At 36.5% G+C, this 576716-nt stretch overlaps 2 protein-coding genes and 1 long non-coding RNA gene across 10 annotated transcripts; all 3 read left to right on the forward strand.

Moving 5' to 3' along the window:
• Positions 1-8263: 8263 nt before the first annotated feature.
• LOC138715310 (neurogenic protein big brain-like) lies at positions 8264-466691 on the forward strand. Of its 2 annotated transcripts, XM_069848091.1 has the most exons (8): positions 8264-9247; positions 55251-55377; positions 369593-369803; positions 441779-441847; positions 442682-442790; positions 444423-444464; positions 449094-449252; positions 453645-466691. In XM_069848091.1, exons 1-8 carry the CDS (start codon positions 8887-8889, stop codon positions 454421-454423), a joined length of 1857 nt encoding a protein of 618 aa, XP_069704192.1. In that variant the 5' UTR covers positions 8264-8886; the 3' UTR covers positions 454424-466691. The 2 variants fall into 2 exon arrangements, with proteins under 2 accessions (XP_069704192.1, XP_069704193.1); XM_069848092.1 differs by lacking the exon at positions 444423-444464.
• A 6054-nt stretch (positions 466692-472745) lies between these two features.
• LOC138715311 (protein FAM8A1) lies at positions 472746-499770 on the forward strand. Its single transcript, XM_069848093.1, has 4 exons — positions 472746-473399; positions 473501-473621; positions 489756-489885; positions 499297-499770. The coding sequence occupies exons 1-4, from the start codon at positions 473066-473068 to the stop codon at positions 499609-499611; spliced, it is 900 nt and encodes a 299-aa protein (XP_069704194.1). The 5' UTR covers positions 472746-473065; the 3' UTR covers positions 499612-499770.
• A 2839-nt stretch (positions 499771-502609) lies between these two features.
• On the forward strand, positions 502610-523254 carry LOC138715312 (uncharacterized). Of its 7 annotated transcripts, XR_011336229.1 has the most exons (6): positions 502619-502816; positions 506352-506464; positions 507731-508946; positions 511380-513173; positions 518609-518734; positions 522977-523254. It is a non-coding gene; the product is annotated as an uncharacterized lncRNA (long non-coding RNA). The 7 variants fall into 7 exon arrangements; XR_011336224.1 differs by having other exon boundaries at positions 502610-502816; positions 506352-508946; XR_011336225.1 differs by lacking the exon at positions 502619-502816 and adding an exon at positions 502824-504518 and having other exon boundaries at positions 506352-508946.
• The last annotated feature ends 53462 nt before the right edge of the window (positions 523255-576716 follow it).

Genomic DNA, 576716 nt, shown 5'->3' on the forward strand with positions numbered 1-576716 from the left:
TTTTGACTCTCCTAGCAGTGTGGCAAGGTGCACCATCTTGCATAAAAATATATTTCTCCCCATTTGGGAACCATTTGTTCAGCTGAGGGATAAGCCTGTTTTCCAATACCTGGATATATTGATCTTGTTTCATTGTTCCCTGAACAATGTAGAGTCGTCCTGAACCTTTGCCTGATATCACAGACCATATCATGACTGATATTGGGTGTTTAACTGTGTTAACCAGGCATCCAGGAGCAAAATTTTCTGCCTTTCGTCGACAAACAAACATTGCTTTGTCCATCAAACGCTGAAAGGTTGATTCATCGAAGAAGCAAACCTGAAAATTGTCAAAGAAACTGATAAAAACTCTAAATTTTGTCTTTAAGTATTAAATACAGTATTCAATTTAGAGTTTTTATCAGTTTCTTTGACAATTTTCAGGTTTGCTTCTCCGATGAATCAACCTTTCAGCGTTTGATGGACAAAGCAATGTTTGTTCGTCGACGAAAGGGAGAAAATTTTACTCCTGGATGCCTGGTTAACACAGTTAAACACCCAATATCAGTCATGATATGGCTTGTGATATCAGGCAAAGGTTCAGGACGACTCTACATTGTTCAGGGAACAATGAAACAAGATCAATATATCCAGGTATTGGAAAACAGGCTTATCCCTCAGCTGAACAAATGGTTCCCAAATGGGGAGAAATATATTTTTATGCAAGATGGTGCACCTTGCCACACTGCTAGGAGAGTCAAAACGTTTCTGGCTTCCAAAAACATTCCACTTTTGCGATGGCCAGGAAACTCACCGGACCTGAATCCCATTGAGAACGTCTGGACACTCATAAAAAGAGAGATGGCAAAAGAATTTATTACTACCAGAGTTCGACTTATTGAAAGGCTGATACATGTTTGGAATCACAATGAGAGGATCCAGGAAATAATACAGAAGTGTATTGTAAGCATGCCAAAGAGAATTGAAGCTGTAATTAAAGCCAAAGGAGGTCGTACGTAATACTGAAATTTCTGTAAAAATGAGGTGTGGTTGGTTATTTATCAATATTTCTTCAATTAACATTGTTACAATTGTAATTATACTTAATATTGTTTAAAAATTAAATATGTAATGTGAATTCTGCTTAAGAAAGGAAACCAGAGTTCAAATGAGGAAGTAATATGTAAAATATAGTAAAAATGTGAGTGATTATAATAATGTGGCCAGGTACTGTAGATACTGGGTATAATCGTCCGCCATTTTCGTTCTTTCCTTGCCGTTTGCAGCAAGCAGACGAGAATTTACAACAGTACAGATTTTAATTTCGCGCTCTTTTAGGTGTATTTGTTTAAAATAATAATAATAATAATAATAATAATAATAATAATAATAATAATAATAGAATCAAGGGTAACAATCGACTTAGAGCCATGCAGTTGGATACTCTGGTAATTAAACCTTCAACAAACAGTGCAACATTTGATCCACATACATTAAACATTATAGTCAACAATTGATTTCGTTAGGTATACAAAAGCTATCTCAACATTCACTTAGCTACTTATTTTTAAGTTTCTCACATTAAATACTATAACAAGAACGTAATCGACAGATTGAATTTTTTTCCGGCAGCGAGTCCCACAAAGCGCGGGCCTGGGGTGACCGCCCCACTTTCCCCGCCGAAGGGCCGGCCTTTCTATGAGAATCCACAGTTCTAACAGACCTAAGTTGTTACTCTGCAAACTGAGTTCCGCGCATATGTTACTCCCAGTAACTGGAAAACTAGTACGGTACAGATTTCGAATAGGAATCACTTTTAAAAGTAATTCTTTCTAAACATTTCTCTCGCTTTGACTCCCATCTAAAGTTAAAAATAGAAAAACCTTTGAAGGTGTCAATGTCTATTTTGAACATGACACTTCGAAATTAGTAATTTTTTCTCCCTTCCCAAAAAAAATTTGTTTTCGAATTTTTTCTATGCTTTCCTTAATTATTAATCTATGAAACCTAAAATTTACAATGCGATTATCATAGGTGCTACGACGTGATAATGTTTAACGGTGCGGAAAATAGCGTCGTCTGCTAACCGCAACTGGCAATGAAAGAACTAAAATGGCGAACGATTATATGTACCTACTCTTTATAGAACGTACTCTTACTAGGACGTAAGCAAAGAGGCGGAGCCACGCAGGAAATAACAGCGACGTGACTAATAGGGACTAAGGATTTGCTCAGGATAGGATTAGGAACCCATGGCGGGCTTCCTATAAGAGGGCGGCAATGAACCTTCGGATTCCTTAAAAGTCATTTTTAGTAAGTTAAATAGTCTACCGCTGTGGAGTAATAGTTAGTACGTCTGACCGTGAAACGAGTAGGTCCGGGTTCAACTCCTGGTTGAGACAAGTTACCTGTTTGGGGTTTTTTCCCGGAGTTCCCCTCATCCAATTGAAGCAGAATTGCTGGGTAATTTTCGGCGTTGGATCTCGGCCTCATTTCGCCTTCATTAATTCACATATCATCGTCGTCGTCGTCGTCGTCATCATCATCATCACCCATACCATAGCTCGGGTTATGTTCACGGTGTGCTGTACTTGTACAAGAGCGCCACCGTTCACAGAATAGGAGTGGTAAGCACAATAAGCCTCAGGCTGCAGAGCAAGCCTTCGGTTTCCTCCTCCGTACAGGAGAAAAAATAAGTTAATTAAGTGTAATGGTCTCGTGTTGTTCAGGAGGGAGATCATTCAGTAAATTGATGCTGATATAGGCTACTAGAGAACCACGATGACTCATGAAACATTAAATGCTTACTGGACGTAGAAAGCAGTGTTCTGAAGATGATAAAATTTGACGCCAAGTGTTTAAAAAATATTTTGCGTAGGCCTAGGTATTGTTGTGCTCCACATCTATATGTATAATTTGAACTGGTAATGGAAATTACGGGAAAACGGCTGAACGGATTTTAATGAATGACCCGTCATTTTGAAGCTTGGCATCCAAGGATTTTCAGAAAAACATTAACTTTCAGTAAAGCCTTAGTTTTCCTACATAATTTTCCTATTTTCCAAAATCCATCTTCCGTCAGTTTTGAGAACTGATTGCATTTCAGAATAAAACAAAACACACACTACAATAAACAATAGGCTATTACACGAAGGCCATTACCTGCAGGATTGCTGACATATTTATAATTCAAATTCAATTGATTATTAAATCTTCAAGACTTACTAAAATAATTTACAGGTCTGATTCTGCGCTGTGTAATTTTCTGAGTAAAGCTGTGTATTGGATATAAAAATATACAAAACTTGAGGTGTTTGATGACATTATTGCCATTAGAAATTAAATATTATTATAGTTAATGCCATGATGTGACTATTTTTCATTAATTATACATATTAATGCTATATTGATGATATGAAAAACTTTTTGGGGTTATATAAGTAGATGTAGAGAATATGTTAAATTAGATCTTCATTTCTATAATTTACTGAGTAGCTGCTATGTAGTATATATAACTGTAAAAATTACGTAAGATAATAATATTATTATTAAAAATCAAATATTTTTATAGTTGTGAATCAAGTGGGGTTGGGTCTTTTTCATATACTTAATGGCAGTGTGGTGTAGATATTTATATGAATCATCATTCTATTCGGTATTAGCTCGAGAGAGAGCAAAAAAATTACAGCTAATAAGGAAAGGCCAAAAGGTATTACTTACTGATAAAATAAGAGGCCTACAAGATCTCTTAGCAGGATACATTTCAAGGTAGTTCACGAAACATGCAGCGTCTATTGTTCGAAAGCATATCAAACCTGATTTTTTTTTAAGTTTCACCTGCAATCCACAATGACCTGAAATAGCTATTGCTTTACTCCCACGTGAAAAACCCACTGATCGTCCTGACATTGTTACTTGCATTTTCGCGGTGAAACTCAAAAACTGAAGGTGGATAGGTTCAAGAAAAATATTTGGCATAAGAAACCATTCTGAGGGAGTAGGCTGTTTCATTATTATGGAAGCAAATAACTTTCAAAATGTCTGGTATTCTTCATTGAAAATTAATCTGAAAAATGTTTATTTGAACGTCTAATGAACTTAGTTTGCAGCATTTGCTGCACAAGCCAGTAGTATCAATATAATATGTGTATGCAGGGTAGAAGTGAAATAGCCTTGCAGATTTCCAGAGCGAGTAGCTCATGTTGTATGTAACAAAAAACTATAATATCATATTGATGGAAAGTTCATAGTTTTTTTCAGAAACAAACGGTCTTTTCCTCTTCAAATATTTAACAACTTATTTGGCAACTATTGCGAGTAGGATCGTGATTTTTATCCATATCGATAGGAAATCTAACAAAGAATAATTTATCCCTGTTGTGTATTTCAATAGCGTGCACGGTTTTCGTGCAGCCTAAATTCAATTTTAAAAACCCTAAATTCAAGTCATTGCACAATGCGAGCAAGTGGCAACGTCTTGGCAGATAGCAGCTCACCTACCCAGAAAAAGTCTATCCCAGATAACCTGATAGGGACTCCTTCCCTTTGCTACAGCCAGAGGAGAGGACACTATAGTCTATTTAAAAAAAACATTGCCCATATGAATTCATTACTCTGTAGTGTGTATCTTATACTGTAAGAACAATCATATTAAAGTATAAAAAGAAGGATGTGAGAAGTACGCCATATGTTCCATGTACGAAAGTTGAATTAATGTAACCAAAATAAAAATATAGCGTACAGATGAATAATCAGCATTTAAAAAAATTACGTCAGAAAATAATACAGAAGGGATAATTTTATTGTATTTAATAACTAGGCCTACATACTTTTTCAATCACAATATCAATAGAGTCTGTTTTCCCGTTATTGCAGCCAGTTCTTCAAGAGTCATATTGGGATATTGTTTATTCAATGAAATAAACACATTTAAAATGTATCTCTTCTCCCCACTTCTCAACGCTTTACCGTGCTTATGTTTTACGATCGAGTTTTCTGCCATTACAAATCTCACTCACTAGGCCTATATAGGCCTACATACTGTTTAAACTGCACTGTTAACACTACAATTCGGTAATATATTTATATTACTCGTAGATCTATATATACTATATACAGTACACTATTTACACACACACACGCACTAAACTATATAGGCTATACAATTTATTATTATTATATATCTTACACAAACAGCTGGAACAAATTACTTCGCGAACACGTTCGACTGCAGGTACACAATGTTTTCTTCAAGGATAGTTACTACAACTCTAGGGGAGCTACCTCATTCCTAAGTTTTCTCACACGCCCTCCCCCCAAAGTTTAAATAAAGATAACATCATTAATTGAAATTAAAGCTATTAAGTATTTATTTCACTTATGTGATTGGGAAAAGGACATCTAAACATTTTTATCTATATTATCTATATTCATATTATGATGATTGCAGTTCAAAATCTGTCCTTTTTAAAAGTAAGTGAATTATGGCGAAGCAAGGGGGTAGAATGCAGTAAGAGGAACAGCAATTTTCGCGCTGGAGACACGAAGAGGCTACAAGGAGGGGTAGAAGTTGTTTTGTTTCCCTATCAGGTTACTCGAGATAGACTTTAGACTAGGGCTGGGCACATTACGTGATTCTGAGAAATGAGCGCTGTGTGCTTTAAAGAGCGGGTCTTGCGAGCGCTCTGACGTATGCATACTGTACGTCATTTAGTGTCGCTGCAGTGGTGACTCTGCAGTGTGATGGCGAACTTTGAAGATGGAGCTTCCGCTCATACACTAAAGCGGCCCGCTATTCCCAATGCGTTTAATGTATCATGGGAGGAGGAGTTCTTTTTGGTAGAGAGCAGTGGATTAGCAAAGTGTTTAATTTGGCATAAAACACTCCAACTGATTAAGAAGTTCAATATCCAACGGCATTATTCTTTACAACATGCTACTGAATATGACAAATATGTTGGTAATGAACGCCATAAATTAATACAACTTAAAGAAAATGTTTCTCAGGTACATTATATTAGAGTATCTATTTGATATTTACATTGCATTATAGGTTATTATACATTTAGTAATATATAATTTTAAATTACACAAGTATTATGATATATCATAGTATAGTATATTACAGTTCATGATATATATAATATGATATATCATGAACTGTAATATACTATACTATGATATATCATAATATTTGTATAATTTAAAATTATATATTACTAAATGTACTATAATAACTTATAATGCAATATAAATATCGAATAGATACTCTAATATAGTGTGCCTGAGAAACATTTTCTTTAAGTTGTATTAATTTATGGTCATATCATATCATATCATATCATATCATATCATATCATATCATATCATATCATATCATATCATATCATATCATGTCATGTCATGTCATATCATATCATATATCATATCATATCATATCATATCATATCATATATCATATCATATCATATCATATATCGCATCACATTATATTATATTATATTATGTTATATTATATTATATATTAACAGGATGACAATAATGCACTTAGAGAATCGGCTATGAGAATTAGCTACAAAATTTTCCACGAAATTGCAAAGGAATTGAAAACATTCAACGAAGGTAACTTCATCAAGCGATGTTTAATTAAATTGGTAGATGAACTCTGTCCACAGCAAGTAGAGGAAGTGGAAGCCATACGCCTGTCTCGTAGAACCGTGGTGAGGTTTATATCATTAAATTAATAAGAGTGTTATAAATTCTGTAATGTACAATGGATTGATGTAATATCTTTATAAACTATTATATACTGACAGATTCAATGACTAGAACAACCGTGGCTCTTGTTATATTAATGCAGGGAAGGTAGCTGTAATGCGAGTCCGCCACTGAGTGAGCGTTCTGCTCTGGCTTGGAATTGAAGTGCCTTGCGGAGCGAGAGCAGCTCTGGCCGACTAAATGGAGCCGCTCTCATGCCCGGCCCTGCTTTAGACACACCGAATTCGTTGACCTCTTACATGTGTCTCACGAGTAGTGTGTGTTAGCGACGATGTTGCCGGACTGCTAAAACTTCAAACTTAAAATTTCTAATTAACCGTGCATTTAATCACAGAACGTAATATAGATTTTCTATTCATTTAAGTGTACCCTATCGTCCCTTTCAATCTGCAAGGTTATTTCACTTCCACTCTGTATAATCCAGTCATGTAACAAACTGACTCTGATGCAGGGTTTAAACCACAGTCGCATTTGTCACATTTTGCTATTCGACTTCTAAAAATGCAACAAACTTTGAATGTAAATGTGCAAAACTGCGACAATCACACTGGACTTCAGAAACTAAGATGGTAATGGAGAAAATGAAATCATAGATGTGTTTGAACTAATCTGAATTTAAATGAAATACTAATGGCATGGGCAATGTTAAAAAAGGTATTAAGCAATAGATGTCCAGGAATTGATTTCAAAGAGTTGGTGCAATTCATGTAGGTTAAGTGAACAATTTCTTCTAATTGATTTATAAGAGATTATAATTCCATCGCATACTGTAAATTGTGAGCGAGGTTTTAGTTGCATGAATCTAGTAAAAACTGGAATTAGAAACCACCTTTCAGTAAAAAGAGTTAGCACTCTGCTAACAATAAATCTTGAAGGGACTATTGGTAAAGAATTTCAATGTTTAAAGTGTCCATTAAATAATGTATTTTAATGTGCTGTAAATTCAGCAGTTAATTGCCTATGTCTAATGATTTACTTACGTATAACTAGAATGTGATAACATGGATTGAAAGTAATAAAACTACAAGAAACAAATTACATAACTTTTTGTTTCTCATACTTCATTAATTTTATCTTTCTGCACATTTGTTTACAATATTGCACAAGAATTTCGAAATTTGCACAAAAATAATTTTTCATTTGTGCATTTTTGTTTAACTATTTATTTCCTAGCTTAAACCCTGCTCTGATGTGTGAATTTCATAATCTAGCTTCTTTTGCTATGTATTTTAAAAATTTCTGATTACGAGGGCTCACTGAACTTGGAGTGCCCCGGACCCCGTTAGGTTTAAATCCGGCCCTCCGGAGCGCAGTGTGTCAAAATTCTAGCAATGCAAGTTACACACATATCGAAAGGTTTTCAACTGAGGAAACGAAGTACAGAAGGCCTTGACACTGGGTCATATGCAGCTGTCGTAAAGGAGATGTTTAGACCAATAAAACTAGTTAGCTCGGGGCGGAGTGCTTCTCCCACTTGCCTTCGTAGCCACGGAAAGAACCAGTTGCTGCCTGGCAGTCACTCGCCCGCTAGACGTTGGCGGAGGTAGACGTGTCTGGTGGAGGGGAGGCTGAACGCGGGAGTCGCGTGTGTTTTCTACGAGTGCGGTGTATGTGTGGTTCAGTCCAATAGTTGCTGTCTAACGTATTTTATTTTTATCATTAACAACAATTCTGTGTGCTGTCGTCGATAAGAAACAGTATTTTGTTGTGGAATGAATTGAAAAAAAAGTGAAAGTAATTCCGAGTTACAAACTTTCCAAGGAGCCATTTAACAAAAAAAGTAGTGCTGTGAAATTGTTGCCGGTTGTAAGATTTGTCTCTGGAATTCCATAACTACTGTAAAAGTGATAGATCTTTAGCCTTTCAAGAGTAGAGTAGAAAGCAGTGTATAAAACATGAAAACAATCTCATGCACTTTTCGAGATGACTCAAGTTTAAAAATATAAATGTAGAAGAGAAAAAAAAAGAGGGGTGTAAAGTTTTTGGTTGCAAGCCAAGAGCTCAGAAAAAAAAAATACTGTTTACTTTATCGAAATAACCGTTCACTAGTGCATGTTCCTGCATCCGAAAACGGCTGTATTTTGAAAACATAATTTAACTATCAAGTGATCACCGAATTCGTTAATCACCATGGCGATAGGCAGCCTTTCGCTGGCTCAGGATCACCAGAATGTGGAGTACCACCTAGTAACCTTGTTCGAGAAGCTGGACGCTGTGCGCCGCGACGCAACGTGCTTATCGCCCTCCACATCAACGCCTCCACGACCCTCCATGCAGGCTGAAGTACGGACTCTGGAATTTTGGAGGTCCATCATATCGGAGTGTCTGGCAGCATTCTTCTATGTATTCATCGTCTGCGGTGCAGCATCGGGGGCGGGAGGGTCGTCGAACAATCTGTTGTCATCGCCCACCCCCTCAGTGACCCTCGCCACTGCCCTGGCCACCGGCTTCGCCATCGCTACCCTTACTCAGTGCTTCGGACATGTCTCAGGTATATAACAGTCTTAACATAAAGTTGTTTCGATATTCATTAATCTTCCACTTTTACGAACGCACGCCAGCTATTCTTATAGAATGTAACAAGTGTGACAAAAATCGTCGGTGGTTGTCACGTAAGTTTCTTGTCATGTAAGTGTGCTGTTTTATATGTTAGGTTATATTTGGTTCGTCTATGCTTAAGTCAACTTATAGATCCAGTTTTTGGGAAGTTTCCCCTCCCCCCCATGAGCAGCTTCAGTGAGCCACGGTAATGTGTACGCGAATCGATTTAGCATAAATATCGAGGAACAGTACTCCATTTTTATTGTTTTGTACACGGTAAAATACTGATGTTGTATTTTTAATCCAGGAAAATATATCTAATTTTCGTTGCTTTTTTAAACTCAGCATATTAAACTGAGATATAGAATAACGCCACATGTTTACACACGGCAGAAATTAAGTAAATGTATTACGTTTAATATACGCTACATTTACACAATTTCACTCAGTAAACAATACCTACTGTATGTCAATCCGTTACATTGCCAGTTTTAATTGAGAGAGGGCTTTTGAAATTGGTGCCACAGTGCTGCCAATATCTGGAAAGAAACATAAGTGTTCAGTAATACGTTAAGTTTGGTTTGCTCGGGCTTTTGGTATGCCTTGCAGATACGCTTTTTGGTAGATAGAAAGCGAGGTTTTTTTGGCCGAGGTTCGGTGACATTTAGGTTTGGTTTGTTCAGGCTTCTGGTATGCTTTTAGATAACATTCGTTCTCCCGCGTAGTGCAAAATGATGCTAGCTAGCACCACTCCTGGGTTACGTCATTGTGAAAATCTTCGAAAAAATTATCCACCGGTATAAGAAACGAAGGTATTTGGGGCGACCTGGGTGGCTTTATAGCTTTCGTAGTGGTCACATCGTGTTTCTAGAGTGGTGTAATATAATTTTGAGGCTATTTACAATGTTTTAAGTACTTTTTTTTTCTCCCATATGTGGTGTGTAGCGGGATCGAAGAATCACCCCAGTCTACGCTGGCATAATACACTTAACCTCACAAACTAGACACATTGTTACTCATACCGACCGATTAAGCTACTATGTCACGTACGGACAACCCACATGCTCCCCCCCCCCCCTGGAACAGCCCCTCTGCATGTTGCCGACGATGACAAGATAAATAGTGATGAAGTGATTCTGGAATGGAAGAAATTTTAGCCAGACCACTTACAAATTATGGCTGCTGGTTACTATGTCAATAAGAGTAATTAAATTTCTATGTACTTGTCGTTGCCTTTGTAATGTTGACTACCGTGACAGTATTAATAGCAGATATAATGTGATTCACACAATAAGCACCTCCGCCCATTTCGCAGGAGCCACAATTAGTACGTAACCGGTTTGGCTAACATTACCCTGCGACCTTGTCTGCCACAAATGCCACAATTGATTTTCAGCGGAAACTTCTAGGCCTAACAGAGAATCGAAGACAGACCAGACCGCCTGGGTGATCGGCTGATGGTCTAGACCACGCAGCCATTGTAGGAGAAGACTAGAGCTGCAGTCAGTGCTTAGTTATCTTTTCATTGTTTATATACGGTCTTACTAATAAACCGTGTACAGTGTTTATACGAGACTTATGCAGAGTTGAGACAGAAAACGTTACTAATAAACCATGCATAAGCGATGGATGTATAAACAGTATGCAACTATACAATGGGAATTGCTTTGCAGTAGTTGTATACACGAAACCCCTTGTTTAAGCGTTGTATAAAGAGAAAAAAATGGCCGCCTCTCTAACAGCTGTTCGTATCGACTCATTTTATGATGATAGATGCCTTGTAACCACAGAAGAACACACCAAAGAGCACAGAATAAGTAGAATAATATTGCTGTAGCTTGTACTCTTTGACCAAAATATAATGTGTAATCGATCAGAGCCAGTTGTACTATCGATACTTAACACGGCACACTAGAGCGCTCTACCGGATGCAATAGAGAATCTCAGATATTCTATTACCTTTTGTAATGAAGTAATGACGAAACTATGACGTAGCTGCGTTAACAGTTATACTGTTATACACGATGTATGTTGTGATTATTAGTAAGGAATTTACACACGACTTATAAACGAGCTACTCATTGTATAAGTATAAGACAGTTAAATGTCTGTATATAGAGTTTTTATTAGTAAGACCGATAGTGTATTAGGAACGCAAGATAGTCTTCACTCCAACAGTGTACGTTTGTCAAATAGAGTATAGGCCATTCGATATCTCGTGAAACCAACGTGTGCGTAAGGGGAAAGACGAGGTGGACTGGGAAGCTACCCCTGGCCCTCGCTACACTTCCACTTGCAGATAGCTTAGCTCGCTCACCCTCACCATAAGGTTCTTAGTACGAGCGCACAAGCATTTGGTTTCACGAGATAACGAATGACCTATGAGTCATTTCACGTCAAATCGCACACATACAAAACACGACCTTTTCATAAATGGTCTTTTTTTATGAATTTCAGGCATCAAATAAGGTGGCACGTATTTTTTTATTTCCACACTTATTGACTGTTTGTGTAGTTACGACTAATATTTGAAATTACGCAAATTATACGCACAATGCAACGTAAGATCAGTTTGTACTCTTGACTGTATATATTTATAGTTGAGATTTTGGGGTTTGGCACATTTGAAAGAAACTTTTCACTACATTAGGCTATCACAAATAAATTAAAAATTTAGCCTAATTTTTAAATTATTTTTCTTTCAAATCAAAATTATACTACATTAAATAGCCAAGTTAAAAATCTGAAGAAGAAAAAAAATAGACCGATTCCTTGATGTATTATCTATAAACTACAGTATTCAGAAATGTGAGATGCGCATACATACTACATTTGGAACAATTTATTGTCTGAAGACCGCACGCTCTGTCGATCCACAGCTAAGGAACCACTTTCGTACACGTGTGTGCGAATAATTAAATTTTCATTAAACTATTAGACATCACATTTTGATTTTTTCTGGAGTTATTAGGAATACTTCAGTGTACTTGGTAGGCTTTTTTTATTTTTTTTTTATACGGGAAAGTGCTCTGAGTTTATCAATTTTGGTTTCTACTCGTATAATTCGTAAATAGCCTATGAAAATGGTTCCTTATTCTCAATCATGTGTTATGTTACATTGCTATTTTACATTGACACTAACTTTTAAAAACTGAATCATAAAAATTGTCTTCAATTATTATATTAAAATAAGTTAGTAAACCTTTAACGAAAAGACACTTTTTCAAGTTTTTAGATGCATGAGAAATATGATGCTTTGAATTTTGCATTATGCATAATTTTTAACGAATTTTAACTTGCAATATTTTTCAAACTTAAGGACTTAGGTGGAAATAAAAACACACGGAGCTGTTAGTTTATTAGACTCGTAGGTTTAATAAAATAATAAATGCAATCAGACATGCAAATCAAAATTTGTTTCATTTTGTGCGATTTTACATGGAATGACTCTATGTTAGAGTGCGCGAAAAGTCACACAACTATTTATTTTTCCTTACTTACTTGCAAATGGCTTTTAGAGAACCTGAAGGTTCATTGCCGCCCTCACATAAGCTCACCATCGGTCTCTATCCTTAGCAAGATTAATCCAGTCCCTAGCATCATATCCCACCTTCCTCAAATCCATTTTAATATTATCTCGGCCTCCGCAAAAGCCTTTCCACTCAAGTTTCCCAATTAACATTCTCTATGCATTTCTGGATTCACCCATATATGCTACATGCCCTGCCCATCTCAAACGTCTGGATTTAATGTTCCTAATTATGTCATGTGAAGAATGCAATGCGTGCAGTTCTGCGTTTTGTGACTTTCTCCGTTCTCCTGTAACTTCATCCCTCTCAGCCACAAATATTTTTCTAAGCACCTTATTCTTGAACTTCCTTAACTCCTGTTCCTCTTTCAAAGTGAGAGTCCAAGTTTGACATTGGCGGACGTATTTCGAGGTATGATCATGGTGGGAGACATCTGCGGGTCCTGAGGAAAACCATGGCACACGGAAATTCTCAACCATTCCAAGAGTGCAAGATGGCGAGGCGAATTCGAGAGTTTTCAGTATGGAGAAGGCACTTACGGCTTCCATGTGGGTCCACAAGCGGCCACACCGGGGTAACATCATGCGGGATTTCAGGACTGGTTTATGTATGGCGTCACCGAGCAGAGGTAACTTGCTGAAGTCGGAGAGAAAAACTTTCAGCATGGGATGTATTAAAGACGCGAAGTGGAGTGGGAGACCCTCCATTCAGTGAGAAATTGGTGCTGCCGTCACCGAATCAGTGGATCGATCGCCGATGAAGTCAACAAGAAAACGTAACGCCGAGTTGCAAGTTGCGCGACCACATGAAGAAAGATTTTGCCCTCTGGCTGTTCATGAATTAACAGACAGAAATGTGGACAGGCGCATGGCTTATGTCGGAGTGGCAGGAGATACGTGATCCTGTATAATTCCAGTTCACACGTTGATGGAGAATCTTTGCAGGTGACCAGACACTGCGGTTGTAAATGCATTTCGTCACTCCGGACATGATTATTGCGACTGTTGGAAACACCTTCACGGATGAAACAGGCCTCATCTGCGAAGAGTACACACTGTAACAAGTTCGGTACAGTTGCACAACGCTGGAAAAGCCATTGATAGAACTTAACTCTGGGTGCGAATTCATTCGGCCCTTGCTTGCATCCGTAGTAAGTGATAGAGAGTCTCGAGGTAGCGTGCTGGAATTCTGATGAAGGTGGCCCAGGTTCGATTCCCGGTCGTGAAGTCAGGGGGATTTTAATTCGGGTCTCTTCACGGGGACTGGTTGTCTGTCTTTTGTCCAAGTGTGTATGGTATCTCGCAGTGGCCCCTGGGTACCCTGACCCAGTAAACGGGGGAGTCCTAAAGTGTGTGCGTGTGTTCAGTAGAGTTGTGAGTCTAGGTACAGTAAGCTCGGACTGCGGTGCCGAAATTAGTAAAAAAAAAGTCATAGAGGTGTAATTAATTGTGCTCCCTCAGTATGGGCAAGTTGACCTATTTGAATGGTTCACGTTAGTGCGGCGATTCATTAATTCATTCATAGTGTTCTGTCCAAGGGCAGGTATTTCACTGCAAACCCAGCATTCTCCAGCCTTTTGTACTTTCTGCCTTCTTCTTTGTCTCCTCATATGATCCATATATCTTAATGTCTTTTATCATCTGATGTCTTCTTCTGCCCCGAACTCTTCTCCCGTTCACCATTCCTTCGAGTGTATCCTTCAGAAGGCAGTTTATCCTCAGCCAGTGACCCATCCAATTCCTTTTCCTCTTTCTGGTCAGTTTCAGCATCATTCTTTCTTTATCCACTCTTTCCAATACAGCTACGTTTCTTATTCTGTCTGGCCACTTCACACGCTCCATCCTTCTCCATATCCACATTTCAAATGCTTCTAGTTGTTTCTCTTCACGTCGTTGTAATGTCCATGTTTCTGCCCCAAACAATGCTACACTCCACACAAAGCACTTTACTAGTCTCTTCCTTAGTTCTTTCTCCAGAGGTCCGCAGAAAATGCTCCTTTTTCTATTAAAAGCTTCCTTTGCCATTTGTTGTTATCCTTTTGACTTCCTGGCAGCAGCTCATGTTACTACTTATAGTACCTACACCTCAAGTATTTGAAGCTGTCCACTTGCTGTACTGCCTCATTTAGGATTCGCAAGTTTACCTTCTTTATTTTTCTTCCTATGATCATGGTCTTCGTCTTGTTGGCATTTATCTTCATCTCACTCTGTTCACAGCTGTCATTTAGCTCTAGTAGTATATCCCTTAGTATCTTCTTCTTCCTCCTATTATCACCCCTCCCGTGTTCTGAAAACACCTCAAGTATTTGAAGCTGTCCACTTGCTGTACTGCCTCATTTAGGATTCGCAAGTTTACCTTCTTTATTTTTCTTCCAATGATCATGGTCTTCGTCTTGTTGGCATTTATCTTCATCCCACTCTCTTCACAGCTGTCATTTAGCTCTAGTAGTATATCCCTTAGTATCTTCTTCTTCCTCCTATTATCGCCCCTCCCGTGTTCTGAAAACAGTTCTCTAAATCCTCCAAGTAGATAGATGTTGAACAGAGTAGGTGATAAAGGGCATCCTTGTACTCCTCTTCCTATTTCACTTCCTTTCTTCACCCACTCTTTCGAACACAGCTTCAGTTCTTATTCTTTACATTGTATAATAGGCCTCAGCAGGCCTAAGTAATAATGTATACGGTTCATATACCCAGACTTGTATCGAACTGAAGTCTATTTCGCAGCCAGGGTGATCTACATTATCTCATCAGATTATTGTTTAACAATATAACGGTTCATAAACACAGAAGTTCCCTTATATCGGATGTCTATCGGACCGATGCCAACAAGCTTCCTGGCTGCCAAAGTGATCTGTACTAGTTGAAGATCATATTTAATAATGTCAGGGGTAATTATTCCATGTAGTATAGGATGTATTGATTTACAAATAATCACATTTATATTTAACACTTATTTATAAAGTAATACCTATTAAATCGAAAAATGGAAATAATTATTACAAAATATTTATAATTTGGTTATGTGTCTTCATAATTTACTGTATTGCGTTGTTAAGCGATTTATAGAACAGATATCACGACCTCCTCTGCCAAGATAGAGAGTTTTTGGTTGTTTGGCGGGATCAGGCGGAGAGGAGTATGGCGACTTTGAGAGTGCTATGTTGAAGCCTAGATCATATATACCCCAGATAGGTCGGCCTTATAGGCTTTGACGTTAACAACTTTTGTCAGGTTTACTACGCTGCCATCTATTTGTTACATAAGGAGTCACGTCATAATTCCCATTTGAATTGCATTAGCGACTGTACTGCCATCTCGTGTTCGTTTACGGCGGACGGGTGTCGATCCTGGCGCTTGTTCTCTTCAAAGTTCAAACGATTTTAACATATTGATGACCTATCTGTTACGTATATGATCTAGGGTTGAAGTCGCCCCATCATACTGCTGTCGGGTTCTTCGCGGCGCGGCCGGCTGGTGAATCCGACTGTCAAAATGCTTCGGTTCTTTGGTTGCAACGGCTTTAATTGTGGACTTACACCGCTAAGCAATAAGCAGAAAATTGTATGAGTGTGTATGTATTGGAAAGAATCTGAAATTTTAGAAACATGTCCATATTGGGTATAATAATTTTGTATTAAGTGCGTTTCTTTACAATTTTTACTTGAAGTCAGTCAGTCTTCCAGTTAAAAAGCAACATACTGTGCAACGCATCTGCTAGCGTGTACTTCTGTGTGCAGTTCTCAGCGAATAGGAAAACGCCCAGTTACCTCCGATCGACGGGAATTAATTTTAACTCACTCTAGAGTCTACATTCATTGAGTGAACTGTAATATTGAGGAAACTTTTGGTAGGAGATAACGTAAAACTTGATGAATAAAGACAACTTTGAGTCTAACAATCAAGTTCTATCAGAAAGTTATACTTGAATGACTTATCGGTCTAGTAAATGTCAATAAATACGACGAACTACTGCAATTTAGATACTGTTACTAATACAAGAATGTTTCCAAAACTGTTACTTGTTGGAATGTGTTTGGAGGCGAACACAAGATAAACTATGTATCTATTGGTATTTTATTTTTGCCTATTAGACATTCTCTCGTCTTCCCTCCTATTTTGTCTTGTTTCAGTTAGTGGAACTCCTGAAAATTTTGCTTTGTGGAATGTAAGATATATTAATTTAACTTCAAAACGCATATGGGCATTTTAGACTTCGTAAATGAATTATATTCATAAAAGACCTTTGCTACTAATTACTAATTTACTGCAAATCAATAGGGGCGTCAAAGAGGTTGTTAACTGTACATACATAAGCTAAATCGCTTGTGAATTTAATAAAGTTTATACTGAAGGAATTGTAATAAATCTTGCCACAAAGTAAATATATTATATAGACCGACATTAAATTTGGAATATTTTGTACAAAGATGTATTCATCCTTAGAACAATATCATGAATGACTGTTTTACTCATAAATTAAAAACATAGCCATTTTAGGTCAAAAGCCTGTAAGACGTAAACCGGTATAGGCCATTCGGTATCTCGTGAAACCTACCTGCGCGTGAGGGGAAGGAAAATGTGGACTGAAAAGCTTCCCTCTCTCTCTACGGTTCGACTTGCAAGCTAGCTAGCTCGCTTACTCTCACCATAAGATTTTTACTATGACTTACGGCGCACGAATGCATTTGGTTTCATGAGATAACAAATTACCGAGTGGCAACGTCTTGGCAGCTTACGTACGGAGAATCGCAGAGTTCGTTGACCTCTTACATGTGGATCACGAGTAGAGTGTAATAGCGACGATGTTGTCGGACTGCTGAAACTTCCAACTTAATTTTCTAATTAACCGTACATTTAATCACAAACCGTAATATAGGTTTCTATTCATTTACGTGTACCCCATCGTCCTTTTCAATCTGCAAGGTTAGAATATCTGACCGTGAAACGAGCGGGCATGGGTTGAAGTTCTGGTTGGAACAAGTTACCTGGTTGAGGTTTTTTCCGAGTGTTTTCTCTCAACCCATTAAGAACAAATGTTGGGTAACTTTTGGCTCATTTCGTTAACATTGACACCTTCATATTATTCGACGCCAAATAACCATAGCAGTTGATAAGGCTTCGTAAAATAAACCACACGCAAACACATACATATATATTGACATTTTATGTAACTTTGTGAAAAATGAATAACAAAAATCTACATAAACCATATAATTTATAAATGGAGTTACATGTTAATTTTGTGAAATTACAGGAAATGTCTTTTTATACGTAATCACGAACCAAGGTAGCCTTAATTTGGTGTAAATTAAATAATTTATTTAGGGGTGTCATTAAATAATAGCTCCAGAAAGTTATAAACGCTAACACCATTCGAGACACAGCTAAAGAACTAAATTGTCTCAAAACGTGTAAAACATATAATGAAAAAGTATGTTAGAGTCTATACGATTTCCTCGAGTGTAGTTAGGCGTCGAAGAAGTCACGGAGCTGCACACGAATATGTTGTACGAACTATACTTTTGTGACTAATTTCTTCCAGGTCTCATTGTATTATATACAGTAACTCATTATATAGTCCGACCATCGGATCTGTGCCCCCGTAAGATATGCGAATTGAACCTTAATTCCTTTTCAGCCTCGGCAATTCATTTCTCTCCCTGTATTCCTATTTCTCTCTTTTCTATCCCTCTCTCTTTCTCTCCCCCACTACTCACAATTTTGAGCCTTCTTGCGGGACAGTTTATTTGCACTTGCAGTCCAGTGTTGTCAACTCAACATGAATACTGTAGCACGGAGTGGTGAAAGAAATATTATTAACCAAGTAATAGCATTTTGCATAAGTCAATCAGCGTCGTTAGACCTACTTAAATTAAATTATGAATAAGTAATAATTAACCTTACAGTATTATAAGCAATATTAAAGAGAAATAACACTGTTTGACGGAAGTTTGGCAACATCCCTATTCGGCAAGGTTCGTGGCGTGCTGTTTGACGTAGTGGGAGAGAAACGGGTGGAATGGGGTGAGTAGAGGCGTTAACTTTTCCAAGAACGACGACAGTGCTGAAAGGGCATAGATCCGATGGTCCGACAATAAATGTTCTTAAATCTGTTATCATTTACGTTATGAAATTTAAATGATAGACTCTCTGGTCTGTTCCGATCTTTTGTAAGGGTATTAGAGCAGCTGGGTACGGACTGGAAGGTCCGGGGTTCGATCCAGAATGGTGATGGGATGTTTCTCGTTGCCAAACTTTCAGAACGGCCCCGAGGTTCACTCAGCCTCCTATAAAATTGAGTACCGGGTCTTTCCCGGGGGTAAAAGGCGGTGAGAGCGTGGTGCCGACCATACTACCTCATTCTAATGCCGAGGTCATGGAAAGCATGGGACTCTACCTCCATGCCTCCCAAGTGCCTTCATGTCATGTGACGGGGATACCTTTACCTTTTTACCTTTTATTGGAACACGAGATGTTTACAAGTAGAGGTGCACTCTGTGTGCAAGACTGCCGTTTAAGACAATACAGAACAAATATAGCCCGAGTTAAGGGATACATACGCCCATTCCGTTTAAGGTAGAGGTATAGTACATTCTGTCAACTCTCAGTCACATATCAAACCCGGGTTCACTGGTCCCAGGAATCTATGGAGTATCTTTGCGCAAATGGGGGCGGAGTCTAGCTGTGCCGGAGTGTATTGCGGGCGCATCAGCTGGAGCCCGCTAAGGGGTAAGATGCTCGTCGTAGGAGGTAGAGTAGAGTTCAGATAGAAATTATCCCCTCCCCGCAAGCGATTGCTCGCTTCGTTCAACCAACACCTCCCTCCAGAGTGATCATTGGCCCTAGCCCTCCTACATACCACTTGCGTAGAGGTCTTGTTTCGTCTTTCTTATCTACAGATTCCTGGGACGGACCATAGCATTGTAGTTGGAAATATTAACGCTTGAGCAACAACGAAGGGCCGATGATAGGTCTAAAACACCGTATATTACATTTCTTTCCTATGGATGAGCACTGTTCTGACCTGTGATGATTGGAACTGAGAGTGGATGTTTCCTGGCATCACAGCTGTATTTCTAGAACCCAAAAAACAAAGAGATTGTCATTCTGTTCATAGGTAACCTATAGCCTCCCATTGTATTGCATTGCGAAGATGTTATCTTGTTCTGTGGAGTTGTTTGTGCTTATAGAAAGCGAATATCGATTCGAACCTGTAAAGACAATATGCGGATTGCAATATGGGACTGATATTTGACGAAGCCACAGTCAACTAGAATATGTGTAATGCGTTTCATCCTCGTATTACAATGCTCCATTATGTGGACTGTCGTAATAATATATTTCTATAACATTGGTTTGTTTGTAAGCGCTTCGTCGTCTACACTTTTACAGCAACGCCATTGTCAAATTAATATATTTGTACAGATCCATAACTTAGCCCAGGACTGGGCAACAAGAGCAAATTCTACTCTCTCACGGAGAGCCATATGACTTCTCTTCAACCCCTTTCTTCCCCGCCGAACACCGCGCAGCGTTGATGCCGTGAAGGATGAATGTTAAGCATCCCTGTTTAGAGTTTGAATTCGCTCCCGGTGCCCAGCTCTGACTTAGCCTATAACTGGAACTTTAGGTGGCCCAAATTTTGTTTCTACGTCTGTACCTAAAACTGGGAACATAGTAATCTATCGAGTTAACATACACATACTATAAAGTACAAGGCCTCTATCTGATGGCACTAATAAATATAGGCTTACAGTATATACTAAAATATTTTCTATTACATTCTTAATAACAAAGTAGAATTTCTTTTTCATTTGGAGATCTTTGCCCTCGTAAATTAACTTATTTAATTACTCTTTGTTGGCGAAAAATTGTTATTTTTAGATTTGTTTTTGTTTATTTTTAACGTTTTTATGATTTTATTTTAAGTGACTTGATATACTTTATTTGAGTGTGGTGTTATTAGATTAAATTAAAAACATAGTGTTATGACGTTTATTTAATTGAATGTATTTTGTAGTGTTGTCTCTACTAAAATAGATTACAGTAAATTTTAAGTTGGAACATGTGTCAGAATACGAGACAGACAAACTTTTCCGTTTGTGATTGTACACGTGGGACATTAGCGAGAAAATATGAAGAGCAGTTTAAATGTTTTTGGAAGATACAGGCTGTCATTATTCCCTTCCCTTCTTCCAGAACTAAACATTGGCAGTGTTGTTTACGTGTCTGGAAAATGTTTATCATGGCGCGATCCCAAGAGAGTTTTTTTTTTTTATTCCGTTGGCGTCTCAACTGGCCATTACTCGCTTGCCGTTATTTGATCGGTGTTCAGTGTCTGCCTGCTCATGTTCTTTCTTTAAAGTTAGCCGTTTGTTAATTGGTTTTAAGTTGAAATAATTGTTCTTAATTTTTAAAAGTAGGTAGACCTAGGACGACTACTTTTTAAGGAAATGAAATTAATGCTAAGATGAAGAAGGTCTATAGCTAAACTCCATTGAAAAGAACGCCACATAGTGGTGAATGGTTTTCAATACTGTAGCCCTACATTTAAAGTAAATAATGCTTTGTTCGGCATACGAGGGCCAGATCCTGGACGGGTTCCAAGTCCCACTTGTATTCGTGAATCCGACACTGACAGTTGGGCCATTTTGCTTCAGCATTGCAGGGCACGGTCCAATCCCCAAACGAGACTTCACCTTCAAGGCCCGGAGCTCCAAGTCCTTACAATCCATTAAAAATAGGAAACTCGTTCTATCCCAAAGATTTCACCCAGTTAATTTTTAGCTATCTTCAGTCGAACTATACACACCTGTGGAATAACGGTCAGCGCGTCTGGCTGAGAAACCAGGTGGCCCGGGTTCGATTCCCGGTCGGGGCAAGTTACCTGGTTGAGGTTTTTCCGGGGTTTTTCCTCAACCCAATATGAGCAAATGCTGGGTCACTTTCGGTGCTGGACTTCGGACTCATTTCACCGGCATTATCACCTTCGTCTCATTCAGACGCTAAATAGCCTAAGATGTTGATAAAGCGTCGTAAAATAACCTACTAAAATAAAAAAAAAAACCAGTCGAACTTCCTTATGTTGAATTTCTATTAGTTGATTTTTCGATATCTCGAAGTAATTTAATTTTCATGTACAATTTACATGTAATATTTGTTCTATATCTCGGAAGTTATGTTACTCTATGTTTTCGATATCTCGATGAATATTTCTCGTCACAGCACAACTCGATTTTAAAGTGAAAATGAAAATTATGTGGGCATGTGTAATTAATATTGAATGAATGTGATGAAATAGCATTACTTTAACAAGCATTGTAAGCCACACTAGTATTTTCTTTTCTTTGAAAGTGTCCTCCTTCAGAAATCAACCCATTAATATTAATCCTACCCCTGCAATCACTACAGGCAAGTATCTGTTCTGTAACGGTATAGCACAGTGACCACCACTGCGAGAACATAATTGCTTGACTTTAACATTACTCTTCTCAAATTTTGTTATGAATTGCTAAAATCGTCGTCCTGAAAAGTAAAGAAAGAGTCTATGGGCAGCCTCGACTTCTCTATGTTGAAAGATAAGCGGTAACACTAATCATCAATAATAATTTATGGTATTGACAATTTTTTCATGCATTCTATATCTCGAATCAGTTTTCGAAAGCACTTCAAGATATCGAAGTTCCACTGTAGTTCATAAGATGCGACAGTTAATCGCGAAGATAGAAGTGGCATTATGCATTGTATAGGATTTTTAAAAATTAAGAGGTAAATTTGTCCGCCTCCTTGAACTCGAAGTAGCGTGCTGGACTGCTGATCAAGGTCGATTCCCGGTCGTGAAGTCAAGGGGATTTTAATTCGGACTTCTTCACGGAGACTGGTTGTCTGTCCATTGTTCCAATGTGTGTGGTGTCTCGCAGTGGCTCCCGGGTACCCTGACCCAGCAAACGGGGGAGTCTTTCAGTGTGTGCTTGTGTTCAGTAGAGTTGTGGGTCTAGGAGCAATAAGCCTCAGACTACTGTGCCGAATTTAGTAAAAAAAATTGCTCATATTTTCTAATTCTAGCACTGGTTTATTACATAAGAAATTACATTTTTTGCAACACTACTCAGTTTCATAACTTCATTGTAGATATTGTGTGTCGACCATTTTGTTCTTGTACAACTAACAGCCTCTCTTTAGTGCTGTATACTAATATCTGCCAGTGTATGCGATGGAGTCTTTCAAGTTGTCTGGCGTAGATTTGTTGAAGAACGTCTTTTCTTCAGATAGCCTCCACAACCAATAATCTGCTGGGCTAATATCTGGCGATCTTGCAGACCAAGTTACAGGAAAATATTTACTGATAAATCGACCACGAGAACAATCTGAAACAAACTCGACATGGTGATACAAAAATTCCATTTCTTGTATAACAAGCCAATGCAGTGCTAGAATTTTTTAAGATTGTGTAGAAAATACGAATAAAACCGTATGGTTCTCATCCTATTTTAGAACTCATTAACTCAAATCATTCGGGCCCTCATTCGCTGACACATTCCTTCGCACACGCGTTCGTTCTCCCATTCGCATACTCGAGCCGCCCCTCGACGCACACTCGATCGTCCGCTCTTTCACTAATTTCCACACCAATTCGCTCATCCACTCATCCCATACACTCATTTGCTCAACCACTTATTCTCTCATCCACTCTCTCGCTTACACTTTTTTCCTCGTTCACAGATCTGCTTTCGTACGAGTGCACACATCACACGCAAATTAAACTTAAATTAATTATGCAGAATCTAAAACCCGTTGAAGGAATTTGTAATGCATTTCCCTAGTGTAAATAATTCAGAAGAGTTGTGTGTATTTGTAAACGGAGATCTCCTCTTCTTCTATGTCTTTGGCATGGGAGGGGGATTACACCGCGGTATTAAATCTATGATGACATACTACGTACTGTAAATAAGTTATTTTGCTGGAAGAAGTTTTAACGGAGCTTATCCAATTTTAACGTAAGTCTCGCTAACGTAACATCGATTGTCAGTGCATGACTTCGGCGCGCTACTGCTGTCTCTAGGAAGCTGGGGGTAATTTAATCCTGAAAATCTGCTCAGAACGCGATTCAGTAACGAAGCGCCCAGCACGTTTTGAACGACGGTAGCGGGGGTGAGGGGGATATCTCAGCGTGCGCACTGGAATGCTGTCACAATCGCTTCCCTATGAAATATTGAAGCTCTTTGAGTATAATCGGTGGTCGTGAGTCTTGAGTGTAAATAACTATGGACCCTGGGGTATAAGACAAAGAGCTAAGAAAAATGCTTTTTTTGGCTCTTAGATAAGGTCTATTATATCTTAGTATATTGTAGTACGGTCTGTTAATATTCAATTCAATTTATTTGGCCATTAGACATACAGTTTTAGGCTTCGTCAGGATACATTGAAAAACATATAAATACATTTTAAAAAACACTAATAATAGAAACAGTAAAATTTAAGTAATACAATGAAAACATGAAATAATTTGAAACTTTTAAATTGAAGAAAACTAGCCTAACTAAATTGCAATTAAACTTAGTTATTAAAATACAATTTCATACAAATTTGTGTTGTAAAACTCAGCAACAGAATAATAAGTGTAACTAATCTAAATAACTTTATTTATTAAAAAACAATTTCGTGTGAATTTATGTTAAGAAACTCATCTACAGAGTAGAAAGGATTAATTAAAAGCCAATTATAAAATCTAGCTTTGAAACTATTGGTTGGTAACTTATAATATTGACTGGGAAGCTTATTATATAATTTCATCCCCATGACAGAAAAATTTGTACTAGTTTTATGTAATCTACAGTATGGAATATTAATTTGTTCACTATTTCTAATTTCATGATCATGTATATTGGCTATTAATGAGTAATTGTCTATATTTTGTCGAGTGTAAAGGACTAGGTCGTGTATGTATATGTATATATATATATATATATATATATATATATATATATATATATAAATTTATGACAGTTAATATCTGTGATTGTTTGAAATGAGGTCGACAATGTTCAAGATAGTTTGATTGACATAGAATTCTAATGGCTTTCTTTTGCAAAATCAAGACGCTCCCAATTTTGCTACCATTTCCCCAGAAAATTAATGCATACCTAATTATCGACTGAAAGAACGAAAAGTAGGCACATCTTAAATAATTTTGAGAAACACAAGTCACTAATTTCTTTAATAAATATATAACTCTTGATAATTTTGTGCATATATATCCGATATGTTTTTACCATGTTAAACTGGAGTCTATAAAAATTCCTAGAAATTTAGTATAGTTTTGTATGTTGTCCTTTTTTATTACATGATTAAGTTATGTTGATAGTCTTTTCTTGATTAAGCGTGAACCTTGCATTGGACATGGGGCATTCAGTCGTTAGGAGTGGAGAAAGTACCACAGAATAGTTGGGCAAGGGCATTTAAAAGATGAAGTGGGACACATTGAAACATACTGAAAAGTAATCATTAAAGAATCACGTCAAATAAAACTTAAAAGAACTGAAATTTAACAGAAATCAGATAAAAATTAGAGAACTTCTTACGGGGTGCAATACTAATAACTACCATCAACTGGGTTAACATTAGCCCAATTTTTTTACCATTCTAAAATTAAACTTTTGTAATTGATGTGTTTGTCAATTTATTTTATGAAAAATTTTAAAAGGAGTTCTGTATGAAGTAATAATGGGTCCTGAAGCATTGCAAACATGTTGCTTTATGTTTATCTGAATGAATTTTTGTTTTAAATTTGGGCTAATGTTACCTTGAAGTGGGATAACTTTGCACCAAATTTCCAACTTGCTTAGTACACTGTAGTTAGGATTATCTTGTTCAGATATTAAAGAAGGTGATGCAAGCGTACTTTTAAAACTTTCTATTATTTAAAGGGAAATAATAATAATAATAATAATAATAATAATAATAATAATAATAATAATAATTTATTTTAGCTGACAGAGTTAAGGCCGTAAGGCCTTCTCTTCCACTCAACCAGCAAAAAGTATACATACATATGTATGAACTTACAAAGAATTCAACAATTTGATTTAGGGCCTAGATAAGAGCTACATGTATACAAGAGTTATTTACGAATTAAACAACAAGATACTATGAACTATTAATTAAACACTGAAATACAAACTATGTAGCAGAATTAAGCTAAAATACTTAGAATGTTAATATATTTCAAATAATGTTAGATAATAGAAAGAGATTATTATGAGACAATTTTGAAAATACAGCACTATCAGGTTGCATGTTTAAAGGAAGGAGTAACAATGTAGACAGTGATAGTTTAAGTCAGTATGATTGGAGTGAAATGCTAAGAAGGTTATCTTTTAAGCTGTTTTTAAAAGTGTTTATTTTCTTGCAGCCCCTAATACTTTGTGACAGGGAATTCCATTGTCGCGAGGTGGATACTGTAAAAGATGATGAATAACGAGATGTTCTATGAAGAGGTATACTTAACGCGCCACAATTAAGTGATCTGGTATTTACGTCGTGGTTAGAGTATGGATAAGTGAAACGAGACGAAAGGTAATTTGGTGTTGAAGTGTGCAGAATTCGAAAGAGTAAAGACAAAGAGTGTAAAGTTCTACGTTCTTTAAGTCGGAGCCACGAAAGAATTGCGAAGGACGGTGATATGTGATCATATCGTCGGATGTTGCATACGTATCAGACGCACATATTCTGAACTCGCTGTAACTTGACTGACAGTTCAGAACTTAGGTCACTTAACAAAACGTCACAATAATCGAAGTGCGGCATTACTAGGGTTTGTACTAGAGTAAGTTTTAGTTGCTGGAGTAAGAAGTTTCTTAAGCGACTCAAACAGTGAATGGAGGAACAGATTTTTTTTATCGTTTCTTTAACTTGAAATTTTAGATTATTATCGATAAAGAAGCCAAGATTTTTTTACGACAGATGAATAAGGAATTAGCGTGAAATAGTCTCCTTCATTAATAATAAAACTATATTGAGAATAATCGATTTATACAGACGTTAAAGTTATGGAAATGTTTCTTTTCATTTTAATTTTTAACATAAGTATTACAGACTTTAGAATACGTTTTTTTTCTGTACTTTGCAATGGCACTTGGTTTCTTTTATATAAAAGCTGTCCGTTTATACGCTACGTAAGCATTACAACGTAATTGATATAGTGAAATAATTGTTATATTTATTTAATATTAAAAATGTATCATATAATTCATTTTCAAAATATTTTACGCGAAAAATTAATCACCCTCACTAAGTTTGCCTTCAAATTAAATTTAAATACATGTATGTTTAAAAAAATACATACCACGATAGACTATTCAGGGCCAATGGGCTCCATGTCCAATTGCGCTTAGGCAGAAGTTGCGATCATCAAATTGATTTGAGGTAACATGATCAGAATATTCAATATCCGAGCCGTAAGTAAATGTAAAGACAGCAGTTATTAAAAGCATAATATTGTATCCAATAATAATAATAATAATAATAATAATAATAATAATAATAATCCAATTTTCACATAGACCTGCCTAGACTGGGCTAGCTGAAGTTGAGCAGTGACATCGTAATGCTTTTATTTGAACCCAAGCCTGCTGGCGGACAGATATGGGCTCCTCCCAACACTACTTTGCCTGTCTCGGGTCTTTATCTTTGATATGAAAGCGAGTGATTGTGAGTTGCTTGAACAGTCATGAAAACTTAACTTCCAGTAGCTCAATTACGAAGTCAGGGATGGGCGTAAGTGTGCATTTGCATCTTGTACAGGGACATCATTTTATTTTTACTAACATTTCTGATATTAACCTTGCTGTACCTTTGGATTAACGGTTGAGAATCGGAAACACTGTTTGCTATCCCCTTCCACGACTGGAGTTCGATGATACTGGCGTAAAATACAAACAAATCACTTTACTAAGTATAGGAGGGAAGAAAAGTAGTTCATCCATTTACGTAAACTAGGAAATATCGCGATTTTGAGTTTGATAATTTTCATTAGGTTTTTATTTAATAAAAATACAGTACTGTACTAACAATGAATGTTTTTACTCACGAACTGAGCTATCCATGTGGACGTATTCATTATGCAGTGTATATTATACTGTCTACAGCACATTAGCGTACGATATAGAGAAAGAAGTTGAATTGAAAAATAATCATAATATGATATTTAAACACATTTTTGAAAATGGTGGCCGTTTATTTCGATATACGCTTCAATACTAATGTGCATATTATCGCACTATAGACTATTGTACCTAATACCAATTACCAGTTTCGTCCTTCATACTAGTAACTCATGTTGAAATAATTCTGTACCTAGACCTACTCTATAAAAGAGTACCTTACGTACTGTAAATTCAATCTTCATTTCTCCCCGATCCGAAAAGATAAAATTACTCAGTCATGCTATCTACTGTCCGTCCAAGTGATTTTGTCGCAGGGTCGTAGAAAGAGGGGAAATCACATACCAGTTAATTACTTAACGAGATCCTTTTAATTAAGTTATTTTAAACAGTTTTATCATATTATGTAGACGTCCAATTTGTAACAGAAATTAATGTTTTCAGAAAAGAGCTAAGACAGCCCAGCCACTAGGCTTTACAGAGGGGCGAGCAGAAGCGGGTGGGGGAAACCGGGATGCGACGTAGGCAAACGGACGACAGTACCTGTGCGAAAATATGATTCAATATTGAAAGCTCTTTCTTCACTGGAAAACACGAACATATTTCTGGAACATACTATACTCACTAACTCAGTAATGTTTACAATGACCATAAGGCCGAGAATACACGGGCGCGCTGCGGCAGTAATGCAACAAGGGTCGAACAGAATTCGAGGCCTCGTTCGCTCGTTTGTACGCGATTTCAAGCACGCGCTGCGGCCAGAACGCGCACACCTCAAATGCCGCGCAGCGATCCGTTTCTTGTCTGTTTTTCTCGCTAACACAAAGGGATTCGTTGCCGCAGTGTGGACGGGTTCGTTGCCGTTTGTCTCGTGAAGCGCGCACACCCCAAGCATGGAGTGGTCTGAAGTAGACTGGACCTCATAAATTATGCCCTGTCTTGTGGAATCCTGGTGATATTGACTATTATAATAAAAACAACGGAACGTGCCAGTGAATATGCAAGATGAGACAGGGCTCCAAAACGAGCGAAAAAGCAGGATGATAGTACAGAATTACTGACAGACGCTGTTGGAATTATGCAAGCCGCTGCTGGGACGTTAATTTTTTTAATTAGTTATTTTGCGACGTTCAATCAACTACTAGGTTAGGTTCTATTTAGCGTCGATGAAATTTGTGATAGCGAATTGGCAATTGACGAGATGAGGCCGAGGATTCGCATAGATTACTTGACATTCATCTTACGATTGAGGAAAATCTCAGAAAAACACAATTAGTAATCAGCCCAAGCGGGAATCGAACTCATGCTTGAGCGCAATTCCGTATCAGCAGGCAAACGCGCTACCGCCTGAACCACGCCTATGGTTTCTGGGAGGTTAAAGATCACTGTGTGAAGTCAAATCATTTTGTACTTTCTTTTATCGAAAATAATAGCATATCATGAGACTACTAAGAAAGGAATTCAGCAAGCTATTTATGACATTCAGGTGAAAGCAAAACGAAAATACTCGTTTTGACTACACTGAAATTAAAAACATCATTTGGCAAAATCGGCCTGAGTAGCATAGTTGGTATAGCGCTGACCTTCTATGCTCAAGGTTGCGGGTTCGATCCCGGCCCAGGTCGATGACATTTAAGTGTGTTTAAATGCGACAGACTCATGTCAGTAGATTTACTGGCATGTAAAAGAATTCCTGCGGGACAGAATTCCGGCACACCGGCAATGCTGATATGACCTCTGCAGTTTGCGAGCGTCGTTAAATAAACCATAATTTCTTTTTATTTGGCAATCCAATTTTGATTACTCGGAAAAGAAAATATTTGTAGTTTCATTGTATGTGTTTCTTTATTACAATGCGACTTCGAAATATTATTGATTTTTCTTTGTGTGATATTTTGAATTTTTTAACTGTAATTCTCTCAATGTCTCATTTGTGTTGCAATTAAAATATCCCCATTAAAGAAGCACATTATGTTGGTACTATGATTTAACTCATCTTGATATTTTTCTTTAATGCGCTGACAATTGCTGGGCAAACTTCTGGAATTATTTCTCCGATAATCTGTTTTGAAATTCGCAAAAGGTATTGAAAGCTTGTAAACGAATCCCCTGTCACCAATTTTGTTTTGTGTTTTATTATTGTTATATGTAAGAAGGTTAATGAATTATTTACTTCATTCTTTGAAATGCCAACTTATATGGACAAGAAAGTTTTCATTCATCTGCACCTTCATTTTGATGTCTTATTCCCAAATGAGTTACCCTAGACAACCTATTCAATTACTCCCTCAACTTCCTACGCTTCAGCTCCCGGACCACCGCAACGTCCTCCGACTCAAGTCTTCTCAAGCCGACTTTAATGACAAAATCTCCAATCCCATTCTTACTACACTACACCCTGTCACTTTCGGATTTAAATCAAACTCTCTTGGCTCTCCCCAACATCATCCAGTCAAAACTCCGTCCCTAGAATGTTAATCACATAGGCTACTCCGATAGTCAAAACCAGTACGTTTAATGTATTCTGTTTTTTCTTATTATTTTTAATGAATTGAATAACAATTTTTGTAGTATTTGTTGTATATATTTTGCATTCCTATGTTTTATTTTAAAATCATTTTCTTTGGCTTATTTAAAATATTGGCCGCCGACTTCTTGAAATTTTATTGTCCCCAATAAGTTACTCCCTATCCGTTTTCTATACAGCTCCGCACGCCACCATCGACGAGGTCTACGTTTCTTCTTGTTCAGAGCTATTACTGCTAAGCACCAGCAGCAGTTAACAAAGCTTCCTGTCCACACCTGTGGAGTAACGGTCAGCCCGTCTGGCTGCGAAACCAGGTGGCCCGGGTTCGAATCCCGGTCGGGGCAAGTTACTTGGTTGAGGTTTTTTCCGGGGTTTTCCCTCAACCCAATACGAGCAAATGCTGGGTAACTTTCGGTGCTGGACCCCGGCCTCATTTCACCGGCATTATCACCTTCATTTCATTCAGACGCTAAATAACCTAGATGTTGATACAGCGTCGTAAAATAACCCAATAAAAAAAAAACAAAGCTTTCTCCTTGTCCATTGACGTGCGTTGTGGGTGGCAGATACAATGGAACTAAAGTCGTGTTCGCGGCTTGCGCGCCCTGCTCAGATGGTTCGTCCCGTGCGCGCCGCTTGCTCGAGACTGCACAATTTACTGCGCGCATGCAATGCAATGCCGCGTTGCGTCCGTGTATTCCCGGCCTTAGGCGACTTTGACTGCATTGGAAGTTTACTAGTCGAGGGGATGGGAGTGAAGTACATTCAAAAGCTCAGGTACAATAAAAATTGAAGTAAAAATAAAATTATGTCCCTGTACTTCCCTTTCGCGTGCGTTGTTCCGAAGATTGCCTAACCTTTAGGTACTGTTGACTTTGTTTCGCTAAAGTTATAAACTATAATAGTGATCGACACACAGCATTGATTGCAGGGCTTAAAAAGCGAAATACCTACTTACTTACTGGCTTTTAAGGAACCCGGAGGTTCATTGCCGCCGTCACATAAGCCCGCCATAGGTCCCTATCCTGAGCAAGATTAATCCAGTCTCTACCATCATATCTCACCTCCCTCAAATACATTTTAATATTATCTTCCCACCTACGTCTCGGCGTCCCCAAAGGTCTTTTTCCTCCGGCCTCCCAACTAACACTCTATATGCATTTCTGGATTCGCCCATACCTGCTACATGTCCTGCCCATCTCAAACGTCTGGATTTTATGTTCATAATTATGTCAGATGAAGAATACAATGCGTGCAGCTCTGCGTTATGTAACTTTCTCCATTCTCCTGTAACTTCATCCCTCTTAGCCCCAAATATTTTCCTAAGAACCTTATTCTCAAACACCCTTAATCTCTGTTCCTCTCTCAGAGTGAGAGTCCAAGTTTCACAACCATACAGAACAACCGGTAATATAACTGTTTTATAAATTCTACTTTCAGATTTTTTGACAGAAGACTAGATGACAAAAGCTTCTCAACCGAATAATAACAGGCATTTCCCATATTTATTCTGCGTTTAATTTCCTCTCGAGTGTCATTTATATTTGTTACTGTTGCTCCAAGATATTTGAATTTTTCCACCTCTTCGAAAGATAAATCTCCAATTTTTATAGTTCCATTTCGTACAATATTCTGGTCACGAGACATAATCATATACTTAGTCTTTTCGGGATTTACTTCCAACCCAATCGCTTTACTTGCTTCAACTAGAATTTCCGCGTTTCCCCTAATCGTTTGTGGATTTTCTCCTAACATATTCACGTCATCCGCATAGACAAGAAGCTGATGTAACCCATTCAACTCCAAACCCTGTCTATTATCTTGAACTTTCCTAATGGCATATTCTAAAGCGAAGTTAAAAAGTAAAGGTGATAGTGCATCCCCCTGCTTTAGCCCGCAGTGAATTGGAAAAGCATCAGATAGAAACTGGCCTATACGGACTCTGCTGTAAGTTTCACTAAGACACATTTTAATTAATCGAACTAGTTTCTTGGGAATACCAAATTCAATAAGAATATTATATAAAACTTCTGTCTTACCCGAGTCATACGCCTTTTTGAAATCTATGAATAACTGATGTACTGTACCCTTATACTCCCATTTTTTCTCCAATATCTGTCGAATACAAAAAATCTGATCAATAGTCGATCTATTACGCCAAAAACCACACTGATGATCCCCAATAATTTCATCTACATATGGAGTTAATCTTCTCAAAAGGATATTCGACAAAATTTTGTACGACGTCAACAAAAGCGATATTCCTCGAAAGTTACTACAGTTAGTCTTGTCCCCCTTCTTAAAAATAGGTACGATTATGGACTCCTTCCATTGTTCTGGTACAATTTCCTTTTCCCAAATTGCAAGTACAAGTTTATAAATTTCGCTAGATAATGCCCTTCCACCCTCTTGTATTAATTCTGCTGGAATTTGATCAATACCTGGAGACTTGTACTTTTTCAGATATTCTATCGCAATTTCGACTTCAGAAAGTGTGGGTTCCGGTATGAATGGCTCAGCAGTTTGTATTTGAATTTCGTCCTGATCATTTCGATTTGGCCTATGTATATTTAGTAGTTGCCCAAAATAGTTTTTCCATCTGTTCAGGATTGAATGAGAGTCTGCAAGTAAGTCACCATTCTCATCCTTGATCACGTTTACCCTTGCCTGATATCCGTTTTTAAATTCCTTTATACCCTTATATAAATCTCGAATGTTTTTATTCTTACTATTTGTTTCTACCCCATTCAGTTTTTCCTTCAAGTAATCTCTCTTTTCATTCCTAAGTTTACGACTTGCTTCCCATCTTTCATTGAAATAATTATCTCTATTCTCCACAATTGGATCTTGTAAGAATTTCAATTTTGCTAAGTATTTAAACAATCAACGTTTTATATAAACAGGGCTTTTATGAGTCGGTTACAATACGGCTGGACAGTCTCTTGGTTTAATGGTTAGCGTTGCTGGCTCCTAACCAAGAGGTTTCGGGTTCGATTCCCGACTCTGCTAAGGAATTATTCTTTGGTAGATACGGCCTGGAAGTTTGTGTTGTCTTTAGGTTTAAGTTAGATTGAAGTGGTACGAGGGAACTGGCGCTCCATATCAAAAATCCGCTGTGAATATCCCCTTAAGTGATCACCAGGAATCTCAATTGACTCCTATATGGGTGATTATTTATTTTCGGAGGTAGAAAATAGGCCCCTGTGTTTGGTTTGTGGAAAAGTTATTACCACTGTTAGAAAAAATTCATTTAAAGCGCCATTGCAAAGTAGAGGCTCGCGACAGGAACAGTTTGGCTGTGACGCATGCGCAAACCTCTCATGCAGTGCCAGCGTGATTCTTACCTGGATTTATTTTCGCGTGCACATTCCAGATCAAATCAAGAAGTTTCCTTCGTGCTCCGGTTACACATCTTGCATATACGAAGGTTAGATTTGGTTAGTTTAGGTTTTTATTAACCAAGTCCGCGCATGTGCAGTTATCATCTCACAGCCAAACTGTTCCTGTTGCGAGCCGCACGTCCATTGTAAAACATACCGTGTTTTTCAGTATGGAAATGTCGTAGGATTGGATCGTGAAGCCCTGAATGATCTTCGTAATGATAAACTTGTGTGATTTGTTCCACTTCGTTTGCACCATCGAAATAACTACCTAACCTAAGATGTTGATAAAGTGTCGTAAAATAACCTACTAAAAATGAGAAAAGAAATAACTACCTCATCCTTAACCCATTCACGCTTGTTTTGGTATCTCTTCGGCTGTAAATCGTGTATGCCGTTTCAGTCTAGCACAGTGCAGGGATTTGCCCACCACTGTAGTCCGGGTCAGCTTACTTCATATCCTAAGGGTGAAACCTAACCATATTTCCCCCATTACTTCATATGCTAGTAGATTGTGGTGATTTTCTAGTTTGCAGCTTGAATTTTCTTTTGCCAACTTCGTTTCGAATTTCGATACTGACAAATACTACAAATAGTAGTGATTTTGTAACTGGTATGTTGGCAGCTGACACAAATATCGACAATATTTCTCGGTACTGGAGTTCCATGAAATTAAAATTGTACTAGATTTCTGAGCCGGTTACTGGAAGCTAGTGAAATTTGAACATATTAATAATTAATTAATATCAGTATTAATATTAAATACATAATAGTTATTTTATGTGTTGCGTTGTGGTTATAATTCAAGATTATAGTCAATTTTCGGAGTTAGTATTAATAATTTCATGTGGTCAAACAAAATACATTTTTAAGTTAGGTCTCGCGAGTCAATTGTTTAGTCTGGTCATACCAATGAATTTCGTATTGCCAGACAAAATACTTGACATGTTGATTTCTTTCCCGTATAGTTTGCCTGCGAAAATATGTTACAAATTATTGAATTATTTAGAATAGCCTTCCAACATAAAGTACGGTAAGTAAATAAATCATTTAGTACGTAGGATCGTGTGACATCTGGTAACAGTTGGCAACACTGACAAGACGGCAATATTTGCTGGTTAGGAACTGTTCTTATGTGACCCTCACTATACACTAGGCCTCGGATTCCAAACCATTGACACGATTAGAGTTAATTAATCACATTTATACACAATGTTTAAGATGGTCTCTTCTTTTATGTCACAAAGACTGTACCTGGACGTATCCTGCTTACAGTCCCATACCCTAATAGCGTTTTTTATCACAGCGCCCATTCATTAAGGCTGTTACAAACATAAAGTTCGTCGTTTTGAGGCGTAGTATCTGCTTAATGATGTCTTTAGTGTATTTCAGTTATCCCCCTCATTGCAACCACATGGATTAGGCTTGTATGTGACTGTTGAGATTTCAAGGTTTAATAATATCTATTCATAGGGTTGTGGGCTTGCTTATGTTCTTACTGTGAGGTTATTATTTAAAGCTGTTTAGATAATGTGCTAATATGTTGAAACCAGTTCTGTACAGCTATATCCACATATTTAAATGTAAGACTTTATGTTGTAAATCCTATGGTGGTTAGGGTTACAGATTTCATGCTCTAAAAACTTCTTTAACATGCACAAACCTATGCTCTTAAAAATATACAAAATATGCACTAAAACGCATGTAATATAAATGAATTGTAGTTCACAACTACTGTATGTCGGATACTCTCCGTGGAAAATTTGTGCCTGTTGTCTTACAAAATACTCCTGTAAGGAGAGAAATTCCTTCCGACGTCGCAGCAAAGGAATCGTGAAGCACAGAACATACAGCTAGGTTAATTCGTACTAAAAATATTATTATTATTATTATTATTATTATTATTATTAGTATTACTATTATTACTATTATTATTATTATTATTATTATTATTATTATTATTATTATTATTATTATTATTATTATTGCATTTATGATACCATGAAGGGAAGACAGCTGCAGATTGGAGATTGAATGGATAGAAAGCTATGGCTATTAGGAATTAGAAGATGTCATCGACATTATACAACAGATACATTATTATTATTATTATTATTATTATTATTATTATTTGTGTTATTATTATTATTATTATTATTATTATTATTATTGCATTTATGATACCATGAGGGGAAGACAGCTGCAGATTGGAGACTGGGTGGCTAGAAAGCTATGGCTATTAGGAATTAGAAGATGCCATCGACATTATATAACAGATATATAATAATAATAATAATAATAATAATAATAATAATAATTATTATTATTATTATTATTATTATTATTATTATTATTATTATTGCATTTATGATACCTTGGGGGGAAGACAGTTGCAGATTTATTTATTTGTTTATTTATTCTGGTGTAGTTAAGGCCATTAGGCCTTCTCTTCCACAACACCAGGAATACAAATACAATAATATAGAAAAACAGAGGAAAAAATACACTATATACAAAATGAAGCTACACAAAAAATAAAGAGAGAGAAAGAAAAAAACACTATAAACAAAGTAAAGCCACACAAAAATATACACAGGTTGCAGTCACACAAACTTTAAATGAGTGATTAAGTATCATAATTAATTGTATCCTAACTAATTAACTAACATAAAGAAGAAACTTGCCATTTTAATCTAGATTAAAAAAGAAAAAGAAAAAAAAAACACAAATCAATACTTCTAGCAATACTTAAAAACATTAACTAAGACAAAATGAGTATAAAGACGTTCTATGGTGAGATGAGATTGGAGATTGGATGGATAGAAAGCTATGGCTATTAGGAATTAGAAGATGTCATCGACATTATATAACAGATATATTATTATTATTATTATTATTATTATTATTATTATTATTATTATTATTATTATTAAACTGCACAAGTCACAGGGTCCTTTTCCTGCAGTAATATAACGGACGCTGTATAATTTCAGATAGCAGCTCGTTGATCATGTGGTTAACATGGCATAAAGCCACCGTTTGAAACCATAGAGGACAAACGCAAAAAGGGAATCCAATTTCTGGGAAAGGGAAATAAATTCTTATTAATTTAAAATTTTAAAATCGAACCAGAGTCCTCTGGGTCGGAAACATCATAGCGAAAGACCCTATTTTCAAGTTATTTTGCTATTGCAATTTATAAATTGTTTAAATTTCTAATTTAACATTTTACATTAAATTTAAGTAATGTAAAGTAATATATTTTTAAAATGGCTTACCACGATTATCTTCTGTTTCACTATGCGCTTCTAAATTCAAACGATTGAACAGGAAATGCATCTGTTGTTACACATGGACCCTGGATGAGCCTATTTTTTTGTAGCTAAATCCAAGCGATTTGACGCAGAAAATGCATCTGTTGTTACACATGGACCCTGGATAGTTCGCAACATCAAAACTGATATATTTCAAGCACTTACTGTTCGTCTATTTTATCGTTTTCTTCACTGAAATTTGCTCTCCTTGATTCTTGTATCGTTTCCTCACCATTCCATTTTCGTATTGTTAGGTAACGCAACAATACCTATAGAAGAATGTGTTGTAATTTCCTTTTGTTATGCAACTTTCTGTACTATTTTATTTGGACATGGAAGGACATTATCTCGAAGATTTTGCCCCATATACTCTTATTGTAAGGCACAGCTGTAGGCGTTTGCGTTTGACTTTAGCGAATAGTGTGCGAGAATTCTTGAGAAGTTGTCGGATTTTGTTTCCGGCTGTACGTATTGTGTAATACTTCTGACATCAGCGACTGTTTCTCATTGCAACTGCAGAGAATTCAAGCGCCATGCCGGGATCTATATAGCTTTATGTGCCTTGTTTTCTTAATGTGGTGTAACTATACGAAACAGTTTTATCCACTGGGCCTATTCTAGGCGGATTTGTAGAAGGAAAACACTCAAACTTAAGGATTCTTGTGACAATAGGAAAAGGGAAGTTGTTTCCGAAAAACTTCATCGTCAATGTCATTGATATTGACAGCAGCAGCACAGATTAGATACCAAGTACTGTACATGTCTGTCTGGCCATTAGTTAGGCCTATTTCACCGCTTGGTAGGACATCGAGGTTCATTGTCTTTTAGGTTTTAATTTATTCGCAGTTATCGGTAGTCGAATATCTTGAATCGTAATTAATAATCTTCGAATTATTTATGTAGGCTATTTTAATAGCTATTTACGATACAAGTATTAAAAATTACATTTTATTTTGTGAATAGGGATGTTAGCGAAACAAGGCCGCAGGTAGAGTGCAGCAAAACCTGCGAGCAAATTAATATAATTCCCCGACTTCTCCACTGCTGTATTTCCCGCCATTGCATTTTAATAGACTATATTGCACTAAGAGCAGGCGATGGCATAGCTTACAAGCAAACATTCCGATGGGGACAAATAAAAAAGTTATTTTTGTTTCTTTCACTATGTTAATAATTTCAAAAGAAGTGCTTATACAAATTTTGGCCACTCGACCGCAATTACGAGGCCATCCAGAAAGTGATTCTTCCTGGGGTCGTTTACAGAAAAATAGCACCATTGCATGGAAAGACTTATTGGAACAAATACAGCAACTGCTCCGGTACTTGTCAACATATCCCCAACTGGAAATGCGACATTTGTCATCCCATGGGATCAATTTTTGTATCCTTGTGTCGTAGAAATCAGCCGTCTGGGATCGGAACCAGCGTTTGACAGCCGTCTGCACTTCTCTGCCGGTCCCATGGTATGACGAATATCTCAATTCCGGTGGGGAATATGTTGAAAAATAGCTCAACAATTGCTGTATCTATTCCAATAAATTTTTTCTATGAAATTGTGTTTTCTTTCTGTTAAGCGGCCCCTGGCAAACTTATTTTTTACGGCCCTCGTAATTTCGGTCGAGTGGCCAAAATTTGTATAAGCACTTTTTTTGACATTATTAACATGGTGAAAGAAAAAAAATAACTTTTTTATCTGCTCCCATCAGAATGTTTGCTTGTTAGTCGTAGAGGATACAATAACTTATGGGTAGGCGGAAACTGAACACTTTGATCCGGAAACTGCACACCGCTTTTCGAGGGACCCACTAATCCTATCCGGATACTGCACACTGATTCGCTTGGGTTTTACCAATCCTACCCGGAAACTGCACAATTTATAAAATACAGTAGGTTTCTTTTGCACTAGGCTGACTTTACATTTCCACCACATGTAATGCTCACCGCGTTCTCTAATAATTTTCATTTTGTTTAGCAAGGTATAAATTTTCGCATTGCATTTTCTAACACAACACCTCCACATTACTTCATAGTTTTTCAATTCCTGGCTTTATAAAGTGTACAGTCCTCATATACCAGCACTACATTTCCCCGTTCACTTTCAGATGTAAATAAACGCTCAATTTCGAATAAAATTAAGACAGTTTGGTGAATTAAAATTATGTGTAGTATCATCAAAACAGGTAGAAAACATTTTGGTGTGCAGTTTCCGACGCCCGTAACTTATGTAGGCAGACCGCGAGGTCCCTAGTTCAAACCCGGGTGCCCCTTACTTTTTTATTGTTACATTTAATTTTGAATTGTTTGATGTATGCCCTAGTCATTAATTAATTTGTGTACGTTTCTGTGCCAGAAACAGTAATTTTTTAAGAAGGCGTGACATTGTTTGAACAAATTTATTGATCGGTTGCGATTGCTGCAGTATGTTATATGGTGGGAAACAATTTACAATCGGCGCAAATAATTGAAAGTTACTGTTAAAGATGTTTTTCTACGATAGTAACATACCATTTTACCCACTGTTATCAGTGCGTAAAGTGAACCTTTAAAACACTAGTGCGTAAAAAAGTAAGTAAACACTTTACGCACTGCCAAAGAAAATGCAGTATTCAGTGTACGAACTTCATTCAGTAAGAAATTAATGCATTACCTCGATCTTTCATGACATAACTATTAAGTCTACACATAACAAAAATAAGTAACAAATGTAACATTCATATTTACATTTTAGCAGTATTACTTTGAAGTTGCATATTATGTGGTACTACTCATTGCAACAAGATGTAACATTAAACTTTTCGTAACCGCTTTGTTGGTTATGGCCGGTTTAAGGTAGGCGCTCATTTACCGGAAAAATTCGTTCGTTGCGTTCGAATTTTTATTATAGTGTCGCTCACTTGTCCGAATTTCCTAATTAATCATCAACTAGTGTTGTAATTTACCGCTAGAGCGCATTATTCCATTGTAGTGTTCTGGACTAAACCTGGAAATAAAATGAACAGCTCTGTAACTTAAATTTTGAAGGACATACCTGGTTAATTTAGTACGAGTATTTTCCCATTCTCATCCCATATGTTCTTCCTCCATATTACATTGCTATAATTCTAACTTCATAAATTATAAAGCTCTTCATATCGTTGGAATTATTAAATAAGCTTCGCGTCATCCATTTCATTATACCCAGATCACATATAGATTGATCATTCTTATGTTAAAATTGGTTGCACTTGAAGAGAACAACCGCCAGGATCGCCACCCGTCCGCCGTAAACGAACACGAGATGACAGTACAGTCGCCAATGCAATTCAAATGGGAGTTATGACGTGACTTCTTATGTAACAACTAGATGGCAGCATAGTAAACCCGACAAAAGTTGTTACCGTCAAAGCCTATAACGCAGAGCAATCTGGGTATATATGATCTAGGATTATACCTTCAATATTACCGCGATTGGAGGCCTTGTAATCGATATATTTGCCATGACATTCATTATTTCGATCTTCGACCGTACGGAAATCTGTTTAGAATTCTGGACGGAATCCGGTCATGCGGACAGAGATGATACGGCCAAGTGGGCGATGTCTAATTTAAAATAGTGCAAAGAATAAAAATCCGAACGCACCGTACGGATCCGTTCCGGTAAGTGAGCTCCTACCTTTACCGGTTATGAAATCGTGATCATGAATAAAACGTGCTGTCATTCCACGGATACTTATTTCTTAATTATTCTGAGTTTAGACGGCCATGACATCGTGCTCTTATCACCTCTCCAACTTGAAATATTTATTTAATGTAAATTTGAGCTGTCATAGAAAAAACAATGTTCGCCTCGTTTCACAAACTATATATTCATGCCAAAAAGAGAACCTTTACGAACTTGTATCATAAATAACCATTTTGACGTTGGTGTTAAAAGTAGTTTTCGCACGCTACCGTATAAAAATCTACTCTTTTTTACACGCTTGCCTAGCGTTGAAAGATCTGCTTTCAGAAGTGGCTGTATAAAAGTGTTACTTCTGATACTGACTATTGTTTCCTTAAATCTCGTCTCTTTTTTTGTCTAATGATTGGAATTTGGTACTGCACGCAGGAAACATAATGGCTCTTGGTACTTTTAGATTTTGAGGGACATACGATTACTAGACAATAATCTTCATAGCTTCTCCCGTCTAGATGAAAATTTTACATTGCTGTTATTATTAACAATCTGAGACAATTACGATTAAAATGTCATCAGATTGCTGTACATTACGTTGATATTTCCGAGGCAAACAAAACAGCTCATGTTTAGTATTAAACCATACAAGAATTAGTTTTTTTTTAATATAGTATAATGTTCCTATTACAGTATATTCCTATTTTTTCGTTTTAAGTACAGCTACCAAAAAAAAAAAAAAAAGTGGCCGCACTCGTGAACAGCGAATATTTTCTAAATCCACTTCGTGTCACGGTGATGTTACACGATGCAATGCACTTGTAGAAGCAGTTTCGGAACTATGAAGTTAATAGATATCTGCGTCTCGTAGAGCAGCGTTAGAGACCTCGCTTAATGATTCGAAGGTTGTGAGTTCGAGTCTTATTCAAGTTATCATTTTATTTTGTTATCGTTCGTCAGCGATATAACTGAAAAGACTAGTGGATTCCATGCCCACTCGACTGCAAGATGTGATCGAGATGGGAGGAAGATGAACTAAATATTGAAGCGAGGTTTTTTGTTTTTTTGTTTTTGTTTTTGTTTTTTTTAACTTTTAATTGTTTGAATTTTCTAAGGTAGATGCCAGTAAGTTTGTTTTGTTTATGCGACGAAATATAGCCTATTTTTGTTGAGAATGTAGTCTTTTTCTTTCCATTTGCAGGCATAATGTCATAATAAATAATGATACAGACATATCATAATACATTCAAGAACCTAATGTTAATTACGAAAAGAGTCATAAAAGAGACAAGAACAATTATATTTCCCCCCCCCCTCTCTCTCTCTCTGTTAAAAAACCTAAAAGAAGCACTAGGTTGTGTTTGAACGCACAACCTCACAAATACCAGCCCGAAATGCTACCATTACGCTACAACAGTAAAACTGAGAAAACTTAAATTATAACTGTAGATATTAGGCAGCGTAGTCCAACAACATGTAACATCGCCTGTCTCCGAATTGTAGCGGAGTTTCTCGAAGGGAACTTTGTTTCTAGAGAGCGGCCACTTTTTCTTTTGACAGCTATTATGGGCGTTGGTCTACTGTTTACTGCGTCTCATAGGCCTAACTCCTAATTTTTCTTCGTAGCTATAATAAGACTGTGAATGTGGCAACAAATATGTCAAAATGTATATTTAAAAAAGTCATTCTATGTTGGTTATTGACTTCGCAAACTAGATTATACATACATTACATAGCCTAGACTTGTCTCATCTTTCGATTTCTCATCTTAATCGATATTTTCGTTTACGAATCTTTGGGCCCCATTCGTACTGCTTACCGTGAGACGAAAGTTTGAATGCTTCTTGATTTTATTGGGAAAGCCTTATAATTAAGTGTTTAGAATGTTACATTACACGAGACCGAGGCTTCTTGAAAGAAAATATCAGTCGAGTGAAACGTCAAGATATTATTCTTGCGATGAAACTATTTGAATGAATGCACACATGTTTGCATCTGAATTGAATTAGCAGTATTATGGATGAAGTCGTTAGGTCTGTAATGTCCACACGGAAGGAAATTCATGATGTTACATTATTTTATTTCCCAGATTGATGCTTGTACTTCGATGCAATAGCGTCATGCATTGAGGGCGCTATGTGCGGTTCAAGTTTGTGGAGTATAACTAAAACCGAACTTCGCTGTGGAGAAGCAGATCTGTTATGTTCGTCCGAACTTGCCCCTTCAAGTTCGTTGTCCACCTCCCCCTTCCCCTCCTATTCAATTTCCTCATAATTTAGCTGCGTAAGGATTTCAAAATGAATTTTATTGAGTTTTCTTTAGTTGTAACTTCAAATAATTTTTATTAGAAAAATATTGTTAAACATTCACAGAGATATGGTTATAAGTAAATCATAGTTCATCTTCACTATAGGCCTACCAACTACCGTCAGAAAGTATACATTTGTATTCTTCACGTAATATTCAAATAAATCACAATTGCTCGGTAACAATGGATGTGTTACTATACGGATAATGGAAGTATCATAACATGAACACGTAATGTAAAATAAATTGCATACGTACATAAAAATTATTTCATTTCCATACTACACACAATTATGACTTTTGTTATTCAAATTATAATCGCAGTTTCTACTCGTCCTATAACATACAGATTTGAAATTTCATGTCTAGATACAAGAAAAGTATACCTCATAACTTGTAGCTTTGTTCACTAGGGACAAATGGTATAAATTCCCAATCTTACCGCTAAATGTTACTTTCCTGGTGCACATACCGGGATTCTTCGTAGCTAGAATTCAGCACGACGACTTATTCTACCTATATATACGCAGAACATAACATAAACAACGTGTAAATGTCCATATCTTAACGTGAGATCCGAACCTGGAAACATCCACAGAACAACAAAAATTACCTGTACTCTGTTAAGCTACGCACACTGGTGCATGCACAATAGATGTCGAAATATAAAATGCACAAAACTAAACTAAGTGAATAAGTTTATAAAATTCAACCAACGATGGTGCTATGTGATATTGGAGGACTTTGTTTTTTATTAGCGTAAACCTATAATAATGGCGAAGAGTTATGTTATTGAAAGGAAATTACTCAAGCAAATAAAGATTACTTGTTTCTACTACAATTTTTTTTTAAATTTAAAGTGCACAGTGCAACTAATGCAAGCCTGTATAAAAAAGTGTTTAGAGAACATCCGCTACAATATAGGTGTGGGAATTGTAGTCTAGATGAGATCTTGTGTAGCCAGCCTATCTTTTGATATAGAGATACTGGCTGAGAAGAATGTGGAGACCTGTTAAAGAAAATAATGTACAGAGATTAAGATATAGTAACGAAGAGTGTAATTTGTGCAGAGAACCGTGCATATCAATTATTAAACAGAAGAGATTCAGTTGGCACGCCAAATTGAGCGCATGGACAATGAACTTTTGTCGAGGAAAATCTTACACAACATAATTGGTGGAGAGAGACCAAAGACAAGTCCTTGATAAGATGAAATAAGACAGCAGAGCAGGAAACTAAGAGATGATCTCAGGCATGAGATATTGGAAAAGAAAAGCTATGAAGAAAGAAGAGTAAAGAGACGGCTTCCAAAAGTCAGGACTTGTTTGCCGCAGTCGAAGAAGTAGTCGAAGCAGAAAAGAACGTGGAAGAGGAAGAGAGGAGAAAGAGGTTTCCTCCATGCAATTTTAATTACTAAATTGGCGGGTTTAGCCCCTTATCTGAAGCAACTCCATGTTGCAGTTAATGCATCAAATAACAAGAAAAGACAATGTTGTTAATGTACGATACATTTTGTTACATTTTGCTATAGTATCATGCCGGAAACTCCATTTATAAAGGGATCAACCAACCGAAATATAGATGCAGGCGGTTTTCATGTAAACCGAACCTCCTCACAAGTACAATTGTTACGATTTCTGCTTCGGAGTTAGTCCTTTCGCATTCCTTTGTGCTGCGATGATGAAATTGCTTACGTCTGTAGACAAGATTAATTGAAACCCAGAAAAGTACAAACACTGTGCAGTACTAATGGATCAGCTCCACTTCAAATGATTCAACATCATTTGAATCACGAACGTTGAGACCACATCAAAGCCTCTCTTTTCTGTTTATTGAGTTTGTTACTGCAGAGATTCTGCACACCACCCAATCTAGTTGTTAAGCGAAGTTCAGTTTTTTCGGAGCAGAATGTCTTGGAAACTTGACTTGTCTACCTTCACGAAGGAAGGTCGGAAGTACAGCAAGTCATTGCGATTAATTTGAAGTGTTGGGGTTGTAATTGATTTAATTGAAATTCATCTTATTGACGACTTCCAAGGGATGTCCAGATTATCTCTTAATTTTCCACAACATCCCGCACTGTGACATTGGAAGTAGTGTTCTCACCTAAAATCGTGTGTTCAGCTGCTAGCAGGAAATATATTTTCTCCCTCCCTTTGGGTCTGGATGTCAGACCCTCGTCTTCAGTTTGTCTTGTTATGTTTTAAGCTGTGATCTCTGGCCATTCTAATATGGACAGAGGGCCACACTAATCGAAAATGGCGTTAAATAAGAATCTGAACAAGAATAACTGCCAGAGTTCCATACACCATCGTGATAAATTTGGGGAGCTACGGTAGGTCTAAGCGAAATAATTACACGTTAACTCCGTACTCGTTGGATGATCGTTCACCTCTGCGAAGGCATGTGACCGTGAACCAGCAGTTGGCTGGTATGTCTTGGCACTGCATGGTTTGTTACTCAACGTATTTTTTATGGTTCAGTAAGGGGGTTCGTTATAGCGTAACGGTTAAGGCATAACGCTGCGAGCTGGAAAGACACTGGTTCGATGATCGTGTATTTTCTCCATTGGTCTAAACGAATGGTAGCCACCGGCGTAGGTCAGTCGGCTAAGGCGCTTGCCTGTTGATCCGAAGTTGCACTCGAGCGCGGATTCGATCTCCGCTTGGGCTGATTACCTGGTTGGTTTTTTCCGAGGTTTTCCCCAAATGTAAGGAAAATGTCAGGTCATCTATGGCGAATCCTCGGCTTCATCTTGCCAAATATCATCTCGCTGTCACCAATCTCATCGACGCTAAATAACTTTGTAGTTGATCGGCGTCGTTCAATAACCAAGTAAAAAATAGAGTAAACCAGTGGTGATCAACTCATACTCTTTGTGCAAGAGCTCTTCGCACACGAGAAATTTGCTCGTGAGTGCACGTGAATGCACACAGTGCTTCATAAGAGCAGCTGAGTTGATTGCCACTGGTCTAAATCTTTCGACCAACAGAAATGAGTAGGTCTATCAGCAGCTTTATCTTAGGGGTAAAGTCGGCAAAGATTGGGACTGACATCTCCACTGTTACTATCGCTGCCCTATAATAGGGATAGGTTTACTTTATGGGTCAGTAAACTTAAGGCAGTCATTACATTAAGACCTTCTTAATGATATTAGAGAGTCTTTCAATAATATACGTAACTAGAATCTGGTTAAATGCGTAATAGACATAGAGGACCAAACAGACCATGGACTATAACCTTATGAATAGAGACGAGAATTTCATGCACTACAAAATTCCAAAATATGCATGCATTCATGCACTATCAAACTATTAAATATACACGAACAAGCGGAAAATACATTAAAATATGCACTTTCATTTTTGTCCAAATTTCTTATTCAACTTCACTTTTTTTTTTTGCATAATTAACAACTAACAACATTTCTAAATTGGTTTCTGTGAGGTTTCTGCGCTTGTCAGTCAATATGTTTTTGTAGGCAGAGAATGACTCTTTACATCGCAAGAAATTATAGGTGCAAACTTGAATAAACATTTTTCTGTCATTTAGTTCTTTCTTTCTTTTCCTTCTTCACTCCTAATTCCTAAAGCTAAAATAAGGGGGATAAAATCGAGAAACTGAGATGTCCACTCAAAATCCTTAAAACTTGCATTTAAACTGAATATAATGTATATTATATCCATGATTAAGCTTAAAAATTGCTTAAATATGCATTTTGCATGTTTTATCCCCAAATAGGCCAAAACATGCAAATATGTACGAAAAAAGTACACATATTTAGAACCGGAAAGTAATGAAATGGATAAGTACTAAGTTTGAGCTATGTCCTATAAAGTTAAATAAGCGCACGCTCGCACGTTTATGGTCATATCCAGGCCTGCAGAACTGTAGCTCTTGAGAGCGACTGCTTTCCTCACCTCTTTTACCCCACCCACCTTTTATACCTATGCGGTCACGGCGTTCTAGTTACGCTCGGCTGCATCAACATTCATTCTCGGGGCGGAAGTCGATCATCCCCAATAGAAGTGGAGTGAGACTGATGTCATAGTTCCCCTACTTTGCGAGTTCTGCAGTCCTGGTCATATCTATCAAAATATTGAATATGAAGGGTTCAGAACCATAGTGGGCCAAGCGCCATTTATTAAAACCGTAGAAAACAAGGGTTAAAAATGAAGTTATTACTATAATTAAATGGAAACATATAGCAAGTAAAATAAAGTATACACATTAAAACGAAATGATATGTCAATCTTCATTAAACTATGGTATTCACTTAATTTTAACTCTTGCTTTCTCCGTTTTTAATTAATGGCGCTTGGCCCACTATGGCTCTGAACCCTTCATATATCGTAAAAATTCATTCACTGACACAAAGATAAATGTCCAATTTTTATATAAAAAAAATTGAAAAATTACTTTTTTTGACCCTCAAACCTGTACATATCATACATACATACATACAAATGGCTTTTAAGGAACCCGAAGGTTCATTGCCGCCCTCACATAAGCCCGCCATCGGTCCCTATCCTGTGCAAGATTAAGCCAGTCTCTATCATCATACCCCACCTCCCTCAAATCCATTTTAATATTATCCTCCCATCTACGTCTCGGCCTCCCTAAAGGTCTTTTTCCCTCCGGTCTCCCAACTAACACTCTATATGCATTTCTGGATTCGCCCATACGTGCTACATGCCCTGCCCATCTCAAACGTCTGGATTTCAAGTTCCTAATTATGTCAGGTGAAGAATACAATGCGTGCAGTTCTGTGTTGTGTAACTTTCTCCATTCTCCTGTAACTTCATATCACCCCTTAAATATAATCTACTCCAAGGTTGCGACTTTTTTTCCTAACTCTAAATATTCAAGCAGCAGGACTCTTCGATCAGTGGTCAGCATGTTGCAAGGCTTGAGACAACATAGGACAATACGAAGTAAGAGACGCGCACAAAGACCCTTTAGAAAATAAATCTTCACTTTCTTCCGGAAACCAAACTCGAGTCTTCCGAGTTTGTAGTCTGAAATATTACAGCTTGAACCACTGCGAAGTATATTATACTACAGATCTTGAACAGGGCTGAAGTTTCAAATTCTGAAACTTTATTGCGAACTGTTGAGAACTGGAAAATCTGTGCTATTAATTCAAAGCGGATGTTTTAGTGTTTGGCTATTTCGTTCGTGAGTGGAAATAATCTTAAGTGTAGCGGTATGATTAAATGATCGTACTCGAACGGGGATCAATTAAGAGTGTGGTTAATCAACTCGATAACGTGCGAATGGAGTCACCTCTAGTGGCAACGCAATGAATTATCGATCTGTAGGTCGGCGACCAGCGCGTAACGATCTAATAAGTATTCAAATTGACAATTAGCTAGCTTTCATTGTTAACGCGAATAATGCGTAATTGGATGCTGCAGCAGCGCTGCTCCTTTGCAGTATCAGTGTTGAGTCAGCGTCTGATAAGCCCACCAATTTCAACGAAATTACGTACCGGTACCGTAAGTATTCGAGAACACGGGTCAGTGTTATAATCCGCGTGTTAACCAAACTGCGCAGTCTTGGGTGTCCTTCGTAATAAATTATGATTTACTACAAATCTGCTACTAAAGTAGGCCTACTACCACTAATACCACCACCACCACCACCACCACCACCACCACTACTACTACTACTACTGTATTTCTACAACTACGAATAGTACTACCACTACTATTACTTCTACTGCCACCGATCAGGGGCGGCTCGTCCATAAGAGCTGCGGAGCTGCAGCACTCCCTGCTTTGACAGGAAAATAATAATATTTATTTTAATTTGTAGAAGTATTGTTACAGCTTTTATTGGTAAATTGCTTTATATTTCATCTGGCCGGGAATATGTACTATTATCTTATGCATTATCTTTTTGCGCGTCGACTGTACTGGAATTGACACTGCATTCAAAGTCGTCCTGGGATCTGCAGGGTGGGACAGATCATAGAGAGTGTGCCTTGCTTGGTCAGGGGGTAGAGAGATGAAGAGAGGCAGAGGGAAACTGCCGCTGTTTAAAACCCATATTTCGCTGCAAAGGCTTGCAGAGCCAGGCGACAAGGGAAGATCTTTCCTCCCCTCCCACACCGCTATTGTAATGCTACGTCAAATGGATTCTCTATTCCCTTGAAACTTAATGACAAAATTTTTATTTTCTCTTCACATACTTATTGTTGTAGAATCTTATCGAGTTAATATAACGAAATTAATATTCTCTTTTGCCTTATTATTACGTATATATCCAGCCTCCAGCAGCACCTAATATTTGCCTTAACTCAAAATGATTGCACGAGTATAATCCTTTTTATATAGCACGTAAAATACGGAAGAGATTTCTTTTCCAGTTTTAGAAAATTGTTGACCATCAGTATATCTGAGTGTTGCTTTGATGTGATGTTTTAGTACCGTAACTTAACCAGTGCAAATGTGCAAGCATGAGTGTGTGCGAATTACAGAATACCGGTATTAATTTTATTTTTCTCAACTCTCCCTTGCGGAGAAAACTGATGTAATGAAGTGAAATTAAAGGGTCGTTCGTTACCCGATTTAAATCCTACTCAAGCTTCATCCAGCCGAAATAGTGCATATATGTAAGGAAGGATAACAATGAAATTTACGCTGAGCATTTGTGGTTGCCTCCTCTTCGGTTGTGATACTGCATAAACTAGGAGTGGTGTGATAGATTTAGGACATTTGCCTCTAGAAATTAAAAAGCACGAATCTTCGCAATCTCACCTGAAAAATGTTGTTTCATTGGCTATGTTAGGCAAAACTAATATTGCTGCGCAGTTAAGTGAAACGAACAGAACAAACATTCTCAAACATAATCAAGAAGTGAGAAAAAATCGTGAAATTATTTTAAAAAAATATTGATTGTATCAAATTTTGTGGCCAATATGAACTTCCCCTTAGGGGACATGATGAAAAAACGATTCGAAGGACTCTGGTGTATTTGGTGGGCTGCTACAGTCCGTGAGTAATCTAAACGAGCCTCTCAAAAATCATTTGGAACATGCCACTGTTTAAAGGTAATTCTAAGACAATTCAGAATGAACTCGTAGATTGCAAGTTGAATGTCTGCCGATCAGAAATTCAGACTGAAATCGATGTTTTTTTTTTTTTTTTTTTTTTTTTTTTTTTTTTTTTTTTTTTTTTTTTTTTTTTTTTTTTAGCGATTAGAAAATGATGCCACAGACATCTCCCAACTAAGTGAGAAAGTATTGGTTTTTCGATATGTAGTGCATTTATTTTTGTCCTATACTTATTAGCAGGGAAAGGATTTATATGTAAATACATATTTACTTATAAAGCTAATATAATTTATATTTTGCATTATCTTTATGTTTCACAATGTGTAGGGTTGAAAAATCCTACTTTTATTTTCCATATTTTTCCATATTTTAGAGTTTAGTACATATTTTCGTTAATTTCCATATATTTTCCATATTTCATATAAAACAGTCCATATTATATTAGGTTTAACAATAAAACAAAACAAAATTCCATTAACTTTTAAAAATACATTTCAACAATAGAGATTTAAACACATGTTCAGTAATCCCTTTAACATCAGAGTTATTTGAAAATTAGCAGTCCTATCAACAATGGGAAAGTAAGTTACAAAACTGTATTAATTTAATTTAAAATTTTTAACAGACTTCAGTTGTGCAGCTCAACAGTTAAATGCCAGTCAGAGTACACATAGGTTCAGTTTTGTAAATCATACTATAAAGACGGTAAATATGCCAAAAGTACGTCATTCAGTCAATTTAAAATCAAAACTAACAAGTTACATTTCAGAATTTAAAGAAGATGGTTTATCAACTGACAATAAAATATTATTTTGTAATTTGTGTCAGTGTGCAGTATCATCTACACAAAAGTTCCTGGTGCAACAACACATTACAACTAGTAAACATCAGGCCAACAAACAACTAAATTCCAAGCAGAGACAATTGTTTTTAACACAACCAACAACATCGAATGTAAGATCTGAGTTTAACATCGACCTGTGCCGTTCTCTCATCTCTGCTGATATTCCTCTCTACAAACTAAAGAATAAGGTCTTCAGGGAATTCCTTGAAAAATATACTCAACATACAATCCCGGATGAGTCAACACTTAGGAAGACGTATGCTCCATCCATCTACGATGAGACAATACAGAAGATAAGAGATGAAATTAAAGATAGTTCAATTTGGGTTTCCATTGATGAGACTCCCGACAAAGAAGGTAGACTTGTTGGTAATGTAGTTATCGGTTTGTTAAGTGAACAATATTCTGAACGAATTCTTTTACATTGTGATGTTCTAGAAAAGTGCAATAACAAAACTATAGTTAAACTGTTCAACGAAGCTATGGGTATCCTGTGGCCAAAGGGTATTATGTACGATAATGTGTTATTCTTTATTAGCGATGCTGCCCCTTATATGGTCAAAGCTGGACAAGCATTATCTGTTGTATATCCTAAATTGACTCATTTTACTTGTGTGGCGCATGCATTTCATCGTGTGGCAGAAGTGGTCAGAGACAATTTCCCTAAAGTAGATTTGTTGATTTCATCAGTGAAAAAAGTATTTCTCAAAGCTCCCAGTAGAGTTAACGTGTTGAAAGAAATGTACCCTGAAATTCCATTGCCACCAAAGCCAATTTTAACTAGATGGGGTACATGGCTAGAAGCAGTTGAATATTATGCCGAACATATAGACTCTATTAACAATGTTCTCCTTGCATTGGACTCTGAAGATGCAGTCTCAATTGATACTGCGAAAACAGTTACCTGTGACATAAGTGTGAAGAATGACTTAGCTCACATTCAGCATACATTTTCATGCATCATAAAAACGCTCAAAAGTCTCCAAAATAGGCACCTTTCACTATCTGAAAGTTTTGAAATTATAAATAGTACTGTGGAACAACTGAATCGTGGTAGAGGTAAAGTTGCAGATGCAGTAACAGCTAAGGTGGACACTGTACTTTAAAAAAACCCTGGATATGAAGAACTACAAAAGGTTGTTGCTGTGATGAGTGGTGAATCAACAGTGAAGATTAACTTGGACTTATCCCCAGCAGACATTGTGAAATTGAATTATGTACCAGTTACTTCTTGTGACGTCGAACGCTCTTTTAGTCAGTATAAATCTATCCTCAGAGACAATAGAAGAAGATTCACTTTTCAGCACTTGAAAGAAATGTTTGTAACCTATTGTTATGGTAACAGACAATAAAAATTGTGTTTTGTTGAAACTACATTGGAAGATAAGGTACGTCCATTATATTTTTTGTTTAGTTTGATTAAAATGTACCAATATTTAACGTACATAGTCATTTTTTTATAATTTTAAGTCCATATTTAATTCCATATTTTGGTAAAAATCCATATTTAATTCCATATTTTGGTAAAAATAACTACATATATATTTACATATTTCATATATTTTTAGTCCATATAAATCCGTTCCCTGCTTATTAGTAATGGTATCAAGAAGTGAAATTTGTATGTACCAAAATCTACTGCAGCTCTCCAAATCCACAAGTTCACGAGCCGCCGCTGCCACCGATACTACTATTTCAGTATTTCTACCACAATGAATGGAATGGAATTGACTAGATTGGAATTTACTGGAGGGAGGCCTATGGCCCAGCACTGCAATCTGTTACGATCTATTGCGCTAACCCTCAACTACTCCTCTTGCCCTCAAGCTAGGCATTCCCAAACCCACATGGCTGACTACACTAAGGTTCGCTGCATACCCACGTTTCGAAAAGGAAACCCTCTCTCGTCCTTAGGTCAGCCCCCTCCGTCTGTCTCCAGCCGGCGATTGGGGAATACTATGGAATGATGACGAAATGGAGAAATGGTGACGAAATGCTGTAGATGCCTAATTTGGAAAAAAACGGGAGAACTCCGAGAAAAACTCCAACTGCAAGCTTGTCCGCCCCAAGTGCCACTATGGATTTTTCAATGACAAAAATCCCAGACATGACCAGGACTCAAACCCGGCCGCCTGCGTGATAGAGCAGGAGTCTTGGCGTGGGCAGTTTTAGAAATATCATAACCAACAACAACATAATTGTATGGAACATACAGTATAAGGAAGATTCACTTCCGATAAAGTGTTTTGGGTCACTCTAGTGCAAAAAAACAAGTAGCTCAATATCTGAAAATCGAGTTACTGAGTGTGATTACAGTCATTGTGTACAAAATGATCATTTCTCGATATTTTCACTGCTAAAGAACCATAATAATCTAATATATGTACATTGCTATAAATAAACAAAACAAAAAGCGTGTCAGTTTCTCGCAAAAGAATGGAAACTGTAACATCGGTGCTATCGGATTGAACTGAAACTTGTCCTTCCAGTATCAAATTGTAATTTCATCTGTGTGTAAATTTGAAGAAAGAAGTTTGTAAATACAATTTACGTACATTGGAAAAACTAAAAGACAATACTAGAAGGAGCTATTTTAAACCACATACATCTCAAATGTGTACATTTTTTAAAAAGGCGTCAGTTATTCCTTAATAGTGACGAATTTTCCAGCGCCCTCTATGAAGGGAATGAGTAGGCTAATGTTGTTACTGTACTAATAAAAAATCCAATTTGACAGCTCTCCAACCGAGAGGTATGCCTCACGTTCCACGACCGGAGCGATAGTCTCTGCCTATACTTGGTCCTGGATTCTGTAAACTGGCGCATGACGTCACTGTCACTGTCACTGACGACGCTGTGTCAGTAACGTGTTCCCCCCAGCCAAGATCGCTGCTACAAGTTATTCCTAGGTATTTACATTTGTTAACGTCCGGAATGATTTCACCCCCTAACGTATACGGTGCGATTATTTTCTTTCTTTTTCTTGTAAAACTGACGGCTTTGCTCTTTAGAGAATTTTTTTTCATTTTGATGGCCATTATCCAATCGTTTATTCTATTGAGGTCATTCTGAAGAAGAGTAGTATCTTCTAGACTTTTTATTTCCCTGTATACGATACAGTCATCCGCAAATAAGCGAACCCTGGACAAGATGTTAACTGGCAGATCATTTACAAAAGCCAGTAAAGTCCCGCATCATAGGGTAAATTATAATATGACGTGCTCGACATGAGCGCCTCCAAGTTCATAACATGTCTGAAGCAAAACTTCATGCTATTGAGAATGCGGTGTAACTTATCAGCGGTGGTTTCACGACACTTTACTTCGATCCGTGTTCGTAGATGTTGCAAATCACGAATTTTCACTTCGTACATCATTTACTTTATTTATAGTGGGCGTAGTTGGCTCGACGAGAACTTCCGTAATGGGTGGAGAGAACGCGATCTCTCAATGAGTAAATGCTGAAAACTTTAGGGAAATAAAACTATCTATTACCTAGCCAAGACCACTCAGCTTTAATGCTCATAAAACTTGTAAAATAGTTTCCTTTTGAAAATAAAACATTGGAATATTTAAATTTGTAACCTTATTTATGTCTTAAACTAATAACAAACAAATATTTCTGAAAAAGACTTTTTCATTGAAATTTCCAGTTCGCCCGGAATCATTGATATATTTCCGTAAAGGTACTTATAAAATTAATTCTTAAAATGTAATTGCTTATCTTAAAAATTTGAAAGCCAATGTCAAAATTGTGGTGCAGACATTTTAAAGAACGTGCTTTTAGAAATAAAATGTCATAGAAAATTTGAATTTATCTTCAGAAGTATAGCTGAGATATATCCATTTTAATGAGTTATTGTATCCTGGTATGTTTCCAAAATTTGGGCCTCTATTTTTTTAACTAATTTCAAATTTAAATTGTTGCAGCAGTGATATTTCCACATAAAATAAGTGAAAAATTATGTTCTGAACGAAGGAGCGGGCGAGAGCAAAGGTGAATTGTTCAGTGGTTGAGCTGTTTGAACTACAATTAGCAATGGAAAAAGTACAAATAGCTCAACCATTGAAAATTATGTGTGAATTAGGGGGAAAAAAAATCAAATTTAACCATCCTCTCCCCTTAAAGTGGGTTGACTTACTGTTTGGTGTTACAAGAGATTGTGTCATGTTGTCGCAGGGGCGCACGTGAACCCTGCAGTGACGGTGGCGATGGCGGTGACCCGCAACATCACCCCGCTCCGAGCCCTCATGTTCGTGACGGCGCAGTGCGGCGGCGGCATAGCCGGGGCGGCTCTTCTCTATGGGTAAGTCTGCAGACTTTACGAGTGCCCGGGCTCATTCTTTCAGCGAGGTGTCAGTTTAAGCTCCTGTGTATCCCTGCTCTCACGTTCTCTCAATTCAAGTTTTACCTGGTATCCGAAAGAAAAACTCCTTACGAGGTGACCCGTGTGTGTGTGTCAGAGTTCCCTGCCGTGAAATATTTTGAGCTGAACATGTAACACCTGTGGTAAAATAATTAGGGATTCGTTGGAATCCTCTCTTGTCCGTTCTCTGTGATAGGAATTATCATTCCGAAATCATTAAAATGAGTTTTGATATATTTTATAATTACGAAGAAAACTTTTTAAATAAGATTTTATATTATTCTTTATGTGACACACTAAAAATGAAACAAAAAAGAAGTCACTCAAGTAAATATTTTTTAAAATAGTCATACTGTTATTTCTGTACGGCTGAAGGATTTTAGCACTCGATAGTGAATGAAGAAGAAAATACTGAAATGAAGTTCCTGACATACATTGCTGCATTTACAAACCTCGATGAACTCTATAGGCTAATTATCCAAGAACTACACTTTTTATAATTGATTCACATAAATTGATGGAAAGGAAACAAAATAAAAAAGTGTCTTAGGGAAATGAACTACACTCAAAGTCATGGCCTACAAACCCATCGGTAACAGATGTTAGACGTAAGATGGGTAGCTGATCTGCATTTCTACGGTCTTACTAATAAAAACTCTTATACAGAATTTAACTGTCTTATACTTACACTCGTTTATAAGTCGTGTGTAATTCCTTACTAATATCACTACATACGTCATGTATAACAGTGCAACTTTTACAATGCTACGTCATAGTTTCTTCATTACTTCATTACGAAAGGTAATACAATAATTGAGGTTCTCTATTTCCATCCGATAGTGCGCACTAGTGTGCCGCGCTAAGTATCGAGGGTATAACTGGGCCTAATCGATTACCACGCTATATTTTGGTCAGAGAGTACAATTACAACAATATTATTCTAATTATTCTATGCTCTTTGGTTTGTTCTTGTGTTGTTACAAGGCAACCATCATCATAAAATGACAGCTATTAGAGTGGCGTTCATTTTTTTTCTATATACAACGCTTAAACAAGGAGTTTCGTGTATATAACTACTGCAAAGCAGTTCTCATGTGTAGTTACAGGTTGTTTATAAATGCATCGCTTATGCATGGTTTATTAGTAACGTTTTCTGTTCAAACTCTGCATAAGTCTCGTATAAAAACCATACATGGTTTATTAGTATTGGACGGACTGCAAAGATTCGTTCTTTGTAAAAGCCCAGATCACATATTAACATATTGACCAACCTTATGGGCTTTGAAGGCAACAACTTTTGTCAATTTCACTATGCTACCATCTGGCGGCTGCAGAAAAAGTCACGTTAAAACTCTCTGTAATTCCATCTAGCGGTCAATACCAATCGACAGTGGCGATCCTGGTAATTGTTCTCTTCCACATGTTACTGTTTTTAACATGGGGATGGTCAATCTATTATAATACCTATAATATGTGATTAGGGGTAAAAGTGAACCATTTTCCTAGGAAAATGACCAGTTAAAAAGCAACCCATATAAGTTCATTATCCGAAGGTGGTTTAACTCATAAAATCTGTGTTTGTTCTTCCACTTGTTTTGGTTGTGAAGTATCAGTTATGCATTTGTTTTATTTTACGAATTATTTAGTTTTTATATGAGGAAGCAATTAATTCCCTGCACAACTGCCAATCCTAGGGAACTGGCATTTTATATCGAAATTATTTCTTTCTCACGAAGCTCGGTTTTTATGCTTACAAATCGTTTGTCTGGTCTTTTGGTGATCTCCTTCTCATGGTCAAAAGATCCCGTTTTGAGACGCCGAACCGGCGACCGAAAACCGATGGGAAGACCAGAATGAAGAACCGCAATGAATCTGGAGCCCACTTATTGAAGAAGAAAGAAATTATTAAGGAAGATTGTAATCGTGGGAAGAAAATTTAGGGACTAATCATCGGATTCTGCTCCGTAAGGACCGGTTTTCTAGAAGTTCACCCATTAGTGTCATCCGATATCGAAAATTTAAGCTGCAATCTTAATTTATGTGTCCTACCAATTTTTTTAATTCTTAAACTAGTATATTTTATACAGGCCGTTACCAATGAATTGTTTAATGGTGTATGATTCTCAACAGAATTTGTCTGGCATAAAAACTTAAGCAAATAGAGAAATAAAGTCGGGGAGTACCATGTTACAGATTTATGGAAGTCATAAACCTTTTTTTTTTTTGGGATTTAGAGGACTCGAGGCAAATTACGGGACAGCTATTTCGTTTCTTCATAAAGTTTCCTGCGTTGTGAGAAAAATGTTCCTGCATGTTAACATCTTGAATGAGATTGCAGTAGGTCTGCAGAACAGTGTCTCACAAAGTGAGGCCGGACAAAGACGATGCAGAGTAGGACTGAACAGCGCAAAGAGAAGAGAGAATGCTATAGAACTTTTGTATTGAGTCTGTACGATGCAATAATTATTATTCGTTGATTTCTACACAAGTGATTATGAATTAATGAAACAACGGTGAAATGGTGGCAGATGAGGTGGAATCACTTTCAAAAAATCTTTCCCAAGACCTCCATTGTTCAAACGAATTTCAGTTGGACTGATTGGTATTTAGATATTTTTTTAATTGGTTTATTTTACAAGGCTTTATCAATTGCGATAGCGATCTACCGTATGAGTGAAATTAAGGTGATAATGCCAGCGAAATAATTCCATGATCTAGCGGCGAAAGTTACCCAACAATTGTTCTTAATGTATTGAGAGAAAACACCGGAACAACCTCAACCTGGTAACTTGTCTCAACCAGGGTTTGAACCCGGGTCCGCTCTTTTCACGGTAAGACACGCTAACCATTATTCCACAGCTGTGGAATCGGGATTTAGAGAGCCCATGGACGACTAAAGTTTTGGTTCTTCTTTTATAGAGACATTTTCCTGTTTTTGTATATGTATCGAATTTTTAGGCTGATAGTGTATATCTTAACGATGTTTGATAACTTTCTACCCATTTTCTTTTCGATTTATATAAAAAATCATTAGTAGACCGAGAGAAGAAGAATAAAAACAATGAAATTAGAAGCAAATTTTAATGCTACAAAAATATCAAAATTTGAACAATAATTTATAAAAAAAATAATAACGAAATAGTTTTAGAGAGGTGGAAGAAATGCATAATAATGTAAAACTGATAATATTCTAGGTTATGTAAAAGCATTTGATGAGGTTAAAATTAATAGGCTATAATTACAGATTAAATTATAGAAAATAAAAATAGCAGTGCTGATGGTGGTGGCAGTAATATTGAGTGACTAGAGGCCGGTTAGGAACAACCCTTCAGTCGGCTCGACAGTGTCTTATTGTGCACCCCGAATTGTGGGATGAATGAGAATGAGGTGTACTAGCCCACCGGTCGCATGAAACCCCTCACCCACTCACCCAATAGACCCTCTACACCCCACCCCCTTAAGTTCATACTGCCAAGGTGACCAAGTAGCACAGGATCCATTCCGACACCCCTTCTAAGGTGTCGAAGCACCCTCGGAAGTGCTCTTAAGGAATGAATCGTGGCAGAGATATTTCGAAAGGCTCAGAACCCAGAGCGGTTTCGGAGAGGATGCCCCTCCTGCAAGCGGACGAAGACATGCGTCATGACCTGAATATGCCTATGGAATGAAATGATGAAGTGGAGTGATATGATATGAAATCTAAATTCATTTTTATACAGGGAAGAAGAAAGAAAATGGGTCGTGGCAATGAAATTTCCAACCCGGCATTTGTCTAAATAACTGTGGAAAACCACGGGAAAACCACAGTCGGATTGGTCGGTCTGGGGAATTGAACCGCGGACCTTCCGAATGCGAGTCCCATGCTTAATTTATGGGCCACCTCGTTCGGTTAAGTGAAGATGTGTGTGTGTGTGTATGTGTCTGTCTAATGCCTACCCACTTCACTTGCGTGATTCGGGTTCAGCATACTGCAGATAGATGGCAGGACAGTGACCCATTTTCAAGTTGCGCACCACTTTATGTATGATGTGTATCTGTGAAGAGTTATGTCTTGTACTAGGGTGAGTATATGTGTAAGTGTTCTTGTTAAGTGTGGTGTAGGGAATGGGTGGGAATGATGATGAAGGTAAGGAAGGGAGAAAAGGAAACCCGATGCCCGCACGTAGCCTACTCCTGTCTAATAGCACCAAGGGGGCCGCCAGGCTTAACGTCCCCTTCCGACGGACGAATCACTATCAACAGCGACATATGTCTTCTCTTCATATGCACTGCGGAGAGATTTGGGATTTGATCCAGGCATATTGGTGCACAATTTAGTGATTAGAAGTTGTGCATCTCTCCTAGTCCCGAGGTAGACATTTTACATGAAAATTTCTGATTCCGCCGGGAATCGAACACGGGCCGGCTAGTCTGGAGGCAGACGCGCTATCACGGAGTTAACTCGGCGGATTGCTAACTGAAGGTAAATATTATATTTTTTTTCATATCCGTATTTAGCACATAATTAAATGAAGTAATAAATTGGTTGCCACCAGACCTGTAAGTCACTCATTCATTTATAGTGTTCTGTCCAAGGGCAGGTCTTTCACTACAAACCCAGCATTCTCCAGTCTATCCTACTTTCTGCCTTCCTCTTTGTCTCCTCATATGATCCATATATCTTAATGTCTTCTATCATCTGATATCTTCTTCTGCCCCGAACTCTTTTCCCGTTCACCATTCCTTCCGTGCATCCTTCAGAAGGCAGTTTCTTCTCAACTAGTGACCCAGCCAATTACTTTTCCTCTTTCTGATCAGTTTCAGCATCATTCTTTCTTCATCCACTCTTTCCAACACATCTACGTTTCTTATTCTGTCTATCCACTTAGAGAAATCAAAATAAACATACTTACAGAATTAAGTGTGTCCTGTTATTTGTTGGCAATAAAATCATAATACTGTCATTTTTTATTAAATTTCACAGAGGGGTCTCTCTACGCTTCAGAGTAAGTCACAATTAGGATTGAAGATTTCGACTCAGAAAACTGAAGTTCTACTTTTTAAGGGTATTTATCAAGATGAGGAACACTTTGATTAAAAAATTGAAAGAAATGTTTACAAACTTTGAGACCTGCAAACAATACAAGGAAACAAAATTTAGTCTACATGTGTTCGAGAGTCAAAATGTATAAACAACATGCACTTACAGCTGATGAAAGGGAGGCTTGGGTTTTCCTAGTAACAGAACTCAATTAAAATTTGCAGAAATGAGATTCTCTGAAATGGTGGACGGACTCACATTAATCGATGGAAATAATGACATACTGAATGAACTAGAAATTGAATTTGTAGAAGATAGAATGTCAATGTACAGGAATAAAATTAATTACAGCGTGTGACTAGGACTGACATCTCAACAAATCTAACCCATATGTTGAAATGCGAATCAAGAGGGACAAAATAACAATGAAGACTGCATAGAGCAGAGGTCGTCAGCACTCGCTGAAATGGATTACGGGTAAGCAGTGCATGGCGACATGCACTCTCGTGCAGGAGGAAGCATACCCGCCAGCAGCCACGAATACATGCTGGTGCTGTAAGAGATTTGCGGGTAAGAGATGCTAGCCCGAGAGTGCAGTGTTCTGATGACCCCTGGCCTAAAGGCTTTTAGCTACGCGGAAGTTGGTATAGATAAACTTTTCGTCTACAATCGTAACTGGATTATGATAATAGGTCTAACTGTGATGGCGAAACTGAAAATGACACATTAATTAAGCATTTTTTACAATCAGGGAATCGTAATAAGGATTTGTGAAAAGTTAACATTGTCAGTATAGCACAAAATACAAGATATCTTATTTAAATCCGGGTTCTGAATATAGGCTAATTATTTGAACGAGTCTTAGTTTTAAAACCAGACTAGAATACCAGACTTCTAATTTATTTTATTTTATCATTAGTAAAAGCATTGCGATACTGCAAAAATCTATTTCGAGGAATTTCGTAAAAATATACGTTTTCAGCATCCCTATTTTCAAAAGGTAGTGAACTATTGGACGGATTTTGTTCATATTCAGTAACTACGAGTCTATTTATCCGATAACGATGCACATGAAATATTATAAGTCTTATTAAAAAAAATACGGTATAAATAGCCTATATATTTTCATTCGAAATCGAAAACTTAAAATGGCGAGAAACTCAAATTCGAGTCTACAGATTTTTTTTAACGTGGAACGTTTAAGTGAAAAAAAGTGTTCGGAAAAAAAATCCGTTACCATATTTTCTGTAATACTTTACGCGTATCTTGCTCTAATGCAACCCACAATATATCATTGCTAAAGATGATAGATTTTTGCAGTCGCGATAAATGCGAAATGTGCCCAAATGCTGTCAAAATAAGTAATTTTATGTTTAATAGCATGTTCAGTATATTACTGTACTTTTTTAATCTGCGATAAAATGGGAAATGTATGTCTTTCCGAGAAATAAGACCGAAATTAGATTTTTGAGAGGATGACTCCCACCCAGCAATCATAGCTAGCTTTCGAAACCTATAGCTCTTCAAGTTCAACCTGATGCCTAGTGGATCACCGTTCCGACACACTGGCCGAAAGTTCATGAGAAAAGTCTTCTCTCAGAAGAACCCGAACCAACGCTCATTCCGTACTGTTAGTCTAAGGCAAGACACTTTAGATCAAGCGGCCACGATGTATGACACGTGTAAGTGCTTAATGAAATGTAATTAAATTTCCACTAGAGATCTGAAGATTGCCAAAATCAAGCCGAAACTAGTTCTTAACTAAGGTAAATTACTGGCATAGTTTCAGTTAGCACAGGAAAGCTTTTACATAACAATGTACCAAGTTTTTAGTGTTAAAAGTGTGTAGATAATTAAGATGTAAGCCTATATTTGGACGGAATAATGCACACAATAAGAGACCAACTAACAAAACCCCGTTTCCGAGATATTGACCATTGAAGAAAGTGTAATTTGTAATAATGCAAAAAGTATTATAACATAAATACAGTTACAAAAGATAAAACAAATGGTAATTGGAAAAGGAGAACCAACAGACCAGCTGTTGAATCCTTTTATTAAATGATGTAATATACTCGTAACCTGGAAATTAGAATTTATAAAACACTTACATTACCGCTTGTTCTATATGATTGTGAAACTTGGACTATCACTTTGAGAGAGGAACAGAGGCTAAGGATGTTTGAGAATAAGGTACTTAGGAAAATATTTGGGACTAAGAGCGATAAAGTTACAGGAGAATGAAAAAAGTTGCACAACGCAGAACTGCTCTCATTGTATTAATTAGGAACATTAAATCCAGACGTTTGAGATGAGCATGGCATGTAGCACGTATGGGCGAATCCAGAAATGCATATAGTGTGTTAGTTGGGAGGCCGGAGGAAAAACGACCTTTGGAGAGGCCGAGACCTAGATGGGAGAATAATATTAAAATGGATTTGAAGAAATTGGGATATGATGGTAGAGACTGGATTAATCTTGCTCGGGATAGGGACCGATGGCGGGCTTATGTAAGGGCGGCAGTGACCCTCCGGGTTCTCTAAAACCCATTTGTAACTAAATATGTCTTTTGCATAATAATCAAAAATATAAACTGTTACGTCATTCGCAAAACTATGAACTGAATTGTTGTGGCACGTGTGATGATAACTTGTATGATACTTGCGTGACACTCGTTCTCTTTAAAAATGGTTTCGAAACATTATTTTAATTTATTTTGTGGGCGCGTGTTATAACATCCCTGCTTGTGTGCGAGTAACGTGAAGTATTGTACAAGAGCATAAGTGTGGAGTACAAAGTATGTTTCACTTGTGCCTTCAGTTGCATTAATGAGTGTGTTAAACATGAGAGTGGGGTGAGCAGGTGCCTCTTGTTATTCTGCACCCTCTTGCAGTTAAAGCGATTTATTTAAAAGGTGGGTTTAGGGAACACGCCCCTAGGTCTGTTTGCGTAATTGGTTGGAAGGTTTGGAATACAAAGCGTCATTGTTTGGTGTTAACTTTCAGTGGCTTCTAACACTAGTGTTAATTGGTAGGTGGTATTGTGGTGTCATCACACCTACTTGTCAGCACACAATGGGGAGTGTGAACGTGCACCACGCCCGTCGCTGGCTGGCACCAACGTTCTCTCACACACCGTGTTGAACGCCAGACGTCCTCTCTCTGAAAAGCAAATTTTGGTAGAAGAAGGGTTTGAGTAAATGTTTTTGGCTTGGACGGTGATCAGTTGTTATGAAGTCTGTGGGTTTCGCAACACCTTGTAGAAGTTTGTTTATTCGTTTCTGAACTACGTACAGATACCACCCTTAGTGTAATGCCGTTTCAGACGCTGGTGCTTTATGTCTGGCTACTTCGTGTAAGTGAATCTTCAGTCGATTAAACAGTAATAAAGAGTGGCAGTAATTGCATCAGTGAAAGCAATAGTCTTCGTACCTTTACTGAACTCATGCATAAATTAACATACTACATGGTGGGAAAGTTCAAGTGAAACATAATTCTGTGTTATGAAAGAGAAAACTGGTCTGTAATATTTATATGGACATGAAAATTAATAAAAGTTATAAATAACATATCTATAAAATTAAGGTATTTGAAATTTGCTGAGGAAAGCAAGCAAACGATACATGCCCAGTCACACAACGACTGAAACAGTTCCGCAGGTTACTGGATAGAGCCAAAACTGGTGTTAAAAAGCCTAGTTCGTGATGGACGATGGTAATGAAACAGTTCTTCAAACTAACGTTTAAAAATATCAAAACTGCCACAGTTACTAACTTGAAAACAGAAATTGTCGTACTTGATATCAGATAATTAAAACGTTTTCTAAATTAGCATTAGCGTATCAGTACAATAGAACACGATTATCCAGACCACTTATGACCAAAGTTAGTCCATATAATCGAAAATTCGGAAAATTGACCTTAGTAAGCATGTGCATATTAAACACTAAAATTTCGTATACATACTTTGTTGAATGTATTTATGTATGACACAACATAAACATAAATATTGGAGCTTCTTAAAAGCAATTACAGCGCTGTACGTGAAACTCTGAATATGTATTTAAAAATCATTTTCATAGACATTTGACGCGAACAATTTCTTCTCTTCATTGCAGTAAATAACTGCTCAGTCACTGCGTACTATAGGCCTACGTATATACAGGTGTCATTAATTTCAGGGGGTTATACTTTGAGATATTTCAAACAAAATAGTTTTAATACAATTCTGCTCGTTTTTGCTTCCTTTTCGTGAAAAAAATTGTTTTATATGAAATGTTTTATAGCGTGTTTTGGGAAAGTTATTGATTTAATTCCCAATGTACTCGGTCAAGAGAGCAGTGTATTATGATAATAAATTATTGAAATAATTTTAGTTTTGTCCTTTGTGCAGAAATTTGATCCGAAAAAATGTAATATTTTAAAATTTCTTTGCAGAGCGAAAAGTTACATTTGTTCGAATCAAATTTTTGCACATGTAAGGGACAAATCTAAAACTCTTTCAATCATTTATCATCATAATACACTGCTCTCATAAATTGACCGATCATATTGGGAATTAAATCAATGTTTTTCACAAAACACGCTATGAAATGTTTCATATAAAACAATTTTTATCTCGAAAGGGAAGCAAAAATGAGCAAATTGTATTAAATTTTTTTGTTTGAAGTATCTCAAAGAATAACTCCAATAACTCCTTGAAATTAATTAGATTACTTACGGTTCGCTCTGTATACTATCTAGCCGATACTACATGTATAACATTTGCAAAATATGAGTCCGGAGAACCGGAATCTGCGTTCCAATACAATCGATAAAAATGTATCGTACTATAGGCTTATCACTAGCCATTTGTAAATTAATAAGAAATTAAATTTACTACTACTACTACTACTACTACTACTACTACTACTACTACTACTACTACTTGCTACTACTGCTACTTGCTACTATATTATTAATATTAATATTACCTTTCTAAAGAATATGACACCTTTATAATATGTAATAATTACTGAAGGTCGGTTTGCATTAAGATCGTGGGGTTAATTTCTCTTTAAATAAATGAAAGATAGAGAAGCTTACGGACAAAAACGCAAGTACTGAGTATGACTAGTCTTCTACGGGTAGGTGTATTTATAGAATTCCTCTCCTTTTTGCCAGTGATATTGGAATGACGCCAGATGGTGATAAGACTATGGAAGAAATTATGACCTCATTTTTCTACCATATCTTCTTTACCTTTCCTTGCAGTTCTCTCTATTTCTTCATTTTATACACATGTTTGGAACGGTTATATCGTGGAAGAAAGTGTCTTTTTTTCGATTTGGCCTGTGAAGATTAATATATCCATTTGTTTGTAAAAATGATTTTGTTGATAATTATAACAAAATGACTTCATTTTTCTTTTTGTTATTATTATTATTATTATTATTATTATTATTATTATTATTATTATTATTATTATACCTCACTCATGTCAAGAGGAGTTCTATTCCATGCAGCTTGTTCTTGTGGTTCCTGGGAATAAAACTCTTGGGTTAAAGCGCCTAGTTGTAAAATGTACGGTACATAATAATAATAATAATAATAATAATAATAATAATAATAATAATAATAATAATAATAAGATTATTACTACTGTATATTGTAATTTTTATTATAATAATTCCTTGAAACATTGGACCCTTTTGTTTGTTCGTTCCCACTCGTAGGTTTGTGAACATTAAGACTCAACATTAGATATGACATTCTAGATGTAGTTAACATAGCGCCTATTGCTTAAGATTACATAAGACAAAACACTATGTAAGGAACATAAACCGAGATCCTGTGCAAAAAAAGAGAAATCTGCACTGCTCATCGAGAATCAAAACAGGACCCTTTGAATTTGTAGTTAGGAAAGCTATTACTTTAGTAGACTACCAGAAAGAACTAAATCTCTTCTTATTTTTTACAAGTATCATTTGTTTACCGTTTGTTGAAAATCCACTCCCGATTGCGTTCAACTTCCTCAGAAGCAGATCTAAAATGTGTGATTTTTTTCTCATAAAATTTTTCGAAGAATGTAACCAGGTTAATATCGCTGTAAATGCTCTCATATCTTTGTAGCTTTGACAGGGATGTTATAACTACAATACAGGATCCAGTGAAAATAAACGCCCACAAAAAGTTGAAATAACACTTGGAAACAATGTTAAAGGAAATTATTATCACAAGGTAGCAAAGAGATAAATTATAATTGACGCTTTAATTTTGTTTCATATCACATTCAGCTCAACGCAATTGCAAGATTCTGATAGTTTATCAACTTTCTTTCACACTGAAATTTTCTTCGCGTGTTATAGCAGCATCATCAATTTTGGCATGATTGCTTTTCGAGTTACGAATTACGTATATATTATTATTGTTTCTTATCTTTGTAATGGTTGGTTTCAAGTTGTAATTCAGATGGGAGGGGCTAAGTTTTGGGAACATCTTTTGACAAATATGCCCATAACTTACATGCAACATATTACTAAAAAGGTAATAATAATAATAATAATAATAATAATAATAATAATAATAATTGCTTATAACTATGGAAATTTAAAATAAATTTAAACTACCCAAAAGTTGCCAAAAGGCAAAATCCATTCTCCGTGTTGCAGAGTGAATCAACAGACGTCGACTCTAAATAAATTACCTATTTAATCTATTTTTTTTGTGTTGAGAACGGTAGCTTCATAATTTCTATCAAAAGCATGGGTCAAAATTAAAACTTCTTGTCAGCAAAAATTTAAAAGACTTGCTATTCTGAATATTGGCCAATGTCGGTAGAAATAATCAAACATTTTTCTTTCAGTGTCGAACTCCCAATTCCGATGATGTATAGTTTCTTCATTGTCTTTAATGTAACATAATTATGAAATATTAAAAAAATGGCCTAGTGAGCCCTCCCCTGTCTACGCCACTGTTGCTGTTTTGCTGGTTTAACTTGTCTTTGCAATTGTATATACGGGGTACATAAATATAAGTTACGGTACACAAAGTGCTTTTTTTCTGGGAGAACGGTGTTACGGCATCTTTTACTTTAATTTTCATAATGAAACCGAGAACTGTGTTAATAATTAATTTTTCTTTGAATTCCGCTTAGGCCTTGAAAGTTTTAAAGTTTGGCGAAAAGGAGGTTAAAAATGACAAAATACTTGTACGCTAGGTAGTAATAATCTCTCAGCCATTATAATATTATATTCTACAGAGTTTCACCACCTTTTTCTCCAGAAGAAAGGCTCTGGTTACACACATAACTTATACAATGTTCAGTTCAGTTACTTTTTTTTTTTTTTTTTTTTTTTGCAAAACACTGTAAGAGTCTGGAGAGTTAAATGCATTATTTAATGACGCTGTATCAACTGAGAGGTTATTTTGCTTCGTTGGTTTTAGTGGTAGCGAGATAAGTCGCAGGATTTGTCATTGGGTTGTCAGATATTCGCCTTACAATTACATAAAATCTAGCAAGAAATCAAATCAGGTAATAGGTAACCCGGCCTCCCAAGCGCAGCCTTAGATCAATAGGCAAACGCGCTACCGCAGGAGCTATGTCGGTGGCTGAGATTTTTGACGTAAAAGCTACTGGAGCCCATCTGGGTAGTTGGCTGGCGAGCGAGACTCATGCTCTGAAGTCTGATTGCATGGTTTAATTTTTTTCTAGGGTTTTCGAAAATGTAGAGCGAATGCCAGGTAATTCCATGGCGTATCTTCAGACTTATCCCGCCGTGACACATTTCGTAGACGTTAGTTAACCGTGCAAAGCAAAATCCATTCTCCATGTTGCATAGTGAATCAACAGACGTCGACCCTAAATAAATTACTTACTTAAAATATTTGCGGTGTACTATAAACAAGAGTTACTGCCAAGAAGTCAGAAGGAGGATAACAATGACAAGGAAGCTTTTAATAGAAAAAGGATCATCTTCTATGGACTTCTGAAAAAAAATCAAAGGAAGAGACTAGTGAAGTGTTTCGTGTGGAATGTGGGATTGGATGGAGCAGAAACATCGACTTTACGACGAAGTGAAAATAAACGATTAAAACACATTTGAAATATGGGTATGGAGAAGAACGGATCGTGTGAAATGGAGAGACAGAAAAGGAATGAAGCTGTGTTAGAAAGAGTGGATGACGAAAGAATAATGCTGAAACTGATCAGTAAGGGAAAAAACTAACTAGGTCACTGGCTAAAAAGAAACTGCTTACTATGAAGGATACACTGGAAGGAATGGTGAACAGGAGAAAAGATCGGGTCAGAAGAAGGTATTAGATGGACAACATTAAGGCATATTGATAGTATGCGGAGACTAAAAGAAAGGCGAAAAATAGATTAGGGAATGCTGGGTTTGCAGTGAATGACCTGCCCTTGAGCAGAAAACTATGAATGAAAGAATAACTAATGATTGAGTTTAAAAGAGACGATAAGTGAAGTGTTGTATTATCTTATGTCGAACCTCGGTCCCTTTGGTGAGAATCCTTCGGTTGGGCCAAGGTCTCGAAAGTGGATTGTTGTACGGGTCAATAGCACGGCACGGATGGGCGCCGCGCTGTGGGATTTGGGACCGCGACTTTTATGGAACGTGTGAGGGCCCGTTGTGACGTGACCTTTCCTCCTTTCTCCTTAGCGGTGAAATTCTCCTGTTCCCAAGAGTCGTTAGTTCTCTTTTATGAAGTCTTTCTCGCCCTTCTTTTTCATCTGTTTGCCTCTGGTCTTCCAATATTTACGAGTTTTCCGTCTCCCGACAGTTAATACCCCGATACGTGACCTCGGAAAACTGATTCTGAATTAATCTTTGTCGTCCGTCTGCTACGTTTTACAAGGTATGGAGGCGGGCCTGGGAAACTTTCGGGAATTGCTTCTCATCAGTTTTAAACCCTAGCCGACAGTTAAAATATCTAGGTGCCGTTCGCACTAGCGTTTCAAGTACGGGAGGAGAACTGTTTTTAGGTCTTGAAGAAAGTACGTATTTCTACTTACTACTTTTACTTAGCTTATTCCGTATTTATTCGCTTATTTTCCCTTTTTTTTCCTCAAAATTCAGAGACGAAAAATAGAGGAGGGGAGGATTGCCCTATGAAAACAAAATATCGGCAAAAATGGTCATAAAAAACCTGAAACGATTGATGTAATAATCAAATTAATGGTAGATATTTGATAGCCGTCCCAACCAGGGTTTAATAATTTGCCTCCTAATCAATTCTAAATGAATATTTATATTTAATTCAATTCATTTTTTAATAGAAACCATAGTTAGGTAGGCTATCATTGAAAACTTTATTGGAAACACAACAAATAATTTAGGCTACAACACATATTACATTTTATAAAGAATATAAATGATTAATTATGCAAATCGATGACTTCAGTGCAGTGGAGGATGTCATCTCCAGAGTGTTGTCAGGAACTTTTAATTTCCGGAAGAGACGTCTAAGGACTCTAGTGGAATTGTGCCTCTAGCTCCAATCATCCCATATCTTGATTTTATATTTGGTCCCCAAATCACTGCAGCATGGCAGATTGCCCGTTTTTCTTTGCAGACTTCTCTAAGTTGCTCCTCGCTGTTCTCAAAACGGACTGTGGGATCTATAATGAGTCCACAATTTTTTTTCCGTCTAAAACAATGATATCTGCTCTTCGAGTTGATCCGTCAGCGGAAAGGCACCCAATTTCCTCGTAAATCTCATGCTTATCAGCCAGGCGAAGTTCATTGGCAATCATTGAGCGAATTTTATTATGACGGTCAATTCTCAGTAATTCTTCGTTTCGACAAAAGCCCAGAACATGGGCTAAGGTTTCTTGCTCATCGCAACTTCTGCAATCGATATAGTCCGGGTCAGCTTCCTTCATACCCTATGGGTGAAACCTAACCATTTTTTCCCCCATTGTGGTGATTTTCTAGTTTGGAAGTTGAATTTTCTTTTGCCAACTTTGTTTCGAATTTCGATACTGACAAATACTACAAATGGTAGTGATTTTGTAACTGTTATATTGGCAGCTGAGACAGACATTGTCGGTACTGGAGTTCCCTGGAATTGAAATTGTACTACTGTAGATTTCTGAGCCGCATACCGGAAAATAGTGAAATTTGAACATGCTAATAATTAATTAATATCAGTATTAATTTATTGCATAATAGTTATTTTATGTGTTGCGTTGTGGTGACAATATTCAAGACTATAGTCAGGTAAGTGTAAATAAATATAACATACTTGGGTGTGATAATGCAGGTGGGTAATCGATAGAAATACGTTTCACATTATAATGAATTTCTTTCGTGTTTAGATTTTTATTACAATAACGTCAAAAAGAGAAAAAAAGTATGGCAATAACTCCACCAAGAAAGCGTTAAGCGTGCTGCGAGAGTGGGGATAACGTTCCCTACTGGCGTTCTGTTCTTTCAGATTTAACCGAAAGAAGATAATGAAGAAGGAATTATGCTTACGGAAACAGCAATTATAACTAGAATAGCAACATTATTAGGAACAAGTATTCTTAAGCATACATTTCATGGTGATATTCGGTTTTCGGAGTTAGTACTAATAATTTCATGTATTGAAACAAAATACATCAGTTGTTTTAGTCAAACCAATGAATTTCATATTGCCAGACAAAATACAGTACCTAAAATTTTGGTCCCTTTCTCGTATAATTTGCCTAAGAAAATGTTACAAATTATTGAATTATTTAGAATAACCTTCCAACATAAAGGTAAAGTACGGTAAGTAAATAAGTCATTAAGTACGTAGGATCGTGATTTTACTTCATATGGTGACATCTGGTAACAGTTGGCAACACTAACAAGACGGCAAATTTGCTGTTTAGGAACTGTTCTTACGTGACCCTCACTATAGTACCAAAGCTTCTGCCTGGGAGAGTTCTGACTGGAATAACGTTGCAGCTCATTTTGATCGCTTCAGTCCATTGGTTGCAATAGAGATCCTTCTTGTTGGAAATCCATACATTTCCTTTCTTCCAGTGGGAATAAAATGTGACGCCTTTCCCTTTTCCAGGTACTTCACTCCATTTCTTAAAGTAGTCCCCACGAATTGTTCTTCTTAAACATTTTGGACGGAAATCATTAACTTGGTCCGGCCGAAGGGATGAGCGACTATAATACTCAGATCAATTTCATCTTGAAGGTTTCGGATAACTCCAGTATATCGTCGTTGTTCCTGCAGTAAGTCCTATGCGACACATTTACCGATTTTTAGATTTTTGCTCTTAAATAATTGAAATAGTGATACAGCAAATAATAAAATCTCCTATATGTCACTATATTTCTTTATTTCGAAAATGTATGAATTCAGTCTCTTATGTACGGCTGCCATACGATGAATAAATGTGTTTTTTCTTCCTACTGAAAAATTTTATATTTTGCACATAGGAGTTATTGCAGGAACAACGACGATATGTACAATTTGAGTAATCATGGGTAGTTTTGAGACGTTTCTTTGGACCCCTGTGTGAAGGTTATGGTGACAGTAGTCTGACCTTGACCAATACAATAAATCCAGATCATCTTTCTTGTCGTCAGAGGAATAGTCTGTTTTTTTTTTTTTTCACTGTGGAATGAATAGATAATGGCATTGAGATTTCCACGTGTAATTTTTGCGATATTTGGAATCTTCACATAAGAGACTCCTCAAAGGGGAAAGAGGTGTCAATTTTTTTATTTAAATAATGGAGAAATTACGCTAGGAAAATATAATTCTAAAAAAATCCTTAAATCGTGAAGGAAAATTACGTCAGGGGAGAATTATACTAGTAAATACAGTATAATATAATAGTAGGCCTACAGTATAGTGTTTGCGTATTGCGACATAGAAATATATTTCGAAATGTTTACGAAATATTCAGTAGACCTATCCTGGACACCGAAAAATGGTAGTTGACATGTCTAATCTGCCTTCCTCTCAGGAAAGGTTAGGGAAACAAGTACAGAAAAGTAAACAGAGAGAAGACGGACAGAATCTTAAGAGTGTAGTCAGTCACATTACTTGAAGCCAGAGTGTGATGAACAATTTGGCAGGAGAGTTGTTGGCCGCGCAGTGGAGTTTGTAGGTCACTGTGAGCCATGTGAAGCCGCGTTTTTCCCACGGTCCCTGAATTCGTGTTACCACGTGAGATGCAGAGGAGACGAGAAGAAAATATTAAAGGGCAACGCACGCCAAGACCATCACGACATCGCCCCCCCCCTCCCCGCCTGTTACTTCTGACCCCTCCACATTCTCCCACTAGGCCCAAACTTTGTTTCTTTTTCTAGTATATTATTATAAGAAGGCGAATTCCAGAATATTAATTGTGGAAGAAGAAAACACGTCTTCGCGCTCAAAGCAGATTAACTGTTGAGTTCTCTCGAAGCATCTGTGGTTACTCGATTCCCAGGTAGACAATCCGTGCATTCTGCTACAACTTCGCGGATCTTAGATTCTTGGTTTAAGGCGACAAGTTAACAGAACCTGAGGAATGTTTTACTTGGAAAGTCCGCTTTCGTATACCATTGTGTACTGGAAGTATTGCGCTTCATTTAACCATTTTCTTCTTCTTCTTCTTCTTCTTCTTCTTCTTCTTCTTCTTCTTCTTCTCCTCCTCCATAGTCATCACCTCATCACAGTTACCCTTACAAACGTCATCAAATCACGTTCGCAAACCCCATCACATCCTCGCAGTTTACTAACATTCACACACCATATTCATCAGTTGTGGATGCTTGTTATGTCCGGACCATCTTCTATCATTAAGAATTTTATTGGAATAGAGGAAGGAAAAAAAAGACAGCTGGAATATAGTAACAAATCGAGGAAAGAAGTATAGCGGAAAATAAAAGTAGGCCTAATGGAAAAAGGAAAAGTGAAAGGGAAGTAAAAAGAACGAAACGGGAGAATGGAAGAGAACGACAAGAAAAGGAATGCTGGAAAGGAACAAAGGAGGAAAGGAAAAGCATGAAGAATGGAAAAGGAGTATAGGAAGAACAACGAAAAAAAGGAAACTGGAAGGAAGCAAAAAGAAACAAAAAAGAATGGGATGGCATGAAAACATAAAACACAAAAAATGGGATGGCAGGAAAAGAAACAAAAAAAGAGAAGAAATGGAATGATAGGAAAAAGAAACAAAAACGAAACGGAATGGTACGGCTAGGATAAAAAAAGAAAAAAAGAAATGTAATGGCAAGAAAAAGAAAAAAAAGACACGGAATAGTAGGGAAAGGAAACAGAAACGAAGTGGAATGGCAGGAAAAAGAAACAAAAAAGAAAATGAGGATGGCAGGAAAAAGAAATTGGATGACAGGAAAAAGAAAGAAAAAAGAAATGTGATGGCAGGAAAAAGAAATTGGATGACAGGAAAAATAAAGAAAAAAGAAATGTGATGGTAGGAAAAAGAAACAAAAAAGAAATGGAACCGTAGGAAAAGTAAACAGAAAAGAAGTAGGATGGCAGGGAAAAGAAACAAAGAAAGAAATGGAATAATAAAAGAAGAAACAAAAAATGAGATGGCAAGAAAAAGAAACAAAAATAGAAATGGGGATGGCAGGAAAAATAAATTGGATGACGGGAAAAAGAAGCAAAAAGGAAATGGAACAGTAGGAAAAGGAAACAGAAAAGAAGTGGAATGGCAGGGAAAAGAAACAAAGAAAATGGAATAGTAGAAAAAAGGAACAAAAAAGAAAAAAGGGATGGCAGGAAAAAGAAATAGGATGACTGGAAAAGAAACGAAAAGGAAATGGAACAGTAGGAAAAGGAAAAGAAGTGGGATGCAGGGAAAAGAAACAAAAAAAAAAAGAAATGGAATAGTAGAGAAAAGAAACAAAAAAGAAAATGGGTATGGCAGCAAAAGAAATCGGATGACAGGAAAAAGAAGTGTGATAGCAGGAAAAAGAAACAAAAAAGAAAACGGGATGGCAGAAAAAAGAATGAAAAAATAAATGGAATAGTAGGTATGAGAGGAAAAAAAGAAACGGGACTGCAGGAAAGATTATCAAAAAATAAATTGAATAATAGGAAAAAGAAACAAAAGAGAAATGGAATGGTAGGAAAAAGAAACAGAATGGCAAGAAAAGGAAACAAAATAGTAAATGGAATTGCAAGAAAAAGAAAGAAAGAAAAATTGGACGGCAGGAAAAAGGAAGAAAAAATAAATGGAATAGTAGGAAAAAAAAAGAAAGAAACGGGATGGTAGGAAAGAAAGTATGTTAAGAGAGAGAATGAATTACTAAATGCGACAATGAAAATTATATTATTCTTCTGGAAGAATACTGTGTGCTTAGAACTCTTCCATTTTTAATGTCTAACGCACCCAGCACCCACCTCTGGTAGTTGTGAGGGGTTGGTAAAACATACTGAAGAGTCACCTGCATGACCACGCAGGTTGTATGTGGAGCACTGCTGGCCAGGTGGAGTACTCCTGCACTTACAGTCATCTGCTTGTTTGACAGCTGCTGGCACGAGGCAGTTCCGGTCCTTGTTGCAGCGGGGTTTTAAACTACTGTTCACTGTGTTTGTGTCCTTTTAAAGGCTTGCCAAATATTGAAGCCTTGACATAGTGAGTGAATGGACTGAATGAGTGTATAGGTGGATGAGTGTAACCGATTAGTTCACTTAAGATTTTAGTGAGTGAGCGAGCGAGAAGTCAGTGAATGATTGTGCGAACAGATGAATATGTTGACGTGTAAATGAATTAGTGAATTAATATTTGAATGCAAGAATCATTATGATAATATAATCAGATTAGTCTCGTGTGTATGAGCTCACGATTTCGTGAATTTACGCTGGAATGAATGTGTGTATAGGGTATACAAGTACACGAGTGATGAGTTAAGCGCGGATGAGCGAGCGAATTAATTAACATAAAACAAGCGGTTAATATACTGATCAATGGACGAGTTAATGCACGGATAAATAAATGTTTAAAGCTCAAATTAAATGACAAAATAGAGACCGATTTCACCAAACATATTTAACTTTAATTGTTGCTTAAATTTTTTCTAATTGACACTTAAAGAGACAATGCATTTTACCAACACAAGTTGGGCTTTAAGCTCTTATTAAACTACATTTAAGTTAATTGATCAATATTTGGTGAGTTAAATAAATAATCTTGCATTAGCGACAATAATTTTCATCACTGCGATGAGAATGATGGATTTGATATTTTAAAATGATGATACCCTACCAAGACGGGCGAGGATAATTGGACAGAGTTACGCAATAAGATACCAAGCGCCAAAAACTTGTTTCGAGATATTGGCCATTGAAATAAATCTGTTTTTATAAACATTTTATACAAGAAGTATTATAACATTCATGCTATTACAAAAAAAATAATACAAATAATACCAAAAAAGGCTAACCGAATTTTGATAAGAGACCAGCGGTTGAATTAATATTTCAAAGCAAAATAAATAAATGAATTGTATGCAATAAACGAATTTTTTGCTTGTAAATAGCAGAAAAATTCAGATATCGTATTCTTGATTTTTTTTTTCCGAATTAAATTAGCCTGCCATCAACAGATTTGTGCAAATATCTTTTTTTTTTTTTTTTCAAATTGTCGATTGGTCTATTATTGCGCAATGCCGTCCATTTATTTCCAAAAGAGAAGATTATCTTAATACAACGGACGAAAAAGATTTGCAAATGCGGTTTAGGCTAAGCAAAACATAAGTATTGTATATTTTGAGTAGGCCCTGCCGTTGTACAGAAGGTGATTTAGAATTTCCAACTGATATTTAAGTACTTCATAATATTATTTAAATTATACATTTATTTTATTGAAGAAACGTTTAATCAATCTTCGCTTGCCTAAAGTACGGCAACTAAAGCAATATGATTAACAAATTTATCATGCCATTTTGCTTGTTACATATTTCCCTGTATGTACTTTCATATTATTCTGTTTTGTCTTCAATATTGCTGAAGATATTGGGATGAGATTTTTTTGCATTGAAATCTATTTCTACTTACTTATAAATTCTGCCCATCCATCTTTTTGTTTACGATGATTTTAATATATTTTGAGGTTATCTCTGTTCATGATGACATTATTGTCGTAATATAACAAACGAATTCACATGAAGATCACTGCTTACAATAACAAGGCACATGGCCACCGAAATTACTATTTTACCACAGTCTAATATATACAGTTACGAAGCTTGAGGTGTTGAGAATATTAGGAACAATAAACTGTGCCGGTACTGTTTCGTATTGTCTGTGATGAGGCGATAGTAGCGATCCTAGCGGTTAGCAACTATCTATGGATGCATATTCCGTACGTATTGAACTTCGTGACTGTATATACTAGACTGTGATTTTACCACAGTCTAGTATATACAGTCACGAAGCTTGAGTTGTGAGGGTGCTAGGAACAATTGACTGTGCCGGTACTATTTCGTATTGTCTATAATGAGGCGACATTAGCGATCCTAGTGGTTAGCAACTATGTATGGATGCATATTTACTACGTATTGAGCTTCGTGACTGTATATACTAGACTGTGATTTTACTATCATTCCAAAGGCCGTAATGACTTAATTGGAATTTAAATTAATTGACTGTATTTTAAACGCGTATTAGTTTAGTGAAATGCAAACGAATAGAATATGATTTAACTTCCGTATTTAAGTGAAATTACAATCAGATAATTGTGAATTAGTAACATGTTGGTGAAATCGGTCCTAAGACAAGGATGAATGAGCGTAATATGCACGGATAAAAATAGGAATTAATGGATAGATGAGAGACCGATTGATACATGGTTGAATGGACAAATTAATTCACGGATGAGCGAGCGGTTAACGCCCAAATGAAAGGACGAAATAGTGCACGAATGAGTGAACAGTTAATGCACGGACTAAAGGAGAAATTGGTATATGAATGTACGGATGAGTGGGAGAAATTAATATACGGATGGGAGAGTGATTAATACCCGAATGGAAGGAGAAAATAATGCACAGATGAGTGAAGGATTAGGCTAATGCACGAATGAATGGACGAATTAATACACAGAGCGATTAATGCATAAATTTATGGACAAATTAATGCACGGATGAATGAGTAGAGGAATGCTGGTACTGTGTGGATAGATTAATGATTAAGTTTAGAGATCTTTCTCGTACATTAGATTTCAGTATTTTTTTCTGACTCATCCGTACTATTATTTTGAGGTGCAAGAATCTAGAACAGGGGTCGTCAGCACAGAGCACGCTGGGGCTAGCCTCTCTTACCCGCAGAAAACGCAGTGCACTATAGTGCTCTCGTAGCTGCTAGCGGGTATGCTCTCTATCTCTCCCTGTTGCACGACGTTGCGCAGGGGACGGCACCGCGTACACATTGCACATTTCGGCGAGTGCTGACGACCACTGATCTAGAACAATCATTAACTCTCAATGAAGAATTTTTCACTGATTAACTAAACTTCTTTACTGTGTCAATTTTTTAGGAAATTACCTGACCGACTAGTTTCGAAGTGTTATCCTTCTTTGTCCAGATAGCGCGAGACCTTGAACAATGAAGAATAACACTTCGAAACTAGTCAGCCAGGTAATTTCCAAAACATTAACACAGTAAAGAAGTTGTAAAGTTAATCAGTGACTATAACTGTTAAAAGTGTATATAGAACAACGAAGAAGAATTTTTGTTTAATTTGTTTTCTAGGATATCCTACAGATTAATTGTAATTCAGAGCTGTTTTCGACACGCTGTTACATAGTTTTCTTTCTTCATGTTCAATTATTGTAAAATGAGTTCATCTTACAAGGTATAGTACACGTTTCATTTATTCTCTATACCGCTATTCCTTTCGTGGGTTAATCGAGAAGATTGAAGATGTAATTAATCGACTCGCTTTTGTTGAATACTAATTCTTGCGTGTCATTTCAAGATATCCACGGTATCTTTAGGTGAATACTTCATCTTTGAGGTTTATATCACTAAGCTTTGATTACGATTTTCTTTTTGACTGACTCAAAACTGACGGATGGCGAGGCTATGGTGACGAAGTCGGCTCGACGCCGGGTCTTATTCTGAGACAACACATAAAAAAGTTACAAAATATAATTTACCAAGAATGAAAAGGAGAAAAATATATTCAGCTATATTATCGAAATTTTGTTTTTGTAAAGGTATCTTTTCCCCTGATTACATCCTTTTGAGGAGTTATTCAACATTTCCAGTAATTTTTTTCAGCACATACTTAGTCCTATTAAGGTTTTCATATCTGATATAATTTTTACTCTGAAAAATGATTAAGAGAACAGGGAGAAATATGTCTGTTTTATATTTATGGAGTAATGAAACACGTTAGAAATTGAATGCAACATGTTTAGAATCTTTGCCTGGGCATGTTCCTAAATCTGCTTGAAGTGGTGATGTTACCACCAACGGGCTAAGTAACAGTACTGCCAGATTTATAGCGTAGAAGGCAAAGCGGAAAATCGATGGTGAATATTAGGGCAGCAAGTAGGCGAAGAGGAATAATGTGGTAGACAATTGAACACGCGGCCAGTGCTGGTTTGTCGACCACTTGGCCAGCGTGTCGGTGGGGGTTGAGCCAGTGATTGGAACTAATTGGATGCAAGCCGTCCGCCCGGCGACCCTCTGCTCCAATAAGGCCCTTCCTACTAACATTTACTTCTCCGCAGACTTCCTGCCTTGGCTACAGTTTTTAATGCACATGTTGGCTTTCGAAGAAAAACATTTCCTCCTCCGTCATCGGCCATTCTCGTCAGGCATTAAACTCTTTGTAACTTTACTCCCAACCAAACACTAAACCGCCTTAATCGCCGAACAAACTGTTTTCGTGAACCTTGTTCTCTTTGAATAGTTAGATCACAAGATGAATAATAATTACATAATATGAATAGTTAGGTAGATAACAAAATGAATAGTTAGGTAATTAACAAGATGAATAATTAATTACATACGATGAATAGTTGGTGGATCACAAGATAAATAGTTGATTGGATAACAAGATGAATAGTTAGGTAGATAACAAGATGAATATTGGTAGATCACAAGATAAATAATAAGATAACAAGATGAATAGTTAGGTAGTTAATAAGATGAATAATTAATTACATAAGATGAATAGTTGGTAGATCAGAAAATAAATAATTAATTAGATAACAAGATGACTAGTTAGGTAGATAACAAGTTGAATAAATAATTAGATAACAAAATGAATAGTTAGGTAATTAACAAGATGAATAATTAATTACATAAGATGAATAGTTGGTGGATCACAAGATAAATAATTGATTAGATAACAAGATGAACAGTAAGGTAGATCACAAGATAAATAATTGATTAGATAAGATAAATAGATAGATAACAAGACGAATAATTAATTAGATAAGATGAACAGTTAGGAATAGTTAGGTAGATAAGAAGACGAATAATGAGTTAAGATGAATAGTTAGGTAGATCACAAGACGAATAATTAATTATATAACAAGATGAATAGGTAGGTAGGTAAAATGATTAATAATTAATTAGATAACAAGATAAATAGGTAGTTAAAATAATTAATTAGATAACAAGGTGAATAGTTAGATAGTTAACAAGATGAATAGTTAGGTAGATCATGAGATGCGTAATTAATTAGATAACAAGATGAATAGTTAGGTAGATAAGATGAATAATTAATTAGCAAGGTGAACACTTAGTTAGCAATATGGATAATTAGATAGATAAGATGAATAACTAGAGGACTAAATGAATACGTAGTTGGGTAGATAACAAGACGAATAATTAATTAGACAAACTAAATGAATATGTGGGTACTTAATTGAGAGAGTGCATATGGACAGGTTTGTTGCCACTAATTATTAATGATCTTAGATGAAGTAAAATTATTAATGTTTATGCAAAAGTACTACGTTCTATGAAACCTGGAGAACAAAAAGACAAGCAATGAAGATTTAATGAGGTCTGATACACAATAAGAAGAAAATGTTTTTCTAGTAGTTTGCTTGAGACGGGACTCTGTATGAGGACTGCCGTGTTAGCTCATTACCTGCTTGCTTCTCCTGATCCCTGTCAGCCTGCCTGTCGAGACATGGCGTGATGGTGATGACAATTAAATGAGAGAAGACTTCACTAGTAATAACCATCAGCCCACACTCTATCCTGCGAAACGTGTTCCTGATTCTACTGCACTTCACAAGTAGCATGTCCACTAATTCATGTGTTGGAAAAGGTTGTCTGAAAATTTATTATGCAATACATTTCATTCATTGAGAAACATACGTTATCTTAACAACAAAACACATTTTAATGGATTTTATGTATAGTGATTTCTTCCAAATTATTGTCCGATCTTCTTCATACTCAGAATCTACGAGTAATTTCAACCAGGAATGATGCATATGGAATAACATTAATCTAATAAAAAATTAATGTCATGGCAAAATTGAAATTCTTACAGGATCCAGTTGAGGAGAATGGAGATAATTATTTCAATGAAAGACGGGAAGCAAGTCGTACACTTAGGAATAAAAAGAGAGATTACTTGAAGGAAAAACTGAATGAGGTAGAAACAAATAGTAAGAATAAAAACATTCGAGATTTATATAAGGGTATAAAGGAATTTAAGAACGGATATCAGCCAAGGGTAAACGTGATCAAGGATGAGAATGGTGACTTGCTTGCAGACTCTCCATCAATCCTAAACAGATGGAAAAGCTATTTTGCGCAACTACTAAATGTACATAGGCCAAATAGAAATGATCGGGACGAAATTGAAATACAAACTGCTGAGCCATTTATACCCGAACCCACGCTTTCAGAAGTCGAAATTGCGATAGAAAATCTGAAAAAGTACAAGTCTCCAGGTATCGATCAAATTCCAGCAGAATTAATACAAGAGGGTGGAAGTGCATTATATAGCGAAATTTATAAACTTGTACTTGCTATTTGGGAAAAAGAAATTGTACCAGAACAATGGAAGGAGTCCATAATTGTACCTATTTTTAAAAAGGGGGACAAAACCAACTGTGGTAACTTTCGAGGAATATCACTTTTGTTGACGTCATACAAAATTTTGTCCAATATTCTTTTGAGAAGATTAACTCCGTACGTAGATGAAATTATTGGGGATCATCAGTGCGGTTTTCGGCGTAATAGATCGACTATTGATCAGATTTTTTGTATTCGACAGATAATGGAGAAAAAATGGGAGTATAAGGGTACAGTACATCAGTTATTCATAGATTTCAAAAAGGCATATGACTCGGTTAAGAGGGAAGTATTATATGATATTCTTATTGAATTTGGTATTCCCAAGAAACTAGTTCGATTAATTAAAATGTGTCTCAGTGAAACATACAGCAGAGTCCGTATAGGTCAGTTTCTATCTGATGTTTTTCCAATTCACTGCGGGCTAAAGCAGGGAGATGCACTATCACCTTTACTTTTTAACTTCGCTTTAGAATATGCCATTAGGAAAGTTCAGGATAACAGGCAGGGTTTGTAATTGAACGGGTTACATCAGCTTCTTGTCTATGCGGATGACGTAAATATGTTAGGAGAAAATCCACAAACGATTAGGGAAAACACGGAAATTTTACTTGAAGCAAGTAAAGCGATCGGTTTTGAAGTAAATCCCGAAAAGACAAAGTATATGATTATGTCTCGTGACCAGAATATTGTACGAAATGGAAATATGAAAATTGGAGATTTATCCTTCGAAGAGGTGGAAAAATTCAAATATCTTGGAGCAACAGTAACAAATATAAATGACACTCGGGAGGAAATTAAATGCAGAATAAATATGGGAAATGCGTGTTATTATTCGATTGAGAAGCTCTTATCATCCAGTCTGCTGTCCAAAAATCTGAATGTTAGAATTTATAAAACAGTTATATTACCGGTTGTTCTGTATGGTTGTGAAACTTGGACTCTCACTCTGAGAGAGGGACATAGGTTAAGGGTGTTTGAGAATAAGGTGCTTAGGAAAATATTTGGGGCTAAGCGGGATGAAGTTACAGGAGAATGGAGAAAGTTACACAACGCAGAACTGCACGCATTGTATTCTTCACCTGACATAATTAAGAACATTAAATCCAGACGTTTGAGATGGGCAGGGCATGTAGCACGTATGGGCGAATCCAGAAATGCATATAGAGTGTTAGTTGGGAGACCGGAGGGAAAAAGATCTTTAGGGAGGCCGAGGCGTAGATGGGAGGATAATATTAAAATGGATTTGAGGGAGGTGGGATATGATGATAGAGACTGGATTAATCTTGCACAGGATAGGGACCGATGGCGGGCTTATGTGAGGGCGGCAATGAACCTTCGGGTTCCTTAAAAGCCATTCGTAAGTAAGTAAGTATTAGTTGGAATCAAAAGCCCATAATTGTACCGAATTTCGGGCTACTTTTGGGCGATAATTCTTTGTGACTTTTTGCTGTTACCACAGTCTAGTATATACAGTCACGAAGCTCAATACGTAGTAAATATGCATCCATAGTTAGTTGCTAACCACTAGGATCGCTACTATCGCCTCATTACAGACAATACGAAATAGTATTTGCACAGTCTATTGTTCCTAGCACCCTCACAACTCAAGCTTCGTGACTGACTATATATACTAGATGCTATTACTGAGAATAAACTTACAAATGAGACTGATTGCTTAGTATCAAAAAAATGTTTCGCTAAGAGAAGTTATATTGAATACTCTTCGTTGCTAATCAGATTCAGATCTTCATTGTAGGAGGCCAGTTGCCACACTGAATTCGTTTCCAGCCGGCTTGAAAGAAAGTGGTTTCTTTGTGTCTACGTGTTGATTTTTTTCGGCATTTTTTTGACTCCACCATACATACAATGTGTCTGCAAACTCACTCCGCAACGAGGAGAGATGCTCGATCTCCTAGCGAGGCGCAAGCCGTAGAGGCACGCAATGACTCTACGGCTTGGTCCGAAGGGTTGTGGGTTCGAGTTCCGCCTCGGGCATGGGTGTTGTATTTGTTTTAGTTTAGGAAAAAGAAAAACATAAAAAAAAGAAAACAGCAATCTTTAAGAAAATGGCCTCTGGCCGGTAAAAAAAAAAAGCGGGAAGTTTTAAGTTAGCAGCAAAATTATTCACACGTGTTCATTGTTGACCTTCGAGTGGAGTGGATCCCACCTGCCAACATAACTGCAGCCGTCTCCTCGCTGCGGAGTGAGTTTGCGGACGCACTGTATAACTTCCTATTACGAGACAAACTGTCTCAAATTCACCGCACCGATTAGGCGCAACTCGCTACCAGTTTCAAGTCTGCATTTTCAAATGATTAATTTATTATCGAGTCCAAAGTGATTAGAAAGTTAACAGCCTGTAAACGAAATAAGTGCGCCTTCTTTATAGCGGAGAAAGGCATGGAGCAGTCTCGTTGCCAAGAATGCACTATACCTTTTTAAACCAAGTTGTTACTTGCGTGTGAACTACTACACGAAGATTATTTTAAATTTAGAGAGAAAAGGAAAGAGTCCCGGTGTACTATAAGTAGGTACAAATGATATACAGTGGACTCTTTTTAATTCGAAGTCTAAGGATTTTGAAAAAAAACCGAAATATCGAAAGTTCGAATTAGTAGGCAAATTATTATTTTTAGACAACTCTTATCAGTAAAATAATTATACAGTAAATCCAGTAAGTCCCCAGACTTTTGTCTTCTTTAATACGAACAATCGATCACTTTTATATAGCCTACATCCTTTATAGTTTATTGCATGGAAATTCTTTTCGCTCGCTCTCATAGTAAAGGCTTCGAGTGTCCATCAAGATATGGATTAGAACACGCATAATGTGTACGGCTGTTTTTTCCACGATATACAGAGCAGGAGCTTAAAAGTCTTCTGTGTGTTCTATCTCGAGAGGTGCCATTGAGTACTACGGTGATTTAACTTTTAGTATCTCACAGCCAGCGCTTTATTTATTTAAAGACGCTGTATCAACTAATCGGTTATTTAGCGTCGATGGGATTGGCGATAGCGAGATTGTATTTGGTGAGATGAGGCCGAGGATTCGCCATAGATTATCTGACATTCGTCTTACGGTTTGGGAAAACATCGGAAAAACCCAACCAGGTAATCAGCCCAAATGAGGATGGAACTCGCGTCCGAGCGCAACTGTGGACCGTCAGGAAAGTGCTCCAGTCAACTGAGTTAAGGCTGGTTCATAATAAACCGGGAACGGAAACGGCAACGAGAACGGAAATATTGTTAAAATAAATGTATTTAAATGTCAGCATTAACAATTAACTATTATTAACTAACGCTGGTTCATAATAAACCGGGAACGGAAACGGCAACGAGAACGAGAACGGAAATATCGTTAAAATACATGTATTTAAATGTGAGCCGGTGGCTATGGCCAGTGTTCGGGGTAAAACCTGAATACGAAACCAGCATGACCGAAAGAAGAAGGAAAAAATCTATAAATATCAAAACTGAAGTTAAAATTTTGAATGAAGTGTCTCACGGTACCATGACAAAAACTCGAATTCCAAAACATTTTCAAATTCTAAAATCTACTCCATTGGTCGTCAGCACTCGCTGAAATGGGTAAAGGGTAAACGGAGCCGTCCCGTGTGCCCCGTCTTGCAGCAGGAAGAGGTATAGAGCATACCCGCTAGCAGCTACGAATGCACCATAGTGCAGTGTGTTCTCCGCGGTGTTTCCATCCAAGACGGCCGTTATTCGATTTCCGGCGTAGACAGTGGAAGAAATTCATCTTCCTTCTACGGGACTAGATGGTGTCCGTTGTCTTGTGATTGTCCTGGGATATATCTGCGGTTTTCCTGCATCATGCTGATCCCACAACCAAGGAGCCCCACAATGTGTAGATGTCGAGTGTTGATTCAGATCCTTCTTCTCCTACACCATAGTGGTCTGTAAATCGGTACTAGGTTACAGAGGAGGTAAAACGAAAAAAGGAAGAATTACTTACCCTGATATTTACAAAAAAAAAGTGTTGTAAACTATAATTAAACATGCAACGTATATCATGGATTGGTGTGGGAATTTTATTGATTCATTTCAGGATAAACAATTGAATCTTATTCAGAGGAAGTAACTTTTGTGGAAAATTATTACGTACAATAGCTGGACTCCTTCACTATCGTCGACCTGGTTGGCGCAGTTGGTATAGCTCTGGCCTTCTATGCCCAAGGTTGCGGGTTCGATTCCGGGCCAGGTCGATGGCATTTAAGTGTGCTTAAATGCGACAGGCTCATGTCACTAGATTTACTGGGATGTAAAAGAACTCCTGCGGGACAAAATTCCGGCGACGCTGATATAACCTCTGCAGTTGCGACCGTCGTTAAATAAAACAGAACATTTAACATTCCTTCACTATCTGGTCAGCGCTGAACGAACACAGGGCCAGTTCCTATATAAAAAGGACTGCCCGCTTTGCTGTGGGTAATCCAACGCAAGACCAACTGCGAGTTGAGTCATTACGTCAGAGTGTTTGTTCTTATTGCCTCTTAACATTGTACAAGTATTCACTGACCTTAATTAACGGACATCTTTGCTTCTAAGAAACCGAGCTGGCCGGCCGGCTCCCTTGGTGACGAGTGCGCGCACAACCTGGAATTACGTGCCAGATTGGTCGGGTGTCGGCGGCGTCGCACCCTGACCGCACGTCGCCTGGGAATGGCCTCATCCCCATTATCAATAATTAAGGGTGTAGCACGCTTATTAGCCTCCAAGCCGTTGAGAACATAACCAGAAATCCCTCATTCCTCTGAGGCATCAACACAGACAGTTGCCACTGAGTTACAGTACTTCATCACGCTAACTGGTATGATGAAACTAACTTCCAAAGCGTTCTTCGCTGCGGCTCAAGTATGCATGGGTTCTTGGTTCATGTGGTAGGTGTAATGATCGTTATAATAGTGTAGGCCCTAACAGTTTTGACAATAATGATCATTCTCTATTTTAATATTATTTACCGGTAATAATAACGCTAGTAGCGATTAAAGTAGCAATGATCTTAGTGATTATTATTATTATTATTATTATTATTATTATTATTATTATTACTATTACTATTATTAACTTATTGGTGATTGGGAATTCTTGTACAATAACAAGATCGTCACATGTTCTTCTTGCAAGAGATAAGGATGACGTCGAATACCAGATGGAGAAGCTATTTGATATAAACAAGGCTACCGGCGTAGCTCAAGCGGTAGCGCGTTTTCCTGCAGATCCGAGGCTGCGTTCGGGCGTGGGTTCGATTTTCCTTGGCCTCGGGGTTTCCCGAGGTTTTCCCCAACTGTAACGCGAATGTCAGGTATTTTATGCGTCGTGTAGAAATTAATTTTTTGCGCCTAATTTCCCAGTCCTGGAAGGAGACTCCAACTAATTGGAACTATACACCCTTGCGAAGTAAGAGCTTTCATAAGAGTGAAGTCTCTAGATCTCATGAAGATATAAAAGGTATAGAGTTTTACATGTTAATGAAAGGTTACACTGTACAGCAATGAAAATGTAAATTGAATAAAAATAGCCAATTCTTATAAACTTTGTTGTGCTGATCATGAATATCAAAGAGAAAAAAAAATTAGCTCTAGTTTTCATTTTACACAGCTTTGTTAAAATGGGTTAATTACTCATATATAGGGATTTTATAATAAGTTAAAAAATTAACAACAGTAGTTTGGCAAAGATATAGCTCGCGCAAGGAACGAGTACCGAAAAGCAATGGTGGCGTTGCTGTCTGTTTTGACGTGTGTATGTAGGCACGCCGTAGGGGCGAGAGGTGCGGGCCGATGGAAGTACTGTCTCTTCCAAGAAGGTGAACAAATGAGGACATCGCTGTGGAAATAAAGAACGTAGCAAGAGAGAAATTCGAAGCTAATTAAACGCGCAACATATGTTCACGAATGAAATAATGATACTGTGCGATACAAGACACGTATTCACATGCAATGGAACAAACTAAGGACGTAATGTAACTATCACAACGCAAGACTGATTCTATCGATGTCATTTCTCTTCCGACTGTACCTTGAATATCATTCAATCTATCTCGTGAGCTTTCCTGTCGCCCTCTCTTCCTTATCGCATTGTTTCATTCGCATTCCTTCCGTCGGTATTCCCTGCTTGCGAGACCTTGTATAAGTGATTTTAACAATGTTTTTTTTTTTTCAGTTTAATCTTACTTATATTTCAATACTCTGGTAGTAAACGTCTCTTACCTTAATTTTCAGTAATTTTTGTCTCTCTCTCCTGCTCAACTTCAGTCATTTTCAATGCATATTTAAATTCGTTTTTCATATAAGTACCAGGTGTAGGTGTGATTGTAGATATATTTTTAAGGACATGACGATTCGAGTGATTTCTGTTAAGGTGAACAAAAATGTCACAAGTTTATGTGAACATGCTGACATCTTTTGCTATGTGTGTAGAGAACTGACATTTTCTTCATAAAACCTCCATTAATCAGAAAAGTCTACCACGGTTATTTTGATGTAAAACTGGGGACCAAGATGAAACTTCCAGCAACCTAAAAATTTAATTAATGGAAAAGGACATTCAATGTCCTTCAGTGCCCATGATCTGGAAGACACCAACCAACAGTATAAATGACTGCCACTGCCTATCAATCAGGAAATATGTAAGAAGGAGGAAAAGGAGAAGAGGCGAACAGTGGTCTATTCTAACATTCCGCTTTCCATGTCCAATACCACATGGGGAGGATTACCAACACCTGAACATTACTTCTGATGAGGATGAGGAGGAAATAAGTGGTGCTGGGTCTCCTGAATTCCGTATATCGAAGGATCCTGATTTTCTTGCAGATATACTGTCTATTGAGTCACAGAGATCTACTCAAAATGAGTTAAGTGATCTCACAAGAGATTTGGGTCTTTCTAAAAGTAATGCTGAGATTTTAGCATAGCGAGTAGCCTACATCACTGGAAATTACTGTAATAAAATATAAATATTTCATATACCAGAGAAGGGACACCTGTTCACAATTCTTAGGCACCAATAGAACAATAAATTACAAAGAGACTGTGGATAATGTTGTGCTAAGAAAAACTTGGTTGCAATATGTCGTCGTATATTTCAGTACCTCTATGCTCATCTCGACAAAGACAATAGTGTCTACATATACGTTATGTTGTATTATTTTGATATTAATCTCAATATTTTATGATGAAGAGTGAGTGGAACGGAGAAAAATTTTCTCGGGATTTGAACCTGGGTTTTCAGCTCTACGTGGTGACGTGCTGACGCTCTATCCACTAAGCCACATCGGATTCCCATCCCGATGTCGGATTGAATCCTCTCAGTTTAAGTTCCACCTCTCGGGTTCCTTCTAGTGGCCTACCCTCATGTACTGCGTCGTAGATGTATGACAGTGGCACAATGTCCACAGATGTGCAGAGGTGCACACGTTATGAGAGACTAAGTGGCCGGGATCCGACGGAATCCGGTGTGGCTTAGTGGATAGAGCGTCAGCACGTAGAGCTGAAAAGCCGAGTTCAAATCCCGGTGCCGGAGAGAATTTTTCTCCGTTCCACTCACCCTTCATCATATGATGACGCAGAATTTCTGCATGGAAATATCATATGTACTTCGGTACATCGTAATAATATATTACTATTTTATGTTTTTATTTGTGAATGGCACTGAATTTATCAATGCCTATCATATCACACCATTCAAGTAATTATTTACTTAAAAATTATGGTTTGACTAGTTTCTGGAATATGAGTAGGCCCTATATTAATTAGTGAATGCTTTGATGCTAAGATGTGGATGACTTGCTTCAAAAACTAGAGCTAAGTATTTTTGTGGATGGTGATATTTTATCATTTTATGCTCGGATGAATCTGAAAAACTCAATTTTATGCCATTTACACACTTTCAATGAACATTTGTTGATCAGTGTTATGGGATTGCACAGAATGGCTTAAGTGCGAGAATCCATAAATGGTAATGATAATGATAGTGCTGTTTTATTCTTTGTGGTGGCGATAATTTAATTCTGAAAAAAAAAAAATAGAAATAGGAAAGAGGAAGACAATAGTAAATTAACAAAATATGTTTTTCTTACGTGTTTGATGAGGGAACAATGAAACTAAATAATGATTCTGTATGCAAGTTCACCTGTGTACCATCAGAGATAAATGGTGTGATTGCACATAATTTTTCTTTGTATTTTCCTTACTTGTTGGCAATAAATGGGGAAAGCAGCTGACTGCAATGGCCAGATGCACGGATTTGTGGCTCACGCGACTCTTAAAGGCAGCTGCTCATCGTCTTTGTTCGTGGCGGGTGAGGGGTTTCACGTGCATGCCAGCCAGGTCTTCGCAGGTCGAAGACGAATTTTCAGATTCTGTTCCTTGTGACTCTTATTATCTAATGTAGGTAGACTGTGAAAAAGGCAAGGGCAGCTGCATTGGTCATTCTTTGGGTGGTCGGGGTGCAAACACACGCTAGAGAAAAGAGGGAGGAAGAAATTGCAATTTATATCGTTGGAAGCATCTGGTAGGAAGCATGCACTCTTCATAGGCTGCTGAGCGCCACTTCGAAGGGCGCGCATTCACGTAATATCGCTGTTTTGCTATAGTAAATAGTAAGGGTGCTATTCATAAACATTTCGCTAGCCCGCGCTACGAGCGTGGTAAACTAGCCCCGGCTAATCGACTGGTTACTTGTACAGGATGCATATCGCTAACACTGGTTTATGAATACGAAAAACGTTAGTATGCTGATCATCCACCGGAAGCCCGCGCTAAGAATATCTATGAATACAGCCCCAAGGATCAAACTGAGTTTGTAGTGCCTATGTGTTACGCTTGCTGGATTTTTATGCCGGCAGTGATGTGGCTTTTAATAGGTCTGCAAGAATTTTTATATTCTTTTAAGTACAGAGTGTTAAGAAATAAGTGAAAATATTGAAAGGTAAAAGGTAGAATCAATATAAATTTAAAATTACTCTGTAGCCTCTTCCTTAGTCTAACGGTTCGTTCAGTATTTAGTAATGTATATCCAGCTATCATGTTTTTGCGAACGAATACAGCAGTTAAGCTCCTGAAAAATTAGACTGCCCACAAACCTATGTATCAATTGTCTTTTACCTCCTGAATACCTTCAACGAATACAATACTGTCCCTCGCCATACCGTCGTGCTCTAAGGCATCATGCCTGAACACATTAAGGGACTTATAAAGTGCAAGTTTTCTCAGAATCTATGTGAAGTTGGTAGCTGGAATTTTTACAGGTAATTTATGAGAGTATTGGCTCTAATTTAACAGAGGGATTTTTATATGTCTGGTGTCACTGGATAAATACAATTTTTTTAATTGTGTAATTACTTTTTACTCTAATTTTTGTGACATTTTACATGTAATTTCAATCATTATTATAAAAAAGGCCATGTCTAATTGACCACAAAGGTCTTGTAAACATATTGTGAAAACTTGAATCAAATCACTCTTGTAGATCCTGAGAAATCATGCACTTTATATGAAAAAATAAAATTTTTGGGAATCGAGCAATAAAGTTTCGCTTACATTTCAGTACATTCCAGCTCCATAAGATGGACTATCTTCATTGTCAGCAAACTCCTCCTCCAGTTTCCTCTTTGTGCTCCTTCTCTCTTGAGATGATTGACTGTTTGTTGCCCTCTATTGCATGTGCAAACCAGATATAGCATATGCAATATATTTTGCATTCAAAATTTAGAACAACATTAATCCAAAGCGAGTTCTATGTGCAATAGAAGCTGAGAAAAGCTTCATTTTGTAAGGGGGGGAAAAAAAAAAAAAAAAAAAAAAAAAAAAAAAAAATTCAAAATATTGTTTTTATGTTTCTATTTATAGGCCTATTTAAACCTTGTCTTTTACCTTCAATGAATACAGTACTGTCCCTCGCCGTACCGTCGTACTCTAAGGCATCATGCCTGAACACATTAACGGAATGAGCGCTGGTTCGAATCCTCATGGGGAAGGAATTTTGTAATGAAATTTCGGTCAGTGCCAACCCAGCATCATGATAAATTTGGGGAGCTACGATAGGTAGCGAAGTCCGATTTCGGAAGTCAGCAGTGACGACTGACTACATGTTACCCCCGGTCTAGTTGGATGATTGTTCATGTCTGCTGAGGTTTGTGAACGTGAGGTCAGCAGTTGGCTGATTGTCCCTGGCTCTTCATGGTCTCTCGCTCCACTGATGGACGAATAAAATAGTATAAAAGTTTTTGCAGAGTTTAAGAACAAAGATATAGGCTACTAAAATTCAGAACTGTTTTTCTTTCTTTCATTGTCTTCTGTTCCATGAATAAATAAATATTTGCACTCCTCTTCTTCTTCTTCTTTTTCTTCTTCTTCTTTTTCTTCTTCTTCTTCTTCTTCTTCTTCTTCTTCTTCTTCTTCTTCTTCAAGGGCATTAAGCTATAGCACAAAGATACAAAAGGCCCATTGTGCACCCCATAAACTGGAAATCAACCCAGAAGACCGCAATGCAACACAAGGCTTGCGATACTACTGGGTTTAATTTCCTGAAATTCCTCAGGAGACAATAAATGTTTCCCGAGCTAACGGTGCCTGCTTTGGTTTAAACTTAGGCAATCCAGCAGTGAGGTGATGAATTGGGAACGGATTTCTAAGCGCTAAAAGAGAAATTTAAGGCTTTATGAAATTCAATTTAGGACTTTTAGGTGTTTACATGCTGAAACTGATCAGAAAGTGGAAAAGGAATTGAATGGGTCACTGGTTGAAAAGAAGCTGCCTTCTGATAAATGCACTGGAAGGAATGGTGAACGGGAGAAGAGTTCGGGGTAGAAGAAGATATCAGATGTTAGACGACATTAAAATATATGGATCATATGAGGAGACAAAGAGGAAGGCAGAAAATAGAAAAGACTGGAGAATGCTGGATTTGCAGTGAAAGACCTGCCCTTGAGCAGAACACTATGAATGAATGAAATTAACAATAAAATTAATAATCTATTTTAATTTTAGTAAATATTTAATTTTAGGTTGAACTGGTGCTGACAATGAACGCTACTGAATTGAACACTCAAATTCCACGAATGAAAGACACTGATTCCTGATTGGCCACTTTCATTTCGCATAACGAGGTGCATTGACGCGAAAACTAATTTGTAAGCTCTCGCCTAACCTCAGCAACCTAGGATGGACTTTTCCAAACGAACTGGCCAGGCCAGTGTTCGTCTGTAAGATATTTTCTTTTACATTTAAAATTACATTTTTTGTAATATTTTGGGCATTTTTGCATTTTATTACCGGAGCAGACTGGATTTTCCGGAACTCCAATATCGGCAGTTTTGCGAATTAACATCCACGTAAGTGAAACTACGCTTCGTTTGAAAACGAAATGAGATTAGGATCAATTTCTCTGTCATGCACTTTATTCAAAATCCATTAACAAAAATCTAATCCGAAATGCTGGGTACATTGTGTATCATCAGGTGGTTCTTTCAGACGGGCAGACATTATTGCTATTAATGGACGCTTAAAACGGGCTCTTGTTCTTGACCCTACTATCCGTTTCGAAAGGAACCTAAATCAAGCCACCGAAGTTGATATTGAGAAGAAGTCTATATATGAACCTGTCTGCCGTATCTTTCTCAAAAGTACAACGTCCCTCTTAAACAATGGTCTGTCGTTGCTTTGCTGTTTGGCAGTAGAGGTTCTATTACAAAATTCACATGGAATTATCTTAAGGAACTTCACATTCCTTTTGATTATGTAACGTCTATTCTTATAAATATTATCAACGATTCTCTTCAAATATTACATCATCATCTCTATTTCAATTAATCCACTTATATTATTTGCCTTCAACAATTAACTTTCTTATTTCTTTAATATTTCAAATCACATTATACTGTAAATTTTTATTGTATTCAGGACCCTTGTGGTCACTCAAATTCTTTGAGCTGATGTCTTTAATGAATAAATAATACCAGAGTACATTTATAGGGTTTTAACTTAAGTAACTTCGTAGTCCTTTGTACAGAACCATAAGAAATTCCCGTTTGCTGAAAAGGAAGGCTAAGAGATTTTTAGGGGAATTTTCCAGGCATTATCTAATGCCATCAAGAGTTTCTTCTATGAGCACTGTACGTCGCTTTCTTCACTTCTGATCTTGAACACGACTTGGAACTCGATCACTTGGGAATTTTTCTTGAAATAATTTCCTGACAGCACGAGCGGATTCTGTACGGACATACGAATCGTAAATAAACACCCGATGTGGAATACAATAATTAGCCCAATTTGTCATTTATTCTTAGCAGACTATACACGCATAGTTGCTTGCACTGTTCAAACAACACTGTGTAGCAGCTTGAGAGGCAAAACCAATTAACCCCGCCCGCCCATTTCACCGTCCGGCCGTAGGCATTGCCCTATTGTCCTAGGCAGATCCCGCCGCAGTTCTGGTCAGAAGATAATTAGATGACCAGTATATTTCAAGTAGGTCTATGTATATTGTATTGTAGCATGTTACAAAATGTGATGGAATGAACGAATGTATTAAAGTCTAACTTACGGACGGATGAATGAATGTGTAAATAGATAAGCAAATAAATTAAGTGTGCCTTAACATTCTATGTAAGCACTATATTGTGAATTTATTCAACCTTAAACAGTCGGAATTCCAATGGAATCGCAGTGCTGTGATCAGTAAGGCGGAACATAATATAGGTTGGTGTGAAATGTTTTTCGATTAGAAATGTATGTGATGTTCTGGGAAATTAATTTAATTGCTATTGTAACACTACTTCTATTGTGTCTTTGTTATTTTATGAATATAAATGGGAGGATACACACTACTATTTATATTTATGGCTTTCAAGGGACCCGCAGGTTCATTGCCGCCCTCACATAAGCCCGCCATCGGTCCCTATCCTGTGCAAGATTAATCCAGTCTCTATTATCATATCCCATCTCCCTCAAATTCATTTTAATATTATCCTCCCATCTACGTCTCGGCCTCCCCAAAGGTCTTTTTCCCTCCCTCCCGCTTCCCAACTAGCACACTATATGCTTTTCTGGATTCGCTCATACGTGCTACATGCCCTGCCCATCTCAAACGTCTGGATTTAATGTTCCTATTTATGTCAGGTAAAGAATACAATGCGTGCAGTTCCACGTTGTGTAATTTTCTCCATTCCCCTAACTTCATCCCCCCTTATTTTTTATTATTATTATTTTTTTTTACTTTTAGTTGCTTATTTAACGACGCTGTATCAACTAGCGTCGATGAGATTGGTGATAGCGAGATGATATTTGGCGAGATGAGGCCGAGGATTCGCCACAGATTACCCAGCATTCATATTACGGTTGGGAAAACTTCGGAAAAAAACCCAACCAGGTAATCAGTCCAAGCGGGGATCGAACTCGCGCCCGAACGCAACTTCAGAACGGCAGGCAAGCGCCTTAACCGACTGAGCCACGCCGGTGGCTTAATCCCCATTAATCCCAAATATTTTCTTAAGAACCTCATTCTCAAACACCCTTAATCTATGTGTCTCTGTCAAAGTGACAATCCATGTTTCACAACCGTACAGAACAACTGGTAATATAACTGTTTTATAAATTCTAACTTTCAGATTTTTTGAAAGTAGTCTAGATGACAAAAGCTTCTCAACCGAATAATAACAGGCATTTCCCTTATTTATTCTGCGTTTAATTTCCTCCCGAGGGTCATTTATATATGTTACTGTTGCTCCAAGATATTTGAATTTTCCACCTTTTCGAAGGATAAATCTCCAATTTTTGTATTTCCATTTCGTACAATATTTTAGTCACGAGACATAATCATATATTTTGTATTCCGTGTTTTCCCTAATCGTTGTGAATTTTCTCCTAACATATTACGTCATCCGCATAGACAAGAAACTGATGTAACCCGTTCAATTCCAAACTCTCTCTGTTATCCTGAACTTTCATAATGACATATTGTAGCCTACAGCGAACTATTTATTACTACTGTATTTTTTTTATTTTAATTCTTGTTGATTTTGTACCCAAGACAACGCAAGATATTACATGACAACACACAGCATTCGAATTCACAAGAGTAGCTTTCGTGCAACATTAGAAAACCGAAATGTAATTTATCACGTACACCGCGAGTGACACCCTATCATTTTTCTGTAAAGTTTAGATATAGAATTTCTCTGCTAAAATTCCTGTTGTAGGCCGATAAATATCGCTGGTTTCTACTCTCTTTGCTCCATGTTCACGTCAGTGCTTGTTTAAATTGCGCTTTCTGGTATCAGAGCTGTCCAGAATAAAAAAGAGGAAGGATTTTAGTAGCGGAAGAGGTTGTTTTTATTAAGCATGCGTCATTCTCATGAAGAGCTTCTTAGAGTGGAGTTCACAGTCCGCCGGTCTGAAAGAGAGACGAGAAACAGAACGTCCCGTGTCACGCGAGGTTACTCAAAGACAGCTTAACGGAGAATCATAGCCTACTGTTGTTTAGTCAACTGTCCGAAAACAGGTACAGTATGAACCTCACAAGTGATAGCAACATGACACCACTTATGAGGCAACTAGGCCAGGAGATAATGGGGTAGGTGGCCAGTTTCTTTCCTCCTACATTGCATACATCGCCGATTAGCTACATATTACACTAATCAGACTTCAGATGTATACAAACAATTGTTTTTCCTCTGGCACATATCGTTAAGCGAGATGTACTGCCTGATAATAGATGCACATATCAGCCAGATCTCAATTAGAGATAAGAATCATAATAATGAGTGATATTGTAGACTGTTCCACTTTTCGCATTGCTCATAATCATCATCATCATCATCATCCATAATAGATCAAATCCGCTGTCTACTGTCCACAATCAACACCCGCAATACACCGTTCACAATCAACACCTGTTATCCACCGTCTATAATCAACACGTATCCACCGTCCACAATCAACACTTGCTAACCACTGTCCACAGTCAACATCCGCAATACACCTTCCACAATCAACATCTGCTATCTACCGTTTATAATCAACACCTGTATCCACCGTGCATAATCAACATCTGCTATCCACTGTCCGTAATCAACAGCCGCTATTTACTGTCCGCAATTAACAACCGCTATCCACTGTCCACAATCAACACTCGCTACCACCATCCATAATCAACACCTACTGCTCACTATCTGCAATCAGCAATCGCTATCCAATCCACTGTCCACAATCTACAGTATATACGCCTGCTAATCAACACCCGCAATACACAGTCTACAATCAACATTCACGATACACCGTCCACAATCAACACTTGCTATCCACCGTCCATAGCCAACACCTGCAGTACACCGTTCACAATGAACACCCGCAAATTCACTGTCCGCAATCAACAGCCACTATCAACCGTTCACAATCAACATCTGCTATCCATCGTCCATAATCCACACCCGCAATGCACCGTCACAATCAACACTTGATATACATTACCCATAATCAACACCGACAAATTCACTGTCCACAATCATTCCTCAATCCATTATCCGATATTCACCAATCATCCAGTATCCAGAATCATCAAAATTTCAAGTTGTGTTTGATACAAGAAGACTATTAAAATTGTAAAAGGGAAACAATATTTAGTAAAACTATTGCTTTCCCAAAGATTTTTTAAGGGAGAAGAAACAGTGGAGAATGAAATCACTATTAAACGGTGGATACAAGTTCCAGAAATTGTTTTCCTGCATTCAGCTAAAAGATGCACAATATGGAAAGATTCTGAATCTGATAACATAAAATAGGTGCATATTTATTTATGGTAGGAAGGTAATAAAAACAGAAGAAAGCATATAAAGATTAGAAGAAAGAAAGTACTCTAATACAATAAAATAAATATTGACTTACTAAAATTGTATTTCACTAATGTTACCTTCACCAAAATGTTTGAATGGAGCCGCCATTTTCACTCCATTATCTATGCGGGAAACAAATTACAATCGCAAAGCATGTTTTATAGTAGGCCTACCATAAAGAATTTGCAGTTTGAAATGTTGGCAAACAAAGAAACAAATGCTGGAGTAGTGATAAAAACAAACAAATGCTAGGGAAGCGATAAAATTAAACAAATCCGAGCGAAGCGATAAAACTCTGCGATAAGCAGCCATGATTGGTTCAAAGACGTCCTTTCGTATTGTTTTATTGGGAAAAAGTAGTATGACGTAGTAAAAGTATAATAAATCGCAGTCAGATTTGCCTGTCAGTCTCCCAGTCGGTAAAATAATCCCGATTAAATTATCGCAAATTATTACTACCCATTTATTAATTACTGGATTGTTGTCGGTACTTTTATTCGACAGTAGCGTGAGATTTTCTTCAGTCCAGTGAAAAGTTTAGGGAAGATTAGGTTTACCTAACGAATTCTACTTCATCTGTTAACCAATACAGCAAACACGAAATGATCGTCACGAGCGCGTATCTGTACAAACCAGGCACACAGATCTTCTAGTGAAAAAATTGGGCTTTGCAGACCTTATGCCTAGATGCAAGAAGCTCTTTTTAAGTGCAAGATATTTTATAAGTCAGGCTGTAAGAACTACGTACAGGTTCTGAATCCCCTCCTCCCCGAAATAGATCTCACAAGCTATTAAAGATTCTGCATTTATCAATTTTTTAATTATATAAAGTTGATTTCTTTTTGACATCCTTAGGTCAAAGCTTTGTCTTCTGGAAGTTGTTATAGCTATTTACTTCTCTATTAGGACTTTGTTTCGTCCGTTGCTTATCCTTTTGTGACCGAAGTAATATCTACCTCAGAATTAAGTTCTCTGTCTCTGTTAGTTTCTTTGTGTTAGTTCCTGAGTTACAGATCAAAGTTCTCCATCCTTTTGTTTCTGAATATCTTACCGGCTTATTAATTTTTCTTCGAGCCACCCTGAAAAATATTTATAATTCTATGTTGTGCGGTTGAGAGGAGACGAGATAAAAATTTTCACGGAAAACATTGTAAAAGTCTACGAAAACAATTTCGCGCTAGCAAAAATGTGTATAATGATGTTTTGTTTTAAAATATATTTTGAGAAACGACTTAAAAGCAAGAAATATTCCTAGAAAAAATACATTCAAAATAATAAAGTATATGGTCCTGGTTTCAAATTGGTACATAAACTGAAAAGAAAAAGTCTTACTACTACTTCCAGAAACCGGTAACGATCCATTGTGAACGCGTGTACAGATGCTGTGAGACATAGTATCAAAAAGATTAAGGTCGACAGCACAAAGCGAGAATTAGCAGGTCAGCTACATTTCGTTTCTCTGCCCCAGCTGCCACTGACGACATGCCAGGCCCATACCGTGTTGAGGCCACCCCCTAGACAAGCCAACACCCTCCCACCCATCATTTTCAACGTCCCTAAACTCCCCTGTATTTTTAAAGCCTTCACACCAACTTGACTTAAAATACTGCATACTCGTGGTCTTTCGTGAAACTGCATGATAGGCACAATTGTTTCCAATAAACATGTTGCAATACTGGAAACAAAGACTGAGAATTAAAATAATAATAATAATAATAATAATAATAATAATAATAATAATAATAATAATAATAATATCAAATGATGTAACTTTAACAATGCACGTATTTTTACCGGTTATTTAATGACGCTGTATCAACTGCGCTGTTATTTAATGTCTTTGAAATTGATGTTAGCGAGATTGTATTTTGGCGCAGTGAATTTCAGAATTCAACAGGAGTTTAACCAAGTTAAGGAAAACTTAGCGAAAAACAACCTGATAATAAGCTAACTCGGGATTTGAACCATCTCCCGAGAACAGCAAGATTTTCGCTCGCTAACTCCTAGATCATGCCGATGCATCGCGGTGGCTGGTTCACGTCTTCCTAATAGAAATGGCTGATTTTATAATTGATTAGTTCCATAATTTTAGGTTCATAATATGGAACAAATGATGAATGATTAGTTCCATAATTTTAGGTTCATAATATGGAACAAATGATGAATGATTAGTTCCATAATTTTAGGTTCATAATATGGAACAAATGATGAATGATTAGTTCCATAATTTTAGGTTCATAATATGGAACAAATGATGAACACTGTGATGATGACGATGGTAAAGAAGCTGGCTATGGACTGGGAAGAACCCGGGTTCAATCCCACTTAGTGGCGAGATTTTTCTCGTTGCCAAAACTTCCAGAATGGTCCCAACGTTGACTCAGCCTCATATTCAATTGAGCACCGAGTCTTTCCCGGAAGTAAGTACGAAGTCGGAGTGTGGTGCTGACCACACAACTCATTCCAGTGCCAAGGTTATGAAAGCATGGAGCTGTATCTCCATGTCCTCCAGACGAATTCATGACGCATATAGGGGGAATGTCTTTATCTACGATGATATTCTATTATGATTATAATGACGATTTCGATTATTGTGATCATCACCATTATAATCTTCATCTATATCATCAGTCTTCACATATTTGACACAGGTTTTTATCATCTTTGCTTTAAAATTTATAGAAGTATTGAAACAAATTAGGATTAAAATTAATTCAAGTGAAATTGAAAGTTTCAGATTAGATTTGGAGAGTAACCTTATGATAGAAAAGTAAATGTCATTGTGTTTAAATATTTTAACGTCGTGGTTCAATTTTTGGAAGTAATGGTGCAGCTGACTGCATCAGAAATAGAGAAAGAAATCAGTAATATAAGGAGAGTAATTTAATGTGGAATTCTGTGCAGTGAAACATATCTCATAGAGAAAAAAGTAAACATTTCAAACATTTCTCCAAATTACCGGGCGATCATTTTATCTCCCGTCCGAAAAACAGCAATTTTGGGTACCGAATGGCGCACTCCCACATGTAGATTACGGAGACACCGCAGTATCGGTGATTCTTCAGCCACAAACTATTAATGTAAAATAGTATTAAATATAATAAATTTTTGGCGAGTTAACGGAGAGGGTTCGTACTTTTGCTTTTACCAACAGGATTCTGCGTCCGTACATACAGCGAACTACTGCGTGTTCAGTTCAAAGTGTGTCATGACGTCACTGTTGTGAGTCAGCGATTTAAAGCGAGTTTCAGCTTTTATGTCAGAGAAGTTGCCTATTAATCAAGGCGTTCAATCTGAACTTGAGAACGTGTATGGTATAACTTGAACGTCGTAGCAACAGATGGCTGTCTCTAAAGTCTGTGTGCTACCATAACCTCTTTCGAACTGTGTTTTGCGCTGGCAAGTCGTACGCAGGGTATTTGTTATCATCGGTTGCGTACGGCAACATTCCACAACACAAATCAAATGCTTCGTGTCCATGTTGACCGTCCAAGTTAATGTCAACAAATACAGAAGTAATCGTCTTAACCCTCTCCCATATTCCGACAGTAAGAAAAAAACTCACCTCAGTAAGTGTTTCCAAACAGTTCACATTCCTGCCACTACAGGCGTTACCGTACGTATCGGTAAGTACTCTTCAGAATGAACGCCGTACTTGCTAGGCAACTTCTCTAGCACATAGGTAATACGCCTCTACAGAAGTGTAGGGAGATTGAATTCTCTAGTCTCAATAACTAGCCACATGACTGCATACAGCGAGCCATGACACATTTTGAACTGAACACGCAGTATTATATGGACGAACTTCATATAGTGAGAAATTATCAGTAGAAATGTGTGGCGTCCTTGATCTCCTGACATAACCCCCAGTGACTTTTATTCCTGAAGAACTTTACAAGAATTGGAATGCAAGCCAGAGTGCAGAAGAAGTGTAGGACGACCAAGACTGAGACGGTTGGATGCAGTGGTGGAAGATAGTGGATGGTTGTCAAGGATAGAGAGTCCTGGAAGAAGATTTTGAAGAAAGGCGAGATTTGATTAGGGCTATAGTGCTGGTGGCGGTGGTGGTGGTGGTGGTGGTGGTGATGATGATGGAACTTTAACAAATATTAAAAATTCACTTCAGTTTCCGGGAAAAGTCTCCATTTCTCACAAGAAACTGCAGCGAGTGATGCTTCATTTCTTAAACAGGTACCAAAATATATGGAACAAGAAGGCAGACAGTTTCACCATTTCTTTCATTAAGTTGAGTGGGTAAATTGCGGTTAAACTGCTTATTTTTACTAATAATGTAATTTACATCAATATTTTGTCGCTTGTCGAATCACCGATACTACGCTGTCCCCGCAACCGGCGTGTATGAGTGCTCCCGCCGATAGCCGAAGTTGCCGCTTTTCGACGGGAGATAATTTGCTCATCCATTATCTTGTTATATAAACCAGAAAGTAGAACAATAAGCCCCCGGCGTGCAAAGGTGAAGTAGAATTCTAGCGAACTTCAGGCAGGAAAAAAAAGCATATTTAGAGAATATAGGCTATTTTTCAGGCTTTTACGGTCATTATATTTAGAAGCAGACTTTTGGGTATCCCACAGTATCCTAGCTCTCACCATTTCCAACATCTTGAAACTGCACACTGTACACTTATTCAGGTTCTAATCAAAGCAAATAATTACGACCTAGAGTCTCACCTATTTTGTTTGGTTCGTTATATGTTTGGCTACTCCAAATAGCTGAAAAGGACTATTATTCTTTTTATTTTTAGAAGTATGGAAGTGAACACTAAGTTTGAATTATTATTATTATTATTATTATTATTATTATTATTATTATTATTATTTACTTACTTACAAATGGCTTTTAAGGAACCCCCAGGTTCATTGCCGCCCTCACATAAGCTTCCATCGGTCCCTATCCTGTGCAAGATTAATCCAGTCTCTATCATCATATCCCACGTCCCTCAAATCCATTTTAATATTATCCTTCCATCCATTTTTTTTTATTTTATTGCGTTATTTTACGATGCTGTATCAGCATCTCAGGTTATTTAGCGTTTGGATGAAATGAAGATGATAATGCCGGTGAAATGAGTCCAGGGTCCAGCATCAAAAGTTACCCAGCATCCATCTACGTCTCGGCCTCTCCAAAGGTCTTTTTCCCTCCGGTCTACCAACTAACACTCTATATGCATTTCTGGATTTTCCCATACGTGCTACATGCCCTGCCTATCTCAAACGTCTGGATTTAATATTCCTAATTATGTTCCTTATTATTATTATTATTATTATTATTATTATTATTATTATTGTTATTATTATTAATGTTGTTGAACCCGGAGATTGTTGCGTGAACCGAAAATGAAAATATCAAAGTTGAGTAAATTGAATAACTCTCAATCCAATTTAAATTCTTCACATCTGCGGTATTGATTCTGTTGATTTGAGTCTTAGAACCAAAGAGAACTGCCTTTGTTTCATTCAGACAATTTTGCAAAGTTGGTTCCATTCATTCTCTGTGCGCTCTGGTCATGTGATCAGTACGGCATCAAGGTTTAATCGACGTTCGTAATCTGTGTAGTGGAGTAATACGAATTTATCGCCCAATCTCGATCCGCAGCGCTAAAAATTGAAACCAAAGTTACAAAATGGGATTTGTAGCCGATCTAGTTATCATCGTAAACTGCTGCAACGTTGATTATGGCCTTGACATTTTGATAATGATTAAACCATGCAGGTGAGCTGTTTGTTAGCAATGCAATTATCCTACGAAGATAAATACAATCAATTATATAAATACAGGTGAGCGTTGTTTGTGCATTACTTTGCAAGCAGACTATTACTGTTACGATAATAAAATTAAAACATAATTTAAAATGTGTCACGTAAACTATATCTCCAGCAACGGGTACTCCTATTCTTCTAAAGTCATTCACTACTTCTGCAAATGTTCTCTCCACTAATAATAGGCCTAATCATCTTGGTTTAACGTAGACTCACCTTTCATGGTGCATTGTGGCTATTGTTGAAAGTCTGCAAAGTTTTCATTCTTTCATAGCTTTCTGTCGAAAGGTAGAAAACTGCAAACCTAGTATTCTCCAATCTCCATTTTCCGCCTTCCTCTTAGTCTCCGCATATGAATTCTTTCTTCACCCACTCTTTACAGCTTAATTTCTTACTCTATCCATTTCACACGCCACATTCTCCTCCATATCCACATTTCAAATGCGTGTAATCTTTTCTCTTTACTTTATCGTAATGCCCATGTTTCTGCCTCATAGAGTAACACACTCCACACAAAGTACTTCACTAGTCTCTTCCTTAGTTCTTTTTCCAGAGATCCGCAGAAAATGCTCTTTTTCCATTAAAAGCTTCCTTGGCCATTGCTATCCTCCTTTTGACATCCTGGCAGCAGCTTATAGTACAGTCTTAGAAAAAAGTTTTGTCGCACAGATACTTTGTAAGTCCCAGAAAGGAGGTAGTGCGCATGATCAGAGGACGTGCGACCTGATTCACAAGAGAACGGCTAGTTGAGGTAATAAAATTAGTTTTGTTTCGTTGTATGTCTGATCATGAGCACTGCCTCCTTTCTGAGACTTACAAAGTATCTGTGCGACGAAACTTTTTCTAAGACTGTACATCTCAAAGTGTTATGCCTACATTATTTAAATTATTAACGACTATACCAGCTTTTATAAAACAGCTATCCCCATAATCCGAAACACAGAACTTAACACCTATTTCTGCAGATCACCAAGTTTTAATTGCTAGCTAAGAAGTAATTTAAAAAAGAACATTAGGCATATTCCCTATACAACATAATCGTGGTATGGAAATATCAATAAAAAGGACTAAAATGATGGCACTACTCATCGGAGAAAATCCAATACCAATCAATATTAAAATAAATTATAAATATTTAGAACAACATTCGGTCTGTGTAGCGTAGTTGGTATAGCTCTGGCCTTCTATGTTCAAGGTTTCGGGTTCGATCCCGGCCCAGGTCGATGGCATTTAAATGTGTTTAAATGCGACAGGCTCATGTCAGTAGATTTATTGTAAAAGAACTCCTGCGGGACAAAATTCCGGCACACCGGTGTTGCTGATATAATCTCTGCAGTTGCGAGCGTCGTTAAATAAACCATAATTTAAATTTTAGAACAAAATTAAAATATTTAGGATATGATATATTATGAAAGTGAGAAATGTGTAGGCCTACATAAAAAACTTTAAATATTTGTACATATCTTAGGAATTTTAAATAATACACTTAACCCATATATGGCACAAAAATGTTCTAAATTAACAGTATTATAGGCTTAATACATACATTGGCTCCTTTCACATTTCTATAAAAAAAAAGGTGAAGGTATCCCCGTCACATGCCATGAAGGCACTTGGGGGGCATGGAGGTAGAGTCCCATGCTTTCCATGACCTCGGCACTGGAATGAGGTGGTGTGGTCGGCACCACGCTCCGACTGCCTTTTACCCCCGGGAAAGGCCCGGTACTCAATTTTATAGGAGGCTGAGTGAACCTCAGGGCCGTTCTGGAAGTTTGACAACGAGAAAATCCCGTCACCATTCGGGATCGAACCCCGGACCTTCCAGTCCGTAACCAGCTGCTCTACCAACTGAGCTACCCGGCCGCCCTTTTCCCACTTTTATATGGAAGTTAAATTTGGATTCTTTGACAGCAAAGCATGAAAATATAGGTTACTCTATTCAAATGAAAGTTTTACGAAGAATCACATAATATGCATTGTAAGGCGAATGTCAGGTACAATCGTGGCGTTTCCTCAGTTTCATCTCGGTAAAATGCCATCTCTTTTATCGGCAATTCCACCTTCGCGAGATTAACCTCTCAGTTGATACAGCATCGTTAAATGATCGATAAATTCGACCACATGTGATCATCTTGACAATAGACATTCGTGTCCCAGTTGGTATTCGAACCTGAAAACATTACTTTCTTGTGGCGGCGTCAAGATTTTATACATCACAGTTCGTAAATTTTATTCCTCGCAAATACGAGTATGTATAATTTTTCTTATATTTATTTTTCAATGTACAATTGCAATTACTTTCTGTAATAAAAAATTGTCATTTGCCTTGTATTTAACTTTATGGCTACCGATCTAATGGTTTATGTGGACGGCATAACCATTGACTTAGCAGTTAGAAGTGTTGAGAGTTCTTTCCTTTTCTGCGATAATCAATCATGATTTAGTATGTTCGTTCTTCACAGTAATAAAACTTGGCAATATGCAAAGCGGTTACCGCAAGAGAATCGCATTCTGAGAGGATAGGAACCATCTAGTTACACAGAGCGGTCTAATGTACTCTTTATTGCGGCAAAAGTAATAAAATTTGCATATTTATTACTTGTACAGTCGCAGGTGCTGAATGGTTTGCTCAGACAAGTGTCGAGTGTGCTTGTTTTTGTTCCGTCACGATCTAAAGTGACACTTGTTTAGAAAATTGGATCGTTTTTATCGGTTGCCAGTGGTGAGGGTCTCGAAACTATTCCATAAATTTTTGGCCATGTATAGGTCTAATCTGTATATTTTTAACGACTTCGGGAACGTGAGTGGTAGTACAGGATTTAATAACATTCTGGATTTTCTGTTTGATAAAATGTACTGATCGCTGCGAAAAATCGTGGTCTTGCCACAGTTCAGTTGGTTTCATGCATATCATTCTTTGAAATCTCTATTGAACAATATGTAGCACTTACCACGCGCTACATCTATTTATTTACTGGCTACTCCCACGTCTCACTTTCCTTCTACCGCCTTATCTAATACCCTATCTTCCACAACGATCTATCCCCGCTCATAATCTGTACTCTACGAACACCTACAGTGTCACCTAATATGAGTTACGAGCTGACGAGAAGTCATGCAACATATGAGGGGAAGCGACAGCATACTGTACTTGAACTTGAAAACAATGTGACGCGGGAAAACTGAAAGGCCTGTCAGCCTAATTTGCACTAAACTCGGAGCTCGCCGCCTGTCGCCGATGATAGCGGTCCGATAATACTTCTGCTCTTACTCGTAACTATCGCTTAAAATACTGTTCTCTCACTGATGAATATTGCTTACTGCTGACTGCTTCCATTCATAATTATATCCTGTATATTATCTTTACCATAACCTGCCCTATCACTCAGCACTCTCTACTCGCATTCATTACTATTCTTATCACTCATCTATTTTCACTCATACTTATTTCTTATCTCTACACTCACACATAACTATTGCTTAGTAGACCTAGTCTTTACTTTCACTCATAGCTATCTCTTAATAACTATCGATCACATTTATAACTATTCTACTCACACTCACAACTGTTGCTTACTACTCTCTACCGCCACTCATAGTAATGCTTAGTGCTTTCTACCTTCACTCATAACTATTGCTTAGTATTGTTTAACCTTACTCATAGCTATCGTTTAATACTCTACTCCCACTCATAACTATTACTTGGTACTCCCAACCCCCACTCATAACTATTACTTGGTATTCGGTACTCCCTCTCGTAACTATTGCTGATAACTCTATAAGCCTATCCTCTCATGACTATTGTTTAGTACTTCCTCCCCAACTCCGTTCTTCCATTCATAACTATTGCTTAGTACGCCCTGCCCCAACTGCGTTCTTCCATTCATAACTATTGCTTAGTACTCCCTGCCCCAACTCCGTTCTTCCATTCATAACTATTGCTTAGTACGCCCTGCCCCAACTGCGTTCTTCCATTCATAACTATTGCTTAGTACTCCCTCCCCAACTCCGTTTTCCCTTTCATAACTATTACTTAGTACTCCGTACTCTCTCTCATAACTATTCCTGAGAACTCTGTAGGCATATCTCCTCATAACTATTGCTTAGTACTCCCTGCCCCAATTCCGTTCTTCCATTCATAACTATTGCTTAGTACTCCCTGCCCCAACTGCGTTCTTCCATTCATAACTATTGCTTAGTACTCCCTGCCCCAACTCCGTTCTTCCATTCATAACTATTGCTTAGTACTCCCTCCCCAGTTTCGTTTTCCCTTTCATAACTATTGCTTAGTACTCCGTACTCTCTCTCATAACTATTGCTGATAACTCTGTAGGTCTATCCCCTCATAACTATTGCTTAGTACTCCCTGCCCCAACTCCGTTCTTTCATTCATAACTATTGCTTAGTACTCCCTCCCCAGTTTCGTTTTCCCTTTCATAACTATTGCTTAGTACTCCGTACTCTCCCTCATAACTATTGCTGATAACTCCGTAGGTCTATCCCGTCATAACTATTGCTTAGTACTCCCTGCCCCAACTCCGTTCTTTCATTCATAACTATTGCTTAGTAGTCTGTACTCTCCCTCATAACTATTGTTAATAACTCTGTAGGCCTATCTCCTCATAACTATTGCTTAGTACTCCCTCCCCAACTTCGTTCTTCTGTTTATAACTATTGCTTAGTACTCCCTCCCCAACTCCGTTCTTCCATTCATAACTATTGCTTAGTACTCCGTGCTCTCACAATTATTGCCGAGAACTCTATAGTTCTATCCCCTCATAACCATTTCTTAGTACTTCCTCCCCAACTCCGTTCTCGCATTCATAACTATTGCTTAGTACTCCTTACTGCCACTTTTTAATATTGCTTAGTACTCTCTGCCTTGCACACAAAACTACGATATTACTGAGAGCTCTGTCGTAACTGTTGCTTAGCTTAGCATTCTCTTCCCCCACTCATGCCTATTCTTAGTACTCCCTACTCCCACTCATAACTATTGCTTAGTACTCTCTATCGCCACTCTTAACCTATCGCTTAGTACACGATCGTGGCTTTCATGCCGTGTAGTAGAACTTAGTCGTTGAGCACATTATAGCAACAAGTTTCACAAGATTTAAGAGAGATTATTATTCAGCCAGTATAAGAGGCCGGTGTCCACCCAATATCGTGATTTGGTGAGCTAAGTGAGTAGCGAAAAGTCAACTATTATAACGGCTGGTAGATCATATTGCTGACCACACGTTACTTCCCTACTGGTTGGTTGATCGTTGATCTGTACTGAGGCATTTGGACGTGAGGCCAGCAACCGGTTGTTCGGTCTTGGTCGTTGAAGGGCTGACGCGTCATGGATTTATTTTAAATTACTGTTATAGTTAATATTATTGATTGTATGAATTCATGGTCGCCTTGTTAAGTATACGTGTAGCGTGGTGGATTATTTTATGTAGGTCCAGGAAGATGAGCGAACTCATGTAAGCACGGGTGGAGTTGAACATCCGCCAGCTTGATGTTGCTCTTGTTGATTGCGCGCAGCCTCCCTGGCACGAGGTCAAATGATTTTGTCTCACGTCGCTCCATCAGTCCATGAAGAAACGAGGGAACAGTGGACGGGAGTTCGTGTGTGTTTTTGTATGTGTGTAAAAATGATTTTATCTTCAGTCGAAATATTTTTTTTGGTTTTGGATGATGTAAAAATTCGGTACAATTTACACAGATGGAAATGGTTAGCCCAGTAGTGCTCAGTGGCAAATTTAGTTCCGGTTTGTTTAAAAAAATATATAACAAATTGTAATAAACATATTAGGTTGACGCTATTTTTTGTGAGGGAAGCTCTTCTAGACATAGGTTCCCGTCATCTCCGGCACAATCTTCATTTCGAAGGCAATTGTTGTGGAGTGCAAATGCGAAATTCTGTAGTGATTTTGAATGTTGTTTAATTATTTCAAATCTCACTGAAATACATTTCAGAATATTTACTTACAAGTGGAGAGCTTCAAATAATTAGGGTGTACTATAAGCACTGACATGAACTGCAGCCAGGAAGTCAAAAGGAGGGTAGCAATGGTAAAGGAAGCTTTTCATAGAAAAAGAGCATTTTCTGCGGATCTTAGGAAGAGATTAGTGAAGTGCTTTGTATGAAATGTGACATTGTACGGTCATTACGACGAAATGAAGAGAAACGACTAGAAGCATTCGAAATGTGGAAATGGAGAAAAATGAAGCTGTGCTAGAAAGAGTGGGCAAAGAAAGAAACTGCTGAAACTGATCAGGAACAGAAAAATAAATTGACTGATTCACTGGCTGAGAAGAAACTCCCTACTGAAGTATGCACTGGAAGAAATGCTGAACGGGAGAAAAGTTCGGGGCAGAAGAAATCAGATGGTATGTGGATCATATGCGGAGACTGAAAGGCAGACGGAAAAGAGGGAAGATTGGAGAATGGTGGGTTTGCAGTGAAATACCTGGCCTTGGGAAGAAAAATATTAATTAACGGAAGAATGCCTAACTTTGTATAAGTGCTAGTAGTGTGCTGGAGTAAAGGAAGCTGACCGAAGGTGACGTTACTTGAGTGAGGGTAAGATGAAGGGAACTTGTGGTTCAGTCCCTCATCGGGTCTCTCTATTTATTGAATGGATTATACAGCGGAGGTCTTATTTTACTAAAAAAAACTGTTTAGCTCTCAGTGGACTTGTACTGCATTAAGACAACTGTAGTCTGTTAGTAAATTGTAAGACTTCTTATATTATACCAGAGATGAACGATTGCAGCGTATTCAGTTAACTGATGTCTACCCGTCAGAGGAGAGAGGCGTTGCATTCTGAGTAGATCTTGTGAAATTTGTGGTGGGCAGTGGGTGCTACACAGGTACTACTGTATTCGAACATGTTTTCCTCGCTCCTCTTCTTGTAGCATTATCATCGTATCATTATTCCAATGCATAGGCAGAGTTATGAGGGGGCACTGCCCCCCCCAAACTTGTCTGAACTCTTTTTTTTTTTCTATTGACGTTAGAAAATATCGAATTCAAAACTTTTTTTTTTTTTTGCTTTTGTTTAAGATTAAGTTTCTGTGCTTAAAATGATGAATTAATGTCTTCATATCATGTGTCAGGACTATAATAGGCCTATTTATTTTTAATTTCTGAATGTATAAGAATTTCTATACCTCGTGCAAATCTAGTCTTTCAGGTAAAGCTCCCTGTAAAGCAGATTTGAATAATTTCAAGGGAAAAATTGTTTCGGTGCCGGGTATCGATCCCGGGACCTCTGGTTGAACGTACCATCAAATCTATCTTATAGGGAGCTTTACTTGAAAGACTAGATTTGCATAATATATACGTCACTGTGTACGTTAACAGAAAACCACAATTCCAAGTCACACAGAGATTGTGTGCACTCGATGTGGGTCTCTGGCGTTTCGTCAGCCCACGCGAGTTGTGTGGATATAAAGGGAAAAGTTGAGACGGTGTCGGATGGAGTTCCCGGGTAGCTCAGTTGGTAGAGCGCTGGTACGTTCAACCAGAGGTCTCGGGATCGATACCCGGCCCCGGAACAATTTTTCCCTTGAAATTATTCATTTCTATACCCCATTTGAGGAATGGAAGCAGTGTAATATTCAGTGGTGTAGCATGAAATTTTGAGCAGGGGAAGCTGACTCAAGTTGTCTTTCGTGTACATATAAGAAAACGTATTACAAAAATATAGTCTTAAAATAAATAGTAGTCAATGTCAAGTCAGCAGTCCGAAGATTGGTTGGAACCTCGTAAGTAACACCAATAAGGCATGACCTCAAATGGTAAAATATGATTTCATGGTTTACACATATCTCTAACAAATAGACACGGTCATTTGTTTTTTAAATCGCACTTTTGTTCGTAAGTCAGTCTTGATAATAGAATTGTCCTAAAATTCAAGTAAAGTGGAACTGTTATTTCACTCATTATTTATTATATCAGCCACAATGCACACTAACCTTCAACTGAACACAACTCACGAAAGGGATAACTCGGAAACTTTCAATGTAAAAGCTAGCTTCTTCCGTGCCTTGCGAGCAGGATAGGTTAGTTAGAAAGGAATGGAAAATCTGCGGGGTGGGTTACACAGAGGAATGAGTGAAAGAAACCAGTCTGCTTGGAAGCTGGTGCGTGCAGGCTTCTTGTTTACTGCTGCATCACAAATCATCCTGAGCTGCCGCATCACAATATTTAACGCATAAATATAAACTCTATTAAAATTAATAAATAATTTTGTTCATAAACTGCAGGTTTATTATGAAATTATTATTAACTGGGGAAGCTGAGCTTTTTAGCTTACATTGACGCTACGCCACTGGTAATATTTCTTTTGTAACAGCCTGTACTCATGTGTTAGAAGTCTGCAGGTGTTCAGGCCGTCACTTGGAGAAATATGAATAACATACTGTACAACAATGCAGAGAAAATAAAAGTGATCCCGGTATAATGTGTGAACTTAAAGACGAGATTAAATAAAATAATTAGAGTTTATATTTCATGTGATATCTTCAGGAAGATAAACTTCATATAAAAAAGTTTCTGTTAGCACTGTTACGTATTTTTATTGATGTATGCATGTGTTTCTGTACGAGAGAGAAAATGAGGGAGATTGTTTTAAATTATGCCCTTTTATAATTTGCAGCAGACTTACAGTTCAAGTCCGAAACATCGCGGATGTGGCTGTAATACTGTAAGGAACATGCTCTCGAAAATATAGTAATCATATTTCGACATACTGTACCACGGTCAAACTACCCGTAACCCCGTTATATAGGGATTCTACAGTTTTGCCCCCCCCCCCCCCCCCGAAGGAAACGGTTCTCTCTCCGCCTATGTTTCAATGTGACTGGAGAATCTCTGTTATTTAAAAGCACTTAAATAGATAATAATTACTTATTACTAGTTGACATTTTAACCATAGTTCCCAACAATTTGAATTTTCAAATCTCTGACTTACTGCTGATTTCTACTTTGTCTTTAAACTGGCGATCGCATTCCCCAACTTTATAGCATTTTAAAAGCTCTTTTTTATAATCGAGGTTGAGAAAATGGTTTTAGTCACAGGTGGTGTTCCATTTACTGTACACTGTGACGTTACTCCTCCAATCGGACGTGTTGTGTGTGCCGCAAACAAAACCGCAGCGCTTGTCTGTCGGCTCGAGATGTTCTTTGTTGCAGCTGACTTATTTGCAGGCATTTTTCAAGTGGCGCTGTGAGAACCACTCTTTCTTTTCCCACCATCAATCCTTTTCCTATTAAGTTGACACTGTTTCTACTTTAATGAAATGTTAGTTCGAGCCGTTCCCAAAAACACTCGTGTTGTACTCATAACCTGTCACCCCGTCTTAGGAAAATATTTCATTCTTCTGTTTCCTCTCTGCCGATAGTCCAGAAACTGTAGAAGGAATGTGTTTTATGCTTCATTACTGTACCTAATTATATTAATGTTTTATTAACCTGTCAAAAATGGATATGATTTCTAATTCTTGTTCAATTTCAACATTATGTTGTGGTCAAGCGAAGTGTACCCGAGTTATTTTGAGAAAAATCATCTTTGATAACAAGATTAACACAAATAATGTGATTTTCGAAAAGATTCGAAATTTTGTCATACGATAGTGTTACAACTGCCAAAACGTTGTAGACCAAGTTCTGTGGGTTTTTTAATTTGCTAGACTTGAAAATTTTATTTAAATTTCACATATTTGTTTGAGTTAATAACGTTTCTCATAAGTGATAGCATAGTTATGCTTTGAGCGATGGGTATTGTTAAGATAAATAGGGCTACCTGTAATATACAGAGTGTAGAAAAATACTTTTAATAATTTGTGAGGTGAAGATTGGACAAAATCGACATAAGGTAGAAAACCCAGTGTGAAATTTCACATAGTTGTTTCAGTTAATAACGTTTCTAATAAGTAATAAGCATAGTTATGTTGTTGAGAGGATGGATATTGTTAAGATAAATACCTGTAATATACAGAGTGTGGGAAAATACTTTTAAATAATTTGTGAGGTGAAGATTGGACAAAATCGGCATAAGGAAGAAAACCCGGTGTGGAATTGAACGATAAATTCCTCTCTCCCTTTCATCTTTTCTCTAGTAACGGCAGCTTGGGTTAACTTCTTTCAACCCAGCGAGTGTTGCTATTAGGTTGTAAAAATGGTAAAAGGGGGAAGAAATTCGAGTAGCGAGAGATGGTACTTTAAAAGCGACGGTAGAGTAAAGTGACCAACTATTTGGTTTTCGTGATTAATTAAGGGGAAAAGCGGGAAGACCGCCTGATAATCAACCCAGCGAGTGTTGCTATTAGGTTGTAAAAATGGTAAAAGGGGGAAGAAATTCGAGTAGCGAGAGATGGTACTTTAAAAGCGACGGTAGAGTAAAGTGACCAACTATTTGGTTTTCGTGATTAATTAAGGGGAAAAGCGGGAAGACCGCCTGATAATCAGATGATCGGTTAATCGAGACACGGATAATCGAGGTTCTACGATACGTCTCACTGGAGTCAAGATCAAGATGACATACATATTCATTATATGTATACTGTACGATTCACCACTTATATCGCCTGTAAACCAGCAAACGATACATCTTCGGCCAACAGAAACAAGTAACAGACAGAAATATCAGGGCGACTTATAAATAGGGAACTCTGTATACAATAGACTGCTGGGTTTGCAGTGAAAGACGTGCCATTTGGCAGAACACTATGTATGTATGTATGACAAAAAGTGAAGATATACTTTGACCCAAACCAGTGCGGCTGATTGACTGAGGCAAGTGAGGCCGGGCCTCAGTCACTTGGCTTAACTGAAATCAAATTTTGTGTTTTTATGTAATATATTTGTTATTTGAATGAAGCATATTATATCGCTGTAGAAACATTTGAAAACTTTGATGTATATAGAACTGTTTTGCAGTAAAATTTGTTCCTGAGGCCGGGATCGCTCGTGCAGGGTCTGGCTTGTGATGTATATAGACCTGTTTTGCAGTAAAATTTGTTCCTGAGGCCAGAATCGTTCGTGCCGGGTCTGGATTAATGCATTTCATGTCCTTTCGCGGGGTTTGAGTTTACGCTTAAAACGTTGTAGCTGAGGCACAATTCGTCTGGCCTGATCAGGTTTCACTCCTCCCATTCATGGGCCGGCCTCAAGGGTAGAGTGGGGTGGGAATAGCAGTGGTGACTTGTCTTCCTAACTAGGCCATAAATAATACAATTCCAGCTCTTTGGCAGGCAGAGACCCACTCGATTCTCTCCCCGTATGTCTCAGTTTATGACATAAGCGAGGGTGTTCTACTATTGTACTTCGTGAATCTGGGCCAGTGTTGTTATGTATTTCGGGAAAATATAAACAGAAACAAATGAGAGAAATAATGCTGGTGTAGTTAATTCATTGTTAGTGTGTCCTTTTTCGAGAAGAAATACTATTGAAAGAAAGGAAGTTTTAAATAAAGAGAGGGACTACTTACGACATCGCTGATAATTTTTCTGACACATAATCTTAAAACGCGAGTTTCTATTGCATCCTGGTATGGGCAACATAAATGGTTATGTGGTAATGTGAGGCAAAATAAACTTCTCTTGGCCTTGTTTGTTGCTGTCAAAGGAAAAAAATAAAAAAGCAAAGAAAGAAAGGGGAATTTCAACACATAATATGGGTTCTTTATCACACTGAAACAATCACTGAAACTCACAGCATAACAGCTTATTTGGGAGTGAAATTATTATTTTTCTTGATAGTAATAAGAATAGACTAATAATAGTAATAATAATAATAATAATAATACAGTAATAATGATATTAATAATATAATAACAATAATAATTAATATCATAAACAAACATTTCCTATCGGAAGTACTTAAACTAGTTGCATCTGGCCTCACCGAGGATTTCGATCACCGGCCGCTGCTGACCCAAACACTATAGCAAGTTTATTTCACGTACAGATTTCAGGTCGCACGCCTGTAACTTTTCTTTAATCTAGCACGGCGTATCTCCATTTCTTTCAAGACTACAGTGCTTGGACGCGAACAGTAACAGAGGTCAACTTCAGCTTTATTCCAGAGGAGAAAGTGTCTCAAGTTTAGTGAAACCGGAACTGAAGCACGAAAAGTAGCATTAATCGGTGAGCAGTGCCGGATTTAGGTATAGTGCCGTCCTCAAACTCCCACAAACAGTTCATAAGCAGCTATTATACATATATATTATTTCAATGTACCGAAGTACATATGATATTTCCATGCAGATATTCTGCGTCATCATACGATGAAAGAGTAATGGAACGGAGAAAAATTCTCTCCGGCGCCGGGACTTGAACCCGGGTTTTCAGCTCTACGTGCTGATGCTTTATCCACTAAGCCACACCGGATACAACCCCGGCGCCGAACAGAATTGTCTCTGATTGAGTTCCAACTCTTGGGTTCCCTCTAGTAGCCGCCCTCTGCACTACGTCATAGATGTCTATGAACATAGGACCGAAGTCCACACATGTGCTGAGGTGCACTCGTTATGAGTGACTAGTTGGCCGGGATCCGACGGAATAAGCGCCGTCTTAAATCACTTCGTGATTTACGCATATCATATATATTATTTCAATGTACCGAAGTACAGAGCTGAAAACCCGGGTTCAAGTCCCGGCGCCGGAGAGAATTTTTCTCCGTTCCATTACTCTTTCATCGTAGCTATTATACAGGTCAAGTTTAGTTTAACTTAGTTTTAAATGAAATGTTACAATTCAGAAAACAAATTATGGAATCAAAATACATGTATCTTACTTGTGAATTATAAAGATTTTCTTGCACTTTCTTCACAGAGAAAGCATTGGTGATGTCTTCAAAGTCGATCTGACGAAGCACAACAGATTCGAAGCAAAGAAACATATTCAAATTTATTATTGTTGAAAGAAAATTGATTTGTGAAAGACAGGCTGTGCTTTATTTTTAAGCATTGGTTTTGTTGGTGGTATAATATCTGTAGTGCTCGAGAAAAGTGGCAAAAGTCAAAAATGTTAATTTTACATTAGAAGGAAAAAAACTGTCTTCACACTGGTTTATGTCGTTTTGATTTTCTTCTGTCTGAATTATTGTAATGGGAGAAATACTTATGTCTCTTTTCCCAAGCGAGCAGATGTTCCGTAAGTTGTCAATAAATTATTAAAAAATGTTTGTGGAAACTGACTTATGCTACTTTTACCAAGCACTGTAGATATATTATTACGTGTATTTCTTACTTCGACAGGAAGCATGAAGTAAATTGAAAAATAAACTACAACTCTTTCTGGAATAAATCTTTCATACCGAATTATACAAGATGTTTCCGAGGTGGTGTTACAAACTTTCAGGAATGATGGCGAAGGGCACATGTATCAATCTGAGATAAGGAACCATGGTCCGGAAATGACTGAGTCGAAAGTTATAAGCAAAAATAGTTGTGTGGAAATGGAATTGTAATTTGGCACCACGTGCCCTCCTTCCCTTAACCTTTGGAACAGTCGTGGAAAGATGGTATGGGCCGGATATCTCCTACGTGGATACTTGTCCTGGTACAATCTGTGACCTTGTCTACTGTTCCCATTGGCTCATCCGTATTCGAAAATCAGGTCAGCTTATTCGCTCTCGTGTACTCCTCCATTTCACTAGTAGTGATGGGCGAAGTTGTTCTTTTCCCGGAACAGTTCCGACGGTTCCGGTTCCGAAAAAATACTATGTTCCAAATAACAGTTCCGAAATAACAGTCACCAGTGGTGATGAGTCGGAGTCGTTGAGTCGTTCAAACGAACGGTACAGTACCCTCCCTCTTCACCATAGACAAATAACACCATGCAGCTCACACTGGAGCACTCATAGGCATGACATAGTACACATTCTTATCTATAGATGGCACTGCAATGCACATTCGAATCGATTTTGGAAAATTGCTGTGCATGCGGACAGAACTCAAAAGCTTAATGTTAGTAATTACACAGCTGTTGACTACAAGGACAGAATACAACACTTTGTTTTTGTACATAAAGTTATAAAGACATGGTAGCCAACTAAAAAAAAAATAACATAACATTTAAAACATATGGTATGTAATTTCTGTTCTCTCTATTACATAATAAAAAAAACAAATCATTAATTTTTATTTTTACTTTTCTTAATGCACAGTTATAATAATAATAATAATAATAATAATAATAATAATAATAATAATAATAAATATTACAATTTCATAAATAAAAAAGATATATATTGGCAGTACTGAAACCTGGAAACCCCGCAGTGGGTTAGTAAAATGTTGGAATCGCATCTTTACCAAAGTGTAATTTAAACTTCGCATTAAACCTCGCTCTCCAAATCAGTACTTATATGGGTAGTTTCCAACAAATAATGCTACAACATTTTTGTCGTTCTTTGATAACAGAGAAGATAGCACAAAAACTTGTGCTTGTCAGACTTAACCTCAACAAACGACATACAGACATTGTAACTAAACCACTCATTACCATTTACGACTTTAACCTTTGTATAGAATCAGCTGATCAATGAATTAATAATAGTATGCGTACTTTATGACTTTGTAGAATGTTTATAAAACAGAATTAGTCACCTAATGGTGAAATAAACCATAAAGCGGGAATCAATATTACAGATTATTGAATACTTACTATAACATTACAGATGATTGGCCAGTCTTACAAATGTTGATATTAAAGTTCGCGCCACCGCAAGGATTTCAATGTCCATGCGCCCCCCTCCAACCACGTGAGAGTTTCAAGTACAGTGTAACTGCAGCTGTCGTTGGTTCATCGGAACAAGCTCCGACGTTCCGACTGTTATCTCGGAGTCGGAACATACCTTGTGCAGCGCGGTACTGCGAGCCCGCAACAGCTGGGCAAGTGAGCAGCTCGGAGTCGGAACACTGTTATTTCGGAACAGGAGGTTCTGACCTACTGTTCATTTTTGCAACAGTTCCGAGGGAGTCGGAACATACCTTGTGCCACGCGGTATTGCGAGCCCGCAACAGTTGGCAAGTGAGCAGCTCGGAGTCGGAACACTGTTATTTCGGAACAGGAGGTTCCGACCTACTGTTCATTTTTGCAACAGTTCCGAGACCGGAACAGTTCCAAAATAACTGTTGTGTTATTTTTTACCCATCTCTATTCACTAGTACTGATCGACTGGACACTGCAACTTGTACACATACACTGCTGTCTACAGACGTGCATATCAGGACCGACCATGTCCGTTTCACATTACGCTATCTGCATTGCTTTAGTGTAGTTTCCTGTCCCCATCCCTCAGACAGCGCACTGAATGGAATACTGTAAGTAGACAACGTAAGCAACGTCATATGAATACAGTATGTGTAATATGTACAGATAAATACACATAAATAAGGTGTACAGAGGAATAAAATTATTTCATTTCCACACAACTATTTTTGCTTGTAACTTTCGACTCGGTCATTTCCAGACCAGGGTTCCTTATTTCAAATTGATACATGTGCCCTTCGCCATCATCCCTGAAAGTTTGTAACACCACTTCGGAAACACTCTGTATATTGCACATGCTGGAAAGTGATTAAATAGTACTGTTGACGATATATTATTGGAAATGTAACTGAGAGTTGTGGTTACTATTCATAGCGATAAATAATAAACACACATTCAATTTGATTTTCAACAATGCATTCTTGTTTATACATGCAATTACATTTAAGCAGTTTCATAGTACAGTATAATACTGTGATACCGGCATTAAAATATAACTATGCAACTGCACACTTTCCTTCTACTCTCGCCATGACCGCGACAATGCGATAACAAAACAATATCCGACTTCCACAAGGTATTCAAGAACAAACTTCAGAAAAGATTTACTAACAAGTGTTTTAAAAACAAATTTCACTGTAAAATGAAAATGAAAAAAAAAAGAAGCTAAAGAGAGAGAGAAAATGCCGCCCCCCCCCCCGGAAATAGCCGCCCTAGGCAACTACCTAGGTTGCCTAAATCCGGCACAGAGAGTGGGCTTTGTATACAAGTATTCCGTTAGAATACCTAGGATAATCTTCAGAGTAGTTAGTTTCTCCGTTTCCATACTTTCAACTTGATACAGTATCTCTCCAGAGATCGGCCGAAACCCCACGACATGAAACACTTGACACAATGAGGCCACACAAAAAATGATGTCCTTTATTTCGCCTTCATTGTTTGTTGTGTGGTTCATTGACCTAATGCCGTGTTCTGAAACCAACTCTCCTTATCCGGAAGCTTGGATTGGCACGATATCCATCTGTCGCAGTGCTTGCGTGGGTCCGCCCGCGCTTGTGCGTTTCAGAGTTGAGTGCCGTCCACCGTCCGCCTTCCATTCTGCTCCTTCCTCGCTACATACATATTCAATTTGCTTTTTGTCTTATTGCTCATTTATCTTGCTCCTTAGTTTCAGAATTTCTATAGTATACGGTATTTTACTCTTTCAACTCCCCAGTTCCTCCTCTTCTCTTTGTCGCATGCATTCTTTTTCCCATTAGCTCCTCCGCAGCTCTTTCTATTGCCGTTCTACTATACAGTCTCTTCTTTCTTTGCCCATCTTCCTCCACTCTTCTTTCTTCTTAAGTTATTCACTTGCTTCAGAGAGATCTAAACGTGTTATACAGTACAAGTGGTCACTGGAAAATAAATTGTATTTTAACTTAAATAAATGCCATTATATTATATGATATATATTAGGAAAAAAACTTACTTTACTTACAGATATTCAGTGAGTGGGGAATTGCTGGAAATAACACATTGTAAAAGATAGGCATCGATTCATCAATAATAAGGATTTTTCCAGACATATACTTGAACTTGTCTCAGTCTATCACTCTTTAGACATACCACAAAATTCTCTTCTCAAGATAGTTTAAAAATTATATATTTCATTAGTTAGATCAAAACTTGAATATTGTGGTACTATATGGAATCCGTATCAAATTAAATATATTAACAAAATCGAAAGTGTTCAAGAAAGATTTGTTAGATTTCTGTTTCTTAAATCATTCGGTTACTATCCCTCTTGGAATCAGTGGCGACTCAAGATATTTTTTTTGTTTGTAGGATATGAGATTGGCGACTGGTGACAAAGACAGAAACTAATAATAATACAGTAATAATAATAATAATAATAATAATAATAATAGAGCATAGTGAGGAGAGTTCCGGAGTAGAGATAGGAGCGAGCCGTCAGTAAAGAAGTGCAGTACAGTTTAACTGTACTGGAAACGCACCGCTCGATCTAATGAAAGCGTGACGACATGCCGATCGCTCTGAATGCATAGCCGGCCCGGATGGCTCAAGCGGTAGGGGCACGGCATGTCTCTATCGCCTGGTCCGAAGGGTTGTGGGTTCGAGTCCCGCCTCGGGCATGGCTGTTGTGTTTGTATTAGTGTAAGCAGGACGAATAGAAGAAATAGTGTACGCACTTCTATGCTTTCCCATTGTCGGTGGCGGACCTGACAACTAGTGGCGCTTCGATCGCTACGATCTGTTGTCTGAAGTCAGATAACTCGAAAATATATTTCTCGCGCGTTTAATGATGAACGTAGCTAGGGGTTGTTAATATGCTTTGTTGTTGAGAGTTATGTAGATGTCTTCAATTTGTTGTGCTTTGAATTAACCAGTGACAAAAGAATATTGTGTGGTGGTTTACAAAATAATTACAAAAATTCCGTACTGCTTTGTTCCGGGTTGTAGATCGGAATACAGTAGAAATAGTGTAACGAGATATTTCTTTTCATCTCCCAAAGAAAAAGATGAGTTTGGAAAGTGGGCCAGAGCGATTCCGAGGAAAGATAGGCAGCTTTCGGTAAATAACCGATCGGACTGTTTTAATATAAAAAGTCATAAGATAGCAATACCGCGAGTGCGTTGAAAATTACAAACAAGAGTTGTACCTCACATTTTCCCTAATTTACCGAAATTATGAAGAATATGAAAATAAACGTTGCGGAGTGGTAGTATTCGATGAGGTCAAATTCAGAGAAGAAATTCAATTTAATAATTATTCCCTTAAAGTGGACGTATTTGTTGATTTCGGAGATCTCACGTCTGATGTCCAAAAGAAACAATTAGCAAATCATGCATTAGTATTTATGCAAGATTGGATTCAACCAATTGCTATTTACGCTAGCAGAACGCTACTCCAGGTGATATTCTCGCTAAATTTCTTATACTGCAATTAGAAGCAGTTGGGACGAGAGTAGTCGGTGTCACTTGTGACGTCAGTCAAACAAATAGAAAGGCCTGGAAGTCTTAGAAATCAATGGAAAAAATTTCCAGCATAATACTATATTCCTAATCCGTTCGACGACAAAAAGAAAGATACGGGCATTCTCAGATTTTGTGCACATAGGCTACTGAAATGCATAACAAATTATTTCCATAATAAAATCGAACTCTCTTGCAAGGAGAAAAATATCAATTTTAGTTTTTATAGGAGACTTTTTTTTTTATCTGGATGTGCGAATGTGTAGGGTTTGTCCCAAGTTTGACAACAGTTCAATTAGATCTCTCGTCCTTTAAGAGAATGGATGTCACCAGACTCGCGTTCCAACTCTTTAGCAACAGTGTCGCCAAAGGCCTCAAATTTTATCGATAATTGGGGTCATCGGGTTTCGAAGGCAGTGAGGGCACTGAATAATTCACAAGGCATTTAAACTGTATTGCCGCCGCATTAAATTCACATATTTCTGCTAAGGCTCTTTATAAAGACTCTTCTGATCACTAATTCCTTACTGATTTTCTTCAGTGTCTCACAACTACAACCAACACATTTGCGTCTGCTACAACAATGTTTAGTAGTAACCTTGCAGAGTACCTTAGAAATGAGCGAATGGCTCCGGAGCAAAGGATACAAATATATCCTAACAGGGAAACTCGCCCAAGATCCCTTGGAACATCACTTCGGAATTTTGTCTTCACTCAGTTCAGATGACCATCCTTCGACGATAGATTTCCTCCATATGCATTTACTACGAAGCAGATCCTTCTTAAAATTGCTGGAAACTCTGAAACGAAAAGTGATGATGAATTACTCACATCGTTTGTGAACCAAATGCGAACACTAGCGCGAAATGTGGAATTACTCAACAAGACAGTTAGGAAGTCTGTAGAAACCTGTATAAAAGGAAAAAAAATGTTATTCATGAAAAAATACATGGTCAATACTGGGAAAGTGCTGTGCCCGAGTTGGTGAATACCACTCCTGCTGCGTTGATTGACATATTTAGTGTATTATGTGGCCGGTTATGTAGTAAATCATTCCTCTAAGTTTATTGCGTGTACCCTCTGTGCCCTTCGACAGGAATGTAATAGGTCTGAACATTGTGCAGCTTTCACCCAAATCATAGACTACCGATCAGGTAGGAATGTCAGTTTTTTAAACCATCCCTCCCAAGCTGTATATGACGTACTTATTCAAACAGAATTGAAGATTAAAGAAAAGATTAGCTCAGCAAGTGCAATGTGGGATGAGATCTATCTTGACGCTCTTTCGATCCAGTCTTCGGGAGCAGGTTGTTGCAGAGAACACATCATCGATATTATTCCGAAATTAGTCTACCACTATTTAAAGTGCCGATTCTTCTTCAGCACAAAGTAAATCCGAAGATTTTTACAAGCTCGTAAATCCGTCAAGTCACCTCGCAAACTCTCAAAGGTAACAGGCAACTAATCGTGGTGAGTAATTTAATCCATTTATAGGCACGTAAAATATCATTCAATTCTTTATTTACTAGCATTTCGTAGTTTTTTTAATCCCTGAAGTCGCAACTTGTTACGAAAAGATTATTTAAATACTGAACGTATAATTGCTTTCACAACGTTTCAGATCTCATTGTATTTTCTGTTACGAACGTTCATAACAGTAATACCTGATAGAAGACTATTAATTATGAATAAGAGACTATAAAGGTATTTCTTGAGTTACGAATAGCCGGGTTAAATGGAAGAAATTTGCTTTTAAAAAGGACTACTTTCAGCGTACCAAGTACTGTGAATTCCTAGCAGAGTCCGTGCATATCCACGGACTCTGGCGCTTAGCAGTAACAGCGCCGCATTGCGGCGGATCCGTGTAAACTCGCAGAGTGCGTACACTATTTCTTCTATTCGTCCTGGTGTAAGTAAAACAAAGGAAACAAAATGAAAACGAAAACAGAAAACAAAGATAACTTTGGTAAACGGCCTCTGGCCGGTCTAAATTAAAAAAAAAAAATGCAAGCGACTGACTAACCTGAACACTCCTTAGCGTAACTTTAATGGACTCGCCTGACCCAGGCGCACATTGTCGGCGACTGTCAGGACTAAATAATCGTACTGTACTTGGTTGAGGTTTTTTCCGGGGTTTTCCCTCATCCCAATACGAGTAAATGCTGGGTAAGTTTCGATGCTGGACCCCGGAATCATTTCACCGACATTATCACCTTCATCTCATTCAGACGCTAAATAACCTAAGATGCTGATAAAGCGTCGTAAAATAACCTACTTAAAAACGACCTGTTTAATAACATTTAACATTATGTAATTTATTTTGTAAATAGTCTATAAAGGGACCGTCAGCCATTGACTCAGTCTTTAAATCTTTCCATACAGGAAGTTCCTTATGCAGGAGGGTGCATGTTTTTGAACTGTCGTTGTTCTCCTGTTCTTTATGCTCCTTTATTTCACGTAGTAGAAGACGTAATGCTAGGCAAATTTTTGCACTGGGTTTTCTCGTGGTTGGTGGACTATATTTCCTTCTGTCTCTCAATTTCTTTCTTCAATCTTCTATTTTCTCTTATGAATTCTCATCTCCTATGTCTGTCCTCTTTATCCGTTTCTCTCTCTCCTCGTCTTCTTCTTTCTCTCCTTTTCCTGGTTTTCTACAATTTGCTGTAGGTTTGCTCACCATTGTCCGTCGCGGTGCTGCAGAACATCTCGCGGTTTGTTGGTCATTATTTACGTCCCTGAAGACACGCAGTATCTGTTAAGGATGTTGGGCGAAGGTTACAGAGGGTCAATTAAGAAGAGCGACTAGTTACATGAGGACATGAAAAAACTAATTACTGCTTGGCTATGTTAGATATCATCTGCGGTGGCAACGGAAGCCTCCCGTGACATCATCGCCTTCATGTCATTATATTCGCAAGCGTAAACACTTGCTGTCCTTCGTAATGGGAGTTAACAAAGCGAAACATATCAAGTCCACGGTATCGTCTTGTGTGGATTTTGTGCACGAGTGATGTATGTGTTTCAGAACTCGACTCTGCCTTTTGTAAGGACTAGGCCATTCATTTACCCTGTGATTCCTTGTTTGAAGTGATGGTCTTATCATACCGAGTGTCCCCAGTTATACTGTACTTTACCGACCTTCATTTCATAACATTCTCAGGACACGGTTGACGACGCACGAAGGGGTCTGGTCTAGAGATGAGCGGAGTTGCCTGCTCGAAACTTGAATGCTCAGCGAACCTTAGTGTAGTCAGCCGATGTGGGTTGGGAATGCACCTAGCTGGAGAGTAATCTTAATGGATGTGCTAGGTCGTATCGTTGAGTCGTGGTTATCCTCTTCTATACAAATACATTTTATTACATTGTGTCTTGGTCCCCGCATCACATCTGGCTGCACCTTAGACTGCATTTTCTTAACACTGTGTACATCAACACCTTTAATACAGAGTGTTTTGTAAATGCCGTCTAAGAAGCACAAGATATTGTACGAGCGAAGGGGCTCAAGACGTATAAAATCAGGATGAGTACTTAACCATGAAATTTTCAATTGATATTAGAGGAGAAAAATTCGCTCCGGGACCGGGGATCGAACCCGGGTCCTTGATTCTACGTACCGAGCGTCTAACCATTGATATTATTATTTATTTATTTTATATATTATTTTAATGTACCGAAGTACATATGAAATTTCCATGCAGATATTCTGCGTCATCATACGATGAAAGAGTGGAACGGAGAAAAATTCTCTCCGGCACCGGGATTTGAACCCGGGTTTTCAGCTCTACGTGCTGATGCTTTATCCACTAAGCCACACCGGATTCCCATCCCGGTGTCGGATCGAATCGTCTCGGTTTAAGTTCCACCTCTTGGGTTCCTTCTAGTGGCCTGCCCTCTGCACTACGTCATAGATATCTATGAACGTAGGACAATGTCCACATATGTGCGGAGGTGCACTCGTATGAGTGACTGATTGGGCGGGATCCGACGGAATAAGCGCCGTCTTAAATTACAAAGTGATTTACGCATATCATATATATTATTTTGATGTACCGAAGTACATATGAAGTTTGTCCTACGTTCATAGACGTCTATGACGTAGTGCAGAGGGCAGACCACTAGAGGGAACCCAAGAGGTGGAACTTAAACTGAGACGATTCGATCCGACACCGGGATGGGAATCCGGTGTGGCTTAGTAGTAAAGCATCAGCACGTAGAGCTGAAAACCCGGGTTCAAATTCCGGTGCCGGAGAGAATTTTTCTCCGTTCCACTACTCTTTCGTCTAACCATTGAGCTACGCCGAAGTTCAATCCACAGCACCGGATCGAATCCCCCTCCTCCAGTGTTTTTTCCCTTTGTGACCTGACTCCTGGACTCCTTGATCGAATCCCCCTCCTCCAGTGTTTTTTCCCTTTGTGACCTGACTCCTGGACTCCTTGATCGAATCCCCCTCCTCCAATGTTTTTTCCCTTTGTGACCTGACTCCTGGACTCCTTGATCGAATCCCCCTCCTCCAGTGTTTTTTCCCTTTGTGGCCCGACTCCTGGACTTTTTATGCTCGACCATATTTCTAACTTGAAATTACCGATATTCAGATGTATACATTTTATTTGTAATTGACAAGATCGGAAGTGACCTTGTTCTAGGTCGTGAATTGTGAGATGTGCGCAGACGCGAAAGTATTGATTTTTTCCGAGGAACAATAATGTCATTGACCTTGACGTAGTCCCGTTAAACTTGATAATATTATAACCTTGATTATTGAATTCGACATTGAAAAACGAGATGACAAATTGAATTTATTTGAATATTATTTACAATTAACGCTAATTATTATAGTAACAGAACATAACCTTCTGCGACAGTATTGGATTTCCAGCCTCCGTGACTTTTCGCTAATTCTCTTTCGATTGCATATCCGAGAATAATCGATACTTGCGGTTTTATAACGGTACAAAGCCGACTTGTCATTGGCTGAACACATATAAGCTGAGTTATCATTGGCTGAAGATCTGTACTTTAATGAGTAGGTGTACTTTAATGACATGCATTAAAGGACTGCTACCATGTGTATAATTAGTACATTTCGGCATGGTCGAGCATAAAATATGATAAGCAGCAGCTCCATTGCTTGGTTTCAAGTTTTATAGTGTAATATAGCTATAAGATAAATAGGACTTATTACACTTTTTATGAGAACTCCAAACAAAATTACATAAAACAGTTTTTATTAAGGTTCACGGCCCTGCAGAATGCTCAAGACAGTGTGGTGATGTTTACAGCAACCGAACAAATGAATTATGCCAGTTATTGTACTCGACTGGCTTGATAAAAAAGATGAGAATGTAGAGAGAGAGAGAGAGAGAGAGAGAGAGAGAGAGAGAGAGAGAGAGAGGAACAAAAACTGTTGAGAACTGTCGAGAAATGCATAAGAAAGCATGACCAAGTTGATCATGTGTCGTTTAAATGTTATATATTAATCACTACTACAAAAATAAACAGAGCATAAAATAAACTTCTAGCTAGCGATGAAACTTCCTGGCACTGACAAACTAGCTGTTTTTTTCAGTTACCACATTCTGTATAGTTTTTTATTCATGCGGATATAAGGACCATATTATATGAATTTGCGAACATTGTCTTCGGTAATCTACCGGCCAAAGCGCTGCCTCAATGTTGCATGGAAGCACCCTTGTGGATTTAAATCCCGGTAAAAGTATGAGGATATGTTTCCTATGTCAATGCGATGTTTTATTATTTTATTGCTTTAGTGTGAGGCCTGGCACATGTCGCCCGCTTGTTTGTCTGTCTACTGTTATGTAAAAAAAGAAATAAATATATTAGCGCTCAAGCAAAAGTTCAATCTAGCCTACAGAGCACAAGGAGACAAAAAAGATAAAGATGGTTGTGATGATGCTGATGATGATGATGATGATGATAATAAATAAGAAAAATAGGGCGTAGAGCAGTAATGTCAAAGCAAGCGCATTTTCTGACCTTGACGTCGTGCGCGGGCATTAAGCGCTAGGTATGGAACGAGAAATAAGCAGCCTGTTGGATTAAGAAAACAGTGGTGCACAAACTTCAAACGGAACGTGAAATTTTATGTAAATTTTATATGGCTTCTTTCTGTTTGTTATTTTCTATATTGTCTGTAAAACAAAAGTACTAACACCTATTTCTTAATATTGCAGTTGTGTTTTAAAGGTTAATAACATAATAAAGAGTAAAGAAGGAATATTCACACAAATTCCATAATACCTACAACTAAGCCTATACTGTACTAAGTGAATTAAACACATCATTCACAAAGAAAGTGTTATCCCAAAGAAAGACAATGAGTATGACATAAGTTGAAATTGATGTTGATGGTATCTTCAGCCTTATAAAAGTAATCAAAACAATATTATAGTACAAAAAAGTTGTCTAGGATGTTTTAACTGTAACTAATATTACTTAATAAAACTCTTATCGCATTATGCTTTTAGATGATATTGGTGCGCAACTTTCTGTTATCAGAATATTAAATTAACTCGAAATCTGCTGAAGCTATACAGCTGACGTTTTACCAACACATAGGCACATATCTTTTGTTTGTGACGTAACAGTATTTGCTTTGTTAATTCATTTCCTTACAAACATTTTCCATACGAATATTTTCAAACATTTTAATACACTATCTTCAGTAATAAACGATATATTAGATTTACGAAAACATTGTTTTAGTACCTGTAAGGCTACTAAACAAACATATCTGAAAATTTCACTTTTCTGTAAAAAAGTTGAGAAAATATTCCTTTTGAATAAAAAATCAAACTTGTGAAAAATGAGCATTAAAATTAAAACTTACATTCTTATAATGCACTTATACTTCCAGACAAATCTAAAAATTAACATGGATACAGTTTTAATAAGTTCTCTTCACTTTATCCATTGAATCAGTGCTGGCCATCCCTGAATATAGCTCGACTACGCTGTCTCTCTCCTTTCCGCTGTAAAGCGCTCAGGCTCTCCTGGGCTCTAAAGCGCGCGCTTGGTCGTATGGGTATCAGTTGACATCACTGGCGTAGAGGAAGGAATTCAACAAGACAGAGTAGAGAAAGCGTAACATAAAAAGGAAGAGGGGACATTGGAAAGAGAATGTTACAAGAAGAGATAGTATAAGAGAGAAACATAGTATTAGAAGAAGATACAGCATAAGATGAAGAGAGAGTGTTAGAAGGAGAAATTATTTTGGAAGAAGAAATAACTTTAGAATAGAGGGTATTAAATAAGAGAAAGCATATATAGCAGGAACAGAGAAGAGGGAACACTACAGGAAGATAGTAGTAGTAGCAGCAGTAGCAGTAGTAGTTTATTTAATCTGGCAGAGTTAAGGCCATACTGCCTTCTCTAACACTCAACCAGGAAGATACAGTATAAAAAGAGAGAGCATTAGAAAATATAGTATAAGAAGAAGAGGTAACATTAGAAGAAGGTATGATATAAAAAGAGATAGCATAAGAAGAAATAGTATTAGAAGGAGATATAGTATAAGAATAGATAGCATTAGAAAAATATATAATACAGAATGTGACTAAATTCAATACCCAGATTTCTAGGGATGATAGAAGAAACCAAAACAAACGTTTTCTTGTGAAATGATCATGGGTCTGAAACTAATTTTGAATGACAAACCAGAAACTGTACTGTACTGTAAAGAATAAACATACTACAGTTGTAACGTTACATATGACACTTATGCTTCAAAACCATTTCAATTACTGATATGAGAATTAGCGTCGTGCATTATAGGCGCTATGTTCGGTTCAAGAGCTTGTTATAAAAATATTCGCTGTCCTCCACTCCCATCCCTTCATGTTATAACCGCTCAAGAATTTTATCACAGATCTTATGATTAGTTTTCATATGAAATAAGACGAAGTTTGTAATGTCTTGGTTGTCTTTCTCATGTTCGAACATTGCAGGACACTAATGAGTAGGGCTAGGATTTTGATGAAATTGCATCTTTTTTCTAGTAAGCCAGAAACATACCTACTTTAGTATTTATATGTTATGTGATAAACTAAGTGTTTTAAGACATATTTGTTAGGGCATTTTTTAAAATAATTTATTGCATTTTTTTGCCTGTTTCAACTCATAAGAGCATTTTTTATTTTATTCGGTCATTTTGAGGCATTTTATTTAACTTTGGCCATAAATCTCCATTATTAATGTAAATAATGTATATTTCCTTCGATATTTTCTCTACATGTTTTGTCCATTAATACCCATTATTTTGTATAATATTGTAATCGTTTTTGTACACAAATATTGCCATTTAACGTAGTATACCCCATGTAATGGATCAGTCCAACCACCCCTTCAATATAGACTCCTCCATGCCTACTAGTTCCGGATAAGAGTGGCCTTGTGGTGGAATACATGGAAACTACATCAGGTAAAATAATTAAAGTGTTCTACTTAGAAAAAATTGTGTAAAATTAAATAAACTTAAATGTTGGTACTAGAATTTAATTTCAGTTATTAGTCTAAATATTAAGTAGTACAAAACCTCTTTTCCTACTGAGCCAATTATGTAAGATCAGTTTTTAGGGTACTTTTAAGGGCATTTTAAAAGGGTTTTAGGTCATAAATGCATTGTTTTTAGGACATGTTTTCATGATTTATAGGTAATCAAAATCCTAGCCCTACTAATGAGAATGTCTTCTGTTTCTTGTAGCTGTTACATTTAGCAATGCTTTGTATTGTTCGCTCTTGAAGCTCCGTGACATTGGCATCCAAGTTTTCAAAATATTATATATCCGAGTTCTATTTGTATTGTATTAAGGAGAATCATTAAGTTTAATATCTTTATGAGATTTTAGACCCCAAAGTAATTGTGTTTTGAAGAAGGACACGGGACTTCAACCGTGAATGAAACGTTGGAGATATTAAGTTTTAATGTTTTTTTTTACGTCTGTTGACTGTTAGTTTGTAATTTGGTCAGTCGAACATAAATAATACTCAAGTTACTTGCCTTCTTTGTTTTGAAGTGTTTGTGAAAAAAAAAAAAAGATCACGTTTATTTCCACGAAAGTAGTTACCCGAGGATGTCTGGTTTGCACATGTTTCGCCGGGCGATTAGTGTAATGACAACAACAGATGGGATCCTGTGTTATAAACGCATTAACATGCGCCGCTTTCAAGAGTCCTCTTAATGTATCCTTGCGACGCGTAAAAAAGCAAACAACAGGTTGTTGTTGTTTATCTGTGGAATGTATAAATTATGAAAGTGTGCCTTTAAGCCACCGGAATGGAACGTTTCTTTTGTTTTTACAGATTTCCTTTCTCTCGTGTCGGACAAATTGAAGTTATGCGGAGATGATTTCTGAAAATTCACATTTATAAAAACTCCCTGAAGCCTTCCTTCCAGCGGAAGCTCATTTTAACACGTCTGTTGATAAGTGTGCAATTGCATATTTGAATAATTCATGTGATCACTGAGTGTAGAAATGCAGATGAGAAGTAACAGTGCTACACGTGTTTGTTAGAATTTTAGAAGTATATTTCAAGATTTGAATCATATAGCTTATTTGATTAAAAATGTTTGCAATATTATTTAGTTTATTACTTAAATAGAAATTCTGTACTATAATAATTGTATTTGAATTATTATAATGGATTAGACAAGTTTGGATTTAAAACGTTATGTGATTGATATTTTTATTTTGTTTATAATATCAGGCAGTGGATCTCACTTGACAATATGTGTCAGAGGAAGGACAATATTGTTTGTATACATCTGAAGTCTGATTAGTGGAATATGTAGCTAATCGGCGATGTATGCAATGGAGGGAGAAAGAAACTGGCCACACTACCCCATTATCTCCTGGCCTAGTTGCTTCATAAGTGGTACCATGTTAGTATCATTTGTGGGGTTCAGACCTGTCTTCGGACAGTTGACTAAAGAACAACTTGGAAAAAAGAAAAATGGATAGGGAAGTCAGAAATCAAGGAAGGGAAGAAGGGATTGAATGGGGAGAAAAAAGGGAACAAAGGACGAAAGAAAAGGATAAGAATTGTAAGAAAGTAGAAGGGAGGACATGATATGAAAAAGAGGGATAAAGAAAGAAGAGGGGAATAACGAAGAGAAGAAAGAATGAGAGAGATACAGAAGGGGAGAAGATGGAAGTGAAGGGAAACGGAAATAAAAAAGTGAAGAATGAAAGAGGGGGATGAAGTAGGGAAAGAGACAAGTTGAAAAGAAGAGAGGGAGAAGGAAAGATAGAAAAAAATTACAAAAGCGATAAGCTAAGAATATGAAATGAAAGAAATAATGACGTAAGAAATGAAGCAGAGAATGAAGAATGTGAAGGGATACGACAAGAAGAATGATGTGAAATTAAAAGAATGAGACGGTTTCGGACGCTGAATCATGAGCGCTGGATGTTTTGTCATTGTCTGTAGGTCTCTGGTCGTTTCAGGCTTCACAGAATATTCTTGTGGGAAAAACCGATTTTGTTGAAACTTCCTAAAGAATATGACCCATAAAAGTCTGTAAATAGTTAAGGAATGTTCCCATTTCTCTTCTCCCTCAAAAGAAGAAATTCTTTTAAGTTTATACCGTCTCTTCATAGGCAGGCAGTAAATGTACTGTGTGAGAAACTCATAAAGTGGTCTCAACTATAAACGATTTTACTAAAAAAGTATGATAACCCACTTGCCTGTCGTTAAGCTTACTACTGTTAGGGGCTTCTATGTATGAGACTCTCTTGCAGACCTTCTTAAATGTAAGCTAAAAAATTAGCCTGTTTCTCATGTAACTTACAGTCTGAAGTATGTATACTGTAGATAATTGAAAATCCGGAATACATCAGTCTACGCTTTCCATGTAGTTTATGACCGTGTGAAAGATTTCGAGGTATGCTCATACTACAGTGCAACTGACAGTGTAGTGAGTGCTCTTAGGTGAATTGGAACTCAAGTCTCTTTGCTACCATTCATATAAGAGACATTTTCTTTAGACTTTAATAATAATAATAATAATAATAATAATAATAATAATAATGATTATGATGATGATGATGATGATTATAATAATAATGATAATAACAATTTAATAAAAATAAAAAATAATAACTATTATTATTATTATTATTATTATTATTATTATTATTATTATTAACAATTATTATCTCATTTTAAGTGTTTGTCAAAACAAGTTGTATGTGGGAAACTCGATAACATCTGGTATCTACGAAATAGTAATTTAGTTTAACTTACTTACTTGCTTTTAAGGAACCCGGAGGTCCATTGCCGCCCTCACATAAGCCCGCCATTGGTCCCTATCCTGAGCAAAATTAATCCAGTCTCTATCATCATATCCCACCTCGCTCAAATACATTTTAATATTATCTTCCCATCTACGTCTCGGCCTCCCTAAAGGTCTTTTTCCCTCCGGCTACCCAACTAACACACTATATGCATTTCTGGATTCGTCCATACGTGCTACATGCCCTGCCCATCTCAAATGTCTGGATTTAATGTTCCTAATTATGTCAGGTGAAAAATACAATGCGTGCAGTTCTGTGTTGTGTAACTTCCTCCATTCTCCTGTAGTAACATTCCAAGTACCAAATCTCACAACCTTATTCCTTTGCTGTGGTCGTGCCAGAGAATCAGTCCCATTCCGAGGCTTATTTGAAGGATTCGTAACAAGCTGTTTTTTACGGTGATGGGTTGTTAGCCCTTCGCCCAACCCCCAAGCTGGAGGACCACCCTTCATCGACTGTCCGCGACTGTTTATTCAATATATTCACAGCTACCCTCCATATCTGGAGACCGTCTCCTCTATCCGCAACCTGAGGACGCGCCATGCCGTGGTGATAATTTAGTTGAACTACATTATTATTGTTATTATTATTATTATTATTATTATTATTATTATTATTATTATTATTATTATTATTTAGAATAACTACTTCGTTATTATTGTGTTCACAAACTTGAACAGTTAACTAATATTTTGTCCTCGTGTACAAGATCTTGCAAAGCAGAAACATATATAAAAAGTTTGTTTATTTTGAGAGAAATTAATTTTTAAAACAATTGTCTCTGATTCACCTGCTTACTAACTATCGATATGTTGAAGGGAGGTAGGCCCTAGTTAATGTATGTAATCATTAGAGAGTGGAATTTAGGCAGAAACCTATTTCTTTCCTTGATACATACAGGCTTGAGATTAAATATTAACATTTTTCATGGAAATATAGGTATAAATAAAGGGGTTTAATAGTGCCTAAAAATGCCTATTTAGACATTAGTGCCTATTTCTAAGTTATTTAAATTTTTTCATAATTTTCGTAACTGTTTACTGTTTTTCTTAACATCCTGTACCGTTTACATTCCAAGACGGATAACAACAACTCCTTCCTAGCAGTGAACAACACAATAGAGAAGTACCTCAGGGCCACCCCTTCTCATTCTTACAATCTTTTAATCCTAAAATTCCAACTTTCAGTCGACCTGGATGGCGTAGTCCAGTGATATCAACTGATGCCCATAGGAGCAAGCGCGCGCTTTAGAGCCCAGGAGAGCCTGGGCGCTTTACAGCGGAAAGGAAAGAGACAGACGAAAGAGGTAGTAAGTTATAATAATATTATGCATCTTGGTAGAGCTATATACAGGGATGGCCAGCACTGATTCAATGGATAAAGGGAAGAGAGCTTATTAAAACTGTATCCATGTTAATTTTTAGATTTGTCTGGAAGTATAAGTGCATTATAAGAATGTAAGTTTTAATTTTAATGCTCATTTTTCACAAGTTTGATTTTTTATTCAAAAGGAATATTTTCTCAACTTTTTTACAGAAAAGTGAAATTTTCAGATATGTTTGTTTAGTAGCCTTACAGGTACTAAAACAATGTTTTCGTAAATCTAATATATCGTTTATTACTGAAGATAGTGTATTAAAATGTTTGAAAATATTCGTATGGAAAATGTTTGTAAGGAAATGAATTAACAAAGCAAATACTGTTACGTCACAAACAAAAGATATGTGCCTATGTGTTGGTAAAACGTCAGCTGTATAGCTTCAGCAGATTTCGAGTTAATTTAATATTCTGATAACAGAAAGTTGCGCACCAATATCATCTAAAAGCATAATGCGATAAGAGTTTTATTAAGTAATATTAGTTACAGTTAAAACATCCTAGACAACTTTTTTGTACTATAATATTGTTTTGATTACTTTTATAAGGCTGAAGATACCATCAACATCAATTTCAACTTATGTCATACTCATTGTCTTTCTTTGGGATAACACTTTCTTTGTGAATGATGTGTTTAATTCACTTAGTACAGTATAGGCTTAGTTGTAGGTATTATGGAATTTGTGTGAATATTCCTTCTTTACTCTTTATTATGTTATTAACCTTTAAAACACAACTGCAATATTAAGAAATAGGTGTTAGTACTTTTGTTTTACAGACAATATAGAAAATAACAAACAGAAAGAAGCCATATAAAATTTACATAAAATTTCACGTTCCGTTTGAAGTTTGTGCACCACTGTTTTCTTAATCCAACAGGCTGCTTATTTCTCGTTCCATATCTAGCGCTTAATGCCCGCGCACGACGTCAAGGTCAGAAAAATGCGCTTGCTTTGACATCACTGGCGCTGACCTTTTGTGCTCGAGGTTGCGGGTTCGATCCCAGCCCAGGTCAATGACATTTAAGTGTGTTTAAATGCGACAGGCTCATGTCAGTAGATTTACTGGAATGTAAAAGAACTCTTGCAGGACAAATTATTATTATTATTATTATTATTATTATTATTATTATTATATCTTCCTCTGTCTGTAAGCAATTTAACATAAACTCGCTGGGTTGTACTCGAATAAGCATTCTCTTATATTCCTTCCTTTGTTTTTCTCCATTTGTAAGTACAGCAGTGGGCGACATAATAGCCACAATAGGTGCTGATCATCTACTGTGAAGCAAACTATGGAAATGTGATTAGTGAATGAAAAACACTCTTATACTAGTGACATTCTTTAACAAAAAGAGCCTATTTTTTATTTTATAGAACCTAAATAAAGGAGTTTTTAGGATGCTATTCATAGACATTTCGCTAGCCCGCGCTACGAGCGTGCTAAACTAGCCCCGGCTATTAGAGGCCGGCAAACTGTCGATCAGGCTTGCCCATGACTACGTCCGTGAACGGGCTTACGCTTCGTATCGTTCGCCCCGCCTGCAACCTTCCCTCTTAAGCAGGCAGGCAGTGTGGTTGCACGTGACTCCCAAACAGTCCTAAGAGTGACCCCGAAAGGCCTGTTGGGTTCCGCCGATCTGCAGCAGACTGCTGCTTTCAGATGCATGATAAATATGAACCAAGTCATTCAAACCTGACAAGAAGCCTATAGATATAGATAAACTACTGAAAACTTAATTTGTTGTCTTCTGAAACGTACCGTTAATAAAGACAAAGAAAACTATTTCTCGTCAACATAATATCCATTAAATGCCAACAGTTATTATAAATTACTTGCACTTTTCTTTTCATCGTAGTAATATAAATTTAATGCAAACCATTCAAACTTTCAGCTTCATAAATAAAAAGAAATCTGTCCCTCAGAAGCTAAATAGCAAATCAATATTCTGAAGAACGAAAAATTTTTATACATTTTACAGGTATTCATGAGGTTTTTAATTGTTGATAAGGAAAAAGTTAAAATTAAATCTTCTCTTCTCTTCTCTTCTCTTCTCTTCTCTTCTCTTCTCTTCTCTTCTCTTCTCTTCTCTTCTCTTCTCTTCTCTTCTCTTCTCTTCTCTTCTCTTCTCTTCTCTTCTCTTCTCTTCTCTTCTCTTCTCTTCTCTTCTCTTCTCTTCTCTTCTCTTCTCTTCTCTTCTCTTCCCCTCCCCTCCCCTCCCCTCCCCTCCCCTTCCCAACTAGTCACAAGTAATGAAATGTTACTATTTTGTTGAGTCAGATGCACTTTGCAGGAATATGAAATGTATAATATTGTCTTATTACTTTATGAATTCTGTAGCGCAATAAATCGTAAAACTCTGTTTCTTTAATCAAGAAATATCTGCTGTGTTGGACCATAAGATAAAGATTTTTTGAAGTGACTAAATAGCCAACGAACTTAGGTTTCAAACTAGTACTGTTTCATCTTAACCAGCGCAGACTGGCTTCCGTGAATGCAAGTCACTCTACCTTATAATACGAGCAAACAGGCAGGCTTTCTTGGGTCCCGCCTGGACTGAACCTATAAAACCGGGGCTCAATGGGTTCAGGCTAAAAGTTAACTTGCTTTGTAGCGTCACCGGAACCCAAGCCTGACGGCAACCGGGTACGGGCGTGATTCTTGTGTGATTTGCCGGTCTCTACCGGCTATCGACTGGTTACTTGTACGGGATTCATATCATATCATATCATATCATATCATATCATATCATATCATATCATATCATATCATATCTCTAACACAGGTTTATGAATACGAAAAACGTTAGTTCGCTGATCATCCACCGGAAGCCCGCGCTAAGAATGTCTATGAATACAGCCCTTTAGAGACTATTCCGCTCTCTAGTAATCACAGTTGCCACCAATAGTAAATGATTTGGATGGAGAAAAGTGACTCTCCTGAAAGATTTTGTTCTGTGCACTTACAAACTTTATTGTTTACTGTACATTCTTCAATTTTATACTTGCCACTCTGCATTTCAATATCCGTTATCATCATTTCAATAGTGTTAATCCAAAACGAGGTGTGATGTAGTATTGTGACTATCGCACAGACGAAAATATCAATACGCTTTCAGGGGATGGAAGGGTAGTCTAGTGGAACTCCGTCGGAACCTTAAGACGTGCAAGCTGAATCGACAGATGACACCACGATATCTACAAGAGCATGACTGTTCGGACTACGAAAATCATTCCCAGTATAGGAGCATGAAGGCACAATATGCGTAGTAAAGGTTGCAGTGCGAGCCGTCGGGCTCCTTCACCATACTAGAAGGGGTTGGGGGGGGTCTATATTTGGGCTTTCTTTCCCTACCCACCACTACAGCTTTTCCAGATGCAGACCTATTTCAGAATTAATCAATTTAATTTCGGAAAGCGACTTTTGTATTTCAAATTAGCAAATTTCACTTCATAAAGCTCCATTTATATGTCAAAATAGCTCAATTTCAGACGGCGTCATTTTTATTTTATAAATAGTTAAATTTAACTTCAGAAATGATCATTTTTATTTTAAAATAATTTCATTTCAGAAAGCTTCATTTGTGTTTCAGAACAGTTAATTTAACTTCAGAAAGCGTCATTTGTGCTTAAAATAGTTAATTTAACTTCAGAAAGCGTCATTTGTTTTTCAAAATACTAGTTAATTTAACTTCAGAAAGTGTCATTTGTATTTCAAATTAATGAATTAAATTTTAGACAGCATCATTTTATTTTTGTATTATTGATTATTTTAAGACGTTTTATCAACTCCTATGGTTATTTAGTGTTTGAATGAGATGAAGGTGATAATGCCAGCGAAATGAGTCCGGGATCCAAGGCCGAAAGTTATTCATTTGCTCTTAATGAATTGAAGGAAAACCCCAGAAAAAACCTCAACCAGGTAACTTGTCCCAACCAAGATTTGAACCAGGGCCCTCTCGTTTCACAATCAGGCAGATTAATCGCTACTCCACATTTTTATTTTAGAAATAGTAACATTTAACTTCAGGAAACGTCATTTTTATTTCAAAACAGTTAATTTAACTTCAGAAAACGTAATTTGTATTTCAAATTAGTGAATTAAATTTCAGCAAGCGTCATTGGTATTTCGGAAGAAGTAAATTGCATTTCAGACAGTATGAGTCCAAAAAATCGCTATTTTTCCAAAATCTATACTGTTAAAAATATCACCGTGATGAATCTTTTGATCGATGGCAATTCCAAAATTTGTCTAGTTTTATAAAAGTTTATTTTTTGGACAAATTTCCATTGTTAACTTTATTTTAATAATATTATACATATTTTGTTATTTTAAAATTGAAAAATAAATTAAATTGTCTGTTAAATAGTGTCAAAGATATTTAAGACATTTCTTACTTGACCTGGCTTGTTTTAAAATGTTATGATTAAATTAGCTGAAATACTGATTACATTTCACATTTTCTGAAATAGACTAATTAACGATTTAGAAAATACATTCGATTTCTGAAATTAAATTTACATATTTTGGTCAACAATTAATTAAATTTATATAAAATTGATTTTTTCTGACATACAGTAACCTAAATTGACTAGACTTAAATACAATCGATACTTTCTCAAACAAAATTAACTGAAATTGAAATAATGTTTTACAGGAGAGTGCGTTAAAGGTTTAGAATCCAATGCTATTAGGTGCGGCATCATAATTTCTTCGGCGTATACTTACATCATTTGTTGATTAATTTTTATAATATTTTACTAGTAGCTTCCTCATATGTGTAAGAAATGAATTCGCACAAAAACATTTTTAACATGTGACTTTGAAGTAGCTCATTCTCACTCCTTTAGTTGTATTTCAGAAAACGTTAATACTCTGTAATATATTACCTATGAATTAAGCAGAGGTTTAGAAGCGTTTGATTAATGATTAATCGTGGAAATAGTGCATGATGATCATTTACGATCCAATCCATATCAGGATCAGATTACTGTTTCACATTCCAAATGAAAATATTATAGGCCAACAGATAGAGAAAGTTAAGTTCTTTTCACATTATTTTACTGACATGAACGTTTTGACGTAACTATCTTAAATTTATGGGAAGGTTGTAAATTAGCGAAGATGAAGATACATAGTCGATAGTCTGTAGTTATACACATTTCATATAAAACAAGAATACTATGTAAAATATATGTCCCATTAGCTACTGTGTGAAAAGCATAATAGAAACGTGTTCTATTCACAGGCAGCGATTTTTTTTCTGAGAAAATGCTTGCTGTGTTGTCTGAGAAGGAAATTAAGTCACTTTTGCACAAATATATAGAGTTCACTCTTCTTGGGGAGGAAGATTCGAGAACTCACACCTTGTGTCAACAACTGGATGTCGCATTCCTCTTGTTACACAGGTTTTGTTCTTTCCCACGGGAGAGATGGTTAAACTATTTAATGATTTTAATAAGGTTAAAGCACAAGAAAGGTTTATCTCTTCAAACATCATTTCTATCTCTTATGCCATTTCGGGGTAACCCTCTTGCGAGGCTATACAACTAGAAAGAGCAAGTGTTCGGAATTCTTTTAGGAATGCGTCTGTTTTCTTCAAAGTAGTGTCAGCATCACAAAATATTGGTTTCTAAGAACCATGTAACACGTCTCATGTAATTAGTGTATGAAATGGCAATTGTAAATTAATATATTTCGCGGTGTACACAGTTATTGCAGTGTAGACTTGAATATGATATAATATGGTGGAATTAGTGCGGCCCATACAATTGCGTGTGCTCGTGCTTAAAATTATTGTCCGGATATTTATGCAAAACACATTGCTTAAATCGCCGCCACCATCTTCCGTAATAATAATAATAATAATAATAATAATAATAATAATAATAATAATAATAATAATAATAATAATCATCATCATAATCATAATGATAATCATGTAGCTTTCAGGGCGTTAGGTCACTGTTAACCTGTTCCGATCTCCAATCAGATGTCGAGGAGTCTCTTCAGTAGTCTTCCTTGGTTTCTTGTGCCCGATGGGGTGTAATTTTGAAGTAATCTAAGCAGTCTATTGTGTGGCATTCTGTTCACAAGTTGTATCCATCGTGATTTATAATTTTGGATTTTGTCGAGAACTGGGTATACAGTAGAACCTCTTTTATCCGTGGTAATGAAGGCGGTGGACTGAACGATTAATCGAAAACATCGGCTAATTCGCACAATAGAAGATTTCATGGTGTTGTGTTTAGTGGGTTTTTAAGGGGCAAGGAAACTCCTTGTAATTACTATCTGCGGAAATATAGGAACAATGGTGGTCTCATGTTGTAGATTTACATACTTTATACATTTTATCCTTTTTTAAAAATTAAGTAACGTACTTATAACTCCAATCTCGTATTCTGAAGCGAGATAAGCCAGTTTCTCTTTCCAAAACCATTAAATTATTTGTACTTTTGTTTCGATACTTAGCACAACACGTTTTCTGTTGACCCGCGTGGAAGAAATTTCGTGTAGAAGTTATACAATAGGTCCACCGCTGTGGATTAACGGTCAGCATGCCAGACGTGAAACGAGCGGGTTCGGGTTCAAATCCTGGTTGGGATAAGTTAAATGGTTGAAATCTTTCCGAGGTTTTCCCTCAACCCATTAAGAGCAAATGCTGGGCAACTTCCGGCGCTGGATCCTGGACTCATTTCGCTAGCATTATCATCTTCATCTCATTGAGACGCTAGATAACCTTAGCAGTTGATAAAGCGTAAAGTAACCAATTAAAAGAAAAGTAATACAGTAGGTAACGGTCAGCGCGTCTGGCTGCGAAACCAGGTGGCCCGGGTTCGAATCCCGGTCGGGGCAAGTTATCTGGTTGAGGTTTTTCCGGGGTTTTCCCTCAACCCAATACGAGCAAATGCTGGGTAACTTTCGGTGCTAGACCCCGGACTCATTTCACCGGCATTATCACCTTCATTTCATTCAGACGCTAAATAACCTAGATGTTGATACAGCGTCGTAAAATAACCCAATAAAATAACAATCGAACAGTAGACCATACTGTGTAACGGTAAAGACTTGTAATAATGTTCTCTAGAAAAAATACGTCGACTACTAATATAATTTAGCCTACAAAACAGCATCTCATATAAATTATTTGAGGCAAAAAAAAAAAAAAAGCGAAAGAAAGACAGTCCGCCAACTGGTTAATAGGGTGACGGATAATCGGGGTTCTTCTGTACTCCTAATTCTTCTAAAATGTCTGTATTTGTTTTAAAATCATCCCAGTTATAACCTAATGTTTTTCTCATATCATTCATTTCTGCTGTATTTATTCTAGATTTATCTTCGGTCTTCGTCCAATTCTCACAACCATATAATAAGGTCGGAAGAGCTAATACATTGTATAATCTTATTCGGCTTTTAGTTGAAGTTTATTTTGGTTTAAATATATTATTTATTACGGCGGTAATGAAGTTATTTAACTTATGATTTATATCCAATTCATTTTCGTATGAAATACTGTTACCTAAATATTTAAATTGGTTCACTTAAGACAGAACGTTGGGTCTATACAAGAACGACCTTTTCTGAATCCATGTTGTCAACTGAAGATTCACTCGGTTGCTTATTTTGAGATTTGCCAGTGGTAATAATAATAATAATAATAATAATAACAATCATCATCATCATAATCATAATCATAATTTTCACTACCACCACCTCTGCTATTTTCAAACATGTACAACATTATCTTGCATCACACAGATGTGATCATTTCACCCGGTGAAGTAAACCTCACCTCACAGCTTCACTTTGCGATTGCGTACGAAGCGGGGGTAGAAATAATGGATTTCTGTTTCCAACTCTGTGAGTGACAAGGGAAATGAAGTAGAGAATGTGGCTTGGAAAAAGTAGTAATGCTGACAATTCGCACAGAACTGTATGAAATGTGTCGTGTGTAACTAACTAGTGAGAATTCGGATTTGTATAAACGCAGTACTGCGACTGATGTCATGGTAAGAAGCTCACAAATAGATCTCAGGTTACACTGTAGTAAAATTCTCTGAAGTCTGTTGAGAGCCAGCGCTCTTGCAGAGTAAACAATCAGGTCGTATGCGTATCTTTTACTTCTGGCTTCTGGAAGCAAATGTTCCGTATTGATATAGCTTGGTTCTTAATACTCATATCCATTTCTTTTGAACTTACAGTTACAAGGTGGATCCACTTTTTTTATTATTTTTTTAAGGAATATTGCAATGGCACACTCGTCTCCATTATAACATCTGCGCAGCTTCTTTCTGATACATTTGATAGATTCTTCGTATTGACGGGCGTGGAGATGCATTCAAAAGGGTAATGATGATATTGGAGTCAAATGCAACACGAGAGCAAGGGAAAATAGATACAAGACCTACAGTTTAATTTTCTAATGCACGTGCGTGATACTACGAAATATTGTTTATAATTAGCTGGATAATGATGTTTTAAAAACGTAGACACACTTTGTTTTTTTAATCGTTATATAACCAAGCTTGAGTCAACAGCGAGATTATATATCGTGTCGGTGGAACTACTGGAGACGGGAATTTGACGACATGCGACCGATGGATGATTCGTCATGGATTATTATCTGACATTTGCGTTACAGATGGGAAAACCTGACAGAAGAAAACAATCTGATAATCGATTAAAGCGGGATTCGAATTCCATGTCCGAATGCAGCCTGTAATCTGGAGACCAGCCCCTTAGCACTAGGGTGACCGGATTCACACCGATGGAAAAGAGGACATAAAGCTTCAAAAAGGAGGACATTGTTCGAAAAAGGAGAACAGAAGATGCTATGTACTTAGCTTTACTTATTTATTTTTACTTGGTTATTTAACGGCGTTGTATCAACTACTGGGTTATTTAGAGTCGATGAGATTGGTGATAGCGAGACGAGGTCCAGGATTCGTCATAGATTACCTGACATGCCTTACGGCTGGAAAAAACCCAACCAGGTAATCAACCTAAGCGGGGATCGAACCCACGCCTTAGCCGAAGCTACGCCAGTGGCTATTTAGATTTAGACTTAGGCCTATATTATACTTTAAATTACGTAAATATCTATTTTATTGCAAATTATTTACACTTCAGATTTAGGCTTATATCATACTTAAAAGTATGGTAATATCTATTTTATTACAAAATAATTATGATAAAACTAAATAATAATGATTTTACAGTTAGCTATATATGAAAGTCAAATTAAAGAGGACAGAAAGAGTATATTCCGTCGCTGCTGCTGCTGCTGCCACCTACAGGCAAATCACTTGAAAAAGGCGTCAAATCAGATAACTTCAAAATATCATGGATACAAGTTAGGAAAAGGAAGATATTTCTTGATTTTTAAAAAATCCGGCCCCCAGATAAAGGCCTAAAAAGGAGGACATGTCCGGACAAAAGATGACTCTGGTCACCCTACTTAGCACTGAGTTGCTCCGGTGGTTACTTTTGTGGTTATGATTATTTTTATTGCAGTTCTGGATGATATTAAGGTCAAAATGTTACTTACTAGATGTGTAGGCATTCCATTTTACAGCTACTCCTAATAATGCCATTTAAGAATTGTTTCCTATGAAATAATTTAATGATCTCAGTCTCCCGCCGCGTTAATCCCGCCACGTGACTGTGTGGTGTGCAAGATTTATATTAACTTAGAAAGCATGTTGTAAATATTCAGATTGTCAACGTTAATACAGATAATACAATGTAATATTTGTTTTATTCAGTCTTATGACAATGACTCAATGACTACATGTTATGAAATATAGGTCATTGTTTTAATAATTGATTTGTCATAAGACTGAATAAAACAAATATTACATTGTATTATCTGTATTAAGGTTTATATTGTCTGCAAGCGAAACCGAATTTTGACAAGATTGAGTGACTTATCTCAAAGTCCACTGGACCAACTTCAATAGTATTTCATGGATAGTTCATTTGTTGCCTGTGCTCTCGATCATCCTCATCACACACAATAGCAGCAGTACGAATTTCTCTTTATTCCATTATATGCATAATAATGGCGAAACTATAGAACCTAGAATATTCCGAGAGAACCTGCCCCAACACCGTATTTATCCACTACAATTTCTTTTAAATCCCTCGAAATACTGTAATACAAGGCTGGCAATTGCCTTCCTGTATGAGCGTTTTACCCAGCGAATAGGTATTATATAGAATGGACATTCAGCGAATTTTACTGTTTTGTTTCTCTGTGCGCCGGCGTTTAGTTCCACTTTCAAGTTCTAGAGGTTAGTGTAATCGAGCACACGCTAAGAGTTCCTCGATAATAATTTAATATAAGAATTGAGACACAGGATCCAAACATCGCCTTCCTTGTTGCATAATCCAGTAAAGGCTTTGCTTCCAATAAATGCAAGTTAAAGCTTTTCCTTATTTCTCAGTGGTAAACTAGTTGTAATAATAATGTTTTATGTTTTATATAATAAATTATATTATAAAACAATATAATACATTATAAAATTATATATCAAATTCGTTTAACATCTGTATATAATATATAGGTATATGGTTTTACTTCTCATAGAAGTTTTGTTTTTCCATTTTCAGCGCTATCAAATCATTACATATTTTAATTGTTGATGGAGCCAACGTCTCAGCTCTCATTATTAAGGAACTCTCGAGTCTAGACATGACGGATATATTATTCCGCCGGTCCAATTTATTTTATTTCAGTACATTAGATGTATTAATTGTATGTCTGTTATATTCCGCTGTGTCGACTGCCAGCTGGTGTGATGTCAGCGCCAACTCTAGAGAAAAAAGCAGAATCTCACGCTCAAGCTAGTTTGAAGGTCATTGAAATCAGTCCTGCTACATCAAAGGTACCGACGCAAAGTGTCCATACTTGTAATTCCCTATACGCTGTTTTACCCATACGGGCAAATGAAACAGGTTTGTTCCCTCGCGGGATGAGTGCTACCCCACTCTAGGTAGCGGGGAAGGGGAGAGTAGGGAGTTTGTTTCGTACAATTCAGGAGTGAAGTATCTACTACGTATCTCCATGGATGTCGCAAAGCAGAAACCTGGAACTGGGTTAACAATGACTGGAAATTGTTATTCTTTTTTAAAGAATCATAGAAGGAAGATAGACAGTGTCTTATTCGTAAAAAAACGTCAGGTGCAGAAAATATCATTTAAAGCGGCATTGTGATATGTTCATGCTGAAAAATATAAAGATATAATTAATTATGAAAGGATGAATTTACTCACTGTACTAAGTGAGGATGTAAGGCTAAGTGGTGTTATTTCAATTTATATTTAATGTGTTTAACGATCTAAAGTTCGATCCAGAAACATAATATCCAGAACGAAAATAATTAAGACAAATTAAGAGCAAGTGTGACGGATTGCACTTCGTAGGTTAAGAGCTGTAGAGAGGCTTGCTGTATCAAAGTCCATTACACCATCCATTGAAAATATTATTAAAAGACAGAGGAGAAAAGAAATCTAAGACCTTTGTAAATCTGTTTTTTTTTTGCAATAATATATATTTATTATTATTTTGTATTCTGATTTTCAAAAATGTTGGCGTGTATGAAATTTATGTATTCGTTTCTGTTGCGTTAATTATTTTCACTATAATGTGCTTGTTTGCTAGGTATGCTTATGTTGTTTATAAAGTTTTAGATTTACAAACTCTGATGTTGTTTTCTTTGACAAGAAATTTAACGTAAAAGCTGTGATTTTATTATTATTATTATTATTATTATTATTATTATTATTGTTATTGCTATTGTTATTATTATTCAAGCGTAGTAAAGAGTATTATAAGTTAATACAAGTAGAATAAACATGTTTAGTTACTGTTAATGTAGTTTGTTTCTCTAGTTACTGCTTATTTTATTAGTTACGTACAGTTTATTTACACTCGACTCAGCTTATTTGCATATGGGCACGCTCCAGCACTGCTCTGGTATTGCCAAAGCGGGGAGTATTCCTTGTCAGCCTTTTGGTAATACATTTGATAAGCAATGACAAAAGAAATAAATCAAAATCAAAGGAAGGAATATGTACGGCAAGGGTGATAAGTCGATAACGAAGGTGCAGAGAAAGGATGTTACGAAGATGCTGAGAAAAGATGATACGAAGATGCACAGAAAGGATGACAGGAAGATGCAGAGAAAGGATGATACGAAAATGTAGAAGAAGGATGATAGGAAGATGCAAAGAAAGGATCATACAAAGATGCAAAGAAAGGATGATACGAAGATGTAGAGAAAGGATGATAAGAAGATGCAGGGGAAAGATGATACGAAGATGCTGAGAAAGGATGATACGAATATGGAGAGAAAGGATGATACGAAGATGCAGACGAAGTATGATAAGAAGAAGCAGCCTCTCACGGTTGGGAAGTACAGCTCGCGCAAAAGATCTGAAAGCCTGGCTGACGTCACAGGGGTGAAGCAGGGGGCAGAGTGCAAACAACAAATACGCTCTAAACATCTAACTGAAAACACTGACTTCTTACTTTGAGGTTCTAGTCTGAGTCTTCAAGCTCTGTTATCCCTTCCATTTCGTCACAGCTGTAATCATCGTCATCATCGCTGATACCACCGAGATTTATGATAATTGGGTCTATGACGTCATCAACAGTTCTTTCCGATTCGTATAATCTTGTTCTATTTTTTTCCTTCCCCCACAAAGAGGACGCTAATCGAGTTCAGCCATACTGTTAAATTTCTGCTCGCATAGTTCTCTTTCTGAATTTAATTTACGATCTATCTTTCTGGAAGCAACTCATCCCTTCACTATCGATCAAATATTCTCGATCGGGCTTAATTCGGGGTGATAAGGGATAGTATAAGTGGTATATGCCCGGCACGTTCAAGAATTTCCGTAACAATAGGTCTGTTTGCAACTTATAAACACTTTAACTGTATATACACAATTGAAATGTTATATATACACACACGCATTCTAACTCTATATACACGATTTAAATAACTGTATATAATCTATATACACAATTTAAATACCAAGACCAAATATACACGCACGTACTTTAACTTTATACACACGATTTTTATGGTATGAATACTTCCGTAACATAATAGAGAGAGACTACTATACAAGCGCATATTATAGCGAGCAAGCGATTGATTGGCAAAGAGAGAAATGTTTTGCAAGTGGAATATAGTCTGGCAATAAACCGTTATCTACCGTTTAAATTTCAACGGTCTCGAAGCTTTCAGATCTTTCGCGCGAGCTGTACGATCGGCAGACAGCTCTTTTGTGCAGTTCGCTCACTGACGTTTCCATTTCATTGCACTTTTTTCTTTTTCCTCACTGACTATTGTCTGTTTTGGTTTCTTCGAGTACACTATTTCTCCTTCCAGGTCTAGAGCCGCTTCCTTTGCTAGTTTGTCCGACATTTCATTTCCATATATCCCGATGTGAGCCTTGACCCAGATGAGATGGATTATCCATTGTTTTTCAAACTGCATTAATGGACTTCTGATTCTCTCTATTATTGGATGGTGTTTGAAATTGTTGTTAATTGAATGTATTGTTACTTTACTATCTGTGAAGATAGCAACATTCCTTTCCAAAGGGTGAATTTGTGTTGAAGCCATAGTATGGCCAGAAGGATTAGATTAAAGGTAAAGATCCATGATTCTTTGGTAGAAATTCTTGAAAAAAAATCATTCGCGAAAATAGAGCGTCCCTACCCATTGGTAATCGAACTTGCGACCTTCCGGCTTTCAGCTCTACACCATAACCGCTAGCTTACTTCTTATTAGCTATATGTAAAATAATTGCTAACACAAGTGTGAGTACTGGTGTAGGGGTATAGTGCATATGTGTATAATACGTAAGAGGACTTCATATTATCTGATCTCAATTTTAAAGTTAGAACAGATCAAGAGTTCTACGTAATTGAAGACCGAAACCAGAAGTGTTAATACACTTACGAAAAAAAGGCCCTTTTTTTTTTTTTAAACAAAGTAGGCCTATAATGAGACATTAATGCTATACTGCAAGAAATGTATTTCGGAATTTTCACGCAAATACCTTTCCAGCATTATTCAATTCAAGAGATTTGAATATAAATAATATACAGTACTCACCAGTATAAATTATGCTGTCTCGCCAACTGCTGAAGAATCACAGTACACAATGAGATTCATCCTCAAGTTGTCCATCACAAATACTGACGATTATCGCGGAACACTGCCTTGTACTGAGAAAAAGAGCGCCCTAGCCATTAAGAAACAACATGTACTCCCTAGAGATATGTTCATGATTGAAAACGAAAGCAGAGGCAGCTGATGTTTATGAAATTATAATTGCTTCCTGGACCAGAGTCATGATAACTTACAAGACACTCCTAAATGACACATCATTGGTTATGTGTGTTAGTCACAGTACAACTTTTTAGTGGTGACAGCTCGTGTCGCTTGTGGTGAGAGAGCAGACTGCAGTTCTATAGGTCCAGTTTCGAGAAACAGTTGTCAGCTGTCACGCGTAAACAACTGCACTGAACATTTAGGTGATGATTGAAATGGAGCTTTTGTTGAAAATTATATGAAGAAAACAATTTTTATGTTTTTATGTGAATATTTTAAAATATGTATTTATGTGAAACAAAATTTAAAGTATATGCTCAGGTGACCTTGTCCGAAACTTAAAACACAATTACGAGTTTCTATTACAGTTCAAATAAAATATTAATTTACCTAAGAATCCTAGCCCTACTTATAATATGTAATACTAACGCTATTTTTTTATTTCTTTTCAGGTAAGTTGACTCAGCATCCTACTGCAGACTCTACAGTTCCGAATACAAATCCATGGCAAGAGGTCAGTTGGTTATGCAATGTAGTATTATTATTCAATATAATAATAACAAATAACAATAGTAATGTGTATGTTTGTAGTTTTGATACTGGTAGTATTCTGGGGGAAAGTCCAGTTACTTTACCCAAGACCAAGTATGTATACATCCATAACAATACGTATAACGTTGTTTAGTCCAAATATAAGTATTGGTAGTAAAAATTTTCATCGAAGAAAATTAGCAAAACATTTTAATGTACAGATCTCGTATTTTATTTCTGCCTCTGTGCAACGTCACATTTGCGGTGGGTAGGTGTGGCGATGGGAGGAAAGTTGTAATGCTTTTCAGTACGCTGACGTCCACGTTGTAAGATAAGGCACTCGAAATTTAACGGCCACTGACCGGCAGAGTTATAATCCGAAATCTGTAAAATAATGTAATATGATTTGCGTACCCTTCTGCCTTACGTAATACTTATCAAGACTTTGAAGGATAAGGAAGATGATAATGGTACATAGAAATTCATTGTTGTTTAGTCAACTGTTCGAAGAAAGGTTTGAACCTCACAAGGCATCACTTATGAGGCAACTAAGCCAGGAGATAATGGGGTAGAGTGGCCGGTTCATTTTCTCCTCCATTGCATACATCGCCTACTAGCTACATATTTATAGGAAAGAAATGTAAATGTAGGGCCTATAGGAAAAAAAAAACACAGGATTTAGAAACATCGAACATTTATACAATTTTGACTGTGTAATTTCTAATGTGCGGATGAGAATAAAGACTAAATTATTTGTTTTGCAAACTAAAGTAAAATAATATATAGAGTTTTTCAAAAGTAAGAGATAACTTTAATTGCTTATATTTTCTTACGAACCGATATAAAATGTCCTTCTCTCGCAGATTGCAATGACAATGTTTTTGAGAAAGCTAAGGAGGCTATTCACCAAAAAACTTCCCTTTGGCCTAAAGAAAATAATTCGTGTGTTTGGTTGTCAAGGAAATGAACCGTGATTTATCTGCTTGTTGAACGATGACAGCGCCTCATCCTTATCACGACGTACATTTGCTTACTGTCTTATCGCTCAATACACTGGGAAGTAGTTTGCTTTACGACAGACGGACCGAGTGGCACTCGTTACGAACATGGTTCAGCTGCAGCTGTGGTCCACAGTTTCCATTCAGATTTTGGTGTTTAAGCTGAAATAACGTTAATCGGTATTAAAAACATGTTTATCGGTAAATTTAGTAGTAGAGAAGTAGAAAGATATAATGAAAAAGAAGCAATCACTTAACTTCAGGTTTAGGTGTAACTTTCATTGCAAAGGAATATAGGATTTAGCACTAGAGATGGGATTTCCGAGTACTGCAGCTGAAGTGATGAATCTGAAGCACATTAGAAATTTAAGATTAAAAAGAATGCTTGAAAACATTAGATATTGCCGCTCCAATTGACTAGCACGTATCAAGAGAACAGACAGACTTCGAATTACGAAATACCATTGTTATAACATAATCTTTAAGCTACCTTGTCATTTGTAATACAAATCATTTTTTTTTTACTTCGTAGCAAAGATCTCAATGACGTCATCAAATAGGCCTAATGCTTATTCGGAATCATCTTATCAGGCACTGTTGAAGAACGATAATGATAGCAATATTTTCTGACCTTGCATATTTCTTAAATTTACATAGTTTGTTAGTTTCAGCCCTGATCATATACATATACCAGATTGATCAGCCTAATGCACTTTCAAAACAACAACTTTTATCAGTTTCACTATGCTGCCATCTAGCGATTGTAAAATAAGTCACGTTATAACCTTGATAGAATTGAATGGAATAACAGCTTGAAGCTGTACGTTCATCTAGCGATCGTTACCAAAAAAATTCATTTTCGTCATTAGAGGTCCTAGTGGTTATTCTCTTTGTAATTTTATAATATGAGAATGGCCAATCTGATATACAGGGTGATTCACGAGGAAAGGTAAACAATTTAGGATACGATATCTTAGGCCATTTTGAGTGAAAAAGTTCACTATGAACATAGGTCCGTTTTCGAACGATGGCGAACCTAGATGCATTTTTTTGGTAAAACGTCTCGCCCCAGTGTGAATCAGACGTTACCGTATACTGCTGACGTGAGATGTGAGACAAGGTCACGGATCGCAATGAATGACGTAACATTGGAATCTGCATTGTGAGCGATGTGGATAAGATAAGTTCATTCACCTCACAAACCGGGTGATGGGGCATTACAAATGTCCAATCGCCTGCCCTTATTTGTTGTAATGTCACAGAACCCGCACATAACACAAGTACACTATCACTTATCAGTTCACAGCAGTTCAGTCAGCTGCCTACAGTACAGTAGTTATACCCTACAGGTAATTTAGAGTTATCGGAAGTTTTAAGTTGTGTTTTTCAAGATGCCTTATAAATTTTCGACTGCAGAATACGGCGATATTGTGTATGTTTATGGTTTGTGCGATGGAGTTCCTTGCGTGCGTCGTTGAATATGAACGACGCTTTCCGAACAGAAGAGTACCATATCGAAGAGGATCTACTGTCTATGGGGTTGGATGAAAGACTTAGTATACCAAAGGAAGGTGGAAACGAGAGAGTCGCTAATCGACTGTATTTTGGATGCTGCACGCCGCATATAGAACAGCCACGTGCAACTCTCACGAGCGATGAGCGTGATTCACGCCCGAGCGCAACAGTGCATTGAAGTAGAAGGAGATACCTTTGAAAATGTGCGAAAACATCGACTCCGACATCTATAATATTAGGTATGTATGCATACGTGAATATAAACTTTAAATTTGTCCGTTATCTGCCTCTAAATGCGAGTTAGTACAATGGAGTCCCAGAAGTTTTTGTGAAATCAAAGAGCCATATCTCTGTAACCGTTCGAAAACGGACCCATATTCATATGAACTTTTTGACTCAGAATGACTTCAGAATTCACATACTAAATTTTTTACCGTTCCTCGTGAATCACCCTGTATATGATCAGGGGTTTCAGGAAAAAGATGGCGTATTTTTATCTCTATTGAAATGCTCTTCGAGATTCAGCGTAACAGCCTGAGGAGCTGATGTTTTTAGTAGATTTTTTTTTAGGAAATATGCACATAGGATGCGTTTCGAGCAACCTTCAATAATGATTTTAAACTTCTTCAAGATCTGCTCGTTTTTTCTGTGCAATGAGTCTTGCATGACGAAATTAATGTCCAGATTTTTGCTTCATATTCATTATGTTCATGCTCTCCTACTTTTAATAAGTAGCTTACATCTCCTCTTCTTCTCCTCGTTCGTTACCTTTCCTCACCCTCTTTCAGTTTTTCTTGCAAGATTGCTTTGGCCATGCTTTATGATGCTAACACTATGAATACGTACTTCGGCCTTTTTTCTTCACTCACAATTCTGCCTGGTCTTTCTCTCTACTTATGATGTCTCGAAACATCTTCCTAACAAGTTTCTCGGTTCCTCGAGTCTGTGTTCAGTGGATCTGGTTTCGCTTATATCCGACACCCGTCGTGGTTCCGTTGCACTGGTATAAGTTTCAACATTTATCTATCATTTCTTCCGTCGACTTGGACTACCGGACACTTGCATTGTTTCATTTTGCAGCGTAACGTTCCTTTAAAGAGATAGTTTGGTACTGAATTGATTAAATTCTCTTCTGGAAACATTAGCATGCAGTAAAACGTATGAGATATAGGGTACTATAATGTGTAAACTTTAAATAATTTAGATAACCATGGCAACTAAACGTGTAACAACATAAAATAATGCAGTAATGAACAGAATTAAAATTTTTCTTCTCCTATATTGGATTTTCAAGTTTTGGGACAAAAGAGAAAGAAAATCCATAACGAAATGGCTCTCAAAGGATTTCTCTAAGTATTTATTCATAATAATAACCCGAGGCACGACAGCCCATGAAGGATCATGACCGACAAGCCGGCTGCTGGCCTCACATCCACGTGCCGAAGCAGAAATGGACGATCATCCACCCAGAACGGAGGTATCGTATGGTTAGTACGATGATCCCTCCGTCCTTATAGCTGCCTTTCGTAACCGGATTTCGCCACCTATCATAGCTCCCCAAGTGCATCACGATTCTGGATGTTCACCGGTCCCATACACTGACCGAAATTTCATGATAAAATTTCTTCTCCATGACTCGAACCAGCGCGCATTTCGTAACGTGAGTTCTAGTCAGGAGCCTTAGACTACGACGTCACGGCGCGGGACAAGTATTTACTCATAGCGGAATCAAACTCTAGACAGAAGTCTACAATTATTTTTCTTGGGGGCCCGGATTGATGATAATATCGTAATAAAAGGGGTTTTAGCGTCCAAACATTTGGTTGAGTAAGACAGGTGCTGGTCTTACGGTGGTTGGTTACTCTATATAATTGTATGGAAATATAGATGTAGATATAGAATAATTACCGAAAAAAGTAACTATGGCGTATATTAGCATGAATTAGCATTATACTTCCGCGTATTTTTTTTTCAACCCGTAGAATGTGCACACACACACACACACACACACACGCACGCACACATATTTTTAGATCAATGACAATATAATAATCCGTGGCGCTACAGCCCACGAAGGGCCAAGACCGACCAGCCGGCTGCTGGCCTCACGCCCACATGCCGAAGCAAAGATGGACGATCATCCAACCAAAATGGAGGTATCGTGTGGTTAGCACGATGATCACGATGGAGCCAAGCCGTTTTAGCTGGTTTGCGTAACCGGATTTCGCTACCTATCGTAGCTCCCCAAGTGCATCACGATGCTGAGTGGGCACCGGTCCCATACATTGGCCGAAATTTAATGAGAAAAGTCTTCCCCCATGAGGACTCGAACTAGCGCGCATTCCGTAACGCGAGTCCTAGGCAGGATGCCTTATACCACGACGCCACGGCGCGGGACTCAATGACAATATGCTCGTTTGAAATGTAGACTAAAATTCACCCGTCAAACCTCATCAGTGAGAGATGTGGCATGTCTTGCTTTGTCAAATCTTTTCACAGTCTGGAGTGTACGAAGTTGCAGTAATTATTAAGGTTCCGTAAGTATTCAATAGTTATTCTGGATCTGAAAGTGCTCTACACAAAATTCATGTTGGAAAACATACTTTCCCACGTCGACTCAAACATTGTCAGCATATATTTTGAAAATTTTCGCATTAAGGTATGGAGCCAAGACGTTCATTCAAATAATTCACAACGTAACACTGATGTTTGTACATATGTGAAGCAAATATTGTTTAGGATTTAGGGGACGTGTAGTCAGTAGCTTTTTAATGTGCCAGTTAATATAAACAGCAATAAAATTCAATATAAACGCTTAGTACGGACTTGAGAAATATAGAGTACCGGTAAACACTTTCAAAAATAAAATTTGTCACTGTGTTGAAAGTCAATTAGTCGAACGTTTCTGAGATGAACAGTAGCATCTTTCTCTTCACTGATGGTAGAGGGTGTGAGTAGAGGAGAAAGGCCTATCAACCAAAATGAAATGGAGGTTAGTCCCGAGGTAGAAATTTTACATGAAAATCTCTGACCCCGCCGGGAATCGAACCTGGGCCGGCTAGTCTAGAGTCAGACGCGCTACCATAGAGCTAACTCGTGGGACGTGATCAGGAAAAGTGAATCTCCATAGAAATCTCGAAAACGATTTCTTTTGCTTAACAACACTTTTTCTTTGTGCTAATGAGAAAGTACAAGCAAGACTAACCTCTGATAGCAGTAGAATCCTTAATCTTGACAAGATTCAAAAACACTTCCTTAGTTACTAGGTGGTTTCAGAACTGCACCTTAACCATCGCGTACATATTTTCTGGTTATCATCTTGCGCTGTACAAATATACGAAAAGAGTTATGATTTGGAAATAAGACCAGCTCCGGTTCATTTCCGTGGCGCCAACACTCGCTCTCAACAGAGGCGCAGCCGTGCCATCAGCCTACAAACAGAGAATGACAAATGATGCAGAAACGAACCGTTCTCTTGACGCCGCCGTCTGAAATTCTTTTCACTTCATCTAGTGGAATTGCTTTCGCTGAGAGTTGTAATTATTCTCCGTCCATTATGGTTTCCTTCTTTGCATGCTTGGAATTCACGGCTTTCATTAGCGTCCACACGTAGCCATCATTGTCGGCCATGTCATCTTTTGTTGGATGCTGTAAAATGGCGTCAGCGGCAGAATAATGGCATTCTTATAGATAAACCTGCCCACCGTCTTCTTTAGTCAGCGACTGCAAGAATTTATGGCTTAATTGAGGAACTCGGCCACTTAAAGAATTCGCAAGAGTACAATTTACCGCGACCGCACTACATTTATCACTCTATTTTCTGCCGTAGAAATGTCTTTATTGTTCATTCCTTAGACGTATATATTTTAGTATTGGTTAATCAGCAAACTAATAATAGCGACTTCTGTCGTAGAGTTGACAACAAAAAACACAATAGCAATATATGTAACTAGTGTATCTCTACCTAATCTTAGTAATTATGGCACGAGTTCGACGAGTATTTAATGTGAAGATAATACACGTGTTACCTTCAAAGTTTTATGTTATTCTAACATTAAAATACGTAAAAAAGAAATATAATGCTATGATGACGTAGTAGAGACATTAGTATTGGATATGACGTAATATATTGCATGATTGCTAAGTACCCATTTCTAAGACAATGTTATTTTGATGTTGTTTTGAAGCTTTTTCTTGTAGGTACGTTGTATAAAATTGTGTTGTGAAGGCGGCGATGACGTCAAAAAGTACTAGTTGGTAGGTAACCTTTTCTGGCACCAGTGCCAATTGTGCACGATTTATAGTGTTATAACAAGCGTGTTTTAATGCTTGGATTGCATAAAATCTTCCTTTAAACATCTTCAGCAGTCAATAAAGATCTGCTTGGAAACGCAACACAGGAAGCAACTATTTCTGAATGCAACACGTATTGTGCAAATCAAGCTTTCAGGTATAACTCCGAGTAAAGTTGATTTGAATAATTTTGAAGGAAAAATTGTTCCGGGGCCGGGTATCGAACCCGGGACCTTTGGTTAAACGTACCAACGCTCTACCAACTGAGCTACCCGGGAACTCTACCCGACACCGATCCAACTTTTCCCTCTATATCCACAGACCTCAAAGTGAGCTGACAACCGTCAAGCAACCAACACTGTGTGCACACTAACTCTGTGTGACTTAAATTGTGGTTTTCTGTTAACGAACAGTGACGTGTATTAGTTGATTTGAATAATTTTGAGGGAAAAATTGTTCCGGGGCCGGGTATCGAACCCGGGAACTTATATTGTGGTTTTCTGTTAACGAACAGTGACGTGTATTAATTCGATACCCCGCCCCGGAACAATTTTTCCCTCAAAATTATTCAAATCAACTTTACAGGGAGTTATACCTGAAAGCTTGATTTGCGTAATACATGTCACTGTTCGTTAACAGAAACCACAATTTAAGTCACACAGAGTTAGTGTGCACACAGTGTTGATTGCTTGACGGTTGTCAGCCCACTTTGAGGTCTGTGGATATAGAGGGAAAAGTTGGATCAGTGACGGGTAGAGTTCCCGGGTAGCTCAGTTGGTAGAGCGTTGGCACGTTTAACCAAAGGTCCCGAGTTCGATACCCAGCCCCAGAACAATTTTTCCCTCAAAATTATTCATTATGCAATACGTATTGTTACAAAGTACCTGAAAGAACGTGCAAAATCTCCTGGAAAGAAAAAGCGCAGGTAAACTTAAATATTATTTTCATTGTCACAACCCGGCAATCATTCCACTGTACAATAGAGGTTGATTGACGTCGGTAGGCCTAAGAATTTTTATCTTAATTTTATATAATGTAAAGTTGTTAAACACGGTAGCTCGGAACATGGTTTGTCGCCTCTTAAAGCTTTAACTTAAATTTCAGAGAAGAAAGCCACGTTTTATTAATCTCTTCCAACATTAGTATTTTACTGGTGGTCTACTGGTTAGAGAGCTGGACTTATAATCTGTGAACCTGGGTTCGATCCCTGGCGATTTATAACTTGTGTTGGGCAAACCCATGGTCCAGGTAACACAGGGGGTTTTCTCCGTGAGTTCCGGCTCCCCTGTGGCATCCATCATCTCATCTAATCGTGGGTGCAGTGTGTAGACACACCGTGGGCAATGACTCTGTTGGTAAATTGGTCTACACAACTGGCTTCATATGGGTGAATGACGAACAGTCAAGGACCCGCCATTAATGAAATTATTTTTAATCCAGAGCGATTGTTTTTGGACATACGCAAGTCACTGTTAATTTGGATAAACAGTTTTCACACGAAATACTATCTTTGATTGTTTTCACTCACAATATGCAAAAACCAAGCCGTGAACTAGATCATTTGATTTCAGGACTGCTTAGTGTTGTCAACTCCATTTCTGTGAAAATCGTGCTAAATATCCTGCAGACTGGGTATTGTGGTAAATTTGATTTTGTAAGTCATCTATAACAGGGAGCGGTAGTAGTGCTGACCACACGTTACCCTCATAATGGTCCGATGACCGTACACCTCTGCTGTGACATGTGAACGTGAGGCCTGCAGTTATTTGTCCGACCGTGTCCTTTAGCCCGTTGCGCCGAGGATTAGTTTGTTTATCATTTATATAGAAGAGATGACTTAGGGAGTAATAGATCCTCTGTGTTCTGTGTATTGGAGAATGTTTTGTTTAATTTAGGGTAGGTAGTCTGTTTGATTTCGAGCAACAGTAACAAATATAAATGATACTCGAGGAAAAAAATTAAACACAGAATTAATATGGGAAATGCCTGTTATTATTCGGTTGAGAACCTTTTGCCATCCAGTCTCCTCTCATAAATGCTGAAAGAGTTTATAAAACAGTTATATTACCGGTTGTTCTGTATGGTTGTGAAACTTGGGATTCTCACTTTGAGAGAATAAGAGTGTTTGAGAATAAGATGTTTAGGAAAATATTTGGGGCTAAGAGGGATGAATGGAGAAAGTTACACAACGCAGAACTGCACGCATTGTATTCTTCACCTGACATAATTAGGAACTTTTAAATCCAGACGTATGTAGCATGTAGCACGTATGGGCGAATCCAGAAATGCATAGGCTATAGAGTGTTAGTTTGGAGGCCGGAGGGAAAAAGACCTTTGGGGAGGCCGAGACGTAGGTGGAAGGATAATATTAAAATGGATTTGAGGGAGGTGGAACATGATGGTAGAGACTGGATTAATCTTGCTTAGGATAGGGACCGATGGCGGGCTTATGTGAGGGTGGCAATGAGCCTTCGGGTTCCTTAAAAGCCATAAGTAAGTAAGTAGGTAGGTATTTGATTTCTACTCTTTCGAGAACCCTGTAAGAACTTACTAAAGGCTTTTCTTTGAAGACTCTCCTTTGGTATGCATATCTAAATGCAGATTTATTATCTATCGGATCGTTTGTTCAAATAACATTCTGTCGACAATTATTTCTCTTTAAGTGACTTGGTTTGTTTTCTTTATCCTTCCTGTTCTTCAGTAGTGGTAATTATAGTGGTATTGGCTTACTTGATCTAGTAAAATATATTTACACCAACATTTCAGAATCTTGTACTTAATTGCAAACATAATGAGCTCTTCTCCAAAAATGCTTTAAAAGTTGAAAACATTTGATAGTGTATGGTAAAAATGATAGAGGGAACAGTTCAACTAATATCTGCGCCATTTTTGACATTATAAATGTACCTTTCTTGGGCAAACTTGTCATTAACTGTAATAACGTAGCGATAATAGAACAACGGTGAAATGAAAGGCAGAAGTCTAGCTTTCAGGAGAAAATCTGCTCCACAGAGTTCTGATTTCCACTCTTCTATGAAATCTTCGCGAAAACAAAGAAGTAAGCCAATCACAAAACAGAAGTTATATGATAATGAGAGCTTGAGAATCGACTCGCATCATTTAAGAAGAAAGGACAAGATTGCTTTGTTTAACGGAAGTTTAAACGAAACTTCAACGTGCTCATAATTTGTGTGTACGTTTTGTAAGCAATGTTCGTAAATATGATCATATTACCCCATCCCTGGAAGCAATAGGTTGGCTTAAACTAGATAAGAAAAGAAATTTACATTCAGTTCTCTTTCTCTTCGAAATCTTGAACTCTTCTATTCCTTCGTACCTGTCATCTCGCGTCACTTACCTTTCTTCCCACCATAATCTGAACACACGCTCTCGTCATGAAACAATACTAACAATACCATCCCATCGCACCTCCTCATACTCATCCTCTTTCACAATAGCCCTGCCAAGACTCTGGAATTCGCTACCTGCTAGCATCAGGGACTGTCGAAATAAATTGAATTCAAACGCAAACTTACTAGGCACTTGGTCAGTAATTGATTTCTTGTAAATAGTTTCCTTAATCTATCACAAAATATTTCAATATCCAATAATTTCATCATTATACAATTTTGTTATTCTAGGTTTAATTTGTAATTCAGTAAATATAAAATATTCTTTGCTTTTCTATGATAAATTATCTAGCTTTAATTTTCAGGTAATCTTTTCGTACTTTGATTTTATTCTAATTGTAAATTTAATACTAATTGTAATGTTATTTGTAATTGTAATTGTAAATCTAATACTAATTGTAATTTTATTGTTGATATTGTAGTTGGAATCTCCTGGTAGAGGGGCAGAGAAGGCCTGACGGCCTTATCTCTACTAGGTTAAATAAATAAATACTAATACTAAATACTTTATTTTCTTCATCCTTGAAGCTACAGGACACCGACAGCACATTAAAAACCTGTTTTCTATAACGGACATTGAGTCCTTTTATCCCTGTGCGAAAATGCGAAACGGAATAGGCTTTAACAAAACATAGAGCTATTACCTCAACAGTAGATAATCGATACCATTATCAATAATATCACTCAAGAACAAATAGCCCTACTTTTCCATCATCATAATCATTATGTAGTAGCTTTCAAAGAGTTGAGCCACAGATTAGCCCGTGCTGGTCGCTTATTAAGAGGTCAAGGAGTTTTTTCAATGGTCCTCCAGGGTATATTAATGCTGTTTCTTTATCGGTAAGGTAAGGTTCTGATTGCGATTGATGTGTTAGTGTACAGTTGCAATACATTTCTGTCTAGTGCTGAGAATCATAATGCGTGGAGTTTTGCTTATTTGATGTGTTTAATCGTGAAAGAGCACGCTGCTCTAACAGCATGCTTGGTGGAATATAAGTGCAATGTTGGGGAATTCTTGAGCTTTATGCCGGCGTTGAAGAATGCGCTTTTGAAGGTGATGAGGCAGCTGCCCTCCGTTCCAGCTACCTGCAGGGGACCCATCCGCCAGCCTGTTGCTTCACAATGTCTCCGCATGCAACAAGGGAACGACGCCTCCGTGAAGAATATTATTGCCCTCAGAAGACTACTTCTTAAATAAGTCTCCACGCAAAACGTACAGTATGTGTCTGAGTTCGTTTAAGACACGACGATAATAATTCGTGTTACGTAACGCTGTTCGAATTTGAACTTATTTTTTGATAATACTGTATACACTGCTCCGTCTATATAGAAGAAAGCCAGTGTTTACGTACTTATAGATATAACATGTGGAGCAAGTCCTCTGCAAACGGCAAGCATCATGTTAAGGGGAGAGGAACACCATTAGCCTGCAAACATTTAATGAAATTCATTTCTTTTATATCTCAGCTATTATAAAAGCTAAATAAATAAAACTTTCCATGATTAATATACATACATTACACTTTACAAAACACTATTCAGAATATTAAAATAGCTAATAATTACCTGTAAACATAATATCAACATTTTTCATTTTTTACAACCGTAAAGCATTTACATAATAAAATATACAATTAAATATGTGCATGGTTCTTTTCTGGAATGTTTTAAAGACCTACATCAACGAGAGTCTAGAATCTTTTACCTATTCCTTCAAGATTTTTTTTTCTTAATTGTTACCTTCAATATTACATTTTAAAATGACTTCCATGACGGTATCCGATTATATGAAGATAACACAACAATCAGTAGATGACAACATGCCTGCGCTTTGACATGTGCTGCTTAATAGCGGAGATCTCTTGAACTTCGTGTTACGCTAAAATGTTTGATATTCTTATGAATTCTACACGTAAAAAAGACGAAAAAGTTTTTAGTAATCGTAATTATGGTTTCAGGTTTCCACAGTGTTCGATCTGGTGCGAGATTTTTTGGTATTTGGGCCGTGTTACAGATGTAGAAACAGAGCGTCTGTAACACGGAGAAATGACTCTCGCATCATAATATAATCTCCATTTAATGTCATTATCTACAGAACTGTTGTTGTTTAGTGATCAGAGGTTTATATACATTTTGAAGGAGAAACTCTAAGTACTTTAAGGAAATACTTTCCACAACCACTTTATCCACCATGTAGATCAATGGTACAGGTTCTACCTTGAGTTGAATTACGTTTCTCTTCGAAGAGGAGTCACTGGTTGGACCACAAGAATCATTGTAGAAGCGAAAGAACGTGATGGAGCACTTTTGCTCGCACTCTAGCTGAGGTTCCTGTACCGTATCCTTGATCTGCAACCAGTGAGTTCCACCTGGCTTCCGAGCCGCAACACGTGTTTCGGAATTCGGATCAAGGTCCGTGTGGAATTACTAGTAGTTTTGTTGGTTTTGTCCATAAAATCTTACACAAACTATCCACATTTACGGAAAAGAATGACGACTCAATAATTTAATTTTATAAGTTTATGGTCCAAAGTGAAATATAAAAGTTACCAATACTACGGAAGAAAAGTAAATCGTACAGGTAATACACTGAGGTCCTTGGCTCTAAAAGACATTTAGGATGCTTTTTTGTTAAATGTCACAATATTTTAGAATGTTAAACGTTATAAGCAAATGATGCATTGAAGCTTTAATACGGAACTCAAGCCATTGTCCTCTCCATTAGACTATTTTTAACATTAATAACTTTTAATTATTAGTCAGGTAACGCATAAAGATGTGTCTAGAAAAAGAAGAAACTTGAATTTGTACAGCTCATGCATTTTGTCGAGACACTCGCGATGCGCAGTAGGGGAACAGCGTTTCTGTGGAGGGGGTAGGAGTAGAAGGGAAGGTCGGTCATGTGTCTACAAAGTTCAAGACAAAGACTAACTCATTCCCCTATAATTCGTAAGTAGACTCATCCGATCTCGTGCGCAGCTCTGTAGGAAGAGTGGGGGAGTGTCTGGACATAATGCATGAGCTGTACTATAGTGCATATATTCACGATTCTTTCTCAGTCTGTTTAGGTAGAAATCTCCCAACCTATTTTAAGACACTGATGCCCTATAAATATTGTAGACCTCTTTTGTGCCGCAAATATTTCATTTCCGTCATAGACTTTAAAGACAACACATGTTGAAATATGAATTCCCATTTTACATCAAACCTTATATATTAAATATTAAATTTTGAAGATGATAACACAAAAATAATTATTAAGCTCGTTGGATTTTACATAAACATTACTCTCAACACTAATTTTTTAAGGCATTGCACACCGTTCTAGTTATTCAGTCCATCTCTATTTCGTTCGTTACTCGTTTTTTTTTACCATAAATAAAAATCTGTTCCCGATGCCACTTCGAAATTCTTGTACATAATATATCCTTTGCTTTTTGTGGTTTTTGTATTTTAAACGAGTTTTGAAGTCCTTAGAACATCATTTTATTTCGGCTCCCTTTAATAAATACAGTTTTGTTGTAATCTTTCAAGTTGCCATTGCATACACAAATGGCGCACAAGGCATTGTCACCATTTTACAGAACTCTAATTTGATTCCTAAGATAAAGGTATCCCTTTTACGCACCACGAAGGAGCATGGGGCGGGGGGATACGCAGAGATTCAAGCTTTTATGACCTCGGTACAAGAAAGAGTGGTGTGGTTGGCACCACGCTCCCACCGCCTTTTTACATTCTGGAAAGACCCTGTACCTAAGGAGGCTGAGTGAACCTCGGAGCCATTTTGGGGGTTTTGTTAAAGAGAGAAACCCTACTACCACCCGGGATTGAACCCCGGACTTTCCAGTCCATAATCAGATGTTCTACGAACTGATGTACCCTGTCGCTAGTTTAATTTCTTCCCTTACGTATTTCAGACCTGTCTTTTTTTTTACACCACATTGGGTTATTGTTTTTGTCTCTGTTTAAAGAAGACAGCGTATGAATTTAAATAATTGACTTTTTTTTTATCGATTTGTCATTTGTAATTAATGTACGTACGTTCCTTTGATTTATTGTATGGAATGAAATTTTAGTCTAAAGGTTTAAATGATTTAGTTGCAGAAATCTTATTAGTAGGAGCTACTGTTCCAGCATGCAGGAACGGACTGTTGTGGGAGTTGAAGATCTTTCAGGCAAATACTGAAATTTTGAGGCGAATCACTATGAATATTTAAAAAAAAAAAAAAGTTAATTTCCCACGTTTCCGTGAAATGAAACAAAATGTTTACTGTTACTAGCTACAAAACATAAGAAATGCTCATAATTATCATTTGCTTATTGGAAAATCTGACTATTTTTAGGCCTATTTCAACAGCTTAAACGTACATCACTTTCAGTACTATACAAGTTTTTGTATCCCGCGGATATTGTGCAACAGTTGGCAATGCTGTTTACATTCGTAAAACCGGATTAAACTTGTCGGTAGCTGCGGTATAGAAACCATGGCATTAGCTGCTATTGCACTATAGATTTGGATCAGGCTTTTCTTGTCCCCTCCCTTTCCCTTCTGAGTTTCAGTTTGGTTTTAGTTCCTTCCCTTCCGCTCTATTCATATGTCTGTCTTTTCATTCCGAGAGACCGTTTTTCAGTGGACAATATCGCATCTCCGAGTCCCTCTTTCAGTTGTCTTCCATCATTGCTTTTCAGCGTGTTTCAGGTAGACGTACAATGAATTATTGCGTAGGAGAAATGGTTATATTCTTGAACTTACAATGGCGGATATTTCCAACAATGATGTCTGCCGATCCTATACGAACATAATGAAAAGGAAAGCAAATATTACACGATAGCTTTAACCGGATGCTTTTACAAAATTCAAACTGGAATTTCTTCTTATTTTCATTCTCGCATGAAAGCAAATGTTTTCTCCATCACGATTCTTTAAATGGTTCCTAGTGGTCGATAAATGCTCTTCCTTTTGAAAGTTTTCAACTACAAGACATCAGGTCCCATTTAAATGTTAAGTGATAGCCGTGGAGCCTGTTGCATAATGGGAGCCCGGTAACATACACGCACTGGCGTTCATAATTAGTTACGAATTAGCTTAATTGATGCTTGCAGCATTACCTGAGATCGCTGAACTGATGATTACGCACACATACGAGCAGATAATTACAGCGTGTCTTGCATAACTGATATTCCCAATCATGCCACGGCTTTGCTTATAACGACCTAGTAAAATTTTAATGTGTCAGGTTTTTCAATTTTCTTTAAAGTTTCTCTCATTCCATATTCTGCCTTTCTTTTCCCCTTTCTCTTTCTGTTCGTCTTCTTAACTATATTTCTTTTATATTCCTGTTCTCATTTTATCTGTTCTGCTCCCCTTCATTTATTTCTCAACAAGCTTGTGCTTATACCTCTTCATTTTCATTGTTCTTCTTCTCAATATGATTTATATTCCTCTTTACTCGGGCGCATTATTTTCTTTCTTTCTTTCTCATCAATCTCATTATCTTCCTTCTTATTCATTATAAATGCTCATTGTATTGTTTATTTTCCATTATAGGTCTTACTATTTCCTTTTTTCTTCATATAGCCTTAATTGTCTTATTTCTATTTCTACCACCATTATCTTTCTTTTTCACGCTGTCCTTTATTTTCTTTTTCATGCCTCCCATTATATTCTTATTTCTTCATACCATCCTCATTATCCTCTTTCTTTTTTACGCTGTCCTTTATTTTCTTTTTCATGCCTCTCATATTTTTATTTATTCATACCATCCTCATTATCCTCTTCCTTTTTCACGCTGTCCTTTATTTTCTTTTTCATGCCTCCCATTATATTCTTATTTCTTCATACCATCCTCATTATCTTCTTTCGTTTTCACGCTGTCCTTTATTTTCTTTTTCATGCTGTCCCATTATATTTTTATTTTTTCGTACCATCCTCATTATCTTCCTTCTTCTTCACGCTGTACTTTTCCTTTTTCATACCGTTCTCATTATCTTCTTTCCCTTTATACCGTCCTCATTATCATCTTTCTTTTTCACGCTGTCCTTTATTTCCTTTTTCATGCCTCCCATTATATTCTTATTTCTTCATACCATCCTCATTATCCTCTTTCTTTTTCACGCTGTCCTTTATTTTCTTTTTCATGCCTCCCATTATATTCTTATTTCTTCATGCCATCCTCATTATCCTCTTTCCTTTTCACGCTATCATTTATTTTCTTTTTCATGCCGTCCCATTATATTGTGACGGCCACGTGAGATTCGATCTCACGATCGACGGAGAAAGGGCTAAGTCGGCCGTGTTTTGGGCGGGTTGCGCGCGCATCTGCTGCTTGCCGAGAAGGGAAGGAAGCAAACTGCTACGTGCGGAGTGAAGGGGGGGACGGACCCTCCCGAACAGAATCGTCCAGAAGTCCGTCGAAGTGGAAATATCCAGAACTCGAACTTTCTCGTCTACGTCGCTGTGGGTATAAATTACGGCACGCGAGTGAACTTGAACAGTCAGTCAGTAGTTGCAGTGTTGTTACAGTCTGTGGACAGCAGCCAGTCTTGTGTAGCAGTGAAGCCAGCTTCGAGACCGAGGTTCGACTTGAGTTGTATCCGTAACTGTGGAGCCGGAAGTCCTGAGTTTGAGTGCAGTGGACCGCAGTTGGAGGGACCTGAGTTCGAAGTTCAGTGGACTGTCTCTAAGGTCTGGGGTTCGAGATACTGTGAACTCGAGTGACTGAGCTAGAAGAACTGTGAACTGAGAACTGACAGTTCTGATTTGTAAATAGTGCTTTGTGAACATTAGTAAAATTAACAGTTCATTGCTGTTCTCAATAATCCAAGCAAATTGTCATTGTCGTCTGTGGAGTGCAATAACGAATACTGTGTTGCTGTGTGGAGAGCATATCCCATTGTTGACGGGAGTGGAATTAAATTGTAGAAAGTGACTATTATTGTTGCTTTAAATAAAAGTTACATTGTTGAGTTGGAATAAAAACTTACAATATTCTCATTTCTACATACCATCCTCATTATCTTCTTTCTTCCTCACGCTGTTTTTTATTTTCTTTTTCATGCCTCCCATTATATTCTTATTTCTTCATACTATCCTCTTTATCTTCTTTCCTTTTCACGCTGTCCTTTATTTTCTTTTTCATTCTGTCCCATTATATTTTTATTTCTTCGTACCATCCTCATTATCTTCCTTCTTCTTCACGCTGTACTTTTTTTTTCATACCGTTCTCATTATCTTCTTTCTCTTTATATCCGTCCTCATTATCTTCTTTCCAATGCAAATAGTTCTTTCTTTTTCATATGGTCCTCGTATTCTTTCTTATTTTTATCTGATCCTCGTTTTATCCTATTGAAATGATTTCGTCTTTCCCCGTCTCCATTTCGTCATAGCTATTTTTCTCCGCTTTCATCTAGTTATCATTACCTTCCTAACTCGTCCTATGGTTTCTGTATCTTTCACAGCCTTGGTTTTCTATATCTTCATCCTTCTCCTATAGTCTTCTCCCTACTTTTCATTTTTCCTAATTATGTTTTCCCGCTTTCATCTGGTCGCCTTTTCACTTTTTCACCTGGTAGCTGTTATTTTTTCTTTTCATCTGTTCCTCGTTAACTTCACTCTTTTTCATTTGGTCGCTGTTATTTGTTCTTTTCATTTGTTCCTCGTTAACTTCACTCTTTTTCATTTGGTCGCTGATATTTGTTCTTTTCATCTGTTCCTCGCTAACTTCACTCTTTTTCATTTGGTCGCTGATATTTGTTCTTTTCATCTGTTCCTCGTTAACTTCACTCTTTCTCATTTGGATGCTGATATTTGTTCTTTTCATCTGTTCCTCCTTAACTTCACTCTTTTTCATTTGGTCGCTGATATTTGTTCTTTTCATCTGTTCCTCGTTATCTTCACTCTTTCTCACTTGTTCGCTATTATTTTTTCTTTTCTTCTGCTCCTCGTTATCTTCACGCTTTTTCAACTGACCCCGCTACTTTTTCTTTTTCGCGTGGTCCTCATGATCTTCCCCCTATTTCTTTGCCTACTGCACTTCCTTTGTCACTCATTTCTCTTTATCTTCCTACTACTAAATTTCTCCTTGAAATCATCCAACTGTTCTTTTTCTCTTGATATTAAATGAAATGGTAATATTCATTCATTTTCTTTTTGTCCGTCCGTTGGTTCTACAATTTCGAAATACTGTATACTTGTCCGTACAAACTTCTGCTTACTAAGCTGTTACATCGATTTCATATCCGATATCTTAAAAAAAAAAAAAAAAAAGTGAAACTAAATGCGATTATGTGGATGTTATTTCAAAATGTTTAATGATAACTGCTACTTATTTGAATTCCATATCAAAGAGTTAACAAACAAAATGTTGACATCCATAAATAATTTTCTTTATATTTTAATACATAATGAATATTTTCATGCATGTCTCTGAGAGTATTCCAAATATAGTTCATGCATTGTCTAGAAAGGACTGTCAAATGTGCTAAAAAATAAACAGAACTTTACAGAAATTCTTGTCTTAACGTTAACGTTAACTTTGTTCAAAAACATTTTAGGTAAAATATGTAATAATTTATTATTGTGATATGATTTTCTACGGATGTGTATTTTACATTATAAAATTTGTGGAGAGAGATATTAATTATTATTGCTATCGGGGTTACCATTTATATATTGTTTTCTTGTAGACCTCTTGTTATATTGGATTAGCACCATGCCATGTTGCACAAACGTTTTAATTTATTTTCTTCCTGAAAAAAAATGCTTCACCCATTTTGTGTCGGGATTTTAAGAACTCTGAATTGATCTTGATGTTACTATTCATTGTATTATAGCTCTAGAATAGGCAATAAATAAACGCTGAGAATAGGTAGCCTATGCATTGTAGGAAAGTTGCACATATAATTTCTAAAATGTATTGCTGAAAAAGTCGATAAGAAAATTAAATCAGCCTTCCATATCCTTCTCATAAATGTGTGGAGATAATCGCGAATTATAAAAGGTAAGATGAAAAATATTAATTTTAATATAGTCTGGAAGCAGAGTGCAGAAAGTGATAAAATGTTCGCAGCAGTTTGTACGACTCGTAAATTAAAGGCGAGTTATTAATTTCTGAAAGCTGCCTCCGAACAAAGTTCTGGCGATTTAATTCGTCGAGTGATTTCATTGTAATAATTGTAATGCTTCGTTCCCAACTTTTCAGATTCCAATTTCCCTCCTGCAGCTTCATGAAATACTCGTTTCATTTCGCAAATCTCCCCGTCATGCAGAAGCTCGTTCAGACCGCCCTGATTATGATTAGCCTGCCCAGGTGCATACTGCAGCACTTTGCTCTACACCTGCTCTGTACCGTTTCCTTAGCCTCGCCAAATATCAGGCAGATAACAGCCTAACAGGATTTATATTAAACAGAACCTGCCTAGAGTTCACTATCTCATTTTCGTAAAGGACAAATGTGTGAATTTCTGAAGGTTGGAGCCAATATGATTATAATTACCTCCCTTTTCTCCTACTACAGCGTTTCTCAAACTATGGTCCGCGGGCCACCTGTGGTCCTCGAGGTCTGCCCTTGTGGTCCTTCAAAAAAGACAGAAGAAAAAATAACATTCACACTGTAGCTTAAAATCTCAGAGTTTGGAAATTACACATGGCAATCGAATTTCACTTTTTCTCCCAGTACTGCATTTTATGAAATTTATTACCCTACCCGTCTATCGACTTTCCACTCTACTCTCAGCAACAAAAGATTGATTCAAAGCACTATACACGTGGTGTTTCTCGACATCTTTTCCCTGCACATCTGGCGCCGCGCCTGTAACCCAGCCAGGGACCACCCGAATTCATAACAGAGGACCAAAGTACGGAACTTTAATTCGATTTTAAAATATAGGTATACTGGTATTAAAATATGCTATGAAAATGATAAATTTGCTTTCGAAGGGAACAAGAGTAAGGTGGTCCGCGGAACTGTTCTGACTTTAAAAAGCGGTCCCCACTTCAAAAAAGTTTGAGGAACGCTGTCCTACTATATTCGCATTCCTTTACCTCCATCTGTTATTGCCCCTTCTTCTACCTTTTTGCTTCCATACTTCTCTTTTACTCCTATCCATCAGTCCTTCATTCATGTCACTGTTTCTCTGCATCCTTTTTTCCATCTGCCTCCCTCTAATTTTCGTCTGTTACAGGTTAGCTAGTTCCTAGCTGTAAATCATGTTCTTACATAATATGTATCCAGTATTAATAGACCTACGTGTCGTGTCCCAAAATGATTTCTCAGATTTCACAGTAATCTATCTACAGTAATCTCATCATACGTTTTGACTTTTCTAGAGAAAATCAAAACTCGAAAGGGATTTAATTGACATTTACACGATTAGAAGAAAGTATATAAATATTAGAAGAAATGAAATAGGCTACTCTAATACAGTAAAATATTAATTGACTTCCTAAAATACTAAATTAGTGGTGGTCAGCACTCGCTGAAATGGATAACGGATAAGCGGTGCAACATTATATGCACCATCGTGCAACAGGAAGGGAGAGAGCATACCCCGTTAGTATCCATGGCACTATAATGCAGTCTCTTATCCGCGGGTGAGAGACGCTAGCCCGAGGGTACACTGTGCTGATGACTGTTGTACTAAACTGTCTTGAAAATGTATTATTGTACCATCTCAACATTACAAATATTCCGCTAGATGGCAGTAATGTATTATGATGAGCTGTTCTATTGTTACCAACTGTAGTAACTGTACAATCTTCTTTGAACTCTATGGATGATTACTAGTCAAGAAGGCTTTGTTGATTCAGTTTAATTTTTATTAAAACAGTTGCATTTCACTTCACCTATCACTATATATTAAACAATCTCTGATATGTGACTATCCATAATCTCATACAGCAAAAGCTATAACATAACCTAAATAATATAAACAAGATAAAATATAATCGAAAAGTTTTAATTGAGGATGATGAAATAAAAATGAATAATTTTAAAAGATATGTCCACACCTGTGGAGTAACGGTCAGCGCGTCTGGCCGCGAAACCAGGTGGCCCGGGTTCGAATCCCGGTCGGGGCAAGTTACCTGGTTGAGGTTTTTCCGGGGTTTTCCCTCAACCCAATACGAGCAAATGCTGGGTAACTTTCGGTGCTGGACCCCGGACTCATTTCACCGTCATTATCACCTTCATCTCATTCAGACGCTAAATAACCTGAGATGTTGATACAGCGTCGTAAAATAACCTAATAAAATAAAAAAATAAATAAAAGATATAATTATTGAAAGTACAGTGTTGGGAAACAAAGAAACAAATGCTAGGGAGGTGATAGAAACAAACAAATGCTAGGGAGATGATAAAAAACAAATGCTAGGGAGGTGATAAAAATTGTAGGATAAGCAGCCATGATTGGTTGAAATACGTCGTTCTGTACTGTTTTATTGGTCAAAAGTAGTATGAGGTAGTAAAAGTGTAATAGTCTCTGTAAATATTAACGCTACACCAACGCAATAAGTACCAATAGTCAGGTAATCCTTCAAGTTTTGTTTGATACCTTACAAGTTACATGTAGTCGATATTCCATATGATAGTCGTACGCTTAATGAAGTAGTAGATATTAGCAGTCTATCGAAACTAACTGCATTCCTTCAGCTGTACTTTATGAAATAAACGGTATTAAAATCAGAGCTGTCAATTTGGAGCACGTGCATGAAGATTGACTCATTTAAGGCTTATGGAATTGGAGGTTTGGTTGTTTCTGCTCTGTGTTGTCATGTGTGAAAAATCGGTGTTGTGCCTCATCCCATGTCACAGGTGTCCCATACCTTCAGGTCAATAACAAAAGCCAGATACATACAGATATTAAGACTTTTCAAGAGACTCAAGTGCCACGCACCGTCAGTAATAGCCGGAAAACATTATTAGGCACTTGTATAGCTGGATTGAATTTTCTTTTTCTTCCAAATGATTGAAAACCAAGACTGTCTTCAGTTGAATAATTCGGGACGATTTCAGATAAAGTAGACCCTACTGATTCTCTCGTTCAAAGTTGATACAAAGACATACCATTTAGGTCTGTAGGATATATTATATGTATGACAAAAAACTATACTTATTCTTGTTGAATACAACTCATAGAAGCCGCATTGGTAGCTCAATTGACAGGACAGTGATTTGCGATGAATACGGACCCAACATCGAATCCCGACGATAGTAGAAGACAAAGCCAAGGTTCCTGAGGGTTTATCTAAGGATTCTCCAGTTTCCCTCTATCACTGCACGGTCATTCTCAATTTCAATATTCACTATTGTCATTTTAAACTTTGCAGCGTGTTGTATTGTGACCGGCTTACAGATTGCGTGAGTCTGAGGCGGCCTACAGTGCATGAGGATTAAGTTGGCGTGATTTCTACTGTCCTTGTCTGAGGTCCTTGTCTACCGATTGCCACCAGATGTGACGGGCAAGAGGTTTCCTTTTGTAGAATTCTTGGAATTCCCTTTCTTCTCCCTTCTCCCTTCACACTTTTGCAAACCCAATTAGTGGATCTCTCAGTGGCGTCTCGGGGTTGTTTGAGTTCATTAGTTAGTAGTATTTTGTGAATAGTGAAGTGAGTTTGTGTCTTTTTTTATTGGGTTATTTTACGACGCTGTATCAACAGCTCAGGTTATTTAGCGTCTGAATGAAATGAAGGTGATAATACCGGTGTAATGAGTCCGGGGTCCACCACCGAAAGTTACCCAGCATTTGCTCGTTTTGGGTTGAGGGAAAACCTCGGAAAAACCTCAACCAGGTAACTTTCCCCGACCGGGATTCGAACCCGGTCACCTGATTTCGCGGCCAGACGCGCTGACCGTTACTCCACAGGTGTGGACGAGTTTGTATCTTATTGTACCAATTTAATATAATATAATTCACAAATTAAAATGTTTTCAGAGATGCATGGTTTCACTGTTACCTTAAATATTGTAATGAGTGTTGTGCTCTTGTATTTAATAATAATGGTAGGCAATATGGGAAAACGCGGGAAAGCCTTGAAGTCGGACGGTATGAACATGGTTATTAAGGCATATAAATTCTTTACTGGAGAATATGAGGCACTGAAATGCGGAAAACAAACAATATCTGTGCCGAGTTTTATCGAAAGAACTGCTGCAGCGACAGATATATCATGTCGTGGTGTTAACAGGATTAAAATAGGAAAAAAAAAAAAAAAAAAACAAAACAAAATATAAACAAAAACAAAAAAACAAAAGAAAGCGGAAGCGGAATTGGAAGCGTGCTGCGATCTCCAGGAAAGAAACCCCCGAATAGGATTCTTAAAAAACGTGTGTAACAGGTTAAAAATGAGCGTACTTGCAAAAGTGACGGAAGAAAATTAGAGGAAGGCCTGTAAACAAGTAGAAAAAGTTGAAAAATTTTATTGGGCGAAGGATGGACTTGTAGATGGAAATGTATTATTCGGTCGTATCAATTTGGACGACACGGACATCGACGAACTTTCTGGCGGAGTGGAGTCAGAATTTGAAGAGGAAGAGAATGCCGCCACTGGTAACTCGTGGTCGTTTGAAGGAGTGTCGACCATCATAAATGAGGGTAGAGAGAGATGGTGAGCATTCTCTCTCTTTCTAAAAGGGACTAGACAAGTAAATCCTCATGGACTGTAGTACGCTTTCGGGGACAGAGGAGGGCTCTCGTGAGGAACTTCATCGGACCCTTACACCTACGTACAGTCTTAGAAAAACGTTTTGTTGCACAGATACTTTGTAAGTCCCAGAAATGAGGCAGTGCGCATGATCAGACAAACAACGAAACAAAACTAATCTTATTACCTCAACTAGTCGTTCTCTTGTGAACCAGGTCGCTCATCCTCTGATCATGCGCATTGCCTGCTTTCTGGGACTTATAAATTATCTGTGCGACAAAACGTTTTTCTAAGACTGTACATGGCTGAATCGACAGATGACGCCATATAGCTGAGTCATGATATCTATAAAGAAAGCGACCGTTCGGACTTAAAACAATTTTTCCTAAGTAAACGAGTGGCGAGGCACAATAAGACCATTAGACGCTGCGATGCTAGCCTTCGTGTCTCTCCTCCGTACAAACGATGAAAGAAAACCTCTCATGGAATCGAACATTTTATTTCCTCGTGGAAAAAAAAAAGTGAAAGGTAGTCTACTGTTGTCACGCCAGGAGAAGGCGGCTGAAGTACTTAGACGGGGCGGAGGGGAAACAGTCGCGCATGCGCACCGCTCTGAAAACTGCAATATTCTAGTTTCACAAACATCTACTGCACGTGTCTATGAATCTTTGTGAAAATAAGTGGGGTTTTTTACTGTAGTGTTTTATTAGTTTCAACAAGACAATTGTTTTCAGTATACTACAAATCTTGTATTGCTTTAGTTATCCTTTGCTTTTCGTGTTAATAGTGTTGATAATAATATAGTTAATAGAATTTATGTTATTGTATACTGTTATTTAGGTTTATAGCAGTTTTTTGTTTATTGTAAATATGTCGACAAAGAGGAAACAAGGATTGACAATCTATAGCGAAGAAAGGAATATTATTAGAAGTGCAAAATAATTCTGTGATGAAGAAAAAGAGCAACAGTGCCTTTGCATTCCTCTTACGAAACCTACAACAAAGGTAGAAAAGTACTCTAATCTATCCACAAGAACAATACAGCGTATAAGGAATGAAATGAAAGACTACACAGAAGAAAGTGCGTTATCGACACCTGAGGGAGAAAAAAAAATGTAAACGTCCAGACTACCGAAACGCAAATGTAGATGACTTCGACGGGAGATTTACAAAAAAGATATAATTGAGAATTTTTATTTGAAAAAGAAAGAGGGCCACCGGCGTAGCTCAGGAGGTAGCGCGTTTGCCTGCTGATCTGCAGTTGTGCTCGGGAATGAGTTCGATTCCCATTTGCGCTATCTGGTTGGGTTTTTTTCCGAGGTTTTCCCAAGCGGAAGGCGAATGTCAGGTAATCTATGGCGAATCCTTGGTTTCATTTCGCAAAATACCATCTCGCCATCATCAATTCAATCGACACTGAAGAAGCTAGTAGTTATTACAGTGTCGTTAAATAACAAGTAAAAAAATAGTACCAAGCTGCAACAAACGTCTACCCTTTTACAAGAGAAAATTGATTTGAAATGAAGGACAACATTAAGACGAATACTAAAGAAAAAGGATTTCAGGTGGAAGAAGTGTGCAGCAAAGAAAATTGAGGAAAACACTGTAAATTAGAATGCGTGAAGATATCTACAGCAAATAAGAAAGCTTAGGAAAGTGGAAAAACCGATTTTGTATCTGGACGAAATGCGGATAGATAGGCCTACCAATTTAACGTTTCCCAAGTTCTGGCACGATAAAAATGTTACGGGAGTTTTGACTACAGTAAATGTGTCCAGAACACTCATTGTTGTCCATCAGGATGGGGGCGGTGGGGCTAATGGTTTGTTGAGAGATTCGAATTAATATACACGGCTGGAACATAAACAGACGATTATCATGGACAGATCATACTCCAGAAATTTTGAAAATGTGATAATGATAGTCATAGCGACAGCACCGAATCCGCTCCTTAATCATAATGTACTGCTCTTTCACATTGACTGAGCATATTGGGATTTAATTTAATTATTTTCCCAAAACACGCTATTAAATGTTTAATATAAAAGTTTTTTCTCGAAAAGGAAACAAAAACGAGCAAAATTTCATTGAACTTGAAAATTATCTCACAGATTAACCTCCTGAAATTATGGCATTACACACGGTTCACCTTATATTTACGAATTATTTATATCTATGGTTAATATATATGTGTGTTATTATAATGTACCGATGTACTTAGAGGGAACCCAAGAGGTGGAACTTAAACTGAGAGAATTCGATCCGACATCGGGATGGGAATCCGGTGTGGCTTAGTGGATAGAGCATCAGCACGTAGAGCTGAAAACCCTGGTTCAAATCCCGGTGCCGGAGAGAATTTTTCTCCGTTCCACTGATCTTTCATCTGTGGTTAATGCTCACATGTGTTGTGTGTTGTAAAGTGGCAATTATTGTTTAATTAAATGTTAATATTTCAATAAAGCTCTGCGTTTACATTAAAATAAATTAAATTTAAATGATAAGTGCCTTATGTAGCATTTATTTGAATTTATACGTTTATTATTTACAGTATGCTGTGCCCTAATGGACAATCTAAAATTTAAAGGAGGCTCTAAAGCTTCGGTTCATGAATGTACTTTTCTGGGCTCAACAGTAGATCAGTACGAGGTGGTACTCCATTGACAAAAGGCAATCGACAGAATGCTGAATTTGTACTTAATGTCCTAACACAACAAAATGTTATCACATTGACAACAATCAAAACCTTAGTATCTAAACGAGTTTCGAATTCAAGCCATAGGTTCCATGCAAGAAACACCATGGCCGGTAAATAACTCTCTTTGTGAATCGTATTTTACTTTGTCTCGTTTTTGGCTTTTCCCCTTAACGTTGCCTTACATTTTCTGCATTTTTATCGCTCTCTCCAGTTCGGGGACCGCTCTCTCCAGGAAATGAAGGACTGGAATTTTAGGTAAGTGTACGTATTCTGGTGATATATCATCGGGCGGTTTTTCTCAAACACAAAAGAAGGGCTTTCCATAAAAATGTTTCCTATGCAACAGATACATTAATGCGCGTAATTCCTGGCATATTTCCACGATAAAGGCTCGTCCAGGCGGAATACCTGCCTTTTCTTCATTATACCTACTGACACAAGTTTTCTGTAAAGCACCCCATGTGCTCTTCACAAAGGAACTCTGGCTACTGAATGTAAGACAGAGCTTCGTGCACCGAAATTCTTCAGAGCTAAAGTGCTATATGCAGTTGAACAAGGTTATCGTCTCATTCAGACAGTGCAAAGACACTATGGATCTTAAGTGGGGCTTCATTTCAGTGCGAAGACTCCGATTTATTAAATACACATTAACGGTGTTATGCGAATTAAACGTAACTTTTCGGTAATAACTAAAATTATTTCAAATAAAATGATAACGAACAAATTGTTTTTACGCAAATTCTTATCGAAAGTAATGCGGGTTGCATAACTCTATCACTTCGTTCAAATAAATAATCACTGGCAAATATTTACAGCTTCTTTTCTTTCGTTAGCGTAAAACTTCTTGTTTTTCATCCTTTTAACTTTCTCAGTGCCACATATCGTCGGAGAATCTTCAAATAATTCCTCTTCCACTCGTACATGGACCTCTGTAACAAAACTTATTAGGGCGTACTAGGAATTAGATTTTGATGATCTAAGAACAAACAAAAATTCTATGAAGCATAATGAATTTATGACCGAAACATTCTTCAGAGAATATCCTCTAAACAGAAACAAATACTTAAAACGGTATTAGTTGTGTAAACAGAACTTTATAATATTACACATCTGAAATATAATACTTCAATCAAAATATGCAACCTTTGAGTATTGTGCCATTTATTCTCTTTTGTTGCTATTTGTATATGGGTTGAGAAATACTTATAATTTTCTAGTACTTACGTACTTGTAAAGTACAAGAGCAGTGCATTTCACTAGCATTAGTAACATAAAGCTGAAGAGAGGAAATTAGTTTTGCTAATAAATGTAATTAAAACAAATACTATCGTCGAGTTATTAATTTTATTAATAAGAGAGTTGGTAAACTAAAATTTCCCTTTAGTGAAGCGATTAGAAACAGAATGCATGTTGTGTCTGGCCACTATATAGGCTTACTGCGTTTGATTGATTGCACATGCGCGGAGATAGGTTGAAGTGTAACGGCTATTCTTCTGGAATCCATGGTATTTGTGCAATTCCATTCATGTTCCATTCTTTCTTCTTGCCATGCTTGAAATGTTGTGATTCATGAATTGCAAATTGAGAAAGAAATCGTTACAAAATTTATTGGCAACGGAAGAGAGAGAACACTACACAGTGATATTGGAAATCGAAAGTAGACTAATGCACAATGCTGGGCAGTTCAGTTGGCAAACTGTCACACTTCCTGAACTTCAGTTGCACGTCTGAGGAGATACTTCGTAGGCTGACGTATAAGAATTATAAGAGAACTTCTTTTTTTTTTTTAATATCATTTAATAGATAGTTGCGATTTCATGGACCTATTTCGTGTATTGCTACTATCCTCTAATATAGCTATAATACTTCTAACACTACTACTATCCTACTTTCACCACTCCTTATTGTTATTACTATGTACCACTACTTTCATTGCTACTACCATAACTGTCACTATCACCAAAATTACCACTGTCATTACTACTGGCATCAGTTGCTACTATCGTTACCACTGCCACTACCACTACCATCACTATATCTAACATTATTACATACCACTATCACCACTGCTATTACCTATATTATTTCTATCACTACTATCTTGGCTTTGGCTTGTCTTTACGAGAGCCATACACCTAGACAAGCTTTGACTCATTGTGCGCCCTATATATGAGGTGTGATCATTAAATTCCGAGACTGTGTCTGATGTAGGTGAAGGGATCACGTGATTGACGCGCGCGCAGCAGTGACACTAGACGATCTTGAAGAGACGCGACACAAAGTTTCAAAGCGTTGTCTTCATTGAGACCTGTGTTACACAAGGTTCTGTTAGCACGTGCATCCGCGCATTTGCGAAATCACGATGGACTAAAAATGGAGCAGAGAGCCAACATCAAATTCTTGGGAAAATCGGCAACCGAAATCCATGAAATATTGAAGCAAGCCTACGGGAATGAAGCAGTGAATCGAGCTAGGTGTTTTGAGTGGCATTCGCGTTTCAGAAATGGCAGAACATCACTGGAGGACGACGAGAGGCCAGATTGACCACACAAGTGCAACACTGCCGAAAATGTCGAAAAATTCGACAAATTGTGCATAATGATCCTCACGTCCATTTTGAACGTGAACGACCACATTTCTGGGCAAGGAACAAGTGGATGCTCCATGACGACAATGCGCCAGCTCACAGAGCTCTCGCAAAACTCCAATTTTGCACCCGTAACAAGATGGTCGTCGTTCCTCACCCCCGTATTCACCAGATTTGGCCCCCTGCAACTTTTTTTTGTTTCCGAAGATGAAATTGAAGCTAAAGGGTCGCCGTTTTGACACGGTGGAGGAGATCCAACGCGAATCATAGAAGATTCTTGACAGGCTTCAAGAACGCGACTTCCAGGAGACATTCCAAAAATGGCAGACACGTTGGGATCAGTGTGAAACTGCCCAAGGGGACTACCACTACAAATTTAAATCAGGTAATTTTATATCCATTTATGGAAAGGTCTCGGAAGTTAGTGATCACACTTCGTATGCGATGATTATCAAGTCCGACAGGATGTTATTCATGAATCCGAAGCTGACAGATGGGCCATGCTGCCTCAGTTCCTGACAGGACATGTTCTATTTCGTGGACGAGTAGGCTGATAAGCCCTAGGGATTAGAGCTCCAAGCCCTTCCTGATCAGCCGACTCTGACAGGTGGGCCGCCCTGCCTCAGTCCCTCATAAAGCCAGGTTCTATTTTGCCGACGAGTAACCTGATAAGACCCAGGGACCTACAGCCTCAAGCCCTTCTTGATCAACCAACGCTGACAGGTGGCCCATCCTGCCTCAGTCCCTGATAGGTCACATCCGCACATGAGTGGAATGATAAAAGTGAAACAGGTTTATACCCCGAGAAAAAAAACCCTCTGCAACATCCGCTTTGTCCACCGCAAATTCCATCACGACTTGGCCAGGGATCGAACCCAATCCTCACTACCATTATCATCACTATCATCGTCACTGCCCTACTGTCATTAGTCTCATTACCACTGTTACCATCGCCACTACCACCACTGTCACTACTATTATCACTATCAATATTGTCACTACCACTATTACCACGACCACCACTGTCACTATTACCACTAGTCACTACTAGTAATTACCATTACATCTACAGTCAGCCTACTTTCGTTGAGGGCAATGGATTTATAAAAGCGATGTTTTAGCTTGGAATCTCTCAAAATGATAGTAAATGAGGGTGGCAATTCGATTCCTGGATTTCTTGTATCCGAAGACCCATACCATACACATTTCGTCACCGACATTTCGTCACACTGACAGTACAGGTAGAATACCTGTCAAGCACCCGAAAAGCAGCGTATAATAATACTGTACTTTCGGTACCAGTGGACTTTTGGTCATGCTCAGAGAGTATTGTCGGCGCGTTTATTTAATATCCAGTCGAAAGCCTTTGTGTTGTAATATCCTATATCTTTTTTGCATGCATCAATACTTACAATGTCAAGCGTAGTTGTTATGTTTCCTTTGTAAATATAGTTTCTAGTTACAATTACCATTAGCGGTATATTTATTTAAACTCGCGTCAACAAACTCGAGTTAACGGCAACGGTGTTTGATACTGCACGTGGAGTTGATATCGGCACATCAATTAAAAATGCTAACGCATCTTTGATAGTCATGTTACCTCTTCTTGTGACTGGAGCAGCATCTGAGAAGGCCTAATCAATAAACAAACTCTTATCTTATATCTTCAAAGGAAAGCGTCGTCTTTAATGCCGGTTGGGTATTAATAAAACGCGGGCACTATACCAGACTACTAGAGTAAAAATATAGGCTATACACTGTTCATTTATTTCAATATTTATTTACAATAATTTTGCTGTCTTGGAATCGGAGATTACCAGAATTAACTTCAAAATGATCCGGAAAATCCAATATTTAGCTCTGTGTAGAATTTCCAAATGGACATCTAAAGAGAAAATATGATGATCGTCTTCACTGTGTCTAGATGAAGTAACGAACGTAAACCATCCGCCATAATTCTGTATTTCACAGGCAGAGCGGTGATACTCTCCATTGAGCATGGTTCGGGAGGCATATTAATCTTTCTGACACGTTTAACCGTCTTTTCCATAGATCCCATCTTTGGAAATTTTACATAGGTCTTATTACTTGAACTTGCAAGTACATTTTGTACTGTTGTCGCAGTATTACTATTGGATTTAGCTGCCTCTCTTTTCCAACATTCATTTACCTCTGCTGCTTCACAAGCTTGCCAATCTGATGCGTAAAATGTACTCCTCTGATAGAACTGTTGCCCCCACTTCGTCCGATGATGTTACTATAGGTATCCTACAAGCAAAACTCAGCTCTAACTTCTCGCGGCGCGCATGCTATACCTCTCTTACCCCTTACAGTAGGCGTGAGAGCATGCTGGAAACGGGAGCATACGTCATCTGCGCGAGACAGTCACGCTCGCTGGTTTCTGCGCACTGAGTTTTCCTTGTTGGATGCCTATAATGTACCATTGCAGCCATCTATATTAATATATCTCCATCATATACCTGTTTTAAGTTTCCTCTGTTTTGTGAACATAAAACCTTTATAAATAATTTTCTTCCACCCTCTACTGGATGGAATAGAACTTGGAACGTCACTCATGATTTATGAGTCGAAATCTGTGAAGGAGATAACTTTGGAAAACGTACAAATATGTCCCAGTGACATTTTTCTTTTGTGTAATGAAATATCCAGTGACATTTTTCTTTTGTGTAATGAAATATCCAGTGACATTTTTATTTTGTGTGACGAAATATCCCGGTGATATTTTTCTTTTGTGTGACGAAATGTTCGAGGTGCGAGTTTTTGGAGATGAAAAGTCCCGATTCGGACCATTCTCGTAAATTTAGCACATGCGTACGAACCCTATCTCTGAATTAGAGTGTTCCGTAGTAAATCCACTGGCAAATTGGTCGCCCAAATCTTCTACTTCGCTTGTAGATTTCTGTGAAAGCCGTACAGACTGAGGCATTCTCTCATGTTTGTTTCAGGAAATTAATGGAGAATAGTCTGTTCTATTGCTTCGAAGGTTCTGGAGACTTATATAAGCTCATTCAACCTCGAGGAAATGGCTGATGCTAAGTGTTCCATTTTAAAGCGGCTGGCACAATGATCCCGTTGGTGTTGAAGTAGTGCTATTATTGTTTCCATATATTGCGTTGTCGCTAGCAAAAATTCACTTTGTTATAGTGTGACGATGCTGGAGACTGGGGAGACAGCGAAGGGCTTGTGAAATGGGGGAGAAAAACGTATCGGCCGTTGCGGTGGGCAGTATGTGCACACCATCTGGAAATTAAATTTAAAATCCAGCAGTAATAAAAGCGACTGTCGGTGGCGCTAGCAATTATTGTAGTTCTTCGCCAATAACCGACCACGCGCTACGTGCGACACTATTGCAGTACTCGCGATTAGATGGGGCAGTCACTGCCTCCAATAGTAAAGATTGGAAAGGAAGAATTTTACTATTGGTTAGTCCTGATATTTACCAGTGGATATATGAACTTGGTTCGATTTTTGAAAAGAATGTATCGTATCGCCGGCTGCGATGTAATACTACATGCTAATATTTTAATATTTTTTATGAAATAATAAATGAAAGTACAGTAGTTGCAAAAAAACCCGGACCGACCCTTGTAGCTGATTTCAGAACCTTGTTCACTCCAGAGCACGATAGACTGGTAACTAAGACTTTCGTGGTTCGAATCCTGCCTGGGAAGGAAGCTTTTTTTTGTTCCTTATTCAAATTTATTCCCAATACTTTTCTATTGCAGCGATATTTTACTACTTAATTAACACATTCCCAGAAAATGAATTTTATCAGTAATCGAAAAGTATTGGGAATAAATATGAATAAGGAACAAAAAAAAGTTTCCTTCTCAGGCAGGATTCGAACTACGAAAGTCTTACTTACCAATCTATCGTGCTCTGGAGTGAACTAAGCTCTGAAATAAGCTACAAGGGTCGGTCCGGTTTTTTTTTTTTTTGCCACTACTGTACATTCTCTGTTATGTTTATTTGGTATTTTAGCTTTGTCTCAAAAGCCTAGGCGTGCAACTTTAATGTTGCGTGTTAGCGATGGTCGCAGGTTCCAATCCCACCTACTACATTCACGATGACTACAGAGCGGAAGTGAACAAGATTAAATTACAAGTTCAAAGGGAGGTTCACAAGGTTCTATTTCAGTCGTATTTCTTGAGGATAAAGGAATTTATAAAATGTGTGAACATGATACTGTAAGTTTATTAAAAATAATATTATATGACTTTAATAATAGGTAATGATTTAGAATGTGTTAAAACAAAATAGTTAAGATGGTTTGATCATATGAAGAGGATGATAGAAGATAGATTTTCCAAAAAGGTGCATGAATGGATTCCAAAGAAAAAAAAATTAAGAGGGGGAAGACCAAAACTGATATGGACACAAGGAATAATTAGGACAATGAGAGGAAGGGGACTGGGAGATGGGGCATGGGAGAATAGAAACGAATGGAGAAAGGCTATAGAATCCTGAAAATGGGTACAGGAGAATGTTCTAGGACATTGTAAAACTAATAATAATAATAATAATAATAATAATAATAATAATAATAATAATAATAATAATAATAATAAATTACTAAAGCGGCAATATTTTCTAGGAAGAAAGTAACAGTCGGCCTGGGTAGCGTATAGCGCTGGCCTTCTGTACTCGAGGTTGCGGGTTCGATACCGGCCCAGGTCGATGGCATTTAAGTGTGTTTAAATACGACAGGTTCATGTCAGTAGATTTACTGGCATGTAAAAGAACTCCTGCGGGGCAAAATTCCGACACACCGGCGACGCTGATATAATCTCTGCAGTTGCGAGCGTCGTTAAATAAACCATAATTAAAAAAAAAAAGATAGTAACATAGTTTAAAATTCTGTTATACTCGTAGTACAGTATTACTGTTCATGTTTTGATGTGTGTATGGTAGAGGAGAGGATAGAGAAGTAGGCCTATAGACTGATTTCTTGATTGTAGGCATATAATGTTTGATTCTGAAATACAAGTGAATGAAGGAGACAACTGTAACATGTTCGTCCTTGTGATCAACACATGACAGCTTCTAATTAGCTATAAATTCTTCGTCATGCGGGCGACTGAATGATCGCTGTGAATTCGTTAGTCGAGATGAACAAGGCTGCACATGTGTGTTCTGTCAATATTGAAGTGTGTCGGCATTCCAGTTAATTCCTTCTGTTTTTGTTTCTCTTTGTGGATAAGTACAGTAAAATTTAGATATACTACGACTGAATATCTTATAAGCTATTAATCATCACCACCATCACCATATTTTCCTTAGCCAGTATAATGTTTTCTTTATCATCTTCAATTTCTTCTTCACAGCCTTTTGCATCATCATCATCCTTTGACCAACAAAGAGAGAAAATTGTAATTGTGACATGAAATGTTTACCTTAACGTTATTCATGGTACCTGGTAGCAGAAATATAATATTCATGCCTCGTGGTTTACTTCGCGGTCCATCTTCCTCCATTTTCTGTTTAATGTCTCGAACGGCGTACCCTATCCAGGCTCTTGCATGTGCTCACAATGTTAAATCTAAATACAAGTACTGAAAATCATAAACACTATAAGTAACTGTTTTCATTTAATAATGCCTACTATTACACATTCTGAATGAGAACTTCTGCACATGCTTAACATAATATAGCCATCCAGTTAAAAACTAGTCTCTCTTTATAACAAAACGCGAATCAAAGCACAGTGGAAATAAAGAAACTGCTAGGTCACAGGTCTAACTACTGAAGCAGCAGCTTGATATTCGGTTCTAATGAGTGCACTCATTCTGTAACTGACATGGAGGTATGAGGTAATTACCCTGGTTACCGTTGCAATTCACTCTGACTCCACTCCTATCCGATTGATTAATTGAAAATTTCCATAACGTACCTCCATTTTAGGCTTTTCGCCTTCAAAATTCTCTTTAGTTTCTTTAACGGAACGGCGAAAAACGCAGGCTTAGAGCTCATGTACTGGGTGAACAGTATAGAGCAGAACAGGGTCACGGCCTCGCGCGGCCTTGAGTCCCACACCTCCGCGCGCATAGCCGACCGGCCGTGAAACCTGTTCTGCTCTATACTGTTTGCCCAGTAGATTCATCCGCGCAACCCCAAATTCCCTTTGAAGGACGAGTGGCCGAGAACCTTTAAATTATTTCTCTTCCCATTTCCCCTTGTTTCATTGCGCTATGTAGGCTACACGATCCATCTAGTTCCATTATTTAATTAGGCTTATACTGGAAAGAGCGTACTCACCCTGTCTGTGGCAGTATACTCTTAATTATTATTAAATTCATCCGTACCTAACCTAAAATTACATACCAAGAATAAAAACGCTTCACACAATTCATGGGATTTCATAAATCCAAATCCCCTGTTAATTCAACTCCCCTGCCTACTTCTCCATCACCATCAGAAATGCAATCAATTCAAGAGTTAGATAATTGTGCCGCTGTGTTTCCACATGTTCCATTGCATTTTATTCCGCTCTTATAGTCGTTTTTCAATTGATTAATGTTTATTATTTAGTAGTGGGATGCGGTTGTTTTCAGCAGTTATACATTTTATATGTTTACATTTCATTAGCACTACAAATTTTAAATGATTTACCTTTCTTTTAGGATACTTATGTTTGCTCGTTGTCAATTTTATTTAAAGCAGTATATCTCGTTCCCAGGTCTCGGAAAAACTCTAGGTATAGAAATGCTCTTGGAGACCTGTTAGCGTCTAGGAATAAAATTAAATCTTCCCTTGAACACGCTGAACAAATCCGTTCTCGTGTGACGTTTATTCATTTCTGTGAATGAGTCCTCCGCGCATATGATGTTTAAACAATAGACAGGCAAACACTGTCAACTCTGTGAGAGTTCTGACCGTTTTTTAGAACATGCTATGTACACTGAGACAGTTGCGCCACAACGGAAATTTGATACGTCGAATGCAAATATGTGCTAATTCGAGATGAAAAGACAAGAGCAGGGAAATTTGCATGCATTGGAGTCCATTATGGAGTTAATATTGAAATATGCGTAAACTCATTAATTTTTCGATCGATATTTTCGATATGGGATGTAGGAGGTGCTTGTTCACAGAAGAATGGCACGTTGAGCCGTGATGTCAGAACTTCACAGTGTCAGTCACTATTCATTATGTGGATGGTTCATAACAAAGGATTAAGGCCATTGATTCTTCTTTATGCAGACGTTCATTGCAGAGATTCTCAAACGTTGGGTCATCCATTCTCGTGGAACTCAAAAGATCTTTGAAAGAGATGCAGTATCAATATAAATGATAATTTGAATGATAATAAAGAAATATCAAGGTTTAAATTAACAAATACAAAAAAAAAATGTAACAATTTTATTTAATAAAATTGCATTATACTATTTGAGAAAATAACACAAAATGGCTATTTTCTAGAACTGACTCCTAACAATTAATTTTATTTTCACATTATACAGAAAATAAGAGCAAGTATTATGATGCTCAAATAAATCAATTTTGAGATTTTCGCAGAAAAGTATATTTTCTGCATCATCGAAGATGTAGTTTTGAGAATACCGTCTATCTTATACAGAGTGTCCCAAATTAATGTATACACATTTTCAAATACTATTTCTCAGCAACGAGGTGAGACAGAAATACGATTTTTGCGGCTTTGTATTCCTTAAGCCCGTACATGTTCAAAATGGCCCCTTTCCGTCACAGTACAGTCCCAACAACGACATACAACAGAGCGATTTACCAACTGAATTGTTGCTAATAGAATATCAGTACAGGCATGTTCAATCTGAACTCTCAGTTCCTCCAGTGTTTGTGGTTTTGTGGCGTACACTGTGTCATTTGGAGCTCTCCATAGGTATAAGTCTGGAGGTGTTAAATCCAAGATCGAGGCGGGTACTCCACAACACTTCCTCTTCGTCGTATCCATCTCTGGATAGTTCTCATTTAGTGCGTGGATAAGTCTCGAAATGTAAGGCTTCCATTTTTGAGCTCGCAAAATTCGATGAACACTATATTTGCTGATACCAATCTCACGAGAACATTGCCTCATTGACTTCTTTGGGGATTGTGCAAAAGCCTGCATGACTGCATCAACACTCTCGTTATCGGTAGAACTTCTCTTTCTTCCCGCCCTTTCAACATATCTTGCACCGTTCCGCCGACTTCAAACTGTATCGGATTCTTGTGATAGTTAACCTTGTTGGCGGTTGTGTTCCAAATTCAACCCTTTGAATCTCAACAACATTCTCCACTTTCCAAAAACATTTCATAATCCACTTACGTTTTACGTTTATCGAACGATAATTGCACCGCCATGTTTGTTTATAAATAGATGAACATGTTTTCATGCTTTCCACTGCCTTCTGAATCATAAACCGCAAACATCGTCTTTCTATCTCATTTCCTTGCTGTAAAATAGTATTTCAAAGACATTCTGTGTGATTTCTTACGTGGACTCTTGGACACATTTTGTTCATATTTAGTATCTACGAATCAGCTTGGTGTTCCAAATATAAATCCAAATTACAGGCAGAAAAATGAGATTTTATGTCCGATTTTAGATTTAAGCTGACTCGATAAAAAGAGAAGTAAGATATTCGAGAGAAATTAAAGTTTTAAACGAAGTTGAATATTCCAGATATATCAAATGAACTGATTAGATCGCGTACAAAGAATGCAATCCACACGTTTACCAAAGAAAGGATTTCAATATCAACCTAAAGTGAACCGAGATAGAGAAAAATCTATTTATTTATTGGATTAATGCCATAAGTATCGAGAGTGGAACACAGATACGTATAAAACCGAGATAGAACAAATACATTTGAAATAAAAACCAAAATAACACTAACAATATACAGTACTGAAAAATACTTATATCTACATAAGGGTCGAAAAGTTCCTTAATATCATAAAATGGTCTTTCAACGTTGCAAGATGGTGTTAAATCTGTTAAAATATACATGTGCTTGTTGTAGCAATTTATTGAGCACAGCAACTGCAACCGAGCTAAAATAATTCTTTGATTTATTCAGTCTAATATTTGATTCAGAAAAATAATTATCATATCTCGTGCTGTAACTGTGAAGTCCAGATCTAGTCATTGATTGTTGAGATTTTTCTTAACCCCTGATAAACAGTTTAATATGTATAGATTTACCACAGTTGATTTTTTTTCTCTGATGAATAATGATCTACCAAGGTGCAATACGAGTATGCATTATAAGGAGAAACAACACTGGTCACATCAAGAGCATCTTGAGATATAGGAACAGGCTCAGTTGAGCCTAAACATACACGATTCATAATGATGGTGATGATGATTATGATTATGATTATTAGTCAGTTTATGCGGTAATGGTGCACATGAAATATAGCACTTTTTACTAAATAATTAATATGTAGAGTAAGTCTTACAAATATATATAATTGGGGCTTTGCCCTGTTATATACATAAATAAATAAATAAGTAAATAAATAAATATATTTTTTTCCGTTTTGGAACCTACATGTTTTGAATACTGAACATGAAGTATTGTTCTTTTTAGAGCTGAATGTCCCCGTGAATGGTACACCGGACTTGGAAGTTCGTAAGATGTTATAAAATGTCAGAAAAAAATAATTTCCTCAAAATTTAACATAAAAATGAAGATACAAATATGGCATACTTTTAACAAGCTACAAGATTAACAAAACTGCAAAGTCAAAATGGCCTCTATTAAGAAAAGCACAGAACAAACATTCAGCAGCATCTTCTTTAGAAGTTGTTTTCATAACCGTAATACTGAATTCAGATGAATCGTTTCTCATGTCTTTTCTCGAGTTTTATGGCTTCTTGCATTGCCTTTTCATTCCACTGTTTTCTAAGTTTGTTGGAAGGTGAGGTTTTTCCTCCTACAGGTGCCAACACTAGTAACGAAACAGAAAACCAGGGTATAAAAATGGAATACTAATAATACTAGTATTTCATATTTGTGACACACTGATGTTGTAAGTTATAATCTCAAAACTTAGATATCATTTAAAAACGAAATCAATTAAACATACATTGCTATAAACGTAGATTATTTCTCTTTAAGAATATATATATATATAATTAATATTTCTAACATAAAGGAATAACAATGTATATTCAAGAAAAAAACTTACCGCCAAAATTTTCACTTTCCTCGAAAACGCAATAATGATAAACGTTTCAACAGTTCAGCTTCTATCTGCAAACTAACACAATCTCGCGAAAGAGACTATCAGTGCGGTAGTAATTTGGAAGGCTTCCGCTAGAATACAGCATGTCTCAGGTCGTAAGATATCACATTATTTCATATTTGTACCCCTATTTCATATTTATAACACTTCCTCTATTTATTTGAAGTTATAAACACGTAATTTCCATGAAATCGAAATTTTTCCAAACGATTTTTGTTTAAATTTGATTTTTTTTTTTTTCGTAAAATAAAAAGAGAAATTAAGTAGGCATCCTTGCATGTCTCCAGATCTTTTGTTTCCATCACATCAACAACAAACTTAAATTGGCCTACTCAAGACTCGCTAAATTATATCCGCTCCTCAACAAGAAATCATCTCTAAAGCTACAAAATTGCATGCTACTTTACACATCTCTATTACGACCTCTACTGCTTTATGCCTGTCCTGTCTGGGGAGGAGCTGCAATAAGTGAAATTAAACACATCCAGTCATTTCAAAATAAAGTCCTACGAATTTCACTCAATTCTCCTTGGTTTGTCCGTAACAGCCAACTACACAGAGAAACTGGTATTGACACAATCAAACAGTTTATTCATTCACAAGCTAAGAAGTTCTATGACAATCTAGAAAATGTTCCAGGCGCCGTCCATTACTCTCTCGGAAAGAAGTCCACATTTCCCACCAGAATCAAGAGCCGACTTCCAATGGACCTCATATTATAATCAAAATTTATCATCACACCAACCTATGTAAACAATTAATTATTAACAATTACTTTTGTTCATTGAGGAGCCCAATCTAGGCTGCCCTCAATTCAGTGTCATATATTGTATTTATAATTTTTAGAAATGATCTGTATAGCGCTAAATGCTCTGATCGATCAATAAATTGTTAAAAAAAAAATATATCTTTTGTTTCGGGTAAACTATTTTATGCTGAATTATTTCTACTTTTGCTTGCGAATATCCCAGTCTGCAGCCTAAGCGAGTTAGACCTACTTTTACTCTAAGAGAAGAATACTACATTGGAATTCCAGTTAGCAGAATTAGTTTCACTGTGCATAAAAGAATTTGTTACTCCTGATTGAACCAAACCAAAGTCTGTGCCACTTTTATAAGGGTCAATTTTCTTAAATATAAATATATTAGTAATAATTACATTAGCCATAAAGCTACTTTATTAAATTTTTTTAAGAAATCTACACTTCCATGTAAAAAGTAAGTCCGTGGCGCCACAGCCCATGAAGGGCAAGACCGACCAGCCGGCTACTGGCCTCACGTCCACACGCCGAAGCAGAGGTGGACGATCATGCAACCAGAATGAAGGTATCGTGTGGTTAGCACGATGATCCTCCCAGCCGTTATAGCTGGTTTGCGAAGCCGGATTTTCGCTACCTATCGTAGCTCCCCAAAGTGCATTACGATGCTGGATGAGCACCGGTCCCATACACTGGTCGAAATTTCATGAGAAAATTTCTTCCCCCATGAGGACTCGAACCAGCGCGCATTCCGTAACGCGAGTCCTAGGCAGGGTGCCTTAGACCACGACGCCACGGCGCGGGACACACTTTTATGTAGGCCTACTTAGGCCTAAACAATACAGTTTGTAAATTAAATCAAGTATCTTCACTTTCCGTGTATTCGTTATAGGTATAACCTTCTTTCTCATGTAAATTTGTGAGTTTGCGTGTAAGTAATGTATCGGCGTATGTGCACGTTTCAAATTAAGTAACGTACGTTTAGGACAGACCTTAGTGTACTAAACAGGTGTGGGTTTTGGGATTCGCCTAGCTTGAAGGTTGATGCAATAGATCTTGATAGAGCCCTCACTCTCTAAATTCAAAACAGTTCATTTGCTTTATACAAGCAGACTATTTCTTACCAAGTCAGATTTTGAGAGAGTATTATTGGAATATATTTTTTCTAGTATATAATTCTCACATTATTATATCACCTTACAGCTCGGTGTACCATGTTTACAGCTTACGACCTGCTCTTGTAAGAATGTTTCTTGTCAGAAACCGAGTATGGACTAGGCAGTGGGACATAAACTTGGGTCTGTACTGTTTCATAGGCGGAAGAGTGACATAAAAGAGAATTTTCCATTCCACCATGGGTCGTATAGACAGACATGATGTTTTCCACTGTGGTTTCTGGGAAATATCTACTACGGAAATTAATAAAAAAAAAAGAAAGAGAGAGAGAGAGAGAGGGCGGGGCTGCGTCTCGTCTTCATTCCTTTCACAACAGAAAGCAAAACATGGAATTGTAACAAAGTTTTTATGTGACTTTAACATATTCATAGTTGCTGATAACACAAATGAATTCTTTGCAAGAGAGGTGCTGATGATCTTTATGTGATAGAGTCTGTCTTTAACTGCACGACACGTCGAGATGACCTAGTGGAGAGAGGACGGTGTGGTGGGTAAATTAAAACTGGGGCAACGGAATATGACCAGCGCTAATTGACAGTAATTAAACTTCATAAAAATAGATTTCATATCTATGTAACGATGCGATCAACAACAGTATTCCTATATGGACGCGACAGTAATCCTGCTTTGATTACCACTTCAATTTTAATATATTTTATCCGATATCGACGATTGGCATACTTCACTACCCTAACCCGTACATGGGTTTTATGATGCATATACGGTCGGATTTGCAACACAGGGTCTACACAAAACATGGTTTCCACTCTCGTACTTACTGATTCGCGCCATGCAAGTAGAGTAGAGATTTATATGCCTTCTACGAGTATAGAGGCAGTTGTGTCTTGCCTTCTGTTGTCTTAAGCAGTGAAAATATAACCAGGGTGTCCCGCTATTTGTAAATATCTTGTACCGGTACTGGTTAAGAATAAAAAAAAAAAAACGTATAGAGCAGAGAACACCTCACAATAATAGTGGTTTGTTATTTCCTGTCCGGAAAAGTGACCCGAAGGCTAGTATTTAATACAATCTATACCATTAATGGTTTCACGGTTTGAAGTTTCTTTATGCCAGTACTTCATTCCCCTTCCACTGTTATGCTAGTAAGTTGTATACAACAGAGATGCAGTTAGCCATTCCTACGATCAGTGGCATCTCTGAAATGTTGGCATACATGGCAAACTACTTCTAATTTTGTAGCTATAGGTATCCTTTAAGGCAAACTCAGCTCAGACTCCTCGCGCCACGCATGCTATACCCCTCTTACCCCCCTGCAGTAGGCGGGTTCTTTGATACTGGTATAGCTATAGCTACGGTTGCACTCAAAGAGCAGCTGTAACAATAACCAATTAAGTGAATATAACATTACAAGATGTCAACATCATCTGTTTCTAAGTCACAATCGGTATCTATCACTGGAACTGTCCTCATAATTAAATTTTAAATATTTAAATTAAATTAAATTGAATTAATATTTAATATAAAACACTATGTGACTCCCTGACCCTGTAGCAATAACCGTGTTCAGTTCAGCACAAGAAGATATCATGTACTGTACGTGCGCATGCGCATAGTGTCGGTGGTGTGATTGGGGATGGAGAGCATGCTGGAAAAGGGAAGGGAGCATACGTCATCTGCGCGAGACAGTCACTCCCGCTGGTTTTTGCGTACTGAGTTTTCCTTGTCGGATGCCTATACTACTCTAGCATGAACACCACTGAAAACCGGAATACAAAATACAGGCGAGTAAACCCGCACTTGCACAATAGTGGTGGAGGTAGAAGACGCAGTTTTCGTTGTCAGTAAGACTAAGCAAAGAGGCAGCATGAATGGGATTCAATGTACAGCAACCTTTAATGAGCTTATTGTGTTTTACCACATCCATGCTTAGGAATGATTTTTGAAGTCCGAACGGCCGTTTTCTTTGTAGATATCGCGACTCAGCTGTGTGGCGCCCTCTTTCGATCCATGTAGGTTTAAGGTTCCGATGAAGCCCCACTAGAGTACCCTTCCACAACGATCACCGAAAACGTACTCCGCCTCCTCAGACTGATGCCATCTGTGCGCCGGTCGCAATACTATGTCAAGCCGCACCGTTTTGGGTGAATGTTATTGAAATGATAATGAATATCGTCGGCTTAGAGTGACCTACTAACCAACAAAAAGATAATTTTACAGGGGAAACAAAAAAACTGACTATAAATTAACCCTGAAACTTTAGGACCAAATTCAAAGTACAGGTGGTAATAGCCTATCACCTGTCCTGTTCTAAAGTTTTAGGGTTAATTTATACGCAGTTTTTTGTTTCCCCTGTAAAATTATCTTTTTGTTTTATTTTATTTTATTTATTTATTTATTTGCTATTAATTATAACATAAAATATAATATAGACAGATAAAACTTTTTAAAATTTAATACTAGAACTATTAGAATTGACAAGATTAGGATATTTAATTATAGATTTGTTATATATTCTTGGGCCTAAATTACTACTATGATTAAATACTGTAGCAGTGTTGCATTTCGGTTCAAACAATCTTAAAGAATTCACACCTTTTGTTTCGTAACTATGATAATAGGCCTACAATTCAAAATTATTTCGATTTTTATGTATGAATTTTATTAATACAATATAATAAATTTATCTTATTTTAAGAACATTAAAGTCTAAAAACAATTTTTGAGATGGAAAATCAATAATTATTTTCTTCTGTAATAAATAAAGTTGATTAAAATTGTTAGATAGCAGGTTTACATTCTAAGCCAACGATATTGAAATAGTGGCGGTAGAATTAATGAAACAAACGGGAAAACTCCGAGAAAAATTCACAGGAACCTTGACTTTGTCTATCACAAATACAATTCCGCCATCGCCAGAATTCGAAACCGGTGGAGAAATACAAATGATCTTTATTATTACATTGAATATATTGAAAATATACTTTTGTTTGAATAAAACTTTGGAGTTAATATTGTGGTACTAGATCTCTATAGTAGAAAATAGGCCTACTGTATATGGAAATAAATAAGTAAAAAATAACTAATAAATAAGTAAATAAATAGTAAGTTAATACATAAATAATAAAATACGAGAATGAATGTATAATAAATAAATAAATAAATAAATAAATAAATAAAAACTTCGGCGCCGTAGCGTTTTAGCTAAGCCTTCATGCCTGGACTCGCGTTACAAAATTGAGCTCTCGTTCGAGTCGTCATGGGGAAATACTTTTCTCATGAAATTTCGGTTAATGTATATGGGGACCGGTGCTCGTCAAGAATTTGGGGAGCTACGATAGGTAACGAAATCCTACTTATTTGGAAAACCAGCCTGGAGAGATCATCGTGCTGATCACACGTTATCCTCGTTCTGGTTGGGTGATCGTTCTCTTTTCTGAGGCATGTGGACGTGAGATTCAACAGTCGGCTGGTTGGTCTTGGCCATTCATGAGCTGTCGCTGCACAGATTATTAATAAATACCTAAATAAAAAAAATGAACGCCAGTAATACAATTTTGTTGGTCTCTTTTGCCGGTACCGAGCGTCTTTCATTTTTACTGTGAGATGGGAACTTCGCGACTTATATAATCTAGCGGGGAAATATTATACCGACGCTTCTGAACCTCGCCACAGTTGGGATGTCTGCACTTCCTGTAGTGTATTACTTGGAAAACCGGTGTAGTTATAATTGTTACAAATCCACTTCATGGCACGAATATTTCCATCCTGCGTCCGTCTGTTTCATAGGTCAAATGAAATATGAAAACGTAGGCAGCTTACGCTGGAAAAGCACAAGGAATGAAACAAAAGTATTCATTCCCCCTCCCCAACAAAAATAACGAAATTGTCAAACATGTTGCACGGAGATTAAAACGCAGTTTTGACTTGAGTCTGTATGGAAATCAAGTCTTGCATTCGAGTCCTTTCAACTGAATAGCGAAGTTAGAAAAATTTTGTAGCTGACGTAGCGTATTGCTGAAACAGGCGAATCCAGAATATTTCGTACATAAACAATGAAAGCATTTAAATATTGCTTTAAAATTTTCAATGAATTACGTAACGACTTGGTGAGAAATCAATGAAAGTGGTAAAGCTGTCTCGCGGCTCTCCTTAAGTTGTCTTTTGATGGTCGTATTTTAATTTGAAATCTCTATTGTTGTACGTCTTTTTATACAGGGTGTTGCGGTGAGTTTATTGCAAGCTTAGGTCAAAAGAAACAAGTTATGCTAATGAACCCTACCCGATGGCACTCCAGTACGACGCTACATTTGCTTAAAAGAGTCATGCCTAAATTAACTCTAATTCTTAGAGGTGGCTTTGAAGAGGAGTTTTTACTGTTTGGCCACTGCGATCTCCAGACTTTGGCTTTGTCTGTGATCTTGTGAAGTGCCAATAAAATAGTAGACTTAACTATTAATGAAAATATTACCCTCTTGTGATGACACCAAAATATATAGTAAATAGCTATGTAATAATATATATGTGGCTCGATAGACCATGACGTCTTAAACCACGTTGAACACAAATAAGAAATTAAAGTGTAGTCTTAAGAGAAATTACTACTACTGTCGTAGCTCAGACGGTAGATGTGTCCTGATATGGAACTAGCTTAGGTGTAGTGGGTTCGATTCGCGGTTGGGCTGATTATCTGACTTTTTCTCGAGATTTTACTATCTGTAAGACAGATGTCTGTGATCACATGTCGAATCTTCGGCCTCATCCCACCAAATGTAATGTAATCGACGCTAAGTAACTTAGTAGTTGATACAGCGTCGTTAAATAACTGGCTAAAAACTACCACCTAGCTCCCCGCATCGCACTATGCAAACGAGTAAGAGTGCTGTCTAATAGATTGCGTTAACCGACGCTTCTTTGGGCGTATAGCGTAGTACTGGGCGCTGCTGGACGTAGGTTGATTAGGAATGCTCCTTTTGGCTCGTTCTGTCGCTCCTCAAAGTTTGTTACAAACTCATCCGAATACTCTATATGTACTGATACGTTGTCACTGTTTAAGCATTACATTTTTAAATTGTGGATGTATGTGCTTCGTTTTGGAATGGAGATAAATTGGAATGTTGTTGACGTATCGCTTTATACTCAAGCATCAGAACTATCTCAACCTGTTATTCTAATAAATAAAGAAATATAATTACAAACTATTGCGTCTGATCACAGAAACTGCTACCTCGTAATAGGCACGTGTCTGTGCAGTGTGGTTTCGTGTATGACAAAGCTCTCTGTCCACAAGGGGTAGACAAATTCACATCATGGACCGCTTAATTTCTTAGCCGAGAGTCGGTCAGCTGTTGACGGTTCTCGCCAAAGTGAAATTCTACAAAATTCATTGTAGGCAGAGCGGGTGTTGTCTGCGATTACTTCGATTTCTGCTGTCATTAATGTCTGCAAAAATAAACAGTGGAATATGTCATGCAAACGTACACACAAATTTAATAAAATATTCTGTATTAATAGGCCTATACAATTACAAATAATATTTTTATAAATAGACTTTAGAACAAAAATGGTTAATTAATTCATAATTTTATGCCCAAGAGCAGGTCCTTCATTGCAAATCCAGCATTCTTCAATCTTCCCTCGTTATCACTTTTCTCTTAGTCTTCGGATATGATCCATATATCTTAATGTCGTCCATCATCTGATATCGTCTTCTGCCTCGAACTTTTTCCCCCATTCAACATTCCTTCCAGTGTATCCTTCAGTAGGTAGTTTTCTTATTAGCCAATGACCAAGACAATTCCTTTTTCTGTTCCTGATCAGTTTAAGCGTTAGGTATTCTTTTTTCACATACTCTTTCTCGGTATTATTTTAGAAGTGACGTGTCTAAGTTGCGCAGACATGTATTTAGGTTATACTATGCGTATGAACCCGAAAAAAAATGTTGTCCCTCCCTCCCCGCTAACTTACCTGTGCACATTTTATACATTTATCAGTCAAGCTGTAAAGAACTATGCTGTTATCTAATGCAGACATCTGCAAAGTAGGAAAATATCGAACATCTATTTTCAGCTCGATTTTTTCTTTTCTCTACTTTTTTTCCGCCTCTAGGTATTTCCCACTTTGGGCCCTGCTCCATGTAACCCATATTTCATATTGTGAATACAGATTAAATTTCCATATTACTTTAAAACAAAAGTATTAATTTGTGGGATATATTTCGATCACTTTAACTGATTTTTTGCTGAGGATTTTGGATGTGATTATGTACTGTAGGCCTATCCGTTGAAGGTCCTGCTAGTACTTACTGAAGTACAGTCAACTCTGGATACAGTGAACTCGGTTATAGTGAACATTCGGCTATAGTGAACCTAAATCGTTGGTCCCGACCCGCATACATCAAAGAGTACATTAATATTTCCTTTTATAGCTAACCCTCGCTTCGGTTATAGTGAACCTTAAAAATTGAAGTTACAAGAGTTGTATCCTGACAAATTCTTATTTGAAATCAGATTTTCTTGTATAAAACTGAAAGAATGTGTTGAGAACAACATTCTCAATTTCTTACTCCTTTAATCAAAAGATAAATGTAGGATTAGTGATTCCTAGAGAATGATCTGTATTGTAAATCCAGGCAACGCGTGACGATCTTGCCTCACTCCACCGTCGAAGGGTTGCCATTGTATTCTCAGACACACTACTCTACTGTTATTTCTAATCCTTCACCGTCAAAGGGTTGCCTTTTGTTATCAGAAACATTTCTATTATGACGGATAGCATCAAAACAACGAAAAATAAAATTGCCATTTTTTATTAAAAGGGGACGGACATTATGTTCAGAGAATAAATGAAAGTAAGATTCCGATGGCTTTCAAACTCCATCAACCCTCTCTCAGTTTCCATTAAGTGACCCGGGAAATTCCAAAGCTGAATACGCAGTCACATCATAACAGCGTTTGTCATTTCTACCTGATCAGTCTGTTTCTAGTGTTCGAACAGTGAATGTACTGTATAAAAATCTCGAAGCGTAAAGTGTTTTCTTTCGAGGATAAGGCGAATATTATAAGTGACACTGAACGTGGTCTATCGCAAGCGAACAAGTGGGTCGATAGCATAGTTTAAGTAAATCAACTATGAGTAACAGTATACAGTGTAATCCATTCCACAAAAATGAAATATTTTAATTACTGTATAGTATTTTATTTTCTTGTTCACAATTTCATTCATTCCTGTCATTTAAGGTTAGGGGAGAGACACTTCGGATTTAGTGAACCTCGGATATAGTGAACGAAAAATGCAAGTCCGCAGAGGTTCACTATATCCGGAGTTGACTGTATATTCTTAAACAATTTTGCGCCTTTCCTCTAAGTTACGTACAGAAGGCCGTCCGACGCATGGTAGGTATTAGATACTAGAATCCTCTTCGTTCAAACGCTGAATCATATTCATTCACCACATTCTCGCCCTGTACTTCAGAAATATTTCGAGTCAAGCAGCTCATTTATCATCTTGTTTCTAGTAATTCCGAAGAAACTTGAGTACCTATTTCACTTTCGCGATTTGTGAATTATGTTATTAGTTCATGATCTTATTGATGTAAGGAATTGATCATGATTACCTGGTGGAGGTTCCCCCCCCCCCCCAAGTTTTCCCAAGTCTAAGACGAATGTCGGGTAATTCTCTGCTAGGCCTAATATTTGGTCTTATGTCTCCAAAGGCATTACACAGGTTTAATTAGGCAACTAGGCCAGAAGATAATAAGGTAGGATGGCCAGTTCCTTTCCCCCTTCATTGCATACTTCGCTTACTAGCTACATATTACACTAGTCAGATTTCAGACAATTGTTCTTCCCCTGACACATCGTCAAGTGAGATGTACTGTCTGATAATAATAGATGTACATGTCAGCCAGAACCTCAATCGGAGGATAGCAGTAACGATTATGAATATTATTATTAGGTTATTATTTTTAGTATTAATAGGGCGCACCATAGCGTCGCAGCTAAGGCTTTGCACTGCAAGCTAAATGGTTTCAGGTTGCTTTCCCGAAGGGTTAGGCTCCTAATTGATTTTTTCATTGGCCTAATCCTTCCAGCCGCCCTATGGCCCTCGAATTTACTCGGTTCCTAACAGTATTAGCCGACCGTCATCTCCAGTGAAGGATAGACTATGATTGTAAGTTGGTTTGATGAAAACGGAATAAAATGAAATGTTTTTGAAATAAATATAACATTCGCTATAAAATAGAAACTGAATCGTGTACGAGTTTTAAATGAAAATATTCCAATCAGAACTGATTGTGTAAATGCCATTGGTATACTCCTTGACAGTATACTTTATTTCCACGGACATGTTGACATGATAATTAAACATGCGGGTAATATTGGACGTGAAACATCTATGAGTCACTTATTTTTTTTTACTATTGCTTCACTTTCAGCACTTTATATTGCGCTTGTCAGATCAAAATTAGGATGTCCATCTGCAGTTCAGAATTGCTCTCTCGAGATAGAAAGTATCGCATGCAAATTCATGTCAGTATATTCACACCGATTTTAATCATACAATCACAAGAAACTCTTGAATTATGAAGTGTCATACTTCACATCCGACGGAAACACAAACTGTGAGTCATTGCTCAACAAAGACTTGAATTACATGTCCCAATTAAAGGCATGGGAAGTCGTAATGCATGTTGTAACAATATTCTGAAGATCTCCTGGCAGGTGGCTAGATAAAAGAAGTCTTCCCCCTCAAATGTTTCAAAATTAATAATACATTCATTTGTCAGGATGACTTGCCCAGAATGTGCACTATTTTGTGTAATAACTAGAGTCCTTCTTTGAATACAAGTTAGCGTACATCGATCCTATTAGTTTCGCTTAAGTTCGGAGAGCAAATTGCGAGTCAACAGTTCACATTGCAGTTCAACAGTCTCCTATACGCTCCGGTACTGTGTGCTTACATCTGTTTAGTCATGTACCTGTGTGTATAAGTCGGTGAACAAGAAGAATAATACCCGTGTACAAAATACCACTTGGATTTAGTAACGATAACGAAGGATTTATTTATTTAAAGGCAGTTTATATGCAATAAAAGATAATTTTAGGGAAAAACAAAATTAAAAAATGATAATAATCAGGAGTCAGCACCTCTATTTTCAGGAGCCACCACATTTTGTCCACATAAGCAGTGAGTAAACTATTCGAGCTATGCAATGCAACCTTCTTGTTAACTTTAGGCTATGTATTAGTCGTAGTGACATAAAAGAAATCAAAGTCTTAAAATGAATTTGAACTCAATAAACAATTCAGGCGCCACATAAATTGTTTGATTCGCCATAGCTACCTAGCGTCCGGAATTTTGTCTACTCCTAACTTCTACAATAAGTAAATACTTTAGATCTAATCTAACTTTGAAATTAACCTATGAAAAAATATAAATGCCAACGCAGACTTAAAATAAAACAAATTATGAGTGCCTGCTTTACAAATCTCCACACATTAAAATCAACGCTTGTAAATATTTTAAGTGTTTCAAATGAAAACTATTGTCCTTTCTGATAAAATATATTTTCTTCTTTCCTAATGACATGTTCGCTACCAAATTCTTCTATTGGAGCACTCATTTCCAACCGCCTAGCTTTGTTTTGTTTTCGTATGTTCACTGAGCAGCAGACTTGAACTAAGCAGCGTCGGATGCCGTCAAGCTATACTCCATACATACGTACTCTGCTGCGGGTTGCTTGGAGCCTTTAGGTAACCAAACTTGGGAGTCTAGTAATAGCATTGTAAATAATAATCTTCTGTTTACTTCGCATTATTTACATACTGTTGATTTACACAGTAAAATAAAAATAGATTACTATTAGCGGTATAATTAGAGACTGACACAATATGAAGAAAATTTTGTTAAAATATGAAATTTATTTGAGAAAAATATGAAATAAATATTTCAGTGCTAATACATCTTCGTTGCAGCAGTGCTGACATCCTCTCATTCGTAGTTTCACTTTGCACATTGTTCACTTTATTTCGTTTTCTGTCTTTCATTTTATTTGTAATCGCCATTATACGGCCAATGACTCCCGTCAGGTGCCACTGCACTGTACTTACTTACTGGCTTTCAAGAAACACGGAGGTTCATTGCCGCCCTCACATAAGCCCGCCATTGGTCCCTATCCTGAGCAAGATTAATCCAGTCTCTATCATCATATCCCACCTCCCTCAAATCCACTTTAATATTATCTTCCCATCTACGTCTCGGCCTCCCCAAAGGTCTTTTTCCCTCCGGCCTCCCAACTAACACTCTATATGCATTTCTGGATTCGCCCATACGTGCTACATGTCCTGCCATCTCAAACGTCTGGATTTTATGTTCCTAATTATGTCAGGTGAAGAATACAATGCGTGCAGCTCTGCGTTGTGTAACTTTCTCCATTCTCCTGTAACTTCATCCCTCTTAGCCCCAAATATTTTCCTAAGAACCTTATTCTCAAACCCCTTAATCTCTGTTCCTCTCTCAAAGTGAGAGTCCAAGTTTCACAACCATACAGAACAACCGGTAGGCTAATATAACTGTTTTATAAATTCTAACTTTCAGATTTTTTGACAGAAGACTAGATGACAAAAGCTTCTCAACCGAATAATAACACGCATTTCCCATATTTATTCTGCGTTTAATTTCCTCTCGAGTGTCATTTATATTTGTTACTGTTGCTCCAAGATATTTGAATTTTTCCATCTCTTCGAAAGATAAATCTCCAATTTTTATAGTTCCATTTCGTACAATATTCTGGTCACGAGACATAATCATATACTTAGTCTTTTCGGGATTTACTTCCAACCCTATCGCTTTACTTGCTTCAACTAGAATTTCCGCGTTTTCCCTAATCGTTTGTGGATTTTCTCCTAACATATTTAAGTCATCCGCATAGACAAGAAGCTGATGTAACCCATTCAACTCCAAACCCTGTCTATTATCCTGAACTTTCCTAATGACATATTCTAAAGCGAAGTTAAAAAGTAAAGGTGATAGTGCATCTTCCTGCTTTAGCCCGCAGTGAATTGGAAAAGCATCAGATAGAAACTGGCCTATACGAACTCTGCTGTAAGTTTCACTAAGACACATTTTAATTAATCGAACTAGTTTCTTGGGAATACCAAATTCAATAAGAATATTATATAAAACTTCTCTCTTAACCGAGTCATACGCCTTTTTGAAATCTATGAATAACTGATGTGCTGTACCCTTATACTCCCATTTTTTCTCAAATATCTGTCGAATACAAAAAATCTGATCAATAGTCGATCTATTACGCCTAAAACCACACTGATGATCCCCAATAATTTCATCTACATATGGAGTTAATGTTCTCAAAGGATATTCGACAAAATTTTGTACGATGTCAACAAAAGTGATATTCCTCGAAAGTTACTACAGTTAGTCTTGTCCCCCTTCTTAAAAATAGGTACTATTATGGACTCCTTCCATTGTTCTGGTACAATTTCCTTTTCCCAAACTGTCGCTATATAATGCCCTTCCACCCTCTTGTATTAATTCTGCTGGAATTTGATCAATACCTGGATACTTGTACTTTTTGCCACTGCACTGTGTAAAAAAATACATCTTCGTTTCTGAAACACTTGGAGAAGGTTTACATCATTATTTACAAAATAAACCTGTGTTCATATTTATTATACTACCAAATATATAAAATTTTGTAAATTAAAATAGCTTTCAGCATCAGCAAACCCTTATCTGAATATAAGAACTAGTAACTTAATTTTTCATACTGAAGAGAGAGAAAAATACTTCTTACATAGGATGGGCTCAAAACTGGTTATAGGGCTAATGCAACATAAATAACTTTTCTATATTTTCTGATAAGATTACGCTTTCTGTCAATTAATGTTTTGTACAATGAAAAAGATCACTCCACATCATATGATGTAAGGGGATCATATTTGTATGGTGCTACATGTAGTAGTTTTTTTCTGGTATTTCACTGCTCTTACCTTCAAGCACATTACTAAGTTCGTTGACTGTAATGAGTAGTTTTTCCAAGTGTTTCCTGTAGAACATCTCTGTTGTCTCATAATATTTGGAAAGCCCGGATCAGTAGTAGTTATATTAACGGAGGGGAGGAACTCGTAGAAAGCATGAAACAAACATTTTATGAAATAATAACATTTTACCAAAATTTTATGAAATATGAAAATTATTTTAGCGTTAATAGTATTCTACACGTCGTGAATCGTGAAACATTGTGTAAAAATCGTGTAAAATATCTCTATTGTCTCCTTATAATATCTGGAAAGCCCGGATCAGTGGTTGTTATATTAACGGAGAGGAGGAACTCGTACAAAGCAAGAAACAAACATTTTATGAAATATGACAATTTTACCAAAATGTTATGAAATACGAAAATTATTTTAGCTTTAATGATATTCTACACGTCGTGAATCGTGAAACATCGTGTAAAATCGTATAAAACATCTCTGTTGTCTCCTTACAATATCTGAAGAGCCCGGATCAGTAGTAGTTATATTAACGGAGAGGAGTAACTCGTATATAGCATGAAACAAACATTTCATGAAATTTGAAAATTTTACCAAAATGTTATGAAATACGAAAATTATTTGAGCCTTAATGGTTTTCTACAAGACATGAATCCTGGAAAAATTTATTCGCATACTGCTAGCAAGCATAGTTTGGAAAATGAAATTCTTGTTACAAATGATAATTTATTATTATTATTATTATTATTATTATTATTATTATTATTATTATTATTGTTAACAGGACAAATTTCCCACGAGTGTATAGAGGGATTAAATAAGTTAAATAAATAATGAAAATTACAATGGCAAGCACCGTGCCATTATGCGCCAGTGGTCTGCACTTGTTCAACCCTGCTGTTCGTTCCTAAATCCCTTTGTTAATTGTGGACATAGCCGCAGGAAAACGTGAATTTCATACTGTGGCAATACACAGCGCGGCGTTTTTTATACCCACTATGTGTGAATTGATTATGATATCCCACCCGAACAATTGACCACAATACATCCATTCCTCTCCCCCACCCGTCGCTTGGGGATGAATTACCTAAGGGGTAAATGATGAGGCGGACAAGGGGGATGAATATTGATTACAATAGGATAAATCCCGTAGGGATTGTGAATCTAGACTTGTAAATAAGTTGAAAGGAAGGGTGAATTGAGGAGAGGGTTGAATTGATTTGTACGCAAGGGCGTTTGTGAAGGTCGTGACATACTGTGCCAAGGATTACTACACCTGCTTCTACATATTGAAAAATACCACCGCGAAACATCGGGTGCTGAATACAAATCTCTAATTCGATTACTTTGGATTCTGTAGTTGAGGGCGTTGACTCTGCTGGAATTTTATCTCGAGATAGCTCGGAATAAAACATGGGCACGTCCGAACAAACCATAACTTGTTCGATTACCGGTGCAGTGCTCCCTTTCAGTTGATTGTGATTTATTTTACACATTCGAGAATAAAACACAGTGGAGGGGGGAAATAGAGATTTATCGCCATTCCATAGTTAGCCTACTGCGTTTGTTTCTCACGTATCATAATATTATATTGTCTGAAACACTGTAGGATGTTCTATTGAAGACCCTGGAAGATTTATGGTCGGTATTGCTATCATGGGACAGAGTTTCCACAAGCACATCATTTTCTATTTTTTAAATAATTTCTTCATTGCTGTCGTATCACCTTATCTTCTTCTGATTAGCTTCTGTGGTTGGACGTTGAATAAAGAAACAATTATCAGTCGAAACAATTGTTCTTACCGGAAGGGAACAGAAATTCGACTCCCTACAAATCTGATATTTGTGGTGGGTTAAGCAGCTATGGAGAATGATTTTGACTATATTTCTCTTTTCATATCAATTCCATTTGACTATGTTTCACTATTGCTCCATTATTTCCGTAATTTTGTCTTACCGTCTACAAAATTGTGTTATTCCATTTCACCAATGCTCCATTATCTTCGTATTGTCTTGTCGTCTCTAAATATTTCTTATTTTAAGGATATGAATATTGAAACTCCGACCAAAGAAATTATTGAGACAGTTGATACACATTTTAGACTGTATATGCTCAATAGTATGTTTCTTCATTTATGACTTATGACACGGTACAAAATCACATATCGAATCACCGTTAACCATATTCTACATTTTGTCATATCTGGCTAGTGGTCTACACTTCTATGCCGCCTCTACGCCAATCTTCAACCTTTCGTTGTAGATAAAGTAGTGTTCAATATTATCGGCTAGTGTCGGTGCTTGTTACAATCTCTTCTTTCTCATGCACGGTTTGGTCTTAGAATTTTTTTTTGAATTGCAGTTCACATGGTTTGTCGTGGGAACGGATTGTTGCGGTTAGGAGAGGCGGTCGCCATCTTCCCGTCATTTTAGTTGATTTTGTGGATTTTTAAATGGAGCCAGCAAGACGGAACTTACTGGCTTCTGTAAAATGTAATGGAATGCATTCTAATAGTAGGTTGTAGATTTCTTAAAAGAATAGATTTATTTTCTCTTGTCTCAGTACAATACTGCCAAATGTCAGTGCAGTACAACATTGGAGAATCCACCTGGTAGGTTTGTGCTGTGACTTTAATATTACAGACATGTTTATTGTCTTTCCATTATACTCTAGCTCAGCGTTTCTCAAACTATGGTCCGCGGACCACCTGTGGTCCTCGAGTTCTGTCCTTGTGGTCCTTCAAAAAAGACAGAAGAAAAAATAAAATTCAAACGAATTGCATACCAGACTATAGCTGAAAATCTCAGACTTTGGAAATTACACATGACAATCGCCTTTCACTTTTTCTTCCAGTACTGATATTTTATGAAATTTCTTACCCTACCCGTCTACTCGGTTCCCACTATACTCTCAACAACAAAAGAGGAATTTAAAGCACTATGAACGTGGCGTTTCTCGCCATCTTTTCCCTGGATATCTGGTGCTGAGCCTGTAACCTAGCCAGGGGCCACCTGAATTCATAACAGAGGACCAAAGTACCGAATCTTTTCATGTATTGATGACTTTCTTAATAGTTTTGCCGACACCCAATCTGCACATTGAAATGGGCACGTACTGTACGTCGTACACCAAAAACAGAACGTGCCAAATTGCATCTTTACTCGTTGAAAATCGGGCATGTTTCTGCATTAATTTTTTTATTTGTTTTTCCAGATGACGATATAAAAATTGTTAGACTCCGCCTATTTTAAAATCCGACAGGTTTACTTTTTACACTTGCGTGTTTCGTCTCTAAGTGTCGTTTCAATTTCGCGGCTTTCATACACTCGTTTGAAAGCACTTCGTAACAAACCGAGGTTTTGGTTCACTCTCATTGCCACGCCAAGCAAATCCAAGTTCGAAATAACTTTTGTCATATTTACGGGAGTATTTTTTTCTTTGAATAGCTACTAGTAGGAGTAGATATTTCTTTAATGACACTATAATTAATATATTTCTTCACACACAGCTTCTGAACTATTAGCACTGCCTAAATGAAGTGTATCATCATGTTCCTTTCTTTTCAAAGATCCGGATCGAAGGCAGTTTTCCATTATTTATAATGGACACTATTTAATAGAGACATGGGCAACTACTAGCGTGTACCACATAACAAGGATTTCAAACAACTAACTGCTAACAGGCAAGCGATGAATCAACAATGCACAGAATTTGTTATAAGTTACTTGTGATTGGCTATAAGAAATATAATTACAAAAATATTATAATTAATTAATTCTATTTTAAAATATAAGTATGCCGGCATTAAAATATTCTACAAAAATAATAAATTTGCTTTCGAAGGAAACAAGAGTAAGTTGGTCCGAGGAACTGTTCTGACTTAAAAAAGTGGTCCCCATTTCAAAAAAGTTCGAGAACCGCTGCTCTAACTGAAATGGAGAATTAGCTGCAAGTTTAGCAGAACGGGATATGGTTTCCTGCTTATAAGTGAAGATTTTTCACCATCACGAGGGTTTGAATACTTCTCGCTTGTCATATTTTTATTCTTAATTGTTTCAAGCAATGGATCACCGGCGTAACTCCGACGGTATCGCTTTTTCCTATTGATCCGGACCTGCGCTCGACATGTGTTCGATTCCCGCTTGAGATTATTAACTGGTTGGGTTTTTCTCGAGGTTTTCTCTAACTTTAAGGCGAATATTATGCAATTCCATGGCGAATCCTTAGCCTCATCTAAAATTATAATGCGGTGGCCCTGTGCTACTCTGACCACATGGCATAGCCAGTCTGCTACTTGTAAATGTCTATCTTTGATTCAAAATCTTTAGAATGAAAAGTGAATGGATCTAATTGTCCAATTCTTATTAAGTGTGAGTGAATATAATTTTTCTAAATTAAGGAAGAAAATAGAAGTTCATAAAAGAGTTAACTTATATAAAAATAGTTACTTAGTTTTCGGGATTTACAACCAGCATTCAAAATCATTTCTTTTTAAAGTTCTCCTTGCGGCAGTGAATCTTAAGCCAGGTTGGTTTAGTCGGTAGAGTGGTTGGTATCGGACTGGGAGTTGAGATACTGATCACGATGGGAGATGAAGGGCTTGTCTGTTTGTCGTAATTTGTAGAATGTTTCTTAGACCACTCAACGTGTTACTACTAATGAGTATATCGTCGTTGTTCCTGCAATAACTCCTATGTGACATATTTATCGATTTTCATTTTTTTGCTCTATTAAATAATATAAATAGTGATACAGCAAATAATAAAACCTCCTATACGTAATTATATTTCTTTGTTTCGAAAATGTAAGCATTCACAATCTCCTATGTACGGCTGCCATAGGATGAATAAATGTTGTTTTGTCTTCCTACTGAAAAATGTCATAATTTGCACATAGGAGTTATTGCAGGATCAATGACGACATATAATTTTTACTTGAAGGTGAAGGAGACTGGATCGTTATGCTGACCATTCGTCTCCTCTTATTATGAGCATTCTTTAGAGAACGAAGCTGATTAAAAAGCTAATATCATGATAACGAAGATGGGAAGGGTAACGGTAATGCTGTCGTTAACGAAGAAAACGATGACGAAGAGACCGATATTGACGAGAAGTAAAACGTTTACGAGTAATACGACGAGTACGAGAAATATAACGGAGATGTCGAGAAATAGGACGACGGGCATGAGAAAATCGACGACGATGGCGGGAAATGTGACGGCGATGACAGGAAATGTGACGACATGTCGAGAAATAGAAGGACGATGTCGAGAAATTTGACGACGGCTACGAGCAAGTTGATGACGATGGTGGGAAATGTGACGGAGATGACGGGAAATGTTATGATGATGATGATTATGATGATGACGACGAGAAATTCGACGACGTTGACGAAAAATGACGAGAAATACGACTGTGATGACGAGATATAGGCTCCGTCGACGTTAAAGAAAAATACGATATTGGCAAGGACGACGACAATGCTGACGAGAAGTACGATGACACTGACGAGATACATTAACGAGAAATACTAGAAAGATGACGAGAAATACGAGGAACATGACGAGGAATACGTGGACGGCGACGAGGAATACCAGGACGGTGACGAGAAATACGATGACTATGACAATGACAAGATATGCTTCGACGTTGAAGAGAGATATATTGACGAGACGTAGAAGATACGAAAAATATGACGATGTTGACGAAGTACTACCACGATGAAAAGAATACGATAACGAAATATACAACAATGACGACGACAAATACGGGACGAGATATACGGCGACGTTGACGAGAAGGCTACCAGTACGATTACGAGGAATACAACAATGACTAGAAATGCGGCAACGACGACGAGAAATGCGTCTATGATGCCGAGAAATACGTCTAGGATGCCCAGAAATATGTCTACGATGCCGAGAAATACGTCAACGATGACGATAAATACATCGACGTTGACTATAAATAAAATAAGTACGACGAGGGTGACGACACATACGATGGTGTTGACGATAATACGACAATACTGACGAGTATGATGACGGTTTAGTAAGTAGTGCAAATTGTATCAGCTTCTTTTGTTTCTGGCTAAGTGGAAGAGAAGGCCTTAACTTCACCAGAATAAATAAATATTATTATTATTATTATTATTATTATTATTATTATTATTACGTTGACGAGGTTGTACGACGACGCTGACGGGTACACTGGAAAAACTACCAATAAATTCAGTGTCTCTTGAAGAGTTTCTTAACATTTTCTCATTGGTTGAAAATGCGTCGATAAGCACACCAGATGCCTGTAAGAAAGAAGTCATGAAGTTAACGGAGCGAAACCAACTACGATTTACTGAAGCATGTAATTGAATCTCGCTTTCTCTATAATCTATTATTTCTGTATCGGTTATGGAAAATGTGCCACTTTATATCGTAAGTTTTTCTACCACAATGTTCGCAAATTGAAACTCAGGCTGCAAACCATAAATGTAACACCTATCAATTATTTTAATAGCATGTATTTCCGTCTTTGTGATTGTCAGGCGGGATAAGAACTATTGTATTGTCGATGCACTCGTATATCTGATAGGTTTCTGTTCCACAAAGCTGACTCAATCCCTGCCAGACAATATACAAAATGAATTGTTAATTTGCAATGACCACTTTTTTTACAGCTGTCTGTCAGTCTGTCTATATGTATTTTCTTATGAATCTTCGCCTGGATTTATGTCAAACTTGCTATTTAACAGTTTTAAACAAAATTATACGATGTTAAATATGAGTGAACACACCCAAAAAAGAGAGAAAATATAAATTCTTCAGAAGATTTGCAGTCTCCATCAGTTGCCAAATGATGTTGTCCTCAGCGATATTCCGTTCAAAGGAACGTAAATATGATCTCAGTGTGGTAGATGTACAACATCTAAATAATTCTGTTTCTGTGAGAACTTCTGAAGAAAAAAATACCGACCATTTTGTTGCACACTGACAATTAAGAAAAAAAATACCGACCATTTTGTTGCACACTGAAAAGGAAGAAAAAAAAATACCAACCATTTTGTCGCACACTGAAAATTCATCTCTGCTACTAGTCATGCTCGCCTATAAACCTATAATCGGAGTTAATGAATTGCGTTTTACAAGTGCTCCGCTTTAGAAATAGAATTCTCTACAAGGCCAAATTAGTCACTTCACTTTCGTTTGGTCCTGGTGTAAACTTGAAAGAGTCACTGCTTAGAGAAAGATATTAAATTTACTTCCATTCACTGATACGCATTCACAAGAAATCGCCCAAGAGAATTATAGTCCAGTGTAAGGTTTAGCCTTCCTCACAATTTGCCTCCATTTATTTCTGTCTATACCTGACAATCTTCATGCCTTTTTATTTTATCTTCTTCCAAAAGTTGTAATCACATTTTCCTTGGTCTTCCTTGTTTTTCTAGACTGTTCATTTTTTCATAATAATATTTATTTACTTATACTGGCAGAGTTAAGGTCATAGGGCCTTCTCTTACACTCTACCAGGTCAAGAAGTGCACAAGCAGTGAAATTTAACAAAAAGTTAAAGAACAGAATACTAACATGCTACAAAAAATAATAGCATAACAAAACGACACCAAACAATATGAAAATAATACCATAATAGAAAAAAGAAAATAAAATACAGATCTAAAGATTGGAATATGATAAAAGCAACTCAGTTAGTACAAATAGTTAACAGGAAAAGCGTAAGGAATAATACAACAAATGGAATGTAATAAAATAATAATAATAATAATAATAATAATAATAATAATAATAATAATAAAGAAAAATACGAAATTTAGATGAACTCCACAATAAAAAGGCTATGATAATAAATTCATCTCGTGATCAAGAGAAAAAAAAGGAAGAAAAAAATATATTCTTTTTTTACAAAACTGTTGCAGAGAAAAGGGCTTATAATTGAAGGTAATCTGAATTGAAAAAGTGCAATTTTAGTTTATTTTTGAAACTAGATAATATCCGACAGTCTCTGACATGCTGTGGTAGAGAGTTTCAGAGATGAGCTGCAGAGACGGTGAAAGATGGAGAATAGGAGGATGTTCTGTGTTTGAGAATGGAGAGTGTGATATGGTGTTGTGAGCGAGTATCTATTTCGTGATATGAGGACAGATGTTGAAAACGAGAAGCTAAGTAACTAGGGTTAGAGGTTAGAAGAATATTGAAGAGTAACGTGAGAGAGTGAATAGTTATTCGCTCTTTGAGACGGACTCAGGACGGTATATTTAGTGAAGGTGAGATGCGATCAGATGTATGGACGTTGCAAATATATCTAACATATGCATTATGAACACGCTGTAGCCTGTCTGTCAGTCTCATGTTAAGGTCAGTGTAGAGCAGGGGTCGTCAGCACAGAGCACGCTGGGGCTAGCCTCTCTTACTCGCGGAAAACGCAGTGCACTATAGTGCTCTCGTAGCTGCTAGCGGGTATGCTCTCTATCTCTCCCTGTTGCACGACGGTGCACTTGGGACTGCACCGCGTACCCATTGCACATTTCAGCGCGTGCTGACGACCACTGGTGTAGAGTGTCACAGTAATCAAAATGAGGCATCAAGAGCGATTGTACTAAATTCTTTTTGAGAACCAACGGAAGGAAATTTTGGAATCTTTTTAGTGTGTGAATTTTCATAAAGATTATTTTACACATATGTGTGATTTGAGTATTACAACTGAAGTTTTTGTCCATATAAATTCCTAGAATTTTTACTGTATCACTGTAAGGGGTAATAGTTTCATTTATTTTTAAGAGATGATAAGTCACCTTTGTTGATTTACTTAACAGTCGTTGATATCCCACTATATTTGCCGTGATTTCTCCGAATTCAATTTTAGTCCAAATTTTTTCGTTCATGAAATAATTGATTTCAGGTCATTGTTAACTTCTGAACCTTGTGGTACACCTACATCCACGGTACGCCAGGAAGAAAAACGATCGCGGACCCGCACACTTTGTTGACTTACTTGAAGATAGGAAGTACATCACGAAACTGAATTTTCTGATAGATTAAGGACTCGGAGCTTGCATAGTAACAGATGTATATGTCAACTGAGTCAGAGGCTTTGCTAAAGTCAACAAGTGTCAAAATGGTCAATTTTTGTTTGTCGGGATCTTTCCGTATGTCTTCCGTAATTTTAAGTAATGCTGTATTTGTGTCTGTTTGATACTCATCAAGTAAATTGTGTTCGTTCAAGAAGTCCGTCAATTGTTTGTGAACAAAGCGTTTCAATGTTTTTGATAGGGTGGGCAGGATTTTTATAGGCCGATAATCGTTTGGTTTTAAAGAATTATTATTTTTAGGAAAGGGGCGTAAATAACCTTTCTTCTTTAGTGTCGGATATGTCGAGGTCATAAGCGAGGCATTAAGGATGTGTGTTACAGTTGGCAATATTACGTCTATGATTTTACGCTGATACAGTCAACTTCTTCAGCTTTTGTACGTATCCGTTTTATAGCTTTTATAGCTTTATTTACATCGAAGTCTGTTACGTAGGCGAAGAAAAATTTCTCGCTCGTTTGACAGGTCGCTTGCAGTAGTTAATGAACTTTATAGATCCGCCGTTGTGGCTGTGTAAATAGGGTGTTCACGTCCCAACCAAGCGGTCCGAGGTTCGACTCCGGGCATGGTCAATGGAAGAGCCTCATTTTCCGTCGACGGGACTGAGTGTTTATCTCTCGTCCTGTCCTGTGTTGTCTTAGCGGTGGCTGCACCACACACCCAGAAATGCCCACAATGTGTGGTTGTCATTGGATGATAGCAATACGCCCTTCCTTTCACCGCATTGGATTGTAAAGTTGTAGCTGTAGGAAAGGAAGAGAGAATACAGAAGAAGAAAGAAAAATAAACACTATTCTTTCTTACGGAATTCGTTTGCCATGTCCCAGAATGGCAATCGCCTTAATGTAAATCTTAAATAAACCGTAAACTGTTTTCTTTTTTTACGTTTTTCAAACTTTTGATTAGTTCTAATAGGTACATTTCCTTATTTTGCTGGCCTCTAAATATTCCTGAGGATTTTTCATTCGAAGATTCGTAATAAAGTGTCATTATCTTTGGAAAAGCCCAACTTTGAGCCCCATAAGTTACAACAGGACTTATTTGTGTTTTATAAATACAGAGGACTGTCCTTCGGGTTGATGATTTGACGTGACGCTAACAATCCTGCACTGTAAAAATGTAACTCTAGCGAAATCAACAATTCAGAAGAAATAAATCCATGAATGAGAATTGTTTCACAATTTCGTGTGGCCTCGGAATTATCAAAACAGTTACAGGATATACTTTGCACTTTCGATTCATTTTATATCTTGCATTTCATCAGTATTGTGATTTATAAAACGCTCTTGCTTGGTTGATTGTGACTTTCCTAAGTCCTACACTAATTATAATAACAAGGTGGGTGTATCATACATGGCCCACCTAAAGTTTGGGACCATCTATGTTTTTAATGCTTAAATATGGGAAATCGTTATTATCTGTGTTCACAGTTGAGTTAGTACTCTCTTAGAATAAAAAAAAACTGTTCTAAATGTATGTTTTTAATTTCGGTCGTGGTAATTATTTCAAAATTAGTTTTCATGTGGGCCTTATTGAAAGCATAGGTTCTAAATAAGGCCCAGGACTGTCTTCATCGTTGTTGATCATATGGATGTTTGGAGATTCTTCACTGTTAATGACATCAACTGTGACATCATCAGGACTATCAACTTCTGTCTCTTCGTCGGATGACAGGTCTGGTACATCTGCATTTTAACCTGAGTTTCCTTCAGTAGATCGCAGATTCAGGAATAGCTAAGGAAAAATTCCTGTTCCTCGAAACCTTGCTGTCAAATTACCTGGAGTCATTGCTCTTAGCCAAGCAGATGAAAACAGTTCACCAGATCTTGAATGTGTAATCGTTCTGACACTTTATACACCAAACAAGGCCCACCCGGGTCTTATAACAGACCTGCAGTTTTTCTTCAGTCTCTTGCTCACTACTCCCTCGCCACCAATTATATCTTAAATCTAATTATATCATCTTTAAAAGAAATAAAACAGCTTTCGAAAAATGTGCAATACCTGAAATATTAGTTACAAATGGCTGAAGATATACGTAAAAACTGCACTTTCCATAATTAGCCAGATAAACAACTCAAATACAGCAACATACAATGGCGGCAACCAGTTACAGCTGACATGTGATATTAGCATTGTTAAATGCGTACTAGTAGAGGATCCAATTATTGTTGTCATCTAGCAGATATCGCATATACTTTTAGCACAAAAAGGGGTAGGTCTTGTTAAGAGCTGGGCCTTGTTTGATACACCTACCTTATATGACAAACTGGCCGTACCATTTTACTACCAAACAAACTATAATTGTTATCAAAAGGCGTTAATACTTCAGTAAATACAGAAGGCCTATTTTGATTGTCTTGACACAGCACATTTCGTGCTACTTTATTTCTGTTTAACATATTGCAGTCACCGACGAACTCAGACGGCAGCGCATTTCCCTACTAATCCGGAAGTGCGCTCGGGCGTGGTTTCAATGGGTGCATACCATGTGCGCAATGGTTGGTATTTTAATCCCCAAATGTGCATTAGGAAAACTTCCGGGAGCACCACGAGACTAGAGCAATACTTCAGATAGAACATCAAAAGTGCGCCACGGCTACTTTTCAGATTTCCATTTCTACAAATTGAAGACATTGATGACTGCTTCACAGATGACTTGACGGTTAGTAACCTGAAAACGCTATCACCAATTCCATTGACGCTAAATAACTTAGTAGATGACACAATGACATTATATAACGACTAAAAAGCATTGCAAATGTACGGTTTTTTCAATAAATTACGTGGCTTGTTTGCAAATTACTTTTCAATCCTTTTGTTTACAATCTTACGTGAAATAAATCTTGATAGAGTCCAGGAAGTTCTCCGTGGACAGTACCTGTAGGTGTTAGTATATAACCAGCCAACGAGTTTAGTATAATTTGACTGTGAAGTTTTATTTAAATCCATCCAGTGGGGTAGGAACACAATTTTCGTGCGGATAAAAGGACAAACATAACAGTACAGGTTGTTGTTGGCACATATGTTTGATGCTTGAAGGCACCCAAAAGGAAGATGAAAATACTTTTTAAAATATGCTGCATGTAATCCGGATGCGAAACGATACAGATTCGCCTCAATAAATTTCCTAGCCACCTCCCTCTTCCCCCTTAACATTCGACGGCGGCTACTTGTAAAGCAATCTGTGGCATTGCCAACTTGAAACTTGTCATCCATTGCTAGCAATCACAATAACGATAACAGCGCAATATTTCTATGGTGACGTGTATGGCTGTCCGTATATTATCTGGTCCTTTCTCTAGTGTTCGCGTACCATTCATAAAGTACAGATATGCACATGGCATATGATTTATATTGCGCTGTACATTCCTGCCGCAAGTCCACATTTCCTGTCCACCAGACACAAGCATTCATGTTACATAGTCCAAGTAAACAAACAATAAAAACGAACACTTCTCCATTTGGGCAAGAGGCTGATGTGAAGCATTGCAAACAATACTGGAAAGGAAGCAACATAATAATTGTAAGGTTTCAAAAACGTCTTGACAGTACAGCAATAATTTAAATTGATTGTCATCATTGTTAATTTTGATTGCTATCATTTTTATTATCGTGCCCTTTCTTCTGTCTGTCTTCTACTCTCTCTCTCCCCCCCTCTCTCCCTCTGCCTAATTTTGAACGCTCTGAATTTAACTTGAAGGCCTATAGGCCTCTAGTAGAAAAATGACCTAGGTTGTTATGTGGAGAATACTGAATACTGTAGTTTGTTGTGCATTATTATTATTATTATTATTATTATTATTATTACTACTACTAAAATAATAAACAATCAAATTAGGCAGAATTTCTTTTTTTCGCAATGAAGATGAATTGACTATTATAATACAGACATTCGTCTAGCTTGAAGATTTGAACAGAAGAATCTTTTTCCTTCTTTATCCATTCTTTTCTCACCTTCCTTCCTGTGGCTCTGTTTTTCTTTCTATTCCTACTTTTCTTCTGCTGAAGTTCTTCTTTGCCCTTCGTGTTTCTTTTCCTTCAACTTTTGATCTTTTTCCTCTTTGTCCCTTATACTACCTTTTCTTTCTATAAAATACCTTTTCATTCTTCCTTTCCTTCTCCACTTTTCCTTCTTGTTTCTTTGTTTCGTCACCTTTATTTCTCTTTTCTTTACTCTTTTCCCCATCTTTTCTCCTTTCCTCATCTTTCCTAATTTCCTCACCTTTTGTCCTTACCCCTTTTTCATCTCCTCACCTTTTTTCCCTTTCCCCACCTTTTCTTCTTTCTCCAACATTTCTTCTTTCTCCACCTTTTCTTCTTTCTCCATCTTTCCTTATTTCTCCACCTTTTCTTCTTCCCTATATTTTCTTCTTTCTTTACATTTTCTTCTTTCCCCACCTTCTCTTGTTCTCCACTTTTTCTACTTCCCCGTCTTTTTTTCTTCCTCTACCTCTTCTTTGTTCCCTACTTTTTCTCCATCCCATCTTTTCTTCTTTCCCTACATTTTCTTCTTTTCTCATATTTTCTTGTTTCCTCGCCGTCTCTTGTTCTCCACTTTTTCTACTGCCCCATCTTTTCTTTTTCCACCTCTTTGTTCCCTACCTTTTCTCTTTCCCACCTTTTCTGTTTCCCCATATTTTCTTCTTTCCCCACCCTCTTGTTCTCCACTTTTTCTACTTTCCCATTTTCTTCTTCCACTATCTCTTCTTTGTTACCACCTTTCTCCTTCTCACCGTTTCTTCTTTCCCCACATTTTCTTCTTCTCCTACTACTCTTGTTCTCCACTTTTTCTGCTTTCCCATCTTTTCTTCTTCCTCTGCCACTTCTTTGTTTCCCACCTTTTTTCTTCGCACCTTTTCTTTTTCCCCATATTTTCTTCTTTCCTCACCCTCTCTTGTTCTCCACTTCTACTTTCCCATCTTGTCCTCTTCCTCTACCTCTTCTTTGTTCCCTACCTTTTTCCTTCGTACCTTTTCTTCTTTCCCCACCTCTTGTTCTCTTTTTCTACTTTCCCATCTTTTCTTCTTCCTCTAACTCTTCTTTGTTTCCTACCTTGCTCCTTCGTACTTTTCTTCTTTCCCCACATTTTCTTCTTTTCTTACCTTCTCTTGTTCACTTTTTCTGCTTCGTCTTTTCTTTTTCCTCTACCTTTCTTTGTTTACTACCTTTTCTCCATCCCACCTTTTCTTCTTTCCTCACATTTTTATTTTTCAATATTTATTGCTGTTCTAATTCAACATTTTGTAATATTGGGAAGTGTTTAACCTTACACATTTTAGACATCAGATTTATATGGAAATGCATATTTAATTATTTTTTACTTGTGATATGGAACTTTAGCAGTATGTTTAATATTTTTATGTTTTTGTTTGTGAAATTTTATAGTGCATATAATTGCATATTTCCGATGTCGCTGCATATTTAATCATTTTTCCATGTAGGCCTATCGAGCATATAATACATGTATTTTCTAATTTTTAATTTTATAATTAATATTTAAACACATTAGTGACAAGATAATAAAGTCCTTGCTATAGACACACCTGTAAGGAGCCTCTTCGAACACTACTGACAAAACCACGTGATGTTACTGGGGAATAACATTCCTATTTACAGTTGAAGCAGGAATGTTTGCGAGAAGTGAGGTGAGGAGTTACCAATCAGTCACAGCTGCAGGAAGAAGTAAGATTATGTCATCATCCAACTGAAATCATGCAGCCTTTCTCACTATGGAAGTAACCTGTAAGATTGTGTTGTGACAAACTCACGTGTTGTCCATTTCTTTATTTATATTACGTCACCATGCAGCTCAAACTTTGCTTTGGTGAGCAGTTAATGCAGTATTGTTCAGTTTTGCGTGATATAATGCCAAAAGAGAAGTCATCTAGAAGTTCGCTTTTAAAACAATGGATTAAAGAATGTGGAGAGTCGTATTTCACTATGCACAAAGTTATTTACTGTGTCATAAGCAAGAAACAAGTTGCAGTTGATAAAAAAAATCAGGTAACTCAACACATATCTACCAACCTACACATTGCAATTAAACAGAGAAAAAGTACATCTAAACAAACACTACTGACACAAGTTCCTTCAATTAAAAAAAAAAAAAAAATCAGTGATCTACAATTCTACAGTATGTGAAGCTCAGCAGCAAACATATCGTGGAATTCGCTCAGTAACCATAAGTTTCGTAGTTTCTTGGAAAAATAATGTAATCGCGCCATTCCTGACGAATCTACTGTGAGAAAAAATTATCTAGACAGCTGTTACCGCTCAGCAATTAAAGAAATTCGGGATTTTTTTAAAGGATTCTCTCCAGTATGAGGTAGTAGATGAAACTACAGACGCCTGTGACACCGTCTTGTGACAAATGTTCTTGTAGGCAAACTATGTGAAGACGAGCCAGGAAATCCGTTTTTGATTGCTTGTAGGGCTTTAAAAAAGCAAATCATTCTACTGTAGCTCGTGGATTGAAGCTGCTCACTTCTATTCAGATAATTTCAGTGCAGTTAAAGAATTCGTTGGTGCGCTAAATGCAACTGAAGCTTTGTCAATTCCACGTTCACAGAATATTTTTAATAGTAACTACGAGGCGCATCCAGAAAGTAAGTTTCCCGATTTTTCTCCCTTGAAAGTAAACGTAATTAGCCATGTCAATTGCGCATGCGTAACAGATCTATGACGTATCAATCATATGCCAGCCGGACAGGTCCCGCCTGGTGCCAGTAGCGTGGCAGCAGTGGTCCGAAATGGAAGCTCTTATTCCTTCTCCCGCCGCCTGCGAGGTTCGGTCGGTGATAAAGTTCTTTAATGCACAAAGCATTGCGCCAATTGAAATTCATCGGCACCTCTGTCAGGTCTATGGGCCGAACATCATGAGTAAGCAGATGATGCGTCGCTGGTGTAGGCAGTTTTCCGAAGGTCGTCGAAGTGTCTATGATGAAGAGCGCAGTGGGCGACCGTCCCTCATCAATGATGATCGTGTTGAGCTGGTGCGGCAGTGCATCATGGAGAACCGTCGCTTCACGATTACGGAGCTGAGCAGCCATTTTCCGCAGATATCGCGATCCTTGTTGCATGAGATTGACACTAAGCACCTGCTGTTCAAAAAAGTGTGTGCCAGGTGGGTGCCGAAAAACTGACACCCGAACACAAAATGCAACGTTTAGGAGCAGCACTGACATTTTTGCAACGGTATCACCATGACGGCGACGAGTTCCTCGACAGGATCGTCACGGGCGATGAGACTTGGATTTCGCATTTCACCCCGGAAACCAAGCAGCAGTCAATGCATTGGCGGCATAGTGGATTTCCGGTCAGGACGAAATTCAAACAGACGCTGTCGGTACGGAAAGTGATGTGCACGGTATTCTGGGACAGGAAGGGCATTCTGCTCATTGACTTCCTTCCAAGAGGTGAAACAGTGAACGCTGACCGTTACTGTGAAACACTGCGAAAATTGCGACGTGCCATTCAAAACAAGAGGCGTGGAATGCTTACTGCAGGTGTTGTGCTCCTCCATGACAATGCTCGTCCACATACGGCTCGGCGCACAGCAGCTGTTTTGACGGAATTTGGCTGGGAGTTATTTGATCATCCACCCTACAGTCCTGATCTTGCTCCCAGCGATTTTCACGTTTTCTTGCACCTCAAGAAATTAATGTCCTCCGGTGAGCGTTTTGGCAACGACGAAGAGCTGAAGACGTCTGTCACACGCTGGTTCCAAGAGGCGTGGAATGCTTACCGCAGGTGTTGTGCTCCTCCATGACAATGCTCGTCCACATACGGCTCGGCGCACAGCAGCTGTTTTGACGGAATTTGGCTGGGAGTTGTTTGATCATCTACCCTACAGTCCTGATCTTGCTACCAGCGATTTTCACGTTTTCTTGCACCTCAAGAAATTCCTGTCTTCCGGTGAGCGTTTTGGCAACGACGAAGAGCTGAAGATGTCTGTCACACTCTGGTTCCATTCACAGGCGGCAGAGTTCTACGACAGAGGGATACAAAAGTTGATCCCACGATACGACAAGTGTCTCAATTCTGATGGTGGCTGTGTTGAAAAATAGCTGCAACATTGCTGTACCTGTTGCCAATAAATGTTTTTCTGAAAGTGTGTGTTCTTTAAAAAAATAAGGAAACATACTTTCTGGATGCGCCTCGTATTTGCAAAGGGACTTGGCTGTAATCAAGGCACATTTCAAAGTTATAGAAAAAGAAGCTCGAAAAATGTGGTTTGTCTTTACATGAATCTTTATCAATCGTCAATGAGGTTCGGAATACCTAAACTTCAAAGTGGAACAGAAATGCAGAAAGATTACGTGGTAAATTGTGCAGTGTTTTTGAGAGAAATCGTCACATTAAAGTTTTATGTTCTGTAGATAAATAGTTTCAAGATGAAAACATTGTGCTTCCAGAAGAAATTTTCCCAGTAGGTGATTTCAGATTTTGCCCAATAACAACTGTAGACGTGAAAAGGGCCTTCTCAGTATATAAACTTGTGTTAAGTTGTAAATTAATCCTCTAGATTCAAAACCCCTTAAAGACCATTTTGTTCAGAACTGAGTTACGCCCACATACTGTGTGCGAAGAATGAATTGTAATGATTTTCGTAGTGTGAAATCAAAAAGCCACTAAATTTAAAGCAAAAGGTTTGTTAAAAGTTACTGTTAAATTGAAAGTTCACTTTATTTGCCACCAGTTCCCTTTATTTGCCATTACTGTCAAAATACTTTCAATTTGTGAAAGTGGATATAGAATTTAAATGTCATAAACTTACCCCTCAGCATTTGGAAAAATAATCATTGTATACTGCAAATCAAATTACGACGATCAGAATAATGTCTAAGGAAGAATGTACATTGTAAGTACCAAAATGCATAAGCCTAAAATTGTAGGGCCATATTCATAGACATTCTTAGCGCGGGCTTCCGGTGGATGATCAGGGAACTAACGTTTTTCGTATTCATAAACCAATGTTCGCTATATGATATGATATGAATCCTATACAAGCAACCAGTCGATAGCCGGGGTTAGTTTAGCACGCTCGTAGCGCGGGCTAGCAAAAGTCTATGAATAGCACCCAACATGTTTAGGGCATATTTTCGAAATTATAGAGCATATTTTAAAGATTTTGACAGCATAAATGCATTCATATTTTAGATATTTTTACTCCATATAAATCCGATGTACACACGTTACAAGACTCTTGAAGTGTAGAGTCAGCACCACGTCGGACCTCCATTTGGCGCAGTACATTGGTTGGTAATGAGTCAATATCATTCTATTCTCTGATAAATTCGAATCTGCATCTGTGGTGCTCAGGACTGCGCCTTCACCGTTGTGTACACCATGACGTAACACTCTTATAAGTACAGTAAGTCCCTGTCAGATCTGTCACACACGTCCGTGTGCTGCACACGAACTCACAAAAACCATCAACACACACGCAGCAGATGTGTAACATGTGAGCTCATTCAGTTGCCTTTACTGCAAGTTTTTGTAAGCACTGATCTTGCTTACTATTTGCTCCCACGTTTTTGTTCCAAATCAAGTCCAACTTAAGATGCTGAATTACAAAATCAAAAAATGCGGTTGACAGGAAACGTTGTTGAACAGAAATGACTACGCACTTATCCAAAGTTTTATTTATCGACCTGAACAATATATGATTGTGGCCAAAACAGAGTAGTTCTATTAGAAACTCGTATTACTAGACCAAGGCAAGTGGAGCCGCGGGCGTAATGTGAACTATTGCGATGAGGTATTACTAACGCAGGAGCAGCAGCGCCACGGCTCCGGGCTGCAGGACTCCACTGGCCTTGGTCGAGTAATAACAGCTATAGTGATGAATGGTAGTGTACTAAGCTTTATTTTTCAATTTTCGGAAAATGTAATTTTTAATTGTAATGCTTACCTGCATATTCCAGAAATGTGGATTATAACAGTAGGTCTACTTAAGCTTCACCTCCTAGTAAACAATGAAAATAACAAATTTTATAGATGATACAGGCGAAATCTATGCCTGTGTGAAGACTGCCGCCACTGCTACAATTGGTGATGATGAAGATAACCAAATGATGAGCATGACATCGACGATGATAGACGTATTGGAAGTGTGTCACATACATTGCAAATGTAAATAATTCAATTCTATATACTACTTTTCCAAGCTGGTAAAGTGGCTATTGTGGTGTAGGGTAAAGTTGCCTATTTCCGTGATACCTTTTTAAATTTAAGTCAAAGCTTTGCCGTTCAACCATAGCGCCATATCTCTCTCGCCTACTTTTGAGACATCAGTGAACTTCCTAGCAAGATACCCAACCCCGTGACATTCAGTGGAAAAAACGTATCACGGAATTAGGCAACTTTACCCTATATGTTACGTTTCTGTAGCATATGTTCAGGAAAATGAAACTCTACCGATCGACGAGGCTCAGTGGTAAAACACTGGACCTACATTCTGGCCTGCCAATCTGATCTGATCGATTATAAAGTTCAATGCTGGATTGGTTCCCATTTTTCTAAATTAAGGAAGAAAATGGAAGTTCATAAAAAAAAATTAACTTAAAAATAGGGTAGTTTTACTGATTGTATATACGTACGTACAATGCATGTCTGCTAGTTAGCATGGGAATATACGAACTGGTCGATAGCAGCAATCCAATGTTGCAAAGATGAGGCTCTCTAGATAGACAGTCGACAGTCATGAAATTGCTTTGAGGATAAAATGACTATAAATAGAACTTAAGATTGAAGAAAATCAAATTCGAAAGAAATTGAAGATGTTTCTGTTACCATGTAGTTGAAAAATCAAGCTTATTTGCCATGAGAGGCTCAAGACGTAATTGAAAGTAATTTTTTCTTTCCTTAATGTTTTTACTTTTTTATACCTCTTACTCTATTTTTCCCGTCTGTCCTTGTTTTATTTTTCCATTCTTTCCGTCTTTCTTTATCATTTCTCTTAAGCCGCGTTGACACGATACAAGTACAATCGGACCGAGTTTACTCGGATGGTCACTCGGACGTTACTCGTATCGTAGCAACAGGTAATACGAGTCCACTCGGACACCGACAGCCGACACGAGTTGACTAGAGCAGTGTTCAACTTTTACGAGTATGCTCGGATACGAGTATGAATTAAAAATGGCTGCGAATAGCGGAGCTTTGAAACATCTCGTTCAAGAAGGTGAACAGCGCGTGAAACGGTACAATTAGTTGAACTTTAGGCTCGAAACATAAGTGATATGGAGATTTAAGACTGCCTGAATATAAAAACAAGAATGCGTGGGCCGCTATAGTAAAACGTAAAACTCAAGAAGAAAATTGTAGTTTAGGTTTTGTTCCAAAATATATTATTTCAATATTAATTTGTTAAGTACTTTGTTTAATTTACTATTCACATGTAGCCTGCAACAGGAAATTACACTTTCCTTACCTTTTTAACACTATATCTAAGTGACTAGGTTTAAACAAAAAACTTCAATAATGTAAATTAATTATGCTGCCACAATACGTGTAAGCTGTGCGGACACTTACGTGACTCACACGCAAGCCTACACTAAAAGTAAAGATTCTACAGCAAAATAACGTAGGCCTAATTTCATTTTATCACAATTTTCGTCGCGGCTGGAGTTGGGGTAATTTTACAGAGGAAGTTATGTAGATATTATTAAGCTTCAAAACTTTAGTCGTAAAAGTCTTTGGAGTTTGGAGGCATAATTATGTACCTATGTAATAATTAATTTCTCTTGAACTGTAGTTTTTTGGGATATACGGTGTATGCCATTTTATATGTAATTTCTTTTTATGTAAAATGAACATTTTAAAATCCTATTTTAAGTAGATAGTTATTTCGTATTATTTTTATTTTGAAATGAAGACTCGTTAATTTTTAATAAAAAGGATTAGGGAACCTTAGTTCTAGGCTTAAGGTTACATTAGTACGTACATGCACCCAATTTGTCGCTCCTTATAATAAAATTGCTGCTATACGAGAAAGAATTTGATGCATTTCTAGCTTCTACATCACAACTCCGATATCCTGCAGGACCAGTTCCGCCATTTTTAAAACAATCCTATTAGCGATACGTGTCAACCACGTCTAGGAGCATGCTCGTACGAGGGTACTCGGTCCGATTGTACTCGTATTGTGTGGGAACGCGGCTTTTAATTTAATCCGTGGCGCGATAGCCCGCGAAGGGCCAAGGCCGTCCAGCCTCAGCAGAGGTGAACGATCATATAACTAGAACGGAGGTAAACCTACTGTATGTTCAGCACGATGATCTCTCCCCCCTCCCAGCCGTTATAGCTATTTTTCGAAACCGGATTTCGTTACTATCGCAGCTCCCCATTTCGTCACGATGCTTGGTGAGCACTGGTCACATACACCTTTGGAACTTTCATGAGAGAATTTCCTTCCTCATGAGGATTCGAATCAGCGCTCATTTCGCATTGCGAGTCTAGATATGACGCCTTAGAGCAGTGGTATTAAATCTTTTTTGTTAGCGTACCCCCAAAATACATTTTATTTTATCTTCGTATCCACAAAATGCATTGATATTGTATAATAAATAACAAAAGACTATAACTGATGTGTGCAAAATAAGGTATTATTATTATTATTATTATTATTATTATTATTATTATTATTATTATTATTATTCATACAGTAGTTATTGATGCAGTAATAATACTAAAGAATTATGTAAATGTTATGATGCAAGGAAAAACATATGTGAACTTCGTTAATTATCATCAAAATAAATGTTAGCATTTATACATATATAGTCGGTGAAATGCGTACCCCTTGAGACAACCCGTGGGGGTACGCGTACCATAGATTCAATACCACTGCCTTAGAGCACGATGCTACGGTGAGGGATATCATTTCTCTTTTGTGTAGTGTCAAGTTCTTTACTTACCTTATACATGATACCAATGCTGCCAACTCTAGCGGAATTCCGCTGTGCGTACTGGAATTTGAACCCTAGTAAAAAGGGGTGGCGAAAGTTGAAAAACATCGGAAACGTAGCTACTTTTTACTTTCCAAAGCAAAAAATTCGAAAAATAATGAGTATGTCTTTTAAACAATGCCAAGTTACCGGCAACTAATAACATATATATATATATATATATATATATATATATATATATATATATATAGCGAGAGAGAGAGAGAGGGAGAGAGAGAGAGAGAGAGCGAGCGAGCGAGCTTAAAGACCCCAAACTCCTAATGGTGAAGTTAGATTTACTGACTGTTTCACATACCCAATTATCTACTGATGACGTTATCAATAATTTTGGTAAAAGTATGCCTATGCATCAGTTTGAGAAAGTGAAAACGTTGAAATTATACTATCGTCCGACAAGATTAGTTTTATTCTTCAGTTACCACGTTGTATTATATTTATCTGAAGTGAATTAATCAATTTTCCTATAATATAATAATTTATTGTTTAACAAGTACTGCAAAACAATATAATCAACAACGATGTTGTCACAAGTGGTGTCAAAATATCATCACATCTACCTCCTAGTTTCACCTCCTCTAACAAATACAGAAAATTTCACCGCAAAGAATGTTTTGGTTATTTTGTTCACAATTTTTTAGAAAAGCAGCGGAATTTTGTCAGAGCCGTAGAGATATTTCGATTTTTTGTGTTGACAGCAATGCGTGACACTAGCACGGAGCGTATGCGTCTCGCTCTGGATAGAATTGAGCCTCTTTGTTTTCCTTGCATTTAAAGTAATAATAATTGTACCAATTCCAATGCCGAAGTTGAGACATGAGACAGCTGGAGGTCACAGAAAACATTATTTGTTACGGTGTGTGAGAGGATGGAGTCATTTTGGACGCCGAGTCTTAAAAGAAAACAAACATGTTCCAACCCAAGATCGTAATTCGTCTCGCAGCAACAAACGCGTCGTAAAACTGTAGCTAGTCGATCTATTCTCATTGCTGTAGCTGGCGGTGTCGTGTATCCGAGATCCCAGCCTCATGTTTCAGAGATACTCTACATTCCCGAGATATGAGGGGCAAGACGCTGAGACATCCGATCTGCTCCGTGGCCCGCTCAAAAGTGGTTTAAGTTTGGAATACGTACATTTGCGCGCTGACGCAGAAGCGTTCTCGAACACGAGAATGGCTGAAGACAGATTTGACTACGTTGCGATTTTTGCACCTCGTTACAGGAAATAAACCGGGTGGATCCCTACACAAATTATACGTTCCAGACTAAAGCAGAGCACCTACAGTTTCTAGCGAAACAGCAGATTTAGAATTTACTTTTTTTATACCTATTTTACTGTCACGGATTAGCTGCTTCCCTCTCCGATCTTCAAAATTAATTAATTTCCGGCTTTTCATCTCTCTACCTTAAGGTTAATTGTTCAGTGCTAATTTTTAGTCATTTGTTTCACATTTTTTAATATGTTAAGCCTAATTATTCCTTCCAAAATTATAAATCTTATTATTTAGAACATAGATTCCCAAAACGGTTCATAACGCTCCTAGTACCTCTTACATTTATTTGCAAATAGGTCTATTCTTATGGCTTTTAGAGAACCTAGAGGTTCATTGCTGCCCCCATATAAGCCCACCATCTGTCTCTATCCTGAGCAAGATTAATCCAGTCTTTACCATCATATCTCAATTTCCTTAAATACGTTTTAATATTATCTTCCCATCTACGTCTCTATCTCCCCGAAATCTTTTTCCCTCCGACCTTCCACGCTACATGCATTCTGGATTCGCCCTTACGTGCTACATGTCCTGCCTGTCTCAAACGTCTGGATTTAATGTTCCTAATTATGTTAGGCGAAGAATACAATACGTGCAGTTGTGCGTTCTGTAACTTTTTTCATTCTCCTGTAACTTCATCCCTCTTAGCTCCAAATATTTTCCTAAGCACTTTGTTCTCAAGCACCCTTAGCCTCTGTCCCTCTCTCAAAGTGAGAGTCCAAGTTTGACAACCATACAGATAATATAACTGTTTTATAAATTCTAACGTTCAGCTTTTTTAAGAGCAGACTGGATGATAAAAGCTTCTCAATCGAATAACAAGCATTTCCCATATTTATTCTGCATTTAATTTCCTCCCGAGTGTCATTACTATTTGTTACTGTTGCTCCAAGATATTTGAATTTTTCCACCTCTTCAAAGGATAAATTTTCAAATTTTTATATCTCCATTTCGGACTATGGCAAATAGGCATATACAAAAAAACTAATGCAGAGAGAAGTACATAAGTAAAATAAATAAAATTACAAATAGTCTACAAAACAAAACAAAAACACAAATTCAGAATTATAAAAAGAGGAGAGGAAAAAATTCAAGTACAAAAAAGGTAAAATTACAGTAGGTACAAAAGTACTAATGTAATATATTGGCTGCTTAATATATTTAGTAATTAAAGGAAATGAATAAATATCTAAAATTAAGTGTCTGGTTATGCAAGTATCAAGAGAAACAAAACCGTAAGGATTTCTAAATATTTGCAATAAAGTTAGAATACTCTGTTTACTGTATTGCACTCTACTCAGTAAGAAGATGCTATCTACATAAGTTTGTTTTTTAATACTATTAAATCCCGACAGTCTCTGATGCAACTGGGTAAGGTATCCACAAGCGCGAAAGCAAGATTGAGAGTGATGATAAATACGTTGATGTTTTGTGTGTTGGTATGGCTAGTATGCGGCTACTTTGCATGCGCGTCTAGAGATTATGATATGATAGGTAACTGAAGTGGAAGGCAAGGTGGGTAGGTGTATAGGTGTGAAGGACTTGGAAAAGGAGAACAAGGGAATGAGAATTTCTACGTTCGTTAAGTCGAAGCCAGTTCAGAGTTTGGAAGGATGGGGTAATGTAGTCAGCGCGACGAACATCGTAGACGAAGCGAACACAAGAATTTATTTATTTTTTAGTAGGTTATTTTACGACGCTTTATCAACATTTTAGGTTATTTAGCGCCTGAATGAGATGAAGGTGATAATGCCGGTGAAATGAGTCCGGGGTCCAGCACCGAAAGTTACCCAGCATTTGCTCATATTGGGTTGAGGGAAAACCCCGGAAAAACCTCAACCAGGTAACTTGCCCCGACCGGGAATCGAACCCGGGCCACCTGGTTTCGCGGCCAGACGCGCTAGCCGTTACTCCACAGGTGTGGACACAAGAATTTATTCTGCCTTTAATTTCCTCCCGAGTGTCGTTTATATTTTTTACTGTTGCTCCAAGATATTTGAATTTTTCCACCTCTTCCAAGGAAAAAACGTTGACATATTTATTTTATTATACTTGTTGATAAATTATTGAAGTTTACATATTTTTTTACATTATCAACTTTTGTTTTTTCTTACTTCAATAATATTTTATATAATTGTTCACTACTACCATTGCACCAATAACTACTATATAATATTTTTTTTTGCATACAATATAATAGTCTTTTATTATTAATTATATTCATGCAATACATTTTTGGGATACGAAGGAAAAAATTTATTTTGGGGATACGCTAAAAAGATTGAATACCACTGACCTAGAGGATACCAAGACTACAGACAGACATAGTGGGATGAAGAAGAAGAAGAAGAAGAACAAGAACAAGAAGAAGAAACTCAGATTTAAGTGACTATAGCTACAAATATAGATGATTGAACTACAACTTTGTGAAGAAACCTGAGCTCTCAGTGGACTGTTGTGATGAGACAGCAATGCGCTTGAGTTTTGGGCGTTTCGCAGCCGATTCTGATGGAATCATTTGTGAGAACAGAGACATGGGAGCGCAGCACTGGTGCGTGGGAACTCAAGTTCCATAAGTGCAGAGGTTCGCCGCAAGAAACGGTTTTGATTGCAACGTGCCCGACGGATTGCTATTGAGAATTAGTCACGGTATTGTGGTCACCATTATGGTTGCACATTCGATTATAACAGCTGAAGTACATGCTCAGCGTTCATCTATTTTATTTTTTCGCTTTGATTTAAAAAATATGACAGACATGTGCAACGCAGGTACAATTTTGCTGACAGAGGATGTGTTACTTTGTAGGCTAAATTAATGTTAAATCATTGTTGGACCCGACCGCATCATAGTATGTGTGTTTCCGCAATGAGAATACAGGCATATTATGTCAAAGTACATAAATGTTACATTGTAGTAAGCGTGATGTAGTTCAGTAAATTAGACGTAGGTATCTATGCATTGTTTTAACGTTACGATTAGTCCAATTCTTTGGCTTATTATACTTGTTCTCTCAGCTTCTCTGTATTCAATTTTGACATTGGAGTCGTATGCATTCGATCTTCAAAATAGAAAACTTCCAGTGCGAGAAAAGATCTATAAATGTTTGACTAGAAGTCTATTATTAAAAAAGAAAATGACCTTGCTTGCAAAAGAGTGACTTCTATCACTGCCGCTCTTAGAATTCCTCATCCTCTGCCCGGTTTGGGCTCAGATTTCAGTCGTAATGTGAAGAATGACATCGTTGTGTTGAATGGTAAGTGTAAATTTTTGCTACGTTGAATATCGACTTTGTCTTAAACCACTATCTGTATATGAATTTGTTTAGGAAATGCAGATGTTCTTTTAGGTAATTGTTAAAATCTTACCCAACAATTCTGATGCAACACTTTTTTTCGGAGCATAATTTCGTGCATTTGTTTTATTTGGCACAGTTGAATATGACAGTGAATGTTCGGTGTTTAACAAAAGAGGTGAACAAAAGTTCGAGACAGAAAAGATAAGAATTTAGAGATCAGTTTTGGAATTTACTGGGAATTATCATCAACAAAATTCAGGCATTCGACAGAAACTTAAAATGGATATTATAAAAGATATATTTTTTAGTAAAATAGCTAGGACACCTGGATAGAATGTTTCTAAATCACATAGCAAAATTATCATGGTAGAATCAGCGAGCAAGAAAGAGGAACGTGCGCTGAGACACAACTTTCAGAGCCATAAGGGAGCATACGCCACACGTTCATTGAGATGATGATGATGATGATGATGATGATGATGAAAGTAAATGAAATAAATATAGTTGTTGATTTGGAGTAATTTGTAATTTTGAGATGTATTGCTCTGAAGAAAATAGTAATTCATTCGTGTGTACTGCCCAAGGGCAGGTCTTTCACTGCAAACCCAGCATTTTCCAATTTTTTCTATTTTCTACCTTCCTCTTAGTCTCCGCATATGATCCATATATCTTAATGCCGTCTATCATCTGATATCTTCTTCTGCCCCGAACTTTCCTCCCGTTCACCATTCTTTCCAGTGCATCCTTCAGTACGCAGTTTCTTCTCAACCAGTGACCCAAACAATTCCTCTTCTTCTTTCTGATCAGTTTCAGCATCAATCTTTCTTCACCCACTCTTTCCAACACAGCTTCGTTTCTTATTCTGTCTGTCCACTTCACACGTTCCATTCTTCTCCATATCCACATTTGAAATGCTTCTATTCGCTTCTCCATACAAAGCACTTCACTAGTCTCTTCCTTAGTTTTTTTCCACAGATCCACACAAGATGCTCCTTTTTCTATTAAAAGCTTCCTTTGCTATTGCTATCCTCCTTTTGACTTCCTGGCTGCAGCTCATGTTACTATTTATAGTACATCTCACGTATTTGATGCTGTCCACTTACTCTACTGCCTCATTTAGAATTCGCAAGTTTACCTTATTTATTTTTCTTCCTATGACCACGGTCTTCGTCTTATTTCCATTTATATTCATCCCATACTACTCACAGCTGTCATTTAGCTCCAGTAGCATATCTCTTAGTATCATCTCCTCTACTGCTAATAGCGTCATATTATCAGCAAATCTTATGCACTTTATTCTTCTTCCTCCTACTATCACTCCTTCCATGTTCTGAAAACAGTTCTTTACTAAATTATCCAAATAGATGTTAAACATTGCAGGTGATAAAGGGCACCCTTGTCGTACTCCTATCCCTATTTCACTTTCTTCTGAGATTTCTTCTTCTATCCTGACTTTGGCTCGTTATTTCACACAAAGATACCGTACCACAATTTGTTATAATTCAACGCAAAGTGTACCTATTGCTGTAATTTTTCTTATTTGTTCGTTAATGTTTGGCGAGTCCTTGCTTGTATGCCAAATACGAGTAATTAAATGGTTTTCAATGTTTCTTTTAATTTATTGAAGCAATTTTCTCTTCGGGATTTGACATTTTGCCTTTCAGACTTTCAATTTTGCATACGAGACAGATGCATGGGAAATCTATGGATAGGAGTTAGCCAGATACCGCATTACACATAGCGCACATTGGCTACACATAAATAATATACTGTGACAGCCGAGGGTCGATCACGCGTCCCACAGAGGGCAGACCGCGCGTGGAAGGATCGGGCGACGCGAAGTTGCGCGCGCATCTGCTTCCTAGGGCATATGCTGTGGCGTAGAGAGGAGAGGAGAGGAGAGAGAGCGACCGCGGCAGAGAGGGGAGAAATCCAGAGAATTCGAGAGTGCCATCTCTGGACATCCGTGAAAATTTCTAGCATCGTACATTCTCGCAGCGATGGTTTGGTCATAAATTACGACACGCGAGTGAACTTGAGCAGTGTTGTTGTAGTCGTTGGACAGCAAGCCAGCCAGTCTTATGTAGCAGTGAAGCCAGCTTCGAGACCGGAGTTCGACTTGAGTGTGTCCGCAGCTGTGTGAGCATCTGAAGCCCTGAGTTCGAGTGCAGTGGACCGCAGTTGGGGGACCTGAGTTCGAAGTTCAGTGGACTGTCTCTGAAGGTCTGGGGTTCGAGATACTGTGAACTCGAGTGACTGAGCTAGAAGAACTAGCCAAGGCAAACGAACTGTGAACTGAGAACTGACAGTTCTGATTTATAAATAGTGCTCTGTGAACATTAATTAAGATTAACCGTTCAATGCTGTTCTCAATAATCCAAGTAAATTGTCATTGTCGTCTGTGGAGTGCAATAACGAATACTGTGTTCCTGTGTGGAGTGGAAATCCCATTGTTGACGGGAGTGTTTACATTCAAATTGTAGGAAGGAGTTATTGTTGTGAGAATAAAACTATATTATTGTTTGAATTAAAAAGTTACAATACGTTAGATCTGCATCTTAGCGCTTCGTAGAATATACCATGATCCTCAGATTTTATTACTGTTAATAAGTAGTGTCATAGCCACCGACATAGCTAGACTAGACGGCATTTCGGAAGGCGGTCAGCTGCTATATGCGCCGTAGCATTTCTGATATGTGACGTCACAAGCGTGTACAGTAGAACCAATCGGAATCAGTCTATAACAAGTACTTTTCGAGTTCGTTTGTTCACATGTGAGTGTTTCAGTACATTGAATAAGTAAAACTGACTTTTACTATATGTATGTAAGATAAATAAATGGAAGAGGAGACTGTAAAAAGACAAGACTGGCAGGCCCGGAAAATAGTGTTTAAGGTGTATAATTGTTTTAAAAACTTTGACGAGAAGAACGCTGACGGGCATCTTCATGCTGATTGCAACGTTGCCAACGCGCAAGAAACGACTGCAGAAGCAAGTGGTTTGGGATTGAGAACCGTGCAAAGAATATTGTTAGTGAAGGAAAGAGTCTTTGTTTGGTGTCATGCTTACAGTAATCAACGGCTAAGGTCATTATTGTCTTTTGATAATGTAATTTCTTTTCTGCGCTATTTGTATTGCATGTGCTCGTGAAGTACGATGTGGCAATGTTGTACGCTGCCTTGCTCTCTCTATATGTCTCTCTCGACGCAAAGGCTAGCAGACTACCATCTTCCGAATTGCCGTCGACTCTGATAAATAGTGGCACTCATAGTTCAAGAGGGCTCTGGGGCGTGGGTTTGGATTCTGCTTGGATTACCAGATTTTCCGAAGTTTTTCTCGACTGTAAGGGGAATGTCATATAATCGCCAAATTTCTTCTGGCTAAAGCCAAAATTCACCGACGCTAGGCGACCTCGCAGGTGTTACAAAGTTCTTCAGATCGTAACTAGTGTCATGCCAAAGGCATAACTCTGGCGGTAGCTTTTTTACCTACTGATCCGGAGGTGCATTCGCTCCGGCTGATATTATCTGGTTGAGTTTTTCTGAGATTTTCCTCAGTTGCAAGGCAAATGTCAGATAATGATGACAAATCTTCGACTTCATCTCGCTAAATACTATCTCGCAATCACCAAAATCCACCAACGCTAGATGGCATTGCTTTCGGTATAGCATCCTTAAATATTAGATTTTAGTAAGAGTTTGGCTACCTGCATAACTCAGGCGGTAAGCGCGTTTTCCTGCTGATCCGGAGTTGCGCTGGGATGTGGGCTTGTGTGCTTCCGAAATTTTTCCAACTATAAGGCGAATTTAAGATAATCTTAAGGCGAATCTTAGGCTTCATGTCGCCAAATACCATCTCGCGATCACCCATTCCGTCAACACTTAATATAGGGTTTCAAGCCAAACTTGAATATCCCAAAGTATCACAAAAAAATAAGTTTAACTTAATCACACCATCGTATCTTAGTCTATCTTGTGGTAAGCATGAATAACTGTTTCCTTAACGGTTGAAATTGTGTAAGTTTGGGGGCATATGGATTTAAGCGTTAGCAGTTGAACTTTGTTTTCGAAACTATTATACGTGGATTAGTCATGTCTCCTTTAATAATCAATAGTCATGTCTGGTTTGAAACTCTTTAAATAGCATAATAGTGTTGATACAGTGTCTCCAAATAAATAAAAAGTGTCATTTACATGGCATCGTTTATTTCTGTTGATATAAATTGAAAATGAGTTAAATATGTACTTGTGCAAGCTCATTCATTTTTCTGATTAAAATAAAAATAATTGCGACATACGATTTCATCCTTTTTATACTTTGATAGCGTGACATTGTGTGCGGAGAACATCTGATTTGACAATAAATAATGCATGGTAGCAGCCCTTAGTCCGTTTTCCAGCTAGGCAGCAACACATGTGGTATTGCGGTCTTACAGTCTGGAGGGAATTAGGTGTCATGTAAGGTTCTCTTTTTGTGTCGGGGAAATATGAACGTGTCATATGTTGAGACCACATGTAGTGGTGGAGGGGGTTGTGTTCCTTATGAAGCGATGAGATTCACAGAGAAACCGAGACGAGGGGGGTGACTCGCAAAAAAACTAAAACGCACCCAGCCCGGTGTAGGGTACATAAGCATGGCGAGACAGTTGCTGCATTCCCATTACACGTCTGTTGCTCTGGTGCGAGTTCACGATCATAGATCTGCTGTAACGCATGTCTGCCTCCTGTTCCTCTCTCCATGAAGTGTGTTAGTGAGCTGATGATTGAAACCAACTACAGTGTCTACACAGAGAAAAATTTCTCTGAAGAAACAGAAGATAACTGAGGAAATATACAGGGTGGAAGTGAAATAGCCTTGCAGATTTTCAGAGCGAATAGCTCATGTTGTATGTAACAAAAAACTATATCATATTGGTGGAAAGTTAATAGTTTTTTTTTTTTTCAGAAAAAAAAATGTTTTTTGTCAAATGTTTTAACAACCTCTTATTCGGTAACTATTGCGAGTAGGATCGTTGATTTTTGTCCATATCGATAGGAAAGCTAATAAAGAATAATTTATTTTTCTGGCGTATTTCAATATTATGAACGATTTTCATGTAAATTTAATTTTTAAAACCTCGAAATTCAAGCCATTGGACGCTGCGAGTTAGTTGCCACACAGCGCCAGAGAGAACAGCTCACCTAACGAGACACACCGAGGTACCACAGTCTAGTATATAAAGTCACGAAGCTCAATATGTAGTAAATATGCATCCATAGACAATTTAAGAAATTTAAGAAATTAAAACAAATAAAAGGAAAATATGAATTTTCAGGCGCAGATGCTAACCGCAACACAGATAGGTTATGTTGAGGAAAGTGCTGTGACAGGAACGTCAACGTCATTGTAGGCTTTTGTTGGTAGTTAGGCCTACATATAATTCCTGATCACATATAACAGATTGCTCAGCCTTATAGGCTTTGACGGCAAAAACTTTTATCAATTTCACTATGCTGCCATCTAGCTACTGCATAAGAAGTCACGTTATAACTCTCATTCGAATTACATAGAGCAACTATACTTCCATCTAGCGTTCGTCCCCAATCGACAGTGGCGATCCTGGTGACTGTTCTCTTCCACATGTTACAGAGTTTAACAAGGGGATGGCCAGTCTGTTATATATGTGATCAGGGATATAAGTAGTCACTTGTGTTTAATAAGAATCGTCACTAAATGCACTTGTTGATCCTTTGAGTCTTATTTAGATATAACATGTAATTTTCCAGTAAAATATTCCGGTACTTTTTATGAATCGTTACATTTACGATTTTATAATATACAGGGTTATTCACGATTAATTACCCTCGATTTAGGAATCAGTTCTACCAGTAATTTTGAGCATAAAATGTCATATGAACATGGATCCAATTGTCACTAGTTTGAAAGTTATTCGTAAAAATCCAAAAGCCATATTGTGAATCAGGCTTTGTAGTTGCTTGCAGCGTAAAATAAAAATTGGAACGTAAAAGAAACGGAGAAAACAACGTGAACATTATGGCAATGTTCTGCTTTGACAATCAGCAACTACAAAAATAAATAATTTACTGTATTTCTCTTTAATGACAATGTACTTATTTTTGTTACCCGTCGTGGTAAAAATATTCTTTTTAATAAAAATGAAATATTGTTCTTCGATAATTCTTTTACAAGACAATTTTAAAGTCTTTAAATGCATTGTGGTAACACAGCAAACTTGTTAAAATGACACACACATCCTTTAAAACACAGAGAAATCAGAAGAGGAAAATCGTAACGAAAAGTGATTTCTTTATAGATGAATGGGTAAATGGGTAGATGGATGGATGGATGGATGGATGGATGGATGGATGGATGGATAGATGAATGCACTGTTGTATATTGGTGGCGGCTCGGAAGGTGAATAGGTGCTTGGTTTGAAGTACAGTAGAGAGTAGAGCGTCTCGCTTAGGCACAGTGAAAACGTAAAAAAGTGCAGGTAACGTGTGGAGAGAGCAAGAGCCGTACGATAAACACGAGGGATGCACAAGGTTTTGGCGGAGCATTAATTGAAATTATATTTTCCAAAAACACACAAAACAAAAGAACGCAAATTGCATAACGTTACCATATAGCTACACATTTTAACAAAGAAGCAATTGTAACGTTGAAATAATTCAATATAACAAATCAAATTTTGCTACTTCTATGATGTTGCTTTCAAACAGCATTTTTTACGGTCATGAATTTCATTCTCTGTATGACTAACATAATATCACAGTCTTCTGCGGCCGAAATAACAAACTACAGTACTGCTATTATGTTTAGAAAATAGTGTTGTCACTTCAGACCAATATACTGTAGTTTTGTTAATTCGGCCACAGAAGACTGTGATATTATGTTAGTCATACAGAGAATGAAATTGTAAAACATGCTGCTTGAAAGCAACATCATACAAGTAGCAAAATTTTATTTGTTATGTTTATTTCAACGTTACAATTGCTTGTTTGTTAAAATGTGTATATGATAACATTATGCAATTTTTGTTCTTTTGTTTTGTAAGTTGCAACTAAAATCTTGTTTATCCCTCGTGTTTATCGTATGGCTCGTTCTCTCCCCACATGTTACCTGAGCTTTGTTTACGTTTTCACTGTGCCTAAACGAGACGCTCTACTGTATGCTCATCGGAAGGTGAGTACTGATTCGACTGGATTAGAAAGTGGATTACAGCGCAATCGAACGATTAATTATTTAATTCATTCATTCATTCATTCATTCTTGTTTCTAGAAAAGGTAGAAGTTTTAAATTACGAAATAATGCAGTAATAATGATCATGAGAAAATAATAATAATGATAATAATAATGATAATAATAATAATAATAATAATAATAATAATAATAATAATAAAACTTAACTGATTTTATGTACAATACTCTGTTGTATTTAATTTCATAACCACACTTTAGTTAGATACAGTAATGCAATGTTTTGCCAGTTTTAATGTTCCACTTGTCCATAACGTTAGCTTAATGAGAATAAGTACAACGAAGAGCATTAATGATGCAAGAAGACTGTAGCCCGCAGCCATTAATTGGCGTAATTTTGAAATATTTAAACATGCAATGAAATTCTGAGTGAATGTCAACACAACAAACTCTGTTCTCTGCACTAGTCCCAGGTCCTCTCTGCCCATCATAGCGACAGAAACTGTTCCTACCCTAGGGAAATTCCCGAGGTGCTCTTGAGACAGAACTAACTCATTTGAATGTCAAAACAAATCCATTAGAGACGGCTGACCGCCAGCGATGTTTGACTGTCCCAGATTTTTCGTCCATCTCTCTTTAATCCGCGTTCGACGGAAAGATTTTCATAAAAATAAGATGGCATAAATTTGAATAAAGATAATTCAGATCTGAAAAATCCATTCTGACTCAGAATTTATTCTTAGGAATGTTTAGTTTAGAAATGGTCTTTCAACAGAGGAGTGCTTTCGATTCCCGGCATAGCCTGTGGGGTAAATGGTGGACTGTCTGTAGTGCAGGTTTTCTCCAAGTACATTGATTTCTTCATCTCACTCAGACGCTAGATAACCATAGTACTCGATAAAGCGTCTTAAAATAAATCAATTAAAAGAAAAAGATCCCGAGTCATTTTTGTACGACCCTCTGCTACGACCAAACCAAAGATATTAGCGAGTTTGTTTTTATAGTGGCGCTCCACATTATATTGATCACAACAGTACCAAATATCAGGCGTCTCGATCGCTCATCTACTTGAAGAAAGAAATATTTTTCTTTCCTATCTATATCCTGGGTAAAGTAACCTGCGAGTCTCCTCTCCAATCTGCGTTGTTCGAATCCATATTATTAGAGCGATCGGAGTTTAGAAAATACCATTGGGTATATAGGCGTTTTCTTAGGGGATGTCCCTTTTTTCTACTATAAATTAAATGAGTTATTTGCGTATTTTCTAACGTATATAAAACAACAGAAGTAAATCTGTTCCATTTATTCCGTTATTGGAAATACAAATAAAGTTACATACGAGTATAGGCCTAAGTATATTTATATAAAGCGTTTACATTTGAAGCAATGCTAACAGTGCATTAGGAATTACTTCTGTTGTTTTTATACGTTATAAAATACGTAAATAACTTATTTTAGTTATATTACAATGAGGGAGAGATGTCCTCTAAGAAGACGCCTATATATCCAATGGTATTTCCTAAACTCCGAACGCTCTATACACGCCACATCACGACTCTCAGACTCAGGAGGCAGTAAATAGTATGACGCTCCGTACACTGCCCCGACTCTCACTGTATGCTCTGGGAGCTGAATGCCCTCAGTGGGCAGGGCTGGTCTCTATCATTGTCACATAGCTCTTGGCGAAATGTTGTCTTAAATTCATTTTTTCGGCAACTTTCCACAACAGTCTATTGGATATTGGTTCTAATAATAACCTTCTGACTTTTTATTTGCTGCTATTGACCTTGAAGCAGTATGCAGCTTGGGATAGAGGGAGGGAAGGGGGGAGAGAGAGAGAGAGAGGGGGTGGGAATGGAGTTGAAGGAAGAATTTTTTAGGCACTTTCTTTCTTCGTACGAACTTTAGACAGATTTACTGCCGCACCTTCCTGTGAATATAATGTATTGGTACTTGATAATAGCCATATTTGCGTACAATACCAAGAATTAAGAAGTAAATTCCTTTTTATATTTTAACTCAACTCATGATATCTATTAAAGTTGTACCGTAATTCTCTCCTGCGATTTATACATAATTTTCCAGTAGATCTGCATTTCATTTCTTTACTTTTGGACGTAGTATCTCCGGTAATTATTATTTACTTCAATAATGTTCGTTATTTTCGTCATGTAATCTTGTGAAGCCGAAGGAAGGCCTTTTAAATATCATTACAGATTTTTAAAACGCTTCACTAATGAATCTAATTATTGTTTGTGTTATTTGTTCTAATTACTATGACATATAGTCTAGAGGCCTATTTATTTATCAAAGAGGCTCTCTTTTTCTTCACATATTTTAATGCATTGATTATTTAATCTCGTACAATTGTTAAACCTTTGTTACACCTTTGTTTTAACGTTTATTTAAAAGCCTGTGCTAGACACAAAATGTAAGTCACGCTGGCGCGTAACTCGTTAAATGCCAATAATTCTGTAGCTGTAAAAATATGAAAATTAAAGAGTAAATAAATGAAGAGCTTTCTACTTACTTTATCTTATTTCGTAATGAATATGACACATTGTTAGAGAATTACTGAAAACAAGCAAACGTTTTCGCTCATATTACATAACGTTGCTCAACTGTGATTTGGGAACTGAGGTTCCCCAATTTTTTAAGGGACATGTTTGTATACAAGTTAATGTCATACACTTATGCTCCACTTTTTGACGTGCTGTGTAATATCTAAATGCAGTTTCTTTTTTTTTTACTTTGGTTATTTAACTATGCTGTATTAACTATGAGGTTATTAAGCGTCGATGGGATTGGTGTAGCGAGATGATATTTGACGAGGTGAGGCCGAGGATTCACCATAGATTACCTGACATTTACCTTACGGTTGGAGAAAACCACGTAATCAGTCAAAGCGGGAATCGAACCCGGACCCGAGCGCAACTCCGGTTCGGCAGGTAAGCGTCTTAGCCACGCCGGAAGCTCTGCAGGTGTTAAACTGTTTCAATTCCCCTGGTGATACATTGTTTGGAATGAGTGACGAGAATAAAAAGAAAGAAATATGAAAGTTAAGACAAAATTATTATTATTATTATTATTATTATTATTATTATTATTATTATTATTATTTTTATTTATTTATTTATTTATTTCCACCGCCGGTTTGTTACATCAGATTTTCCCCAAATAGGATAATTACGAAAAAGAATGTTTCACACTACAGTGGGAATTTTTAAGAAATGCTGTGAAAATATATTTTAATTTCAGTAATGGCGAAGAAAATTTGATTTGACTTTTCTTGAACTCAAAAATGAAAATGAATAAATTTAAAAAGTACATAATTAAAATTTTTCCATTTTGAGAAAAGAAAATTAGAAACGTGTATAATTTTAGACATCAAACAGAATCTCGAAAATTGATTCTATTCCTTCTGAAAGTCTGGAAGTTTAGAAATTATATTTCAGTTTGAGATGGAAACTCACAAATTTACTTCGCTGTTCAAAATATGAAAGTTAGAAAAATAAACAAGGTGAAGGTAGATAATGTAGGAACATTTCTATGTTCATTTTTCAAAGTCTTTTAGAGGACGGCCGTCCATAGTAACAAGATGAGCGATAAACTGGCTAATGTAATTTTTCACGCTGAGTTACGCGTCGGTATCAAATAACAGTAATTAGTTCCCGTCTGTACAGTTGCAAAGAAGTTGTGCTTGAGTATAAACATTTCCAAGAAAACTCTACAGGGTATGCTGTTTATTTCTTGCTCTTCTTTCGTAGAATTCTTTATATTTACTGGATACTTTCAGAACGGGCAATGTAACTTTATATTAGTGAGAAAAAATATCTGTTTATTAGTGCGAAAAAGTTTGGAATTTATCATTACTATCAGTTCAGGAAAAGCAAGAGGATAAAGAGAAGGAATCACATTTTATTTGCAGTTTTAAAGGCCTGTGTTTCATTATGTACATGCCATTTTAGTTATGGTCTTCTCTCGTCAGGGAATAGTTTTCTATTCCCATAGCAACACAGTAGCATTCATCACTGCATTTTCATAATTTGTGTTCTCATGCTGCGGAATTCCAATTGGGCCAGCAAAGCAAGTTTTAACAGTTCCAATAATGAGTAGTAGGTCATTCCTCCCTCTATTTCCATCCTCTGCTCCACTCCTCTCTTCCTCTTTATCTTATGACGAAGGTAGACCTAACTTTCGAAATAAAAAGTTATTAGTTTCACCAATAGAAAAGGAAACACAAATCTCCCCTTATTAATTTTTGTAAGTCGGCCTCGGTAGCGTAGTCGGTATAGCAATGATTTCTGTGTTCGAGATTGCGGGTTCGATACCGGCCCAGGTCGATGGCATTTAGTGTGCTTAATTGCGACAGGCTCATGTCAGTAGATTTACTGGCGTGTAAACGATCTCCTACCGGACAAAATTCCGGCACACCGGCGACGCTGATATAGGTAACCTCTGCAGTTGCAAGCATCGTTAAATAATTTTTTATTTTAGTTTTATTTGGTTTGTCAACCCACTGAAGCAAGAACTGACATACATTACGGCAGTCATCACTAGACATCGGATTTTTAGGCACTGAAAATTGCAGTTTTAGGCGCCTAAAATAAGCTCAAAATTTGTAAAATTATGCTCTATTTTAATGAAAATAGGCATTTTAGGCACATCAAGGTATCATATTTATTTCTTTCACTGAAATTTTTAGTTATACACTAAAATACGCACAAAAAAGTATGTTTAAACATTATATTTATAAACAGAGCTGCACAAATTTAATATATTGAAACTAATGAAATAATGATTATTGATATCAAGATTACTCATTTTAAGTTATTGAAATTCAGTTCCATGCTCAGACTTTATTATAATTATCTGCACAGTACACCACCAGAATTTTTTCTAAATTCTCCACAGTTAACCTTTGCCTTTTGTCACTGAGAATCATTTTGAAAGCAGGAAAACTTCTTTCAACCGAAACTGATGTGAGAGGCGCAAATTTTAAATTAGGTACAATAGAAACATCAATACTTACTGGAACATTTACACTTTCCCCCGATATCACTCTTGATACTTTTTCCAACAATGAAAATCCTACATTCTTATTTAATACGTTGTCCCACTTATTTTTAACTTTTTTCCCAGTTTCGCCCAAAGCAGAATGTATGTTCACTTGAGCTTCCTTTACTATTGCTATTTGACTACAAAGAGATTGTTTTTCACGTTCTAATTGTTCAATGCTTGCAGGTATGAAAGAAAAGTTTGATGTTATGTAGGCAATATCGTTTTTCACTCGTGAGTCATTCAGACAATCTTTCACTGCTTTCACACACGCTGCACTATCAGTTTCAGGTAATTTATCAAGAACTGTGACCACTTCTTTAAAATACTTAGAATAATACACCACTGACTGAATCCAGGTTCCCCATCGTGTAACAACCGGCTGAGGTGGGAGTGGGATATCTGGAAAGTTCTCTCTGAATATTGAAATCCTGGATGGGGCTTTACAAAAACATTTTTTTGTGTTAGAAATAAACGAATTGACAGGAGGAAATTCATTCCGGATTGTTTCAGAAACCCTGTGAAGGCCATGTGCTAGACAGGTTACATGCGTGAGGTTAGGATAAAATGTTTTAAGAAGTGGAGCTGCAGCAACCATGTATTAGGCAGCATCAGTACAAAACAACAGAACTTTAGAATCGTCTATATTACCTGAGTATAAAGACTGTAGGCCTTTATTTACAAAATAAGCAATGGCTTGGCTATTCACTTTCGAAAGTTCCTTAACACATACGAGGTGTGGAATCGAAGGTCCATCAGGACTAAGTTTTCCTACTACCATATTTGCTATATACCTATTCATAGGATCTGAGGTTTCATCCACAGAGACCCATATGTAAGAATCACCTATATCCTCCCGAATGGAAGCTAAAGTTTCATTGTATATTCTGTCTAAGTAATTTTTTCTTAGGGTCGACTCAGATGGGATATTTTGTTTGCAGTATTTTTGTAAAAACTGTCTTGAAACCTGATTTTCAATTGCATTCCAGGGAATGTTAGCAGCAACAAACGCTCTGGTTAAATCAGCATAGAAATTGCTGCTGAGATTGGATGAAGTAGGCTGTGTTAGTAAAGTTTGTTGCAGTTGATTTTTCTGCTGAGCTTTAGCCTTATGAGCCGCTCCTTGCACATGCTGCTTTAGGTGGCACTTCTTTTCTTGCGAAATCTAAAAATGTAAAGTAAACTGAATTAAAATAAAATCCTAATTGTTGTATTGCCGTATTTCTATCACAAAGTTAGTGGGTTCGAACAATCAAAATTTTAATGACCTGCAAATACTTTTAACTATCGGAATTTAAAAGGTTAAAGTGTAGTGGTCTTAAAAAGAATTATACCTCAGGATAGCTCAGTCAATGTATAAATATTATAGGCCTACTCATTAAAATTAATAGAATTTATATATTTCAACTATTGTTACATACCTGTTTGCTACAAATCTTGCAGAATATTATTTTTCCATCATAAGTGAATTCTGAATATTCTGTTAGCCATTGCCGGATCAATGTAGATTTTGCACTTATATTTTTCGGCATTATCGCGTTAACCTTCACAGGAAAACGTCCTACCGCTCAAAACTTCTCAACACAAATAAGGTGAGGGAAAGAGCTAGAGGTGGGGAAAAAATAACGTAACAGTTATTTTGGAACTGTTCCTTGTTTGGAACTGTTCCAAAAAGTAACAGCACCTTGGAACACTATGTTCCAAAATAACAGTGTTGCTCGAAATACTTGCGGTTACAAATATTCGTTTCACTTTGGAACTACATTATGACAACGCCTGTTCCACAGAACGGAACATGTTTGGTACTATTGAAATCAGTGACGCCAACTTTTGGAAAACAATGGGTGGGCTCAAACATTTGACGAGCCGTAAGTTAAATAAATCTCACAACACGACGAGCCCATATAAGTTGGCGCTACTGTTTGAAAGCAGAATTGGGAATCCTTTCGTCGTACTGAAATAAATGTTGGAAACTAAAGTAAAAGATAAATAGTATAGATACGAAGATCGTCTTTAAAAAATGTACACATTATCTTGGAACTGATGTTAATTGAGTATAGGATTCTATCAAATAACATGATGCCTATATTATAGTAACTGCATTGAGAATTTTATCAAGGGAGATGAAAATATATAGGTTATGTTTTATTTCCAAATACTTCACAGTTTTAGTTTCATTACCAATTCTTGAAATTAAACTAAAGTCTGTTGAAACATGACTGTATTATTGAAGTTCTTTTGTTTAAAAAAAGTACAACGGTAAATTTTCATATTTCATTACAATGAGATTATTATTCTTCATGACGGTACATTATTAATATGAATTTTAGCGCGGCCGAATTCATTATAGGTTTTATTTATGCATTTTTGGAGAAATTGAACACTATTGTGACCTTCACTAAGCAGAAGAGGAAGAATAGGTTAGGTTTTATTTACCACTGGGATCCATTTCGATTTCGTGACCAATTTACAAATAATTTAAAATTACATTACATTTCCTGCTTCGAACAAACCTGATCTACGAATTCAATTTAGCATTAGAAAAGATTTCATTTCCAGGAATTCACATCTCGACTCATTATGACATCGTACTGCATCACATGACATACAGGGAAGTGAGCTCTATGCTCACTGGCCTGTTCCAAAATAACACTGTTACATTAAATACTCCTGTTATACAAAATACTTGCTGTTACAAAAAATACTCGATGTTATGGAACTGCATTATGAGTTATGACTATAAAATAACGTAACGGCCTGTTCCAAAATACCACTGTTACATTATATACTAGTAGTACTGTAACTGTTATACAAAATACTTGCTGTTACATGTTACAATATACTCGATGTTATGGGACACGGCCGACTTGATGCTCACTTCGCGAAGCGAAGCTAGCATCTAGTCTGCCGTGTATGGAACTACATTATGACAACCGTTGCTACAGTGTTGTCAATTTAGCGACTTTGTCACTAGATCTGGCTACTTTTAACAATTTTCAGGGACAAAATCAATACCAACTTTTAATCCTGAACTGGCGTCGTGCATAAATATAACGTAACTGGCTTCGTGGTGTCAATACTGTCATTATGACTTCTGAACTTTCTCATGGCCCTCGACTTATACTTTTGCCTTTTTTACCCAAATGTTTGCATAAACTACTTTGACTAAAGGGTTTTAACATAAATAAATTGTGTCAAACGCTTCACAGAATGACAGAACTGAATTTAGGGACTTGACTCTGGAGGAGTTTCGTTCATTCCTGGTGTGTTTTATTTTGGTGCAGTTTCCAAATTAAATTAAATTATATATATATATATATATATATATATATATATATATATATATATAGTGTAAAAATTAATTTCTGATCCTACAGAATTTATCTGTTATGGTAACAACATGGAGTCAGGCCACAAAGGGAAAACACTGGAGGAGAGGGATTCGATCCAATGCTGTGGAGCGAACTTCGGCGTAGGTTATATAATATATTCAATTGTGGTACTGTTATTTTGGAACTGTTATTTGAAACCTAGTATTTTCGTGGAACTGGAACAGTTGGAACTGTTACGAGAAAATAACAACTTTTCCCATCTCTAGAAAGAGCAACTGTTAACGAGCATTCAAATGAACCGTTGTTATTGAGATTCAATTGGACAAAAATACAAAGTTCCACTTATTGTTGCATTTCCTGGTAGTGTTAACACTAGGAGGGCCATTCTTTTAAATATTTTGTAACGGTTTACCCTACTAATTCGCAGTTTTACGACTTTTCATAAATATTTCAAAAACACTCTTTCTCCAAAAATTGTGATTTATGACACTCTGAAGGGCAGTACAGCTAATCGGTTTCAGACCGAAAACAGTCATTTTTATAGTATAGTATATCTCTGAATCGGTAGCAGCACATGTTGTGATTGTTGCCTGCTTCAAAACTAAGGTTGGTTCTTTGTCGGCATTTATGCCTCCAAACATGTTAAATTCGGTGAAATATATTGCGAGTGTCGTGAGATTCAAAACATTTTGTTTCCTTTATCAATGGTTTCATGGCCGGTGTGAAGCAAACTTTCCACTTTTTAAGTGCCTTAAATTTCGCAGTGAATGCATGTATAAATTATAAAAAGTAAGATTAAAATGCGAAACTTTACAGTGAGTTAGGCATTTTAGGCGAATATTAACAAATTAGGCTCTAATAACCGTTTTAGGGCATTTTAGGGCACTATAAAACTCTTTGAATACCTTTCAATTTCCATGAAACACAAATATTAATAATTATTTTTACTTTTCTCCTAAAGAAACAAAATAGGCATTTGCCCTAGAATCCGATGTCTGGTCATCACATGCCTTCGAAATGTTAAAGCCACAATTTAAATAATTCTAAGGAAGACTGTAAATTGTAGATATATTATTGCTAAAAGAAATGCTCTAGGAAACCTCGAAACTTTCATCACAAGTCCCACAAGATTTGATGAGGACAGAATCCTTTTGTTCGATTACTTATTGAGAAACCTGTTAGGAATGGGATGAGGTTTTGTTCGGTAATTGACTTGTATGTACGTCATGTGAAAGTCTCTTATAAGAAGATACATTTTAGTTTAATTAATAAGTCATATTAGTTCCTATTATTTATATTGGTCGTCATCATCATCATCTGCATGATGTTCCGGCTCAGAGAGAATCTATCCATCTGGTTCTAGGACAACCAAATACTAATATCTCTGTGATCTTATAATTTATAATATAGAATCTTTTTACTTTTTCATTCATTCATTCGCAATATTGGACTATACCGCCATTTTTGTTTAAAATAATGTTTTTATTTAAGTTAAATATTTATATTGGTACTAAATATAATTCTTATCTTCTTTTTTCCAGGTAAGTTGAAGTTTAATTTTCTACTGCATTCTTCATGCCATGCATCTCATTGGTAAGTAGCGGACTGCATCATATTGCCTACCATTATTCTTAGAGTTATCGATATTTATTACAGACAGTTATTGTATGATAATGATGATCAATATATGAGATGATAGTTTATATAAACTGTACAGCTGTCAAAAGAAAAAGTGGCCGCTCTCCTGAAACAAAGTTCCCTTCGGGTATCTTCGCTACAATTAGGAGGCAGGCGATGTTACATGTTCTTGGACCACGTTGCCTGATATCTACAGTTATAATTGAAGTATTCTGTGTGTTATTCGATAGCATAATGGTAGCGTTCAGGCCTCTTATTCATGAGGTCCTGCGTTCGACTACAACCTCGTGCTTTTTATGTTCTTTTTTTGTTCTGTTTTTGAGAGAGACAAACTACGGTATACATAATGGCTCCTTTCTCTTTTACGATTATTTTAGTAATTAACATCAGGTTCATTAATATATTATGCCATGACTTTATCATTATGATATTGTGGCTGCAAATGGAAAGAAAAAAGATTTTATTCTCAATAAAAATATCTTTCGTGGCATAAACAAAACAAATTTACTGGCGTCGGCCTTAAAACATTCAAACAATTAAGCGTTCAAAAAACAAAACAAAAAGCCACAATTCAATATTTAGTCTATCTTCCTCTTATCTCGATCATCTTGCAGTCGAGTGGGCATGGAATTGACTAGTCTTTGCAAATAGCGACTGTTCTTAGACACGATATTCCAGGCATTCTGAACATACATACATAAGTGTTCTGTCCATGGGCAGGTCTTTCATTGCAAACCCAGCAATCTCCAATCTTTCCTATTTTCTGCCTTCCTCTTAGTCTCCGCATATGATCCACATATCCTAATGTCGTCTATTATTCTTTTCAACCAGAGACCCAACCAATTCCTTTTTCTCTTTCTAATCAGTTTCAGCATTATTCTTTCTTCACTCACTTTTTCAAACACAATTTTATTTCTTATTCTGTCTGTCCACTTCACACGCACCGTTCTTCTCCACATCCACATTTCAAATGCTTCAATTCGTTTCTCTTCATTTCGTCGTAATGTCCATGTTCCTTCTCCATACAATGCCACACTCCACACAAAGCACTTCACTAGTCTCTTCCTTAGTTTTTTTCCAGAGGGCCCCAGAAGATCCTTCTTCTTCTATTAAAAGCTTTCTTTGTTCATGTTTGCAGTTTTTGTTGGGAAGGATAGGCCTAAATGCGGTAACATCCCGTTGCTTTCCGCACACCACTGTCTCTTTCGCATCTTATTAAATTCCAGGGGGCTCAAGCGTGGAGATGAGGAGAGTGGATTTGACTAATTGGGCCCTCCGGACTTCACCGAAAGTCACGGCAAGGGTTAAATATTAATTCTATCAGGATGTTTGACCCGATCAGAGACCGGGAAATCTCAATTAGCCTTTGCCCCCCCCCCCCCGCATCCTGGACTAGCTTCTACGAATTATCAGAAAATCTTAGAGTGTGATTGGGCCAATTTTTCCGAAAATATTTCCACATTTTTGCCCTCGTAGCTCAGCGGACGAACGTCGGAATTTATATGTCAACGTCTCAGGTTCAAGTCCTCGTTACTCCTTTTCATTTTATTGTGGTTCAAGACAGTATAAAATAATAATACAAAAAGGAAAACTAATACCAGTATTATGCAACTGGATTTTTCCAAACCTAATATTAAATTTATGTTATTTATATCGCTAAAGAACGATTAGAATATAAATAACTTGAATATTATTTATACAGTATCACTAAAGAACGATAACAGAATATAAATGATAAATATCGGTTTGTTTAATTAATATAAGATATTATATAATACGTATTTAATTATCTAAATAAAATAACCTATTTTACAAAGAAAGATGATTATTTGTGTTATAATAATTACTTACATAAAATACAGATTACTTATATTGCGAAAGAACAATAACAATATAAATAACTTGAATATTATTTTATAATGCTAATGAAGGAAAACAGAATATAAATGATAACTTGAATATTATTTACATCGCTAAAGAACGATAACAATATAAAAAACGTGAATATTATTCATATCGGAATTTCACAGATTTATTACAGATGTATTTAAGAAATTGTAGAAGAATAGTAATTAGTAACAGTGTCCTATTTATTCTTCTTGGAGCCAAATTTGTAACTTTTAAAAGTGTGGTTACTATGTTGAAGTGTATGTGTTGCAACGGATGCTTGATTTTTTATGTATGTGAGTCAGTTGTGGGAAGCTTGATGTCGTCGCAATGTCGTAATTATAGTTTGGTTGTGTTTGTGTGCCTATTGTGTATTAATTTATGATGTATGGTACGGAAAGCTGCGTATTTGTGTTATAGAAGTGTTACGTATGTGTGTTGTTAATGTTTTTGTATGTTTCAAATTGATAACTGATATTTGTTTTGCAATCGTAATGCCTAATTTACGGATTGTTTATGTTTTGTTTACATCGCGTAAGCTAATTTAATTTTCTTTTCCATTTCTCTTTATGCTTATCTTTTTTGTGTATAAAACTATAGTCCTAACATACATATGTAAAATAGGGCTAACCCCCATTGGAGATAAAATAATAATAATTATTATTCATATCGTTATAAAACGATAACAGAATACAAATGATGACTTGAATTTTATTCATATCTCTAAAGAACGATAACAAAATATAAATAACGTGATATCCATAAAGAACGATAACTGGATATAAATGATAATTTGAATATCATTTACATCGCTAAAGAACGATTAAAAAATAAAATGAAAGCTTGAATAAGGCCCGAACTCACAACCTTTGAATCATTAAACAAGCACTCTACCGCTGGTCTACGAGGCGCAGATATGGAACACTTTCATAGTTCCGGAACTGCTTGTACAAGCACATGCATCGTGTAACATCGCCGCGATCCGAAGTGGACTTTGAAAATATTCGCTGTTCACGAGTGCGGCCACTTTTTTTTTTTTTTTTTTTTGACAACTGTACATACGTTATTTTCAAGACTGTTAGTTAGGACCTTGCAGTATTACATCATTAATGGAATGTGTATATCCCAAAAAATCCACAAATGAAGAAGCTGAAGAATGACTGGCATAAAGTATTATAAGAAAAAAGTGTTACGAAGATGGCACATACTTTCTTATTATACATTTTTACGCGTTATGAAATAAAATTAAGTTCTTTTGTCATGTTCCGAATTTAATATTACCGTTTATTATTTGTTCAGTTATTATTCAAAATACACATAAAGAAAGAGATAAACTTTCCTTTTCTGGGTTGCCCAAGAAGGGCATATTTATAATCTCAAAATTACTTCAGATATTTGGCTTGATTTGTGAATTGTACAGTTTAAATAAATAATATACTCATACTTCACTTCGCACAAATTGACATCAGTAACTCTTTGTAGAGTAAGTATTGTATTCATTTCTAATATAATTTTCTATGTACGCAGATAGGTAAGTAAAAGTGACATTAATGATAAAGATATTGGTTTATAACGAATTAAATATGTTCCTATCCATTTTATGTAAACGCATTTTAAGAGTGCGTTTGAATAGAAACGGGTAATCATTTTAGAAACTAAGAGGTTTTACAATTCATGACCAACAATCCTTTAAAGTTCTGTATCTTAACTATCTATTTCTAACCGGATTGGTTCGTTACTTAGACCGAATTCGCACCAAAATCTAACAATAGTTTTGTATACAGAGTGTTTAAAAAAGTGTCGCATATTTTTACAGGAGGTAACATTGGTCGAAATTAAAAAAAAAAAGTTCCTATAAACATGTGTCCGTTAACAAATATCTGTTGAGATATGGGCCATGCTATATTGTGACCTACGATACCCATCTTTCTGTTACGTAGACACTACAGAAGGTACTCTATGTGGTTACCACACATTGTTGCACATGCTCAGCCCTTCTCAGTGAATCACGAACTCTTGCGACCACACCTGGCTCTTGTCGGATTTACTCTCATGCATTGGATACACGCTCCTGTAACGTTTGTACGTTGTCGATGGATGTGGCATACACCAATGTTTTTAAATGTCCCCATAGCCAGAAATCCAAAGGACTTAGGTCAGGTGATTGGGGAGACCATGCTACTGGGCTTCCTCGACCAATCCATCGCCCATTAAAACTCCGGGTTATGTATTTTCGCACGAGGCTTAGAAAATAGAGTGGTGCACCGTCGTGCATAAACAGAGAGATAGCCTACAACACTGAATACTGTACGTACTTGCTAATACAATTAAATGATAGACTCTGTAGTATCCTGGACCTTTATTTACAACTACATTCTCTGTTTACTTCTGTTGAAGGATGACATCCACTCTCAAAACATGCACCATTGTTTTGTGTTTTTAAACGAATGACGATCATAGGCCACAATACAGCATGGCCCATATCTCAACAGATATTTGTTTCCGGATACATGTTTATAGGAACTTTTTTTATAGTTTCGGCCCATGCTACCTCCTGTAAAAATGTGCGACACTTTTTTTTAAACTCCTGTATACTGTAACAATTTATCGTAGTGAAGAGTTCTTCCGTCTTACATCAAATTACCACTCTCGTTTGTAAGTTTATTACGCCTATATTTCATGCCAATTCCTGGATAAATTGACTCGTAGATACTGGATATTCATAAAATCCAGAAATAATGTACAATAGATGAAACCTCTGTACACAGACAGATGGATGGCATGACCAAAACAATTTTTAGGTATCAAGGATATTTTAAACGTAGAATTTCCGCGAAAATTTCGATATCGATTTCTTGTAAAATGATACTACAGTATTTTCTCTTTGTACTTCGTATAAGAGAGATCATTTAGACTATGAAGTTGATGGATATTTCAAGAGCTCTTCGAGATTGAGCGGGCGAAGTCTGAAGATATAAATATACAACTCATTTATGAAATATTGCCTTTAATTCATCTTATTTCTTATAGCATGTACAGAGTGTCTGACTTAAAGTTATTCATTTTTGCTTAGACAGTAAAATAATAGTGTAGACATGTAGAAGGTATTTAATGGTTTCGTAGAAGGAATCAGGGGTTCACCGCTATCACCATGTGATTGTTACGGATTTTAGTCTTCGTATGATAATTTGATATTAAACACGTGCTGTCAATCTGTTATGTTAATTATTTATTTTCTTTCTCCTCTCCAACGTTTATTCCAGTCTTGGATAATGCTTTATCGAGTCATTTGCTCTTCTTATAGTTACTATAACATCGATTTCTTAATACGCAAGTTATATCCAACCCTTCAAATTAATTTATTTGTTTTGTTTCATTCGGAATAAGTAATGTATCTATAAAGAACAGACAGCGCAGAATTTTAACACGATTTATAATTTTATTTTAATATATTTTGAGTATGTCACGGCTAATGACTAAAAAGTATTAAAGGATGGACTGAGTCCACCCTTGTGGCTGAGGGGTTAGCGAGTCTAACTCTGATCCCAGCGGGCCCGGGTTCGATCCCCGGTTGGATCGAGTTGCCTGCGTGAGGTTTTTTTTTTTGAGGTTTTTCCCTAACTCCCTATGGATGAATATGGTAACTTTATCAGGCGATTGGAACCCCACTCATCTTCGTCACTTCCTTTTCTCCCCTATCATCCTTTCATTCATTATCCCGTTACTTCTTCTGGTTTTCAGATCGCTCTACAGGCGGCCCTCCGAAGCTGCTGGCTCTCTCGACCGGCCTCCGTGGATTGTATTCATGCGATGTTGAATAGCTTCCGCATCGGAACCCGGGGCAGACTTTCTCGGGGGAGGACTTCCGCCTTGGACCGTTAAGGGAGCCTTGGGAGGGATTGAAGAAGCAGGGGTGGTACATGGACTCGGTTGTAGGGACCGGTCGTTAAGGGGTTCAAGTGGTTAGGTCGGTGCGAGTAGAGGATCGGTGGGCACGCAACTCATCCCATATCGGGGGGTGTACAATAGACCTCAGGTCGAAGTGCGTGGAAGAACCGAGTTTTGAACCCTCTGAGGCCAGTCGAAACATTCATACTAAAACATTATTCTAGGTAAGAACCATGAACTATCCTCGAGAGATCCGCGTATTATAAATGTTTGTTTCTTTACTCGTATGAATTAATCGATCAGTCCACCAAACCTATGATAATGTCGTATGTCTATTTATTATTATTTCAGCTGTTTTCAATCGATACTTAAAACTAAAATACCAGCGCTACGAGTTAAAGAATTTCAGCGACGAAAAATATTGTGTCCACACCTATTCTTGTTGTGGTGATGCCTAAAAAAATTTATGAACGGCTTAAGTCAGACAGTCTGTTCATTCATTTCGCTATGGTTTGTCCTAAAGCAGGAGTTTGTCCTAAAGTAGGAATTCTAACCTTTCACGTACTTAGATGTTTCCCTTGCAGATATCCAATTAATCTGTGAAGTCCAGAAGAGAATATGATTTAAACTTTTAAAGTGAACTGTCTAGGTGGTGGAAGAAGGGGATCCTATGATTGCCGTAATTTACACTCCCCTCTGATTGGCTGCGTCCGGTCACGTGCTCTTACTGAATGGCTCGTGGCTATTCTAATGCCATCTGGCGAACAAAACCAGAGTTAATGATAGGGAAGTATTATGCGTCCTTTCTTGGCAGCACAATTAGATCGTTTTATAAATGAAATTTTGCTGATTTGGAATGGGCCATTCAGAGAATTTCCTCTGGGCTTACATATCAGGTGCACGTGACATGTGTCGCGAAACGTTTAGATGACTTGGAAATATAATGGTTTCATTCTTCCTGTTACGTTAATGTCTTGAATATCTATAATTATTTTCGCACTGATTTCCTCTACTTTTTTATTTTAATTGTGATTACATATATTCTTTACAATTAACTCAAATAATTAAAAATGTAACTGAATTTTAACAATAAGTTAAAGTGTGTCTTCTTCATCGTCATCATTATAATCATGAGTCACATATTTCATGGCTAAACTCCTTTTCGATAGTCTTTCCGTGCGTCTTTTACCTTTGGATTCATATAGATTACATTCTTAGTAGTTAACTTTAGAAATTTGTACGAAGACATTTATGTACTTATCGAATGATTCAACTTTCAGTTTATATAAAATATCCTATCTCTTTTGCATTTCAGTGGCATAAAATCGCCAGATTTTCTGAATTAATATATGTTAATTGAAATTGTTTGCATCTCAGGCTTAAATATCTTGATCAAACTTCATAATAACGGTCTCAATAGCGTCCAGTATACATGTTTCATTGCCGTAAGTTGTTGTAAAATGTAATGATAAAGACGAAGGCATCTTTATTAGGGTCATGGAGGCCCACAGAGTAAGGCTCTAACTTTTTCTAGATAATCAGAATTTTAGAAATAGGAAATGTCAGTCCTACTTATTTGTCGCATTTACGCTCATCGAAATTCCCCTGGTACGCATTTATGTTAGATCATGGCTGGGCAGCAAGAGCGGATTCTACTCTCTCACGGGGAGCCATATGATTTCTCTTCATCCCCTTTCTTCCCCGCCGAACACCGCGCAGCGTTGATTTCGTGACAGATGAATATTAAGCGTCCCCGTTTAGAAACTGGTTCCGCTCCCGATGCCCAGCCCTGTGTTAGAGGCTAAGTAAACCCCAGGGCTACAATTCTGTCGGAAGGATTAGGTCAATGCAAACACAGGATTTCATCAGATAATCGAACCTGCTACTTCCGTTATGTTTATTGGAATCACTTTTCTATATTAGCTAATATAAAAGTTCCTAGAATATTTCATAAAAATAAAATATGAATAGATTAGTTTTGACAAAAATTGCTATTAGATGTAGTCTTATATATTGGCTTTTAAGAATGAAGGCTTTCCTGAAAGAAGAAAATTATTAACTTTGAACTATTAAACCTTAGTAAGATGTTAAAATTTCTAGCAAGTTCATTCTTTACTGTTCAAATTTGCATCCTAAAATACAGTCTTCAAGAGTTAACAAGAGTGGCATGATTTGTAGTAATTGTGATGAATGCGTAAAAAAATGTAATTTTGTAGTTAAAATCGAAACAAATTTCTATACGAAGCAATTGTGGAATTAATCGGTTATTATTGTATCGACTGGGAAAGAAAGGAGTAAAAGTAAAAATGTTATAAATCAAGGAGTTAGACAAGGTTGCCCTCTGTCTGTCATTTTATTTAATATATATATTTAGACTGCCATCAGAGATTGGCAGGATAACTTACCTTTTGACGAGGAGACACATATGTTGAACTTTCTTTTCGCAGATGATCAAGCAATAATAGCCTACAACGAAGATGATCTTCAAATAGCGATATACATACTATCTAAAAACAATGAAGAAATAGGTATAATCTAAATATATCAAAAGAGGAATCTAAAATCATGGCATTCGGCGGGGAAAAAAACCAATGAGAACTATAATAATATTGAATGACTCTGATGTAGACAAAGTTTTAAATTTTAAATATCTAGGCTGTAATATGAACACCTTCAAATAGACACTGAAACAAAAATAGCACCATTTCAAGTACTATGTGGTACCGGTACTTTAAAAGGTAAGTCTCAAAGGTAAGGCAGTCTCAATACTGGTATATGTATCCGAATGTTGGACCTTAACAGAGAAACTAAAAGAAAGAATGCAGGTTGCCGAAATGAAATTTTTACGTTCAGTTGCAGACAAAATCTCTAACGAAGATATACGGTCAGAACTTAACATTTTCAATCTGAATGAGAAAATTAAAAAAAACAAAACAAAAAGAATATTTAAATCATGTTTTAAGAATGGATGAATCTAGGTAGCCTCATATTCTTTTCCAGTACAGTCCAAGAAGAGGAAAAAGGAGTAGAGGATGGCCAGAAAAACGATGGAGCAACCAGTTCAATAATTAGTTTGGAACCGGAACGGGCCAATTGGACCCAAGCCATGAAGTTGATGATGTTGTTGATGATGATGATGATGATGAATATTAGTAATTAAAGAAATGATACTTCTGAAAAGTTCATTCTCTGTCTATAATATTCTTTAACCCTTAAAGCTAATAGAAAAGAAAAAAAAAAAGTATTTTACAAGCAACTTCAAATTTTTTGCTCAAAAGTCTTCGAAAATATGCTCCGTAAGTGATGGTATAGTCCATTTTATTTCATGGAGTGCAGTTTCATAGAAATAACTTTGTCGACAGATCTTTTACTGCCCCCTACTAATTGGTTGTCATAAATAAATGCCTTACTTACTGTGACGGAAATCTTGCCTTCGCCTGTTCGTAACCAATACAACCCTCAGGCTTCCGTCAAATCCACGTGAAGGCAGAGTTGCCATATCTTATCCGAATTCCAAGAATCCCGTCAGTTAGCACGAGAGTATCACTGAGAATGTATTCTGTAGTATTCATTACACATGTGGCTAATGAAGTTATGTTACCTACGAATAAACTGCAGTAAAATACAGCAGTCATTGAGCGGTCAGCTCTAGATATTACGTTCTCTTCTTCAAAACACGTGGCGTCCAGATGGGGATGACAGCCACGAATCTTCTCATTTCGAGGGTCGCCAGGATTGTGGCAACTGTGCAATGTTGGAATAAGGGGACATGATGGAATCGTCAGAGGTGATTGTCTAGGAAGCCGTAAATCTGTAAGTGGTGTTCAAAGGAGCCACCAAACTGCACTCCATGATTTAAAATGGACTGTAACTCCTCGTGAATCACCCTGTATATTTCCCTTAAGTTAGAATGGCTTTATTTCAATTCTACTGTATTAACATCATTTCCAGTTAAAATAGTTTCTAAACATTCAAATTTATTCTCTCCTCGAAATGTTATTCCATTCGTGTAAATCAACCCTGGGCCATAAGCTTGAAACGGTGGAACCAAAAAGGTGTACTAGTATGGCCGTCACATTACCCATAGTTCATTTCTTTTTCCGGTGTGTTTATCAGCTGTTTTGTTCATATTATTACGATTACAAATTGTTTCATGTTGTGAATATTTCAAAAGTGTAGTCAAGTTCAGCAAGTGTTATTTTTTTTAAATAATTAAGCTAATATAATACTCTGCTCGGCTCAACTGTAGAATATGTCCGTTGATATGTCCCCCTATGCTTTAACATATGAAGGAATGCCAAAATCCTTGATAAAAGAAAGAATGTGGAAATGAAATGTTCAGTCCATGTCAGAACCGTAACACTTTTAATAAATATACAGTGTAATTTACATTGATACAATAATCTGCTAATACTCCTGTTACCTCCACACCCATTCTAAACCGTTTACGTATGACCGAAACCAATAGTAGCAATTTAATATTTGGCGATTGGCTGTATTTCGCGGAGGATTATGGGGCATATAAGGTGTAGTTTGACATCATATCCGTCGCACCGATATATTTGCATATTTGCTTGGAGTGCTCCCTCCTTTCTTTTTATCCTCTCAGGTGTAAATACTTTTAATTCCACTGATCCTTATCCTTCGCTCTTCTCCATTGCAAGTATCACCTAATTCGATGACGGATATGACTCGAATTCTTACAAGGATGAACTCGTAATCGAGGGATAATCCGTACACACAGCTGATTGTCTTTGTTCGACATAAGAGATAGTGGAAAAATCTGTGAATGCTCTGGTTTTGAGAGTGTAGGCTAACAGGTGACGACGTGTGAGAGGGAACACTTGGATCCCATCTGTCGCCTGCTGCAGCGCGGCGCGGCGTACCCTTACAGAAATCTGAGCATCTGGCGGCCAAATCCTGAAGGTCAGGTGGGTGCCTTCGAGCAGTCTCCTTCTCTGTCCCTTCTTTTGAACTGAACCCACATCTGCAGACACGTGTTGTTGGCCGGAAGAAGGAACAGCATGAGATGAGAAATCTAAAGAAAGATTTTGAAGGGAATATCCCTGTGAGGTTCCAGGTGTGCCGGCCTCCATTGTTACACTGCAACCTGGCCGCTACACCCACGCTTTGAAGCAGCCACGTGCTTCATAATTTGTGTACCGAGATCATTAGCTGATTACTCTCATTAAGTTTAGTTGTCTCGGTTCGATCATCGAATGTCGAAATTACAGGTTGTAAGGTGCGCAATTTACATGTGATCTATGTAGAAACGATTAGGCGATTTCACTGTTTACAATTATTATTAACCCTTAAATTCACAATGTATCCTATAGGATACAACAAGTTAATAGGCGCTATATGCTATAATTTTAATAGAACAATAGAAAAAAATTGGTAGGAAAATTAAATTTAACCAAAATTTCACAATACTATAATATTGTACAACATAGAGAGAGAGAAATAAATCGTCCGGCCTTAATTAGGGATGGCCACGGGGATCCGGAAATTAATAGCAAATAAAAATATAATTAATTAAAAATGAGTATTATTATAAAAATAAAATGTAATAGTTAAGCACCACTGTTTATCAATTATAAAATAAAATCTTAGAAGATGACTTCAAAATTATACTCATAAATAAAAGATTTTATTTAAAATTAGCATATCCTTAATTAAGGTCTTCTGAGTGGTATAAATGAAATTGTATAATCTGCAAGAAATCTTTAAGAATTTGCGAGATGATTTTTTGAATTTCAAAAGATGATATTGATAATTGTTTTAAAAAATTATATGTAAATTTTGGTAAAGAACTCCGAGCACCAAAAAATAAACCTGTCACTGACCAATTGAAGAGAGGGATGTTATACTTGGCACTAAGGTAGGGAAGACAAGGTTCATAAATGGCCCTCTTTTCATGATCAACCTGATGAGCTTGGTTTACATCTCTCTCGATGCGTATAGTTGGATGTATGATAATAGCCTTTTGTTGTTGCCTGTTTATTGCTATTATATCCGCTCTTCTATGAGAGTCGTCTTCAGAAATACAGCGGATCTCTTCATGAACTTCCCAATCCTTGTTCCGAAGAAGACAGGCGATAGCTCCACAGACTCAATGATGCTTGTTGTTACGCAATAACTCCACTTTCCGACAAAAGCCCAACACGTGGCCAAGAGTTTCTGTCTCGTTGCAGCCAGGTTAGTTGTTTTCTTTACAGTCCGACACCGTTTAATAAACTAGTGTGAGAAACGATACAGATACCATTTCATTTTCTTAATAACTTAACAAATTAAATTAGAAATATACATAGACATTTAGACGCCTAGGTAAGTGACAATTTGGAAATAAAGTTACTTCAATAGATGAACAGCATGTAGCTCAATATAAAAGGGGAAAAATACATACACACAGTTATACAGAGTGAACTGTAAGTAATGTCATTAATTTGAAGGGATTATTCTTTGCCATATTTGAAACAAAAAAGAGTTAATACAATTTCGCTCGTTTTTGCTTACTTCCGAGAAAAAAAAAAGTTTTATGTTAAACATTTCATAGTGTGTTTTTGGAAAGCCTTTGATTTTACTCCCAATATGCTCATTCAATTGCTGCACATTTAAAGAACAAAACTAAAATACTTTCAACTTTCAATAATTTATTATCATAATACATTGCTCTCCTAAATTGACTGAGCATATTGGGAATTAAATCAATGACTTTCCCAAAACAAGCTATGAAATTTGATAAAAAAGGCAATTTTTGTCTCGAAAAGGAAACAAAACGAGCAACATTTTAGTAAGCATTTTTGTTTGAAATATCTGAAAGAATAACCCCCTGAAATTAATGACATTACTTAGGTTCATTCTGTATATGATGGAATTCTGAATCCTGCTGTATATACTCGTATGTGACTGCAGTCTTGCAAACAGAATGAGATTTTCTCAACTAAATGACAGTGTTGCAAGATTGGGATGATTGCTTCAAAACGGTAATTAATTTGGATCCGATGATTTGGACAGATATTCCACTGCGATAGACACACAGGACAGAGAATCTATCACTTCATATAGTGATTTTGAGATAAGAGAAAATGAATAACTGCTTCGTATTCAATTCAACTCAGCTAAAGTAGAAAACTATTAATACATACATTGACAACTCTAAAACTTTTTTTTAGGATTCCACATATCAGCCAGTACCTCAACCAGAAGTAGCTGTTTCAGTGTGAAAGGTAATTTAGAGGGGAAGTACCTTCACACCTGAGGAGTCCCAACTGCCTAGGCATGTCCTAGGTGATGTATGCACTTGTGATTGGAGAGGTCAATAAATGCACTGATGAGAATTTGCATATTCGTCGAGAGACAGAGAAGCGGTGTTAATCAGAGAATGTGATTGGCTGTTGAATACGACCCAACTCAGGGCACCTAGCAGCCACTCCAGAGAATTCCCCTTGTTCAGATTTCTGTAACATCCTACCTAGTGATCTTGACAGTCAGAGGCGGTTTGTGAGACACAAGCACTCTGGAGTCGAGAACAAAGGAACAGCACAGACACGAAGAGCTATTGTTATACCGCGCAAGCTACGAATACCGACACGAATTAGCCCATTTAACTTGGTGCTGCCATTACTTTTAACAACACAATCACAGACATCAATAATATTATCACCATCATCACCAAAGGGGCGAATGGTAAAGCCAAAGATCTAGGAATGAAGAACTGGGAAGTGGCGGCACATGTCCGCGACAGATGGAGGCAATTTTTTGAGGAGACCAAGACGCAGAAAAAGTTGTCGAGCCATAGGTGATGATGACGACGACGACGGCGATGATGATGATGATGATGATGATGATAGAGAAAAAGATGATGATGATGATGATGATGATGAATATTAAAATCTGTAAAGCTGACTTGAATAATTTCAAGGGAAAAATTGTTCCAGGGCCGGGTATCGAACCCGGGACCTTTGGCTGAGCGCCAAAGTGAAAATAATTCTACATATAATATTTAACTTCTCTTTGGACAACCTTTTTTCCGTCGATATTAGTGATCCTTTTCACTTAGGCCTACCAGTTTATTTTGCGTAATAGGCCCACTTAGTCACGAAGAAAGACGTTCGATGATTCTTGAAGTTGAATGCCATTGTGCATGTTTATTTCATTGAGATCCATTAATTTTTTACTAAAATTATTATATTTAATATGAATTATTCCTAGTCACCATCATCTCCACTTCCACCTTCCGAGCTGTCTCTAGCGTTTCCTCGGTCGCCATCGATCTCTTCTTCCCCTCGTCATGTAGCTTTATGAAATCGATTGTTTTCCAGTCTTAACAATTGTCCAGTACAATTTTATCTATTATCATTTTATTACGTACTGATTCGATGTTGAATTATTTCATAATGTCGTCATTCTTTATTTTATTCAATCGTCTACAGTCTTTAATGCTCGTAACGAATTAAAGATTTAAAAAAGAAGAACCAAAGTAAAAAATGAAAAATTGAGATATTAAACATGTGACGAGAGTATTGTAGCGCCCATCTACTGAGTTAGTTGCTAAAGAAAAAAAAAAGAAAAGAAAAAAAAGCGTAGTTCTATGTTATTAGGAGTGGAAATTTTCACTAATTTTCATAAAATAACCATAGTCCAAGGACTTTTTATGTGAAAACAGCCACTGTCCAGGACTATGGTAGCATTTACAAATATCCTATTCATATCATCTTGAAACATTTGTTCATACAATTTTAAACTGTAGTAGACTCGCGGTACAGCTTCTTATGTACGCAACAAAAGTCACCTCAGAGAAAATTATTTTATCACATGAATTTGTTGTATTAGTTATGGAGTCATCTTTAGGTGCAGAAGTAACCCCATGGAAGAAACATAAGCAACGAAAGCAGAAGAAACACGATATAATAAAGAAAAAGAAGATTAAAGGAGAGGCATGGATAACAGCGTATTTTTTTTAACAACCATTGTTCACAGTTACCTACATTTACACATGTGAGGCAATTTAAATTATATATGCAATTCAGTTTTCCCAAATTTCTACATCTTAAGAAATGACACGATGAATTTCATACTTGAACTGTCAACAACACCCATGCCAGATAGCTTTTTGTTTCTCCTGAAAATTTATGTTTTTGGACTATTGTTGTTTTTCCAAAAAAACTCTTCAATTTCATTTCTTCCGATTGGATTTTGCTGAGCTGGCACCCGGGTTTCACTACCAAGTAAAAATGTGAGTTTACCCAGATAAAGTGACTCGTATATGCTTACTGTGAATAAAATTCAATCATTAGTTCAGAAAAATTTGTGTTATACAGACGGCAGGTCAAAACCACACATGGTATCTGGAATGCTGTAAACGTGCATTTCTGCGAGAATCTCGAGAGAGATTTTTCTGCAGTATCACAGCTCTTTCTTAATGAGAAAATAAAACTCGTCTTTTAACAAATTTGAACTCGCAAAATGATGTGAGTGTTGCAAACTGGTAACTATGGTACTAGCTCACTGAGGACGTCACAAAGTATATACTATAAAAACAAAGTTAAGTAAACTTGTATCTTAATTTAAAGCTGACTACACTGCAAATTATAACCCACTTTATTTGTCGTTTCAAGGTTGGTAAGGTCCAGATAGGTTTCTGGAGTTGTCGAACTTTAAATCGTTCTCGATCTGGACAAGCTGATTGTCTGAAATGCGATATTTTTGTGTCGCACGTTCTGGCTAGTACTTGGGTCCTCAGATCTTATTTCAGAGCTCAATTCATTCGGCTAGACAGAATTCTTTCCATTTAGCCGAAGGACTGATATGGCTTGAGGGTTATGTCTTTAAAATATTCAATTTCTATTCATTATACAATCCTCTCATAAAACTTCCGCCACGCCCTTGAGCTAACTGTAGCGGTACCCCTATGAGAACTGCTTGCCTTAGGCAGTCTGTCATAAAATGTTAACTATACTATTACACATCACTATAAAAATGTAGAAAGTGCAGATAAGAATCAAGAAATGTGATTTGAAACATTGTACTAATATATTTTTCAACCTATTTAACGATGCAATATCAACGGCGTGGATATCCAGTGCCGGTGAAATTGAATAGTAAGAAGAGTGCGAGATTCACCATTACATCGTCGTTGTTCCTGCAATAACTCCTATGTGAAAAATATAAAATTCTTCAGGAGGAAGGAAAAACACATTTATTCATCCTATGACAGCCGTAGCCTACGTAGGAGACTGTGAATTCTTACATTTTCGAAACAAAGATATATAATTACATACAGGAGATTTTATTATTTGCAGTATCACTATTTAAGTTATTTAATAGAGCAAAAATCTGAAAATCGATAAATATGACACATAGGAGTTGCTGCAGGAACAACGACGACATTACATTTCACTTACAGTTGGGCGAAAATTGGAAGAAACCCAACCAGATAATTACCGCAAGTGGAATTCGAACCTATGCTCGAGCACGATTCCTGCTAACCCCTGAGCTATACCAGTTCTTTCGGCTTGGTTTTTCGGGTCCATTCACTAAGGCTTACTTACTTTGACCCATTTTACATTCTATGCGATAATAGTCAAAGTCTGACCAAGGGTGTCCACAGGAGTTAGCCAGTGGTAGCAAGTGCTACCACTGAGATTTTTTTTTTAATTTTTACGCGTTTTTTTTTTATTTTCTCTACGTGCACGATACATGTTTTCTCAAACCCTCGGTAAACAATTCAACAAAAATGAGTGCTTTAAACTATGAATGTGTGTTGCAAGGTAATTTAGATTTCAGAACTGGCTATTTTTCATGTTCAATTTTCTCTCTCCTCGTCTATCCATTTCCTATAATTTTCTAACCATCTTGCTACCACTGAGATTCGATCCTGCTGGCGCCCTTGAGTCCGACAGGTGGTCTGGGTGGGATTCGTGAATCCGACGCTGACAGGTGGATCATATTGTCTCAGTGAAATTAAGGTGAGATGTATAGTGTGTTGGAATGATAGGAAACTGGAGTACCCCGAGAAAAAAACCTATGCAACGTCTCCTTTGTCTACCATAAATTCCATCACGATCTTGCCGGGTATCGAGCTGGAGACGTATTAGATTCAGTGCTTGGCTTAGTGCTCAATTATGGTACTCACAATAGAGGAAAAAGTCTTTCTTGTCGAGTAACGTATTATTTCCGTTCATACAGTCTTGGATGTACAAATGGCCCAAGTTTGAAACACGTTTCATATGGCTTTCTTGAAATACTTGACTGAGTAACACAGCCTTGGCGAGAACGTGACTCGCGAGACATTGTGGCTCACAGTGATAGCTGTGTATTTCGCTTGCTTCTAACCTCCGCCAACCCCCACCCTCTCACTCACTGGAGTCAAACTCAGTTCCATTTGTATTTGTCTCTGACCTGCGAGTGGTATATGTCTCTCTCGAAACCATGTACGAAAGTTCCAAGTAGGATTTTTTTGCTGTCAATATGATGAGAATATTAAATGTATGATTTGTTCACAAGTATTGCGAGGAAAACGGTTGTATAACATAAAACGACATTATAGCCTACTACATGTTACTGATGAAACATTAAAAGGTTAAGTGTTATTATTGTTATCATCACCATCATCATCATCATCATCATCATCATCATCATCATCATCTCTGTACGTCGACCCTTTTTCAGCAGATGTACGAATAATGCGGTTAGCTCTTCAATTTGAACTCACTAATTTACTGTGTGATGTTAAATGAAAGCTAGATGTAAGGACTTGACAAATGTTGAACTTTCAAATCTTTGCCAAAAAATAAATATCCTAAGCTTCGTTCTTTCGCTTGCTCTGTTGAAGCCATGTTCGCTACAACTTACGCTTGTAAAAAATTATTTTCAACAATTAAAATAGTAAAAACCAAATTTAGATCCAAATACCTTCGTGATCAACTACGACTGGCAGTAAGTGACATAATTCCTGATTTTGAAACTTTGTCGCAGAGACATTCTGAAGACAGTTAATTTTAGGTTGTGATGTTCATTTATTGTTCATTTCTTTCTTCGTTACACGTACTAAACATTAGTTTGTAGCCTTGTACTGTATAAAATTATATTTAAGTTCTTGACGTAAGGAAAATGAAAATTCGTTAATAAGTCAGACAGTTGCTTCATTCCCTTTCGGGTGTCCGCCTCCCTCCATAGGTGCTATGCACGTTGCAGGTTACGCAGTGGCTCGGCGCACGATTACATTTTCGTCACCACTGGAGTAACACGACAGGTGTTGGCACCTTGGGGAGCGCATAACGCATATTTTCCTGTGGAACCAATTTTCCTTATCCATCGCATTCACCTGACCTTATGACATCCGATGCCTACCTATGGGGTATGTTAGAGGAGACCATCTTTGTGGAGAATCCACCGATAACAAATTGTGGAATTACTGGAAAATATAGTGGCTTTCTCTCACCAACTACAGCGACCTGTAGGATTTGGATTCTTATTTACCTTTGGAGGTACTGTATAACAGGAACAGTTTCAGCAAATTCATCAATTGACATTGTATTTGCAAACGTGTCGAGAATTTACGCGATCGTTTTGAATGTTGCAGCTTATAGGAAATAATTACAAGCATTTTGAGCATGTCTATTATAAAAAGATGTCAGTGAACGTGGAATTTTGTTTTACAAAGAAGTGATTATGTTCCACTTTATTAAAGCGTCTTACTTAACTGCAGTTTATATATAAATCGTTATATAAAAGCGCAGTATCCATTTTCAGTAGTTCTTTCTAATACTCGTACATACTGCACTTACAGATGCCCCATGTCCCGCCCGATAAGCACCTCTATAGACCTACTTCTGTGCCCTTTGTAGGTCTACTAGTTCATTCGCTATAGGCTTACATAGATGACTCTGGATCAACGAGATATGAATCCATGTTTGTTCCTACTCTTCTTTCGTTGTCAGGGTAGCATCAACTATCAAGAGCTGAGAACGGAATTATGAATTTTTCGTTTATTCTGTTTCATTCTTGGTAAAAGAAATGTCTTGCACGCAGAGAATCTGCTACGCGGGATCAAAGACGAGGCCTATAGGTCTGCGTCCTCTTGCGGGGTATGCAACACAAAGAAATTTTCCTCCCAAAAATCCATGATTCTCAACGAGGACGCAACGAGTCTGGAGGTAAGAAATGATGTTAATGTTCCAACTTATTCTAACGGCAGTAGATATAGTTTACCAGAGAAACATTTACACTTAAAATAAAACTTATGCAAATTAATAAAAGCAAGTAATACATCATGAATAGGACTCACTGTTAAGAAAACAGGGCTTATTTGCGTATGCAGAAGAATGTTACTAGATCTGCCTCAAGGAGTGCTCCAAGAAATGAATTTGAATAAGATTGTTCCAAAGAGAAAATAGCGAGCAGCTGGTATTCTGACATGTTAACTATAGTATGGTCAGGCGATCTGTTCTCAGTGTGTCAAAACTGTTTACCTACTTGAAAAGTTCCAATCTTAATAATAGTAATTAGCATCGCTCTCGTATTTGTTTCCGCAATCATTTTTATCGCTGTCGTCTTCCTTGTTACCGTCGTCGCAGTGATCTAATTTCCCATTTCTTTTCCTCTTAATCATGCTGTAGGAGGTTTGTTCTATTACGGTCTCATTTTAGCCGTTGATGTATCTTCCCGAACTTTTCTTGTAGTAATACAGAATTTGGGAGTAAATAATTGAATGTACTTTAAACTCTGAACTTCCCAAATTATTTATATCTTCTCGTAAGTTCTATTTGTGTTGTAATATACGTGCTCTTCACCACTAGAATGTATCCCAGACTTCCCATCTTTGTCTCATTTCAGGTTGGTAAAGATTTTGCATTTAACTATGCTACATAAAGTTCAGAGCAGAAGTACCGATGATTGTAATGGTGAGGAATGTGATAATTAGAATGAAGATGGTGACCGTGATGAGAATGGTGCTGTCAATGATTATACGAACATCAATAATAACGCAAATATCGTTCATGATGATGTTGAATGAAGAAGTGTTTAGCGATTTTTCACGTGAATATAGGCAGTGTTGTTGACGTAAATATCGACGACATTATTGTCGACCTAAATATCGATTATGCTATCAACGTAAAAGTTGATGTTGTCGACGTAAATGTCGACGATGTTGTCCACGTAAAAATCGATAATATCGACGTAAATACCGACGATGTTTTCGAAGTAAATATCGACGACGTTGTCGGCATAAATGTTGACGGTGTTGTAGATGCAAATATTGACTATATTTATCTACTTGAAGTTCACGATATTGTTGATGTGACGTAGAGGAGCTTCGGGTATTATGGAATATTCGGGTAATATGGAATAGCGATGTTTCATGTCTATAAAATGTCACAACTTCCAAAAATCCCGAAAATTACTTCATATGATCCTCCTAGCGCTAGGGTTGCAGTCTCACTTGAGTTGAACTAGTGACAACTTGTTAGTAATCAATTCTATGTTCTGTTGTTTTCTAAAACTTTTGCAAGTAATTTGATATTAGTAGATGGTTATTATTGTACATGTGATATACAATTTAACGAAATACGACATGTAATGAAGTAGTTAAATCTTTGTTATTTCAGTGGTTTTACATGTTTATGTTTTTCCGCGTTCATGTGATACAAGTTTATTTTACGAAATGGTTATGCGGGTAATATGGAATATCAGTATTCCATATTGCCCTCACTTATAACCGTATACCTCACAGGCCTATTAACCGCAAGAAAAATATAATTACGTTGCAATGAGACATTTTATTATAGGTACTTTTACATATAGGCTACAGGAATTTTCCTCTTATCAGATTCTCGATTAACGGAAACGAACATTGTCTATGTTGACATAAAAAAACCATTGTATTTGGTTTGGATTAGATTATGTATGTTCACTTTGTTTGTTTGTTTGTTTGTTTTTTAGTTATTTCAATTATTAATTTACAGTTTTCCGACTATTCAACACAGTTTTTAGTAACTGTTTTTAAATAAAAGCCAACATTACCAGGTAAATATTGTATTCCATATTACCCGATAAAAGTTCATTTTTTATATTGGTCGTTATTTACCTAATATAAAATTAATTTGTTGAGTTGATGCTATGAAAAACAATTAAAAAGAAGTCAAGCAAATCATATACTCACTAATCATTAACTTTGTGTCAATAATGTTTAGATACTTAACAAAAACAAATATGGTATTCCATAATACCCGACGTTCCTCTTTTAGACGTTGGCAATGCAGTCGAAGTGATGTGATTGTTGACGATGTTATCGATGTGATATAAACTTTGACTATGTTAATGACGCGAATATGTATGATTATAATGAAACTAATTGCTTATGACAGAAGTGAGAATGATGATGCAATTAGTGGCATAAATAGGAATTGTGATAGTGATAAGTAAAGTAATAATATTATAACGGTAGTGGTAAGACTAATAAGAATAACATTATATATAGGCAAAATCTGTAACTAAAATCAGTAGGATCTATTATTCTTCACAAGCAATGCAAGAGCTAATTTTATTTTTCTGATTTCAAGTTACTGGGAAACGTTGTGGTGTTTTAAAGTTGTTTTCTGGTTTCTGGACAAAATACAATTTGGAGAGTAAGAATGAACATGTTTGTGAATACTAACATTAATTTGCTGACCCCTGAATTTTATAACAAAAGCTCTCCCCCCCCCCCTCTGGAACCGTGGCGCACTTTAAACAGCGTCAAGCCTTCAGAATAATTCAAAGTGTTGTACCCAAGCGTAAAATCCAATCGAGTCGTGAGAACAAGTGCAAATGGCGAGGGCTGAGGGGTGAGATTCGGGGGGAGATGCTGAGTTTGGAAATTTGCGTACATTGGAAACCCCACCGTGGGAGGGTAACTTTCAATTGAATCTGCGGTTTGAATGAAAGGGTATGACATTTCGTGTTTGGGGATGGCTATAAACAAGTCAACGGAGTGTGTCTAGAGGATGAGAGATAATCTGTATACAGTCTCTCGTGACGGAACATTAACCCGTATTTAAGGATGGGTGCACCGCCCAAGAGAGATTTCATGTCGATTCACGTCTCTGTTCATTCTATAACAATTTTTTTTCAAACTATAACTGTTTCTGACGTTTAGAAACACTCTTAGGATAACAATGTAAGTTTTATGGATTGCTACTATAGGGAAATGTAATTGTTTTTATAAAAGTACGTTCAGTAAACGTATTTACTGAGTGTGAGTGTACGTCATATAAGTATAAAACTGTATTGAAATTCTTATCAATATCATAGTCTTTTCGGGGACTCATACTAGGCCTGCAGGCCTGCTAAGATCTTTTGCAATGTTACAGTTTTGTTTTACAATTTTCTATTTCTTTAAAACTAATAATAATTATTAATTAACGGATATTGTTTATCAATGGTTAATTGATTACACTTCTTTTCTTTCATAGAAGTGATATAGCTATAATTATTCTCTTCGATTTCTGCAATTCTTTCTCAACTTGAACCTTTCTTTGTCTCATCTGCTTACCTTCAGTCCACTTTCCATTTCGGGACTTCAATTTGAGAATCCGCATGGGTTAGATCCCGTCTTTGGAAGTTAACTGGGAACCGGGTAAGTGGCCCATTAACATCGTTTGGCAGTAGTTTTGATTTCGTTAAGATTAAATACATTTATATGTCATTTACCTGTTATTTCCCCCATTGGTACTGCGAAAATATTTATTTTGAGATTTTGATGGAAATACCCAGTTTCTTTATCCTTGATACTGTCGGGCCTCTTTAACATTCGATTTATCTATTTATGCTGTCATGGTTGTTTATCGTAGATTGTGGTGGTGGTGGTGGTGGTGGTGGTGGTGGTAGTGGTGGTGGTGGTGGTGGTGGTGGTGGTGGCGGCGGTGGTGAAGGTTACAATGATTGCTTTGAATTCCTTTATATTTATAATTGCTGTTTTTGTTACATATAGACTAGTATTCACATCAGAGTACCGCACCGTAGCGTCGTGGCCTAATGCATCGTGCCTAGAATCCCTGATCACTTATAACAGATTGATAAGCCTAATGGACTCTCAAAGCAGCCATTTTCAACCATTTCACTATGCTGCCATCTAGGGACTGCAAAAGAAGTCACGTTATAAACCTTGTGAAATTGCATGGAGCAATTGTACTCCCATCTAGCGGTCGTAATCAAAAAACGCCTTTTCGACTATGGAGTCTCTGGTGGTTATTCTCATTTGAAGTTGCTATTTCATAACATGGCAATAGCCAGTCTGATATAATATAATCTTATATGTTATATGATCAGGGCTAGAACTCATGTAAGCAATACGCGGCGATTCGAGTCCTCATGAGGAAGGAATTTTCTCATGAAATTTCGGCCGGTGTATGAAACCGGTGACCACCCATCATCGTGATGAGTTATGATAAGTAGCTTAATCTAGTTACAGCGGCTATCATAGATAATTCCGTTCTGGTAGGATGATCATTCACCTCTGCTAAGGCATGTGGACGTGAAGCCAGCAGCTGACTGTTAGGCTCTGACCCTTCATGAGCTGACACTCCATGGATTAATTTTAACTCATGTCAGAGCTTTAGGTGTAATAATAATAATAATAATAATAATAATAATAATAATAATAATAATAATAATAATAAAATGGTAAAGGTAAAGGTATCCCCGTAACATGCCATGAAGGCATTTGGGGGGCATGGAGGTAGAGCCCCATGCTTTCCATGACCTCGGCACTAGAATGAGGTGGTGTGGTCGGCACCACGCTCTGACCGCCTTTTACCCCCGGGAAAGACCCGGTACTCAATTTTATAGCAGGCTGAGTGAACCTCTGGGCCGTTCTGGAAGTTTGGCAACGAGAAAAAATCCTGTCACCACCTGGGATCGAACCCCGGACCTTCCAGTCCGTAGCCAGCTGCTCTACCAGCTGAGTTACCCGGCCGCCTAATAATAATAATAATAATAATGATGATGATGATGATGATGATGATGATGATAATAATAATTGTTATTTTATATAGATTTTTTTTCCTTTCAACAAATTCCTTCTGAAAAGATACTAGAATGATAATATAGACAGGGATAAGTTAAAGATTGCTGTTAGGAAGAGAGATCTGAGAGCGAACTAGAATATCAGATCGATATGTAGCCGAAAGGCAATGTGAATAACAAGATCTGTTGCAATTGTGGTGCGCTTTTTTCATATCAGGGAATACGGAAGGCCCTGAATTTAAATCCCTATAGGTTGTCTAACACTCTGACGTATTTACCGCATCCTTGTTTCTTACCACAAGTTCATTCCTCGTCTTCTCAGGGCAAAATTTACATATTCGTCCAGCTTATTATGTTTGCGAAAAATGAAGAACTTCGCTGCTATGTAAACTGTACGTGTGTTCTTAAATATTTAGCTAATTATAGGCGCTGAAACGAACCATTTGACGGAAATGTGTAAATCGAATTGAGTAATGTTGGTTCGGATACTGTATTATTTATTTACAATTTCAATTATATGTTTCTGCTGCCTGGGTAGGGTGTGCGCACAGAAATTCGTTAAAATTATTTGTAATAGTTAACTTTGGCTTAAACTTCAAGAGTATTTTGTCTTAAGTGATTGATTCCTATAACTCTTTTTACGCTCCACAAATGTTGTGTGCAAAATTGTCACCCGTATGATTTGATAATTATCGGTATGATCTAAACGTTTCTTCAGACGATTTACTAGGGATCACAGTTGTGAAAATATTAGCACAAGAATGAGGTGTTTCTAATTTATAGAATCTTGCTACCGTTTTTAATGTAGACAGTTAAGGGGTTAGGTACAGCTTACAGCAGTAAAATTTTGGAAATATTCAACATTTTTTTCCTCTATTACTGTATCCTGTACAATAATGAAAATTGGTACCGTAAACTGGGGTAAAGAGGATCACATGTGGTAAAGTGGATCATATGTGTATTGTTAGATAAGTCAGCGCCACACGGATCACACATGCAAAGAAAACTATTTTTAGTGGCATTTATAGAAGAAAGGTTTTCTTTGCATGTGTGATCCATGTGGCGCTCACTTATCTAAGCAATACACATATGATCCACTTTACCACATGTGATCCTCTTTACCCCAGTTTACGGTATGTGTAAAACACTGTCCTGCGATATGAAAAAATATTTTTACGGTTTAAAAAAAATTACATTTTTTTAAATTAATTTCACTGTGCGGTGATGAAGCATTTCCCACATAACTCAAAAAGTATCCAACATTCTGTGATGAAATTTTTTGTGTGTATTTATGCACGTCATATCTACAACATGGTGCAAGATTACTTCTCTAACTTTGATATATTGTCTGATAAAAAATAAATTCATTTTAAAAATGGTCAAGTATCAGTACTCTCTTCTAATAGAAAATAAAAATAAAATATATTATTTATTAAGGAATATAGTTGAAAGAGCATGATATTGTAAACATGAGTTTCAGGAATAAAGTAAAAAAAAGACAATATGAAAAAGTTAACAAGTTTATGAATTATGAGGGAAACGTTTCATCACTGTAGAGTGAATTGCAATCATTTTGAATTATAGATATATATATATATATATATTTTTTTTTAAATCGTAAAAATATTTCTTTCATATCGCAGAAGGACAGTGTTTTACACACACCAATTTTCATTATTGTACAAAATACAGAAATGGAGGAAAAAAATGTTGAATATTTCCAAAACTTTTACTGCTGTAAGCTGTACCTAACCCCTTAAATGCTTTTATCAACAAATTTGAGCGACAACTAGATGTGATAATAAAATAAACTAAGAAATAATTGCTAGCATTCATGTTTTAAGTCAAACTCTTATTACAGTTCCACCATGAAAAATATTTATGAATAAGTAAAGCTGTACTATGTACGTACGTAGTCGGCCTCGTTGGTGCAGTTGGTATAGTGTCCGAGGTTGCGGGTTCGATCCCGGGCCAGGTCGTTGACATTTAAGTGTGCTTAAATGCGACATGCTCATGTCAGTAGATTTACTGGCATGTAAAAGAACTTCTGCGAGACAAAATTCCGGCACACCTTCGACGCTGATATAACCTCGGCAGTTGCGAGCGTCGTTAAATAAAACGTAACATTGAACATTTACATATATACGTACGTACGTACGTACATATATACATGCATGCATACATACATACATAGGCCTACATACATACATACATAGGCCTACATACATACATACATACATACATACATACATACATACATACATACATACATACATACTGAGACAGTATGATTATCGTTGATCTAAATACTACCCTAGTCACTACGGGTGCTATTCATAGACATTTCGCTAGCCCGCGCTACGAGCGTGCTAAACCAGCCCCGGCTATCGAATGGTTACTTGTACAGGATTCATATCATATCATATATCACTAACACTGGTTTATAAATACGAAAAACGTTAGTTCGCTGATCATCCACCGGAAGCCCGCGCTAAGAATGTCTATGAATACGGCCCTGATAGACCTAAGGGGGGGGGGGTCCTGCAAAATTCGCATTTGCGATAACGCACATTTTTACGCGAATATTTTTTTTAATATCGCAAATTTCTGCAATTTTGTGCAAACAATATCTCTAATTTTGTGATTTTATGCCGTAAAAATAATTTTTGAACTTTGAGTGCAAAGAGGTACTTCACCCATTGTCTATGGGCCACAGAATAACACGAGAAGGAAGTTATTCGTAGAGAAGACAACGCAAATTATCAAATTATATTGCTTCTCCTTTGTGAAGAACTGGAAACTACACTCACAGTTCAGAGAACTATGCAGCAAGGTTAAGCAGGTGCTCTTTTAGCCAAGTTTCTTGTAAGGTGTTGATTAAACTCAGTCTTCTGATGTCGCAAGATCCAGCGAAGGAAATTTTTAGAGGGGTTGCTATGCTTCATCTCAAAACTGTTTTGCTAATGGAAATTAATCCATCTCTCCTGACCGAAGTTACGAAACCTCCTTCTCTTAAGGAATTGGCTCAGGACGAGTTAATTTTAGGATTTTGTGAAGTAAAGGATTACTTTTTAACGAATGTGACATCACTTTTAGTCAGAAAATAACCTCATCGTTTGATAAAGCTTACACGGGTAAACATTTTAAAGCCCGATCCGTTCACTTCCAATGTCGACTCCAGGTCTAGATGGCTTTGATCTGAAATGTCTATACATACATACAAACTGCGAAAGTGTGAATTTCATTATAGGGGCAGAATAATTACTTTCGTTATTGCACTAACCGATAGAGGCAGTTTCCAAATGAAATTTATATAAAAAAGAAATGACGTTGTAGGCGTGTAAGATAACGGTCGACCGTGCCAATTCAAACTACACGAATCCACTTAATGTATATAAGGGAGAGTATATATTCAACATTAAAATAATGTAAGTATCCAGTATATAGGCCTAATTATTCATACGATATGTACAGGGTGAAATTGTGAAATTCTGGAATAGTCATTATTGCTTTGTTATAGAAGCAAAAAAATCGCTTGTCAAAAAGAATGGACAACAATGTGTGAGTGAGTGAAGTAAACGCAAAAAGGAACTACAAAAAAATTTACAAGATATAGCTATAAAAATGCGTCTACATCAATTATAAAAGCGCATATGTGATAAATATTAAGTAAGGGCAATGTTATACAAAACCTTTTAATAAGCATTTTATTAACATTAAGTTTGGTTACATTCGTAACGTGAGTGACAGGCGAACAAGACCTAAAACCTCTGAACATAATTATACACCGAGAATGAAGACATTACATGCAATCCAATGGGTCTCATAAATTCTCAGTTACTATTTTTAAGTGTATTATCCGAGCCCGGCTTTAAGTTTAAGGCATCCTGATGTGTCCCCATAACGCATTATCACAGGATGTCAGATCGGGACTTCGGGGTGGCCATTTCAGAGGTGCCGGTAACGTTGGCGGTCCTCTTCCAATCCATCTGCCTCTGAACACATTGGTGAGATATTCCCTTACACTTATTGCGAAATGCGCTGCGAAATCTTGTTCGAACCAGATTCGTCCAAGAAGTTCCAAATGTTCCAATTGCCGTACAAACCAGTCACGTACGTAGCACGAAGATATAAGTAACCTGATTCACTGGCACGCTGTCATGAGTCTCGATGTTTTTAGAGTGTAATTAGATTCATCGACCATTCTTTTCACGAACCACTGTCAATTGAAACAAGAAAAAGCATATAGTACACAGATGGGGGATAATCGGACTTTCGGAACACTCAGTAAAGTGGTGAAGTGAGAATTATGGGCTGAAGGAGATGTAAGTACAGATAACTCTGAAAATATAGAAACGTAAGGAGAAGCTTCCGATAATTTTGTTGAAAAGGTCAACTACGTTGGACCCCTTCCGAAACAATCAACGTTAAGTATTTTCGTCACATACTTTTCCTCTCTCCACTATTAACTGAGATCAGCGACGTTATATCAGAGAGCTTAAGTATGGAAAATGTAACAGAGAAGGAGAGAAATGAAAGGAAGGGAACAAAGAGCAGGTAGGGAGAAAAGTATGTCGCAGTTCACTGTAAGGAAGGTTTATAATTGTGAAAGTTTCTGGCTGATACGTCGTCCTCCTGCGAAGGGCTCTGACAAGCGAGAATATAAGCACAAGTTTGACGCGTAGATATGCCTCCAACCGCTAGACTGACATTTTAAGAACTTTATCTCCAATCGATACCTATTTTGCCGATATCAGCCCATAAAGATTTATGAAGGCACGACGTATTAAAAAACAGAAATCATGTCTGAGAACTTTCACATTAAACTGCACGTTGAGACCCTGGAACATAAAACTTGGGCCCCACCGGCCACTGTGAACTTGCCCTGAATAAAAGGCCGCCAGCTCATATAAGATATTCAGTGTAATGTGGGGAAGTGGCCGGGAAGTTTATGCTCTGCGTAATTGGAACTTGCTACAATAAAATTCTATAGCTGCGGCGAGAAGACAAATCTGTCCTCCGGAAAATTCAGTGGGAAAATACGAGAAACACTATTGAAGAAAGAGTGCCGGCGAACGTAGCCATAAATAGGTTAACGGCAGCTGCAGAACCTTACGTCTTCCAGTTCCTCCGTCACCTTGCCTTCTCCTAAGGGAATGAATTGGATCTTCATTTCTCTTTACCCTTCATTCCGTCCTCATCGTTTATTTGTGTACTTCCTTCTGAATATATTTTCCCATGCTTTTACATGTTTATAATTTTTCTATTTCTCATTTCTTCTTTCCCAGTTTTCTTTCTACTCCTTTATTTACATCCTACTTTTTCCTTGATATCTTCCCTACGTATTTTTTTTGTGATCTCTGTCGCATTCCTTTCTGTATTTCTTCGTTTCTTTCCCACTCCTGTCTTTATTTAGTTATCACTTCTCTCTTTATTTTTTCTCACTTTCTTGATCACTCCTTTCTTTATTTATTCCCACTCTCTTCTGTATTTCTTTCCCACTCCTCCGTGTATTTCCTTCCACTCTTTCCCTGTATTTCTTTCCACTCCTCCCTGTATTTCTTTCCCACTCTCTCCTGTATTTCTTTCCCACTCTCCTGTATTTCTTTCCCACTCTCTCCTGTATTTCTTTCCCACTCCTCCCTGTATTTCTTTCCACTCTTCCCTATATTTCTTTCCACTCTTCCCTGTATTTATTTCCACTCTTCCCTGTATTTATTTCCACTCTTCCCTGTATTTCTTTCCACTCCTCCCTGTATTTCTTTCCACTCTTCCCTGTATTTCTTTCCACTCTTCCCTGTATTTATTTCCACTCTTCCCTGTATTTATTTCCACTCTTCCCTGTATTTATTTCCACTCTTCCCTGTATTTCTTTCCACTCCTCCCTGTATTTCTTTCCACTCTTCCCTGTATTTATTTCCACTCTTCCCTGTATTTTTTTTCCACTCTTCCCTGTATTTCTTTCCACTCCTCCCTGTATTTCTTTCCACTCTTCCCTGTATTTATTTCCACTCTTCCCTGTATTTATTTCCACTCTTCCCTGTATTTATTTCCACTCTTCCCTGTATTTCTTCCTACTATTTCCTGTATTTATTTCTACTCCTCTCTTTATTTCTTTCCACTCCTCCCTGTATTTTTTTCACTTCTCTCTTATACTTCTTTCCATTTCCTCTTTATTTCTTTCTATTCCTCTCTTATTTCCGTCTAAGCCTATATTTCTTTCTTTCTTTCTTTCTTTCTTTCTTTCTATTCCACTCTTCATTGCTTTCCACTCTTCTTTTACTCCTGTTCATTTCTCTTTTTTATTTATTTTTCACTCTCTTTCTTTGCCACTCCCTGCTTTATTTATTTCCCACTCCTCCCTTTATTTCTGTCCCACTTCTCTCTTTATTTTCTTCTCCCTTTTTATTATATCTCACTCTCACAGTCTAGTACAGCAGTCGTCAGCACTCGCTGAAATGTGCAAAGGGTAAGAGGAGCCGTCCCATGTGCCCTGTCGTGCAGTAGGAAGAGGTAGAGAGCATACCCGCCAGATGATGCACTGTGTTCTCCGCGGGTAAGAGATGCTAGCCCCAGGGTGCTCTGCGCTGACGACCGGTGGTCTAGTATATACAGTCTCGAAACTCAATACGTAGTAAATATGCATTCATAGATAGTTGTTAACCACTAGGATCGCTACTATCGCCTCATTACAGACAATGCGAAATAGTACCCGCACTGTCTATTTTTCCTAGTACTCTCATAAACTCAAGCTTCGTGATTGTATATACTAGACTGTGTCACTCCTCTATGTATTTCCTTCTCACTCTTTTTACGTTTTCCCACTCAGACACGTGATGGAATTCCCGTGACAAAGAACAACATGATACCTTGTCTTCATTATAGCATCACAGGACAGTAAATTGACACCGAAAAAAATGTCAATTTCTATGGCGGGATTCGAACTCGCGTTCATAGCCTGCAGGCTATGTTAAAACCATATCTTAAACACTGCAATCATCACGGCTGAAATGCAATACAAAGAAAGAGAGCTAAATAAACCATTAATAAAATTAGTATTCGAGTTTATAAAATTGCCTCAGTGCATGTGAACTTCTATACGTTGGAAAATGTTCGATGTGCTCGTTTTCAATTCAGCCGATGATAGTTTTGAGCTGAGTTGCGGTAACCAGAGTAACCAAACAACTTAACTCCAAGCTGTCGTCAACTCATGCGGGGGATGTTCCCCACACAGCAGGGCCGCGACAATTGGCACTGCTTTCCCTTCATTAATATCGATTAAGTGAGACTAAAGACGGCAATTTCTTGACGCCTGGCATTAAAGAGCAGTTACTGGCGGTTCTTCCTGACATTAAAATGGAGATACGAACCGCTTCCCGTGTCCGCGTTCAGTGCTAGATCGCTCCCACAGCGATAGTACACAGATTCTGTGAATTTGTAAACAGAGTGCTTTCTCATGTTTCAATGGGTACGCTTCTCTCATTATCACAAGTGAAATGAACGCTACATCTAAATTACCGTGTTGCATCGTCTCTTAATTGACTTCGTTAAATATGAATTCACGTACATGTACGTACATGTTACACTTTCAGTATGGTTTATTTTGTGCGATTTTGCTACTAACGAGTTCGATATTTAGGTCGGTCATCAAACAAACGCCTCTTCGCCAAATTGGTCGGGTGTATGTTCCTGAAAATTAAATGGGATAGGCTTTCACGAAGCAGTTCGGCTTCCACTTCTCGCTGTGTCAGTAGCCCTGTAGCCGTACGACCTTTCTGAATAGTCTTTTGACATGAACACTAACATTAAATAAATAATTGTAATTGTAATTATTAGATACCATATTAAAAATGTAAAAAAAAAAAAATGTGAAAGTTAGAATTTAAATGTTAAATGTTATGTTTTATTTAACGACGCTCGCAACTGCAGAGGTTATATCAGCGTCGCCGGATGTGCCGGAATTTTGTCCCGCAGGAGTTCTTTTACATGCCAGTAAATCTACTGACATGAGGCTGTCGCATTTAAGCACACTTAAATGCCATCGATCTGGCCCGGGATCGAACCCGCAACCTTGGGCATAGAAGGCCAGCGCTATACCAACGTGCCAACCAGGTCGACGTTAGAATTTATAAAACAGTTATATTACCGGTTTTTCTGTATGGTTGTGAAACTTGGACTCTTACTTTGAAAGAGGAACAGAGATTAAGGGTGTATGAGAATAAGGTTATTAGGAAAATATTTGGGGCTAAGAGGGGTGAAGTTACAGGAGAACGGAGAAAGTTACACAACGCAGAACTGCATACATTGTATTCTTCACCTGATATAATTGAGAACATTAAATCCAAACGTTTGGAATGGGCAGGGCATGTAGCACGTATGGGTGAATCCAGAAATGCATATAGAGTGTTAGTTGGGAGGCCGGAAGGAATAAGGCCTTTGGGGAGGTCGAAACGTAGATGGGAGGATAATATTAAAATAGATTTGAGGGAGGTGGGATATGATGGTAGGGACTGGATTAATCTAGCTCAGAATAGGGACCGATGGCGGGCTTATGTGAGGGCAGCAATGAACCTCCGTGTTCCTTAAAAGCCATTTGTAAGTTAGATACCGTATTCTGTTCCAAGGCTTACGGAGACAAAGTTAGTTATTCATAGACTATATTGGCGCGTGAGGCATCTACTATGAGGGAACTTGTTTGTTCTGCAGTTGACGTTCCGTTGATGATTCATGGAAAATGTTGATAATGCATTCTAGTAATAAAGATAGACAGTACGATGACGTTTCCTACAATTTAAATTATTTGTTCATTTATTTATTTGATTTGTTTTTACTAGTACTAGCACAGTTAATGCCCCAAGGTTCACTCAGCCTTCTATAAAATTGAGTACCGGGTCTTTCCCGGGGGTAAAAGGCGGTCAGAGCGTGGTGCCGACCACACCACCTCATTCTAGTGCCGAGGTCATGGAAAGCATGGGGCTCTACCTCCATGCCCCCCAAGTGCCTTCATGGCATGTTACGGGGATACCTTTTACTAGCACAGTTAATACAATAAGGTCTTCCGTTCCACTCAACCAGTAAAGAATTATTCTTGTCAAATATTGTAAATAACATCAATAGAGAAAACAATGGAATAATAATAATAATAATAATAATAATAATAATAATAATAATAATAATAATAATAATAACAATAATAATAATAATAGGCCACCGGCGTGACTCAGTCGGTTAAGGCACTTGTCTGCCGGTCTGAAGTTGCGCTTGGGCGCGGGTTCAATTTCCGGTGCCGGAACGAATTTTTCTCAATGTAATAGATAGACAAATACTGTTCACTAATCTTCTTTTTGTTACCCTAGTAAAACCAGGTCATAATAATTACTGATCTCTACTTCTTTTACTGACCACTCCTCCCTCCTCTTCACTCGCTTGTCTTCCCACCACATTTTTCACCAATTTTCGTTATCCCCCACGGCTCACTTAACATTTCATTTAATTCTTCGAATTTTTTTACCATCATGTTCCTAAAATCTTTAAAATCCTCAACAATATCACCAGTCAACACTGCAATAGAGTCTTTTAAATCCCTTATTTCACTCCCACCCTTATTACTATCACTTCCTCCCCCCATTCCACATCCCGACTCATGGATTAGTTTTTCCCATCACTAGTCTTTTTTCCTTTTCCCATGCTCCTTGTGCCACTATGATGATATTTTATTTCATGTAAGGCTTGTTGCTTGTAAATAATCTTTCTCTTTTTAACGTCCTGCACTTGCTCTGTCTTCTCTTCCCTACGCAGCCTATAGCGTGAGATTTACAATTATATCTCAACATTCATGAACTTAGTCCAATTAAACAACATGGAGAGCCAAGGCCTCTCTCAGCTTTCTTTTAGTGTATGATTGCTAGGAAATGTTCCAGCGCGTGTTCTCTCGCGTTGCAGCGGGCAGGCTTGTAAGATTTACTTCCTGTCTCACGCACTGTTGTAGGGGATTTGCTCTGATGTATTCATTCTACGTCTCGTTATTTCGTAGGCTTCTGCCCGAGGACAAGCGCCTTCAACCACGAGAAGCTCTTCCTCCTCTACCGAAGCTATTAAGAACCCTTCTGACCAGTTGACCTCATTCTGCTGTGCCCTCCTCTACCCAGAAATCACTGAGTGAATCTGCCTTACCCCAAGAGAGCCCAGCCCCCTTGCCGGACAGTAGCGTCTTCCCTTCTAGAGAAGAGCAATGTTGCCAGATCGTAAGACGTGTCCTGTTTTGTGACTTTCTGAAATAAATGTCTTAAACGAAGAAGATATTTTTTGTTATGAAATATTGAGACATAGGAAGCTATTTGAAGGTACACAAACAGATTTCTGACGATGAATTACTGAAAAATTCAAAACTTTTTTTTTAATTAGTTCTAAGAGATATTTGGTGTTGAAATACAGAAAAATATTTTTTTAAGGGAACAAGTTTATCTCCGTTCAAACAACGTACTGATAGGAATAAGCATTTCAAATGGGACGTGGATTTTAATGCTGAAAGGAAGCAAAGAGATTGCAACACAGTCTAGTACAGGGATATAATTTTATTTCTACTTCAATTTTTATTGTACCTGAGTTTTTGAATGTACTTCACTCCCACCCCTAATGAAGTTCAACCGCCCTCCACACAGATTCAAGACGGCATATACAGTCATAGTAGCCTTACGGTCATAGTAAACAGTACGTTCCAAAAATATGTTCGCGTTTTCCAGTGACGAAAGAGCTTTCAATATTGAATAATTTTCGCACAGGTACTGTCGTCCATTTGCCTACGTCGTATCCCGTTTCCCCCACCAGCTTTTATTCGCCAGCTAGTGGCTGGGCTGTCTTAGCTTTTTTCTGAGAACATTAATTTCTGTTAGGAATTGGACGTCTACGTAATGTTATACAACTGTTTAAAATAACTTAAATAAAAGGGCCTCGTTAAGTAATTAACTGTCACGTGATTTCCTCTCTTTCTACGACCCTACGACATAACCACTTGGACGGACAGTAGATAGTATGTCCGAGTAATTTTATCTTTTCGGATCGGGCAGAAGTGAAGATTGAATTTACAGTACGTAAGATACTCTTTTATAGAGTAGGTACAGAATTATTTCAACATGAGTTACTAGTACGAAGAACGAAACTGGTAATTGGGATTAGGTACAATAATCTATAGTGCGATAATATGCACATTAGAACTGAAGCCTGTATCGAAATGTACGGCAACCATTTTAAAAAATGTGTTTAAATATCCATATTATGATTATTTTTCAATTTAACTTCATTCTCTATATTGTACGTTAATGTGCTGTAGACAGTATAATATACACTGCACAATGAATACGTCCACATGGACAGCTCAGTTCGTGAGTAAAAACAGTCATTGTTAATACTGTACTGTATTTTGATTAAACAAAAACCTAATGAAAATGATCAAACTCAAAAGCGCAATATTTCCTAGTTTACTTAAATGGATGAACTACTTTTCTTCCCTGCTATACCTAGTAAAGTGATTTGTTTGTATTTTTTTTTATTTTATTGGGTTATTTTACGACGCTGTATCAACATCTAGGTTATTTAGCGTCTGAATGATATGAAAGTGATAATGTCGGTGAGATGAGTCCGGGGTCCAGCACCGAAAGTTACCCAGCATTTGCTCGTATTGGGTTGAGGGAAAACCCCGGAAATAACCTTAACCAGGTAATTTGCCCCGACCGGGGTTCGAACCCGGGCCACCTGGTTTCGCAGCCAGATTTGTTTGTATATTACGCCAGTATCATCGAACTCCAGTCGTGGAAGGGGGTAGCAAACGGCGTTGATCCAGCGGTATAGGCAAGTTAATATTAAAAATGTTAGTAAAAATAAAATGATGTCCCTGTACATACAGTCACGAAGCTTGTGATTTTTTGCATTTCTCGCGATACAATGCTCCAAGCGGTTAGCAACTGAGAGTACTAGGAACAGTAGTAGCAATAGTAGCGATCCTAGTGGCTAGCAACTAAAGTTCAACTGTTATTGGCTGCATATCCCTACGTATAGAGCTTCGTGACTGTGATTGCACTGTAAAATTACAACTGCACTTTTAGTGTTGAAACACGTTTATGATACAGAATAACAAGGAGAGTAAGTATCGGTACCGGTATTAAAATTTTACGTTTCTGTATGAGAATAATTTCAGTAAGGTGGACTAGCTTAGTGCTAAATAGGCCTACATTTCCAGAGAATTACAATCGACTACTTGTAATTTTTTTAATGGCTGTTATAGATGCTTTTTATATCCAGACATAGTGAATATAGGTCGACAGGATAGACCGAAGAGGGAGAAGACAACGTCACAGGCAAGTAGTCCGTTAGGCCGGGTAGAGATGTTGCTACGTTATTTGTCCGCGACGCAGAAACAAATTTCTGGTCACTCCTACCTTCAGATCACGTGATGGGAGTCTTCCCCTTTCTACACTCCTCTCTCCGATACTGCTCCCAGCCGCCTTCGCGAGTGCATGAAAATAAATGAGAGGCTCTGTATTCTCGCAAACTGATCAGGCTGTAAGCTCCACCCGCCACCATCAGCGCATCTCGCGGCAATGTTTACATGGTGGCATCTCTACAGTGGTACTCACTAGAAATTAAAGGAGAGCCGAAAGTGAGAAATAGTAATTTGCCGAGAGCCACAAAGCATTTCATAGTATTGACGCTTAACAAAATGCGCGGATTCTTAATTATTAAATTATTTGGCTCATTATTATTATTATTATTATTATTATTATTATTATTATTATTCAATATAAAGTAATAGAACTGGTATTGCTGGTATTGTGCTCCTTTTCAGCAAAATCATATTAATACCAGCAGATTGATTTCACCTGTAATCTGTTTCGAATTTGGAAATTTAGAAAATAGTGTCATATACAGCTAGAAGGCGCTCCTTAACAATCTCCGAATCTGTTAATGGCTTAATTACTGCTCCGTGGTACGATACTTTTGTTGTCAACTCTTTTTCGAATGCACCAGAATGCATCACTAACTGTTCAAATATTACTAATCAAAATTTGAATGGACACTATTGTGATGTCTGTTAAGATAAAAACGTTTGTAACCCATTATTACATCAAAATATAAAAGCAGATGAGGTATGTCACTATCCTTTTTAAAGAAAACAGATACGTGTCTTAGTTGAAAACCTTCACTGGCAGTAATGATATAGGTTAACCAAACTTTTCTCCAGTTGCACATTATTACAGATATTTAAAAAATAATAGCCCTAATTCTAAAAAAAAAATAATAATAATAGTAGGACTAATAGTAATACTGTATTGGTTCAAGGGCCGCAATAATTGTCTTTGAGAGCCGCATGCGGCCTGCTGCACAGACAGTACTAGTAGATGTCGGAATCCGATCCTTACTGCGAGACCCATAGAGTCGTCGATGTAGGCCAGCCGTGGCGAAAATGTCATCGTGCGCCGAGCCACTGCGTAACCTGCAACATGCATAGCACCTATGGAGGGAGGCGGACACCCGAAGGGGAAGTGAAGCAACTGTCTGACTTATTAACGGATTTTTATTTTCCTTACGTCAAGCACTCAAATACAATTTTATACAGTACAAGGCTATAAACTAATGTTTAGTACGTGTAATGAAGAAAGAAATGAACAATGAAACATAGGACACATTATCACAACCTAAAATTAACTGTCTTTAGAATGTTTCTGCGACAGAGTTTCAAAATAAGGAATGATGTCACTTACTGCCAGTCGTAGTTGATCACGAAGGTATTTGTCTGTCAGTCGTGATCTAAATTTGGTTTTTACTATTTTAATTGTTGAAAATAGTTTTTCACAAACGTAAGTTGTAGCGAACATGGCTTCAACAGAGCAAGCGAAAGAACGAAGCTTCGGATATTTATTTTTTGGCAAAGATTTGAAAAGTTCAACATTTGTCAAGTCCTTAGGCCTACATCTAGCTTTCATTTAACATCACATTGTAAATCTGTGAGTTTAAATTGAAGATCTAACCACATTATTCGTACATCTGCTGAGATAATAATAATAATAATAATAATAATAATAATAATAATAATAATAATAATAATAATAATAATAATAATAACAGCAACAAAAACACTTAACCTTTTAGTGTTTCATCAGTAACATGTAGTATAATGCCGTTTTATGTTATACGGCCGTTTTCCTCGTAATACTTGTGAACAAATCAAATATTTAATATTCTCATCATATTGGCAGCAAAAAAAAAATGCGTCCTCCCATCCTACTTGAAACTTTCGTTTTTGTAGAGGTACATGTATTCGAGAGAGACATTGCGATGATATGTCACTCTCAGATCAGAGACAAATACAAATGGAACGGAGTTTGACTCCAGTGAGTGAAAGGGTGAGGGTTGTAGGAGGTAGAAAGCAAGAGAAACCATTGCGAGCCACAATGTGCTCGTGGGTCAGATTTTCGCCACGGCTGATGTAGGCTTTCTGTTTATGTCCATACTGTGATAGCTCGCATTGTCCATCACAACGACTGACTTGCAAGGCATAGAACTCTAGAACACAACTGATCCCCACCCATAGGTAAGCTGTACGGGAGTCAACGACTTGGGAACAAGACTTCCTTTTTTCTCTAGTGTGAAAGATTAACGGATTATGTGTTGATTATACAGAATAGATGTCATATTATGAATGAGTATTATCTGTGTATTGCCAACTGGAGTATACTTCAGAATAAACATTAGAACATACTAATCAGTGCCTTACTTAAAATCAATCCTGGTATTAAAACGGAACATAAATGAAATAATTGCAATGTATTTATAGAATTCAACATTTCATTTCCATTCAGTAACATTCCTATCTTACACATAGCCTACAGGAAATTAGGCAGAAGTTCTTGGCAGTATATTATGTTATTAATGTGAAGAATGTTTGCGTTTGCGTTTCTTAAAACATTGTGTGAACCGCCTCCACTCATCTGGTATTGAACAGGACGGCCTTGATTCGATTTCCGGTAAAAGCAAAGATATTCCCCCACCACAGCATACATAATCTCATCCGCAGCTTCCATTTGACCTCGCGTGGATTGGGTTTCCAAGCTGTATTCTCCGAAAGTTGTTTACACACGTTGCAATAGTAGTAAACATTAAATTTGAGGAGAATTATGTTTAGCTATTGTTTCATGTAGCTAATTTACACTGCAACTCAACGAAAGGAATGAAAGCTTAATTCTTCAGAAATGTTTGATTTAAAGCTCACAAAGTAACTGCAAGGTAGGTTTTCTCCAAATACTTCCCTTTTCTCTCGATATCACATTGTTACTCTTTTCTTGTTCAATCATCTTTAACAGCCTCCGTATTTTAATAAAAATGTCAAGAACAACAGTGTACTCTAGCGAGATTGGGCGTCAAATGTAACTTTTCGTTCTCAAAAGGAATTATAAAATTGTTGGGATTAAATTTCTGCATATTTAAAGAACAAAAGTAAAATTCTTTCACTCATTTATTATAATACACAGCTCTCTTAAATTTACTGAGAATATCTGGAATTAAATTACTGGCTTTTCAAAAACATTCTATGAAATGTTTCATATAAAACAGTTATCTCGGAAAGGAATAAAAAACGAGTAAACTTGTATTAAACTTTTTTGTTTGACTATCGCAAAGAATAACCCCCTGAAATTAAAGTCATTTCTTACAGTTCACTCTGTGTGTGTTTGTGTGTGAGTTTAGACAATATAACATTTACAAACATACAAAAAATCAACAAACATACAAAAAATCACCCCAAGCATATCCTGAACACTGAACTCAATTTCAAAACACACACTCTTTTCGACACAATCATGAACACACCCCATCACATCAGGAGACTATAAGATAGTGCGGGAGCTCCACTAGACTTTGGACAATGAAGGACAACACTTCGAAACTAGTCAGCCAGGTAATTTCCTAAAACGTTAACACAGTAAAGAAGTTGAAAAGCTAATCAGTGGTAAATAAATAAGTAAATAAATCAATCAATCAATGTATATATTCTTGAGCGTTAGAGAAGACTGACCTGTTACGGGTACATTACCCATGCTTTTATACCGTCCTTCACCATAAAGAAGCTTATACTTAATAATAATAATAATAATAATAATAATAATCATCATCATCATAATAATCCGAGGCACGACAGCCCATGAAGGACCATGACCGACCAGCCGGCTGCTGGCCTCACGTCCACATGCCGAAGCAAAGGTTGACGATCATCTAACCAGAATGGTAGTATCGTGTGGATAGCACGATGATTCCCCAGCCGTTATAGCTGGCGTTTGAAACCGGATTTCGCTACCTATCGTAGCTCCCCAACTGCATCACGATGCTGGGTGGGCACAGGTCCCATATTATACGTATATAGCTATAATTAATAATACCTACACTTTTTTTAAGGTAAGTTGAATACTCTAAAGACTGTTTAGAAAAGGTCTTAGTATTGTGAGGATATATAAGTATTTCTTAGCTTTGAAATTTTATCTACGAGTCTGCGCTGAACACAGTGTGTAAGTCATACTGACGCATAACATCGTTAAATACCAACTCACTGTTTGTAAAAGTAAATTAAGATCTTTCTATCCATGGAATTTATGTTATTTCGTAATAATTATTTTACATATATTTACTGAAAACATATTCAATTTTCGCTCACTTCGCATCTTCAATTGCTAGGTACAGTACGTCCAAAGTGCAAGAGTCAGATACGTAGGTGAACACAAACTTTTCATTTTATTGTTTAAAAATTTTGATACAATTTTGTTAATAAAACTTTCTTATATTGAACAAGCCCTCTATGACATTATCTACAATAAGATATGTCTGCAAAAAGCAAGCGTTCCGAGTACACGCGCGAATACATTGCAATATTTGATAAAATTCAAAACATACCTACATGTACAAATACATTACATAAGGATATTCAATGGTAACTGGGGAACCGAGGTTTCCCTGTTAAAGTTTTAAGTAGGGAACCCATATGCATCGATGACTTGTTTTGATGCTGTAGAGCGGTAAATTAATGGACTAAATATGCATAATTGACCTAATTAATGTTAATTTAATTAATTTATTGACATAATATTGGTTTCTGTTATAATACAGGACGAAAGCGCTTACTAAAATGGATGAAAATAACGATGCCACCTACTTCTATGCAGAGATGTTATCGATATTGCAGTGACATTTTTCACTAATTACAAAATGACCTACGTATACTGTACAGGATTATCTCTAACATTTACATTCTTGCTTGAGAATATACGAAGCGGAAGAACATAGGTCTACAGCATATAGACTATTCCTGCAATGCTCCCTTTCCAGTGGACTTTGACCTAACACGGTAGTGGAATTTTGATATTTTTACTGCTCTGCAGCACAAAAACAAGACCTCATCGGATATGGATTTCTTATCCCAAAAACGCTTGCATGAATCTTTGAAGTCGTTCCTCAAAATTGGTTAGGTTTTTCTTAATCGTCCTGTATCAGCGCAAAGAAGACATGCAGTAGTAATTGGCATTTCCCAAGTCGGTGCATAATACGAAGAGAAGCACACTTAGAGGATATCCGGTTCGTATCGCGAGAGATACCATCGCTTGCATTCATAGTCAAATTAACAAGACATCCCAACCGAAAGGTCTGTACACATAAAGGAAATCCGTAGATGACTTCACTCCACTTGCACTCGTACGTTTACCACTTGCTATATTTTTTTGCTGTTCAACTGACACATTATTAAAGTCGGTGATTCAGAGGGAAAGTCTGCAATACAATGACCAAAATTAGAACAATTGTTTTCTATTAGAATTTTCTAGTCTGTTATCTTTAAATTATTGAAGCATAAGTGTACTGAAAATATTGTTTGGGTCGTCATCATCTCGTCAAGGATTGAGCATTTAGGGTCGTTATTTGTGCACTCCTGTGAGAATTATGTACCAACCCCAGACATACTGATAAACAGCCTGCGGCCTAGGGTCATCGATTCGTGAGAATGAAGTTTGGAACGCACGGAGTATACATGACATCATGACCCATGGGTTGGGATGGCACTGTGAGAGTACAGTTGGTTTCGTAAGAAATTACATTACCGCCTTTCTAATTCTGCTTGACGTGGGCCCTTGCAATCACCACATGTATTTGAGATCCTGTAAGTAAACAAGTATATTTTATTTCTTTTCATTTATTTGATATATGCATGTTTGTGTTAGTGTTAATTTCGCTGTTTTATAATTCATACTACTGAGGAACATGTCGAAAATTAAGAGCAGCAAGCGTTCCCTTTAGAACAAACCTTTAGAGAAGTTCGGAAAGGAATATTTTCTTATAATAAAAAAAAGCATGATAGAACTCGATTCTTTCAAAAGCAGTTAAAAGCAAAAGGTACATGCAAAATAGATATACAGTCAAAACTGGCCTTCAACATCAAAATGTCCACACCTGTGGAGTAACGGTCAGGGCGTCTGGCTGCGAAACCAGCCAGTCATCATCTCGTCAAGGATTGAGCATTGAGGGTCGTTATTTGTGCACTCCTGGACGAATCCCGGTCGGGGCAAGTTACCCGTTTGAGGTTTTTTCCGGGGTTTTCCCTCAACCCAATACGAGCAAATGCTGGGTAACTTTCGGTGCTGGACCCCGGACTCATTTCACCGGCATTATCACCTTCATATCATTCAGACGCTAAATAACCTAGATGTTGATACAGCGTCGTAAAATAAACCAATTAAAAATTGATACAGCGTCGTAAAATAAACCAATTAAAAAAACATCAAAATCAGACATAAAACATGGAAAAGAATTTCATTGAGATTTGTGTATAATGTTGATACATACCAACGTCCCATTCAACAATATTTCAAAGTATTTCTTGAAAAAAAATATATATACGTTGCGAATGTACCTTACAATTCGGTGCATTGAATTGTGAAGAAATGTATTTTATGTAAGTACTGTATATTTTTTCCTTTTCTACTCATACACAAATGATTATTTTATACTGTTAAAACTTGTACAGTATAATATAAATTGAAACATGTAATGTTAGGCAATTATTTGTTGTACTAGAAATGCACTGTATACGATATATTATATTTGTAAACGTGAACATTTATTGTGTGTCCTACTGTGACTGAATGTTTACATGTTGAGGCAAGGAGTAACTGCACTCTCAATCTCCCATTCCCCTCGATGTACGCAACACAGTGGCCAATGCGTTCGTAATTTAATGTGCCGCAGTCTGCTAATAAAAGACATCGTGTATACGAGCACTTAATTTAGACGACATTAGATTGCTGTTGCTCATTCTCTCCCACTGCATCTCTGGAATAATAGACTTTTAAATGCCTCTGGTGGCCATATGGCGCGTAATGAGATACAAAGAAAGTCATGTAATATAGACTACTACTATCACAGCTGCTCTAGCATAGTATCTCCCTTCAATTAATACCTAGCCGCTGTCAAAGCGGACGATTTCCTTTGAAGAGAAAAGATACGAGTTTGTTTATTGACTGGCCTTCTGTGATACCGCGCCGATCACAAAAAGCAGCAACGTATGTCTACCAATAATACGTTGTCATTTTCAAATGACATTCCCACGTGAACTTCATGTAGAGTAAAAAGAAACAACGTTGTCGTATCTTGATACGGACAGGTGACAGTTCTATCGTGGGAAGATGATAGGATGATAGTTGAGAAGTGAGGGTGAGAGGTAACGAGAATTGGAAGGATTTGGATCGTGGCCCTGGAAATTGGTATTATTTCAAAATTCGCTTGTAGGGAGTTGGGAAATCACGAAAAATCCAAGTTGGAATAGCCGATCCCTGGGATCGAATCGCGGATCTCTCGAATGACAGATGGAAATGATAACAAAGGTCTACGCGCACAATTTTTACACAAAACTATATTTCATGTTTTGTAGTATTAATATACTGGTAATTTTGCTGCATCCGTAACCCAGTGCTCTAATGTAAAATTTCGTACAAATTTGTTGATGAGCATCTGAAACATAATCTAGAAGGCTGTGTGATGTAGAAAGTGAAAGTTCTGAAGAGTTTACAAGTTTGGACTCAACGATTTAATAAGAGATTTAGAATAAATTACCCAAGGAAAAACTGAGCTGTTACGCCCTAGATTAAAAGAAATGAATTCGCTGACGTCAGAAATATTTCTTCATTGGTACTGGAGTAAAGAAGAGGAATTTACTCCCTATTTTTCACAAGATGGTGCCTTAGTATATCGCAGTGATATTCCTGGTTTGATACAAAAGTTTAATGTTCAGTACGAAGTGGATGAATGGAGTCTCTTATCGATTCCTTAAAAAAATCTGAGGGCAGTGATCAGTGCTTTTGCACAATGGTGACAAATATGCTTCGTTACCGATTGGTCATTCGGTACACCTTAAATAAACTTATGAGAATCTTGAACTGGTTCTTACAAAGGTAAAATATAAAGACCATAACTGAATGATCTGTGGAGATCTGAGAGAGTTTGCATGCTTCTCGGTCACCAGGCTGGGTATACTAAATTTCCATATTTCCTCTGCGAATGGAATAGCAGAGCAAGAAGCAGTCATTGGATACAAAAACACTGGCCACAAAGAACATCTCTTGAAGCTCACACAACATGAAAACGCAACAAACGCAACTACACCATGAAGAGGAAAACATTTGACTACATGTGAGTTGTTAATTATGACAATTTAATAGTTGTAGAATATACCTTTAATATTGCCACAGGACATATTTCATTTCATCACTTTTCCATATTAAATTCAATAACGCTACATTCACATTGCTAAAAGTGCCAATGCATGTTGCGGAAAAATGGTACGTGATAGAGAAAATCTGAGCTCAGTTTTGTATTTAGCACCCCAAGAAAATATACAGTAAATGTAGCATACATTTTTAGAGACGTTTTTATGACCCTTAAGTTTGCAGGCCTGGGTATTCATTGCATAGGTAATAGTAATAATAAAAATAATGGTTTTCTAGGTAGCGCGTCTTCACCTATTTTCTCTTTTCGACCCCGGAAGTTTGCGCATTTCTTTTCCCGCCATGTTCATCTACAAAAGCTTCCATGATCTACTTCAGCGGTTCCCAAAGTGTGCTCCGCGAGTGATTCTCAGGGGCTCCGTATGAAGATGACAAAAATTGCTGCTTCCATCTAGTCCTGTTGCTGGCACTGCTACAAGAATCAAGAAAGTTAAAAAGACTGCAAAAGTAGTCATTTTGTACTACACCGACACGCCCTCGCAACGAAAAAAAAAATGCCAGTGTTATTAAAGCAGGTACTAGAAACGCTGTCAAAATTATCAACTTTGTTAAGGCACGATCTTTGCAGTGTATGCTACTCATAATCCTGTGTGAACTATACAGAAGTCACTGTTATTAGTGTTATTACACACAGAAGTGCGATGGTTGTCGCGTGGTAAAGCTTGTCCCGTTTACTTGAACTTCTAACGAAAGTTTGTTCACTTTTGAATGACCAAACCAGTTTGCTAGCAGATTATTTGAATGATCAGGAATGATTGTGCAAATTATGTTACTCGGCGGACGTTAAAAAAAAATGAACGAATTCAGCACATTCATACAAGGGAAAAGGAAGACTACTACTATATATTCTATGCTAATGACAGAATTGTTGCGCTGAAGAAAAATATAGCGTTCTACATGAAAAGCGTCGAGAATAAAGATCTGACATGTTTCATTAATTCAAACGTTATGGAAGAAAATAATATAACAATGAATGACTCATTCATAGCAATAATAAAAGAACACTTTGACAATTTGCTTCAAAATACGAATTCATACTTTCCAGGGAACACTCAGGAATCGATTGTAAAGAAATGAGTGGATTGTAGATCAATTTCCAGTGAAGTCAAAACCAGCAGCCCTCACTGCTTCGGATGTGAGATCCTTATATACATGGTTTCGGACGGCCATTGTCAGACATCATTTAAAAGCAAACACTTCCCGAACTGGACTCAGTTAGGGGAGGATCTTTCGATATTTAAGTTCAAAAACTAAATTGCTTTTACTGACTTTTGGTACCTCTGTGAAACGGCCTTTTCGAGGTACATGACCACAAAAACAAAATATCGAGCTCGTTTGGACGCAGAAGACGATATGCGTCTTCAACTGACTTCTGACACACCGGACATTGACAAACTCTGCTGCAAGAAACAGGCACATTCTTCACATTAACTTCGGGTGTACATGTAACATTGTAACATATTTTAAATATCTTAACTAGTTGTTATATAAGTTTGTAGATTTAAAAAATAGGCCTATTGTCTCCATTTCTTTTTTACTATTGTTTTCTTCATTACTGTATGTATGTATGTATGTATGTATGTAATACGTTATTATTCATCCTTCCGTATACATATCGTGTGTAATATGCTTCATTACACAGAACTAAACACTACATATTTCCTGGGGCTGCACGAGAAACTTTTGCTTCAAAAAGGGCTGAAAAAGTTTGGGAACCGCTGATCTACTTTATTCATGAAAAGAATGACACTGAGCTTCGTATATATATATCTGCAAAAGGTGGCCAAATGGATTACAGTTTTATACAAACTGTCGGCGCAAATTCGCAATTTTTAGAGGATTCATTACACTTCCTCAGCGTGGTCAGTCTCTCCGCTATTGTTCGCTCATCTGTCTTCTTCTATTATAATTGATTTAAAACAGCGATTCTACTGTCTACTAATGTAATCAGAAAACATAAATGACCTTAATTCCCGTTGTGATAGTAATACAATACGGCACACTAACCTACTATGTGGAACGCTCATTTTCGCAATGAACGGTGAACTCATCCCCAACCGCCTGTATCGACGGAATTCAGTCCATCTTCCCAGGTCTGAAGGTCGGAGATCCAGTGGGCAAGCAGTATCGACCAAGCCTGGTCAAAATTACTTTTTCATGAGTGTGCCTAGGCACTCCCGGCATTGCTCTTCATACAGGTCAGCATAGCCGAATGCCTGTTTACATAGTTAACTGTTGGTGAGTTTCCTATATTGAATTTCAGGGACACTAGTTCGACTCCGAAGCTCTTCCTTTTTCTCCGAACCTTAGATCTCTCCCCGACTATGGATCTCGTGTGTTCCCCTTCAATTTTACTGGTGAATTCTCGTGCTGCAGCATCGCGCACTCGTGCCGTTCCCTTTACTTCTGTCTTTCTCTTCTTCTCTATCCGTTGCGAACTTTTCTCGGACAGTTACCGAGCGTCAGTTCTCATACTTTTCTGTTTCCTTTTATTTCACGAGCCAGTTAGAAAACAACAGTTTTAATAAACTAACACTGAAACTATCAAAGTTACTTCTTTCCTAACATCGCTGAACTTCGGCCCTTTTCTTGTCCATGATCCTGTTTATGCTTTCTCCACTCCAAGCGACAAGTGGGACGTAACGGTACAGTCACGATGTGGTTCCTACTGACCTTACTGGAGTAGTCTGTGTTGTAGAGGGACATTTTATTTTTATTGTACCTGGGTTTTTTAATTTAGGCCTACTTCACTCCCACCCTTTCTACTAATGAAGTACAACCGTCCTCCATACAGAACCAAGGCCGCATCAAAGTCGCCTTACGGTCATAGTAAACAGTATTGAGTTAGTGAGTACATTACGTTCCAGAAATATGATCGCGTTTTCTAGTGAAGAAAGAGCATTCATTTTTTAATCATATTTTTGCACAGGTACTGTCGTCCGTTTGCCTACGTCGCATCCCGATTTCCCCCACCTGCTTCTGCTCGCCCCTCTGTAAAGGCTAGTGGCTTGGCTGTATTAGCTCTTTTCTGAAAACATTAATTTCTGTTAGGAATTGGACGTCTACGTAATATTATACAACTATTTGAAATAACTTAAATAAAAGGGCCTCGTTAAGTAATTAACTGTCATGTGATTTCCCCCGTTTCTACGATTCTGCGACATAACCATTTGGACGGACATTAGATAGCATGTCTGAATAATTTTATCTTTTTGGATCGGACAGAAGCGAAGATTGAATTTACAGTATTTAAGGTACTCTTTTTATAGAGTAGGTACAGAATTATTTCAACATGAGTTACTGGTACGAAGGACGAAATTGGAAATTGGAATTAGATACAATAGTTTACAGTGAAATAATATGCACAAAATAACTGAAGCCTCTATCGAAATGAACTGCCACCACTTTAAAAAATGTGTTTAAATATCCATATTATGATTATTTTTCAATTTAAATTCACTCTATGTTGTACGCTATTGTGCTGTAGACAGTATAATATATACTGCATAATGAATACGTCCGCCTGGATAGCTCAGTTTGCGAGTAAAAACACTTATTGTTAATACTGTACTCTATTTTGATTAAAGAAAAATATAATGAAAATTATCAAACTCAAAATCGTGATATTTCCTAGTTTACGTAAATGGGTGAACTACTTTTCTTCCCTCCTATACCTAGTAAAGTGATTTGCTTGTATTTTACGCCAGTATCTCAAACTCCAGTCGTGGAAGGGGGTAGCAAACAGCGTTTCCTGGTCTCAATCGCTAATCCAAAGGTATAGCCAGGTTAATATTAAAAATGTTAGTAAAAATAAAATTATGTCCCGGTATAATACCATATCGAGAAAAAGTAAAGGCTTCAATGAATAAGAAATGATATATGTATTATTATTATTATTATTATTATTATTATTATTATTATTATTATTATATACTGCCATGGTGACTCACTTCTAGCGCACTGGACTTTTAAACCAGGAGGTCCGAGTTCAAATTCCCGTTGATCGACGCTGTATTTATAATTTGCGTTGGCAAGCCTGTGGTCGAGGCAATACAGGAGTACTTCGATTTTCCTGTGGAAATCCAAACAATTCTCCATCATCTTCATTCATTCATTCATTCATTCATTCATTCATTGTGGCGTACTCTGGATAGTTTCTGATGAACCCAACGATCGACTATCGTGGCGGGGTTTTCTTGTTTACCCACGTCACTCTGCTAGAATGCTAACAATAAAGGGTCACGACTACCGAGCGACGTGCCTCATGCATTCAACATGGGACTCGCATTCGGGAGGTCCGTGGTTCGATTCCCGGACCGACCAACCTGAATGTGGTTTCTATGTGGTTTTACACAGTTACTTAGGCAAATGCCGGGTTGAAATTTACATTGCCACGGTCTATTTCCTTCCCCTCCTGTGTAGAAAAAGAATTTAGATTTCATATCATTAATCTTCTTCATCTCATTCCATAGACATAGTCAGGTCAAGACTCATGTCTTCATCCACTTACGGGAGGGGTCGTCTTCTCCGCAATTGTCCCTGGGTTCCCAGCATTCCGCAATATCTCTGCCAGGATTTATTCCTTAACCCTTTGCAGCGTAGTGGTTGTTCAAAACCATCACAATTTTCTTTCTTTCTTTCTTTCTTTCTTTCTTTCTTTCTTTCTTTCTTTCTTTCTTTCTTTCTTTCTTTCTTTCTATACAATTATAGCACAGATGTTTCACCATGGAATCACCTCCTAAGGATACATAAAGATGCCGTCTGTGTTTTGGAACTGTGTGCAGAGTCAAAATTTTGAAAAACATTCATGGAAACTTTGTTATGATTCATGATATGAAACGCATAAAAATTACATTTGTGCTGCAAAGGCTTAAGAGCACGTCCAAGGGCGCTTCGACTCATTGGAAAGGCGGTTGGAATGGATCCTGTGCTGCTTGGTCATCTTGGCGATATAAACTTGGGACGTGAGGGTTAGGGGGTCCCATTGGGTGAGCGAGTGAGGGGTCACATGCGGCCGGTGGGCTGGTACATCTCATTTTCATTCATCTCATACATTCGGGTGCACAATAGGCCTCAGTATGGCCGACGTGGAAAGGTCGTTCCTAATCCGCCCCTAGCCAACGTTACCTAATCGAACCTAACCTAACCTAACCTAACCTAACCCAACCGTCACTACTCGACTCCTTCCCAATCCTGATTTACGCTTCACCATTGTTTTTCATCTATCATCTAGCGACAGATCTGCCATCTATCCGTGGAAGTATCGCACTCTACGAAACGTGTGGTATGGAAAAGACGGGGAAAAATTGTAGAATTGTTCAATACACAGTCTTCATATGTATTTATTTATTTACACTGCAAGTGGGCAAGCACCCGGTGGCAGTGGTACATACAATATAAACAATACACAATAAAATTACAATACACAATACAATTATATACACAATACAATTAGAATACACAATACAATAATACATAACATAACCTAATTAATAAATGAAACTAATTTTACGTTACAACTTACATGTGTATAGGCCCTACATAAGTTTCACATTGGTACTGATAATAATCTTTCACTTTACTCTCATCTCACTCACTGTAGTGGCACTATGACACATTTCACTGACACTATATAACACATTTCACTGACACTATAAATTATCACTGATCGAAACTATTCACTGCACTGTAAAAACCATAACTTCACTGACTCACCTCGCTTCACTGATACAACAGTTCAAATAAGACAACCAATTAAATTTTTATTCATGAACCAATTACACCCTTATTCATAACCAATTACACCCTTATTTCATACTTACGAATATATAACTTGTTTTCAGATATTTTTGCACATCCGTTTTTCCGTATATTGTGGGTACTAGATTTGATAAGTTTCAGTTCTTGAAATTATGCGTACACGTTGATTAAAACTATAGATAATAGAATAAAGTCGTAATATTGCAGTGTGAGATGTTCTGCTGAAACTTCTTTGCAATATCCGTAGATATTTAATGTGCGTCTACAGATTCGTGCTTAATAAGATTTTGAACACATCAATTTTATAGTAAAGCGCCAACTTTCATGTTATTTACGCAGCCTCTTCCCATAACATAACATATTCTGCGATTAAATCGAGAAGTGACAGCACACCGTTTGCAATCTTGTATTAATTAGGAAACTCCGATCCTGAAAGTTGCCTCCGGCTCAAATAACGGGAATGACTTGCCATCCAGGGTTGTTAGAAATTGAGTTTCGCTGCCAGAGCGGAGGGTTGAAATTTGCGTGAGCTGCTCAGCCCACACTCCTAAGTGTCCGGCAACCCGCATTTCGTGCGTCCACACAACAAACGTATCTTCTTGCTCCGTCTCATATCGTGTTTGCTTTTCGGAAATGAGTTTCTCTTCATTGCCGCTTCCAGAACTCGAGAGAAAGAAGCAACAGCACCGCAAGGAACCGCAAGTCTCAAGTTAGTCCGTTGTTCTCAGCTTGACACATGTTTAGATTTCGGGCAGTTTACGCAACTGTCTATTTTCCTACGAACACAGAGTGGTATGTTCCGTTGTCAAGTTCTTGCAGCTGCGGTCAGTTTTGAGGAACAAGTGACTCTAATAGTAAACGTTGTTTATTATTATTATTATTATTATTATTATTATTATTATTATTATTATTATTATTATTATTTAAATAGATTGGACAAGTCATGAGACCAATGTCGAACAGATTAATTTAAAACTGTGACCGAAGGAATGCCAGCAGAAAGAAGACCATTAGGACGTCCAAAATTACATTCTTTGATATACTGTAATTTGGAAAGTGATTTAAAATTTTTGACGGTGAACAATTGGAAGACTTATTGTTTAAATATTGTGACTACAAGCAATTCTTGCAGCTTTTCAGGAACTTGCATTTGAAGTTAGAATGACTGTATAAAGTTATATTCCCTCCGTTCCAAAATATGGTATAGTAACAAAGAAAACAAGTTTGATTATGATGCATGCGTGCACGAAATGGTTTGCGGTGTGGTATTCTGTTCAGTAGTGAAGGGACTATCAGACAGTGCAGTTGTGAATGTTTCTAGTCTTCTGTAGTGCAACAAACTATAATACTGTATTTAAATAGTTCATTATGAACAAAAATTAAATGGACACCTGCTGTGGTGTTCCTGTTGCAGAAAATGTAACACCAACCCAGTCAATTTCGCACAGAACATCTAAGGCACAACAGCTGTATAAAAACAGGTTGTAATTTATTGCAGTTTTTATGTTAATTTTCCTCTCTCAAAACAATGTTTATTTTTTTTCTTTTATTAATTTGACATCACACAGAATGAAATGTACTTTATTTATTAGTTTTTCTTATATTAATTTATCAAACAAATAACTATCTACAGATATATTAAAGTTACATTAAATTACTGAGAACTTTAACAAATGTATAGCCTACGATATTTTGAAACGGAATAAATGGCATTCATCTCTCTAGTCGACAGTGTACGCAACTGATATTCCGGAAAGATCAGAACTACAGCGACGAATTTAACGCAGGAGTGAAACTGTTCGTAATGAGTTGAATGGGTTCAGTGACGTTACAAGATCACTAAGAAGATGAGCACGTCTCAATGAATTCAAGGAAATCATTTCGAACACATATTGTGTTCATTGTTGTGTTCGTAAATTCTTGAGGAGAAATGACTTTCACTTTGTGTTGAGTTTGTTATTGCTTCTTTGCCGTACAAGTTAAAGGGATTTTGTCTTTTTTTTAGTTCTACATGACGTCCATGCAGGATTTAAACTTACGAATTACATTGTATCTGAGATTCCTTAGTATTGTGCGACACATAGCCTACGTCCGAATTTATTTATCTATTCTATTGAATTTGAACAGAGATTAAGTGTGTTTGAGAATAAGGTTCTTAGGAAAATAGCCTATTTGGGGCTAAGAGGGATGAAGTTACAGGAGAATGGAGAAAGTTACACAACGCAGAACTGCACGCATTGTATTCTTCACCTGTCATAATTAGGAACATTAAATCCAGACGTTTGAGATGGGCAGGGTATGTAGCGCGTATGGTCGAATCCAGAAATGCATATAGAATGTTAGTTGGGAGGCCGGAGGGAAAACGACCTTTGGGGTGGCCGAGACGTAGATAGGAGGATAATACTGTATTAAAATGGATTTGATGGAGGTGGATATGATGATAGGACAGCGGGACTCGTCCTCCGAGAATGCACTGTAGCTTGGGTACAAATCTCGCTTGCACTGATTAATTAACATTTTTTTTTCCCGAAGTTTTCTCAGTTGTGAACTGAATTTAAATTAATTCTATGGCGAACCTTCGGGCTCATAATCGCCGAAATATCACCTTTCCATTAACATTTGCATTGACATGATCTTACAGTTCATATAGCGTCGTTAAATAACGGAATAATATACACATACATACATACATACATACATACATACATACATACATACATACATACATAGTGTTGTGCCAAATTGCAGGTCTTTCACTGCAAACCCAGCATTCTCCATTCTTTCCTATTTTCTGCCGTCCTCTTAGTCTCCGCATATGATCCATTTATCTGAATAACCGAATAAAAAAAAAAACGAAAATAAAGGAAATAGGAACACACAAGTTTTGTATGGAACGAAGCTGAATCTGCAATTTCCTGACGAATTGAACACTTTTTTTTTGTCTGAAATACTAAAACATCAATTAGCTTATGCTATGCCATTAAATGAGAAGAGTCATTGCTGTTTTCTTTGTTTCTGCCTTCGAGGAAACAATGTCCATTCTTTTTCTTTCCAGTGATTAAATTTGACCTTTAACTTCAGAGTACTTTGAAACTCAATTATGCAATTGGATATGGCTTTCGAAGGTCGTGAGTTCAGCTCTTGGCGAGGACTCGACTTTTTATTGTTTCCTCTCCTTCAAAACGGATCCTATTACTTGAGTAAGCTTTGTAGACCACTGCTCGGCTCGTTCGGAGCGGATTTATTAAAAGGAAAAAGCCACCCGTCTAGCTCATTATTATAGCGTAAAGTTATGCTTTCGGGAATTCGAGTTCGATCCTCGGCGTTGACAGATGTGATATTTGCGGCGGACAAGTTCGGAGAATGTGTTTTTTGTAGGTTGTCCTTTTTCTTCAATTTTACAAATTTTGTTCGACCAACATTTTCTATATTATACCCCACACAATTTCAATTTATTTCCTCATTTTTTCTGTTAGCTACGTAGAACAGACTGATAAAAGGAACTGTGAAGTTCATATCGAACGAAAAAATATTTTTCTAAAATGTATTAAATACTGTATCGGTAGGGACCGGACGTTTCGATCTAGTAAACATTGGGTTTTTGAATACCCAAAATGAATTTATGCTTAGTAACAATATTTACTTTTATTCATAGTGTTCTGTCCAAGGGCAGGTCTTTCACTGCAATCCCAGCTTTCTCCAGTCTTTTTTATTTTCTGCCTTCCTCTTTGTCTCTTAATATGGACCATGTATCTTAATGTCGTCTATCATCTGATATCTTCTTCTGCCCCGAACTCTTCTGCCGTTCACCATTCCTTCCAGTGCATCCTTCAGAAGGCAGTTTCTTCTCAACCAGTGACCCAGCCAATTCCTTTTCCTCTTTCTGATCAGTTTCAGCACCATTGTTTCTTCACCATCTCTTTATAGAACATAAAAGTTTAACTATAGCTTTTAAAACTGATAAATTACTGTAGTTGTTTATTTTGCATTATTCCTTACTAATCAAAAATAAAACTTTTCAGGTGTCTATATCAGGGACAGGGTTCTCCTACATGCCAGAAATCTACGACATGTCTCTCAGCTTTATTTCCTTCCCGAAGAAAGTCATACTAAGTTCACATGGAAAAATCTGATTGCATTTTAATTTATTACGGTAGAATAACTGAATTTTACTGAAAGGTTTAAAAACTTAAAATTTTTTCGTCCTTCTGTTTCCAAAAAAAAAATAAATGAATAAATTATGGTTTATTTAACGACGCTCGCAACTGCCGAGGTTATATTAGCGTCGCCGGTGTGCCGGAATTGTCCCGCAGGAGTTCTTTTACATGCCAGTAAATCTACTGACATGAGCCTGTCGCGTTTAAGCACACCTTAAATGCCATCGACCTGGGCCGGGATCGAACCCGCAACCTCGGGCACAGAAGGCCAGCACTATACCAACTGCGCTACTGAGGCCGACTCTATTTCCAATCCTTCTCTAGTTGGCGGTAACAGAATCTGCTTTTTTATTCTCTATGATTGATTTATGTTTGAGAATAACTTCAACATCTCTCTCTACCTCTCACTCTATCGTTATTTTGTAAATCTGCTGCATGTATTCTCTTCTTGTGTTTTCGCATAATTTTTTTCTTCGCGTTACGTGTGTAATTAAGGAGAGAAAAATGAATATCGAAAAATGTCTTGCAAACTACTCGCTATAAGAATGGTTTTCCCCTTATTTTTCGCTGTTATTTCTATTTCTGTGATCTTAGATTGGCACTAAACCATGTCCACATAATCTAAGATGATTGTTATATAACATAAGTAGAGATAGAACTCTGTTCAGGACCTTCGATCAAAATTTAATTACACTTAAAGATGATTATGCAACCGTGCAATCGGGACTTTACCATTACTGTCATCCTCTGAGGAGTTTAGGGCTGAGAGGAATGCGGTTTCGACTAATCTAGCGCGGTACTGGAGTGGGAGGGGACAGTGACAGCGGCAGTCTGGAAGGAAGTACAGTCATACTGAAAACATTCGCCCTATTTACGAGAGCAGTATGCCTATTAGTTTTCTAACGTATTTTTGGCGAGATAGAGATACATCCATTCGTAATTAATTAATGAAAAGAAGAATTATAGGGCCTACTATACAATTTAGTGATTAGTAGAATTGAATTAAATATGCAAAGTAATCAATTTAAATATACTGTACTGCTGAACTCACTTGGGAAGTAAAAATACTTGATTTGTATTTTAAGATATCACCAACAAATGATTTTCGCATGACATTATAGGAGTCTGTTTTTCACGATACCAATCACACATGTTCTAAAATTCCAATAGAATAAAACCACAAACTTTTGCACAGCATGTTTCCTTAAAAATTACTTGCAAGGGTGAAATATTTAATATGTGTAATTCATATAATATAATCATAGCTAACATCAGGGAGATGTTTGAGCAAAAATTGCAACGATATATTTAATATATTAATAACAAAACCATATAGGCCTAGGTAAACAATATGTATATTAAATATTCACACATTACTACAAACTGAAGACTGCATATTTTTGGACGATTAATACTTCCCACTCCGCTCGGCTCGGTTTGGCTGTAGCAACAAAAGAATCTACCTGCAATCCCCCCCCCCCCGAACCGATGGCAAGAATACCTCAGGTACCAGCGCTAAACTCGTCGGAGGAAGACAGTAGTTTGCTCACGCATTCACCTTGTCACTTTATGCGTGAAGTACGCTATATAAAATCTATGACTACAAACGCAACCGTTGGAAGATTCTGAGTGCTAAGTTTCTAGAGTAAAGTTTCTTTTTTACACAACCGATTTTGAAGAGCTGTATACTCGAATTATCTGAAATTCAGATATTCGAAGATTTTACGCCACAACTTGAATCGGCAGCTCCTTTCATACGAGAAAGTTAATTCTCTTGGATCTAAAAGAACTCGGTGAGTGAGTTAGCAGACGTGTCAGCAGATAAACTCAGGAGGCGGCTGGGTTATTGGAAACAGATGTGAAGCACTACAAGCATGCTTTTCAGTTCTCGATCTCTCCTCTCCTGCAGTATCAGGAATTACTCTTATCTTCTAAAGCAGGATGTGATGTTCGACACCTGGTCTTGGGGCAGTGAATGTAGTCGTCAGCCTTCTCTTCCTGTTGTTTCAATTCAGACAGGACTGCTAGATCGTGTTATATGGTATATAGGGTGACTAAGGAGGAAGAGTATAAATATTTTATGGGTTGGTAGTATAACTATTCTGCGTAAAAATGTTCATATAAACATGTGTCCAATATTTAATGGGTGTGGAGATACAGCTGTTCAATTGCTATGCATAACAAGCCTTACGTGTGGTAAGAAGGATTAATGATTAGTTGATGAAAAGTCATCTTTTTATTTTTCACATTAGGACGATGCCTATTAATATAGAAATCCTTTCTATGTTAATATTAACGTAAAAATTAATTTGTTATATGGATTTTTTGCATTTTTTGACGTTTTGGAACTAATAGGTCATTTTTATATTTTTTCTACATTTTTGGTCATTTTAAATATTTTTAAGAACTTTTAGATCATTTTGAATGCATTTTACTTCCTTTTTTACATATAGGCCTGTTCAATCTTTTTGTAAGTAAACAGATGAGTAGTAGGTTCTACTAGTATACTGTTTTCGCCGTAAGAAAAATCCTAATGTAAACACAAGCACATGGCTGTCATACCCGTGATTGGCTCTCAGTCGAAACACTCACGACGCAGGAAAATATAGTCCGCATTTGGAAACTATTATCTTGTATTATTTGAAAATAAACAATTGAATTCTAGTTGTTAAATACAATGAAACATATAACTTCACTCATAAGTAAAACGATATGGAAAAGAAAAGCTACTTTTATATTTTGTTATCTACTATGAACGCGGATGAATACCAACAGTAATACCGAGGTAGTCTGTTCTTGTAACAAGCTGGCGTCACTTGAGCTCGTAGTTGTTTACGTAAGCACGTGGTACTGAAGTATGGCTTCTGCATCCTCGGTGTGCGTGGTTATTAATCATAAGAGTAGAAACCCTCTCAAAAGCGGAGAAAAACAAATAGTCTTAAATGTATAGAATAAGTTATGTGAGTTCTAATTAGAGTACTTATAAAGTAAATGTTTCCTAAGCAAATGAATGAATAGTAGTGAGGTTAGGCCTACTTGATGAGTAACGGGAAATGTTTAACATGAAACAGAATGTACAACAGTAGGCGGCAACATGTACTGAGAATCTATGTCGCCAAACAGCGGCCAATGAAGTCTCACTTCAGTCACGTGCTATTGTTTATATTAGGATTTTTCTTACAGCGAAAAGATTATAGTTACCTACTGAATAACAGTGAAGTTTGCGTTTTATAGTTCAGAATTTATGTTTGGAAGGGGGAAACTTTCACAGTTTCCTGGATAATAGGACATCGTGTCCCCAATGTGGTTCGGAAGGGATATAATACAGTGGACATTATTTTTAAACAAAGATTATAAGAATGCACGCTGCGCTCACAATTTGTTTTGTCATGTGCACTTCCCATTTGGAAGGTCTGGTAAGTGAAGAGCGGAAGGAGGAGACGGAGAATGAAGACACTGACATGGACCACCCTTGATTGAAACACATTGTAAATCCTCATTAAAATCCATAATTTTCCCTTAAAACTTTCATTTTGTTGTATGCTCTTTTCCTTTATCTTAGCCAAATTCCAGGAAGTTGCCTTCTCTCTCCGAGATTTGCAGGGCAGTCATTGAAACAAGGTGACTAATTTTTAAGAAATTATGATGCGAATACGGTGAATAATATTTAAATGTCACTTTCTTTTCATTTTATATATTTTTCCATTATTTTAAGGGCATTTTATTGATCATTTTAAGTAGATTTTTAGGTCAGCAACATCCCAACCCTAATGATTACATTTATTGTTTATGTACGTGGTATCAGTACATTTCAACACTTCAATGCACTTTATTGCTCTTTTGATAACAGTAGATAAGTGTTGCTCTTCTGAGATCGTCTTGTCGTTCTTTTCATGAAAACATCACTATTCACAATGCAAGCTACCGATTCGTCCGTTGTGTTTATTTGATCACCATAATGGTTTTGACATGTGCAGCGAATGTCGAAGGAGAGATGGCCCACATGTACCATCACTTGGAACGCGCCTGGCAGAAGAAAGCGTGGAAGGACTTGTAAGGCTTTGTATGAGGGAATAAGAACCACAACCGTGGTGAATAGGGGTTTGAAAGAAGGACAATGGGAGGATAGAAATATCGGGAAAACATAAATTAAAGGCAAACTCCTGTAAAGTGGAAAACCTGTAGAAGTAAGAGTTTACTTTGGTTTTGTACACTTCGTCTTTCATCCACCACCACAGATAAAGTCGGCAGGAGTAAGTCCTGAGGACCTTGGTGGTCAATACACTTGACCACCTCAGCCGATCCATCCTGCGGGGAATGTGAAATTTAGATGCTGTGTCACATGACGGCTAAAATGTACAAAGACTCCTTCATGCTGGAAGAATATACCCAAGCCAAGGGAAATGCAAACAGCTGTTACTCTACACCCTATATGAACAAGGCAACACAACATTATGCCGACAGTGGACAGAAGTATCTACGCTCGAGATAGGATTCGAATCCATGCTTTGACTCTCGAAATATTTATAATATGTATGCAAATATGCAAGGAACTGCTACAAAACAAAGCAGGTGTAGTTACACTCACCATTTTGTAATATATTGGATGTATCTTTTCTCGTATGTTTTTTTCTTCTTTATTCCTTAAGAAAGGAGATGGTCTTCATGCCAGTGTTTCCAACTAGCGCACTAGGAATTCACAAGTAGCTTAACTCTCTGGAAATGTGGTCAGAGTTGCGTTTGATCAATGCTGGAGACAGCATAAGACAAACACGATACAGAATCCCACTCCAAGACCCTATGTCCTATGAGATCAAGTTAAATATTTACTTCCCTGACGTAAACCGAACTGGGGTCCAGTGGGTGCGTGGGCGGAAATATTATTACAGTCTTACGTACTATATCAAAGTGAAAACTAATTCAGGATTAAATATAAAACTTTTTTTAATGTAAGACTCATACAGGATAGACATTTGAAGATAAAACAGGCCTACACATTATGATAGGCCGACTGTCGGACTGTCTTGCTTGCCTCTAGACACAAGAAGACCTGAACCGAGAGTTGTAGATTTTTGGCAAGAAAATGCAAATCATGTCTTGTGCAGAAGAGAAGTAAAGCTGGGACGTCCTGTACAGGATGGAAATGAAATAGCCTTGCAGATTTTCAGAGGAATAGCTCATGTTGTATGTAACAAAAAACTATAATATCATATTGGTGGAAAGTTCATAGTAAAAAAAAGTGTTTTTTTTTTCAATCTCTTATTTGGTAACTATTACGAGTAGGATCGTCATTAATGTCCATATGGGATAAGAAATCTAATGAAGAATAATTTATTCCTCTGGCGCAGGGTTATTTCAATAGCGTTCACGGTTTTCGCGCAGATTTAGTTTTAAAAACCTCTAAATTCAAGCCATTGCAAGATGCGAACAAATGGCAACGTTTTAGCAGAGAGCAGCTCACCTACCTAGACATACCGAGTTCATTGACCTCTTACATCTGTATCACGAGTAGAGTGTATTAGCGGCGGTGTTGCCGGACTAGTTCGTACTTAATTTTCTAATTAACCGAGCATTTAATCACAAAACGTAATATAGGTTTTCTTTTCATTTACGTATACCCTATCGCCCCTTTCAATCCGCAAGGTTATTTCACTTCCACCCTGTATATTTGTTATATAAAAGAGCCGTAGAAATTTAACCGATTAATGTTGTAAAGAGAACTTCCAGTACCTTTTGTAACATAACCTTGCACTTCTAATGTCAAATGCAGACGACTCTCTTGGGGATGTTTCTGGTAACTGAAAATATAAATTATGTGAAAATTCTTCAAGTCATCTTCCTCATCCATCATCGAGATCAATGAATAAATTCGTTCTATAGCTGCTTCTGGAATGGAGTTAAGCTACCAGAGAAGCAGAATTTAAAAAAAGTCTATCTTAAGACATTGGGAGAAAACCACAGACGACAGCGTATAGGAATGATTGATTACAGGTATTCAATATAAAGAAACAGTTCGTGACTACAAACTGGAATGGGCCGATTAAATAAAGCATTATAATGGAAAAATGCAACTGAAGGTGCAAGATGCAGAGTCGGAGAAATTGAACGAGGTATGAGGAGAAGTGGAGGCATTGTGATTCCTCCAGCATAAGTCTCTCTACTTTGTTGCTCGGCTTATAAAGATTGCAGTCACACTACCCTGAAAGTTTCCAAACGTTACGTACGGAATGGAATTTATATTGGACGTTGTACTGATTTATGTTCTTTTTTCGGTCTAGTGTTTATATTGCTCCAAAGTTGAGTTATGAAATGTGCAGATAAATTAATTCATTTCCCAAGTGCCTACCGTGCTTTATCATTGTCATATATCACACTCACTACAATTCCCCTTAAAACAGACGGTGGCTGCAGTCGAAATGACTTTCCGAATGTGTTGAAACTCGAGATAATACTTGGAAACCTTAGCAGAAACTTCGAATTTGTAGGGGATCGTATACTCATTCATCTGCAAAAACTCGAGCACTGAACATTATACGATGGAACTTGTGTTAAATATGCATATCATTGTGTACTACAATATTGATAATTCTTCGCTGTACTGTACCTATTGTAACGAGACATTTGATATATCATTAGAATCCTATAGATTCAAAATCCCCTATATCCACTTTCACAAACTGAAGGATTTTGACAGTAACTGGTGGCAAATAGAGGGAATTTTCAACCTGACAGTGATTTTTAACAAAACTTTTGCTTTAAATTTATTGGGTTTTTGAATTAAAACTATATAAATCATTACAATTCATTCTTTGCAAGCAATATGTGGGCGTAGCTCAATTATGAATAAAATGGAATTTAGGGGGTTTTGAATCTAGAGGATTCATTAGACATTAATAAATTTTATGATCTCCCTCCTTCTCCTCTAAACTCAACGAATTGAGATAGCATAGAAAAATTAGATAAATATGTATTCTACTGTGGCACGATATTAATCTTCCATACACTCCACTTCCGAACGACATAATCGTCTATACATTCTACTATTAAAACGACATAATCTTCTATACATTCCACTGTGAAAACGAAATAAATCATCTATACAATCCACTTCGGAACGACATAATCTTTTATATATTCCACTGTGAAAACGACATAAATCTTCCATACATTCCACTTCGGAACGACGCAATTTTCTATACATTCCAGTGTGAAAACGACATAAATCTACCACACATTCCACTTCGGAACGACATAATCGTCTATACATTCTACTATTAAAACGACATAATCTTCTATACATTCCACTGTGAAAACGAAATAAATCATCTATACATTCCACTTCGGAACGACATAATCTTTTATACAGTCCACTGTGCAAACGACATAAATCTTCCATACATTCCACTTCGGAACGCCATAATCGTCTATACATTCTATTATTAAAACGACATAATCGTCTATACAATCCACTGTGAAAACGAAATAAATCATCTATACATTCCACTTCGGAACGACATAATCTTTTATACATTCCACTGTGAAAACGACATAAATCTTCCATACATTCCACTTCGGAACGACGCAATTTTCTATACATTCCAGTGTGAAAACGACATAAATCTACCATACATTCCACTTCGGAACGCCATAATCGTCTATACATTCTACTATTAAAACGACATAATCTTCTATACATTCCACTGTGAAAACGAAATAAATCATCTATACATTCCACTGTGAAAACGACATAAATCTCCCATGCATTCCACTTCGGAACGCCATAATCGTCTATACATTCTATTATGAAAACGACATAATCGTCTATACATTCCACTGTGAAAACGAAATAAATCATCTATACATTCCACTTCGGAACGACATAATCTTTTATACATTCTACTGTGAAAACAAAATAAATCTTCCGTACATTTCACTTCGCAACGACGCAATTTTCTATACATTCCAGTGTGAAAACGACATAAATCTACCATACATTCCACTTCGGAACGTCATAATCGTCTATACATTCTACTATTAAAACGACATATTCTTCTATACATTCCACTGTGAAAACGAAATAAATCATCTATACATTCCACTTCGGAACGACATAATCTTTTATATATTCCACTGTGAAAACGACATAAATCTTCCATACATTCCACTTCGGAACGCCATAATCGTCTATACATTCTATTATTAAAACGACATAATTGTCTATACATTCTACTGTGAAAACGACATAAATCTTCCATACATTCCACTTCGGATCGACGCAATTTTCTATACATTCCAGTGTGAAAACGACATAAATATACCATACATTCCACTTCGGAACGACATAATCGTCTATACATTCTACTATTAAAACGACATAATCTTCTATACATTCCACTGTGAAAACGAAATAAATCATCTATACATTCCACTTCGGAACAACATAATCTTTTATACATTCCACTGTGAAAACGACATAAATCTTCCATACATTCCACTTCGGAACGACGCAATTTTCTATACATTCCAGTGTGAAAACGACATAAATCTACCATACATTCCACTTCGGAACGCCATAATCGTCTATACATTCTACTATTAAAACGACATAATCTTCTATATATTCCACTGTGAAAACGAAATAAATCATCTATACATTCCACTTCGGAACGACATAATCTTTTATACATTCCACTGTGAAAAGACATAAATCTTCCATACATTCCACTTCGGAACGCCATAATCGTCTATACATTCTATTATTAAAATGACATAATCGTCTATACATTCTATTATTAAAACGACATAATCGTCTATACATTCCACTGTGAAAACGAAATAAATCATCTATACATTCCACTTCGGAACGACATAATCTTTTATACATTCCACTGTGAAAACGAAATAAATCTTCCATACATTCCACTTCGGAACGATATAATCTTCTATACATTCCACTGTGAAAACGAAATAAATGTTCTATGCATTCCACTGTGAAAACGAAATAAATCTTCCATACATTCCACTTCGGAACGACATAATCTTCTATAAATTCCACTGCGAAAACGAAATAAATCTTCCATACATTCCACTTCGGAACGACATAATCTTCTATACATTCCACTGTGAAAACGAATAAATCTTCCATACATTCCACTTCGGAACGACACAATTTTCTATACATTCCAGTGTGAAAACGACATAAATCTACCATACATTCCACTTCGGAACGACATAATCGTCTATACATTCTACTATGAAAACGACATAAACTTCTACACATTCCACTGTGAAAACGAAATAAATCTTCCATACATTCCACTTCGGAACGATATAATCTTCTATACATTCCACTGTGAAAATGAAATAAATCTTCTATGCATTCCACTGTGAAAACGAAATAAATCTTCCATACATTCCACTTCGGAACGACATAATCTTCTATACATTCCACTGCTAAAACGAAATAAATCTTCCATACATTCCACTTCGGCACGACATAATCTTCTATACATTCCACTGTGAAAACGAAATAAATCTTTCATACATTCCACTTCAGAACGACGTAATTTTCTATACATTCCACATTAAGTCAGGAAAAAAATATTAACTTTGAAGTGATCTGTTCAAATAGACATTTACACTTTCAAAAGTTTTTTTTTTTTTTTTTTTTTTTACTTTAGATTTGGTGGGGGGGGGGGGACTCAAAGCGAGGGTAATGTTGAGAATAAATGGAAATTACTTTTAAAAATTGTCGCAACAGAAAAATCTTTACTGGTTTTCGTTACAGAGAGTTAAACAAATGAGTGTTTTTGCTTGGAGGACAATATTCTGCATACAGAGTGGCATATTTTCGTCTGTTAACGGCGGATTTTCATATGAAATCTTCGAGCTAATTTGAAATCTGTTTAAAAAAATATTTTCATCGCTTAAGGTTTTTTAGTTAATTGTGAGTTTAGAAATTTGATTAAAATATTTATCTATATTACATAAATAACATTTATACTGATTGGACACTACTGTGACTTACTTTGAAATTCAGAAGAATGAAAAGAATATCATAGCGGTATTTAAATTAATTATTACTGTTATTATTATTATTATTATTATTATTATTATTATTATTATTATTATTATTATTACTTTATTGAATACTATCTCCAGTTACAATCATTCATATTTTTTAGTCTTGGACTCAGATGAAAATTAAAAATATATTTACGTATTGTTATTGGGATTTACGCCTATATGCAATGAAAGTATAGAAATATGATATATGGCCTTGTTCCACAAGCATGCATACTTCCTAACTTCAATTAACTGCTTATATTCACAATATGTACCCGTTTATTCAAGTGAAAATACGCAGAAAACACAAGTAGTGAAGGTGATTGATGCAGCCTGAATGCGAGTTCTGCACTTGTCGTGAAAGAAACCTGTCCAGTGGTCTACTGCGCAAGTGACGTTTTGAAAATATAGCTGAGAATCAAACACTGCGCGACGCAGCTAAGGTAGCGAACATCGCATACGCAGCTCTGTATGGCCAGCCAACTGTGAATAAAGAGAGCTATATTTTGCAAACGTAGCGATAATCGCTTTGTGTGGTCTCAGCATTACAACCTAGCAAAATAACTTAGTCGTATATGTATGATTATAGCCGTGTACAGTCAAATTCGTTTCTAGGGACCCTGTCATCATTTTCGTTATACTGAAAGTTCGTTATAATATTGATCAATGCTACTTTTTACACAAATGTCATAACTGTATGGTTTACTTTGAGAAAAAGTCTGTAATTTTTTTCTGAACTGAATATTTTACAATTGATTCTCCTAGATAATTTACGATAACACTTGCACTTTTTGTCACACCTTCTGGTAAATGTTTTGTACAGCCAAAAATAATCATAAATCATTAACAACATCTACAGCTTCGGCAAGAGAGATACCACAAACAACGTCGTTGTAATGATCGTGTGTATTATGAAGGGGAAATTTTTATTTTTGTTATAGTGAAATTTCGTTATATTGACATTCGTGCAATTGGAATAATTTAACATGGAACCTTATGCAGGTAAAGAAGGGGAATATATATATTTTTTTTTTTCGTTGTACTGACGAATTCGTTAAACTGGCATTGATTAAAACGACCTTTGACTGCAGTAACTTTACTTTCGACAGAACAACGAAAGTGAGATAAACAAGGCATAAGTAGGCTATGTGGGAGGAGATCCAGCGTTGTGCTCGTCCGAGCACGCGAGCGCTGGGTTATGCCCTTTGGCAGGGCGAATCTTTGATCTTGCTTCGTCTCGGCAGGCAGTGGGTCACAAGGCCGACAGTCCACCCTCTTCATCAAAGCAACTGTCACGTCGGCCACCAGGAATAAACAGTATATATAGCTCTACAGTACTTTCGCTGCGGAACCCTCTACACTCGCTTCAGTGATGCCGATTTTATGCTCAATTAATAGACCAAGTCAAGTTAGCTGAAGGGGTGCGGCTTCCCATGTCGAAGACTGGGTTTGAAACCCGGAAAAACCAAATGGGTGTTTTCTTATTTTAATATGTGATGGGCAAATATGGAACTCCTGCTGCAGTAATATCAAGATAAAGTTCATTTTATATCATGCAGTGCAGTTTTACAGAAAGGACTTTACCGACAAATCTTCTGCCCCCTACTAATTGGTTGTCATAAATAAATGTCTTCCTTACTGTCGTCGCCTATTAGTAACCAATCAGAACCCTAGTTTAGAAAAATTGACAGGCTCCCTTCATATCGACGTGGAGAGAGTTGCCACATCTTTTCTGAATTCCAAGAATCCGTCATTGAATGTGACAACTGTGAGCTTGGGGTTGGAGGTACGGGGTGGGATGGTCAGAGATGTTTGTGTACGAAGTGGTAAATCTGTTAAGTGGGTAATCAAAGAAGCCACCAAACTATACACTATGATAGTAAATAAAGTTTATACATCAATTGTACTACGCCTGCAAAATGTAGACAAACACTCTCACGGCAAGAGGAAGAAGAGAAGGAAGGAGGGAGATCTGAACATACTCGATCTTTCAGTTTTGCAGCCTCCGGTTGCACAGGATGTAACTAAAAGGCACGTCAAAACTTTGGAGAAGAATTCCTCACATCTAAAGGAAGGAAATACAAAGATGCTTCATTTAAATTCAGATTGCAAGTGGCAAGAATGCTCGACAATGCCATACAGAATTACTGGAAGCTTGTGGTAAGAGACTTCACCATATCGTACCATAGCTAGGTGGGCGCATGCATTTCGCAGTGGGAGAGATATTCATAAAAAACGTGGAGCTGTGTACCACAATCGGCAAGTGTTGATATGCATTTGAACGGCGTAAGAGCATACTGGAAGAACAATGTTGTTGGACTTGTATTGAATTAGCGATGGAAATTAGAATTTGCTCCTTCTACGATTCTTCACATACTTAAGAAGAAGTTAAATTTGAGGAAAAGCTGCGCTTGGTGAGATTCACACAATCTTAAATAGGAGAACATATGGCAGAGAATGGAAGCAGCGAGATTGCACTTAAAAAGCTATGGACGTGATGGCGAACGTATCCTTCGACGTATCACAACTACTTTAAATGAAACCTGATTCGATGCTACCAACCAAAATTGAAGAGACAGTCAAATGAGTGACGTCACGAGAACTCCCAGCGGAAAAAAAAAATTATCGGCAAGGACAGGATACACATAAAGTAATGTTCATTTTGTTGCTTATGATTTTGATGGAGTCCTTCTCACTCATTCAGTTCCTGTCGGAAATCGTGTGAATGGTGCACATTACAGTTACTTTCTGGAAACGCATTTACGACCGGCTGTGCGTCGTAAACGTCCAAATCTCCTGAATTGTCATCCTATTGTGCTACATGATGGTTCTCGCTCTCACATAGCTGCCTCTGTGGTTAATTTACTTCGCAGATAGAACTGGGAAATTCTAGAGCATCCTCATATTCTCCAGATATGAGCCCATGTGATTTTGACTTTTTTTTCCGAAATTACCACTTAGAGGAGTTCGCTTTAGAACCAGGCAGGCAGTTATAGCAGCAGTAGAGCACGCAGTTCGACGATTAGTGCATCAAGATGCTGTGGATGGCATCCGTCGTCTCCCTGAAGTATGGCGGCGGGTTCTTGATGTTGGAGTCACAATGTGACTGTTCGATGTATATATTTTACTTTACTTCATATGTTGCCATTAATTTTCGAATGACCCGTGTGTGTGTGTGTGTGTGTGTGTGTGTGTGTATATATATATATATATATATATATATATATATATATATATATATATATATATATATATATGTATTTCAAGGGCATAATTCCGACATAAATTGACTCCTAGATAATGAATATGAAAAATATCTGTGAAGAAGGAAAATCGCTGTACACAAGTGGGTCAGTAGACAGACCTGCCTAAGAAAATCGATATCAAGAATTCTAAAGCTTATACTTCGTGAAAATTTTGATTTTTTTTTCAGCAACAGAATACTTTCTCTTGCTATTTTGTATAACGAGGAAGCAAAAACATGGGGTTCATACTTTTTTGCCTTTTGTGCACCACAATGAGCGTAAGCGCAAACTTTCACTCAGGAATTGTGTAAAAAGAAAAAGCAATATAAAAGAATAGATAGGAGAAAAAAGTGGAAGTAAGAACAGAATGGAGAAGGGAAAAAGTGATAGGAGGCAGAAGGAAATTAGATGAACGGAGAAAGAATAATAAGGATAGAATAAAGTGGATGTTAGAGAATGGAGAGGAGAAGAAGTGATCGAAATGTTGGGAGAAATGTCAAAGGAGAAAAGGTGAACTAGCAATGAGAAGAAAGGAAAAAGTGAACGAAAAAAACCAGGAGGGACAAAAAAGAAAGTGAACGGAGCAGTAAGAACAAAAGATGAAACAAGGCGAGAAAGGAACACAACAGAAAAAAAATATAAGGAAAATTGTTTTATACCTGGGGATTTGGATATCAAATTTCATTCTGCTGTTAATTGATTCAATAATTGAAGTTCCTTTTAGACGCCAGAAACAGAGAGATAATGATTTGCCGATAAGAGAACTATGCTAAAATGAGCACATAAAAGAGAATATCAAAGTCTTGAGGTAGGGGAGTATGTAGAACCTGCCCCCTAAGTCGATTTGTGCGCTACAAATCTTAAACCGGATTCCCAAAGGGTCGAACTCCGACCCCAATGCGTGAAAAGCTGTCAGCTCACTGAGCTAGATACTACTGATTGTCAGCCGTATTCATATGTCGATAATCCAGATTGTAATCTAGTTCATGTTAACGTTGCGACACTACTAAACCACCGCATTTAGCTCTTTTTCTGTTGGCATGGACTCACTTCCCAAGAGACGACTTTTTGATCGCGTCGTGATCACAGCACTCTTTGCTCGAGACAAACTGTTCGCACTCTACTGTGAGGGACCAAGAAGCCTTTCCCTTCAGATTATTTGATGGGTGGCCATCAAAGGAAAAATATCCTCTTTACTTTTTTTTTTTCCTCTCTACGCTTGGGGCTCATGTTGGCGGCGGGAGAGAAAAAAAAAGTTGAACTGCAAAATGAGTTTTTCCGCAATAACCCCGTCCCTCCCTCAACTATTTATTCTTTGGGCCTCCTAAAGCAGCAAACGTTTTGAGAATCCCATACGATCAAAAGGTCGGCTTACTTAAGAGTTGCGTCTGGAACTTCGAGAAGTAATTTACAGTCAGAACCGGTGTCTTGTGCCGTGCGGTTTCTTTGCCTTTGGGAAGTCCACAGTTCGGATACTGAGTTCCCTCAAAGAGTTTCCTTACTGTGGGCTGACCAGCTGTATACTCTTAGATGTGCTTCGCAAAGCAATTAAAGCTAAAGCAGTGTTGAAATTCAAGTAGCGACCGATACCTCTATTCTTATCTAAAAGTAGGCCTAATTTTGCTTATTTCAATAAATTACAATTTGGTGTTCAAAGGCGCTCTTATATTTACTGTTTGTTGTTTAGTCAACTGTCCAAAGACAGGTCTGAGCCTCACAACTGATATCAAGAAGGCACCACTTATGAGGCAACTAGGCCAGGAGATAATGGGGTAGGGTGACCAGTTTCTTTCTCCCTCCATTGCATACATCGCCGATTAGCTACATATTAATATTACACTAATCAGACTTCAAATGTATACAAACTTGTTATTCCTCTGACACATATCGCAAAGTGCGATGTATTGCCTGATAATAGATGTACTTATCAGCCACAACCTCAATCAGAAGCACCATATTTACTGTAATAATAATAATAATAATAATAATAATAATAATAATAATAATAATAATAATAATAACGTGATTGTCCATGGAGTCAGTATAGCGCTGGCCTTCTGTGCTCGAGGTTGCGGGTTTGATTCCTGCTCAGGTCGATTGCATTTAAGTATGCACTGGCATTACATCCTAAGTCAAAGAATATGGTAAAGATGGCGAATATGAAATCCCCTTTAAAAATTATATAAGTTCTAGAGTTTCTAGAAATAAATATTTATTTTATCATTCCTTTGTTTGAGTACAAAGGTCCATATTTTTTTCATTTCATTTATTATGTTCCATAGATCTTACATTAGCAATGAAGCTTTAAGTTGTGGAAGAAGTCAAAATTTTACAAGATTACAATTACAATTTTTACTTTTTTTTTTACAGTTTTCACAATTTTGCAATTTCCTACAATTTTTACAATATTTTGGCGAGTTGTAGTGAGATGAGGTGAGGCCCGAGGATTCGCCAAAAGATTACCTGTCATTTGCCTTATGGTTGGGGAAAACCTCGGAAAAAACCCAACCAGGTAATCAGACCAAAGGGGGTGAAATGAAGTGAGGCCTAGGACTCGCCATAGCCCATCCGGCATCAGTCCCACGGCTGGGAAAAAACCTCGGAAGAAACCAATCAATGAGACCAAACGGGGGATCCAGTTCAAGCCCGAGCGCAGCTCCGGATCAGCAGGCCAGCGAGTCTGCCGACTGAGCTACATTGATGGCTCTACTAAAAAATATACATTACATAGCCACTCAGATTATTAAATTTACAAACGCAAACGATTATTCATCAGTTGAGCTACAATATATAATACATAACAAGTAAGTTAATTCAATTTAAGGCATAAACAATTCAATCAGTTGAGATATAAAGAAATTGATAATACATATCATGCAAATTACTTCAAATTATATAAAGAATTCATCAATAGTTTCATAAACGTAATATTGAAATGAAATATTTAAACTAGATATTATGAAAATATTAACAGATCTTGTGTTATTTAAATGGATTCATAATATAAGACTCTTAACTTCTTTTTTAATCAATGTTTCTTTGCTCCCAATGTTACATATGACACACGATAATATGTGTTTTAAAAAGTATGTTGGAAAAATGACATACTTATTGACAAAAACAAACATGTACACAAATGTAATACTTTACATTAATGAACATAATGAAAATGTAACAATAAAATTTGAAGTCTGTAGTTTAAATTAACAGATTTATTATGTTAATTTGTATCCAGTTGTAAATATTAAATTTTATTTATTGATCTTACTATTTATAAACAAAAATCAGTAAACAATTTATTAATGACACTGTCCCATATTAGAATCCTCTTAGGGTCCCATATTAGGCTCTTATATTACTTGAAAAATAAATTAGGTTAGTTTCAGCGTATAATAAATGTAATATTCTTAAATACTTTGTTTACCTTATTTTTCACTAATATGTAGCCTATAATAGAAAAATACTCCTCCCTTACCTTTATAACACTATATCCAAATGAGTAAGTAGATGGACTCAGGAAACTTCAATAATGCAATAGAATTCAACTACCACAAGAACACGTTTTAGCTCTGCAAACATTTGCGTGACTCTCCAGTTTCTTAAAATGGCAGCTGCTGCAAGTTACTGTGTTCAACAATAAATTTCGATACGTAATAAAATACACCGGGATCTCAAATTAGAAGAGGATCTCATATTACGGTCTCATACCATATAGCAGGCATGTCAATTGATGCCCATAGGAGCAAGCGCGCGCTTTAGAGCTCAGGAGAGCCTGAGCGCTTTACAGCGGAAAGGAAAGAGACAGGCGAAAGAGATAGTGTATGCCGCTTGGTCGAGCTATATTCAGGGATGGCCAGCACTGATTCAATAGATAAAAGGAAGAGAACTTATTAAAACTATATCCATGTTAATTTTTAGATTTTCCTGAGAAGTATAGTGCATTATAAGAATGTAAGTTTTAATTTTAATGCTCATTTTTCACAAGTTTGATTTTTTTATTGAAAAGAAATATTTTCTCAACTTTTCTTATATAAAAGTGAAATTTTCAGATATAGGCCTATTTATTTAGTAGCCTTAAAGAATGTTTTCATAAATCTAATGTACCGTATATACGTATTACTGAAGATAGTGTATTGAAAATTTTGAAAATATTCGCATGGAAATTATTTGTAAGGAAATTAATTAACAAAGCAACTACTGTTACATCATAAGCAGAAGATGCGTGCCCATGTGTTGTAAAAATGTCAGCTTCAGCAGATTTCGAGAAAATAATTTAATATTCTGATGATAGGAAGTTGCTTACAATTAACATCACCTTAAAAGCATAATGCGATAAGAGTTTTGTTATGTAATATTAGTTACACTTAAAACATATACAGTACCTAGGTAACTTTGCTTTGTACTGTAATATTGTTTTGATTAGTTTATTGATTACTTTTGTAAGGCTAAAGATACCATCAATAGCAATTCCAACTTATCATGTCATACTCAATCTCTTTCTTTGGAATATCACTTTCTTTATGAATGATGTGTTTCATTCACTTAATACAGTATAATTATACTACTATGGAATTTAAGTGAATATTCCTTCTTAACTCTCTATTAGGCTATGTTATTAAAATTTAAAACACAAGTGCAATATTAAGAAATCAGTGTTAGTACTTTTGTTTTACAGACAATATAGATAATATCAAACAGAAAGCAGCCATATAAAAATAACGACATAACATTTCACGTTTCGTTTGAAGTTTGTGCACCACTGTTTTCTTAATCCAACAGGTTGCTTATTCATATGCACAACCCTTCCTTTTCCATACTTAGCGCTTGCTGCCCGCGCACGACGTCAAGGTCAGAAAAATGCGCTTGCTTTGATATCACTGCCCTATAGTTTCTTGCGTTTGAAATAGATTCTTCATGAGAGTTGTATAATTAATTAATTGCATGTATTTAATTAAATTGTACGTATATAAACCAGAAAATTGAAGTAGCCCATGTCTTCTCATTTGGATGCATATTAAATTATTTAATTTAGATATGTCTTTTCAATAATATTAAAGAAAGGAGGTGCGTATAATAGCAATAGCATTCGTAAAGGAGCATTCACAATGAAAATTAAACGCAAACGTAACGTAAACATAAAATCTAGATGCTGTCGTAACAAACTGGATTGTTGCGAAACTCGTAAAATCCATACGAAGCTATTGTGTTGCGTTCGTAACCGCACAAACATCCATACCGTAAGGACCAATGGAAGCGAACCTGAACCTGCGACCCTGCCTTGCATGAAGCATTCATTAATGCTATTCTCCGTGGACATTGTGTATAGCAAGGCAATTGCAAATACATCGAAATCTCTTCTCTTTAACGAGACGGCATTGCTTCTTACCCCTTTAAGTATATCATGCATATACGGACTGTGTTATTTGCAACTAACGATTCGGTTTCGTAGCATTGTAATCACGTCACACATCAGGCAGGCGGCTCAAAATGCATTCAGCAGTTCGTGGAACCGGGCAATCAGCGGTGACAGACGTCCACGCCGGATAGCTGAAGGCTTCTCTGCCCGCACGCTTCAATTTCGTCTCTCTATTGCTTTTTTCTGTTTACATTTCAAGTATTAAGAGTTGATCACCCTGACATTTATTATGATTTTAACATGGAGAAGTCCGACCGTGAAACGAGCGGGCCCGGGTTCAAATCCTGGCTGAGACTAGTTATGTGGTTGAAGTTTTTTTCGATGTTTTTCTTCAACCCATCAAGAGCAAATGCTGGGTGATTTTCAGCGCTGGACCCTGGCATTATCATCTTCATCTTACTCAGACGCTAGATAACCATTGCAGTTGGTAAAGAGTCGTAAAATAACCAATTAAAAACATGGAGAAATTAATAATTACGAAAACACTGTGTTGTATGGTCTTTCTTTCTGTAGTTGTGATGAGAAAACTTTCTGCTTAGAAATTATAGCACGTATATTCTATACGACACATTTCTATTCGTATTATACTAATGGATAAATTGTGTTTACGCGTAATAAATGCTGGTCAGACTTGTGAGCATCTGGTACACTGATCAGTCTGCCCGTGATAAATCTTTCATTGTCAGTATACAACCAGTTTCAGTCTGGTAAAGAAGATGCTACAATTTATTTATAGGCCCTATGTATCTCCGACGTCTACACTAAGAAAATGAATAAACGACCTACATGTACTGCTTTGAGACACGGTTATCTCACTAAATATAACAAACGAAGATGCACTCGCTACACTCCTCTCCATACGTGGTACTTACTGAGTTACGTCCGTTTTCCTTCTTCAATGGAATGGGACAAACGAGGTGAGACAAGTGACCTACGGCTTGGAGTTTACATAGATTCTTTCCCATAGCCCCAAATCCTTTGCAAGGAAGCACGTTCACGAACCTTTTAGGCTTATTTGTTTTTCTCCTATTATCGTCATTTGAAGAAATGAACCCCTTGTTGAAAAAGAGTGGGTGAAGAAAAAATGATGCTCAAACTGATCAAGAAGAGGAAAAGGAATTGGTTGGGTCACTGATTGAGAAGAAATTGCCTGCTGAAGGATGCACTGGAAGGAATGGTGAACGGGAGAAGAGTTCGGGACAGAAGAAGATATCATATGATAGACGATTTTATTATATATGGATCATATGCATAGACAAAGAGGAAGGCAGAAAATAGGAAAGATTGAAAAATGCTGGGTTTGCAGTAAAGACCTGTCATTTGTCAGAACACTATGTATGCATGTATGTACGGGCTCTCTCTCTCTCTCTCTCTCTCTCTAGGCTATCTCTTACAACGCAAGTTTCTTCTTGTGTCATTTAAGTTCACACATCATAGATCTATTTGTGTAACAACTAAGAATACATTACCTGTACTTTCAAATAAATTCATAATTAAAATTAAAGCATTATATTTTCGTTTAAATAATTGTGTTATTTAAAAATTATATTTCCTTGTTTAAATGTTCAAGTAATTCCTGCTTTTCGTGCTATGAGTATGATAATCTTCTTAGGTTGGCAGTTTTTAGTATAAGGCATTTAATTGTAGTGCAACAACCTCAAGCGCTCGCGACCGACGGAATAAACGTTTCAACCGACCGGTTATAAATTCTCGATTGCATGTGCTCGAGCGTATCATTTCTCGGCTGCCTTCTTCACAACCGAGGACTGATAGGCGAGCTGGTCGGCTGTTTTCAAGAAAATGCAGAGGTCTGGAATAGAAGACTACGACGATGGATGCTGTGCAGTTTTAATCGGCGTTATTTTATTTAGCAAGAGATAAAGAAAACTGTTGCAGCTAATTTCTAACGAAGCTCCATTTCGTTAACTGCGGGCCTATGTGAAGCTGTAAATTTCTTCCTTACTTCTGGAGTATTAATTACGGAATACAAAGTTTCTTCAGGAGTCACTTTTACAATGTCAGTGGTATTAAAAAAAAAGCAGTGACGTCAAAACATCAACCGAACGTGTCTGAATAATAATGTAATAACGTAACAAGTTTTAACCTTATAGTGTCAAAAACAATCAATGAATATTCGACATTTGAAGTTTAACAGTTACTCACACACCCGGGCGAAATGTAGACACCCGATATCTACACATGAATTAAATCGTGTGTGTGTTTTGTGTGTAAAGTGGATGACAGTTGACAGTAGAACTGCCATATGGCTAGTCTTTTAAAACAGTTGTGGGTTTACTAGGCCGCTTGAGAGAATTCTTTGTTGTGGTTCCCATACATAGAAATCACACCCGACTCAGTTCAGCATAATAAAATCTTCTGTCTCTCTTTTCATATCCGTTTCTCTCTCTCTCTCTCTCTCTCTCTCTCTCTCTCGTATTCCTTTCATTGACATTTCAAACTTCTTACTTGGTAGCATACCACCACAGCGTCAAGCCAAGCCAGCAAGTGGCATTGCTCAGAATGTGACCTAGCTTCTCTCTGAATCTAGTAAAATTGTTGTTTATCAAACCCAGCCGTAAGAGTGAAAATTAAGGTTAATAAGAGTCTCAGCATGTTTTTTTTTTTCCGGAAGGAAATAGTGTCATGCGTACCGATCTTCGATTAATGAGATCTAAATAATCTTCGATCCACTGACAAAATTACAGGTCAACTGTTTCTGTAGCTTGTTTTGTAGCCGTCTGCGAGCACATCACATATCTCTGCAGGAGTGCAGGGTAATATGACTTGCACAGGGCTATAGAGTCCAGTCGTGGAATGGAAAGTCTCGAATAGAGATGGGTAAAAAAAGAGCTGAAACAGTTTATTTGAAACTGTTTCGTGATATAACCTGTTCCAACTGTTCCAAAGAGTGTTACACTGCTCCAGTGATAACTTCAACGTTCCACATGGTTCCAACCATGGATAAATATATTATATTATATATAATATATTATATATTTATCCATGGTTCCAACAGATAAACAGTTCAGTTTCTAAACAATTTTCCTCTTCTTTGTTGCCTGCAAAGGCCATGTGTGGCGCTATCATTGACCTCCAATCGAGAGTTGATATAATATCCTTGTTCCACACGGCCTTCGTGCAACAGTAGCCTATGTAGGATCGCGCAATTTAATTGTACGAATCAACATCTCCTAATTAGCTTCCATTGATGGAGAATATGTTCTTGGTGCCCTGACAAAGTGTTAATTATTAATATACCGCGAGAAATATCATCGGCTAATGTCATCGTTATTAAACTCTACTAGGGTTATATGCGTTATTTTTACTAAAATCGATTTATTTTGAATTGTAGTTATTTACTGTACCCTTAACAGTAACCTACGAAAACTGTCTTTCGTTGTCATAATACACTGAACAGGTGATTTAAAGACGATTCAAGGGCCTTGAAACATGTTCCCGAAGCAGATGAGAGATTGAAACAGTTGGAACAGTTGGCACTGATGTTGTAAACATATTCTTATGAACTGTTTCTTTGAAACTGTTATTTTGGAACAGTTTCGTTCATGAAACAGTTACAGTCGAAACTGTTTCTTAAAAAGAACAGTTTATCCCATCTCTAGTTTCGAGTCGGAAGCCATTTTGGGTGGAGTCGGGCGGCTGTAAAAATGTATCGACTTCAACTTCGATCTCAATATATAAAATCTAAAAAATACGAAAAATACATAATAATAATAATAATAATCTAATTGATAATTAATATTTTTGATACTCCTGTAAGCCGCAGGTGACTTCACGCTTTGGGAGATCAGCGATACATTCAGCTACAATTTGTCGGAATAATGCTTTGTAAGTTGGTCTCCGGTACTTTAAGAACCGACTATATAGTATAATGCTTTTCCTGTGCCTGCGGTGAGTGAATGGTTCAAGGTCCGGTTTCAAGACACGATCGGGTCTGAGTTTTTTCATTGGAAAATTCGTAGTGACATTTGTGGCGGACAAAGTAGCAGTTGGGTTTTTGTCATGGATCTCCCGTTCCCTACATTAGGCATGATCATAATATTCCGTCTGATCTCCATTTTATTATCAATCTGTAGCATTCCCCGATCACTGGCTGGTCCAGGGACGAATAGGGTGGCATGTTGGAATTCTGGACAGTTATTCAATGAACCTTAATGTAGTCAGCTGGCCTGGGTTGGAAATGTAAGGTGCTGATCAACTAGGTTGCAATGCTGGATCGTAGTGACCCCCTCCTCCAATAGTAAAAATAAAGTGAATTAAAGCTTTTCCTACAATAAACAGTGTCTTGGTTTGTCTTTCCGAGATCCAGACCCGTGACAAATACTTGCACTTATGCTTAGGTCAAAATTGGCCAATTATATATCCTATATAATAATAATAATAATAATAATAATAATAATAATTATTATTATTATTATTATTAATATTATTATTATTATTAAGATTGCCTTTTCTGTTAACCCTTTCCGCTCGAATCAGTCCATTTGGAATCACTAACATTTCTGTAAGCTCTGACTCATATGATTTGTCTGATGATGCCATTTGGTATCCTCAGAAATAGTTTCGTTCTTTACTGATAGAGTGCAGCACCCGCCAGTTCCTTGGCCAGCTATTATCAGAAAGAGGATTGCTTTATTTTTTTGTTTCTCCATGGACTTACGTCAAAATACAAGATAGATGCAAAGAAAAAAATAGTTTCATCCACAAACAAAACCAATTCAGGTCGTAAAGGGTTAAGATTTAGGCTTTAATTGTTTCAACTTCTGTTCCTTTATATTTATATCATTAGATTTGTCTTTGATCTTCATTTATTGTCAATCTGATGAATATTTATTGTACATAGGGTAAAGGTTAGTAATATTGTGATACTAATAATATTACGATAGTACTTTTTGAAAACTTTTTACAATTTTACTGAGCGAAGAAAGACCGTTTTTGTGCAGAAACTTGTCCACGAACATTCTCTTAATACGTTGACGAAAAAAAAAACGATCTTCCTCTCGCTCAGTAAATTTGTAAAAAAATTCTCAAAAAGAACTATCATAATAGTATTAGCATCGCAATTTACCAACCTTTACCCTATATTGAATATTTGATATTATATTTATAAATCTATAATAACGTATAAATTTATAAATATACTTGTAATTTGGTTTATTCCGAATTTGTTGTCTAACAGGTGGCCTGGATAGCATTCGTAAATTGGATGCTGACAGATGGGTCATCTGGTATAATCCCTGACAGAGCTAGGTCTCGTTCTCAGACGAGCACCTGATAAGCTCTAGGGTTCGGAGCTACAAGCCTTTCCTACTGTATATCAGCATCGGAAAATGATGAAATAAGCAGAAGATGGAGAGTCTTGATGGAATGATAGAGCCAAACGGCAGTTCCCCGAGAAAAACCCCTTACAACGTCTTCTTTGTCCACCTCGAACCACAGACGTGGTGTAATAATTTAATTAGGTTTATACTTAAATGTATGTGACTGATAAGTCTAGAAATAGTCGGATTTTATACATTTGGTAATGGAATGTTTTATGGTACAAATAATCTTTACCCTTATTAGTAAGTAATTGAGCTTTCAGAGAAGAAAATGAGATGAAACTAGAGCTGTAGTGTAGTAGGGAGTTTTATATACCTACTCAATTCACACATCCGCCTAAGGCAGCAGTGATCTTTTAACTAGGGCGGTATTTGTCTTCTAAGGTCACAGTGCTTTTAGGCGCTTAAGTGAGACCACTGTTAAATTGCTTAGATTTATGGCCGATTTCTCCAAGTATTGTTAGAACATTTAACGATTGTTAAACTCTAAAAAGTTTGTTAAATATCGTTTTTCATGTCTTCAACACTAGTTTGGCTTAACAGATTGATAACTGTTTGTTAACATTAGGATTTTAGACAGTTAACTCATTTGATAAATAGTTAAAAATGACATGTACACTACAGCTGTTCAAACAGAAGTTGTGAAAATAATATTTTATGCCTCTTTTTAACTCTTAAATTCACAAAGTATCCTATAGGATTAATTATAATAATTTATAATTGAATCACTAAATATGAAAAGGGAATAAGTCACAGTTTTGGCAAAAATGAGTTAAGACTGTAGCCATACTAATTTAGGTATGCTCTTTCATTCTGCATGAAAAGGGAACAGGTCCCGCATCTCCTTAGTTTAGATATCAACACTTTAGTTTTCGTGTTTACTTTGAAAAGGAGCTTAGTCCATGACTTGTTCCCTTTTCATAAGGAATTCAAGTTTGTTGTTCCTGCCATCTGGAAGAAAAATATGTATCACGAGTAAAATGGAGTCAAACGATGAAAATAGTACTTCTTCACGTCCTGTGAAACTCAAGAAAGGTGTTGTAAACGGTGATCACTACAAGCAAAATTGAATAAAAATGGCTGTCAGGGGTTTATAATATGTAAAACCCTGCCGCCGCCGTGCGATTTTTTCTCCTATAATATTAAGTTGTTACCATGACAGATGTATTCTGTAGGACCAAAAAATATTAATCTTTAGGCCTACGTAGATTCTTCGAGCAACAGAACATATTACTGTACAGCTTACTGTGAAATCCCGGCCACTAAATCACTCAACTAACGCGCTGCTTGTATAATGACAATTAATATAAAAAATGTCAGCATACATGCCCAACTTGGAGTCAGGCCACGAATGGAAAAATACTGGAGGGGAGGGGTTCGATCCGGTGCTCCGGATTGAACTTCGGCGTAGCTCAATGGTGAGAGCGCTTGGTACGTAGAACCAAGGACCCGGGTTCGATCCCGAAGCTGGAGCGAATTTTTCTCCTCTAATATTAATTGAATAATGGAGATAACGATACATTTTGTTTAATATTTGTGCAATATATTTCGTTAGATACGAAAAGGAAACAAGTCCCCACACAAAAATGTTTTGGTTTATGTAATAACCGAAAGCTTTCAATGTTTCTATGTGCTACACTCTACTATTGTTCATAAATTGGTATACAATAAAGCTTTTGATTTGAATAATAGAGATAACTTAATATTTTTTACAATATATTTCGTTAGATATGAAAGGGGAACAAGTCCATACCCAAACATTGTTTCTATAGGGCAGAATAAATTGATAAATTTACGTTTTTTTACATAAATATCTTATGTGGTCATGATTGGTTCATAGAAATGTTTTCGATGCAATTTGTTTATATTTCGTTGTGTGCGGAAGTTATTTGTGTTTTTCTTAAAAGTAACTGAAGGTGACTTATTCCCTTTTCGAATTTAGTGATTCAATTATAGTCCACGCGTCTGGCCACGAAACCAGGTGGCCCGGGTTCGATTCCCGGTTGGGGCAAGTTATCTGGTTGAGGTTTTTTCCTGGGTTTTCTCTCAACCCAATATGAGCAAATGCTGGGTAATTATCGGTGTTGGACCCCGGACTCATTTCACCGGCATTATCACCTTCATCTCATTCATTAAGATGTTGATAAAGCGTCGTAAAATAACCTACTAAAAATTATTATATGCTATAATTTTAATAGACTACTAAGATTTATTTAAAATCATCCGTCCTCAAGTGAGATTGACCACTGGGATCTGGAATTAACAAACATAAAAGATAAAGGAAAAAGAAAGGAGTAAAATAATTGTTCGATTTGTACATTAAAACAAACATTTATGTGTTAACATATAAATGATAGTGTAGAATTTGAAGAGAGACCTTCAGCATTTCCATCACAATCTTCTGAACCTCATAAAAGGGAATTTTAAAGGATTTAAGTATATTATATGTTAATTTTGGCAAACAACCCCTCGCTCCAAATAGAAAACCTGTAACATCCCAGTTGTAAAGCAAAAATGCCATATTTTTCACTGAGGTATGGAAGACAAGGTACATATTTAGCTCGCTTGTCATCATTTATCTGCAGCGCCTGATTCGTGTCTCGCTCAAAGCAAATCTTAGTGTCTAAGACCATCGCTTTCTGGGTTCTTCTATTGATGGCAATTATATCCACCCTTCTATGAGAATCATCTGCAGACACACAATGAATCTCCTCATGTACTTCCCATCCTCTGTTTTCTTAGCAGGTTGGCAATTGCTGTACGGGCACGATGGTATCTGTTGTTACGCAGTAGCTCCCCCTTCTTGCAAAACCCCAGTACGTGGCCAAGTGTTTCAGTCTCGCTGCAGTCGGGATGGCGACAACGGGTAGTACTGAAGGTTCTGCTAGGGACAGATCTCACTGCGGTGACGTTGCAAGACATTTTGATGGCATTGATGTATTGGTATTGTATTAGAAAAAAATTGGTAGAAAAATTAAATTTGACATAATTTTTTATTTTATATTTTATAAACAGCTTTCCCAATGACGGGACTGCCTCATTGTACAACGCATAATAAACATATTGAGTGAAAACAAAAAAAAAAATACCATAAAAGAGAAAGGAGGGGAACGAACAAAAGGGAAAAGTAATACAGGAAAGATAATAGCATGCATAACAGGCCTAAACATAGTAAACAAACAGATTAGATATTCGAGCAAAATTCTCCCTTTTTAAGAAACAAAGTACAGATGGTATTTTAAAATGGCAAGTGATCCTCTGATAGCGGCAAGGGAAACATCACGAATGAAGTCGTTGTTCAGCTGGAACTTCTTGCAGAAACTGGCAAAGAGGCGAGGAATTGTGCCCCTAGCGCCAACCATTAGCCCAACTACTTCAATGGAGGTGAGGTGATATTTCTCCAAATAGAATGGAACTGTGGGCTCATAAATTCTGCATTTTTCTGCGTGGACGTCAGCGGGCTGTTGTTCCTGTGCCTCGAACCTGACTGTCGGGTCGATAGGCGGATGTAGAGCCTAGTGGAATTTTTTTTAGTAGGTTATTTTACGACGCTTTATCAACATCTTTGGTTATTTAGCGTCTGAATGAGATGAAGGTGATAATGCCGGTGAAATGAGTCCGGGGTCCAGCACCGAAAGTTACCCAGCATTTGCTCATGTTGGGTTGAGGGAAAACCCCGGAAAAAACCTCAACCAGGTAACTTGCCCCGACCGGGAATCGAACCCGGGCCACCTGGTTTCGCGGCCAGACGCGCTGACCGTTACTCCACAGGTGTGGACCCTAGTGGAATGGCAAGCATGTCAATTCGCCGACAGGATCCCTCTTGAGAGATGCCATGGACTTCTTCGTGCACAGTGAGACCTTTCTTCCTCAAGGCTTCGGCAATCATGGACCTGATTCTGTGATGTCTAGAGTTCCACAGTGTCTCGCTGAAAGGACAGGCACCCAAAACTTGGCCAAGAGTTTCAATATCACTGACGCAACGACGACAGTGGTTTCCGTCTCGGGACCTTCCTGGTATAGCACGCAGCGGACAAACATTAGCTGTCATTTTAAGAGCTTGTCTCCATTCACTGCTAGTGAGGCGATCAGGTTGGATCCATTTATTGGCGGAGTGAACTCCTTATAGAGAATGACGCCTTTCCCGTTCTGATTTAAAGAGCACCAAGATTGAAATGCTCGCTCCCTGATCTCTTGTCTCAGTTTTTTCACTTGAAGTGAATCAGAAGAGATGTTTTGAAGTCCAAGTTTATTTAAACAAACCCCAATTTCATTAGACAAGTTGCGACAAGCGTTTACATGGATATTTTGGGATCGTTGTAAGCTCAGACATGCATTGATATGCTGCAAAAAAAGCTTCCCAGCTAGATTTAAATAGTCCCAATCCCTTGTATTTTCTGTCAGCATAAAGCATATTGTCTGGTGTGTCGGTGGGAAGCTGGAGTATTTCCTTCAATGTGGTTTTAATGAGAACATATTGTACAACATATAAAATATGGACATTGCGATAGTTGTTTTCTTTAGAGTCCGACACAGTTTAATAAACTAGGCCTAGTGCATTCGAACTTTATTCTTACCTTGTAATAAATTTTATTCAATAGCAGTCACCTGCAACTTTCATTTGTCAACTTTTTGTTTATGGATCATGGCCTACTATAACATGTTATGGTCCACACCTGTGGAGTAACGGTCAGCGCGTCTTGCCGCGAAACCAGGTGACCCGGGTTCGAATCCCGGTCGGGGCAAGTTACCTGGTTGAGGTTTTTTCCGGGGTTTTCCCTCAACACAATACGAGCAAATGCTGGGTAACTTTCGGTGCTGGACCCCGGACTCATTTCACCGGCATTATCACCATTTCATTCAGACGCTGAATAACCTAGATGTTGATACAGCGTCGTAAAATAACCCAATAAAATAAAAACATGTTATGATTTTATACATGCTTCATGACTTACTCTACAATACAGAATTTAAAGAATGATTTCAGCCTATAAAATATTGCCTTACATGTACAAAATCATACCAACTGCTGTTGAGTAGATAAAATAGTGTTAAAACGACTGTTATAGTTAAGTGTTGATTCTTTTAGACAAGATTATGTTGAAGATGTGGAAAAAAACACTAACAAAACGCTAAAAATTAACAGGCTGTTAATTTATCAATCGTTAAGCCAAATTAAATATTACTTGGAGAAACTGGTCACTAGGCTTTGAGCATGGGTATCCACAAATTTGTCCCCATATCTCAGTATTCGGTTCAGATTTCATACAGACAAGTAGACATTTGTAATCGACGGAGTATGAACCCGTAAACCTCTGATTTAATGATACATGTCTGACCACCGATGACGACAAGGAAGTCGTGATTACTACACGATCAACTGGACAGTTGGAATCACGTAATCTTTGTTAAAAATTTGGTGTCCACTAGAGAACAGATGACTTGAATGTAGAGTTCATCGTTTGCGAAGTTGCAAAGTTATAAATTCTGCCAACTTGACGTGCATGAATCTTTTGTGAGCTAGACTGAAGAACCTGCTGACTCTCATGAGTGAGCGCAGGAGGGGAGGCGGAGTATAAAAGATTATTAATGAAAAAGAACGGGCCCAGTGTATCAGAGTGCCCATGGGACCTATACAAGCAATTGTTGGGTCGTTTGTTCGCGGTATCTCAGCACTGTTGCCACTTAGATTGAAAGGATCTCGTTTTTTTACTGCGAGGGGCGTGAATGCCTCCCTCGTTAGTGGTCTCATTGATACAAGAGACTGTCCTCTATTATTTTCTATGCTGACGTGAAGGGAATAGTGGTGCAACATGATCCCCCATTTGTTGTAGTAGGGACACAGATGTGAAGTTGTGTGCTTAGAAAAGTGATTCGTCGTCGATTCGAAGGTAAGACTAATAGGAACGGGTCAGTTAAAAGTAAATTTATATTTGTAGTTCAACGATGAATCTTCCTTCCAAACAGAAATATTGTACAGTATATCAGTCGTTTCAAAAGCTAAATAGTACATACAGTAGTTTATTCAACTACAGGACACACTATATCCATTGCTCATTCGTTAGCTCCTTTTCCTATCTTTCTCTCTTTTTTTACATTTTTCTTTCATTCTTTTATTCTATCTTTTCGTCTTCCCTTTCTTATTTTATTAATTTTTCATTTCTTCCTCTTTTCTCTTTCTAATATGATCTTATTTTCTTTTTCTTCATTTGTTATTCTAATTCCTTTTCTTCTCTTATCTTTGTTTTCATTTCCCTTTATTCTTTCTTTTACTTCTCCGCTTTAACTTTTTTCCTTCATTCCTTCATTCTCTCTTTCCTCCATTCCATCTTTCCTTCTTTTCTTTTTCTCGCTCTGTTCTTTCCTCCTTTTCGCCTTCGTCTGTTCTTTCCTTCTTCTCGGCCCTTTCTTTCCTTCTCCGTCCCTTCTCCCCTTTCCTTCTTGTCCCTTTCTTTTCTTCTCCGTCCCTTCTCTCCCTTTCTTTTTCTCGTTCTCCCCTTTCCTTTTTTTCTTCGTTCCGTCTCTCCTTTTCTTTTCCTGTCCCCCTTCTTTCCTTCTCGGGTCCCTTCTCCCCTTTCCTTCTTGTCCCTTTCTTTTCTTCTCCGTCCCTTCTCTCCTTTTCTTTTTCTCGTTCTCCCCTTTCCTTTTTTTCTTCGTTCCGTCTCTCCTTTTCTTTTCCTGTCCAACATCTTTCCTTCTACGTCCCTTTCCTCCTTCCTTTCTTTTTCTCGTTTCCCCCTTTCCTACTTTTCTCCTCCGTCTCTTCTCTCATTCCTTTTCTTTTTCTCGTTCTCCTCTTTCCTTCTTTTCTTCTCCGTCCCTTCTCTCCTTTTCTTTACCTCGTCCCCTTCTTTCCTTCTTCTCTTTTACATCCCTTCTCTCCTTCCTTTTTTTCTCGTTCTCCTCTTTCCTTCTTTTCTCCTCCGTCCCATCTCTCCTTTTCTTTTCCTCGTTCTCTTTCTTCTTTTCTTCTCCGTCCCTTCTCTCTTTTTCTTTACCTCGTCCTCTTCTTTCCTTTTCTTTTACGTACCTTCCCTCCTTCCTTTTCTTTTCCGCGTTCTCTTTCCTTCTTTTCTTCTACGTCTCGTCTCTCCTTTTTTCCTCGTCCCCTTCTTTCCTTCTTTTCTTTTACGTCCCTTCTCTTCTTCCTTTCCTTTTTCTCGTTTCCCTCTTTTTTTCGTTTCTCCTCCATCTCTTCTTTCCTTTTCATTTTCTCGTCTCCTTCCATCTATTTTTCTCCGCCCCTTATTGCCTTTATCTCATTCCCTTCTTTCCTTCTTTTTCCTCCATCCCTTCTCTCCTTTTTTCTTCATCCATTCTCTCCTTTTCTTTTTCTCGTTCCCTTCTTTCCTTCTCTTCTCTCTTTTTTTCTCGTTCTCCTCTTTTCTTCCTTTTCTGTCCTTTCAATCCTTCTTTTCTTTTTCCCTTTCCCTTTCCGTCCCCTCTCTAATTTTTTCTTGTCTCCTTCTTTCCTTTTTCCTACTCCGTCCCTTCTCTCCTCTTTTATTTTTCTCGTTTCCCTCGTTCCTTTTCGTCTAGTTCTTTCTCTAATTTTTATCTTTTTCTCGTCCCCTTCTTTTCTTTCTCACGTTCCTTTTTCCTTCTTTTCTTCTTCGTCTCTTCTCTCCTTCTTTTCTTCTCCGTTTCTTCTGTCCTTTTGTTTTTCTCGTTCCCCTCTTCACCTTTTTCTTCTCCTTCCCTTCTCTCCTTTTCTTTTTCTCGTTCCCTCTTTCTTTTCTTCTCCGTTTCTTCTGTCCTTTTGTTTTTCTCGTTCCCCTCTTCACCTTTTTCTTCTCCTTCCCTTCTCTCCTTTTCTTTTTCTCGTTCCCTCTTTCTTTTCTTCTTCGTCTCTTCTCTCCTTTTCTTTTTCTCGATCCCTTCTTCCTTTTCTTTTTCTCGTTCCCTTCTTTTCTTCTGCGTCGTTTCTTTCCTTCTTTTCTTTTTCTCTTTTTCTCTTTCCCTTTCTGTCTTTTTTTGCTCTTTCAATTCTTTCCTTTTTCTGTCTCCCTTCATTTATTCTTTTCCTCAGTACTTCATTTTCCTCTGTCCCTTTTTCTTACTTTATTCCTTATTTCCTTTCCATTTATCTCTTCTGTCTCTCCTGTTTTACCTATTTTGTTTTCTTTCTTCGTTTCTTCATTAAGTTCTCCTTTTATTCACTTATTTCTTCTTATTTTGTTCTTTGTTTTCTTTTTTCCTTCATTTCTTATTCTTTGTTTATTATCATTGCCTTCTTCATTTTTTCTCTCTTAGTACTTTCATTGCTCTCTCCATCTTCTACGTATCTCTTATCAAATTCGTGATCACTTGAAAAATCCTTGCACTCTTGCTGTTGTTTAGTGAACTGTCCGAAGACAAGTTTGAACCTCACAAGTGATACCAAGAAGGCACCACTTATGGGGTAACTAGGCCAGGAGATAAATTGCAAGAATTGTGCAGAAATGGTATCTGAAGGATAGTGGTATCATTCGCAGATATCTTTTTAATTTATTGAAGTATAGATCATAATGACTACGAAAGAATTTCAAGCACGCTAGATTTAAATGTTTTTGGTTCCAATACTAAGAGGTAATTTCATAAAACTAGTTAGGCGGTGAAGCTGTACGACCGACCAGGTTGCGACAGAATACGCAGGGAATCGACTGGAGATACGAGAGGTCTCCTTGCGCATCTTTTAAAGCGCTTCTTTTCCGTAACATCTCTGAGTGTACTGTATAAAGTTACGGCTAATGCACTTTGAAGCATCATCCCTTTTGTAGTGAGCGATTTTGCTTTGTCCCTGGCATAAAGCTCACTACAGGCGAAAAGAGATCGATGTTGAAATAAAAATTCTTTGATGCAGTCTTGTCACAAATCATATTTGCTTAAAACAACATACAAAAACGCTTAACCTGTAGTAAACGTCACTCGCGATGAAAGCACTTCATGTGATTTTGATGAGGTGACGGAAATAGGAGTTTATATGTCTGGAAGTCCAGTTTATTTACCGTCTTTTCTAGGAAGCATAGTTGTTTTAAAATCATTTTTGATTTCTGTGTCACGACCAGATTCTGGAAAATTCATGTGGAATTCGAAGTGAGGGCATGTGATATAGTTGGTTTTATCAGAATGCTCTGTCTTTTGGGGAAAATTTCAGTATACGGATTCCTCACTGACATTTATATCTTGAAATAAAAAGAGCAGATTTGTCTGCGTTTTTCGAATGCACTTTTCAGTGCCAATAATTTATATTGTGTGTACAAGGTTGGAATTTTGAAATAAGAGAGAAAGGAAGGAATCCGTGTTCTGAAATGTATCCGTCTTTTGTCATTAATGAAAATTTTTACAAAATATGGCATTTATTTTGTAAAAATATAAAAGTTTGAAATAAATATTTCAATGCTAAAAACTGTGATATTACAGTGATAATGACAATTGTAACCATTTAATAAAAATACTGGTGTTGCTGGAGTTAGACTTATCTTCCATTGTACTAATTCCATAATTCATGAATACCTAAGAATGTTATATCCTCACTGAATAAGGGAATAGGTTCTATGTGTTAAGACTCCAGCCAGTTCTTTAAAGGGATTAAATTATCTGAGATTCAAACGAAACTAATTCGATAGACGTTATGTTGACGCCGAAAACGTATACGATAGAACACCTAGATATCATTAGCAAAATTCATATTTCCATAAGTGGCACGAAGGCTATATTCATAATTGTTTTAGGCTGTGACACATGTTCGATAACAAAATAGACTAAGTAACATCTTTTTTCGGTCGTTACTACGGTTGAGCTACGACTATGACGTTGCAGAGTGTGTGTGTGTGTGTGTGTGTGTGTGTGTGTGTGTGTGTGTCTAATGCCTACCCACTTAACTTTGCGTGATTCGGGTTCCGCATACTGCAGATAGACGGCAGGACTGTGACCCATTTTCAAATTGCACACCACTTCGGCGGCGTGTATCTGTGAAGAGTTATGTCATGTACTAGGGTGAGTGCATTTTAAATGTTCGTGTAAATGTAGTGTAGGGAATAGGTGAGGATGATGATGAAGGTGAAGAAGGGAGAAGGGGAAACCCGATGCCGGCACGTAGCCTACTCTTGTCTAATAGCACCAAGCCAGGCTTAACGTCTCCATCCGACGGACGAATCACAGTCAACAGTGACATATGCCTTCTCTTCATATGCACTGCGGAGAGATTTGGGATTTAACCCAGGCATATTGGTGCACAATTTATAATGTTGCAGTTGCGGGTTCGACTTCACTCAGAGTAAAAATATTCGCCCGTTGTCTGTGTGATAATTTTGTGATGCAAGAGCAACTTATTGCTGGAACTACATTAAGGAGTTCGCACCAAGTGTCTGTATAGTAAGTAAATCTACGTAAGATTAAAAATGACTATACAGTTGTTAAAAAAATCATTAAATATTTTGACAGGTGGTAGTATTCATCAAAATAAAAAAGTCTAATAAACATGAGTCCTAAAATTAAATTTTATACGAAATAAAGGCTTTGAAATTTGTATCGTAAGAACAGCATATCTTATAATCTGAGCTCTTTGCTTATTTCGTATGGGATTACAGTATCATATCGGAAATGCAGTAAACAAAAGGATAGTCTAACAAAGTATGATTCCTTAAGACGTAGGATACTTTGAGTGGAAATCACATTGAACATCTCCTATGATGTTGGTGAACATGTACTCATATCTGGGAACATATTAATTTTAGCACTCATATTCATTAGACTTCTTTTGTCTTGTTTTCATGAATACTGCGACTGCTCAAAATATTGAATTTTTTAAATAGTCTGTATAAGGAAAAGAGCGAACCTCGACAAGGAAAAAAGAAACAAACGAACGACTAAAAGAGAGGAACTGAAAAAAAGAAGATAGGAATAAGAGAGGAAATGGGGTAAAGAAAGAAACAAAGATAAGAAAATGAAAAGTGTAACATAAAAAAATAAAGTAAAACGGAAGAATAATGAAAGGAGAAAAAAATTAAGAAATAAAAAGATAAGGAATGAGAAAGGAAAAAGAAGCAAAAGAAAAAATGACAAAAGAAAGATGAAATTAAAGGGAAAGATCAAGTAGACGGAGAAAAGAAACAAAGAAAGACGGAAAAAAAAATTCGTTGTAAGCTACGTGTTCAGTATGGATGAAAGAGTCAGAAGTTCTTTATCTGAAATAAATGTTTTCTAAATCTGACCTTTTTTATTGTGAGAAGAGTAGGAACTTATATACATTATATTTATTTTAAAGGGCTACGTACCACCAATGAAATAGATTTTTCATTTAATATCTTTCTCGGCATGACGTCTTATTGAAGAAGGTTGGAGGAAAGTCGTTTTTTTTTTTTTTTTTTTTTTTGCTTCTGCCATTCCTCTTCAGAGAAAATTAATTTTGACATTTCCTGTCCATCTTGACATATCTCGAAACTCGGATATTCTCTGCTGCAAGTTCTTAGTTACATCGCCAGAACTTTAACAGAAGTTACTAGAGAGTGTGGGTTTTTAGGCTGGAGATTGGCAGAAGCAACTTTTCTCACTCTACAAACACTGCTGTGATGGGTATTAGAAAATGTCTTAAATGAAGAGTTGAATTGAATGGCTTCACTTTTTAGACAGGTTTCCTGAGAGAAACAAATCGTTTTGTATGAAAATGCGTCATGTGTATGTTTAAGTATAGCTGTCTAATGTCTGAAATAATGATAATAAATACGAGTAATAGCATAAACAACGTTATTTAATCTTCTTCATTTTGATGTGGGTTTCATAACAACCATTTTGCATTTATTAAAGTATTAATATTTTATGATTTGTTTGCAATAGCCAAACGTAACGGGTCCAGCAGAATAGGTGACCCTTCAGGTCGTACCAATGTGCCCTAATGATGGAATCTGTACGAAACTCCGAAACATTGGAGATGATAAGTTCAAGGACATGGTGGAATACCAAAAAATCTACTTCTGAATCGTAATATTTTGTCAATTACCGATATTTCCTAAACCAGCAGACATTTCATTTCGTACACATTTTAAGCGAATTCCCGCCCTCCTCCATTATTCTGTAGTATACTTTCTTCTTCATGTCAAATACCATAACTTATTGTTTCACCATTTTCTTGTTGTTCTCTTTTTCCCATAACTTCCACTATATTTTCATCCATTTTCCCGCTACTCTCTTTCTATACTCTTGATTGAATTTTCTTACTGTTTTCACACATTTATGTTCGTGTTTTGGTAGACATAGTCATGACTAAATCTACTGCAAATTGCTTACGAAATTCGATTGTGTCATGCAGGAATTTTCCGTATGGTTGCATCGGCCTTTAATCCTGATCACGTGTGTTACGTGCTTCCCCCATTCAACGCAACAGAACAAATACTGCATCCGCAATGCCCGCAGTCAGCATATTAGCCTTTATCTCACAAGTGAACAAGTAAAAATGCTGAAAGTAAACAAAGCAGACAATTTTATTTTTGCTACAGTTAGTGACTGAGTTTGGTGACAATATATTTTCCACAGAAGGAAGTATACTATTTTGTTTGTATTTTATTATGAAAATCTTGATTATTATTTTAAATTTCAATGTCATATTTTTAGGAATGTAATGTCATTTTATAGATCATTTTTCTGTAATTATTATACCATCAACTTTCGAGGCCTACTTACGATAAGAGTTATGTAATATGGTGTAACATGCAGTGAGGCAGTGAGACAAATGGAACTAAGGGCTTGGTGCTCTTATAGCTATTCAGTAACATGACTTCTTGCATATATTTTTACTTTCTCCTAAGTTCACCATTCCATTTATTCACATCACACATATACACTTTAACATGAAGTTGTCTTCTAGCTCAGTCAATGCAGAAAATGACATTGAGGAAAGACGAACATTACGCCCACGGCACAGTTTGAATCTTGACCACTGCGTAATGCGAAGTCTGCTAGAGATCTCATGTCGAGTGTAAACGTCTACCGTTCTAATGAATTCGCATGAAGGACTGAAGAGTCAAGATCAACGAAACTTTGGAATTTGTGATGTAAATAAACTCTGCAGAAAATAATAGAGAAAACATTGTACTTGGATATTGAACTTTATAATTAGGAGGGTGCTTAAATAAGGAAACTTGCTCTTTGGTTTCTATCCTTACAGAGAAGTGGCTCGAATAACCTTCACTGATCACGGTGACTTTTGCACAAGTTGTCTCTCCTCTCGTGGCATTAGAAGCAGCGACGTTTGTAGACGTTTAACATTCGAATAGGTCACTGTTAAAAGGTACTAAGTCGATTCTTGACGAAATGTACATTTGGATGGATTTCTTAATTCTTTTCTATATTTTTGATAGAGGATGAAACAAACCAATAAAATTACACTTTCTAGCTTATTATCATGGTGAGTGATATGTAAACACAACAGAAGCACAACTTTACAATTAGGCCTATTAAGCGAGTAGAACAGTTTTCTTCGTTTATCTTAATGCATAAAAAAGTGACTTGTTAGTACGTTTTAACAATGATCTATTCATTCACTGTTGTAGCTGTAGATCTTGGTCTTGAATTCCTATCATGTCGGTCTTTGACTTGAAGTCAAGGACCGAAGTTCGATGTAGAGAGTTATTGTGTAATTTGTGTTTAAAGAATCTGGTAGAAGTACATGTTTAAGAGTATTCCTATTTATTTCTGTCAATAATGTTACATTGCTGAAAGATTTTTACGTTATTCCATATTTTCTGAATAGTTTTCACAGTTAAAAAGGAACATGGAATTGAATAAAACAAAGGGAAGACGAATGGGACACATATTTTCACAAATAATTTCTCTGACTTAATCAACAGTGAAAAACTATTTAATGAATCGTTGATAGTGGTCATTCAGAATCCAGTCCGTGTCATTTTAGGATCGCTGTTTTTCATCATAAAGGGAAATATTATAAAATAGAGAACCGTGATCTTTTTTATGCCTTTTTCTTAAAAGAACGTTTTGGCGTCACTGTTATAAAGTGATGGAAGATATGGGGACTTGCGAAAAAAATACCTGCTAGTGTGTCACACAATTCATTTGATATAGTTTTTTTTTTTTTTTGTATAATAGCAGTTTTATTAGAAACAACGTGAAATTATTGATAGGAAAGTCATTTATGTGACATCGTTTATTTCAATTACTAACTATTCGAGTTCTCACTTTTGCCCTGTGTACAGAGTTCTCTGCAGCCTGTCCATTACCTATCTTAACCTGCCTGTCTTGTTGCAGAATTCAAGGCAGCGGCTCTCGCAGCTTCCATGCAAGGCCGATCATACACTATACACGTTTAATATTTAATAGATGCAGCGGGTCAGAGGTCGAGCAGCACAAGGTCTCCCTCCGATGGGAATGGGCTCGATTTAGATGCACGACAGAGAGGAACGGAGCTTTTACGTGTTGAGTGGAAAGGAAAGTTCGAACCGGAAGTGGGAGAGCTATCTTCATCTTCTTTAAGGCGAACAAGGCTGTATGTATGTATGTATGTATGTATGTATGTATGTATGTATGTATGTATGTATGTACAACACATAATATTTTGTCATTCGAGGTAAAAACGTCTGGCTGTTTTCTAATATGTGGTAGAAATTTTTTATGCCCCTGTCGATGTTTTATTCTTATCTTTTTCCTTGGACGGAAACATGGGAGACTCCCGTGCTCGTAGAGTAAGCATGATGCTGGCCTCTACCTCAGACAACACAGGACATTACATTGAAAACTGACATTAATCAAATTCGATCCCATAATTATGGTCTTCGGCTTTTACGCAATGTTAAAGATATGCTTACATCATTCCCGGTGACTCTTCTATTGTAATTCCTCAGTGTACTGTATATTATAATTCCTCAGTGTATTTTCATTGCTATTAAAAACTAAAATTTATGTTTCGTTCTTCCTCTTGTAGGGATGATTAAGATCATGTCTGCTAAAGTCAACGCATGAGAAACACAATACACACGCATTACTCCCATAGGAGATGGAGGAATTTCCGCTTCAGGGATTGTTCCCCGATTCGCTATATTTGTAATTAGAAATGCCAGCCACCGACTTAGCCTAGTCGGCTGAGGCGCTTGCCTACCAATCCGAAGTTACACTCGGGCGTGGGTTCCATTCCCGCTTGGCTGATTACCTGGTTGGGTCTTTTCCGAGGTTTTCCCCAACTGTAAGGCGAATGTAAGGTAATTTATGGCAAATTCTCAATCTTATCTTGTCAAATAACATCTCATTATCACCAATTCTATCAACGCTAAATAACATAGTAGTTGATAGAGCATCGTTAAATAACCAACTAAAAAAATAGAAATGCTACTGCCTACTTGAATTTTTATTTTTTTACAAACGCTTAGCACTTCTTAAGAATTCCGAAAGAGTTTACGTTGACTTATCTCCTGATGTTTTAAATCTTTAATTTCTATAAAATAATATTGGTCCCGCAATAGTCTTCAAAGTGTTGTTTTTTGCTCACTTTTCTTCGAGTCGTTTATTGTATTGTATTGTTTGAAATATATTAAATATTTCTTTAGGTAAATTCAAGATTCGATGGGAGGTATAGGCCTATTTCATATTTATTGTGGAAGAGTTGCTTGGAGAAAAGTTCTCTCTCAGGATTTTTATTTACCCAGTTGTTCTTTCCACTGTTGCTTCATAAACATCGTTCCATTATCTCATAACTTCTGTAAACGCCCCTGTATGGAGCTTGTTGGCTTTTTATGCCCAAGCTCATATTTTGTAGTTCATTGCTTTCTCTTTTGCAACATACGGACGTATCCCACAGGATGATGTGCTGCAGACCCACCTGCAGTCTCAATCAAGACGTTGGCACAGAGATGTCTGTTCGCAAAGTAGCGAACGTGGTAACACAAGGAACAACTGATCGGTAATTTCGCCTGAAGCCCTCCTTACTGAGAACGGACATCAACAGATGGGGCACAATACGAATGGAATTTACCGGAGAGGGATGCACTATGGCCCAGCACTGTGACCTGTTACGATCTATGCACTAACCCACACCGGCTGACTACAGTAAGGTTCGCTGCTTACCCAGGTTTCGAGCAGACAGCTCTCCGTTTCTAGGCCAACCCCCTCCGTGCGTCGCCAGCAAACGATCGGGAAATGCTATGGAATGATGACGAAATTGAGAAATTGTAACGGAATGATGTAGATGCCTAATATGGAGAAAAACGGGAGAACCTCGACAAAAACTCCAACTGCGACCTTGTCCGCCACAAGTGTCACTATGGATTTGTCAATGAAAACCCCAGACCTGACAGAGACTCGAAACCAGGCCGCCTGCGTGACAGGCTGGAGGTCTGACCACTCAGACACTGCAGGGATGCACAATGGACCACTTTGATGTCTTGAGCGAAAAGGAATCTCATGAGGGCTTGTAACCCAGTATTTATTATGCCCTATTCTACCTATTCTAGTGAGTGTATTGATTTTTACAGTATTTTGTTTTATTTATTTTTTGTTTCTCTCGTTACTTTTTCCAATAATGCCTATAAAATGAGAACTCTTCGTACTTTCTTTTTCTTTCTTTCCTCGTTTTTTTCTTTCTTTCTGTGTGTTATATATGTCTCATTTCTATTAGTTCATCATTTACATTTATCAGTCCACACCTGTGGAGCAACGGTTAGCGCATCTGGCCGCGAAACCAGGTGGCCCGGGTTCGATTCCCGATTGGGGCAAGTTACCTGGTTGAGGTTTTTTTCCGAGGTTTTCCCTCAACCAAATATGAGCAAATGCTGTGTAACTATCGGTGCTGAACCCCGTACTCATTTCACCGGTATTATCACCTCCAAACCATTCAGACGCTAAATAACCTAAGATGTTGATAAACCATCGTAAAATAACCTACTAAAAATAATACATTTATCATCTCTTTCAATTTTCTTTTTCTCTTCAGTACTTTAGGCCTATTTGATATATTTATAATGTTTTCTGTATCAAAGTTTTGCACCTAGTTGAGTGTTGGAGATGACCCCATTACTTTAATCCTGCTTGATTAAATAAAACTATTATTATTATTATTATTATTATTATTATTATTATTATTATTATTTTCATCGTCATCATCATCATTATCTATTCAGGGGTCGGCCTGGTTGGCGGAGTTGGTATATTGTGCTTAAATGCGACAGGCTCATGTCAATAGATTTATTGGCATGTAAAAGAACTCCTGCGGGACAAAATACCGGCACACCGGTGACGCTGATATAACCTCGACAGTTGCGAGCGTCGTTAAATAAAACAACATTTTTTTTTTCTATCCAGAGACAGGATTATACGTGGCATAAATGTGCTACAGAAACGCATGCTTTTATTTCCGACCGAAGGAAGAGATTATTAGAAATTTTAGGTGCTTAAAAATCCATTGCTCGTCCTCAGTGATTGAACGGTTACCATGCTAGGCGCTGAATCAGAGGTTCGCGAGTATATTCCTGGACGAGGGCAATGAGTTTTAACGGACGATAACATTTTTAGCATGGCTTTCTCCGGGAGGAAAGTTCAGTAAAAGGTCCGTGATGTGTATTTAAAACACAGAAGAATCCTGTCCCTGATATAAGACACTAGGTAAAATTTGTCGGCCATTTCTCGCTGAAGTTTCATTTGGACGCGGAATAGCCTGTGCAGTTGCAAACGTCGTTAAATAACATCATACTGACACGTTACAAGTCCGTTGCCCTCGAAATAGTTTTAGCCTACGAACTTTCAGTTATAATGATCTCCGAGAACTATTGGTCTGTAAATCAAATTAATGTTAAAAAAAAAATCGCAATACTGAAGAAGAATCCGTCACGAACCGTGACTATTTGATTACGGTTACATACTCGTATATAGCGGACTGAATAAAAACGCTTCCTTCTAATGAAATGGACCGTGTAAAACCATTAAGCAGTCGCCACTAATAATCGCAGGCTGACTGGAGTTCGCATGGGAGAGTGAAGAATCATAAGACAGGAACTGTTTTGAGGAAGGGCTCTGACGTCGGTCTTATGAAGTACTGGACCCGGAGTTCACGGCATCTAGTTACGGTCATTACTGCGTCTTGTTAGTTAAAAGCGAACTGACTTTGTATTTCAGCCTGCCGATACCCTTTTAAATTCCCAGTATGCGGAATGTAAAGAAAAGGTACTGTGGTACAGCAAGAAAATCAGTTTAGAGATTATCATGTAAATATTCTTTTTCAGCATTCACGATGCCGAGAAAAATTGATTTTTGATACGCCGTTAGTCTGTCTGTCTTTGTGCTACAATTTCTCCTAAACTATTGGACAGTTTTGTCCGAATTCACCACACATGAGTTAATTCATCCGAAATTATGCACATGATGAAAAATGATTCATGAAAATAATGCATTTCTATTTGAGATCAGTTTAGAGATTATCATGTAAATATTCTTTTTCAGCATTCACGATGCCGAGAAAAATTGATTTTTGATACGCCGTTAGTCTGTCTGTCTTTGTGCTACAATTTCTCCTAAACTATTGGACAGTTTTGTCGGAATTCACCACACATGAGTTAATTCATCCTGAATTATGCACATGTTGAAAAATGATTCATGAAAATAATGCATTTCTATTTGAGAAAATAATATAATGGCGATTTACTTCTAATCATGTGAAAAGCGTTCTTCACAAGTTTGACGTCATGTAGTACAGCTGGCAGAAAGCGTGCATACGACAACCTCAAACCAGAGTTTAATTGGTGGTGTACAAAGCCAAGATTGGGGATTTCTCTTGGAGTTCTCCCCTTTTCTTTCGTCATTTTACTAACACATTCCACAATGTTTTTCTTCTTTTATTATCATCACAATCTCGAAAAAATATGTCACCACTTGTGTTTGGGTGTCGCCAGAATTGATCGTCCCCACGGTGGATGTTCCTCGTGGCTTGTTCACATATTGTATTTGGCAATGGTGGAGGAGTCTTGACGACTTTCAGATCTGCGTAAAAGGCACTGGGGCCCACTTTCCTGATTCCTGAAGAGGACATGACGACTCCTGTAGATCTGTGAGGTAGTACAGAAAACCACCGCTAGGTATGCTGTACTGTACGTATTTGATAGTAGAAAAGAAATGTGTTTAAATTATTTTGAGCTAGAAGCTGATACAGCATCTGAGTGTACACTTGCGACTTCCTGTAAAAATATTAAGTTCTTAGAATATTTAACTTTTGTATAAAATCTATGGATGTCTTTTTTATACTAATATTTAATTTGCCACATTAACATTTCAAGAAAAAGAGCATTGCGTAATTTTGAATAAATTTTTATTTTATGTTCTTCATTAATCTTTTAACGAAATAATACTTCGTGGGCATTATGAAATGAATTGACATGTAGATACAAGACCGTCTATGATAAAAACTTCAATAATAATAGGCCTAGGCCTATAGTAAAAATCGCTGTGCACAGATAGATAAAAGGACAGCATGCCTCAACTACATTTTCATTTTCAGAAATGCTAAAAATTATGTAGGCTTACCCGGTTTTTTACATAAAAATATAGGCATAATGATAAAAATCACTATGGAATCTCATCCCACTCATTCTCGTTTTTCTGCATCTTAGATTTTATTACCATCTCCGTTCTCATTGTCGTCTTTTCGTCCATTATCCTTACATTCGTTTTCCTCCTCTGCCATCAACATTGGTAATCATACCTTTCTCTTTACTTTTCTTCTTCCCTCATCCTCATGTTCTTCTGCTATCACCCTTATTCCTTTGTCATCACCTCGTCGTTGTCACTGATGTACTCGTATTTTTCCAATCGTCCATTATTCACACGCTCGTCTTGCTCTTCTTTCTTTAACCTCACTGTCTTATTTCTATTTTTATGCCTCTTGTAACATTTCTTAGCCACCAGCGTAGCTCAGTTGACTGAGGCGTTTGCCTGCCAATCCGGATTTGCGCTCGGCCATGGGTTTGATTCCCGCTTGGGCTGATTACCTGGTTGGTTTTTTTTTTTTTTTCGAAATTTTGCTCAATCGTAAGACGAATGTCAGGTAATCTATAGCCAATCCTCTGCCTCATTTCGCCACATACCATTTCAATATCACCAATTCCATCGACGCTAAATAACCGAGTAATTGATACAGCGTCGTTAAATAACCATCTACAAATATATACATTTTTAAGTAAAGATTAATTTTTGCTCCTACAGAATTTATCTGGTATGGTAAAAATTGTTATTAGAGGAGAAAAATTCGCTTCGGCGCCGGGGATCGAACTCGGGTCCTTGGTTCTACGTACCAAACGCTCTAACCACTAATAACAACAATAAACATTCTTGCCATAGTCATATCCGTTTTGATCATCCTTTTTATCTTCACGTTCATTTCTTCTTTATCATCTATTTACCTCTCATCCTCTACCATCCTTGCGCTATAATGTGTTCCCCTCAACCTTACCAGCTTCTCTTTCTTTTCTTCGTTTAAATTATTCCTCTTCTTCTTTTAGTAAGCCTATCACCATTTTTACTTTCATCACCCTTGACCATCTTCTAGCCACAGGCGTAGCTCAGCGATAGTGCATTTGCCTACTAATCTGAAGCTGAGTTCGGGCATGGGTTCGATTCCCGCTTGCACTGATTACCTGGTTGGATGTTTTCCGAGATTTTTTCAACCGCAAGGTGAGTGTCAAATAATCTATGGCGAATACTCGACTTCATCTCGCCAAATACTATCTTGCTATCACTAATTTCATCAACGGTAATAACCTAGTAGTTTATACACAGTCGTTAAATAATGAACATAAAAACATTGACCATTTTCCTTTTCCTTTTCGTCTTCCCTCATATCATTTTTACCCTTAGCAGAATTCCCTACGTATGTGATCATTAAATATCTATAGAGGGATTCATTCATAATTTAAGAGCAAGTATAGCTCAAATCGATGCTATAGATTATCGGCACTATTGTAGGAAGTAGCCTATTGTGTGACCATCCGGGCCCGGTAGTGTCTATTATTCTAAGGCAAAGGATTAGTACAACTTTTGACAGAACTTTTCTTATGTAGGTCTATTTAAACTTAGTTCAAAAATAAAAATTATGTAAAAATGTTAAAAATGCATCCGTAAGTTCCGTAACAAGTATTCGAAATCTTCCATTCCCAAATTATAAAAAATGTGTAAAATGTTTAAAATAAGAATTAAAATTTAATTACAATACGGTTGTTACATTATGACTAACGAAAAGCGTTGTATTGTTTCACATTTATCCTTAAACATCCGTAACATCTTTGCTCCAGCTGTGTGCCGAATGCTAATCCACCTTACATCTCTCGTCTGCTATGCGAGATTGATTATCTCGGAAATGTTACAGAGGAGTTGAATTCCCGAGTTCTCTATTTAGATGCATGAATTATGTAGTGCACATATTGAATGCACAACGCGTTGGTGTGACATGGATGTTGACTGCTTTCGAAGTTATATCGATTTAATAAGAATAACTGGCAAGACTTCTGCCTTGGCAGTGGTCGTTATAAATAAGGAACATGATTCGAGGCTGGGATAGTTCATATGAATAGCAAATTGTAAGAATTCTCTCTGGACTTCGGACAAGGGGGTGAGAGGTGGAGAATGTAAATTTGTTCATGGTTTTCTTTAGTAGGATCTTAACTGATGGTGTTCGGCTAAGAAATAGGCCGAAGTGTTCGATCATTGACAATTTACTACACGAACTTATTGTGGGACAGATTTTCTCAGAGCACTTCGGTTTAAGCCTTTGTTTTTCTGCAACGACATATGCGACGTGCGAGGTGCGAGGCCTACCTCGCACAAATCCGGACTGCACGAGAGATAGTGAGTGGTTTCTATAACTGCGAGATGCGAGGTCTGCGCACCTCGCAACTATAGAAACCGCTCACTATTTCTCGTGTAGTCCGGATTTGTGCGAGGAGGGCCTCGCACGTCGCATGAGTGGGTTTATAAAAATCAAAGCTTTACTCTGCCATCCTCATTTCACTAATGCTCCTTTACCACTATGTTGTTATTTTACGTTTCTTTCTAACTGTGTTTGCAAGAAAAATCCCAGTGAATTATTCCATTCTCTCTTTATGTGCCGACTCTATACACACTACCAATATAGTTAGCACTCACCTCTTGACTATAAAACTATTATCTATTTCGCCGGTTGAAAAACTGAAAATAAAAACGTATGATATCCACACAGGAGAGCTACATTGAAATTCCTCGAATTCATATGGAAGTGAGAAGATAATGACGATGTTTAGGGACCAGGTTTTCGCGATTTACTGCAGTTTTAGATTAGATTAGATTTATTTATTTAACCTGGTAGAGATAAGGCCGTCAGGCCTTCTCTGCCCCTCTACCAGGGGATTACAACTATAACATGAACAATAAGATTACAATTAATATTAAATTTACAATTACAATTACAATAAAAATTAAAGTACGACAAGAATACCTGATTAATGAAAGCTAGACATTTTATCATAGAAGTTAAGAACAAAGAATATTTTTGTATTCACTAAATTACAAATTAAACCTACAATAACAAAATTCTATAGTGATGAAATTACCGGATATTGAGATATTTTGTGGTAGATTAAAAGAACTATTTACAAGAAACCATGTCTGAACGAGTCTCAATTACTGACCAAGTGCCTAGTAAGTTTGCGTTTGAATTGAATTTTATTTCGACAGTCCCTGATGCTAGCAGGTAACGAATTCCAGAGTCTTGGCAGGGCTATTGTGAAAGAGGATGAGTATGAGGAGGTGCGATGGGATGGTATTGTTAGTATTGTTTCATGGCGAGAGCGTGTGTTCAGATTGTGGTGGGAAGAAAGGTAAGTGAAGCGAGACGACAGGTACGAAGGAATAGAAGAGTTCAAGATTTCGAAGAGAAAGAGAAGTGAATGTAAATTTCTTTTCTTATCTAGTTTAAGCCAACCTATTGCTTCCAGGGATGGGGTAATATGATCATATTTACGAACATTGCTTACAAAACGTACACACAAATTACGAGCACGTTGAAGTTTCATTTTGTTGTCGCTGGAAAGGTCAGTCAGTAAAATGTCAGCATAGTCAAAATAGGGAAATACAAGGGTCTGCACAAGGGACTTTTTTAAGCAAGAGGGAAGATGAACATTTATCCTTTTTAGCACATGAATAATAGAATATACTTTTCTGCAGGTTTCTGTGATTTGCATGTCCCAGTTGAGATTATTATCCATGTGAATGCCAAGATTTTTTACCGAAGAACTGAAAGGGATGTGCACTGTACTTACTTTAACGGGGGAAATGTCGAGGTGCTTTACAGCGTCGGTTTGCCGTTTGTGTCCTAATATGATTGCTTGTGTCTTTCCAGGGTTGATATTAAGATGGAGTTTCTTTGTCCATGTCACAATCGAGTCAATGTCTTCGTTCAATTTATCTATAGCGTCATTTATTCGATCTAAGCGGGAAGAGATGTAGCATTGAAGGTCGTCAGCATACAAGTGATAGTTACAATGCCTTACATGAGATGTAATATCATTGACATATATTGTGAACAACAATGGTCCGAGTACCGAACCCTGTGGTATACCTGATGTTATGTTAAGCCAGGAAGAGCTTCGATTCCCGGATACAACACATTGTTGTCTTTCCCGTAAGTAGGATTCGAACCAACTCACAGCAGTCTCTGACAAATGCAGTTTTCTGTCCCGACATTCAACATTTCGTCATTAATAGTAATCAGCATCACCATTATCATCCTAAAATGAATAAAGCCACTTCTAATGATACACCACGATAAAGATCTACAGTTTCAGGACGTTGTTCCTGGAGGACGCGTGAGATCACAGCAGAATTTGGGCTATCTCGATTCTAAATTGTCCGCAGATGGACATTAAAAAACTTCGGAATAAAATATAACAACCAATGTCTTCGGTACCAAGGAAAACATAAAAGTATGTCACAAACAGTATTAGAATATTGAAGCTATCTGAGATAGGATGCAATTGCCCGACCCGAACATCAAGAAGAGTTATGGGGTGCATCTGTTTGTGTCATATCTTTAAGACAAAGAAAAGAGTTGGAGTAGGTCAAATAATATTGACCTTGGCATTTCCTTCCAGGACTGAATGACGCCTTTGTTGAGAATATCTGACATCTGTTAATAAGGCGGGAGGTGGTACAAAAAATGGAGGAACAGAACCGGCATTTCTTTTTCTTACTGGCATCACGAGACTTGTTAGATTTAATTTCCTACTACGGACACGAAAGGCAGACAAACGACGACTGAAGACGAGGCAGAAAAAAGAAACAACAGGGATCTGTAATTCGTGTCGGTGGTTACAATCACAGTATCTAGACTACAAATTAAATGAGAGCGGGAGACAGTCTTCCTTTGTCTCGGACAATGAATGTCTTAACAACACGTTCTCTACCGACGCGCGATGTTTTGTGATAGTGTTTCGTTATTATCTAAAACAAAGGATCCAAAATATCTACCGATGTTCATTTTCCTGTTCTTTGTAGAGACTATTTTTTAGACATATTAGATGCTTAGCGAGGTAACTACGATATTTATCTCCCTATCTTTATTTTATGAAAAGGGTCTGAATGTTGCTTGTCTCTAGCAGATGTAAAGTTTCGTGGCTGACTTTGCTCATATCGAATTTCCAGTAAAGATTGCCTAACTTGCGGTAGATTCTTTCACTCCTTTTTTTCCGGGAAGCTTACACATTTATGGAAAAGTAGGTCTGTCTCAATTGGGGTAAAACCGTTGCCATGCAGACCGTCAGGACATACTTCATTCCAGTCAGTTTCATTCCGCGCAGTTCATAATTTCATTGAAGACGTCGGTTATTGCAGTCTGTTTTAGTCAAGGCGTCGATCACTTCAGTTCTTGTCAGGACTAGGTCAGTTCAGCACACTGCACTGCATTTAGGACTTCAATTAGTACAATGCGCTGCAGCAATGACATCTATTTAAAGTAGTGAGAATGTCAGTCAGTTCAGTTAAATGTTGGTCATTCCGGGCCAGTTCAGTCAGAATGTTTGTACCAGGACTCAAAATGGATGCTTTCACGAACCGGAACGCTCTGTTCTTTTCATGGACAAGATGATGTTGATGACGGAATTAAGGACAAGCGATATAACGCCGTGAATTACCATGCTAATATAGATAGACCTATAACATTGAAATACAGTGCATACATTTTATCTTTCCACGCTCGCGAAGTTAAAGTGGAAGTGGCAGAGTGAACAGAGCAGCTGCCCACATGGAAATATAAAATGTATGAACTATATTTATATAGCTACACATCAATTAAAATATAAACATCTTGGACTATGTCTTCGGAACTGTTCATCTATTGATCATTATTTCCATAGACGAAAAGCATGAACGGGAAGTCACTTATTCAGTCAGAAAAAATATATTGAATAAAATGCACACATCCTCAATAATTTGTTTTTACTTGCGAAGGAGAATATTCTGGCACTCAGCTCGCAGTTTAAACATTACAAAATTCAACTCGCTGCCTAGTAATGGCCTATGACATCTGATCATTAACTCGATAGAGAGATGAAGTGTCGCTTTCAATTTTATTAACGTCGCGCCATTCTTCAGTGCCTCAGCGATATCTAATGCAGAATCAAACATACCAAAGGCATGCCGCAAGAGTATTATAATATATTAGCGAGAGCTTATACGAATGCATTAAAAAATAAAGCAGTAGCGACAGTGCTGTTGACAGCATTTTTAACAATTTAATTCCCATGTAGGCCTAACTGGAAATTAAAATGAACCGGAACGGACCATAGCCATTTCTTACGAGACGGAACGGAATGTTTTATAAAAGTCACTAGCTCCGGTCTGCTCCGATCCATTAAAGCGTTGTTCATTGATCATTCATGTCCAATTCAATCAGAGCCTTATTCATTCCGGTACATTTTAGGCAGAACTTTGGTCATTTCGGTTCAGCTCGGGCAGGATGTTGGTCATTACGGTCCATTTCAATCAGGGCGATGGTCATTCCGGCCCAGTTCAGTTTGGGCGTTGGTCATTACGGCTCAGTTCAGTCACACAACATTGGCAATTCTGGTGCGTTCAGTCAGAACGTTGACCATTCCAGTCCAGTTCATTCAGGACATTAGTCATTCCGGTCTAGTTTAGTTATGATGTTGGTAATTTATGTCCAATTCAGTTAGGGCGTTTGTCATTCCCGTCCAATTCAATCAGAGCGTTGTTCATTTAGGTCCAGTTCAGTTACGACTTAGGTCATTCCGATGCAGTTCAGGCAGGACATTGGCCATTCCAGTCCGGTTCAGTCAGAACTTTGGTAATTCCTGTCCAGTTTACTTCATATCAATTAGGACGCTGAACATTCCGGTGTAGTTCACACATGACGTTGGCCATTCTAGTCCATTTCAGTTCAGGACGTTGGTCATCCGGTGCACTTCAGACAGAACGTTGGTCATTCCGGTCTAGTTCAGGCAGGACGTCGATTAGTTTATCAACAGGTATCTTCTCAACAAAGCGTCCATGATTTGATTTGCAGTACATTTATTGAGATTTGTGATAGAAAAATTTGCTAAGATTCCTTTCGTCCATTTAGTTTTTTCCTGACATTCGAAAGTCTGAACCAATCGTTATTTTACCATATCGACATTGAATAACCTCTGTAGTTGAAAAGTGACGCTGAATAAAGAATTGACAATAAATCACATCATTACACTAGCCATGGCATCATCTCACCAGCATTAAATAGTTTCTGTAGTTGAGAGTCTAGCCGAGTGCAACAGAAAGTTCTGGTTATTCAAGTAATTAAAAAATTACAGCCTTGATGTATACAATGTTAAGGCGTATCTTCGACGCTGTTTGGGTTCCATGCTTATGAGCGACTCCCGCTTAGAATATGACAGTTTCCACGTTGTTAATACTCGTAAGACTGCAAATGGCACATTAATAGGATTACGTAAATCCCGACAAAAATAAGAAACATCGCCATGACAATAGATGGTTACATATTATTTAATCTCCGTTTGTATTCATTCTTGTCACATTTGTGATGTACGACGTTCTTTAACACAACTTTCAGTGCATCTCGGTTATTTCTTTTGCGATATCATTCTGAGACAATCTACAATTTATCTTGCTTGTATTTTCTGTCGTCCGCATGATTTTTATACAGTCATTCTGTTCTCTGTACTTAAAAAAATTCATGCTTTCTATGAATCGATAATTATAAGAAATATCAATTATTAACGTGGTCTCGAAAATCGATTTGTTAGGATATCGTCTTTCCAGAAGCTTTTCTTTTATTGTGGTACGCACTTCTCCAGCAGAATATCCTCAGTGGCGGCTTTATTATTACCGCTGCGTTAACAAGCATGTAAAATTAAAATTATCTGATTGTTCAAATAACTTACCGATACATAATAGTAATATGCGTTACAAGAGTCGTATGTTGAAGTTTTCATGTTCGAGGAAAAGTTTGAAAAAGCGAAACGAGTTGAGCTTTTTCAATTTCCGAGAATTGAAAGAAAACATACCGCTCGTGTATCGTACATTATTTTGTGTGAAGATCGTTTATTACATACCTGAAAGAGGAATTTCTAATTAGTTGTAATGAAATCTCCATCTTGGTTTCTGTTCAATGACGGCAAATTTGCAAAACAAAAATAACTATCTTCAACATTGTTGCTTTAAAATGTTTTCTGTGTTTACTATACTCCAGCAGGCCGTGATATACGTCTATCTTTTTTTTCCCCCCCAGTCTATGATGAGTCTGGAATCTTGTTGATTTTTTCACGGCTTCCTTAATGTTACTTGCATCACGAATGCAGTAACTTTAGTGGAGTTGTAGAGTTTACTTAATTTTTGCAAATATTTAAAAACAATAATTAACAGTTCAATTTAGGTGAAATTGCAGTGGTAAGTTTCCAATTTATAATTATTACTATATTGAACGTCCCTAAAAATAATATGTTAAAAGTCTAAAGCAGTAAAATCAATATGTCACTTAAGCAGCAAGAAGAGGGAAATTGTTATGTGTGTTAGGTTGGGAATACTGAATGTGGAATTTTAGACTTTCCGCGGATTGGTTTTGTGCGGAAACCAAGCAAATATGCACGATCTAGCACAAAATACGTTCTGAGTGAAATAAATACTGCAATATCGGGCTTTAGAAATATTGGCTTGTTAATCGGTAATATAAGGGGAGATAAAACAGACAAAGAAGAAAGAAAAGATAGGCCTAACACATTTGTGAGTTTCGATACTTTTCTTTACTTCATATAATGAGAAATTAAAATTATTGATGGTACCGCTTGAGTAATTGTTTCTATAGCAAATGCATCATATAGCATACTGAGTTAGCACATTCTAATTTCTTCCCTTTGCCCCACTATGAAATACCAGAGGAAGATAAGTTTGTCTTTAAATACACGTTTCGTCTATAGTTATATTTCCTTAAATTGTCTTCAACCCAACGTATGCTAAGCCCACATTTGAGTCTCGACCTCACTTTAGAAACATGGCGGCACTTTGTGACGTGAGGGTGAGGTTACCACAAAAACAACACAGGATATAGCGTTGATATAGATCAGATATAATACAGTATAACACAACCAACCGACAAAATTATTGAAAAGTGTATGCATTTGAAACGTATGCTTTCGTATTTTGTAGCTTTTCTATTTTATTCTTCATTTTGTGACCTTTGTCTTATGTGAGAAAGTCCGCAAGGTAGAGCCGCCTCTGCACGCTTCATTGCCGCCGAGATTCTTAACATCTTGGAACATGCGGGCGTCTTTTTATACACACAGCATTTCTATAAATTCCAGATTTAGTCCATAATGAGGAGAAAAAAGACGAAATTGGTATGCGATGGGCATATCCGGTGATGCGGGTACTATTTTTTTTTCTTCAATGTAAATGATCCGTCTTTGTCGTATTATAAAGCAAGCAGTTAAGGCCTGAACATTGTCTCGTTTCCGAACTATCGTGATAGGGGATAATTGTGTTTACAGTCCTCTCTATATTAATCTCAACTGATTGTCTACATAATATGAAGTGCCTGTGATGTGCAGGAGTAAATAATTGAATATTTATTGTATTATTATTATTATTATTATTATTATTATTATTATTATTACTTTTACTTTTAATATGTAAAATAAATAGTCGTATTTTATAGAAGTGTATTAGGGTTGTAATTAGAAGAGAACCTCAACCAGATAACTTATCCCAACTAGGATTTGAACCCGGGCCCTCTCATTTCACGGTCAGGCATGCAAAACGTTACACCACAGCTGTGGACATTAGCAAATATTCAATTTATAGATTTATATATGAGAAAAAACGTCTATAACATGTCATTCATTCATTCATTCATAGTTTTCTGCCCAAGGGCAGGTCTTTCACTGCGAACTCAGCATTCTCCAATCTTTCCTATTTTCAACCTTACTTTTAGTCTCCGCATATGATCCCTATACAGTAGAACACCGATTATCCGTCACCCTATTAACCGATCTGCGGATTATCCGACTGTTTTTCTCTAGCTATGCAGAAGAAAATACGAAGTCCTGTAAATTATGTTAGTATGTATTTTTTTAAAAGAGGGTTATTACAAGCCTTTACTGTTAACACAGTATGCAGTAGAAATGTTTCCGCTGCCGGCAACACAAATAATGACAGTACTTGTGGAAGGGTCACTACCTGCTTTCAAAGGAATGACTCTCAGAAATCCACTACAATTGCAAACCCGTGCACCATTCAGTCCTTATCTTACTGTTCGAGTGGCCATACTCTTAGATCATATATGTAACAGATATGTCGGCCTTACAGGCATTGACGTTAACAACTTTTGTCAGGTTTACTACGCTGTCATCTAGTTGTTACATAAGGAGTCACGTCATAATTCCCATTTGAATTGCATTAGCGACTGCACTGCCATCTCATGTTCGTTTACGGCGGACGGGTGGCGATCCTGGCGGTTGTTCTCTTCAAAGTGCTGCCGATTTTAACATAGCGATGAGTTATCTGTTACATATATGATCTAAGCCATACTGTATAACTTTTAAAACGTTTTTAACAGATGTCAAAAGAAAATGTGTTGTGCACAGTATTGAGAAAAAAAAATGCAAATACAGTAATTGATATATTTGTGAAAGGAGAAACTGTGGCTCATCTCGTATCAAAATACGAGACTGGCGTTACAACTATGAGAGATTTAATGAAAAACAATTATAAGTCGTATAAGCATGAACATGTAAATCTACAACACGAGAACTCTACTATTCCTATCTCTCTGCAGACAACTATCACACGGAGTTTCCTTGATCCTTAAAACCCCGTCGTTGACAGCCAAACTTACATTAGTGAACTTCAGATTCACTACTATCATGCTAGCCACAAGACCATGGAGGAAATTATGAGATTATAGATTAAGCAATGTTCTTAATTTATGAAAATCGGTTGTGCTACGGATTATCCGATTTTTTTCCATTAAGCGTTCAGTCCACCCCCTTCATTACCATGGATAATGAGGTTCTACTGTATTTTAATGTCGTCTATCATCTAAGATCTTCTGCCCCAACTCTTCTCCCTTTCGCCATTCCTTCCAGTGCATCCTTCAGTACGCAGTTTCTTCTCAGCCAGTGATCCAACCAATTCCTTTTCCAGCATAATTCTTCCTTCACTCACTCTAATTGATTACAATTTATAGCTCTGTTTATAACAAGTTGTTTGGAGTTTTCGCTATGGAGTGTACACTATCCTCTTTGCGTGTCGACTTAGCGCCTCGAAAATACACTTAATATCGAATTAATTAAAATTAAGACACGTAATGCATGTAATTCGTAACATCACGTGATGGTGCGTGCCTCGCAGCCAGATGCTACAATTAAAACCAAATGTACAGTAAGTCACACACAGGTGAGCTGTCAAATACGATTCTGGGCACGGTGAGAAGTGCCGCTTTGGGAGTTCCTGTTCCCAACCAGTGAGTGGTCTTCCTTCCCACTCTTTACGCCACTGTCTGTGGTTCTGAACGCACTCCATTGTTAGGGATCAAATAAATTCACTGCTGTTATACTATACTGTTAATGAGAACTTATCATTTACCAGTGAGTGATGCTGTGGACTTGTAGAGCGTACAATAACGAAGCTACTAAACTCACGTTGCTTTACATCACTGAGCGGTGCAAACACAAGTGAGAAGAATTACATATTGTACTTATTTTTCTTGTCTCTTATTATTTTAAATTTCCTATCCGTTCCTTCTCCTTCACGAACGACCTGCTACTGTAACATGAGGACCAAAGTTGCCCTCAGCAATATTTTCTCACTAACCAGATGTCATAAGATCTGTGACTCCGAATTGACATCCCTTTCTTCACAATTTTGATTAATAAGCATAATATGACTTACCCTTAACCCTAGTCGTCATCTGAATTTATTTCTATGGCCAGCAAAGCTCAGTACCCTTCTTAATAAGTCCATCTCGACTGTTTTTTCCGCATGCTGCAACGCAAAGAAAAATGTAATCTCTGCAGCTCAGTTTCTTCCGTGCTATGGTTATCACTGCCGCATGAACCAAAGACGAATATACAATCAAAATAAAGAGAAATAAAAGTTGGCATTGTCTTACCATTAAGTTTCGATCCTCTTGTCCATGATTCGTTTCACCTTTCCTCGTCTTCAGTCTAGAACAGTGATGACCTTGACGTTGTGCGCGGGCATCAACGCTAGGTATAGAAGGAGGAAGGATTATGTACAGTATATGAATAAACAGCCTGTTTCATTAAGTCAACAGTGGTGCACAAACTTCAAACGGAACGTGAAATTTTATGTCGTTATTTTTATATGGCTTCTTTCTGTTCGATATTATCTGTATTGTCTGTAAAACAAAAGTACTAACACCAATTTCTTAATATTGCAGTTGTGTTTTAAACGTTAATAACATAATAAAGAGTTAAGAAGGAATATTCACATAAATTCCATAGTAGTATAACTATACTGTACTAAGTGAATGAAACATATCATCCATATAGAAAGTGATATCCCAAAAAAAGAGATCGAATATAACATGGTAAGTTGGAATTGATAATGATGGTATTTTTAGCCTTATAAAAGTAATCAATAAACTAATCAAAACAATATTATAGTGCAAAGCAAAGTTACCTAGGTACTGTGTATGTTTTAACTGTAATTAATATTACATAGCAAAACTCTTATCGCATTATGCTTTTAAGGTGATTTTGGTGCGCAACTTCCTATCATCAGAATATTAAATTATTTTCTCGAAATCTGCTGAAGCTATAGAGCTGACGTTTTTACAACACATGGGCACATATCTTTTGTTATGATGTAACAGTAGTTGCTTTGTTAATTCATTTTCTTACAAACATTTTGCATGCGAATGTTTTCAAAATTTTCAATACACTATCTTCAGTAATAGCTATATCTTTATGATATATTAGATTTATGAAAACATTGTTTTAGCACCTTTAGGACTATTAAATAAACATATCTGAAAATTTCACTTTTCTGTAAAAATGTTGAGAAAATATTTTTTTGAATAAAAAACCAAGCTTGTAAAAAATGAGCATTAAAATTAAAACTTACATTCTTATAATACACTTATATGTACTTCTCAGACAAATCTAAAAATTAAGATTGGATACAGTTTTGATAAGTTCTTTTCTCTTTATACATTGAATCAGTGCTGGCCATCCCTCTATATAGCGTCTGCACCTTATAAGTAAATAGTGAATTGAAAGGTACAGCGATATGTCTTGGGGTGGATGGTATAAAGAGTACATATTTAGTTATAGGTTTCAAATATAATAGAAAGCGATCACTAAGAAGATCGAATGAATGATTAAATGAAATCGCGCCAGACGACTAAGACCTGATCTCAGAAAAAAGATAGTAAGGTGAGTGTTTTCTCAACTTCTGTAACATGTATCCTCCACATGTTTACTTCCGCAATAGGCGTGAAACCATCCCTCTATTTGACAACACTGCATACTTGAGATTTCTGATCTGTTGTGTTCTATGAAGCCATTATTTCAGATTTCGAACTTAAAGCGTCTATTTCTGTACACCTTCCAATTTTGATAAAGTTCTTTTTTTTTTTAGTAAAAAAAAAACTTGATATGTATAAACGTAACTACGAGTGACTAGTTATTGCCGAAAGATTTACGGCATCAGATAATATTAAGGTATCATCGGATATCTTAGAAGATGAACAACACAATTTTACACGATTCTCATCAGTTTCGAAATGGACAAAGCAAACGGCATCTATCATAACAACAAATAACACTAAATGATAATTGTTACGCAGTCACGAAGGAAGGTAGTTTCCAAGGTAACGTATTTGAAATGCTCATCCGAAATGTGGACAGCACTAGAGAATAATTTATAACGAAACATCATAGGAATGAGAGTTATTAACATCGTCTACTCACGATTTTTCTTTCCGGAGGGGGGGGGGAGATAAAAAATAACAGCGTGAGACTGCGAAGTTAAATGATGCTACAGGCAAGATGACCCCCTGTGACCTGACCCTTAAAAGGACCTCTTGCCCTTTTCCAACTTCTTGTTCATCGTAAAAATACGTTAAGTTTGAAATTCCCACGACCCCCTCACTTTATGTTTATGTTCACAACATATTATTTCGACTTTGGGTATTTTCTCAACTTTTACGCTCTTAGATATACTTCGGGAGCAATTCTCAGATTTTTTTAAACGTTGCTATTTGAAATCCAAGTAAGGCACAATATATAACGTTTATTTTTAAGATTTTACAATCAATATCTTTACCATATAGATATTTTACTTTTGTCCATATCTTGCTCATATCATTCTTCACAATCGTCGTTATCTTTATCGCCATCTAGCTTTATTGCTTTCCGCCTCCTTCATTTTTCATAACTTTATTTTTCATTATAATCTTTATTTCCCTGATTTTCACAATTTTCTTATTTCTCATAATCCTCTTCTTTCTCATTTTTAAATCAGTTATTTAACAACACTCTGTTAACTGCACGGTTATCTACTATCGATAGAATTGGTGCTATCGAGATGTTATTAAACAAGATGAGTCCAAGTATTTTTCATGGAAATAGCTGGAATTCGCCTTACAATTGTAGGGGTGTATTCCAAAGTGTCGTAAGTTAGTTCTGTAAGATTTTAATTGCTTTATTTATGTCTTAATTTGTCCTTTTCGAGCCTATATAGCTATAACTGTGTAACTTTATTTAGGAGACTTTCTTAAGTCTTGTCTTAGATCCGTTTGATAAAACACATGCAGAAACTAAGGGCGTAAAATGTATTTTATCAGTTTTGTCATTGTTCTCATAACTTGTCATTTGGACTTATGCCAGTTTGGAATCCACTTCTTCAATTGGGGAAAACTTCGAAAAATAATAATTCCAAGCGGAATTCGAACCCAAAACAACAGTTTCCGAATAGGAGTGGTGCTTGCTAACTCCATAGGCTATCCCGATATTTTTCTTTCTGATAAATCCTCTCTTATCTATAAATATGTTTTCTTTAATCTCCTTTATTCCATGATCGCCACTCTTTCCTATTATCATCTCTCTTTCCTATGATCGTCTTCTTTCCATGATCGTTTTCTTTTTAATGGACTCCTTCTTTTCCATGATCTCCTTGATTTCATGATCCCCTTTTTCATGATCACCTTGTTTTCGTGATCCCCCTGTTTTTCACTATCCTCTTGTTTTTCAAGGTCCCTTCTGTTTCATGACCCTTTTTTTCATGATCTCCTTTTTCCTGACCCGTTTCATTTTCATGATCTCCTTTTTCCTGATTCTCTTCTTCATGAGCTCCTTTTTCATGATCCTCTTCTATACAGGATCGCCTTCCTTCGCACAATCGCCTTTTTCACGACCCTCTTCTGTTCTATGATCGACTGCCTTTTCATGATCTCATTTTTCATGGTCTCATACTTTTGATGATCCCCTTTTTCACGATCTCCTTCTTTTTTATGATCCCCTTAGTCTTTCAGACTAGATTTGCATAATATATATGTTACTGTGTACGTTAACAGAAAACCACAATTCCAAGTCACACAGAGATTGTGTGCACTCGTTGTAGGTCTCTGGCGTTTCGTCAGCCCACGCGAGTTGTGTGGATATAAAGAGAAAAGTTGAGACGGTGTCGGGTGGAGTTCCTGGGTAGCTCTGTGGTAGAGCGCTGGTACGTTCAACCAGAGGTCCCGGGATCGATACCCGGCCCCGGAACAATTTTTCCCTTGAAATTATTCAAATCTGCTTTACAGGGAGCTTCACCTGAAAGACTAGATTTACTTCAATATTGTTTTCACCGTTACTTGATCTCCAGCTTGAATCTAATGATTTTCTAGCTGTTAGGTTCATTGGCAAAACTTCCTAGAATACATGCATGTTACAGATATCACAAAAGTTACTACAGTAATTTTGTAACTGTTAGGTTGGCACAATTTAGTATATTTATCAGGTGAGGCAAGCCAGTCTAACTGAAATTTACCAATTTTATTCAGAAGCAATATTGTGTGTATATTTTATATTGCGATCATAATATAACGTAATACATTGCGAAAATTATTACTTTATATGGTAAGTTTATGTGAAGCTACTGTTTTAAGCCATTAATATTAGTACTCTAAGTTCAACGTTGGTAGTACTAAAGTGCCAGTCATCTTTTATCTTTAATACCTCACCTTATGATCCTATGATGCAAAGAAAAGTGATCTAGATGTATTGTCTGATGAAAATAATGATGTGTAAATGTACGCATATTTTCTTTACGTAATTATTATTGATAACTAGTATTTTGTGTGCGAAGAATAACATCATAATCTGAGGTTAGCCAAGTTTAGATTACCGGCATTGGAACTGATACACAGCAGTATAATAAAAAAAATGCAGAAAAACTGGCTTCAAATTTTATTGTGCCTACAGAGCGTTTCCGAGGTGGTGTTACAAACTTTCAGAGACGATGGCGAAGGATACGTGTATCAATTTGAGATAAGGAACCATGGTCCGGAAATGACTGAGTCGAAAGTTATAAGCAAAAATAGTTGTGTGGAAATGGAATTGTAATTTGGCACCACGTGCCCTCCCTCCCTTAACCTTTGGAACAGTCGTGGAAAAATGGTATAGGCCGGATGTCTCCTACGTGGGTACTTGCCCGATACAATCTGTGAGCTTGTCTACTGTTCCCATTGGCTCATACGTATTTTCGAAAATCAGATCTGCTTATTCCGCTTTCGTGTACTCCTCCATTTCACTAGGACTGATCGACTGGACACTGCAACTTGTACACATACACTGCTGTCTACAGACGTGCATATCAGGATCAAACATGTCCGTTACACATTACGCTATCTGCATTGCTTTAGTGTGGTTTCTGTCCCCGTCCCTCAGACAGCGCACTGAATGGAATACTGTAAGTAGACAACGTAAACAACGTCAGATGAATACAGTTTGTGTAAGATGTACAGATAAATACACATAAATAAGGTGTATAGAAGAATAACATTATTTCATTTTCACACAACTATTTTTGCTTATAACTTACGACTCTTGTCATTTCCAAACCAGGGTTCCTTATCTCAAATTGATACATATACCCTTCGCCATTATCCCTGAAAGTTTGTAACACCACCTCGGAAACACCCTGTATATTTGTAGTTATTCGGTATTAAACATTAATTTGATTAGCACATGAACAGTTTGATGTTATTTATGACCATTTCATACCCCATATTTCGTTGTCATCACGTAATTTTCTCCCACCCCGATTTTTGGGATCCGGGTGTCCTGAAAAAAGAGGCAAAATTACGCGAGTAAATACGGTAATGTATAAATTACAGAATGTGATACATTTAACGGTGTTATTTCTATAACTATATGAATTATTAGCACTGTTTTTACAAACATATTAGCTAAACACTCTCACTAATACTTTCAAAAAGAAGATTGGCTGTCAAATGTCTGTATATAATGTAAACAGGTTTCGTGACATTTATATTTTCCCATTCCCTATCGTTCTGTTCACACGAGTATTACTTTGGTCACATTATGTTGAAATTCACAGCTTTGACACCCTTGCTGAGCTATAAAAACATCATAATATGTGGCAGGCGGTCCTTTTAAGCATTTGGGTATGTGCTGATCGAGGTCAAATTATACAATGTTATGTTCGTAAAACATGTGGATAACTATGGTAAAGCTGAAACGACCCATTTTCTAGCTACATTGATGATGATGATGATGATGACGATGACGATGACGATGATGATGATGACGATGACGATGATAGGTGCTAATAGAATGATAATAATTAGGATACAAATTTTAAAAAACATAAAGAACCAAATATTGTCTAATTTTCGTAATATATTTTAACTTTATAAAAATAACACGTGTTAAATACAGTTTCTATGCAGAAATAGGAACATAAGCATCCAGAATATTTTTCATTTCAGATAGACATGCATATAACTTATATGCTGTAATTCATACAAAATCGTTGACGAAAACATTATTTCTAAAAAGAATATCACTTCTGCATATCCAACTGCATTTTGCATATGAATAAGGCTATAATATACATATAATGTTCGGATGAAACTTTATCCAAAATGAAGACTTTTTGTAATCCTCAGTTTCTGGATTATGTTCCGTATTCAGTTGTAAAACGACGCAGAAAGCAGTAACAGGCTTTGCTCTGTTAGCCACAACACGCTTACAATCTTGTCCTGGGGTGTCGAAATTATTTACTGAGCTCCACCAAGATTATATACAAGCTGACGCATGCGCTTGAGCTGGGTGGGGGGGGGGGGGAAACATTGAGAGATCCCCTTTGTGATGTCGAAAAACAAATTGTGTAGGCTATAATAAAGACTTTATGAATTTATAATTTATATACTTGGCCTATATGTATACTCGTACAGGTTCCATATAATTTAGTTTTATGCAACCTGCAGTTTATACACTGGCTGAAAACATCGGTTCCTCTTGGTACGCAATGTACACTACTAAGAAACGGATATTTTGTACATTAGGAAACGTAGACCTACATTGCGACCACACTTTTATGGGTCAAGCGTTAATGCACATCCTACTATACCTGATCACTAGGGCTGAAGAAAAGTATTGGTATCAAGGTAGTAAATAATTTCTATATACTGTACATTGTTTACAAAATGCGTCCCGTTGCAGGGTGTCTCTACTGTCTGTAAGGAGCAGATAGAGTGAACATTCGACATTCCTCAATTTAGTAGACCTGCTTGAGTGACGTGAGGTTGTATCAGAATGGCGAAACAAAAATCAAACAAAGAACAGCTAATAAGACGACTGAATTCAGAACATAGGGAAAATGTGTTTGACTTAATTGATAAGAATGATATTTTTGTAAATGTAATATTTGTTCCGAGTTAATCAATTTGAAACACAAGTAATCCTGTAAATGTAAATTCTATTATGAGTTCATTCATACGGAGCGGACTGTAAAATCAGCCGCTACCGTAACTAGTCGAGTGTGCACACAAGCATTTTGTAAACACAGAGCTCTACGTACGATGCAACATAGTCTATAACCAATACCTTTTTTCATAACATGTTTTTGGGACGGCCTTATTCTTATGGCGGCGCGAAGTGAGTTGTTACCATATAGGCCTACATTATATAGTGTAATGTCGCGTCCAGACTTGCAACCGAACCTCTGCGTTCCTATCTGGACGGTACTTCGTAACTTCGACGCGTAACCTGAGCAAGCAGAGGAATATCGACCATCGCGTAATTTCTTTCTTAACGGGCTGCATATCTTTTAGAATTAAAAGCAGCAGCTGGCTGAACCTATATATATTTTGGAAAAATTTCTTCCAAACACCCAGTAGTTGCCTTGCTTTCCACTTCAATTTTTCCAGTTGTTTCTAACAAAGGAAGCGAAGGAATGATTATGGAAGAACATCTAAAAGGTTCAAGCGATTCCAGCGATTTTATAAGGCTGCTTGGGCTGAATAGTTGCTTGACGTCCAATGTATGGACTAGTAAGACTAGTTGTCTCACATCGAGGTATGTCTGCACAAAGAAGGGACATAATATCTTCTAAGGAAGAGGTAGATAATAAATTAATTATGTTGATATTTAAAAATATATATATTTTTAAATACAGCAGTATTTGTTGATGACAAAATTTTGTTAGCTATTTCCGAAGATAATTTACCGAAGTTTCATATTTGAATGAAATATGTCTGGACTTTAATTTAAGTATATCAAGAAATAAAAAAAGTATTGACCTTTGAAAAAAAAATTGTATACAGAGCACATATTTTTCCTGATAAGATTATAGAACAAACGAGTGGTTGAAAACTACTTTATGAAAGAGACAGAGATAATTTTAGAACCATTAATAAATTGAACTATTGGTGCGGTGCAGCTCAAAGAACTCTTAAAAACATACACAAAAGGATAGAAAACTGAAGTTATACAAAGCTTGAGGCAATACCATTGTAGTTAATTCCTTAAAAATTTCTGCATACTCGTAGGGCTGCCTTCTACTCAACTTACGAATTGTCTATGTTTGTAAATTGAATTAATGCGCTTACAATGTAATGTATATTTTTGTGTAGCTTTTTACTTGTTCCATATCTCAGTACTGATGTAAGATATATGGAATATATTAAATTAAAAAGGAAAAAACGAAATGAAAAACAGGAACAAAGCGTTTCAAGCAGTACAAATGAGTCTACGAAAAGATTAATTTTTTGTCCTACAGAATATATCTGTTACGGTAATAATGATTATTACAGGAAAAAAATTCGCTCCGCGCCGGGGATCGAACCCGGGTCATTGGTTCTACGTACCAAGTGCTCTAACCACTGAGCTACGCCGAAGTTCAATCCACAGCACCGGATCGAATCCCTCTCCTCTAGTGTTTTTCCCTTTGTGGTCTGACTCCAAGTTCGACATATATGTTGAAATATGCCCAAGAGTGCATATTTCTGTGGAATCCCGGCAACCAAGTCACTCAATTGAATGTGCTCCTTGTATAATGGCAGTTGACTTAATATTTTGTCAACATATATGTCGAACTTGGAGTCAGGCCACAAAGGGAAAAACACTAGAGGAGAGAGATTCGATCCGGTGCTGTGGATTGAACTTAGCTCAGTGATTAGAGCACTTGGTACATAGAACCAAGGATCCGGGTTCGATCCTCGGTGCCAGAGCGAATTTTTCTCCTCGTTAATCAATGCAAATGAGGTTTTCTAGAATTTTTCCAAATGTATACTAGTGTCCTGAAATATAATAATAATAATAATATTTATTAACCCTTAAATATTAAACAAGACAATAGGCTTCGTGAAGACAACAGTGGATTAAAAACCAAACTTAGATTTAAAACATTCATTTAGAGAATAAAATAGTCTGGCAAGTACCCATTGTTTAATTTTCTGCTTGAATGCTGGAATTGTCAAATATCTGATATTTGTAGACAGAATATTAAACACCTTTAAACCAGTATATACACTATCAGTCTTACTAATAAACCGTGTATAGTTTTTATACGAGACTTATGCAGAGTTGAGACAGAAAACGTTACTAATAAACCGTGAATAAGCTATGGACGTATAAACAGGCTGTAACTATACAATGGGAATTGCTTTGCAGTAGTTATATACACGAAACCCCTTGTTTAAGCGTTGTATATGGAGAAAAAATGGCCGCCCCTCTAACAGCTGTTCGTATCGACTGTCATTTTATGATGATGGTTACCTTGTAACCACAGAAGAACAAACCAAAGATCATAGAATTATTAGAATAATATTGCTGTAGCTTGTACTCTTTGACCAAAATGTAGTGTGGTAATCGATTAGAGACAGTTGTACTATCGATATTTAACACGCCACACTAGAGCGCTCTACCGGATGCAATAGAGAACCTCAGATATTCTATTACCTTTCGTAACGAAGTAATGACGAAACTATGACGTAGCTGTGTAACAGTCATACTGTTATACACGACGTATGTAGTGATTATTAGTAAGGAATTTACACACGACTTATAAACGAGCTACTCATTGTATAAGACAGTTAAACGTCTGTATATAGAGTTTTTTATTAGTAAGACCATATATACGTAACTATTCCGAGTGGTAGTCAATCTATGCAACGATACATTACAAGTAAGGCCAGTCCTTGTTTCGTAATAAGGATTTCATTTCTAAGTGAATAACATTCCTCATTGTTCTTAATAATAATATACATTAAAACTTCATAAATATATAGGCTAAGTTGAAAACTGTCATAATCCTGCGATATTCGAATATGAGAAAGGCAACCAAGATATTACAAAATTCGTCTTATTTCATATGAAAAACTAATCGCTAGATATTGTGCTAAAGTCCTTGAGCGGTTAAAACATGAAGGGATGGGAGTGGAGGTCAGCGAATATTTTCATAACAAGGCCGAACAAACGTGACAGGCCTCCTTATGCACAGCGAACATCGATGAATATTGAACTTCATCATACTCGACAAACTTGAACCGAACATAGCGCCTGTAATGCATGACACTAATGTAGCCCTATACATCTAGAATTAGACAACTAAGAAAAATATGGCAAAAATTTCATGTAAGCCCTAACCGTATGAGAGCTAAAATGCTTAGCCTAATGGTGGTGGTGGTATCTTGTTTTTACTATTAGCCCTTGTTGATTATATTGATGTTGCGATAAATGTCTGTACTGGGTTTCCTCTCTCGTGATTTTGCTGCGGACTGTTCGCTAATTATGAAGCGTGGCGCGCATGGCTGCTATTATAGCAATTATTTTTACGATTGGATTATTACAGCTGTTATTATGATTATTACCGCTGTGATGATTATTCTTTGTATGCGTTTGTATTGAACAAGGCTTTCTCCTCTAAGAATTATGGTTTGTGTATTGAGATGTAATTTCAGCGGTGCAATAAAATATACTGTATATTTATGAATGCGGTTAAAAGAAGAGGAAGAAAGAAGCGGTATAACGAGAACTGCAGGTATATCCTACATGTTAAAAAGTTACTAATGCTAAGTAATGAAAAACTATAGGTTATAGTGTAATGCAAAATCTGCATTTTAATAATTAAAAATATAAAAAGAACCCGATACTGTGTATAATACCACCAAAATGGTACTACTGCTTCTACTATTGCTACTACTACTACTACTACTACTACCGTTACTACCACCACTACGTCTGACGTTCTTATTACTGATACTGTTGCTAGAACCATTATTACTGTCAATACTAATATACAGGGTGAACCGTAAGTAATATCATTAATTTCAGGGGGTTATTATTTGAGACATTGCGAACATGAAAGTTGAATACAATTTTGCTCGCCTTTTCTCCCTTTTCGAGTTAAAAATTGTTTTATATGAAACATTTCATTGCGTGTTTTGGGAAAGTCATTAATTTAATTCCAAATATGTTCAGTCAATTTAAGAGAGCAGTGTATTATGATAATAAATTATTGGAAGAATTTTAGTTTTGTCCTTTAAATATGCAGAAATTTCATCCGTTCTGAAAAGGAAATTAAAAATGTTATAGAAGGACCGGTTTTGTGCAGAAATTTGTCCATGAACATTCCTTTAATACGTTGACGCAAAAAAACCGATCTTCTTCTCGCTCAGTAAAATTGTAAAAAAATTGTCAAAAAGAACTATCATAATATTATTAGTATCACAATTTACCAACCTTTACCCTAGGCCTACATTTAAGTACAGTTTTTTTATAAGTAGCAAAGTACTACTAGCAGTGTTTACTCTTGCAGTATACGAATATCTTTTATGTGAATTTGTACGAAATTGATTATTAAAATCTACTTAAATAGTATCGCTTATAAATGAGGTTAGGTATACAATATATAGAAAAATAAATATTTGTCTGGAAGCGAGAAAACGAAAGTTTACTTCTTGTTTGCGTGAAAAATAAATGATTTCGTTGATGTAGCCTAAGTGTGTCGGATAGTTCAACTAAATTAAACTTTAAACTTAATATCACTGACAGTATGGTAAGAATTAAAATGTTGCAAAACGATTGAAATGTATAATCAGTAGATACATATCTTTATTAAATCAGTTCTTTTTCACTAAACGTATTAGTATATTAATACCTTCTACTACAGTGAAAATTCCACACACTATTTTTAATCACTAAGGTGAACCGAGGTACAGTGTTCCATGGAAACAAACGAATTCGGCTGGGGATCTAGGCCTATTCAACTGCACTATGTATGTATGTATGCATGTATGTATGTATGTATGTATGTATGTATGTATGTATGTATGTATGTATGTATGTATGTACAGTACATAGTGGGTTCACGTAAGATTACTTCCTAAAAAGTTAATATGACCATCATTTCAATGTCGCCATCTGTTACCAAATATCACCAAAGCGGGTAAAACCATATTGCCGTGTACTGAAACAATGATGATGATGATGATGAAAATAATATAATAATAATAATAATAATAATAATAATAATAATAATAATAATAATAATAAGGACGATGATGATAATAATAGTATCTTATTTACTAATTTGCCATACTATATCTTACATTTACGTTGAGAGGTATTTTCTAAATAGTTCAATAATTTTTGAGACATAATATTTTCACTACGCCAATTACACTAAAAACAAGGGAAATAAAGAAACTAATTAAATAAACGGTGTAAAGGACGTCCACACCTGTTGAGTAACGGTCAGCGCGTCTGGCCGCAAAGCCAGGTGGCCCGGGTTCGATTCCCGGTCGGGACAAGTTACCTGGTTGAGATTTTTTCCGGGGTTTTCCCTCAACCCAATTTGAGCAAATGCTGGGTAACTTTCGGTGCTGGACCCCGGACTCATTTCACCGGCATTATCACCTTCATCTCATTCAGACGCTAAATAACCAAAGATGTTGATAAAGCGTCGTAAAATAACCTACTTAAAAAAAAAGGTGCATCTAAACGGTTCAACTTTTCTTTCAACTTTTAAGCATTCAAGCAATGCATGCAAGAGTGAACGAAACGCATTCAATTATTATGCATGCATTTTTTCCACTAAAATGCGGCAATTGAAAACTACCCATCGCGGGAGGGTATTTCGTGCGTATTTCGTTCAACACTAGCATGTAGCGAGGAGCTGATTGTTTTGAGTGGTCGTGAATAAACTAAAAATTCTTTTGTTTGGTGATGGTGGACCTTTTAAGCTGAAAATGGCGGCAAGTACGATTAGCTTTATTGAAGATTATCCCAAATACGAGTGCCTATGGAATGTTCAGCCATAATTTTGCAAATAAAATATGTCTAAGTATCGAATTGGTGTTTAATTTTATTAATTTATTAATGTATATAAGTAGTAAAGATGACGTTCAACACGGCGTACCTTGTAGACACAAAATCAGCATGCATCTTAATTGAACGTTCATTTTCAACTAGATTCTTTCATTATTCCCCCCAGATTGCATGCGTAAACGCATGAAAAATTGGACCGTGTAGATGTACCTTAATTCTCATTCGTATGTTCTGGCCTTTTATTCCTTTAAGTTATGTTAGTTTTGTCATACATTTCAAATAATATTCGCTATTAACTTTCGTTTCATGAACGTAACAACTTCTTCGAAGGCGAATGATGCAGTCAACATAACCGCTACAAATTAACTGCCAGTTGTATTTGTCAGTACTGAAATTAGAAACAAAGTTGGCAAAAGAAAATTGAACCTGGCAACTATAAAATCACTAATCCACTAGCATATGTAGTAACAGGGGGGAAAATAGATTACACCCTTAGTGTGTAAAATAAATAGACCCGGATTATACGTATGTACGTTGGGGATTTTTGAATATTTGAGCCAAAACGTACTCTAATCTGTGATTAAACTGTCAACTTCTTATGAATTTGATTGCTTCGTTTTAGAAAAGTGTGATCTTATTTTGAACAGAATTGAAATTGATTCTCTGGTGTTATTGCAGGGTGACGACGCCCGGCTACATGGGCAACCTGAGCGCCACAGTGTCTCACCTACCGGTGCACCTCAACGCGTGGGAGCGCTTCGGTGTTGAGTTCATCCTCACCTTCATCGTCGTCTTCACCTACTTCGTCTCCATGGACACGTACCGCAAGTGGCTGGGCAGTTCTGCGCTCACCATCGGCTCCGCTTACTTGGCCTGCACTCTCGTCTCGGTAATGTGTGACTGTTACATTAGTCTGTTATGGAACTAGAAATCTAGAATAGTGACTGCATGTGCGAGTTTATGTAAGCAATAATACTACACTCTAACAATTAGGATCTTCTACTTTTTCTCGAAAGTGATCTAAAAAAATATCTTAAAGCACTTATTATTATTTTTTTTTTCGTATATAGGGATTAATTTAGCATCTAGACACAAACATAAAACTTTCATATTAGATCAAAGGTTTCACCAGGGAATAAAACCATCACGAAGTGACACTGACCTCTCCAGAGGGCCCAGACGGCTGTAATTACTTCGGTAGTTCAATAACAACGCGCGTTATTCAAACCTACCTACAGCAAATACATGTTACAACGAGAGGCATTTATCAGAGATTTCCTAGCAAGTACATGGATTTGATGTAGTTTCTTCACAGATATTTTTGTTTTCTTGTACACCTAGCTTAGCTTAGCTTACGCATGCCGTCATTTTGTTGCTAGTATAGTGGAGGAGGCAAGACCTGTCCTGTGACGTATCTCTCACCGAGGCTATATCACCAGTGGATATGGAGGGGGGGAAAATAAGTGTTTAGTCTGATATGAACTTCCGAGTCGGTAAATTCGTGTAATATTAACCAAACTGAAACAAACTTTGTTTCTGATCCCCCATTCTTTCCTCTCTAGCGCAGTTCACATGCCAGGTCTCGCCTCTCGAACTGTATCTACATAGGTCCAATGAATACAAGATTCGTAATCGATTGTGCCTTTACTTAAATATATATGATTGTCGTTTTCAAACGGATTATTTCTTGTCTTCCTTATTAAGTGTACAGTACTTAAAAATAAGGGGCAAAGACTCTTGTTATTATCTGTTTTCTTTGCACGATTTCATTATCATCGATCAGTTTTATAATATTTACATATACAAATTTCTTGATTAGTTGGTGAATTTCGTTTACAGTAGAGATCCATTTATAATTTGAGAGCTGTTACAGCGCGCATCCTTGCAATAAGTATTCGGCACGTACGTCACTTCCTCTCGCGTAATAAACTGATTCACTTTTATTGTGAACAACTCGGGTTTTCTTAGTATTTTCTGTCATTCTAACACAATCGTTCAGTATAGTATTAGACTTAGAATTTTTGTAGTAAAATGTGTTTAAAAAGATCATTCGTACTGTACTCCAACCAAGAGAAAGTCTCAGGGGAATGAGGCGCAGGGGGTAATGCTGTGAATGAATGTCGATGTCATAAGATGTCATAAAGTCACACACGCATCTCCATTGGCTGACTTTCAAAGCACAAACGATAACACTGATACACACATACTTATACTACCCTCGTTACAAAATTAGATCACGGTTAATCTCCTGGTCTTTTAATCCCTCCATACAGGAAATAACATATGCAAGAGACCGGATGTTTTTTTAAATTGACGTTATAACGGTAATATTATCTATCTACTTCGCTCTAATATATGACGCAATAGTAAGCACATTCCTTTCACTGTTAATCTCCTGGTTGGATAACAATAAGTTTCGTTACAAATATCCGGAATCTCGCACTTTTCAATCTACGCGCAAACTGTGCATAATCGAATTTGTTATCTTTATTATTTTAATAACAATAACCTTAATGAAGAAGAAGAAACAGAATTTTGATATTTATGGAAATTATAAGATATTGAGTGATCGACTCCGAGTTGAATAGCTTGGCCTATAGGATCCACGTTTAGCCAAAAGTTTTCGAAACACACTGAAATTACTGTACAGTGATGGAGTGAACGATATTTTCTGTACGAGAAGCCAACTTTCTGAAATAATTTCCTAAGTGATTTTCGATAGCTGAACTGCAGCCTTGCTTGCATATCGGTTAATTATTTTTTCTGGAAATGTACTTTTTTTCTTCTTGCTTTTGTTTTCGTTTAACGTAAAATCTTATTATGTCACTTTCGAATGAATGCATGAACACTTAACTTTGTTGGTGTAGGGAGAATCTTATTTTACGACTTTTTAATAGGTTTTACCAAGATTTTTTCTGTAAATAAGGGTCTACTGAAATAATTCTATGCCCAATAGACCTACTGTACCGAACCAATTGTGTCAGAATAACTGGACTATCACGCGCTGCTGATTTCCCGAAGGTTGCCTCGGCTGATACGGGAGTCAGTGATGTAGGTGCCGATAACTATCTGTAACGTTGCGCGCTCTGACTCCTCTCTAATTATAAATGGATCTCTCTGTACACGTACATCTGACTTAAATGTGGGTATCTGCCAGAGTAATATGTTTCATTCTATCCACGACTTATTACACAGTCACTGTTAGTATACAGCCACATGGTTTGCTTGTAGTTCAACACTGGCACTGTGTCCACTGGATTAATTCCATTTTAATTCTAGGAACAAACTATCAGTTTTCAACGTATTTATGCTCTGATTTATGCAGTTCATTGGAATGTGATAAGTGAAGAAAACATGTCTCCTTTGGACATCAGCACAAAACATAATTGGTTTATCCACAATTTGTAGGTAAATTTTCAGTACCTAGTGGCCTATTTATGTGTACTTATCAGCACATGCATGCATTCTATATTTAATAAATGAAATAGATTAACTAAACGCAAGTCGAGGACCCCAATGAGAAATTTGGCCTACTTCATAGCTTTGCCTTATTTCAAGTCCCGAGAGATTTGTTAAGACTTCTCTTGAGTTCATCGTGTATGGAAAAAGACTGCCAGGCAGATGAGGTAGGAACAATCACGAAACACCTATGGCCTAGTCTACGATGTAGAAAACCAGCTACACTCTCTGCAAAATAGTGCTAATTTTTTTTTTATATTCATTCAGTGTTCTGTCCAAGGGCAGGTCTTTCACTGCAAACCTAGCTTTCTCCATTATTTCCTATTTTCTGCCTTCCTCTTTATCTCCTCATATGATCCATATATCTTAAGCCTTGGTTTTCCTGAACCGACGCATCCTACGTGCGAGGTGCGAGGCGGACCTCGCAACTCGCACTTCGGATGCGTCGGTTCAGAAAACCAAGGCTTTAATGTCGTCTATCATCTGATATCTTCTTCTGCCCCGAACTCTTCTCCCGTTCACCATTCCTTCCACTGCATTCTTCAGTAGGCAGTTTCTTCTCAGCCAGTGACCCAACCAATTCCTTTTCCTCTTCCTGATGAGTTTCACCATGTTTGCAGTTCTTCTTGGGAAAGATAAATGCGGTAGCTTCCCGTTGCTTTCCGCACACCACCCTCTCTTTCGCATGTTACAAGATCCCGGGGGGGGGGGGCAGCGTGGAGGTAAGGAGAGTAGATTTGACTAATTAGGCTCTCCGGACTTCATCGAAATTCACTGCAAGTGTTAAATATCAGTTCTATCAGAGTTTTCGACCCGATCAGAGACCGAGAAATTCCAATTAGCCTTTGTTCTCCTTTTTGAATATGAGGGACATAATTTGAAGTCCATTTTTAAACACTTTCAAGAGAGTAAATTGAAAATGGGGTAACTTATTGTAATCACCTGTGGTGGAGGTTATTACGCTGTGGAGACGGAGCAGTCGTTCTACGCAGGCGTCACGCCGGTCTTGTTTTAGTCTCAACGAGTTCAATGTTCCGCAATCTGGTTTTCATTCAAGACACCTGCTTTTAATATGCGAGCTTCATGGGTACGAATAATAAATCTTGTTTTGACCGTGGGATGGCAGCACACGCGCCTGTTGTCACGCTGCAAGTCTGTCTGACAGTTCAGGTAGAACCTTCACACATACAATTACAGGCGAAATTTATGAGGGTCGCAGACCTCTTTATAGATGGTTGCGTAATTTGAATTTTGGCGCCAGCGCCCACCGATCAACGAAACCTTGCAGTTAGTTTATTTGAATGAAGAATACGAAAGAATAACGTTAACTCTTCCTCCTTAGCTTATTCTTGAAATTATATAGTCGTAAACGTTATTATTGCTATTGTCATCATAGTTATTTAATATTATATTATAATCGTCAGTGACATAAAAGGAAAGTAACTGAGGCTGCATTACTTCATGAGGATCATCATAATCATCGCCATCATCCCAGTAGTAGCCTATTCTTTTCGTTCATCATAATCATCGTCGTTATCGTCATCTGTATCGTTAATGTCATAATAGTATTTTTCTTCAACATATCTTTCACTCACTATTAGCGTTAGAATAGTGGGGTGTCGGTGGTGGTATTGGTGGTAGTGGCGGTTATGGTGGTGGTAGTAATTTTCTTCATTTATATAGTATCAACACTTTAGTCAACAATGTCATTTTTCTTCGCCATAGCGCTGCAATGATTTTCTCCATAATTGTCACCATTATTACCATATTTAATAATTAATGATAATTAATGTTGTCATCAACTTTGTTATCATTAACATCATCTTCATCTTTAATATCATCATTTTTCTTCATATTTAATGGTATTGTAAGCCAATACTTCTTCACATTTAATTATATTGTTTTTTTCCTGATATTTAATTATATGGTAATTATTTCCTCTTATCTTATTTAATGACATTTTAATAATTGTCTTCATAATGCAATCGTAATCATTTTGTTCATAATTTATGGCGTTTAAACACTTTTTTTTTTTCATTTTAATGGGATTGTCATCATTTTCTTCATATCATGTAATGACATTTTAATATTTTTTGACAGTTAATGGCATTATAATAATCGAGGGGTTACGTGGACTAACAACCTAAGTGACTTTAAGTTGTTATTTCACAGATCACATTTTCCGACATCTTCGTGTGTGCTTTATATTGTAACAAAATATTGTTTCTCTACCTTATTCCTAGAGGGCAGCAGAAGCAACGTTGTATGAGTATGCGAGAGATCCGTCGTCCTGTAGCTGGTTCTTACTGAGTGTCTAGCGGCCCGACTGGCAACGTGCGTTGTGTCTGTTCAGTGTGAACACATATGGAGACTGATTCTGACAATGCAAGTGGTGATGTGTGTGTGGAAGTACTACACCCACGAGAGGTGTGAAAAGAAAAATAAGGAAAAGTAGTTGGAAAAAGAAAAGTGCACAGAAGAAACGTAATTCCGGTAAAAGTTACATTTCAAGGAGCGGTAAAAGAATACCTGCTAAACGATTTTCTGTTGTGAAAACATGTTGTAAATTGAATTGTGCAGGTAAATTCAGTCATCTTGATCAGCAGAGACTTTTCAGTGGATTTTGGAGTATTGGAGAAAAACAACTGCAGGACACAATGTTGTTAGGTTACATTGAAAAAAAAAATACCTTTCCGTAACACAAGGGAACCTACATCTGGAAGAAATCCTGAGTATTCATTTGTATACAACGTGAAATTTGAGGCCACTAATGTCACTGTATGTAAAGGATTTTTACTAAAAGTTTTGCAAATTACAGAAGCCCGTATGAAAACATGTCAGCAAGCTTTGAAAGTGGGGGCTGTTGCTACAACTGAAAATCGTGGAAAACACACAAATCGCCCAAGGAAGATTGATCAAGAAATATGGGATATGGTAAACATACACTGCAGTTTATTCCCTTCTAAGACGTCACATTACGCAAGACGCAGTTCTGGTAGACGGTGCTTTGATGATCCCGCTTTAAATGTTGTCACTTTGTTTAAGTCCTTCCAGCAATATTACTTTGAACAAAAAGGAAAAACTTTGTCAATGAAATATCAAACTTATCATCAATTCTTCAGAGAAAACAGCTGTTACAGTTTCAGAAAACCAAGATCTTATATTTGTGACTACTGTAGGGAAACTGGACTTAAGTTAAACGTGAATCCCAATGACCCAAGGAAAATAGACTATGGGATTCATCTTAGAAACGTTCAGAAGAACAACAGTCTTAAACAGGAATATCTTGAAAAAGTGAAGAATTGTGCGAATGAAGATACTCTTTTACTAGAATTTCATTTTACCGGTAATCAAAATTTGGCTATTCCAAGGCTTAATGTAACAGCGCAATTCTATAAGCGACTTATGTGGATGTATGTTTTTAACATCCATTGTCATAATGATGCCTCTAGTAAATTTTATTGTTTCTTGGAGTGCGAGGCAAAAAAGAATCCCAATTCAGTATTTTCTTTCCTATATGACTTTCTTACACATAAACTATACAAGTGTTGCACAATGTGAAAAGTGTTATACTATTTTCAGATTCGTGTGTTGGCCAAAACAAAAACATTACAGTTGTCAACTTTTGTGCTTGGTTGTCGAAGTCTTTAAACCTAAACATTAGTCATATTTTCCCTGTTCGTGAACATTTCTACAATCAAAACGACAGGAATTTCGGAATGTATGGACAGATATTGAAAAGGGTTCAAACCATTGAACATCCTAGCCAGTATCTAAACATCATGACTGAGTACCGCACAAAGCCAAGTCCATTTTCGGCAGTCATGTCATCAGATATCATTGAAGACTGATCAGGACTAAGGTCGTTGTTTCTCAAGAAGCCCACTGCAAAAGGAAAAGTGTTTGGAATTCAGAAATGTGTGATTCTGAAGTACAGTCCAAGCTGTTTCGCAGCCTCTGAGTCATACACTGGTGTGTTTCAACTCTATAACCTCTTCCAGAAAAAACATAATTTCGTTTCAGAGAAATGTAACTTAAATCTTGTGAAGGCCACTGCACCTGGACTAAAGAATGAAAAGATTGCAGATGACATATCCTTGTTGAAATTCATGACAAAAGATAATGCTATGTGGCTATATGGAATTCTGGACAGATATAGGTCTACTCAGACTCAAACGAGCAATGATGGATCTGAAGTCACCGATGAAGATGAATGAAAATCATGTTTGTTTTGTACATTAAATTTCAGGTTTAAAAACACAGAACTTTTTATTTAATATCATAAAGATGTATGAACAAAAATAAAGACAGTTCAAATATTAATATGTCTTTAATTTAACTTATATAATGAAATCATTAATTAATTTTGTATATGTTATTTTCAGAATCTAGTACGAAAGAATAGATTTTATTTATGCATTTGTGTTATTTTGCAGTAAAGTACAAAGTTAACAGAAGTGTTTGTATTCTTATGCTACATAATATTCTCCGATAGAAAATATTTGTTGGTGTTCTGTGGACTAAAAACTTAAAAGGAAGTCGCTATTAATAATTTTTAAAATACTGTAGTTCAATAATAGCCATTACTTGGTTAAATTTTTGTGTTTAAGGAATGCTATATTGATAATGTATATTTTAAAAGTTTGATGGAATATCATAAGAACACATAAAAAGTCATATCGTAATTTTCAACTGCAGTTTACTCAAAACTATGGTCTTGCACTTAAGCTGTTAGTCCACGTAACCCCTCAATTTTTCTTCATATTTTACGACGTTTAAACACGTTTTTATTTTAATGACGTCATCATTTTCTTCATATCATGTACAGTATTTGTATTCCTGGTGTTGTGGAAGAGAAGGCCTGATGGCCTTGACTACACCAGAATGAATAAATAAATAAATAAATAAATAAATAAATAAATAAATAAATAAATAAATAAATAAGTAAATAAATAAATAGGCCTAATTCCATTTTAATAATTTGTTCATATTTAATTACATTGTAAGTAATTTCTTTATATCCTATTTAATGACATTGTAATCATTTTCTTCACAATGCCATCATAATCTTTTTGTTCATATTTTATCTTTAAACACATTTTCCCCCATTTTTAATGGCATTGCCATCACTTTCTTCATATCATGTAATGACATTTTAATATTTTTCCACAGTTAATGGCATTGTGATAATTTTTCTTCATATATTGTATGAAGTTTAAACACTTTTTTATTTTAATGACATTGTCATCATTTTCTTCATATCATGTAATGGCATTTTATTAATATTGTTTCATGTTTAATGACATTGTGATCATTTTTCTTCATATTGAGTATTCTCTTTTTTCAACATTAGTGACAAATTCGCCCTTGTCATTGTCAGCCTTGTCTTTTTCCTTCGTTATTATTAGCGTCACCGCTATTTACCTTAAATGATAATGATCATGGTGACGATGACGATGACGAAGACGCATTATAAAAGAATTATTGTGAAGATAACTGAGCGGGTGAACAACATTGAAATGCTTGATTTTCCATGCAATGCATTCTAGTTCGGAATCAGCTTCGTGATTTAGAAATAGCCGCGGGCCCAAAAATCAAACATAAAATGTCGAAATGTGTAGAATTGCAACTGCAGGAGTCTGTGTCTGATTTACTGAATGTCTGTCTCTGTACCAATAAATACTACAGAATGTTCATGAATGCAGTTCGCCCATCCCAACAACAGCCACCAGCACTCGAACTCGAGAGGGATATCATGTGTGTATTTTATATTTTGGCTGTAGACGAGAGATTTACTCATTGCAGGTTTAAGCGAACTATTTCGCTTCAACATTGCATTGAGTGTAATTAGTGTAGACATGTAATTTAGTTGTAACGCAAATTATGGGCAATTGAAAATAAATTACAATGTAATTATCATCAAGATTTGAAAGCCAACGTACTCTCCATTCGGTTATCGGCGCGATACAGGTGCGGTATGTCAGTGCAGTTGACCTGCCAACTTTCCGCACCTGACAACTGTGAAGGTGGGAGGATAGTCTTTACGTGAATTTCAGTGCTGTACCTAACTGCCTGCCGTTAGTGGCAGTTGGGAATGAGTTTACTGTAGTTCATTGCGAAAATAAGCGGTCAGCAGTCAGTGTGCCGCACCACCGTTAGAAAGAGCATTAGAATTAATAATAGTAATAATGATAATAGTAGTAATACTCGTAATAATAGGCCTAATAATAATAATAATAATAATATTAATAATAGAGGAGTACGTCAAGGATGTCCCTTATCACCTACCCTGTTTAACATCTACTTCAAGGATTTAGTAGAGAACTGTTTTCAGAACATGGGAGGAGTGATAGTACGAGGAAGAAGAATAAAGTGCATAAGATTTGCTGATGATATGATGTTGTTAGCAGAAGAGGAAATAATACTAAAATATATGCTACTGGAGCTACATGACAGCTGTGAGCAGTACGGGATGAAGATAAATGCAAATAAGACGAAGAACATGGTCATAGTAAGAAAAATGCAGATAAATTTGCAAATTCTAAATGAGGCAGTAGAGCAAGTGGACAGCTTCAGATACTTGGGGTTTACTATAAGCAGTAACATGAGCTACTGCCAGGAGGTCAAAAGGAGAATAGCAATGACCAAAGAAGCTTTTAATAGAAAAAGGATCATTTTCTGCGGATCTCTGAAAAAAAAAAAAACTTAGGAAGAGACTAGTGAAGTGTTTTGTGTGGAGTGCGGCATTGTATGGGGCAGAAACGTGGACATTATGACGAAGTGATGAAAAGCGAATAGAAGCATTTGAAATGTGAATATGGAGAAGAATGGAACGTGTGAAGTGGACAGACAGAATAAGAAATTAATCTGTGTTGGAAAAAGTGAGTGAAGAAAGAATGATGCTGCAACTGATGAGGAAGAAAAAACGGAATTGGTCGGGTCACTGGCTGAGAAGAAACTGCCTACTGAAGGCTTCACTGGATGGAATGGTGAACGGGAGAAGAATTCGGGGTATAAAAAGATATCAGATAATAGACGACATTAAGATATATGGATCATATGAGGAAACGAAGAGGAAGACAAAAAATAGGAAAGATTGGAGAAAGCTGGGTTTGCAGTGAAAGATCTACCCTTGGACAAAACACTAAATAATAATAATAATAATAATAATAATAATAATAATAATAATAATATAATATTAATGATGACAATAATAATAATAATAATAATAATAATAATAATAATAATAATAATAAACATCGTATTTTCTTCTTCTTCTTCTTCTTCTTCTTCTTCTTCTTCTTCTTCTAAGTGTAGACCTTTGGTCTGTCCAGCAATCATAAGCTCGTCTTTTTCTTGATTTCCTTTTCACTTTTGTAGTAGCCTACCTATATGTTTTGCAAATGAGGTAGTTTGTTGGCATTCATCCAGTTTTTTTTATTCTACAGTTTTTACATTAATACTGAATATAGGCCTATGTTACTGGTTTCGTATAGTCATTTCTAACTTCATGAGCTCTTGAGCAGACATCAGAGAAACATAATTTCCGCTCTCTGAGTTTTGCACCCCCATTTTTTTTTTTAAGGCAGCTGACCTAGGAACGAGTGGGATTGTCTGCTTGAAACCTGGGTACGCAGCGAATCTTAGTGTAGTCAGCCGGTATGGGTTTGGGGAAATGCGTCTAGCTTGAGGATTAGAGCAATAGATCTTTAAAGGTGATAGTGCTGGGTCGTAGTGCCTCCCTTCCGAATTTCCACTCCAATCTAACGAAACTAGATAACCTCGCAGTTCGTACGGAATCATTAAATAACATAAAAAAGGCTGTCTCAAATTTCAATTTAATAATAAGAATAATAATATTTATTAATAAATAATAATAATAATAATAATAATAATAATAATAATAATAATAATAATAATAATATGGTGGTGAAAATTTAGGTAAGTAATTGCAATACTATATGAGAACAATATAGTTAGTCATTTTGGAAGGTACTTAATCTTACAAAATGCAGTATTCAGAGCTACGAGTAATATAAAAAGCAATCGGACGGCTGACATACACAATTATTGCATGACTGGAAAATGGATTGGACGAAGATAGTTAAGATGTATGAAAGAAGAGTGGGTAGGGGAGAGACCAAGGAACAGCCAAGTATTCAATGAAGTGGGAAGACAACGTTGGCCCCTGGCAGCGTGGAAGGGAAGAAAAAAACAAAGTACAACAGACGGCAGGTGGCTCTCGCACTGGTTCTACACGTACAGTCCGTGCTAGAGACATTGCAGTCCTGCTCGCTGTTCTTGTGGGGGCGTTCCGACACGGTGTTGCAGCGAGGATGTATCTGTAATTTGAACTATTTAACGTTAACTTTAAAGTACAGAAACATTCAACGATAAATTTACCCGAAGAAGTATGCCCCACCTTCATCCTGCCGTAACTTATTTTGGTTATCTTGCCTTACTCCAACTTAATTTACTCAACGTTGTTAGGTTTTTATCTCAAGAAGCGTTATATCTTCTGTACCTTTGCTTTACATTGTACAGCTTTACTTTATCTTATGCGTTTTTTACTTTGTCTCGATAATTTTTACTTTACCTATAGTGCACTGTAGGCTATCTTATTTTACCTTTACCTTGTGTATCTTTATTTCACCTTGTCCTTGTGTATTCTTACTTTGTCTTGTGTATCTTTATTTTACTTATAGTGTACTTTTGCCTTGTGTCTCTTTACTTTACCTTGAGTATCAGTATTTTTACTTTACCTTATGTATCATTACTTTACCTTGAGTATATTTACTTCATCTTCTCCTTGTGTATTCTTACTTTGCCTTGTGTCTCTTTACTTTACACCTTGAGTATATTTACTTCATCTTGTCCTTGTGTATTCTTACTTTGCCGTGTGTATCTTTACTTTACCTTGAGTATATTTACTTCATCTTGTCCTTGTGTATTCTTACTTTGCCTTGTGTCTCTTTACTTTACACCTTGAGTATATTTACTTCATCTTGTCCTTGTGTATTCTTACTTTGCCTTGTGTCTCTTTACTTTACCTTGAGTATATTTACTTCATCTTGTCCTTGTGTATTCTTACTTTGCCTTGTGTCTCTTTACTTTACCTTGAGTATATTTACTTCATCTTGTCCTTGTGTATTCTTAATTTGTCTTGTGTCTCTTTACTTTACCTTGAGTATATTTACTTCATCTTGTCCTTGTGTATTCTTACTTTGCCTTGTGTATCTTTACTTTACCTTGAGTATATTTACTTCATCTTGTCCTTGTGTATTCTTACTTTGCCTTGTGTATTCTTACTTTATCTTGAGTATATTTACTTCATCTTGTCCTTGTGTATTCTTACTTTGCCTTGTGTATTCTTACTTTACCTTGAGTATATTTACTTCATCTTGTCCTTGTGTATTCTTACTTTACCTTGAGTATATTTACTTCATCTTGTCCTTGTGTATTCTTACTTTGCCCTGTGTCTCTTTACTTTACCTTGAGTATATTTACTTCATCTTGTCCTTGTGTATTCTTATTTTGCCTTGTGTATCTTTACTTTACCTTGAGTATATTTACTTCATCTTGTCCTTGTGTATTCTTACTTTACCTTGAGTATATTTACTTCATCTTGTCCTTGTGTATTCTTACTTTGCCCTGTGTCTCTTTACTTTACCTTGAGTATATTTACTTCATCTTGTCCTTGTGTATTCTTACTTTGCCTTGTGTATCTTTACTTTACCCTGAGTATATTTACTTCATCTTGTCCTTGTGTATTCTTATTTTGCCTTGTGTATCTTTACTTTACCTTGAGTATATTTACTTCATCTTGTCCTTGTGTATTCTTACTTTGCCTTGTGTATCTTTACTTTACCCTGAGTATATTTACTTCATCTTGTGCTTGTGTATTCTTTTTTTGCCTTGTGTATCTTTACTTTACCTTGAGTATATTTACTTCATCTTGTCCTTGTGTATTCTTACTTTGCCGTGTATATCTTTACTTTACCTTGAGTATATTTACTTCATCTTGTCCTTGTGTATTCTTACTTTGCCTTGAGTATATTTACTTCATCTTGTCCTTGTGTATTGTTACTTTGCTTTGTGTATTCTTACTTTACCTTGAGTATATTTACTTCATCTTGTCCTTGTGTATTCTTACTTTACCTTGAGTATATTTACTTCATCTTGTCCTTGTGTATTCTTACTTTACCTTGTGTATCTTTACTTTATCTCGATTATCAGTTTTTTTACCAGAATTTTCTTGAATGTATAAATACTTTTATCCAGTCCTGAAGTCAGCATACAGTACCTTATGAATCAGATGTAACGTAATATTTCGGTAATTAACATCACTTTTTCGGTGGAAAGTTTGTTACGGAACTCCATCTCTTAGGATAATACGTTGCTGTCTGCACCTGTGAAACGAATGATTCTAAATTATGGAGAAATTATGGATTGGTGAAAAGGAAAACGGAATTACCCCGAGGAACTGGAACAACACATTTCCTCCTTATACTACACTACGCATTTTATACTTCCAGAGGCTACCGGCGTGGTCTTACAGGTAGCGAGCTGGACTCGTACCCTGAGGCTGAGCTTACGGGTGGATTCGAATCTCGCTTGGACGCATTACCTGATTGATTTTTCACTCGAAGACTTCTCAAACCATAAGGTGAATGCTACGTATAAGCAGTAACATGAGTTGCTGCCAGGAAGTCAAAAGGAGGATAGCAATGGCAAAGGAAGCTCTTACTATAAAAAGGAATATCGTCTTCGGATCTCTGGAAAAAGAACTAAGGAAGAATGCTTTGTGTACAGTGTGGCATTGTATGGGGCAGTAACATGGACATTACGACGAAGTGGAGAAAAGCGAATGCACGCATTTGAAATGTGGATATGGAGAAGAATTGAACGTGTGAAGTGGACAGACAGAATAAGAAATGAAGTGTGTTGGAAAGAGTGAATGAAAAAAGAATGATGCTGAAACTGGTCAGGAAGAGGAAAAGGAATTGGTTGGGTCACTGACTGAGAAGAAACTGCCTACTCAAGGATGCACTGGAAGGAATGGTGAACGGCAAAAGAGTTCGGAGCAGAAGGAGATATCAGATGATAGACGACATTAAGATATATGGATCATATGAGGAAACAAAGAGGAAGGCAGAAAATAGGAAAGATTGGCGAATGCTAGATTTTCAGTGAAAGCCCTGCCCTTAGACAGAACAGTAAATGAATGAAGGTGAATGCCAGGCAGATCCACCATCGCATCTCCCCATGAAGTACCGCGCGTAGTTGCGTAATCTAAGGCGTTATATGAGTATCTTGGATTATATTCCTTTTCATGCGACTTAGATCATGGAGGGCACCCAGAACAATGTGAGCCATTCGAGCTTAAGCAACTTTGCCTGTTAAGACTCAGTCGCTGTTCGTGGTTGTGATTTAAATATTACAAGCGCCTAGACTAAGGGTGTCCGAAAGCCTATAAAACCAGGAGATATTGCACGTCAAGCATGCTCTGTTTCATATAAAATAGGAAAAACGACCTTAAAGAATATGTGTTGCGGGTTGTTTACGCCAGGGGTTACCTCGTACGAGTCACAATGGCCTAGACAAAATACTTTAGCCACGAATAAGATGTGACGTATGAACTAAGTCGCATGAAAAGCATTATAGCGATATGCATTGAGCGTTGCTCTGTGCTGGCTCGAATTCTCATAGGGGAAGAAATTTTCTCATAAATGTTGACCAATATATCGGACCGGCGACCGACCATCCAGCATCGTGATGAATTTTGGGAAGCTACGGCGAATAGCGAAATTCCATTTGGTGAACCACCATAACGGTTGCTGGTCACACGTTACCTCCTTCTGGTTGTATGGTTATTCACCTCTGCTGCTGAGGCTTGTGGATGTGAAGCCAGCAGTCAGTTGGTCGACCTTGACCTTTCATGAGCAGTCTCGCTACGGATTATTATTATTATTATTATTATTATTATTATTATTATTATTATTATTATTATTATTTCACCAAATTCCAGTCGTTTTTACCTAATGCCATCGAGACTAGACAACCTCATAGTTGATACAGCGTCGTTAAGTAACCGAGTACTATATATATATATATATGCCTATACTGTGTGACACAGAAGTGACTAGAGGACAGTGAAACAAGAAAATATGTCCTATTAAATAAAGGTCCGGAAACGAACCTATGAAGTCATCATTGTGACCAGCACCTGAATACCATATACCTAATTCATTTTCAACCTCATTTCTTATTTGGCAGACTTAATGGTCGTGCGTACCTCCATTTTTTGCACGTGATCTACGTGACCTTTTCGATGATCCGTCTCTTTGGGAAAGGCAGCTGCTGTGGTACATACATGACAAAGCACCGGCTCACTTTCATTTAAACGTTCGAGAGTCCTTACGCACAAGCTTTCATAACAGGCATATCGGCCGTGGCTTACCAACTTCATAGCCTTCCAGGTCCCCCGACTTCAAATCTGAATTTTTTGTTTGGGAATATTTGAAACGGTATGTGTATTCTAGCCCTGACGAACTCCGAGAACGCATTATTAATGGTTTTCAACGTATTACCTAGAAACACATCAGGGATAGTCGAACGTGTACTATTGTGGATGAGGAAACGTCCTGATGCCTGCCTTATCATGAATGTTTGTCATATTGAGCACATGTTAAACGTTCTCTTTCTCCAGGCATATCGGATGTTACGTTACCCCAGAGCATCTGTTCCGACGGGACATAATAAAACGTCTTAGATTTCGGAAATGACTGGTTTCCGGACCTGTGTTTATTACGAGTAGAATCTTTTGCCTTGATACATTGTTCTCCATTCACCCCTGCCATTTTACCCATAATTATGAAACACCCTGTATAAGTACAAGTTGCAGACAATTTGCCTATTGCAACTTCGAAGGTCATTCCATCCTTTCCTGATTATCACCTGATCTCTCTTACCATTTAAATTGTAACAGTAAACTATTCGTATTTTACGTAACGCGATATTTGAACGCAGGTCTGCAACATGGAAAGTTTAAGCTTAATTAATGCGATTCTGCATCGTGGCGGTGAGTTCTAAAAAGTAGTAGTATTTTCAGTTTACTTCCTCCGAAAAACAATAGTTCAATATTTATAAAGCGTTGGAAAGTGGAACTCGAGAGACGAAATATGTTGAAGCACGTGTTGGGTACAAAAAATCTGAAGGGCAGAAGCTAATGCAAGCTCCACACACAACAATTAATGATCAGTGAACCAAACTATAGGATATAAGCGATGCGCTCAGTCACCATGTTGCATGACGCTTTCTCAACGTTATAATTATCCCTATCTCTGTTTTTTTGTCTTGTATTCATTGTTGCGTGTCTCAAACGCCAGGTGCTAGGTGAAGCAACCCTCCTACTTTCTTCTTTACCTTTTCCTTCTCTTTGCGGGCGAATCGCCAAGAGTAATATAAGGATGTATACCAAGATCGTATTTCAGGGGTTGTCAACTTGAAACAGTAACATTTACCGGTAACTGTTTATTCAATTTTGTCTATAGAATTAAGCACCTACGGAGGGCAGGAAATGTTCAATGCATGGCTTTCTCCGGGAGAGAAGTAAAGCTGCAGTCCTGTGACGCAAGTCAGTGGCATATAAGAGAACTTTACGGCTTTCGGCTGATTAATTTCGTAATTGAAATAATTAAATTGCTCTTTATGCAGATAAAACTTATTTCGTTTCAGGTACAGTTGACTCTACTGACAAAACCCCTAGTGGTGTTCTGTTTTTAAACTCACCTAGCGTCGTTTGTTCGGTAGAAATAAAATTACTTACAATCGCGTTATTTCAGAAGTGTAATTCAATTTTTTTCAGATAGTGAGGTACCAAATAACGCTACATTAACACATACGTCACTGTTGCTCTGGAAATAAGTTACGTACAAAGACAAAAATTATGACAAAGGAAATTTAATCTTATCTTTAGAAAATAGCACAATAAAAATGGTGATATTATATACTGGAAAAGAATTACAACTCAAATAGGAAAACTTTGTGCACTGGCGTTATTAGGAACAGCTTGTCCAATTAACGCCACCTATTTTCTAGTAATGTATACACTTATAATTACAGTATTAATGAATTATTTTTCCTAAGCAACACAAATTGAACTAAGCAACTAAATTTGACTTTCTGTTAATAAAATATACAAAATAACTCAATAATAATGAAATATTCTTGATCTGAAGCTGAAACACCAGATGGATGAGGAAAATATGTTTTCCGGCAACTCTTTACTTAAAAAAAAAAAGAGAGTGACAGTAGAAAGTTATAAACACAAAAGTATTAAGCTTAGTTAAATATGAATGTTCTCCACAAGTAAAACAAAAAAAATTAAGAGTTTGGTAAGCAATTGAACAATTATCATCACTGTGTATATTCTGGGCATTTGTAAGTTGAAAGGTTAGTGTTTTTCCTTACGTTTCCACTCATACCATGTAAATACCTCACACAATATGAATATAAAAGCTATGAAAGTACTATTAAAAAACTGAGGACTATCGTTAAACAAATGAGTACCGTACTGACATGACTTAAAATTTTATCTGTAGACCTTTAACACCACGTGGCGTTAAAGCGTTACTGAGTACTTGATAACATTACACGCTTGTTTCTCTAACATTTTCAAATGTCATAGATAGCAAATACTTTCTCTGCATAGAAGAATGTTTAAGGATCACGAAAATATATAGTTTAGTATAGTTATTATTTGCTCAACACACACAATAAAATATTGCATCTTATCTTGATATAAGAACAGCCTTTCACTACCAACACAGAATAGCAAAATGGTGGAATATCATTTCATTGGTAAATGTCAGCGGACAGCTAGTAATTCATTTCTTCACTACATGGCAAGCGAATGCAGGCTACAGCAGTGCACTACCGAAATCAGGTGTCGTTAACAAGAATTAATTGGGTGGCGTTATAGATATCATATACATGGCGTTATTTGTCTCAGGGACCTTACAATTTTATTTTAAACAGTTAGTTTAAAATACCTCTATATGTTATGGCTAACTAACTGACCTTTTCAGTTTTCTTACATTAAAATATCTATAAGATACTAGATTTATATATATATATATATATATATATATATATATATATATACAGAGTGGAAGTAAAAATAACCCTGGAAAGTCCTTAGTTTTCTCAGAAAAAAGAAATGTTTTTTCTCAAACGTTTAACACACTCTTATTCGGTAACTGTTGTCAGTAAGATCGTTATTTTTGTTCATATCGATAGAAAATCTAATAAAGAATTATTTATCTCTCTGGCGCATTTCAATAGCGTGGACTATTTTCGAGTAAATTTAATTTAAAACCCACTAATTTGAAGCCAATGACCGATGCGACGAGCTTGCAACATAGTAACCAGGAAGGGAGATGGGAGGTAGTTCACTCAGACAAACAGACCTGGGTCTGTTTACTGCTTACACCTGTATTCCGAGAAAAAAGAGACGGTGTTGTTGCCAGACTGCTGAAACTTCAACTTAATTTTCTAATTAATCGTGCATTTAATCACAAAACGTAGTATAGGTTTTCTATTTATTTAAGTGTACCCTATTGTTCCTTTGAATCTACAGGATTATTTTACTCCAACACTGTATATGCATATTATTTAGCGTCCATTTTAAAACTACATAGACTGTAAGAAGACAATGAAACGATGACGTGGACTAATGGAAAAATGGTGGGCTGTTACTTGGGAGGAGAGGCAATAATTTGAAAAAAAAAAAACACTCTTCTATGTTTGCCGTTTGACTGCGAAGGTGCCAGATAAAAATTCCATGTCATAGATTTACATCATATAAAATAACTCCATTCGTGACAGACAAAATTTGCAAGCAATTCAATTTCTTACCCATGGCAATATTTGGAGATAGCATGAAATGTCCAATTAGCAACTTAAGTGCCCATAGGTTATCCAAACCTCCAACTCTATCACTCACTAACGCACAATGTGCAATTATATAGGTAAATACATAACATTCTCGTCATGGGAATCAATCCTTCCTACTATGCGTATAGACTTTCGATAAATTGATATGTTCAGTAGCGCAACAAATCTAGTGTAATTGCGCAACTGCTTACTCAGAGCAGCATGCTTTTGCAACTTGTAAGTTATACTAAACGAAACTGCATTACAACTGCATAGAAAATCACATAGACAGCGGACAGACATCTGTGCTTTCGGCAGGATTCGATTCCATGGCCGTGGCATGTACGTCACGTTAAAGAGATGGTTACAATGATGATATGATGATATATTAATAATAATAATATATTAGGCGATTCAATAAGTAATGCTCATAATTTTTTTCATTCAAGTTTGTTTTACGGGGTGATCCGTTTGGGTTTGGATAAAATAAAAACACCGTAAAACATTTACTACCGAACTTTATTTGTTGAAACTTTGTGAATACAACGCTGAAAGATGGAAGATTCCTCAGACCCCATTGTGCACTCTGCACAGCTCATAATAGTAATGCAATTCAGCCCATGTCCGTTGTAACATAAGAGAGGTGATTTGTTGAAAAGTTTTATACAGCGTCGTTATATAACCAAGTAAAAAAAACCAAGCTATAAATGACAAACTATAAACAATCTCTTAACAACACAGTGTTGTAGGCCTAGTGACGAACAGAAACTCTATGAACTTATATTTCAACGTAATATGATCCTACGTAAAAATTATTTTTTGGTCTACAGAATTACCTGTTAGGGTTACCACATATGATCCGTTTATATTGCATTGCTTGTTCTGATTTGTATGACATGTGTTTCAGTCGATAGATCCAATCAATCACCTTCAAGTTGATAATGATTATTTATACTGTATGTATCAAGGTCGAGGTTTAAAGTTAATTTTTATTTTTGGGGTTTATTTGTCTGACAGATGGTTTACGTGATAACTTAACATGAATTCCATGACGTGGCGTTAGCTCAGTGCCGGATCTCTACTCACAGCACACGACACTGTAAGACGCAGTTGCTACAAAGCGGTCGGCTAATTGTGGGCTTAATAGTAGCAATGATAATAATACAACTGTAATAATCTTTTGAACTGAAAAAGAATTATACATAGTATAAAACGCATAACTTGGCAATTATTTAACAACAAAACTGTAATGTGAAAGTAATTACTCTTAAAAAGTAAACATCAACTTATTGCAGGTTATGGCCTAAGTACTTATCTCAATGACACGTAATTGAACTCTCGAAATTGATGTACTTAACATAGAGTGTAATAAAGAAGGACGTGTCGGTGCTTTTGAGCAAAGCCGCGCCACAGAGTGCCAACCTCGGTACTGCCGAAGGTAAGCGCTTTAATACCTCCAATTAATTTAAAAGCCCGTTTTTATTTCACTCCGCCGGACGACAGGAATTTGCTTCCTAGAGCTCCTTCCCATTTCAGCATGGAATTCAGTCGAAGGTCTTCGGGGTCAGCATTATCCCAACAGAATACCGCTGTCGGAATGCACTGCGCTGTCACGTGATTATATGAATAATGTTACAAAAAGCCCTGTACTTGACGCTACGGCTCGAGTGACAGCATGTCCGGCTACAAATCCAGACGACCCGCGTTTGATTTCCGGCAGGAAAGTAGATGTTTGCCTCCCTTTCATAGGAACTGAATGGTGTGTATTCCTTGTCTGAAGTGACAGACTTGGGCCTACACGACTAAGAAGCTCCTTCTGTTGAGAGTGCGAACAAGTACGATAAGTAACGAGAAATATCACTAAACTAAGTTTTATTGATGGTTGTGGCACAAATAAGGTGGTTATTTTTTCCTTGATTATTTAACGACGCTGTATCAACTGCGAGGTTATTTGGTGTCGATGGGAGTGGTGATAGCGAGATGATATTTGGCGAGATGAGGCCGAGGATTCGCATTGATTACCTGACATTTTCCTTGCGGTTGGAGAAAACGTCGGAAAAAACTCAACAATGCAACTATGTCACTGGCAAGAATTTCCTTTTGTGTTTGAGTCAAGGCATTCGCCTCCTCTCTATTCTGGTTACTTAATATTTCGGTTTTATTTTTCAAACTGCTCCGTATGTTCCGGCCCTATAAATTGAGATAGAAATAGAAAAGAAAATAGATAAGATGGAGCGAAATTTTGTTTAAAAATTTGTGAAAACAGAAAAATGATCTAGTCTAATATTATTATTTTAGCTTATTGTATAGGTAACCTATTAAACTTAAAATTACTATTTTTTACCTGTATTAAGCTGTGATTCTTATGACATGTATATGATGCCTGTGTATGATGCTTCTGTGCGTTCCTATAACGATTTTGTTACATAGTAAGCATATCACGTTTTCTCCATGAGCACAACAGAAGAACTGTTCTTCCCAATCTACTTGAATGAGCGTTTATGAGTATTCAGCGTCGCAAAGACAATTCGTCACATTGACTGAGGGACGCTTATAGAGGGGTGAAAGTTGGTGGGAGACACGTGACGTCAAAACGCTCCCCGCAACCGGACGTAATCATGATTACCAGTTTGCCCGTATCTGCCTAAGGACCTTCTTAGATTCAAAAGTAAAATTTAAACTTGCAAATTGTTATTATTAAAATACAGTGAAAACAAAAAGAAAAATACAAGTATGTAGGAGATATACACCGCAGCTTACCGCTCCTTTCGTAGAGGTGTTTAAGTCCGTAGAACTGCAACCTGAGTATCGTGATTCACTATTTGGTACCACCTATCAATTCAGCTTTACGACACTCATTTCCGTCAAACTCCGTGTTTAACGCCCCTCCGCCCGCCCCTGGGAGTTCTGCAATCTTCTCAGCCTCTGTATGCAGGTCACCGGTACTACATCTTCTGCATTCTTTGTAGATATGAAACTATTAAATGAAGTTCAAACTAATAATATCAAAATGAATCTGAGGGCCCAATGCCGAAAATTGCCCAGCGTTTGCTTCAAAATAGTTGAGGAAAACCCCGAGAAAATCTCCAATCAAGTAATTTGTTCCATCTAAGATTTGAATCCGACTTCGCTACTTTCATAGTCAGACATGCTGAGTACTAGTCCATAACCGTGGATTCACGCACTTACAACATTATTTCGAATAATTAACTATTAATGTACTATAGTACTACGTTATCACACATAGGAAATACGAAGTATTTTTCGAATGCGTTATTCAGTATTTTCTAGTCTTAATCCCCAGTGAGTAGGTATACTAAATTAGTAATATCATGGGCAAAAAAAAGTACACCTTCAACATTCCTTAAGTAATCCCAGGGATACGCGTGCTACTGGTTGTAGCTGTTGTAGAAAGTTTTACAATTCATTTTGAGAATTTTTTCAGATAAGTCTCACATCTTGTAATCTAAAATTGTAAACGAATTTTCACTCACACTGATAAAATTAACAACTTATACAAATTTTGCAAGATCAATCATAAACACAAGTCAAAATAATTGTAAAAATGTAAGTGAAAGCTCACAGCACATATTTTAAATGTTTTTACTTGTACTTTTTAATTTTAACTTTTAACCTTTGTTTTTATTGATATTTGATATTCGCTATTTTGTGGACAAAATTTGATACAGGACAAACATATAACTGGACAAACGTAGAATTAGAACCAAATGGACGAAAACGTAATGGACTAACATTCTGCTAACAGCTCATGCACATTGAAAATGAAGTTAACATATTAGATAATGTAAGAATGTATCTGATGATGTCGCCGGCGCGATGAAAACGTTAATACAAACAGCAAATATGTAATATAAAGGAATTACTCCTTGAGTATTTGTATGATAAATCATAGACTGAAAATAATAAAACCATTTAATTGAATGTTGTAGAAATGCTCAATGAATAATTATATTTCTGCCATTCCTACAGCAATAGACTGTAATGGATTGGAAATCACAATTTTAGGTACGCAAGACCCCTGGCTGCAATCATAGCTTTTGTACCTGCAATCTTAACATTGTGCTTCATTCTCGGTTGCTTTATTTTCTCAGTTTAGATTTGTGTGAAAATTATTCGGTTATGTATGTATGTATGTATGTATGTATGTATGTATGTATGTATGTATGTATGTATGTATGTATGTATGTATGTATGTATGTATGTATGTATGTATGTATGTATGTATGTATGTAATGTATGTAATGTATGTATGTATGTATGTATGTATGTATGTATGTATGTATGTATGTATGTATGTATGTATGTATGTATGTATGTGTTTATTCACACTGCAAATGGGAATATACCCGATGGCAGTGGTAACTAATTACACTCAATAATGACAAATAATAATAATAATAATAATAATAATAATTTATGGGAATAAGATGAGGTTTAAGTCAGACCAGCCCTGATAAGAAAGATAGTGACACACGTTTGAAAAATTAGCTACATTCCTCTGTAAAAAATTAGACTGAGCAGATTCATAATGATAGTACTAGTGACCAACCAAAAGATAATTAGACTCAGAATATCAGAGTCACTCGCCTGAAGAAAGCTTGCCACAGTATTGGTTGAGGCCGTCCAGACCACCCCAGAGAAAAGCAGCAGGACGCACGAAATGGACATAAGAAGCAAACGTGGAAGAAAAAACGCGTCTTATTTCATGATAATCCAATGCCGACATAGGCCTATTGAGGGACCAGCTTGGAAGCAGAAAGTCTTGAGGGCATACACAGTATAGAAAAATTCTGGCCACCCATTCACAGAACAAAATATTCGAGATAGGAGGAGACTCCTTATTCTTCTTCTTCTTCCTAACTAAGGGTGAAGACAACTACAGAAACACTTAGGCACAGATAGTCCCATTGTGCGCCTGAAAAGTCAGTAATCATCTCAGGAGACTGCAGTTGGTGATCAGCTTCACGATGCCGCTGGGTTTGGTACTTAGAATAATAATAATAATAATAATAATAATAATAATAATAATAATAATAATAATAATAATATTGCGTATTAACCTAAGAACATTATTTATGCTGTTGTTTCCATTGGTAACGTGAAGAGAATGATGTTATAAAGTAGCAATCACTTGAAAAATGGAATTAATAATATTTAAAAGGAGGAAGATGATAGAGTAGTAATAATTCTATTTGCTACTGGAGTGATGACAGTCGCTTAAAACACAATTGCCAGAATTACCATTAACAAGTAACATTCTACCAGAAATACAAAAATCAGCATTTCAAGAAAGAAGTACACGAAGATGACATACGTTTTTCTCATTGTACGTTTCACTTTTTTTTTATCAATAATTCAGTTTTCTTATTCGTACCATTTATATTTCTTACCATTAGTACCATTTAGGCTATATTTTCTTAGTACCAATTATAATTTATTTTAGAACCGTTGTTCAAAAGGCGTACATAATTTGCTATGCATCCAAATAAGAAGAGAAAAGTTTCGTTTTCTGGATTACACACAGACATTACTAATCTCAAAAGCAAAATATTGGATTTCATTATTTGTAAATTGCAATGTTTAAACAAATTCATATAATTAATTTTGCACAAATTCACTTTCACAGATGATAGGGAGATTTACAGCTAGAGACCAATAATCTCTAATAAGAAAGAAAGGGGTTTACAACTAGTGATCGGTTTAATAGTTTTGAAGAAGATCTCTTTATTATCTGTGCTGTCCTCTGATTGTATCTAATACAGCAAACAAGAGTGACACGGGATTTTCTAAATCCCATTGATTGAGTGGCTACGTATTTATATTTTTTGAGGTTGTAATTTTATTAATTTTATATTATATCGTATTTTAATTAAATTACATCAATATAATATATTGTTGTATATTATTTATTGATACTATGTTATACATATGATAGCGTGAACTATATTTTGTTAATTTATACAGACGTGGACAAATTATTAGCAAAATTGAAGATTTTTATTACATATTTTTACAAAATATGATTCTTCAGTTTAGACTACAGTTGACATTATTGCGTATTTCGAAATTATTAGCAAAACTGAAGATTTTTATTACATATTTTTACAAAATATGATTCTTCAGTTTAGACTACAGTTGACATTTTTGCGTATTTCGAAATTATTAGCAAAATTGAAGATTTGTATTGTATATTTTTTACAAAATTTGACTCTTCAATTTGGACTACATTTGATATTTTTGCGTATTTACAAATTATTAGCAAAACTGAAGATTTTTATTATATATTTTTACAAAATTTGACTCTTCTATTTGGACTACATTTGATATTTTTGCATATTTCCAAATTATTAGCAAAACTGAAGATTTTTATTATATATTTTTACAGAATTTGACTCTTCAATTTAAACTGCAGTTGACATTTTTGCATATTTACAAATTATTAGCAAAATATGAAGATTTTTATTATATATTTTTACAAAATTTGACTGTTCAATTTGGACTACAGTTTACATTTTGGATATTTCCAAATTATTAGCAAAACTGAAGATTTTTATTATATATTTTTACAGAATTTGACTTTTCAATTTAAGCTGCAGTTGACATTTTTGCATATTTACAAATTATTAGCAAAATGAAGATTTTTATTATATATTTTTACAAAGTTTGACTCTTCAATTTGAACTACAGTTGACATTTTTGCATATTTCTATCTATTGTAATGATAGAAATATGCAAAATTGTCAACTGTACTCTACATTGAAAAGTCAAATTTTGTAAACCGAATTATCATAGAAATCGTCAATTTTGTTAATAATTTGTCCACGTCTGTACTTTGGTTAGCGAGCAAATTTAGTCTTCTCTCCTCGTATGAAAAGGACTCGTCCTAAGCTTTCATTTTTTTTACGATACTCCCCTCGTATGAGATGGTCTCCTGTTATGCTTTCATTTGTTATTTTCAATACTATCCTCATGTGAGATGGACTCGTCCTATGCTTTCATTTATTCTTTACAGTACTTCCCTCATGTGAGATGGACTCGTGCTATGCTTTCATTTGTTCTTTACAGTACTACTCTCGTGTGAGATGGACTCGTCCTATGCTTTCATTTGTTCTTTACAATACTCCCCTCGTAAGATATGGACTCGTCCTATGTTTTCATTTGTTCTTTACAATACTACTCTCGTGTGAGATGGACTCGTCCTATGCTTTCATTTGTTCTTTACGATACTTCCCTCATGTGAGATGGACTCGTGCTATGCTTTCATTTGTTCTTTAGATACTACCCTCGTGTGAGATGGACTCGTCCTATGCTTTCATTTGTTTTTTACAATACTACTCTCGTGTGAGATGGACTCGTCCTATGCTTTCATTTGTTCTTTACAATACTCCCCTCGTATGATATGGACTAGTTTTCCTGAAAACCTTGGTGAAGGTCTAGTAAGTCCAGTTCTAGTTAATAAGCACTGCATGACGTCACTACTTCTAGGCGAGTTGACTCGTCACTCGTCTATATAGTGCAAGGGCTTGGATTCTCTACCCTCTCTCCACTCGCACTGTCCAGGCTTTTAACATCTTCGACGACCCTGTCCTACTGCTGTTCAGCCGTGCTGCGACATCCCTCCACCTCTTGTGGTGGCTATTGGGTTACGTACGTACAGCTGTCAAAAGAAAAAGTGGCCGCTCTCCTGAAACAAAATTCCCTTCGGGTATCTTCGCTACAATTCGGAAACAGGCAATGTTACATGTTGTTGGACTACGTTGCCTGATAACTGATAACTACAGTTATAATTGAACTATTCTATGTGTTATTCGATAGCGTAATGGTAGCGTTTAGGCCTCTTATTCATGAGGTCCTGCGTTCAACTACAACCTCGTGCTTTTATGTTCTTTTTTGTTCTATTTTTGAGAGAGACAAACTATACATAATGGCTCCTTTCTCTTTTACGATTATTTTAGTAATTAACAGCAGGTTCATTAATATATTATGCCATGACTTTATCATTATGATATTGTGGCTGCAAATGGAAAGAAAAAAGATTTTATTCTCAATAAAAATATCTTTCGTGGCATAAACAAAACAAATTTACTGGCGTTGGCCTTAAAACATTCAAACAATTAAGCGTTCAAAAAACAAAACAAAAAGCCACAATTCAATATTTAGTCTATCTTCCTCTTATCTCGATCATCTTGCAGTCGAGTGGGCATGGAATTGACTAGTCTTTGCAAATAGCGACTGTTCTTAGACACGATATTCCAGCCATTCTGAACATATATACATAAGTGTTCTGTCCATGGGCAGGTCTTTCATTGCAAACCCAGCAATCTCAAATCTTTCCTATTTTCTGCCTTCCTCTTAGTCTTCGCATATGATCCACATATCCTAATGTCGTCTATTATTCTTTTCAACCAGAGACCCAACCAATTCCTTTTTCTCTTTCTAATCAGTTTCGGCATCATTCTTTCTTCACTCACTTTTTCAAACACAATTTTATTTCTTATTCTGTCTGTCCACTTCACACGCACCGTTCTTCTCCACATCCACATTTCAAATGCTTCAATTCGTTTCTCTTCATTTCGTCGTAATGTCCATGTTCCTTCCCCATACAATGCCACACTCCACACAAAGCACTTCACTAGTCTCTTCCTTAGTTCTTTTTCCAGAGGTCCGCAGAAGATCCTTCTTCTTCTATTAAAAGCTTCCTTTGTTCATGTTTGCAGTTTTTCTTGGGAAGGATAGGCCTAAATGCGGTAACATCCCGTTGCTTTCCTCACACCACTATCTCTTTCGCATCTTATTAAATTCCAGGGGGCCCAAGCGTGGAGATGAGGAGAGTGGATTTGACTAATTGGGCCCTCCGGACTTCACCGAAAGTCACGGCAAGGGTTAAATATTAATTCTATCAGGATGTTTGACCCGATCAGAGACCGGGAAATCTCAATTAGGCTTTGCCCCCCGCATCCTGGACTAGCTTCTACGCATCATCAGAAAATCTTAGAGTGTGATTGGGCCAATTTTTTCCGAAAATGTTTCCACACTTTTGCCCTCGTAGCTCAGCGGACGAACGTCGGAATTTAGATGTCAACGTCTCAGGTTCAATTCCTCGTTACTACTTTTCATTTTATTGTGGTTCAAGATAATATAATGTAATAATACAAAAAGGAAAACTAATACCAGTATTATGCAACTTGATTTTTCCAAACCTAATATTAAATTTATGTTATTTATATCGCTAAAGAACGATTACAATATAAATAACTTGAATATTATTTATACAGTATCACTAAAGAACGATAACAGAATATAAATGATAAATATCGGTTTGTTTAATTAATATAAGATATTATATAATATGTATTTAATTATCTAAATAAAATAACCAATTTTACAAAGAAAGATGGTTATTTGTGTTATAATAATTACTTACATAAAATACAGATTATTTATATTGCGAAAGAACAATAACAATATAAATAACTTGAATATTATTTTATAATGCTAATGAAGGAAAACAGAATATAAATGATAACTTGAATTTTATTTATATCTCTAAAGAACGATAACAATATAAAAAAGTGAATATTATTCATATCGGAATTTCACAGATTTATTACAAGATGTATTTAAGAAATTGTAGAAGAATAGTAATTAGTAACAGTGTCCTATTTATTCTTCTTGGAGCCAAATTGGTAACTTTTAAAAGTGTGGTTACTATGTTGAAGTGTATGTGTTGCAACGGATGCTTGATTTGTTATGTATGTGAGTCAGTTATGGGATGCTTGATGTCGTCGCAATGTCGTAATTATAGTTTGATTGTGTTTGTGTGACTATTGTGTATTAATTTATGATGTATGGTACGGAAGCTGCATATTTGTATTATAGAAGTGTTACGTATGTGTGTTGTTAATGTTTTTGTATGTTTCAAATTGATACCTGATATTTGTTTTGCAATCGCAATGCCTAATTTACGGATTGTTTATGTTTTGTTTACATCGCGTAAGCTAATTTAATTTTCTTTTCCATTTCTCTTTATGCTCATCTTTTTTGTGTATAAAACTATAGCCCTAACATACATATGTAAAATACGGCTAACCCCCATTGGAGATACAATAATAATAATTATTATTCATATCGTTAATAAAACGATAACAGAATACAAATTATGACTTGAATTTTATTCATATCTCTAAAGAACGATAACAAAATATAAATAACGTGATATCCATAAAGAACGATAACTGGATATAAATGATAATTTGAATATCATTTACATCGCTAAAGAACGGTTAAAAAATAAAATGAAAACTTGAAGAAGGCCCGAACCTATAACCTTTGAATCATTAAACAAGCACTCTACCGCTGGTCTACGAGGCGCAGATATGGAACACTTTCACAGTTTCGGAACTGCTTGTACAAGCACATGCATCGTGTAACATCGCCGCGACCCGAAGTGGACTTTGAAAATATTCGCTGTCCACGAGTGCGGCCACTTTTTTTTTTTTTTTTTTTTTTGACAACTGTACATTTTCAACTTTCCCCTTCAAAAGTCTCTTAAGTTCCTTCAAGGATCGATGAAAAATGGAGTGAGACAAGTGGCTAACAGACTTGGAACTGCATACATTCTTCCTCATAGCCCCAAATTCTCTTGCTAGAACGCGCATACCTTTTAATTGTTTCTCCTCAAATCGACCCTCCCAAGTACTAACATTGTAACTCAATTTTTTATGGTTTTGAGTTGTCCTAGTTAATATGGTCTTAAATTGTTTCTTTTTCTCCCAGTACTATCATTGTATAGCTCTAAACCTTCCCAATTGTATGTGAAATCTTATTGTTACTCTACATTTTTGTATACACTAATTTACACGATCATTTTAAAACTTCATTTACATCTCCTGAAAAATGTAAAAATTGAGTTACAATGTTAGTACTTGGGAGGGTCGAAATGTTCCCTTTTGCCATTGCGATACCATTCTGCTTTTACATAAGATGTGACTTTTTCATTTTTGTACCTCCAATAAAGAAAGAATGAAGAAAATCGCCTCTGTCTTTATGTCGCATTTCGTGTTGATCTCAAAATATAACCCATTTATTTATTTATTTGTTTATTTATTTATTTATTTATTTTGCTAATAATTGTTATATAAAATATAATATAAACAGAAAAACTTTAGCTCGCCCCTGAAAGAGTAGAACTCGTGCTCAGGGACGGATTTCTGAATTGAAATTAAGAAATACATAATACAATTTGTCTTATTTTTACTACGCAATAAGAATATTTAAATTTAATACTAGAACTATTAGAATTGACAAGATTAGGATATTTAAATATAAATTTGTTATATATTCTTGGGTCTAAATTACTACTATGATTAAATACTGTAACAGTGTTGTATTTTGGTTCAAACAATCTTAAAGAATTCATACCTTTGATTGCATAACTAAGAGAATACAATTCAAAATTGTGTCGATTTTTATGCATGAATTTTATTAATACAATATAATAAATTTGTCTTATTTTAAGAACATTAAAGTCTAAAAACAATTTTTGAGATGGAAAATTAATAGGTTTATGAAGACATATTTTCATTATTTTCTTCTGTAATAAATAAAGTGGATTAAAAGTGGATTCCATATATAATTGCCGATTGAAATAAAGTTAAATATAGCCTATTGTGCGTAATAAACTTATTGACAAGTAATTTCTCAATCAAACAAAATAATATATTATTTTAATTATTGTATTTCATATGCGCCATTTCCGGATAAATTGATTTGAAGATACTGAAAATGAATTATTTCAGGAGAAATTTATGTACATAAACATGATCAACGTGTGTTTCCGTGAAAATCTCGAAATCGAATTTCTACAATACTGTAATTCTCACTATGCTTCATACAATTAAGAAATTGTAAATCAAAGATAGATTATGAGAACGTTGATGCAAACATTTGGCATCGAAGATGATTTCGGTGGCGTCTTCAAGATGTGACGGAGTATGCGTGATGAGGCTTGGCAGCCCGTGACAGAGGAACCCCGCTCACTCACTCCACGACAGGAAGCAAGCTGCTAGCAGCTACAGAGGAGTTTATCGTCCCTTCAGTGCACATTACCGTGGCCAGGGCTTAGGAAACTTCGCACAGCTGCAAAATGCCATACAGGGTGACGCTTTCTTCTACAGATCTTCGTTTACGCAGCGACTAATCGCAATAGTGCAGCGTGAAAGCAAGGTCGCGGATTCGGATTCCTCTGAAAACATGAATATTTGTCCGTTGCCATTTTGGTGTCTTATGTTGTCTTATCTTCAATTTCGCTCAGTGTCTGAATAGCCTTTGTGTGTAAGATGAACGTAAAGTAACGAAATTGGATATCGATCCCGTAAGAATTATTGAGAATAGTTGGTGACAACAGTAGTCGGTTTTCCCTGTTTCATTATATTCCAATTTCACTTAGTCTAAAGGAGCAAGTGCGGTAAGTATTCAATAGGAATTAGATATTCGCGTTAATACGAGAATATATGTTTTGAATTCAATGTGATATTTGACTTATTTTTTAAATCCCGTTATATTATGTCACTTCTGATTTGATCTCTTGATGTTATATTTGCTATTGCTCTTAAAACTTTCATCTCACATGTTTATAAAAAAATCTGAGTAGGCTGTATTGAAGACATAGCCACAAGACTTACGCGTGAATACGTTTCTGGGGATGGGATGTTTATTTGTTGAATGTAAGGTATCCGTTGCTTATAAAAAACTATGTTTTATGTAACGACGCTCACAATTGCCGAGGTTATATCAGCGTCGCCGATGTGCCGAAATTCTTTTACATATCCGTTACGTCGTAGCAGCATAGATACAAAGCGAGAAAAGGAGGAAACAGAATCTTCTTGGATAGTTATATTTAAAGTTACAGTCACTCGGAAGTTCGACAGCAAGGGGGATACTATTCGGAAAGGAGAAGTGAGTTGGTCACTTCGAATGTTCCGGATTGGGAATATAAGTATGGGGTATTGTAGCTTGACATTCGTCTAGTGGTAATGTATAGACATTTCTACTGTAATTTGATAGGAACACTCCTCCTCTCGCTTACCTATTCAATATCTGAAGTATTGTAATACTGTACAGAGTTAGCCTATATATTTTTTATCACAGACCAATAGTAGATTTTGTATTGTATGTGACTGAGTTGAATGCACCTTTACGAAAGTTCTGTGCAGATCGGTCGTTATCACGTTTTGTTATTTATATTCATTTTCTTCAATTATAATTTGTCTAGTTATTACTATTCTGTATATTATATTTATACTTTTTGTATTTTTATTTAACTATATTTTATTATATACTAAAACATATTCAGCCTTGTCGACCTGGTTCGCGAGTTGGTATAGCGCTGGCCTTCAATGCCCAAGGTTGAGGGTTCGATCCCGGGCCGGGTCGATGGCATTTAAGTGTGCTTAAATGCGACAGGCTCATGTCGGTAGATTTACTGGCATGTAAAAGAACTCCTGCGGGACAAAATTCCGGCATATCCGGCGACACTGATATAGCCTCTGCAGTTATTAAATAAAACATAACATTGTTCAGCTTTGGTTTATTTCTGCTCGCTTCTACTGCGCAATGTTGGTCAAATCCCTATTACCTTGAACATCTGACTTAGTAGACTACCCAGTATGCTGCGGTATGTGTATACCTCTCAAACTCAGTCAGTTTTTAAGATATTTACAAAATTATTTCACTATTTTACTCACAAAAAACATAGGTACACTTTAGATTATATTTTTAATATTTAAGCTGGGTATAGTAATACAAGCTTATGAAGACGATTACTTATTATTTTATGGTAAGTGATTTGCGTATTGGAAATTATGTTCACATATACATAAAATATCAACATTCTAATCTAGACAAAAGTTGATATATAGTCTACTAAAGATGTGTTCAAAATTTTATGAACTTCCCTATAGTGGTTCTTGAGTTAGCCTATATCCATTTTTGTAAGTACCGTGTCGGAAATTTAAACTTGCAGGAAATTAATAAACACTAGCGTGCCATTTAAAAATGGCTACTAATAACCGCCAATCGTGCAAGATGTCCAATAAAATGATATATTGTGTTCTACGCATATTAAAAAACAGTTTTAAGCAATTTTTTAATTCAACTTTTTTTTTTCACAAATTTCACTATCGTCCCTTAAACAGTATAAATTATAAATAAATTCAAGAATAGAGAGTGAAATCTAGTAAATATATAAATTGTAAACTATATTATCATTAGCAACATGAAAAAGAAGTGCTAAACACGCAAAACATGCGAGGAAGCACGTGTCATCCGCATGACATCGAATTGAAAGACGGTTGGGGAGGGACTTCTGAATGAATGCCACTGCACTGCAGTGAATCCCTGGTGACCTTTCCGTTGCCAAGCACTAACAGAGCTCCCAGCGGCCCGTGGAATCTTTATTCTGTTATGGAAAATTGTTTTCGCTTTAAAAGCCATGTTACGAAAAAGACTTGATGACTTACGAACTGCAACTATGGGCTGGCACAGAAAATACAACGCTAAGCGGAACTTGGTTTTGAAACGCATCATCGCGTTACTAAAGGCTTTGGTGGTTAAAGGGGATATCCTGGCCAGGAGCAGCGTTCCGACAGCCGGCACTTCCAACTTGTACTAGGCAACTTCTGACTTCCTTCTGTCCCTAGCATGTAACTTCGTAATATTTCAAAGTTATGTTGTCACTTAAAAATAATGCATTGGAGCTTGGATTATATCGTCTTTAATTCGTTCTACTAAATGCGAATATTATCGAAACGATAATAGAATAATTAAAACTAGTATTATTGCGGCAATTCATATTGGAAATTAAGCCTAGCTACATTACAATAATAATTTATGGTACAAGAGAGAGAGCTAGGGTTTTATTCATGAGTGGAAAGTTTACTGCCCGATGCGTAACCAAGGATAATAATTTGCACGAGATAATATAATATCGATTTATTCTCGCGTTGCATTCAATATATTATGCATAACTAGAATGCGAACCAGAGTTTAAGAGAATTTTACTTTTAGTTTAAATTATTCTAGTTGCAAATCGTTGGCCCATTCTCGGCAGTATGTTGGTTGTGAGGAAGTGATAAATAAATGAATGTGTGTATTTTATTTTATTTAATAATACAGTGATCAATGTAATGCTGCTGAGAACGATTGTGATAACGCAGTAGTGTTCTTTGACGAGTGATTTAAAATTTGTAATAGTTAATTAATCTTTATAATTCACTGCTATGGATAAAGTTATGTTTAGGTTATAACTTTCAACAAAACTATGTGTTATAAGAAATATCCCTTGCTGTTTAGTCAGCTGTCCGAAGACAAGTCTGGACCCCACAAATGACATCAACAAGACATCACTCATGAGGTAACTAGGCCAGGAGATAATGAGGTAGGGTTGCCAGTTTCTTTCCCCCCCCTCCTTTGCATACATCGTTGACTAGTTACATATTACACTAATCAGACTTCAGATGTATACAAACAAAATTGTTCTTCCTCTGACACAAAACATCAAGTGAGATATACTGCCTGATAATATTGTAGGCCTGCATATCAGCCAGAACCTCAATCAGACATAAAATATCCCGTAACACTATATATTGGTGTAATATTATTTTGACAAAATATATTAAATCCATTACATTTCTTATAATTATTTAATAGGAAAAGGTTTAGTAAATGCTTTCAAGTTCAGTAAACATAAATTCACATATGGCGATGAGATGTCATGTTTGTTTACCGATTTTGATTTTGAAATTAACAGCCAATAGGTGAATGTCTACGTCATAAGAACAGTGGGCCTATAGAATAATAAAAAATGCCATGGTCGCGTAGACAAAAACAAAAAGGAACGGTAAGCAATGAAACTAATACAGTATAATTATAATAAACATCCTTGAAACTGTTGTTATTTACTGTATATCGACGGTTGTAGCCATTCTGCTTACAGTAATATAGATGTATTGGTATATGATTCTGAAGAGCAACGATTACTGTAATATAATTTTGAAGATAAACGAATTTAAAGGTATTAAATAACGACCGACTGTTATCGGAAAAGGCGACAGTAATTGAATCGGTCATTTTTAAAACCACATGAGTCACAGAAAATAAATTTCGAGAAAAACAGAAAAAACTGCCTTGCCTATAGTTAATGCATAATCTGTTTGGTCCGTAAAATTTTTACAAGAGAACCATACATTAGTATGTCTGATTACAAAAGCATTGTATCTTAATTATCTCATTTCATATCACCTTAAAATATTTTTAATTTCTTGGACTCGTGTTGTTTTAACAAGTACCAATAATAACAACTCCAGCATCCTGTCAAAATATGGAATGTATTGTTTGTTGTAGTGTGAAATACATTATTATACAATTTTCAATCAAGTTATATTGTTATTTTTATTTCATATTCAAAATGATTCATATCATTCACAAATTAAATTCAAAATATCCTAGCCGACTAAGAAATTATTCGCGAGTAATTAATTTTCATACCAATGTGTCACATGTTTAATGGCAATGTATGAATACAGACATATCTTTAGTTCACAATAAGTAATAACATAAATTGCATATTATCCCTCCCAAAAAAAAACGGTGTTTCTTGCTTTGGGATCTCTCTTCTAGGACTTTTTCTCTTTATATCATGCACTTCTACAAGTCCTTGAAGGTTCACATGTACACATCTTGTTCATTTTTGCTTTCAAATGACGTAATTTTATTAAAAATGTCTATTCTATCTGGAAGAGGTACTTTCATAGAACACTGTTGATTATTTTTTCGTCTACAGAACTCTTGGAACTACACTCACTATCCAACACCTTGACAAAGAAGTGCATGATAGCAAATTCGTCATGGCTGCATTAAGCATTAAAGCAACATAAGTCCGGGACTGATGTGGTTTTGAAAGAACTCAATATTTTAAGATTTTATAGAATGCTTAATAATGATCGGACTCATGTTGTTTTGACTGGAAATGATACGTCTACCCATAGTGCTTCCTATAGTACCGGTAACTCATTTTCGTAAAAATGTGGACTCATGTGGTTTTACAAATGACCGATTCAATTGAAGCTTCGCTGTAACGCTATATTTCTACAGAATATGTTGTCGGTAGGTATTCCTATAGTGGCGTTTCTGGAAGCTAAAAATCCATTATTTCTGAACTTAAGAACTAGAATGAAGTGACATAGATAGCATGGCATTCCGACCGTTTTTTATATCTAAAATGATGCGGGGGCAGTTCGAGATAAAAAATCCTGCCTCCGTCTGCACTTGGAACTGGATTCTTCGAGTCTTTAGTTAAGTTTCCTTCGTGTAGAAAAAGTTGATAAAATTGAAAGAACTCTCATGCGTACACTGCCATTTGTTCCTACTTCCTTCATTGCGATTCTTTACAAGTTAATTGGTCCAACTTCCTTCCTAATTTTTCTCCCCATCCCGCCCCCTTGCCGCTCGTTCTCTTACTGTTCTTTTCTTTCAAACTTCCGTACATGAAGAAGCATAAAAGTTGAAGTGCCCATTCACCTGGCTGCTTGAATAGCCTCGAAACTCTTAACAAACAGTTCAGTTCCCTCAAACTTTAGCCTTAGCAAGTCGATTGTCTTCTTTCCTTTTCTCTCTTTTTTAAAGAAGGCATAAAGTGAGCAACGAATTCTAGCAAGTATTCAGAAAAATAAACACACAGGAGCGTGGCCGCATACAAAACCCGCCAGCACGTGATGCACGTTGAACGATGTCATTCATTTTATTTCAGATGGCCGTGAATTCCATTAAGGTCGTTCCAAGGAAATGAAAACAGAATAGCAAAATGGAATTATTATCAAAACTGACGTGGCCTGTTAAAATACTTTGCACATTAATTTTAAGATCCTTTTCAGCTTTGGTTGTCACATTTAATTCCAAAAAAAAAAAAAAAAAAAAAAAAAAAAAAAATATGTGCTGTTTCAAAAGTTAAGTAAGGGTTGCAAGATGTATTTTAATATCGTGTATATAGCCCTATTAAACAAAATATCATATGCCTGAATCTCACACAGGTAACATTATGATGAATCAAAATATATTAAGCTATTCGTCGATACACAAAATGTACGTAAGATGGCTGTCTAACGGAGGAATAAATATTATTACAGGAGAGAAATCAGATCTCTAAGTTAGTGAATCCTTTAACGGACCAATAACACTAAAGATATTTCTTGCAACGCGTCTTTCGAACTTATTGGTCCGGTAGCTGCTAACGAAGGAATAAATGCTTTCTTGCAACCCACCATAAGACTCTCAAATGTTTGACGAAGGAAGATAAATCATGTGTATGGAGTCGTGTTGACCCTATGTCATGGAATTCCCTTGTATGATCACTTAAAAACTTGTCATGCTTTGAAAAATTTAGATAAATGTCCAGGTCAAGGATCGACCCTCAGGATTGTACGCGTTGTAGAGAAGAGAACAAAAGCAGATAGCATGTAAATGCGCTTATTCTCGGGCCAGGACAGTGGTGTCAGATAGAAGGAAATTTCCCACATTCCGGGAAAAAATTGATGCCTTGAGGGGGAAAAAAGTAAAAATCATTATCAGAAAGGGAATTTTTTAGCATTTTTGACAACTTTTTCAGCTTTATTTGTAATTATTTTATTTGCTGTTTTTCTTGAACACTTCCCAACTAACTTAGAAAATTAATATGTATATTGAATATTGTGCGACTTTTCCGAATAGCCTATTTGTTAGAGAGAGTTTGTACGAGGAAGGAAAAACAGCAGAGAATCAAGGAGGGGAAATATCTTCTTATCGTAGCTTGAGTCATAGCAACAGTAGATTTTTCATTGGTCTTTTATTCTGTTACAGCTACTGTGACTTGGGATATTCGGCGAATTACCGAACTCACATTTACAGAATGTTGCATAATTTTTTTTCACATTACTGTTACATAGCACAGTCATAAGAGTGCATTTCTACCACGGGCTACCTCGATTTTTATTCACGATCGCTGCTCAAGTTTAGTAAACATGCTTTAGAGCAGTTAAAAATAGTGTTCTACATTTAACCACGCACAATAACATCTGTTTCATAGCAACCGGTTTTATAATTCAATACATCGACAATATCTCCAACTACGATCACCATTTGTCTCGTACCGCATGCGAATCCTAATGACCCATTCCCAGCAGTGTTGCCACTACTTTATTTACAACTCTTATATATCTAGCTACGGTATAATGTCCTAATAATAATGATGTCTTTACTTGATTCCGATGATGTTTCTTGATTGGCATCTGTATCAGTCACAGGTATCACATTCAGCTACTCTCTTTCTAGATTGCGGTACTTGGGTACAATTTATGCAACTTCTCATCTAATTATGCAACTTCTCATCTAATTGGGTCGATGACTTTTTGCGTAGATGTCCATCATTACCGCTCCTATTAGCGCCCTAATGTCAACAACTTTCTTTTTGCCTATAGCATTTTCTAAAGTTTTTTCTTTTCAATTTTGACCACACAATGAACTAATTTGGATAATAACGGCAAGGGGGCGGGCAGACACACACAGAATTGCGTGAGCATACTTTAAAGTCATTCTTCTTTTCTTTATTGGGTTATTTTACGACGCTGTATCAACATCTAGGTTATTTAGCGTCTGAATGAAATGAAGGTGATAATGCCGGTGAAATGAGTCCAGGGTCCAGCACCGAAAGTTACCCAGCATTTGCTCGTATTGGTTTGAGGGAAAACCCCGGAAAAAACCTCAACCAGATAATTTGTCCCAACCGGGATTCGAACCGGGCCACCTGGTTTCGTGGCCAGACCGCTGACCGTTACTCCATAGGTGTGGACTATTTTAAAGTCATACATTGCAAGTAATCTTCCTTGTCAACGTATTTGCAGAGATGCTTCGTTCAGTTGGCAACGTTGCGATGTTCAGGTTTATCACGTCGATTTATCATTTGAATTTTATCCCATAGCCTTCAGAAAACACTCTCGTTACATTTAGAATGTGACCACTGTCTTACGTGTTTACGTCTGTATCTTATCCGAAACTCATGAAGTGACAAGCAAATAGGAAAAGTGGAAAAGTTAACGTACCCTTCCCTATCTCTCTTGAACGTTTCAACTTTTCTTGGCCAGAGTATTTTTATACATTTTAAACATTGCTATTTTACGTAACTTTATGTCATAAACATTGTACGCAGCCACTTTCTAACAGATATCTCCCTCCTCGCAAATTCATAAATCATGGTTGCAATAAGAGACAAAATTATTATTCTAGGATAAACCCTAAAGCAAATAAATTCTTTGAATTATTAGGTTACACAATTTTACATGTAACAATGAGCTATAAAATTTCGCATATAAAATTAAGATATTTTAGAGGAAATTAATAAATTTAACTACCTATGTGGCACAATTTAAAAAACTATAAAAAAACATAACAAAAGAAAATAAACTAATCTTCTATAAAGTAATGGCGGTCCCTATACTGCTCTGTGCTTCATAGTTTTGGGTTCTAAAAAAAAACACCCAGAAGTCATAGAAATGAAATTTCTAATAGGTGTAGCAGGCTATAGATACATTACTAGGCAAAAAACGGAATGATGACATAAGACAAGAGCTCAAAATATTTAAGTTTACTGATAAAATAGCTCTATAAGAATCACTGGAGAGATCATGTGGATAGAATGACAAGACTGCATACTGAAAACAATATTGAAGTGTAAATTGGAAGAATAAATGTGGGGCGCCCAGTAAAAGATAGGTTCAACGATTTTGAATACATACTCTTGAGACTTTGAGCCTTAATCTTTATATTTATAGATTTTTTAAATTTTATTAGGTTATTTTACGACGCATTATCAACATCTTAGGTTATTTAGCGTCTGAATGAGATGAAGGTAATAATGCCAGTGAAATGAGTCCGGGGTCCAGCACCGAAAGTTACCCAGCATTTGCTCATTTTGAGTTGAGAAAAAATCCCCGGAAAAACCTCAACCAAGTAACTTGTTCCGATCGGGAATCGAATACGGACCACCTGGTTTCGCGGCCAGACGCGCTAGCCGTTACTCCACAGGTGTGGACATCTTTACAGATGATGATGATGACGACGATGATGATGATGGTGATGATGATGATGACCATTTTAACACATTTACGCCAAAGTAATAATTTCAGTTCATAGAAAAAATAAAACTCACACTTCTTTGTCTGTATAATAAGCCTAGTATTTCCGTTTGAGGCGAGAAACAACAATCCTAACCTGACACGGATGGATCTAGATCACTAGTACACACCATTTAGACGACTCGTCGAGCATTTCTTCATTTCTGCTTAATTAAGAGAAATAATTTATTAGAGCTTTATGTAAATATACGAATATTTCCACGTTCTCTGTCATTCCTCATAACGCATAGGTCTACGTAGAAACTCTTCTTATTTACTACAAATGTATTGTTCTGTCCTCTTGAAAACGCTGGCAATTGTACACGTAAAGGTATTATAAAGACTCACTTTACTAACATAAATAAATATTTAAAAAATTCATTATCCATTTCTCTTCGACGAATATTAAGTAGGCCTACTTCTTTATTTATTTAGTGAGTGCGCAACAACATAGTTAATGTAGCTTTGTTTTAAAAACATACAAAATATAAGTTATTAACATTTGATGTCTTCAGAGGAAGGGAAGATTGTGACTGGCGATGTCCAAAATGCAGTGATTCTTACAGTTATCCTTGTTAATGCAAGAAATGTATGTTGCTTTTCATACTTAAATATTTCCAATTAAGTTTCAGAAGTGCATAATAAAATTATTCTCCTCGCGACTTTTCTAGAATCATATTACTTATGGCTATCCTTGTTCCTTTCAAGCACTCATTAACAAGTCCAGACAGAAGAGCAGGTAGAAGATTTTTCTCCCTGCAAATCGCTACCGCATTTATCTTTCCCCCCCCCCCCAAAAAAAAACTGCACATTGATCATATGCGGAGACTAAGATGAAGGCGGAAAATAGAATATATTGGAGAATGCTGGGTTTACAGTGAAAGACTGCTCTTGGGCAGAACACTAGGAATGAATGAATGAATGAATGAATGAATGAATGAATGAATGAATGAATGAATGAATGAATGAATGTAGACTTGTCAAAACCAATAAGCTAAATAAATTGCTAATAAAGGGAGAATTTTAAGAAAAATGATATAATTGTATCAATACAATAAAGCTTAGCAAAATAAAGAGAAAATTCCTTAATAAGGAGAAAATTTTTGTCATTACTACACTTACTGAGACTAATGACATCTGTACATCAGTCACCATACTACGTCATGCCGCACCGTTTTGTGTGAATACTATTGTAATAATACAATGGATAGTGATGATGGATCAATACCAGTACAATTATCAACTTTGACAACGGCAGAGAAGAACCTTGCGGATGGTTCAACAAAATTCACAGCTATAAAATACGGCTCTTACTCTGCGGATTCCCTCAACGCCGATACCCGGAAAAACACTGAAACTAGCTGTAGAAATTTAGTAGCCTTTATCTGCTGTTATTCACATAACGATAAGATCGGAAAGTTTGTTATTGTGAATTTGTATTTTGCCATGACACCGCATTGTAACTAAACGGAAATATTTGTAGTTTTGTTATGTATGCGTGGATATGTACGATAGCATATCTGCAGCTATTTCAAGTTAATAAAAATATATATGGTGACAGGGAATTGCACGTGCAGGCCGCCGTGGCACACGCAGGCAGCACTTTAACACTGGGAGTGAATCCTGCCCAGGGCATGGATGTTACTGCGTTGTTAATGTGATGTTCTGTGTCGCCTTATGAGGACACCCGACATCGTGATGTTCCGTATCAGAGTATGCAACAAAGAGCTGCAAAATAGCGCGTACAACCGGTTTAGATTCGACCGGTTAGAAAACATCCGTCAAGGTCGGACAACCGACCGAATATTTGATTTTCAACCGGTTATCCCTCATGTTTTCCAGGTAGACAGAACATCAGGCGCACTTCATTATACATGAAAACGACATTTTCTGAGTACACAGGCGGAGTACAATTGAAGGAAATTTACTTTGTCTTATTAAATTTTTTTTGCCTAATATAGGTTTACAATTATTGATTGAACACTTTAATACACTTATCTTCATAACTAATGCATAGGCCTAAATGAACAAATGGACACGAGTAACAATAAAATAAATAAGTGTAATGCAGAACATGAAATCTGGTGCTTAAAGAAATGCAAGAATAAAATAAATTACAATTACAGTAGGCCTACTTACTAAAGAGAAGAGCAAATAAGTACATAGGCCTACAGTCCAGTGTAATATTTACATTTTAAACTCAAAATGCATACCTGTAAACAGTACGGTAGTCGTTAATATATAATTCCTTTTAATTACTCTAAAGAGCTGCATTATTATTTCATTAATAAATCATATTTAAGAAGATAGAAGAACAAAAAGAAAAGTACTCTGAAGCTCAAATGCTTGTACTTTCACGAAGCATGTTTGTTACCCTTGAAGGTAATCAACTGTAATACCTGGACTGGATGAAGAAGAACAAATAATTACATAGGCCTACATTCTAGTGAAAATTTACATTTCAAACTCAAAATGCATACCTCTAAAACAGTAGTTATTAATATACATATAATGCCTTTCAGTTATTCTAAAGAGCTGCCTTATTATTTCATTAATAACTCATTTTTAAGAATATAGAGTTTTATTAACAAAAAGATCCCAGGGGCCGGCAATCCTAACTGTGGTTTCTTCAGTTATTTCCAGGCAAATGCCGGGATTGTACCTCTTGAAAGTCCGGCCATGGACGGTGATCCTTCCCTTAATCCTTTCATATGTGTGGTATGTGCGGTGTAATGTCTTAAATGTTTGTGTTGTTTCGGAGGTGGCCCTGGCATTGAGCAGATCCTTCATCCGGGGAGGCCCTCCATGTCCTTGTGTGGTCAAAAAGTATGCATGTGATCCAATAGATTAAATTATTCCTCTCCCGACAGGTCGCGGCCCTGTAAGGCCCGTGTGGCGTGTGTCGTGGGTTGGATGAATGAATGAATCAAAGAATTAATCAGTGAATCAATGAATGAATTAATCAAACAATAGATGAATGAATAAATGAGTCGATGGTTGGATGGATGAATCGATGGATGATTGATTGATTGATTGATTGTACTGAGAGAGGAATAATTACCAATTAAATGGTAGGCCTACACGATGATAAACGCGTCCTTGCAAGGGCTCTTGTAACTCCTGCATGGCTCAATGTGGTCTGCCTTTGCCGTCCACCCACAAAGAGTGGGAAACAATTCGAAAATTTGATAAACCGAACCTGAGACACTCCGCGAGATGGGAGAGCTTTGCATACTGACTATAGCGCCAGGCGTTCAATAGCGATATATACTTTTTATTTTTCGTAACCGGTTGTGCACGACTCTAATATGCAAGTTAGATGAGAAGAAAATCTCGACACCGCGAAGATGAGGATAGACTACAAAAGAAACTAGATCAGACTCGTGAACTCAATCAGGAAGACAAGGAAACATGAACGTCACGATATTACTCATATTTTCACATATGTATCACAGTAATTGAGTTGTTTCATCGTGTTGCGAGTGAAGCTATTCCATTACAAGCGGCCTTTAGGACTGTGGGATGTTGAGGCTCCCATCACGAAAGACAATGGGCGCTGAGTAGAAGTTGCCTGCTCGAAACTTGAGTGCGCAGCGAATCTTAGTGTAGTCAGCCGGTGTGGATTTGAGAATGTGCCTAGCTTGAGGACTAGCGCAATAGATTTTACAGTGCTGGACCGTAGTGTCCCCTCCCGAAATTCTTATTCAACTTCAATTACTCTACACTACCACCACCGCTACTCCCTTTCGTCCTCAAGTACAGCTCATAAATTGTTCCTAATGTAAAAAAATTGGTGAAATCCTCTGTAAATATTCCACACAATTGATTGAAATAAACATGCCCGTGCCTGACGTAAATTATATTCGTGTATAATGCGAATGATGATGATGATGATGATGATAATAATAATAATAATAATAATAATAATAATAATAATAATAATAATAGAAGTGTTACAAATATGGAATAGGGGTACAAATATGAAATAGTATGATATCTTACGACCTGAGACGTGCTGTATTTTAGAGGAAGCCTTCCAAATTGCTAGGTACTGATACTCTCTTTCGCGGAAATGTGTTAGTTTGCAGTTAGAAGCTGAACTGTTGAAACGCTTATCATTATTGCATTTTCGAAGAAAGAGAACATTTTGGCGATAAGTTCATTTCTTGAATATGCATTGTTATTCCTCAATGTTAGGAATATTAATGATATTATATTCTTAAAGAGAAATAATTTACGTTTGTAGCAATGTATGTTAATTGATTTCGTTTTTAAATCATTAAATGTTTTGAGGTTATGGCTTACAACATCAGTGTGTCACAAATATGAATTACTAGTATTATTAGTATTCCATCTTTATACCCTGTTTTTCTGTTTCGTTACTAGTGTTGGCACCTGTTGGAGGAGGGAAAATCTCACCTTCCAACAAACTTAGAAAACAGTGGAATGAAAAGATACCTTAAAACAAGTTCGAGGAAAGAAGGCGATTCATCTGAATTCAGTATTACGGTTGGGAAAGGACCTTCTAATGAAGATGCTGAATGGTTGTTCTGTGCTTCCTTAGTAGAGGCCTTTTTGACTTTGCAATTTTGTTAATCTTGTAACTTGTTAATAGTGTTTCATGTTTGGACCTCCAATTTTATGAAGGAAATAATATGTTAGATTTTGAGAAAATTATTTTTTACAAATATTTTATAACATCTTACGAACTTCTAAGTCCTGTTACCATTCACAGGGACATTCACCAATAAACAGAGCGATATTTTACGTTCAGTATTCAAAATATGTAGGTTCTAAAACGAAAAAATAAAATTATATTCCATATTTGAGCCTCTTCCTCAATAATAATAATAATAATAATAATAATAATAATAATAATAATAATAATAATAATAATAATAATAATAATAATAATAATAATAATACAGCAGAGTCCGTATAGGTCAGTTTCTATCTGATGCTTTTCCAATTCACTGCGGGCTAAAGCAGGGAGATGCACTATCACCTTTACTTTTTAACTTCGCTCTAGAATATGCCATTAGGAAAGTTCAGGATAACAGGCAGGGTTTGGAATTGAACGGGTTACATCAGCTTCTTGTCTATGCGGATGACGTGAATATGTTAGGAGAAAATACACAAACGATTAGGGAAAACACGGAAATTTTACTTGAAGCAAGTAGAGCGATCGGTTTGGAAGTAAATCCCGAAAAGACAAAGTATATGATTATGTCTCTTGACCAGAATATTGTACGAAATGGAAATATAAAAATTGGAGATTTATCCTTCGAAGAGGTGGAAAAATTCAAATATCTTGGAGCAACAGTATCAAATATAAATGACACTCGGGAGGAAATTAAACGCAGAATAAATATGGGAAATGCGTGTTATTATTCGGTTGAGAAGCTCTTATCATCCAGTCTGCTGTCGAAAAATCTGAAAGTTAGAATTTATAAAACAGTTATATTACCGGTTGTTCTGTATGGTTGTGAAACTTGGACTCTCACTCTGAGAGAGGAACATAGGTTCAGGGTGTTTGAGAATAAGGTGCTAAGGAAAATATTTGGGGCTAAGCGGGATGAAGTTACAGGAGAATGGAGAAAGTTACACAACACAGAACTGCACGCATTGTATTCTTCACCTGACATAATTAGGAACATTAAATCCAGACGTTTGAGATGGGCAGGGCATGTAGCACGTATGGGCGAATCCAGAAATGCATATAGAGTGTTAGTTGGGAGACCGGAGGGAAAAAGACCTTTAGGGAGGCCGAGACGTAGATGGGAGGATAATATTAAAATGGATTTGAGGGAGGTGGGGTATGATGATAGAGACTGGATTAATCTTGCACAGGATAGGGACCGCTGGCGGGCTTATGTGAGGGCGGCAATGAACCTTCGGGTTCCTTAAAAGCCATTTGTAAGTAAGTAAGTAATAATAATAATAATAATAATAATAATAATAATAATAATAATAATAATAATAATAATAATAATACACGAGATGGGATCCCAAAAGGAACGAGGACATATTGAAAGAATTAAATATTGAACTGGATCTAGAGCACATTGGGAAGAAACTAATTAAAAATTGAAAGGACCACAAAGGGAGAATAGATAGAGGAAGAAATCCTAAGAGTCTTACGGTATCGTTCTAGAGGGAAGAGATATGTTGGACGTCTGGTTAAGAGATGGCAACAAACCGTAACCGACTACTGGACTTGGTAGGCCTACTTGGCTGGAAGATGATGATGATGATGATGATGGTGGTGGTGGTGATGATGATGATGATGATGATGATGATGATGATGATGATGATAAAGCTGGAAGTATGGCGTCCATTGTCTCGTTCCGGTCCCATGGAGATAAGAATTCATCAGTTTATTTCTTCCAGCCGACGTTCGGGGAATACTATGCAATGATGACGAAGAGATGTTGACGAATTTATGTAGATGGAAACGGGAGAACCCCTAGAAAAATCCCAATTGCGACCTTGACTGCCACAAATGTCACTATGGATTTTTCGATGAATAATCCAAAGAGTGACTGGTACTCGAACCCGGAGCGCTTGCATGACGGGCTGAAGGTGTGACCGCACAGCCATCGCAGTAGAATAGTGTAGAAAAAGTCATGCAGTATCTTTGCAGTATCCTTAAAGTGTGTTTACAATTCGTATCTTGGAAACAGCAACAAGATAAATGGAATTAGGACTTACATAAAATATATCCTCTTGCTTTGTATTAAATTGAGGGCACAGAATAGGACAAGACGCGGCTGGCGGTGAAGCTAAGTGGCTAACCCGACCGGAGCTTGTGCAGGAGATGAATAAACAAAAGGTTCGACGGAGCGAGCTGGCATTAATGAAACAGGCAGGCAGGCGGCCGGCGTCTCGACATTCCGGAAGCACAGGTGTTTCTTGCGGAAGACAGACAGCCGGCATACAAATGGCTATTTAAAACTGTTGCGGAGAGAATCACCAATTGGAATTTAAATTTGAAATATATTCTGATGATTATTATGGAAGAAATCTCTGCAGACTGTCTTCAGTATAACTTTCTTGATAATACAAGGAAAGTAAATACTAAGCAAACTTGTGTCTTCGGCTCAGGTTTGTTGAGAGGAAACAAAATTAGTATGCAGGCAAGAAAACAGAGGTGACTTACATTTCAATGGGACTCCGCTGTAGCAAATGAAGTTGCTATACAGTATGTTCATTCTGCGGAGAACTTCACCTCAACATAAAGTCATAGATTTTTTATATTGATTTAGTAAAAGAAAATACAGTTCAATTGTCATAGAATACCTGAAATCAATAAAATAACACAAATAATTTTGGTCAGCTACATCAGGCAAATACCCCACTGTGCGACCTCCAGATGGATATGGAGGGTAGCTGCGAATTGGTCTATATAAAGAAAAGCCGTTAGTGTGAGTTGAAATATGATAAAAAGAACAAATTATAGAATATTGTTTAAAGAGGAAGGAATTATATGAGAAAGATCTTATCCATCGAAATGGAGTTAGGAAATGGTCCCAGGATGGAGATAGCATTCCTTTGCTGAACTGCAATTCCAATGCGTTGACGAAGGAAATTGATACATCTAGGATCGCCGGTACAGGACAGTAGGCATTTACCAATTTGGGTCAGTAGATCTTTAGCGTCTCTACACCACGGACCAAAGGTCTCAACTGCAAAAGCGACGAAAATGTAGTTTGATGTTAAATGTTCATATTTACGTCGTTTAATAGGATAAGCGGATGCAGCAGCACATCCAACACAATTGAGTGAAGATTTTAAATGGGAAAGGGCTAATGTGTCCATACATGTAAAATCCCAGATGAGTGATTTACCTTTGGACCAAGGAATTAATGTCAAGTCGTCAGGTCGTTTACCATCCGACCGACTGTTACCAGATGGTTCAAGAAGAGTTGGAATGTCACAAAAAGTTAAAGATCTACTGATGATGATGTTAATAGCAGAATGTCTAGGAATACGATCTTTACTTCGGGCACAGCTTAAGGAATGATGTCCAAAAGAATCCACGATCCCTCCACATGTACATTGGATATCTATAATATTGTATGGAGCATTGTAGGCCTATAGATCACACACGGGCAAGCGCTCATTGTTTGATGACAACGCGAATCTGCTCCCACTTCTGAAACAGTTGCATCCTTCGTAACAGATTGCAGGATATGGCTTTGTCGGCAAATATACAGCTCCATGTAAGTCCGCTCAATACATGCTGTATGTAAGTGGACAGAGTGTTTGAGATTTCCGATTATATTCGTTCATTGAGAGTGTTCATATCGATTCTTTCAAATTTGCTTTTTCTGTGTAAAAGAAGATTCCTCTGTGCTTAGAATTATAATTATATGCATTTCTATTGTATTTTAACTAGTATACAAAGTGCAAAATGCTCATTTAATAGAAACATTTAAAATATTGAACATTCAACGCCTCTTTGCCTGTTGAAACGTTTTCTTCTATTTAATGTGTTGGATTAGATAACGCTATAATTTTCACCTCGCTCAAATTTACTGAAACGTTTACTGTGAGAGATTCAACCGCGGTCACGACCAGCCAAGAAAAATCTTTAGTTGTTTCTCTGAAGTCCTGGCAGGCCACCAAGTCATATTATCTTCTTGCTTGTTTCACACATTTTTATGAAATTGATTCAGACGGAGACAATTTCTCCAAAACGTAGAATCCATCTTCAGTATGTTCTTTATTTGTGTCTGAATAAAATGTCGTGTATAATAATAGTAATAATTAGAGCTCGAATATCCCTGCAAATGCATGTTTTTATATAAGCTTGTTACAGTTCTCAAACTTTGCAAATATACTTTTTATGACATCGAGTCCCCGGATGTGAATGGTGCGTGTAGCGTTCCGTACCTCGTCACGGCTGTCCCTGATGAGCGCACCTGATAATCACCAGACATATCTTCCCCTTCTCCCCATACTTCACGTCACAGTGCAACCCTCCGTTTTGTTTACGTTTCAATGGTTATATTACGATATAAGCAACTCCAAAGCCTGATTCACAGTATTATATTTGGATTTTTACGAATAACTTTCAAATTAATGATGATCGTACCCATGTTCAAATTACATTTTATGCTCAAAATGGCACATAGAACTGATTCCTAAAGCGCGGGTCATTAGTCGGTGCTATTTTATCTTTGTTTTACTACATTACTATCTAAAGGTGCTTGTAGTGAATTAACGTGAAGAGTCCGATTTTCTTGTTTACCACCGATGTCTGTCTGCACCATTTGGTTCTATAGGATCGTTGTGTCTTTCGTTCAGAATAGACCCAGCTACCATAATTTTTGTCTCTTTGTGTAATTCCTGACGTATATATTAATGCTGATATGTTTATATTTTCTTGTAACGATACTAATTTTTGTGTTAATGGTATGACATAATTTTGAGTGTAAGTTTTGTTTCTGTTTCTGTGAAAGTCTTCTGAAATCACTCAAGTAGCCGATTCATTGCTGTTAAACCACAAGTACCCCTCCTTGGTTTTGGGTCTGTTACTCCAGTACTTAAAGTTTTGGTTATTTGTGTCTCGCCTTCCGTTTCAGATACATTGTGTTGTTGGATACCGCAATGCTGTTTGTGTACTTTTTTGTGATTTATAAGACATTATTAATTATACACAGTGGAAGTGAAATAACCCTGCAGATTTTCAGAGCGAATAGCTCATGTCGTATGTAACAAAAAACTGTAATGTCCATAGTTTTCTCAAAAAGAAATGTTTTTTTTTTCCTTAATGTTTAACACCCTCTTATTCGGTAACTATTATGAGTATGATAAAGATTTTTTGTCCCTATCGATAGAAAATCTAATAAAGAATCATTTATCCCTCTGGCGTATTTAAATAGCGTGAACGGTTTTCGTGTAACTTTAATTTAAAAACAACTATTTCAAGCCACTGAACTATTGAACTATGCGAACAGATTACAACGTCGTAGCGAGAGAGGGAGGTTCACGCACAGAGTCAGACCCGAGTTCGTTGACCTCTTACATCTGTATTACGAAGGAAAAGACTACTGTTCTAGTGACGATGTTACGAGACTGCTGAAACTTCCAACTAAATTTTCTAATTATCCGTGCATTTAATCATGAAACGTAATAGGCCTGTAGATTTTCTATTGATTTAAGTGTATCCTATCGTCCCTTTCAATCTGCAGGATTACTTCACTTCCACCCTGTATTCCAGTACAAAATACTGCGTTTTTATTTTGTAAATTGGGAGACACATTGTGTTCGTTAAATTGTGGGAAATGCCAGATGAAGCCTATCTTCCTTCATCAATTCATTATTGGTAAAATATTTTGGTATTGTACTTCTGTTACCAGTTCCGCCTCAGTTGTGAAAAATATAACATGAAAAATATTACACAATGAAACTAAAAGTATGACTTCAAGTTGATATTCTTTATTATGCAGATTGGAATTCAATGTTAAAAGCATAGAACAGGTAATATTGTCAATTAAATACTTGAGAGTGGAATTAGGAAGTCAGGAAGCAAGTTACTAAAGCAGTCATAATTCCTGAACATTTAAATGATGAACTATGGAGAAATAAGTGAAATGAAGTGAAATCCATGATTTATAAAGCTGTAGTGAAGCCATCTTTATTTATGTTGATGAAACAATAGCAGATAGGCTACAACGGAAAAAAACAACTTATGGAAAGTTCAGAAATGAGTAAGTAGCAGGAAAATCAAGGCTGATTAGAATGTGAAGTAACGATATTACACTTGTTACATACAAAAAAATATATGGTTTATTTAACGACGCTCGCAACTGCAGAAGTTATATCTGCGTCGCCGGTGTGCCGGAATTTTGTCCCGCAGGAGTTCTTTTACATGCCAGTAAATCTACTGACATGAGTCTGTCGCATTTAAGCACACTTAAATGCCATCGACCTGGGCCGTTATCGAACCCGCAATCTCGAGCACAGAAAGCAGCGCTATACCGACTGCGCTACCGAGGCCGACTGTTACATGCAAGATATTGGACAATGTGTAATAAGAAGACGAAACAAATGGGATCAATACATAATAAGAATGTCGACCAACAGGATTGCTCGCATCTCCTCAAGGACAAACACCACCAGGTAGACCATAGAAGAGATGGCAGGACTCTTAATTTGGATCCAACAGGCCAAAGGCCTATTAAGTAAAAAAGAAGAAACTCTTCTTCATAGTATGTAGGTACAGGGGAGGTCTTGGCATCCATGTATATGGTATCTACTTATTACATTTATCACTTGTTTCTGGACGCAGTATAATTGTTTATTACTATTTCATATTATTACAATTATTATTTCGTACAAAGCATAAATTCAGTAAATTGTTTTAAGTTATCTCTGGTTACAAAAGGTCAATAATAAAACTCTACTGGACTTCATATGATGTGCACATCATTCTGCGACTCAATACCATGTGTCAGTTACATATGCAAGTTAAAAAAAAGTCGCAGTCAAAGTTTGTTTGTAAATGCAGTCATCTATTTAGCTCTCATATTTATTATTTGATTTCGCTAATATCCAGTTCATTGAATGAATTCAGTAACTTTGAACAATATGGAAACTGTATTTGTCACAGATAATTACGTTTTATCATGCACGTCAGCACCAGCTTCTGAACAAAATCTGTTTCACGAAGGCCACTTCAAATGTTATTCGCACCGCCGTTTAAAATATGCTAATGAAGTCTTAATTTAAGTGTGTATATTTGTCGCTCATTTTTGATGTAATTGATTGTTTGATTAATGTTTGGAAACCAAATTTTGCTCTGAAGAGATAGTTCATATAGTGTAATGTTTGAAAATCATAGTTAACTTTGAAGAGACGTTTCATATAATGTAATAATGATATGCAGTTATTGTTCTGGGAGCGAGGCTGTCGCTTCAGTAGGCTATATCAGGATGAAATTCCCTGCAGGAAACGGAAGACTTTAGGCCTACCTTATTCTATAGCAATTGGATCTGTGTTTGTCTTATGTTTTCCTATACTGTGTTAAACGTTGGTATTTCGTTGTGGTGACCACTCCAACAACTTGTCTTAAGTCACAGTAAGGATGGAAAGGACGAAAGGACTCGGATGTGTGGTTGTAAATGCTATTCTTTTTCTCATTTTCTAATAATAATAATAATAATAATAATAATAATAATAATAATAATAATAATAATGATAATAATAATAATAATAGGACCGATGGTGGGCTTGTGTGAGGGCGGCAATGAACCTCCGGGTTCTCTAAAAGCCACACGTAAATAGTAGTAGTAATAATAATAAATAATAATAATAATAATAATAATAAATGTCTAGTCGCTATATGTTAGAGCGCATATAACTTTTCTGTAGAAAGCGCTTGGCGACAGACCGCCTTTTCCTTACTTCGTGCTTTTAAATTCTATTCTCCTTCGATCCATAAAGGAACTTGGAACTCGAACAATTGGAAAAAATGAGCCTGTAGGAAAATTTATTATTCGAAGAGCTTCCTTCTCTCTACTCGTATAAATCGCCGTGACAGGCGGCAACTTCTCCGACACTTCTGTTGCACAGACAAGTATAAGTAACAGGGTTCTCATATTCTGGCAATTTGCATTAATATTAATTTATAATTTTGTTTACGTAGGGTAGGTACTGTGTGTAGGAAAACGTGCTTTTAATAGGTCGTTAATTTATTTAGTTACGGTTCCTAAAGTAGTTTGATCGTGTGAGAAAATATAAATTGTGGCCGTTAAAATAGATCATAGGAAGGAAGCAAGTTAATGTCCTATTCATTTGTCCGACGTTACAGATTAAACCTTAATAATGCGAAATTTTAATGTGATATTTTGTGAAAGTGAAACGCAAGTACTCTCAGAAATTCAGTCCAAAACCGTACTTGTCCAATACAAATCCGACTAAGATTTGAACACATATTTACTGCGAGAAAATTCTACGCTCTAGCTCTTGGGATAACATTGCGCATCTTCTTCTACCCTGCCATATTTCTGTGGCAATCAACTTATAAGCTTTCAGATGTTCAATAATTTATATACGAGTATGTTAGAATAGAATAGAATGTTTTATTTTCGCTGGCAGAGTTAAGGCCATAAGGCCTTCTCTTCCACTCAACCAGCCTAATCAATACAATACATATTTAAATTACGAATATTTACACTACACTTAAAAGATTCTCCAGCAATATTCTTCAGCTAAGTTCTAACGACTAGTACATGTTTATTTAAACTTAGATAAACCTAGAAGATAAAGTAATATCTTAATTAATGAGCTAATTTAATTCAGTCAATTATAATTAAGTTGAGATAGCTAGTAAAAGATGAGAATTAATTTAATATAAGTTTACTAGAACTATGTTATAGGGGAAAAAAATATAAATATAAAATATAGAGTATTGATATAATGAGAATATTAATGTAATGAAATTTTACCATTAAAGGTTTTGTATTCTATTTAAAGAAATTAATGGTAATAATAAGAGTGGACAGATGTTAGTTTCATTATAAGTAACAAATATTAATCAGTAATTAATCTGTTAAGTAAGAATTTATGTAATTTTGACCTAAATTAAGTTATTGTCCAACAACCCCTTACATCACTCCTTACGAGTTCCAAGTTTTAGCAACTGAAACTGTTAGGATGAAGAATATAAAGACGTTTTGTAGTAGGGTATAATGACTAAATTGTTATGATGAGACCTGGAACTTAACTGATGATATGCAAATAAATTTTTAAAACGAGAAGTCAAATAGATTGGGGTAGCGGTGCGCAGAATTTGAAATAAGAACCGATGTCCTTTCTTTTATGAGAATATACGTGTCACCGTTATTGTACAGATAATTACACAGTTCTATTATTACAATTCGATTATGGTACCCATAATTTTACTGCCCGTGTAAGTGCGCAAAAGTTTCCATCTTGTGCTTCTGCAGCTGAGAGTGCTGATAAAGCAGTATGTCTTTGTCGTCTGAAGGACTTTGACTACAAATTGAAACATCTAAGGAAAGAAACCTTTCAGCGGTACAGTTCCTCTGCTACACAGACCTGTTTTTGACATGGCTAAATGCATGTCGTTTTGAAATACTACAGAGCTGTACAATCACATGAAAAGCTTGATAATATTTACGTTCAGTAGAGCAACACTAGCAAAAAATAACGTAAGGTAAATAATATCTTCTTTCAAGTGCAATTTCTTTGCATTCCTCATCTTAACATTCCATTTCACGCATATATAGTTACGACAGAATTATTACTCTCCAGAACTGGTAAGGAGAGGAATATAAAATATAAGCCATTTATCAATTTCTTAATATTTTGTGCTCGTATTTAGCTCGAGCAGTATATGTAGAAAGAAACAAAGAATGGAAAATGTGATAAGAAAGTGAAGAAGTGGAAGGATAAATGAAGAAACAGAAGACTCAGACGGGAAAGGCGACGAAATGGATGAAGTGAAAGACAAAGAAGACGAGCAGGCGACGGATTAGGCAGGAAGAAATACTATGAAGTAGATGAAGGAATAGACGACGGCTAAGACGGATTGGCAGAAGCCGAGAAAGTGAGGCGAAGGAGGAGAGCATCAGGAAATAGGGAGGAGTAGGCGAAGGAACAGACGGAGAATGGGGAAAATGTGAATAAGCAGGCGGGGTATTGGGAGAGAGCCAGTTAGCAGGCGAAAGTTGGAGAGAGGTTGAGGAAGCAGGCGGGGATTTGGGAGTGGGCGAGGAAGCAGACGGAGAGTGGGGAGAGAGCGAGAAAGCAGGCGGAGGTTAGAGAGGTAGCGAGAAAGTAGGCAGAAGTTGGCGAGGGAGCAGGCGGGGAATGTGGAGTGAGCGAGGAAGCAGCCGGAGGTTGGGGAGAGAGCGAGGAAGCAGGTTGAGGTTGACGAGAGAGCCAGGGAGCAGGCGGGGAATGAGAAGAGAGCGAGGAAGCAGGCGGTTGCTAGCGAGAGGGCGAAGAAGCTGGCGGAGGTTCAAAACGGGTGGAGTTTGAGGAGAGAGCGAGGAAGTAAGTGGAGGTTAACGAGAGGGTGAGGGAGCAGGCGGGGAATGGGGAGAGAGCGAGGAAGCAGGCGGTTGCTAACGAGAAGGCGAGGAGGCTGGCGGAGATTGGGGAGAGAGCGAGGAAGCAGGCGGAGGTTGAGGAGAGAGCGAGGAAGTAGGCGGAGGTTGGCGAGAGGGTGAGGGAGCAGGCGGAGGTTGAGGAGAGAGCGAGGAAGTAGGCGGAGGTTGGCGAGAGGGCGAGGGAGCAGGCGGAGGTTGGCGAGAGGGCGAGGGAGCAGGCTGGGAATGGCGAGAGAGCGAGGAAGCAGGCGGAGGTTGAGGAGAGAGCGAGGAAGTAGGCGGAGGTTGGCGAGAGGGCGAGGGAGCAGGCGGAGGTTGGCGAGAGGGCGAGGGAGCAGGCTGGGAATGGCGAGAGAGCGAGGAAGCAGGCGGAGGTTGAGGAGAGAGCGAGGAAGTAGGCGGAGGTTGAGGAGAGGGCGAGGAAGTAGGCGGAGGTTGGCGAGAGGGCGAGGGAGCAGGCTGGGAATGGCGAGAGAGCGAGGAAGCAGGCGGATTTTGGAGAGAACGAGGAAGCTGGCGGAGGGCAGAGGGAGTGCGAGAGAGCAGCAGAAGATAAGTGAGGTCGAGAATATAGCCCGAGGATGGGAGAGGCCCGAGGAAGTGGACGAAAGGAAAGTACAGTGAAATCGAATTCCACTATTTATACTATTGGTTTTCATTAAATTTCAAGCATCGAAAAATATTCTCTAGAGTAGCGTTTGTGGCTCAGCTTTGGTGCCCTGTTTCCCCATGTAAGTGATTCGTGTTCGATTCCAGACCTCATTGTGATGCAATTTGTATTACATAAAGGAAACATTGTAGATGGCTTCTCGAGATACTTTAGCTTCCTCCTCTTTCATTCCACTAATACACTCCACCTTCACCTTATTTCATACATCATCTGCAGTTGTTCTACGTAGTCTGGGGTGGAATGCTTGGGTGTATGACGGATGTTATATGCTGATCAGGATATAAGGTACTATGGCCTTGACCTTGGGGCTCGTCTGGGAATGGAATCTAACGCTGTCATGGCTGAGGCAGAACGGTCCGCCTGCCAGCGTCGGATTCACGAATACCATCCAGACCACTTGTCATATTTAAACAATCATCGCACATAGAGCGCACAATGGGCACTTTGAGCGTAAGTGCAAGCTTCCATCCCGGGTCCGGCTCTCAAAACGTCAGCCAGCCAGCCATGATAAAGTGTGCATGTTCAGGGAGTTGAAAAATAAGTTGCACTCTCTGAGAATTGAGGCCATATTTATTCACTGTTGTTGCACCATTACTTAATTTTATATGAAATGTTCCCGCCATAATTTTTACCGTCAGGTCCTCTTTAATGTTGGAAATTGGTACCACAGCGTTCTCTAGCCACAGAAGTTCCCGCTGGTAACTACATACATTTCCATATAGTGCTACTGCAGTAATTTTTCTCCCTCGTGTCTTTCCTTCTCTGTCTCCCTTTTCTACGTGGAAGCTTTACATAGCTGTTTCAGTGGCGTGCAAACAAGCCGCTAGGAAAATCTGGCAATGACGTCAAGACCATCTACTAAATGAAATACATAGTTTCTTTTGTGTAGGATTTTTCAATGCATCCCTCGTCGGTCTCTTTTGTTGCTAGAAGAACTTTGTCGCACGGCCTACCGGACGCGTGCAGAAATTTCTAGGCGCGCAGTTGTCACATTTTACATTGACTTCGCTACGTAGGTATGAAACAATCATATATTTATTTCTATACCACAAACTGTTCAGTCATTCAATCAATCGCGAATTAATGAATGGATAATTTTGAGTTACTGTATTATAAAGAACCGTCATAGAGCCATTGTACGATCAACTTCTTCAAACTAATATATTTATATTATATTATATATAAATTATCAATAATAATAATAATAATAATAATAATAATAATAATAATAATAATAAAGTGAATGTGAATTTCTTTTGCGTGTCCACATACTCAGTGAAACTCAAGTATATGAAATAAAATATGACAGTATTTTACTTCTCTGACGTCTATTCGACTCACTCCTAAGTGAATCACAAATCTCTCTTCGTTGCTGTCCCTGTCGTGCTTCATGTAATTCTCTCTCATTTTAATTGCATGTTGAACAAAGGAGGACCAATTATGAGGACCGATTGTTGCAGCTCCATCACGCAGAAGCTGACACACACTAGCACTCAGACTCGGAGTAACATTGTTTTTCCTAACGTATGATTTTAGTTTGGCCCAGATCATCTCGAAAGGGTTTAGATTTCGAATACAGTGGTACAGAGGAAGTCGTAACACTTCGTGTCCATATGAGGCTGCGAGCTCCTCCACTGCATATTTCTTACTAACATTAGCTGATTTGATTTCCTGCAACGTAACTGCCTTGATGGGTATGGGGCTAGGCACGGTAATATTATTGTGCCTCATAAAGTTCATTATGTCTTTAACATTGCTGCTCACCTATCATTGCTATCTTGGAGTTGTAAAAAGACTAAGTAATTTACAATATACTTCACAAAATAATTATTGTAATAATAATTACAGAAGACTTTCAAACGGAGAACAAAAACACGTGTGAATTGTTTGAACATGTAGGAAAGACTGCAATTAATGTTAGCATTCAGGGGAGAATTGGCAACATCTATGTTTGTCTCAGAAAGCGGAAACAGATATTACCCCATCCCTCGAGTGGACAGAAAAGGTTGGGAAACCGTCTTACTTCAGAAGACAACCGCTCAGCGTGCGGTAGTCTCTGCTTTAGCTGCCGATGCATAGAAACGATCCTACTTTACAGAGACTAAGAGTGTTCGAGAATAAGGTACTTAAGAAAATATTTGGGGCTAAGAGGGATGAAGTTACAGGAGAAATGCACGCATTGTATTCTTAACCTGTCATAATTACGAATATTAAATCCAGATGTTTGAGATGGGCAGGGCATGTAGCACGTATGAGCGAATCCATAAATCCATATAGTTGGGGGCCAGAGGGGAAAAGACCTTTGGGGAGGCCGAGACGTAGATGGAAGGATAATATTAAAATGGATTTGAGGAAGGTGGGATATGATGGTAGAGACTGGATTAATCTTGCACAGGATAGGGACCGATGGCGAGCTTATGTGAGGGCGGCAATGGACCTCCGAGTTCCTTAAAAGCCAAAAGTAAGTAAGTACAGATCTACGACACGAGATCCCAGCTTTACTTTCCACCCGCAGAAATCCATGCTAAAAATTTCTTCGTTCTTTAAAGTACTTCGTTCTGTACAGGAATTAAACCCGCGAACCTCGGTCAGATCCAATGGTGTGCAAGGTTAGACCACCGAGAACGACCATGACAAAATATGATTTGTATGAAATATATGTTCAGGCAGCCGGATATCTGTTCCGCTGATACGGTGATATAAGAATAATTAATAACTAGGCGAAGTATGTACTCGTAAAAAGAGGAACAGATCCTTTTCATATTTATGATTCTCAAAATTATAGTGGGATTAAGATGAAATGACGGTTTTATCTAAATAACAATACAAAAATTGTCCCCTAATATTAATTTCGTATTCACTATACTAGACGGCATTTCAGAAGGCGGTCAGCTGCTATATGCGCCGTAGCATTTCTGGTATGTGACGTCACAAGCTTGTACAGTAGAACCAATGGGAATCAGTCTATAACAAGTACTTCTCGAGTTCGTTTGTTCACATGTGAGTGTTTCAGTACATTGAATAAGTAAAACTAACATTTACTGTGTGTGTAAGATAAATAAATGGAAAAAGAGACTGTAAAAAGACAAGTATTGCACAGGCAGGCGCGGAAAATAGTGTTTAAGGTATATAATTATTTTAAAAACGTTGACGAACAGAACGCTGCCGGCCATCTTGATGTTGGCTGCAACGTTGCCAATGCACAAGAAACGACTGCAGAAGCATGTGGTGTGGTATTGAGAACCGTGCAAAGAATATTATTAGTGAAGGGAAGAGGGTTTGTTTGGTGTCATGCTTACAGTAATCAACGGCTAAGGTCATTATTGTCTTTTGAGAATTTAAATTCTCTCCTGCGCTATTTGTATTGCACGTGCGCGTGAAGTACGATGTGACAATGTTGTATGTTGCCTTGCTCTCTCTATCTGTCTCTCTCGACGCAAACGCTAGCAGACTACCGCCTTCCGAATTGCCGTCAACTCTAACTATAAACATTATTCACATGAACAATTATTGTGTTATCTTTAGATGACAATAATACTCGTATTATCCATATTTTAAAACTGAAACCTGAAAGGAGTAAATCGTAAGCAAAGGTATGGTTCTCTCTCTCTCTCTCTTTCTCTCTCGCTCTTTTCTCAGAGATTAAGTTCTTGATTTGTTCGGCTCTTCACCTTAATCTTAATATTTCGGTACGACGTTTTCTTCCTCTGTGGTCTGTGATAGTGTCGTGCAATGTTGGAACACGAGAGGGGATATCAAGATATTACAAACTTCGCCCTACTCCATAGGCATCCAACGATACGCAGAAGTGAAACATGTAAACTAAAATAAGAGTTCGTTAAAAACCGATAAGACGGCTTATATTCGGTTCATATTTGCGGAGTCTCTCTAGCACCTTTCCCCTTCCTTATGTTCGGTGCCTTTCTCTTAACTATTCCCCTCCTACCCCTTTATGCTTTAGCTGCATAAGGATGTCAGGCGCTTATCTTGCGAAGTTACGCAAAGTAACGAGTACAGCTAATTTTTGTTGTTATTAATATGATTAATCATTCATATAAATGTACGTATAAGTAAATCAAACAAAACATATTTTTAAACATGCATATGTTCATAGTACCGACTACTAGGTATCGTGCAATATTCAAACATGAGAGAGGAAACCGAGACATTACAAATTTCGTTTTATTTCATATGAAGAATTAATCGTAAGATATGTTCTCAGGTCCTTAAGCTTTTTAAAACATGAAGGGATGGGAGAGGAGGACAGTAAATATTTTCATAACAAACATAACAGGTTTCCTCCCGCGGAGCGAACTCAGTAAATATCAAACTTCGGCATACTCAACAAAATAATAATGTATTTAAAAATATATTGTAATTTATTTATGTATGTATATTTATGTGAAAGTTTAATCATAATGTTGTAATGAAAATTATCTGTATTTACCCAAATATATAAAACTTCACTAGATTTGTTCTATAATTCTTAGCCAGCTAAAACATGAAGAGAGGGACGGAGGGGAGGTCAGTGAACTTGAAGATGCAAGTCCGAACGAACATTACAGATCTACAGCTCGGAAGCAAAGTTCGTCAAACTCGACAAGCTTGAATCGAACATAACACCTGTAATGCACGACGTTAGTCTGAAAGTTACTAGTAGTATGCTAAGACTTGGATCAGAGTTTCGCGGTTCCAAACCCAGCTGAGGATGATAGATTTTAAAGGGCGTTGCAATTCTTAGTATGGCTTCCTTCAGGAGAAAAGTGTAGCTATCTGTCCCATGTCATAGATTTACGACACGTAAAGGCACTCTGTCTCTCATATACTCAAGCCGTTGTAACTATGCATTTGATAGTTGCTATTTGACTTGGCAACACTTCCCATTAAAGAGACTGAGAACACTGCGCGGTAGTCTTCTGAAATAATCAGAATGTAACATTTTATATCAGCTGCTGCTGTTACGCGGAGCGCTGTTATGCTGGTTTGCTATTACCGCGTGCGTATAGTTCGTTCAGTTTTCTCGAGTGCAGTTTCACAGAAAAGACTTTGCCGACAGACCATCTACCGTATCCTACTGATTGATTGTCATAATGTATTTTTTACTGCGACAGAATCTTGTCTTCGGCTAATAATAACCAATCACACCCTCGTTTAGAAAAACTGGCATCTTCCCCTCATCTCAACGCGGAGGGAGAGTTGTCATATATATGAATAAACTGAAGTGAAGTCACTGAGCGGTCGAGGGTCGCTAGGAATGTGGCAACTGCACAGGATGTCTATTGGAAGATGGTGAGAGTTTGTGTAGGAAGTCATAAATCTGTAAAGTGGGCTTTCAAAGAAGTCACGAGGAAATTTAACCCTTAAATTCGCAAAGTATCCTATAGGATACAACAGGTTAATAGGCTATATGCTATAATTAATAAAACAATGGAGAAAAATTGGTAGGAAAATGCACTGATGTTATATTAGGCAGAAATTACAAACCGTTTTTGTGTGTACAAAATTCAATTCAATTCACAATATTGTTCAACTCCCATTTTGGGGTATGATATCAACGTTTGTTGGTATAAAATTGAGTTTTTCTCACTTCACTATTACTTGATTTCAATTTAAGGAAATAATTCCAATAACTGTATAAAATTATATCGTTATTTAAAGAACATAAAAATTAAGAAAAGAAAACTGCAATCACATTAGATATTCAAATAAAAAAAATTCATTCAGAGAAGTGGCTTCTGTAAAGGTTCCCAAAATGCTGGCTGCGTCTCCACGTTGGATGGCTATTCCTATTTTCTTGGGTGCAATGAGGATCTCCAGTAACAGTCACCAAACTTCTACCAATTTCGGTAACCAGGTCTTTTGCTTCTTTACACCAGGAGCCTATTGTTTCAACAGCAAAGACGATGAAGATGACAATTAACATTTCACAATACTATAATATTGTACAACATATAAAATATGGACATTGTGATAGTTGTTTTTTTTTTACAGTCCGACACGATTTAATAAATTAGTGTGAGAAATGAAGTTTTGCCAATTTAAGGGTTAATACACTCTAATCTACACCCCACATCTGACACCATCCTGGTATTAAACTGATTTCTAAATCTGATTTAACCATTCTAGGTATCCCTATTTTCTTAGATACAGTTCAAGATATTGCGGAGCAGAAATTGCTTCGTTTGAAAACTTTGCTTGACAGGTTAGTCCCCCTTAATCCCCACATATCTTCCTTTCTCCTTAAAAATTGTTTATTCATTCCAAAATTTAACTACTTTTTGCGGACTACCCCTATATGGTTGTTTCCATCTTTCCTCTGTCAAGCTGACAATATGATACGTCATTACTTAGAAATTTTACTTAATATTTCTCTTAGTGATTGCAGTTGGATTCAAGCTTCTCTACCTATTAAATTTGGTGGGTTAGGTATTAGAAAATTGAGTGGTATTTGAATAATTTCAAGGGAAAAATTGTTCCGGGGCCGGGTATCGATCCCGGGACCTCTGGTTGAACGTACCAGCGCTCTTTCCAACTGAGCTACCCGGGAACTCCACCCGACACCGTCTCAACTTTTCCCTCTATATCCACACAATTCGCGTGGGCTGACGAACCGCCAGAGACCCACATTGAGTGCACACATTCTCTGTGTGACTTGGAATTGTGGGTTTCTGTTAACGTACACAGTGACGTATATATTATGCAAATCTAGACTCTCAGGTAAGGCTCCCTGTAAAGCAGATTTGAATAATTTCAAGGGAAAAATTGTTCTGGGACCGGGTATCGATCCCGGGACCTCTGGTTGAACGTACCAGCGCTCTTTCCAACTGAGCTACCCGGGAACTCAACTTTTCCCTCTATATCCACACAACTCGCGTGGGCTGACGAACCGCCAGACACCCACATCGAGTGCACACATTCTCTGTGTGACTTGGAATTGTGGTTTTCTGTTAACGTACACAGTGACGTATATATTATACAAATCTAGTCTCTCAGGTAAGGCTCCCTGTAAAGCAGAGTGATATTTGTACGCCGGCATTTTTAGCTTCTGCGCACGAGGTTTTAGACCGAACCAAATCTATTTTTCCCCTTTTATACAGTGATTCGGTTCAGATCCCTTTTGTACAGGGGCTTTAGTTCGATGGGGTGAGGTTTTCAATAACTCTGATCCTCCGTCTTTTCCAGCGGTTCAAAAGAATTGGGATGAAATACTAATCTCTCTTGTTAAGGAGTCCCTTCAGTCATCATTTTCTTCAGATACAGATCGTGCTCATTTTTTGGCTCTCCAACGAAATGTTTCAGGATCTTGGCTTCAAGCAATTCCTTCCCCTAACATCGGTACCCTTATGGATCCCAGATCCTTTAAAGTTTCCGTGGCTTTACGCCTCGGTTGCAAAATCTGTCACATTCATAAATGTATCTGTGGCAATATTGTAGATTCTTACGGCCACCATGCCTTAAGTTGTGTCATGAGTAAGGGGTGTCTCTCTCGTCAGTGACATCATTAAAAGAGCATTAGCATCCTCAGGGGTTCCATCCATCTTAGAACCTTCCGGGATCAGCCGTTCAGACGGCAAGAGACCCGTTGGTCTGACTCTAGTCCCGTGGCGTGTAGGCAAATCCTTAATTTGGGATTCCACATGTGTGGTTACACTGGCCCCTTCTCATCTGTCTTCAACCTCTAAGACACCAGGATCTGCAGCAGAAAGTGCCGCTGTCAGTAAAACTATAAATATAAACATCTTGCAGATAATTATATTTTTGTCCCTTTTGCGGTTGAAACGTTTGGATCATGGTGTAGTGAAGCCAAAGCTCTCATCTCCACCATAGGCAGAAGTTTAGTGCAGCTTTCTGGAGACCCTCAAAGCAGTCAATATCTACATCAGCGCGTTGGTATCGCCATTCAGCGCGGTAATGCTACAAGTATTCTTGCATCCTTCCCCGAGTCCTCTTATTTAGATGAAATTTTCTTCCTTTAATTATTCAATTTATTTGTATTTTATTATAGTATACATGTTAATGTGAATACAATTTCCTTAGTCATATTAATTACAAATAATTTATATGGTTTTAACTTAGAATGTTTTAATACGTTTTATTAATGGTCGTATGCACATATGTAAATTGTTCCTACATAGTACGTGGTTTATAGTTCTGATGTCTTGTATGCACAATATCGTATTGAAATCGTAGTGCAACCGGCACTTTTCAAAGTGAGATTTCACTAGGTAAATATTTCATTTTATACAATTAATTTTTTCCATTGTCGCACTTTGGTACTTCCTCAATGTAAAAGATGATGCAGTGTAATCTTTACATACGAGTTAAGTCATCTACAATGACATGTAATTATTCTCTGCAAGTCTGGTCAGTAAGTAACGCTCAACAGGTAAATACTTTCGCAAACAGCATAATAAGCAATGGAATAAAAATTCGTTTCAGATTCAAAATCTACATTATAGTACAAACAAAAAAAATATATTTAATAATTTTTCTCTAAAATACGTTATTCTGTGTACAAGTGCCATGACAAAAGTCCCAGTTCGTAACAGCGTGTTTTCCTCTGACTCTCCTGCTTGGTCAGTAAAAAGCGAGATGTTGATGAAGGTGAAGGAATGTGCGTGGACAAATGTAGATTTATTCATTCTGTGGCAGTGGTAAAATTAAAAAAAAAAAATCTACACGTTGCGGTACAAATAATTTGTAGCTCTGCTATGGAATGTCGCAACTACTACTAAGATTTATTTTAAATCATCCGTCCTCAGGTGAGATTGACCACTGGGATCCGGAATTAACAAACATAAAAGATAAAGGGAAATGAAACGAGGAAAATAATGATTCGATTTGTACATTAAAACAAAAATTTACGTGTTAACATATAGATGATAGTGGAGAATTTGAAGAGAGGCCTTCAGAATTTCCATTACAATCTTCTGAACCCCATAAAAGGGAATTTTAAAGGATTTAAGGATATTACATGTAAATTTTGGTAAACAACCCTTCGCTCCAAATAGTAAGCCTGTAACATCCCAGTTGTAAAGCGAAATGCCATATTTTTTGACTGAGGTATGGAAGACAAGGTACATATTTAGCTCGCTTGTCATCATTTATCTGCAGTGCTTGATTCGTGTCTCGTTCAAAGCAAATCGTAGGGTCTAAGACCATCGCTTTCTGGGTTCTTCTATTGATGGCAATTATATCGACTCTTCTATAGAATCGTCTTCAGACACATAATGAATCTCCTCCTGTAATTCCCATCCTCTGTTTCTTAACAGGTTGGCAATTGCTGTACGGGTACGATGGTGTCTGTTGTTACGCAGTAGCTCTCCCTTCTTACAGACGTCGTTCGGAGAATGATAACTCATGGGTAAAGGCGTAGCTTTACTCAAGCGTCAGAATTGGTGCGTATGGCTGGTCAGCTGTTGTGTAGTGGTCATTGTGGCAATATCGTTTTTTTTTCGCTACCAACATTACGCAAAGCTGTCAGGTGCATGGTTATAGAGGGCTTCAAGCAAAATTTTTCAGCCATTTCTCGGCCACGATGAATTTCGAGGCTGAAGGCTTCTGCAGTTGAAAGCGTCATTAAACAAAGTATTACTACACCATGAGGTATAGTTTGTATAACTTCATCGTGTGCAGTTTGGTGGCATCTTTAAACGCCCAACTGCACTCGAAGAAGTTCTCTCTTTTCTTTTCTGCATATTAGAGGAACACTGTGCCTGAGAAAGCAGAAATTACTGAAATAGTAATTCAATACAAGACACTTAATATTGTTATAAATATGACCCAGCGAGTACAGTTTGATGACAAACGAATTTCTTATTTAATCTTTCTGCTATCGGTATAAAAATTTCATGTGAGAAAATGGCAAATTTCGTTACCACAGAAGTGTGTTTTTAATATAGCACAACCCAATTCTGATCAAAAAGAACTTCAAAAACCACACGTGTAATTGAAGTGTGTGATCCCAAAATTCGCTGTCCATTTCGCCATTTTTATGATTTGTAGATAATTCAACTGGGGTTTACAAATTAAAATGCAATAGCTGTCCAGATTTTTACATAGGACAGATTTGGAAGATACAGTGAGCACATTAAAGAAAAAACTAAACCATACATCACATCATATTACGCAGAACATACTAACAACAATTACAATAACGAACGTACCCGGGTTCGATACCCGGCCCCGGAACAATTTTTCCCTGAAATTATTCAAATCAACTTTACAGAGATTTATACTTGAAAGCTTGATTTGCATAATACACGTCACTGTTCGTTAACAGAAAACCACAATATAAGTCGCACAGAGTTAGTGTACACTCACTGTTGGTTGCTTGACGGCTGTCAGCCCACTTTGAGGTCTGTGGATATAGAGGGAAAAATTGGATCGGTATCTGGTATATTTCCCGGGTAGCTCAGTTGGTAGAGCGTTGGTACGTTTAACCAAAGGTCCCGGTTTCGATACCCGGCCTCGGAACAATTTTTCCCTCGAAATTATTCAACATATAAACATATGAAAATATTACACATCACACCAAAAAGTCCACATAAACATATTAGAAAGATACGAAATATACAAGTACACAATAACATATCCACAGCATGTACTTAATACATAATTATAATTCAATACAGATAATACACTATTCCATGTCATAATACACGACATACAAACAACCCCCGCCACCATAAGAACAACACACCCCTACCACTAACGAAAGCAATCGCCGAAAATCAAGATCAGCTGGAGCTGCAGTAGTTCGAAGGACAGTGATGATGACACCGTGCTGGGAGACACCACACTGGTGTTGAAACGGGCCCGTCTGTCATTAAGGTTTATTACCTTTTTTTAATTGTTAACACTTTTAACGTTTTAATTTAAGAACATTAGTGTTTTATAGATTGAATAACATTTTTTAAAAAATACATAGTTATTAACCGGAAGACCAAAGAAATGTTGCACGGCATTTCAAAAGTGCTCGACTGAAGCCAAAACAGACTGTTAGTCGATTCCCCTGTAACATATTAGGCTATATTACGAGTATCTGAAGTGAAGGATGAGTTATCTCTACCGCACCTACATCACTTCCGCTGTATTCTAGACACGTAGCAACAGTATCGAAGAGCAGAAGTTTATGGATATCTGCTGCTGGTCATACATATAAGGAAAGACATATAAAATTTGTTATTGCTATTCCGCTCACACTGAGTCGGCTTCATCTCAACAGTGAAGTTTCTGATAAGTAATTCAATTGCATCTAATATCTCGACCCATATATGTATCCATTTTCTGAGCATATGGAAATCGATTTATCTCTAAGACTTATATGGAACTTTTCACGTACATTTAAATATTTTATCGAATTATTTGTATGCAAGTGTGTGGACTGTAAGCTACATGTTAAACTTTACGGAAATTGTAGGCACGAAGTTGCTACAGTTATTTGTAGTTAAATCGCTCTTACGTAATGTCACCCACGTGATGGGATGTGTGCTTTCAACTTAAGCGAACTTGTATTGAGTACTGAAAGCCAGCAATCTTGTCCTCCCCCCATCCTCTCTTGACGATTCTGGAAACATTCCAGAATTTTTATCTGGCATTTGAGAAGAAGTGCACGAACGACAGTCCAAGTCCAATAGATAATTCTTTCTTCCTTCTTCTTTTTTCTTGTCTTGCACACTCCTCTCTTCCTGTTTTCTTTTTTTTAGTTTTTATTTTTGTTTTCACTTTTACTTATATTTCGTATAATAACATATTGATAACGGTTAGCGCATCTGGCCGCGAAACTAGGTGGCCCGGGTTCGGTTCCCGGTTGGGGCAAGTTACCTGGTTGAGGTTTTTTCCGGAGTTTTCCCTCAACCCCGTATGATGGGTAACTTTCGGTGCTGGACCCCAGACTCATTTCACCGGCATTATCACCTTCATCTCATCCAGACGCTAAATAACCTAAGCTGTTGATAAAGCGTCGTAAAATAACCTACTAAAATAAAATAAAAATAAGTATTGTGATGCTACAAATAATCAATGAGATATTCGCTGTAATAGACTTATACAGGGTGAAAGGTAATCACTGCACCAAAATGAATCTGGTAATAGATCATGAGGAGAGGTTTGAAAAATCTAAATAAGGTTTTTTTCTAACATTCACCGTTTTAGAGGAAGTCGTTATGTTTCTATTAAACATTTTGAAACATCACGGCTACTGCAATAACTCTAGCAATCGCGGCCATCCCTTAAATTCCCCTCCCCCTATGCTGTACACAGTCACACGCACGCGACTGTGCGCTACGTTGCAAGATTTGTTTTTACAATTTTCGCAATTATTAAATTTAAATTCATAGCTAAACGGCTTAATTTGCAAAAAAAAAAAAAAAAACTCAAGATAGTAACATTCAGATTATGTTTACCTATCTGCTTGTACAGCAATCAGTCATTTCTCTTGGGCCGTTACCGCTGCAAACATTGGACAAAGACTTTTTTTTTTTCCTCTTTAACGGTGTTTCATCGAAGGAAAAATGTAATAAAAGTTTTGCTGTATTTGACATATAGAATCATCTCTTAAATTTTGGTGCATCGATCCCCTTCCGCCCTGTATTTAACAGCATTTTTGATACCAAGCAAGCGATTTAGGAATGAGTTTGTCATTGTGAGTGGATTGCGTTCACATTCACTATACCCCTATACGAGCCAATTCAACTAAGAATGATGCACATGAAATGCAGTAACCTTTTCAAAAATTAATGGGCATCTATTGAAGAAAAAACAAAAATGGCTCTTTACAGGACATTTGCTCGAATCATTCTCTTTTTAATAATTTTTGTTTCTTACATAAGATCACTCTTTGTCTTAAAATATTAATAGAAAACGATGAGCAGAGAAAAAAAAGTGTTTAATTTCTAAACTCATATTTTATTTTTAGATCATGAAAAAACATTCTGCATCTACAAAAAAATAAACTGTTTTTTTATCCTTAAACTAAAATGTACAAAGTAAACTGCTAAATATCATCAAAAATATTTACACTAACAATCAAAATAAAGTAAAATTTAATTCAAAATTGTCTGAACTTGATAGAGGAGTAAGTCAAGGTTACAGTATTTTACCAACATTTTTCAATACTTATCTGAATGAAATAATTGAGAAATGGGCGCAAGAATTCACTGAAATTAAAATAAAACGAAATCACGGTATAAAATCATTTGTAGATGATCAAATAGTTATATAGAATATGTTTAGATTCAAAAATATTAGAAAGGATAAATTAATTATTTTACATATCTCGGAGACACATTATCTTTTTTTCGATGAAGTAGACATCTCACAGAAAATTTCTAAATACACCAAAACAATGGGAATAATATTAACACCATTATGAAACCTTCCCTAGTACAAAGGCATACTCGAATTCGCCTTTACAAGACCTTGGCGAGACCTGTACTTTGTTACGGCAGTGAGGCATGGACGTTGAGGAAGAAAGACGAAAGCAGAATAACTGCTAATGAAATGAAATTTATGAGATATACAGCGGGATATACGAAATGAGATCACAAACGCAATGAAGATGTAAAGGAAGAATTACAACTAGAACCTATAATTAATCACGTAAAACATTATCAGAACGACTGGATAAATCATCTGCATCGCATGCATAGAGATAGAATCCCAAAAGGCATGCTCCACTATCTTCCAAACGGGAAGAGATCTCTCGGTCGTCCAAAGAAGCGCTGGATTGAAAATTCAGCTGTGAGATCGTAACAGGCCATTTGGCCTAATACTTGAAGGGAAGAAGAAGAAGAAGAAGAAGAAGAAGAAGAAGAAGGAGATAAATGATAGAAGAATATGGAATGAAAATGTCAACCAAGAAATAAAACACAATGGCTTTTAAGGGACATAGTCGAATAAGAAATAATAAAATTATTGAACAAAGGACCTCATTTAAATATCTAAAATGCTTACTATCCTATGAAAATAAAAATATATAAGTAACAATTTTAATACAGGATGTTTAAAAGATATATTTTAAAAGATGGTAGAACTCGTCAAAACAAGTAAAAAAAAGTGTAATAAACATGAACTGAAGTTAATATCTTCCGAGATATTATAACTTACTTGTTAATAGCAGATGCTCGTTGTAACTTCCATTGTCATAACACGTCCTTCTGCTCGATGCTCTGGTTGATCTCTGATGCACTACAGGCGTTGAAGACACGCTCCTGTAGCGTTTGAAGTTTTCAATGGATGCTGCATAAACTAAGGCCTTAAGTATCCCCATAGCCAAAAGTCCAAGGAATTAAGATCTGGGGAACGAACAGGCCATGGTACAGGACCTCCCCTGCCAATCCATCGAAAATTAAATACTCGTGTTAGATGACTCTATTATGGAAATGGGCTGGTGCTCCGTCATGCATAAATCACATTTATTTTGTAGTCTTTGATGGTATAGCTTTTACTCCAGCAAGACTGGCAATTGGTTTGCTAAGAAACACGATACTAAGAACCAGTTAATCTACGGAGTAGAATGCATGGCCCTATTAAAATGTCACCAACATACGTTTTTCTTAAAAGTATTAAAGGAACATCACAACAAGGAAAAGCTCTAAAACTGCTTTTGGACAATTGAGACCAGAGCGGATCAACCAATGGTTCAAATCCATGTAGGTCTATCTATAATTGATATGATGATGACATAAGATCACGTGATAACTGAAATGGCATTGACAGCATGTTTCCAAAAAAAAGTTTTGTCAGATAATTATTTTATTAGTTACTAGACTTGAATGTTAGGCACTAAAAGTTAAGAATGCCACTGAGTATAGTAGTGTCCGTTGAGAAGATTTCAGGTCTGGTTCACAAGATTCCAAAATCTAACAATAGAGAACTAAGTCATATGGACTGGAGCTTAGTGAAAATGAGGGTTTAGGCCTATGGAACAATATTGTCAGTATTTTGTTTTGATACCGTTAACGGTCCAAGGCACGCGCTCACTTACGGGAACGGATTCGTTCTGCGCATTCGGATTGTTATTATAGTATCGCACACTTTTCTGCATTTCCGAATTGATCAACTAAGAGTGTTGTTATTTACCGATAGAGCAAGAACATTATTTCCTTGTGTTCTGGACTAAATCTGAAATGAGTAACTCTGGGGAGGATGTATGTATTTTTAATTACATTATCTTTAGAAGAAGAAATAACAAAAATGCTTCGCATCATTCGTTTCATTTATGCCTTCAATATTACCGCGATTGGAGGCCTTGCAGTCGATATACTGTCATGGCTTTCTTTATTTCCATCTTGGTCCCATACGGAAATTCGTCTAAATTTCTCTGGCCAGAATTCTTGACGGAATCCAGTCATGCGGACAGAGGCGATATGGCCAAGTGAGCGATGTTCAATTTAAAATAGTGTAAAGAATGAAATTTCGAAAGCGCCGAGCGAATCTCTTCTGGTACAGACCGATTATTTAGTCCTGACAGCTCAGCGATGCGAAAGAGGGGAAGTAATAGGAGTAGTGGGGGGAGTTCCGGAGTAGAGATAAGAGCGAACGATCGGTAAAGGAATGCAGTACAGCTTAACTGTACTGGAAACACAACGCTCTACCGCACATGTGACATCCGATCGCTCTGAATGCAATAGACTGACTAACTCGAACACCCATTGTCGTAACTTAATGGACTCCCCTGACCCAGGCGCACACTGCCGGCGACTGTCAGGTCTAAATAAGTGAGCGCTCTCCTTTATCCGCCAACTATACGTCAGCTCGCGGTTTACTAGATGCATCCTCTAGCCCATATGACTTACAGCTCGACCAAGTTAAGTCTGCGAGCCGAGAGGGGAAGTTGGAGACAGTTCTGTAGGGAAAGGAGGCGGTAACGAGAGGAGACCAGTACAGTCTCATATGACAGCAAAGTTTTCCTACTGTGCTTCAGTTCATAGAGCGGTAACAATTTAAGACGCTTTGAAATAGACTGTACTTCTACTTCTGCTTGACAGTGAGGTTTGGCGTTCTGATTGGCAAGCGTGGGCGTAGGAGAGAAAGTTGCATGAGGGGGGAGGCAGCGTAACTGTTGCCTTTATCTGAAGACAAGGACAACAAATGCGTGCGCTCCGTAGTGTATTTTAAACGATGTGCACACGTTGAAATCTGAGCGTCAAGTGACCTATGTGGCAACTGTGTTTTGCCTCTACATTTCATCCCGATATCCCCACTCGCAGACTTGACTTGGACGAGCTGTAATTCTCTATTGTTCGATTTCGGAATTTCTTTTTCTCTTAGTTACTTCGCTTTTTCCTTTCCTTCATATTTCATAGACTAGGAATATGAATGTGTAAAGCTAATGTGTACACTTTCAATGATCAGTGAAATAGTTTGCATTACTTTCCTGTAGCACAGAAAAGCGTCCGTAGGTTTAGTGGTCGTTTTGGGTGTGTAGAAATAAAATAAAAGGATAATATAATATTCTCATATTAACAATATATTTCTCCTTTGATTGCAGATGCCTTCCATGAACCCTGCCAGAACTTTGGGTCCTGCTTTTGTGATGAATAAATGGGACAATCATTGGGTAAGATTTTGAAAGTAACTGATAATAAGTGGAATGCACTATGCTTCCTTTTTATGCTCATGTATTTGTTTATAATTACTTGATTAACTATTTTATTCATCTACGTTTATTTTGTTAAATAATAAGTCATATTTTCAAAACTACTTATTTAAGTACGGATTAATAAATGAAATTTGTTGATTACAGTATAATTAATAGTTTATTAAGTGGGACTTACGGTGATCAATGTCAAGTTGAAATTTGTTCGGAATTCTCCCCTTTCTCTTGCTGTTTCTCTCGAATTTCTTCATTGGTATCTGTATAAATTAAATAGTTGACAAAGATGTGTCCCTGTAGGTAAATGCTAATTTTCTCGACACCAATAATGTCTTGCATTTTTGTCAACCAATGATTTCGTAGACCAACATTTGAAATTCTTTCTTTCTTGAGAAACAAGCTTAACTTACTGTGAAGTCTTAAAGCAGTTCAGATTTAATGCAATTGGCTGATTTTCAAAAAGAGTGATCCTAGTCGTGGAAAATAATTTTATACTCCCACTGACTGTAAATTTGGCAGGAGTCAAATTTAGGTGAGGCAGGTGTTGGAAGACTGCCTTTCACTGGCTCGTTAAAGCAGAAAGATTATTGAAACTTAATTCTGATAGACAATATTACTTTCCTTTGAATATCTAGAGTTTACATGTTCCAAAAGAAAAAAAAAATCTTTTTGTAATCTTATTAGCACTGGATATAATTTGACCACACTTGCAACAAATTAATTGAATCTGAATTTTCATGTTTATGTTTGTTTTATATGATAATAGAATTCTAATAATCTAATTTTTATCTTTTGTAGGTATATTGGTTTGGCCCAATGCTAGGAGGAATGGTTTCTGGCCTCATCTACGAATTCATTTTTAATCCAAGGAGACACATTCGGCAGCCCAAGGAATCTATTGATGGAGGTTAGTTATTTGTGGTATTACTTCCGCTTTATATGATAGTAAGTAAGACAGAAAAATGAATCACAGGAAATGATGAACTTTACGAACACTTCGGCTAAGAAATAATGCAATTTTAGGGATGTAATTTCAAACTAGAAGCAACTTATTTAAAAACAGGAAAACTAAATAAATACATATACGTAAATATTGCTTATTGCCAATGATGTAATAGATACTATACAACAATTTAAATAAGTATCGTCGTCTTCGTCTATGTTGTCTTCGTCGTCGTTTGTCACCATTCGCCTTCATCGTATTTTGTCTTCTTTCGCCTTTATTGTCTTTATTTCTCGTTACCCTTCATTGTCTTTTGTCATCGTTGGCCTTCGTCGTATTTTGTTGTCGTTATCCCACAGTGTTTGGCTTTGTTCACCTCCATCGTCTTTCACTACTATATCGTCATTGTCATCGTCACCATCATATTCCTTTTCATCAAAACATTGTAATAAATAATTAATATTGTCGTCACTATCATAATGGTTGCCTTAACCAGAAGATTAAGACGTAGTTTTATTAGTTATTATTGCCATTATGCAAATCTGGCTTTCAGGTAGAAGCTTCCTGTGAAGCAAGCTTGAATAATTTCAAGGGAAAAATTGTTCCGGGGCCGGATATCGATCCCGGGACCCTTCTCTTAGCGCACGAATGCTCTACCGTCTGAGCTGTCCTAGGAACTATACACGACACTGTCACAATTCTTCTCTTTATATCCACACAACTCAAATGGGCTGACAAGACGCCAGAACCCAACTTTGAGTACACACAATTCTGCGTGACTTAAATTATGGCTTCCTGTTAACGTACCTACAGCAAAGAATATATTATGCAAATCTGGCTTTCAGGTGGATATAAAGGGAAGAATTGTGACGTGTTGTGTATAGTTCCGGGGTAGTTCAGTCGATAGACCATTCATGCGTTAAGCGAAGGGTCCCGGGTTCGATACCTGGCCCAGAACAATTTTTCCCTTGAAATTATTCGTTATTGCCATTGTTTCTATCAACGATGTCTGCACCGGTTTAATTCTTTGAAAAGGATTCTGGTAAGATTTTGGTTAAAACTGTGCTGTCCAGCAATTTTTCGGAGTCAGCCTAAATTATATTTTCTTCTTGATTTGTGGTTACAAATTTGAAATAAGCTCCAACCCCCATGTAGTTACGTATTTCTATGTTAATCTAATTTATAGTAATTAACCGGTCCGCCATCTTGAAAATGGTATTATCACATCATACGTTACCATGACAATCACAGTAGTTAAACTAAAAACTATCATTAGTACCGGTTACTAAGAAAATACCAATAGTTGCATTCCAGTAACTTAATTTTACCAGCTAGTTTATTTCTACATCTACTCCATATGTTTGTTGTTCTGTATGTCAAGTATGTAAAAGTTCAATTTTCTCAGATTACCATTAATTTATATACACTTTTTGCAATATAGGCCTACTATAGTTTCATACGAACCTTTCTTGAATTAGTGTTAAGTATTTCATTTGACTGTCGGTATTCATTAATTTTATTATCAACATCTCTCACTTTTATATGTGATATAATTGTAATTTATTAAATTCTGCCATTCTCTCTTATTAATTCCAGTTACAAGAGATGATACTCCTACACCAGTGCCATTAAATAACTGTACGTATGTTTAAGGTATCGATACGCTGTAAATTGGCCTGGAGTAACAATAAGTTGTTTAGAGTGTTTTATTACTTGAAATGGATTGGGTGAAGCATATAGGCCTAACCAATTATGGAGACTAATCACTAATCAGTAATCTTAACTAACTAGCGATTTGATTTATTTGCGTTAACAACATTTAACACGTGAAACTACGATATTAACAAACTAGCTAGTTTGAAACGTTAATGTGCCATGTGGAAAGATAATGTATGTAGATAGGCAATTTGACTTACACACTTCCACTTTGTCTTTCTTTTAACGTGAATTTTTGTTGAATTATATAATCATCCATCGTCATCAACATCACCACTACCATACATCATCATGCAAGATCTTTATCATCACTTTCATAGTCGTCAATTACCAACTTTATCATCAACCATCCTTAACCTAGCGTCAACATTGTTATTATCCGCGACATCATCGTCACAATATTCATCGCATTATCTTCAACGTCCTTCTATGTAGTAAAGTTATAATGTCCGTAGACCTATTTCTAAAAACATTGTACTGTTTGTTACGTAATATTTTCCAACCAAACAAACTGAAACAAAGCACCAGACTGCCTACTGACAATTCCAACACTGGCATAAATACAAGCGAAATGTGAACTATGCGGAAAATTACGAAAAAGAATTAACTCAACATATCAAAGAATACAAAAAAATACTGAAGGAATTGCAAGTTAATCCAGCATTTTTCAACCTTTTTCGACATTTTGCACAAGTAAAGTTATAATTTAAAATTCCGCGCCATACCTATATAATATAAACCAGTGGTTCCTAACCACGGGAGAGGGGGATTCTTTTCATAAAAACAAGTGAAATACTATATTTTTTTAAGGTTGACACGATATTTTAACTTTACTGATTTGGTAATCCTGGCTGAGCGTCAGTCATTCTCTTTTCTGTTACTCACACATACACTATGTTTAATGAATGTTGCTTTTTGCTGTGTTCACTGAAAGTTGACTTTTGTGGACTCTGTTTTTTTTTTTACTACTTTTTGGCTCTTTTTGTTACGACAACCTTCACTGTTTTCGTTTTCATTTTCTCGTGGCTCACCAGCAGAGCATTTGCACACTGGTTGAAAAGGGCTGGGTTAAGCTATAGTTCTGCTATGGTGATTATTGCCGAACAAAGAACATTGGCGATGATTGCCCAGCTTTCAATGTCAGCCGAGTGATTTCCTTACAATGAACATCGTCCTCTTTGCTATCGAAAGTATATGCCATCAAAAAGTTTGATGCTTATTTTTCTAGTAGAGAAGTAAGAGTTAAATGGTATCAGTGAGATACATTGTTATATTTATGACATTTAAACAGAGACGTATATTTAAATTATCTTCCAACTGAGCGATCTGTATCAAAATTACGTAGCCTAGTTTGTTATCAATTATAGTGGTTACAATAATTGACGCTATTGTCCAAGCGAATCAACTTCAAACTAGTTTTAAGACACACTTCATTTGGATTTTAACACGAATGTCACTCAGCCTACCTGTCAGACTTGGATAACCATTGCACATATAAGGGTGCACAATGAACCGAAGCAAACTTCAAGTACAAGGATCCATTCCGGGTGTATCCCTCGAATAGACATGCTAAGTCTGTACTCTTTCTTGTGCAATTGATTTGTCAAATAAATAATTTTACCTCACAGTTCTTAGAGCTTCGCCTTCACGATTTACAGTACTAACCTTTACATTGAAAAGGGGACTTTGAGTGAGCCATGTAATAAAATTTAGATAACATTTGTACAATAGCAGTTGTAGTCCTCGTTTTGTTTGTTTCAGAACAATAACAGGAAGGAAGTGAGCTTATTTATACGAGCAAATAGAATGAACGTAAGGGCCTTAAAAATTGATTTTTTTATATAATTACCTTAAAAGCAAGAGTTAATGTTGTGTTGGGAATGCAATGACGTCATATCTAGTTTGTTTTATTCTAATAAAAAGAACAAGCGCTTGCTTCAGAGCAGTTTCGGTGTTCCATCTGTAGATCTTCTACATTGATATTACATGCTTCTTCCTTCCTCTCATTGTTTTTCCTAGTAATTAACTTCTTGTAATTTCTCGTGTTGATCTTTTGTAAATTGGACTCAATCTTTTAAAGAATTCTAAATTGCTTGAAATATAATTACACTAAAAGAGAACATAAACAACATTTTAGATATATTTGGAAAATATGTGTTGAATAATGAGAAGTATACATGTGTACTCCATTTTTTACTTTCTTCAAATAACAAGAAAGATTTTGATGCTGCAAAAAATAACTTCCCCCAAACTTTCAGAATTACATTTAATTGCCTCCACTTATGTTTCCACATGATCAAGAATGAATAGCAGTCTGCAAATGTACTTCTCTCATCGCAACCTTATTTTAAAATGTCTTCTGACCACGGTTATGAATTTGGATATGTTGCATGTAATAATATTGTTAACCATAAACATGTGTTATTCTATTGATTACCTTCTTGTTGAAACAATATATTATATGAGACTATTATAGGGTGACCAGATTTCCGAAATAAAAAAACGGGACACTTATTAAAGTTGACATGAATCAACATTTTATCTAAACATTCATTATTACTTGCGTTTATTTTAAAGTAATAAATACTACATTGTTTACAATAAGTAGGCTATAATAATTATGCAAGTACATAATAGAGTAGCACGGATACTTGGCTTAAGTCATTGTTGACAATTTTTTATATTGCGACTAGTCTGGATTAATTAGGTTAGCTTATCTGTTTAAAAATACTTCAGATTAATTGGACCTTACATCATACCCATTTAACTGTATTCTGAACTTGTTTCATAACAAAATTTTTGCCTGGTATTACTTTTGAACTATTTTAACATTCTCCCTGAAAATCAACTATACAATCTGCATCACATTTCTTTGATGAGTGAATTTGTTCTAGAAGTGTTAGCCTTTCATTCGGGAAACTATAGAAGTCCATGCAAGACACATTTTTGAAATGACATTTTGTGATTAAGATAGTCTTCATGGTTTTAATTTAAAACTGATTCTTTTCGTCAGATCAAATTAAATTCAACAATGAAAACACTCTTTCTGATGATGCATTGGTGCCAGATATCCCTAACACAAAACTTACAATCTGAATTATGTTTGTAAAACTAATGTCTTTGTCTTTCATAATTTGTAATGTTTCAGTCCATCTTTCTGTAATTTTAACATCACACTCCTTCCAATGTTAAATTTTTGCTCCATTTGTTCTTCACATGATTCACTTCACTGAATAGGTCATCTTCACCTACCACTTTAAAAATATTAGTGTCAATTTTGGCAATAACTCGAAGACATTTTTGAACTTCAGAACAAAAAACCTTTTCATATTGATCTAAAATCTGAGGTATCGACTATCGAATTGAATTCATTACAGTGATATCTGATGGAAACAGTAGGTCTATAGAATTAATCAGTGTTTCATGTGATTATTAAATAAAATAAAAGAAAAAGAAATATTTTGACAATAATTTAGGGAAATGGGACGCCATTTAAAAAAGGGACAATTGGCATCCCGAGCATACTTTTCTCGGGACAGGGGACAAGAGGCTGAAAAAAGGGACAATTCTGTTAAAAATGGGATGTCTGGTCATCTTAGATTATTACGATTCTACTCCATTGAATTTCTTCTTTTGTCTTTCATTCTTCTCCTTTGTCTTCTCTTTTTTCTGTCACCCATCTTTCCATTTTTTCTCTTTTTTTTAATTTTATCGTCCACAATTGACAACTGGCAAATGGCTAGAACACAGTTTAATATAAAACAACTTCTATATAACACTGAACAATTAAAAATAAACATGAATATAAAATTAACAAGAGAGTTTTATCTTGTCTCTATCCCATCAAACAAGAAGGAAATAAGTACTCAGGTGTGATATATAAAGGTCTGACATAATTTGTTGATAAGAAAGGTATCTCCTTTAGATGCCATGAAGGTGCATGGTGGGTATGGAGGTAGTGAAGCATGCTTCCATGGCATTAGAATGAGATAGACCTAGTATCCAATTTGGCAGGTAGCTGTGTGGACCCTAGGGCTATTCTGAAAGTTTGGCAATGAGAAAAATTCTATCATATCCGGCATTGATTGCTCTATCAAATAAGCTACCTGGTACCCATAATTTTCCTGCAAACCGTTTTAATTAATAAATTTTATACCGGACAAAGCTAAACCTCATAAAACCTTCCAAGATATGTAACTTTAAGTTCCCATTAGGGGACTATAAAAAAGTCGCGTAAAGAAATAGAAAATAAATATAACAATCAAGAAATAAAATTACCAAACAAAATTGGGAAGTAGAAAGTGCTTACTTTGATATGTAACTGGACCACAAAGAGATGTGAACTAAACAAAAGCAAACAGCATCGTGATGTCGAAGAGCAGATTTCACTATACCAGCTCGACAGGGAATATAGGGGAAACAGAATAGTTCGAAAGGGGAAGGAAAATATGCACATGCATGCAAGTCGTGAAGAGGAGAGGAGAGGAAAGGATGAGGTATAACTGGCGCAACTATTTAAAATTGATTTCTTCGTTTATTTGTATTTTACAGATTCTTCAAGTATCCATTCTGATGAGGATCCTTATGATGAACTGGACAAGCCAGCAGCTCCAAAATTTCATGGTTCTACTTACAACACACTTCGAGGTGCTGACATCTACAGACCTGCTGTGAACCATGGAGGGCCACCAACACCAGCTTCACCTACAGGTACAAGAAGTTTTCGCTTTTCTGGCCTCGTTCTTCTTAACTTTTATGTTTTATGTACTGGTATATAATAATGCCTATATGTAGTTGCTGCAGTTTTATCTTTCTTTGTATCCTAGAATGATATTCTCTTTATTGTTTCATATCCAACATACTACATAGAAATCAAAATCGTGTGACAACACTTGAGACCCCTTCCTTGTAAGATAATTTCCTTTATCGATATATTGCTTGGAGAATTGCTTCTGCAACTCGTGTCGGATAGCAGGTTTTCATTACCAGGTAATTAAAAAATCAGTGAATATGTTGGTGATACACTTGAAAACCTCAACTTTACTGTGTGAAAAAATTGTAATTTAAACAGGGCTTCCTTCTACAAGAATAAACAAATTTCAATTGAACTTTTCATGTTCGTATAGTATTTTAAATAGAACGTAATATTATGCATAACATTTCAATAGTCAGTATGTTGCAATTTTTATTCACCAATTATTTATGTAATTAAATTTTGTGACGCCCACTGGGCCACCAGGCGTTTTTCGGCTCCCATAGACCTTAAATAATCTTCCGGGTTGTCTTATTGGCTAAGTTAAGTAAACATAAAAACTACTTTATTTAAACGAGAAACAAATTTAATAACAAATATCATTAATATAAAATATAAGTACAATTGAACAATTTAAAGAAAAATTACATAAACTATATTGCACACCATGCTCTTACATACTCACACACTCCCATTACAAATTCTTAAATCTCTCCAGAACACTCATACACGATATACACCTTCTAAAACACAGACCTATGCCATACTATCCATAAAATGACTCTTTGCCCCGGTGCCTCTCATGTAAGTCACCATCCAAATAACCAAATATAACAACCACTGAGCACACAATACTCTGCTTAAGGTTCATGTCCAAATCAGCAAGTGAAATCCCTTACTAGCACAATAACACTGTCCCATATAAATACCTCAAACACAACTCTCCAACAACACTCGTTTGTATATTGATACATCTACATCTCCACTATCCACCACCGGGGTATGAATTCCACCCCCAGGTGAACAGAATGATCTCTTCACCATACCAGAAGAGAATCCCTCGGCACACAACTCACTCCACATCCATGAAATGGCATAGCACGGGCATGAAGTCAACATACATTAACTGGCAATGTCAAACACTCGAGACATTACTAGCCACAGCACTGAGACAAACTGGTGGCGAGAGACTCCGTACAGCCTGGCGATGCAAACAGCTTCACAGTGCGGGCCCGATTCCTCTGTTACCAGCCCAATGTTAACCGCCCAATGAACCGAGCGAGAGTCTCATGAGACTACGACAATGTTAACTGCGCAACTTGCCAGGGCGAGGGTCCCTAGACGGCATGAATCAGGAAAACAAAAAAAAATCCGTTACCATTCAAAAGCTCCAATGAGAACTCACAACCCAAAACGAAAACTAGATTAATATTGCAACCGTACCTGTATGCATATGAAAATGAAATGGAGATACCTAACAGAGAAAACCATACTACTAAAAAGAAGAGGTACCTAACATAAAAATAAGTAACTAATTAGAAGCTACTAGAAAGAATACAGAAATGAATATAAAAGAAACAGAAAAAAAGAGAAAAAGACCACCATCGCCACAATTTATTGGAAACCTTGCGTAATTTCCATTTACGTCCATTATTTGTGGAATAGAACCATGATCAAACTTACAAGAAAGAAACGAAACAGTTTCTCTTCATGCAGCAAACTGTGACTGAATCCATATTATTATTGACTGCTTAAATATAAATTACTTTATTTTAATAATATTGTTTGTAGAAGTACATTGATCATGGTGTGACAGCCCATGAAGAGCCAAGGTCGAACAGACGACCCCTGCCCTTGCGTTCTCATGCCTCAGAACGGTTGTCCAACCAGTACGAGAGTAATGTGTGGTCAGCACGTTGAACCCCCAGCAGTCGTAGCTGACTTACAGAATCGGATTTTGATACTCATGCAGCTCCCAAAATTTATCACAATTCTGCATGGGCACTTGTTCCATGCACTAGCTGAAATTTCATGAAAAAATTTCTTTGCCATGAGGACTCGAATTGTGCTCATTCCTTACCACTAGTCCAAGCTGTAACACCTCAGATCACCTTGCTACTGTGCAGGACACTTTTATTACTACTATTGCTATTATTTTCATTGTATCATTCAGTAAATGCAATCGTAAAATATGTATATAATGTGAAAGAAAAATGATTCACAGTCTTTATATGCAACAAATAATACATTTCTACCAGATATTATACCGTTTAAAATCTAATTTAAGTACTTTACCCTAAACAAAGACAACATGACTATACACATACTGAAGATAAATTCCCAGTATTTGAAACTCTGTATAATGTGGGGGGGGGGGGGGGGAGATTGCAAGAGAAACGTGATATGTCGAGAAAAAGACGTGTTTTCGTCCCCATTAACTTTTTTCTTTAGACACATTTTGTAAGGCTGCAAAGAATATATTTTCGAGATTTTCGTGGAAATGAACATTTTCAGCATCCCTGTTACCGAAGTAATTCAATGGTGTTTAGGTAAAAGTAAATATCATATAGATACACAATTATTTCTACTTCTCATTGCGAATTTTCAAAGTTTTAAAACCCAGAGCTACACACAAGTCAAGAAATAGAGGATAATAGGGGAGAGCAGGCTCATTGTCCAAGAATTTATCATCCTTTATACACACATTAGTTACACGTATGTGAACCACTGAAGCAAGGTCTTAGACATTTAGAATTAAAAGTAAGGAATCCCATAATACCGCTGATATAATACAGTTTAATATTTATATCAGTTATATATTTTAATTTTCGCAAATAGAAAATAATTTTAGAAATGATTACAATATACTGTACATGTAGCCATTTTATGTAAATCTGTGAAAAATTACAGTACTTGAAAATCAAAGCATAGAATTTATAAATGAAATTAACTATCTTAATTTTGGAATTACAGAGAACGCCCTTTGTGTTTAACTCAAAAATGAAAGTTAATTTTGTTATTTGGATGCATATTAAATTATCGGTACCGGTACTGTACTTAATTTATGTAGGCATATATTTTTATAATATAGTTAAAGAAAAAATATAAATGGTAAAAATCCTTTACAACATGATAAAGGAACGAAATGTTGCAAAACGTGTAATTAAGTATATGTCACCTTCGTAATAGCTACTCATTTATTTTATACAAGTTGTTAATCCTCAGCAAGCTGAATAGGGTCCATTTTGTACCCTATTAAAGATCTTCAAAACGAGTGAAGAAATATGGCCAGTTCCTTTTATAGCTGAATATTTAGATTTTCTTTATTCTATGGTAAAAAATAATTACAATTATTATACAAATATAAATAAATATAAATACAAAATTACCTAACATTCCAATGATTGGGTTTGGAGATATATATCTTCAAAAATATATCTCCAACTTTGTCTGAAGGGGCTGTTAGACTTATGTGATTAAAAAAAAATCAAAAGGGTTACTATATTCTGAAATCTGAAAATGCTAACACACATCCTCTCACCAACAAACTCCTTGTACCACTTTGTCATTTATATCACTTTTGCGGCTTCTGCATATTTATCACTAGACCTAATTATTTTGTTACTCTACAAATAGTCGAACATAAGTTTTCATGTAAAATGTCTTAAATTAAATTTCACTGAAACAAGTCCTTTTACAGAATCAACGATAAGTCGCATCAATGATATTTAATAACTGACTTGATAAGTCACCACTATTTACAGTTAACAAAATAAAGGCTGTATCTGGATGAACAGCACTTACACGTTTAACAATCATACACATAGCAGTACATTTCTCACAGCTCACAGCAACATGAAACCAAACCAAATATGAATAAATAATACTTCAATATGAGAAAATGCGGATGAATTAGAGGATTTCCAAAAATGTATGTGGATGGCTGTTTTTATTATCAAAAAGCAGACATGTCTGCATAAATGCTGACGTATGGTAACCCTAGTTAAACAGGATTTAGTTAAAAAATAAAATATAAATTTTGTACAAAGCCGTTCCACGGATGGCAAGTTATTATATTTGTGTGGGCAGGCAGACGTGCTGTCCTTAGTAGGTAGTTTTATGCAGTTTATTATTGCACATGCGTCTAAAATGAAATTAAAACACAAAGAAAATGACGTGGGGTACAATATGTACCCCATTTAGCTATAGCATGTGCATTTCAGCTCAGCTTGCAGAGAATTAAGTTTGTTTGTAAAGTGAGATTTGTCAAAGAACAAATTCATCTTTACTTCTGATATGAATGCAGTACTAAAGGCATTCATTATTACAAAAATGTATTTCTGTTTCAGGTCCTGGGAATGCCTATTGTCCTAGCCTAACATCAGCAAGCCTGTACTCAGCACCTCCTTGCAAATTAGACCGAGTTGAATCTTTATACGGAGGAACTAAGTCATTGTATGCAAAATCTCCTCCTCTGACAAGAGCCAATCTCAATCGATCACAGTCCGTCTACAGCAAGGTTCCACCAGGACCTGTCTGTGGACGCGAAGGTCTTCCACGACCAGGACCACTTGTTCCTGCCCAATCTCTCTACCCAATGAGGTTCAGCCAGAATCACAATACGACAAATCAAAACGTTCAGAACCAACAAAACCAATTGCAGCAACGATCAGAGAGTATATATGGAATACGTGGTATTGCGAATGTGAACCGCGGGGAGACAGGTGGTGTTTATGGCGTCAGCCATGCTGCTGCCCCAGCAGGCAGTGCAGTTGGAGGGAAGTTTACTGCAGGCTCAAATCGTCCTGAATCAATGTACGGAATGGTGGTGAATCGTCGCCAGGATTCTGCTGACTCATCCTACAGTTCGTACCATAGTGGTGCAGGTACAGCTAGTGGTAATGGTGGTATCATAAGATCGGGAAATGGGAGCTTTGCAGGAGGAAATAAGTGTGTAGGACCACCACCGCCTCAAGGATTTAATTCAACCAGAAATGATCTACGCCAATCACCCCAAGCACCTCAACATCAGCTGCTATCTCCAGCACCAACATCCATCATAAACACTGCAAACTCTGTGGCATCATATCATCATGATCAACGTCTTTCACCAAACTCGCAATATTAATTAAAATAGACTGAAGAAGAAATGAAAAATGGGACCAGTTTCACTACTGTGTTGTTCATCACCTAATATAAAACTCATAATATACACATCAGTAATAAATTGGTTGTATCAACCATTTCATAAAAAGTGTGCCAACGTTTCGAAGCATGTATGTTCATGATATTTTTTAAAATTTTAATTAAATAACATACTTCTGTACGTTATGTATTGCATCTAAATTTTGTGTTATTGTTAAATTATTATGTCAAGTGTATAATTTTAGTCACAACCTATTGCGTATTCCTCCCCCCCCCCCCATTTTGAGCTTACAGTATTTAGTAACACCTCAAATATAACCAGCTATTTTGATGTATTAGCAACATTATGCTATTGACACAGTGTATAAACTATTGAAGACAAGAGGGAACCAATATAATTTGCTTGTGATAATAGTTTGAATAGACGTCTGCAAAGGATAGATTGAAAGCTTTATTGCTGAAATCAACTCGGAGATATTTTTTTTTATAAAATAACAGACTAAGAACAATTTGCTTCACTGGTTATGAATGCATTCACATTATTATGGCGCAAGTCTAAATGGAATGTTATCACTTGATTTGCTAAAAGTTATTTATGTATTTAATATAAAGTTGGGAGCTGTGCTATGACCATAATGTGTAACACACTTAATAAAGAACACAGACGAGGTGGTGCAGAAAGGTTCTTTTTTTAATCTATGCGCGTGTGCGTGTCTGTGTCTATAGACTGTAACCGTGACTTTGTTACAAACTTTCAGGGCTAGGAGAGGTGATCAATGTGAACAATTTTCATATGGGAACCTTTGTCCAGAAACTTTCTGTTTGGTAATTACACAATTCTTGATGTGTTTACTAACCAGTCTAAATAACATTGTTATTATTTTATTACTGTTAACTTTTAATTAATGCATATTGACATAAGGGATATTACAATTCAAATAATTTCTGTCATTACTCATTACAGCAAGTGTTCAAAATGTCCTGTTGACCATTATCACATCGCCATGTGCTGGGCTAAACCAGGAGGCCTGAGTTCAAATCCTGCTCTAACCTGAATTTATAACTTATGTTGAGCAAGCTTGTGATCCAGGCAATACAGGAGTTTTCTCCGTGTACTCCTATTCCTCTGTGATATCCCAACAATTCTCTGTCATCATCAATCATCATCCATTATGTGAACCCACTGCCATGGTGCACTCTGAATAGTTTGTGTCAATGACAAATTAATTGGATGCTTCTTGGCACTAGCAACATATATGAGCCCGCTTGTGGAGTGTGGGCAAATAACGACATTTTAAGGGCCCTGCCATTGAACAAAAATTAAAAACCAAATTATCATTTCTAATCTGATTTTTGTATTTACGAAAATTAAAATTTGGAAGTGATATAAATGTCGAGGATATAACACAAGTTTTTCAGCAGAAATAAAAGCAATGAAATTTCAACTGAAACAGCAGTTACTCAGAATAAACCCACTTCAAAAAGCAGTCGTCCTGATTGACTTCCAAGTATCAAAATAGACAGTTACAGCAAACAGTAGATATAGTCAAATAACAAACCTCAAGAAGCCAAAAAGATCATCAGAATTTTAAACAGTCTCCAGAAAACCATAGTATTTCAATGGATCCCTCACATGTTGGAATAATGGGGAGTGAAATGGCAGACTATCTGGCCAACTATCACGACCAATAAAGGCATCAGATAAGAACATAATAAGGCAACAAATAAAATCAAAAGCTACTGTACTCGATGTTTCAGAAACAAAACAAAACGAAACAACTGACAATTGACAAACTATGAGGAAAAATCCACTAAAACTGAGAGAAATACAAAAACAAACTGAGACAGTAAGCAACTGCAACTTTCAGATTAATGACCTTAGATGATTGCTTAGCCGCCCACTTCATAAAATAGGCATTTATAAATCAGAAACCTGTATTATCTGTGAGGAAGGCAATAGTAAGTGAATATTATATATATATTATTATAATGTACCGAAGTACATATGATATTTCCATGCAGATATTCTGTGTCATCATACGATGAAAGAGTAATGGAACGTAGAAAAATTCTCTCTGGTGCCGGGATTTGAACCTAGGTTTTCAGCGCTACGTGCTGACGCTTTATCCACTAAGCCACACCAGATTCCACCCCGGCGTCGGAAGAATCGTCTTAGTTTTAAGTTCCAACTTTTGGGTTCCCTCTAGTGGCCGCCCTCTGCACTACGTCATAGATATCTATGAACCTAGGACCGAAGTCCACATATGTGCTGAGGTGCACTCGTAATGAGTGACTAGTTGGCCGGGATCCGACGGAATAACCTAACCTAACATATATGCGTAAATCACTTCATGATTTAAGACGGCGCTTATTCCGTCGGATCCCGGCCAACTAGTCACTCATTACGAGTGCACCTCAGCACATATGTGGACTTTGGTCCTAGGTTCATAGATATCTATGACGTAGTGCAGAGGGCGGCCACTAGAGGGAACCCAAGAGTTGGAACTTAAAACTGAGACGATTCTTCCGACGCTGGGGTGGAATCCGGTGTGGCTTAGTGGATAAAGCGTCAGCACATAGAGCTGAAAACCCAGGTTCAAATCCCGGCGCCGGAGAGAATTTTTCTCCGTTCCATTACTCTTTCATCGTAAGTGAATATTTACTACGATGCAAAAGACTAAAGATCTTCGGGAGAACAAAAACGTCATTGACCTTTACTGGACTGCTTGGAAGAAATTGTAATATCTCCAACACTACCATTGAAAGTAGAAGAAAACGAAGAGACTGGGTTATAAAGAGATTCTAGGCATATTCCATTTTTTTTTCAAATACCAGCATAACAAGGTATGCTTATAACTAGTGCTCACTAATCCTTTCGGAAAGAGGGATCCTAATCTAAAACCATTTTTTCAGTACACCAGGGATGCTGATAACTTGCATTTTCGTGAACATCTACAAATGTTTATTTTTATTTTTTTGGATCATAATAGTCTATACTTTGCATAATAAAAAAAAGGGACACACATGTTGTCCATATTTTCCCCACACACTAATGTACATGGACATTTATATGTTTTTATGTTGGTGTACCTGCTATTAAAATTGTTACCGGTTATGTGTAGGTATAGAGAAGATTTGTTCACTTTATATCTTTGTTTACTCTTAAAAGTCCATCTGCAATTATAATGGTATCCTTTTATAACGAAAGAATCACCAATTTATAATATGGGACTAGAGATCAATCTACGAGGGGGATCCAGGAAATAACGACCGTTTTGTTGTAATAATTAAAAAATATATATATTTATTTGAAAAAACAAAGTCTGTTACATAACTGAAGCTTCCTTTACTTCTCTACATAATCACCACCTACATTTAAACATTTGTCGTATCAGTTCACTAGCTTTAGAATTCCCGTGTTATACTCCTCTGCCGCCAGTTCATTAAGCCAGGTGTTCACTGTCTTCTTCAACTCTTCATCACTTCCAAAATGCGTACCACCCAGAAAGTCTTTCGGCTTAGTGAAAAGGTGAAAATCGCTAGGAGCAAGGTCTGGACTATAGGGCGGATGATCAAAGATTTCCCAACCGAATTGATCCAGCAATTCTCGAGTTGAAGCAGCAGTGTGCGGGCGGGCACAGATTTTGTGGTAGCCAAGATGTTGCGACACAATTTCACCAAGCAAAGAACGAGAAATGTCAGGAAAGGCAATATGCAATTCGTCGAGTGATGTGCGCCTGTCTTGCAAGATTCTGTCATTCACTTTAGTCTTCAGGTCTTCTGTGATGAGTGATGGGCGTCCGGGTCGAGTTTCATCGTGGACATTTGTTCGCCCATTGTTGAACATCTCGCACCATTTTCTCACATTTCTTTCATTCATTACAGTATCACCATACACTTCTTTCAATTGCCGGTAAATTTCTGCAGGTTTCAAATGTCGGGCATTCAAAAATCGAATCACACTCCTCACCTCACAGTCGGTGGGATTATCAATCACGTCGTTCATTTTGAAGTAACACAAAATGCACAATGGCGACTTGTTGCAACCAGTACTCACAACATTATGAGAACACATGTTAAGGAAGCCAGTTGACCTTCAAACAAGGAAGGGGAGTCAGCTGCGCAGCGGGTATGCGCGAACGGTCGTTATTTCCTGGATCCCCCTCGTATTTATGTTATGTTCCTATCTTTCTTTAGTAAAAGTAGAAGTTCTTTGAAATTGTCACTTTAGCATTCTTCCATTATCAACATAATCATCTTACCGACTTTAGAATAAACTCTTTAGTGTACACATTATATTAAATGAAGAACTGCGAGCTACTAGAATTAACGTTTAGTACAGAAAATTTGTGATCAGCTATATAGAAGTAACATTTGAAATTTATTCTGTTTAAAGAATATTTGGTACAATGTGATTAAAGACATTTCCGTTATCTAGCTCTGGCTGTACTGCAGTCTTTTAGATTATAAGGTCTTATATTTTCTGTATGTTTTCTACAATGAACATTGAATACAATTGTAGTTTCGTAGAAATTTGTCTGTACAGGTACTTTCCTCGTAACAGAAACTAATATGTTATGAAGTATTAGATTTTGACGGTGATTATATTCACAAGAGGAATCTTGAGTTTCCAACTAAGCGTAGAGACTTAAGATTTCCAAAGCCTAAGATCTGAAGAGTCGTCTACTCTGTTAGATCCGTTATGTCTGGCTGGGTATCAAGTCTTTAAGGCTACACAATGTTTCACTTCCTGAACTAACATGATAATCGTGTCCTACTACACAGAATTTGTAGTACTGTATTTCCATTTGTTTGGTTGTGTAAATATGTAACATATTGTTAAAGTGCTTTTATATCACATTGTATTTTGTCCAAAACAAAGTTTTTAAACATATTTAGAGACATAGATCATAGATCCAGAGCCGACCATAAATACACACCATATTGAACTTGGAGCATGAGCTGTCTCATGCAAGCCATTTGTCTTTCAGTTCTTCTTGAGTTACTAATGTCACTATTAATGTGATACCGTATTTGCATTTCTCTTAAGAGTGACACAATTTTTGAGTAAGCTGGGGTTCGGAAATAGTGATCTAGACTGTGGTTTATGTCGCTAAAAGGTAAACAAAACGCGGAAACACTCCTGTTTTTAATTAACTAAATTCTAAATTGATCTTGTCCCTTCGAAAATGTTTGGGAAAGCTCAGCTTACCCTGCCTACCCTGAAGCTTCGCCACTGCTTGGGTAGTACCTGTGGATCTTTACATTGAAGAGTGAACTAGAAAAATTACAGTGAAATTAATATAAGAAATTCAGAGAAAGACATACATATGGAATCTATATGAACTCATCCGCAATGACAAAGTAAGGAAACGGATGCAATGAGATATTTAGCAAGTCTTTTAGCCACTGAATGAGATAGAAAACAGAGTTATATCTTAAAGTCTGAATATACGAGTATGTCTGTCTTCAATTCTAAGTTACCTTCAAGATGTAACTGTATGCTCCATGTCTCTTAGATAAAGAATATCTTATCCACCACATTCGTCTGTTGTTCCTCTTTTTTTACACACTTTTCAGTCATTATTACAACACAAGCTCCTGCAAGATTCACAGAGATTCCTATTGTCCAAATTCATTACGAGGTACTGGGTAGTACTGAAATGGATGTAGGCTACTATAGATTTTATTATAACATTTCGAATAAATTTACAGTGTAAAACTCTTAACAAATTCAAAATAAAATTCGTGAATTTTTATTCAATACAAATCCAATAAGAATTTCTTTAAATAAGCACATGATAAAATTTATTAATGCATATACGGGTATTTCTGTTTTAAAAATTAAGATAGTTATAACTTGTAAATTTTCCAGACATTATAAAAAGTTATTTGATACCTTATGGTCGTTCCACAACATTTCTAGAATAGGTTTTTTTCAATGAACTATTAATCGTCATTGCATTGGTTTAATGTGATAAGATAAACTATAAGAGCCACATCACACTTCAGTTTTCGAAGTGTTATTTCTGCCTATAAAAATGTTAATCTCTTTTGAATTATATGAATACAAAAATAACATTTTGACAAATATTTTCTTCTGTCAATCTGCTGTGAGCTCGAGTGGTTGGTGAAAATTTATACAGTCCTCACTATTAGTTGAAGGATATATTACAGAATTGGATGATGATAATTATAGAAAACTGGTAGAATGATGGCCAAAAATATGGCAGAGTACAAGTGTCGATTCTAATTTCATTTAATGCAATTTACCTAATAGTACCGAAATGGAAATATTATTATGTTATTTTGTGATATTTCTTTCGGTCAGCTTGGCATAGCTCTACTCTTTATTGTTCCTTTATATTTTTAAGTGTACGCAAATTTTTTACACAGTGAAAGACTTTGAGATCATAGCAATGAAAATATCATGAAGCACATATACTGCATTGAAAACAGGCCTTATCTTTATGGCTGTCAGAATATGAAGAACTTATTCTCAGTGTTTTATTGTTTTAAAATGCTGTAGACATTACGTATAGTATTTCAATCATGCATTGTATGTAATAAGTCTTTAAACGTAGGGTCTGGCGGAGGAACAAGTGGTTATAAACAGACGCGGCTCGTGATAAAATATTATGTGTGTTCACAATTTTGTGTTCCAAAATAGAAGAGAATTTGAAATTGTACGTTTTTAGCCTAATATGAAATGTCATGATTCCAATGTTTCACTGTCGAAAAAACCGTATAGAAGTTCAAAACAACATCTTTACTAATAATAAATCTGTAGCCGAAATTTTTCTGGTAATTTTCGATTTTCCAAAAATAATTGGTCCTAACATATATAATTAACCACCCTGAAACCGAAAATCGCATTTTTTTAATTTTTGTTTGTATATCTGTCTGTATGTTTGTTACCTTTTCACGCGATAATGGCTGAACCGATTTATATGAAAATTGGAATATAAATTAAGTTCGTTGTAACTTAGATTTTAGGCTATATGGCATTCAAAATACTTTATTTAAAAGGGGGGTTATATGGGGGCCTGAATTAAATAAATTGAAATATCTCGCTTATTATTGATTTTTGTGAAAAATGTTACGTAACAAAAGTTTCTTTAAAAATGATTTCCGATAAGTTTCATTCTATGCAAAATTTGGTAGGTCTGATAGACTTTTAAAATAACAATACAATACGTTTTCACCGCCACCTCAGATTGTAGCGTTGTTCCTGCAGTAATTCCCATGTGCAAAATATAAAATTGTTGAATAGGAAGAAAAAACACATTTATTCATTCCATGGCAATGGTACATAGGAGATCGTGAATTCTTACATTTTCGAAAGAAAGAACTATAATTACATATCACTGTTTATACTGTATCACTATTTAAGTTATTTGAAGGTTTCAGAACCATGGTGGGCCAAGCGCCATTTACTGAAGACGTAGAAAACAAGGGTTAAAATTAAGTTATTACCATAATTCAATGGAACCATATAGCAAGTAATATAAAGTTTACACATTAAAACTAAATGATATGTCAATCTTCATTAAACTATAGTTGCGTGTAATAATAAATAAGAAACATGTTAAAGGAAGTCATTGCACCAAATGAGTGCTCTCTGGACCAAAATGATCGCAATTTAATTATTTAAATACAATTTCTATTAAGTAACATATTAAACGATTTGTCCTTCTAACAAACACGAATGTTCCCTGGATCAAACGTCCTATTTTAATTATGTAATTACTTCATATTTATTTCTAACAGGTGCAGCGGAGCGCATGGGTACGGCTAGTATAATAATAATAATAATAATAATAATAATAATAATAATAATAATAATAATAATATTAATGATGATGAAACCTAGTCTTTTTATTTCCAAATTTTCCTGGAAAGCCAGTTTACCCAGTTCTTTACTCTTCAAAATTACTTGAACAGAGTTCATTGTTTACGTTTGTTAAAAATTAATACATAAAACAATTTACAAAAGCGTGTGTTCAGTAATATATTTTGATTCACAACACACTGATATACTATAGCCTATACCAGTACTGTAATCCCATTCGCATAGATTGATTACTATAAATACATGCCAGTAAATATTATTCTTAAATAATATATACCACCATACAGATATTTAAATTCATACACCATCACATTCAGCCAGCACGTCTTTGAAAGCCAAACTATGCTATATGCCGACACTGAAGTATAGGAATTCACAAACTACACTTTCGTAGCAGCACTGTACACACATCCACATAAAGTAAATGTTCCGACAGTGAGATGCTGACACCTGCAGGCTAAAATACAGACTAATTAAATTTTCTCCTTGATATATAGCATGTAAACGATAGGCATCGATGCACCTGACATCTGTTGGATAGATTTACTGTTCACTTAACACTTTATGCTCTTGACAAGTGATAAGTGGCCAGCAAAAGACAATTTTCTCCCGTGCATGCGTGAAATTTCTGTAACCTTCTTGAAAAGAGCACGGCTTGTACGTGAACGGATGTTGTCAAGTTTACATAAGAAGTTTATGCAAAATACGGGAAGTTTAAAATACTCGATCCTGATATTATACATCCCCACTACGCCAATACGGTATTAAATAATAAAACTAGTCGTGCATTAATGGAAACAAGGTGTTCACATGCTCTTGTGCTCTTATTGACGTGCGTCACTGGTTATAAATAGCTTGTTATTGACTCAAGAATTTATTTTTTCAAAACGACATGGATCATAAATTTCATAGTCTGCCATTTATTTCTTGAAAAGGATGTTATTAAGTGACTACCATTCATACATACACACTCTTCACATCTCTGACATACAGCAGAGCAATATGTACCCTCGAATATCATTGTCTGGAAAACACAGAGTTCTTCCTCTCCCTTGAGGCTTTTTCTTCAGTGCTGAACACTTTCCTCGAAGATGGTGCCGATAACCCATGTTTTAATCACATGAGCAGATGGGATGGAATCATGACGCCTAACAGCCTTAAAACTGTAGTTCTTGGAAAAAAGTTTTTAATTGAAAACCACATTGTGTAGCACTACACCTTTTCATGATAATTAAATGGCATTGCATTGGCAACACAATGTGTTCACAGTTTATCATTTCTCAACTGTGTTATGAGAGATATGCGTTCCTTAAAATTGTCTGTTCCTCTGCCAGACCCTCTATAATAGAAGTTTTGATTTAGTTCATATTATGCAACAAGCAGGCCACAAGTTGAAGCTCTTGAACAGAAAAGATAATAATATACCGTAGTTATCACTATAACATCATAGGTTAATAGCCTGATAAATATAACTTCAATTAGTCAAAGAGAGAAATGATAGAATATTCTAAATTTTAGCTGAATACTGTAGTGAATAAGTCTTTCGGGTCCTCATACCAGTACATACTTTTAACTGTTAAAATTTCGCAACATTAAAAGTAATAATGCAAAAATGTTACGTCTGCCAAAATGTGAAAATTTTATAAAATACTATTATATTAATTATATTTTAAATTCATAACAAATATCAATATCATAAATATGAACTTAACTAAATATAGCACATAGATGTGGATAGAAAAGACCTGGTGTTTCATAAAAGCTGACAGTATCATACATCCAAGCAAAATGGATAAACCAAGGCTGGCTGCTTTTTAAACATTTCGGGTGCTATTCATAGACATTTCACAGCACGAGCGTACTAAGCCAGCCCCGGCTATCCACTGGTTACTTGTATAGAATTCAAATCATATCATATCGCTAACACTGGTTTATGAATACGAAAAACGCTGATCATCCACCGGAAACCCACGCTAAAAATATCTATGAATAAGGCCCATATAGATTCTACTATGGCGTCTAAAAGACAAATAATTTTCTCAGTGTACATGTAAGGTTTTTGCGGACATACGGAAATTCTGATAAGAACACACAGCCATTCACTACAAAAATGCAACCTAGATCTCCCGAGTAATAAATTGCTTCGAGATGTAACACGTGAAAGTGAATTAATGGAAGTATTGTAGGGCTATGCACACCAAATCACGCAACTGAGTGTGCTCCTTGTATAACGGCAGCTGACAATAAAATGCCAACATACATGCCAAACTTGGAGTCAGGTTACAAAGGGAAAAACACTGGAGGAGGGGAGTTCGATTCAGTGCTGTGGATTGGACTTTGGCGTAGCTCAATGGTGAGAGTGCTCGGTATGTAAAACCAAGGACCCGGGTTCGATCCCCGGCACTGGAGCGAATTTTTCTCCTCTAATATTAATTGTCACCATAACGGATATATTCTGTTTTCACTTCATTATAATAAAATGCCTAAATATCAAGACGCTATTATAATTGAACTAGTTAAGAACTGAAACATATACATGTGAGAAATGTTAAAATTATGGAATAATAACTTTATAACTGTATCATGATTTTTTTTTCCCCAATATTCTTTCTTTCTCTCTTTGTGTCATATTTGAAGATACATGCATCAGCACCATCTCCAGGTACTGGCTGTAGCTACTTGGCCCATGCAGTATTCATTATAGGAACCCCTTGGAGTTGGTCTCGTAGAAAGATGATACAGAGCAATAGAGTCATGTTGTTTTCTGCACCAGTTATAAGGAATGGTTAAATGGTGGAATGAAAATGGGAGCTCTTCGAGAAACCCCTCCTCCAAAATCGTTGTGGTTCACCACAAATTCCACTTAAACTAGGTGGAATTTGAACTTATCCAGATATTACTACACTGTAAATAAATGTGTAAACATGAAGTGCTTGTGTAGAATGATGTAAAGCAGTATTACAAAGGATTTTCTCTGAAAACAGAAGTAAAGTCTGTTTAAGAAAGAATAAAATACAAACTGTATGGATAACAGTGTTTGAAATACCATGAGAATACTCTTTCGGTCAGTAACGTGTTTCCAAAGCAAAAATAAGTGACTACCTCATGATGCTGAAGGCATTACGAAAATATGAAGAACAGTCTGGTCTAGACTGGATAATATCTTGAATTGCCATTTGCTAACATGGCAATTTATTGTGCCATTACTAGCATTTTGTTTCTGATAGTTTTAGAATCGTTTTGAAAAATGTAAATATAATAAAATTTAGGTTGATAGTTTATGAACTCAAAGCAATAGTGTAACTTAGAGGTGCATTAACCGTAAGTGTGATTTATATACTGCAATTGTATATGTCTGTGAATTAGAAAGAATGTATGCATATGACATGTTTTGTACAGTGTGACGACTGTTCATGAATGCTTGTAGTAACATATCTTAATAAGCACAAGACTTAAGTAATCAATTTAAATCAATTCATGTGAAATATATACTCTTAAAATTTGTACATATGTTTAAGATATCACTAATGTAAGAATAGTCCATATGAATTACTTAACTTGCATTAAGTATTTTAACATTAAGTTGGATTATACAGATTACAGATGGACGTGATTAAAGACTTTAAAACTGTTTAAAAGTAAATTATTTCATCATTAAAATTATATAAATTCCAGAATATTGCTTATTTTACTAAAGTAATTATGTAATTATAATGTAGATTTGATAACTTTGTGTAGTAAAATAAGAATAGGAACAAACTTATGATGGATTAAATAACACGGAAAAATACTTGCATATATTACATTGTGTTACAAGTGTTAACTGTAATATTGTAATAACATAACTATTGTCGAATAAAACAAAATGAAAATTTAAAATAAATTTGTTTGAACATTATTATATGAACAAAATAACCTGACCATTTTGTAGATAATATTTCCGTCTTATCTAGTGTTTGAGTCCTTAACCCTGAAAAGGTAAAATACTATAAAATATTTTATAATAATATATTAGAGATTTATTCCAAGATGCAGTGAAATGAAATTGGCACATCAATATATTTCTGTGGTCAGTTGGTCTAGCCTGAGCATGATCAGCTATTTGTGATGGAGTATCAAACACGAGAAATAATATTATAAACATAGATTTCTTCCTTTTTTACGTTAAAAATGGCGGAAAAGATTTGCTACCAGTACTGACTTCTGGAAGTTAGTAAAAAATAATATATGACGAGAATTGCCAAGTTTGTTCCAATTCTAATTTTGCTGGTATGTTTTAATACATATGATTACTTTTCTTTCCTTTGATAATTTTTCTTACCGGTACATAAACACTTAATTTGAAACAGTGGAAATAAAGTTTGTGGATATAATTTAATAATAAATTTATTTATTTTAATTCTTCGGTTTATTTCAATTTTATTACGACTACATATTTTGATTACACAGAAACATCCAAGATTTTTGCATGTAAGAAATTAATATTTTTATGATTTAAAAATTTATGTATAATACATGATAATCATCGAAATATATAATCATGCGTAGTGTAAAGTTAAGTCAAAGACATATTTACATTTATTCCATTGTTACCATCCGAGTGCGAATTGACGTAGGGAACGCCAGGGATTGTCTCCCCTTGGAGAATTTGTGTCTCCCACTGAAAAGGTATTAATTTATTCCTGCCAAGAACAACATTCATTGCATTCAGATGCATAGTATATACTTTCCATATTTTATATGTCAGACCTACAAATACAGTACAGTAGTGGCAAAAAAACCGGACCAACCCTTGTAGCTGATTTCAGAGCCTTGTTCACTCCAGAGCACGATAGACTGGTAACTAAAACTTTCATGGTTCGAAACCTGCCTGGGAAGGAAACTTATTTTTGTTCCTTATTCAAATTTATTCCCAATACTCTTTGATTGCAGCGATATTTTACTACTTAATTAACATATTATTCCCAGAACATGAATTTTACCAGCAATCGAAAAGTATTGGGAATAAATTTGAATAAGGAACAAAAAAAAAAGTTTCCTTCCAAGGCAGGATTCGAACCACGAAAGTCTTAGTTACCAGTCTATCATGCTCTGGAGTGAAGAAGGCTCTGAAATCAGCTACAAGGGTCAGTCCGGTTTTTTTTGCCACTACTGTACATAATGATTCTCGACAACATTATGGATTGGTCAACACTGCTATTATGATTATGGACATTATTTTTTTATCAATAATTAAAATGTTAATGTCCCTCCCTGAAGAAAATATTCAATTTTTACCCTGGTTATTCTCAAAAAGAGTACTTTGAACATTAATGTATGAAGTGAGCATCAGTTAGAAAACTTATTTATTTTTACATTATGAAATAAAGTTTGAATAAAATATGGGACTTTTGCACGTTCCAACAAACATTACAGGGGTGCCAGAGACCTAGGCCAAAAAAAGAGACTGTTCTGCTTTTTACGGGACATATGGTAAACTTATATAATAATGTATGTTTCAAATATAGAAAATTAAATAGGCCTAGGCCTACCTCAATTTACCCTATGGTGTCTGTAATCAGTGCCTGTTATCTTTCACAGTGAGGCCTAAATTTATATTTAACTTTTTGGTTGTTATATTTTGTGCGAATTGTGTTTAATACCGAAAAGAGGGAAGTGGGTTTTGGACGTAGGCTACTATAGTACCAATTTTTCCCATCTACTATGATATCCTTAATGAGTGTCTGTAATTCTTTTACAGTAGGGCCTATATTTATATTTAACTTCTTGGTTCTATTATATTTTATCCCTTGTGCCACTGCCATCGTGATCTAGATCGAGAAAGCATTGCTTGTGCACATTGTGTTTGATAGTGTACCTATTAGATGGAGTTTAGGCTTAGGCTAACTAATTTTTTCCATGTAAGCCTAATTATTATTTACCGGTAATATGACATTCTTAATGAGTGTCTAATGCTTTCAAAGTAGGGCCTATATTTTTCATATTTTGTTTCTCGTGCACATCTTGTTTAATACCTATCAGGGATGTAGCATGCATGGATGCAGGTGATGTGTTGCATCCCCTGATATTTTTTAACAAAAAATATATTTTATCGTTTTATACCGGTATTTTATTTTGTATATATCGTGTTATACCTGTTACACATAATAATTATTATTTGAACATTACATTCAAATTTTTAATGTCGCTGCTACAACAATGGAAATATATTATACAATGTGACGAAGTCACGCGGCCGAGCCAATTTATAAACGGCGAGTTCTTACTCCCAAGAAATGTGACTGTGTATGTCGCATTGGTAGGGCTATGTGAGAGCAAGATAATGTTCAATTGCTGAGTGAAAGAACATCACTTATTCTAGTGTGCAGAGGATGCGATTTAGATTACACATAACCCACATGCTGCGCCTGCGTGGCAAAATGTGATGGTGATGGTATAGCTTGCATCAGTTGAACTATATGAAAATAGGCAACTGCTGAGTGGAAGAACGTCACTTATTCTAGTGTGCAGAGGAGGCGATTTAGATTATGCATAACCCACGTGCTGTGCCTGCGTGGCAAAATGTGATGGTATACCTCACATCAGTTGAACTATATGAAAACAGGCAACTGCTGAGTGGAAGAAAGTCACTTATACTAGTGTGCAGAGGATGTGATTTATATTATGCATAACCCACGTGCTGCGCCTGCGTGGCAAAATGTAGGTAATGGTATACCTCGCATGAGTTGAATTATATGAAAAGAGGCAACTGCTGGGTGGAAGAACGTCACATATCTTGTGCGAGGGATATGATTTAGGTTCTGCATCGGACGACACGCATGTGCTTACATTCAATTTTTCTGTGTGTTTTATAACTCTGCTGCATGACATATTTTGTTAATAGTAATAATTACTTTCAAAAAATATTTGTGAGAGCTGAGCTTTATTTATAGTGCTTTTTAAGTTAATATTCTGTATAACTGTAGGCCATAAATGTGTAATTTTGCCACCCAACTTTCAAGCGAGAGAATAACTTATGTGATTTAAGAATCGCTCTGCAGGTAAGATTGTCGAACCGAGAACTTCTGGTGTTGTTAATGATGATAAAACTGGCTGTAAATATGTAGGAATTAGTAAACTTTTTTCGCCCTTGTTTATTATTTTCTCGTGAAAAATCTGTGTAGAATGATACAGATAATAGTGATTTAAATCATGTTTACAGACCCAGGGAAAGACACAAAGATTCTCCAAGTCACAATATGTGTGGAAAAACAACTGCATTTCTTTGGCAAAATCCTAAGTATTGAATTTGCTTTAAGTGATCACTATAGGCTTTCTATTGAAAAGCATAGCGAACTTGTTCAACAGAACAGAACAATTCTTGGCCATTCTATAAGGATCTTGGAAAATTAGGTCTTGCATTAGAGGGCATGATGAGACTCTTGTATCATTTGATATCTTCTTTTGCCCCGAACTCTTCTCACGTTCATCATTCCTTCTATAGTTTTTTTTTTTTAAGATGGGACATGAAGGATCGTTGCGATCGGAAAAACAACTTAATGTCACATAGAGTGGTAGGCCTGTTGCTATGGCAAGAGGACTAATAATATATATAGTCCTCTTGTGCTATGGTAACAAGGTTGAGTTGCCAAACTTACAGTTCCCACGTGGCGAGTGCTTAATAGCTCTCTTGGCGACATTTATTGTGTACACAATGTTACCATTGGTACGTTTCGTCTTTGATTCTCTGTCGATTTTTGTATTGTTTTCTTACCTTCGCGTCAATTGTCAATTAAATGTTTTAACATCAACGACTATTGTTAGCTTCCATCAGCTGGCAGTGTGGTAACCATATTGGCAACATGGCACTGTAGTTCCAAGCTCGGCCGCTTAACTGTCATGTCCCATCTTTCAAAAAAGGTAATATAGTGCATCCTTCAGTAGATAGTTTTTTCTCAGCCAGTGACCCAACCAATTCCTTTTTCTCTTTCTGATCAGTTTCAGCATCATTCTTTCTTCACCCATGATATATGAATAAATTAATGATGGAAAAATTAGTCCAACGTCAGTGGGAAAAACCCAAATAGGTAACATCATTACCTTATTTGACGTTAAAATAATATTTTTGTTTTTATAATGTTGCCACCGTTGCCAGGACAACCGAAACAATGCATCTATCGACTTTTTGTAATCGATTGTATAAGAGATCGAATTGTAACATTGTAGATTGTAACCAACAAATTCAGTGTGGCCAATTATGTTTAGCTTAGGGGCAAAAAAAATCCATTCCGCTTAGCGGGGAATCTAGCTTATTTTCTTCTCTTAGCAGGCGGGAAGCTTCCTTTAATCCAATAGATAAATTTATTTAAACTATTCATGGTAAGCACAAAATAATATGTTGTAATGCAGAGACTAGTTGAAATTATATAATTATTACTTACTTACTAGCTTTTAAGGAACCCTGAGATTCATTGCCGCCCTCACATAAGCCCGCCATTGGTCCCTATCCTGAGCAAGATTTATCCAGTCTCTACCATCATATCTCACCTCCCTCATATCCATTTTAATATTATCTTCCCACCTACGTCTCGGCCTCCCCAAAGGTCTTTTTCCCGCCGGTCTCCCAACTAACACTCTATATGCATTTCTGGATTCGCCGCCCATACATGCCACATGCCCTGCCCATCTCAAACGTCTGGATTTAATGTTCCTAATTATGTCAGGTGAAGAATACAATGCGTGCAGCTCTGCGTTATGTAACTTTCTCCATTCTCCTGTAACTTCATCCCTCTTAGCCCCAAATATTTTCCTAAGAATCTTATTCTCAAACACCCTTAATCACTGTTCCTCTCTCAAAGTGAGAGTCCAAGTTTCACAACCATACAGAATAACCGGTAATATAACTGTTTTATAAATTCTAACTTTCAGATGCTTATAATTATTTGCTTATTTGTCTATATTTATTTGTGCTAAGTTTATTTGTTTGTGCATGTGCGAGTGTATGTGTGCGTGTGTATATTATCAAACCTGACAATGCCATATCCAGGCCTTGTACTCTGGTTTCTGACAAATAAAATAATAATAATAATAATAATATTATTATTATTATTATTATTATTATTATTATTATTATTATTATTATTGTGACAGCTGCAACGGGGTTCGAGCGCGCGTCCGACAGGGCGCGCAGCAGACGAAACGCTGGTACGGGGAGCATCTGCATGCTGAAGGGCAGAGGGGGTGTATTACGTCAACGCGGCCGTGTTTTGGGCGGGTTGCGTGCGCATCTGGTGCTTGCGGAGAGAAGAAAGGGGAAAGAGCGACCGCGGTAGAGACGAGAGGGGTCCGGATTGTTCGAGTGCTTTCTCTGGAGTGCTATCTGGACGCGCGCCGAAATATCGAGTACTCGTACTTACTACTTTCTCGCAACTATGGTGTGAGTATAAATTACGCACGCGAGTGAACTTGGGACAGTCAGTCAGTAAGGCAGTGTTGTTAAAGTCAGTGGAGAGCAGACCAGAGCGCGACTTGAGTTGTGTCCGTAACTGTGGAGCCTGAAGCCCGGAGTTCGAGTGCAGTGGACCGCAGTTGGAGGACTTGAGTTCGAAGTTCAGCGGATCGTCTCTGAAGGTCTGGGGTTCGAGATTCTATGAACGCGAGTGACTGAGCTAGAAGAACTAGCCAAGATAAACGAGCTGTGAACTGAGAACTGACAGTTCTGTGTTGTAAATAGTGCTTTGTGAATATTAGTTAAGATTAACAGTTCATTGTTGTTCATAATAGTCCAAGTAAATTGACATTGTCGTCTGTGGAGTGCACTATCGAATACTGTGTTGCTGTGTGGAGAGCAAATCCCATTGTTGACGGGAGTGGAATTAAATTGTAGAGAGTGAAGAGTAATTGTTGAAATAATAAAATTACATTGTTGAGTTGAAATAAATTTACATTATTATTATTATTATTATTATTATTACATGTACTGTACCTACGTGACTCACATGATCTACATGTTGGAACATTGAAAACCCAAATCAAATTACATCATCCAGTGCATATTCTTCATCAAGAAAGTTGGTCACTTGTAAATATTGTATATTGCCGATAGATATGACACGTAAAATAGGGACCCGGGATGCAAGAGATCAAGTGACGACTCGCCGATTATTTCACATGCATTTAATAGGAGAGGTATTGCCGCCACTGTAAGTAATTCTCTCGTCTTCATTACTACTGAACATTGAGGATTCAAACATTGACTCTGATGATCCTGAAGAAATCTCTATTTAAATCAAGTATTTATAGTTTCAATTATTCATGTAGTATATAATTAACAGTATCTATAAAAGTAATTTTGAATTACTTAATTTTAAAGTATTTTATGAAAATCTAGCTCTTTTCGCACGAAAGTAACTTATATTTAAGTTCCGTTTAGCGGGATTTAGTGATAGCCAGTTGGCAACGCTGTCTACAATTTGTAGGTGATCGTTGCTAACATGACAGGTCAATGTCAGTCATGAATTTATGAACGACCCGAAGGATTACAGTGTCCTTAGCAGACTACGGGTTTTGGAAATACACATTAATAATGGATAGTTACTTATATTTTGCTACTACATTTTGAATTATAATGTATGAGTGAAACTTCAACATTTAGTTTTTCTATTAGATAAGTTAAAGTAAGTGCCATATTACATCAGCTGTTTGTTTTCTGATGGTTACCGACTGAAAGAGGTGTTTTACAAACAAAAACTCTTTCTATAAATAAAATTAAGCTACAAGAATAAGTATTGTACAATGGAAAAAGAATCAAAACCGTTTGCTTCTGGTGCAGATGCCAGTGACAAATATAAACCACAAACGTATGCTAATAATGCAGAATATTTTGCAGCTCTTGAAAAATGGTTACATGATGCATATATGTGGCAGAGTATCACTGCAGCTTTTCCTTACGCTTTAATGTCAAATCAATTTGCTCCAGCAAATGCCATAAACATGCAACATTTCAATGCAAGCCAAAGTGGAGCAAATGTATTTCCTTACATGACATTTGTACATAACGGAGATATTCTTCGTAATCGAAGGACACAAGTTGCGACAGTTAGACCAAATCAACATCGACAAACTGAAGGTTAGTGTGGCAATTAAGAACAAAGTAGAGCGTATTCACAATATTTAACCTATTTCCTGTATTTGTATAATATGTACTTGACTTATAATTTTTGCATTTAGGTATTGAGTACAGAGTACCTCCTCTGTGGAAAAGGTTTATCGCAGAATTCTTAGATTTCTTAATATTATTCTTCTTGAAGTTGGCTGTTACGTTTGTTGCTGTGGACTTCTTTGATTTCATGTAAGTATCTCAGTTCTGTTATCATGATGGACATTGTATAGAAATGAAAGGGCTTAGGTACAGTACTATAATATTAGGCACAATTTTCATAGACTGGTCAGATATCAAGCTATGAACTAGGCTACTTTGTCTCGTGGATTGGCATCTCTCTCTCTCTCTCTCTCTCTCTCTGCATCTTTAAAAATATTCGTTCCATGAAAGGTGGAACTTGACAGAATTAATTACGATAGTGGTTGTCTACGCTGAGGACCCTGGTTCAAATCCGACTTTTGTCACCAAGACTTTAGCCATGGCAGATTTTCTCAGGATACTCTCACATCTTCTGCCAGTCTGTAATTATCTATAAATTTCTTCTTGGCAGCAAGCTATAACTTTTTTTTCGTAGTAATGTACCTCCTTAACATGCGCTTCCTATCTGATCAGGTACATTTGAGCTGAAATCAAAGTACTGTATAAGAAAAATTATAAATCATAATTTAGATCATATTTTATAGAAAATGTCGGTAGTTTCCTAGTACCCAGTACTCGTTACATAGGTCGTTTTTGTGTTTACACAGTGGCTCCTTTCTGAAAATAATTTTAATACTTTGTTACTAGATGTGATTCTAGTCAGTTTGTAATATATTTTTGGTCCAGGGGAAATATACATCTTTTATGATTATACAATAATGGCTGACTTAACAGCTTATGTAACGAGTACCGGGTACTAGGAAACTTCTGGCTATTTTTTTATAATGGATAACATAAAATAGCCTATGCCCTAAAAACTAACCTAACCTTAATAGTAAAAATGATTACATCGTACTTAGGCCTACCATATGAACACAATTGAAAAATGTATTACCTACCTTATAAACTCAACAACAAATGAATACCGGTACTTCCTGTTTTTCGACTTCAAATATGTTTCATACTATCAAAAAAAGTGTAGTTTTTAGTTAAATTTAATAGTCCTACAACATTTGTTACATTTACAAAAGTCAGAAAGAACGTCGTGAATAATAAACCATTTAATTACTTCCTCGAATTACTTTCATCTACACTTAATGAACCGAAACCACACATACTAAATACACACCCACGGCATAAGTTGAAACTGTGGCCCTCTGAAGAACCCACCACCATCACAAGAAATGAAGCATTTTATATTACCAACAGCATATGTAAACATTACCTCTGCATACAATAATAATACAAACGAAAACAAAGTATGAAATCTACACCACTGGCAAATGTTCAGCTGTATAGAGAACGAAACGACCTCATAACAGCAACAACAAACACTCTGACAATACACACTGCGGTATTTCTTTACAATTGCGTTACCAAAGAAAGATAGGATGTATTTACGTAAGTTACATGGCTTCTAGTCTAGTCATACATACAGTAAACAAAAGAGGAATTGAGTGGCGACGCCAATTTCGCACTGGAATAAGAATGGAAATTTGCTGTGAAAGTGGTGGGTAGCAGAGAGGCAGGATCACATGCTTTTTGGTAGGTACATAGATACAGTAGATAGAAAACAAACTTTCGAAAGGTCGAGTATCAGTGACAGGTTAGGTTGGCTAGTTCAGGCTTTTGGTATGCCTTGTATATAGCCTACGCATTTTAATCGGTAAGTGGGTGTGGACAGACCCACCTTCCTTTGGTAGCACAATTGTAAGAATTACCTCTACAGCAAAAACTACTTAAAACTGTAAATGGTAAAATAAAATATTTTGCCTGTTAAACGTTTCGGTAACAAAACAACCACCAATAAAATTAATAATTGTCTGTACGTCGAAAATTAAAAATATGAAATAGGCTATTTTAACGTAGAGAATCTTATTAAGATTCAATTTGTCTTTCTTGCTGAAAGAGCTTGAAACGTTTGTTAATCCATGACAAAGTTAGTTTGAATTAACATTATCAGCTATAGGCCTGTTTGTCCTAGAAATGTAATTCACTGCAGAATGATTTGCAGAACAGTCTTGTCAGTCTTTGAAATTAAGTTTGTGATCGTTTAGTCATTCAGAAATGAGCTCTGTAAAAGCCTCCATTTTGCAGTGTTGTGATATTGGAGACCTGTTGTATTACTAACCATCAATTAATTTTTATTAGAAAGTCTGATTAATGAAATATATGAAAGTCTGATTAGTGAAATATGTTACTAGTCAGCAATGTATGCAATGGAGGGGGAAAGAAGCTGACCATTCTACCTCATTATTTCCTGGCATAGTTGTCTCATAGATGATGCCTTATTGGTGTCACATATGACTAAACATACATAATTTAGAAGGTACATGCATGATATTTGAGAATGAGATTGGGAAGATGTAATTGCAAAGATCGTGTTCATATAAATTATTAAATAGGTTTTACATTTTTCTAAATACACGCACATTCTTTTCGTTTGATGCAGATGAGAATCACTCATTTTGAGCTCAAACATTTTTCGCTTCTTTACACATACTATACACAGTTCAACAACAATTACTGCACAACTCTTGGTTGAAAATAGAATTCGTTCATCTGGGACAGAAGTAGATAAAGGATGAAATTTATTTCCTTTGTTGTCACATTTGTAAAGGCATTATTGTTAATTAAAAAGTGATTTTTTCTGTGACATTTCTGTAAGATTTTCATATAAAAATAAGGAAAAAAATTAAACAAAAATAAAAACTATTACACAAGTCCGTAATTACGGGACTATTGGTGTTCTGTATGAGATTCTTAAGGGACAAGTTTTCCAGTCTCAAATATGGGACGTCCTGAACAATACGGTACACCTGGCAACCCTATTCTCTCATGTATTTTTTCCTTCCTTCATTCCTGGTCTCTTCTGTGCTTCTTGAGCTCAGTTTTAGTGTTCCTTCCTTTTTATGACTGCAGAGTTCAACAGAACGCTCCTTTAATTTCCATTGTATTGCATTTAATTTTGGTTGTGACTTTTTCATTTTTGGACTTACGAAGCTTTTATTTGGTTCAATATTGAGCAAAAAGATGTGAAAGAATATTTTTAAGCATATGTGAGAACTCTTGCCAATTACTGGAATGAAATTTGATGCTTTTCCAATTAGGAAATTCTTGTCTGAAAGTTATTGACTATTCTAAAAATGTTGGCTTTCATTTTCCACAAAGTTGTATGTTTTCAGTGATTTCCCGTCAATTGTTGAAGCTCGGATTACACGACTATGGGTACAGTCCTTTTTTATCTAATTTTTTCCTCTGTACAGATACAATAATTCTTATGACTGTGATCAGAATTAGTTTTTGAGTATTCCACCATGTCCTCGAACTTGACATTTCCAACATTTCAGAACTAACTTACTTACATTATGGCAGACAGATAAGACCAGAGGGGATCACCTCCTCTGTTGGTTTCATTACGCCAGGCTAATTCGGATGACAGAAAAAAAAATGAAAATTTCGTTTTGAGGAATATATTTTGTCCTTTTTCGTTTTCTTTATTCACGCATATATGCTACTCGTTTTACTGTACATTATTTTTGTCAGATATTTTAACACAGTGTTATGCAGTACATTGAAATGTAATGCTGTCCCTCTTGGTAGGAGGCAATGCATGCATAATTTATTAATGATTTATTCTCTGTAGCTCGTTATATAGACTCCAATTAAGGATTCTGAAAAATGGTGATTCTGTATATATTTTATAAGCATTGTGTCCAGATCTATCTCCTGTAGTTTGGGAAGACACTCGTAATGTGTTTGTTGTGAGTAAATTTGTTTACATACTAGTTTCTTCAACCTATAATAAATGCAATAATATTATAGTTGAAATAAAACAATATACAGACTCTTAAACCTCATTTTCTAAACAACTTGAAAATGGATTTTACATTCCTAACCCTTACTGTTACAGATTATTCAGCATTAATGTGGTGTCACTTCTGTGTGACTCTCTTAGAGTTTCAAATGTCAAGTGAGAAATGATCCTGGTTACAACACCGTGTTTTTTTTTTAATTGGCCGTGTCTTAATTTTCATTTCATCATATGTGTGGAGTTTGCCAGTTTTTATTTTACGTTTACATAGGCCTAACATAGGTCCCCTTTTTTCTGGATACATTCTCTTTTCTGGACCTCCAAATTTACATTCAGAAGGATTTTTAAAATCATTTTCTTTTCTTTAGGAATTTATTACTGTTTATCGAACATTATTCGTTTTTCTTCATTTTACATAGAGTGCAGCACCAAGTTTTTGTTATTATTATTATTATTATTATTATTATTATTATTATTATTATTATTATTATTATTATTACTGTATTATAGGCTTATTTATAGTCACTTTAACTAGGAGGTCATACCGCAACTATGTTGGGAATGGTAGGCCTACATTTCCATTTTGCTGCTTTTTATTGACTGAGACTAGTGTTGTCATCTAGGCCTAATGGACGTAATCACTGTTAGGTCTTATAAAACAATATTTCTATCTGTATCTTTGTAGTGAAGTGGGGTAACAATCTGACATTTACCTTTTATTTTAAATAACTAGTTTCCTAGTTACTTTATGATCAAGGAAACCACTAACAACCCTGATCAGATTGATATGAACCAAGGACCTTCCGAATTGGAGCCCTGTGTTTTACCACTCAGCCACCTCGCTCGGTACCAAGTTCAGTTTCGTTTTCAATCACTTTCTTTCTTGTTAGTTTATTATCTCCGTGGTCGAAATTGTAACATATGACATGTTTGTAAATGACTGCGTAACTTTTTTCCAAGTTTGTTTTTCCATGTTGGCGTGTGTAAATTCGTGTGACATAATGCCAAAAGGAAAATGTATATTAAGTGCTGAGCAACAGAATACATATCCCTATTTCCGAAGTGATATAGGTGATTGGGAAGCTGAATGCAATATCTGCAAACCAAATACCTTTATTTATTTTTTTTAAATAAGAGGGAATTTAATTTGCAGACTCCATGTGATGTGCATGGAGGAGGACAGAGTCCCAAAGAAGACCTCAACCAACGACCAGAAAGCAGAAGGAGACCAGACAAACTAAGGAAAAGATGGCTCAATGGCATTAGTAAGGATGTGGAACATTGGGCATAAGACATTGGAGGAAAGTACCCAGGATGGACATGGAGTAGGCGACTTCTGTAGGGTCCTAAATGGACTGTAGCGCCTGGAGATTGATTGAATTTGCAGACTCACATGGATTCAGAGAAATACAAAATATCAGTTGGGCTAATCGACAATAAGTGAATAGATAGTGAAAAGACTTCCCAACACATGATCTGTTCATAAACTGTTACATTTTGTATTTATTATTTGGTAGCTGAAGTCTGGAAAAGCACCAGATAAAAATGGAATACTACCAGAACATATTAAATTAGAAGTCATATTAGTGGAGATGAACATATATAACAATTTGGAAAACAGAAACAATGGCCAGAGCCTTAGAAAGAAGCACTTATTGTATAAATTTAAAAAAATGATACATTTAAATGCGATAACTACAGCTGAAAAGCACTATTAGATTGTTGTTATAAAATTTGTTCGCAATCATTATTAAAGGGATTCAAACCATATGCAGAAGAATGTATTGGTTGAGCATCATGCAGTATTCATGGCTGGTAGATCTACCTCTGATCAGATTTTCATTTTAAAGCAGTTAATTTCAAAACTCTGGGAATTTGGAAAAGATATGCATATTTTATTTGTTGATTTCGCTAAAACAGACGAAATTATCAATTGAAATGTTATGTGGAAAATATTGTTGAAAAATTGAATCCCTAACAAATTAGTAAGATTGATTAAAATGTGTGTTGATGAACGAAATTGTGCTATTAAAATGATTAATTGAATTGATAGTTGCATAAACAACATGAGTCCAATTTTTATGGAAAGAGTTAAGTGCTGTACAGCATTCGTATGTAGTAGACACATGTCTTGATGCATAAATAACATGAGTTCTTGTATTTCAAATGGGTAAGCTTGCACATTCATGTTCATGTTAAACAATTTAAATTACGTTTTATTTAATGATGCTCGCAATTGCCAATGTTATATCAGCATCAGAAGTGTGCTGGAATTTTGTCCCACAGGAGTTCTTTTACATGACAGTAAATCAACTGACATGAGACTGTCGCATTTAAGTACACCTCGGACACAGAAGGCCAGCATTCTACCGACTGTACCACCCAGGTCAACTCATTTTCATGTTTGCATAAAAAACGTCAGTCCTAGACTCATGTTTATGGCACTGGCATCACTTTACACTTTCCTTTGCTTTATATTATCATCTGATAGTATTACAGTCTTGCTTGATGTGCTCAAGTGATTAACAGAATACAAACTATCAAAGGAAAGATCTGCTCGTCTTTGGAATAAGGTGTTCAAAATCAATATTCATTCTCATACACTCATATCTGGAGCAGTTATGCAAAACATGAGCCAAACAGTTGGCTTTCATTAGATCAGGTTTCTTCTTCTTCAGCTTTTCAAAGACACTGCAGTGTTTTCCATAATTAACTGATACGACTGCTGAGTATGAAAACATTTTTGCAACATCAACTTATTGTCTTCAATTTTCTTCAATATATCATGAGTAGGGGGCAGATGTTGATGAAAAGTCATCATTCTATTTTTCACATTAGGATGATGCCTATTAATATGGAAATCCTTTCTATGTTAATATCAACGTAAAAAAATAATTTCTTATGTTGCATTTTTTGACGTTTTTGAACTATTAGGAAATTTTTATAAATTTTTTCTGCATTTTTTGCTCATTTTTAATACTTTGAAGATCTTTAGATCATTTGGAATGCATTTGATTTTCTTTTTTACATATACGTCTGTTAAATCTTTTTCTAAACAAATAGATCAATAATAATTACCTACTGAATAGGTGAATAACAGTGAAGTTTGAGTTTTATAGTTTGAAACTAACTCTAAAGTCTATCCCTCATTTCACTGAAGACTTCACCTCACACAACGGAAGTAATATAAAATGCTTCACAGAAGCTTAGTTTTAGTGAGGGCATTGACTGCTACTGTTCTTTTGTCAGTACCAGGGTGTCTTTAGAATTTACATTTGGAAGGGGGGAACTTTCATTGTTTCCTGGACGATAGGGCATTGTGTCTCCAGTATGGTTCGGAAAGGATCTACTGTAGTAGACAGTATTTTTAACACAAAGATTGCAAAAATACATGTGCAAAACACGTGGCTTTCACTAATACGACTTTTTTTTTAATGTTATCTCCTCATACCACTTGTCCTGGTCCTTACACTTTCTTTTTGGCCTTCTTTATACTGAAGGAGAAAGATGCTGTAAATTCGTTAAATACAAAACCCAGAAAAAATGAGAAAAAGTTAAACTGTAAACACTGAGAATAACGCCAAGGGAGCACTCTTTGAATAGTAGGACCAGATTAACGTTAGTTAACATCTATTCCAAATAACTAGCATTGCTGTCAGCTGCAAAGAAGAATTATAACTAAGAGCAAGACTCTGCTTAAATTATGGCTATGCAGAGTGTAATTTCAGCACATTAGGGAACATTGCAGGCTAGACACGTTTAACAAAGTATCAGACTTGCGCAAAAGAAAAATCCTAAACTAATACGATCTTCACTGTGTAGACACAAATATGCCTGTTCATTTTTGCAGCCATACTTTGAAGTAAGCGATTTTCACATGTTATTTCTTTTAAAAAACCCGTTTCATGTTATAAATATAACATTATCACGTAATTAATTTCTCATTGAAGTGAAATTTCTTTGAAATCCAATTAAAAGACCATCCAGACACCCAAAAAAAGCTAATAAAAAGTAGCCTGTCCAGGTTAAATCCAGACATCTGGTCACCCTATTGATAGTATGCATTTATATAAATTTTTGCTTCAAAAATCCTATCTTGCAATAACAACATGAGTTAACAAAATTAAAAGAAAATTGCAGAAAAATGGCAGTAAAAAGTATCATTCTAAATTTTATGCTTAAAGTAGCCCAATGTTGGAGGTTAATGTTGTACCAGTTGAAGACACCCATGCATTCACAGTTTCGGTGAAAAGGTATTTTAAGCTATGTCTCTCCTGTAAAATTTACTTTTTTGGACTAATGTTGTTTATGCACATATCGATTCAATTACATTTCAACACTTCAGATAGTTTATTGTAAACAGTGGTGTCCAACAAGGAGAGACACTTTCACCAGTGCTGTTTAATTTCATCCTTCAGAACACACTTAAAAAATGAGTAAGTCTAATAAAGGGATATTTTTGGATGATTATAAATAGCTGACTCTGAAGGCAATTTAAGACATCTGTCAAAAGAGTCAATGGAAGGAACCAAACCAAAGATACATGAATTGTATGCAAAGACAAAAAGAAAGGCAGAAAGTAAGGAAGATTGCAGAATACTGGATTTTTTGCAGTAAAAAAATCCGCCTTTGGGCAAGAATGCTAATAATAATAATAATAATAATAATAATAATAATAATAATAATAATAAAAAAATAATAATAATAATAATCATCATCATCATCATAATCATAATCTGTAAACTGGTTTAACAATCTGTACACATCTTCCAGTACCCAATTATTCTAGTTTTTGAAAATGAATTTTAAACATTATCTTCAATCGACCAGCCTGATGGTCTAGAGGTCAGAATTTCTGACTACAGTTAATGAGGTCCTGGGTTCGATTCCCGGTCAGAACACAGGAATTTTTCTTTAAAGGGAATTGTTTTTGTGTTCGTCTATCATCTGGAAATTAGATTAAGTTTAGGTTTAAGACCTCTCCTGGCGCCGTACATTTATAATAATCCTATCATAATTATCTTCAGGATAGTGTAACTCCATCTTCCAGGCACCCCAACCTCAGAAGTGGATTACAAATAAGCCATTGCCAGGAGAGAGCAGAAATGTCGAATGACAACCTGGTGGCATTTGGAAGAAAAAAAAATTCTCTCCAATCTTCTTTGTTAATCCACTGTCCTTCCTCCAATCTTCTTTCCCTCATTGTTGTTTTAATTCCATGAATCCATGTAATACTTGGAATAATAATAATAATAATAATAATAATAATAATAATAATAATAATAATAATAATAATAATAATAATAATAATAAAAATATTAATATAAAAGTCACTCATATTTAGATTTTCGAGATGAAATATGACATTGCCATTTTTTTCAACTCGGATATGGTTTAGGTCTTTATATATTTGTGTGAATGGTTACTTTAAAATGATTACTATACTATGTTTATGCTGATTGTCAGTGTGAATGGGTTCTATATTATGGGAAGTCATTTCCTTGAGTTAGTTTAGCCTAATGATGTATATTTCTAGTTGTCAGAAGTATATAGAAAATGAAGATCAAATTTCATTATTGTCTCTAATGTGGAACGAATGTTATAAAATAATCGTTTGCTTTCCTTTACATACTAATTATATCCCCAGTGTGATTAGGTATGCCAGTTGGTCAGCCTCTGATAATAAAGTCTGTATCTACCATGTGTTGGGGCTGCGTGTAAAGTAGATTAGAGCAAGTGTGAAATGTAAGCCACAATGTGTCTATGTCATCCTCTTGGCTCTTTGTATTTCCCAAGGCATTTAACATTATTAACTTAGCTCTGCTCCTTTCACAAGTTTACATGGCCTTGCAGAAGTCTAAATCTTTTCAAAATTGCTAGAATCTTCTTATTCTTTTTTTCCATGTTTCCTCAGTAGAACGTCTGAGACTCTGAAGTCTCCCAGATCTACAGAGAAATGGCCACTTGCCACTTTTACCTAGAACACATTCGGTGACGACAGGGTTCTTTTACATGCTGTAAATCTATGGCATGGAACCTCCAGCTTTACTTTCTTGTCAAAGGAAGCAAGGTTAAGGATTTTTATTACCCTTAAAATGCATTGTCCTCAGCCAGATATGAACTGTTGTGAACCCTGGATATAGCGGGAATGTAATTTCTGATGACATTTAAGATAACGGCAACAATGACAATTGTATATAAGATAACAATATCGATAGTTTAAAAGAGTTCTAGAATATGGAGAAACAATAGAAACAGTGTTATAGATCTGTCATTCTGTTGTATCAGTTTTCATTTTTAAGTATCAACGTGACATACCAGAGTTACGAGTTACTTTGATTAATTTGGTAACACACAGCCAAATTCATTGAAAACAGATCCATTTGTTAGTTATCAGTCATAATACAGAGTGCCATAAGTCACCATACTCATACGAATTGCATAGATATCATTAATAGAACATATGAATACTTGGAATATCATCTGATGAGGGTATGTTTTATCAACAGTAAGGACCAAACAAACAAACAAACAATTGGTAGCAGAGGCTATTGAAATAAACATCACGTCATTTTAACTAAGAGTTTTTCAGTTATATGGGATCTTGGACATAAGCGATAGTAAAATGGCAGATATGAGTAGCATTTGATTGAAGAGTGCTTAGTTGCGAGTGTTTTTAATCGATGAAAGAAAGACAACATAGTGGGAAGACAATGCAGCAGATTTTAACGCAGTTTCAACTGAGATTTTGGAAACCACCTCCAAGAAAAGTAACACTGTTTGCTTGGGAGAAACGAGTATTGGTTTCTGGCAATATCAAGGACAGTCCTCTAAGTGTTTCACAAATCAAGATATTTAATTTGTGTGCTGGAGTTGCAGACTCCAAACGGTCGCCTCGTAAATAGACACAGAATCGAGCATCAGCACTCAAGACTTATACATTCAACAGTGTACCATCACATGAAGAAGAGCTTAATGGTGAAGCCACTTCAACCTGTTTTTGTCAATGAACTTAGTAATGCTGATATGAATGAAATTCGCCAACATTGTGACATGTGATTCTAGTGTATAGGGTGCACAATGGGGCTAAGTGATGATGATGATGATGTGAACAAACGTAGTGAAGCATATGTTTTATTGCTTCAACAGTTTCCTATAGTTCTATTTCGAGCAAATGTCCTCGTTACAAATGAGTGTGCAATTTACTGTAGCATGCACACAGCACATTGGAGTTGGAACATAACCCGCCACATGTTACATTGTGGGCAGGTGTAGCTGCAACGTCTTATGTGATTTGACCATTTCGTTTTTAAGGACCTGTTAATGGAATTACCTATCAGAAAACTCTTCGAACTAGATTAATATCCCAACTGAAGTAAATCAATTACATGAACACAAGTCATCTATAATACGACAATATAAACAGAAAAAAACCTGAACAATAATCAACAGCCTACTGATACACTCACGCAATATGACTGTAGACGTTGAAGCATGCATAAATAAAGCTTGACAAATAGAATACACCAACTGACTGAGAATGGAATTATGGTATGGTTTTAGCACAGTGTCAGCATATTTCACTCTGCTGTTCATGATTTCCTAAATGACAACTTCCCATAAAGCTGGATTAGCTGTGGGTCTCCATCACCGTCACCATTACCATGTTCTCCACAAAGTCCCGATTTGACCACATTGGACAATAGCCAGTGGGAATAGATCAAAGGGGTAGTGACTGCAAATCACTCTGAAACTGATGCTAGAACCACCTTCGCAAGCATTACAACAGCAGTGTTACACAAAATATTGCAAAGGAATTATAGACTTATTCAACTGTGCAGTGATGATGGATCTCAACCAGACCCATAGAATCAGTAGGTGTGTGGGGTATTTTGGCTTATGACCCATTCTGTATATGACTAACACAGTCAAAAATCGTAAAAATTGGCCAAAAGTCATGCCGGTGTAGCATATGTGAATACTATTAACATTGCAAACTATTAAGTTATATCATACTACAGTCAACTCTGGATATAGTGAACCTCTGCGGACTTGCATATTTCGTTCACTATATCCGAAGTGTGTCTTCCCTAACCTTAAATGACAGAAATGAATGAAATTGTGAACAAGAAAATAAAATATTTCATTTTTGTGGAATGGATTACACTGTACATTGTTACTCACGGTTGATTTACTTAAACTATGCTGTTGACCCACGTCTGCTTGTGAAAGACTACGTTCAATGTCACTTAGAATATTCACCTTATCTTCCAAAGAAAACACTTTACGTTTCGACATTAGAAATGACAAACGCTGTTATGGTGTGACTGTGTACTCAGTCTTGGAATTTCCCGGGTCACTTAATGGAAACTGGGAGAGGGTTGATGGAGTTTGAAAACTATCGAAATCTTATCTTCATTTATGTTCTGGACATAATGTCTGTCCCGTTTTAATAAAAGGAGGCAATATCATTTTCCGTTGTTTGGATGCTATTAGTCACAATGGAAATGCTTCTAAGAACGAAAGAACCCTTTGACAGTGGAGGATTTGAAATAACAGTGGAGTAGAGTGCCTGAGAAAGAATGTCAACCCTTCGATGGTGGAGTGAGGCAAGGTCATCACGCATTGCCTGGATTTACAGTACAGCTCATTGTCTAGGAACTACTAATCCTACCTTTGTCCTTTGACTAAAGGAGTAAGATACTTAGAATGTTGTTCTCAACACATTCTTTCAATATTATACAAGAAGGTCTGACTTCGAATAATAATTTGTCAGGATACAAGGTTCACTGTAAACGGAAATATTAATGTACTTTTTAATGTATGCGGGTTGGGACCAATGATTTAGGTTCACTATAGCCGAATGTTCACTATAACCGAGTTCACTATATCCAGAGTTGACTTTATTGCTGAATGACTAGTTTCACTTTCTCATCAAAAGCCCAAGTTTAGATCTGAAGTAAGTCTGACTGAAATTTGTAATGGACAAAAGTGGTTTGGTGCTAGTTTACTCTCAGCACAGTCATTTTCATTATCTGTAATATGAGGTAAATGGATGAAATCGTTCTGCCACTATAATATGCACATAGAACTGATGATTGACAGCAGTTGCATCAATTGCCTGTCTGAGAGAGGTACTCATTCAATGGAAGTATAGGGAGTCACAAAAACAACACTTCTAGAAGAAACTATACACAAATTTTGTTACTACTACGCTGTGGTGTTATTTCGAAGAGTTTTGCTTTCGAAACAAATTTTTGTCATACTGTGCCGTATTTCACAGTTACGCCCATAATCTGACTTCATGCTTCTTAATACCCTTATTGTCGTCCACTTGTCTCTCCCTAAGGCCTTGTCCATAATGAAGCACTGCACCTTGTACCACCCATAGCCTATCCCTCTAGTTCTGCACTGAATTGCAGAATGAAAAGTGCTATCAAATACTATATTAGTGGCCATAACAGGCACTGCACCTCCTCTGACCTGGGTATCAAGCTGTGTATCAACCCTAGCACCGCATTTCCAAATTGATGTTCCATTTTCCTAGTCTAGACCCTAGCTCCAATCTGTTGAGAGCATGGTGACATTTGTGTTGAATTGTTTCATTGCCATGAATAACAATAAGTTAATTAGTGCAGTTGAAATTTGTTACACATATTCATTAATAAAATTATAAGTTCCACCTTTTTTATAATAAATATTACATCAGATTCTAAAATTTGTGTTTTATCTATATTATATTAATTTTTGATTCTACAGAACTCTCTGTTATGGTTATTTAATTAATTTGTGTTTTATTCTTACATACTTTAATTTCAATATCAGTCGTTCTTCAGCTGATATAATAATAATAATAATAATAATAATAATAATAATAATAATAATAATAATAATAATAATAATTTATTTATTCTGGTGGTGCTAAGGCCATCAGGCCTTCTCTTCCACACCACCAGACTATATGTATACATACAGCGTAAAAATATAAAACAAAAAAGATAATACAAAAACATTAGAAATTTTAAATTTGTATACTATTAAACAAAGCTTAAGATCTATATTAATGTTATTAATTTAAACAACTAAACGAGAAAGGGCAATTAATAATGTAAACAAGAAATACAATAATAAGTGATTATACAAAGGCTGTAATCGACATGTCTAGTAACTTATTATTATTATTATTATTATTATTATTATTATTATTATTATTATTATTAATAATAATAATAATAAATTTCGTTAGACAAAAGTGCGTTTCTAACTTAATTTTGAATTTTGATAGCATCTGGCAATCCCTGATGTCACTGGGTAGAGAATTACAAAGACGAGGTAATGATACTGTATAGGAGGATGAATATAATGACGTTCTGTGATGAGGGATAGAAAGAAATGCTTGATTCTGATTCTGATATAGGTCGAGAATAGCAATTTTTCCAGTTTTTATCAACTTGGTTTATCTTTAATTTTGTCTAGGAAATAATCGAATGTAGTAATTATCATTTTCGCATAAGTAACTAAAAAAGCTATATAAATGTTGTCTTAAATCATCATAGAAATGATGAAATTCTTCATATTACTGTGGTTTTTGGTTCATTGGGTGAATTTCTATTCTTCTATGAGCAAAATACTCTTATTACATACTTAAATTGGAATTCGGTAATATAAAATCTTCGCTAGAAGCTAATGATGTGCACATTCAGATGGTTAAAACTCAACTGGGATGTCGCATGAGGACTTGAGTCTGTGCTTCATTATAGCCATGTTGGTGCAAAGGACTAGAGTGATAGGGTCGGTGGTAGGTGCTGTGCTAAGGTTGGTGCAAGATGCTTTGCTTCGTTGTGGAGAAGGCTAAAGTCTCCAAGCTCTTCTCTCGCCTTCAGATTTGCTACTTTTAAGTTTTGTTACAATGTTATTTTTTTCAGAGTGGGAACATAAAACCCAAGGCCACTATCCCGCAGATTCATATCTCTGTATTTATATCCTGAAAACCAGATGTTTTGAGTTCACTCTGTATCTCAGCTTGAAGTCTATTCAGTGCCAGAGCTTAGTACCCATGTAAACACTCTTTCTTATTCTCTCGTATCCTGCTTCCCTTTCTACTCCTATTCCTACTACTTTCTCTTTTTCTTCTCCTCATTAGTTTCTTCCTCCTCCTCATCTCAAGGCTTAAGTAGACATTCCTACCAGGCAAACCAATATTGTTTCTTCCCTTTAAAGCTTTCAGATTCATAGAAAATGGATTGGAATTAAGAAAACTTGCATTTAAAAATGCTAAATTTTCTGTTGAAAGTTCAGTACTGGTATACATCACTCTATTAACCGATTGGTGGATTATACAACTCTCTTTCCCTCTCGCCTTTTCTTTTTCTGCAGAAAAATATGAAGTACTGTGCATTATATTAGTACAAGTTCTTAAAATGTCTTCCACAGATGTCAAAAGAAAACGTGTTGTACTACGAAAAAAAAAAAAGTGGAAGTAAGCCTAATTGAGTGGTTTGGGAAAAGAGAACCTGTGGTTCATCTCACATCAGAATTTGAGATAGAATTATAACCGTGCGGGATTTAATGAAAAACAAATATAAAGTGTATACACTACCGGTATGTAAATCTACAACATGAGACCTGTACTATTCCTATCTTTCCAGTCAGCCGTCATAAGGAGTTCCCTTGGCCATTAAAAACCAGTTGTTGAAAACCAGACTTAAATTAGTGAACTTCTGATTCACTATCTAGCGTATTAAAAAAATAAAAAGATGACAGAGGAAATTACGAAACTGTAATAACTATATTATGAACTCAATTTATGAAAACCTTTTATGATACGGATTATCCAATTTGTTCGATTAACTGTTCACTCCAACCCCTTCATTACCACAGATGATAGAGGTTCTACTATATATCATTTTGTGCAAAATTTATCAATGCATATCCCCTAACAAAATAAAACTTAATTTTAATGTGGGTTTAGTTGACTAAGCAGATTTTGTTATTGACTTATTTACACAAAAATCATTTAGACAGCATATATTTTGTTGATGATAATCGTATTATTAACGAACGTTACTAAGCTTCTAATAATTAATTATATATTTTATTTGTGGTGTATGACCACACAATTTTTATTTGTACCTATTATTTTAAACACTTAGATATAAACTAGTATTTGTAGAATCAAGTAACATATTAACATATGTTAGTTTGGAAACATTTCTAAGGGTTCACTTTGAGATAAACATAAAACATTTTTTTTATATATATAATTTCATAACTTGTAACTTGGAAGGATCATACAGCATTAATATTAAGCATATATTATGTATAGATGTATAATTTTATAAGTTCATACATACCTTGTTTCCCCGTTGTAGTGACTTGGATAAATATGATTTGGATGTGCTGCAACGCAATGTCAAAATCGACTACAAGATAGCACTGGAGATGACATCAGAGATTCTTTTACTGGAGCTGATACACAGAATAGTAGTGTGCATTTTTGAAGTACGTATTTTTAATTATTTTCTAGTAGCCTATTAAGGCTCTATGATAGAATTGCACACAAAATAATATAATTATATTATATATCACCTTCACCTCCTCCTGTCATGTCCTATGATTATAGCATTGCTTCCAAATGTTCCTCTTTTTCACTGTGTCTTCCAATATTTTTCAGCTTCATACTATGTTCAAACTATTTCAATTCGTTACTAAATTTTCTTGAACACTTTCAGTTGTAAGTTTCTCTGTTTTCTTATTTTGTCGGATGTACTGAAATAATTATTTACACAGGCAGGACCTTTACAGTTAATAATTTCATTTATGCTAAAAAGTTTTTTCAATAAAGCTGCAGAAATATAAATTCACTATATGCGATTGAAGGTCACTGGAATGTGCTTCGCAATGCTTGTACCAAATTGGGTCTGGGTGCAGGAAGCAATGGGTAAGGGAAATTGAAAGATGCGTAAATAGAAATCATTGTTTTATTATGCACAAAAGGAAACAAAGTACATTATTCACAGCTAATAATCCCCCAAGGCTTCCATACATCTTTGCCAAAGATGATGCAGACGTTGAATATCATCGGCTTCGTGCGATTCGTCTATGTGTACCACTTTTCATCGAAATGCTGTTAAGATGTCCTCCTTGTTTGCAAAATGCTTCCCATGCAGTGGCTTCTTCAATAGTGGAATGAGATCAAAGTCATATGAACTGAGATCAGGCGAGTAGGGAGGATGTTCCAAGATCTCCCCCCTCCCCCACCGCTGCACAAGGTTCCTGACAGGAGGCAACACAGTATAACTCAATGCTTCTCGTAGCTCAGAATGACACTGACGAGCATTTCTGCCACGAAGAACTGCAGTTTTCACGTATGACTGCTGTTCAAATTTACTTATATTCATCTTGAAGCACAGCCTCTAGCATACTAACTTTTGCGTGTGCTGTCTACTAGCCACCAATGTACACAAATGCAATGTGGTGGTGGCATCTCTTACAGTGTACAACAAGTTTTCAAACGTATATACTGAATGTGGTTACATTTTTGGTTATTTGGAAGATATAACATAGTTGCCATGACTTGTGAAATGACCCTCGTTTACTTAGAACAGTTTAGAATGAGTTTTGTTTGATCAGTAAATTATAATTTTACGTTTTGTAAGTATTGTACATCTGTATTGCAAATTGAATATCTAAGTATAATGTATAAATTTGAACACTTAAGTTTTCATATTGTTTATTTCAGTGTGAATTTTTCGATCAGAACTATTCCGTTCCGAAAGAGTGAAGTTTCTTCATCAACTTAACATATTTTATCTATGTTCTTATTTCTAGAAGTTGTTTTTTCCCCTGTTTCTATATTAATTTTCTAACGGTATTCCTGTGTTACTTATTTTCAAAGTTATAATTTTCTCATTTTCTAATTCCTAAACATTGAACATCTGGATGTATCATGTTTTAAAATTTGAGACTATTTCTTAAAATTTTCAATAAGACAATGTCATTACCATCTTCCTGCCTCTTTTTGCACCGCCGCCACTGCCACCACCACCTCCATCCTGACTAAAGAATTGCAGCTTCAAGATCATTATCCTCTCCCTGACAGAGGGGCATTTACGGAAATTTACTCGTAAATGCCGTCAGCCTCCTGGAAGACCTTTTAAACAAAATGACAGCAAAATGCATGCATTCAGGTTTTCTTGCATGAACAAATTTATTATTTTTAACGTAAATTTTACAGACATGCTGGATTATAAGCTGAGTGTATATTAAACATGTTGTTATATCTTTCCAATAATTTTTCTTTGTGTGATAATTGCCGAAACATGGAGTTTCACACAAAGCCACAATTTGTGCAAATAACACTTGTCTCTTTCTTAAGTCCAAGGGATGTTGACTCGACACTTTCTCATGTAAGTTTGTGAACATTCAGACCACTCTGTAGCTGATTATCACGATTCTTTACAGTCAGTCTTTTTCGAAGCAGCATCTGTGTCACTGCTGTCTCATCTTCATTGTGATCGTCTTTCTAGATCTATTTCTTCTGCATTCGAGCTGTCACTTCTTGAATGCACTCCAACAGAAAATCTTTGAAACCATACCCTTTAGAAATATATATTCTGATTTGTTGTCTTTTTTTTTTTTTTTTAAAGAGTGAAACTGTTAAGAGCAGCCATCTGTATCAAGAAAAAAAAACGTTTCTGTTCATTTCATTGTTTTCAGACAATAGGAGCAGTAATGTAGCATTTGGTCTGTCCTGTTAACATTTTGCATAAATTTATTATAGTCCCAAATTATTTATGGTCTGTTCACTTTTTCGCCGTTCTGGTTTCTTTTATTACATTCTATAATTTTTGCAGTATGCATAGTAGATGTGTTACAGCTGTCTTCACTCGCCACACCTGCTTGAGAATTTGGACCTGATGAATAAAAGTTGATTCCCCCTTTTTAAAGTTTGTCTTGCAGTTCCTTCACTATACCTCTTTCTAGACAGAATGTATTGCAAACATAAGTTTCTTTTTGTTCACACAACTCCACATTGTTGTAGTAATTATTTTGGTATCTTGTAATTATCTTGTTAGGAGTAGGAACTCTGACAGATCCAGAACTTGAAGATTCAGAAACAAGAATAATTGAAGAGTTTGATGCAAGAGAGGTGTAACTCCATTTTACAATATTTCTCAGGAGAGAGAATTAAGTGCGTACCTCTTGCGCAAAAACACAGCAAGATAAGTTTCAAATTCTTGTAACTCAATTTCTAGCAGATCTGGTTCCTGTACCAAATATGCCACTAATTTTTCCCTATATATAGATACGCGAAATGAAATTTTGTGAATTTTGGAGTTACCTCCCTCTTGCCCCAAACCCTTCAATTTTATTGCATATCTGTAAGGTTTGTTCGACATATGCACTTTGAAAATAAGTCATCCTTTCCAAGCGATCATGCCTTCATCTCTTGATATTTCTTTCTCTGGAATATGAAATTTTTGACATTTATGAACAAGTAGATTTAAAATCAGTCTTACTTTGTACAGTCTGTCTTCACATCCAGCCAGACTTGCTTGATTGTATTTCAGCCTCACTGGCATGACACTCTTCATAAATCCGCGCCAGTAGACGTGCAGGTCACAAATCTTCACTTGATATATCTGTGACATAAAATAAACCCAGAAAACAAACTCAAGTGGATTTAGGTTTGGTGACCTCAGAGTCCACTCTTTTATTCCTTTGCAGCTGATCACATATTGGGATAAGTGGTGTGGTCTTGAGTTTGTGTTGCATGGATAAAGCATAATGTGGTTGAGCATCATCCTGCATGAACAACTTTGTATCAGAAAAGAGAAATGGTTCAGTGATGCAGCTGTTTCAAGTTTCGCATTATACATTGATTCACTGTTCTTGCTCCTAGTCTCTGGAGTACCAGTGTTCGTTCTTGGGTGACCAGAATTAGAAATTATGCTTGTTGGTTTCTCCATTCACATAAAAATTTACCTTGTCAGAGAAAAACAAGCTCATGAGGAACTTGTCATCCGTATCTATCTGAACAAGGAACCACTCATACATTTCCATCAACAGGCAGAATCATCTTCATCCAGAAGATGCTGAATCTGAAGCTTATTTTCCACATGGAAGTTCTCTTTCTTCGTGATGTTATGTATAGTGCTCATAGTTAACTTCAATTCCAAACTTATGTGCTATAAGGATTTGAACTAGTGTGAAGCTTTATCAGTTTGGTGATGTGTTTGGACACTCTGATCGCAGCAAGTCAGTGACCAATTCCATTGTCTTGAATTTGCTCAACAGTTGGGGTGACCACACTTTACCATACCTCTTTGTCGAAATGACGTCTGTTTAAATTATCAGCTATCACTTTCTTTGATCAACCCTGACATCTGCACAGTAAAATGTTAAAACAATCTTTCATTACCTACATGATAAATAAATAGATTATAAATTAATATTATCATACGGTTTTTCTATGATGCGGGACTTTGGACACATTGTAGTTCACAGAATTTACTATTGACCATTTGAAGATTTTAAATGAAAGATCTATTATTATGATATTTTGTCTGTCAGTAATTTTATTTGAAACTGGATATTTATGTAACCCAATTAAATGTATTACTACCTTCTCATATAGCTGAAATTACACCCTTTTTTCCTTATATATATATATATATATATATATATATATATATATATATATATACTGTATATATATTTATTTTCGATATTTCCTGTCATGATAATTTTCAGTTATAATGCTAATATGATTATGTCTCGTGACCAGAATATTGTACGAAATGGAAATATAAAAATTGGAAATTTATCCTTCGAAGAGGTGGAAAAATTCAAATATCTTGAAGCAACAGTAACAAATATAAATGACACTCGGGAGAAAATTAAACGCAGAATAAATATGGGAAATGCCTGTTATTATTCAGTTGAGAAGCTTTTTTTCATCTAGTCTACTGTCAAAAAACCAGACGTTTGAGATGGGCAGGACATGTAGCACGTATGGGCGATTCCAGAAATGCATATAGAGTGTTAGTTGGGAGGCCGGAGGGAAAAAGACCTTTGGGGAGGCCGAGACGTAGGTGGGAAGATAATATTAAAATGGATTTGAGGGAGGTGGGATATTATGGTAGAGACTGGGTTAATCTTGCTCAGGATAAGGACCAATGGCGGGCTTATGTGAGGGCGGCAATGAACCTCCGGGTTCCTTAAAAGCCAGTAAGTAAGTAAGTAAGTCTGTCAAAAAATCTGAAAGTTAGAATTTATAAAATAGTAAAGTTATATTACTGGTTGTTCTGTATGGTTGTAAAATTTGGACTCTCAATTTGAGAGAGGAACAGAGATTAAGGGTGTTTGAGAATAAGGTTCTTAGGAAAATATTTGAGGCTAAGAGGAATGAAGTTACAGGAGAATGGAGAAAGTTACACAACGCAGAACTGCATGTATTGTATTCTTCACCTGACATAATTAGGAACATTAAATCCAGATGTTTGAGATGGGCAGGGCATGTAGCATATATGGGCGAATCCAGAAAAGCATATAGTGTTAGTTGGGAGGCCAGAGGGAAAAAGACGTTTGGGGAGGCTGAGGCATAGATGGGAAGATAATATTAAAATGAATTTGAGGAAGGTGGGATATGATGATAGAGACTGGATTCATCTTGCACAGGATAGGGATCGATGGTGGGCTTTGTGAGGCGGCAATGAACCTCCGGGTTCCTTAAAAGCCATTTGTAAGTAAGTTGTAAGATCTCCATAGACTCGCAAAGCTTTTCAAACATCCGAGACTTAACTGGTTTTGATTTTACATAATTTATAATTTTAATAGTCGTACTTATGATAGATTTTAGAAGTCCTCCTTCAACATTATTCATAATTAACACCTCCCTATGAAAGAAACAACGAGTTTTCATTATATTCCCACAAAACTTATAATTTAATTAATTTTTCCATGTTAATTTAATTTTCCCTATTAATGATGCTGCTCCGTCTGTGCAAAGAGAGATGCAGTTTTCCCAGGAAATATTATGTTTAACAAAATAATTATTAACACAGTTATAAATATCTTTGCCTGTAGTAGTGGTTTTGAGTTCTTGGAAAAATAAAAATGTTCAGTAATATCTAAATTATATTCGAACCTAAAAAAAGCTAATTAATTGACATTCACCACTTGTGTCATGGTTTTCGTCCAGCTGTAGAGCAAACACAGTATCCTCCACTAATTTACTGTTCACATTAATTTCAATGTCAAGAGACATTTCTTTTATTCTGCGACTAAAAGTGTTCTCTGATAACAGAATTTTGGATATTTTTTCTTCCGCAGCATCATTAAACATATATATTTATTTTTTTGCGGCTGTAATATTAGTTCCTTGCCATTATTATGAGGTTTTTTTCTATTAACTCAGAAAATAAATATGAAGCAGCGCTTTATCAGAAACAGAAATGTGTTTTACTAACGCACTAGAGGATTTTTCCTGTGACTTCAAAAGACGTTCAAAATATTCTCTTGGTTTTGAAACTACATGAGAATTATTGCTTTCTAAATGTCTTTTTAGTTTATTCGGTACCATCGACTGGTTTGACAAAACATTTCCGCATAGAAGACACTCGAGATTTTGTTTACATTCATCTCCGTGCCACGTAAAACCATATTGCAAGTACCCATCATTATATTTACGAAACGCAATACATTTTTTGAAAGCTGAAGGGATTTTCGCTTACATTATTTGAATTAGCACTGCTATCATCTAACTCAGAACTTGTTTCAGATTGTCGTTTTCGAATTAAAAAGTTGTCCATGATAAAATCTAAATACAGCAATTTTAATAAAATAGTCGCACTATCATCCACTCATATGTATATACTGAAACTGATCAATATGTTCTGACGATACTAAACTCTATTTATTACTAAGTGGGAAGAGTAAATGAATTACTAAGCATTGTTACAAGAGTTCACTTCATTTGAATTATCGCCAGGCAGAAAAATTAAACTGAGCATTGTTGCAGGTGTTCACATTTCATTGGTAAAATCTGTCTCAAAATAAAATGTACCATATGAAAGACTTCGTTGTAAATAAAAGATGCGTCGTAAAGAGATGTTCTGGATGGTATAAAATTTATTTTTCAATTCCAAAATTTCGCGACACATCCATGCACCTATTGGAAACTCTTGCCTATTGAATAATCTTCAAGGGAACTCTTTGATAACGAAGATGCTTCAGAAGCTTGGCTTGACAGATTTCTACAGATGCAGAATCGAAAAACTGCCTCCGTATTGGCAGAGCGTCATTGAAAATGTAGGAGAATATATTACTGATTAATTTCTTTCTTCTATTCATCTCAAATAAAAACTTTGGTCACAGAGGAAAAACGCTACGAACTTTTGCATCAACCCAACATGCTTCCAAGTGATGAATATGTGGCTATGATTCTTATATATGGAAAGTGCAGGAAAAAATTCATGAGATAATTGCAGGCTTTACCTTCAACATTATCCAGAGCGAAAGCAGCCTTCTAAAAATACTTTCGTCAGACTTGAACAAAAACTTCGTCAAGATGAAGAATTACCAAATAACAAACAACCAGAACATAAGAAGAAAGGACTTACAATGATAATTTCAGTACCGGTAGTTGTGTTGGCATATGTTGGCTAAAACCCACAACTACCTGTAAGGAATATTGCAAAAGAATCAGGTATATCCAAAAGTTTAATATATCGAATCTGAAAGAGCATGATCTGCATGCATTCAAGTTGCATTTATTACAAGGTCTTAGAAATACAGATTATGAGAGACATTGAATTTTGCTTTTGAAATAATGATTAAAATAAATGATGATCCCAGTTTCCTACATGAAGTTTTATGAACACATGAAGCAAGATTTCGTAACAGTGGAATAATGACTTGCCATAATACACATTACTGGGCTGCAGAAAAACTCTATTGTGCGCAAGAAGCCTATCTATAAGTGTGGGATTTTAGATGGACGTTTGCTAGGTCCATACTTCTATCAAGGATCAAGGAACTTTAACAGTTTTCCATATAGCCCCTATGTACAGTTTTTTTTTTTTTTTCTTTTTTAGAATTCTCTGGTTGACTTCTTGTCAGAACTACCTCTTCAAGACAGACTTCAAATGTTCTTTCAGTAGGATGATGCACAAGCACACAATGCAGCAGTTACTTGTGAATAACTGGACAAGGAATTCCCACAAAGATTGATTGGAACCAACAGACTAATAAGATGGACACCATGTTGTTCAGATATGACACCATTAGATTTATTTTAATGTAGAATGTTCTATTTTCGCTGATAGAGTTAAGGCTATAAAGTCTTCTCTTCCATTCAACCAGCCTTAATCAATACAGTAGTAATATACATATTTAAATTATAAATATTTATGATACACTAAAGATTCTACAGCAATAACCTTGAGTTAAATTTTAACGACTAATATATGGTTATTTGATTTGAGGTAAAGTCTATAAGAAAAAGTAATATGAGCTAATAAGATTCAATCAATTGGAAGAATTTAGCAGCAAATAGAGAAGTCTGGAAGGACATTCTGAAGAAGACTAGGGCCCATTATGGCTGTCATGCCATGTATGATGATGATGATGATGATGATGATGATGATGATGATGATGATGATGATGATGAAGAAGAAGAATAAGATTCAATCAAGTCAATCTATATACAATATTTTATAAAGAATTCAGATATTGTTTCCTTTAATGATTTGAACAATTCTTATATACATTCAGAAAATGTCTGATTTTAAGAATTCTTATAGGAATATCTTCTCTATAATAATTATAATTAAACTCTGTGGGGACACTTAAAATCAAAGGTGTATGATGCACAGCCAGAAAATATTTAGAGAATATGCAAAATAGGATTTTGGAGGCATGCAGACATATTCCTTACCAAGTACTGTGTAATGTTACAAGAGTGCATACAAAAAAGAGAATTTTGAAATGTGTATTGCAGAAGAGGGTAAGCAGTTTGAATATTTGTATTGAACTTTACCATTTAAAAGATATTTTTCATTAAATAGCTGAAAATGTACGCAGTAGCATGTTTGCTCCAGTCTAGCTGGCCTGGGTTCGATCCCTGGTGGGGTCAGTAATTTTCATGTAAAATTTCTACCTCGGAACTAGGAGAGATGGCAGTGCACAACTTCTATTCACTAGATTGTGCACCAATATGCCTGGGTTAAATCCCAAATCTCTCCGCAGTGCATATGAAGAGAAGGCATATGTCATTGCTGGTAGTGATTCGTCCATCGGACAGGGACGTTAAGCCTGGCTGCCCACTTTGTGCTATTTGACGGGAGTAGGCTATATGCTGGCACCAGGTTTCCCCTTCTCCCTTTCTCATCATCATCATCATCATCATCATCATCGCTCATTCCCTACACTACACTTAACGGACACTTACACATACACTCACCCTAGTATACAACATAACTCTTCACAGATACACATCATGTACAATGTAGCCCACCGATGTAGTGTGCAACTAGAAAATGGGTCACAGTCCTGCCATCTATCCACAATATGCAGAACCCGAATCACATAAAGTGAAGTGGGTAGGCATTAGATACGTACATATATCTTTAATTTCTTTTGATAATGACCTGAATACAAAGCTTATATCATTTGAATCTAGATGGAATGAAATAGATTATATTCCATTAAAAAAAAACGTAACTTTATGTTACTACGATTTCTTTAACACAATGTGTAATTGCGAACTACTCCAAATGATAGGCTTTGGTCAACCGTATAATGTAAATACAAAACTATTTTAAAATATACTGAAATATGCTAGTTATGGAATGGGACACACTTCATACTACTAAGGCCAAATTAAAATGTTTTACGTTTTTGTTACAGACATTCTGGCTACAGCGTGGCATCGGAGGCCGTATTGGAGGTGCGACTCCTGGAAAGACAATGATGGGAATTCGTGTTGTTCTGTGCACGAAGGTGACGCCTGTAGAAGGAAGGCCCATGGACGTTATTGTAGTGCATCCAGGAACTGATCTCGGTTTAGGGTGGGCGTTTGCTCGCTCATTTGTTAAGAATTTGGTACTTGCTGTGCTGTTCCCAATTTGTTTTGCACTATTTTTCTTCAGGCACAATCGCACTGGATATGATATTATGTGTCGAACCATTGTTGTGGAAGACCCACCAAGACAGCGACATTGACAAAGAGCTCTTCTGTCTATTTAGACTAGCCTTACACATGCTGTTGTGGTTTATTGTATCATTTTATATACATACATACATACATACAGTATATATTTTTGTGTATATCAAATATATGTAATTACTATTATCATTGATTAAAAATTATTTCTAATTGTATTGTGGTTCTGCATGTAAGCATCCCAGAATTTCATACCACATGATTGTTCCATTATGCATTGGTCTGTCATGTGGCATGTACAGTTCGTGACAGTTATAGCTAGGCCGTCTGTTCAATAACAGATTATATACTATTATTGCGCGAATCATGACAATTATTTTATAATAAAGACCCACGTAAGATGGAAAAAAGTATTGGTCTCTATTGATGACGTATTTGTGGCAACTTAAGAGGTTAGGTACAGCTTACAGCAGTAAAATTTTGGAAATATTTAACATTTTTTCCTCCATTACTGTATCTTATACAATAATGAAAATTAGTATATGTAAAACACTGTCTTTCTGCTATATGATAAAAATATTTTTACGATTTAAAAAATTTACTTTTTTTTTTTTTTTTCTCAAAATTCTGTTCACTGTGAAGTGATGAAGCATTTCCCACATAACTCAAAAACTATCCAACATTTTGTAATAAAATTTTTTGTCTGTAGTTATGCATGTCATATCTACAATATGATGCAAGATCGCTTCTCTACCTTTGATAGATTGTCTGATAAAAAATAAATTTATTTAAAAAATGGTAAAATATCAGTATTTTCCTCTAACACAAAAAAAAAATATTTATTAAGGAATGTAGTTGAAAGAGCATGATATTGGAAACATGAGTTTGAGCAATAAAATGAAAGAGAGAGAACATGTAAAAGTTAACAAGTTTATGAGTTATAAGGGAAACGCTTCATCACTGCACAGTAAACTGCCACCATTTTGAATTTTGAAAAAAAAATATATATGTATTTTTTTTTAATCGTAAAAATATTTTTTTCATATAGCAGAAGGACAATGTTTTACACATACCAATTTTCATTATTGCATAAGATACAGTACTGGAGGAAAAAAAATGTTGAATATTTCCAAAAATTTTACTGCTGTAAGCTGTATCTAACCCCTTAAAGAAATTTTGCTATCATTAATGAAACTGTTCGGCACATCATAGGAGCTTCATACATGGCCAGTCACTTGACCTGAAAGCAAATTAAGAGAGAAATAGGAAAAGCTAAATGAAAATGATTCTTAATGACTGATAGTGATCTTCAATCAGATATTCTCCAAATCTTCAATGCCTTTTTCATATATTTTTGCATCTGTAGAATGAATATTATATTTTACTGTAATATCTATTAAGTTTGATGAACTGGAGAATAATATGGAACATTATCCAAAAAGGTGCCTGAAATCATTAAAGTACTTCATGAGTAGATTAAGAATTACACTATAGTGCACTGAATTTTGATGGATGCTCAGGGAGTTCATTGTGTATTGAACACGAATTAGAAGAATTGTATTCTCATGTAGGACTGCTTAGATGAGATGGACACTTGGCTTTAAAATCTGGAGTGCAATATCTGACTAAAAAAATTCCGTCTTATAAAGACTGATGATAATGGGAAATGATAATAGACATGTACAATACACTTTCAGAGAACCATAGTGAAAAATTCGCTTCATATGAAGAGAAAATATATTACATGCTCTTTATTAATTACTTTTCTTACCATAGACCTATGCTCTCCATTCAAACCAACACTTATTTATAAATGGCTTCTAAGGAACCCAGAGGTTCATTGCCGTTCACATAAGCCCGCCGTTAGTGCCTATCCTGAGCAAGATTAATCCAGTCTCTACCATCATATCCCACCTCTCTCAAATCCATTTTTATGTTATCCTCCCATCTACGTCTCGGCCTCCCCTAAGGTCTTTTTCCTCCGGCCTCCCAACTAACACACTATATGCATTTCTGGATTAGCCCATACGTGCTACATGCCCTGCCCATCTCAAATGTCTGAATTTAATATTCCTAATTACGTCAGGTGGAGAATACAATGCATGCAGTTCTACGTTGTGTAATTTTCTCCATTCTCCTGTAACTTCATCCTCTTAGCTCCAAATATTTTCCTAAGCACCTTATTCTCAAAGACCTTTAACCTCGGTTCCTCTCTCAAAGTGAAAGACCAAGTTTCACAACCGTACAGAACAGGTGGATGCTTTACCTTGAATAACAAATGTATTATTTATTTTCGTTAGTCTTTTTTGCATCTTTTATCCCAGCTATTATTATTATTATTATTATTATCATCATCATCATCATCATCATTATTATTATTATTATTATTATTATTATTATTATTATTACTACTCCTCCCTCTGTTCAAAAATATGGTAGGCCTGTGATTATTGCACATGAAATGTTTTGTAGTGTGGTATTCTGTTCAATAGTGAAGGGACTGTCAGACAATGCAGTTGTGAATGTTTCTAATCTTCTGTAGTGCATCAAACTGTAATATTTAAATAGTTCATTCTGAACAGAAATAAAATGGGTACCTGCTGTGGTGTTTCTTTTGCAGAAAATGTAACACCAACCCAATCAATTTTGAATAGAACATCTAAGGCTTAACAGTCGTACAAAAAAGGGTTATAATTTATTGCAGTTTTTATGTTAATTTACCTCTCTCGAAACAACGTTTGTTCTCCCTTTTATTAATTTGACATCACACAGAATGAAATTTACCTAATGTTTATGTTTTTCTTATGTTATTTTATTAAACAAGCAAGTATCTAGAAGAATATTAAAGTTACATTATATTACTGATACCATATTTTGAACAATTCTTTCTATATCATATTTTGCAACAGAGAGAGTATTTAGTTTCTTTTGCCATTTTTAGCTTATTTTGCAGTCTAAACAGCATTTTTGTACATCATCAGTTGGCAATTTTGTATAACTTGCGCAAATAGTCAGTGTAGCCAATTTAGGGATACATCTGACGATTTTTAACTGTTTTCGGCGACAATTTTTTAAGCTTTTCTTTGTTTAAAGAGGGGTTTAGCGACTTTTTCAGCACCATATAGCGACGAAAGTAAAACATTGTCTATTGATAATAAGAAATCTAGCGACTTTTGAACTACTATTTGGCGACTTTACGTACAGTACCGTTGGCGACACTGTAAATAGTTTTACTGATCAACGTATTTGAAATTGACAGTACAAGTACGTATGTAATATTAATTTGTAATATATTAAATTAATACCCAAATGTGTATTTACAGCTTAGCTACGTATTTGCTGCTGTAAATTGAGATTTAAAGAAAGTTTCACAAATGGTAGATAACTAGGTTGATGTTTGCCAACCCGGTTACCAAATAGCCTATGGCTGCTATTGGTAGTGTTGGTTATTATTGTGTCCTATGCACATGCTCGTGCGGTGTAAATGAATTATTCATTACTTATCTCTGCCAAATTGCCTTTGGATGAATAGTTGATCGCGCTACGTACAATTCACGGGAGAAAAAAAATAGTACTGAAATAATTGAAAATAACCTCAAAAGGGCCCCCTCAAAATTGTAGCACACCACTGTAAAGACAAGCTGTGATCACTGCTATGGCTATAAACCTAATCCACACGTCGCAGGGTACCTGGCGCGCTTCACTACAGGGGCAGTGGCATTTCTCTAAGGTTAGAGCCCAGTTTAGGTGTGTGTGTGTGTGTGTGTGTGTATTAACGATAATTAGGGGCTAGAAAATATTGGGAATAGGATGCATGTTTATATTACAATTTTTTCGATTAACACACACCAAAACTGGGCTCTACTCTTAGAGAAATGCCGCTGCCCCTATACGGAAGCGAGCCCCTCCGCTTACCTTTTGTTATGCCTTGCATATGCGATCTACTGCATCTTCACAAAAAATTCCTTCTAAATTAAACGATTTTTAACTTCCGAAATCACCGGAACTACCTCAACGCTAGTTTCACCAGAAATTCTCTTGAAAAGTCACAGGTTGCTGTTATAAAGAGGGCCAATGCCAAACTGTCACAAAGCACAGTTTCCAAAAGAAGCTAAAAACTTGTATTTGAGTAGGCTATTTGATAAATTTATCAGGCTGTAGGAACAAGTGTGCTTGACAAAGCTCTGCATGATTTTTCACTTACCAGCAAGACCTTGTGGTGTAGACGAAATAATATGAACATTGTGTTTTCGACTTACTTTATCATATGTATAAAAATACTGGATTACTATTGGCAGATAGTACAACATACAGTTCATAGTACTATATACTGTTTTAGGTGTTGCTTAAATTTTGGGGATTACTGAAGAATACGATACAGTCATATTACACCTCACTGATGAAACTAAAGTAGCGACAATGACGTAATATAATTATGTAAAATTGCAATAAAGAGAACGCCAGTAGGGGAAATTATCCCCACTCACATGAAATGTGCATTCGACACTACACTCACCTATCATGTAGAGTGTCTGATAATAATAATAATATAATAATAATGATTTATTTTAGCTGGCAGAGTTAAGGCCGTAAGGCCTTCTCTTCCACTCAACCAGCAAAAAGTGATGTGCTAGTAGGGGAAAAGTGGAAGGAGTGGTGGACAGAGCTTCTATGTTCTGCTTATTGCGATTTTCCCTGCAGGACATACCAAAAGGCTCAATAAACCAAACCTAACCTGTCACTGATTCTTGGCCTTACGAAAACTCAAAATCTACCAAAAAACGTAAAATTCCATATTGTATTCTTCAGTAGACCTAAATTGTGGTGTATCAACTGGCCTTTACTCTAGTGCAGTGGTGCATATTCAAGCCTGTACAGACAGAGCGACATGGGCGGATTTCTCTTCCCCTACAAGAATGCACTGAAAGAGGGGTAGCAGTGCAAAGGTTGTCCATGCACAAGTCAGGTAAAGCAGGAAATTTTCCTCCAGAGTTGTAGCTGGAAATAATTGATTTTTCACATATTACACTATTGAAATGGACTATGATGACGACTTTGTTAGCTTTACAGTTCATTAAAATTTAATGAATTATGAAATGTATCCGAAGATTCTTAAATTTGCAGCGAAAATTACAGTATTACAATTTTCAGCAGCACATAGGCCTACAGGTAGGTGAACCATATATATAATTGTAGAGCCTAACAAAGCCAAGAATAAGAGCCAAGCTGTTCGATGATGGTAAGCACTCTGTTTCTTCAAATAACATTTTACGAGACATAAAGACTAGTGGGGCTAGTGTGATATGGAAATCAGAGAAGTGATTCTGGCGAAATTACATCTTAGAAGGTTTATTTTATACTAACTGCTATCATAAAGGTAATGATGTTATACTCCAGCAGATTGGGAAGCTTCATACATGGACGCAGTTATTTTAAATTATTCATATGGTATTGTAAATTACAAGGGTAACTTTTGGTTGGTTATTCGAAATCACATATATAATACCTGTTGTGAAATAATTTTATTGCATTTATTAAAAATGTAAAGAAAAGCGTAAAGAATTATTGTAACTCGATTTTATTTAAAGTTCATTTTGTTCACCCTTGTTTTCTAGTCACTGCTACCTGTTCAGTAATATACACTGCAGCTAGATAGCATGCGAAGTAGCCAAATTGAAGGTCGTTCACACTCGGTTTCTTATGCATCCCTTCTCTAATTATAAGTATAACATGTGATGCATATGACTGTCCTTTACTAACGACAAGTAGAATTATTATAACACAAGTTCCAGTGAATGGAATATTTTGCGCTAGGTGTATACTAATATGGTATTTGAAACCTGTATTTTGTGATTGTTTCTTACATTCCGCATTGGTAGCTACATTTTATAGGTCGCTTTTTTTGTGTTTGTAATATTTATTTGTAGGCCTGTACAGTGTTTCAAAGGATGTTTTCACTCCTCTTATAAGGGGTTTTCTATAGCACGTGTCACTGAAGGATTTTTTTCACCAAAAAGGTGAAAAATGGTCTAATTTTCAGAGGAAAGGTAGTTTGGAATGTGAAGAATTCATTTAGGACGTCAGGTCACTTGAAAACATATTAGAAAACAGCTAAAAATTGGAAAGAAATTGATCAGTGTAGATAACCGAAAAATGATTAAACACGTGAAATGAAGAAGTAGAACACTTCGAAGTGAACGCGAAATGCACATTTCACTTCACTTAGTATGTGCAACGCATGCCAAAAGCCTAACCTAACCTGTTACAGATTTGTATATGCAAGCCATACCAAAAGCCTAAACTAACTTAACCTAACCTGTTACAGATTCGCATATGCAAGCCATACGGAAAACCTAAACTAACCTGTCGCATATTCTCGCACTGTAGAACTTATAAAAATGCAAATTTGAATTTTCAGTGTCGTGTGCAATAGAAAAGCTCTTGTAAGTCTACTGCCTGCAGAATAATGAGCGAAGTTGAAAGTAATCATTGATCTATAATGGTTGTTGAAGTAAGGGTTACAGATTCTGACATTATACATTAGCCTAAGTTCTTATGTATGGTAACTTATTCACCGAAATAAGTAAAATACGTCTAATAAACATAGGTCTTAAAACATTGCTCTTGAAGTTACATGGTAGGATTGTTTATAAACCAGCAGACAAAAGATATGACTCTGTCAGTAAATTGATCTGCACAACTGGCTTCATATGGGTGAATGACGAAAAAAAAAGTTTGAAGTTATTTCAGTCAGTTCCAAAATAGTTTGCATGAGTAATTTATGTTATTCATGTTGCAGGTCACCCTCTTTTCACTCTTGGGTGCAACAAGCAGATTGAACTGGTGACAACCTCAATTGCATCCTGCTGGTGCCCTGTACAAGCATTTGAATACCTGACAAACGCTGTGCAGGTGCATCACATGAACTTTGGCTGTGGCAGCTACAGTGCATACATTTTATCTTTGCTCACTTAAGTCTCTTTCACACTTTACAAGTAACTTGAATTCAAGTTGTGGTTCAGATATATTGAAGTCAAGAAGAATAAAATGGCGTCAGTGGAAGTTTTTCAAATAGGAATTTTTTAGTAGCAAAATCCTTGCCAGGGAACTGTTAAAGATATTGAAGAACGGAAGAAGCATCTTTCAGATTAGGTTAGGAATTGTTTTAGTAAGAGAAATACATGACCATGACCATTATAAATAGAATAGACCTATACTGATGAACTGTTAAGTTATTGAACAAGTAATAACTAATTTGTGGTATGTTACAGGAACCTGATTGACTAGTTTCAGTGTGATTTGAGTCATCCTCTGAATTCTAGTTAGTTCCAGCAGATCTAATTTGCCGTAGGCTATCTTAAAATGATTTTCTTGAAGTTGTCACAGTTCCCAAACAAATCTATCAGCCATGTTGAACCATGCCAGTTTCAGTTGATAAAATGTCATAAATGGAATAAATGAAATTATTAAAGATTTAATAGTTGTCAGTGTAGATATGTGATAAAATAAACAGGTCATATTTAAAGATGGTTTTCTTGAAGTTGTCACAGTCCCCCCCCCCCCCCAAATCTATCAGCCACGTTGAACCATGTCAGTTTCGGCTCATAAATGTCATCCCTTAAAAGCAATACTCATCTTACTTCTTTTTATCTTCCTCACTTCTTCGCTATATATGATTTTAAGGTTTCAATTTTCTTTTGTATCTCATCTGTGTCTACATTAAAACCTCTTCTCTTTAATTTTCTCAATGAACTCTTTCATGACAGCTTCCTTTGCAATCTCTATATTCCACAGGTCTTTGTGAGTTTCATATAACTCTAGAAACTCAAGTACTTGGTCATTATTCCACTTAATCATTGTTTCCTATTATTTTTACTTTCCAGTACAACAGAAAAAAACAATCAGCTTTCAATTTACCACGCTTAAAATAGATGTTAATCTAAATTCGTGCGTTATTCCCTTGAATTCAAGTTATCAAGTGACGTTCATATTCTTTAAGTTGTTTCAAATGTCTTGAAGTCAGGTAGAAAGTAGAAAGGAATTCAACTTCAATTGTAACTTGAATTCAAGCTGTTACTTGACTTGAACTCAACTTGAAATACAGTTCACACTTTCCTTTTTTTTTTCAAATGAAGCCATTTGATTCAAGCTACTTGAAAAGTGAATGATGTTTTACAGGACCGTGTTGCAGCAAGGCCTAGTTGCACACTCGCCATTCAAGGAGCTGCATAGCTGCTGATAGATGGTTGTTTTGTTGCTGTGTGCAGTATTGAGTTGAGTTTCAGTGCATTAAGTGTGTTGTGTGCAGTGTTGACTTTCGTTTCTCTGTGTCTGTTGCCTGAGTCATGGTTCAGAGATTTAATACAGAACAAAGAATTTTCATTTGTTGTACCTTTTTAAAACATGAATCACCTGCTAAGTGTCGAAGAGAATTTCAAGAAAGTTTTCCTGGAGTTGATCCACCGGACAGGTCTACAGTTCGTTCAATAGTGAATAAATTCGAAACAACGGGATCAGTGTTGGACAAGAAAAGAAGACGAAGGCGCCATGTTTTAACTGAGGAAAAGTTGGATGACATCGGTGCTCAATTAGAACAATCACCACGAAATTCTCTCACGAAGTTAGCACAACAAGCTGGAGTCAGCCGTACATCAGCACATAATGCGACAAAATTATTAAAATTTCATCCATACAAAGTTATAGAAGTGCATGCCTTGGAGCCTGGGGACTCAAATAGGAGAATAAATTTTTGCAACTGGTTTATTCATTCTGTACATGAAGGCCATTTAGATCCACAGTTTGTGATCTTTAGTGACAAGGCATGGTTTCACTTACACGGACAAGTTAACACTCGAAACAATCGATACTGGTCAGTAGATAATCCACAATGTATTCATGAAAGTCCATTACATGATACTAAGGTCGGTGTATGGTGTGCATTAAGTGCGAAACGAATAATCGGCCCGATTTTTTTTCATGAAACAATTAATGCTGACCAATACAAAACCCTAATTTTGGATCAGTTTTTTCCTCATTTAACTGAAGAAGAACGAATGTATGGTGTGTTTCAGCAAGACGGGTCTACAGCACATACAACTCAAACTTCATTGCATGCAATTGCTGATGTGTTTGGTGAGAGGGTGATTAGTATAGGGTTGTGGCCTCCACGATCCCCAGACTTAACGCCCTGCGATTTTTATTTATGGTGGAGTTTAAAAGATAGGGTCTATAAATCATATCCGCGAACATTGGATGAATTGCAGAATAACATACGACAAGAAATAGCCAGAATTTCGGAAACTGAGCTACAACTTGTGAACCAAAATGTGTTTAGGCGCTACAGCGCCTGCCTCACAGCAAATGGCGAACATTTTCAACACCTTCTTTGAAAAAGGTAAGCACTTTTCTGTACTTCACCGGTCGTGTGATGTGCGAGGTTTTGTTCTACTACGTTGTGTAATGCCGCTTCCACTCTACTTCCGGAAGCGGAGGAATGTAAAATATATGCACTGTGGTAGAGTCCTGCATTATAACGCACAAGGCTGTGAGTGTTGCAGTGTCTTACCAGAGTGTTATTTTTCTATGCTGTTGGAGTCATTGTTGATGCGACTTTTGGAAACTTCTTTTTCACTACTTGGTCTACATAAATAATGAGCTTCTTTGATGATTTTGAGAAAAAAGAAGAGAAACTGTTAGGAGTTCAGAAAAATACTTTACCTACACACCTTAATGTATGATACAGTCTGTGAAAGGATAAGGTTAAGTTTATGAGCTATACAATGAATGAATATGGCTTCCAGAAACTTGTTTCTGACATTTGCTTGTAGCCCATTAATTTCAGTCGACATGACCGCCACACCGTCATATATTTGAACCATTATTTTACTACCAAACTCATAGTGAACTATACAGTCCATAACCGGATCGACTAATGCTGAAACAGTTCTTGTACTACTCCATCACTAGTTACATATGCAAGTACAACTGAGAGTTGCGATGGGCTTCAAATATCATTCGTCTCATCTACCATTATTGCAACAGTGGAACATTGTGGACTTCTTTTCTAATTTCTGCTATACATTACTTATTGGTTCAATCAGATCGTTTTGAATTCGACTAGATAAATCTGTGAACTATCCTAATGTGGACATTCAATATAGGATCGTATTTTTTAAATAAATGAACTAAAAACTAATTTAACATAATTACCTCTGTCAACTGAATTATCGCTTTCGTCATGACCACAGAGGGCCAGTTCTCTCTTTCCTAAATGTCAGACCATAGCAATTAAGCATTTAACTTTCTATTTTCTTTCACCTTCTCATTATGTTGCATTGTTGCCAGGTGCTTTTGATTGTCAAGTTGAAAATAAACTCTAGATCAGTCATGTCAATTGATGGCCATTAGGAGCAAGCGCACGCTTTAGAGCTCAGGAGAGCCTGAGCGCTTTACAGCGGAAAGGAAAGAGACAGACGAAAGAGGTAGTATATGCCGCTTGGTCGAGCTATATTCAGGGATGGCCAGCACTGATTCAATAGATAAAGGGAAGAGGACTTATTAAAACTGTATCCATGTTAATTTTTAGATTTATCTGAGAAGTATAATTGCATTATAACAATGTAACTTTAATTTTAACGCTCATTTTTCACATGTTTGATTATTTTATTCAAAAGAAATATTTTCTCAACTTATTTTTATAGAAAAATGGTATTTTCAGGTATAGGCCTATTTATTTAGTAGCCTTACAGAATGTTTTCGTAAATCTAATATACTGTAAATACGTATTATTGAAGATAGTGTATTGAAAATTTTGAACATATTCGCATGGAAGTTGTTTGTAAGGAAATGAATTAACAAAGCAACTACTGTTACATCATAAGCAAAAGATACGTGCCCATGTGTTGTAAAAATGTCAGCTCTATAGCTTCAGCACATTTCGAGAAAATAATTTAATATTCTGATGATAGGAAGTTGCTCACCAATATCACCTTAAAAGCATAATGCGATAAGAATTTTGTTATGGAATATTAGTTACACTTAAAATATATACAGCACCTAGGTAACTTTGCTTTGTACTGTCATATTGTTTTGATTAGTTTATTGATTACTTTTATAAGACTAAAGGTACCATCATATCAATTCCAACTTATCATGGAGGGGGGGGGGTGGATATCACTTTCTTTATGAATGATGTGTTTCATCCATTTAATACAGTATAGTTATACTACTATGGAATTTATGTGAATATTCCTTCTTAACTTTTTATTATGTTATTAACATTTAAAACACAACTGTAATATTAAGAAATTGGGATTAGTACTTTTGTTTTACAGGCAATATAGATAATATCAAACATAAAGAAGCCATATAAAAATAACGACATAACATTTCAATTTCCGTTTGAAGTTTGTGCACCACTGTTTTCTTAATCCAACAGGCTGCTTATTCATATACACAATCCTTTCTCTTTCCATACTTAGCGCTTGATGCCTGTGCACGACGTCAAGGTCAGAAAAATGTGCTTGCTTTGATATCACTGTTCTAGATATACCGAATGTTACAAATTGTATTGTTGAAACAATGGTACTGAGAGTTTTCATGTCGTTTCAGTGCTTTATGGAGATTGTTTACATCACTGAAGCCAGTTTTGTCCCATACATCTTTCTCGTTATTAAATAAAAGACATGGCCAATAAAACAATTTCCCTATAATGCTGCAACCACATAGTTTCACTATACTGCTCTAAATTAAATTTTCTGACCCATGATTTTATTTGTACTTTGAATTCTTTCAGATTGTGCATTGTTTAATAATATTTTCTTTTCAGAAAAGTCCCGAGGACCAAATTGGTGTTTTAAAAGATTTCTACTTCACAATTACACTCGAGAAGTAAAGATTCCATTGTTATTAGAAACTGTGCTCCACATTCCCGTCTCCCTCTTCACAGTAGGACAGCACACAGGCAGGAATGAGGAAGCCTCAGATTATGAACTTGCTTCTCTTCCACTATCTAACTGCAAGTCTAACACAATTTTATATTTTAAATTTCAAATAATTTGGAATTTCATTAAACACCAAACAATAAAATAGTACATCTTGATTACACAACTTGTAACACTATATCATACATATTCCGAAGATAGAATAGTAGGCTATTATTGACAGACAGGAACGGCACACAATATGTGTAAATGGAGCACAAGAAATGTTATTTTTGCAGCCAAAAATAACTCCAATTTCCAATATATCGGTATGTTCTCACATGAAGCAACAGAAACAGCTGAGATAATGCTAGTTGTGGGTGGAGTGATGAAGTCTTCTGAAGTTTTAATGGAAATAAACGAATCCAACTCAGCCAGTATAGGAGCCTCAAGCTAAGAATATAAATAACGAATCTGCCTCGACCAGGACAGGTGCCCAGAGAAAGAATTTTGTGACATTTTAAGATTAGAGAATTCATAGCTCTCATGATTAAAATATAATTTCTGTAATGAATGTCTTCTTTTTTGCTTTATGAACAAGGGAAGCAATGGTTCCCTTCCCTTCCATGTACGGCACACAACTTCTTCTAAAAAAGGGTCACTGTTGGACATAGCTGTAGTTGGTGTGTGTTCGAGGAATCAGTGCAATAGCAGAAATTTCAGTTCTTCGTGCTTACAGTGACTGTAAACTTAGGTACATTCAGCACTTCTAGAGATAATATTGTCAACATTTGTATGGATGACATATTTGTATACCACAACTGATGAGTTAGAGCTGGTTTATTCATTTTTACCTATAGATAGAGTGGAACAAAACTATATAAACAGAAAACATTAATCATTCTTGCAACCTCACAGCATACATACTAAATGTTTCACATCTGAAGTATTTGTCATGGCTAATAACATTATAATAGTATGAGGTATTCAGCAAAATAAATTCAAGAAAATGTCTCTGGATATTGAGTAATGTAATAGTTCTATTGGGACATGCATATAAACTGTTTTCAAATATATAAGCTTTCTTTTATTTTTTTTTGCTTTATTTTTAATTAATATTTTTGTCATTAAAAATTGGTCATATTTTGCTCTGTTAGGGTCATAATTAGCTATTTTTAGGGCATATTTGCTTGAGCATTTCTCAGTATTTTAGGTCGTGAACATCTGAACCCTACTTACTGTATGGCTTGACACATCAATTTGAAATCCTATGGATTTTTGGAAAAAATGCGGTCTGTATTGATTACCTTATGAACTTTTACAGGACAAAAAACAACTCAGCATCCACGAACTTGGTGTAGGGCATGGTAGTGCAGGCTAATACTGAAAGATTCTCCTACCACAACTCTACAAAGACACCAAGTACAGCTGTGAATGCCAGTCCTTCACGATTTCCATGGCCATGGTGGAGTTTGCATCACTGTACCTACGCAATGCTCTGCTATTGTTGCCTGACTGCCAACCTGCGGAAGTGATCTCTGACATAGCTGATGTGACAGTACCTCGCAGTCACTATGTGTATAGTGGCATGAACCCCCTGCGTGATCATGATGCAGCAAGTCTCAAGTATTTTTGATGCTGGTGATGAGCATGTATGTGCTGGACAACGTAAGGATGCTATTGATGCAGGTGATAAACAGGTGAGATTTGGAAAATCTTAACAAATTTATATTATTTTACTTCCTCATTGCACATTGAAGGCAAAATATAGTAATTATTTATTTATTTATTCTAATGATGGGTACATAGATAACTTATCTCTGACCTAATCACAACCTGAAGATTAAAACAATAAAACTGGATACAGCTTAAAATTAAATCTGAAAAAGTAGCCTAACCAAACAAAACCCTTAAAGAACTAAGAACTAAGCAGAGGCATGAAGCTTCTCACTTCCCATTATCTGGCACATTCTGTCAATGATTTTAGAGCTAGGCAGTGTTGGAGATGATCCCTATTCATCACTTCTTGAAGGTCGCAAAGAGTGCAAATTGTATTTGGATAAATACCAAAGCGATGGAAATGCTGCGCCAAGCAGTCGTGTCCAGTTGCAAGGTGGAAATGCGCGACTGCCAATCTTCTTGGTCTGTTAGCTATTGATAGAAGGTCCCTTCTCCAGTGTTTGTCATATGTTTTTCTCTGTAATGTCATGGGAGTGGATGTTGTGGGCAACTTCTTTGATGTACAATTTTATTGTCTGGAAGGGTGTTGGTTTAGGAGATGTTTGTAAAATTTTAGCACCTTTTTTTTTTTTTGTTTTTTTTTTTTTTGTTGCAGTGCCCGGGGACCCACTGTAGTACCACGATTTTGTGTTTTGTTTGTAATAGTTGTATGGAATTTTGACAGTTTTGGATTGATGAAGACTTGGGGTCTGAGGAACTTACAGATTCTATGGCTGCTTTGGAGTTGCACAGGATGACGACATTCTTAAATTTAGTTGGCGACATATCAGTTGAGTTAAGACTACCCTGATAGCGTCAATTTCACCGTCATAAGCTGACCTATGGGTGCCTACCGCTGTATAGAAAGCAAAGATATCACTGTATACACCGGCCCCAACATTAATATCATCCTCCGTTTTGGATCCGTCTGTATAAACATGAAGCCAATCAGTTTCTGGATAATTGAGGTTAATAGTTTCAAGAGCTAGGGATCTTAATATATCTATTGGCGTTTCTTTCTTACAAACAGCATCTTTCAAATCTATGGAGAATAAGATGGAGTTAGAAAGTATTGGTTTTAAAAATTGTGGAAGAGATTTTTAAAGGTCTGATATATTTCCCTCAATTCCATGATTTTTTGTATAAATCCATGCCGAATTTTCAACCTTCTTTCGACATTATGATAGGATTCCCAGAATTGGTCTCCTGGAATTCTCAATACCTTTTCATATAGAATTAGTGCCTTTTCTTCAATTAATGTATGAATTAGTTTAAGTCCTGTTACGAGAAGCATGGCATTAATTGGAGTGGTTTTGACTCCACCAGTGAGGAGGTGTTGGGCTTGGTTTTGCACTTGATCGATTTTATTTAATACTGTCTCCAAAGCTGATATTAGCGGTTCATGACAGTACAATATTTGAGGTAGTATATATTGATAACTCAATCCCAAGGGAAAAAATGGAACTCTCTGCATCAAAATCCACAGTTAATTCCCGATTTACCACGCAAATCGTCTGTAGCTGCATTTAGATTGGCAACAGGGCATGATTGTTTGGCCAAACACCTGCATAGAATTGGAATATATCAGTCCCCTAACTGCCCATTGTGCAACTCAAACCAAGAAATGGATTCGGAACATCTCAAAATCTGTGCTTCAGTGGCTAGTCATGATAATATCTTTGAAAAATATTGGAGTGCAAGAGGTCAAATGACTATTGTCAAATGCCTGGCATTAGAAAACAACAACATATACATTTTGTATACTGTTTGTAGGATAGTGCGGTCACAACTCCATTTTGAATCTGCAATTCGTTTAATTCCATTTAACTGTTTGGATGATGAGGTTATAATTTTTTCTACCTGGTGAGACCATTTTAATTTCTTATCAAAGGTTACTCCTAAATACGTAAAATATATCAGTTTGATGAAGTGGAATGTCTTTGTATCTTAGGTTAGGGTGTATTGCTTGATGACTTGAGACGCTTTGGAACTTAGATTTAGTCATATTTACGTTCATGTTATAGTGGTTACACCATTGTTCCAGGATGTGTTAAGAATGTTAGTAGTTTCTGACTCAGCTTTTCTTTTGGGTGTTTCAGTGTAAAAGACTAAATCATCCACACACAATAGACATTTTATGTTGGGTATGGATTTTAATTGCTGAATTAAATTGTTTATGTATATATTGAACAAAACGCAACTTAACATTGCTCCTTGAGGAATGCCAGTTTGCAATAAATTGCTTCTCGAAAGGGAAGATCCAAAACAGACTTTACATGAATGTTGATCAATGAAAGCCCTTAACCATTGAAGCATGTTAGAGTTAATACCTAATTGAGCAAGTTTGTATATCAGTTTTTCTCTCCAAACTGAGTTGTATGCAGCTCTAAAATCAACAAAGACTGTAGGAAGTATGTTACCTTTGTCTAAGACATCCTTTATGTCCTGACTAAATTTAGTAACTTGTTGAACAGTTGACAAAACCAACTGTGGTAACTTTCGAGGAATATCACTTTTGTTGACGTCGTACAAAATTTTGTCCAATATTCTTTTGAGAAGATTAACTCCGTACGTAGATGAAATTATTGGGGATCATCAGTGCGGTTTTCGGCATAATAGATCGACTATTGATCAGATTTTTTGTATTCAACAGATAATGGAGAAAAAATGGGAGTATAAGGGTACAGTGCATCAGTTATTCATAGATTTCAAAAAGGCATATGACTCGGTTCAGAGGGAAGTATTATATGATATTCTTATTGAATTTGGTATTCCCAAGAAACTAGTTCGATTAATTAAAATGTGTCTCAGTGAAACATACAGCAGAGTCCGTAAAGGTCAGTTTCTATCTGATGCTTTTCCAATTCACTGTGGGCTAAAGGAGGGAGATGCACTATCACCTTTACTTTTTAACTTCGCTCTAGAATATGCCATTAGGAAAGTTCAGGATAACAGGCAGGGTTTGGAATTGAACGGGTTACATCAGCTTCTTGTCTATGCGGATGACGTGAATATGTTAGGAGAAAATACACAAACGATTAGGGAAAACACGGAAATTTTACTTGAAGTAAGTAAAGCGATCAGTTTGGAAGTAAATCCCGAAAAGACAAAGTATATGATCATGTCTCATGACCAGAATATTGTACGAAATGGAAATATAAAAATTGGAGATTTATCCTTCGAAGAGGTGGAAAAATTCAAATATCTTGTAGCAACAGTAACAAATATAAATGACACTCGGGAGGAAATTAAACACAGAATAAATATGGGAAATGCGTGTTATTATTCGGTTGAGAAGCTCTTATCATCCAGTCTGCTGTCCAAAAATCTGAAAGTTAGAATTTATAAAACAGTTATATTACCAGTTGTTCTTTATGGTTGTGAAACTTGGACTCTCACTCTGAGAGAGGAACATAGGTTAAGGGTATTTGAGAATAAGGTGCTTAGGAAAATATTTGGGGCTAAGTGGGATGAAGTTACAGGAGAATGGAGAAAGTTACACAACACAGAACTGCACGCATTGTATTCTTCACCTGACATAATTAGGAACATTAAATCCAGACGTTTGAGATGGGCAGGGCATGTAGCACGTATGGGCGAATCCAGAAATGCATATAAAGTATTAGTTGGGAGACCGGAGGGAAAAAGACCTTTAGGGAGGCCGAGACGTAGATGGGAGGATAATATTAAAATGGATTCGAGGGAGGTGGGGTATGATGATAGAGACTGGATTAATCTTGCACAGGATAGGGACCGCTGGCGGGCTTATGTGAGGGTGGCAATGAACCTTTGGGTTCCTGAAAAGCCATTTGTAAGTAAGTTGAACAGTTGATCTATGCTTTCTGAATCCATCTTGTTCATAAGCTAATAATTTGTTAAATTCAATATACCAGTTTAACCTTTGAGAGACTATGCGTTCCATTAACTTTGCCATAACACTAGTTAATGAGATTGGTCTATAATTTGCCATAAATGTAGGGTCTGTACCTTTTTTAAAATCACTCTTCCATTGGGATGGTATTAATCCTGTAGACCAGATTTTGTTAAAAAAAAAATAGTTCGTTTAGCCTCTATTCCTAGATGTTTGATGAACTCGGGATGGATTTTGACTTCTCCTGCTGTTTTCTTGTTTTTCAGGATTCTTATTGCCTTGTTGAGTTCTTCCATTGTAACAGAAGTGTTGAAAATATCATCTTATAAAATATCCTTCTCATTTATGAGATCTGATGTTTTATTTTTAATTACTTTGGATTGCTTTCTTGCTTGAGTACCTTTCTTTTGTGCCTGGGCATAGTGATGGACAAAAGCATTGGCAATTTCTATATCAGAGTGAAGCAGGTTATTATCAATCAATATTGGTTCTTTTTTGGGTACTGTACAGATTTATTCTGTTGCATATTGGAGAGAAATTTATGGTATTTTGAGCTGTCTTTTTGAAAGTTTAAATTAGATATGATGTAATTAAATTAATTTCTTTTGGCTTCTAGAATAGATTTTTTCAGGAGTGCCTTTTGTCTCCAAGCTTGGATATCCTCCATATTCTTTGATTATTCAGTAGTTTTATGCAGGTCGTCCCCATTGCTTTTTAATCCCATGAAGGTTTTTAGACCAGAAAGCTTTATATTTTCTAACAGATCTTCTAGGAATATTTTGCTTCGCACATTTTAATATTTTTGCGTTCAGTTTTTGACATTTTTTACTGGAATGTTCAGTGAAATCAATGTTTTTCTCATGTAATTCACTTTCCAGAGACTTCGAGAAGTTGGTCCAATTAGCTTTCTTGAAGTTTCATGAGAATCTAGAATGGTGTCCATCCCTGTTTTCTTGTATACTGAAGGTAATGGTAGCTATAATTGTTCTGTGACCAGATCCTGGATCTTGTAAAACTACTCTTTTGGTGTTTCTGTGTATTTCCGCCAATACTAAGAGAAGATCGGGTGAGGTTAGAGTAGTGTTATAATGAAGATAAATATGGGGATCAGTTTTATTATAAACTAGTTGCAAGGTACTGGAGTTCAATAGATCTTCTATTTCTTTCCCTGTAGTATTGGAGTCATTGTAGCCCCATGTTCGAGAGTGGGCATTGAATGGTAATTATAAAATGTGGTAGTTATAAGTGTAAGTAAAATATTCGTAATAGAGAATGAAGTGAAGTTTTACATGAACATAATACTTGAAATAAACAAGGTACTGAGCACTCACCAAGGTCATATCGAAGAATGGGTTATGGCTGGTTGTGTATGTCCGTCACTGTCGCAGAAAAAACTGGCTATATTTCTTATTACGTGCTGATTTTTATAACTGATATTATCGTATTTACTCGCCTAATAGACGCCATTGCATAATGTATGCACCCCAATTTTTGACAGTAATATGGAGGGAAAAGAAATCCCCTCATAATGTATTTTATTTTCAGTTGCTATCTATTCTGTGTGAGCATGATGACGATTGAAGTAATTACTGTATGTAGTAGAGGATGATGGAAGTGATGCTGCAGTAGAGAATGTCAGTGATACTGAAACCAATACCAGTAGTAAATAAGGTAAAAATAATGATAGCGTTACCTTCACGAAGTATACCTAGTTTTTTCTTTATTTGCATTCAATTTTAGGTTACGGTATGCTACATTTTTTTTTATTAATTTCGTATGTTACGCACTTTACGTTATTACTGGTCACAAGCATTCGATATATTGATGCTCTCAAAGTTGTACAATCGATCATTTTCAGTATTACGACTGTGGTATTACTTAATGTCCATTGTCGAAACCAGCTGCAATTATAACGTGGGATTCAGGTATTTATGATTTTTTCCCCTAAAATTTGTTCCTGACATTTATAATATGCACACTGCATTTTTAATCCAAAAATTATGGAAAAGAGTACATCTTGATTACATAACTTTTCACCATTTCACTTCAGAATATGTATTATATCGTCCCTCCTCTAGCAAACTAGCAAAAGTGAAAAATAAGTGACTCTGCACTATATTGCACTACTTAATAGTGCAATATAGACCTTAAGTGCAGGGTCGCTAATTTCTCACTTTCGCTAGTTTGCCAGAGGAGGGACGATATATCTTTCGCATGTTAAATATTACAGTACCTGATTAACTAGTTTCAGCCTGTTATTGGCCATCTTCAGAACTGGTTGATGCTGGTCTTGGTGCCTTTTGTTTCTGTTTCCTGTGGGAATGTGTTTGTGTAGTGTAATGTGGAGTCAAAGAATGTGTGTGTTCTGAAATTGAGTTGTGTATTGAGAATTTCATTTGGATTTGTTTTTTGTGTGTCTATATATTTCGTATTGTTCTATTGTGTTTAGTTTCTGGCTTTTTGGTTGAATATGTAGAATTTCCTATGAGCAAATGCCGGGTAACTTTCGGTGCTGGAGCCCGGTCTCATTTCACCGGCATTATCACTTTCATCTCATCCAGACGCTAAATAACCTAAGCTGTTGATAAAGCATCGTAAAATAACCTACAAAAAAAAATGTAGAATTTCCATGTTTGTGTTTATGTCTCTATAGGTGTGGTTAGCATTTGTGATGTGTTCCACACATGTGGAAGTGTTTTGTAGCTTTGTTATGGCTGTGATGTGTTCTTTGTAACGTGTTTGAAATGATCTACCTGTCTGTCCTATGTAGAAGTTGTTGCAGGTGTTGCATTTGAGTTTGTATACGCCTGTATGGTTGTATTTGTTGTTCAATGTTTATCTTTTGTGTTGATCATATATTTTGTTTTATCGGAGTTAATATTAAGACCAACTTGAGTTGCAGCTTCTGTCATGTCCTTCACTGTATCTGATAGATAGTTGAAAAGATGTTCTCAGGACTATAGTGTTACATGCATATGCCAAACATTGAATGGTTCTATAGCATATTGTTCTGTCTGGATTTCCTTGATGTTTCTAATTATGTTTTCCATACAAAGATTGAATAGTAGTGTGGATACTGAATCCCTTTGTCTTAATCTCAATGTTGTTAAAAAGACTCAGTGACAATTTACCTTGAACCTTAACTTTATTGCTTGTGTTTTCTAATATCAGTTTAACCAAATTTACCAATCTGTTGGGTATATAAAATTCTTTCATTATTTCAATCAGTTGCCCTCTATTAATGCTCTCGTATGCTTGTTTGTAGTCAGTGTATAACGGATGCATCTCTACAGTATATTCATAGGCTTTCTCAAAAATGATTCTAAAACTAAATATCTGATCGTTGATCAATCTATCTATCTATCTATCTATCTATCGAGACTATCAAGACCAGCTTTCTTGTATTGTAAAGGGTGGTTGGAATGCACAGGTGTGAGATGGGTGGTTTGGATAGGTTTTCTGAAAATTTTAAATTGAAAATCATGGCTGTTTCTTATTATAGTCATATCTAGAAAATTTAATTGATCTTTTTCATCTTTTTTTGGCAAACTGTATATTGGAATGTAATTAATTATTGCTATCAAATAGGGCCTGTGATAAAGGCATCATCGATATATCACAACCTTTGATAACACTTTGTTTATTGGAATCAATAAAATTATTCTCCAAGTTATTAAAAAATATATCCGCCATTATCCCAAAAATGAGTGAATTCCATAGATAGACCATTATTTTGTCTGTAAAATGTTTCACTTATATTTTGAGTTTCTAAATTGGATTTTATTACATTTATGGTTTCATTGAGAGGAATATTAGTTTGCATATTTACGACAATGATTGAAACACTTATGCATTTATCATTAATAGGGTTTTTCTGTAAAATTTTAACTAATGTATGTTGTTTCTTATGTTGTAATTATTATTAAATTTAATCTTTTGTTTAAGATATGTTTGTAAGAATTTACTCGTGGTCTAATGGGAATGTCTTATTAATTTTTGGATCTTTGACAAGGATTTCATTTTTGGTGGTTGTGAATTCATTGATATTAGAGAACGTTTTTCTTGTTGGTTAAAGTGAATTCTGAATTGTTTTTAGGGCATCTTTCAAATTTTTCGTTTAATATTGAATGATAGGGTCCTTTTTAAATAGTTAAAATATTATTTTTTCAGTGTAATCTTTTCTATCCAGAATTATGGTGGCATTATATTTATCTGATTTAGTTTTTGTGATATTATCAAGAACTTTCCTACAAGAGATTTTTTTTTTATTTTTTCATTTTTGATCTTGTTGACAGATTCTGTTGTGGTATTAATTTCTAATTGGAAATTTTCTAATTTTATTACTATCTCATGCCTGATAATACTCTTCTGGTGGTCAATATCTATGATAGATTGGCGAATTGTGGCAATTGTGAAAATTCCACATGCATTCGATTCTTTATGTTAGGATAATAGTTTAGAATGAGGCACATCAATATACCTGTCATGTCATGTCATGTCATGTCGTCTGTCATTACTCCACATGTGTCTATTCATGTCTCATTTTCTAGTGCGAACGTAAGACCAATCCACTGTCGGAATACAGAAGGATTTTGCATTATGTTGACATGTGGAGTCTTCTTATGTGGAATGAAGTACAGAGCGTTCGAGCCAAGATGTTCACTGACTACTGGTGGCCGCGTGGCTTCTGCGTGCTATACGAGTCACCTGTCTCCTGCCGTAATTTGCTGCAAAATAAAACTCATAATATTGAAATAAAAGGCTTATCTTATTGAAGTAATTGCTGGAAATGGTGACCTTCGGCATTCAAGCATGCTTGACATCGCTTCAGCACATTCCCAGACACTTTCTGTAGTTCATTTTCACTTATATGATGCACTACACGGTTTTTGTATGGTTTTAACTTCAACAATTTAGTGACGTGTTGAACTGAGGTTTTTGATACCCCCACTTCCTGGGGTAATCTGTGCAAAGATTTCTGAGGGCTTTGTTCTAATCGAAAACCTATTTCATCTAATGTTTTCCCAATTAAGACCTATTTATTCACTCGGTGCTTCTTATTTTGAACTGAGCCTGTCTCGTTAAATTTCTTTATGAGTCTGTATATTGTTTTCTTATTTGACAGAGGCCCATTGAAGAAACGATGTCTGAATTTACGGCAACATGTCCTCCATGTATATTTCACGAAAGTCTTGCATATAAAAATACTTTTTTCTATACTGTACATCACAACACAAATGCACACACTGAATACTGACTTGAATCTACTGTACTAGTGGGCAGCTTAATGCCGAGACTCACATCATTCCCACCTGTCAACCAGTTTTCATGTTAGTGGGGGGCATTTTGGCTCAAACACTCTGTATAATTGCCACTATACATAAAAGATACCTAATGGTTTAATGTACCTGCAAGCTGAACTTTACCAATGTCGATTTTATTCTAGCTAAATTGTGTTTTGTATCTACGTTATATTGATGTAGAAATTCCGAAATGTTATTAGTATTTCACACTGAATATGTCTATAACAGCCCTGGGCATAAAGGGAAGGGGAAATGGAAGAAGATATCCCTGCCCGTGTCCTTTCTGCTTGACCGCTTTAGAAACGAACACACAGCAAATCACTGTGCATCAGTGGTGTAATCAAAGTTAATAGGAAGTTTGTACGTATTCTGGAAAGTATTTAATTTCAAAGAGCTGAAAAGTGAAATTTGTTCTACAAAGACTGTGGTGAAGTAAATTCTTTTAAATTCCACTTTCTTTAACATGTTATTAGCTTGGTAAAATTTGTTCCCAAACTGAATTGCAAGGGAGTAAGTGACCTGACGTTGCTTTTTATTTTTATTTTATTTTTGCGCTGTGTAAAACAAATGGAGTATGTTTCTTATCAATTTCTGTACTCTGTATTTTTAGATTTGCTGCATTCACTAGTGGACATTGCAAATTTGGATCGATGATTGCAGTGTGTAAGCAGAATTCTAATTGCTTAAGTGTTGAAGACAACGACATCTGTCCATTGGAGACTACTACAGGAGTTCAGCGAAAGCATAACTGTCATTTATGGGTGCAGTAATGGATAGTAGATGTAAATACAACAATGAGATGAAATCACATACAATGGAGTATTTATTTGTGTAATTTGTATGACAAATTTCGTACTTCATGAACTATTAAATGATGTTGATTGTAAGGAGTACATTTATTTATGGACTAAAATATATATCCTATCCTTCCTCTAAACATTTCTTAATTTTCCTGTCAAAAAAGATGGTTTATACAGTAAAACCTGTTCAAGACAGACGTGACATGGTCCTAATTTTTCTTCCATTGTGGACAGGTTCCTGTGTTATTCTGGTGTGAAGTTAAAATGGAATATTTTATCATTTTTATAAATGAAAACCAAAATCGCATGCTGCAAATTGCAAAAAGTACAAAGTATTCCATTTAACACTACTGAGATTAAATCAGCTTTCTGTCACTTATTCCGTTGGTGAATCATCTTGATGAAAATCTCATTTTGTTTATAAATTTTATCGTAACTCACTCATTAAACACTGTTAAAGTTTAATAATTACACTAAATTTAATACCTAACACTATGATACTGTACTGTATATCACTGCACATTATTAATTTAATTGGGCTAGGAGCCATCCATTAGAAGCCTGGCTTATCTTTGTTTGCCAGTTCAAGAGTTTGCTTTGCAGAATAGGTACACAAATTTGCATGGTCTTTGAAAAGACATGAAGAATCCACTCCAACAACAGTTCATTTATTTCTATATAACCAGTTGTTTTCTGTTTCTTTTTAAATCACCATTATTGACCACCAGCCACTCACTCATGATACGGCCTTTATTTTTCAAAGTGTTACACCTGAGTTTTCCACAACTGAATTTCAACATTATTTCCCATATGCTTCGTTTCTCATTTTCCTTTAACTCGATAACTTTTACTTCATAACTTAATGATTTTCCACATTTTTAAGCAAAACTTTTTTTTATTACGAAATCATTACATGTGCGTTCTGCCCAGCTATGACATTATATGGGTGTGAAGCATTGAAAATCTGCCTAGTCAACAGGTAATAAAATTTGTTACCATCATCAGGCCAACACAACCTTGCACCTTCTAAAATTTTGCAAAGAAAACTTATTTTTACTTTAGTGACCTATATATTTCGTACATTCCTTGAAAGCACATACTGCTTCAAAATATAGTTTACATTAAAGTGGTATGTCCAAAATATTTCCGTTTTGAACAGTAACAGATAGTTTCCTTTTCCACGTTGGACATTTTCCGTTTTATTCAGAAAAAATTACACATAATACATACGAATTTTGCCGAGACCAATTAATTGTTCCGAAATAGACAGGATTCTGGATTGTTCAGGTTCCGGTTTGAATAGGTTTCACTGTATTTGCTTCATACTACCAGGCCAGACGATGCCTGAAAGTGTTCGAACAGCAGCAGCTATTCAGGTGAAGTAGGTGGAATGCCACTTCACGTATTTTTATGGAACATGTATAACTTTATTGTGTACTAATAATTCATTTTAATTATTAATGGTACCATATTCCTAAAATAAAAAGTTTTTTTTTTTTTTTTCAATCTATATGAACAGTATTTAGTTGTATAAACAGTAGCTGTAAACATCCACTGGAAAGAATAATGTCACCTGTTAAGAGTGCTGAGTGTATTGGAACTTAACAATACTATTTGGGTTTCCATTCTCAAGCAACACTGTTTCCACGGTAACGTGACATTGCGTACTGAAGGAGATTTACTCGTGAAGTGGATTTCTGAATCTTCCAACAAGAAAGGTGGATGGTTGTGCTAGGAGTAACCAGTTTGCAAATATAGTGGTACTACTACTGTTGAATTTTACAGTACTATCTGACTTGTGAAAGTATCGTGACTTCTGTCCAAGCAGCCCCCCTACAATGGTAAATTAGCTGGCTCTGTGTTGTTTTATCAGGAATACACCCCATATACATTCATGAAGTTGGAAAGCTGTTTTTCCGCGAAAAATAAGGTAATGGAGTGTTTACTTTATTATTATAAAAAATTACGGTACCAGTTTTATTCCAGATTTTGTATTTGAAAGAAGTTCAACTTATAAGTGTGATCTTAACAGTATGTACATAAATATTAATAGCTTCTTATTTAGTGTATTTGGAGTACTAGTGATAAATTTATATTTATGGTGTTCAATAAAAGGGCATAAGTCACAAATTGTAAATTTTGGGTAGAACAAAAGAACACTGAACTGAGGTCCAAAATGATTATGATGAGCTGGAAATCTATGAGAAAGGATAGACATACATATGCCTTTTATACAATACGAAGTATATTTTTTTTTATATTCACTTGGAGGTCGTAACTCAAAACTACACACTTCTGACTCTTTTCACTGCATACCATATAATATGAAGAGCACAGGAAAAGAACGTGCTTTGTCCACTTTATCAAATTTTTCAGGAGAGCAATTTCAAAGTTTGAAACCGAATTCCATGGATACTAACGGAGATATTAATGGACACTTAAGTGAGTATGAAAGAACAGGTTATCTGAATGAATTTGAATTTAAGTTTGCATCCTTATTTTTGAAAATTGTAGTTTTATTGACATTTACGTAAAGTAATGTCATAAGTTACAGGGAAAAAACGTGCTTCTTATGTACGGAGGAATTAATTTTAGATTAAATATTACAAGTAAAGCTGTTTTCTTCCGGAAACGTGTTTGTATGTATGTTTGTGCGTATTGTGTGTATAGAAATTTTGAATTAACATTCAGAATTTCAAAATCACGGGATTGACAAACCTTTAAATGATAACATAACTTTAAACATTTTCTCTTTCCTTTTTTAACTTTTTCTGTAATGAAGTGGAGTGGGGCATAATAATAATAATAATAATAATAATAATAATAATAATAATAATAATAATAATAATAATAATCACTTTTGGCTCAAAATACACATGAACTAATAATAATAAAAATCACTTTTGTCCCAAAATGCACAAAGCCTAATAATAATAATAATAATAATAATAATAATAAAGATCACTTTTGTGCAATTTTGTCCCAAAATGCACGGGACATAATAATAATAATAATAATAATAATAATAATAATAATAATAATAATAATGCTCACTTTTGACTCAAAATGCACAGAGCCTAATAATAATAATAATAATAATAATAATAATAATAATAATAATAATAATAATAATAATAATAACAATGATAATTTTTGTTCCAAACTGCACAGGACCTAATAACAATAAAAATCACTTTTGACCCAAAATGCACAGCCCAGTCTAATGTGGAAGGTTTGTGTAAAACACTATCTTCGTGTCCACGAAATTCCTTCAAAATCTGGAGGTCCTAATACTTTTCCTTCGATATTACCAGAGAAGTTTCTTTGTTAGAAATAATGTTACCGATATTTAAATTATTAGTGGATATAAAATAAATTATTCAAAATAATTTGTGTTTTGCCTCTGTAAGCAGGACATGGGTATTCTTCAGATTGCTGCTCTCGAAATCGCAGTGAAGCTCTCACCACCGATGAAATCCTAGTTCCATTACACATATCACGATGTTGAATGAGGTGAGGGTGTTCTTTTGTGATGATTACCCCTCTGATGGGCCTTGTAAGAAATGAATATTTCCTCAAATATTTCTTCTGCAGAAATGACCCCCAACTTCCCATCATATCAGTTCTTGATTGAACACCACAACATCAAAAGGCGTAGGTTTACTTCGAGCTTGTACCATGATCTGCACCCAACCCATTGGAAGTTCTGCTACTGCTTTTGTATTAGTTAGTCGTATATTTTATTACATTCCATAAACGAATGTTTCATTCTGTTCATAAGTTTCAATTCGTTCACAAGATAATTAAGATACTTCAGAACAATATAATTCTTGCTCTGGCCTGAACATGAATCACAAAAATTTTCAAGATATCCGCTTTGTTGTCCATTATTCCTGTCACAAAGTGATTTAAAAAGGATACGACTTCATTGGCTCCTTTTCTACCATTATCTTCAGTACAACTAAAAAACACTGAAGTTTCATCTGAAATTTGATGAATATTGAAAGAGTAAACAGATAATTGCCTTCTGTAATACTAATAGACATCATTGATACTAATGTACGGTAAGCATACATTTTTTCGTAGTCCATGAAAATTGCTTCTGTTTCTTCAAACTTCCGACTTCTTAAACGAGCATTCCTCTTTCTGGTATAAAATATTTCAACTTTGAGTTTATGGACCTTGTTGTTACTGGTGATCTTATTAATTTATTCCAAAACTTGTTTCTTCATCTAAATTATTTTCAGTCAGTCTTGCATTCAGCACTTCCATCTCAGCTGTGTACTTATCATATGCATGTATCACTCCTTGGATATCCAAATGCTATATTGAATTTGGTATTGAACATTATTCTGTATGTTTCATATGAAATTATTAAATTTTGGTATTTTTTCTTGAACATTTCATACATCTTTTTCACTGATAGTTCTTCTGGGAGATGCAATTATTGGTCCTTCCATTGCTGTAATGACTGATCACTTTCGATAAACTGGAATTATTGTAATGAGCCCAGTCATATGTAATGATTGTTGATTCCAGTCTTCTAAATCATTAAATTGCCTTATAATACTTGATCTTTCTTCAGCACTTACTTACTCGAAACACTTTAACTAACAGTTGCAGTCTTCTCCTACTTGATGTGATTGAACCTTTAATTTCTTCATGACTGCAGTCATTCTCCCTCGTACTTTCTTTTTCTTAACACTGTTAGAAGTCGAAGGTCTCTGAGTTCCATCCTCAGATGAAGTACTCAACATTCAATATTATAATAATATTAAAATTTAAGTGACAAATTTACAACACTTATACTTCTAAACTGAATTTCTCAAACTAAAAAGATTTATACTTGTACATAAAGTTTATGCAGCAAGAACGAATTTTCTCATTATAACAATAATGAAAAACAATGGAATATTATTTTTACTCCAATTCCCTTCTTCCTGCTATAACATGCATGCCAATCCGTAAGGAAACTAAAAATTAAATCACAGAAACAGTGGACAGAGCACATTATTTCCCTGTAGTGAGAGGACTTAGCACGTTCTTTCCCTGTACGCCAAATCTAAAATCTCTTGTAGCACTTCGACTATTCACATTATCACATTGGTCGATTAATAACTTTAAACTACATGGAATCCTGCATCTCATAGCATGCATAACTCATTTTTGAAAAAAAGTGGACAAAGCACGTTCTTTTCCTGTGCTCTTCATATGTAATGTCTGTGATATGCAGTGAAAAGGGCATCAGTCAGAAATATATTATAATGTATTAATCCTACGTCATAGTGTATATTATATGTATCTATATGCAGTGCTGTAGTTGAATTTTTTTTATTGGAACTCTACTATTTCAGAAGTTCCTTAAATTGTGTTTCATCAATCGTTTCCTGCATTATTTATACTGGAACTGTGACACCCTATTATTATTTTTACTGGAACTGTGTTCCTTTGCATTCCAGCCCAACTACAGCATTGCCTATATATGAAATTATACTGCTTATTATACAAATACTTGGACACTTATATAGAAAATCTTGATAAGCGTGTGCAAAATAAGTATTGCATCATGTCTGGAAGACATAGTTTGTAATTTACTAGGGATACTGTTTGTATGACGATAAAAAATATCTTTTAAATTCTGGATGACCTACAGTTTCACTTGATTTCTATTTAAAAAAAGAATGTTAAGAAAATAGATAGTCATATAAAATAACTTAAAAAAATTCTTCTCTTGAAAGAAACTTTTCTTGTTTGGAAAGATTGAAAAACTTATAACTTTCATCATAAGCCACCATAGCTTTTTATAGAGATATGTACCATATATACTGTCTGCCATCGGTGAAACTCGGACATTTTATGAAGACATCGACAGATTTGCAGCTTTGAAGGATAGAATAATGACTTACTTTACAAGAAATGGGATGAATGTTGAAATAAATTCATTTTTCTGTTTGGATGTCACCTAGAACTAGTAAAATTGTATGTAGTTTACGAATAGTAGGCTTCAGTGGCAGCTGATTGGCTGAGGTAAGTGAGGCCGGACCTCCATCACTTGCCTTAAACTCAAAATTTTGTGTTTTTTAGTCTTCTATAACATATTATATTAGTTATTTAAATGAAGCCTATAGAGTTGTAAAGTAGAAAACTTTGTGTTATTTATAGATCTGTCTTGCAGTGAAATTTGTTCCTGAGGCCCGAAATGTTCCAGCTGGGTCTGTCTTCTGCATTTCATATGTTTTCATGGGTTTTGAGGTTGCACTCGGAAAGCTGAGACTGAGGCACATTTCTTGTGGCCTCGTGACTTAACAGGTATTCGCCCACCGATCAGCCTTCACTTCTTCCATACACTTCTTTTGTGAATGGCAGTCTCAAAGGTGGAATGGGGTGAGAATAACTGGTGAATCATTTGATCCATTATGGTTATGTGTTTCGAAAAAATAGAAATCGAAAGAGATGAGAGAAATAATGATGATACTTGTAATAAATTCATTGTTAGAGTATCCTTTTCGAGAGAAAATAATATTGAAAGAAGGAGAGTTTTAAATTAAGATAGACCTACGCCATCACTAACAATTCTTCAGAAATATAACCTTAAAATGCAAGCTTTCAATGCATCTTGATGTGAGCAACATAAATGGGTCTTCGGTAATGTGGTGCGAAATAAACTTTTTTGTTCCTCGTGCTTGTTGCTGTCAACAAACAAAAAGAGAGAGAGAGAGAACAGTGATCTGAAAAATATTTTCAGGAAAATTTCAACACATGCTTCTTCAACTGAGCATAATATGCGTTGCTTTATAAAAATTAAACAGTTACTGTACTGAAACAAACTCACAGCATAGCAACTTATTTTTGGTGAGTGACATATTATTTTTCATTAATAATAATAATAATAATAATAATAATAATAATAATAATAATAATGTCAATCATAATAAAGTATCATCAATAATAAACAATTTGTATGGGAGGTAGCCTACTTAAACTAGTTACATCAGACCTCACTGAGGATTTCAGTCACTGGCCGCTACTGAGAAGGCTTACTCATGGTATTGATAAAACTGTGCATGCATTTGTGCGTGTAGGCAGCATTTCACCAGTTTTTTTTATGGCGAGCTGCTACTATATTTAAATTCGTTTGTATAGAAAATGTACTTCGTGAGTTGATCAATGACTGCATTTGTATTTTGTGAACTACAATAGATATGCTACACTAGAGAACTCTGGTGGACAAACTACATACTATGTCATCTGTTGTGTTGCAGTCTATTTCTTAACTTTCTATACTGTTAAATCACAATCAATCAATCAATCAATCAATCAATCAATCGATCGATCGATCAATCTTCTTAATGTATCCAGCTGTTTGCTGACAACATAAAGTCCGCTATAGTCCACTGTAGTCTATTCAGTTGTTGTTTTTCACGAGAAATGAGGAGTATTTTGATTGCTGTTCATTATAGATGCCTGTTGCTAGTAGTCAGAGTTGGTGTGTAGTCAATATATACTGCAGGGCTGTGTCTTCTGCAACTGGTACTGAGATTTTAATTTGGCGTCCCTCAGTATAAAATTCTCCGGAGGTAAAATAGTCCTTCAATCGGATCTCCGTGTAGGGACTGCACTGAGAGATGCCAAGAATTGCACTAAAGAACTTATTTGAAACACAATGAGATGTATATCAAAGAACTTATGGCCAGTTTCATCAATCTCTGTTAAAATTAACAACTGTGGAGCTTGCATCCAAAACTAGACAATTCCATGATTTGAAGCGAATTAGTTTATGATGTTTTGGGTACAATTTTATGAATTCTATCTATATCTGCATTGATTTTCCCTCAAACTGGAAAAAAAGCCATACAAAATTGCATTTGGAGTACGAATATTCAGCCATGCCCAGAGATAATCTATCAATTGAGCCGTGCCCACGACCACGGCCGTTCACCTACTACGTCACTTCATCCGTCAGAGCACTCTCAGACGTCACAGTATAGATAGCGCTATCAATCCTTTCATTTGTTCTTTCCAAATAACCCTATTGGCCGGTTCATTACGTCTCACGAGGATAGAGGGGGAGAGAGTTTACCTGTTTTAACAGAGATACACGGAGCGACACTCGGGTTCCGGTACGCTGCAGATACACTTAACAAGACTTAGGCTGTCGTACGCGGGAGATATACGGAAATAGTTGGCTCAGATTCAAGCTCTCGTACGCGGCAGAAACATTTAACAAGACTTAGGATTTTGGTACGCGGCAGATATAGACAACGTGATTCGGACTTTGTATGTGCTGGAGATAGATCAGTGGAGTAGTTAAATTGCGTCGTGTGTGTTTGGGATTTTAGTGGATCGTAGTTTGAAACATCGCTTGCTAGTGATACGTCTTGGGGGGCAAGTTTTAGTATTTGCATTGAGTAACATATTTGTGATATATATGTGTTTGAGGTAAATTGTATTTGGGGATTATGTAATGAGATATGATTTGAAACATGAGTTCATGTTCCGAGACGATTAGAGTGATAGAGCAGCGGTTACGGTCTCACATATTGTTTTAGTGTAATCCCTGCTCCATTTGATTATTGGTTTCCTTCGCTGCTATTTTGTTATCATGTGCGTCGAGTTTGGTTGCTAGTTAAATGATCGTTGAGATTGGAATTATCGTCCGTTACTTATTACATGCTATCTGTCTCCATCCCTCTCTCTCTCCGTTGGGTGTACATTTTGTAAAGTGCAGAGATTTGTGTTAGTGCAATTTGCACAGTTTATGTGAGCAATATGTGCAATGGGTAATGTATAGTGATCAGCAGGGAAAGGATTTATATGTAAATACATATTTACTTATAAAGCTAATATAATTTATATTTTGCATTATCTTTATGTTTCACAATGTGTAGGGTTGAAAAATCCTACTTTTATTTTCCATATTTTTCCATATTTTAGAGTTTAGTACATATTTTCGTTAATTTCCATATATTTTCCATATTTCATATAAAACAGTCCATATTATATTAGGTTTAACAATAAAACAAAACAAAATTCCATTAACTTTTAAAAATACATTTCAACAATAGAGATTTAAACACATGTTCAGTAATCCCTTTAACATCAGAGTTATTTGAAAATTAGCAGTCCTATCAACAATGGGAAAGTAAGTTACAAAACTGTATTAATTTAATTTAAAATTTTTAACAGACTTCAGTTGTGCAGCTCAACAGTTAAATGCCAGTCAGAGTACACATAGGTTCAGTTTTGTAAATCATACTATAAAGACGGTAAATATGCCAAAAGTACGTCATTCAGTCAATTTAAAATCAAAACTAACAAGTTACATTTCAGAATTTAAAGAAGATGGTTTATCAACTGACAATAAAATATTATTTTGTAATTTGTGTCAGTGTGCAGTATCATCTACACAAAAGTTCCTGGTGCAACAACACATTACAACTAGTAAACATCAGGCCAACAAACAACTAAATTCCAAGCAGAGACAATTGTTTTTAACACAACCAACAACATCGAATGTAAGATCTGAGTTTAACATCGACCTGTGCCGTTCTCTCATCTCTGCTGATATTCCTCTCTACAAACTAAAGAATAAGGTCTTCAGGGAATTCCTTGAAAAATATACTCAACATACAATCCCGGATGAGTCAACACTTAGGAAGACGTATGCTCCATCCATCTACGATGAGACAATACAGAAGATAAGAGATGAAATTAAAGATAGTTCAATTTGGGTTTCCATTGATGAGACTCCCGACAAAGAAGGTAGACTTGTTGGTAATGTAGTTATCGGTTTGTTAAGTGAACAATATTCTGAACGAATTCTTTTACATTGTGATGTTCTAGAAAAGTGCAATAACAAAACTATAGTTAAACTGTTCAACGAAGCTATGGGTATCCTGTGGCCAAAGGGTATTATGTACGATAATGTGTTATTCTTTATTAGCGATGCTGCCCCTTATATGGTCAAAGCTGGACAAGCATTATCTGTTGTATATCCTAAATTGACTCATTTTACTTGTGTGGCGCATGCATTTCATCGTGTGGCAGAAGTGGTCAGAGACAATTTCCCTAAAGTAGATTTGTTGATTTCATCAGTGAAAAAAGTATTTCTCAAAGCTCCCAGTAGAGTTAACGTGTTGAAAGAAATGTACCCTGAAATTCCATTGCCACCAAAGCCAATTTTAACTAGATGGGGTACATGGCTAGAAGCAGTTGAATATTATGCCGAACATATAGACTCTATTAACAATGTTCTCCTTGCATTGGACTCTGAAGATGCAGTCTCAATTGATACTGCGAAAACAGTTACCTGTGACATAAGTGTGAAGAATGACTTAGCTCACATTCAGCATACATTTTCATGCATCATAAAAACGCTCAAAAGTCTCCAAAATAGGCACCTTTCACTATCTGAAAGTTTTGAAATTATAAATAGTACTGTGGAACAACTGAATCGTGGTAGAGGTAAAGTTGCAGATGCAGTAAGAGCTAAGGTGGACACTGTACTTTCAAAAAACCCTGGATATGAAGAACTACAAAAGGTTGTTGCTGTGATGAGTGGTGAATCAACAGTGAAGATTAACTTGGACTTATCCCCAGCAGACATTGTGAAATTGAATTATGTACCAGTTACTTCTTGTGACGTCGAACGCTCTTTTAGTCAGTATAAATCTATCCTCAGAGACAATAGAAGAAGATTCACTTTTCAGCACTTGAAAGAAATGTTTGTAACCTATTGTTATGGTAACAGACAATAAAAATTGTGTTTTGTTGAAACTACATCGGAAGATAAGGTACGTCCATTATATTTTTTGTTTAGTTTGATTAAAATGTACCAATATTTAACGTACATAGTCATTTTTTTATAATTTTAAGTCCATATTTAATTCCATATTTTGGTAAAAATCCATATTTAATTCCATATTTTGGTAAAAATAACTACATATATATTTACATATTTCATATATTTTTAGTCCATATAAATCCGTTCCCTGGTGATCAGTCATGTAATGCCTTATGCTGGGTAGAGTTTCGCTCTTATTGAGTGTACGTGTATTTATAGTTTGGTTACTCAGATTGAGTGGTATCTATGGTTAAATGGATCATGTATTAAGTTAATGTGCTGGCTGGGTGTTGTGTTCAGATTCATACTCAGATAGTTAATATATATATATATATATATATATATATATATATATATATATATATATATATATATACATATTTAAAGAGTGGTTCATGAACATATGGCTAATAGGTTAGTCACTGATTGTCGAGAGACGGCCATATTAGATTGTTTTATCACTTATAAGTGTGTTCGCCTCAGCCTTGTGATACATGATTTACATATCCTGGGGATATCATTTCGGATTATTTTGTCCTATTTTCACTCATCTATTTCATATTTATTGTTATTTCATTTTCCATTTATGTACATTGTTACTTATTATTGTTAATTATATTTGTTTTACAAATTCACACTATTCATTTCTAAAAGTCTTCCACTGCGCACATCCAATCCTTCCAATGTGCCGTCCACCTGGCGAAAGCAGCCAATATAAGAAAGATAAAGAAGAGGAGTGGATGATCGTACCGCCGCCCTCCTCCACACAATACTAATAATAAATCTGTAACCAAAATTTTTCTGGTAATTTTCGATTTTCTAAAAATAATTGGTGTTAACATGTATAATTAACCATCCTGACTGTGAGACCGAAAATTGCATTTTTGTTAGACGCATTAAGAAATAATGTGTGCAAATTATCAGCATAATTGGACTGCTAGTTTCGAAGTTAATTTTATTTCATTTATGCAAATTAGTGACATAGGTAATGAAAATGTTCCAAATGTATTACATTTGTAATGTACAGTAAGTTTATATTGTTTCATATGGACTCTGATACACGGGTAATATTTTAACAATGAGAAATTCATAACATCTAGGATAGTTTAGCCATATATATATATATATATATATATATATATATATATATATATATATATCAGACATTTATTTATTCATATTTTTCATTTACATAATATTTTGCTAGCTCTTAATCTTCAAGATACTTAAGATTTCTGAAAGATCTCACATAATATATGCATGGACACATTTGAATAATTTCATTGGTGGTGGTGGTGACGGCAGTGACTCGTCCAGAAATACAACTTTGATATAGATAATCTTACAAATATACCAGATATCATACACAAAAAATTAAAAGAGATGATCCTAATGCAATGTGAACAATATTATTATTATTATTATTATTATTATTGTTATTATTATTATTATTATTATTATTATTATTATTATTATTATTATTATTATTAAATATCCGTGGAAAGAACCCTAATTCACCAAGCGGTATGCTAGGGTTTTAGTTTTGTTATATGGTATACTACTTATCTATACTACTTATTTTTACACAGATAATGGTGAAATATATATCTACAGTCTTTTAAAGATAAAGATTAGCAAGTCTATAAATTGTCTGTATCAACAAGTTTTTTTGATCACTTCACATAGTGGAGTTCTGTATTCGGTGTTGCAGCAGTGTTGCCATACCTACTGATTTAGCAGGAGATTTCCTGTTTTTCCATTGAATCTACTGCTCTACTGATTTTTTTATCAAAAGTCCGAATTTCTCCTGCCTTTTTGGCAAGCTGCAGTCACCTAGTTCTACGCCCGGATTTTCAAGTCATTAATTTAGTACACATATAATTATTATGTCACCATGTCTTATTTTTGCATCTTATACACAAGTCAAACAATGTTTTCATTTGTCTCCCTGCTCCTAACTCATTAGCGTCACCACAATGATGCTTGCAAGAAGCAAGGTGTCGCTTCTCGGTTGGAGTCAAGCTGCAGATTATATCACCACACAGCACACTGCAGATAAAGACCATGTTTTATACACTTGGCTCAGAGTTATGTCCCTCTCCAGTCCACTCGATAGTCTAAACATAATTACAAAATGATATTAGAGAACGAATGTCTGAAACCTTACCACGAAAGGATGCACGCCCTCCTCCAAACATACACACTCAGGTATATAATCTTCATGTGATATAAGTTATTTCATTATTGTTTTGGGGACCCGGGGAACAGAGGAAAACCGAAACTTATTCAGTAGTGAAGTTTGTTTCTGATTGTGTGCACGTGAAACAGTGAGAGAGTGAAGTGTAGGTAATTGTGTTACATATCTTGCACAGTGATCTTTTAAAATGAGTGAAAGTGTCTCAGCAAGAAAGAAACGTAAATACTCCCAGAATATTATAAATCAGAGTGGGAAAATGATGAACAGTTTAAAGGGTAGTTATGCAAAAGCAAGAAAAGAGATAATTTTTTGTCTGTTACAGTTGCAGCTAATGCAGTACTATAGTTAATATCACCTTTAAAATAAATCTTGTTCTATCGAAAATCGCTTGTGATTATATACGAAAAACTCCTGATTAATACATTTTAATGCGAAACACTGTCAATAAGACATTGCTATGTAAAAACAATATAGCATACGCTGAGTAGAGATGACAGTAACTAGGCCTATATTTAGGAAAATTGTTCCATTTCATTGGTTAGGGATGTGCTATATAGTAATACAACATATCATCTTTCTTATAGTACACTGTTTTGTAATGTTGTTGTTGTTTTCTAATGCCAGGCGTTTGACAATAAAGCCATTTGACCTCTTGCACTCCAATATTTTTCAAAGATATTATCATGGCCAGCCACGGAAGCACAGAAACTGTTTTGTAATAAATAATATAATACAAAGAGGAAATTCATGTTTATTAATCTAGTGTAATCTCCTGTTTTTTTTCTATGATTTTCTCCATATTTTCGTGAGTAGGTCGTGGCAACACTGTGTTGCAGTCTAGAAGATGTGTCTTTATTTGAAATCTCTTTGCTTCAGTAATAGGACAGTCAAATAGAAGTTGAATAATTTCGAGGGAAAAATTGTTCCCTCGAAATTATTCAAATTAACTTTACAGGGAGTTATTTCTGAAAGCTTAATTTGCATAATACACCTCACTGTACGTAACAGAAAACCACAATTTAAAGTCACACAGAGTTAGTGTGCACTCAAATGTTGGTTGCTTGACTGTTGTCAGCCCACTTTGAGGTCTGTGGATATAGAGGGAAAAATTGGATCGGTGTCGGGTAGAGTTCCCGGGTAGCTCAGTGGGAGAGCGTTGGTACATTTAACCAAAGGTCCCAGGTTCGATACCCAGCCCCGGAACAATTTTTCCCTCGAAATTATTCAAATTAACTTTACAGGGAGTTATTCCTGAAAGCTTAATTTGCAAATAGAAGTTGTTTCACACTGTGAAGGTCTTCGCGGCAGGAGCATGTAGAGTCGATGTCTGCTGGAATGTTGAATCTGTCGAAGTAAGTTCCAAATTTCCCATGTCCAGAAAGAAACTGCGTTGTTACGAAAGTAGGTTTGAAGTGATGGCTTTTGAGTCGATCGTGGATTGTTGGAAGTAGGTGTCTCTTGTTAGTGATCTGGTTGTGCATGTCGTCCATCTAGTATTCCAGTTTTGATGAGTCTGTTGTCGTATTTGTTTCTTGATATATGATATTGGTTGTAAAGTGTATGTCGGAGTTTCGCTGCTGGAGGCTCCTGCTTTCGCTAACTCATCAGCTCTTTCATTTCCTCTTACACCATTGTGTCCACGGACCCAAGTGAGGCATATGTGGTGTGCGTACTTTTGAAGTAATTCCCTTGCTTCAGACATTATAGGAAAAAATGAGAGGAACAAAAAATAAATAGAAAAATCACTAGAATATCTAAAAGTTGAGGATACACAGAAACATACAACGCTTGTCATAACAGTAAGGTTTGGCAATCCTTGACTTTCAGATAGCAGATAAATTGTGAAGTTAACACAAATGATGAAGATAATGGGAATTGTTTTGTATGATAGAAATGCTCGTGGTAATTTTTTTTGAACATCCCTTTCATAAGGAGGATTATTATTGGTAATAATGCAATGGTATGGAGATAATGTAGTAGTTTCAGCATTAGAATGGCAGGAGGAACAGATGAAACTAAGTAGAGAAAACCTGCAAAAAATTGTTTTTGATGACCAACTTGTCGGCTACAGAGTAACCTAAACAGGTGGTTTGTGTAAATTTTTCTACTGATTAATGTGACAAGGTAACTCAAACCGAGCGAGTTGACTTGTGATGAAAACATTAGAGTCGCATTCGGGATGTCCGAGGTTCAGCTCTGATCGTGGTTTTAGTGTTTTTTCTGAATCACAAATAACTAGGGGTCTATTTATTTGAAAGGTAAATGCTATATTGATTCATACTTCCACTACAAACAAAGATACAGATACTGATTCGCAAGAGCTAAATACTCAGTGCACAGTGGATATGTCTACAGAATACTTAGGTATGACCATCAGGTATCAGTATATGAAAAGAAGATTCGTGAGCTGTAACGCTAATAACAATCAGTCCATTCAAAAACATTTTCTCTATTTCTTAACTGACGTTCTTTATTTACAGTGTTAATTTTTGTTTATTAATGAGATAATGGAAATATTGATAAAATGTAAAATATATTCCTTAGCTATTTCGTACACTAAAATTAATATATGAAATCTAAAAACGATAACCCATGTAACATCATTATCAGGGAAAGGATTTATATGTAAATACATATTTACTTATAAAGCTAATATAATTTATATTTTGCATTATCTTTATGTTTCACAATGTGTAGGGTTGAAAAATCCTACTTTTATTTTCCATATTTTTCCATATTTTAGAGTTTAGTACATATTTTCGTTAATTTCCATATATTTTCCATATTTCATATAAAACAGTCCATATTATATTAGGTTTAACAATAAAACAAAACAAAATTCCATTAACTTTTAAAAATACATTTCAACAATAGAGATTTAAACACATGTTCAGTAATCCCTTTAACATCAGAGTTATTTGAAAATTAGCAGTCCTATCAACAATGGGAAAGTAAGTTACAAAACTGTATTAATTTAATTTAAAATTTTTAACAGACTTCAGTTGTGCAGCTCAACAGTTAAATGCCAGTCAGAGTACACATAGGTTCAGTTTTGTAAATCATACTATAAAGACGGTAAATATGCCAAAAGTACGTCATTCAGTCAATTTAAAATCAAAACTAACAAGTTACATTTCAGAATTTAAAGAAGATGGTTTATCAACTGACAATAAAATATTATTTTGTAATTTGTGTCAGTGTGCAGTATCATCTACACAAAAGTTCCTGGTGCAACAACACATTACAACTAGTAAACATCAGGCCAACAAACAACTAAATTCCAAGCAGAGACAATTGTTTTTAACACAACCAACAACATCGAATGTAAGATCTGAGTTTAACATCGACCTGTGCCGTTCTCTCATCTCTGCTGATATTCCTCTCTACAAACTAAAGAATAAGGTCTTCAGGGAATTCCTTGAAAAATATACTCAACATACAATCCCGGATGAGTCAACACTTAGGAAGACGTATGCTCCATCCATCTACGATGAGACAATACAGAAGATAAGAGATGAAATTAAAGATAGTTCAATTTGGGTTTCCATTGATGAGACTCCCGACAAAGAAGGTAGACTTGTTGGTAATGTAGTTATCGGTTTGTTAAGTGAACAATATTCTGAACGAATTCTTTTACATTGTGATGTTCTAGAAAAGTGCAATAACAAAACTATAGTTAAACTGTTCAACGAAGCTATGGGTATCCTGTGGCCAAAGGGTATTATGTACGATAATGTGTTATTCTTTATTAGCGATGCTGCCCCTTATATGGTCAAAGCTGGACAAGCATTATCTGTTGTATATCCTAAATTGACTCATTTTACTTGTGTGGCGCATGCATTTCATCGTGTGGCAGAAGTGGTCAGAGACAATTTCCCTAAAGTAGATTTGTTGATTTCATCAGTGAAAAAAGTATTTCTCAAAGCTCCCAGTAGAGTTAACGTGTTGAAAGAAATGTACCCTGAAATTCCATTGCCACCAAAGCCAATTTTAACTAGATGGGGTACATGGCTAGAAGCAGTTGAATATTATGCCGAACATATAGACTCTATTAACAATGTTCTCCTTGCATTGGACTCTGAAGATGCAGTCTCAATTGATACTGCGAAAACAGTTACCTGTGACATAAGTGTGAAGAATGACTTAGCTCACATTCAGCATACATTTTCATGCATCATAAAAACGCTCAAAAGTCTCCAAAATAGGCACCTTTCACTATCTGAAAGTTTTGAAATTATAAATAGTACTGTGGAACAACTGAATCGTGGTAGAGGTAAAGTTGCAGATGCAGTAAGAGCTAAGGTGGACACTGTACTTTCAAAAAACCCTGGATATGAAGAACTACAAAAGGTTGTTGCTGTGATGAGTGGTGAATCAACAGTGAAGATTAACTTGGACTTATCCCCAGCAGACATTGTGAAATTGAATTATGTACCAGTTACTTCTTGTGACGTCGAACGCTCTTTTAGTCAGTATAAATCTATCCTCAGAGACAATAGAAGAAGATTCACTTTTCAGCACTTGAAAGAAATGTTTGTAACCTATTGTTATGGTAACAGACAATAAAAATTGTGTTTTGTTGAAACTACATCGGAAGATAAGGTACGTCCATTATATTTTTTGTTTAGTTTGATTAAAATGTACCAATATTTAACGTACATAGTCATTTTTTTATAATTTTAAGTCCATATTTAATTCCATATTTTGGTAAAAATCCATATTTAATTCCATATTTTGGTAAAAATAACTACATATATATTTACATATTTCATATATTTTTAGTCCATATAAATCCGTTCCCTGATCATTATGAACCGTATCTATGGCTCCAGTGCTAGCACGCTAGTCTTCCATCCATCCAGGCGGCCCGGGTTCGATCCCTGGGGAGGTCGTGTTGATATTTGTGGTGGACAATGCAGAGGGTTTTCTCAGGGTACTCCCATTTCCCTCTATCATTCCAGCAACACTGTTCACTTCTCATTTCGTCTATCATCTGCAATAGTAAAAATAGGCTGATGTGGAGTCTTGGAAGTAGTAAGGTTTTCCGATGCTGATAATAGGAGGGGCTTGGGGCTCTGAGCCCCTGGGGCTTATCAGGCTACTCGTGTGCAGACGGGATGGCCCACCTGTCACCATCGGTTTCACGCTGGGACGTCCATGTGCGGCCAAGAATCTAATTTCTAGTCCAGGTGCAGCCCCGGAAGTTTTAGTCGATCATCCATATGCGGCCCGGGAATACCTGAGTTATGGTATGAATGCAAGCAATATTTTCCTACACATTTTGCAGACTTAGGTCTGCCTGTAACATTGTGTAACAATGCATGAGTAAATATGAGTATAACTGTCGATACTACGTATAGAGAGATACTGTAATATTGGCTGTGTAGAATTTGTTATAGATATGGTTAAAATATTGTTTGTAAAGCTATAGCCTTCGTCTTTTAATGATGAGCATTTCATCTGGTGGCGAAAAACATGTCCTTGTCCTTTACACTGGTAGAAACTTAGATGAAACTGACTTCACAAACTATAGCCTAGTGATGGAGTTCTGCTGCCGTGCCATCATTTGCATCCTTAATAACTCTTCTGTTTCTTTGGTTATCTTCTTTTTACATGTTTGTTGGCTTTTGAGCCTTATATAATGTTTAGATTAGGATTTTCTTTAGAACATTAGGATGACTCGACAAAACTGCCTATTTAGACGTGAATGAAATGATTCGTAGGCATTTGTTGTTCAGCAAGTTGAAGTGTTGAACTCTGCCAAGATGTTGGTGGGGGGGGGGAATCTAGTATCACTCGCGACATAATTATCCAGCATGTAATCAGTAAACTGAAGGCCTCTTTCGTCTTGAGGTTGCAATACCATGATGTCATATGTATCATAAACATGTCGTCCACTTAGGACAACTTTAAGAACTGTATTATTCCCGGGGTATTAGATTTATATTATTTTTCAAGACCAAGAGTTTAAATTTTGCGCTACCAGCACTGCTCAAGGTGAAAACGACAGCCCTTTATTGCTGTCTCAAGAAATATATTTGTTATCGCTATATGGATACTGGATTCAAAGTCAGCATAAATGCGTGCCATCGCTATAGCAGTGGTGGGCCGCACTTGGACATGTTTGTTTGGTCAACTTTTTGTCTGGGCTGCACCTGAACGATCCCCATTTCACGAATGCCACCCAGGCCACCAGTAGGGCTTGGACAGTCATCGCATAAATTAGGTGCACTGCGGACCAAGGCATGCCCAAGTGTACAGACCTGAGCCGTATCAGCCCTCGTATAGTCAAGCCAAGTTAACGTCACTGTGAGCGAAGTGTCAAAATATACGCTACGCTCCGTAACATTAGAAACCACATTTTCATGGCTCGGTAGACTCGCCGATTTCTGAATGGAGATGGAGAGCGATTCCCATGGCAGTGGCTTTGAGCTGCCTTTGCTCTTCCGACCATTATGTGCCGTATTAATTGATCCGGAACCCACATGCCTGTCGTGCATGTTCATCGGACCCTGCGATGCAAACAACAGGTCCCGCAGATATAAACAAATTGTCTTTTCTGTTTAGTTTATTCCTGGTTCCTAATTTAATTCTATAGTAGCCCACATGAGATTGCTTTCTTCAATTTATCTTCTGACAATGCCTGTTAAGGCCAACACCGTAGCTCAGTCGGCTAAGCCGCTTGCCTGCCGATCCGGAGTTGCGTTCGGACGCGGGTTCGATTCCCGCTTGGACTGATTACCTGGTTGTGTTTTTTCCGAGGTTTCCACACCTGTGGAGTAACGGTTAGCGCGTCTAGCCGCGAAACCAGGTGGCCCGGGTTCGATTCCCGGTCGGGGCAAGTTACCTGGTTGAGGTTTTTTCCGGGGTTTTCCCTCAACCCAATATGAGCAAATGCTGGGTAACTTTCGGTGTTGGACCCCGGACTCATTTCATCGGCATTATCACCTTCATCTGATTCAGACGCTAAATAACCTAAGATGTTGATAAAGAGTCGTAAAATAACCTACTAAAATAAAAAAAAAATAAAAAATCCCCCAACCATAAGACTAATGTCAGATAATCTATGGCGGATTATCGGCCTTGTCTCACCAAATATCATTCCGCTATCACCAATTCCATCGACGCTAAATAACTTCGTAGTTGATACAGCGTCGTTCTTGATTTTGGTTCAGAATTGATTCAAATTCTGAATCTTTCCTCACAGAATATAATGACGACTTAACAAACTGTACAAGTTCTATAACATTGCTTAAGCCAGTTTTTGGTTTTGCAAGACAGCATCAGCTGGATGTAGGAATCCCAAAATTATTTTGCACGAAAGTAGACAGAAATGAAATTCAGAGGTCACTATTAGAGTTTTCTTTCCTTTGCTGTTGGCGATGTCTTCACTTTTGAGGTTACCCTTTTTTACGCATCCAGCACTCTTACAATTCCCCTATAGTGTACCAGTATAATTTGGTTATATCTAGATGATCAGTCTATGACTGTTCCAAAATATGGACCATCATATTCCCTTCATATAGGGTAAACATTGGTAATTTAGTGGCAGTGGTTATTTCGTGATACTTTTTCTTTGCTCTTTCGTCAACTAACCAATGGTGTTATGAGATTCAAATTTCCGCCAAAGGATTGCATATGTAGTCCGGTTTCCAGAAACATACAGCTACTATTGTAGCTGCTTCAGTGAGCTTTTATGTTTGGAGAGAGCAAGTTAGCGTCGATTTCTCAGGCGTATACATTTTGTGGATGTTTGTAATTACATTACAGATTTATTACTAAAGTTAAGCATATGATATTTGGTACAATGATTTATTATATCTTAATGAAATTTTAGGAAATGTTTTTGGAATTTTAGATACAGCTGTAGTCGCCATATAGGCTTAGCTTTACCGATAGAAATCTTAGCTGTTTGAGACGAAATTTTGTTGAGCATTAAGCGTTACATTTTATACATTTTAAAAATTGTATTACAATACGAATTTTAGAAATCTGAAGATAAGATGTGATAACAAAAAAGAAAAGGGGGACGCAATGGGTTCAGTGTAGCTTCTGTTTGATTTGTTATCATGCTAAGTGCCAATGATAAGTGCTAGATGACTTACTTGCAAGAATTGTGACAGAAGATGAAACATGGCTCCATCATTTTGGACCGGAGACAGAGGCAGACAATGGAGTGGCATCATGCAAATTCACCAAAGAAATAGAAATTTAAAAGTGCACCTTCGGCAGGAAAAGTTATGGCTACTGTGTTTTTCGATTCAGAAGGACTCTTGCTTGTGGACATCATGCCACACGGAACCACCATTAATTCTGACGCGTATGTGGCAACTCTCAAGAAACTTCAAGCTCGACTGAGTCGTGTTCGACGACATCGGGAGAAGCAGGATGTCCTGCTATTGCACGACAACGCACAGCCATAATATGTCAGTCATAAGACCACAGACCAGATCAGAAAATTCGCATTGACAACACTGAAACACCCGCCTTACAGTCCTGAACTGGCACCGTGCGATTACCATCTCTTTGGTAGACTGAAGGATCCCTTCGCGGAACGAGGTTAGAAGATGACTGCCTTGTGCATGCTGCTAAAGAGTGGCTCAGACGTGTTGGTCCAGACTTTTACCGTACTGGTCTACAGGCCCTCGTTCTTAGGTTACGTAAGGCAGTTGAAAGGGACGGGGATTATGTGGAAAAGTGACATTTTGCTCCTTAAGGATGTATCTACATTCTGTGAAAATAGCAAAGCTGCAGGATAGAAATATAATTTTTAAACAAATGTTATGCATTACTTTTGGAGTTACCCTAGTAATATAGGCTATAGTAAAGTCCGTAATAAAAGTGTTCACCCTTTCAGGGCAAAGAAGATCCCTTTTCAATTTCAATTTTTACTTTGATTTCATTCTTATTATGTGTTGATATGTATTTCTATGTTTTCTTGCTATGAATATTAGACGGAATTGCTATGTTTGAAGTCTTGTAACAATAAATGAGAATTTCATTTGACTTTAATGAATTTTTCCACAATTCTTCAACCTCTCACGAAATTATCAATGTAATATCACTAAATTACCAAGGTTATCACGAAATAACCAACCTTTTAGCTTAAGTTACAAAAGTGGTTTTTGGCACTTGTTCAAGAACGTGTCCAATCTTTTATGTCTCCAGATTTGTACAGCAAATTATCGTCTTTTAGATGTAAAAATCGGAACAAAGATATATTTACACATTTGCATTTTAAATTAATTTTCATGAAATTATCACGAAATTACCAATATTTACCCTACTATAGCCGTTACTTTTCCATTTTTTTAAAACTCGTACAGTATAATTTATTGGTCACAAAACTGTCGAATAACAGTGTTATTTTTCTAATACTGTCCTCACAACAACCAAATGGAGGCGGTGGTCGTAGGGTTGCCAGATTTTGAGATGGGAAATAAGGAACACCTTTCATCCACATTCGGTTTCTTAGGAAAAAAAAACATTGAGTGTGCATTAATTCATTCATAGTTTTCTGCCCAATTGCAAGTCTTTCACTGCAAACCCAGCATTCACCAATCTTTCCTATTTTCTGCCTTCCTCTTAGTCTTCGCATATGATCGATATCTTAATGTCGTCTATCATCTGATATTTTCTTCTACCCCGAACTTTTCTCCCTTTTACCATTCCTTCCAGTGCGGTTTCTTCTCAGTCAGTGACCCAACCAATGAATTACATATTAATTAATGCAATGTTAATCTTATTATGATTTATGCATTATACATTGTAATTATTTATTACGTCATATAATTATATTGTGAACTTGCACTTTCATTTTATATGTTTCTATATTTAACCTGTACTTCGCATTTAAATATGCCGTATTTAACTATTTATTTACATAACAAAATCTTGTAAAATTCACTACAATTTTCATCATTATTGAATTAGGCCTATACAAAAAATTCATTTTTTATAACATTGCATTATTCTATTCTTTTCATCCTTCCATTTTGTAGCATTACTAAAAATAATCACCGTAAATGTGGAAAAGCTTAGCAAGAACTTTATTACAAATACAATATTTTTCGATTTTTGTGCACCAGTTTAATCTATAAAATACACTATTTTTTTTGGTACTGTCATACATACTACTACGCCGCCACCAACTACACTGCAAATGTGACGTAGGTACAGCGCGCGGTATTTGGAATTTGAAAACGGAATAGTTGATGTGCGGTACAGGACTCACACCGTACGCGGAATAAAAAGAGCTAAAACCGTACATCTGGCAACCCTAGATGGTTGTAACCAATGACGTTATAGTTACTTACCGTTGTAAACAGTACATACGGTATATTTTTCTATTTAGTGTTCTCTGTATGCGTGAAGATTTCTTTCTGAGTTCCCGCTCATGACACTGGCGCCATCATAACATTAAGTGAAAAAATGAGATGTGTCCAATTCATTTTCTTCCAAAGATTTTAATGTTACGTCCGTGAAAGTCTTGGAATTTAGTTTTTGTTTGTTGTTGTTGTTGTTGTTGTTGTTGTTGTTGTCACTTATAGTAAAGCAAATGCAACGTGGTCTCTACTATTTTTAGCTCTCATTTCATCTTCCATGAGCATAAACTACAGAAGATCTGCATTTCTTACATCACTCTCTGTACACTCACAAACAATTTGTTGCCATTACTTGTATGAACTGATTTTGAACTTCAGGAGACGTGTATGCAGCATTTCTTACATCACTCTCTGTACACTCACAAACAATTTGTTGCCATTACTTGTATGAACTGATTTTGAACTTCAGGAGATGTGTATGCAGCATTTCTTTGGAATATGAACAGCACATTCAGCAAGGCTTTTATCTTTTTTCATTGTATATTCAGAATGACTTGCTTCCTCAATTATCTAATTGTCCCGTAGAACAAGTTCATTCACTAACAAAAACTGAATAACCTCAATGATTGATTTCATGTAGTAGCGGTGCTTTTCGAGAAGTTTCATGTACAGATGCGGAATTAAAATTTAAAGCGAGTATCAATGGGAGTCCACCTGTATGTAGGCAACAATTTCGCACGACTGACCACAAGTAGCATGTATATAGGGGCTCTTGTTTACTGCACATGCGCTGTGTGTTGTAAGCGAAACAAGTTCCGAATTTTATTTCTGTATCTGTACCATACTTGAAACATACCTTCATGTAAAATACACAATTTTCTTTCTTCCCACATCATCATTGTCTGCACATGAGTTTGAGATTTTTCATGCTTTGAAAATCCCCTATTCAATGCATTCTTCCAGTTCCTAAATCGGTCGGCCATATCTTGTGTCTTATTTTGATGATACTGAATACATGCATAACAGAATGCGGCGTCTTTTGAAATAGAGTAGACCTACTGTAACCACTGAAATTGCACATAATGTTTTGAATGCATCGTGGAGTGCCTGAATGTCTGCAGTGCGATTTTAATAACATATGACGACCTTGCTTTTTTGTACTTTTAACACTTATTGATCTCTATTCTGTTGTGATGTGAGAGTACTTGAGATTGGATATTCCATATTTTTAGAACAAAAATAAGGTTTCTAACGTCTACAAGTGAATTTTTTAGCTTATATAGTTCAAATCGTCGGGCAAAAAAGAAGTCCTGGGGCGAGCAGTGCCTCTGACTACGGACCTGGTTAAATAGAAAATAATGCCCTATAGGAGGTAGTTTCCCTTGTACAAACATAATTAGCGTTTATATACAAAACAAATATACTACTTGTTGCTGTGCAGAGTTTCATGAAAATCTGTTGCATAGGAGAAAAGCAAATAATTTTCTCTAAATGCGTTCCCCTAAAGCCTTGGTTTTTCTGAACCGACGCATGCGAGTTACGAGGTGCGAGGCCCGCACAAATTCGGACTATGCGAGAGATAGTGAGTGGTTTCTATAGCTTCGAGGTGCGTACGCAGACCTCTCACCTCGCAGTTCTAGAAACCACTCACTCTCTCTCGTGTAGTTCGGATTTGTGCGAGGCGGGCCTCTCACCTCGCAACTCGCATGCTTCGGTTCAGAAAAACCAAGGCTTATAAGGGGTAGTTTTCCTTATACAAGCGTAATCAGAGTTTGCATATAAAACAAATATACTACTTGTAACTACTGTACAAGGATTCATGAAAGTCTGTTACATAGGAGAAAAGTAATTAATTTTCTCTAAATATTTCCCTTTAAGGATTAGTTTCCCTTATAAAAACGTAATCAGAGCTTGTATACAAAACAAATATACTACGGTATTTGTAACTACTGTAGAACGTTTCAAGAAAATCTGTTACATAGAAGAAAATTAATTAATTTTCTCTAAATGCATCCCCTTATAAGGGTTAGTTTCCCTTATAAAAACGTAATCAGAATTTGTATATAAAACAAATATAGCCTACCTATTACTTGTAACTACTGTACAAAGTTTCATGAAAATTTGTTACATAGGAGAAAAGTTATTAATTTTATCCAGCTAGATTTGCGTTTTGGATCACTATGCATGGGGAAGAAATTTCCTCATGAAATTTCGACCAATGTATGGGACTGGTACCCGCCCAGCATCGTGATGCATTCGGGGAGCTACGATTGGTTGCAAAATCCGGTTACGAAAACCAGCTATAACAGCTCGGAGGATCATACCTCCGTTCTGATTGGATGATCGTCCACCTCTACGGAAGCATGTGGATATGATGCCAGCAGTCGGCTGGTCGGCGTTGACTCTCAATGGGCTGTTGCGCTGCATATTTATTTTATTTTATGTCCTTTATGCTGTATTTTATCAATTAGGCCTACTAGGGTAAGTCACTACTGCACAGATCTATTGAACTTACCCTCCAGCTAGGCGTGTTCCCAACCCACATCGGCTGTCTACACTAAGGTTCGCTAACTATCCAGGTTTCGAACAGGCAACCCCACTCGTGCCTAGTCCAGTCCCTCTGTGCGTCGCCAGTCGGCGTTTGGCGAATGTTTTGGAATGATAAAGGAATGGAGATAGGATAAAATTATGTTGATGCCTAACGTGAGAGAAACTGCAGAAATCCGAGAAAAACCCCAATTGTGACTTTATCAGGCATAATGCCAAGAATTTTTAAATGAAAATTCCATTAATACTCTCAACAATTACCCCTTTATTATCATTTCCAACTCAAAAATAGGGAACTATTTGTGTTTGCGTAACACCGATAATCTGCCATGGAGGGTGTTGGTAGATGATAATGGTAGTGGACTGTAGACTATTCATAGAGCAACGTAAGAGGCACCGGAGTGCCCCAGATTCGTCCTTGCCTGAAGAGGACATGACGACTGTGTAGACATACAGTACGACATACAACATACCAAGGATATTGTACGAATGTAAAACGTTATAGGGTCTTTGGTCCAGTACGTTTCGTCCACTTTTTTTCTTGTCCACTGACACATTTATCCATTTCATGATTCGTCCATTATGTTTTCGTCCACTGTTGTAAAAAAATAGATGACATGAAACATATTTCATTTGGTGAAAATGTAATTTATTTAAATTTATTTATCTATGACAACCGTGGCGAAAACGTGACTCGCGAGCACATTGTGGCTCGCATTGATAGCGATGCATTTCTCTTGCTTCCTGCCTCCCCCAACTCCCACCTTCTCACTCACTGGAGTCAAACTTCGTTCCATTTGTATTTGTCTCTGACCTGCGAATGGTGTATTGTCGCAATGTCTCTCTCGAAACCATGTACCTCTACAAAACGAAAGTTTCAAATAGGATGGGAGACTCATTTTTTTGCTGCCAATATGGTGAGAATATTAAATGTATGATTTGTTCACAAGTATTACGTGGAAAACGGTTGTATAACATAAAACGGCGTTGTACTACATGTCACTCATGAAACATTAAAAGGTTGTGTTATTATTATTATTATTATTATTATTATTATTATTATTATTATTATTATTATCATTATTATTATTATTATCTCTGTACGTCGATCTTTTTTCAGCAGATGTACGAATAATACTGTTAGCTCACAGATTTACAATGTGATGTTAATTGAAAGCTAGTTGTAAGGACTTGACAAATGTTCAACTTTTCAAATTTTTTGCCAAAAAATAAATATCTGAAGCTTCGTTCTTTCGCTTGCTCTGTTCAAACCATGTTCGCTATAACTTACATTTGTGAAAAATTATTTTCAACAATGAAAATAGTAAAAGCCAAATTTAAGTTACGACTGACGGACAAATATATTCGTGATCCGCTACGTCTTGCAGTAAGTGACATAATTCCTGATTTTGAAACTGTCGCAGAGACATTCTGAAGACAGTTAATTTTAGGTTGTGATAATGTGTCCTATGTTTTCTTATTCATTTCTTTCTTTGTTACACGTATTACTAAACATTAGTTTGTAACCTTATATTCTATAAAATTATATTTGAATGCTTGACGTAAGGAAAATGAAAATCCGTTAATAAGTCAGACAGTTGCTTCACTTCCCCTTCGGGTGTTCTCGCCTCCCTCCATAGGTGCTATGCACGTTGCAGGTTACACAGTGGCTCGGCGTACGATCACATTTTCGCCACGGCTGATTCTATGAGAACAAGTTCTTGTAAAGTTCGAGGAATTGGTGGCCGAGTTTCATTTTGAGTTCGCTTCACACGTGTCTTCATGATGTTTCTGTCCGGCAATATCAGAAGGGTTTCCTGGTCCGCCACGCCGTGAAGAGCTGCACGCATGACATGTCGAGGTTCGTTGGGATTTTCTTCTGCTCGTCTCTTAAAGTCATTCATAACTTTTCTAACTTCGCCCTCAACACCTGCATTATGTTCATGTTTTGCAGTGCCATCTATATATATAGCGATGTCATCTGAGTCAGTCCCAGTCGTGTCAACCTCTGCCATAATTTTTAATATTCAAAATGGAAAACATATTATCTTAATATATAAAATTGAATGTGGGTATGTATGTATTTATGTATGTGTGTATGTTCTCTATACAAATCTACACGCTTTGACCGATATGTGCCAAAGTTTGCACATTTAACCTTTATAACCAGGAGAAGAACATAGGCTACATTAAAATTGTGCAAATGGAAGTTAATCAATTAAAAATATAAAAAATAAAAATAAAGAGATCAAATATTCATGTATTATATTAAAATGCAAAATCTTCTACAGTCAATTGTTCTTTATCATTGTCTGTTGTATTCAACATCGACTTTCACGAGGCCTTGGAAATTTTAAAACGAAATTAAATTACATTGTTGTTACACATCATGAAGGCTAAAACTAGATAATTCATGCAATAAGTATCTTTACGCAGTCCAGGAGCGTATTATGAATTCCTCGATACAGTTTTGTAGATAGTGAGCAGGCTGTTTTATACAACTGAATTCTAGAATTCTTTGAAACTACAAAGATAGCTACGACATAATTTACTTAATATTGAATAACCAATAGTAGTATTGCGAAATATTAAGCCACCGAAATTACACATGAATAAGAATTGGTGTGAAAAACTCATGCGAAACGTAAAAGAATTGGCAATATGAACTGCAAAAATAAAATATGTTTTTATTCCACGTATTGCTAGGATACTCATTCAATTTTAAGCAACTGCAATTTCAATGCCACTAGCATTTATAATGGCCATATTAAAATGAACCTCAAGGGCAGTCGCTCAAAGTTCCAGACATTAACTTAAAAACTGCGTGTTTTTCACATCTTCAACTATATTTTATACAAAGAAGTGAAGAAAAAAAAAAGATTTTACATATAACAATAAGCAATTCAATTATACTTTTGTCATGTTGTTAATATAGTATGTGAATTTACATAAGCCCACTGAAAATAACACTGTATTAATTCTCAAAATATTGTTGTTCACGTCCGAAAATGTGTTGCTGCGAAATTAGATCTGTATAATCACGTTGCAAATTTAGTATGTTAAGCGTTGTGAAAATAAAAATCTCTTAATTTCTAAAATACCGGTAGGCCTTATACGTTTCTCAGAATATTAGTCTTTATATTAAACATGATTTATTGCGAGTTTATATTGCATCTGTATTCTGTGTATAAAGTTAGAATTAATATAATATGTTCTGAATTTATGAGATATAGTTTCAAGTTATATTAAAAAAACTGGGTATGATATAAGTGGGTGTACAGCGGTCCAGAGGTAAAAAATCTTCCAATATAAATTAAATTATATATGTATATATTGATTCGATGCTGAAAGTGATCAGAAAGAGGAGAAGAAATTATATTTTCGTTAGGTTTTACTTTGTTTATAGTTTGATTTTTCTATTACTTTATTTTTATTTCTGGCTGTGTGAAAGAGAAGGCCTAATGGCCTTAACTACACCAGAATAAATAAATAAATAAATAAATAAATAAATAAATAAATAAATAAATAAATAAATAAATAAATAAATAAATAAATAAATAAATAAATAAATAAATAAATAAATAAATAAATAAGTAAGTAAATAAATAAAAACAAATAAATATATAAATTTAAAACAACAGTTTAACTTCAGCGACATGTTGAAATGTTTTCTTTTCTGTGCCTGATTTACAACTGTTTTAAATTGAGTTAACCCTGGCAGACATTTGGCTAAGGACTTCATTAATTCATGTAAGTGACGTTAAGTAAAGATTCATCTTTATGGGCGAGGAAAGCTTACCAAAGACAATTCGTTTTGGTTGTGTATAGTTAGGTTTCCGAGATTTCCGAAAATTTAATAACCAGTTTAATTAAAAATAGAAGCAGAAAGGAAAACCCGGGCAACGCCGGGTGCTTTCAGCTAGTATATTCATAATATCCAAAGGCAAATGAAACGTATCTAAGAAACAGACGACAATGATTACAATACCTTCTGTTGTAATTGTAACTGGGAAACACAAATGTGTATTCTAAGATGGACGAAATGTTATGGACATAAAAGGTGTGAACAAAATGTATGGATGGACGTAAATTGTATGGACAATCGGTTGTGGACAAGAGAACGTGGACGAAAGGTAATGGACGAAACAAATTGTGGGCAAAAGGTAGTGGACGAAAGGCCCGAAAATCATGTAAAAATATACACATGTAAGGATTTTATGGCTGGAAAGAAATGCTTAGTGTAACGGATGGTGAAGTCGGCTTAGCCTGGTAGAACAATCAGCACGCAAAGGATGCACAAAAAGCCTATTTGGATTGAAGTGCTTATGATGCTCCATGTCCCGTCCGATGAGAACCTCTATAGCTATAGTATTTCTGTCTATGTGGTGTAACATATAAGGTTATTATTCTTCTGATCTTAGTATTCAATGTCAAGATAAGCTACTGATTTAATTTTTAGAAATTCTTTTTTGTTATTACTGATTTAATTTTTAGAAATTCTTTTTTGTTATTTCTATTTTTCATTCTTTGCTTCTTTCTTTTTTTCCTCTCATTCTCTGATAATTTATTTCTTCTTTTCGTTTCCTTCTTTCTTCATTATTTTGTTCTCTCTCTCTTTCTTCCTTTCTTTTTTGTGTGCTTGTTTGCCTCTTTCTTTTTCCTTTTCTTCCTTTGCTTCAACAGGCAAATATTCTGGTTCATATTCCTTTGTACTCACTTCCCTCCGAAGTCTGCATCGAAGTCCTAGCAATTGATCAATCTGACAAGGCGGATATCCACTGTGGAGGGATGGAACAGTTTTATTACAAATCCACAGCATACAAAAATTTGTTTTACTGTTCGTGACAAGTGCGTGTTGTGGGGTTATTGATTTCGTTGTCAATCAGACGGTTAATAAATTTTCTCTATTCCCACGAGTAGTTCGTGTTCATGTCGGGCGAGATTAAGTTGCTTAAGGGATGCCTTATTTTATTTTATATCCCAGCAAAGGGAGGAACAAAAATCTGAACTGCGAGCGGGAAATGCATCATCGATCACTGTCGAGGACTGCGAGGTGGGAGGAGTGATTCAGTGAGCTAAAAGTCACTGTCCAATAATCTAGTGAAAGTCTACATTTAACGTCCTTCTAAGACTGCAGAGACTACGCAGGACCTCTGAGATTAACATATGGTTATAAATGTTATAATGGAGTATTTTTTTTTGTTTATTTTACGTATGACGTTTTATCAACTGCTACGGTTATCTAGCGTCTAAATGAGATGAAGGTGATAATGCCAGCGAAATGAATCAGGGATCTAGCGCCGAAAGTTATCCAGCATTTTCTCTTAATGGGTCGAGGGAAAATCACGAATAAAACCTCAACCAGGTGACTTGTCCCAACCAGAATTTGAACCCGGGCCCGCTCGTAGAGTAATGACGTGGAATGAGAATAACGGGACAATTGCTGGACGAAAATTTAATCCACAGTTCGTCTTTCACACTAGGTTAATTTAAGACATCTAAACAGACATAGACCCTTCAACAAGTTTTAAGAATACCAATTAATATGCTGCCGGGTACAAAATTGTGTTTTTTTCATTCAGCTGACGGGTCTGCGAATACTAGCTACACTGGGAAACTAACCAGGAGTAAAATATTTTAGATCAACAAATACAAAGTACAGTGCGTACAGAGTAGACATGAACTTGCACTTAGTTATGTTCAACAGGTCAAGGGGTTCTGGCCGTAAAATACGTGACCCATTTATTAAAAAAACTGTTTAGATATATAAAATTGTCTGCATGTTTATAAATATTACACCTTACATCTTGTACCAACACCAAATACTGTAAACTTAATTATAAATTAATATAAAGATCCTTGAATAATGGACCCTTAACTAAATAAAGTAACATACATACATACATACATACATACATACATACATACATACATACATACATACATACATAAATTACATGCATCAGTTTTATTCAGTTATATGTACAAGAATTGAAAAGGAAATAGCCAAGTTTCTGTATGTAAACATTAGAAGCATTAATTTCAATTTTTTATTTTTAGTGCACTGCAAGATGCTTGAGGAAAAAAAAGGGTTAATTGTAAACTGTACCTATAGTCAGTTTTGTATACAAGAGCTGTTAAATTTATTTAGTAGTATTTAGTGAAATATCGGTTATTTTATTTAGTTTCATGTAAAAAATCTTAGAAAAAATTTCATTTTCAGTACAGTTAATTAGATCTTTTATTTATACAAAAATAGTTGTACAATACTCATGTATCCATTATTTTGTTCGTTTCCATGGGCAAATCATTAGCGAACAATGTGCAGAAATTTCAATTTCAATAGCTCATTGAATATTATTAATTTCACATGTAAAAGATTTCCGTTCTATTTCAGTTCACGAGAGTGAATGAATTGGGTGTGACAGAAAATGTAATCAAGAGAGAGAGAGAGAGAGGGATAAGCGAGAGAGAGGAAGAGAGGTTTGTGTTTGAGAGAGAAAAATTGTCTTAAATATAATAAAATATATAATAACCTTAAACATTCATTTTCATTTCATAATTTGTGCATTCCTAATTTTTCCAAGTTAATAATAATAATAATAATAATAATAATAATAATAATAATAATAATAATAATAATAATAATGTAAGCAGATATTGTTACTTGTTTCAGAAATAATATATTGGGTTGGTACAAAAGTTGGTAGCTTTTTTTCGCTGTGACAAAAGTTTTTGAGATGAATAGAAGACAGAAATTAATCTGTAATATATTGTCCTACATTATCTATGTCTTTCTGTCAACACTGTGGTAGTTTTTAGATTCCATGTCTTAACGAATCTGCTAGTTTGGTGTCAAAGAAGTCGTCAAGCCAAATTTGTAAAGCATCTTTGTTATCAAATTCCCTTGACTATTGTTGGATAGATAACGGAAAAGTTGGAAATCTGAGTGCGCAAGATCGGAAGAATACGGGGGATGTGGACTCACCTCCCAACCAAGCCCCTGGATAGCTGCTTTCGTCATGGTAGCGGAGTGCGGGCGTATATTATCGTGTTGCAGCAGCACTTCATGCAGTCTTCTAGGACGTTTTTCTTCAATTGCGGCCGCAAGGCGTCTGAGCTGTTGGGAATAAATATCAGCAATTGCGGTTACATTCCTGGGATTCAATTCATAATACACGCCTTCTTTATCCCACTGGACACATATCATCATATTCTGTGGATGGACACTAATTTTTATACGAGGTATTATATGTTGGAACGACAGAACCATTTTCTTGCGGTGCTTTCGTTGGCATTCTTCCAGTACGCAGTACAATTGTTTCGAGCCGCCTCTGCTGCCTTTGTTCTTTTATTAAGCCTAAACTCAGTAGAATATGTCGGAAGTGATAGGTTTTTCTATTTGAAATTCAATCTTCTTTAGCCCACAAATAGCGCCAACTTTCTTCAAATCCGAAAAATTAAACGTGTATTTATAAAATAACAAATGAGAAACGAAGAACAATCTCCTTACAAGGCAGTGTTGTGATGACGAACAAAACGCTACCAACTTATGCATCAACCTAATATACTGTATTTCTCGAAATAAAATACTATATTTTATTCTGGCAGAAATAATAAAAAGTAATTAAAAGATAATCACACTATGCGTAAATATTGTAAAAAGATTGCCACGTGTCTGACGACACACGCGCAAATGTTTGTTTTTTCATTTGATTTTATACGGACACACTACGTCAGCCGTGGCGAAAATGTTATCCTGCGCCGAGCCACTGTGTAACCTGCAACGTGCATAGTACCTATGGAGGGAGGCGGACATCCGGAGGGGAAGTGAAGCAACTGTCTGACTTACTAACGGATTTCATTTTCCTGGCGTTGCGTCAGAGATAGTCACAAGCCACACTTTGATGGAAATCAACATTTTGCTATAATTCTATTCTCTACCTATAGATGTCTCCAAAACTGCATAATTTTCTACAATGCGGTAGACATATTGAGAAATATAGGGAGGTGTTGTTTTCTCTTTCACTTTTTGGGTTCATATTTTTACTGAAACATAATCACAAGCCACCAATATAGCTTCCGTGAGGAAGGAGTTTGATTTTCAATCCGTAATATGTGGTAATTCTGAAGTAAAAACTAATAAATTGGAAAGTGATATATCCAGTAATGACTCTAGTGAATCCTCCACTGAATTTGAACTGAATCAGACTCAGGAAATGAACAGGTAATTAAATAAAAATATGACTAAAGTTCAAGGATAACCTTGTCTAACATAGTGTTTCCCTTATTAATTCTGATATAGATAGTGTTACTTATTGTGAAATATGAAATATACAAAACTGAATAAAAATTAATTATTTCTTTTCATGTTAGAGTGGTTATAAGACCATATACTAAAATATTTTGAGTTGTAATAGTGCATGTGGCTTGTGATTCTATCTGAAGCATTTTTTTCAGATGACACCAAAATCTATGATTAATGAATTCACTTCTTCTAATACTGCAAAAAATGAAAGAAAGAAGTTCCGAGAAATTTTCGACCCAAAATTTAATATTGAGTTCAAAATATCTCACACTGATACATGAGGCAAATGTGATAATGTTCAGAAACAGTTGAATGATGGTAGACAAACACAAAGCCCTGTGACTGAAATAACAGCAATAGAAACAGTCAGAAATCTTCATCATGCACAGTCCACACCTGTGGAGTAACGGTTAGCGCGTCTGGCCGCGAAACCAGGTGGGTTCGATTCCCGGTCGGGGGAAGTTACCTGGTTGAGGTTTTTTCCGGGGTTTTCCCTCAACCCAATATGAGCAAATGCTGGGTAACTTTCAGTGCTGGACCCCGGACTCATTTCACCGGCATTATCACCTTCATCTCATACGGACGCTAAATAACTTAAGATGTTGATAAAGCGTCGTAAAATAACCTACTAAAATAAAAAAATCATCATGCACAGGATAAACGGGTCAAACAATAATAAAAGATCTTTCTGAAATTGCTAAGAAAAAAGATAAAATTCATGTCATTGCAATGGACTGCCACAAACATTACCTAGCCCAAAGTTAACTACAAGTGCAGTTTTTTTAATTGCAGAAATATTTGGACATACAACTTAGGGATACACAACTTTTCCACAGGTCTACGTAGAGGATATGTTTCTCTCGAGTGAAAACCAGGCTAGAAGAAGAGCAGACGAGGTTGGGAGTTGCTTATTGAAAAAAATTGCAGATAGCTGATCTCAAATCTGAACATCTCATAAAATAACTGACAACTGTAAGGGACAGAACAAAAATTGAACGATTGTAGCCCTGAAGAGAGCACTAATAGAACGGAAAAGAATGAAATATGCTACCCATTGGCTCCCCCAAGTGTGTCATATCAGACTACCCAGCAGCCGTAATTTCGGACGAATAGAAATATATGCACGAACAAGTAGAGGCATTTATGATCCGAATGACTGGGCTGACGTTAATCAAATCGTCTGTCAATGTATGTAACTTTCATTGTCATTATGATCCAAAGAGAAGATTTCAAGGATGTAGAAAGCTTGCAGCCTGACATATTGAAAGAGACTGTTTACAATAATAAACCTGTTCGATTTTTGGATGCTGTCAGCTTCAGGCTTGAAGAGAATAATCATAATAATTTTCAGCTCGCTCATTTGTACAGTCATGAAAATAATGAAAATGCTGAAGTTCCCATTCGTAGAAAGGCATAACTTATATAACTCCTTAAATACAGTTCAAATTGTCTGAAAAATACAAGAAGCCTTGAAAATAAATAAAAAGAAACTACAGGATGTACTGTCACTTATGGATTACAGTCCAATAGTAAATCAGCATTTCTTTCATGCACTAGAAGGTGACAACAAGAATGATTTGGAGATTGATGTTGATTAAGAAAGACTGATAAAGCATTTTGTAATACGTTTGATACGTTTGTTTTTTATTGGGTTATTTTACGACGCTGTATCAACATCTCAGGTTATTTAGCGTCTGAATGAAATGAAGGTGATAATGCCGGTGAAATGTGTCCGGGATCCAGCACCGAAAGTTACCCAGCATTTGCTCGTATTGGGTTGAGGGAAATCCCCGAAAAAACCTCAACCAAGTAACTTGCACCAACCGGAATTCAAACCCGGGCCACCTGGGATACGTTTGTAGTTTGGTCTTATGTTATGTGATTAAAATGAACTTACAAAACTCTAAAAAGATCATAAATTTAATATTTCTGGAGACAAAGTCAATTACCTACATGCTTGTAACATTTTTTCATAACAAGTAAATAGTGTAAATAATAAAACAATATTTGCTTCTGTAAAATACTTCAGAAAATATCAGAGAATGTGCCTTAAAAACCTTGAAACTCATATTCGACTATTCTGATTTTAGCATCACTCCAAAGTTTCGAAATGCTTTCCTGTAAAATTATGATTTTGTGGCTTGTGACTATCTCTGACGAAACGCCTCTTATGTCAAGCACTTAAATATAATTTTATACAGTATAAGGTTACAAACTAATGTTTAGTACGTGTAAAGAAGAAAGAAATGAACAAAAAACATAGGACACATTATCACAACCTATTAATTTTCTTCAGAATGTATCTGCGACAGAGTTTCAAAATCAGGAATTACGTCACTTACTGCCGGTCGTAGTTCTGCAGTGCTCGGGAAAAGTGACACAAGTCAGTTTCCACAAACCTTTTTTAATAATTTATTGACAGCTTACGGAACATCTGCTCGCTTGGAAAAAAATACATAAGTATTCCTCCCATTACAATAATTCATACAGGAAAAAAAAAAATCAAATCGACATAAACCAGTGTAAGTTGTCAATAAATTATCAAAAAAGGTTTGTAGAAATTGACTTATGTCACTTTTCCCGAGCACTGCAGAGTTGATCACGAAGGTATTTGTCTGTCAGTCGTGATCTAAATTTGGTTTTTACTATTTTCATTGTTGAAAATAATTTTTCACAAACGTAAGTTGTAGCGAACATGGCTTCAACAGAGCAAGCGAAAGAACGAAGCTTCGGATATTAATTTTTTGGCAAAGATTTGAAAAGTTCAACATTTGTCAAGTCCTTACATCTACTGGGTGTTCAGTTCAAAATGTGTCTTGGCTCGCTGTATGCCTTCATGTGGCTAGCTGATGAGCCTAGAGAATTCAATCTTCCTACACTTCCGCAGCTCAGGTGTATAATCTAAGAGGCAGAGAAGTTGGCTAGCAAGTACGGCGTTCATTCTGAAGAGTACGTGCCGATACGTACGGTAACGCCAGTAGTGGCAGGAATGTGAACTGTTTGGAAATACGTACTGTCGGGATATTGGGAGAGGGTTAAGACGATTACTTACATATTTGTTTACATTAACTTCGACGGTCAACATGGACACGGAGCATTTGATTTGTGTTGTGGAATGTTACCGTACGCAACCGATGATAACAAATACCCTGCGTACGACTTGCCGGCGCAAAACACAGTTCGAAAGAGATTATGGTAGCACACAGACCGTACAGACCGCCATCTGTTGCTACGACGTTCAAGTTATACCGTACACGTTCTCAAGTTCAGATTGAAGAACGCCTTAAATAATAGGCAACTTCTCTAACATTTAAGCTGAAACTCGCTTCAAATCGGTGACCCAACAACAGTGACGTCATGACACACTTTGAAATGAACACCCAGTAGCTTTCATTTTAACAACACGTTGTAAATCTGTGCGTTTAAATTGAAGATCTAACCGCATTATTCGTACATCTGCTGAAAAAGGATCGACGTACAGAGATAATAATAATAATAATAATAATAATAATAATAATAATAATAATAATAATAATAATAATAATACTTCACCTTTTAATGTTTCATGAGTGACATGTAGTATAATGCCGTTTTATGTTATACAACCGTTTCCTCGCAATACTTGTGAACAAATCATACATTTAATATTGGCAGCAAAAAAATGCGTCCTCCCATCCTTCTCGAAACTTTCTTTTTTGTAGAGGTACATTGGTTTCGAGGGAGACATTGGACGATACGCCACTCGCAGGTCAGAGACAAATAAGGAAATGGAACGGAGTTTGATTCCAGCACAGTCTACTATATACAGTCACGAAGCTTGAGTTTTGAGGGTGCTAGAAACAATGGACTGTGACGGTTCTATTTTGCATTGCCTGTAATGAGGCGATATTAGCGATCCTAGTGGTGAGCAACTATCTAATGTTTGCATATTTACTACGTATTGAGCTTCGCGACTGTATATACTAGACTGTGATTCCAGCGAGTGAGAGGGTGGAGGTTGGAGAAGGCAGGAAGTAACTTATGAGAAATGCACAGCTATCATTGCGAGCCACAATGTGCTCGTGAGTCAAATTTTCGCCACGGCTGCACTACGTGATTGAAACAAGGATAAATATTGTATTATTGAGATGTCAACTCGGGCATTAGTGGTTATAGCAAAACCCTGCCTCGACTCGAACGAAACAGACACTGTGAAGAGATAGCCTATGATGAACATAGTTGAAGCGCTTGATAAGTAAACACACTCTCTCAAACCGGGTACAACACAGTCATCGGTCTGTCTCCGTGAAGTGCAGGCGTGTTCACTGTCATCGTTTATCATCCACAACTCATTCATGTTTTTTTTAAATAGTTAGTCACCGGTCGGTGCGGTACTTCGGTGCTATTTATTCAGTACATAAGAGAATACAATTTTATATTAGAGAATTTAGCTGGCTACATGGGATCATTGAATTGAACCCGAGGCCAAGAAAGAGAACGAAGAAGAAGAAGAAACCGGGTACAAGACGTGAACACAAGTACGGCTGGGTTTATGAACACACTAATATTTCTACCACAGAATCAGTTCTACAGCGCGGGTGCAAGCAGAATTCGCTGTCTGAAGCGGAGCGGTGAGAAGGTAGACGAACGCGAAAAGCGAGTAAAAGGAAGAATTTGCACATCTCTAGTTTCTTTACATTTGAAAATAATTGAAACATATTAACTCGTCTATTCGCAGTTGCTAGCTTCGTAAGTGTTCGATAGAATCCCATCACTATAGGATTGAGTCAATATCTCATTGCTTCGATACCAGTACGAGAAACATATTCACGTCCATCTTGTGATCTGGTTCAACGGAAAGTGCGGAATTGTGTGGTGCCAAGGAGTGGGTGTACGCCGAAAGAACCGAACACTGTGCCTGTATGAAAACTTCATCTTGCGAACTATATTAAGTCGTGGATTGCAGGCGCAGTTAAAGCTGCGTGCACTGTGGTCAGCAGAAGAGTAGGTAAGTTACTGCAATTTTTACTTGGTTCATTTGTCACATCTAGAGTATGGATTTGTGAAACATTGGAGCCTAGATAACTGATTGTTCTATGATTTGATGTTTCTTGAGGTCAGTTGCAGTGTGACTACAACTCTTGTATATATACAATGATCAGGGGAGTGGAAAGGAGCGCGAGATATCGTTTCAGTCGACGCCGTGACGGATCGTAGCGGCTGGATTGTGCTTTGCTATTCTTCCATTTCTATTTGTACAATTCATCACGTGACGTTTCAGACATTGAAATGGAAACTTTTTAAAACACTTGTACATTAGGGGAAATCCTGCTCTCTAAACCATAATAAAGCGTCACAAAGACATTCTTAATGAACTCCTCTGTGGAGATGGGGTATTTAACACATGTGATCTTACTTTGTCGAAAGCTATTTTTAAAAAAAGAGGGTGGGAGAGGAAACAGATTAATGCAACTGTCAGCATGGACGTAGACACGGTGTCGGTTTCTATTAGGAGTTTGTAAATCGTTGTTCAATAGAAATTAAATTTGTATTGAAGAAAACAATTCAATTCGTAACAAAGAGACGTTTTTATGGATCGAGTTAACAAAATGACAAATACTCAGTTATATTGAAACTTCAGTTAGAAACCCCCCCTCCGGTTATATTTACCATGAAATGTTCTATCATATTAATCTTCAAAGCAAAACGGCGAATTATATATTGCACTATAAAACTTACACATGCACTTCCTAGTCGTCATTTTCGTAGTCGTCCTCCTCTCCTCTTTCGCCTCCTTCGAATGGTTAAAAACTTTAGAAGTTTGAATATTCCGATTCTTATAGAGTGGTGCTGACCATATCGACAGGCCAGTTCGAAAGGGAAACATCTCAAAATTGGAAGTTTTGAGAAAACTGCATTTTAAAGCTTCATTTTGCTGTGAAAAATGCAATTAATATCACTCTAATTTGAAACTTATAGTTTATATAAACCATCATTAACAGAATTTGAAGTAATTTCAAACATCCTTGGATTTTTCACAACATAAAACTTTAAAATGCGTAATTAAATTTTGAATTGTTTCCCGTTCGAACTAGCTCGTCGATATATAATTTAGTAATAATTTATTTAATATTTATTTATTTAATCTGGCAGAGCTAAGGCCAGTAGGCCTTCTCTTCCGCCCAGCCAGACTCTAATTCTAATTGAATACAATTGGTTACATGGTTACGTATCACCTCATCCTTGAGTCTAGATCAAGAAAACGTGGTACCTATGCTTCTCCGTTTCCTGTACCCTTCAGCGGAGCGGCATATAGACGGAAATTTTGACTTATTTTCGCCTTTGTTGTATTTTTATAAATTTAATTTGGATCATTTAATATACGAGGAGCAGTCATAAAGTTCGTATCATCACCGAAAAAAAAAACTGCGAGTTGCAGTGGGGGAATCTCATATGACTATAGTCTCAGCATACAGTATTCAAAATTACCAAGCCGTACTGCCACGGAACGCCGTTAGAGCGTCTAAAACAATATTGAAGAGTTGCTGCAATTGTGCCAGGCCAACCCAGACAACTTCTTTCATCGTCTAATGACTATGGTTCAGTGACCTACAGACAACACAGCAATGTAAACAATGGAAGCAGATGGATTCAGCACTGCCAAAAAAGGCGAAGACGCAGCCGTCGTTAGGAAAGGTGATGCTGAGCGTTTTTTGAGACTCACATTTTGTTATTTTGTCAGATTATGCTCTAAGGGCCAAAATACTACAGAAGATAAATTACCGAAACCTTCTGACGAGATGCCATCATGGAAAAACTCCGCGGGGAAACTGTCCAAGGGAGTGCTGTTCCTGCATGACAACGCCCCCGCTCATCCTGCACAGCAGACGGTGATACATGTGGTCGCTTTGGGTTTTTAAGATCTGTCTCACCCCCATATTCACCTAACCTGGCACCCAGTGACTTCTTTCTCTTTCCTCGGATAAAGAACACTGTGGAGTAACTGTTAGTATGCCTGATCGTGAAACGTACGATCCCAGATTCAAATCCTGGTTGGGACAAGTTACCTGATTGAGGTTTTTGCCATGGTTTTCTCTCCATTCATTAAAAGCAAATGCTGGGTAACGTTTGGCGCTGGACCATGGACTCATTTCGCTGCAATTATCACCTTCATCTCACTCAGACGCAAGATAACCATTGAAGTTAATAAAGCGTCGTAAAATAACTAAATAAAAACAAACAAATATAGTAACAAATAAAAACAATAGGGGTAAATAAATAAATACGTAAAAATTATGTTCCTTGCACCAAAAGTAAAGAATTCAATAATGAAATAACGACATAAGTATTTACGTGGTATTCTGAATAATGGGACAATTTGACTATTCATGTCTTGAATTAGTTAATTATGGTTGTGGTGATGGGGTGATAATATATCAAGTTCAGGATCTGAAAGTTATAATTTGTGATTACTAGAATTTTTACTTAATCAACTCTTTCCTGTTAATTTTGAAATGACCGACCGGGCCGGGTGATTATGCAATCTAAGACACGCCACCCTTAGGTGGAAGGGTGGCGTGATCCGAAGATTCGTATGTTCTAATCCCGCCTCGGGGAGTGGATGAATGTCCTTCGTTAATGTTTTGTCCTGTGTGTGTCTCAGTGGAGGTCCCTACGCTCTATTAACCCCAGGCTAGAGAATGTCCACAGATGTGTTGATGGCTAGTATGTGTGTCCATAAAATCGTCACCTCCCCCATAGGAAAATCTATAACAGATAAGGTTAACTAACCAATGGAAAAAAAATTCTAAGTGTTTTCGTTAATACTATGTTTCTATTTCCATGCTTGCATATTTATATTAATATGTACTTTACTTCGTTTAATATTTTAATTCTGTTTGTACTACCTTTAAGCTTACTGTTCCTGTTAGCGTTAACCTTTGACACATTACAATTTGTTTATCTTGTTTTTTTTAATTGTACGTATCATTATCATATTCGTATTACCACGCATTATAAATAACACTAGTTCCAATATAGCCTATTCTTTTCCAGTAGTAGTATTATTTGTTTATACCATAACTCGAACTCTACACTGAAATTCGAAATTAGTTTTACAGACTACTGTTACTGAAGTAACGATTCGCATTATCATCAACAATAGGTAGCACAATAGTTTATTACATAGGCCAGAATAGGCCTATAACTATGGAAATTAGAAGTGGAGTACTTTCAGTGATTGATGTGCTGAAAATCAGACTACTGTGGCGAAAGAATTCAGAAGTGGCAAGAAGTAAATGGATACAGTTCCTTTCAAATGAAGATGAATTTTAATTTATCGGAATCACAAAAATTATTTAAAAAGATTTCCTTGGGCGTAGTGTATTCAGAAGATTAATGTTTTATTTTTTTATTATAGAACAGTGAAATATATTATTTTAGCAAGAAACTTTCGAAAAATGTTTTCAGTGAAAACACGAAGCTAATTACAGGTTGAAATCGTATAAATTGATGGTATGTAGGCCTATTGGAGTTGAAAAACCCACTTACCTATAAAAAAAAGAGTGAATAGACAATTTATTCACTGAATTGTTTTCATTTCTGCTAACAGATGCATTCTCGACGTCGTGTCATGCGAAATTTATTCATACGTCGCGATGACATTTGGCAGGTACGTAGCTGTCCATTATTTGACATTTGGAAAGTTTCTCACACGAAGGGTATAGTCCTCGATGGTTCTAGCTACTCCTTCACCACGTCTTCAATCAGTTTCCAGCGCTAAGCCTGGTGGAGTATTCATATTACAATAGAGAAGACATTAGCTCGAGAATAATCCCGTGAAAGGGACGGATTCTCGTCTCAGCACTCCGGCTACTAATTTACGCTTGCTTGCCATTTTAATGGATTGGAAACCAATTAAAAAAAAAGAAAAACTGTACCCCCCGTGAGGAATTTTATTTCATGCTCGTCGCAAGGTTTTATCCTGGTGAAAACAGGTCCTAAGGATTTCAACGCCTCTTGTAGTGGTCTCACAGACTCCCTGCGGGGTTTCTTTATACTACTGAACCGCATTGCAGGTTTGACGGCTGTTGAAGTAGCTTGGACTCTGCACTGTGTTTGATGCGATTGTAGTAGAAGAGGAAGTGCGGATATTGATGGTTTTAAGGAAGGGTTCGGAGCTACCAGAGCATTTATGCTAGGATTTGGATTCTGTCAATTATACAGTATGTTTCGGTGAATTGCGTACAGGAGATTGAGACGTGTTCTTGAAGACAGTTTTGTCGGAAATGTTTTATTAAATAGGCTAAGTTGTAATTGTTAAATTATCTCCAAAACATTGGTACTAGCTAATACAAGATGTTTTGAAATTATCGGTATCGATAAATATACGAGCAACTATTATACAGAACCATTTATACTTTTCGTTGCGTTTTCAGTCATAGAAGACTACGCAAGCAGATAGGGCTGATTTGTCCTTAAAGGATTAGCGATTACTACTTCTGAATTTCTTCTGTTATGGATTGTGAATTTCTGTAACGCTCTGTGTAATAGCACTTCTAATTATTTTAAACTCATTAATAATAATAATAATAATAATAATAATAATAATAATAATAATAATAATAATAATAATAATAATAAATATTTATGGTTTCACAAGGTATCGAAAGCCACCGGTGTGGCTCAGTCGGTTAAGGCGCTTGCCTGCCAGTCTGAAGTTGCGCTCGGGCGCGGGTTCGTTCCCCGCTTGGGCTGATTACCTGGTTGGGTTTTTTTCTGAGGTTTTCCTCAACCGTAATGTGAATGCCAGGTAATCTATGGCGACTCCTCGGCCTCATCTCGCCAAATACCATCTCGCTATCACCATTCTCATCGACGCTAAATAACCTCGTAGTTGATATAGCGTCGTTAAATAACGAACTAAAAAAAAATAAGGTATCGAGGTTTAGTCATTTCAGGAACGAAATAATACCAGCGACAATTAGACGTAACTATAGCCTGAAAGGAACAAAATTCTATACTTTTTTTTTATTCATTAGCCTATAGATGCCCATGTATTGTGGGTCCCTATCACCACGGCATGGCGCGTCCTCAGGTTGCGGATAGAGGAGACGGCCTCCAGATATGGAGGGTAGCTGCGAATATATTGAATAAGCAGTCGTGGACAGCCGATAAGGGGTGGTCCTCCAGCTTGGGGGTTGGGCGAAGGGCTAACAACCCATCACCGTAAAACACAGCTTGTTACGAATCCCTACAATAAGCCTCGGAATAGGACTGATTCTCTGGCACGACCACAGCAAAGGAATAAGGTTTTGAGATTTGGCACTTGGAACGTAACTAGTCTTTATAGAACAGGAGGGGTAACATTAGTAGCAAAAGAACTAGCTAGATATAGAATAGACTTCGTGGGAGTACAAGAGGTTAGGTTAGATGGGAATGGCATATCACAAGTAGGAGATTACTTGTTGTATTATGGGGAAGAAAACAATAATTACCAATTAGGAACAGGATTCTTTGTTCATAAAAGAATAAAATCAGCAGTAAAAAAGGTCGAATTTATCAGTGACAGGTTATCATATTTAGTACTTAAGGGTAGATGGTGCGACATCATAGTTATAAATGCTCACGCCCCTACAGAAGAGAAAGACGACCATATAATGGATAGCTTCTATGAGGAATTGGAACATACTTTTGATCAGTTACCTAGATATCACATGAAAATTTTATTGGGGGATTTCAACGCTAAAGTAGGACGGGAGGATATTTTTAGACCAACTATTGGAAAAGAGAGCCTACACGTAATTAGTAGTGACAATGGAGTTAGATTAGTCAACTTTGCCACATCGAAAAATTTAATTGTCAAAAGTACAACATTCCCCCATAAGGATAGGGCTATACATAAATATACTTGGACTTCTCCAGATGGTTTGACACACAACCAAATAGATCACATCTTGATAGATAATCGGAGATATACTAGTATAGTAGATATTCGAACTTTCAGGGGTGCAGACTGTAATTCTGACCATTATTTGGTAATTGGGGAATTAAGAGAAAGATTATCAGTAGCCAAGCGAGTAGAGCAGCAAGTTAATATTACTAAATTCAATATTTTGAAATTAAAGGACGAGGAAGCTAAGCAAAATTATCAGGTCGAAATTTCGAATAGGTTTGCCACTTTAGAAAGTTCCGACGAAGTTGAGAAAGAATTAGATGTTAATAGCGCGTGGGAAAATATCAGAGATAGTATCAAAATTGCAGCTGAGCAGAGCATAGGTTATTATGAAACTAAGAAAAGGAAACCGTGGTTTGATGAAGATTGTTGCATGGTAGTAGAAAGAAGGAAACAGGCAAAATTGAAATTCTTACAGGATCCAGTTGAGGAGAAGAGAGATAATTATTTCAATGAAAGACGGAAAGCAAATCGTACACTTAGGAATAAAAAGAGAGGTTACCTGAAGGAAAAGCTGAATGAGGTAGAAACAAATAGTAAGAATAAAAACATTCGAGATTTATATAAGGGTATAAAGGAATTTAAGAATGGATATCAGCCAAGGGTAAACATGATCAAGGATGAGAATGTTGACTTGCTTGCAGACTCTCCAGCAATCCTAAACAGATGGAAAAAATTATTTTGCGCAACTACTAAATGTACATAGGCCAAATAGAAATGATCGGGACGAAATTGAAATACAAACTGCTGAGCCATTTATACCCGAACCCACGCTTTCAGAAGTCGAAATTGCGATAGAAAATCTGAAAAAGTACAAGTCTCCAGGTATCGATCAAATTCCAGCAGAATTAATACAAGAGGGTGGAAGTGCATTATATAGCGAAATTTATAAACTTGTACTTGCTATTTGGGAAAAGGAAATTATACCAGAACAATGGAATGAGTGCATAATTGTACCTATTTTAAAAAGGGGGACAAAACCAACTGTGGTAACTTTCGAGGAATATCACTTTTGTTGACGTCGTACAAAATTTTGTCCAATATCCTTTTGAGAAGATTAACTCCGTACGTAGATGAAATTAATGGGGATCATCAGTGCGGTTTTCGGCGTAATAGATCGACTATTGATCAGATTTTTTGTATTCGACAGATAATGGAGAAAAAATGGGAGTATAAGGGTACAGTACATCAGTTATTCATAGATTTCAAAAAGGCATATGACTCTGTTAAGAGGGAAGTATTATATGATATTCTTATTGAATTTGGTATTCCCAAGAAACTAGTTCGATTAATTAAAATGTGTCTCAGTTAAAAATACAGCAGAGTCCGTATAGGTCAGTTTCTATCTGATGCTTTTCCAATTCACTGCGGGCTAAAGCAGGGAGATGCACTATCACCTTTACTTTTTAACTTCGCTTTAGAATATGCCATTAGGAAAGTTCAAGATAACAGGCAGGGTTTGGAATTGAATGGGTTATACATAAGCTTCTTGTCTATGCGGATGACGTGAATATGTTAGGAGAAAATACACAAACGATTAGGGAAAACACGGAAATTTTACTTGAAGCAAGTAAAGCGATCGGTTTGGAAGTAAATCCCGAAAAGACAAAGTATATGATTATGTCTCGTGACGAGAATATTGTACGAAATGGAAATATAAAAATTGGAGATTTATCCTTCGAAGAGGTGGAAAAATTAAAATATCTTGGAGCAACAGTAACAAATAATAATAATAATAATAATAATAATAATAATAATAATAATTTATTTATTTAATCTGGCAGAGCTAAGGCCAGTAATCCTTCTCTTCCGCCCAGCCAGACTCTAATTCTAATTAAATACATTTGTTTACATAGTTATTACATTAATATCTAGATCATAAAACATCATGAAAGTAAATAATGAAAATTGGATAACTAATGTTAGTGTGACAATAATAAACACTGGTAAGAAATAGTTATAATAATAATGATAATAATAATAATAATGGCAATAATAATAGTAATAATAATAATAATAATAATAATAATGAGATAATTTAGATATTTATCTGAGATATATATAACCATTAAACATTGAGAAACCTGAAACAGCTATTATTGTTGACAATAATTGTTAGAAAAATATCTCGTTTGCCTATTCTTAAATTGATTTGATGTCTGACAGTCCCTGACATTACTCGGTAGGGAATTCCAAAGTCGAGGAACAGCCACAGTGAAAGAAGATGAATATGAGGATGTTCGGTGGGAGGGAATATATAATATTGAGGAGTGTTGTGATCGTGTGTCTAGGTTATGATGGGTGGATAAATTTTGAAAACAAGACGCAAGATAGACAGGAGTGGAGAAATGCAATATGTGAAAGAGAAGGGAAAGACAGTGAATTTTCCTACGATCTTCTAGAGACGGAGCCAGGACAACATTTCGAGGGATGGTGTTACGTGATCATCCCGGCGAATATTGCAGACGAAACGGACGCACATATTATGAACACGTTGTAGTCTCTGCGCCGAAGTAACGCTTAGGTCAGTAAGCAGAATATCACAGTAATCGAAGTGGGGCATCACGAGTGTTTGCACTAATATTTTTTTCATGGACACTCGGGAGGAAATTAAACGCAGAATAAATATGGGAAATGCGTGTTATTATTCGGTTGAGAAGCTTTTATCATCCAGTCTGCTGTCAAAAAATATGAAAGTTAGAATTTATAAAACAGTTATATTACCGGTTCTTCTGTATGGTTGTGAAACTTGGACTCTCACTCTGAGAGAGGAACATAGGTTAAGGGTGTTTGAGAATAAGGTGCTTAGGAAAATATTTGGGGCTAAGCGGGATGAAGTTACAAGAGTATGGAGAAAGTTACACAACGCAGAACTGCACGCATTGTATTCTTCACCTGACATAATTAGGAACATTAAATCCAGACGTTTGAAATGGGCAGGGCATGTAGCACTAATGAGCGAATCCAGAAATACATATAGAGTGTTAGTTGGGAGACCGGAGGGAAAAAGACCTTTAGGGAGGCCGAGACGTAGATGGGAGGATAATATTACAATGGATTTGAGGGAGGTGGGATATGATGATAGAGACTGGATTAATCTTGCACAGGATAGGGACCGATGGCGGGCTTATGTGAGGGTGGCAATGAACCTTCGGGTTCCTTAAAAGCCATTTGTAAGTAAGTAAGTAAGCAAGCCTATAGATGTAGGAATCATATCTGAGAAGAAATGTAATATGTTCACTTCTAACTTGTATAATTTGAGGGGTTTGGGGGGAAAAACCAGGCAGCTCCAATTTTTTTCATATTTGAGTTATTTATGCACAGAGGACAAAAAATACGCTCTATCGTTTAGTCGAAGAACCAAGTAGTTCCAAGAATTACATTCACAGTTATAATGCATTTTGGACCAGCTTCTTCTGTACATGCTTATTGTTTGGCGGTAAGTCTTTCTTCATTATCTCGAGAAGTACTCAATTGGAACTGCCTGGTTTTTTCCCCCAAACCCCTCAATTATGAATTGGGTGATACCTCTGTTAGAACATCGCTGATACCAGTCCGTACGGACGAGAAATATATATTATTATTTATTTATAAATCTTCTCACCATTCGTGAGCTGCCACAAGGGACAAAGAGTACTTAACTATATAAATGTTTACAAGTTCATTGAACCATTGATTTTGTTTTGACAATGAAACTCCTACAAGTACATAGCTGCAAATAGGTTACATTTTGAGATTAGTGGAAATATACCTAGTTTTAGAGAGGTAAGTGTTACAAAAAAGTAAAGAATGCTAATGAACTTGCTTTCATTTCTAATATAGGTGATGCTTCAGGAGAGCAATTGATCCTTTCAATGCAGCTAAGGTTACAACCCGAATAACAGATGTAGGTATTCCAAGCCTCTTAAACACATCTTTCATGTAGAGAGTAGCAGTACCACTTGCTCCAATCAGAAGTCCGATTACTTCAAGCTCTTTTAGCTGGTATTTTTGGAGGTAATAGGGAATGGCAGGATTGTAGATATTCTTTTTTTCATTATCCACTTCTGCTGGCTGTTCCTCTCCGTTTCGAAATGCACAGTGGGATCAATTATGTATCCAGATCTTGTAGATTCCTTGAAAACTGATTAAATGCATTTCAGAGTCGCATTTGTGATGAAGGTTTTGGTAGCATTGAAATTCTTTAGTGTTTTCAAGAATGTGCATAGTCCATATTATAGTCGTATTTTATTATTATAATCTTTTCGCTGTAAGAAAAATCCTAATGTAAACAATAGCACGTGACTGAAGTGAGGCTTCATTGGCCATTGTTTGGCGCCATAGATTCTCAATACATGTTCCCGCCTACTGTTGTACATTCTGTTTCATGTTAAACATTTCCCGTTATTCGTCAAGTAGACCTAACCTCACTCTATGCATTTATTTGCTTAGAAAACATTTACTTTATAATTACTCTAATTAAAACTTACATAACTTATTATATACATTTAAGACTATTTGTTTTTCTCCACTTTTGAGATGGTTTCTACTCTTATGTTTAATAACCACACACACCCAGGATGCAGAAGCCATACTTCAGTACCATGTGCTTACTTGAACATCTACGAGCTCAAGTGACGCCACCTTGTCACAAGAACAGACTACCTCGGTATTACTGTTGGTATTCATCCGCGTTCATAGTACATGACAAAATATAAAAGTAGCTTTTCTTTTACATATCGTTTTACATATGAGTGAAGTTATATGTTTCATTGTATTTAACAACTAGAATTCAATTTTTTTATTTTCAAATAATACAAGATGATAGTTTCCAAATACGGACTATAGTTTCCTGCGTTGTGTGAGTGTTTCGACTGGGAGCCAATCACAGGTATGACAGCCACGTGCTTGTGTTTACATTAGGATTTTTCTTACAGCGAAAACAGTATAGAACACATGTGGTCAGAATCAAGTGCAATCGTACTGCATTACTAATTCTAGTGAATTTTATAAGAAATGTATCCAAAATGGAAAGGAAATTAATGCTGAATTATAGGAAAGTTTCAGTGTAATTTACGAGTATTACAGCATTAGGCCCTAAGTACAGTACAATAACAAAATAGTGTTCAGTCAAGACTGCTGATTCAGAATAAAATTACAAAATTATACGTATCGAAAGTGGTACTTTGAACAATGAGATCACCAGGATAGCTCAAGTGGCAGGTGCGTTTGCTTGCTGATCCGAAGCTGCACTCGGGCGTGGGTTCGATTCCCGCTTACAATTGGGCTGATTACCAGGTTTGGTTTTATTTCGAGAGTTTTCCCAAATGTAAGGCAAATGTCAGGTAATCTATGGCGAATCCTCAGTTTCATCTCGCTATCACGAATTCCATCACGGTAAATAACTAGTAGGCCTAGTGATGCAGCGTTCTTAAATAACCAACTAAAAAAATGAACAATTCACTATCCTACAGAAATTTCGTTCTTTGAGAAACAAAAGTGCTCAAGAATTGTAGTTCAGGTGGTCTGTACACGGAAGAGAAACGAAACAAACGTAGGAGTAGTTCAAGTTTTCGGTATCATAATATGATTGGGTCTCACTAAAAAGTCGCGTGACAATGTTTTTGCGTATGAATGAAAGAAAGGTCAAAAACAGACTAAAAAAACTGCTCGAAGTATTATTCATAATGAAATTAAGTAAACTGTTATATAATACCATAGCGAGCCTTTAGCATACATTTACAGAGCATGCGCAGTATGTTATAACTGGAACGGGGAAATTCAGGTGACCCAAATTTTGTTTCTGGATCTGTGCAATCTTCGCAATATTCAGGAAAAGGAATTAAACTCTTGCATGCCCGTCTCTGTGTGAAATCAATGACCAGCTTAGAAAAAAGTTTTGTCGCACAGATACTTTACAAGCTCCAGAAAGGAGGCAGTGCGCATGATCAGACATACAACGAAACAAAACTAATTTTATTACCTCAACTAGTCGTTCTCTTGTGAACCAGGTCGTTCGTCCTCTGATCATACGCACTGCCTCTTTTCTGGGACTTATAAAGTATCTGTGCGACAAAACATGATTTTTATAAGAAGTAATTTCATGAATATAACAAATATATTATTATTGTTATTATTATTATTATTATTATTATTATTATTATTATTATTATTATTATTATTATTATTATTATTATTATTATTGGGTTATTTTATGACGCTATATCATCTCAGGCTATTTAGCGTCTGAATGAAATGAAGGCGATAATGCCGGTGAAATGAGTCCGGAGTCCAGCACCGAAAGTTACCCAGCATTTAGTCGTTCTTCCTGCAATAACTCCTATGTGAATATTTATCGATTTTCAGATTAAATATTAAATAACTCAAATAGTGATACAGAAAATAATAAAATCTCCTATATGTAATTATATTTCTTTGTTTCGAAAATGTAAGAATTCACAGTCTCCTATGTAGGGCTATAGCTTCCATAGGATAAATAAATGTGTTTTTTCTTCCTACAGAAAAATTTTATATTTTGCACATAGAGTTACTGCAGGAACAACGACGATTTGCTCGTATTGGGTTAAAGGAAAGCTCCGTAAAACACCTCAACCAGGTAACTTACCCCGACTGGGATTCGAACCCGGGCCATATGGTTTCGCGGTCAGACGCGCTAACCGTTACTCCACAGGTGTGGACTCACAAATTTATCTTCGGAAAATCTCAGTACTACTGTACTTTCGGAACAACTTTAGAATACAGGTAACCAAACTGCTCGGCGTTAATGACCGTGCCGTGCGTGATTTAATCGTGACATTCTACAGTAATACTTCAAATAAAGAAAATGGTAAATGGTGGCTATGCCACAAATGCGGGAAAACTGAATAGTGTTTCGTGGATAACTGAATTGGAAGATATGCTCTAGAGAGAAGCATATGAATTATGTACCAGTACATAACCTAAACTGTTTCAAATTTACGAAAGTGTAAAGACAGTTACTTTTGTGCAAATGATAGCCAAATCCACGAACCCTGCCATTGAACTCATAAGAATATTGCTAGTTCATCAAGTTTTGCATGATAGCAGAGCACAGCCATAGTTGACATAATTTCAATTTAAATCTTTAATACAGCCTACGCATAGTTACAGGCCTAGTATTAGGCTCCCATATTATTATAATAATATGTCGTAATATTTCATAAGAATTCTTGTATTTGAAGTGTTCATGCATTAAATTTTATCGTTATTTGAACAGATGGGCTTTTTCAAAAGAATGCTCTGGACTGCTAATTCTGTAACATTTCCGATTCAATACAAATAATTCTCACAATCAGTACCAAATGTTCGCATTACAAACAGTGACAGGCAAACCAACAGCACATCTATCACCAATAATTCAATCAATCGTGATTGGACTTGATTTCAATTGGCTCATTCCATAACCAAGAATAGATTGGTCTTCGAAATTGAAAAGAGACAGAAATCTAAACGTCATTTGTCAACTGTCTTCGTAACGCACGCACGCGCTCGCCGAGGGAGGTCTTCCGTCTATCACTAGAAAGAGCCATGATGACGGTAACAAATGAAGCGCGACAGGCGTGTTGAACAGGTTGGACAATATGCAGGAAACAAAATGCTTTAAATTCTCGAGTGGTGTACTCTTTTTAGACCATCACGGGTAATGGGAATGTTACACACAGAATATGAAAGCTACAGAAATATAGAAATGTTCAAGTCTGCTTTAAGCACATCAATAGAAAACTTATTTCCTTTCAGAACTCTGAACAAAAAGGCTCCTGGCGTAGCTCAGACGGTAGCGAGCTGGATTCGCGCTTCGAATCACTCTTGTGCTGATTACCTGGCTGGGCTTTTCCCTAGGTTTTACCCTTCTATACGAGAAAAGCGAAGCCAGGTAATCCATGGCGTATCTTCGATTTTATCGCACAAAAATACTATCTCATTTTGTTTAAATGTAGAGATAATGTTGCACTGATATGTTCTGAAATTATGATCTAATAATTTGACTTTAAACTAGTTTTTGCTGCTTAATTTTTCAACAGTACACCTAGTGTAACTTTTACAGTGATATGTCCCGCGCCGTGGCGTCGTGGTCTAAGGCATCCTGCGTAGGACTCGCGTTACGGAATGCTCGCTGGTTCGAGTCCTCATGGGGGAAGAAATTTTCTCATGAAATTTCGGCCAGTGTATGGGATCGGTGCCTATCCAGCATCGTAATGTACTTGGGGAGATACGATAGGTAGCGAAATCCGGTTGCGAAAGCCAGGTCTGCTCGTTTTTCAAACTTTTCCTCGATTTTGTAAAAAAACACTTCAAAGCCTTGTATGGTAATATACTATTACAACACCTTCATATAAAGTGGACCTTTTAATGATTGATTATAGTGTCTCTTTTTGACAG

The sequence above is a fragment of the Periplaneta americana genome, chromosome 15 (genome assembly GCF_040183065.1).
Source record: "Periplaneta americana isolate PAMFEO1 chromosome 15, P.americana_PAMFEO1_priV1, whole genome shotgun sequence".
NCBI lineage: Eukaryota > Metazoa > Arthropoda > Insecta > Blattodea > Blattidae > Periplaneta > Periplaneta americana.

Coding starts and splice junctions, on each gene's coding strand:
- LOC138715310 (XM_069848091.1), top strand. CDS start 8,887: ATGGCGATAGGCAGCCTTTCGCTGGCTCAGGATCACCAGAATGTGGAG. Junction 55,378..369,592: donor GGGGCGGCTCTTCTCTATGG/GTAAGTCTGCAG, acceptor GTGTTATTGCAG/GGTGACGACGCCCGGCTACA. Junction 442,791..444,422: donor CAAGGAATCTATTGATGGAG/GTTAGTTATTTG, acceptor TATTAATTCCAG/TTACAAGAGATGATACTCCT.
- LOC138715311 (XM_069848093.1), top strand. CDS start 473,066: ATGGAAAAAGAATCAAAACCGTTTGCTTCTGGTGCAGATGCCAGTGAC. Junction 473,622..489,755: donor GTGGACTTCTTTGATTTCAT/GTAAGTATCTCA, acceptor TCCCCGTTGTAG/TGACTTGGATAAATATGATT. Junction 489,886..499,296: donor TAGTAGTGTGCATTTTTGAA/GTACGTATTTTT, acceptor TTTTTGTTACAG/ACATTCTGGCTACAGCGTGG.